At 38.2% G+C, this 482,143-nt stretch overlaps 8 protein-coding genes, 2 long non-coding RNA genes and 5 pseudogenes across 18 annotated transcripts; 7 read left to right on the top strand and 8 right to left on the bottom strand.

The window, feature by feature from the left end:
• Positions 1 to 3,635: 3,635 nt before the first annotated feature.
• LOC113916065 lies at positions 3,636 to 4,156 on the bottom strand (annotated as a pseudogene).
• A 17,271-nt stretch (positions 4,157 to 21,427) lies between these two features.
• Positions 21,428 to 77,322, top strand: DENND6A (DENN domain containing 6A). 3 transcript variants are annotated; one of them, XM_027584449.2, is made up of 21 exons: positions 21,614 to 21,749; positions 33,349 to 33,428; positions 36,083 to 36,121; positions 36,219 to 36,261; positions 41,141 to 41,253; positions 43,295 to 43,375; positions 45,014 to 45,119; positions 45,737 to 45,816; positions 46,888 to 46,950; positions 47,684 to 47,739; positions 56,090 to 56,212; positions 56,735 to 56,830; positions 59,189 to 59,283; positions 69,894 to 69,959; positions 70,064 to 70,128; positions 70,700 to 70,789; positions 72,493 to 72,546; positions 72,652 to 72,761; positions 73,175 to 73,277; positions 74,440 to 74,514; positions 74,980 to 77,322. In XM_027584449.2, exons 2-21 carry the CDS (start codon positions 33,351 to 33,353, stop codon positions 75,109 to 75,111), a joined length of 1,668 nt encoding a protein of 555 aa, XP_027440250.1. In that variant the 5' UTR covers positions 21,614 to 21,749; positions 33,349 to 33,350; the 3' UTR covers positions 75,112 to 77,322. The 3 variants fall into 3 exon arrangements, with proteins under 3 accessions (XP_027440249.1, XP_027440248.1, XP_027440250.1); XM_027584448.2 differs by lacking the exon at positions 33,349 to 33,428 and having other exon boundaries at positions 21,428 to 21,749; positions 43,298 to 43,375; positions 74,980 to 77,286; XM_027584447.2 differs by lacking the exon at positions 33,349 to 33,428 and having other exon boundaries at positions 21,428 to 21,749; positions 74,980 to 77,284.
• Positions 77,323 to 82,077: 4,755 nt separating this feature from the next.
• On the bottom strand, positions 82,078 to 82,544 carry LOC118356884 (annotated as a pseudogene).
• A 2,370-nt stretch (positions 82,545 to 84,914) lies between these two features.
• Positions 84,915 to 86,431, top strand: LOC113916066 (annotated as a pseudogene).
• A 4,054-nt stretch (positions 86,432 to 90,485) lies between these two features.
• On the bottom strand, positions 90,486 to 101,700 carry LOC113915827. The gene is made up of 3 exons (XR_003517830.1): positions 101,627 to 101,700; positions 96,618 to 96,707; positions 90,486 to 90,576 (listed from the first exon to the last, which is right to left on the bottom strand). It is a non-coding gene; the product is annotated as an uncharacterized LOC113915827 (long non-coding RNA).
• A 199-nt stretch (positions 101,701 to 101,899) lies between these two features.
• On the top strand, positions 101,900 to 123,556 carry ARF4 (ADP ribosylation factor 4). The gene is made up of 6 exons (XM_027585053.2): positions 101,900 to 102,340; positions 111,171 to 111,251; positions 111,728 to 111,837; positions 116,660 to 116,731; positions 120,381 to 120,506; positions 122,607 to 123,556. Exons 1-6 carry the CDS (start codon positions 102,274 to 102,276, stop codon positions 122,691 to 122,693), a joined length of 543 nt encoding a protein of 180 aa, XP_027440854.1. The 5' UTR covers positions 101,900 to 102,273; the 3' UTR covers positions 122,694 to 123,556.
• Positions 123,557 to 138,568: 15,012 nt separating this feature from the next.
• PDE12 (phosphodiesterase 12) lies at positions 138,569 to 142,711 on the bottom strand. The gene is made up of 3 exons (XM_027586185.1): positions 141,273 to 142,711; positions 140,018 to 140,096; positions 138,569 to 139,311 (listed from the first exon to the last, which is right to left on the bottom strand). Exons 1-3 carry the CDS (start codon positions 142,575 to 142,577, stop codon positions 138,869 to 138,871), a joined length of 1,827 nt encoding a protein of 608 aa, XP_027441986.1. The 5' UTR covers positions 142,578 to 142,711; the 3' UTR covers positions 138,569 to 138,868.
• A 218-nt stretch (positions 142,712 to 142,929) lies between these two features.
• Positions 142,930 to 144,629, top strand: LOC113918175. Its single transcript, XR_003518460.2, has 3 exons — positions 142,930 to 143,163; positions 143,912 to 143,990; positions 144,336 to 144,629. It is a non-coding gene; the product is annotated as an uncharacterized LOC113918175 (long non-coding RNA).
• Positions 144,630 to 151,158: 6,529 nt separating this feature from the next.
• Positions 151,159 to 382,562, top strand: DNAH12 (dynein axonemal heavy chain 12). 3 transcript variants are annotated; one of them, XM_027587796.2, is made up of 73 exons: positions 151,992 to 152,161; positions 159,601 to 159,682; positions 159,869 to 159,895; positions 170,801 to 170,990; positions 178,937 to 179,009; positions 179,813 to 179,971; positions 180,185 to 180,380; positions 184,562 to 184,750; positions 185,438 to 185,594; positions 186,676 to 186,767; positions 187,482 to 187,660; positions 190,136 to 190,271; positions 201,939 to 202,064; positions 202,975 to 203,109; positions 203,663 to 203,856; positions 204,386 to 204,629; positions 212,159 to 212,344; positions 213,134 to 213,334; positions 215,404 to 215,598; positions 217,088 to 217,209; positions 217,305 to 217,587; positions 219,340 to 219,459; positions 219,952 to 220,108; positions 220,336 to 220,508; positions 230,577 to 230,729; positions 230,972 to 231,211; positions 231,545 to 231,790; positions 232,128 to 232,247; positions 238,141 to 238,250; positions 241,317 to 241,500; positions 241,626 to 241,766; positions 245,454 to 245,537; positions 246,053 to 246,241; positions 253,515 to 253,634; positions 256,073 to 256,261; positions 257,390 to 257,541; positions 260,485 to 260,623; positions 261,683 to 261,849; positions 264,788 to 265,043; positions 268,297 to 268,596; positions 269,363 to 269,541; positions 270,590 to 270,782; positions 287,340 to 287,501; positions 291,445 to 291,639; positions 298,377 to 298,510; positions 300,239 to 300,401; positions 301,477 to 301,557; positions 302,118 to 302,294; positions 304,257 to 304,388; positions 306,145 to 306,234; positions 306,723 to 306,863; positions 308,617 to 308,858; positions 309,877 to 310,024; positions 310,312 to 310,457; positions 323,258 to 323,472; positions 324,688 to 324,880; positions 326,453 to 326,645; positions 329,089 to 329,261; positions 339,670 to 339,810; positions 353,219 to 353,377; positions 353,503 to 353,647; positions 361,494 to 361,644; positions 362,078 to 362,331; positions 362,534 to 362,674; positions 365,856 to 365,993; positions 369,301 to 369,534; positions 369,817 to 370,005; positions 372,080 to 372,183; positions 373,326 to 373,530; positions 378,697 to 378,834; positions 379,277 to 379,368; positions 381,043 to 381,110; positions 382,301 to 382,562. In XM_027587796.2, exons 1-73 carry the CDS (start codon positions 151,992 to 151,994, stop codon positions 382,489 to 382,491), a joined length of 11,883 nt encoding a protein of 3,960 aa, XP_027443597.1. In that variant the 3' UTR covers positions 382,492 to 382,562. The 3 variants fall into 3 exon arrangements, with proteins under 3 accessions (XP_027443599.1, XP_027443597.1, XP_027443598.1); XM_027587797.1 differs by lacking the exons at positions 151,992 to 152,161; positions 159,601 to 159,682; positions 159,869 to 159,895; ... (4 more) ...; positions 184,562 to 184,750; positions 187,482 to 187,660 and having other exon boundaries at positions 185,560 to 185,594; positions 382,301 to 382,491; XM_027587798.2 differs by lacking the exons at positions 187,482 to 187,660; positions 201,939 to 202,064; positions 202,975 to 203,109; ... (57 more) ...; positions 381,043 to 381,110; positions 382,301 to 382,562 and adding an exon at positions 151,159 to 151,267 and having other exon boundaries at positions 151,959 to 152,161; positions 190,136 to 190,274.
• LOC113918891 lies at positions 198,044 to 198,574 on the bottom strand (annotated as a pseudogene).
• LOC113918892 (NADH dehydrogenase [ubiquinone] 1 alpha subcomplex subunit 1-like) lies at positions 253,967 to 254,179 on the bottom strand. The gene has a single exon (XM_035724847.1). The coding sequence runs from the start codon at positions 254,177 to 254,179 to the stop codon at positions 253,967 to 253,969; it is 213 nt and encodes a 70-aa protein (XP_035580740.1).
• Positions 382,563 to 383,965: 1,403 nt separating the features above from the next.
• ASB14 (ankyrin repeat and SOCS box containing 14) lies at positions 383,966 to 402,068 on the top strand. Of its 3 annotated transcripts, none has more exons than XM_027583966.1 (10): positions 383,966 to 384,038; positions 384,600 to 384,729; positions 386,372 to 386,427; positions 386,914 to 387,045; positions 387,143 to 387,301; positions 389,109 to 389,354; positions 391,764 to 391,935; positions 392,398 to 392,941; positions 400,820 to 400,973; positions 401,890 to 402,068. In XM_027583966.1, the coding sequence occupies exons 2-10, from the start codon at positions 384,608 to 384,610 to the stop codon at positions 402,066 to 402,068; spliced, it is 1,764 nt and encodes a 587-aa protein (XP_027439767.1). In that variant the 5' UTR covers positions 383,966 to 384,038; positions 384,600 to 384,607. The 3 variants fall into 3 exon arrangements, with proteins under 3 accessions (XP_027439767.1, XP_027439766.1, XP_027439768.1); XM_027583965.1 differs by having other exon boundaries at positions 384,015 to 384,052; XM_027583967.1 differs by lacking the exon at positions 383,966 to 384,038 and having other exon boundaries at positions 384,651 to 384,756.
• A 4,900-nt stretch (positions 402,069 to 406,968) lies between these two features.
• On the bottom strand, positions 406,969 to 453,396 carry APPL1 (adaptor protein, phosphotyrosine interacting with PH domain and leucine zipper 1). Of its 2 annotated transcripts, XM_027583968.2 has the most exons (22): positions 451,229 to 453,395; positions 445,738 to 445,836; positions 444,015 to 444,074; positions 442,950 to 443,021; positions 431,194 to 431,281; positions 430,555 to 430,596; positions 429,723 to 429,781; positions 425,990 to 426,136; positions 425,063 to 425,145; positions 424,214 to 424,372; positions 423,140 to 423,328; positions 421,453 to 421,495; positions 420,051 to 420,107; positions 417,188 to 417,279; positions 416,638 to 416,820; positions 415,037 to 415,089; positions 414,094 to 414,268; positions 413,968 to 414,004; positions 413,211 to 413,357; positions 412,411 to 412,461; positions 411,821 to 411,910; positions 406,969 to 410,730 (listed from the first exon to the last, which is right to left on the bottom strand). In XM_027583968.2, the coding sequence occupies exons 1-22, from the start codon at positions 451,280 to 451,282 to the stop codon at positions 410,584 to 410,586; spliced, it is 2,127 nt and encodes a 708-aa protein (XP_027439769.1). In that variant the 5' UTR covers positions 451,283 to 453,395; the 3' UTR covers positions 406,969 to 410,583. The 2 variants fall into 2 exon arrangements, with proteins under 2 accessions (XP_027439769.1, XP_027439770.1); XM_027583969.2 differs by lacking the exon at positions 445,738 to 445,836 and having other exon boundaries at positions 451,229 to 453,396.
• An 11,779-nt stretch (positions 453,397 to 465,175) lies between these two features.
• LOC113917185 lies at positions 465,176 to 466,105 on the bottom strand (annotated as a pseudogene). Its single transcript, XR_003518156.2, has one exon. The product of XR_003518156.2 is annotated as a 40S ribosomal protein S2-like (transcript).
• Positions 466,106 to 473,796: 7,691 nt separating this feature from the next.
• HESX1 (HESX homeobox 1) lies at positions 473,797 to 475,472 on the top strand. Its single transcript, XM_027587458.1, has 4 exons — positions 473,797 to 473,953; positions 474,531 to 474,730; positions 475,021 to 475,122; positions 475,219 to 475,472. The coding sequence occupies exons 1-4, from the start codon at positions 473,797 to 473,799 to the stop codon at positions 475,315 to 475,317; spliced, it is 558 nt and encodes a 185-aa protein (XP_027443259.1). The 3' UTR covers positions 475,318 to 475,472.
• The last annotated feature ends 6,671 nt before the right edge of the window (positions 475,473 to 482,143 follow it).

Here is a 482,143-nt window from a genome sequence, read left to right as displayed (position 1 = left end):
TTTTCTACTCCAGATGGCAAAGCAGCTCAGCATTTAGGGTCTTAGTGCTTTGTAACCTGTTTCTGGGACATCCTGCAGTACTGTCCCAGCCTGAATATTGTCCTTTGCTGGACATTCTGGGAGAGGGAAACACTTGGAAATCATAAAATCCCAAAACCTCTTCCTATATTCGGTGCTGTCTTTACATAAGAAGTCTATTTTCTTGAAGAGATGGGAAAACGGAGAACTTCCCCTCAGTCTTTCCAGATAAACCTGTAACAGACAACTAGACACTTGATGTTGGAGGAGTTATTGAACCTCCTTAAACCTCAAACTCTTTATCTATAAGATAGCAACAAATAGCAACTCCATCCCACCAGTTGTAGAGGCCAAAAACCTAGCTGTCTTTAGCCCCTCTCATTCTCTCACTGCCTCCTATATTCTGCCTCCTGAACCTTCTAAATAGATTCAGAATCTGACCACTCCTCCCCACCTCCACTGCCTCTACCTGAGCCACACCTCTGTCATGTCTCACCTAGATCTTTGGGGTAGGCTCCTAACAGATCTCCCTGATTCTGCTCTTGTTCCCCTGTGATCAATTTTCAAGGCAATAGCCCCTAACTCCTTGAAAAAGGACAATGGTTTTAGATCTAACTTAGAGGAAAAGGCAAAATTCTTAGACTAACCTACAAAGCCCTCTTATAGGATTTAGCCCCACCTCTCCTTAATTACAACCATCTTCTTCTTCAGTCACTCTCTCCTTGGCAAATCATGTCAAGCAGACCTTTTGCATTTGCTTTTTTCTCTGTTTCCAGTTATCCTCAGGGTAGCAGTTGTCTTTATTCAGGCATTTGCTCAAACCATTCCCTTTACCAGTATCCCCATACCCTATTTCACTTTTTTTTTTACACAGCACTTACCACTGACATACTGTATGTTTATTATTTGTCTCTTAAACTTCAATGTAAACCTGTTGAAAGAAGGAATTTGTCTATCTAGTTTTTAAGTGCCTAGAGTAGTGTCTGGCACACCTTAGGGGCACAATAAATATTTGCTAAATAAATGAATGGACAATCATAATAATCATTACCTTTCAGAGTCATAGTAGGAATTCATTCTGATAATGCAGTACCTACCAAACAGTAAAGACTAAGTAAATATAGATTGTTGATACATCATCATCATCATCATCATGTTTAAATTCGGCTTTGAAGAATAGATTAGGAAAAAGGCATTCCAGCAAAGAACTGACTAGATAAGAGGCCTATAGATAGGAAATACTCCAGGGGTAGGTATAACCTGCACTAAAAGTGTATGAGAAAACTGGATATTGGTGAGAGATAGGACTGGAAATGCAGGGTTGGGGCAGAATGCAGAGGAAATTGAACTCAAAGCTCAGAAGCCTAGGTTTGTCCCTAACAGTGGGGAACCATCCAAGATTTTCAGCAAAGAATGATATAAGATATTGGTTTATGAAACCTGTGGTAATGATCAGTTATCCTGTGTTGCAAAGCTGCATTCTCTAGCTTGTGTGAGGTAGGTTTGCTAATCAGAGAGAACAGTGAGTTTCTTTAAGAAATTCGGCTAAAGGCTGATAAGACCTGGCCTGCGACCCTATCTAAGAATACCCTCTTTTCACATACACATAAAACATGCTCCATTTGGGGAAAGAAGCCTTGGTGATTCACTGTTAGCCAGTCTGAGTTGCCAGCTACCTCCCCTTTCACGATTCTAATTTGCTTAACCTTTGGATTAAGTTTTCTTCAGACCTTGGCTCTGTTTCATGTCTTACTTTTCCACTTCACATGCAATTTCTGACCATGTCTCCATTACATAACCTCACTTTCAGTTAAAATCTTGCCAAAGGGCCGTCCTGGGACCATGTATTGGCATCACCTGGGAGCTTGTTAGAAGTACAGAATCCTCAGGACCCACCCAGCCCCACTGAATTAGAATCCACATTTTAACAAGATCCCTGGTGATCTGTGTGCACATTAAAGTTTAAGAAGCACTACCCTTAAGCATCCCTTAACCAAGGCCTGCACCAGCATCTCTCAGAAGCCTCTCATCACCTTAAATAAACATACAGGGTGTCTGTTTTCTAAACAAACTTTCTGGATGAGTCTCCCTAACCACTCTCTCCAACTAGAGAGCTTCCCACACTTGACTTTCTATACAGAAAATCTTAAGCGACTGCTTGAATGTGCAGTGTTTCTCAAGGTACAATTCTCAGATCACCTACATTTCAATAACCTAGAGGTTTGTTAAAAATGCAGATTCCTGCCCCCCATCTTAATTCTGTTAAATCTGACTCTTTAGGGGAAGTACAAATCACTTTTTCTACTAACATCTGATATATAATAACCATCAAAGAACAATCAGAGAACTCCCGGTGGCAGGAATAAGTGCATTTTCTGACTCTACTAGCTCCCCTTCTCCATACTAAATTCTTTTTCTGGCTTTGACCCCTCTCTCATCCAATCCTGCAGTGGGTTATTTGAAATGCAGTAATGACCCTATTAGTGCTATTCTGTAAGAGATCTCATACAAATGCTATTCTGGTACCTCTTTTTTGAAAGTACACAAATAGCATTCCAGAATTCATTTTTTATTGGTTATCAGTCACTAATAGACAAATGAAATGTAGATGTTCCTATCAAATAATATTTATTTCTCTGCTCCTTGGTATTTCCTTATGTAATAAAAGAGAATGCTCTTCTTGTGTCTGATGCTTTAAGTCACTGTGTTCCTCTTCACCAATATCTTGTATCAGGCCAGCTAGTTTCATAGTCAATCCTGTTGGAAGAGTGCCTGGGAAAAGCAAGGGAGGAATGGCAGGTATATTACTCACCAGTTAGTGATATTATATACCTGAACACTATACCATTCTCCAGGGCCTGGGAGCTAAGGGGCAGAGACAAGGGCTGAAATAGGTACCTGGTGCCTACAGTTTGCTGGTTTACCTCCTTATCCCTACAGACCATATCAAGGCTCCTACCAGTGACATGAAGGTCAAATAGAGTGGGTGAAAGAATGGTAGCACTACGGTTACATAACTATTATGAAATTAAATTACACAGTTTGAATCTTCATTAATAGATATTAAATGTTAAATTAATAAAAATGATACCTCTTGCAAATTAAATTTAAATGAAGTCTGAATCTTAATGAAGAGGGACCTGGACTGAGAAAGAGAGAATAATTTGTATTCCAGACTTCTGCATCCACCCCCAACAGTGTTTTTTTAGATTAAAAAATCATTCTTTCAAAAAATTAGAAAACCAAAAACAAAAGTCTTTCTCTCTCAAAAGGGTTCAAGACTTCAAGGGCATTCTATAATGAGTCTATCTTTATGTAACCTTTTCTGAACCCTCAGCAAGATCTAATTTCATCCTCTTAGAGCCCCTACAGTGGTTCCTTTTCTTGTTTTCTTCTTCTTTTTTTTTTTCCAGAGGAAAAAAGGGTTTCATACAACACAGTTTCAAAAAAGTAAAAGGAACACACTAAATGCACAAATGGTGGCAAGTTAGGTCCATAGCCTATTGTGATAGGTCCTTCCAGCATCAATCAGGTTTCTTCACCATCTGTTATCTCAAGGTCATTTACAGATGTGGCGACTTTTGAACAAGAGTCTCTCATAGGAGGGTGGGCAGGTTTCAGTCATTGGTTTCTGGATCTGTTTGTGCCATGTAGGCATCCAACTTGTCATCCAGGTATCCTTTTGTTTTTGACATGTATGCATCCAATTGGTTGTCCAGCTGCCCCTTGGTCAGTACAGGGAGAGTGAGGGCACCTCTCCCTTGTCGAGGGCCTCAGCCTCGACCTCCAAAGCCCTTTCTTCCCCGACCTATCATACCCAACCTCTACCACCGATTCCTCCACGACCCATAGCTCCACTTCCTACGCCCCCTCTCCCAGGACCTCCACGACCTCGAACACCACCTCTTCTTAAGCCCATTCAGGGAGCTACGGCTTGTCCCCCTTGGAGCAGGTTTTGACCTTGGAGCGACATCCCGCCCCTAAGCAGGGTTCTGGTGACACGTCCCCCACATAGTCCTCCTCGGGGTAAACCTCTCTGGATTATGGGCAGGACTTGTCCTCCCATTGCTCCCCTGGCCAGGGTCCCTATGGGTCAGCCTAACCGTGCCTGGATCGAAGCCCGAATATTCACTGGCATCAAGGGAGCTTGAATAAGTCAGAAAGAGATAAGGAGAGAGAAAACAGAGAAAGTGCATCACTAAAGCCTTGGACTAGGAATGAGCACATTGGGTCGGTGGAGCCCTAAGGAGGGGACAAGTGTCAGAGAGGATCCAGATGGGCAGTTAAGCCAGATAGGGTGGGGATAGGTTATGGGAGAGTTGTGAAACTGAGGTAAAAGAATTTAATGTAATGAGAGTAGGAAGGGATTGGTGATTAAGAAAGATCATATTATGTGGGTGAACCTGATATTAGGAAGACTGACTTCCTAAATCGATGCATTAATATGAACTCAAGAGATACAATGCTAGGATCAGCAGTGAGAAAGGAGAGACAGAAGGGACAGAAATAAAAATCATTTAAAGGGGAAAACTTACAAATTTTGGTGGATATGGATAATGAAGAAGATGCATGAGTTACATATAGCTGGTTTCACCCTCTGAAAGTTATAGACAGATACATACATATTTAGTAAATTGATTCTAAGTTAAAACGCAAAAAAGAAGTGGGGAACTGAGGAGAAAGAAACAAATTTCCCAACACTATTATCAGCTGAGGATTCCCTCCTTAAGTCTGTATTTCTGCAATGAAGATAACATTTTGAAAATTTTGATTTGATTCTCTCTATATTAACTGCCACGATTCCAGTCCAAGTCATCACTGTATCTCACCTGGATGGATGACTGAAATTGCTTCTTAAATGGTTTTTCCCCTCAGTGTTGTCTCCTCCTCCTCTGACAGGGATCCCCAAGACTACCACTCCCCATGTTCAATGATTTGCTAGGAAGACTCACAGGACTCAGAATATAGTTGTACTCATGACTATCTGTGATTTATTACAGCAAAAGAATTCAAAGCAAAGTTTGCAAAGGGAAAAGGCCATGGGGCAAAGTCCAGGGGAAAACAGGCCCAAGCTTCTAAGAGTCTTCTCCCATTGGAGTCACACAGGATGTGCTTAATTCCCCCCGGCAATGGGTTATGACAACACATGTGAAATGTTGTCAATCAGGGAAGCTTGTTTAAAACTCAGTGACCAGGGTGGCTCCTGGGTGGCTGAGTCGTTAAGCATCTGCCTTCAGCTCAGGTCATGATCCCAGGGTCCTGGGATCGAACCCCGCATCGGGCTCCCTGCTCAATGGGAGACCTGCTTCTCCCTCTCCCACTCCCCCTGCTTGTGTTCCTGCTCTCGCTATCTCTCTGCCAAATAAATAAATAAAATCTTAAAAAAAAACAAAACAAAACTCAGTGACCAGGGATTTTATTGAGGGTTAGTCACATAGGCATCGTCTGCCTAGCAGGTACAAATTCCAGAGTCCTCAAAGGAAAGTAGGTGTCCAGGAGAAAGCACATAGTTTCTACAAACAGTTTAAGCAAAATGAGCCATTCTTACCATCTAGGTGGTGGGAACCCTTCCAAAATCTGAGTTGCCAAACATGAGCCAAGGATCAATCTTGTAAGCCACACTTTCAAAAAATAGCAGGCTGGCTATGCTAACTCTTTTCTGCACATCTTCCAATCCATTCTCCAGTCAATAACCAGAAGGAATCATCTGAAAATATAAACCAAATTATATATATTGTACTTAGACTACAGTTCAAACTCTAACATGATCCATAAGTCCCGTGCATGATTTGACACCTCCTTCTCCCACAAACTCATCTCCAGCCACCTTCCTCATCATTACCTTCTGACCCCATAGGCCTCCTCTAAGTTTCCAAAACATCACTGCCCTACAGAGCATTCTACAATAGCAGAAGTGTTCTTCTGCAATGTCCAGTTGCCATTGGTGTCCACCAACGACATGTAGCTATTAAGCACTTGAAATATGGCTAGTGTAACTGGGGAAATGAATTTTAAATTATATTTGATTTTAGGGGGCGTCTGGGTGGCTCAGTCAGTTAAGCATCTGCCTTCAGCTCAGGTCATGATCTCAGGACACTGGGATCAAGCCTTTTGTCAGACTTCCTGCTCTCCTTCTATCCCCCACCACCCCCCCTCCGCTTCTTGTACGCACACACTCTCTCAAATAAATAAGTAAAAACCTTTTTAAAAATAAATTTTAATTTTAGTTATTTTAAATTTAAATGGCCACATGTGGCTAGTGGCCATCATATTGGGCAGTGCAGTTCTAGAACACACTGAACTTTTCCTTTAAAAAAAAAAGATTTTATTTATTTATTTGACAGAGAGAGAGCACAAGCAGACAGAGCTGCAGGGAGAGGGAGAGGGAGAAACAGACTCCCTGCTGAGCAGAGAGCCCAATGTGGGGCTCGATCCCAGGACCCTGGGATCATGACCTGAGCTGAAGGCAGACGCTTAAGTGACTGAGCCACCAAGGCACCCCTGAGCTTTTCCCATTTTGAGGCCTTTTGTTGTATGGGAAATTACCTTGATGGCAATGGTAAACATCAATTATACTATCAGGCAGGGTATCCCAAAAATTATAGAACAGAAGCACTCACAGATCAAATTAAAATGCTTGAGTCACACAGTTTATTTACTTAAAATACACAGTGCAAAGCAAGGGAAAAGAGATGGGGGCGGGGATAAATTAACACACTATTAGAAAAGGGTGCAAGAGAAGTGAAAGATCATGCTACTTAAATCCTGGGTTATGTAATGTTTGTATATCCTACATCTCTCTGTTGCATCAGCCTTCTCTGCTGATGGACCAGAGTTGAAGTTCAAGCACTGGAGCCTACAAACTGAAAGTGTCCTAGGCCAATGGGATCCCTGGAATTAAAGGGCTCAGTCCCATAAGACTGCTCTCTCTTCAGATGTCATTTGGAAGTCCTGGGTTGCCACCTGTGTTTCTGACTAACTGGCTAAAAATCAGGGGTTCCTACAACCCTCTCCTCAGGTTTGATAATTTGCTAGAACAGCTCTCAGAACTCAAGGAAACACTTTACTTACTCTTCCTCGTTTATTATAAAAGACACAACACAGGAACAGTCACATGGAAGAGAGGCATAGAGCAAAGTATGGGGGAAAGGGTACAGATTCCATGCCTTCTCTGGGTGCACCACCCTCTCAGTATGTCCATGTGTTCACCAACCCAGAAGCTCTCCAAATCCCACCAGTTAGGGGTCTTTATGGAGGTTTCATTATGGAGGCATGGTTGATTAAATCACTGGCCACTAGTGATTAATTCAATACCCAGCTCCTCTTCTCTCTGGGAGCAGGGCTGAAAGTTCCAACCCTCTAATCATGCCTTGGTCTTTCTGGCAACCAACCCCCATCCCAAAGCTATTTAGGGACCCCTGCCACGAGTCATCTCTTTAGCACACAAAAGACACTCTTATCATGCCAGAGATTCCAAGGGTTTTAGGAGCAGTGTGCCAGGAACTAGGGACAAAGACCTAATACTTTCATTATATCACTCAGCGCTAGCAGACAAATACACCATCTATCAGATCCATCTAAAGTAAGTCTTCCCCCACTCCCATTAATCTGCATCTTCCCATGATGTTTACTTCTTCACACTTAACATAATTTATCATTATTTTTTAAAAGATTTTATTTATTTATTTGAGAGAGAGACATAGTGAGAGAGAGAGAGAGCACGAGCAGGGGGAAGTGGGAGAAGCAGGCTCCCCGCTGAGCAGGAAGCCTGAGGTGGGGCTCGATCCCAGGACCCTGGGATCACGACCAAAGGCAGATGCTTAACTGACTGAGCCACCCAGGCACTCCAACTCATCATTATTATAGTTGTTTGTTGACTTTCTTTTAAGCTGTTTCCCCCAAAAAACTGTAAGCTTGCTGTGATTGCAACGACGTCTGCTTTGCTCATTTTTGTAACCTCAGCAAGTTGTCAATGAGTATTTATGAATGGAACTTCAAAGCATATACTGAAAATGAATGAATGGAACTCCAAAGAACCTACTAAAGTTTGACCCCCCCCCAAAAAAATCCTACAAATTAGCAAGTCTGGCTCTTAAAAATTATTTTCAATATACTTATGTGCCTAAAGCCCAAATTTCTTCTATTGTAAAATACATGTAACATAAAATTTACCCTTTTAACCAATTTTAAGCATTCAGGTCAGCACCATTAAGTCCATTCACACTGTTGTGCAACCATTGCCACTATCCATCTCTAGAACTTTTTCAGCGTCCCAAAATGAAACTTTGTACCTGCTAAACAATAACGTCCCATTCCCTCCTCCTCCCAATCTCTCTCTTCCATCCCCACCAGTCTAGGTACCTCCTATTAAGCGAAATCATACAATCATTGCTTTTTGTGTCTAGCTTAATTTCATTTTGCATAATATCTTCAAGGTTCATCTATGTTGTAACATGTGTCAGAATTTTATTCTTTTAAGGCTGAATAATATTTCATTGTATATATATACATATATACATTTTGTTTATCCCTTCACATATAGATGGACATTTGGATTGCTTCCACAATGTGGCTATTGTGAATAATGCTGCTACAAACACTGAAGTACAAACATTCATTTGAGTCCCTGCTTTCGATTCTTTTGAATAGTATATACCCAGAAGTGGGATTGCTGGACTATGCATGGATTATGTATTATGGTAATTCTTTCCTTTTCTTTTTTTTTTTTGAAGAATTTCCATGCTGTTTTCTATAGTGGATGTGTCATAGTCCCACTAGCAATGTACAAGGGTTCCCAAACTAACACTTGTTATTTTCTGGGTTTTGTTTGTTTGTGGTAATAGCTATCCTCGTGAGTGTGAAATGGTTTCTCACTGTGTTTTTTATTTGCATTCCCCTCATTAATAATGTTTCTGAGCAACTTTTCATGTGCTTATTGGCTATCTGTATATCTTTTTTGGAGAAATGTCTATTCAAGTCCTTTGCCCATTTTTGAATTGTGTTGTTTTTTTGTTGTTGTTCGAGTTGTAGGAGTTCTTTCCATATTAATTCTTAGATGTTAAGCTCTGATCAGATAAATAATTTGCAAACATTTCTTCCCATTCTGTAGGTTGCTTTTTCACTCTGTAGATGGTCTCCTTTGAGGCACAAAAGTTCTCGATTTTGATGAAGTTCAATTTACTTTTTTTTCTTTTGTTGCCTGCACTTCTGATGTCATATCCGAGAAATCATTGCCAAATGCAATGTCATGAGGCCTTTTTCCTATATTTTCTCCTAAGAACTTTATAGGTTTAGCTCCCATGTTTAAGTTTTTGATCCGCCTTGAGTTATAGTTGACTTTTGAACAACATGGGGGTTAGGAGTACCAACCCCCTGCACAGTTGAAAATCTACATATAACTTCTGAGTCCCCCAAAACTTAACTACTAATTGCCTACTGTTGACTAGAAGCTTTACCAATAACATAAACAATTGATTAACACATATTTTGTATGTTATATGTATTATATACTGAATTCTCACAATAAACTAGAGAAAAGCAAAATGTTATTAAGAAAATCTTAAGGAAAATACATTTACAGTACTGTATTTATTTTAAAAATCCACACATACATGGACCCATGCAGTTCAAACCTGTGTTGTTCAAGGGTCAACTGTATTTTTGTATATGGTGTAAAGTAAGGGTTCACCTTCATCCTTTTACATATGGGTATCCAATTTTTCTAGCACCATTTGTTGAAAAGACCATCCATTCCTTATGGAATGATCTTGGTGCCTTTGTTGAAAAATCATCTGGCCATATATGCAATGGTTTATTTCAAGGCTCTCTATTCTAGTCCATTGGTCTATACATCTGTCCTTAAGCTAGTACCACACTGTTTTGATAACTGTAGCTCTATAGTAAGGTTTGTAATTAGGGAATGAGTCCTCTGACTTTGTTCTTCTTTGAAACAAAATTTTTAATCCACTTTCTCAAATTATTCATAGGGGATTCCCACCTTGGTGACATTGCAAAAATACAAACTTCATAGCAATTATTTCTAATGAGAACTAGTATTCTTTGGAAATTCTTGGGTGTCTAGGAACAGCAGTCCAGTTTGGAATCATTGCATTTCCTTTATTTTCCTTAGACACAACTCTTACAACAGAATTAGAGTTTGCAGTGTCCTAGTATTTTATGCAGGCTGGTACTACCTGGCTAGGAAGTCAGCCAAGAAGACTTTCTGGATTAATTTTAACTTAGGTAACTCCTTTAGTATGGGTTATCAGACTCCGTTAGTTTGCCCAGAATACAGAAGACAACAAATATGGTCAAAATAAGCTGTTTGGAATTTTTATCCAGGCAGGAATGCTACACATTCAAGGTTAGTCTAACAAAAAACAAAAGTCAATGGGAGAAAAACCACAACAGAAATTGAAGGCAAACTCCGATAACTGAGGCAGAGCCTTACTATTTTGCCTCTGTAAATGATAAAAAGAGAATCAAACTTATTTTAGTGTGGTCTTTGAGATTCTCCTCTTTAGGTTACACAGAAGAAAAATTATAGTTGGAGAAACTTCTTAGTATTTTGCTGTTCTCCTAACAGAGGTAGGGTGGGGTAGTAAGAAAGAATGTTGGACTGTGTCTAAGGAGGTCTGGCTTCTAGCGGGATTTTGCCATGGGAACTAAGTCACTGGCTCTTTGAGTTTCAGTTTCCTCAACCATGTGTTGAAAGAATTGTTGGATCTCTAAGAACTCCAGCGTCTGTAATAATACTACAGATTTTTTTTAACCTCCCCTAGATATTATTTATTATTCTCTAATTTTCAGAGAATGTTGTATAACTGTTATTAGCATTAATGTTTTGTCTGCTCTGTTAAATTGTAAGGTCCTAGAGGGGTGCCTGGATGGCTCAGTCACTTAAGCGTCTGCCTTTGGCTCAGGTCATGATCCCAGGGTCCTGGGATCAAGCCCTGCATCGGGCTCCTGATCAGCAGGGAGTCGGCTTCTCCTTCTCTCTCTGCCCCTCCCCCTCTTTGTGTGCGCGCTCTCTCTCTCTTTCTCTCTCTCAGATGAATAAACAAAATCTTAAAAAACTAATTTGTAGGTTATTTTATAATATAAAAACCTAGAAGCAATGCATTATGTTAGTATGCTATAATACTGATTTTTTGGTAAATAAACGCACAGGGGAGATTTCATATGAGCACTTGATGTGGTTGGTAAAAGGCTAATATGATGATTCAGGATTATTTACCGTGTGTAACTATATTAGTCAGGACTCTCATAGTTGCAAATGTCAGAAAATGTAGCTCATACTGGTTCAACCAAGAAAGAAAATATATTTGACTCATGTATCTGAAAAGGTCAGACTTGGCTGAATCCAGGGCTGAATGATGTCATTAGGACTTAGTCTTACTCTTTGCATTTCTTGTTTTTTCCTCTGCTGGCTCCATTCTGTGTCCAGCTTTTCATTTATAGTGATAAGGCTGCTAACAGCTCCAAGTTTACATTCTATCCTCTCTGCAATCCTGATGTTAGGACAGTGCCTCTTTCAGAACAGGTCAAACGACTTCCAGTGTTAAGTTGCACTGTTTGATTGGGTCATGCATGAGGATGGGCCTGTACTTATCATTGTTCTAGGTATATGGAATACACTGATTGGCTAGGACTGGGTTGGGTGTCCACACTGGAGTTCAGGGATAGCATTTACCTCCTCCTGAATCCCATGGACTGAGAATGATGGTAGGGTGGCTTCCTGTAGAAAAACTTGGGACTCTCAGGCAGAAGATGGTACAATGGATGATGGACAAGTGGGAGCAGTAGGCATCCACAACAAAACTAACAAAAAACAAAGCCTTGCTCCACAAAACTATTTTTTGGTCTGTTTTTGCATAAAAGTAATTAACTGAGAAGTCAACTCTAAACACAAATGTGTTTCTAACATCTGAGCTTCCTTTTTTTCTTTTTTAAAATTTTTATTTATTGGGCGCCTGGGTGGCTCAGTTGGTTAAGCGACTGCCTTCGGCTCAGGTCATGATCCTGGAGTCCCGGGATGGAGTCCCACATCGGGCTCCCTGCTCAGCGGGGAGTCTGCTTCTCCCTCTGACCCTCTTCCCTCTCGTGCTCTCTGTCTCTCATTCTCTCTCTCTCAAATAAATAAATAAAATCTTTAAAAAATTTTTATTTATTTATTTGACAGAGAGATAGAGAGAGAGCACAAGTAGGTAGAGCAGCAGGCAGAGGGAGAGGGAGAAGCAGACTCTCCGCTGAGCAGGGAGCCCATTGCCGGGCTTGATCTCAGGACCCTGGGATCATGACCTGAGCCGAAGGCAGATACTTAACCGACTGAGCCACCCAGGCGTCCCCATTTGAGCTTTCTGATGTAGCTTTGTATGTTGTAAAAGCTTTAATGCGAAAGTTGACTCATGTCAGTTATGAATTACATTTAGCTGCAAGCAACAGTTCTAACTACAGGGGCTTAAATGGATGAGGGTTAATTTTTTTTTTTTTAAGACAGAGAATGCAAGTGGGGTTGAGGGAGGGGCAGACGGAGAGGGAGAGAGAGAATCCCAAGCTGACTCTGTGCTGAGCACAGAGCCCAATGCGGGGCGCGGGGCTCCATCTCATGACCCTGAGGTCATGACTTGAGCCAAAATCAAGAGTTGGATGCTTAACCGACTGAACCACCCAGGGCGCCCCAATAAGAGTTAATTTTTTTTAAAGATTTTATTTATTTATTTGAGAGAGAGAATGAGAGAGAGAGAAAGCACATGAGGGGGGAGGATCAGAGGGAGAAGCAGACTCCCTGCTGAGCAGGAAGCCCGATGCGGGACTCGATCCAGGGACTCCAGGATCATGACCTGAGCTGAAGGCAGTCGCTTAACCAGCTGAGCCACCCAGGCACCCAAGAGTTAATTTTTAAGAAGTCCAGAGACAGGTTATTGCTGGCATTGGTTTGGTGCCTTATGGATGTGAGTCTCTTGATATTTTCTTCATTGTCCCAAAATGGCTGCTGGAATTTTGACCTTCATGTCTAGGTTGGTAGTAGGAGAAAACAGAAGAGTACAAAAGGGCAAGAAATGCTTGGTGTGTTTATTTACTTTTTTCTGTGTGTTTTTTTTTTTTTAAGATTTTATTTATTTACTTGACACAGAGAGAGAGAGAGCTAGAAAGGGAACACAAGCATGGGGAGAAGGAGAAGCAGGCTCCTGGCTGAGCAGGGAGCCCAATGTGGGGCTTGATCCCAGGACTCTGGGATTATGACCTGAGCCGAAGGCAGAAGCTTAATGACTGAGCCACCCAGGCACCCCTTCTGTGTGCTTTTTAAAGAGTAAAACCAGATGCCCCAATCAACACTTTTACATACATTTTGTCTATTACATGGTCACATATATCTTCTATGGAGGCTGAGAAAAACAGCATTTTAATTGTGCTCAGTGCTACTTCAAATTAAACTATACTGTATTCCTAAGGAATAGGGGGATAATGGATACTGGGTGGCTGTGTAAGTCAGCTTGGGCTGCTATAACAAAATATCATGGACTGGGTGGCTTAAACAGTAGATATTTACTTCTCACAGTTCTGGAGGCTAGGAAGTCCAAGATCAAGGTGCTGAATGATTTAGTTCCCTGGTGAGGGCTCTCTTCATGGCTTGCAGATGACCCCCTTCTTGTGTTCTCACATAGCAGAGAGCGAGCTCTGGTCTCTTCTTATAAGGACACTATCCCATCATGAGGCCCTATGACCTCATCTAAACCTAATTGTCTTCTAGCTCCAAATACCATTACATTGGTAGTTAGACCTTCAACATATGAATTTTGGGGAGACACAGACATTTATACTCTACCCTTGGCCCCCCAAATTCATGTTCTTGAATTCAAAATCCATTCATTCAATCCTCATGGCCCCCGAAGTCTTAACTCATTTTGGCATCAATTCTAAAGTCTAAACTTCAAAGATGCATTAATACATCATCTAAATCAGATGTGGGTGAGATATGATTCATCTTGATGTATAATTCCTCTCTAGCTATGAACCTACAAAACCAGGTAAGTTATGTGCTTCCAAAATACAATGGTGGGGCAGGCATAGGATAGACATTCCCATTCCAAAAGAGAGAAATTGGAAGAAAGAAAAGGGTGTCAGAATCCAAGTAATTCTAAAACCTCCAGGAAGGCAAATAACATTAAAATCTTGAGGCTTGAGAATAATCCTTTTTGTTGGATGCTCTGCTTTCAGACCTAATGAGGTGGTAGTTCTGCTTCTGCAGTTTTGCCAGGTGGGGGTCGCACTCCCTAAGCTCTGGGGGGCCCTGCCCCCAGGCTTCAGGTGGCTGTTATCTGGTGTGCTGAACTGAAACAATAGCCACTACCACCCCCCCACCCCTCCCCCAACACACACACACTGAAACTGAGGAGGCAGCCCCAATGATCTCTGAATCACCTTTGTGGTTATTCTCTTTGTCTTAAAGAATAGCACATGTTCGCACCTGCAGAGCTCTATAGTCCAGCCCTGTAGGAGCTAAGAAGTCTGTCTGATAGGTTTCCTTCTCTTTGTGTTGGGGTGACTGATTAGGTCTGTGGTTCACATCCATACTAATCAAACTGTTGTTTGGTCACATGCTAGTGTTCTCTTCAGAACAATCTTTATCTTTTTTTTTCTTCCAGTATGAATAGGCTGAGAATTTTCCAAATCTTTTAAGTTCTGGTTAGTTTTTGCTTAACAATTCCTTTGATTCATTTCTCTCTTGCATTTTACTATAAGCAGGATCAGGAGGATCCAAACCGCCCTTTAAATACTTTGCTTAGAAATCTCCTCAGTATCTTGCAACTTTTACCTTCCACAAAACACTAAAATATAGTTCAGCCAAGTTCTTTTGCCATTTTTTAAGAAGGATCACCTTTCCTCTGTTGTACCATAATATGTTCCTCATTTTCCTCTGAGATGTCACTGGAATGGCCTTTACCATCCATATTTTATTAACATTCTTTTGATGATTATTTACATATTCTCTAAAAAGACAGAAGCTTCTTCTCCAGCTCTCCTCTTTTCTTTGTGAGTCCTCACAAGACTCATTCCCCTTAACAGCCATATTCTTTGCACATCCAAACTCCTCTAGCCTCAACCCATTATCCATTCCACATTTTTAGCTATTTGTTATAGTAGCACTCCACTCTCAGTACCAAAGTCTGTATTAGTCTCCAGAGAAACAGAGCCAATAGAATGGAGATATATCCTGAGTGGGTGGGTGGGGAGATATATTTATTATATGGAATTGACCTGTGTGCTTGTGTAGGCTGAGAAGTCCCATGATGTGCAGTGGCAAGCTGGAGACCCTGGAGAGTCAAAGGTATAGTTTTTCTCCTAGTCCAAAGACCTGAAAACCAGGAGAGTTGAGGGTTTAAGATGCAGTTTCAGTCTGAGTCAGAAGGCAAGAGAAGACCAATACTCCAGTTCAAAGACAGTCAGGCAGAGAGCAAATTCTTCCTTACTCAGCCTTCGTTGTTCTCTCTAGGCCTCCAGTGAATTGGATGAGGCCCACCCACACTGGGGAGGGCACTTTGCTTTACCCAAGTCTACCAATTCAAATGTTAATCTCATCTGGAAACGCCCTCATAGACACACCCAGAATAATATTTAATCAACTATCTGGACATCCGTGGCCCAGTCAAGTTGACACATACAATTAATCATCATAGTGGCATAGCAGTTTCTACCACAAAGATATTAGTGAAACCATTGTAATTTCTTTCCCTTCTGTTTTAGCTGATTTCTCATTATACCTATAAAAAAAGCTTTCAGTTATAGAGATATTAGATATTACACAGATGAAGAAAAAGAAATGTTTAATTCCAAGCAGAATATTTCTCCTATGTCCGGATATTTTGTATCAACTCTAGTGTCTTTTTTCTTTTTTATTGCATATAAGTCCATTAAAATAGGATCATTCACTGTATTTCATTTTGTGACCTACTTTTTTCTACTTAAAATATACATGTTGAACATTTTTCTGCTATACAATATTCTTCTATAACATTTTAAATGACTATATATTAGTCTATTGTGTGGATATATGATATTTTTCAGCCAATCCCCTATTGTTGGACAGTTAGGTGATTTCCAATTTTTCACTTTTATAAGCAGCTCTATTACACTCTTATTGTCTCTTAATGTTTAGTTACAAAAGCAACGTATGCCCTCTCTAACTAAAAAAATGGAGTTGTATAAGATAGAAAGCAAAGTTCCCTATTTCTATTTACCAGCGCTTATATTTCCCACAATTCCTATTCCCCATGAGGCAACCACTGTTAATAGTTTACTGTGTATTCTTCCAAACTCTTTTGTTTTCTGATTCCTTTTTTCCTTTTCCTTCCATTCTATTAACCTAAAAGCCTTTTGTTTTCTGCTCTTTTCATGCTCAGCCCCAAGCGTCCTCACTTTTTTTATTTGCTGCTTACTCTGGGAAGCTAGGCAAGCACACCTGTTAGAATTTTGTGTGAATTTAGACAAAATAATTTGTGAGTGAAGGTCTCACACCTCTGATTAAAGAGCATGAACTTGACGGGTTACCTTTTCTGTCTTGCATGTTGACTGCTAGTTGGGCTTACTAAACCTGTCTCCTAGTACAAACTGGGTCAGGCAGTTGGAAAGTAAATCTTCAAATAAGCAAAGTGTTACTATCTTTATTTCTCATAAGCTAGAGTGAACTACACTTAAGAAACATTTTTTATTAACTTCTCATGTGTTCATACTGACCACGAAAGGAAAATTCTATAAAATAGGAGATCAGCAATTAGAGATTTTTAAAGTATATTCATCCATTCAGTAAATATTTACTGAGTGCCTCTCATGTACCAGGCGTCATGGAGATACTGGGAAGGTAAAGACAAAACCCAAAGCTCTTCACAGTCTTTTTTTAAGCTTTCACCAACACTACTTAGAAAGCACCCAACAGTGTATTTTATTGTCTTCTTTGCCTGGATTCTCTCTTCTAAATATGTAGTTAGGCATTTTGCCTCTTAGAGGTGTGTGGCGGTAAACCTCAGTCTCTGTTGATAACACACTGGCACTTATCCTCTGTGTACTTCTCTGTATATTTTCTTGCCACCACAAGTGTATTTATGCTCTAGCAGCTGCAGCAGCATTTAACTCAAAAGTAAGAGGGAAGTCCTCTGGTTGCCTACGTAGATGGATATGTAGGGCACTTGGACTCTTTCCCTTTCGGTAAAATTAAGTCCAGATATCTGGCATTGCAATTCACACCATTATCTAAAGAAGCTCACCCTTTCCTTTTTCTTCTTCTCCTCCTCCTCCTCCTCGTTCGGAGAGGGAGTGGGAAGGGGCAGAAGGAAAGGGAGGGAGAGAATCTTATGCAGGCTCAATCTCACAACCCTGAGATCATGACCTGAGCTGAAATCAAGAGTCAGACGCTTAACCGACTAAGCCACCCAGGCACCCCTTCTTTTTTTTTTAAACTATAAAAATTGCTGAAATGCCAAGATTTTGGTTGGGGTGAATAGAGAAGTTTGGAACGTTTTTAATCCTGTGCTCAGTGTTGCTGGTAATATTAGAAGAGCAGCAGAGCCATGAATCCAGTCATACTCTTGGCTAAAGCAGCCTGCCCTGACTTAAGTACTCCTCATATGAAAAAAGACCCAGGGCTTTAGTTGACAGTGAATGCAACATGAGCCAGTGATGTGACCTGCCTGCCAAAAGAAGCAAATGTGATCTGAACCAGCATTAATAGAAGGCTGGCGGCTGGGACAAGTAAGGTAATAGTCCCATAGTACACTTTGCGGTGGTCAGATCACACCTGGAGGATGGTGTTTCCTCCTGGGCACTGCATTTTAAGAGTGATGTCGACAAGTTGGAGTATGCCCCAGTTGGGCAACAGGATGATGAATGGCCTACAAACTACATCCTTTGAGGAATAGTAGGAGGAACTGGGGGAGTTTGCCCTGGAAACTAGAAGGCATGTGGATGTGGGATAACCATTTTCAATAATTGGGAGGGCTATCACGTACAAGAGTTGGACCCTTCTTTGTAATCTCAGCCAGCACAACTTAGACCAAGGAATATACATTACAAAGTGGCTGATCGATCTTGTCGCCATAAAAGGAAGAATTTCCTAGCCCTTTTGAACATCCAGAAACTAGCAGCTTTGCAAGGTAGTGACTTTATCTTAATAAGGGGTGTTAGAATGGCAGCTGGCTAACCAAACATCAGAAGATTCATGAATAGGATGGGAAGTTTGGAGAGATGACCTGATCCAAGATCCTTTCAGAATCAAAGGTTCTAGTGCAGAATCGTAAGAAGGAAGTATTAGCACTTTTCCCCTTATCCCCATGTAAGTATTAACCATAGCAACTAGGTTAAAATTGATGATGCAAAGGTCAAATATGAAAGTTTTGAGGATGAAAAGAAACAAAAAGCAAAAGGCAATTTTTGTTCTCCTAGTGGTTGTGGATTTTGAGGATTTTAGTGATGTTTGCTAGTTTTTTCCAAAGCAAACCAAATAATTTTTTTTTCCACCTTTAAGATGTTTTAGAGCCCTGGTGTGCTATCTTTCTCATCAAACTTACAGTCCTCTTAACATGTTGTTTTCATTTTAATATGTTGTTACATTTTGCAAGATTACTTTTTTTTTAAAGATTTTATTTATTCATTTGAGAGAGACAGAGACAGAGAGAGCACAAGCAGGAGACAGGCAGAGGGAGAGGGAGAAGCAGACTTCCCGCTGAGCAGGGAGACCGACAAGGGGCTCGATCCCAGGACCTGGAGATCATGACTCAAGCTGAAGGCAGACTCTCAACTACCTGAGCCACCCAGGCGCCCCACAAGATTACTCTTAATTCAAATTATGCAACAGCATTTCAAGGAATGGCAGTCTGTATCCACATGTCAAAGAGCCAGCCCTGTGGAACAAGTAGTGTTTAAAGCTTATTAATTATTATATGAGGTAGCACCCATAAAATGCGTGCATTGAGATAGCTTGGCTCTTCCCCACAATCAGTGAGATGAGTAGGCTGGGAATGATCATTCCTATTTCATCAATGCAGAAACTGAGTCTTAGAGCAGCTTGCCTACCATGATTATGGGTGGACCTGGCACTTCTGACTGCTAGTCCAGTGCTCTTTTTAATTGTTTTTTTTTTAAGATTTTATTTATTCATTTGAGAGAGAGTGTGTGTGAGAGAGAGAGAGCACGAGCAGTGGGGAGGGGTAGAGGGAGAGGGAGAAGCAGACTCCCAGCTGAGCAGGAAGCCTGACGTGGGACTTGATCCCAAGACCCTGGGATCATGACCTGAGCTGAAGGCAGACGCTTAACGGACTGAGCCACCCAGGTGCCCTAATTTTGTTTTTAATAATAAAAGCTACTGTTCTTTCCTAATAATAGGTTTAAAGACTAACTTAAATGCAGAACCTTGTTTTTCTCTTTTAACTACAGTGGTTCTCTAGAGTAGGAGGGCAGATTGCTTTGGCCACAGACTTGGCTTTTAACTTTAATGCTGTTCCTAGTTCAACGTATGTACTAAAAATAGGCTCTAGCAAACATCACTGTTGATGTCTGATGATACTTGACCCTTTCCTTGAAATACTGATGTTAACACTCCAAATAAAAATCTTTTTTTTTTTTAAGATTTTATTTATTTATTTGACAGAGAGAGACACAGTGAGAGAGGGAACACAAGCAGGGGGAGCGGGAGAGGGAGAAGCAGGCTCCCCGCGGAGCAGGGAGCCCGATGCGGGGCTCGATCCCAGGACCTGGAAATCATGACCTAAGCCAAAGCAGATGCCCAATGACTGAGCCACCCAGGCGCCCCTCCAAATAAAAATCTTAATGATATATACAGAACAATGTTTGTCAAGTGGGGTAAATCTGACTGGGTACTGCAGCAAAATGCTTAGGAGCTTAGGCTGACTCAGAGAGATCTGGGTTTAAATCCGTTAGGCCACCTATTGGTTGTGCATCATCATCATCTCATGGAGCCTCAGAATCTTTACCTGTAAAAAGGGGAATAATGAGATCTGCCTTTTTGGGTTGCTAGGAGGACTAGATGAGATAATGTGTATAAAAGCATGAAAACTGTGATTTTCTTAAAAAATTGTTTATTGTGAGTTATTATCCATTGTCTTTTACTCATTTTTCTGTTGGGGTATTCTTGTGTGTTTCCTATCTACTTTTATTGTGCTGTTTATACTCTGCATGGTAGATGTTTAATAAAATCCTAATCAGTAGTATCACGCTGGACCAATAATCAGTAATAATTCAATAGACCAAGTGCCTCCTGGGTGCTCAGCACTGTGCTGATCTCTGAGAATACAAAGCTTCTTGGGGCGCCTGGCTGGTTCAGTTGGTAGAGCGCGCAACTCTTAATGTCCCGTTTTTTTTTTGTTTTGTTTTTTTTTTGAGCGCGCAACTCTTGATCTTGGGGTTGTAAGTTCCAGCTGGATGTAGAAATTACTTAAACATAAAATCTAGGGATGCCTGGGTGGCTCAGTCGGTTAAGCATCTGCCTTCGGCTCAGGTCATGATCCCAGGGTCCTGGGATGGAGTTCTGCATCAGGCTTCTTGCTTGGCAGGGAACCTGCTTCTCCCTCTGCCTGCCGCTCCCCCTGCTTGTGCTTGCGCCCTCTTTCTCTGACAAATAAATAAATAAAATCTTAAAAAAAAAAAATCTAAACACCAACCACAACCACAAAGCTGCCTGAGACTAGGCCCTTGCTAAGAGAGACTGATCTACAGGTTGCTATGGAGGCCAACCTGGTATTTCAGAATGCACTGCAGATGTTGTGAGTGTCCAATGAGTCACAGGCAACCAGGCCCAGAAAGGTGGGTGGGACCTTCGTGGAGAGGGAACAGCTAAGTGAAGGCACAGATCTCTGAATCAGCAGACGGAGAGAGTGAACTGAAAGGCGTCATCAAAGCTGTAGTACTTGTTGGGCTAGTCATGTAACCTCTCAGAATCTCAATTTCCTTATCTGTAAAAAAGAAATAATGAAGTCTACCTACTGGTCATGATGCGAAGAGTCAACAGAGTAAATATTTGTAAAGTACTTGCTTGCACATCAACTGATACAGAGTAAGTATTCAGGAAATGTTAACCACGGTTACCACTATGGGTAATAATTTAATAATACCTTATAATTATGAACGTGTCATTCCAAAAATAATTCCTCCCCTGGTCGTTGCACTGCGAAGAAGGGTATCAGGATTCATAAACCATTCTTGAAGAGCTTTAAAACAAGGATGCCAGGGCGGGTTTCACAATCCCAGTCAAGAGCCAGTAAGATGACCCCACGTCTGCGCGGGGCCAAGGGTGTACCAGCGCAGAGCCGGGCTCCCAAGGTCACGTGGCCCACGGCCCCGCCCCGGCCCTGGCCCCGCCCCGACCGAGTCCGTCCCCGGCGGCTGCGGCTGCGGCAGCGGCGGCTGCGCCTGCGCGGAGCCGGGCGCGCTCTGCTGCGCGGTCTGCAGTGGAGGCGGTGCAAACAGCAAGGGGGCGGCGGATGGCTCTGCGGGGCCTGGCAGCCTCGGGGCCCGGCTCCCGCGGGCCGTTGGACGAGGCGGTGGCGGCGGCCGAGGAGCGCGGGGCACCGGCCGTGGTGGTGGCGGCGGGAGGCACGCCGGAGGACGACGAAGAGGATGAGGGCCGCGGCCGGGGCCTGCTGCGCTGGGACGGCTTCTCGGCCTGGCTGCACTGCGTGTGTGTGGTGGGCTTCGACCTGGAGCTGGGCCAAGCCGTGGAGGTGAGGCCCGGCCGCACATTACCCCTGGCGCCTGGTCCGAGTTCCCTTGCCTGGGCGGCCCCAGCAGAGCGTGTGGCCCGCGGCCCGGCGAGCCCGGACCCCGGCTGCCGCGCATCCGGGCGTGGCCGGCCGCCCCTCCGCCTGTCCGGCCGGGCTGGGGTCCATTGGCAGTTCCCGTGGGAGGATCGTGGGCTGCGGCTAGGGGTGAAAAGTAATCTCTAGGCCGTTCCTAAATACTTGTTGAGGTTGGTTTCTGTTTGTTTTTGTTTTTAACCCTGTGTCATAGGAGTAACTAAAATGGTTAGCGGCACCCGAAGAAGGCTGCAGGCGGGATGTTGGGGACTTGTTGAAGACGCGAATAATGCCCCTGACATATGGTGAACTATAATAGCCAAACCTCACACAACCAACTTTTTAGACTCCGAGACCGTTTTGGCCATTTCCAGTAATTCTGAGAGCATTCCACTCAGCCTGAGCCGAAATGCTTATCTCAGCATGATTTTCTCCATTTCCCCCTTTTGTTCCTCATTTCTAGTATTTCTTTTTTTTAATCATTTCTATTATTCCTTGATGTTGCTTCTGAAACAGTTGGCCTGAAAGCCGTTATCAAGATGAACATAGTTTCATAGTTCATCTTGCTTGTGAATCATTCAAGTTTTACATCTTTAGGGTAGGGTGCCTTATTGAAAGGCCTTTGAATGTTATTTATTCTTGACATTGTTTAGGGTCTCTTTTGTAGCATGAGACATGGCTTGTCATTATATCCAAGGAAAACCTTATTAGAAGGAGATATGTTTAGAAAATTTTTGTCTGTTTATTTTTGTGATGATGACAGATTTTAATGAACCACCTCATTCAGACTTTAGTGGCATGAGTTAGCTATGAAAATAGGCCAGGGAGGTTTTTCTTAAAGCGAAGCTACTGCTTTTGTATTCAACCTGTCTTCTCTGTTTTATCATTATGCAGTGCAATACACATTAAGTTTCCACTAAGATCTAGGCATTATGCTGGTTGCTGGGCATACAAATATGAACGAAATGCTTTAACCTGTATTTGTAGATTTAGACTACAATTTAGAGGGGAACCAAGAATAAATCACAGAAGCAGATAGGGCCAAATGACATGCCTGGTACATAGTGGTATTCCATACCTACTTGATAGAATGAATGAATGAATACATGAACAATTCTTTATCTTATTGAGGCAAACAACATTTCCAAAGACTTTGAATTAAGAGATTTATAAGTCATCTATCTTTTACATTGACATGTTAACCTGAAATTATATATGTAGTAAAATACAATTTAACCATAAACTTAGGAGTGCGTTGTTGATTGTATTTTAAAGTAACTGAAGAAGATTCTTGTAGACCCTCATCATTTGGGACATAATTTATAAGGATGTTCTTCTGACCAAATAAACAATATTTAGCATAATTGAGATGCTACAAAAAGGTGAATCATTAAAGGACTTAATTTGAATTTCATTTCCCATGGGATATGCTACTGAACAGTTTAGGTCAGTAGTTCTTGACTTTTTTTTGCATCCTGGATCTTTTAAAAAATATGAACTCCATTACAAAAATGCTTGCTAATACAAAATTGTGTATATACTTCTCTGGACTATCTGGGGGTCATCTGTGGATCTTCTCTTCCACTGTTCCCAGGTTAAGAATCACTGATTTTAGAAGGCATAGGATGAGGTTAGGGAAGATTCCTTAATAAAGAATCCAAAGAAAGATAAACACATTAAATGGGTTGCAACACAATTTTGTTTCATTTTTGTGAGAAATATAGAATATTGTACCTTGCCACTTTTAAAAGAAGAAAAAGGAACACAAATTAGTAATGAATATAATGAAATAGTTGGAAAATATATTTCACTTTTGTATTATGGCCCTATCTAGGCCAAAAATGGACAGGTGGGGTGGCTGTAATGGGACAAGAATGTGAACGTAGACTTGTGTTGGAGAAGTAGCCATAAAGTAGCTCTAGCCCCAATTCCTATAATGCACAACCATGGAGACTCAAAGGGAAATTAATTGAAGAATAGGTAAAAACTAAATTTGGACTATAACATCCTAGAAACCACCTGTGACATCACATCTTTGAATTTTAGGATTGAAAGAGATGTAAGAATCTGTTGTGACAAAGTACCATTTGCACATTTTAAACAAATGCATAAACAGTACCACTTGGTTAATTTTAAGCTTAAATCCTTAACAAAGAGACAGTATAGCATATCAGTCAAGAACTGAGACTCCAGAGCTGGACTGCCTAGATTTGAGTCTGTGACTTTGAGCATATTACTATGCTTGGCTCACACTCCCTCTGTAACAGTACCTGCATCAGGACATTGCTTGAGAATTAGATAAATTAATGTTGGTGAAATATTTGGAACTGTATCTGTGACTCAGTAAGACCTATGTAAGTCTATCTGGGAAGTATTGAAATTCCCTTTTTCATTTTCAGTGGAGAGAATCCTTAACTTGCTTTGTAAAGACAAGGCCTTTGAACCTTAATTTTCTCACCAGTAAAATGAAGTTGTGCTAGTAGAAGCAATACTTTTTTTTCTTTTAAAGCAGGGGAACTTTTTTCCCTGTGTAAATAAAAATCTAATATGGGACCTCAATGGCTAACCTGGTTGAGATGGGGTCTGTGTGTGTATATTGGGTTGCAGACAACAGAAACTAAGCTATAGCTCAAGCAGAAAAGGAAACTTGCTGTTAAGGCAATAGATTTTTCAAGATACTCAAGGAACAAACCTATTGGGGCTTCATAAAATGGCTAGAGCCCATAACTTGGAAGTCTCTTGCTTATGCTCTTGTCTCATGGGATTTTGTTCATGCTTCATGCTCCCTGCAACTTATTTCCTTAGCTTCTATAATCTTTATGGTGAAATTGCCCTTTTCAGTCGCTTCAATGAGGGGAGACACCAGAGGAAGGTACTCAGGCCTGGTTTGGGGCAAACAATCAGATGAAGACCTTTGTGGTTAGGGGAGTGGCCCGTTTTTCATAAAATGTCTGTTAGGCCCTGTCCTTGGTAAAGGGGACAATGAAGGGTATCTTTTAAGTTGGAAAGAAAATATAAAAGGTGTTGACTATAGGAGGTGTACTCAGCTTCTTCCTTTTCCCACAAAGTGGCCCTAGAGCATCACCACAGGTTCCATGTGTCCTCTGGAACAAAGTTTCACATCCTCTGGATTTTATATACTCTTAAGTCATTTCCAGCTCTAAAATTACCTGATTATATAGTAAAGCCTTAATTATCTGAATCCAGAATTGCCTCATTTATTCAACTTTTTTTCCCTGATTGAGTAATAATATGCTCATTGTTGAAAACTTGGCAAGAAAGAAAATTATAAACATTAGAAAACATCACTCATAATTATGCTAAGAAACAAGTGCTATTAATAGTTGACATTTTCATTAATGCTTTTTCTTTTTTACATAATTTCATATCTGTCAATTAATTTGATTGTTAGGAACAGAAACGCTCTCAAATTTAAGAGAAAAGATTGATTGTAAGGAGTCTCTTGGAACCCAGTTGCAGGAAGCTGGAATGAACCTCATGGGATTTGGAAAGCCTCAGGCTTTTTGCCTTTGTTTCTCAGGAGCTGTGTGGTCTTTTGTCTCCGCTTTTCTCTGCAAGCCTGTTCTATTCTCTGTGCTGAGGCTGGCTTCTTCTGCAAGGGTCTCAGTTTCTGCTCCCCAATTTCTCTTGACTTTGGATTACTGTGACACTGATTTTAGCCAAACTCTACTTTTGTATTCTGGAACCAGGCTGAAGCTTAATTCAAATACTGGAGTATCTGATTGGCTCAGCATGGGTCAGGTGCTCCCTTTTGTTCAGTCATCTGTGTCAGGAGACAGCGTTTCAGGACAGTAGTGGCCACTTGTAAAAGGAGGGGACACTTGCAAAGCATGGGCTAGGCAGCAGTCCCCCAAACAGGTCTACTATCAGAGTCTGCTTTAAAAAAAAAAATTATTTACTTGTCAGAGAGAGAGGAAGAGAGCACAAGCAGGGAGAGCAGCAGGCAGAGGGAGAAGCAGGCTTCCACTGAGCAAGGAGCCGGATGTGGGACTCTATCCTAGGTTCCTGGGATCATGATCTGAGCCAAAGGCAGACACTTATTCAACTGAGCCACCCAGGCATCCCCAGAGTCTGCTTTTATTGATAAACATTCTCATAAACAATTTGCCAGATCATTAAAGACTCTTCATAAGTACAGTTTTATGGAACATTATTTAACCATTTTTCTTAATTTGGATATTTAGTGGTTTTTCTTTTTTCTTTACAGTGTAGAGTTATTTGCTACCAGTACACACATCTTAGAAATGTTTTGAATTTCTGAGAGCCTTTAAAGACTTACTTACTTATTTTGTTTATTTATTTGAGGAGGGGAGGTTGGAAAGAGGGAAGGAGAAGAGGGAGAGGGACAAGTGGACTCTGCTGAGTGTGAAGCCTGATTTGGGGCTCCATCCCACATCCTGAGATAATGACCTGAGCCAAAATCAGAGTTGGACGCTTAACTGACTGAGCCACCCAAACGCCTCCCCCTCTTTTTTTTTTAAAGATTTGTTTATTTATTTGAGAGAGAATGAAAGAGGAATTTTTGAGAGCCTTTAAATCACATGAACTGCACGGTGGAGAGCTTTTATCAAGAAAGGATGCTATATTTTGTCAAATGCTTTTTCTACATCTATTGAGAGGATCATCTGGTTCTTGTCTTTTATTAGTGTGGTGTGTCACACTGATTGATTTGCAGCCCAGGATAAATCCCACTTGGTCGTGAATAATCTTTTTAATGTACTGTTGATGGGCATTAAGGAGGGCACTGGAAGTAATGAGTACTGAATGTTGTATGTGACTGATGAATCACTAAATTCTACCTCTGAAACTAAAAAAAAAAAAAAAAAAGATTATATAATTAATAACACTGCTCTAAAACTAAGAAAAAAATCACATGAACTTATAGAATGTCATAGGAAGTTGACATTTCTGTAATTTGAGGTCATCTCCTGAACCTCTCTAGTCCTTGATTTTTTTTTTTTAGATTTTATTTATTTATTTGAGAGAGAGAATGAGAGATAGAGAGCACGAGAGGGAAGAGGGTCAGAGGGAGAAGCCGACTCCCTGCTGAGCAGGGAGCCCGATGTGGGACTCGATCCCGGGACTCCAGGATCATGACCCGAGCCGAAGGCAGTCGCTTAACCAACTGAGCCACCCAGGCGCCCCTCTAGTCCTTGATTTTATAAGAATTGAGGCATCGTTAGTAGCTTTTCACCCTTGAAGGCTTTACCTATCAACTCTTTGGACAATTTCAGTCCAAAATTGAGGTTTTGGAGCACCCAGTTTAAGAGGGAAAGAAACAACCCTTCACATAACTGCCTTCCCTTCTCAAAAAAAATAAACAAAAATAAACAAAAACTTTTTAAAAATTTTTTTAAATAATTTTTTTTTAAAAAGGGGAGGGCGTCTGGGTGGCTCAGTCGGTTAAGCATCTAACTCTTGATTTCGACACAGGTCTTTATCTCAGGGTGGTGGAATGGAGTTCCAAGTCTGGCCCACACTCAGTGTAGAGTCTACTTGTCCCTCTCCCTCTAGTGAAAAGAGCACAAGCTGTGGGGTTTTGAACATCTGCTAGTTGTCTGATTTTTGGCCAGTTTCTTCAATTTTCTGAGTCTCATTTCCCTCAACTATAAAGTGGAAAAATAATATCCTGAGAGTGTTGTTGGAGTACTAAGAGAGAGAATGCGCGTAAGAATTAATTCATGCCCAAATGTTGGTCCCTTATTATAGTGTCCTTGCACATTCAGTCATCAGTGTAGGACTGTTCTTGGCTATTTTCTTGCTCCTATTATTTTGCCTTAAATTGATTAAAAAAAAAAAAAGCCCACAGTTTTGGATGTGAATCACAAGTATTTAAAGCACTTCAAGGGGGACAACTGGCTGGCTCAGTCACAATAGCATGCAACTTTTGATCTTGGGGTTGTGAGTTTGAGCCCCATGTTGGGTGTAGAGATTACTAAAAAAATAAAAAAAATAAAAAATAAAAAAAACCTTAAAAATAAAGCAGTTCCTGGAAATCAAGTTTATTAGGTTTCATTTGCTGATAATCTATGACATAGCGTATTTGTATGTACATATAGATTGTATTCCACGTCTTGCTGAAAATAATTTCAGCCTAATTAAATCTATAAAAAGCAGGACAGTTTATCATTAATATATTGTGAGTCATGATTTCATTTGGATTACTGATCTCAGCCCCCCCACTTATTTATTTATTATTATTTATTTTTATTTATTTGAGAGGGAGAGAACATGGAGAGGGAGAAGCAGACTCCCCGCTGAGCAGAGAGCCAGACGGGGGGCTTGATCCAAGGACTCCAAGATCATGACCTGAGCCGAAGGCAGATGCTTAACTGATTGAGCCACCCAGGTGCCCCACACTTTAAAAACAAACAAACAAATTGAAGATACAGCTCTGCTGTGGGGTGAAGGCAAACTTCTGTGCCATTTTTTGAAGAGCAGTTAGGAGAATTGACTCCCTTTTTCTTTTCTTTTTTTTTTTAGATTTTTATTTATTTGTTTGACAGAGAGACACAGCGAGAGAGGGAACACAAGCAGGGGGAGTGGGAGAGGGAGAAGCAGGCCTCCCGCGGAGCAGGGAGCCCGATACGGGGCTCGATCCCAGGACCCTGGGATCATGACCTGAGCTGAAGGCAGACGCTTAACCAACTGAGCCACCCAGGCGCCCCTGACTTTTTTTTTTTTAAAGATTTTATTTTTTATTTATTTGGCAGAGAGAGACACAGCAGAAGAGGGAACACAAGCAGGGGGAGTGGGAGAGGGAGAAACAGGCTTCCCGCGGAGCAGGGAGCCCGATGCGGGGCTCGATCCCAGGACCCTGGGATCCTGACCTGAGCTGAAAGCAAACGTTTAACAACCACCCAGGTGTCCCTCCCCTTTCTTTTTCTCTTCCACTTTTTGTCTATTCCTCTTTATCCCCTAGCGGGGTGGAGCCTGAGGTAGTCACTACAGTTTTCTTTATCTTAGCAAAGTTTCTGTTTGTTTTTTTTTGAGAAGGGTGAAGGCAGTTGTGTGAAGGGTTGTTTCTTTCCCTCTTAAACTGGGTGCTCCATAACCCCAGTATTTGATCCTTAGCAAGTTTACTGTTTTAATCAAAATGGGTGTTTTGTGTAACTGTATGTTGCTAGACTGTCTCATTGAGCTATCAATTCAGCAGATATTTATTGGGCAACTACCATATCCAGACACTCTTGTGTTCCGGAGGTGAAGCCTTGATGAATCCTCCCTTCATTGAGCTTCCAGTCTGGCATGGATGGTAGGCCATTAAACAATGAGGGTTATAATAGGAGTGTTTGCAGGTGCTAATAATGGCCTTTAAATTTCCTTGTGAACTTGGAGCACTTCATATTAGCTTGACGTAGTTCTGTGGTTTGAGAGTTAAACTTCAGTGATCTGAGCTTTGGCTCCCAGGTTCTACAAGAGCTTCTTCAGTGCTACTGATCTCCGGTTCTATTTATATAATCCCAATGTGGAGAAATCTGGAATGTTCTCCTCTCCAGTTAGTCCGTTCACAAATACTTTATGTTTTCTGTATTTACTATGATGAATGATGTGAAACATGGACAATTGTATCTAAACTTCACTCTTATTAGAGAGAAATGCTTCATGGTCCATTCCATGTTCAAACTGATTACATTTTCCAGTAGCATAATTTAGTTTAGATCTTGAGTGAACTGGAATCTTAGACTGAGGCCCAGTCTGTGTTGGTATTGTGATGGTTAGGCCATTTTTTCCCCACTTTGTAAACATTATTATTGCAGTATAACATACACGTAGGAAAGCTTACAAATCCTGAGTTTGATGAATTTTCATAAAGTTGAGCATACCATTTCACTACCCTAGAGATCACGAAACAGAATAGTATCACTGCCGCAGAAATTTCCCCTTATGTCCTCTTTCAGTCATGAGCCATCGCCCCTTACCCCCAGACCCTGGCAACCACTAATTACTTTCTCTGTGGATTCTCCTATTCTATACATTTCATATGAATGGAATCATACAACCTGTGGCAATTTTTTGTCTGGCTTCTTTCACTTAGTATAATATTTTCAGGGTTCATCCATGTTGTAGTATATATCAGTACTTTATTCCTTTTTATCACTGAATTTTATATCATTAAATGGAAATATAACATTTTGTTTATCCATTCATCATTTGATGAAAATTTTGGATATTATGAATATATATCCAAATATACTTTTTGGATATTATGAATAATGCTGCTATGAACATTCATTTATAAGTTTTTGTGTGAACATATGTTTTCACTTGTCTTGGAGTGAAATTGCTATGTAATAAGGTAACTATGTTTACTTTTTTGAGAAACTGCTAAACTGTTTTCCAGGGTGGCTGTATTTTCACATTTCCCTTAGTAATGTATGAGGGTTCTCATTTCTCCATATCTTGTCAGCACTTGCTCTTGTCTTTTTGATTACAGCCATCCTAGTGGATGTGAGATGGTATCTTATAATTTTATTTGCATTTTCCCTAATGACTAATGGTGTCAAGTGGCTTTTCACATGCTTATTGACCTTTTGTATATCTTTTTTGGAGAAATGTCTAATTGGATTCTTTACCCATTTAAAAATTGGGTTATTTGACTTTTTTATTGAATTATAAGAATTCTTTATATATTCTGTGTATTAGACCCTTATCAGATACATGATTAGCAAATAGTTCCTTCCATTCTGTGGGTTGTCTTCACTTTCTTGGTAGTGTTCTTTGAAACACAAATGTTTTAAATTTTGATGAAGTCCAATTTATGTTTTCTTTGGTTGCTTGTGCTTTTATTATGTCTAAGAAACCATTGGCTAATCCACAGCCATAAAGATTTATTCCTGTGTTTTCTTCTAAGACATTTGTAGTTTTAACTCTCACATTTAGGTCTTTAATCCACTTTGGGTTACTTTTTATATATGATGTGAAGTAGAGGTGTTACTTTTTTTAAACCTTATTTTGACATAATTTTTGGCTTACATAGAGTTATATAAGTAATTCATTTAGCTTTCTCTGAAGTTAACATTTTACATAAACATAGTACAATAATCAAGACTAAAAACTTAACATTGGCATGATACAATTTGCTAAACAACAGAGTTTATTGGGATTCACCAGTTTTTCTACTAATGTGCTTTATCTGTTTCAAGATCCAATCCAGTTTTCTACATTGCATATAGGTATCATATCTCCATAGTCTCCTATCTGTGGAGTTCCTCAATCTTTCCTTGTCTCTCATGACCTTGATACTTGGGAATACTGTTCATATGTTTTGTAGTACATCTTTCAATTTTGTTTTTTCTGGTATGTTGTCATGATTAGTCTGAGGTTATGAATTACTGGGAAGAATACCCCACATATGGGGGCACTTGGGTGTCTCAGTTGTTAAGTGTCTACCTTCCGCTCAGGTCATGATCCCAGGGTCCTGGGATCAAGCCCCATATTGGGCTCCCTGCTCAGCAGGAAGCCTGCTTCTCCCTCTCGTCCTGCTTGTGTTCCCTCTCTCACTGTGTCTCTCTCTGTCAAATAAATAAATAAATGAAATCTTCAATAAAAAAAAAAAGAATACCCCGCATATGATGTGCCCTTCTCAGGACATCATATCAAGAAGTACAGGATGTTAAAATTAAAATCTCATTATTGGCGATTTTAACCTTGATCATTTGGTTGAGATGAGGTCTGCCATGTTTATCCACTATAAAGTTACTGTTTTTCTCTTAGTAATTAATAAGTGTTTGTTTTGTTAGAGATTGAAACTGGGCAGTATCTTGTTTTCTAAACTTTGCCTGCTAATTTGGTGTCCGTAAGTGGATCTTACCTGCAGCAATTATTATTCTGGTGTTCTAGTAGTGGTTTTTTATTTTCCTTACTCCTATATTTATTAGTTGGAATTCTTTTATGAGGAAGAGTTGTCCCTCCTCTCTCATCCATCCATCCATTTATCCTTATCAGTATGGACTCAGGGATACTTATCCTATTATTTGGGTTATAATGTAGTACTCTCATTATTTGTTTTGTTAATCAAATCATTCCAGCTTTGAGCATTGGTACCTTTTTAGGTTGGCTCCTTTGTCCTTTAATCATGCCCCCCTCCTTTTTTTGAACTTTTCCTTTCTGGCACCACAAGATGCTCCAGGCTCATCTTGTATTTCTCCTGTCCCAGCCCTGATTCTTTTTATTGCAGAATGGTATTTCGCAATCAGCATCTCGGTGTTAGGTGTACTCACTGCTACTGGGGTGTCATTGCTTTACTTTTCATATTAAAAAGCCTTTTAAAAGAGATTATATTTAATATATCTTAAATATTTTCCAGCCAGTTTTTAAAGATTACATGATACATAACCAGTTGAAAAATGTAGACTTGTCTTTTTGCCTGTAAACAGTTTCCATTTTCAATTTGTAATGAGTGTTATTGTCTAATCTTTGAAGACATAATTTTTTAAAAAATATTTTATTTTGGTGTGTGGGGGATGAGTTAGCTTGGTGATGGGTATTAAAGAGGGCACATTCTGCATGGAGCACTGGGTGTTATACACAAACAATGAATCATGGAACACTACATCAAAAACTAATGATGTAATGTATGGTGATTAACATAACAATAAAAAATATTTTATTTTTGGGGCACCTGGGTGGCTTAAGCATCCAAGTCTTGATCTCAGCTCAGGTCTTCATCTCAGGGTTGTGAGTTCAAGCCCCGCACTGGGCTCCATGCTGGATGTGGAGCCTACTTTAAAAAATTAAAAATAAGTAAGTAAGTAAGATTTTATTTTTAAGTAATCTCTGCACTCAGTGTGGGTCCCAAACCTATAACCCCAAGATCAAAAGTTGCACACTCCACGGACTGAGAGCCAGCCAGGGTTCTTACTAGGTTTGGAATTAATCCTCTTTTTTTAATGTTGTTTTGATGATGTTTATATGTGAGTTAATGTTTATGTAGAAGATCAAGGCAGGCCTGGGATGGCCTGGGATGTAGTCTCTGCTGGGCCTGAGATGCAAGGTAGGGTTGTGCAATGGAAACAGACACTGAGTGACATGGCAAAAGGCAGGCACCCATTCACAGATAAGTGGGATGCATGGCAGGCATGAATTTTTCCCATGTCCAAGTGGTATAGCAGTAAGTTAACTGGTGTTCCTAATTTTCTTTCTCCTGGGACCGTAATTACTCCTACACTAGGGTGGGAATGTTAGGGTGTGCAGGGGCAAGTGGCAGGTAGACATATCTTTGAAGAAAATAACCCAATTTAAAACATTTTATAATATTATTTTCTAGTAGATATATTAATATTTTTTCTGGGGTACTTTTTTCCTATTACATCATGATGTGAAATATTTATGCTATGTCATCATTTTTAGGCCTTAATAATGATATCAAATAAAACTTACTTTTTCTTGGCTTATTACCTGGCCACCTCTCCCTTATTTCTTATAACATGGAAGATCTTAACATAGGTAACAGAACCAGGGTGACATTAGCTGATGCTCTCTGTCCCCCTTTGATGCCTCCCAGGAATGCCAGTGGCCTGGGGGACAGAGATGTCTGGACTTGAGCTGTGGAGAGAGGAAACTTCAAGCGGGAGGCGTCTCCAGGTACTGGGGCCAATCCACAGTTGATTAATGCCTGTATAGTTATCAGGAGCTAACTGACTAAACTAATATTGATTGCCCATACTTAAATTTATACTTTTTTTTTTACAAGATAAAGTATGTACATAGATAATCCTAGTAACTTTGGCATTTTGTGCAGTTTGAGATACTTAGCAGTGGTTATGTTTTTTTAAAAAAAATTTTTACCTAGGAAGTTTAACTGAAGTTTTAGAATTAAGTATGATTTTTTTTCTATTTTTTGATCTTAAGTACTCTGTGGACATTTTCATACCTATAGCATATAAAGATACATTACTTCTTTTTGAATATCGTATCTATTCCAAAATAAAACCCTGGACAGTCCTAAGAGGGCACATTAAAATGAAATTCTAGAATAGTTTGACAATCTAGTACAATCGGAGTTTTTAAAAGGCAGTCTTGATAGGTTATGTAGTTCTTACATCTTTTTAGCTTACTTAAATATATATAGCATACAAAAGCCCCTTCAGTACACACACACAAACACACAGATGTATACACACGTGTTATATATATTTAAGGTACTCATATATATGGGTAAAATTTACCAACATTTTTTTCTATATTGTCATGCCGGTATTTTAAACCATAGGAAACCAAAGTCCAAAGGAACCACTGTGAAGTCTTTATGTAACAAAAAAATGAAATTTTGTATATTTGCTTTTGAGTTCATATTTTAATTTCAGGAAAGAAAAATCTGAAGGGCACGCACATAAAACTGAGTTTAGAGTCTAAGATAAAGCTATTACTACAGGCCACTAAATTGACCAGTATGATAACTCTGGTATAATTTACATGTAATGAGATTTTCATAAAATAAGGCTAAATAGGTTATAAGTTTGCCATTTCTACTTTAAAGGTAACAAGGTAAAATGGTCTGAAGGTGAAGCAAGGGAGATCTATGTACGCATGAAGAAGAATTACATATTCTTAAAATTGAGTTGTTGAACTAATTTGAGGGTATATCCACTTATTGAAGAAATATATTCTTAGTGTTTACTATACAGCAGAGACTATTCTAGGTATAAAGATAGAGTGGTGAACAAAACAGACCAGATTCTTGCCTTCATGAATTGTGGAAACAGGTTAATTTAGATAGGTCAGAACATGGGATACAAAGCAGAGTAAGTAGAATATTGGCTTTGGTGTCATTCTCTATTCCAGAAATGGTAGGTGGTTTTCATGTAATGTATCAGCTCTCTAGACCTTCCCCGTAGCCCCAGATTGAGAAGGATGATATGCCACATCCTAGCTAGTGGGGAAAGAGGGCTGATTGCCCAGTATGATCACTGCTAAGCGTGGAGTGGAGAATGGTGGCTTGTGTACTTTGGAATCAGACAGGCCCAAGTTCAAGCCCTACCTCTGGCACTTACTAAACAGGTAAACTTCAGAAGAGTTATTTAACTACTGTGAACTTGCCCCTTCTTCTGTAAAGGCAGGGAAAATTGACAGAATTGTTGTGAAAATTAAAAACTCCGGAAGATGCTCATTAAGTATTAGTTCTCCCCATCTTTTTTCTTATTTTAGTTTTCTTATATATACAGAGGGGATACCACTACTGGCCTTGTCTATTATTGTGAGGACTAACTAAGTGAAAGAAATGTGTGAAACCACTTTAATATGGTTTATAATGTGATATTACTGTATGCTATATCTGGAAATGAAAGATTATTGGGCTCTTGGGCAGCTGGGGAATGGGAAGAACTCATGAATTCTTCCAGAAGTGGGAAGTCATGGATCCTGACCTTAGCAACCCAACACTAACATAATTAGGTACTCTTTGTGTTGTTTTCTCCCCTTTTTGTTATCAGCCACTAACCTGCTGCTCTTAATCTCATTTCTTCTTTACATTCCCCAGAGAGTCTGGATTGGTCCACTTGAGCACTGGTGTTCTTTTGGGCAGAATTTTCACACCCAGCCACATCTAGGTAGTTGGTAGGCTGGCCTGTAGAGTTGCTGCCTTTGGGTCTGGTGTTTACTAGTGCTTATTCTGACAGGAGCTGTTCTGGCCTATTCTTGCTTCCTTTGCAGGGGCTATGGGGCAGGAGTTTCCCTCAGAAGGTGGCTGTGATCACTACAGGCACTAAACTGACCTGTCCTAAGAAAATGCAATGATTATTTAAGGGGATTGGAAGAAATTAGGATAGACTTTATGGTGGGAGATAGTCTTTGAGATTTCTTAAACTATGGATAATTGTTTTCTCCTTTCAATTTTTCTTTTAATAAGTAGCTGGTGATTCACGTTGCTTCTTAGAATCGATTGAAAATCATTATTTCTTGAGTAGCACCCAGCTGATAGATCAAATTCTCTTTAGATTTTAGGTTTCCAAAGAAAAGACTCAATAAGCTTTAAGTTATTAGTAATTCATTTGGTAAATTATTCTTGATAAACCAAGATTTCACCATTCTTTTAGAGGTAACTTTGACTCAGAAAATTTTTTTTCCCAATGTAAATCCCACTTAGTTCTCCCAGCTTCTCCCATGTGTCATTATTGAAGTTTGTGAACTATTTCTTAAAACTTCTGACCATAGCCAACTGGCATTAGAAGTACCTGCTAATGTCTATAATATATACCCAGTATATTTGTCTAACAAGATTTAATTCTTTTTTTTTCCAGGTAATTTATCCTCAACATTCCAAGCTTACTGATAAAGAAGTAAGTAAAAATATTGCTCCGTATAGTCTGCTATTATATTCTATTTGTCTTTATTGGTGTGTGTGTCAGCATATATAGCTTTTGTTTTCTTTTTCAGAAAACCAATATTTGCTATTTGTCTTTTCCAGATTCAAATTCAGGTAACTATTTTTCATGTGGTATTTTTGTTGAATTTTATACTAAGGATATTGGTTATACCTTAATATATGAAAATGGATTGAAATAGAATATTAGAATGCAGACTCAATTTCAGCCTAACAAGTCGGTGATTGCGATTCTTAGTTTGATGATGTCAGTCATGTCTTTTTGGTTTTAGTTGGTTCAACTTTTAAATAACTGTTATGTTGCATCAAGGAGCAATAAACTGTTGCAATAGTGAAGAGATCGAAAACCAGCAACATTGGTATGTTTGGATTTATAGTAAGTAGTTTACTTTCAGTTCAGGATTTGGAAGCTTACCAAGAACTCTGTTAAAGCAGTGAGTTAAAAAAACACACACACACAACAGAGTGAATCTGGTTGTGAAGCGTGGCCATCAATTACTTGTAATAGTTTGTGTTAATATATGTAAAGCACTTGGAATAGTGGTTAGCATGTAAAAAGCAACATGTAAGTGTTTGCTATTATTACTAAGCTTGGTTTTGCTGGTCTTTTTCAAACTCTCCCTTTGTGTGGTCCTAATTGTTGAAATCTTTCAGGTTACCCCTTATATTTCCCTTTCAAAACAGCTTTTCAGGCTTCTAGTGACCAGAACATTCCACATCTTAGACCACACACAGTTAGAACCCTATGAAGCAAAGGCACTCCAGTTCCCTTTCCTTTTGTGGTTACTTCTAATATCCTGTTATTTTAGTTTAGTTAACCTGATTTGGGAGATTTGACATTTTATTTTTTAAAGTATTTTCTCCTTACCTTATAAATGCTTCCAGAGTTCTTTCCTATACATTTGCAACTCAGCTTTCAGGAATTATGTAAAAAAGAAATGGTGTCTTGGTTTAAAAAAAAAAAAAAAAGCCTTTGAGAGATCCCAGTAGGGCTTTTATTCTAACCTGGAATTATTGGAATCTCTTAGTATGTTTTCCTATTAATGAAATAATGATAGAGAGGTCCTATAGGATCATTCCTCATTTCCTTACAAAGTCCACACATGTAGTTCTGAATATAGTGAGTGTTGGATTGGACTTCAAGGACTCAGAGTAAGCTGAGTTGTAATGCATTACAGGATGAACTGATTTTACGTGATTGGAGGCACGGTGGATTATGCTGAACACTTCTCTTTCAGATCACAGCTGGTTTTCATGGCTTTTTTTCACCTCTCTGCATGATCTTCAAGGCTAAGAAGCTAATTACATGGTGTTTGGATAGCCTTGTTTATTTTTAGTTTTGTAGTCAGTCTCTCCCTGTGTCCCTTTTTGTTAGAAGTGTAATCCATGTAAATCAGAATTTGTTTGGTATTTTACGCACTTGAGTGACCTACAGATGTTTTGTAATGCCTTCCTTATAAGCTGCACATCAAATGAAGTAGGGTTTGTTTTACTTTAAGAATGGTGGATACTTAGAAATAAAATTGACAAAAGGTCTTAAAAACAGACATCTTGCCATCTTAGGAGATGAACATTAATCTAGACAGCAATAGGCTGTGAGTTTTATATGTACTTGAGAGTGCTAGTCTCAGTTGTGATTATCCAGTTTGTTTCACTTATATATTTATGAAATGCATGTTGGGATTCCTGTGCCAACTTTGAAGTGGATTTAACTTTTCCCAAAATATCTGTTATTGTTATGGAAGGAAATCCAGGTACATAGAGCAGTCTTTAGGAAAGAATCATAATCTAGGTTTTGTTTCCATGGTGCACGCTTTAAAAAAGTAAAACAAGATTTAGACTCTGGTATACAGATAAAGAAGAATGCTTTTGGGATTCCCAGTGCAATGATTTGCCAATCCTCCATTTCCTCCACCTGCTATCCACACAGACCTTTAGATCCTGTGACTTTCCTAACAAAAAAATTTTGTTTGGTTTGTTTTTAGGTTTCAATATCTTGTTGTATTTGAGTGACTTTTATCTTTAGGAGCCAAATTTTGGATTTTAAAAACAGATATATAGCATCTGGAAAATGCAAGGAATGCTGAGTTTTGTGAAAAGGAAGTAATAAAACTCCCATGGCCGTAAATCCCTGTCCACCCACCCCGTTCTCAGATCATGGGTACGCTGTGAGGACTTTCCATTGACCGGCTGCACCCACAAGCTGTACAGAATTGGTCAGGAAGATAGTTCACCAGGTCAAAAAGGCTTTAGCCATGTTAGCCTTGTCAACTGAGGTAAATGGTTCCTGTTTTATGTTTCAGGGGTCTGTCTCTTCACACACTGAAGGTTACTAAAGAAATACCAACTCCCTGACTGTTCTCCATCTTGACCTCGCCATTATCAGGATAGGAAAGGAGACATTATCGATTCGCAGCCAGATTTTTTACATTTGCCATGCTGAAAATGATATCTAGGAAGGGCAAGGCAATCCTGATACCCTACAATCTCATCAAAATAAATCTGTATTGTTACTATGAGCCATTGCATTTTCCTGCTCTATCTTACTAAGTGTCTCAGAGAAATTAGTGTATACTTCTAGGTGGAATTTTCTTTCTTTCTTTTCTTTTGTAAAAAATATTTTAAGTTTTAAATTTTAATTCCAGTACAGTTAACATACAACATAGTATTAGTTGCAGGTGTACAATATAGTGATTCAACAATTCTGTACTTTACTCATTGCTTATCATAAGTGTACTCTATAATCCCCATCACCTATTACACCTGTCTCTCTACCCACCTCCTCTCTGGTAACCATCAGTTTGTTCTCTATAGTCTGTTTCTTGATTTGTCTCTCTCCCTCTCTTTTTTCCCTTTGTTTGTTTTGCTTCTTAAATTCCACATGAGTGAAATCGTATGGTACTTGTCTTTCTCTGACTTATTTCACTTAGCATTATACTCTTTAGATCCATCCATGTTGTTGCAAATGGCAAGATTTCATTCTTTTTTTATGGCTGAGTAATATTCCATTGTGTGTATATACATGTGCAAGATGCGGTATGTGTGTGTGTGCGTGTGTACCCACCATATCCTCATTATCCATTCATCTGTTGATGGACACTTGGGCTGCTTCCCTATTTGGCTATTATAAATAATGCTGCAGTGAACATAAGGGTGCATATATCCTTTTGAATTAGTGTTTTTGTATTCTTTGGGTAAATACCCAGTAGTGTGATTACTAGGCTGTAGGGTAGTTCTATGTTTAATTTTTTGAGGAACTCCATACTGTTTACCACAGTGGTTGCACCAGTTTGCGTTCTCACCAACAGTGTAGGAGGGTTCCTTTTTCTCTACATCCTCACCATTACTTGTTGTTTCTTGTGTTTTTGATTTTAGCCATTCTGACAGGTGTGAGGTGATATTGTGGTTTTGATTTGCATTTCCCTGATGATGAATGATGTTGAGTGTTTTTTCGTGTCGGCTCTTTTTTTTTTTTTAAACAATACTTAAATGTCTTCTAAAGGGAAAAATTGAATCATCAACATATACATCTTTTTTTTTAAGATTTTATTTATTTATTTGAGAGAGAGAATGAGAGACAGAGAGCACAAAAGGGAAAAGGGTCAGAGGGTCAGAGGGAGAAGCAGACTCCCTGCCGAGCAGGGAGCCTGATGCGGGACTCGATCCCGGGACTCCAGGATCATGACCTGAGCCGAAGGCAGTTGCTTAACCAACTGAGCCACCCAGGCGCCCCAGCATATACATCTCTTGAACTAAAACAATGCTAGAAGTATTTTCCATTATCTCAGTTTCACGTGTTTTCCTTATTTTTAAACTACTGTAACAAGTAAAGAAACTGACTTCACCTATCCAGTCCCCTGTGTTTCTTTCCTCCACCACCAAAGAAATATTAATTTCTATGATTACATTTGGGTTTATATAGAGTTGCTTTTTAAAAACTTAAACATATCAGGTTTCTGCTTCCTTTGTTAAGAACTTCATGTGCTAAGGAAATATGAGTGCTTCTTTGTGTAATAGTAAGTAATAAAATCTTGAGCACATTTCATACTTAGTTTAATCTTATTAGTTCTAAATGTAATAACCAGGAAGAATTTCAGTGACAAGCTACTTAATGTGTCTTTTACTTTTTAAGACTCTTCATGGTTTTTTGTAATTATTGCCAGACAGTTTAGGTAAAGTTTACATGTTTTAAGAGGTTTGCTAGAAGTGATTAATGTTTAAAAACTTTATTAACCAAAAACTTTTTAAATTAAATTAAAATGATGAAAATAGTGAATCTATTACTGGGGGACTTCCTGATTCTGCTATATTATGTCTTTTAAAAGAAACTTCTCATTGTGAAATGTAAAACACATACAAGGTCTAGAAATGGAACATTGTCAGCACCTTAGAAGCCCCCTCATGTCCCCTCCTAAGCACTATTTCCCACCTCCTCCAAATGCAACCACAATTCTGATTCTTAGTGATAAGTGTCTTGCTTTTCTTTATACTTTTATCACCCAACCATGCATCCCTAAACTCTGTAGTTTAGTTTTGCCTGCTTAAAAATAGATGTATATGTCTGTGTGTGTGTGTGTGTGTGTGTGTGTGTGTGTGTGTGTGTGTATAAATGGATTTGAACAGTATATGTTCTTTTGGATTTGGCTTCTTTTTCTCATTATTATGTTTGTGAGTCAACATTACATGCAAACAGTTTAAAATTTTTTTTAATTAAATGGGGGAAATAGGAATAGGAAAAATAGTAAAGAGACCTAGGAGTTAAGGTGTGTGTTTTGCTAATGGCTTTACCTCTAACCAGCAAAGATGGCTTTGGACAAGTCACTCGAACTCTCAGGATCTCCTATTTTTCTCTAAAACATGATAAAATGGGTTTAAACAATTCATAGGACCTTTTTGGCTCTAACATTTGATGAATCTGGATAAAGAAATGTTATACTATGCTATTCTTAATTACTTTCATTTTTGTTTTCATTAGGTTGTCTTGGAGATACCCAGTTTTGTTTTAGATTTCGACAGTCTTCTGGGAGGAGAGTGTCACTGCATTGTCTCCTGGATCATTATGACAAAGATTTACCAGTTTACTTAAAGGTTGGAAAAGTAGTAATAGAAAAATGTCCATGTGAGAGGAAACTTTAGAACTCAGCTACCTCTTACAGCATTCAGAAATATTTTGGTTTTGTCTTATTACTATATTACACTGCTCGATTTCCTAAGTGAGTCCATTTTATAAGGATTCAGCATGTGAAAGAAACGGACTTTATAAAGTTACTGTTCTTGAAACACATAATGCTGTTGTGAAGTATAGAAATTGATTAGAATGTTGAGGTGATTTTCCTTCAATTTTTAATAACTCTTTGTTTGGATGTGGAGTTGGGGTGGTACCATACCAGTAAATATCACTGAAGTTGAAGATTCCCTACTTTATGATAGAATTATAGTTGTCTCATTTTGATTTTTTTAATGAGTTTGTTTTACAGTTATTATTTATTAAAGACAATTTTAGTAATCCAGATGATTTCAGAGGTAGGTCTCTGTTTGGTATTCCACATTTCCATCTCTAACTGCATGAGGAACATTTCCATCTGGATGTCCTATCAGCACATCCAGTATAACATCATTTGCCTGAAATCAGCATTTACAGTTAACCTCCCTGGTTCCATTGATGACAGGAACCCTCTCCCAGTTAGCAAAGATATTACCTTCGAAATGTTTTATAGCCATCTACTCCTTTCCACGACCTTTTGATATTGGTATTGACATATTCTTTCAACTGTTAATAATAGCTACTATTTATTGGAGCTTGTTATGTTCCAGGCACTGTATTAATAAGCATGTGTTATCTCATTAATCCTCCTTACAGTGTTCTGAGAGAGTTCCTTGTGCAAATAAGGGAATTGAGGGCTGTTGAGGATAAGAAATTTGCCCAAAGATATCTCATCTTTTGTGGGGTTTTTTTGATGTAATGTATTTTACACAATGTTGCTAGCTAAAGTATACATATATATTATATAAAAATAAATATAAAATGACTATGTTGCTTAATGAATAAAGAGCTAATGATAGTACTATTTCCTCATCCTCACTTTTTGGGCCTTCCAAATTAAGACCTTTACCTTTCCAATTTCCAACTTTATCTCCTTTCTATACAGATGCCATATTTTAGCCAAACTGAACTATGTGCTTTTTCCTGAGGTGGCTTGTATTTTTCTGTCTCTCCTTGTTTTTGCTCAAACTCCTGGCTCTCTAAACTTGGAATGTCTTTGTCTTTGTTTAAATCATATCCATCCTTCAATGCCCAATTTAAAAACAGCTGCCTCCATGAAATCTTTACTGATCCCCATAGACAGAGGTAATCTCTTCCCTCTTGGCTTCCTTTTAACACTTTGTGCTTTCTATATACCCGCCTGGAGCTTTGTTTTTATCCCTCTTTAGATTATGAGCTCCTTCAGGAACTGTATCTGAAGCATCTTTTAACTTCTCTAACACAATGCCTTGTTCAAAGTAGGTGGTCAATAAATATTTGAGCAAAGAGTAACAATCCAGTTAGGAACTGGGTCAAAGTTTATTTCATTAGGATACAAAAACTTCTTATGTTTTTTGGAATGTAGTCACTTTCAAATTATATTTTGATAAACATTTCAATGTTTCATTTTTATTAGGTAAAAATAGAACTGGCTTTGTAAGATTCAGATAGGCACTTAAGTCCTTTTTCTCTCTCTCTTGAAATTTTACATTAGGATACCTCATTTTATTTAGACTGACCCCTAACTCATACTTGTAGGCACAGTTAAAATATATATATATATATATATATATACAGCATTGGGGGAAACAGAATTTTGTTTCCTGACTTCCATTAACTAGTACAAATATGAATAAAGAACATAAGCTGAGTAAATTATAGTGGGAAAAATCCGACTTCAGTACTTTAGGTATAATTATTTCCCCTCTGGGCAAGCTAGCAGGTTTATATCTGCCAGTTACTGTCATGATTATTTGTGTTGGTGGAAAAGCATAACGAGCTCTTTGTGTATACCTCATATTTCAGTTCAGGTTTAAAAAGGAGCATGATGATAATAATAAAGCATGGCAATATGTATTTTTTTTTTATTTGTCACTTCTTTCATAGAAGGATCCTGCTTATTTTTACGGATATGTGTATTTCCGACAAGTTCGAGATAAAAGTCTAAAAAGAGGCTACTTCCAGAAGGTAAATTTCTTATACACTAAGGGAAAATATTTTTATATTGTGGCTAGAAAAATAGAAACTGTAAGGATGAATAGTCTTTAAAGTCTTTGATACTTTTTCTTTAAACATACTACAACTTACATTTTATTTTTGTGTTTTTAGATTATAGACACCTGTCCCTAGATTTCCTTTTTTTTAAAAGATTTATTTATTTATTAGAGAGAGAGAGAGAGAGAGCATGAGAGGGGGGAGGGTCAGAGGGAGAAGCAGACTCCCTGCTGAGCAGGAAGCCCAATGCAGGACTTGATCCTGGGACTCCAGGATCATGACCTGAGCTGAAGACAGTCGCTTAACGAACTGAGCCACCCAGGCACCCTGTCCCTAGATTTTTAACTAGTATTGAATTTTGCCTTTCTGCTATCTCTGTGCTACATTCCTGTCAGTAAATTATAGATATTGTTTGAAACTATCAAAAGCCAGAAGAATCTGCTTAATTTTCACATTTTGTAATAAGGGAAAGGATAAACAGATGATTGTAGTATTGTTACAACTAATAAAAGCCTGCAGTATCTTTTTTAAACCGATAAGAGTCAGTAAATACACTTTAGCAACATCTTAGTCATTACTGTTTCCACTCTAAATGTACAATCATTTTATTTTCTTAAAAAAAATTAGGGGCACCTGGCTGGCTCAGTCAGAAGAGCACACAACTCCTGATCTTGGGGTTATTAGTTCAAGCCCCATGTTGGGTGTAGAGATTACTTAAATAAATAAACTTTTAATAAATTTTCTAACCACCATCTTAAAAAATATTGGTTCAGATTTAATCCCAACTAACAGGAACATGCCTTTACCTTTTGTAACTAGAATGTGCCTTGACTACTACTTGATATTGGATGGAAAAGTAAAAAGTAGTTTTCAAGAAAAATAGATAAAAAAAGATTGGTATAATCCTTATCTGAAGTGATCCAACTATAAAGTCACAATTTCTTTTTTTTTTAGATTTAATTAATTTATTTATTTATGAGAGCCGGTGGGGGGGGAGCATGTAGTAGGGGAGAAGCAGAGGGAGAAGGACAAGCAGACTCCATGCTGAGCGCAGAACCTGATGCGGGGCTCAATCCCAGGACCCTGATCTCAGGACCTGAGCTGAAATCAAGAGTTGGATGCTTAACTGACAGAGCCACCCAGGCACCCCAAGTCACAATTTCTAAGTATATGGCTATGACTATTGAAAACTAAAATACAACAGTCATAGGTCTTAGTTTGAAAGAGCATCATAATTTGTTCTTTCTGTATTAGAAAGAGTTCATCTGGCTAATTCCTGATACTGTTTTGCTAATGACAATAGTAGCGAGGCCTTGGAAATTATCCATGACATTTGTCTACTGATAGGAAATTCTTTTTCCTGAAGAGCAGGAGAATTTGTGACTATGCTATGCCTTTATGCTCTTAAGCTGTAATAAAGTGAAACTTTTTTGCATTCTGCAACTGTAGTTTTATGTAGTTTTTCTTTTAACCATCTACTGCAAAAGCTTTATTTCAAAATCCACACTTTTTGCTGAATTTATCTTGTTAATAATTGATTATGTAAGAAATGACAAGTTTAAGTTATAATCATTAGGAAAATAAAAAGACATATTTCTTTTTTCTCTCCAGTCCTTGGTTTTGATCAGCAAACTACCTTATATTCATTTTTTTCACACTGTGCTCAAACAGATAGCACCAGAATATTTTGAAAAGAGTGAACCTTATTTGGAAGCAGGTAAGTTAAACTTTGTGTGAGTTAGATACCTTTAAGAAGGAGTTTTAAAAATTTTACTGGAAATGGCTGATAAGTATAAAGTTGACTTTCTAAAAAAAATTAGTTAAGAATTTTAAGGGCTATATGGTAGGAGAGAGATGTAAAACTCTTCTGCACCTTTACCTACAAACACCAAAGACCGTATCTTTTATTATCTCCTTTTGCAACATAGATGATGCCTATTTATTAGGGTAATAATAAACAAATATGGAGTTGGCAGCTCTGCTTCTCAGAGTACTATTTAAACAGAAATCTTTATGTCAGTACAGAGGCCTCTACCAGGTGGTATGCTTTTGTAGCTAATTTTACTAGTAATAAGTGAATAGGAAAACAACTTTTAAACCTATCATTTTGTTGCTTTCAAAAAATTTATGAACCAGTTTATATCCTAGAATACAGGTATATTTCTGGTGAAATGTAAGATATTTTCACTACTTTTACTTTTCTTTTACCTTTTATCTTCCACCTTTCTAGTATATTTGTCCTGCTCTATAGAAAGTGGAGTTCTAATTTCTAATGTTTTATTTTTCATATTTTAATATTTGAACTTATAATAAGGAAATATTTTATTTTTTCAGCTTGTAATGATGTTGACCGATGGCCTGCCCCAGTGCCAGGGAAGACATTACACCTGCCTATTATGGGGGTTGTAATGAAGGTAATACCTTTTATTTCATTTGTCTCCTTTTCTAAGGAACTCTAGGAAGTTCATAGATGAGTTTTACTTTTTAACTTCCTGATGATGTCCAGTCCCATTACTGCTTTCACTTGTATGTGAGGAGTTACAGAGATATCACAGTTCCTCCTGCTGCACAGAGCCATTAGTCACACAACTCCAGGGGCCACGTGTCCCATTTCATCCTGTAGAGTTTGCACAGAGGTGTCGTTCTTACATAATACATGTGAACGTAAATGCCACCTTCTAGACTTCTGCAACTCTGTGGCCCTCCAGAGATGGGTGAAATATTTTGTAGAATTGAGTATGAATTAGTAAAAATTAAAAGAAATTAGGAAAGCCATTGGGTCTTAGGTTTAAATGATCTTAATGTGTGATGTCAGACCAAACATGTCCATCCCAGGGTATTGGGCTCTATTCACTTTTCCTTTCTTTTCTTTTCCTTTCCTTTCTTTTCCTTAATGAGTTAACATTTTGCTTGCAGGCTTTGTGTGAATGTTCTCTAAATGCTTTTGCAATTCATTTTCAAGTTGGACTTATTTTTGGCAATGCTCTGTTTTTAGATGTACTCATTTCTGTAGAATGTGTTCTGTTTTTTTCCCTGGGAGATCATCAAAATAGTACTCGTAGTTCTGGGTTGAAAGTTCTCATGGTTTCCTGTTAGATTTATCCCATAGTTTGTCAAGCTTGAGAGGGTGTGTTTGGGCGTGTGTGTATTAATGAAGCAAAGATTGGAACAATAAACAGGAAGCAGTATGAAGCTGATGCCCTTTTTCTGTTTTCCAGCACATTTGCTTCTCAGTGGGTTAGTGATTTCCACGTGTATGGGAATATAGAAACCTTGGTTCACTTACCTTCTGCTGTCACTAAAGATAAATGAGACTGTAGTTTTTAAATCTGATGTAAATACTTTGTTTTTGTGGCTTTTTAGCCTTGCTGAGTGCACATTTTTAGTGGTAAGAGTGTTTCTGATCCTTTTTGTAATGGGACTCACAAATTATATAAAAGACATTCTTTTGTAGCCAAAGTTAATTTCTTCTCTTTCTCTTTAAGGTACGGATTCCCACATGTCATGACAAGCCTGGGACAACTCAAATAGCACAGTTAACTCAGCAGGTAGTGTAGTACTGTGGTAGAATAATCCAGCATATATAGTCTTTTTAACCGAATTCTTAAACTAGCAAATGCAGAGTTTCTTGGGTTTATGATATATTTCTGAATATTACTGAAATACCCCATTAAATAATTTTGTAATGAATTGATAATAAACTTTCTAATGTTTCTCAGATTGTTTTTCTTGTTATGTGGTAGAGACTAGAGAACTCAGAATTTATACTGTAGCTGTGAAGACTAGGGGAAAATACATAAAACCTCTTAATTTCTTAGAAGAGTGGTCAACAGACTTTTCTTTGTAGGAAACGCAGTCAAAAGGATTCTGTAGTTATGATTGTCTTTCATTTCCACCAAAGCTACATCTGTTCATGGGTGGGGTTGAAGTTTTTATTTGAACTATTTTAACTGGTGTATTTGCACTCCCATTGTTTGAATTGAATTAAAATGGAAAGCAGTAGGAAAACTGATTTTGCCTGTTATGTTATGGTAGTATTTCATGCAGTCATGAATTAATCTAACATCTGCCTATTAGGTTAATGCTTTATCCAAGATATCTGTCATCCTTGATCTTCTGTGTTAGGGGAGATTGGTAAGACCCATTCTCTTTGTGGCTCCTTCTGGAGGAAGAGAATCTTAAAAGATAGGGCGACATAGTTTATTGATCACAAGATAGATATATAAAAAATCAATTTCTGTAAATTTTAGTGACATCTGTATTTTTTCTTTTTTATCTCAGGCAGACACACATATATCTGTTATTTTACCTACTGTTCATGAGGTGGATCTTTTCAGGTAAATTTTATTAACTGCCTTTACTCTTTTACTTTGTGATATTGTTTTAAAGAATTTATTTATTTATTTGACAGAGAGACAGTGAGAGAGGGAACACAAGCAGGGGGAGTGGGAGAGGGAGAAGCAGGCTTCCCGCCGAGCAGGGAGCCCGATGCGGGGCTCAATCCCAGGACCCTGGGATCATGACCTGAGCTGAAGGCAGACGCTTAACGACTGAGCCACCCAGGCGCCCCTGTGATATTGTTTTAAATTTCTTTAGGAAATGAATGTTCTTAAATGTGGAAAAAACAGGAAGAAAAAAAAGGAGGGGAAAAAACTGGAAGAAAATAGTCATTATGTTTCACATATTATTATAAATCAATGGTTCATCCCTGACTATATATTATGAGCTTTGACAGGGAAATTTGGGTACGGATTGGGTATTACGTGGTAGAAACAAATTATTTTTTGTTTGGTGTGAGAATGCTGTTGTAATCATGTAAGAAAATGGACTTACTTTTTAGAGATGTATTTTTAAGTATTTTGAGATGAAATGTCATGAGGTTTGTATTTTATTTTAAAATACTTCAGAAGTGCCTGGCTAGTTCAGTTGGTAGAAACTAAGACTCTTAAATTACTTCAGTAAGAAAAAAATTAACGAAGTAAAAATGATAAAATATTTTCAACTCCAGATGATATATAAATGGGGGTTCTTACATTATTGTCTTTATTTTTCTGTATGTTTGAAACTTTTCAAAATGCAAAATAAAAAAAGGGAGAAGGAATCTAACACTTAGAAAAGGAAATGTACCAGTGCCTGTGCCTTACCCAGAGCAACTATATAGAAATCTCTGGACTGGTGCCCAAGTTCCAGCTCCTAGGTGGTTCTGATGTGTAACCCAGCTTGAGAAACCACTGCTGTTGCCGAGCAGTTATTAAATAGTAATACATTGCAATCGGGAGTCATGTAAAATTCTTAGAATGGGTTTTTTGGTTTGATTTTTGTGTGCGTGTGACCTTTAAACTGCATGGACTATTGCTTCAAAGAGTGATTTGTTTTATATGCTTGATTTGTTTTATACACTTGGCCCTAGTATAGCCCACAATCCCACTTCTAGGAATATACCCCAATAAATATGAAAGCACATATCCACACAAGGACCTGTATGCAAATGTTTATAGCAGCTCTATTCATAGCAGCCTAAAACTGGAAACAATGCAAAGGTCCGTAAACTGGTAAATGGATAAACAAATTGTGATCCATGCATATGCATGGAGTACCACTTAGCAATTTAAAAAAAGTGCACTATTGATACAGTCAGCAACATGGGTGACTCAGAAGCATTATGCTTAGTGAAAGGAGCCATATTTTAGAGAGCTACTTACTGAGTAATTCCATTTATATGATATTCTGGAAAAGAGGCAGACATCAGATCAGTGGTTGCCTGGGGGTGGGAGAGGGAAGTCACCTACAAACAGGATGAAGGAAATTTTGGAGTGATGGAAGTGTTCTAAATCTTTGTTAAGTGTGAATTTTACTGTATGTAAATTATAAATCTTACTTAAAAACAAATGACTTTCTTTTAAAAATTAGATATTGTAGCATTCTTAGAATGAAAAGGGAGAGTGAACGTCCCCCAGATAAATGAATAGTTATCACAGGAAAAATATACAAAGAAGGATGCATACTATTTATACCTTTTTTTTTTAGAGAGAGAGAGAGCGCGCGCACCTGCATGGGAGTGGGTGGAAGGGGGCAGAGGGAGAGGGAGAGAGAGAATCTTAAGCCAGCTCCACGAGTGTCGTAGAGCACCACATAGGGCCCTATCTCAGGACCCTGAGATCATGACCTGAGCTGAAACCAAGAGTCAGTCCCTTTAACTGTCTGAGCCACCCAGGCGCCCCTACTATTTATACTTTTGATACTTAGTTCATTTAGGAATAAATTAAATAATATGCATAAGTTAATATAGAATTTGATTACTAGACATGCTTTCTTTTGAACTGCTGGGTCCAAACCTTAATGCTTTTCAGTTTATTATCAGTTATCTGTGCTTTTGTGGTAATTAATTATTCCTACCACTAACACTTTTTATTAGCATGTGTCTTTTCTCCTGATTATGAATGACATCTTCTTGTTTTTAAAGTAGGACAAGTGAGGGGTACCTGGATGGCTCCCGCTCAGGTCATGATCTCAGTCAGGGTCGTGAGATTGAGCCCGGTGTCCAGCTCTGCGCTCAGCAAGGAGTCTGCTTGAGATTCTCTCCCTCCTTTTCCTTCTGCTCCTCCCCCTCACTCTCGCATGCACACATGCACGCTCTCTCTCTCAAATAAATAAAATCTTTTAAAAAGTGGAACAAGTGAATTTGTTTTTTTTCGTTCTTGTTGCTCAGGAGGTGAAAAAACTGAAAGTCGGACAATAATAGGCTCACACAGATAGTGCTGTGCCAAGCATTTAATATCTGACCCTCAGATTAGTGACAGCACTCTTCATTTTGTGTGTGGAGAGCTTACATTGTACATTTTTCGTGTGAATAAAAGTTTAAATGTTTATCACTTATATTGAAGGTGATATTTTTATGCCAACAGTGAGCTTGAGAGGAAAGGACTGAGACCTGGAAAGATGTTTGAAGCTGAGTGGCAGAAATGCAGTTGAGCGTGGGGGCTTGTCTCCCTCCTTGTACCACGTCAAGTCTTGTTAAGCTACCACTGGTCCATGGACCCTGACTTCGGTGTCAGCTCTCTTGATCACACAGTCTTCTCATTCAGTTTTTGTTTTTTAAAGATTTTTTTTTTTTTTTAATTCATTTGAGACACAGAGATACAGAGAGAGAGCATGAGCAGGGGGAGAGGCAGAGGGAAAGGGAGAGGGAGAAGCAGGCTCCCTGCTGAGCCAGGAGCCCAATGTGGGGCTCGATCCCGGGACCCTGGGATCATGACCTGAGCCGAAGGCAGATGCTCAACCATCTGAGCCACCCAGGCGCCCCATCTCATTCAGTTTTTAAGTTGGGCTTACAATTGAGGGACAGCTTTTTGTTGAAAGAAACACATTCTCTTGCCTAGAGTCAAGGACGTTTTACCTGATGATACTTGCTGTTGGTTCCTCACACGGCAAGAGGCATATCAGTTATGTGTCATCATGTTCCTCCTTGCCCCCTTCTTGAAAATGAAGCCATCTTGGCTTTCTGCCCCATTGGCAGAGTGGATAACAGCTATGAGTCTGTGTTTCAAAGACTGTAAAAGTCTCTTGCTACATAAAATGTGTCTGATACTCATTGATACATGTTGGTTTCTTGTAGGTTGTTTTTTTTTTTAAGATTTTATTTATTTATTTGACAGAGACATAGAGAGCGAGCACAGATAGGCAGAGCGGCAGGGAGAGGGAGAAGCAGGCTCTCCACTGAGCAGGGAGCCTGACGCGGGACTCGATCCCAGGACCCTGGGATCATGACCTGAGCCGAAGGCAGACGCTTAACCGACTGAGCCACCCAGGTGCCCCAGTTTCTTTTAGCTTTTAAGATTATAACATGCTATGTCTTTGGAAAAGTTTGAAACCTTTAGTTATTTACTTGTCTAGTTATCTATTTATATATGTATCTATTTATTCATCTATTTATTTATTTGGAGTAAGTTTCTAATTTTTCCAGGGAATGACTCTCTTGAGGGGGTGGCAGTGGAGCTTAGCATAAAGCATAGCACTCCAGAATGGGGATATGAGAGTAGTGCTAAAAAAATACCCTATAATTTCCCTACCCTCATTTTAGTAATTTTATACTGCAGGTAATTAGATGCCTATCACCAATATTTATTAAAGTTAGAACTGGAGATAGGATTCCTTTCTTGAATATTTAATACTTACCTCCCCAATAAAACTACTTTTTGTAACAAATATTTCTAAAGTAATACAGGGGTTTCAGAGAATGCTTTGTCTTGTAACTGTACTTGGTGTCTGCTTATACCCTTACTGATTATATATTATAATACTGGTGAGAAAAAGCAATTTGCAGCTTTAATGCCTGAAGGGCACCCCAGTATTAAATATATACTTATGCACACTTGCCACTTTTTCTATAAATTTGTGATTGTTTAAAAATTTTATGTACATAAATATATATATAAATGTATATGTGTATGTATGCGTATTATATGTAATTATATAAAAATTTGAAACAATCACTAATTTACAGAAAAAGAGTAAGTATAGTACAGAAAACTTTTTCCTCGTACCACCTGATAGTTGGAGACCTGATGTCTCATCATCTCTGAATACTTCAGTGTCTCTCTCCTACAAATAAAGGCACAATGCAGTCATCAAAATTGGGAAATTAACATTGATAAAATAATACCGTTTAATTCAGATGTCACCAATTGTCACAGACCATCTAGTTCAGAATTATCTGTTGCATTTACTTGTCATGCTTCTTCAGTCTCTCTCCTTCAGTGTGGAATAGATCCTCAGTCTTCTTTCACACACCTGAGCTTCTTGTGGATTACAAGACAGTTATTTTGCAGGAAATCCCTCAGTTTAGGTTTGTTTGGGATTTACTCAAGCTCTGTGTCTTTGGCAGGGAGGTAGCTTGCCTTGTTACTGAAGATGTTCACTTTGTGGTATTCTCCAAGCTTCTCAATGATAAACTACTTGTTTTCCTTTTGTGATTAAGTATTTTGTGGGGAGGCACTTTGAAACTATGTATATGAGTTATTTATTGCTGTGTAATAAATTACCCCAATACTGGGGTGCCTGGGTGGCTCAGTCGTTAAGCGTCTGCCTTCGGCTCAGGTCATGATCCCAGGGTTCTGGGATCGAGCCCTGCATCGGGCTCCCTGCTCTGCGGGAGGCCTGCTTCTCTCTCTCCCACTCCCCCTGCTTGTGTTCCCTCTCTTGCTGTGTCTCTCTCTGTCAAATAAATAAAATCTTTTAAAAAAAAAAATTACCCCAATACTTTGAGAGAATATTTGAAAGAACAGTTATTACTTCACACAGTTTCTGAGGGTTAGGAATCTGGGAACGTCTTAGCTAGATGGTTCTAGCTCTAGATCTCTTACGAAGTTGGAGTCAGGGTATCAGTCAGTTTTAGTCAGTTGGACAAGTGGGGCATGAGGGTCTTGACTGGGGCTGGAGGATCTGTTTCCCAAAAAGGCTTACTTACTTGGCTGCTGGCTGGAGGTCACAGTTCCTTGTGGTTGTTATCAGGAGGCCTCATTTCTAGTCATGTGGACCTGCCCATAGGGCAGCTGGAATGTTCCCACAGTATTCAGAGGTGATCTGAGACAAGACTGAAGTCACTATGTCTTTTATGACCCAACCTTCTAGGTTGCACAGTCCTTATTCTGTTCATTACATGTAAGCCATTAATCTAGCCTACAGCTAAGGGTGGGGGGGAGAATTAGGCTCCATGTTTTAAAGGAAGTATCATACAATTTGTAGAAATATTTCAAAACATCATACTGTGTATATCTGTATGGACTGTTGGTTTCCTGTTTTATTCAACAGGTTATTAAAGTCTTATTATTCTCATTTGATGTTTCACTTGTCCCCAGTTTGGCCAATGAGACTTGTCTCACTTCAAGTTGGCCTCTGTTTTTGTTTTTGTTTTTTTTTAAATACTCTTGTCATTCTTTAAAGACTTCCTTGTTTTCTTGTGTAAGATGTTCCAGGCTTTTCTTTTTTAATTAAAAAAATTGATATTCACATACCATAATATCCATTCTTTCAAAGTATACAGTTCACAAAGTTGTGCATAAATACTCTCTAGTTCTAAAACATTTAATCACTTCAAAAAGTAACCCTGTTCCTAGTGGCATTTATTCCCCATTTCTTCTTTCCTCCCCAGCACCTGGGAGTCACTAATCTACTTTATATCTCTATAGATTTGCCTATTCTGGCCATACCATATAAATAGAATCATAAATTATGTGGCTTTTTGTGTCTACGTTCTTATACTTAGCATATCATTTTCATGGTTTATACATGTGGTAGCATGAGTCATTACTTCATTTTATTATGTTCCATTGTATGGATATACCCCATTTTGTTTATCCATTAATTCACTGAAGGACATTCAGATGGTTTTTACTTTTTAGCTATTATGTGTAATGCTACTATGAATATTTGTATATAAGCCTTTGTATGGACATATGTTTTCAGTTCTCTTGGGTTTTAAAATTATCTTATATTTTTCCTTCCCTAGCCCTGGAACTGGCCATTTCTCCAAAAAGCCTTGGCTTTTTTTTTTAATGGAGAATAGGATTCAGAAGCCAAGATCTGGGCACTACTTGTGCTCATTGCTATTGGGATATCATTGATTTTAGGCCCTCTCAGTGGACAGAGCTAGGGAGTATGGAGTATATACATATTTGTAAAGGGATATGCATACATACATACTCATATATATATATATATATATATATATATATATATACACTTTTTGCTATATATTTGTATATACATATATATTAAAAACCATAAAGTCATGCCACTACCCCCAATTCCAGTCCTACAAGACAGGGTTCATTCTAGTTTTCTCCCTTTCTGTATTTGTATTTCTTTCTGAGAAACTACCTCCTATTATCCTTAATTAATTTATTTGATCAGTCCCTGTTAGTAACCAGTCTCTCATCTCTGCTTAAATCCTCTCCTCTGTGCAAATGACTTTCTTACCCGTTTTGGGCTTTGACACTCCATACCCAGCTGCCCTTCTTCATGGATACCTTCCTTAACTTTCTCAGGTTCTACTCCATGCTACACTGACCCCATGTGGTTACCCTCCTACCCCGTTTAGGCTTCTATATTATACATTAGGCCCCCTCTCCATATGGGTGCCATCCTTACTTCGCTTGTGCTCTGGCTCCCAATGCCAGACTAACCCCCCACAGGAATGCCCTCCTTACCCTACTGTGCTCCTACACCTCTTTCCAGGCCACCTCTCCATGTGAACACCCTATTTCCCCTGCTCTTATGTCCCACCATGGACAGCTTCAATACACTCTGGCTCTGACACTCCACACCAGGCTGCCCCTCCAGGCCTCTCATACTTCTTGCCCTCTGTCACCCCAAACCAGATCACCTCCACACATGTACACCTTCTTTACCACATTTGGGTTCCAACAGCCCCCCAGGAAGCTACCTCCTCCATGTGGATATCTCACACAGGTCCTCACACCCCTCTCTGAGCCAACCATGTCTTCTTTCCCTCCTGGCAGAGATGCCTACCATGCACCATGTTCTGCTTTAGAATTGAATCACTTAGGAAAGAAAGAGGAGGAGGAGTTCCTTTGCCTTATCCTTGAACTGTTTATATTGTTTTGTTTTTGTTTTTTTCTTGCACTTCCTTCACATTTGTTTTCTTGCTTTTGAATTGTTAAAATTAACTTTCCCTAATTTCCATTTCACAAATCTGTTTTATGTTTTTGCATTTACGTGTTCTTTCTTCCTTCCTTCCTTTCTTCCTTCCTTCCTCTCTCTTTCTTGTGTGTGTATATGTTTTCAGCTAGGAAGATTGGTTATGATTTTTATAAGTAGATATTCTCTAACCTGCTAGGAAAAATCGTTACCCTAACAGGAGGAAATTACTAAATAAGTATATTACCAAATGTCTGAGGCTAAGTAATGTACCAGACTAATTCCAGGGCTACTATAAAAATACGGAGCATTTCTGTAAGGGAAGGATCTGCCCAGGAAATCATTCTGTTGTTTGGCATTAGATCTCCCCCTTGTGATTTGTTTTCATCATTTTTTAATCTTGAAAGCATTAGCTTTTATTTTATTTTTTTTTAAGATTTTATTTATTTACTTGAAAGAGAGAGAGGGAGCATGAGCAGGGGAAGGGGCAGAGGGAGAGGGAGAAGCAGACTCCCTGCTGAGCAGGGAGCCTGATGTGGGACTCGATCCCAGGACGCTGGGATCATGACCTGAGCCGAAGGCAGACGCTTAATGACTGAACCACCCAGGCATCCCAAGCATTAGCTTTTAAATTAAGTACATCCAGTAAACATCCTTTGGAAAATTAATTTTTCTTGTTTTCTTTAAAATATTTAGAATAGAAATTCAAATGTAAGAAAGCAATATTGATGAAATAGGTCTACCATATGGTACAATTTAATAGTTATTTTATATGTTTTTATTATGTTAGCCATTTTATATGTCAGTATATTGCATTTAATTTTCTAGAAATTCGAATGAGTCACATTGGTATGTTTTTATATGGATAAAAGGGACTTATACATCACCATATTCTAAAGAATTTGTATGTCACAACGAGGTAGAAATAGCTGGAAGAATTTATGTCAGTATGAAGTTTTTAGAACGATCATCTAAGAACTTAAAAAAACAGAGTTGGATAAATAACACTTCTGTATAAATACCTTTCAGGTGTTTCTGCCCGGTTTTCCTTCATAGTCAGATGCTTTGGGAGCTGGTCCTGTTGGGGGAGCCCCTCGTGGTCATGGCACCATCACCATCAGAGTCATCAGAGACTGTATTGGCACTTACTAAGTGAGTATGTTTGGTTCCTGACGGTGATGATTGCAGTATTTTTCCATCTGGGATAGGTTTGCACACTCGTTGCGTTGACCCACACAACCCCCTTCCTTATAAGAAGGCTGGGCTCATTATAGTACCGTTTCATGGATGAGAAAATTAATTCAGCCTCCACAAGGGCTAGAACCGTGTTTCGGTTTTTCTGAGCAACAAACATTCATTCGCTCAGCTGGCACCTGACAAATATGGGCTGCATGAATGGTCAGAGTCTCGTAAAAGATACATAACAAGAAAGTGAGAGTGCCAGCACTTCACCCCATCTTCTGCCCCAAGTCCAGCATGCTTTCAGCACACCATTCCACATGATTATGCATTTCCATTTGTCTTTCTGGTTTCCTAAAATGAGTTTGCTCTTTATTGAAATAAATAAATAAATAATGCCATTGTGGGTATACTGTGTGTATTGATGTTTTATAGTTATTGAGTAGGGCCTTTAATTTTTTGTCCTTTGTTTTAAATGTTCTTCTTACTCCACAGCTGTATTTCTCCATTAAAGTACTTCAGCGACTTCCGACCTTATTTCACAATTCATGACAGTGAATTCAAAGAATATACTACTCGTACTCAAGCCCCGTGAGTAAACAAAACAACTATTATTGACCAAGTATTACCTGTATAACCAAATTATATAGAATTACATCTTGAACTTATTGGCATCTTGATTTTATAAAGGAAGGTTTGAGCAGCTGCTTGTAATACTTCTACATTTCAGTTGTCAATCTTATTTTCTTTGAATGATTTTATTAGTGGAAGCTGTACTGTCATTAATAGCAATCTGACTATACTTTGAATTCTGTTTTCTTGCCCTACTTTAGGGCCTCTTACAGCATCAGTTATCTGTTATTGTTCTGGAACTTCCTTTTCCTTCTCCCTCTTCATTTCTTCCCCTTCCTCCTCTTCATTGAATTGGCATGGAAACATGAAAATTCTTCCCAATATGTCAAAGGGGAAAAAATTATCTTACCCTTTCCCTTTTAGCTCCTGCTCTATTGCTTACATTCTTTTCATAGCTAAATTTCTAGAATAACAACAACAACAAATCTCCATTTACTGTCTTTACTTCTTGGTTTTCTGGTTGCTTCTCAGTCCATGCAGGTTGATTTCTCCACTTCAGTGAAGTCATTCTTGGCCAGAGTCATCAAGACCCTCTCCCTGCCCGATCCCATAGGCACATTATTGCCCTAATTCTTCTGCCTTCCCTTTCTTATAACAATTTAAGCTGTTGAGCTTGAAAGCATTTTTTTAAAGATTTTATTTACTTTTGAGAGAGAGAGAGAGAGAGAGAGAGAGAGAGCGAGCCCATGAGTGGGGGGAGGGGCAGAAGGTGAAGCAGGCTCCCCATATGGGACTCGATCCCAGGAGCCTGGGATCATGACCTGAGCCGAAGGCAGACACTTAACTGACTGAGCCACCCAGGCACCTGAGCTTGAAAGCATTTTAATCCTTGATGCCACTCTCACCTGGCCGTCTGGTGATGCATCTCAGTCTCCTGTGCAGAGACGTCTGTCTCTGCCAGCACCTTAAATGTTGGTGTTCTCCAGTCCTGTGTTCTGGGATCTGATTTCAGACTGATAATTCTTTCTGAGCAATCTTATCTGTACCCACAGTCTCTGTTAAGACCCATATACTGATAACTGAAATTTATCTGCCTAGCCCAGATCTTTGCAAGTGCAGACCTTTGTGTCCAGGGTTTTGTTGTTGTTTTTTACCACTTTACCACCTGGACATCTTAATGGCACCTGAAACTAAATGTATACAGTGAATTCTTTGTTTCCTTGTTTTCTTCCCCAAACCCATGAATGGTACTACTTTTTACTTAGTCATCAAAAATCTAAATTGTCATAAATTTCTCCTTCTTAACGTGGCCCACATCAAGTTTACCAAATTCAGTCAATTCAACACCATAAAATCTCTCTCATAATAACATTTGTTACCTGCTTTCCAGAAGTCTCTTCCCGGTCTTACTGTCTCCAGTGTTTGTCATAGCTGCTGTTGCTTTTTCCCAAACCGCATCTCCTCCTTATAGGGCATCTTCCAGATTTACCCTAGGATGATCTTCCTACGTTTTCATTCATGTGGCATCCTTCCATTTGGTTCTCTAGTACCTTCCATTTGCCTACAAGATTTTTAAACATCTTAGCATATTAACTTCATACTTAATAATCTGGCCAGCACCTGCCCATCTACTTTCATTTCTGACTCTTCATCCTTCTCACTTTATGCTGAGCTCTTTGTAGTTCTTCAAGCACACCACGCTCTCACTTCATTGCTTGGCTCGTACTGTTTGTTTTCCTGCATCACCTTTACCTCTCTTATCCACTTGGCAAAGAACTTCTGTTCATCTTTCATATCTTTGTGCAATGTCATCTCTTGGTAAAGCTGTCTTTGTTTTGTTTTGTTTTTAGAGGTTTATTTATTTTAGGGAGAGAGAGAGCATGTGTGGACACACAAGGTGGGGAGGGGTACAGGGAGAGGGAATCTTCAAGCAGACTCCCTGCTGAGCTCGGACCCCCCCCCCCACGTGGGGCTTAGTCTCAGGACCCCAAGATCATGACCTGAGCTGAAATCAAGAGTCGGATGCTTAATCGACTGAGCCACCTGGGCTTACCTGTTGAAGCTGTCTTTGAATCCCCTGGTAGACATATAGTTTCTCCTTTGTAATTGCTGTGTGTGTTATACCACCTTCTCTATTTCCTAATTTTGGCATTGTAATCAGGTATGTATGCCTTTCTTTCTGTATGCTTTTAAAAAGACTAGGTCTTTTATGTTTACTTGCCTAGTGCTAAACATGGTGCCTGGCATATAGTTGAGACGTTAATGCACTGAGTGAAGGAAAAGATAGTCTATTGTTCAATCGAAAGAAATTATAAACTAGTCTTCACTAGAACATTTGTCTTTTTCTCACTTTGTTTCTGTTTTGTTTTTATGTAGGCCTTCAGTCATATTAGGAGTAACCAACCCTTTTTTTGCAAAAACACTCCAGCACTGGCCGCACATTATTCGAATAGGAGACCTTAAACCTGCAGGTAAAGTATAAACTCAGTGTTCTGTTTTTAGTATGTGAGTTGGCTGAGTAGGTTCATTTCTTCCCCTTTGTTTTCATCTCTTGATTACTTTTTTTTTTAAAGATTTTTTATTTATTCATGAGAGACAGAGAGAGAGAGAAGCAGAGGGAGAAGCAGGCTCCCCACTAAGCAGGGAGCCTGATGCGGGACTCGATCCCAGGACCCTGGGATCATGACCTGAGCCGAAGGCAGACGCTTAACCATCTGAGCCACCCAGGCGCCCTCTTGATTACTTTTTTAATTATGTTGTTGGTAACCTTTTTGGAGGCAATCTGAATAAGGGCCTTTGAAGAAGAGCCTGACTTCCCACTAAAATATACAGATTCTTGTATGTGTAACGCATCATGTCCTCCTATCAAAAAATGCACTTCTAGTGTTATAAACATGGAATGAATTATAAAACAATGAAACCTCATAAATTTGAGCAACTTTTTATATATGGATAAGCCCAATTAAACAGGGATTTCCAACACTGCTTGAATAAAACCTTGTAGAAGCTAGAATTATTCAATTTGGCACAAAATTCTCTGCTAGGTCTCAAAACAAGCATTATATATTTCCCATGGCAATGGTATTGATTAAGGAAGTGGTCAAAGGTTGTGCTTTCCTTGAGGAAAAGATAAATAGTATTTTGCTCATAATAACTATTTAATAAACATATTTAAATGAGTAAATTAATTCAGAGGTTGGAAGTTTTGTTAACTTAGATGACAATTTAATGGTATCTCTGACATTCCTCCCTGGACATTCCTGAATTTTCTACTGGAATAGTAAGACTTGAGATACTGAAAATATATATATTTTTTAAAGATTTTGTTTATTTATTTGATAGAGAGAGACATGGCGAGAGAGGGAACACAGCAGGGGAAGTGGGAGAGGGAAAAGCAGGCTTCCGACCGAGCAGGGAGCCCGATGCAGGGCTTGATCCCAGGACCCTGGGATCATGACCCAAGCCGAAGGCAGACGCTTAATGGCTGAGCCACTCAGGCGCCCTGAGATACTGAAAATACTTTTAAATAACTTTATGATGTGTTACTTTTAAAGACTTCTTTTGGTATACACAGGAATATTTCAAATATTATTTAATAATTTATGAGATATCTTTTCTTGCATATACATAAATCTAGGTAGATATGTTAGATTCAAGCAATAACAATTTTATTTTTTTATTTTTTATTTTTTAATTTAATTAATTTATTTAAGACAGAGAGAGAGAGAGCACAAGTGGGGTGAGGGGCAGGGGGAGAAGCAGACTCCCCGCTGAGCAGGGAGCCCAAAGTGGGGCTCGATCCCAGGACTCCGGGATCATGACCTGACCTGAAGGCAGATATTCAATCAACAGAGCCACCCAGGTGCCCCAAGCAATAACAATTTAAATGATATTATTTACGAACATTAGACTCAGCCTTATACCAAAATCCTTGGAAGCCTTAAGAAATCGAGGAAAGAGCAAGTAGCTTTACCTTGGCTGTCAGATCTATGTGTTCTTATGCAGAACAGCCTCTTTAAGCCTCAGATTCTTTGTTTGCTGGGAGATTAAACAGTTCCTGACTCACTGGCTTTCTGTAAATGTCATAGTCACCCGCCATTTCACTGGTGTCCTCTCTGATTTAATGATAATTTAGAACATAGCAATCACCAGAGTCTTAGCTATGAGATGATATGAAATAGTTTTAAAAATCTTAATTTAATATTGACATTTGTTTTCATGGTTTTGTCCTATTAATCTAGACTATTGGATTGATTGTAATATAGTTGACTACTGTTTATTATCTTTTTCCAATGAAAAAGGCTCTTGGTTGTGGCTTTAAGTAGAGGAACTTTTGCATAAAATCATTGGTAAAGTAGTGTGTTTATAAGAAACTGCCAGACTTTTTTCCAAAGTGGCCCACCAGTTTTACATTTAAAAAAAGTTTAAGTTTATTTATTTTTAAGTTTTTATTTAAATTCCAGTTAAGATGCAGTGTGATATTAGTTTCAGGTGTACAATATAGTGATTCAGCACTTGCATACATCACCTAGTGCTCAGCAGAAGTGCCCTCCTTCATCCCCATCAACCTATTTCACTCATACCCCGCCAACCTCCTTTCTGATAACCATCAGTTTGTTCTCTATAATTAAGAGTCTGTTTCTTGGTTTGCCTCTCCCTTCCCCCACCCCATGTTCATTTGTTTTGTTTCTTAAATTCCACATATGAGTGAAATCATATGGTATCTTTCTCTGACTGGCTTATTTCGCTTAATATAATATTCTCTACATCTAGCCTGCGGCTCGAACCCATACCCCAAGATCAAGAGTTGCACACTCTTCTGACTGAGCCAGCCAGGCACCCCTCATTTTACATTTATTTTTTAAAGATTTTATTTATTTATTAGAGAGAGAGACATTGAGAGAGGGAACACAAGCAGGGGGAGTGGGAGAGGGAGAAGCAGGGAGCCCCCGCTGCAGGGCTCGATCCCAGGACCCTGGGATCATGACCTGAGCTGAAGGCAGACGCTTAACGACTGAGCCACCCAGGCGCCCCTCATTTTATATTTTTACCAGTAGTCTATAAGAATTCCTATTTCTTCACATCTCTGCCAACAGCATTTGATCCTGTCTGTGTTTTTCATTATAGCCATTTAATGGGTTTGAAATTGTGGTTTTTATTTGCATTGCCTTAGTGAATAATAATATTGAGCATCTTTTCATCTACTTATAGTTGTTCATATATCTTCTTGGATGAAATGTTGATTGAAATCTTTTGCCAATTTTTAGTTGGGTTACTTGTCTTACTATTTAGTTGTAAGAGATCTTTATGTATTTTGGATACAAGTCTGTGTTTAAATATATGATTCACAAATATTTTCTCACAGTATTTGGTTTCTTTTTTGTTTTCTTAATGATATCTTTTCAAGTGCAAAAGTGTTTTTTTCTGCACAGTTTGAGATATACTTGACAAACAGCACTGTGTAAGTTTAGGGTGTACAGCATAATGACTTATATATATTGTGAAATGATTGCCACAGTAAATTTAGTTAATATCTCTCACCTCATATGGATACCAAAAAAATAAAAGGAAAATAATGGTTCCTTATGATGATAACTTTTAGGATTTACTCTCTTAACAGTTTTCAAGTATAATATTATACAGCAGTGTTAACTATAGTCATCATGTTGTCATCATGTATCTGCATTACATCTCCAGTACTTAATTTTCCTTATAACTAGAAGTTTGTACCTTTTGACCACTTTCATCCATTTCCCCCAACCCTCACCCCTCTCTTCTGCTACCTACAAAAATGTGTTTAATTTTGATAAAGTCTGGTTTATCAGTTTTTTTCTTTTATGGATTAGCCTTTTGATACTGTATCTAAGAACTCATTGCCCAACCCAGCGTCACAAAGATTTTCTCCTATGTTTTCTTCTAAAAGTTTTATTTATTATGTTGGCACCTACATTTAGGTCTATGAACCACTTTAGTTATTTTTTATGGGTTAAGTGTCCAAAATAATCTTTTTTTCATGTTGCTATTCAGTTGCATTAGCACTATTTGTTGAAGATTATCTTTTTTTCTATTGAATTTCATTGGTACCTCTGTGGAAAATCAACACTAATGCAATGTCTTGATTACTGTAGTTTTATAGTAAGTTTTGAAATCAGGAAGTGTAAGTCTTCTAATATTGTTCTTCTTTTCCAAAATTGTTTTGGCTATTCTTGGTGTTTTGCATTTCCATATAAATTTGAGAATCCCTTTGTTAATTTCTGCAGCCAGCTAGCTGGGATTTTGATAGGAATTATGTTAATATGCAGTAAATTTGGGGGTTTTTTTGGTGTCTCTGATCCAGGAACTTGAGATATCTTCTGTTGTTTAGGTCTGTAATTTTTCTCAGCAATGTTTTGTAGTTTTCTTTTTAAAGGTGTTTGTTTTTTATTTGAGAGAGAGTGAGAGAGCACAAGCAGGGGGAGCGGCAGGCAGAGGGAAAGGGAGAGGCAGGCTCCCCGCTGAGCAGGGAGCTTGATGGCGGGGCTCGATCCCAACATCCTAGGATCATGACCTGAGCCAAAGGCAGACGCTTAACTGACTGAGCCATCCAGGCGCCCCTGTAGTTTTCAATATACAAGTCTAATTATGATGTTAGATATAGGTTTTCGTAGATGTCATTCATTAGATGGAGGAAGTGCCTTTCTATTTCTAGTTTGTTGAGGATTATCATGAATTGGTGTTGAATTTTGTTAAATGCTTTTCCTCTATCTATGGAGATTGTCATGTGGTTTTTGTCCATTATCAATATGGCATATTAATTGCATTTTGGATGTTAAACCAACCTTATATTCCTTGGGTAAATCCCATTTGGTCATGGTGTATAATCCTTTTTATATGTTGCTAGATTTGATTTGCTATTATTTTTGTTGAACATTTTTGCATCTGTATCCATGAGGGATATCGGTCTGTAGTTTCTTTTCTTGTGATGTCTTGCTAGCTAATATTCTTGCTACTCTGAGAAGCCTCTTCAGGCAAGTGAAGTTACCATTTAAAAGTAAGGCCTAGGGGCACCTGGGTGGCTCAGTCGGTTAAGCATCTGCCTTCGGCTCAGGTTGTGATCCCGGGGTCCTGGGATCGAGTCCCACATCCGGCTCCCTGCTCAGCGGGGAGCCTGCTTCTCCCTCTCCTCCCCACTTGTGCTCTCTCTCACTATTTCTGTCTCTCTCTCTCTCTCAAATAAATAAATAAAATCTAAAAAAAAATTAAAAAATAAATAAATAAAAGTAAGGCCTAGGACCAAGGGAGGGGAGGGGATAATTCTTGAATTGCTTTTTCAAAGTGGGGATGAGGACAGTTATGGAATATTAATTAGAACTTATTTTAAGCAGCCTACCTTACAGATGAGCTGCTGTGTTCTCTCTGATTATTTCCATCACCAGCTTATTTAGACCACTTCATCAGGTATCATTTTTTTCTGCAGGAAAGCAGTGGTGGTATATGGAAACATTACACTTTATAGATTCTTAGTGGTCACTGAGGAGTGAATGCTAGAGGTTGTCAGTATCCTCAGTTTGGTTCTTGTTAGTTAATGGAGAAAATATGTTGTGAACAAAGGCACCAGGGGTAATTTGATAATTTGGGGCAAGACTTTAGTGTCTGACTGTTTCTGGGACTGACAGGTCTTATGTGAGCACAATTCTTAATAGAAGTGCAAAATTTCATTAAGTTTAGTGTGTTTATGATACTTTTCCCCACTTATCTTAAAAGTTGTTTTTATTGTAAAATATACATAACCTAAAATTTACCATTTTAACTAGTTTTAAGAATTTAATTCCCATAAAAATAATACAGTGGCATTAAGTATATTCATAGTGTACAACCATCACCACTATCCATTTCCAGAACTTCTTCATCATCCCAAACAGAAGGATTTGGATTTAGTTCACCCAGGGGGAGGTGGATGGGGAGATGGGTAACTGGGTGATGGGCATTAAGGAGGGAACTTGATGTAATGAGCACTGAGTGTTATATACAACTGATGAATCACTAAATTCTACCACTGAACCTAATAATACTCTATATTAATTAAATTGAATTAAAAAAATTAAAAAAAAAATAACACAGTGGCATTAAGTATATTCATAAGGTGAACCCATCATCACTCTCCAGTTCCAGAACTTCTTCGTAATCCCAAACAGAAGGATTTGAATTTAGTTCACCCAAATCCAAAACCCATTAAATAATAGCTCCCCAATTATTGCATCCCCCAGTCCCTGGTAACTTCTAATTTCTGTTTCTATAAAGTTGACTCTTCTACATATTTTGTATAAGTGGAATCATGTAATATTTGCCCTTTAGTGTCTGGCATATCTCACTGTTTTCAAGGTTCACTTATGTTGTATCATGCAGAAGAATTTCATTCCTTTAAAAAAAAAAATTGTGGGACACCTGGGTGGCTCAGTCAGTTAAGGGACTGCCTTTGGCTCAGGTCATGATTCCAGGGTCGAGTCCTTGATGGCTCAGGTCATGATCCCAGGGTCCTGGGATCGAGTCCTGTGTTGGGCTCCCCGCTCATTGGAGAGTCTGCTGCTCCCTCTGCCTGCCATTCCTCCTGCTTGTGCTCTCCCTCTCTGGCAAATAAATAAAATCTTAAAAAAAAATTGCAGTAAAAAGCACATAACACGATGTTTACCATCTTAACCATTTTTTAAGTGTACAGCTCAGTGGCATTAAGTGCATTCCCATTGTTGCACTATAATCACCACCATTCACTCACAGTGCTCTTTTCGTCTTGCAAAATCTCTTGAACAATAACTTACTATCCACTTCTTTCTCCACTCACCCCACCCTAGCCCTTAGCAACTACCTGTCTACTTTCTGTCAGTATGAATTTGACTACTCAAGTATTTCATATAAGTGGAATTCTACTTGTCCTTTTGTGACTGGCTTATTTCGCTTAGTATAACGTCCTCAAGGTTCATTCATGTTGTAATGTGTCAGAATTTCCTTCCTTTTTAAGACTGAATAATGTGCCATTGTATGCATGTACCACATTTTATTTACCCATTTATCTGTCAGTGGACACTTGGGTTGCTTCCACCTTTGAGCTATTGCAAATAATACTTCTACGAACATGGGTGTACAGATACCTCTTTGAGTCCCTGCTTTCACTTCTTTTGAGTATGTATCCACAAAAGTGGGATTGCTGAACCACATAGCCATTTGTGTTTAATGTTTTGAGAAACTGCCATACTGTTTTTATTTTCCATTCCCATCAACAGTGCACAAGCGTATCAGTTTCTCCACATCCTTGCCTACACTTGTTATTTTTGGTGTTTTTTTGATGGTAGCCCTTCTAATGGTGTGAGATAGTATCTTGTGGTTTTGATTTGCATTTCCCTAACAATTAGTAACGTTGAGCTTCTTTCATGTGTTTATTGGCCGTCTCAATAACTTCTTTGGAGAATTATCTTTCCAAGTCCTTTGCCTGTCTTTTAATCAGGTTGTTTTGTTATTGTTGAGATGTAAGAGTTCTTTATATATTCTAGAGACCAGTCCCTTATCAGATAAATGCTTTGTGATGAATATTTTCTCCCATTCCATGAGTTGTTATTCTCTCATTGGTAGTGTCCTTTGATGCACAAAAGTTTTAAGTTTTGATGAAGTCCAATTTATCTGTATTTTCTTTTATCACCTCTACTTTTGGTTTCATATTCATGAAAATCCATTTATCTTTTTTTTTTTTAAGATTTTATTTACTTATTTGACAGAGAGAGACACAGCGAGAGAGGGAACACAAGCAGGGGGAGTGGGAGAGGGAGAAGCAGGCTGAGCCGAAGGCAGATGCTTAACGACTGAGCCACCCAGGCGCCCCAATCCATTTATCTTTTAATTTATGAGTGTTGGGTATATATCTTGGGGCATTTTTCTGCCCATTGATCTCAAGGCCAGGACCACTGCATATGCTGCACAAGTTATGAAACACAACAGCCCTTCTTAGGATTCTGTCTTTGAAAATTCTCAGAGGGTCAGTAGAACTACAGAAAAAGTATCTTCTGCAGGACCAGCAGGGAAGGCACAGCAAACCTGAGATTCATAACTTTACCAGAAGTATACATTTAGTTTTAACCCTGTAGAGGGATCATTCCTCCTGATAAAAAGGATTATTTCTTCTGGATTATACCTAGTTTTAGTTCCAAATTCTGTTAAATGGAGAAATATAATATTAAGATGATGGTACTTAACAAATATTCCTCAAAGCGAAACTAATTCTATTAGCGTATATTGGATCAAATTATAAACTGATAATTTCTGACCAGAAATTGAGTTTGATTCACTAAAGGTAAAATTGATTCACTAAAGGTAAAATATTTGGCCTAAATGTGGAAGATTCTAGTGCCCATATACAGAGGTGCAGTAGCTATGACTATTAATTTAGTAATGTTAGACCCCTCTCTAATGTGCATTGTACATAACAGACATTGAATAAGTATTTTTTTTAAGATTTTATTTATTTGCGGGGGGAGAGAGCACAAGCAGGGGGAGCAGCAGAGGGAGAGTGAGAAGCAGGTGCCCCGCCAAGCAGGGAGCCCGTCATGGGGCTTGATTCCAGGACCCTGGGACCATGACCTGAGCCAAAGGCAGACGCTTAACCAACTGAGCCACCCAGGGACCCCTGAATAAGTATTTTTAATTAAAATAAATATCTGTAATGATGGGACTTGGGTTCATTGCAGACACCTGTTTTTTTTTTCCAAAGCCATCTGACAAATATTCATTAAAAAAATTTTTTTTGTAATAGGCAGTGTATCTTCATGATTAATTTTCTTTATATCTATTACATACTATAGTGTAACAATGATGATGACTAGGGTTAGAGATCAGTATGCATCTTACACCTGATGAAATCCAGTGAATCAGAGGGGAATTGTGTGAGTGAAGATTGCTGCATGGGTTTATTTTTGTCTTTTCCCTTTTTAAAAAGACAGACATGGTTGCAACCTATCTTCATTATTACCCAGAACATATTGAATATAAAGAATATATGAAACCTACTGCCGAACTCTTCTTCTCTCTGATACTTGGTTCTTTTTTGCACAGTGAATTTCAGAATATAATATGTTAATAAAGAGTATTGGTGGATAGAACAATTGCAAGTTCTTTGTGACTTGGAGCAGAAGGAAACAGAAAATAAGTACAGAAATAATTTTTTAACTCCTCTTTGCCTCCTCTTTTGGGTTTCCATAGCATCTTGTTCATAATTTTATCCCAGCACATATCCTGCATATTGTCATGTATTTCTATTTGTCTTACTAGGAACTAGTTGAACTAGTTGAGAACTAGGAACTACAGGAACTAGTTTTATTTTTTTACTTCCAGTATCTTGCATTTACTAATATTTACTGAATCGATGAAAATATTAGTTTGTGTGTACATGACAGTGACTTCTTAACAAGGGTCTGTTGTTTAAAGTTATTATTGGGGCAGTTGATAAAATTAGAGTATCATCTTTATTATTCTAAAGCTTTTCTGTAAGATTGAAATTATTTCAAAGTAGAGAATTTACAGAAATACCTGTTTTACCATAGTACATGCTCTTAAAAAAAATTTTTTTTTTTAAAGATTTTATTTATTTGACACAGAGAGACAGCTAGAGAGGGAACACAAGTAAGGGAGTGGGAGAAGGAGAAGCAGGCTTCCTGCGGAGCAGGGAGCCCGATGTGGGGCTCGATCCCAGGACCCTGGGATCATGACCTGCGCCGAAGGCAGACGCTTAACGACTGAGCCACCCAGGCACCCCTAAAATTTTTTAACAATTTAAGATTACAAGTGAAAATGCTCTGTGTTCCTACAATTCCACCCCCAGAGATAACTGTAGTTAGCAATTAGATGTATATAACAATTTAATGAAAAATGTGTTTTCAATTTAGAGCCTTGAATTGATAATCTCTAGATTGTCTTTCAGTTCTTAGGTCCTCTTACACTTAGAGGTAGGATGGAGAAAGGAAAAGAAAAGGTCTGTTTAGTGTGCTTATGACACTTTTAAGTGGTTATCTTGAGGCATTTTTCTGCTGATTAGAGGGTCGTTTAGATTGTAGCTTCTTTTGACTCCAAGACCAGAACCACAGCATATGCTGTGCAAATTGTTCGCAGCTGACCTGCTCAGGAGGCCTGTCCATCTATGGCTCAGGTCTGTGGTTGTGATACACACTGTCACCACCTGGTGGCAGTGTAAGTTTCTATAATGCAGAAACAATTTGGGGAGGTGTCAGGAAAAAACTGTTGAATACTGTTAAGAGTTGCTTGCAATTCCATTTACTCTTCAAGGGTATTTTATTAATATTTGGCACATAGGTTTTCAATTGCATGTATTTGGCACAAAGATTTTAAATTACAAGTTAAGTGACAAAGGGAAAAGTTTTAAGTAATGATAGATATTAATGAAAGATCAAATACCCATTTTATATAATTTACACATTTTTTTCTGTAATGCTATAATCCAGCATTTATCCAATTTTAAAATACCAGGAATAAACTCTTGAATATTATTTGATGTTAAGAAAAATACTTCAGTGGCGCCTGGGTCGCTCAGTCGGTTAAGTGTCCGACTCTTTATTTCAGCTGAGGTCATGAGATCAAGCCCTGCATTGGGCTTCTGTGTTGGGCGTGAAGCCTGCTTGAGATTCCTTCTCTCCCTCTGCCCCTTCCCCAGTGCACACTTGCTCTCTCTCTCTCTCTCTCTCTCTAATAAATAAGTAAATTTTTTTTTTTTTTAGATTTTATTTATTTATTTGACAGAGACACAGCGAGAGAGGGAACACAGCAGGGGGAGTGGGAGAGGGAGAAGCAGGCTTCCTGTGGAGCAGGGAGCCTGATGCGGGGCTCGATCCCAGGACCCCGGGATCATGACCTGAGCCGAAGGCAGACGCTCAATGACTGAGCCACCCAAGCGCCCCAAGAAGTAAACTTTTTTTAAAAAGAATACTTTAGCTACAAGATCCCTGACTAAGTAATAAACAGTCAGTGGATTATTAATCTTAGAAAATTCCAGTTTTGTAATATGTAAAACTCGAATAATAATGAGTCCTTATGATATTTCCTTTAGGTGAAATTCCTAAGCAAGTTAAAGTGAAAAAATTGAAGAACCTAAAGACCCTGGATTCTAAACCTGGTATTGATTTTTATTATTATATTTTATTATTTTTATTAACTTTTAAATATATATTTATGTGGGTACTTGGGTCTTATTATTTACCGTATTTCTTTACTTCTTAGGAGTTTATACTTCTTATAAGCCATATCTAAGTAGAGATGAAGAGATCATAAAACAATTACAGAAGGTAATTCCTTGTTCATATTATTAATTTAGATTTCCTTGTGCAGGTAAGCAATATCCAGTTAGGGAGTATGTGCCTTATGTATGATAATGTGAAATGAGGTCTTTCTTTTGAACCAAAGCTTCACAAAAATCAGAAGCCTAAGCAGCAACAATTATGGGCTTGAAATGTGGAGCTGCAGCTACCCACTAGTGCCAGTCTTTCTAGAAACTTGAGAGTTATAGTGAAAAAGTAATGGACTTTTCCATGAGGTAGTTTAGCAGCCAACAGGGGATGGTTAGCATTTTTTGGAAAATGTAAATAATACTCATACAGCAAGTGTGAAATAAAGACAGTTCAATGTAAACTGATACTTTTAAGTGTGGAATGAACATGTGATGTTTTGCGCTAAGGGTTTTTTTCACAGGATATGGCACAATGAACTTCAGGTTAAATTCAAGGTGAAGTTCTAGGGGTTTGATTTTCAGTCAAGTAAAAGTGTGTATTTACATATCAGTTGAACTACTATAATTATGCTTTGTTTTATATTCTTTCTTACACTAGAATGTAGGTTTTCATTGCTTTTTCTTTTAAGGGTGTACAACAGAAACGTCCTTCTGAGGCTCAAAGTGTTATTCTCCGACGCTATTTTTTGGAACTGACACAAAGCTTCATCATTCCATTAGTAAGTTAACATAGGTATTTGTTTAATTTAATGATTTGTTGAAGGATTATGAATGTTTTCCCCATTCACAAAAACCTTAGTTTATGTGTTTTGCCTGCTCATGTGTTTGGTGATTAAAAATAGAGCCCTTTGCAGGAGACCTGGACTCTGTTCTAATGTTAACTGTGTAACTTTGGCAAGTCACTTCCTCTCTGACTCACATTTTCTTTATCTGTAAAATGTGGCTAATTCCACTTTTCCTAAATATCTTTCAGGGTTGCTGTGAATCTTAAATGAGATAATTGTGAAATATTACATAATTATTGCATTTTACACCTTAAAACAAAGTTAACCTGGAACTTCTTTCTGATATTATTTCCTTTTTTGTTTTCAAAGCTACTTTTTTTAAAGATTTTATTTATTTATTTATTTATTTATTTGAGAGAGCGAGAACAAGCACGAGCAGGGGGAGGGAGAGTCTCAAGCAGACTCTGTGCTGAGCACGGAGCCTGATGTGGGGCTCCATCTCACAACCTTAAGATCATGACCTGAGCTAAAATCAAGAGTTGGACACTTAACCAAAACCGACTGAGCCACCCAGGTGGCCCTCTGATACTATTTTCTTGAGCACAGTTTGATATGATATCCATGAGACCAGTAACTCCATGATGACAGGGGCCTTATCTGTCTTGTTCATTATCTTTTCTTCAGTTTGGCATCTGGTAGCACTCAGTATTTATGGAATAAGTGACTAGATGATAGGGTTATTCTATGAAATTCAGTAGAATAGCATATTAAAATATTAAAAGATGCCCTTACAGTATCAGACAGTACATAATATGGTCCTAGTCTGGAGACTGCATCCAAGAGAGATTCCATGTAATTATTAATGTAATCTATCTATGAATATCATATGGGAGCAACCTGGAGATCTTTGCTGTTACATTTTGAGGCAGAATACTCTTTCTTGGTCTATGGATGTTAATTAATTTTGTTGCATTTAAATCTCTTTGATTTGAAATGAACTTTACTATACTGCTTAAGGGCATGGACTGAAGTCAAGTAGACCTGAATTCAGGTTCAGGCTATGTGACCTTGGGCGGCTTACTTAGCTTTTCAAAGCCTCTTTTCCAGTAATAATGGCCACACGGGATGGTTGCAAGGATTAAAAGAGATCATGCATATAAAATGTTGAGTACATTTTCTGGCACATACTCACCCAGTAGGGTTAATGATTATCAATAAAAATATGCAGTCCCTTGAATTATTTAAGATTTAGTTAAATTCTTATTGAAAATCTGACTTCTCAATTCAATCTAAATTTTGCTCTGTCCGTTATGGGAAGTGATGCATTGCTGCTGAAAGCATATGCATTGAAAGAGCATATGATGAAAAACTTATAAACCCATTTCTTTTAAGGGGGGTCTGTTTATGTGTTTTTGAAGACCCTCTAGGTAAGAATGCCTAACTTTGGGGCACCTGGGTGGCTCAGTTGGTTAAGCAGCTGACTCTTGGTTTTGGCTCAGGTCATGGTCTCAGGGTCATGGAATTGGGCCCCACATCTGTGCTCAATGAAGAGTCTGCTTGGGATTCTCTCTCTCCTTCTTCTTCTCCCCTTCCCCTCCCTTGCACGCTCTCTCTCTCTCTCTCTCTCAAATGAACAAATAAAATCTTAAAAAAAAAAAGAATGCCTAACTTTGATTGATTTTTTTTTTTGGTTTCAGGAAAGATATGTGGCAAGCTTGATGCCTTTGCAGAAAAGTATCTCTCCATGGAAGGTATAACTTTATTCAGTTAAATTCTTATTTGAGTTCTCTAACTGTAATTAACTCCTGGGAGTATAGCCATTTCTTATTTTTAAATCAGTATGTCCTAATTTTTAGAGTCCACCCCAATTAAGACAGTTCCTTCCAGAAGAATTTATGAAGACACTTGAGAAAACAGGACCTCAGCTGACCTCTAGAATAAAAGGCGATTGGATTGGACTTTACCGGTTGGTCTTTTTTTTCCCTTCTTTTTCACCCACCTGTAGAGCTTTATTTAAAAACAAAATAGGGCGTCTGGGTGGCTCAGTCGTTAAGCGTCTGCCTTTGGCTCAGGTCATGATCCCAGGGTCCTGGGATTGAGCCCCGCATTGGGCTCCCTGCTCGGCGGGAAGCCTGCTTCTCCTTCTTACTCCCCCTGCTTGTGTTCCTGCTCTTGCTATCTCTCTCTCTCTCTCTGTGTCAAATAAATAAATAAAATCTTAAAAAAAACCCTGGACTTAAACTTACCTTTTTTTTTTAATTCAAATAAATAAATAAAAATTCCATTGTTTCACATGGTTCTCCAAGCTATTGGTAGGAAAGGTATTGAGAGGAAGTAAGTCATAATCAAACTTTGCTTTTTTAAAATTTATTTTTATAGGCATTTTCTAAAATCTCCAAATTTTGATGGTTGGTTCAAGACCCGGCGGAAGGAAATGACCCAGAAATTGGAGGCACTCCATTTAGAAGCTCTTTGCGAAGAGGTTAGAAAACAGTGTGTTTATGTGATGATTAACAACTATTGAAAATAAAGATAACATTATCCTTAGAGGCTGGGAGATTATACCCATATCCACTACTTTGTAAATAAGTAATACCTCACTTTTCTAGATCATGTGCTGTGTGTCAAGGACTGTGTAGGTGCTTTAGATGGATAATGTCTTTTAATCCTTACAACAGTTCATTGAAGTAGGTGTGTTATAATCTGCATTATGAGACCCCTAAGGATTATAAGTTAAGTGACTTGCTTCAGATTGCATCACTGCTAAGTAATGAGGCCAGCAGTGAGCTAGAGTCCTGCTTACACTGACCCACAGGAGCTGTGTACATCTCTTCCCAACTTTGCATTCAGTGATCTCAGGTTGGTAGCTTGAAATTGGCTACAGTGGGAGTATTATACCACATTGGCAAATGCTACAAACCAGAGACTTTTCCTAGAGAACTGGTGATTAAATATTTACTAGCATTCCCCTGGATAGAATCAAGATTCAAATGTTTCCAGTTACTATTAACAATTTTTTTCCTGTATTTTGACTGTTTTTAATCTATAGTGTGTCACCAGACTATTTTAAATTGAGCTCCTTGTGAAAATATAAAGAATAGTCTCATCTTTATTTAGCTTGAGATGGGCTAGCCTTGAAGTGAACTTTCTAATCATAAACTTCCAGTGACTATGGTTGTGAGAGAAGGAATACAATGAAGGCAAACCACGAATAAGCCGAGGAAGAGCTTGTTTGTAGATGTCAAAGTTTACAGCCAGTAATAGATTCATGTTCACGGTTGTCTTAATTTGTTAATGTTTCTTATAAATTAAGGTACTTACTACTTAGTAGGGATGGGGGTTAGTATTATACTTAGAGTTGTAATTTTTTCATTGATCTAAAAGGGCCATCTCAGAAAGGAGTTCCTTACATTTTGTTTTATTTCCCAACTATTAGTTGTTCTAGCTAATGTCAGAAATTGTCTAATTAATGTTAGAATGTCATGTGGAGAATTATTCCTGTACTGTAATGCTGTACCTGAGTTATATACTCTGTTTTCTTTTTCCTTCCTATCCTTCCTGCTCAGTAGCCTTGCCTGTTAAAATAGAGCAGTTTGAAACATATTTTGAGTATTTACTGATTTGGGATTTGTTTATTCTTGTAGGATTTACTTCTCTGGACCCAGAAACACACAGAAGTAGAAACAGTAGACCTTGTATTGAAGCTAAAAAATAAGCTGGTATGTAGCCAAAACAGCAAAGATCCATGAAGATATTTTCCTCATGTTTGAGGTGACCGTTCATGATGTGTCACAGAAGTAGCTTTTTAAATGAGAGCACTTAAGATTGGTCAATTGATGGTAGATCTGACTGAAAATAGTCACTCAAGCAGATCACAATGATGCCATATTATTTTAAAAGTATTTACAGGGAGTCTAATGAGCTCTACAAAAAACCCTGTCACTTATATTTAATACCACATGGTATCTATAGGTATTATCTATTAATTTACGTAGAAGTCTTTTATGAACTCAGCAATATATTGTTTAAATGGCATGTTGTTTGCTTTTTTACAGTTCCTCTAAATTCTAGTGTAAGTTTGAATTTTCCAAATCATTAGAGCATTAAAATTGTTCATTTAGAGAATATAATGTGTTAATACAGACTCAGGGTAATTTAAATGCTTCCAAATGTTCCTTCTGTAGTTGCAGGCTGATCGAGAGCATTTACCTGTGAAACCTGACACTATGGAAAAGTTACGGACACACATAGATGCAATTATCTTAGCATTGCCAGAGGACCTACAAGGCATACTGCTCAAAACGGGCATGACATGACATTTGCTAGGATTTTCCAGCCAGAAAGGATTGTGCACCGTGAAGCATACTGACATTTCAGCCCAACGCACAAAGGAGATGTCTCAGCGTGGAAAATAGCCGTGAATGCTAGCTACAGGATGGAAAGACTATACTGACTAAACAGACCTTTTCAGTGCATTATTTTTAAAAATGGCTATCTGTGGTGGTTCCACTTTAATACTGAAACACCGAAAGGCATTTCTATATTTTTAATCATGTTCTAAAGTGCTCTTATGAGAGACCTGTGGGGCCATCAGTGTAAGTGATTCCAAACTGCAATGCTGGCATTGCAGATATTTTTTTAAATTGGTGCTGCTCTGCCCAATCATGTTAAAACTCAGGGGGATATAAAAATAACATTCACACTGGCTAGCTTCTTAAGAAGAAGAAGACTGATCTGTCCGATGGTAGTTAGAAGTAATTAATGCTTTTGTAGTGCCTTCTGTTGTCCTATATGTTTCAAAAAGCTCAGCTGCTAGTCTTGAAGCTTTTTCTTAACTTGATTATGATACGCAATTTTATAAGGCATTCTTCTGAGTAATCACTGCTTAAAGATACCTTTCTTGCCTCCCATCATGTTTATTAGTAGTGCCCTGGTGTGGTTTTTTTTTTTTGTTTTTTTTTTTTTTTTTTAGTTGTCGTGTAGGTTTCATTTCATTATATTCTATATCATTTCAAGTTTAATCTTACCTGTTTCTCCAAAGGCAAGAAAGAATCTAATATTAATTATGGAAGAGTTTATTTCTTCTTACCATTTACTAGTTGAACCTGTTTAAGTTAATTAGCTTGGATGTTTTTTAGAGACATTCTAATTGTAAACCTCATAATCAGCTATTTTTTAAACTGAACTATTCTCATTTCAAAGGCATTCATAAACGTTTTATGTTATAGTCATGTAAGTGATTATAAGATTAGTTTTCAGCATTATTTGTTTGGTAGGGTCTTTTCCCCCCAAATTAATATTTCTCAGAACATTTTCCCTACTGTTGTTAGACATGGGGACTTTTGCCTAAATCACTGTTATAGATAGGTTTTTGTTGTTGTCATTGTTTTGTTTTTTCTGTTTTGTTTGAACAATACTACCTTGCCAAAAATAGAAGATTGTGGTTTGGTAGAATAAGGTTGCTTGGTTTGTGTTTGAATAGGAGTGTCCTCCAGAAGCCACTATTTAAAATAGCCACACATGACATAGCACATATGTAAACAGATGTGTCTTGGATTACCCTCTCAGCAACCAAATTTAGTTGTATGTGTTTGTAAAAGAAATGGCTTCAGAAGCTGTCTCTTGTTTTCTGTTAATGCAATTCTTAAGGGCACTCCTGACCCAGAAAGCCTCTTTGTGTTTGTAACTGTGGTCTTATACCTAAATGTGCCCTTTTCTCATGGATATAGTCTCTTGAAGCATACCTCAAAGTCATAGAGAGAATATGGCATTTGAAAGAAATCATTTGCCTTGGATCATATGAGTTATTTTGTGAAACAACATTGTCCTTATGGAAAAGGGGCAACTACTTTTATACGCTAAAGTATTTCATATCTTTCTGGGAAACCTTATTTAGGTATAAATGGTCATCTTATTATTTTTCAAAAAGGGGTATTTTAATAATCTTACAATTTATATGCAGTTTGTGACCAGAATTTGAAAGTTGTTAGTGTCATATCAAGGATCTTTTAAAAATTATACCACTACAGGAGGTATCATTTCAAGTTTATTTTGCACAGCTAAAGAGTAACAAAGGATGCCAAGTAGCATAATAACAGTATCTTCCTATTTACTGTATTTAACTAAAACCTAACACATGTTGAAAACCATATCATACTTAACTGGTTTACCTATTAATTTCAAATTATGTACGTGTAAAATTAACTTAAAATTGCATTGGGAATTTGAGAAAGACTGGTAACAATTTTTTGTGTGATTTTCAGTGTTGTCCTTTTTTTTTTTTTGAGGGGACATTAAGACCTAAAACCTGCCGTTTAATGTTTATCTCCACCAGCATCAGAGGGAATCACTGCTTTCAGGGTGTTATGTAATGCCTAGTGCCTTCTGTTTTTGTGAAAAAGAAGTTTTGTGAAGGCATTTATGGTCATTACTGAAAAATGAATTAAAGGCCTTGGATTTTAAAGCACTTGGATGTCTTGTGTTATTTCTCAGTAAGGTTGGAATGCTTGAGAAAATGCATAATAAATGAAACTTGTGCATTATGAGATTCCTTTTACTTCCCAACTTATTTTTTAAAAATTCAAATGAAAACCTTCTTCTGTTTACTATGAACAAGTGAACAGCAGTCTGGTGTAATAACAGATCAATGAAGTGATTTCACTTCACATCTGAAATGTTCTGATGAAAAAATTTTAGCTTAATAATGTAGGTAGCTCTTGTTGGATTCCCCATTATTTACTACTTTTTTAACCTTTTTTAAAATATCAAATTACTTTTATTTCATCTCCCTTTTTTAAAGCATGTGATACTATCCTTTGGATTTTAATTTATTTGTTGATAATAAAATATATTGGCTGTTACTACTTTTTGAAATTACTGGGCAATATCCTTAAAAGTGTACTATAAGATATTTCAGTACATTTAAAAGAGATTCTATTAAAATCTGTCCTTTTGTTTTCATTTGCTCAAAACTTAGTTCATTTATTTTTATTTTTTCAGAACAAAACAATAAGTAGTTTCTATTATGTTGTTACAATACAGTTCAATATGCTATGCAGTAATTACATATATGACTTCATCCTTACAATATTACTATTAAAAGGCATGCACTTTTTAAAAATTTTATCTTATTTTTTTTTTTTGAGAGAGCACACATATGAGCGGGGGTAGGGGTGCAAAGGGAGAGGGGGAGAGAGCCTGATGTGGGGCTCAATGTCACAACCCTGAGATCATGACCTGAGCTGAAATCAAGAGTTGGATGCTTAACCAATTGAGCCACCCAGGCACCCCAGGCATGCACTTTTCCATTCCTATTTCAGAGTAAGAAAACTGAGAACAGAATTGTCAAAAATCTTGACTGTTATGTGACTGCTAAAGGTAGAGCTAGGACTTGAACAATTGTCATAATATACTGCTTTGAGCTGTGTATTTTGCATTTATATTTTTCTAAGTAATTGTAACTTTCATTTTAAAAATATGTGTTTGTATCAAAACAGCAAGAGTTGAAGCAACAAGAAGTACAAAAAGGTCTATCATAAAAAGCAAAAATAATTTCATATGCTGTCTTTCAATACAAAACTACATACTCCAAAGATGAAGTTTTTAATTCTTCCTATTTTAGTTCGTTCTGATAATTCTCTTTCTTTTTAAAGATTTTATTTATTTGACACAGAGAGACACAGTGAGAGAGGGAACACAAGCAGGGAGAGTGGGAGAGAGAGAAGCAGGCTTTCTCCTGAGCAGGGAGCCTGACGCGGGGCTCGATCCCAGGACTCTGGGATCATGCCCTGAGCCCAAGGCAGACGCTTAACGACTGAGCCACCCAGGTGCCCCTCGTTCTAATAATTCTAAACATATTTATATCTTGATTCCTTGATCTACTGATTTTAGTATCTGTTGATGGTGTTTTAACTGATATTACTGGCTATCTTTTTGTTTTATTTAAATTCAATTAATTAACATATAGTGTATTATTGGTTTCAGGGGTAGAGTTCAGTGATTCATCAGTTGCATATAATATGCAGTGCTCATTACATCACACATCCTCCTTAATGCCCATTACCCAGTTACCCCATCCCCCACCCACCTTCCCTCCAGCAACCCTCAGTTTGTTTCCTGGAGTTAAGAGTCTCTTATGGTTTGTCTTCCTCTCTGATTTCATCTTGCTTTATTTTTTCCTCTCTTCCCTTATGATCCTGTTTTGTTTCTTAAATTCCACGTATGAGTGAGATCATATAATTGTCTTTCTCTGATTGACTTATTTTTGCTTAGCCTAATACCCTCTAGTTCCATCCATGTTGTTGCAAATGGCAAGATTTCATATATTTTTTTAAATTTTATTATGTTACGTTAATCACCATACATTACATCATTAGTTTTTGATGTAGTGTTCCATGATTCATTGTTTGCACATAACACCCAGTGCTCCATTCAATACGTGCCCTCTTTAATACCCATCACCAGGCTAACCCGTCCCCCCACCCCCCTCCCCTCTAGAACCCTCAGTTTGTTTCTCAGAGTCCATAATCTCTCATGGTTTGTCTCCCCCTCCGATTCCGCCCCTTCATTTTTCCCTTCCTACTATCTTCTTTTTTTTTCTTAACCTAAAATGTATTATTTGTTTCAGAGGTACAGGTCTGTGATTCAACAGTCTTATACAATTCACAGCACTCACTATAGCACATACCCTCCCCAATGTCTTATCACCCAGCCACCCCATCCCTCCCACCCCCCACCACTCCAGCAACCCTGTTTGTTTCCTGAGATTAAGAATTCCTCATATCAGTGAGGTCATATGATACATGTCTTTCTCTGATTGACTTATTTCGCTTAGCATAATACCCTCTAGTTCCATCCACGTCGTTGCAAATGGCAAGATTTTGGGTTTTTTTGATGGCTGCATAATATTCCATTATATATGTGTGTGTGTGTGTGTATATATATATATATATATATATATATATATATATATATATATACACACTACATCTTCATTATCCATTCATCTGTTGATGGACATCTTGGCTCTTTCCATAGTTGGGCTATTGTGGACATTGATGCTATAAACATTGGGGTGCATGTACCCCTTTGGATCACTCATTTGTATCTTCGGGGTAAATACCCAGTGCAATTGCTGGGTCGTAGGGTAGCTCTATTTTCAACATTTTGAGGAACCTCCATACTGTTTTCCAGAGTGGTTGCACCAGCTTGCATTCCCACCAACAGTGTAGGAGGGTTCCCCTTTCTCCGCATCCTCGCCAACATCTGTCGTTTCCTGACTTGTTAATTTTAGCCATTCTGACTGGTGTGAGGTGGTATCTCACTGAGGTTTTGATTTGGATTTCCCTGATGCCGAGTGATGTTGAGCACTTTTTCATGTGTCTGTTGGCCATTTGGATGTCTTCTTTGGAAAAATGTCTGTTCATGTCTTCTGCCCATTTCTTGATTGGATTATTTGTTCTTTGGGTGTTGAGTTTGATAAGTTAGATTTTGGATGCTAGCCCTTTATCTGATATGTCATTTGCAAATATTTTCTCCCATTCTGTCGGTGGTCTTTTGGTTTTGTGGACTGTTTCTTTTGCTGTGCAAAAGCTTTTAATCTTGATGAAGTCCCAATAGTTCATTTTTGCCCTTGCTTCCCTTGTCTTTGGGGATGTTTCTAGGAAGAAGTTGCTGAAGCTGATGGTGAGATGTGACATTTGGGTCATTTCTAGCTTTTGGCTATTCCAAATAAAGCTGCTGCCTGTGTTCTCCTCTAGGATTTTGATGGTTCCTGTCTCACATTTAGGTCTTTCAACCATTTTGAGTCTATTTTTGTGTGTGGTGTAAGGAAATGGTCCAGTTTCATTCTTCTGCATGTGGCTGTCCAATTTTCCCAACACCATTTCTTCAACAGAAGAGACTGTCTTTTTTCCATTGGACATTCTTTCCTGCTTTGTCGAAGATTAGTTGACCATAGAGTTGAGCATCCATTTCTGGGCTCTCTATTCTGTTCTATTGATCTATGTGTCTGTTTTTGTGCCATTACCATACTGTCTTGATGATGACAGCTTTGTAATAGAGCTGGAAGTCCAGAATTGTGATGCCACCAGCTTTGCTTTTTGTTTTCAACATTCCTCTGGCTATTCGGGGTCTTTTCTGGTTCCATACAAATTTTAGGATTATTTGTTCCATTTCTTTGAAAAAGTGGATGGTATTTTTTTTTAAAGATTTTATTTATTTATTTGAGAGAGAGAGAAAGAGAGAGAGCACATGAGAGGGGGGAGGGTCAGAGGGAGAAGCAGACTCCCCGCCGAGCAGGGAGCCCAATGTGGGACTCGATCCAGGGACTCCAGGATCATGACCTGAGCCGAAGGCAGTTGCTTAACCAACTGAGCCACCCAGGCGCCCAAAAGTGGATGGTATTTTGATAGGGATTGCATTAAATGTGTAGATTGCTCTAGGTAGCAAAGACATTTTTATAATATTCTTCCAATCTAAGAGCATGGGACGTTTTTCCATTTTTTTGTGTCTTCCTCAGTTTCATGAGTATTTTATAGTTTTTTGAGTACAGATTCTTTGCCTCTTTGGTTAGATTTATTCCTAGGTATCTTATGGTTTTGGGTGCAATTGTAAATGGGATCGACTCCTTAATTTCTCTTTCTTTTGTCTTGGTGGTGGTGTATAAGAATGCCACTGATTTCTGTGCATTGATTTTATATCCTGCCACTTTACTGAATTCCTGTATGAGTTCTAGCAGTTTTGGGGTGGAGTCTTTTGGGTTTTTCACATAAAGTATCCTATCATCTGCAAAGAGTGAGAGTTTGACTTCTTCTTTGCTGATTCGGATGCCATTTATTTCTTTTTGTTGTCTCACTGCTGTGGCTAGGACTTCTAGTACTTTGTTGAATAGCAGTGGTGATGGTGGACATCCCTGCCATGTTCCTAACCTTAGGGGGAAAGCTCTCAGTTTTTCCCCATTGAGAATGATATTCACTGTGGGTTTTTCATAGATGACTTTTATAATATTAAGATATGTACCCTCTATCCCTATACGCTAAAGAGTTTTAATAAAGAAAGGATGTACTTTGTCAAATGCTTTTTCTGCATCTATTGAGAGGATCATATGGTTCTTGTTATTTCTTTTATTAATGTATCACATTGATTTGCGGATGTACCTTTTTTGATCTGACTTTTTTTTTCTTTCTTAACATCTTATTAATATAGTATTTAGTTGTCTTCCCTCTGTCAAACCCTGAGCCAACCGCTTTCCCCAGCCTGCCTGGTGATATATAGGAAAAAGACTATACAAAGCAGATGAGACATGGGAGAAAGAACCATAAACGGTGGAGAGGGCTCCTTAACATGGTGAAGAGGATGGAAAAGGCTACCATCAGGCAAAAGAGGCCCATGACCTCTGAGAGGGAAAAGCCCAGAATGGCATAGGAGAAGAGCTGTTGCTTCAAAGAAAAGTTCCTGGCATAACCAGTGATGAGGCTTCCAAACACAGTCCCAAGCCCAGCCCCAGAGCCACCCATCCTGCTGTGACAGCCACAGCCCTAATGAATTTAGCTACTATTTGAAAGGGCACTGGTTTGGAAGTTATGGCTAGGGGTAAGTGAGGCTGCCCAGCTCCTGAGGCTCTCATTGGCAGTGTCTCTGGTTGTTTTAGCACTGCTGCAAAAAGTGGTCAGCTCAGCAGCTGAGAGGTGCTCCTGACTAGTGAGGGCATGGAGACAAATTTGGTACCCATGTACATTTCCAGGGAGTGAGGGGCTCCAGCAGTGCAGAGAGGGGTCTAACTTCTTTCACTCAGCATGATTGTTTTGAGATTCATTCATGTTGTGTGTATCAATAGTTCATTACTTTTTTTGCTGAGTAGTATTCTATTATATGGCCATAACAAAAATGTCTTATCCACTCACGTGTAGTTGGACATTTGGGTCATTTCTAGCTTTTGGCTATTCCAAATAAAGCTGCTATGAACACTCATGTACAAGTATATATATATACATATACATCCTTTCCTGTGGGGTAAATACCTAGGAATTGTATGAATAGGATTGCTGGATCATATTGTAGGTGATTGTTCAACTTTTTAAGAAACTGCCAAACTTTTCCAAAGTGGTTGTACTAATTTGTTTCCACCAGCTGTGTATGAGTTCCATTTTCTGTACACCTACCCAGCACTTGGTATGGTCAGCCTTTTTATTTTTAGCTTTTCTGATAGGTTTGTAATATCTCATTGGGGTTTTAATTTGCATTTCTCTAATGACCTGTGACATTGAATATCTTTTCTTTTGTTTATTACTTGTCTATATGGTTTTGGGGGTTTTTTTTGGATTTTTTTTTTTTTTTTTGGATTTTTTTTTTTTTTTTTTGGTAAAGTGTCTGCTAAAATCTTTTGCTCATTTTAAAAATTGAGTTGTTTAAGGGGCACCTGGGTGGCTCAGTTAGTTAAGCATCTGACTTCAGCTCAGGTCATGATCTCAAGGGCCTGGGATCGAGCCCTGTGTCCAGCTCTGCACTCAGTAGGGAATCTGTTTGAGATTCTCTCTCTCTCAAATAAATAAATAAAATCTTTTAAAAAATTGAGTTGTTTAATTTCTACTGGTTGAGTTTTGAGAGTTCTTTATATATATTATTTTTTAAAAGATTTATTATTTGAAAGAGCATACACACAAGTGGGGGGAGGGGCAGAGGGAGAGCATCTTCAAGCCGACTTCCTGCTGAGTGCGGAGCCCTCTTGTGGGGCTTGATCTCAGGACCCATGAGATCATGACCTGAGCTGAAACCAAGAGTCAGACGCTTAACTGACTAAGCCATCCCGGTGTCCCCTCTCTCTATATTCTTGATACAAGTTCTTTTTCGGATATATGGTTTGCAGTTTCCCCCTAGTTTGTGACTTGTCTTTTCATTTTCATAACAGCATCTTTTGAAGAAGCAGAAGTTTATGAATTTCTAGACAAATTTTTCCTGGGATTTTGATTGGGTTTGTATTAAATTTATAGATAAATTGGGAGAGAAGTGACATCTTAATTATATTGCCCCCTGATCCATGAACAAAATATATCTCTCCATTATTTATATCTTTTTAATTTCTCTCTGCAATATTTTGTGGTTTTCATGGTACAAATGTTTCACATCTTCTGTCAGATTTATCCCTAAGCCTGTCTTATTTTTGATGTTATAAATTATGTCATTTTTTAAATTCAATTTTCAGTTTTTCATTCAAAAGTGTAGATCAAAATACCTAATATATAGTTGACTTTTGTAGACTGATATTGTATCCCAGAAACTTAAAAAAAAACTCATTTACTAGTTCTAGTATATTTTTTTTGTAGATTCCATTTTTTTTTTTTTAGATTTTATTTATTTATTTGACAGAGAGAGACAGCAAGGGAGGGAACACAAGCAGGGGGAGTGGAAGAGGGAGAAACAGGCTTCCTGCTGAGCAGGGAGCCCGACGCGGGACCCGATCCCAGGACCCTGGGATCATGACCTGAGCCGAAGGCAGATGCCTAACCAACTGAGCCACCCAGGCGTCCCCCCATCATATTTTTTATCTAGAAGATTATACCATCTCTGAATAAGGACTGCTTTACTTTTTTCCAGTAGATGGCTTTTATTTATATTTCTTGCCTTATGGCACTGGCTAGAATCTCCAATACAATGTTGAATAGCATTGGTGAGAGTGGACATCTCTGTCTTGTTCCTGATATTAAAGGAAAGCATTCAGCCTTTTATAATTAAGTATGATATTAGCTGTAGATTTTTTTTTTTTAAAGATTTATTTATTTATTTATTTGAGAGAGAGAGAATGAGAGATAGAGAGCATGAGAGGGAAGAGGGTCAGAGGGAGAAGCAGACTCCCTGCTGAGCAGGGAGCCCGATGTGGGACTCGATCCTGGGACTCCAGGATCATGACCTGAGCCGAAGGCAGTCGCTTAACCAACTGAGCCACCCAGGCGCCCCAGCTGTAGATTTTTTTTATAGCTGTCCTCTATCAAGTTGATGAAGTCCTCTTCTATTCCTAGTTTGCTGCGTTTTTTTTTTTTTTTAATCAGGCATGGGCTTTGAATTTGTTAAATGCTTTTCCTGAATCTATTGAGATGATCATATGGTTTTTTTGTTTGTGAATATGATTGGTATGTTAACATTGATTGACTTTTGAATGTTAGACCAACTGTATTCCTATGATTAACCCCACTTTGTCTTGATGTGTTATCCTTTAATACAGTTTTGGATTTGACTCGCTAAAATTTTGTTTAGAATTTTTGCTCCTGGGGGTGGGCGGCTGACACTCTGCTCGGTACCTGGCCTCACCACCTGGCATGGCCACTCCTTGAGGGTACCTTGATCCCCCTCCCAGGGATGGTCCCCCTGAGGATGAGTCTGTCCCCCATCACACTGACCCTGGCCCCCTGCCCCCACAGCCACCTCAGCGCCAGCCCCACCTGACAAGCTGGAGGGAGGTGGCTGCCCCATACACCCCCTGCTCTGCCTAGCACCAGGAGGAAGCAGGGCAAGGCAGGTCTGCAGATGAAGAGCCCAGAAAAGAAGCAAAGGGGGTCAAATACTCAGGGCACGGAGTTCGCACCATGCCTGACTCCCATGGTGGATCACCTGGTTGCATCCAACTGTTTTGATTGGTGCAGGCTCCAGGTGGAGCCTGCAGCTTTTGATGACTTCGGAGCCCCCAAGATGGGGGGCACAGCCCCCCCATTCCTTGGTGTCCTGTCCCCTTTGGAGGCTTCTGTGTACAGGGGGCGTGGCAGGCCAGGTATCCCCAGGCTATGGCATTGGGGGTGGAGGCAGTCCCCGGCCTCTTCACTGACAGCGCCCCCCTTCCCTCCCAACCCTATGGGCCCTGCTTTCAACATGAACACCCCTCCCCAGGGCCCTGGCTACTTACCCCCAGGCAACATGAACTTTCCTACCCAGCCCTTCAACCAGCCTCTGGGTCAGAACTTCAGCCCTCTTGGTGGATAGATGATGCCAGGCCTATTAGGGGGATTGGCCCCATGACCTCACCCACCATGGGACAACCTCCCAGAGGGGAGCTGCCCCTTTTCTCCCCCAACGCTTTGTGCAGCCAGGAGCACCTTTTGGCCCCTCTCCTCCAGAGACCTGGTCAAGGGTTCCCCAGCCTGCCCTCCACCCAAGTCTCTTCCCTGGTCCAGACCCTGGCTTTCCTGGCCCTGGTGGTGAGGATGGGGGAAAGCCCTTGAATCCACCTGCCCACAGTGCTTTTCCCCAGGAGTCTTACTCATGCTCCACAGTTGCTGCTGTTAATGGGAATCAGCCCAGTTTCCCCCCAAATAGCAGTAGGTAGGGTGGGGGAACTGTGGATGCCAACAGCTTGGCACCCCCCAGCCAGGCAGGTAGGGGCTCAGTGCCTTGGCCTCCCCCAGGCCTGGTGTACCCGTGTGATGCCTGTTGCAGTGAGGTGAATGATGAGCAGCATGCCATTCTGTGTGAGGCCTCCTGCCAAAAGTGGTTCCACCACGAGCGCACAGGCATGACAGAGCACATATGGGCTGCTGACCACTGAGGCCTCCGCCGTCTGGGCTTGTGATCTCTGCCTCAAGACCAAGGAGATCCAGTCTGTACATCCATGACGGTGTGGGGCAGCTGGCGGCTGCTAACGATGGGTGACACTGGTGAGGGTGATGGTTTCCAAGTCTGGTTCTTGGTCCTTGTTTCCAGGGGCTTCCCATCCCTGTGGGGCAGAAACACAGTGGCTCCTGGGGGCAGAGAAAGAAACCAAAACCCTGCCAAGCATTGGGGTGGCTCCAGTCTCTGAAGGCCTAGGGGTATTACTGCAAGAGAAAAGAGGCTGGAGGAAGTTCTGGAGGGCAGGGGTCTCCTCTGTGCAGATGGATGCCCCAGCACCTGTGCCTAACACTCCTCTCTAGCCCCACAGCTGCAGCCTTAGTTTTTGGAGTGAAATGCTAAAGGTTTCTGGCCAGAGCAGTTGGGACTCCATCCTTGTAGTCTCCCTTTCATGGGCTTTAGGAGACAGCTTTAGGGAATAAATGGGGAATTTTTCCTTTTCTTACCCATCTCTTGACTCCTCCAAGACCTACCCAAGTCCTACCCCCTTAAAGAACCAAATAGCTTGAAGAAGCAGGAGAGCTCTTGGCTGGGGCAGTTTCTTGGTGATTTGGGGCTTCAAGACTATGGGTAAGAGATGCTGTCTGAACATGTGTCCCTCATACCAAAGCCACTGGCCCTTTCTCAGCCTCTCTTGGGCTTTTCTCCTAATGACCATATTTTTGCCCAAAATTGGGATATGCGGTCTGACAGACCAGAATATTTGAAATTCAGCCTGTCCTGGAACCTGGACTCTGTACCATCCTCCCCGCCTTGCCCGTTTCTTGCACAGTAGCGTCCGTGCTGGTCTAGAACTTTGGGCACCTGTATTTCTCTGCCTCCCTGGCTGGACTGAACGAAAGTTTGAAAAAGCACAGAGCCCTTATCCTGTTACAAGGATCCCTGTCCCAGCCGGTGGCGGGGGGGGGGGGGGGGGGGGGGGGGGGGGGGACTGTCATTGCCAGGGTCCTGAAATGCACTCCAGAGTGTCAGGATGTGTTTTGCTTCTCTTTCCCTACCTTTTGGTCTATTTCTTGGGCCGGGTGATCTAGGAGCCTGGTAAGAGCCCGGCACTGCTGCGTTCCCTCTTCCTCTCCCTCTCTCCCTCTCCCTCTCTCCCTCTCTCCCTCTCCCTCTCCCCCTCTCCCCCTCCCTCTCTCCCTTTCCCTCTCTCCCTCTCCCTCTCTCCCTCTTCCCCTCTCCCCCTCCTTCTCCCCCTCCCTCTCCCCCTCCCCCTTCCCCCTCCCCCTTCCCCTCTCCCTCTCGTAGCTCATGCACACATTCCTCAGTGGGGTGGGGAAGGCAGGCACGGGTGTGGCCCTGAGAGGAGCCAGCAGTCCCTGCCCCCTTCTCTCAGGACCCTAGCATGTGAAGAGAAGACCCACGAATATACTGTAGAACTCTTTGGCCTGTCCAGGTGGAGCCTGCAGCTTTTGAGGCTGTGAGAAAGAAGGGAGAGGCCTCTGGGCTTCTCTCTTCTGGAGTCTCATCTTCCCTGGCCCCCATCTCGCCCCTCCCCTGGTATTCCCCTTTCCCCTGCCCAGCTTTGTATTATGTTTGTGGTTCTGTTGTCCCTCTGTTGCCATTTTTATGATGTCTTCCCCGGCCCCATCTCCACCTTTTGTAAGTGGCTCCTGGGGGAGGGGGTCTTCTGCTCAATCCTTCTTTCCCTCTCACTCCACTACTTTTTGGAAGAAAGTAGGGGTGGCAGAGATGTGGTGGTGGTGGGGAGGGGTCTTTTGTATAGCTGGGTTAATAAAATGACTTGACCACCCCCTGCAAAGGAATTTTTGCTTTTGTGTTGGGTATTGGTGGGTATTGGTTTGTGGTTTCTTTGTAATGTCTTTGGTTTAGGTATCAGGCCTCACAGAGGCCTTCTTCTCAAATAATTGGATTTTGGCTATATTTTCTCTATTTTTCCATTTTCCATTTCATTGATTCCTATTGTTGTCTTTCCTTTCTTCTGCTTACTTTGGTTTCAATTTGCTTTTTATTTTAGTTTCTCAAGGTAGAAGCTAAGGTCATTGATCTGAGGTCTTTCTTCTTCTCTAATGTAGGTTTTTAGTGCTTACGTTTCCCCCTAAGTACTGCTTTAGTAGTATTCCATTAATGCTGATATATTCTATATTTATTTTCATTCAGTTCAAAATACCTTATAATTTCCTTTTTGATTTCTTAGATGGATCCATGGGGTTAATTAGAAGTGTTAGTTACTTTCCAAACATTTGTAGATTTTCCAGAAATCTTTTTATTGATTTCTAATTTCATTTCAGTGTTGCCCCAGAACATACTCGGTATGTGTTGAATCCTTTTAAATTTATTTAGATTTGCTTTATCGCCCAGAATATAGTTTATCTTGGTAAATGTTCCAGGTACGCTTGAGAACAATGTGTATTTTGCTGTTGTTGGGTGGAGTGTCTTATAAATGTCAGGTTTGTTGATAGTGTTGTTCATGTCCTTGCTGATTTTCTGCCTACTCATTCTATCAATTATTAAGAGAGGTCTACTGAAATCTTTTGACTATAATTACAAGTTTTAAATATACTTTGCTCTGAAATCCACTTTGTTTGATATTCATAGAACTTCAGCTTTCTTTTGACAAGTGTTAGCATGGTGTATCTTTACCATACTTTTAACCTATTTGTTATCTTTATATTTAAAATACTTTTTTGTAGATAACATATAGTCTGTTGCTGCTTTTTTTTATCCAATCTGACAAATTTTGCCTTTTAATTGGTGTGCTTCTACCACTGACAATGTGATTATTGATATGGTTAGATTTGAATCTATTATCTTGCTATTTGTTTTCTATTTTTTTAATCTCTTTATTCCCCTTTTCCTTTTTATCTGACTTCTTTTGAATTAGTGGAATATTTTTTATGATCTCATTTTATCTCCTTTGTGGGATTATTGGCTATAACTTTTTTATTATTTTAGTGTAGTTTCTCTACGGTTTACAGTATACATTTTTAACTTATTGGTCTACCATCAAGTGATATTATGCCACTGCATGTATAGAATAAGAATGTTACAGTAATATACTTGTTTCTCTCCTTCCAGCCTTTATATTATCATTCATGAATTTTAATTTTGCATAAGTTATAAATACCACGATACATTGTTGTTATTTTTGTTTAAATAGTCAGGTATTCTTTTATTTATTTATTATTATTTATTTATTTATTTATTTATTTATTTAATTTAAGCTCCATGCCCAACTTGGGGCTTAAACTCACGACCCTGAGATCAAGAGTTGCATGCTCCACCAACCTAGCCAGCCAGGAGCCCCTAAATAGTCAATTATCTTATAAAAGTATTTAAATAAATAGGGGTACCTGGGTGGCTCAGTTGGTTAAGCATCTGCCTTCGGCTCAGGTCATGATCCCAGGGTTCTGGGATTGAGCCCCAGTCAGACTCCCTGCTCAGTGGGGAGTCTACTTCTCTCTCTCCCTCTGCCCCTCCCCCCCGCTTGTGCTCTCTCTCAAATAAATAAAATCTTTAAAAAAATAAAAATATTTAAATAGTAAGAAAAAAATCCTTAAATATATACTCTTATACTTAATCTTCGCCAGTGTTCTTTATTCCTTTACATAGATCTATATGGTATCTTTTTTTTTTTTTTGCCTGAAGAACTTTCTTTAAAACATTTCTTATAGTGCAGGTTTGCTGTTGATGAATTCATTCAACTTTTATATGTCTTAGAATATCTTTATTTTGAATTATTTTAAAAGATTTTTGGGGGGCTTTCTTTCTCTTTCTTTCTTCTTTCCTCTCTCTCTCTCTCTCTCTCTCTCTCTTTCTTTTTTCAGGGAATAAACTCAGGTTTTATTGGTTCCAAATTAAATAATGTAAGAATCAATCCCTAATTAGAGGAGGTCAAAGAGACCATTTGAGACCACTTCCCCATGAGACAAGGGAGGCAACTCAGATCCAGAAATGAGAAGTGACTTCCGGGTGGTCTCATGTCCATGACAGCAGAAGCTGGACTAGAAGTCAGGTCCCCAAACTCCAAGAAGTTAATTAATTGTGACTTTCCCTCCTTCACTTATTTATTCATCAAGCACATATTTTGTATTTAATTCAGTGTCAACTGCTAAGTTCAGACACAGTTGAATTTAGGATGCTAATATTCCTCATTGGCAGGCAGGGTCCCAGGTTCCTTCAGTCTTGTGTCTCTGCCATCCTCTTGAGGTCAGAAGTCCCCTACCCTAAATCCAGACATCAAGCAGGGAAAAAAAAAGCTCTTTTTTAATTTAAATTCAATTAACATATACTATATTATTAGTTTCAGAGGTAGAATTTAGTGATGCCTCAGTCTTATATAACACCCAGTGCTCATTACATCACATGCCCTCCTTAATGTCCATCACCCAGTTACCCCATCCCCCCACCCACCTCCCCTCCAGAAACCCTCAGTTTGTTTCCTATGATTAAGAGTCTCTTCTGGTTTGTCTTCCTCTCTTATTTCATCTTGTTTATTTTGCTGGGGTTTGTTTCTTTCAGTAACCTGAATCATGCTGTATGTATTGTTCTTTGATGTGCTTGTTGGAGATGTTCTCAGCCTAGCACACTCCTTTTATCCATTATATTATTCCACAGAATTAGTGTCACTATTTGGGTTGCTTCATTCTGCTGTTATAATTATGCCCACTTTTGTGCAAAAACTTGAGCACAGGGGCTGGAATTTGAGGGGAAGAGTGTCAGTTTGAGTCCTTGTTGATCTGAGGTGAAGGCATGTTGACTTGGTATTGAGCAGGTGGCAGGCAGTGCATGCTGACTCGGGCAGGAAGGTGGCTGGACTGTGGATTTGGGACCCACAGGCTGACATATCATGTGTGACAGGGACGTGGCTGGTTACTCCTGGTCATGAATTCCTTTAACTTTTGTTTTTCTGGGAAACTCTCTCTCTCCTTCTATTCTGAATGAAAACCTTACTGGGTGGAGTATTCTTAGCTGTAGATTTTTTCCTTTTAGCACTTTGAATATATCATGCCACGCTCTTCTGGCCTGTAGTTTCTGCTGAAAAATCCACTGATAGCCTTATGTGTTTCCCTTGTATATAACTGCTTTCCTTTCTCTTGCTGCTTTTAAAATTCTCTCTTTATCACTACTTTTGGCTATCATACTTACTTTGTGTCTTGGTGCAGACCTCTTTGGGTTGGTTTTGTTGGGGGCACTCTGTGCCTCCTGGATCTGGATTTCTCTTTCCTTCCCCAGATTCAGGAAGTTTTCAGCTACTATTTCTTCAAATAAATCTTCTGCCCCCTTTTCTCACTCCTCTTCTTCTGGGATCCCTATCATGTGACTGTTCTGCTTGACAGTGTTGCTGAGTTCCCTGGGTCTATTCTCGTTTTGCATATATTTTTTCCCCTCTGATCTGCTCAGCTTGATTACTTTCCATTACTCTGTTCTCCAGGTTGCTAATCTGTTCTTCTACTTCCTCTTGTTTGCTATTTATTCCGGGTGGTCTATTTTTATTTTCATTTAGTGAGTTCATTTTCTCTAACTGGTCCTTTTTTAGGTCTCCTATCTTTTTGTGGAGGGTCTCATGGAGGTCCTGCACTCCTTTCTCAATTCTAGCAAATATCTTTATGAGCATTACTTTAAATTCACTATCAGACATATTACTTATCTCAATTTTGTTTAGGTCTCTTGCTATGATTTTTTTCTGCTCTTTCATTTGGGACATATTCCTCTGTCTTTTCACTTTGTCTATTGCTATGTCTATTTCTATGTGTTAGGAAAGTCAGCTATGTCTCCTGCACTTGAAAGTAGTGGCTTTATGAATAAGAGGTCCTGTAGCGCCCCAGTACAATGCCTCCTTTTCACCAGAAAATGGTGCATAGGGGGTGTTTCCTATGTGTGTTGCTACACAGGTGTCCCACTGTTATGGTGGAGCTGTGTTTGCCTTCAGTCCAGCCTGCAATGGCTCTCATCCTGTTGTGGGCAGAGTCTGGTGCCTGTGGTGTTAGTGGGCCACTCCAGGGATGCCTAGGGCTTGAGTTGAGTACGACCAGGTGTTTGCCAGAGATGAAGCAGCACCAAACTGCAGGGCACTTTCCCTGTGTTGTCCCCTGGGAAGCTTTTATTGGTGGGTGGGGCCTATAGTCAGACCAGCTGTCTACCCCCAGCCTGGGGTCACAGTTAGACTGGTGGGGTCACAGTTAGACTGGTGTGTGGTTATCTTCCCCTCTCCTTGGAGCAGGACTCACTTTGGAGTGGTGTTGGAGTGGTGTTGGCCCTTGTCTGGGCTGCTTGCACACTGCCAGGCTTGTGGTACTGCTTTGATGGGATCTTGCCAAGAGTGTATCAGAGTGGGTGGACCTGCTTCACTGTGCCTTCTTGTCTACATCTGGCTGTGGAGAGTCTATTCTGCTAGTCTTCGGGTCACTTTCTGGGTTATTTATGCCAATGTGGGTGTTTTCTAGGAGGCCGTGCTGCAAGAGGTGAGCCCAGGGTCCTCCTGCTCCACCATCTTCCCAGCAGCCTCTGCCAAAGATGTTTTTACTATGAGAGTGCCTGGCTGGCTCAGTCACTAGAGTGTGGGAGTCTTGATCTCAGGGTTGTGAGTTTGAACCCCACATTGGGTTGTAGAGATTACTTAAAATATTTTTTAAAAAATATTTTATTTATCTATTTTAGAGAGAGGGAGAGAGCATGAGCGGGGGGGGGGAGCAAATGGGGAGAAAGGGGGAGAGAAAATCTCGAGCAGACTCCCCACTGCTTGAGCCTGACACAGGGCTCGATTCCACAACCCTCAGACCATGACCTGAGCCAAAACCAAGAGTCTGACGCTCAACCGGCTGAGCCACCCAGGTGCCCCGAGATTACTTAAAATCTTAAAAAAAAAAAAAAGAGGTTTTTACTATGTATAGATTTGTAACTTGTCCCTTTTTCTTTCAGTATTTTAAAATGTTACTCCACTGTCTCTTACTTGCATTATTTCCAGTGAGAAATATGATTATCATTTTTATCTTTGTTCTTATGTAGTTAATAAGTCTCTTTCTCTGGATGCTTTTGAGATTTTATTACTGGTTTTGTGTTATTTGATAATAATACCCTTTGATGTAGTTTTATTCACGTTTCTTGTGCTTGGGTTAGTGGACTTTGTATATGTGGTTTTATAGTTGTCATCAAATTTGGAAAATTTGGGGGCATATTTCTTGAAGTATTTTTTCTGTCCCCCTTCTCTTTTTTCAGGGACTTCAATTATTCATGCAATAGGCTGTGTGAGGTTGTCTACAGTTTACAGATACTCTTCATGTTTTTGTCTTGTTTTGTTACTCTTCCATCTCTCTGTATTTTGTTTTGGATAATTTCTGCTGCTATGCCGTTAAGTTCATTATCTTGTGTATTGTCTGATCTGCTATTTAATTCAATCTAGTCTATTTTCCATCTCAGACACTGTGGTTTTTATTTCTAGAAACTTGATGTATGTCTTTATGTCTTCCTTGTTTCTACTTACATTTAAGATAACATTGTGTCAGTTCTGAGGTGGTTTCAGCTGGTTATCTCATTATTATGGATCATGTGTCCTGACTCTTTGCATACCTGATAATTTTAGATGCCAGAATTTTACCTTGTTGGGTGTTGGATATTTTTGTATTCTTATAAATCTTCTTGAGCTTTGTTCTAGAAATCAGTTAAGTTACTTGGAAATTATTTGGTCCTTTCAGGTCTTTTATGATTTATTAGGTAGGTCCAAAGCAGTGCTCAGTTTATTTAAAGTTTTTATTTAAATTCCAGTAGTGTAATACTCGTTTCAGGTGTACAATTTAGTGATTTAACACTTCCATACATCACCCGGTGCTCATCACAAGTGCCCTCCTTAATCCCCATCACCTATTTAACCTATCCCCCACCCACTTCCCCTCTGGTAACCATCAGTTTGTTCTGTATAGTCAAGAATCTGTTTCTTGGTTTGCCTCTGTCTTCTTTCCCCCATGAACATTAGTTTTACTTCTTAAACTCCACATATGAGCAAAATCATATGGTATTTCTCTTTCTCTGATGGACTTATTTTTTTTAAAGATTTTATTTATTTAACAGAGATAATGAGATTTTATTTATTTAACAGAGATAGTGAGAGAGGGAACACAAGCAGGGGGAATGGGAGGGGTAGAAGCAGGCCTCCCGCTGAAGAGTGAGCCTGATGTGGGGCTCTATCTCAGGACCCAGGGATCATGACCTGAGCCGAAGGCAGACTCCCAATGGACTAAGCCACCCAGGCGCCCCTTGATTGACTTATTTCACTTAGCATAATACTCTCTAGCTCCATCCATGTCATTGCAAATGGCAAGCTTTCATTCTTTTTATGGATGAGAAATATTCCATTGTATATAGATACCACATCTTCTTTATCCATTCATCAGTCTATGGACATTTGGGCTCTTTCCATAATTTGGCTATTGTTGATAATGCCGCTATAAACATCAGGGTGCGTGTATCCCCTCAAGTTAGTATATTTGTATTCTTTGGGTAAATACTTGGTAGTACTGGATCATAGGGTAGTTCTATTTTTAACTTTTTGAGGAACCTCCATACTGTTTTCCAGAGTAGCTGCATCACTTTGCATTCCAACTACCAATGCTTAGTTAAGCAATAATTATTCTTCACTACTGAGGCAAGACCTTCTTGAGCACTCTAGCTGCTATCTTATGAATTATGAGTTTTTCCAATCTGGCTGATAGGAACAGACACTGTTCCCAACCAACCCTGGCCACTGTTGCCTTTAATCCTTTCTGATGGTTCTTTCCTTGGCTTTGAGTAGTTCCTCACACACATGTGCTAATCAGTGCTCTGCAGAATACGCTAGTGAACTTTCTGCAGATCTGTACAAGGGTTTTTGTATAAGCATTTTTTCTTTCTGTGCTCTCCTTCCTCTCTGGAATTCTGTCCTAAAGTTTGGTTTCCCCAGACTTTCAGCTCAAAGAGTTCACCAGGCTACCCAATGTTCCCCTTTCTATGATGTGGCCTAAAAATACCCTCAAGGCTGTAAACTGGAGCAATCTCAGGTTCAGGGCTCACTGCATTTGTTTTCTGTCTTTCAAGAATCATTGTCCTTCATTGCCTGGTGTCTAGGGTCTTGAAAACCATTGTTTTGTATATTTTGCCTAGTTTTTGTTTTTCATTATTTTAGGTGAGAGGGTAAATCTGGTCCTTGTTACTTGATCTTGACTAGAAGCAAGCGTCCGATCAATTTTGTTTTAACAGCCCTCCAAGGAATTCTGGTGCATGTTAAAGTTTGAGGACTAGATAGATCTATGAATTGAACATTAGGTGATTGTTTCACTAATACTCTCAACCACCATATACCATGAAGACAGGATTACATGAGTCAGTAAATCTAATATTTGGAGGAAAAAGATTTTTTGTAAGGAAATTTATTCATGCTTTGTAGCATGAAAGATATGTCAGTAATTGTGAGATATTTGAAATATTTATACAGTCTGGATATATGGAGATTTAGGCAAGGAGAGGAAGATTTTATGAAATAACCTTATTTCATTAATTTGCTATGGTACGTAGTAGTCAGACATTTAGCTTTAAGCTACCTAATAATTTCTTTAACTGTTAAATTTTTATAAATGGTAAGTACAAATTTGAGTAGAATTAGTGGCCTAAGGCTATGTACCTACCATAAAATCGCTCTGATTTAAAGCAGACAGAAAGCCAGAATACCAGTTCTTCTAGAAGTCGGGAATGTGACTGCTGTAAATACTTTGAAGGAAACTAATCAAGCTGTTGCATTCCTTATTTTTAAAGTTTCCTGCAAGAAACTTTAAAATAGTTTAAGATATGTATAAAATTTATGCCACCTTATTAAGCAGCTAAGCAGAAGTAAATTTAAAGATTTTATTTATTTTTTTGTCAGGGTGAGAGCACACAAGCAGGGGGAGCGGCAGGCAGAGCAGGTAGAGGGAGAAGCAGGCTCTCTGCCAAGCAAGGAGCCTGATGTGGGACTCGATCCCAGGACCCTGGGATCATGACCTGAGCCGAAGGCACACGCTCAACCGACTGAGCCACCCAGGCGTCCCAGCAGAAGTAAATTTAAACTGGTGAAATAGGTAAGTGTTGACTTTATAAACTTTACCCAAATTATTAAAAAACAAACAAAACCCTGACTCCTAGGAAAGTGAGGGCATGGATCCAGATATACAAGCCTTCTCACAAAATCAAATGGAATAAATAAAACTGTTTTTTAAAAGAAGACTTAATAAAAGGCACTGAAACTAAGGAAAGTTCTTACCTACATGGCAGAGGCTTTGAGTTGTTGAGAGGTAACAGGTTGGGCCAAACTATCCGAAGACTCTGGGAATTCACACACCACTCCCCTCTTCTGTGAAAGAGAAAGTGGGTGGACAAGATTCTTTGTTGAAGCACAGATACTCTTCCACTATTGTAGATAAATAACAATGTTCAGAGAACAAGAACTTTAAACAAGATCAGTGATGAATTACAGTTAGAGAATGATATCAAATGGAGTTTTGAGAGGTTGGGAGGAAATGAGGTAAAAATAATTATATTATTGTACAACTAACAGATGGACTAGAAAAAGGAGCTGAGTCATTTTTGCAGAGAGCAAAGTGAATGGTATGGATTAAATTGTTGAGAAGAATAAAGGGATAATGTATATTAAGCATGTTTGGCATATAGTAAGTGCTCAATAACATCTGTTGTTGCTATTAAATATTAGCACTATTTATAGAATACATACTCTCAAGTGCCTTGAAAATTTTAAAGGAAGGAATATGGTTTCCTTAAGAAGCTTGCATTCTAATGTAACATACACAATCGGCAAAAGAAATACATTATTAAACCCATGGAACTGGAACATATAAAAAAAATCAGGGCTTCTGGCTGGCTCAGTCAGTAGAGCATGTGATTCTCAACCTCAGGGTTGTGAGTTCAAGGCCCACACTGGGCATGGACTCTACCTAAAACAACAACAACAAAAAAAACCCTGAAGCCAGACAGGGCACCTGACTGGCTCAGTTGGTAGAGCCTGTAACACTTGATCTTGGAGTTGTGAGTTTGAGCCCCACATTGGGGGATTTTATTAAAAAATAAAATCTTCAAAAAAAATCAGAAATGAGGAAAACATACCTAATGTAGTGGTTGTTTATGAGTTGGGGCAACCTCATAATACCTTTCTCATAGTTGTTAGATTAAATGAAGTATAGGACTTGCTACCTGATAAATGATCAATAAATAATAGCAGTTTTTTCCTTTGGGACTCAATTTTCTCATTTTTAAAAAGAAGGCAGTGAGTACAGTTAAGAGTGTTGACATCAGAAGAAATGGGTTCTTATCCCAATTCTACTGCTTATTACCTATGGGCGCCTTGGCAGGTTACTTAGCTTCTCTGACCTGTATCCTTATCTTTACAAAAGAGACATTTCAGTAGGCCATTAACATCCTGTTTTGTAACGTCTATTAGAAGCTACTTGATGTGCAGCATATCTCAAAAGGAAATCTGAAAAATCTACTCTGACATCTTCATTTGTTGTTTTGTGTTTATTTATTTTTTGGTTTAGGTTTTGGATGCTAGAGATGGACACGAGAATTCCTTCCATCTATTTTGCTTAATTAAACAGATTTGGAAGAAGTTATGTGGAAGGAAACCCATTTTCATTTATCTTGAGAAATTTAGAGTCAATTGGGGAAGACACTTATAATCAGGTGAACATTGTTTTAAGGACTTCTATATAAAATTTAAAACAGACATAAAGGCTACTTAAAGGATACAGGATTTTTTTTATCTAACAAGCTTCCAAAATGCAATTTTAAGTTACTCAGCTGTTAAGCAACTCATTACATGTATTTCCAGTGCAAAGGAAGTTTCTTTTCAAGGAAGATAAGTCTTTAATTCCATTTAAGTTAAATTCTAGGAAAATGTTCAGATCTCTCAGGTAATTGTATAGACTTTTAGTTGTTACAAAATTAAATAGTATTTTGCTTCACATCAGAAATTAATAAACATTTCTATTAAATTGCTTAAAGAGTTTAAAGTCTAAGTGCAAAAAAAATTGCTTTCTCTTTGCATTTTCCTGGTGCTCTTTAAATGTTGTATATTTAATTACATTTAATTTCACCTTGCTTGTTATTGCTGGAATATCTGGAAACTTTTAAAAAGGGCAGAATAAACCCATTGTAGTGTACAAAATGGCTTTACCTTATTATCAGCCAGAGTAAAGTTTTTGCTTTTGACTGCTCAGGATCATTCTGAGAAATGACAGTTTTCTGAGGTGTAGTTCTGTCAAATGGAGCTTTACTCAAAAGGCCTTCAACAATACAAAATATCTTACTCTTTTTCAAACTTTTCAGATGTTTCTTATTCAACCCCATCCTGCAGAATGCACCTTGAAATAAGCAACTACAGAACCTCCTAGGATAGCACTGTTAGAAAATTAAATATTTATCCTGGCAATGGGTGTGCCTAATTACTGTCTTATCATTGTAAATTTATAAAACTGTAGCAAAAGCAAAACTGGAATATCTGGATTGGTGATCAGCAAGGGAATGAAACAAAGGGTGATTTAAAAATTGATGTTTCCAGTTTCTCCATTACAAACAATGCTGTAAGGAACATTTTTGAATGGGACAAACTTTTTTTAAAAAGATTTTATTTATGTTATTTATTATTCATTTATTTAGAGAGCAGGCAGGTGAGTGGGGGGAGGGGCAGTGGGCAAGGGATAGAATCTCTAACAGACTCCCCACTGAGTGCTGAGTCTGATGTGGGGCTCCATCTCACCACCCTGAGATCAGGACCCCTGCTGAAATCAAGAGTCGGACACTTAACCGACTGAGCCACCCAGGTGCCCCTGAACATAACAAACTTGAGGAAAATTTTCATTACCATAAATTCCTGGAAGTGGAATTTTTAGATCAAAGAATATGCATGTTTTACAATTTTATAGGATCAGTTAAATAAGTTATTTTATGTAGCTACAATGGAATGCAGCTCTTAAAAAAAGAATGAGTTAAATCTATAAATACTGATATTTTTAAATGTCCACAGTATATTATTTAACTGAAAAGAAGTTGCTTAGCAGTATAAAATCCCATTAACATTTATATAGAGATGTTAGTATTTCAGGGAGGAAACTGTGGAAGAATATATGTCAAACAGTGGTTGACTCATTTATCAAATTCAAAGATTACTTTTTAAATTATATAAGTAATGCATGGATAAATGCATGGATATTATTGTAAAAATAAATTAATATAGATATACAAACACTTGTACTCAAATGTTCAAACAGTCTTATTCATAAAAGCTCAATACTTTAAACAACCCAAAGTCTACCAATTGGTGGATAAAGAAATTGTGGTATATCCATACAGTGGGATACTACTCAGCAGTGAAAAAGAACAAACTATTGATACACACTATAACATAGATGAATCTCGAAATCATTATGCTAGGAGAAAAAAGCCACACACAAAAGATTACATAATGTATGATTTCATTTATATGAGATTTTGGAAAGGGCAAAGCTATTGTGACAGATCAGTGTTTGGCCAAGGGCTGGAGGTGAGGGAAGAGGATGAATACAAAGGAGTATGAGGGAACTTTTGCAGGTAATAGAAATAATTGATATCACGATTATGGTGTTGGTTATTCTACTGTATACATTTGTATTCATATAATTATACAGTTAAAATTGGTAAATTTTATTCCATGCACAAATTATATTTCAATAAAGCAAAATTTTTATTTATTTTTAAAGATTTTATTTATTTATTTGACAGAGAGAGACACAGCAAGAGAGGGAACACAAGCAGGGGGAGTGGGAGAGGAGAAGCAGACTCCCCGTGGAGCAGGGAGCCTGATGCAGGGCTCGATCCCAGGACCCTGGGTTGATGACCTGAGCCGAAGGCAGATGCTTAACGACTGAGCCACCCAGGTGCCCCTAAGGCAAAAATTTTAAAGTACAGATTAAGCTCTTTTGACTACTACACCAAAACCAGATTCCCTCACTTCCTGGGAAGGTCTCCTCCTCCCTCCAAACAGGTTAAACAGGTAACCACCATCACTACTGCAGATTCTACTTAAAAATTCTTGTTCTGGGGCGCCTGGATGGCTCAGTCCTTAAGCGTCTGCCTTTGGTTCAGGTCATGATCCCAGCCTCCTAGGATCAAGCCCCGCATCGGGGTCCCTGCTCGGCTGGAAGCCTGCTTCTCCCTCTCCCACTCCCCCTGCTTGTGTTCCCTCTCTCGCTCTGTCAAATAAATAAAATCTTTAAAAAAAAAATTCTTTTTCTGCATTTACACACACACATACACACTCACACTCACAAATACCCAGGGGAAATCTACATTATATTGCTTTACAGTACTTCGTCATTATTTGGCGTTTTCCACTAACTGTGTCTTGGAGACCTTTTCATTAGAATTTATAATTCTACATTATTCTAACTTCTGATAGTTTTATGCTGTATGGATATAATATGGTTTATTCAGCCATCCCCTCTTTCACTCGACCATATTTGAACGTCAAGGTGTGCCAACTCCAGGGAATACAATGGCATACAAAAAAGGATTTGAGTCCTGCCTTCTCAGCGCTTTCAGACAAGTGGGGTAGGGGGGAAGTTTGTCAATAATATTATATGTGAAATCAAAACTATTAACTATTATGATTCTTTGAGCCTGAGTAATTCATCTAGTGAGATCAAAGAAGTATTTTCCAAGGGAGTTAAACTTTTAATCAGATCTGAAGGGTGGGTGATAATGACTTAACTAAGGTAGGGGTGTAGGTAGGGGTAGCTGCTTATCCTGAACTGCACCAACGGTAGAGAGGAAATATGGGGATATGACGAAAATTATGGAGAATGTGCTTAAAAAATTTTTTCACAAGATGTATACCTCATTTTGTAATCAGAAAAACATTAAGATCATAAATATTTTTAGAATTAGGAGGCTTTCCACTTTCTTAACATAAGGAATTAAGTTTTCCATGCTTCAGGGAGAGAAATGATACAAGAAAAGCACTTTCCTCGTTGGCTTCTCTTAAAAAGCTGTACTAGTCGATGAACGTATCTCGGAGCTCTCTCCTCTTGATTAGGGATATTCAGTATGACCTGGAGTGGAGGGGTCAATGGGTCTAGGCCACAGCGTCTACGTCTGCACAACTTTTAACCACTTATCTCCTGGGAAAGCAAGGCCCATCTTCACCTCTCCACTACGGCAAATGTCTGGTGCCGCGCAGGAAACGTGTACCGTGGTGGACCGCGGAATCCCCAACGCGCGTACCGTTTAAGAGGAGGGCACTCAAAGGGCAAGAGGAACCAAGCTTCATTTCCTAACCCACAATGCACAGAGCGCCTTTCCGGAAGTAAGGACTACAACCTCCTGGAAGTATTTATCCGGGCGGAAGCGTTTCGCCTAGAATATGATTGGAAGTGATCAACCGAAGCATTGTGGGACTTTGTCTGTCTCCCAGTACGCATGTGCTAATTGGCTTCGCCCCGCGGGTCCGCGTCCCGGAGGTGGCGGCGGCCAGAGAATCGCGTCGGCGAAACTGGCCAATCCCTTTCGTGCGCAGGCGCAGTGGTTTGGCCAGCACCGGAAGCGCAGGGGGTTGGGGCGGCGGTGACGCGATTCTGTCCGCGTTGGAGGGGCCGGGCCGCAGCTGGAGTCGCCGCGGCTACCGCGTGACGTGGCATAGCAGAAGCCTAAAACGCCAAACCCGGAGCTGCCGCGCCAGTCGTCGAGCAGCGCCCCGTTAGTTCTTGTTCCAGAGCTTCGTCCGACACGCCGGCTAGCGAGCCGCTTCTGCCGCCCTCTTTCTCCCTCAGCTCTTCTTCCTTCGCTCAGTTTGTTGGGAACGTGAAAGGAGAAGGCCCGGGGACGCCCCAAAACCCCTTCTGTTCCTGCCCATCGCAAGTGCCACTACTGCCATGGGCCTCACCATCTCCTCCCTTTTCTCCCGCCTCTTCGGCAAGAAGCAGATGCGCATTTTGATGGGTGAGTGAGGGCCCAACTACCGAGGGCAGGCCGGGTCTCGGTGCTTGGGGAGGCTACGGGGCCTGTTGTCCCTCCGCCCGCTCTGGTGGGGGAGGGGCGGCAGGCTCGGGGTCAAGAGGAATCCTTAAGGGGGAACAATGGGGCGATAGGTGGGCGGTCGCCCCAGATCTAAGAGGCCGGACAGGGGCGCGCGGGACAAGGTTTCTTCCTTCTGGCTTTGGTTTTCTTTACTTGATCTTACTGAAAGCCGGACAGGATTGGGCGGAGATGTGGGGGAAGCGAACTCTTCTGATCTCGCTAAGCCCGGAAGACACTGGCGAGGCCCGTTCTGAGAGTGCGGTCTGGCTCGGGCTTCTCCGGTGTGGGCCGCGGTCAGGACGGAGGCAGAACTACTCCAGTCTTCCTCCTCCCCCTTTCTGCTCCGGGTACACACACACTGCACACTCCAGTGGTATGTGGCGCGAGCGGTCTTCGGGAGCCCGGAGCCGCCCGGGACAGGAAGTGACCAGGCCCAGAGCGGTGGCAAGGGAGCACCCTCGGTTTCAGAAGAGTCCTCAGCGCTCACTTCGCCAAACTTCGCTCTGGATTCCGCTTCATACTCTTTTCCTTGTTAATGTCCCTGAAAACTGAGTTTATCGTGAATCACCTTTTGGCCACTCTCAAAAACTGAATATGTTGGTTTACTGTCTTTGGTTTTCAAACTAATTTTTATCTAGCTGGTTAAGGTTTAATGAAAAAACTTTTAAAGTTAATTATTTAAGCCGATAACAAATTTCCAGTAACTGAACATTGTGATCCTTAATTTTAGGGTAGCTTTGTTAAATAATAATTACAAAGGGCTTTTTAAAAATCTCTTTTGGAAAATAGGCTTTTGAAAACTGCTCTTCAGCGTCTGTTTTGTTTTTTGTTTTTTGTTTTTTTAGCTGAGGGAGAAGGGGCTTGCCACTTGGGTGATGTAAGCAGCCCCTCCCCCATATTACTGTGAGTTGTCTCTGCATCACAGCTAAGGTCTGTAGACCTCAATAATGCAAAAAGGAGCTTCTCTAAATTAAACGTTGAAACTTACCGGTTCATCAGGAGCTTGTTTTTTTAGAGTGGGGAGGAAGTTATATTTTCTAGTTCTACTACCACTGAAAGTTTTCCAAAGCAAAATTCAGTAGTAATTCGAGGTGTATGAAGGTTACACATTTAGTTCTTTTTTCTCTTAACTGTTACTTCTAGCTCCTTTACAATTCATGGAATGGTTGTTAATTCATTCATAAAGATAGGTCAAAATGTTTTCTCTAAAAAGTTTTTTAGATTTCATTTATGGAGACAATTTTAAAGGAGGGCAAGCATATTAAGTTTTTAAGGTGGCTGAAAGTTGACAGTCTAAAAAGCCTCTGAAGTCATTGGGAGGACTTTGGACTGTGATAATTGAATTTCCAGGCCGTTCCTTAAAGAAATTAACTAGTTCCTAGGTGTGTTCCTGGAAATGTACTATGTTGGTCCTTTTACTTAAGATTGATTGTAAATGAATTGCTGTGTTTCGTATCCTAAGTCTTTTGTGATGGCTTAAAGTTTCAGCAGGAGAAGAAAAGTAGAGTTATGCTATAACCACTTTCCTAAATTTACTATATTAGGGGAACATTTCTCCTTCTACCTCCAAAAAATAACAATTGAAAGAAAATGGAAAAGTATTTAACTTTGTGCATTTGTGCAAGAGATAGAAGTCATGATTTGGAATTACTTTTTTAATGTTAAATGTTTTATTATTCTGGTTTCCTGTTCTTGTTTTACTCTTTAATTTTGGGATAATCAGGTTTCCTTGATTAAAAACACTAAAGTCACAAGGTCAAGTTTTATAGTAACTCATCAAATGAAGCATAACCTTAGGATATTGCATGGATAGGGAATGAGGTGATTTGGAAATTTGATAGTTGATTTTTTTTGTCTAGCTTTATAAAGTAACTGCATAAATAATCTTAAGGTCTCTCTCTGTTCAAGTTTAGAATTGAGTTAATGATTGCTTTTTTCATATTAATGTTCTCTGGCAGATATGTGTGCTTCCTTTACCTTTATAAGGCTTATATAAAATTCATACCTTCTTGAGTCAGTGACTTTTTCAGACTTTATCATTTTAAAGTGTTACTGAAAGATAGCAGTTAGCTCATGAGTCTGGTTTGCCAAATTACTGTGAAGATTAAAATTTTACACTTGTTCTCCCAGAAGTTCAAATAATTTTAAATGGTGTTTGAACTTAAGATTGTAGTTAATTAAAAACCAATGCAGTGTTTTAAATGTAATGTCACTTAAAGTATAGATTGACAGAAATTGTCTAGTTTTTTTTTTTTGAGAAATCACTCGTGTGAATATTACTGAGCTTAAATTCAAAGATGATCAGTTTCCATCTTAGATTTCCCATGGAGCCCTGCATTACCTTATTTTTAGACTGATCTCCAGTGTCTTGATCTGTGATAAGATGTAATTTTGGGAAATGATTCCCCAAGTTTTGTTTACATTGGAAAACACTAATGTGTTCTGTAGAAGAATTATTAATTCTAAGCTTTTTGAACTTGTGAGTTTTTGCCTATTGAAAAGCTGAAAAAATGTTGCTTTTTAAAAGATTGCTAATAGTATAATTCTGTATTACATGTGACTGTGGTTTTGGGGGGACAGGGGAGGTTCTTCTATTTGCCAATTTGAAAAATGCTACTAATATTTTAAGTGAGGCTTCAAGCTAAAGAGTGGCATTTCATGCTTTTTCCCTAGCATATTTTATAAATTTATTATGTGATTTTTAATTTTTTGTCCTCATTCTAAAAATAACGTCTTTTTTTAATTTTAAAAGAATAAAGTAATAACTATAATTCTACCATTTCACTCTTGTTAACATTTATTATATTTACTGTCAGGTTTTTAAGAGGAAATTGGAGTTCTCTCTTTTTGACTTAGCTTATGAGCATTTTCTCAGGTCATTAGTTGAAAACATAATTGGCAGCCTTTAAAAAAAAAAGCCCTTCTGATTAGTTATGTGATATAAGGAAACAATAGAAAAGGCAAAAATCTTAGGTTGATGCCTCTAGAAGTTGATACAGCCGTTTTTAGATGTACCCTCTGGCATTATTGCAGATGGCTTTCAGACTTTGATAATTTGCTGCTAATTAACACATTGATCAAAGTGCAGATATTTCTGATCTGTTGGGTAGAAGTAAAATCTAAGCTTATAATAATTTTTCTGTACACTTGGTAGCCTCACTTTCAGTTTTGATGGTCAGACTTCTGAGGAATTAGGTAAAATACTAAGATACTGTATGTCCACCAGAAAAACCTAAAGGCAAGATGGCAGTGTATAAATACCATTTGAGAGCTCTGGTATAGACTTAGGGGTTTTTGGTTTTTGGTTTTAATTTTTAAAAATTGAGATGTAATTCATGTAACATAAAATTTATCCCTTTAAAGCATATAGTTCAGTGGTTTTACTATATTCACAAACTTGTGTCACTGTTGCCCATCTTTTTTTTTTAAGAGCACATGAGTTGTGTGTGTGGGAGGGGGGCAGAGGGAGAGAGAATCTTAAGCAGGCTCCACGTGCAGCGCAGAGCCCAATAGGGGGCTCAGTCCACCACCCTGAGATCATGACCTGAGCTGAAATCAAGAGTTGGGTGCTTAACTGACTGAGCCACCCAGGTGGCCCACCATCACCAGTATCTTAATTCTAGAACATATTCATCAGCCCAGAAAGAAACTCTATACCCATTAGTGGTTACTGCTCCCCTTCTTCCCCAGTTCTTCTGCAACCACTCATCTACTTTTAGTTTCTGTGGGTTTGTCTATTCAGGATAGTTCACATAATGTAATCATACAATGTGTCCTTTAGTGCCTAGCTGCTTTCATTTAGCATAATGTTTTAAAGGTTCATATTTTATCGTGTGTCAGTACTTCATTCCTTTTTAAGGCTGAAGAGTAATTCCTTTCTGTGAATATACCACATTCTGTTTATCCATTCATCATTTGATGGAAATTTGATTGTTTCCACTCTTTGTTATGTGTAATGCTGCTGTGAACATTTGAAAAGTTCTTGTAGGGGCATATAATTTTAATTGTCTTGGGTAAACAAATACCTAGGAGTGGAATTGTTGGGTTTTGTGTTAACTATATTTAACATTTTAAGGAACTGACAAAACTTTTCCATTTCAGCTACACCATTTTACATTCCCATCAGCTGTGTCTCAGGGATCTAACTTCTCCATAAGACTTGGGGTTTTGCATACGTCTTCTGCTGTGATTCTGGGGACATTTCTGAACCTCAGATGCTGCGTTTGAAAAATAGAGGGTAGTTGTAAGGTTTATATTACAAAAATGTATGGAATCACCTAGTGTGGTGCTCAGAACACAGTAAGCACTCAATTTAAATTATTTTTAAATAATTATGAAGTTGTATTTTAAGCTTCCTTGTAGAAAATTGAAAGATAAAGGAAAACATGAAAAAGAAAAATACTCTGTGTGAAATTTTATCCACCTGAAAATATACTTTTTTCATCCCAGTCTCCTTTCTGCATTTTTTTTTTTCCGGTTTGAGATCATGGAGTCTAGTGTCTTTAACTTAAAATATAAATATTTCTTGCTGCCACACTTTAGTAGATTTAATGATTGGCTAAGAGTTTTGGGGTAGTTTTGTTGCTCTTAAGACTTTGGTCAAAGTGCAGGTCCAGTTAGGGAGAACAAGTAATTCCAGTATATCTTTCAATACAGTGACTTGTTTATGGGGGTTAAAGGGAGGGAGGACATTACTGGAATGTACAGATTAGTCTTATCTTGGCTAGGTGAGAATTGGTTATAGTTTCATTTTGTGGAGAAAACTCACTGCCTAGTATTGCAACATTAAGGAAAGAGGTACTTGAGAAATGACTGAAGTAGCACAAAATTGTTAGACCAACATGTTTTTGAGAAAAGAGCTATATAATGAGTTTTAAGTGATGGTATATGCATCTTTAATCTCACAGTAGAAATCCCTTTATTAAAAAAACTTCTGGTTTGCATTTATATAGCACTGTTCTTTTTTTGTGCAACTCGAGATATATTCATGATTTTAGAATCTTATATGTGGCTGTGAGCTTTTTAACTGTTATCTTACAATTTTTATTTTAAAAATAACTTATTAAAAAGCCTTATGGTTGCATTATTTTGTAAACACTTGCCCCCTTTTTTTCATTAAGTATATAAAATATATTCAAGACTTTTAAGCAGTCATCGATACATCAGGAAATGTAACCAGGCCAACGTATTAATAAAGGAAATCTGCTACTTTGGATTCTTTTTTTTTTTTTTAATTTTTTTTAAAGATTTATTTATTTATTTGAGAGAAAGAGAGAGAGAGAGAGAGAGAGAGAGCACATGAGAGGGGGTAGAGTCAGAGGGAGAAGCAGACTCCCCGCTGAGCAGGGAGCCTGATGCGGGACTTGATCCTGGGACTCCAGGATCATGACCTGAGCCGAAGGCAGTCGCTCAACCAACTGAGCCACCCAGGCGCCCTGGATTCTTTTTTAATTAAAGTAACACATGTTTATTGTGTGAAGAAAATTCTAACTTAGAAGTAGAGTTTTAGTTATGCACGCAATCAGGTGTTGGCAGTTTCATTAAAAATTGGGTTACCTCTGTGCTTTTCTATAACTTAAAATCGTCATATAATAATTTGTCTTGGGTTTCTTTCATTCTGTGTCAGTATTTTTGGATTTAAATTGTTTTAGTGATGGTATGAGGTTCAGTTGGACTTCCAGTGAGGACTAGCATGTGCCATAGTTCTCAAAACCTAACTCAGGTGGGGCGCCTGGGTGGCTCAGTTGGTTAAGCATCTGCCTTCCACTCAGGTCATGATCCTGGGGAATCGAGTCCTGCATAGGACTCCTTTCTCAGGGGGGAGCCTGCTTCTCCCTCTCCCTCTGCCGCTCCCCCTTGTGCTCTCTCGCTTTCTGTCAAATAAATAAATAAAATCTTTAAAAAAAACGCCTAGCTCATGTTTTTTTAATCAGCCGTAGTTTCGTTTCTTCTGACTTGGGCTTAATCATATTTTGGCTTACTTTTTAATTGATTTATTTTTTTGTTTTTAGAGCACTCGTGCAAGTGGGGGAGGGGCACGGAAAGGGAGAGAATTTTTTTTTTAATATTTTACTTATTTGATAGCATGAGCACGAGCGGGGTGAGGGGCAGAGGGAGAAGCAGACTTCCTGTGGAGTAGGGAGCCCAGTGGGGGGCTTGATCCCACGACTCTGGGATCATGACCTGAGCGGAAAGCAGACACTTAACCTGTCTGAGCCACCCAGGCGCCCCAAGAATCTTCTTATTTTTAATTTATTTGTGAGGGTGCCTGGGTGGCTCAGTTGATAAGCATCTGCCTTTGGCTCAGGTCATGATCCCAGGTTTGATCCCAGGTTTCTGGGATCAAGCCCCACATCGGGCTCCCTGCTCGGCGGGAAGCCTGCTTTTCCCTCTCGCACTCCCCCACTTGTGTTCCCTCTCTCGCTCTCTCTCTCTCTGTCAAATAAATAAAAATAAAATCTTAGAAAAAATTTGTGAGAGGAAGAGAGTGTACACACACACACACACACACACACACACACACACACACACACACAAGCAGGGGGCGGGGCTAAGGGAGAGAGACTCTTAAGGACTCTGTGCTGAGCATGGCGCTGGACACAGGGCTCATCTCAGGGCCCTGGGATCATGACCTGACACGAAAGCAGGAGTTAGCTCCTTAACCAACTGCACCACCCAGGTGCCCCAGAGAGAGAGATAATCTTAAGCAGGCTCCACATCCAACACAGACCAATTCAGAGCTCAATCCCACCATGCTTAACTGAGCCACCCAGGCGCCCCTTTTAACTTTGGTACTTAAGGGCAAATTTTGCTTTATTTTAAAATTTGATCAAAATCACCCAAGAAGGACTTATTCTCTAAAGAGACAGCTGCTTTTTTTAAATTTAATTTTAATTAAGTTAATTAACATATAGTATATTATTAGTTTCAGAGGAAGAGTTCAGTGATTTCTCAGTTGCTTATAACACTCTAACATCACGTAGAAACAGGTTTTTCAAACAGTGAATGATCATATTGTTCTTCCCATCGTTTTCTGTATTTTTACTGAAAATATCAAACTTTAATTTTGTTTCTTTGTGTATGTTTTAGAATTAGATTTTCTGATTTTTTTTTTTTTTTGGATACTGTCCCGTACTCAAAAAACAAAACACCTCTTGGGGCCAGTTGGTTTTTCTTGTGCCCATGAGTGAGGGCTTAGTTGCTCACTCTGTCTAGTAAGTGTCATAGTATTTTGGAAAGAATAAACCTGAATATCTCAGTATGAAGGAGTAGGGAACACAGTTTAATTAGAAGACACAGTATATGAAGACCTAAATTGCCGGAGTGTACAGAGAGATCGTAAAGCTACCTTTGTAGGGTACAGAGCAGAAAAGGTTGTTATATGGGTAGAAGGGGTCTGAAATTGCCTATAGCCTTTAGTTCTGTTTTGAACTGATAAAAATTAAACTTACTTGCACAGTAATGTAAATTAGGTAAGTGGGGTGCTTTCTGTGTGTGTTTGTTTTCTTTAACTTAATAGCATTTGTTTCATGTACCAATCAAAGTCATGCTTTGATTTAAATATTTAAAAAGCAACCTTGCTTAAATCATGAAGTTGAATTCATTTCAAAATCTGCGATAGCGTAAGGGTGCCTGGGTGGCTCAGTCAGTTGAGCGTCTGCCTTCGGCTCAGGTCACGGTCCCAGGGTCCTGGGATCGAGCCCCGCGTCAGGCTCCCTGCTCAGCGGGGAGCCTGCTTCTCCCTCTCTCTCCGGCTGCCGCTCTGCCTACTCGTGTTCTCTCTCTCTGTCAAATAAATAAATAAAATCTTAAAAAAAAAAAATCTGTGATAACGTAAATCTAGTTGGCCATATGTGATGTCCAATGATACATTCAGTGAAGTTGTTAGATATTAACCTTCCGTTTAGAAGGGTTTAACAATGTAGAATATGTTGGTTTTGAGAGATTCATACTTAAAATGAGCATTTAATTTGCTCATCACTATCACTGTAGTGAAGAAGTATACCCTCTTATTCCAGGATGGATTTTTTTTTCTTCAGAAACAAGCACATTCTTCCCTACTTGTATCTGCTTCAAAGGAATTGTTTTAAGAATTTAGACATTAGTTACGTTGGAGATGAATATGATAAGGCCATTTTTTACAACCCAAATTAACCAATCTTTTGTTCTTATTTCTGTGCATTTGATGTAGAAATGAATTTAGGTGGGGGTAATATTGGCGTCATCTTCCTTTATTATTATTTAAGGACACTAGTGCATAGTTAACATTTTTTAAGATAATTTTTATTCACTTGTTTTTATGTGTTCTCTGATTCAATTTGTAACTTGGGTTTTTAAAAATGATAGTAGTTCATAGAATTAATAAGGATTGAGTTAGAAAATATCTTAGATTAAATGATTCAATCTCCTTGTTTTACAGTTAATTTCTCTGGTCTCAGTTTCCTAGAGTGACGTTTTTAAAGACACTTAACTAATTTGTGGCAAAGCAAATCTAGAGACCAGAGCCTGAGTCAGCCAGATACTCTTTTCTTTTCACTACTACATGTTGTCTCTCTAGGTCTAGAAGGAAAAATGGAAAGGCTTTCTGTAGCAAGTGTTGCCCTTGGGGATCAGAAATGAAGTAATTTCATTTCTAACTCATTTGTGCCTTGACCAGTCGACTTTTGCTTTCTAACTATAAATTTGTTGTAAAATTAATTCTTAGTGTGTGTGCTTTTGGTCTAGATTTAAAAATTTTAATGTCTTTTTCTAGTTGGATTGGATGCTGCTGGCAAGACGACCATTCTGTATAAACTGAAGTTAGGGGAGATAGTCACCACCATTCCTACCATTGGTAAGAAAGTTTGCAGATGACTTTAATTTATACCATAATATATTATAAAATGAAATAGAATATGGTTTAATTTTGAAACAATTTTTAAGGCTTTATTATTTTAGAGAGCTTTATGCTCACAGAAAAATTGAGAGGAAGGTACAGAGATTTCTCATAAACTCCCTACCCCCATGTATATATAGCTTCCTCCTTTATCAACATCACTCACTCGAGTGGTGCATTTGTTATAACTGATGAACTTCATTGACATAATCATCCAAAGTCCGTAGTTTACCTTAGAGTTCACTCTTGGTGTTGTGCATTCTCTGGGTTTGGACAAGGGTACTGTGGCGTATATCTATCATTATAACTGGCTTAGGTTTTTTCAGTTTTTTGATTATCTGGGAGATTTTTAAAAAGCAATTCTGAGAGAATTCCACAGTAAGGGGTTTTATTTTCTTAATGACATTTTGCACAACTGTCTTTTTTCTTTGTAGGTTTTAATGTGGAAACAGTAGAATATAAGAACATTTGTTTCACAGTATGGGATGTTGGTGGACAAGATAAAATTAGGCCTCTCTGGAGGCATTACTTCCAAAACACCCAGGTAAGGAATGCTATATACAGTTTGTATAACTTTTCTTTATATGTTTTATGCCTTAAAGTTTCTTTTGCTGTCTACTATTTAACTGAGTGTTGGCATTCTTATATGAGTTGGCATTCTTATCACTACTTACATATTCTTCAGTGAACTCTCTCACTCATGCCTTTGAAGGCTAAATTACTCAGGATGGAAGAGTTACATAGCTATCATAACAATATTTTGGCAGATTAGGTGGAGGTGGTTCTCAAGATTGAATTAGTTCTGTTTGTTTCTTTCTTAGTCTAGAAAGTAAGGTCTATATAACTTTCTGTCATTTTAATTTTTAATGAATAAAAAGCAATTAGTAGTCCTTCATTTAGCCCAGATAAGTGTTTACCTTATTAAAATACATTAAGAAAAAAATATACTGGGGTTCCTAGTGGTGTAGTCGGTTATGCGTCTGACTCTTGGTTTCAGCTCAGGTCATGATCTCAGGGTTGTGAGACAGACGCCCCCGTGTTGGGCTCTGCAGTCACGCAGAGTCAGCTTGAGATTCTTTCTACCTCTCCCTCTCCCGCTCATTTTGTCTCTCTCTTTCTAAAATAAATAAATCTTTAAAAAATATATATATTGATGTAGATCCATTTCATTGACTTATAAGGTATTTTTATATTATCATGTAGTATATAGTGGCATGGGAGACACCTTAGTAATCCTGTGAGTAGGAGTTCTCGAATTCGGCTGCACATTAGAATCACCTGGGGAGCTTTAAAAAAAATTAAAAAATTAAAAATCTCAAAGTGTTGATCGTTTATTAGCTCCATACCAATTGAATTAGAATCTCTGGGGATATAAACTAAGTATCAATAATGCTTCTCAAACTTTGATGTGCATATGAATCACCTGGGTATTTGTTAAAATACAGATCAATTTAGTAGGGCCTGACTAAGGCCTGAGATTCCGCATTTCTAGCAGGTTCTCAGGTGGTGGTGGTGCTGGTTTGGGACCTTACTTTGAAGAACAAGGCTGTGGTATAAGGTTTTTCAACAGCATTGTTGATATTTCGGACTGAGTAACTCTTTATTGTTGGGTGAGGGGAGGTTCTCTGTACTGTAGGATGTTTAGCTGCATCCCTGGCTTCTACCCACTAGGTGCCAGTAGCAAACCCCCACCCCCCCAACCCAGTTGCAGTAACCAAAAATATCTCCACGTATTGCAAAATATCCTCTGGGGACAAAATTGCGCCCACTTGAGAACCACTGCTCTAGTCTAATTCTTACATAGGAGCAAGCTGAAGCTTGGAATGACTTACTAGGACTGGAGAGGTTGGTTCTTGTTCCAGATTTCTCTTTAATCTCGTTCCAACTCAGTTTTGTTTACTACCACAGGAGAGGTTTCTCATCAGTTTTTGTTTACTATTGGAGTTGATAAATACATTTTTTAAGTAATGTGTGATGTTACAAGCACTTCATTTATGTTTAAGTTGTGCAGATGTCATTCTTGTTCAACTCTTAAAACATAGTATGCAAGCGAGGTATATTGCCACCAGGTGGCAGTGAATAACCTAGGTGAGTTGGCTGGAACTGGTATACTAGGTTTAAGTAGTGTGTCCTGTTAAATAAGTGGCATGCTTTTTTATTTAAAAATTGGAATATTTCTGTTCATTAGCTGTGATTAGAAAAACTTTTTTTTTAAAGATTTTATTTATTTGACAGAGAGAGATACAGTGAGAAAGGAAACACAAGCTGGGGGAGTGGGAGAGGGAGAAGCAGGCTTCCCGCCAAGCAGGGAGCCTGGTGTGGGGCTCCATCCCAGAACTCTGGGATCATGACCTGAGCCGAAGACAAACGCTTAACGACTGAGCCATCCAGGCGCCCTGAAAAGCATGTGACTCATATCAAAATATGATACGAAAACTTCATTATGGAAATTGTCAAATATACACAGAAATAGAGAGAATAGCATATAAACTTTCATACATCTGTTACCCAGCTTCAATTGTTAGGATATGGTCAATATTGTTTAATTGATGTTTTTCTCTAATGTACTTCACCTTTTGGATTATTTTAAAGTAAGTCATAGTCATTTCATTTAGGGAATATGTTTTTGAGGTAAAATTAGGGACAAAGTGAAACTTTGCTAATCCTTAATTTGTAATTCTTGATAAGAGTAACCCTAGTCTTAACCTAGATTTGTTTTAGAATGCTTTGTATGTAATGTACTTTTGCATTTTTGTTCTTTTGTTTTTTTGGGGGGGTGCTTGTGCATGTGGTGGGGAGGGGTAAAGGTAGAGGGGGAGAGAGAATCTTAAGCAGGCTCCATGCCCACCATGGAGCCCAGCATGAGACTTGATCTCACAAGCCTGAGATCATGATCTGAGCCAAAATCAAGTGTTGGACACTTAACTGAGCCACCCAGGTGCCCCATTTACTTTTGAGTTCTTGAGATTAGATCCATTCCTGGCCTCTTTGGATCACCTTATAATCAAAAGTCCCAAGTACTTCTTCCTAGAGAACTCACAACTACAGGTGGAAGTTTTATGTCTTACCTGATGTAATGTCAGCTAAGCTCTTAAACCAGCTTTTCTAGCATTTCTGATCAGTTCTATTAGCTATAAAATTGAAAAGAAATGAATATTGTTTAACCATGCTTCTAACTTAACAAGCCAGGACACAGTATTTATTGTAGTAAATTCCTCTTCCCTCATTAGATAATTCCAATTATTTTGCTGTTCTAAGTAAGTAAATACTTGGCCTTTTAAGTAGTCTTTTATTATGGCCAAACTTATCTTTAGAATCCTAGCTTTTTTATACTCTTGATTCTAGTTGTACCAGGAAGTGAATAACCGAATTTATTACTGACATACTTCTTTCTCTCAGTAGTATTACTTTGGAACTGATAGCGTTATTTACATTTTAAAACAAAATAAAAATGGATTGTTAGTAGTACAAATAAAATTGGATCCCTTTTGGAGCCATTGCCTCTTCTAGAGGGATAGATTTTAAAAAGGAATAACTTTTGGAATAGGAGGGAAGGGAGGAGACAACATTTACTAAAGCCTGTGATAAGCCAAGTGCAATACTAGATTCTTTTATACCTTTATGATTACATTTAACAGGCTTATAAAGTTGGCTGCCATGGTTTTATTTTTATAGAAGAGGAGGCATGTTCCAGGATTAGGTCATTTATGTAATAAGTAGTCTTGAGATTTGAATTTGGATATCTTTCCATTATGCCATACAGGCTCTCATAGTACCAAAAGTATTTTCAAAGATTAGGATGTTTAAAATGATGGTTTCCAGCAGAGACAAAGGAAATGGGTTTGAAATCTGCTAGACCAAAGAAAATCATCACTTAATGACCATAGCCAAAAATAAATATTAGGTACCCCTGGCAAAGTACTATGATGGTACTGAGGTGTACATACAAAATGGAGTAGCTCTTTGCCCTAAGTGGATTTTATGCTCTTGGCGGAGTTAATCTATTTATTTATATAAATAAGCAAGCACAAGACAGTTTGTGATTATGTGACAAATGTTCAGAAAATAGTTCAGTGGTCAGGGTTGTGGGGAGAATAATATTTAAAGTAATCTCTTTATTAATAGGAATAGATTTTTAACAAAACTATCAAGGTACTCTGCCCTCTCTAGTTGAAAATTTTATACTTTCCCATTTGAAAGTTTTTAGAAAAGTCTTAACTGTTTCCTTAATTCCATTTCTTTTCTAGAATAGAATTCTAATGTTTGTGACTATCTGATAAGAATGGTTACTACTTTTCTTTTTGTTAAGAATTTCATATTTGGGGGCACCTTGCTGACTCAGTCTATAGAGTATGTGACTCTTGATCTCAGGATTGTAAGTTAAAGCCCCACCTTAGGCCTAGAGTTCACCTAAAAAATAAAAATAAAAAGAATTTCTTATTTGATCAAGTCAACAACATTGTGGAGCAGGGCTTACTTTTCTATAAGAAGCATACAAAAACTATTTTGTGTGCCCCTTCCCCCTCTTTTTTTTTTTTTTTAAGATTTTATTTATTCATTTGAGATACAGAGAGAGAAAGCATGAGCAGGGAGAGAGGCAGAGGGAGAAGCAGGCTCCTCACTGAGCCAGGAGCCCATTGTGGGGCTTGATCCCATGACCCTGGGATCATGACCTGAGCCGAAGGCAGACACTTAACCATCTGAGCCACCCAGGCACCCCCCCTTTTTTTTAAAAAACACTTTATGCATGATTTTGACCAAATATGCTAATTCAGTCAGTAAATTCATGCATCTTTAGGATCTTTGGTTGATTCTTTTTCCTTTTGTTCCCACTTAGTGACCATTTTGCTCCTTGGACTTATCTGCACTTAACATGCAAGGGAAGAGGGATAAAATTTATTCATAGTGTAGTTGAGAAAAGTGATCAGTTGGTTAAGAGTAAGATTTTTTTTAAGACTTTTTTACTTATTTAGAGAGAACATGTGAGTGGGAGAGGGGCAAGAGGGAGAGGGAGAAAAAGAATCGTTAGCAGACTCCCGTGCTGAGCGTAGAGCCCCATGAGAGACTTGATCCCATGACCCTGAGATCATGACCCGAGCCGAAATCAAGAGTCAGATGCTCAACTGACTGAGCCACCCAGGCACCCCCCAATTTTTTTTTTTAATAACATAAGTTAAAATCACAAATAGTACTCAAATCTATTTTTAGTACTTCAGGCACTGTTCTTTTTTGTTGTTCTTTTAATAAGGAGACATTGTCTTCCAGATGTTTAACTCTGTGTGGTTCTTCTGTCTGTACTTATGTTTTATCTTTAGTGTCTCCTTTAAGGTTAACTGTTGCAATTTATTTAAATAATTTTTCCCCAGGGTCTTATTTTTGTGGTAGATAGTAATGATCGTGAAAGAATTCAGGAAGGAGCTGAAGAGCTGCAGAAAATGGTAAGAATATTTTTTTAATTTATTATTTCCAAGATGTGTTTTTCAGGGTGACAGTGGTAGTGTTAGTGGTTGGTACATCTTACTGTGATTAGATTACACAAATTATTTCAGAGCTAGAAAGAACCTTGAGAAACTGTCATGACAGGTTCTTAAGAACACACATAAAAATCTCCTATAGAGCTTTTTAAAGAACACACAGAAGAGTAGCTACTTCATTAAGTTGGGAAGAAGGCTCAGCTTGTTTTTAGCATGCTCCACAGGTGATATGTCTCTGGTTGAGGATATCTCCATTAGTCCAGTCCTTTATTTAATAGATTAAAAATCTGTAGTTTGGGAACTTATGTGATCTAGGAATCTTGGTTCAAACCCCTTGTTCCCAGGGTCTTTGGGTTTGGTTTTCTCTATTCTGTACCTATATAATATATACTTTGAAATATTTCATAATAGCAGCCATGATAAAGAATTCCACCTGAAGATAGTAGCATTTTGGTTGATACGGTATTTAGCTTTGCCGTGTATCAGATTGTTCTCATGTATGGTTGACCCTTGAGCAACATGGGGGTTAGGAGTGCTGACTCATGGCCCACCCACCATATGTACAGTTGGAAATCCACGTATAAGTTTTGAGTCCTCAAAAACTTCACTACTGCTTTTGCTGGCCACAGTTTAGTGGTGGGAATATTGCCTCCTGAGGCCATGCCTTCCCGTCCTAGGTGACAGTTCTTCGTGCCAGTCATAATTGTAACCCAAAGAGCAAGCAGCTGCCAAGCCCTCCAACTCTGGAGTGGGAGGTGGGGAGGGTGGGCCAGCACAGGTCCCCAGTGTCCAGGTGGTGCATCCCAAGGACCACTTGACCCTGCTGCTCAGGCTGAGAGCACAGACAAAATAATAACTCTTGGAATATAAATCAGTAGTTAATACAAATGAAGAAAAAACTCCAGAACAAATCATGCCAGATAAGCAAATTGAAGCTAGAACTGAGGACCTGGAAAATGAAATTGAAGTTAAAAATTGCTTTTGAAATGAAAAAAGCTTGCATTAAAGGATGCAACTTTCAACTACACTTAAGAAAAACCTGGAGAAAACCCCAAGTGTGCTCATGGATAACATGAAACATGTATTAAAGCTAAATTAATAATGAAATCACACCAGGAATCTTGGAATTTGGAGGAAAAGCTGCTTGATGTTGGGAAGATGAGATTAGAACAGATGCTTAGAAAATGTTTTAGGAATACAGACTGAAAAGAGCAAACAGAACGATGAATTCAGACAATATGGAAAATTCAGATGAGATAAAGACCATACCACAAAATCTACAAATGGAAATACAGTTTACTAAAATTATTCAGAATGTGTTCCAGAACCTCATTTAGGGAGTAAAGGCAATTGGGCAGAGGATTTTGCCTTTAAGGAAACTGTTCTACAGCTTGACAAGAATCTCACTGTGCCCTAATAAGAATTCTATTTTGTCATTTTTTTGTTTTGGTCTTTTTCAAGTAAAATTCTTTTTAATGTTTTTGGAACTATTGTAATACTCCAGTTTTTTTGTGGCTTAGCACTTTAACGTGGAATCTGTTGTTTTAAATATAAAGTGACTGGCATACTCAAAAAGAATCTGAGAATCTTAGTCTTGGGAGGGTTCCAAAAGACATCTAATCTAGCTTTCCACCAAATGTGGACATTTTCTCTGCAACATTCCTGGCAGTCCCACCTCTCATTTGGAATACTTCTATGCATTTGTCAGTCAACTAGAATATTAGAAAAATTGGAAAAGGATATCCACATCGTGATTTTTTTTTTTCCAACCGTCAGTTGTATTTTAATGAAATCTCATTTTAGATTTATCTCTCACACAAAAAAACTAATAGCTTACTCTTGCCCTTACCAATAACACATGATTAACATAATTTTGAATGTTATATGTATTGTATATTATATTCTTACAATAAAATAAACTAGAGAATGTTATTAAGAAAATTACAAGGAAGAGAAAATGCATTTACAGTAATGTACAGCAAAACGTCCATGTATAGGTTGATTCATACAGTTCATACCCATGTTGTTCAAGGGGTCAACTGTATTTATATTGTAAAAATTTGTTGAGGAACCTTGCTAGAGGTACCTTGTTGTGGTTTCAAACTTGGATAGCCATAAAATATTTACTGAAATGAAATTTTAATTCTCATTCATTGCTTCTAAGACTGTATTGCAGTTTGTAAAACCATTGTGCCAGTGTATGTGTAACTAAGTCACTGGTTGTTTGTCCGAGGAGTTAAATATCACCCCTTCTACTCTTTGTAAACAGCTTTATCAAGGTGTAATTCACATACCATAAACTTCACTCATTTAAAATACGTAAGTCATTGGTTTTTAGTTTATAGAATTGTGCAGACATTACCACAATCTAATTATAGAACATTTTTATTGACCCATGAAGAAATTCTCTAGAACTGTTAGTATTCCCCATTTCTTCCCCCAGTGCACCCCAGACTCCCAGCCTTTATGACTGCTAATTTACATTATATGCATATGCCTATTCTAGGCATTCATATAAATAGAATCATACAATATGTGGTCTTTTAAAACTTTTTGTTACTTTTCACTTAGCATAAATTTTCAACACTCATCCATGTTGTAGCATGTGTCAGCACTCATTCCTACCAGCGTCAACTCTTGTATTTCATTTATTACTATATTATTACTTATTATTTACTCTTGTATTATTTATTATTATACTCTTATATTATTCTTGTGTTTTTTCACGATACTGCTAATGCCCTAGTCGTTGTACTGTCCTGCTGTTGTCTAGTCCTGCTGGCTGGAAAGGAATAAAAGTCCAAAAAGAATCTACGGGGGTGCCTGGGTGGCTCAGATGGTTAAGCGTCTGCCTTCGGCTGAGGTCATGATCCCAGGGTCCTGGGATCGAGCCCCACATCGGGCTCCCTCCTCAGTGGGGAGCCTGCTTCTCCCCCTCCCTCTGCTTCTTCTCCTGCTCATGTTCTCTCTCTCTCTCTATCTGTGTCTTGAATGAATAAATAATAAAAAATAAAGAAGAATCTTATACTACTGAGTACCATAAGATTCTGCCATAAATATTTCCATATGTATTTCTTGTCCTTGCCAGTTTTTTTTTTTTAAGATTTTATTTATTTATTTATTTATTATTTTTTTTAAAAGATTTTATTTATTTAATTGCCAGAGGGAGAGGGAGAAGCAGGCTTCCTGCGGAGCAGGGAGCCCAATGCGGGGCTCCATCCCAGGACCCTGGGATCATGACCCAAGCCGAAGGCAGTCGTCTAATCAACTGAGCCACCCAACTGAGCCACCCAGGCGCCCCGCCGATCCTGACTCTTAATGGATGATCATGAAAGCTGAAGTGAATGATTTACTTTAATGAGTGCAGGAAGATTGGCTTGAAAAATAGTTTTGCTTTCTTGAAAGGCATATGATTATTTGCTTGGGATTTAAAAATTGAAGGATATGAGATTTAAGTGTCCCTGAACTTTATGTAGTGAAATTAGATTGATGTTTAATAATATATTTAATGTTGAATAATTGGTATATACAGGAAGACAATGTTTTACCTACTTTGTCACAGTGATTTGAGTTCCAGTTTGTTAGTTGTTAACATCTTAGCTTTTATTTGCAGCTTCAGGAAGATGAGTTGAGAGATGCCGTGTTGCTGCTTTTTGCGAACAAACAGGATTTGCCAAATGCTATGGCCATCAGTGAAATGACAGATAAATTAGGTCTTCAGTCTCTTCGTAACAGAACAGTAAGTATTTGGAGGTTCATATTAACCACCTGACTTTTAGAATTAATGTAATTGCTTAAGGAAGTATTCACTTTTAAGTACATATTAAGGAATTGTCCCTTTTGAACAGATAATGTGCACATCATTAAAAAAAAGATAAAGTAATATACTCTTACAGACGAGCCCTTTCAGGCTTTTCTGTGTGTTCAATTTTTAAACTATGTTTTTTTTTTTTTTAAAGAGAGGAGTAGAGGGAGAGAATCCCAGGTAGGCGGTACAGCCAGTGCAGAGCCCAATATGGGGCTCGATCTCATGACCCTGAGATCATGACCTGAGCCAAAATCAGGAGTTGGACACTTAACTGATTGAGCCACCTAGGCAACCCTCCATTTTTTAACTTTTAATATTTATCCTTTAAGGATCCAAATGTTTAGATACCTTTATTTCATTTGGTTTTTGTTAACTTTATCCTCAAAACATTTAGTATCAATAAAAGATGTACTTTATGAGAATTGTATAATCTAAAGATTGATATTGTTAATTTTAATTTTATATTTTATTTTTTTATTATTTTTTTAAAAGAATTTATTTATTTGACAGAGAGACAGCGAGAGAGGGAACACAAGCAGGGAGAGTGGGAGAGGGAGAAGCAGGCTTCCCGCTGAGCAGGGAACTCGATGTGGGGCTTGATCAATTTTATATCTTTTAAATAGCTCTGCAGCAAGTATTTTGTAATTTGGTTTTCTTATTAAAACTGCAATATTTTTGCAGGCCTATTTTAGATAATCTTGTTTTATACTGTTTGCCTTTTAGTATTCCAAAGCTTATGAACTATCATTATGACATTAAACAAGTTTTTAATTTAAAATTAAAAGAAGTACTATGCTTGTTCTCCAGTAGCTTGTTGTAGATCAGTGATTTATATACTGGCAAAACACAAATACTGTTTTATATATAAAAATGATATCACAAACTTTAATGTGACTTGTGCTTTACAATGGTTTTTCACTAAGTTGTCAACAAGGCAGATAGTGTGCTGTGGCAATAACCGTATAGGCTGTTTGAGATGTCCCAGGCTGATTTAAACAAGATAAACTATAAATGATACCAGTTTTCAGTGCTGTGAAGAATTTGTACCTTTTTTTTTTTTTAAGCTTTTATTTATTTGAGAGAGAGAGAAAGCACGAGCGGGGGGGCAGAGGAAGGAGAAGCAGGCTCCCCACTGAGCAGGGAGCCTGATGTGGGACTCGATCCCAGGACCCTGGGATCATGACCTGAGCTAAGGCAGACGCTTAACCAACTGAGCCACTCAGGCGCCCTAAGAATTTATACCTTTAACCAGCCTTCTAGGTTACTGGAGTGTTTGGTATTCAAATAATAATTGGCAAGTGTGGTATACTTGCATTGACCTTGCAGTATTAAAGCAAGATCTTTATTGTAAGGCAGAATAAAACGGGTCAGTAAAGAAAAATAATAGAAATAAACTGTCCCTTAAAGGTAATTAAATTGCTTTCTAGATCTTTTTCTTGCTCTTTGTTAACATTTCTTGGCATTTCATATAGTTCCTGGTACCATTTTAAAAAGTGAAACTTTTTGGAATGCATGGGAACTAAAGATAGTGAAATTATCTGAAAAGCTTGATTCCAATATCAACAGCTCCTACTCTTTTCAAAATTTTGCCTCCTGTACTCTGAACTTAGTTTTATTGGAAACGAGGGTTATAAAGACCTGGTGGGTACTTAATTAGTTACTAATCTTCCTATAAATGTTCTTTTTGGATTAAGGAGTACGTTGTTCATTAAATCTATTGAATGGGTAGAAGTAGCTTTAAATGTGACAGGAGTTTTGTGAGAAGCATGTATGAGAACACTTCCAATCTACAGTTACTGAGATTATTAAATATAAAAAGTAATCATGAGATGTAAACTGTATTTACTCCTTTATTTCTCTAGTTTTATATATTAATTTTTTGTTTCCTTTTTTCCTATACATTGATGGTAACTGCTGACTCAGTATTACTCTTGGGCAGTTGGGGGAAATAATTTTCTGATCACAAAATTTTAAAGACTGGTTATATATAGTCTTTTGTTAATCAAGTATTTTCTTGTTCTTCCTTTACAGTGGTATGTTCAAGCCACTTGCGCTACACAAGGAACTGGTCTGTATGAGGGACTTGACTGGCTGTCAAACGAGCTTTCAAAACGTTAAATGAAACTGGATATCTAACCAAGGACACATTTGATAGAATTGGTCTAGGCTTGTTACAACAAAATTAGTTTGCATCTTGGTTATTAAACAGTATCTGGGACTGGTTTGGGCAGAATATTACAGCGTTTAAACTTATTTTGTTGCCAATTATTGTTGACCAAGTATAATATTGTTATTTAGCAATATGCTTGGTTTTAAAGAAATTCTCCTTAACTTGGGAAAAAAGTGTCCTCTTTTAATTGTAATTCCCTTAAGCCTAAATGCCTGGACATAGCTATTGTGACACCTTTAAATAAATCCGTTTTGAATGTTTTTTGAGCCCACAAGAAATAATGTTTTAAAGTTATCCCCTTGCTACTTTACTGATACCTTTATCATTCCTGGGACAGTCTGCTGATTTAAAAAATGTAGCATTCCATTTGTATTTATTTTTCTCCCTTGCCAAAAAGATCTTCTAATACTGCTTGTACCAGCCAGGGAAATGCTCCAAAACACTATTCAGATCTCTTGCACTGAGGAACTTATATTTCCCCCCCCTTATTGAATCCTGGCTTTCATCAGCCAAGCTTACCTTAGTGTGGTTTGGATTTGATAGCTAATTAGGTTCTGTGCTGGTTGCAAAGAGTTCATATTGAGATGATTTTTAATACCCAGCAGATTGTCTTCCTTTATATTGTATCTTTTTTATGTTGCATGTTGCTTTTTGGTATCAGCCTGACTCTTTGCCCAGTATATGATAGTTCTGCTGATGTTTTGTTTATCGGTGAACATATCTTCATTAAGAGTTTTTGGAAAACTCATCAAACTCAGTAAGTTTTCTTCATAACCCATTTGGAATTATTCCTAATAAAATGATAAAAATATGTAATTGTGTGTGTTCTTTTTGAGTCTTGAAGATGTTTGAAATGGATTTTCTTATTTAGCAAAGTTAATTTGCATATATTACATTTTGTGAACAATAATACAGGTCTTAGTGAGTTTACTAATTGTTTAAATTGGAAATAAGGTATGGGTTGCTATCATATGTGTAACAGTGGAGGTAACTTCAAAATTTTAGTTTCCTTTAACAAAACAGAATTTGACACTGTACATTTCTAAACTCAGATCAAGAGTAAAAAGCTGTAATAAAATGAACTGCCCAAAAAGCATGTATGCATGTGTTTGTTTCACAACTAATATTAGTTTAAAAAATGCAAGTGCTGTTTGCGTGGCAGAATGCAGACTGTTAGTGATGCCACTCTCCTATGTCAGGGAGTTCACAAGCACTTTGTTTTATTTATTTATTTATTTTTTTAAAGATTTTATTTATTTATTTGAGAGAGAGCATGAGAAGGGGGAGGGTCCGAGGGAGAAGCAGACTCCCCGCCGAGCAGGGAGCCCGATGCGGGACTCGATCCCGGGACTCCAGGATCATGACCTGAGCCGAAGGCAGTCGCTCAACCAACTGAGCCACCCAGGTGCCCAAGCACTTTGTTTTAGCTCCACGTATTTCAGAACTTCTGCGGAGAGCTGCATGTAACACGTTCTTTGTTAATAGGGCAATAAAGGTATATATACTCCATTAACTACATTTATGAAGTTATTAAGGACTCACCTTGGTAACCTTATGAGTAATTAAACTTAGTTTTTGTCTACAATGTTTTATATATCTTACAAATCAAATTCTTAGTGGCTTGTATAGCTTCACATAAATTTCTGGATTGAAATTTTATTTCCAAACCAAATACATGCTAGTAAAATAATACATATTTTTGAATCATAAAAAAAATGCTGGATCAAGTGAAAGGAAATTGGAATTAAGTAGTTGATGATGCTCATGCAGGTTACTGGGGTAAAGTGTGTGTTTAACCTGGGTCATTCGATGTAAGTGCAACTTCCTAGTCTACCAGATGAATTCTCTCTTCTGCCTAAATAAGAAAGGTATCTTTTCTTGTGGGATAAAACTAAGATATGTAGTATATGTAGTTTTACGGGGTTCAGCTAGGTAGTATTAAGCTTCCAGTGGGTTGACTTGTGATCATAGTTAAGTTACCACTGTATTTAAAAAACAAGTAAATTCAGAATGCTTTCACAGACTTTGAAAAAGGAGTAAAGAGAATCCGTATAATCTTATTTGTGATGTAAAGCAGCTCTTACTATCATTGTTGGAAATGACTGCATTAAGAAACTATAAAATTGCCTCATTTTCACCAAATGGGTTAGATTTGCAAGATTACTTTTTTTTTTTTAAAGAAAACATTAACTTGGTAACTTGGCAAAACTTGGCATGTTTTTTATCCGAAGAAATTACTTTTTTGGGGTGCCTGGGTGGCTCAGTTGGTTAAACATCTGCCTTTGGCTCAGGTCATGATCCCAGGGTCCTGGGGTCAGGCGCCATGGCAGGCTCCCTGCTCGGTGGGGAGTCTGCTGCTCCCTTTGCCCCGCTCCTCTTCGTGCAGGGACGCACATGCCCTTGCTCTCTCTCTGTCATGTGCATGCACTCTCTCTCAAGTAAATAAAATCTTTTAAAAAATTACTTTTTCTTCAGTCCTAGTGGTGGTAGTTTTTTAAGTCAAATTGAGACGTTCCTTCTCCCTCGCTCCCCCAATAGAAGTGAGTAAATTCTTTGGGGAAAAGTATAAATAGATAACCCTCATAATGCCTTTCCCTGTATTTTAACATTCTTTGCAAATGATGTGAACTTAGAAAGTTACTATCACTGTTCTAATTTACTGACATGCTCAGTGCTCTTAGGAAATACTTGACACCATCAAGATTCGATGCTTACTGTTCACATAAATATTAACCTTAGTGTTGGTCAATCAATAAGAGGTATCTGTGACCTCCCCTATTAAACAGCAGTTGATTATGTCCCTAGATTAAAAAGTATTCTGTCAATTGTTAAGTATGTTAAGAAACAAGAGGAATTGTGGTTCTCTTAAAGGCTGATGAGCAGCAGCATTGGACTTGAGGGTAGAACCATTATCTGTTTTCTATCTCTGCCCAATAAGCTTTTTTTGGGGGGGGTGGGCATAATATTATCCTTGTGCTTTGACTTCATTGAGTTGCTTTCCTGTGATGTAATATCTTGGTATTTTGTTAAATGTTTCTGTTTACATGAATTTCCCCCTTCACCTTATGTATTCTCTGTTGAAAACACAAGTGAAATGTTATTTTAATTTTTCAGAGTATTCGTGTCCCACTCACAGACTTGCAGTTTTTTTTAGCATATGTACAAAATTATCTCATGTAGTAGTATCACTTATCATTTATTGGGGTCAGACTTCTTTTTTTAAAAGATCGTATTTTTAGGAGTGCCTGAGTGGCGCAGTTGAGCATCCGACTCTTGGTTTCAGCTCCGGTCATGATCTCAGGGTCGTGAAATCGAGCCCTGAGTGAGAGTCTGTGCTCAGTGTGGAGTGTGCTTGGATTTCTCTCTTCCTCTGCCCTTTCCCGTCCCCCCCCCAAAATAAAATATTTTAAAAATAATAAGATTTTATTTTTAAGTAATCTCTACACCCAATGTGGGGCTTGAACTCATAACCCTGAGATCAGGAGTCACATGCTCTACCTACTGAGCCAGTCAGGCGCCACTGGGGTCAGACTTTTATGTTAAAGTCCATGGGAGCTCTAGTGATGTCCTCTTTTTCTGATATTAGTAATTTGTGTCCTTTTTCTCTTAGTCTGGTTAGAGACTTATCCATTTTACCTTTTCGGAGAATCAGCTTTTGGTTTAATTGGTTTTCTCCATTGATTTCTTGTTTTCATTGATAATCTGATTTTTATTTCTTCTGCTTACTTTTGATTTAATTTGCTCCTTTTTTTCTAGTTTCCTAAGGTGGAAGCTTAAATGATTGATTTTAGGTCTTTTCTAATGTATGAATTAAATGCTGTAAGTTTTTCTCTAAGCACTTCTTTACATCCCACAAATTTTGCTAAGTTTTTATTTTCATGTAATTTAAAAAATATATATATTTTTAATTTTTATTGTTATGTTAATCACCATACATTTGATGTAGTGTTCCATGTCAAAATATATTTTAAATCCTCTAAGATTTCTTCCTTGACTCATGCATTGTTTAGAAGTGTGTTAAGTGGGAATTTTCCAGCTGTGTTTTTTTTTTTCTTTCTTGTGTAATTCCATTGTGGTCTGAATGTAGACACTGTAGGGTTTCTGTTTTAAATTTGTTCAGGTGTATTTTATAGCCAAGAATGTCTTGGTGAATGTTCCATGTGAGCTTGAAAAGAATATGTATCCTGCTCTTATTGGGTGAAGTGGTCTATAGATGTCATTTAAGTCTAGTTGATTATTGGTGTTGGTTTCAGCTATTTTCATACTGGTTTTCTGCCTGCTGGGTCAGTCACAAAGAGGTGTTGGACTCATATATTCTCCTTGCAATTCTCTCAGTTTTTGCTTCACCTCATGTAGTTTGACACTCTCTTAGGTGTATACATGTTAACAATTGTCTTGTAGAACTGACCCCTTTATCATTTATCTTTATCCCTGAGAATTTTCCTTTTTTTGAAGTCTACTGTACCTGAAAGTAATATAGCTACTCCTGCTTTCTTTTGATGAGTGTTAGTGTGGTGTATCTTTCCCCATTTACTTTTTTTTTTTTTTTTGAGACTTTGTTTTAGAGCAGTTTTAGATTTACAGAAAAGTTGAGGAAGGAATATAGCCCCTGCCTCCACGCATGCATCCCTCATTATTAACATTCCCCACCAGAGTGGTGTATTCATTTCAACTGATGATCCTATATTGACACATAATCGCCCCAAATCCAAGTTTACATCAGGGTTCACCCTTGGTAGTGTACTTTTTTTGGGTTTGGACAAATGTATAATATGTATCCGTCGTTACAGCATATAGAATATTTTCACTTAGAAATCCTCTGTGTTCTATCTGTTCATCCCTCCCTCACTCCCAGCCCCTGGCAACCACTGATCTTTCCACAGCCTTTATAGTTTTGCCTTTTTCAGAATATTATATGGTTGGAATACAAGATGTAGCCTTTCCAGATTGGCTTCTTTCACTTAATATGCATTTAATTTTCTTCCATGTCTTTCCATGGCTTGATAGTTCCTATACCATGGCTATCCATTTATCTGCTGTAAGACTCAGTAGGCTGAGCCCAAATTCTGGCAGTTATGAATAAAGCTGCTACAAACACTGTGTTGCAGATTTTTGCACAGACAGAAGTATTTAACTCCTTGGGGTAAATACCAAGGGGCAGGATTGGCGGATTGTATGTACGAGTATGTGTAGTCTTTTAAGAAACCATCAGACTGTCTTCCAAAGTGGCGGTACCACTTTGCATTCCCACTAGTAATGTATGAGAGTTCACGTTGCTCCAGTTCCATCCTGACCAGCATTTGGTGTCAGTGTTCCAGATTGGGCCATTCTCATAGATGTATAGTGGTATCTCCTTTTAATTTTTGTTTCCTTGATGACATGATGTGGCATATCTTTTCATTTGCTTATTTGCCATCTGTATATCTTCGGTGAGGTTTAGGTCTGTGGCCCATTTCTTTGGTTGGGTTTACTCACTGGATTTTAAGAGTTCTCGGTATATTTTGAATATAGTCCTTTATCAGCTGTGTCTTTTGCAAGTATTTTCTTCCACTCTGGTTTGTCTTCTCATTCTCTCATTCTCTCATTCTCTTGATAACTTTACTTTTAATCTATGTATGTCTTTTTTTTTTTTAATTTTTTATTTGTCAGAGAGCACAAGCAGGAGAGCGGCAGGCAGAGGGAGAAGCAGGCTCCCCGCTGAGCAAGGGAGCCCGAAGCGGGGCTCAATCCCAGGACGCTGGGATAATCTATGTATGTCTTTATATTTACTTTTAAAGTGGGCTTCTTTTAGACAACATATAGTTGGGTCTTGTTTTTTGATCCATCTGACAATCTGTGTGATAATTGGTACATTTAGACAGTTGGCGTTTACAGTGGCTATTGACAGAGCTGGATTAATATGTACCATATTTGTAATTTTTCTAATTTTTGCCCTTGTTCTTTGTTTACAATTTTGCCTTCCTGTTTTTGCCTTCCACCTTTTTTCTGCCTTTCAGTGGATTTTAATTGAGCATTATATATGATTATATTTTCTCTCCTTTCTTAGCATATCAGTTACACTTTTAAAAAAACTTTTTTTTAGTGCTTGCTCTAGTGTTTGTGATACATATTTACTACTATTCCAAGTCCACTTTCAAATAACACTATGTCCTTCGTGGGTAGTGTTGGGTACCTTATAATAACAAAATAATCTTCATTCTTCCCTCCAGTTCCTCATATCATTGCATCCATTCGTTCCACTTAAACATAAGCATATAAATAAACATACAGAGTCAAACACACTGTTGCTGTTGTTCTTTTGAACAAACTTGTCTGTTAGATCAATAAGAGAAGAGTTTTTGTAATCCTTCACTTCCTCCTTTGATACTGTTTCTCTATGTAAATCAAGTTTCTGACTTGTATCATTTGCCTTCTCTTATCTAAAAAACTTCTTTCTTGCAAGGACAGTTCTACTGGCAACAAAGTCCCTCAATTTTTGTTTGAGAGTTTATTTCTCCCTCACTTTTGAAAGATAATTTTACAAAGTGCGGAATTTTAGGTTGGTGGGTTTTTATCTCTCAACATTTTAAGTATTTCACTCCACTCTTCTCACTTACATAGTTTCTGAGAAGTCAGATGTAACTCTTATCTTTGCTCCTCTGTAGGTAAGGTGTTTCTTTTTCCTTTGGCTTCTTTTAGGATTTTTTCATCTTTGATTTTCTGTAGTTTGAAAATGATAGGTATAGACACAGAGTTTGGGGCATATCCTGCTTGGTGTTACCTGCATTTCCTGGATATGTGGTTTGGTATCTGCCATTAAGTTGAGGAAGTTCTCAGTCCTTACTGTTTCAAATATTTCTGTTTCTCTTCTTTGTTATTCCCATTATGTATATGTTACACCTTTTGTTGTTGTCCCACAGTTCTTGGATATTGTTTTTCTGTTTGGGTTTTTTTCTCTCCCTCCCCCAGTCTTTTTTTTTTTTTTTCCTTCTTTGCTTTTTAAGTTTTGGAGGTTTCTGTTGTGATATCCTCACACTCAAGAGATTCTTTCCTTAACCATGTCCAGTCTATTAATTAGCCTACCAAAGGCATTCTTCTTATGTGACAATTTTTTTTAATCTCTAGCGTTTCCTTTTGATTTTCTTAGAATTCGTCTCTGCTAACATTGCCTATCTGCTCTTTTATATTGTCTTCTTTATCCATTAGAGCCCTTAACATATTACAGTTGTTTTAAATTACCAGTCTACTAATTCTATCATCCCTGCCATATCTGAGTCTGGTTCTAATGCTTGCTCTCTCATCAAACTGGTTTTTGCCATGTATGTATGTATGTATTTTTTATTTACTTGTCTGTTTATCTGTTTAAATATTTATCTGTTTATTAAGTTGGCTCTAAGCCCAAAATGGGGCTTAAACTCGTGACCATGGGATCAAGAGTTGCATGCTCTGCTGACTGAGCCAGCCAGACATCCCTGTTTTTTGCCTTTTAGTAATGTCTTTTTTTTTTTTTTTTTTGATTGGTGGACATGATGTACAGGTAAAAGGAACTGTTATAAATAGGCCTTCAGTAGTAATGTCATGGTAAGGTGTAGGAGTAGGGGAAGCATTTTATAGTCTTATGATTAGGGCTTGGTCTTTTAGTGAGACTTAGACCTCTGAACTGTAAACTTCACATGTGCTTAATTTTTTCTCCCCACTTTGGTGGGATAGGATGGCAAAAGTGGGCTGCCTGCCAGTCAGTTAGGCTCTGATAAAACCCTTCTTGTAAGGTAGGTTCTGCTTACTTTTTTGTGAGCAGACCTTTATAAAGATGGTCCTCTGGCGTATTTCAGAGTGGTTTCTTTTCCCCTTCCTCTGCTAGAAGCATGGGATTTTTCTCCAATATTCACTGTGAGAAGCTGGTAGAAGGAGATAAAACAAAAGTATGGGGGCTGTTGGAGCTTTTTACTGAATTGTCCATACTGAGCCTCTAGCAATTCAATTATGGTTCAAGTGTCCCTACCCTGGTACTGGGTCCCACAGAGATTTCTGTTCCCGCAGGTTGTGATTCTCTGTATTCACCTGTTGGGCTCCAATTTGGGGAGCACCAGTTTGCCCTGTGACATTTATGGACCTAGCAATAGTTGATTTTCCAGTGTGTTCAGTTTTTGACTTCTCATTAGGATAGAGTGGCAACTTCCAAGCTTCTTACATGCATGCTGGACCATAAACCAGATGTCCTGGGTCAAACTTCCTTAAACATGAATGTTCTCATTCTTGGTATGGAGGTGAAAGTGATTTCTGACTTGTCATTAGAAACAAGTGCTTATGCTTCCTGGTGGCCTGTTGTATGTTTCAATAACGTAAATATTAACTAATTTACCAACTTTGGTGGAATTTATGTGAGAACTTTGAGTTATCAAGAGCAAATGGTATATCTGCCAAGTATATTATCTGAAGATCTGGTATAGGGGAAAATTAATGCAACAGTTCTACAGTCTGATTACCTATTCAGATGATTGAATTCTGAGAAAGTGACTAGAAATAATCTACTACCAGCCTTTTCCCAAGGATCAATAGAGTTAGTGTTATCCCTGGGATAGTATTGGCACGCCAAAAACTCTTACCAAATGACATTTATTTATATTACCAGCTTCGTTATTTTTAGAAAAATGGTAGGAATGAAATAATAGTCTTAATTTGTAATCTCATTAAGGCAATCTAGGTATTTTACTTTAAAGGCAACATTAATATAAACATGGAATTGATGAGGACCTAGTTCTAAAATTTCCTCTTGAGAATTGTTTAAGCCCAGCATATTCTTGATAAATTTCTTCTTCTAGCATATATGTTCATGACATTATATTCATTGTGCCTAACTTAAAGGAAGTTACCACTACTGAAAGGTTACTTGACTGCTTTTGTTTCTTCCTATCTTACAAATACCCCTTTATCCCTGTGTCCACAAACCACATAAAAAGTTTAAGTGTCTATATTCTAGCAACAAAAATTCTGAGTAATCAATAGCAAAAGTAATAATCTGGACTCAGGTAAAGAATAATTAAGGCAGGGGCACCTGGGTGGCTCAGTCAGTTAAGCATCCTACTTGATTTTGGCTCAGGTCATAATCTGAGGGTTGTGAGACTGAGTCCCATGTCAGGCTCCGTGTTCGTCATGGAGCCTACTTAAGATTCTCCCTCTCCCTCTAACCCTCTCCCACCTCTCTCTCTTAAAAAATAAATAAATAAAATGCATAGACGCTTGTGAGGTCCTTTGTGTTTTAAAGCACAGTGGAGTCAGTTGTCTTCTTGACCTTGTCAGGTATTTCCACATTGTTCTCATGGTATTCTTTCAATTATATTGGGCATTTATTTAAATGAATTTATTTAAATTCAGTTGGTGTTTGGAGGCTTAGCACTGCCATCTGTAGGCAGGGAGTTGGCTTTCAGGTACTGACCAATTCGTTGGTGGCCGTGGCTCTTTCTTTTAGGCTGGGTTGAGTGCCATGCCAGTAATAGAGATGTATATAGCACAGACTGGGCCTGCCTAGCCTTGGAGAGGTGAGGAATGGTGATTTTTAAAACGGGGCAGGGGGAAGGGTTGCCCAACAAAAAGGCAATGCAGTTTTTAAAATGGGCTCCAAATATATACAAATGACAATAAGCACATAAAAAATGCTCCACGTGGGGCATCTGGGTGGCCCAGTCGGTTAAGCGTCTGCCTTTAGCTCAGGTCACAATCCTAGGGTCCTGGGATCCAGCCCCTCGTCGGGCTCCCTGCTTTCAGCAGGGAGTCTGCTTCTCCCTCCTCCCCACTTGTGCTCTCTCTTGCTATCTCTGTCTCTCTCAAATAAATAAATAAAATCTGTAAAAAAAAAAAAAGATGCTCAAAATCATTAGCCGTCAGGTAAATGCAAATCAAAGCCAAAATGAGATCCACTTCACCCTAGGATAGTCGTAATAAAAAAGATAACAGGTTTTAGGATGTGGAGAAATGGGAATCCCCATACATTCATTGCTGGTGGGAGTGCAAAATTGTACAACTACCTTGGGTAACAGTCTGGCAGTTCCTCAAAAGGTTAAATATTTTCCATATGATCCAGCAATTCCGTTCCTAGATACATGCCCAAGAGAAATGAAAACATGCACACTCAAAAACTTGTACACAAATGTACAGCATTATCCAGGGAGGCCAAAAAGTGGAAGTAATCCAAATGTCTATCAACTGATAAATGGATAAATAAAATATGGTATGTCCATACAATGGAATATTCTCATAAAGGAATGAAGTACTGATACATACTGCAGTATAGTACTAAGTGAAATGAGCTGGTCAGAAAAGGCTACATAATTATATGATTCCATTCATATGAAATGTCCAGAATAGGCAAATCCGTAGAGGCAAAAAGTAGGTAAGTGGTTTCAAAGAGCTGAGAGGAAGGGGGAATGGAGTGGCTGGTAATGAGTATGGAGTTTATTTCTGGCCAGTCTTTGACAATTGATTTCACATGCAGTAACAGAAACCCTTAAAGAGAAAAAATAAAGATCAATTTTGGGTTGAAGAACCAAAGCATTGTGGGATTCTTTCATTTAGGATGAAGAAAAATGACACAAGCCAGGCTGCAAAAAGGCAAAATTTTTTAGATATGTGATAAAAGGACATGAAAGAGGTAATATAATTCAATTATTTAGAATACTTAAAAATTCTACAGCTTCAGCAGAAATATTTTTCTTTGGTTTAAGGTATTCAAAATACTATACTTAACCCAGCTTTTCTGAGAAAGACCAGCTTTATTTCCAAATGCTTTTGTTCCTGGATACACCATGTCTCCAAACTATTCCATGGGAAATAAAGATTATATGTAATACTCTTTTAAAAGTGTGTATATTGTTCAGCCAATATAAGAACGCCAAATGAAGCCTATCCAATTCCCTACTGAACCATTTTCAATTTCAAGAATATAAATGAGATGAAACCAAAAATGCAAACTAGGAATACTTCAAATGCAGTAAGATGAACATCAGCAACAATCTAGGATAAGACCATTAAAGTGAATTACTGGGCAAAATGGATTGCGTTATATAAACCCTTTGACATACAATCAACACAAAATGGACAGAAGATGGAGATGAATGATAGTTCATTTTTAGTGAAGTTTCTCAAGGAAATTGAAGATTATGAGTAAAAACCTAACACTGACAATACAAACATGGATTTTAACAGCTGAGAATTTGTTAGAAGCATGAATCCAGCTGGTAGGTGCTAGTTATGTTGAAGGTGGTATCAGCCAGTTAAACTTAGTATTTAGCTTAACTAAATACTAAGATTTAGTATTTTAAGGTCTCAAATTTAAGATTACTTTATCATTTATATGTAAAGTGTTAATTTTAGCATCTGGCTTCAGTATTATTCAATACACTATGAAGATGGCCAACTTGCAAAATAATTTTGTTCCATATTATAATTTATTTTAAAAGATTTTATTTATTTGACAGAGAGAGACATAGTGAGAGAGGGAACACAAGCAGGGGGAGTGGGAGAGGGAGAAGCAGGCTTCCTGCCGAGCAGGGAGTCTGATGTGGGGCTCAATCCCAGGACCCTGGGATCATGACCTGAGCCGAAGGCAGACGCCTAACGACTGAGCCACCCAGGTGCCCCTCCATATTATAACTTTTAATGTATTAGCTCAATGTTTTAAAAAAATGTATTACTAAAGCTTATCTTGAATTAAAGTTTTTCTTTTCAAGACCTAAGTTTCTTAATAAGCAGAGTTTTGTCTTTTTGATGCACAGCCATCTCAGTTTCTCAGGAATTCATATTTAAGCATTCTTGCTATCTGCTGCTCTGTACCTAAAATGGGATTTAAAAAGTGTTAGGTAATAGTGGAGCATGTTAGGTAATAGTGGAGCATGGCTAAACCATTTAAACACCAATGTTAGTAAGCAAGTTCCTTCTCTGAAATAAATCACTGGAGTAGACCCACCTTTTTAAAGTGACCTTGTTTTTGGTTTGTTTTAGGCTGCTTAATCTTTTCCATTTATTTACACTCCAGGACTTTTGTATTTTTTATGTTTTTTCCCCAAATCTCTACCAAAGAAGCGATGAGACTGACCTTTGCAACTTGATACAAGCTTGTAAGATTAAGTAGAAATTGCTGAAGATGAGCTCTCTGGAAAAAAATATAGGAGGTTGGGTAATCCAGTGGCAATAATCTTGTTCATGACTGCAACAACATAATGAGACTAAACGAGATAAACGTACCATGTTAGAGGTAGCACTTCATACCCACTTGGATGACTATAATCAAAAACACCTAAGTTAGGGAGAATGTGGAGAAATGAACACTCATACAGCACTGGCGGGAATGTAAATTGGTGTAGCCACTGTGGAAAACATTTTGGCAGGTTCTCAAAAGGTATATAACCAAAGGAATTGCAAACAGGTGTTCAAACAAAAATGTATACGTGAATGTTCATAGGAACATTATTCACAATAGCCAAAATGTGGAAACAACCCAAACATCCATTTGGATAAACAAAATGTGGTAGAACCATACAATAGAATATATTCAGCCATACAAAGGAATGCAGTACTGATACATAAAACATGGAAGAACTTTAAAAACATTAAAGAAAGCCAGACACAAAAAGTCATATATTGTATGATTCCATTTCTTTTTTTAATTTTAATTTTTTTTAAAGATTTTATTTATTTATTTGACAGAGAGAGACACAGCGAGAGAGGGAACACAAGTGGGGGCAGCGGGAGAGGGAGAAGCGAGCCCGATGCGGGGCTCCATCCCAGGACCCTGGGATCATGACCTGAGCCGAAGGCAGACGCTTAACGACTGAGCCACCCAGGCGCCCCTGTATGATTCCATTTCTATGAAATGTCCGAAATAGAGAAATCCATTGAGGCAGGAAGCAGATTAGTAATTGCCAATGTCTGGAGGGGAGGAGGAAAGGGTGTGACACAACTTCATGGGTCAGCGTTTCCTTTTGGAGTGATGAAAATGTTTTGGAACTAGTTGGGGATAATGGTTGCACAACAGTGCGAATGCAAATGTACTAAATGCAGTGGAATCGTACATTTTAAAATGGTTAATCTTTTTAGTGAAGTGTGAATTTCACTTCAAATTAAAAAATGCTTTGGTATTATCATCTCAAAATATAGTCTTATTGTTCTCAAGTTCGTACTAAAAAATTACCCAGTACAGCTCTAGTACCTTCCATGTTAAAGCATGTACTTTCTCATTATGGGGCCATAGAATTTGATTACCCAAATCAGTTAAAAATCTTAAATTGTTTCCTCTCCCTAAATGAAATCTAGGTGTTTCCTTCTAGTACTAGAGTAAAATATTAAACTTTCAAAACATTTAAATGTTTTTGAATTATGATTAGAGAATTAGTGTTGGCTATAATTTTTTAGGATTTTCCCTGTTGTGTTGTCATTTGGATTTTATGATACCCTGGTAATGCAGACCTTTAATTTTCATGAAATATGGATTTTAGTTTTCCCTCAAACCAGGTTGTAGGGGACCTCTGCCTTTATTGCACAGTTGAAGAATAGGAGATCTAATGGTGTCAACCTCCACGAGGAAGATCTTCCTATAATGGTGTTCTTTGGACCCTCTCCCTTGTACTGTTTCTCAAGATACACCTCCAGACTGAAACCACCATGCCAAATTCTGATTATCAGCCCCTAGTTCTCTCAGAAAAGTCACCACCGTGAAATATTTGGAAATTTAAAACTGATTTTGGGATTCAGAAGTTTAAAGAACATCACATTATAGCCAGAAATGATTTTTTTGCTAATATATTACAAACTACTAGTGTGTATTTCTGCAATGGCCAATTGTGCAAGAGTTTATTTAACAGGACAGTGTTCTGTAATTTTCTTAGTCTTTTATAATCAATAATATAAAATTTGAGTGTTAATTCCTATGGCAAGAACTTGTGACATCATAAAATGGGTTCACCATAGAAAAAGAGGTGCTACACTTTCCATACTTTATTAAATGTACTAAAAAATCCAAACGTAATAGAAAAATTCAATCACAAAGATGGCTTTAAGCAAATAAACATTTCTGAATAAAACTTTATTCTAACTCATGAATACAAGGTAATTTTGGTATCCTATTTATACAATTTTCTTAGTGTTCCCTACCCTTGGACTCCGTTCATACTATCTGTATACTGGAGATTTGACCAGAGCATAGCGCACTTCACTGTAATATTCTACATTCTACTATTCTGAAATGCCGATATAATCTGATCACACACTGTCTGAGTAAATATCAAATTTAAAGATTCAGGATGTGGAATGTTTGGTAAGTGATTAGTTCTTCCGACCAGAGTTCAATCTAGCTAGCCATGGTGTTAATACAGAATCTGAATGTTTTCCTCATGGGCATGAGTGAGCAGGTCATGTTACAATTTCTTCTTTCAAAATGTCTCTCAACTTTTTGCTTAGAAACTTTGTTTCCTCTCATGTTATTTTAGGGGTCCTGTCAATATGTTTGAAAGCAGACCAAAAACATTTTAAAAAGGAAGAAAACAATATATATTTTGCAGAAGAATTAGATTCTGGCTTTAATATATTCATGTATTTGTAAACTGATGTTAAAATGCTCTCAAAAATGTTATTTAGGAAGGCACAATTTGGTAGAATCAACGTTTTATAGCTTTTTCTAATCAAGATCCCAGAAACTGCCATTTTAATTTTCCCCTTCCAGTATTTTAAGTACTTCAAGGTTCAAACTGAATTGTAAGTAAAACTCATTCTCAAACTTACTAAGACTGAACAATACATTGGCTGGTGAGCAGACTATGAAAGTACAGCCCCACTTTATCAAAAGAGAAAAGGTCTTATGGTATTGGGTTTAGAGATTAGTAACGAATTTGGGACAAAAGCTCTCATGACTGTGGAAAATCAGAATTCTTGAAGTGAGTGGGCTTTTCATATCTAAGCTATAGAAACTAAATGCAGAAATGAGATATTATAGTTATCCTGAACATTAAAAAAGTAACAGCTAAAGCATTACAAATAAGGTATGGTGATAATTGAGTTAGAAGAGCTCAGTTACCACTCGAGGCTAGAAACTAATCACTAAAACTGTCATTTCTAATTTTAAAAAGTTTGGCTTCATATTTAAATTTTTTACAGAATATAAATTATATATACAATGTTTTCTTATAACTCAAACTATAATACTCAAGTATATAAAAAGAATGGTTTGTTTCAGAAATGCTCAAAAGCCCCACAAATCCCCTATTTATAAAAACCAATAATTTCAAAAATACTTCCAGCAAAGAAATGCTCAATGGTTCACCCAAAATGTCAAGCCCGTATCAATAGGCAGTTTCTCATAAAGTAATTTCTCATGCTGCATTCTGCAGTATCATATGGTCAAATACTCTATTGATTTATGAACATTTTTCATGGGCAAGAAAATGGGATCAAGTTGAATATGTTGTTATTCACTTTGAACACTAAATTGTGCTTGCATCCTAAAAGTTCAAATGAGCTGCAGTAAGAATAAGAATATAAATGTCCATTTGAACCATATACTAAAAAGTAAAATCCTAAAAATGAAAGAATGATAATACCTTATATTAACTGAGAAACTAAAGATGAGAAGCAATTAACAATTGGTGATGGCATATTTTAATCTTCTGTTAAAGCTCTGAAGCTGTACTAAATTCTAGCCAAATTGAGGTAGAGGTAGACTCTAATGCTACTCCTTTCATGTGTCAGACTTAGGCCTCTCACTTTAACCTGTATGCATTTTTCCTTAATTATATAAACATGATTCAATTTGAAATGTGTTATGGTAGAAAAATTAAAAGGATCAAATGGTTTTTTTTTTTTTTACAAAATTCTTAATTCCTAGCTAAAAAAAAGGTACTTATAAAAATGTACATAATAATTCAATGTTCTTCCTGGGAGTCATAAACATATGTTTTTCCTTCAACCATAGGAAAAAAGAAAAGTGGAGAAACTGCAAATATGAACAGTTGTGTAATGAAGACACTGGAACATAACTAGTAGAGTAACAACATTTTGCCTTGTATCTGTCTAGTTTTCCTCTTTGAAGGTTATATATAAGCTGTGATTCATATTAGATTTCCTACTAAAGCAGACTTAAATTCCATTAAACAGAAGTCTATTTCCATTTTAAATCACATACAAGTGCTATGTGATCAGAGGGATGGGAAACACTAGGTAAGGCCTGGTGGGTGGTAACTTCTTCATGACTAGGTAATGGAATCACCTGTTCAACCTCTAGAGCATTTAAGTCAATGAAAATGTAATCCAGACATCCATGAAAGCCACCAACATAATTTGTGTAAGCAGGTTCACCACAAGCACTTTTCAGTTTGAAGAAATGGGTAAGGGACATGTTGCACCGTTCCTCTTCCCCATTGGAAGCCCAGTCTTCATGATCCTCTGGGATGTTGCCATTGACAACAAAATGATACATTCCTGTTGATGGGGTACTATTAAAGTCTCCACAAAATATAACCGGTATGCCAGCATACAGGTCACATGAGACATGTCTAATGTGAGCCAAGGCTACTGCCATTTGAATGAGACGAATGTACCCACCTGTGAATATAAAAAACATTAATGTAAGTACTTTTTTTTTTTTTAGATTTTATTTATTTATTTGACACACAGAGAGACAGCTAGAGAAGGAACACAAGCAGGGGGAGTGGGCAAAGGAGAAGCAGGCTCCCCACTGAGCAGGGAGCCCAATGCGGGGCTCGATCCCAGGACCCTGGGATCATGACCTGAGCTGAAGGCGGACGCTTAACGACTGAGACACCCAGGTGCCCCTAATGTAAGTACTTTTAAAAGTTGCCTTTAAGAAGAAAAAAAAAAAGCCCACAAACTACATACAGTATCTGGGTGACATTCAAAATATATATTTGGAGGAGGGGAACTGGATGAAGGTGGCCCAAAGGTAAAAAGAAACATTTCAGTTATGAGATACATAAGTATTCTATAGAAACATAATGACTACAGTTAACAATGATATATGGTATATTTAAAAGTTGCTAAGGGTAGATCCTAAAAGTTCTCATCACAAGGAAAAACATTTTTTCGGATCTGAGGTGAGCGATATTAACTAAACTTATTATGGCAATCATTTTGCAATATATGTAAGTCATTGTGCTGTACACTTTAAACCTCATGTGGTTATGAAATTATCTCAATAAAACTGAAAGAAATAAAAAAGATGTGTGTAAAACAGCCTTACTGACCTTAAGTTACCACGTTTACATCACTTGTGAAAACCACTAAAACCCACCTTTTGGATGCCAGTAGAGATGGGTATTAGCAACACATATCCTTTTAGAAGAGTCCTTTGTAGACTGAAGAACAGAAACCTAAAATAAACAAAGGGCCAAGAGTTCAGTTGCTGTCAATCTCCTGAATAATTTTTTTTTTAAATTCAAGACTATTTGATGAACTGACATTTCATAACATTCCCTGTCTGAAAAGTATAATTGCAATTATGAAATTTAACTTTTGCTACAAGTTTCAGAATACACATGAACAGGATTCAGCATAACATGTTTTAACAACTGTCTAACATACAGGAAGTTAAGAAAAGGATATTATTTTAGAGAACAACATTAAGGTTGGTGTTTTTAAGTGGGTAAAGGCAGGCTTTGGAGTCAGTCCCACCTAGATGGAATATCCACTCTTAACCATTTTATAGCAGTGTGACCTGGAGAGACACTTCCTAAGTCAGCTTGGTCACTGGTTAAAGACACTATCATCAACCTCAAGGGGGACTGTTGTATGGATTCAACCAAATGAGCTTACACAGAGGTGCATGAAACACACTGGGTGCTTAAAAAAAAAAAAAGGTAGCACTCCAAAATCTTACTATGAACAAAATCAGTTACCTAAAAACTCTGGACAAATATACAAATAACATATTTTTAAAAACTACAGCAGCTTAACACCCTGCTCAGTGATGATGTAATATATAAGTAACTGGGCAGGAATCCTGGCTCCACACTTGTGTGAAATTGGATAAGTAAACTTGACCATTTCCCCGTATGTAAAATGGGAAGAATAACATCTGTGAAAATAGCAGGATTACTATGACCAAAATTAAAATATTAATATTTGTGGAATACTTCATTAAACATGCCGGACACAATTATTAAGTGTTTTCTGTTTTGAGTTTTTATTCAAATTCCAGTTAGTTAACATACACTGTAATATTAATTTCATGAATAGAATTCAGTGATTAAATTTTAAGTGTCAGAACAGTGCTTGGCAAGTAGTAAGAAAATATTAATTACTATATTCTTGTATTCAGCATGTGTCTTTCCCATGAGATTGTAAGCACTATGAAAGTCCGTTTTTCTTGTTCAAACGTGCCTGGCACACTAAAGGTGGTCAATAAGTATTTGCTCAATGAATGAATGAAAGCTAACCTTTGTGCTGAAGATACAAGAGCAAACTCCCTTCAGTAAAATCTGAAAAAATCTTCCAGGGCCCTAAAAATCGACGAGTATGTAAAGAGAATAATGGCAGAGGTACTTTACCTGGAGGACAGAAGATCTTTGGAGCACCCTCTCCTGCGCAGACGGGTACAAAACTAGTTTCTCCAGCAGTTCTTTGTGAAGTGGGTCGGACTCCAGGGCTTCGTGGAAAGAAATGTCATGCTGGCTAAGGAGAGTGAATTTGGCCTTTCGGTAGAAAGTAGCCAGGCCTTCGTGCTGCTTGATTCTAAACACGCCCTCCAGCCCAAAGGCCTCGAGGGCTGGCACCAAGCTGTCTGTAAACACGCTGCGATCAACCTCTTGCAAACAGATGAGGTCAGCGTTGTAGCCCGTGAGCTCCTTCTGGATAAGGTTCTGGCGGTAGTCGAGTTCCAGGGCATAAGGGGCACAGTACGGGTACAGGACGCTCCTCGAAAACTCAGTCTGGGCGTACGTGTCGGCCAGGAGGTTGTAAGAGACCGTGCGGACGAGAGAGTCGTCCGTCACCTTCTTGGTGTAGAGATGCCGGTGGTCAAAGGTGCAGGTGCCAGGCCCAGCCTCCACGGGACACACACTTTCCAACTCCCGGCTGGGCCCGAAGCGCTGCCCATTGCCTGGGGTGCAATGAAGCTTGAGTCGGAGCCCGATGTCGGCATTAGACGGCGTGTAGACGCGCTCATTCACACCCGTCTCTGTCCAACTGGGAGAGGGTGAAGAGGGAGACAATGACGAGGGGCCCCCGCCCTCTGGCTCTGCCGCTCCGGGTTTGGCTTCCTTGTACCAACGGAAGACGGAGCTGGCGGGATCCCCAAATTCGAGGCTGAGCTTGGGGCATACCGGGAAACCGGCCATGATGTAGCGTGGCAACTGAAGCTCGGTGAAGGCGGGCGGGTTGCGCTCCACCTTGTACTTGACATCGCCGATCTGCAGCACCGCGCCGTCCTGCCAGGCGTCCACGTTGAGCACGTCTTCAGCCACTGCCTCCTCCCGGTAGTACAGCTTCACCACGGGCTCGCAGGCCGCAGCCGGCTCGGGCCCAGGCCCCGCACAGGCCACATCGCCACTTGCATTTGGCCGGTTCTTCCTGCTCTTTTTGGCGGCGGCCGCCTTAGCGTGACCTTTGAGGGCATTGGTTGCTATCCGGCTGAGGGCCCGACCCAGCGGCTCGCTTTGGTCGCGCTGCATGTTCTTGTGACTGCCGTCGGCCAGCGCAAACGACAGGCTTAGCTTAGGCTCCGAGGGCACACAGCGCACTACAGCGCGCTCCATGGCGCCCGCTGTCTCAGTCGCCGCCTCGGCCCGAGTGTGCCGCTCCACCGCCGTGCGGACCCCACGAAGCGCGGCGCGGGAACCTGGGAGCCTCCACATGAACCTGGTGGCCCAGCGGCCGCCAAGCCTCAGAGGAAGATTGAGGAGCTGCCGCAGCCGGCTCCGGGATCCATTCAGTCCCGTAGCTTCCGGCCGGAGGGAGAGGGCACGAGGTACTTCCGCTCCGCACTTTCGCCAGGCCGGCTTAAATGCTCCCCTTTTCCGTAGCCACGCCTATCAATAATCCCTCCCAACTTAATCTTTATCGTCAAATCGAGCCATAAAGAGGGGAAAATAAAGAAACTATTGAGGTGCCTGAGGGAAATATTGGACTCCATGTTTTTTTTAAATTTTATTTTATTATGTTATGTTAATCACCATGTTTTTATCGAAAGTGCAGTTATAGGGCTGAAGGAAACGTGCGCCAAGTCGGAAGTCATTGGGGCGTTGTCATGGGTTCCGCTTCCCTCACGGAAGCGAGCGCTTTTTCTGGATTCTAGCCTTCTGCCTTGTCTTCCAGCTCCGTGGGGCTAAGCAGTGCGAGGGCGTGGAGAACTCCACCAGGATTGCCAGCCTGGCTCCAGCCGTGGAAAGCGTTGCCCAGTTCCCTTCCACCGCATTCTCATTGCTGCTTGCTCTTTCCGAGGTGTGGGGGGGTTCGTTTCAGGCCGGGCTAGCGCAGACGCACGGAACTGTCTTCGTGGTAGTTAGTAACAATTAACTTTATACAAGAATTACCATTTAGGGAGCGAAGACTGTGCTAAAACGTCATTGATCGTTACGAGGTCCAGAGTGATTAAGTTACCTGCTCAAGGTCACAAAGACATTGCTGAATGAATGGCAGGAGACAGAATAGCCAGTAAGAGAAAATGAGAAGTGTAGCCTTCAATGAAAACCAAATGAAGGAAGTATTTTAAGAATGATTTTGTGTTCAATATAATTAATATTCGGTGATTAACTGAAAAAAACCTTGAAAATTTTGAAAGAACAAATTGAGAAGTCACTTCTGTCCACAAATGATCTAATTAGTATCCATTTTTCCTTATGCTACAACTAGAATGCATACTTAACTGGGCATCTAATAATAAGCCACACCTTACCCCCCTGGCTTACCATGAAGAAAATAGGCTTTTGACTGTGTTCTAAAAGCAGGATGGGTTTTGCAATTATTTGAAATTTCTATTCCTGTCCTGCCCTCCTCCCACCCACCAAATATTTGATAAGGTGACCGGGTACTGATAGTGTATATGCACTTCGAGGCTACAGTATAGGTATAAAAGTCATTACTTTGTATCAACTGACTAAGGAAGAAAGCAAGTAAGTCTTGGTAGTCTCGTTGATAGTGCCTCATTTAACAAATCAGAGTTTTGAAACGGCATTTTTCTTATCCACAGCACTTTCCTTCATGCAACTTTGCAGAACTCAGTCTTAAATCAGCCTATATAAAGAAAGATAGAAGCCCTACCGGAAAATGTGAGTTTCCTTTAAGCAAACTGATGTTATTTAACAATTAGCAGTCTTAATCCTAGTTTTGAGACAGATGCCTTTAAGTGTCATACTTCTCTTAGTTTATATATATATATATTTTTTATTTTTATTTTTTGAAAGAGTAAAACAGACCCATGTGAAAAGTAATCTTTCCACCGCTGACTCCTATGCAGACACACCATGTATTATGAATATATACCTTCCTCCTATTTATTTACACAAAGTAATATAGTATACCCATGGTTCACTACCTTCCTCTTTTTGAAAGAGGACTTCAACTACCTCCATTTTGACCTCAAACTTTCTAATGGATTAAGTTCTTCCTTCCAGCTTATCTCTTTACACAGGCAAAAGACCCTGCAGGCAGTGCATCTTGTGATGGGAACCAAAACTACCCCCTCAAGCAATAAGGATTGCCCTGAAGCAGCAAGAACCCCCCGCCGCCCCCCCCCCCCACCAGAGAATGATCCACCTGGCCTTTTCTGCCCACCTGCATGTATCCACTGACCTTTGTCCTACATTTGCTTTATGTAAACCTAGAATGTTGTCAGCACTTTGGAGACCGTCTTTGAGGCCACTGGTGTTGGCCTCAGTGAAATAAATCCCTTTTTTGTTTCACCATCACTCATCTCTCTGCCTTTGGAGTTTGTCTGCGGTGAGTGGTCAAACCTGGTCTGTTTGGGACTCCCAGAGCCACGGGCTCTTGCACTCCTGTGCAAGATTTCCACTGTCTTTTTGTCAGTTCTTTCAAGAGAAAGTGAATGAAAGTGTCACAACTTCCCATAGAAAATTTGATTTGAACTCAACAGATTTGAAAATGATACATAATAAATGGTATGTTTGAAGCTCTATTTTTATGAGGCTAAATTATAGCATAATTATATACAGAAATTATATACATTATATAATTAAAATTTGAAGTCGGAAGACTGAACCAGTCAGTACTACACTTTCCCTGATACCAAAAGGGGAAGCAGCTAATAAAAATAATTTTATTCCTCCATTCTCAGTCCATACCAAGAAACACAAACTAACTTTCACTAATCAAAGTTTGTGGTTGATGGAGTTTTCTTGTTTTATATATATATATATACATATATACATATATATATATATCTGCAAAGATAAGCATATGAAGACTAGTTTCTTGTGATTACCCTCACCTTGGTTAATAAAATTGGTAGCCAAAACATAGATTACTAATATACTTTTATCTTTTTTTACTTAAGGTCAACATGATACTGTAGTTTTGAGTGATAGCACTCAGAAATTTTGGGTACTACCTGGTAATATTCAGGGTAATCTGCTACTTCCTTATATATTCAAATTTGATAATTTTCATTTGCTTTTTATTTAAGAGACCAATCTCTTTGTTTCTTTAACATTTAAAAAATTTTTTTCTAGTTTTATTGAGATATTATTTACATATAATATTGCATATCATATTACATATAATATTGTAGTAGTCCAATGTGTACAACAATGATTGTATATTGATATATATATATATATAATTACCACAAAAGTTTAGTTAACATCCATCATTTCACATAGTTATATTTTTTTCTGTGCTGAGAACTTTTAAGATCTACTCTCTTAGCAACATCAAATACATAACTTGTATGCTCACTATATTCACCATGATATACATTATATCCCCAGAACTTCATCTTATAACTGGAAGTTTTTACCTTTTTTTAATTTTATTTTTATTTATTTTTTTATTTTTAGAGATTTTATTTATTTATTTGAGAGAGAGAGCACATGAGAGGGGGGAGGGTCAGAGGGAGAAGCAGACTCCCTGCTGAGCAGGGAGCCTGATGCGGGACTCTATCCAGAGACTCCAGGATCATGACCTGAGCCGAAGGCAGTCGCTTAACCAACTGAGCCACCCAGGTGCTCAAGTTTTTACCTTTTTTGACCATCTTCACCCATTCCCTTCATTCCCCTGCCCGCCATCCTCCCCCTGCTTCTGGCAACCACCAATCTCTTCAGTTTTTTTTTTAATTCTGCATATAAAGTGAGATCATACAGTATTTGTCTTTGTATGACTTACTTCACTTAGCATAATGCCCTCAATGTCTATACATGTTGTCACAGATAGCAGGATTTCCTTTCTTATGGCTGAATAATATTCCAATATTTGTATCTCTGTCTGTATCACATTTTGCTTACTCATTTATCCTTCAATGGACATTTACACTTGGGTTATTTCCATGTCTTGGCCATTGTAAATAATGCTACAGCAAATATGGGGGTGCAGATAGTGATTCTGTTTCCTTTAGATACATACTCAGAAGTGGAATCGCTGGATCATATGGTAGTTCTATTTCTAATTTTTTGAGGAATCTCAATACTGTTTTCTGTAGTAGCTGTACCAGTTTACATTCCCAACAACAGTGCTGTTTCTTTTATTTTAAAATTTATTAGGATTTATAATGGTTATATTATATATACTTATATAGCATAGTATAAATAATATATGATATATCATTTAATATAAGGTATAATTAATGTGAATTTAATAGCAATCAAAAATTAGTTAGAAGAAATTCAAATCAAAGAACCTATGTAAAACCTACCACAATTTAACTCCATAAAGAACTCTTATGCATATGGACTCATTTCTTTTCCCTGCCCTCCCGTTTTTAATTTTGAAACAAACACTGCATAATATAAAGCATAGTAAGTTCGTCTCATAAGTTCTCTTAGCATCTTCCACATTTAATAAGTAGAAGAAACTTTTTATATAGTATTAAAGAATTACATTTTGGTGTTATATCCATAAGTGCTTTTAAATAATCAAGGCCTTGTGAAATAAATTCTGCTCTCATAGATAATATTTCTAACCTTTAGACTAAGAAATAGAGCTTTTAAGGGGGGGATTTTAAGCTGCAAATTATATTTTAAATAGCTGTTTTTCTTTCAAAGCAAAAGATTTATAAAAATCCCAGCTGGCACTTTTGTAGAAATTGACAAATTGATCCTAAAATTTGTATGGAAATGCAAAGGACCTAAAAGAGTCCAAATCACTACTTTTCTATAAAAGAACAAAGTTGGGGGGGGCACCTGGGTGTCTCAGTCAGTTAAGCATCTGCCTTTGGCTCAGACCATGATCCCAGGGTGCTGGGATCGAGTCCCCACATCAGGCTCCTTGCTCAGCAGGGAACCTGCTTCTCCCTCTGCCTGCCACTTCCCCTGCTTGTACTCTCTAACAAATAAATAAAATCTTAAAAAAATAAAAAGTCTCTTATGGCTTAAAAAAAAAAAAAAGAACAAAGTTGGAGGACTGATACTACCCAATTTTAAAACTGTAACCATTCTTACTAAAGCTGCAGTAATCAAGACTGTGTGGTATTGGTATAAAAATAAACATATAGATCAATGGAACAGGATTGAGTGTCCAGAAATAAATGCTTACATTATGGTCAATTGATTTTCAACAAAGATCCCAAGGCAATTCAGTGGGGAAAGGACAACTTTTTTAAGACGCGATACTGGAACAATTATATATGTATATACAAAAAAAAAAAAATGAACTTGGATCTGTACCTCTCACCAAATATAGAAATTTACTGTAAATAGACCATAGATCTAAATGTAAATCAGAAACTAGAAGAAAACATAGGAGAAAATCTTCATGACCTTATCTGTCTTTCATAGATAATAGCCTCAAAAGCATGAGCCATAAAAAAGTATCCTGGGGCACCTGGGTGGCTCAGTTGGTTAAGCGACTGCCTTCGGCTCAGGTCATGATCCTGGAGTCCCGGGATCGAGTCCCGCATCAGGCTCCCTGCTTGGCGGGGAGTCTGCTTCTCCCTCTGACCCTCCCCCGTCTCATGTGCTCTCTCTCTCTCATTCTCTCTCTCAGACAAATAAATAAAATCTTAAAAAAAAAAGTATCCTAAGTTTGATTTTATAAAATCTGAAGGGCGCCTGGGTGGCTCAGTCGTTGAGCGTCTGCCTTCGGCTCAGGTCATGATCTCAGGGTCCTGGGATCGAGCCCTGCATCGAGCTCCCTGCTCTGCGGGAAGCCTGCTTCTCCCTCTCCCGCTCCCCCTGCTTGTGTTCCTTCCCTCACTGTCTCTCTCTCTGTCAAATAAATAAATAAAATCTTTAAAACAAATAAAAAATAAAATAAATAAAATAAAATTTGAAGACTTTTGGGGGCACCTGGGTGGCTTAGTCGATTAAGCGACCGACTGACTCTTGATTTCAGCTTAGGTCATGATCTCAGGTCCTGGGATTGAGCCCCACATTGGGCCTCCTTGCTCAGCATGGAGTCTGCTGGAGATTTTCTCTCTCCCTCTCTCTCTCTCTCTGCCCCTCCCTCCACTTCCCCCACCCAAATAAATAAATAAATATTTAAAAAAATGAAGACTTTTGCTCTTCGAAAGGCACCATTAAGAAAATGAAAATATAAGCTGTATACCAAGAGAACGTGTTTGCAAATTATCTGAAAGGACTCGTATCCAGAATATAAAGAACTCTTACAACTGATAAAAAGTTAAATAATCCAATTTAAAAATGGATGAAAGATTTGAATAAACATTTCATCAAAAAAAGATATGTTAGTGGATAATGAGCACATGAAAATGATGAAGGATAGGTGGAAGGCAGGCAGGGACAAGCCCCCCCCGCCGCCCAAGGGGAAATCACTCTTAAAAGGATTTTACACCACCCTGAAAGGAGCCCTCCACCCTTTCCTATGTGATAGATAGGTGACAAAAACCTGATTGGATGACAGGATCAGGGAGGATTAATCAGATTAAATCAGCCAGCTAACAAGCCCATTAAATATCCCTAAACTTAGAAACTCCTGTGGCAACCCTCTATGGTTCCTTCTCTCTTTGGGAGCTTTGTACTGTCACTCGATAACCTTTGCTTTACTATCACTCAATAAACCTTGCTTTGCTGCCCATCACTCTATCTGGTCTACCTCTTCATTCTTCAAAGTGGTGTGACCAAGAACTGTGGTCACCAGCAGAGAAAAAAACCCTGTAACAAAAGGTTTCAACATCATTAGTATTCAGGGAAATGCAAATTAAAAATGCAATGAGATACCACTATATGCACACTAGAATGGCTGTGATAAAAAAGATAGATAATACCAAGTGTTGACAAGGACATGGAGAAATTGGAACCCTTATACATTGCTGGTAGGAATATAAAATCTTTCAGTCACTTTGGGAAACAGTTTGACAGTTTCTTAAAAAGTTAAACATAGACTTACCATTCAACCCAGTAATTCTACTCTAGGTTTCTACTGATGAGAAATGAATATGTATGTTCATCCTAACATCTGCACATGAATGTTCATGTCAGCGTTGTTCATAATAGCCCCAAATTGGAAGCAATCCAAATGTCCATCAACTTGTGAATGGATAAACCAAATGTGATATATTTATATAATGGAGACTATTCAGCAATAAAAATGAACTTCTGCTACATACTACACATGAGTGAACCTTAAACATGTTTTCATTAAGTGGAAGAAGCCAAACACAAAAGACTACATAATTCTTTATTCCATTTATATGTAATTTTCAGAAATTGCAAACCTATAGAGGCCAAAAGCAAATCAGTGGTTGCCTGAGGCTGGAGGTGGGAATGGGAATTCACTGGACATGAGCCTAAGGGAATGTTGAAATGTTTCAGGTCTGAATCTTGGTAATGGTTGTATAAGTCTCTACATTTACTAAAAAAAAAATCATTGAATTATATACTTTAGAGTGGTAAATTTTATAGTATATAAATTACACCTACATAAATCTGTTAAAAAAATATATATAGTATTAGTCAGGGTTTAATGAGGGAAGCAGAACCAGTGGATTATATATGTCCCCTGTATTTATCCATATGTATGTATGTGTGTGTGTGTGTGTATATATATATATATATATATATATATATATACACATATGAATTTATTACAAGGAATTAGCTTATGCAATTGTGGGAACAGGTTAAGCAAGTCCAAGATCTATAGGGTAGGCTGTCAGGAAGGGAAGATCCAGAGAGGAGAGAGCAATTATAAAGCTAGCTGCTGTTTAGAGTCTGATTCAGTGCATGCCTAAACCTCCTCTTTAAAAGAATTTCCACTGATTGAGTCAGCCTCACCCAGATACTCTCCCTAGTTTAACATCAATATACTAGGGATTTGAACTGCATTTGCAAAATCTCATTGCAGCACCAGATTAGTGTTTGATTGAATAACTGGGAGAGGTTGTGGGTATGATACTAAAGACTGCTGTCTTCCTTTAAGTCCACAGCTTATAACTTAGCTTAAGCAAATGCCAAAAAATCATCATGTACTTATACCAGTATTTTCTTTCTACAGAAAGACGGCTTACTTTTACAAGCAATGAAGATGTTTAACTTGTTCATGCACTCACCCAAATGATGTTTTTAGAGGTCCTATTGTGTGCCAGACACACAATGGACTGTACTCTAATTAATAGAAAATTCTTTATACATGGTGACTGGCACTCTATGTCAAATATGCTCAAATATTTGTTGAATGACTATGCCACCAGACTTACTCATCCCCCAATTTTATTTATGCACATGATATTTGTGTAGGCTATCATCCTTTAGATGGAGTATCCAGTGTGCAGCCTCAGGTAGCAAAGTTTCACATTTCTATCTCCAAGCATACTCGAAAAATGTACACACCTTACCTTTTTTGCCAAGGATTTCCTGAAGGAAAAGTGCTGTATAAACAAATACCAATATAGAAACAAGATAAATTATATTGCTGGTTATTTACAGGGAAGTCACTATGGGAACATTTGAAGACTTCATCTTCCTCTGAGAGCGTTTACATAAATCTGTTTTTCAACACATCCAAATTTCCAGTCTTGCAGGTTTCCACAGCTTGAAGATCCTGATTCCCTGGACCCCTTCCAAGGGAAGGCAGTTAGGTTTAAAAAAAAAAAATCTCATTCTCCAACTCTTCATTCATAAGCAATTAATAATGAACTGAGCAATGAATTACTATGACAGGTAATCCAATCTGTCGCAGCTCAGCAACTGCCTCTCCAGGCAACTTCTACCCGGTCTCTCCAGCAGCGACCGCGGCAGTTTCCATGGCGACAACTTTGTTTGTACATGGCAGGCGGACTGCCCAGCTCATCGGGAGCGGTGGGGTTCCCGAGGTTTCACCCTTCATCTCGCCTCTTCCTTTCGCGCCAGAGGAGAAGCTAACTGAACGTTTCCCTCTCGTCTGAGCAGCCGGGAAGTAGTGAAAAACGATCAGATAGGTACTTCCTTGCCTTCAGTTTTCTCTTCACCCTTTCCCAGGACCGGAGATCTCTAACTGGGTGCCAGCAGAATACTGTCTTTTTCAAGGCAGAAATCTCCAAATTCTGCGGGCATCCGCGGCAAGTGCAGTTGGTATCACGGTTAACTGTTCAACATTTACAGGACATTTTAGATTTTCTATGCAAATATATGCCTATTTTTGCTTGATCATGGTATCATCACTTCCTAGGATGGTAGCAAGACTAAGATACAACACTGGTGTGTTTAAAGATTTTAATGATGTCAAACATCAGCTTTTTTTGGGAGAGCAATTATACCTCAGCAACTGGATTTTGTTGTGGTTGTGGTGGTGGTGGTGGTGGTTTGCATTTTAGGGGAAAATTTGAACCCAGAATTTTAGAACCGTAGGGGTATTTAGAGAGCATCTAATCCAGTTCCTTAATTTCATCTATGGGAAAACTGAAACCCTAACTGGGAAGTGACTGGTTTCATTTCTTCATAGCAAGTGGGATGTAGAGCTATAAAGGAATCCCTGCCCATTTACCTCAATTGTCATTCTTTAGACTAATACCATACTTGGGAGGAAGATCTCAAAATGTCTGGAAGTTTTGGAATTGATAGCTAAGATATGTTATGAATATATGGAGGCTAACATTTACAATAATGGCTTAATGGGCTTTTACTCCTCAGAGTATAAAGTATTCTAATCTTCAGGAGACCAAGATGTCAGATCCAGACAAAGCTGCAATTACAGCAGAAAAGGAGGCTCTGAACTTGAAGTTACCTCCTATTGTGCGCCCCCCTGAAGACATAGGTGTTGACACACCAGCACAAAGTAAATTGTTGAATTACAGAAGATCTAAGCAGCAGCAGAAGACGATTAATCAGTTAGTGTAAGTAGCATATTGGTAAATAATTCTTTTCTGGAGTTCAAGTGAAATGATTAGTGTTCATATTCTCATAAAACAGCTTTAACTATGTAGGTTGTTTATGGGCAAAATATCATCTTCAAGTTCAATTAGGGAAACAAAAAAGTAATCACAACAGTAAGTGCTATATGCCACTATATATATGTTATATGTCACTTAATGTATAGTTATGTCACTATATCTATAGTTAGTACGGGGCTTATGCTAATCACTGCTTACTCTAAGAATTGTTTTTAGCACTTCACCTGTACTTCTCACAACTACCCTATGTGATGGGTACTATTCTTATCTCTATTAATATTTATACTAGTTCTTCAAGGCTGAGTTTATGGATCACCTCCTCTGGAAAGCCTTCTCCTAATCCCCCCCTCCTTTTTTAAAGATTTTATTTATTTATGGGGCGGCTGGGTGGCTCAGTCGTTAAGCGTCTGCCTTCGGCTCATGTCATGATCCCAGGGTCCTGGAATCAACCCCACATCGTACTCCCTGCTCAGCGGAGAGCCTGCTTCTCCCTCTCCCACTCGCCCTGCTTATGTTCCCTCTCTTGCTGTCTCTCTCTCTGTCAAATAAATAAAATCTTTATAAAAAAAGATTTTATTTTTTGCGAGAGACAGTACAAGCTGGGGGAGGGAGGCAGAAGGAGAGGAAGAAGCAGACTCCCCACTGAGCAGGGAGCCTGATGTGGGGCTGGATCCCAGGACCCTGGGATTATGACCTGAACTGAAGGTAGATGCTTAACCAACTGAGCCACCCAGGAGCTCCTAATCCCCTTTGTGCAGCTTCTTCTTTTTCTACATATTTCTCGTACATCAGTTTATTTAGCGATATTACCTACCAACTGTTACACAGACATTGTGCTTGTTACTAGGGAGACCAAAGAGATTACAACAGAGAGGATCGTGTCTTTACACTGTAGTGGGAGGAGACAGACAGTAAACATTTAAAAACAGACAAACAAAAAGAGTATGTTAACCTTTTAAGTAGTGAATGGATACTATGAAGATATAAGATTGTGGGATAGAGAGTGATAGGGAAGGTATCCCTGGGAACATCACAGGAAAGTCCTGTGGAGATGATATTTAAGTAGAGTTCTAAAGAGCAAGGAGCTGGGGCACCTGAGTGACTCAGTCGTCAAGTGTCTGCCTTTGGCTCAGGTCATGATCCCAGAGCCCTGGGATCGAGCCCGGGGATTGGGTCCTGGGATTGATCAGGTCGTTGGGATCCCTGCTCAGTGGGGAGCCTGCTTCTCCCTCTCCCTCTGCCACTCCCCCTACTTGTGCTCTCTGTCTCAAATAAATAAACAAAATCTTACAAACTGAGGGTTGCTGGAGTGGAGGGGGGTGGGAGGGATGGGGTGGTTGGGTGATGGACATTGGGGAGGGTATGTGTAGTGGTGTGCACTGTGTACTGTGTAAGACTGATGAATTACAGACCTGCCCTGAAACAACTAATACATTATATGTTAATTAAAAAAATCTTAAATAAAGTGTAAGAAGCTTCTCATTTAAAAAAAAAGAAACTTTCCATTTAAATAAATGGAATAGCACTCTAGCAAAGGGGATAGCAAGTGTTGAAAGCTCCGGAATATGAATGCTTTCTTGTGGTCTGGGAGCTGGCAAAGGCCAGTGTCATTAGAGTATCAGAAACTTGGGGGAGAGTGGTGGTATCAGGTGAAGGTGGAGAGAAAGGTGGGGGCAGAGTGTAAAAGGCTTTGTAAGCCATACTAATAAATTCAGATTCCATTTTAAGTTCAGTGGGGCCATTGAAATGTTTTAAACTGGGACATGACATGAAAATCAACTTATATTTAAAAATATCAGTCTGGCTATTAAAAATAGACTGAGGTGGAAGGGAAGCGGACAAGAGTAGAGGGAAAAAAGGAGACCAGGTAGACTGCTTTTGTAGTGACACAGATGAGAGCTTTCGGTGGTTTGGATAAGGCTGAAGACAGTGGAGGAGGAGAGAAGTATATTTATAGGGGATAGGTTTGGATTCAGAATCAGTAGGACTTGCTTTGGTAACAAAGTGGATGGTAGTGTCTATATTTATAGAGAATCAGAAGTCCAGAAGATCGGGGAGGTAAATTTTGAAGTTGAGGTGCTTATGTGACATCTAAACATATGAGGGAATATGTTAAGTAGGCAGCTGGATATATATGTGTATATATGTATATATGTATGTATATATGAGACGAGGTCTAGGCTGAAGATAAAAATTTGGGAGTCAGCAGATTGTAGATGATAAGGCCATGAGGAATAGTTCAAATCACCTAGAGAGAGTAAAAATTGAGAGAAGGCAGCCCAGGAGTAAGCCTTTGGGAATTATAAAATTTATATTATATAATATTTATTTTTTATAAAATAAAAAATTTATTAAAAATTTATTTTTTATAAAATATTAAAATATAGATATTTATTTAAGATTGTATTTATTCATTTGAGAGAGAGAGAGAGCAAAAGGAGGAACAGTGGGAGAGGGACAAGCAGACTTCACTCTGAGTGTGGAGCCCGACGCGGAGCTTGATCCCACAACCTGGAGATCATGACCTGAGCTGAAATCAAGAGTCAGACACCCAACTGACTGAGCCACCCAGGCGCCCCAGGAATTATAATATTTAGATGTTGGGTACAGAAGGGTCAACCAGCAAATAGATCGAGGAACTGTGATTTCCTCAATGACACAGTGTATTGTGTCTTCGCTGCCATTCTCTTCTACTCACTTTGACATACTTAAGGGCAGAGAGCTCAACACAAAGCACAGAATCTGGCATGTTATTGTTGATGAATTGAATGAGTGAATAAAGGAATTTATTTTAAAGATTTTATTTATTTATTTGAGAGAGAGAGAGCCCAAGAGGGGGGAGGGTAAGAGGGAGAAGCAGACTCCTCACTGAGCAGGGAGCCCGATGTGGGACTTGATCCTGGGACTCCAGGATCATGACCTGAGCCAAAGGTAGTCGCTTAACCAACTGAGCCACCCAGGAACCCAGTAAAGGAATTTTTAAAGGAGGAACCTAACTCTTATGCTTTGTACAGATGTATAAGTACTACCTCTCTCATTTGGGTGCTTAATAACAAATAGTGTCTCAAAATTACCTGAAGCAGGGGCGCCTGGGTGGCTCAGTCGTTAAGCATCTGCCTTTGGCTCATGTCATGATCCCAGGGTCCTGGGATCAAGCCGCGCATCAGGCTCCCTGCTTAGCGGGAAGCCTCCTTCTCCCTCTCCCACTCCCTCTGCTTGTGTTCCTTCTCTTGCTGTCTCTCTCTGTCAAATAAATAAATAAAATCTTAAAAAAATTTACCTGAAGCATAGTGCTGTACTAATACTGAGATTAGAATTGCCATGTGTTTATTTAGGATAAATAACATTTGCAATGAAAGGTTTTTATACCAGAAACACATTTTTTTCTGGAAGACTGTGGATTTTGTGATTGTCAGTCTCTTGCTACCTCTACCTATTAGGAAATAGGAATGTAGATTTCCCTGTTTCCAAGGTGGGGTGAAGTCTGTTGATAGAGAGAGCTCCAGGACTGAGGTAGGATGTAAGGTGTCCTGGGCATAACTGGGCCCCTTCTGTGACCAGGGCCTGGGAACACTGGCTGAGAAAAAAAAAAATCATTCTGTAGCTTTCCGGAGTCCCAGGAATAAGTCACTTCTTCCTTGGCCACTATCTCCCTCTTGATTCAGACCAGCCTTTCTCTCCTTCACTGCACGGGGTCTCTCACACAGTTCCTTTGAAATTATCCAATTTTTTGTTCATTTATTTGTTTTTGACTGTCAACACACAAAGCAAAAACAGAATGAAAAGACTCACTTTTATATTCTTCCCAGCTCCTTTTATTTTTAGCCAGTAGGAGAAAACATGCCACAGGAAATTGCTGCTATCTTAAAGGGTGGCTTTTATATATAAAGAGCTCAAAGAGGTCAAGCTTATTCTTGTTGGGATAATTGCTGTGCAAGTCAGCTAGTGCCAACTAGCGTACCAAAGTATAAGGCAAATTCCTCGAAAGTATGGATTGTGGAGGGCTAGGCACTTCGGGGAAATAATGACAGATGAAAGGAAGTCTGGTTGAGGCCTTGATGATTCACAAAGAAAAGAGGAAGGAGGATATTCCAGCCACATTTCCTACTTCTTGCGAAAAAGCCTTTGGAATTTTTGTTTAGTCAGGCTCAGTAAGAGTTAACATGGAAATGAGTCTACTCAAAAATCTAATTCAGGGGCTCCTGGCTGGCTAAGTCAGTAGAGCAGGGGACTCTTGATCTTGGGGTTAAGAGTTGAAGCTCCACGTTGGGCTTAGAGCATACTTAATTTAAAAAAGTGAGTTCAGTCTTAGGCTGCTTTGATAAATGTAAAATGTCTAGAATCCATGATAGAAAATTTTCACTCTACACTGGTCAAACAACATCTGGAATTCTGGAGTCACACTTTAAGAGGGATGTTGATGTTAATAGCCATGGAGGAGAGAGGAATTTTGATAAACCATCTCATTTGGAGGAGGCTGATTTGCTTAATGGGTAAGAGTGTAGACTGGCATCTATACTGGCCTGAGTTCATATCCTGTCTCTGCAGCTTATGAGCCATGCATGAATTTGGCAAGTTAAATAACTTGATTTATCTTCATCTTCCTATCTGTAGGATGGAGATAAGACTCGTGCTTTTCTCTTAGGATTTTTGTGAGAGTTAAATGAGATCCATGCATGTAAAGATCTTAAGCCAATGCCTAAAACATAATAAGCTCACCGCAAATGGTAACTTTTATTGACAGGAATAGTTGAAAGAACTGGATAAGTATCATTAAGTTTCAGAAGGGTAACAGAAAAAGAATATGACTTTTTGTGTATGGCTCTGGAGAACAAAAGTTACAAGAATATAACTCAATATAAAAATTTTGTTTCTAAGAATATAAGCTAGCTGACAATAAATTGGGCTGACTCAGAAAGTGATGAGTGCCATCCCCCTCACTCATCTCAGGGTACAACTCGATATTTTTGAGAATATTTGTACATCAAATAAGGTCTGAATTAGATATATGAGATTTTTTCCAAATCCACAATTCTGATCATTCCACAGCTATTTATTGACCTTGAGGGATACTATCGAAATATTGTGGCTAGAGCAGTGAGCAAAACAGACATGGCCCTTGTATCTATGGAACTTACCAGTCTATGTGTTTATGGTTTTGGTGCCCATCTTTTCCTTGAAATTCCTTTTGGTTCTCCTCCTGCCTCTTTGATCACATCTCCTTTGCCTCCTTCAATTGTGTTTTTTTTCTTATTCCTGTCATGTTTGGTGTCTTCCAATCTTCTTTCTCAGGTCTCTTTTCTTTTCCTTGTATACTCTATGCTTTGGCCATCTCCCCCAGTGTATTTACCTTTACAAACTGGTAGATTTGTCTCCCTAAAAATTTTCAATGCTCAAAAACTCTCAGCAATTCCCCACTGTCTATTGAATAAAAAAGCCATGCTATTTGAGGCCGTTAGTTGGATATTCCAGTCCATTTCTCCAAACTAATCTCCATTTGGTCCCAACTCCCTACTACTCCCTGTTTTTTCCTTTGATCATTCCCTTGACTTTCTGTTCCTCGGGAGAGTCATGTTTGTTCAGATCCATCTACCCAGGAAAACTACATCTCCACCTGAAATTCTCTCCTTTATTAAAGCTCATTGCAAATGCTAACTTGTTCATGTAGCCTTAAAAGACACCTCCAGGTGGAAGTGAACTTGTCCCCTCCTCTGGACCATCAGGGCCCCATGCCTTTCCTATGGTACCTGTTTTTATCTCCTCACCCTTCCAGTTTATCAATTCTTTGAGATTTGTTGCTGTTATATTTTAATAAAACCTAGTAGAGTGTCTTGTATAATATGAGCATTCAATATTTGGTGACAGATGGATTAGATGATGATATAACTTTATTTTATGGATGATAAATTCCTATGTTCAAACTATTTTTTAAAAAGATTTTACTTATTTGAGAGAGAGAGAGCTCAAGCAGGGGGAGGGGTAGAGGGAGAGGCAGAGTCCCCACTGAGCAGGGAACCCGATGAGCTGGAGGACATATGGCTTGATCCCAGGACCCTGGGATCATGCCCTGAGCCAAAGGCAGATGCTTAACCGACTGAGCCACCCAGGAGCCCCTCTTTTCAAACTATTTATCAAGTACCTACTATGTGCTCAGGTACTGTTCTTGGCATTAGGGACAAGGCAATGAATAAAATAGTCTACAATGTATAATATGTCAAATGGTGGGTAAATTCTATGAAGCACGGTAAGTGAGGGTAAAGAGGTTGGATAGTGAAGGAAGTGGTATTTAATATAAGGGGTAAGGTAAGGCTTTTCTGACAGGGTGGCTTTGGAACAGGGACAATACATATGAGGGCCTACTAAGCATCAGGATTAACTTAAACTTTGCAAGTTTGAATTGGAAAAAATTTGATTTTTATTTTTAGTCTCATTTTTTTTTTACAGTACATACAAATAATTTGAAAATTAAGGTCTCATTGATAATACTATTGGGATTTGTTTCTTTTCTTTTCTTTCTTTCTTTTTTTTTTTTTTTTGAGTTTCCAAAGGGATTTGTTTCTTAGAGAAAATCAATAAGATAGAGAACTCTTGTATTTTTTTTGTATTTTATTTTATTTTTTTACTTAAATTCAATTAGCCAAGGTATAGTACATGATTAGTTTTGTTGTTCTTGTTTTGTTGTTGTTGTTTTTTTTAAGATTTTATTTATTTATTTGACAGAAAGAGAGACAACGAGAGAGGGAACACAAGCAGGGGGAGTGGGAGAGGGAGAAGCAGAGAGCCCGATGTGGGGCTTGATCCCAGGACCCTGGGATCATGACCTAAGCCGAAGGCAGATGCTTAACGACTGAGCCACCCAGGTGCCCCCATAATTAATTTTTGATATAATGTTCAATAATTCATTAGTTGATAAAGAACTCTTGAATATCTCTTCAGTAAGTATAGTTGAAAGGATGTTCAAATTGTAATATTTTATTATGATGATTATTATTTAAGTAAACTTTACCCCCAGTGTGGGGCTTGAACTCATGAGATTGAGTTTAAGAGTTGCACGCTCCACTGACTCAGCCAGCCGGGACCCCCAAATTGTAATTTTTTTCAAATATTTATTTGAGAGAGAGAAAGAATGCGCAAGCATGAAGCGGAGAGGGAGAAGCAGTCTCCCTGTGAGCAGGGAGTCCCATGTGGGGCTCGATCCCAGGACTCTGGGATCATGACCTGAGCAGAAGGCAGACGCTCAACCGACTGAGCTATCCAGGTGCCCTCTGTAATGTTTTAATAATATATCTTAATGATGTCTTCAAGAGAGTCAGACATTTTTTATAACTATAAGTAGTTTAACTATAACTAAAATATAAACTATTTTTTAAACTATAATCCAGAGTTGATGGAGCCAAAAGAAGTTTAGACAGAACAGTGGATAAAAGGACACCTCCAATCCCAGAGCCAGATTATCCTCCAACTGTAAGTTTAGGTTGTCTTTTTAAAAAGTTTATCCTTATACAATTTTAATTTGTAATTATTTTAAGTTGATCTCAATATAACTAGTATTTTTAAGAGAATAATACATATACATAATGCATACATTTAAGTCACTTACAATTTTTATCTTCTTGATTTAATTATGTCTTATTTGTTTGCTTTTGACAGATGACGAGTGAAATTAAAAAGAAAGGAGTGAGTTCATTTTTTTTTTATATTTCTTGTTTTGAAAATGTCCAAAGAAATTATGACAAAGTAGCTCCTTCTAAGACTACCTGCTAATAAGACTCATTCTAGAAGAGGAAGAAATTTAGAAACTGAGATTTTCATTTTCTGTGCCAAAAGGAACAAGCATGTCATGGATGACAATATGGGTTTTAAGAGTTATATTTTTGTTGCCATTTGTTATTTGAGGATTAGTGGTAAATGTTTTAGTTCTTATTCCAGAAACTGGAAAAAAATTTAAAGTTGCCATTATAAAGGAAATGCATTTTGTTTTTCACTGTTCTAATATTGATACAATAATGATTACTTATTGAGAATCTATAGGGTGCTAGCCACACACTAGATGCTAGATTAAAACAAAATGGCACTGACTGCATGGACGACAACTTGGGGCTATGGTGTGATTGGTGGGAAGATGATGACACATAACACTATTTCACAGCAAAGGATATGGAAACCTATGGAGCTGGCTACACAGAAGAGAAATTCATACAGCATGTTTCCAGATGGGGGTACAGGCTTTCCAAGTCTCTTCAAGTTCCCTTTGGGGGTAGAGGGCTCAGGATACATCCCTGTACTGAGGATCTGTGGAAGAGCCAATTTCAGCTACTCCAAGTTTTCTCTTTTTTCCTTCCTTCTTCCTTCCTTCCTTCCTTCCTTCCTTCCTTCCTTCCTTCCTTCCTTCCTTCCCTTCCTTCCCTTCCTTCCTTCCTTCCTTCCTTCTTCCCCTTCCTTCCCTTCCTTCCTTCCTTCCTTCTTCCCCTTCCTTCCCTTCCTTCCCTTCCTTCCTTCCTTCTTTCCTTCCTTCCTTTCTTCCTTCCTTCCTTCCCTTCCTTCCTTCCTTCCTTCCTTCCTTCCTTCCTTCCTTCCTTCCTTCCTCCCCTTCCTTCCCTTCCTTCCCTTCCTTCCTTCCTTCTTCCCCTTCCTTCCTTCTTCCCCTTCCTTCCCTTCCTTCCTTCTTCCCCTTCCTTTCCTTCCTTCCTTCCTTCCTTCCTTCTTCCCCTTCCTTCCTTCCTTCCTTCTTTTTTTTCCTTTTCTTTTCTTTTCTTTTCTTTTCTTTCTTTCTTTCTTTCTTTCTTTCTTTCTTTCTTTCTTTCTTTCTTTCTTTCTTTCTTTCTTTCTTTCTTTCTTTCTTTCTTTCTTTCTTCCTTTTTCTTTTCTTCTTTCCTCTCTTCTTCCTCCACCTCCCTCCCAACCTTTATGGAGACTTTGGCTGTGTATTTGCCTCTTTACTAGATAATAAGAACTGATATAAAACATTCATAAGTATTTAACATGAGGCTGGGTGAATTGCAAGGCATATTTGTGTGTATGTGCTTAGCATCCTCACTCTTCATCCACCGTTCTTACCTTCTAGTGTCTTACAATCTAAAATAGGTAGCCAGGCATGAAACAGTCATTCACTTTGGAACCCACTGCTTTTGGTAATCTGGCATGAAGGAACACCACCTCTTCATCATTAGTGTCACCAGTGACCACTAATTGCCAAATCCAAGGGATGTTTTTTTAATACTGTTTTCACTAGACCTCCAGCTGACTTTTATTTTTTATTTATTTATTTTTAAAATATTTTATTTATTTATTTGATGGAGAGAGAGAGAGCATGAGCAGAAGCACAAGCAGGGGTAGTGGCAGGCAGAGGGAGAGGGAGAAGCAGGCTCCCTGCTGAGCAGGGAGCCCGATGTGGGGCTCCTTCCCAGGACCCTGGGATCATGACCTGAGCCGAAGGCAGACACTTAACTGACTGAGCCACCCAGGCGCCCCTCCAGCTGACTTTTTAAAAATGTTTTTACTAAAAAATAAAAAATAAATGTTTTTGCTTTTAAATAGTTGGACACATGGATCAGTGGAATAAATGGATGACCCAGAAGTAGACCTACACGAGTACAGCCAACTGATTTTTGACAAAGTGCAAAAATTAATTCAATAGAGGAAGGATACTCTTTTCAACAAATAGAGTGGAGCAATTGGACATCCATTAAAAAAATGAAACAAATAAACAACAACAAAAAAGCCCAAACCTCAGCCTTAACTTCATACCTTGTGCAAAAATTATTGAAATTAAATCATAGATTTAAATGTAAAACATAAAACTATTTTAAAACCTTTTAAAAGACAACACAGGAGAATTATAAAACTATAAACCTTTTAGAAGCAAACCTAGAGCTAAGCAGAGTTTTTAGACATGACACCAAAAACATAATCCATAAAAGAAAAAGCCCCAAAAGTTATATTTCACCAAAATTTAAAACTGTTGCTCAGTGAAAGACTGTGTTAAGAGGATGAGAAGACAAGCTACACAATGGGTGAAAATACAAATCACATATCCAACAAAGGACTTATGTCTCAGAGATGTAAAGAACTCTCAAACAATCCAATTAGAAAATGGGTAAAAAGCATAAATAGACATTTTACCAGAGAGGATATATAGATGGCCAATAAGCACATTTTTAAAAGACGTTCAACATCATTAGTCCTTAGGGGAATGCAAATTAAAACCATGATGAGTTATCACTACATACCCACTAGAATGGCTCAAGTAAAGAACAGTGTGATTCTAGCTGACCATTCATTTCCTTTTTATTCCCTTGTATTTATTCTTCTGGTTTTCTTCACGGCTTTGTCTTCCCTGCCTGTGGACCACTGTTCTCTTTCCTTGAATCCCCTGGGATGATTCTCTCCTTTTCTGATTTCAGCTACCTTCTGTATATTGATGACTCTCAGATATTTTTATGCAAAAATACCTCAAGTTCAACATGTCAAAAAAAACCCCTCATCATCAGCTTCCTCCATCAGACTTCTCTTCTTTCGTATTTTTGATTCTAGTTCCTGTTATCACTATCTATAGAGACACTCATGCTTAAAACATCTGAGTCTTAACTTCTCCTTCCCCCTCACCAACTACCCACCTGTCATACAATTAATCCCCAAGTACTGTGATTATTTCTCCTATTAGTCCTCTTCTTCTCTTAGCCTTAGATCAGGACTTCATCTCTTGCTTTGCTTGACTACAGTAGACATCAGTGGCTTCCCATACCCATTAAAGCTTAATGTGGCATGGAAAGCTTTCTGTAGTATGACCCCTGCCTATTCCCCAGCCTCTCCTCTCCCTATGCACTGTCATGCTTACGCTTTACCCACATGAACTTGCTTCTTAATCCTTGAGGAAATATGACATTTCTCACTTCACTGCTTTTGTCTGGCATGTCCCTTCATCATCCATTCTTCTTTTCATCTGGCTGTCTCTAATTCAGCTCAGTCATCACCCCAAGGAAGCCTTACCCTCTCCCTATGGGTTTGGATAAATGACTTTTTCTTTGCTCCAATTATACCCTATTTATTTTTTGTTAATTTACTTAGCACATTGCATTAGGTATTCTCTTGATCTTTTCATGGATTTAAGTGATATATTCCTAGGCTTGAGGCCAGGAATTGCTTCTTAATCATCTTTGTATCTTTAACATCTTTGGTATTGAACACTAGTAGTGGATACTCAATAAATGCTTAATGAATGAATAAATATAAACACTTCAGCTCAGTAAAATATAACAGATATTGTGATGGAAGTATGAAAAAATATAGTGGGGGCATAAAGTAGGAAGTTTTCCAAAGATGATATCTTTTTGCTAAAGGAAGAATATATACTTTAATTCTAAGGGTCAAATATGTACATATATATATATAGACACACACACACATATATATATAATATATATTTTATTGGGCTATAATTGACATGTAACATATTTTTATTTTAGGGGATGAAAGGGTTAAAACACAATAAGTTAAGGATACATAATTAGAATAATGAATTTTAGGCTTCCTGTCACTATAAAATCATATAATTTATTCATGCCTAGTTTTTTATGTAATATTTTAGAGTTTGACCCTGACCTACTTTATAAAACTGCTGTAGATTTGGGGGAATTGAGAAAATATCTTCCTTGCCTACCTATAATCAAAGTATTTATTAATGAAAAAATTAATAAATGTTTACTATGTACCTGATCCTGTGTTAGATGCTGAAGATTGATAAACAAGATGGACATAGTTTTTGATCTTATGGAGCTTATATACTAATGGGGAAGACATAGTAATCAAGTAAAACAAACAAAATAATGGTGACAAGTACTATGAAAGAAATACAATGTAATAGGACAGAGAGTGACTGGTCAGGGAGTGGAGCCATATAAAGCAGGTGGTCAGAGAAGGTGTCCCTGAGGCAGTGACATTTTGGAGACCTGAATGGTAGAAAAGAGCCGCCATAGGAAGACCTGGGGATGAGAATTTCCCAGTAGGAGAAACAGTTAAGTTTAAAGTCCCTGAAGGAGTACAGATCCTTTACTTCTTTGGTTAGGTTTATTCCTAGGTATCTTATGGTTTTTGTTGCGATTGTAAATGGGATAGATTCCTTGATTTCTCTTTCTTCTGCCTCATTGTTATGTGCATAGACATGCAACTGACTTCTGTGTGTTGATTTTATATCCTGTGAAACAAAACAGATGAACATAGGGGAAGGGAAGGAAAAATAAAATAAGATGAAAACAGAGAGGGAGTCAAACCATAAGAGACTTTAAAAAATATTTTATTTATTTATTTGACAGACAGACGGACAGAGAGAGAGAGCACAAGCCAGGGGGGTGGGCAGCAGGCAGAGGGAGAGGGAGAAGCAGTCTCCCCGCTGAGCAGGTAGCCCGACTCAGGTCTTGATCGCAGAACCCTGGGATCATGACCTGAGCCAAAGGCAGATGCTTAACCGACTGAGGCAACCAGGCCCCCCATAAGAGACTTTTAACTATAGGAAACAAACTGAGGGCTGCTGGAGGGAAGGTAGGGGGAAGATGGGAAAATTGGGTGATGGGCATTAAGGAGGGCACTTGATATAATTAGCACTGGGTTTTGTATGCAACTGATGAATCACTAAATTCTACCCCTGAAACTAATAATACAGTATATGTTAACTTGTTAAATTGAATTTAAATAAAAAATTTAAAAAAAAAAGTCCTGAAGGAGAAGATAATTTGGTATGTGCCAGGAACTGAAAGGCCAGCTTGACTAGAGCATACTGAATGAGCTCATGAGAGTACATAAAGTGAACTCGAAGAGAGAGTCAGGGGCCAGATTATGTAGGCCATGGTAAGGCGTTCATTTTACCCAAATTGCAATGGGAAGTCATTGAAGGATTCTACTCATGGGAATATTATAATTTGATTTATATTTTATTGATAAAAAGCCACTTTGACAGTGATGTGAGGGAAAAAAAAACAACTTTGATACTTTAAAAAATGGATTATGGCCAGGGCAAGAGTAAAAAGCAGGAAGAATCAGCTAGTTGTAGAAGACAACAATCTTGAATGAGAAATGATTATAGTTTAGAATGATAGTAAAAGAGCTAGAAAAAGTTGATCGATTCAGGATATATTTTGGATGAGGACATGATAGGACTTATTGATAGATTGGATATGAAAGGTAAGTGAAAGAGGAACCAAAGATGACTTTTAGGGTGTTGGCCTGACTTTATAAGGTTAATTGGTGCCATTTATTGAGATAGCTAAGACTAAGGAAGGAATGGCTTAGAGGCTTGGGAGATCAAAAGGTCTCCTATGGCTATACTGAGATTTCAGAAATACCTCAGTTCTAGAGATATGGATTTAGGACCCATCAACACATATAGATGATACTAACAGTCATGTGTCTCTAGGTGAAATCACCTAGGTAGAGAGGGAGAAAGTGAGCAGAGGAAAGCAGGTTCATTACTAGAAAGAGGTCAGTCCACTGATATATAATGAGGGATTGGGAACCATCACAAGACTTTTAAGATCAAGCAGCACAAAAATGGAGCAGACAGAATTTTGGAGTGAGCAACTAATTGAAAAAAAATTGAAGAAAAAAATTGAAGAAACAAAGGAAAAAATGTACAAATACACCATTCATTTAAACATCTTTTAGGGCACCTGTCTGGCTCAGTTGATTAAGCATCTGCCTTCGGCTCAGGTCATGATCCCAGGGTGCTGGGATGGAGGTCCTGAGATCAAGCCCCGCATCAGGCTCCCTGCTCAGCGGGGAGCCTGCATCTTCCTCTCCCTCTGCCACTTCACCTGCTTGTGCTGTCTCATGCATGCTCACTCTCTCTCTGTCAAATATAAATGCATAAACAAACAAATAAATCTTAAAAAAACATACAAACCATCTTGTTATTTTGAAATAATTTCAGATTTATAGAAAAGTGGTAAAAAGTTTATAAAAAATTCTTCTATATGCTTTACCTGTTCCTATAATGTTAACATTCTTACCTGAAACAATGATTATTATGGTGGTTACCAAATAATATTTCAATCATTCCTTGTATATTTTTTAGTTGGAATTTTATAGTAAGGAAGAACTTCATCCTTTCTCTCATCATTCACTCATACCAGTATGGGCTATGGAGTCTTACTGTAGCCATTGAGTTATAATGTGTTGTTATTATTATTGTTTATCGTGACATTCAGTTGTCCCAGATTTGGCCAGTGGGAGTTCTTCAAGTTAACTCTCTTTTTTTTAAAGATTTTATTTATTTATTTATCTGACAGAGAGAGAACCAGCGAGAGAGGGAACATGAGCAGGGGGAGTGGGAGAGGGAGAAGCAGGCTTCCCGCTGAGCAGAGAGCCCGATGTGAGGCTCCATCCCAGGACCTTGGGATCATGATCTGAGCCGAAGGCAGACACCCAATGACTAAGCCATCCAGGCGCTCCTGGATTTTATTTATTTGAGAGAGAGAGAGCCCAAGAATGGTGGGGTGGGGCGGAAGCAGACTCCTCACTGAGCAGGGAGCCTGACACAGTACTCAATCCCAGGACCCTAGGATCATGACCTGAGCCTAAGAGATGCTTAAGTGACTGAGCCACCGAGGTGCCCCAAACCCACTCCCTTTAAATAACCAGTCTCATTAATTTCTGGTTTATCCTTCCTATGTTTAATTTTTCATAAAGGAAGAGATTCTTTTTCATATTTCCCCTTTTATCTTATACAAAATGCATCATAATTTAAATATTCTTTTGCATTTTGTTTAACAACATACCAAGAAGTTACTCTATATCAGTTTATAGAGATCTTCTTCATTCTTTTTTCTTTTCTAGCTTTCTTGAGATAGAATTGACATATGACATTGTGTAAGTTTAAGATGTACAATGTGTTGATTTGATTTCCTCATTCTTTTTCACTGCTGCACAGAACATCAGTGTGTGGATGTATAATAATTTATTTGGTCACTCTCAAATGTTTCCAATATTTTGCTGCCATGAATAACCTTGTATGTGTGTTTTTGTATTGTTGGAGGTATATTCTCAATTTCTAGAAGTTGGACTGCTGGGTCAATATGCAGTTTTGGTAGATATTGCAAAATTTCTCTGCAAAAGGATTGTGCCAATTCACATTCCTAGCTGCAATTTGTGAGAGTACTTCTTCCCCATAGTCTCACCACAGAATGTGGGGGTCATAATTTTTACTTTTTATCAGTCTGATAGGTGACAAATGGTATCTCAGGGTAGTTTAAGTATGCTTTTTAAAATTATGATAGGATTAAATATTTTTCAGAGTTAAGGACCATTTTTATAATATTTTTATTGTAAAATGTTGGTTCATATTTTCTCCCCATTTTTCTATCGGGTTTTATTATTTTCCCTGAAATTAAAATCTAGTAAAATACAACATAAAATTTACCATCTTAACCATTTTTTAAATTTATTTTTAAAAAATATTTTATTTATTTATTTGAGAGAGAGAGAGCGTGCACGAGTGGGGGGGCGGAGGGGCAGAGGGAGAGGGAGAGAGAATCTAAAGCAGACTCCCTGCTGAGCATGGAGTCCGACACGGGGCTTGATCCCATGACCCTGAGATCATGACCTGAGCTGAAACAAAGAGTTGGATGCTCAACGGACTGAGCCACCCAGGCGCCCGCATCTTAACCATTTCTAAGTGTACAATTCAGTGGTGTTTCTTCACATAGTTGTGTAACCAATCTCTAGAACTTTCCATCTTGCAAAACTGAAACTGAATACTCACTAAACAACTCCCCATTTCTCTTTTCCCTAAGTCCCTGGCAACTACCATTCTATTGTCTGTTTCTATGAATTGGATTACTCTAGATACCTCATATAAGTGGAATTATATATTTGTTTTTTGTCATTGGCTTATTTCATTCAGCATAATGTCTTCAAATTTCATCTATCCCTTACATTTTTAAGCATTCTTTATACTTTGAGATATATGTTGCAAATCTTTTGTCCCAGATTGTCAGTTGTCTTTTGATCATTTTTATTGTGATTTTTTTTGCCATGTAAACATTTTAATTTTTATGTAGTCAGAATTTGTCAGCCGTTTTTTGTTTTGTTTTGTTTTGTTTTGTATCTGGAACTTGAATCATAGCTAGAAAGTTTTCCTCTACCCTCAATTATAGCAGAATTTATTCATTTTTTTGTCCTTGTGTAGTTTTATTGTTTAATTTAAATTCTTGATGTATTTGGAATTTACTCTTGTGTATGGTGGAAGGTATGGATTAAATTTCTCTTTTTCCAAATGGCTAGCCAGTTGTCCCAGAGCTATTTTTTAAAAATATTCATCTTTGAGATACCACATTTATCATATGCCAAATTTTTCTACATACTGGGCCTATTTCTGGACTTTCTTTTTTTTTCCTGCTAGTTCATCTATCCAAGCTCCTGTACCACACTGTTTTAATTAGAGAGATCTTATAGTATGTTTTAATGTTTCCTAGGGCTAGTCCTCCCTTGTAGATACTCTTTCTCAGGAATTTCTTGGCTATTCTCACATGTTTATTTTTCCACATGAACTTTAGGCTCAACAAGTCTAGTTCTATAAAAATGTATGTGGATATTTTTACTGGGATTACATTAAATTAATTTTGAGACAAACTTAAATTTTCATGTTAAAATATCTTTACCAAGATTAAGTATTGTCTTTCTACTTGTATTTGTCTATTTTTGTCAGATTACTTATTGTTACAGGAGAATTTATAAAATTATGCTGCTATTGTACCAGAATATAATCTCCAAGAGACCAAGGGCTTTGTCTTTGTTTACTGGAACAATGAATATTTGTTGAATGAAGAAATAAGTTAGACAAAGGATCTTTGTTTTGCCTTGAGAAAATGAAAAGTATACAAAGAACATTAATTTGGCAAGAACTCATCAAAAATAAAGAAAAATATAAAGTGGTTTCTTTGAAAAGACAGAGCAAAATGTTTTCCTGCCCAGACACCTGACCTCCAGTGAATTTATAGTTCATACATGAGGGCTCCAGAAGAGCATGATTTATTCTTCCAGGTATTAAAAGTTGAGGGATTGCCTTCTGTATCTAGTTCATTCATGCTTCATCTACAAAGCCCCTTTTATGAAGTATATGACATTTCACCTACTAGAAATTCATTTTGGCTGCTACCACATACGGGTCCAGTGGGAAGAACCTCTAGACTTGTCACTCTGCCTTCACTTCCCTGGCAGAGCTCCCTCCTCCAGCCCTGACTGCTTTCATCCAGGACACAGAGCCGTTGTGATTGCAGGTTAGCCATGTAACAGTGACATGAAATTCAGGGACACCTGCTGTATATTGTTGATGTGCTTCAGAAGTAGAGGTCTATATTACTTAGAGCCCTTTGCCCAACATAAAGGTTCTAAATAATCCCTTTCTCCTCTTCCCAGTTCCTGTTACTCTTTAGGTTTCCCTATTTGAATCCTTTGAGGCTATGAACTTCTGTTTGGTCCACCACTCCAGGCCCTCCATTCCCTTCAGTCCCCCTTTTTACTCTCCAGAAATCCAGGGTCCTTTCCTGTTTGAGGTTCTGGTATGCCTAAATCAACTTGTTTTTGTGATTATCTCACACTATCCTGGAGGTGACCAATTGGTTCTTACTCTACTCAGATGCCCCCTCCAGATTAAATTCTAATCGGTTCTGTTTCTGCCCCACCCCTTGGGTATGCTGTATTGGAGCCCCTCTCTGTTTCTTCTGGTTTCATGTAGCTGCTAACTTTCTGTTCGTATCCACACCCTATAGCCTTTTCTCCTCTTTCTTTTTTCTTGATCATTATTCTGTTCTCCTTTTAAACCACACACATATTGCCCACAAGAAAGTCATATTTTTTTCCCTAGTTGAGACATTATTTGTTTTTTGTTTTACAATACTGTATTCCTATTCAGAGTCCCAACAAGCTTGCATGTTAAATTCATAGTACACTCTTAAATATGAGAGACAACCTAATTTATTTCTATTGTCTATTTAAGATACTGATGGGTCTGCATTTCTATGTTACTTTAATACTGAAAACCTTAGGCTCCAACCCTGGTTTGAGTGAAGAGATTATTACAAGATTAGTTTTCTCAAGTGTAAAATGCAGATTTGGTTGGGAAAAAACCACCATGGTAATATTTTAAATTAATCAGCTTGATTAAATATTCTAAAATACTTAATAATATTCAGCCATAATTTATTGCTGTTATTTCCTGTCATTCTTGGTTGTTTTATCAATTGTGTACCTTTGTGCTAGAGTTCATAGTTGCCAGTTTCTGACTGTTTAATGGATTACTGTTACATATTTCAATGTTTGAGTGGATAATACATGGGCACACCCAGCTTCCCTAGCCCACTCTTTGGTCCCAATTTCCAATTCTTATTCATTCAATAAATATAAACTGAGCACTTAAAAAATGGTTTCTTTGTAGGTCATACTTTTGGGTAAATGTTTTTATTTTGAAAACATGTTATTTTTCAGAATACTTCTATTCTGAAAAAAATGTTGTCTTGAATAGACAGAGCTCAGGAGTTACACTGAAATACTACACCATTTAGAACACTTTATTTTTTCTTATTATATTCTCAGTTCAACTATATTTATATGAAGCAGTGTGTAGAAAGCAGTCCTATAGTCCCTATTCAGCAGGAATGGCTGGATCACATGTTAATGCTGATACCTGAGTCTTTAAAAGAAGGGAAAGAAAGAGAAGAACTCATGAAAAGTCTCATAAATGAGGTGTCAAGTGACTTTGAAAAAAGCATGAAGAGGTATCTGGGTAAGTAGCATTTAACACATGCCAAGCTTCTTTGACTTCTGTTCTCCACCCCTCCAATCACAAGTAGAAATATGAATAATGAACATCTATGTATTTAGCTATATGTATTTCTTAGATATTATTTTAATTTAAAGTTTTTATTTTGAGGGGTACCTCGTTGGCTCAGTCGGTAGAGCATACGATTGTTGAGCCTGGGGTTGTAGGTTTGAGCCCCATATAGGCCCTTTACCTACACCCCTTGGGTGTAGAGATTACTTTAAAAAAATGAAATCTACTTTATTTTTTTCAATTTAATTTAATTTAATTTTTTATTAACATATAATGTATTATTTGTTTCAGGGGTACAGGTCTGTGATTCATCAGTCTTACACAATTCACAGCACTCACCATAGCACATACGCTCCCCAGTGTCCACCACCCAGCCACCCCATCCCTCCCACCCACCTCCACTCGAGCAACCCTTTGTTTCCCGAGATTAAGAGTCTCATATGGTTTGTCTCCCTCTCTGGTTTCATCTTGTTTCATTTTTCCCTCCCTTCCCCTATGATCCTCTGTCTTTTTTCTCAAATTCCTCATATCAGTGAGATCATATGATACTTGCCTTTCTCTGACTGACTTATTTCGCTTAGCATAATACCATCCACATCGTTGCAAATGGCAAGATTTCATTTCTTTGATGGCTGCATAATATTCCATTGTGTGTGTGTCTGTGTGTGTGTGTGTGTGTGTACACCATATCTTCTTTATCCATTCATCTGTTGTTGGACATCTAGGCTCTTTCCATAGTTTGGCTATTGTGGACATTGCTGCTATAAACATTGGGGTGCATGTGCCCCTTCAGATCACTACATTTGTATCTTTTTTTTTAAGATTTTATTTATTTATTCATGAGAGACAGAGAGAGAGAGAGAGAGGCAGAGGGAGAAGCAGGCTCCCAAGGAGCAGGGAGCCCGATGTGGGACTCGATCCCAGGATCCTGGGATCATGACCTGAGCCAAAGGCAGACGCTTAACCATCTGAGCCACCCAGGCGCCCCTACATTTGTATCTTTGGGGTAAATACCCAGTAGTACAATTGCTGGGTCGTAGAGTAGCTCTCTTTTCAACTTTTTGAGGAACCTTCATACTGTTTTCCAGAGTGGTTGCATCAGCTTGCATTCCCACCAACAGTGTAGGAGGGTTCCGCTTTCTCTGCATCCTCGCCAAATCTGTCATTTCCTGACTTGTTAATTTTAGCCATTCTGACTGGCATGAGGTGGTATCTCATTGAGGTTTTGATTTGGATTTCCCTGATGCCGAGTGATGTTGAGCATTTTTTCATGTGTCTGTTGGCCATTTGCAGAAATGTCTGTTCATGTCTTCTGCCCATTTCTTGATTGGATTCTTTGTTCTTTGGGTATTGAGTTTGATAAGTTCTTTGTAGATTTTGGATACTAGCCCTTTATCTGACATGTCATTTGCAAATATCTTCTCTCATTCTGTTGGTTGTCTTTTGTTTTGTTTTTTTTTTAAGATTTTTTATTTATTCATTTGTCAGAGAGAGAGAGAGAGAGCACAAGCAGAGGGAGAAGCAGGCTCCCTGCTAAGCAAGGAGCCCGATGTGGGACTCGATCCCAGGACCCCGAGATTGTGACCTGAGCTGAAGGCAGATGCTTAACTGACTGAGCCACCCAGGCGTCCCTGTCTTTTGGTTTTGTTGACTGTTTCCTTTGCTGTGCAAAAGCTTTTTATCTTGATGAAATCCCAATAGTTCATTTTTGCCCTTGCTTCCCTTGCCTTTGGGGATGTTTCTAGGAAGAAGTTGCTGCGGCTGAGGTTGAAGAGGTTGTTGCCTGTGTTCTCCTCAAGGATTTTGATGGATTCCTGTCTCACATTTAGTTCTTTCAATCATTTTGAGTCTATTTTTGTGTGTGGTGTAAGAAATGGTCCAGTTTCATTCTTCTGCATGTGGCTGTCCAATTTTCCCAACACCATTTCTTCAACAGAAGAGACTGTCTTTTTTCCATTGGACATTCTTTCCTGCTTTGTCAAAGATTAGTTGACCATAGAGTTGAGGGTCCATTTCCAGGCTCTCTATTCTGTTCCATTGATCTGTGTGTCTGTTTTTGTGCCAGTACCATACTGTCTTGATGATTACAGCTTTGTAATAGAGCTTGAAGTCTGGAATTGTGATGCCGCCAGCTTTGCTTTTCGTTTTCAACATTCCTTTGGCTATTCGGGGTCTCTTCTGGTTCCATACAAATTTTAGGATTATTTGTTCCATTTCTTTGAAAAAAGTGGATGGTATTTTGATAAGGATTGGATTAAATGTGTAGATTGCTCTAGGTAGCAAAGACATTTTTACAATATTTGTTCTTCCAATCTAAGAGCATGGGACGTTTTTCCATTTCTTTGTGTCTTCCTCAATTTCTTTCATGAGTATTCTATAGTTTTCTGAGTACAGATCCTTTGCCTCTTTGGTTAAATTTATTCCTAGGTATCTTATGGTTTTGGGTGCAACTGTAAATGGGATCGACTCCTTAATTTCTCTTTCTTCTGTCTTGTTGGTGGTGTATAGAAATGCAACTGATTTCTGTGCATTGATTTTATATCCTGCCACTTCACTGAATTCCTGTATGAGTTCTAGCAGTTTTGGGGTGGAGTCTTTTGGGTTTTCCACATAAAGTATCATATCATCTGCAAAAAGTTAGAGCTTCACTTCTTCTTTACTGATTCAGATGCCTTTTATTTCTTTTTGTTGTCTGATTGCCGAGGCTAAGACTTCTAGTACAATGTTGAATAGCAGTGGTGATAGTGGACATCCCTGCCATGTTCCTGACCTTAGGGGAAAAGCTCTCAGTTTTTCCCCATTGAGTATGATATTCATTGTGGGTTTTTCATAGATGGCTTTTATGATATTGAGATATGTACCCTCTATCCCTATACTCTGAAGAGTTTTGATCAAGAAAGGATGCTGTACTTTGTCAAATGCTTTATCTGCATCTATTGAGAGGATCATATGGTTCTTGTTCTTTCTTTTATTAATGTATTTTATCACATTGATTGATCTGCGGATGTCGAACCAAATTTGCAGCCCAGGAATACATCCCAGTTGGTCGTGGTGAATAATCCTTTTAATGTACTGTTGGATCCTACTGGCTGGTATTTTGGTGAGAATTTTTGCATCCATGTTGATCAGGGATATTGGTCTGTAGTTCTCCTTTTTGACGGGGTCTTTGTCTGGTTTTGGGATCAAGGGAATGCTGGCCTCATAAAATGAGTTTGGAAGTTTTCCTTCCATTTCTATTTTTTTGGGACAGTTTCAGAAGAATAGGTATTAATTCTTCTTTAAATGTTTGGTAGAATTCCCCTGGAAGCTATCTGGTCCTGGGCTCTTGTTTGTTGGGAGATTTTTGATTATGGCTTCAATTTCTCTACCGATTATGGGTCTGTTCAGGTTTTCTCTTTCTTCCTGGTTCAGTTTTGGTAGTTTATACATCTCTAGGAATGCATCCATTTCTTCCAGATTTTCTAATTGGTTGGCATATCGTTGCTCATAATATGTTCTAATAATTGTTTGTATTTCTTTGGTTTTGGTTGTGATCTCTCCTCTTCATTCATGGTTTTATTTATTTGGGCTCTTTCTCTTTTCTTTTTGATAAGTCTGGCCAGGGGTTTATCAATCTTATTAATTCTTTAAAAAAACCAGCTCCTAGTTTCATTGATCTGTTCTACTGTTCTTTTGGTTTCTATTTCATTGATTTCTGCTCTGATCTTTATTCTCTTCTCCTGCTGGATTTAGGCTTTATTTGCTGTTCTTTTTCCAGATTCTTTATGTATAAGGTTAGGTTGTGTATTTGAGACCTATCTTGTTTCTTGAGAAAGGCTTGTATTGCTATATACTTCCCTCTTAGGATGGCCTTTGCTGCATCCCAAAGGTTTTGAACAGTTGTGTTTTCATTTTCATTTGTTTCCATGAAGTTTTAAAATCCTTCTTTAATTTCCTGGTTGACCCATTCATTCTTTAGCTGCTCTTTAGTAGTATGCTCTTTAGCCTCCATGTATTTGAGTTCTTTCCAACTTTCCTCTTGTGATTGAGTTCTAGTTTCAAAGTATTGTGGTCTGAAAATATGCAGGGAATGATCCCAATCATTTGGTACCGGTTGAGACCTGATTTGTGACCCAGGATGTAATCTATTCTGGATTGTGTTCCTTGTGCTCTCAAGGAGAATGTGTATTCTGTTGCTTTGGGATGGAATGTTCTGAATATATCTGTGAAGTCCATCTGGTCTAGTGTGTCATTTAAGGCCTTTATTTCCTTGTTGATCTTTTGCTTAGATGATCTGTCCATTTCAGTGAGGGGGTGTTAAATTCCCCTACTATTATTGTATTATTGTTGATGTGTTTCTTTGATTTTGTTATTAATTGGCTAATATAATTGGCTACTCCCATGTTAGGGGCATAGATATTTATAATTTTTAGATCCTCTTGTTGGATAGACACTTCAAGTATGATGTGGTGTCCTTCCTCATCTCTTATTATAGTCTTTGGTTTAAAATCTTAATTTGTCTGATATAAGGATTGCTATCCCAGCTTTCTTTTGATGTCCATTTGCATGGTAAATGGTTTTCCACCGCCTCACTTTCAATCTGGAGGTGTCTTTGGGTCTCAAATGAGTCTCTTGCAGACAACATATCGATGGGTCTTGTTTTTCTATCCAATCTGATACCCCGTGTCTTTTGATTGGGGCATTTAGCCCATTTACATTCAGGGTAACTATTGAAAGATATGAATTTAGTGCCATTGTATTGCCTGTAAGGTGATTGTTACTGTATATCGTCTCTGTTCCTTTGTGGTCTATGTTACTTTTAGGCTCTCTCTTTGCTTAGAGGACCCCTTTCAGTATTTCTTGTAGGGCTGGTTTGGTGTTAACAAATTCTTTTAGTTTTTCTTTGTCCTGGAAGCTTATCTTATCTCTCCTTCTATTTTCAATGACAGCCTAGCTGGATATTCTTGGCTGCATATTTTTCTCGTTTAGTGCTCTGAATATATCATGCCAGTCCTTCCTGGCCTACCAGGTCTCTGTGGATAGGTCTGCTGCCAATCTAATGTTTCTCCCATTGTAGGTTACAGACCTCTTGTCCTGAGGTGCTTTCAGGATTTTCTCTTTGTCTCTGAGACTTGTGAGTGTTACTATTAGATGTCAGACTGTTGACCTATTTTTATTGATTTTGAGGGGGGTTCTTTGTGCCTCCTGGATTTTGATGCCTGTTTCCTTCCCCAAATTAGGGAAATTCTCCACTATAATTTGCTCCAGTATATCTTCTGCCCCTCTCTTTCTTCTCTTTCTGGGATCCCAATTTGTTCTAATATTGCTTTGTCTTATGGTATCACTTTTCTCTCAAATTCTCCCCTCATGTTCCAGTAGTTGTTCATCTCTCCTTTTCTCAGCTTCTTTATTCTCCATCATTTGGTGTTCTATATCACTCATTCTCTCTTCTGCCTCATTTATCCTAGGATTTAGAGCCTCCATTCTTGATTGCACCTCATTAATAGCCTTTTTGATTTTGACTTGGTTAGATTTTAGTTCTTTTATTTCTCCAGAAAGGGATTCTCTAGTATCTTCTATGCTTTTTTCAAGCCCAGCTAGTATTTTTATAGTTGTCATTCTGAACTCTAGTTCTGACATCTTACTAATGTCTGTACTGATTAAGTCCCTGGTAGTCGGTACTATGTCTTGTTCTTTTTGAGGTGAGTTTTTCCATCTTGTCATTTTGTTCAGAGAAGAATAGATGAATGAGAGAACAAAATGCTAAAAGGGTAACTACAACCCCAGAAAAATATACACTAAACAAATCAGAAGAGACCTGAAACTGGGAGGAAAAGAAAGGGGGGGGAAAAAAGAATATGATCAGGCTGGTGAATAGAACAGAGTCACACACTAGATTTTGGTTGTATTTTGGTCTGTTAGAAGAAATTGCCTCCCAAAATTTTAAAGAAAGAAAAATATATATATATATACACAAATAAGGGTAAATACGATGAAGGGATGGAATATGACTGTAAAGATGAAAATTAAAAAAGATTTTCAAAAAGGAATTGATAAGTTGGTTGAAAAAAGAACGAAAAAATTAAGAAAAAAAAGCGAATGTGATCAGGCGGGAGACTAGGACAAAGTCATACACTAGATTTAGGGTATATTTTGGTCTGTTAGAAGAAACTGTATCCCAAAATTTTAAAGAACGAAAAACTTATATATATATACACAAAAAATAGGTTAAATACAATGAACGGATAGAATATGGGTGTAAAATGAAAATTAAAAAAAGATTTTAAAAAACGAATTGATAAGATGTTGGTTGAAAAAGGAAAGAAGAAAAATTCAATGAAAAAAACAAAAAAAAATAAAATTAACTTTGAAAGACTAAAGAATCATGGGAAAAAAGCCATGAATTCTATGTGCTATATTCCCCTGGCACTGGAGTTCTGCCCTTCTCATTGATCGATAAACTTCGTCTTGGTTGGCTGTGCTTGCTCATCTTCTGGGGGTGGGGCCTGTTGCCATGGTTCCCAAATGTCTTTGCCGGAGGCAGAATTGCCTCGCCCTTGCCAGGTCTGGGCTAAGTAATCTGATCGGGTTTGCTCTTCAGAGCTTTTGTTCCCTGCAAGCTTTCTGCACAGCTTTGGAGGATGAGAGTGAAGATGGCGGCCTCCCAATCTCTGCCGGGAGGAGCCGAGAACTCAGGCCCCTGCTCCTCAGTTCGCCCCCAGAGAAAAGCAGTCAATCACTCTCCTCTCCCCGGTCTCCGGCCACACTCTGTGCTCACCCGGCCTGTGGCCGGGCGTTTCTATCTCTGGCACCCGACCCTGTGTGGAGTCTCCAAACCCAGCAGATCCCTGTGGTGCGCTCCTGCGCCACTCCTCCTGGGGGAGGAAGGGGAGTCTCCCCGGATCTGCTGCTTGTTGGGTCCCTGTTGGAGGAGCCGTGGCCCGACTGTGCCACAGATCACAGTTTATGGCAACCCCGAGCTGAGAGCCCGCTCCTCAGCTTTGTCTCTGCAGCTGGCTTCCCCGCTCTGACACCTGGGAGCTCTGCCGCACTCAGGCATGCCCGGTCTTTCTGTGACCCCGAGGGTCCTGAGACCACACTGTCCCAACGAGGGTTCCAACCCCCTGCTTAGCCACTGGGGCGATGTCCCTCAGCGGAGCAGACTTCTAAAAGTTCCGATTTCGTGCTCCGCTGCTGGTACCAGGCTGATGGAGACCCCCTCCCCCTCCATCTATCTTCCTGAATATCGCCTTGGATTCACTTCTGTGCATGTCCTACCTTCCAGAAGGTGGTCACTTTTCTGTTCATAGAATTGCTGCTATTCTTTCCTTCACTCTCCTGTTGAGTTTGTAGGTGTTGAGAATGGTTTGATAACTGTCTAGCTGAATTCCTGGGACCAGTGGAAATTTAGGTCTTCTACTCCTCCTCCATCTTGCTCCTCTCAAAATCTACTTTAAAAAAAGTTTTTATTTTGAGCTTATTATCCAGTCAAAATCTTGTAATTCAAGGGAACTTTGTATAATTTTTATGTGCTTATTAGCTAATAGCGTTTTGATTTTTCTCTTTGTCTTTATGCCTGTAGTTATACTGTTTACAGAATTATAAAAAATATTACTGTATTTAGGGAGGTTTATTAGGGATTTAACATTTGCAGTTTTTATTGGAATAAGTTTTTAAGTGGCCTTTGAGTAGATAGAATGCAAAAAAACTAAAAACTTAAAGCTTTCCCATATCTGAATTCACACCCAAAGTAACACCAAATAGTACCAAGAACTTGCTTTTTTTCAAATAAAGGAATTTTTTTCTTCTCACTTTAATGCTCAATAAACTATGTTTTCCAATATCAAAAGTTAGAAACTTTTGTTTGAGTAGGATTTGCAAGGGTTTTCAAGAAATATTAATGCATATATATGTTTTAGTGAGGAGTGTTCTCGTGAAACCTCCAGTTAAATGGCTTGAAGATGAAGGAGGCCCTTTACCTACATCCCCTGAGTGAGTAAATTATTATTTAAAGATTGATTTATTTCTTTGAGAGAGAGAGGGCATGAGCAGGGGGAGTGGCAGAGGGAGAGAGAGAGAGAGAATCCCAAGTAGACTCCCTGCCCAGCACAAGGCCCAATGCAGGGCTGTTCCCACAATCCCGAGATCATGACCCCAGTCTAAATCAAAAGTCGGAGGCTCAAACAACTGAGACATCCAGGTGCCCCAGTAAGTTATTTTGAAAACAGAATTGCATCTAGGTTTTGATAACAGATTAAAAATAAGCTGATCTTACATTTAAGTCTAGAATTGTGAAGCTCAAAGGTACTTTGAATACATCTAAAAAATAGCACTACTGGGTTTTTTTTTCCCCTGAAGGTGTCCTTGCTCTGAACTTGTCTATTTGCTGCTTACACAATTAGGGGAACCCTTACGGATGTATAGGTCAATGTGGCCTTAAGTAAGCTTTGGTGTATGCCAGACAGATTTCTTCATCCTTTCTCCCCAGTTCCAAGGACTGAGTTCCTTTATCTCTACCCATGGTAACTGACCCAGAGCACAGTGGAAGTTAGCAGGGCACTCCCACCTGGCCCGTCAGTCTGCCTTACCCACAAGTGGTCTCTGTCCTCTCTGAAGATAATGCACTTTCAAGATCTTGAGGCATTTTTATTACATGCATGTCTCCTAAAGCTTCCATTGCTGACCATATTTTCCTCTTCTCTTGCTTTATGCTAATTCCATGTCATAACTATTATTTCCTAAAATTTAGAGTATATTGTTTGAATCCTGTTTGATATGGTGTTTTGCTTTTCCAGAGGACTGGATTATTCTAATCCTTGGCATTCTAGCTATGTGCAGACCAGAAATCAAATATCAGCTAATTTGCACATTGTTCATCCAACTATGAAAATATTGCTGGATCTTGGTTATACGATGTTTTCCAATTCCGTTTTGCTAGATTTAACAGGGATTAGGTAAAATCTCATATTTATTCTAACATTTAAGATTTGAATGTTGCTTGCTTGAGTCTTTATATTTTGACTGCATACATTTTAAAAATTGATAAGTCTTGAGAACTTTTCTTTAGATTAAAAAAATTTAAATTTATCTTATTTTTAAAAAGAATTGTGTATTAAGACCAGTATTTATCATTTGCTTTAAATCATTTTTATTTTTCTTATAAATAGAGCTAAAGGGCCAATTGATTGTGAATCACTGAGAAATGATCTATCAATACAAGCTAAAAAGGCAGAAGAGAAGATAATGAACACATGGTATCCAAAGGTTATAAATCTTTTTACCAAGAAGGAAACTCTAGAAGCTATCAAACCTGAAAAATTGGATGCATTTTATAACTGTGTTTCCACACTTATGTCAAATCAGGTAAATATGTTCTATATATCTTAAATAATAATGTTAATAAGAGTAGTTCTTATTTTGCTTTATTATTTTTTAAGTTTTTATTTAAATTCCAGTTAACATACAGTGTAATATTAGTTTCAGGTGAACAATACAGTGATTCAACACTTCCATACATCACCCGGTGCTTATCAGGACTAGTGCACTCCTTGATCCCCATCACCTGTTTAACCCATTCCTCCACCCCCCTCCTTCTGGTTACCATCAGTTCTCTATAGTTAAGAGTCTGTTTCTTGGTTTGCCTCTTTTTTCCCTTTTGCTCATTTGTTTTGTTTCTTAAATTCCACATATGAGTGAAATTGTATGGAATCTGGTATCTGTGTTTCTCTGACTGACTTATTTCACTTAGCATTATACTCTCTGGCTCCATCCAGGTCATAGCAAATGGCAAGATTTCATTCTTTTTTATGGCTGAGTAATATTCATCTCTGTGTGTGTGTGTGTGTGTGTGTGTGTATATATACATATATGTATATACATACACACACCACATCGTCTTTATCCTTTTATCTATCTATGAACATTTGGGCTGCTTCCATAATTTGACTATTGTAGACAATGCTGGTATAAACATCAGGGTGCATGTAGCCCTTTAAATTAGTATTTTTGTATTCTTTGGGTAAATGCCTAGTAGTGCAATTGCTGGATTGTAGGGTAGTTCTATTTTTAACTTTTTGAGGAACCTCCATACTGTTTTCCACGGTGGCTGCACCAGTTTGCATTCCCCACAGTGCAAGATGGTTCCCCTTTCTCCACATCTTCCCCAACAGCTGTTGTTTCTTATGTTGTTGATTTTAGCCATTCTGACAGGTGTGAGGTGATATCTCATTGTAGTTTTGATTTGTGTTTCCCTGATGATCAGTGATGGTGAGCATATTTTCATGTGTCTGTTAGTCATCTGTATGTCTTCTTTGGAGAAATGTCTATGTCTTCTGCCCATTTCTTAATTGGATTATTCATTTTTGGGGTGTTGAGTTTAAAACTGATGTTTTACTTTATTATTTAATTAATTAATTAATTAATTAATTAATTTATTTATTTTTAAAGATGTTACTTATTTATTTGACAGAGAAACACACAGCGAGAGAGGGAACACAGGCAGGGGGAGTGAGAGAGGGAGAAGCAGGCTTCCCGCGGAGCAAGGAGCCGGATGTGGGACTCGACCCCAGGACCCTGGGACCATGACCTGAGCCGAAGGCAGATGCTTAGTGACTGAGCCACCCAGGCGCCCCTTAGTTTATTATTTTAAATAAAATTCTATTTAGACATAGTGCTAGGTAATTATTTTGAAATAAAAATATTTTTACAATAATTTTGTTTAAATTAGTTTAGCATAAAAATACTTTTCTGAGGCAATATCTGAAGCAATCTAAAATGAAAAGAAAGTCTAGAAGTATGTGTCAATATTATGAGTGATTACTGGGCTCATGCTTAAAGGCTATCAACTAATTATCCATAGCTTTATTGGAGAATATTAACTAAGGACTATCCTAGTAAATATCTTTTTGAACATATGAAATCCCAAGTGGGTTTGTTCTCATTTTTTTCTCAAAAAATCTTGGTTTGAAATGGAATTGATCATCTTTAAAGAAAATATTAATTTATATTTTGTATTTATGGGCTCCTCAAATTTTTGCTATTGTAGAAATACAATTCTATAAAAATGGTTTTGAATAAAAACTTTCCCTTTTGGAAAATATCTCCAAAGTTTCCATAAATTTTTCTTTTTCTTTTTTTATGACAGAAGAATTTGTTTTTATTTCTTTCCACAGTGAAAACAGCTTTCCCCAATTATATAGGTAAAACCTACTTATTGTTAAAAAATGAAAAATGGGTACTTATTTACTCAAATATATTAGTAATTGTTAAAATTTTAGAAGATATGAAAGGCACTCAGGGAACAGAGAATTATTTCCAATTCCTTTTAATATCAGTCTCTCATAGTTGATCCATGAGCTTAGCCTCTTGTTTGTCTAATGCAGCATATTCAGCTTCTATTTCTTCAGCTTCGGGATCTCGTGAGAATACCATTTGTGATTCCAGATTGAGAGCCAAATCTTAGGTGTTGTTGCTTTTCAGCACAATCACAAGGAGTGTCTTTATTTTCATTCTCAGCAAACAAGTCTCCTCCATGTTTTACCAAAACCTGGACACAGGGTTTCACCCCTGAGGCAGCAGCATAGTGCAGGGGTGTTTTGTTGTTGTTGTTGTCGTCAACGGCATCAATAGCTGCTCTCTCATATTCTCCTAGGTCAAGTTTTGCTGCTTTCCATATTAAGATCATCTGCAGACAATCTGCTCTTCTGAAATCATCTGCGGGCCGTGCTAAGCGAGGATGAAGGGCTCCTTCAGATATCATAATTTGAGGTCCCATACCTAACAAATGCATAGATGTTTCATGGTGCACATTCCGTTTATTTGGATTTCCATCTCTACCAAAAAGAAAAGTCCCTAGTATTCTGTTCATCCCATGTCTAGCAGCACAGTGTAATGGAGTATTGTGCTGGTAGGGCTCCCCGTAAGATGTATTTGGATCAAGGGATTCTTTCAGCTGAGGGTTGTTTTCATAAATTTGGCAGGCCAGGTTTTTAATCACCATTGATGAGTGCTTTACGGAATTTGGTAGTTGTATTTCCCATGTTTTCTTTTGGTCTTTTTTTCTGATAGGCAGTGGCACTTTTTTCCTTCCCACTTTAGCCACTTCTTGAAAGTTTCTGCAACATGTTTCGCATTGGTTACTTCCTGGGCTGAGGGTAAGGGTCAGATGGACCCCGCAGCTCTGTAGTTCTGCCACCGCCGTGGCAGCCTCTGCCTCTCGCGCGGAGCAGGTGACTTCAGGTACCAACACAGGCGGGCGTCCCCTCCTCGCCGGCCCGAGGGCGCCCTCCAGGTGGAGGCTGCTGGGGCTGAGGGAGCGCACTAGAGGCCCGCGAGGATCGCTGCGTGAGACGGAAGCACCCGCGCCGAGGCTAAGACTGGGCGGGTGCCCACCATCTCTGGCCAACGCGCCGCCTCATTCAAGGGAGGGGAAGAGGGGGGCGGTGGCTTTTGCCTCCGCCTCGCGGTCAAGTCCCGCTCATGCTCAAGCCTTGCGCGCGCACAAGCAGCCCCCATAAATTTTTCAATGTATCCTTAAAAGGACACGTTTAATATCTAGTATATAACCCTGTGATTAACATACATGACTTCCTTTTTACCTTTATCCTCTTAAGAGGACTATGATTATTTGATAAGAAGTAGAGATGGGGAACATTTTGAAGATGGTTTTAGATCTATATTTATCTGCTTGGCTAAATTTCCAATAGCTGTTTCTACATAAGAATGCATCATTCAGGGGCACCTGGGTGGCTCAGTAGGTTGAGCATCCTATGCTTGGTTTCAGCTCAAGTCATGATCTCAGGGTTGTGAGAGGGAGCCCCGGTCCAGCTTTACACTCAGTGTGGAGTCGGCTTGAGATTCTCTCTCCCTTTGCCCCTCCCCACCATCTTGAAAATAAATAAAATCTTTTAATTTAAAAAAAAAAAGAATGCATTATTCATTCTTTGGTAACTTACTGTGCACATTTCTCAGTTCCAGTGGCTTCACCCTCACCTAGTGATGTGCTGGAAATCCAGCTTTGGGGATGGGGGAGAAAAGCCCTAATTTGTAGTGTTTGCCAATTTCCTGGTGTAAATATTCCCACCGTGGTGCTTTTCAACCATCCAAGGGTTTAGTAACTGGGTCTTAGAAGTCTTGATTATTTAACAGTTGACTAGGAGATAGCTCTGTACCACTGTCCCTCACCTCATTTGCATGTCACCTCATAACACCCTAACCCTCAGGTGTCTGGCCTCTCCTCCCATTAGTCTTCACCATGTTGTTTAGTTTTCTGTACCAGGGAAAGAAATGCTAAAGAATGTGGAAAATTCTAGTTGCCATATTAAGATTGTTGATATTCTATAAAAAAATTAAAGTTTGCATATATTGTTCTATTTATTATTTTACACCAAATTTAGTAGGAACATATTGTGCTGAATGAAGAAAATTGTGAGGACTAAACAGACTGATAGAATGCCTTAATTGTAGGTAATAGCTCACTGATTTTGAACTAAAGGTTAAAGGTTGAATTTGTACATTCTAAAGTAGTAATTTATGATATCATGCAGCTAAAGGATTTCTTAAAGAGAACTGTAGAAGGATTTGTGAAACTCTTTGACCAAGAAGATCAACGTGGGCTGCCAATATTTAAGATGGAATTGACATTTGATGATGATAAAATGGAATTTTATCCTACCTTTCAAGATTTGGAAGATGTTGTTTTGGGTTTGGTAGAGCGGATAACTGAAGCTCTACAGGTATTCTTCCATCCTTATCCAGTGGGTTTCTATATATGGGTCTCTTTCAAAATTTTCAATGGAGTTGAAACTATAAAGTGGACATGTACATAAAATGTTATAACTCTGTTTTATTTCCATCCTCCAAGTTGTTTTAAGTTAGAAGTACTTTCTCCTTGATAAAGTTCCCTGGCCAGAAATGATGTTTTCCTTCTTAGAACTTTTATTACAGTTAGGAATTGGTATTTATGTGTCCATTTCATCTTCTCTACATAGTTGTGAGCTTCTTAAGGACAAGATCCATGTCATGTTTGTTCCTTCTACTTTCTAGTATAATCACTTAGACATTATAGTGATTCAATAAAAAGTTGTTGAATGATAGAAAACTAACTCAAGTTTTTATATTAGAGTACAAACTATATAATTCTATTTTATTTTATTATTTTTTAAGGTTTTATTTTTAAGTAATCTCTACACCCAACGTGGGGCTCAAACTCCCAACCCCCAAGATCAAGAGTTGCATGCTATACCGACTGAGACAGCCAGGTGCCCCAAACTATACAATTTTAAATCATGATTTTGCATCGAGTTATCTTTTTTTGGACCATTGAAATCTGAAAAGAATGTTTAAAAATATTGTATAGGATCTATGTATAGACCAATTGCACAGATATTTGTTTCAAAAATTGTCATTTTAATTTTTGTTAGAATGTCCAAACAGTTCCCTCTTGGCTATCAGGAACTTCACCAACTGTAAATCTTGACACACAACTTCCTGAACATGTGTTACAATGGGCTCTTACTACATTGAAGTTGGCAGTACATCATAACTCAGAAGGTGCAAGAAAACATTATGAGACATACGGTATATATCACATATGTAGTATTATACCTTTTATCATAAAAGACTACCATTTTTATTTTAGCTGGACATTGGTCAAGTATTTGGTTGTCTGGGGCTGTCGTGAAAAAAGCAGGAAGAGCCAGAAGTCAGCATTGGCATGGCTTTTGGCAGAATCAAAGATCACACTCAAGAAACTTGAATTCTGTTGTTTAGTCCAAAGGGTGAATGTTAACAGGAACAGAGTAATAAAGCAAAAAAGCAGAGAGAAGAGATGTTGGAATAAGGAGAAAGCTAAATCAAGTTTTAAATTAAGATAATTTTTAATTTTGAAGAGTAGTTTTTTTAAAAAAAGATTTTATTTTTATTTATTTATTTGAGAGAGAGTGAGAAAGAGAGCACAAGAGGGGGTAGGGTCAGAGGGAGAAGCAGACTCCCTACCAAACAGGGAGCCCGATGCTGGACTCCATCCCGGGACTCTGGGATCATGACCTGAGCCGAAGGCGGTTGCTTAACCAACTGAGCCACCCAGGCGCCCTGAAGAATAGTTTTTTTTTTAAATTTTTTTTTAAAGATTTTATTTATTATTTATTTGAGAGAGAATGAGAGATAGAGAGCACGAGAGGGAAGAGGGTCAGAGGGAGAAGCAGACTCCCTGCTGAGCAGGGAGCCCGATGTGGGACTCGATCTCGGGACTCCAGGATCATGACCTGAGCCGAAGGCAGTCGCTTAACCAACTGAGCCACCCAGGCGCCCCCTGAAGAATAGTTTTGAAGAGACTGCAGCTCAGTTTTACAGTCTCTTCAAGGGTGTATGGGGTCAGTATAGTTATTTAACATTCTCTTAATCAAAACCTTCTATTAACTGGCTTATCTGTACCTCTAAATTATTGTAAGATCATTACATACACTATTTTCTTTATTTTAAAATGCCACGTTTAACCTGGTTTGCTTGTTAAGTCTATTTTTTTCTATTCCTGTTAATATATGTTAATTATTAATAATATTTAATTGAATAGTCTACTTCTTTCCATGATCATATTAAAAAGCACTTTATCTTTTTGAATGGGTCTTATTGAGATTTAAATTAGATTATTAATTTTCAGTTGAAAAATACAATTGGCTTCTTGATGGGACTGCAGATGAGATGATAGAGACTTTTCAGGCAGAAGATCATACTTTTGATGAATACACAGAGGTAAGTGGTAATTCTGTTTTTCATTAACGCCTTTGACTTTCTTTTTTTTAATTAGGGTTTTTTTCTGGAAAGTAAATGTTTCAACTAAAGTTAATAGAATTTCTTATTCGGAATACCATTTTAATAAGCTTATAGGTTAACTAAACAATTTCTTTAGTGATTCATTTACTCATTCATTGCTTCAACAATCACATTCAGACATCTAGCAAGATTTTGGTGACATAAAGATAAATAATACATACACCTTGTCCTGAGGAGCTTATATTTGGCCTGGAAGCCAGACATAGGAGTAACCACTATGACACGTGGACATAAGTACTGGAATGGAAATGTGTACAAAATGTTGTGGAAGCAAAGATGAGGGAATGATTGTTTCTGCTTTGGAAGATTGGTGAAGGTTTCTTGAAGAAGTGAAAAGTGAACTAGGCTTTGAAGTAGATATTCATAGGTGGAGAAGAGAGGGACTGTAACATGAACAAAGACCAAAAGGGTTTAGGGGTGTTCAGAGACTATCAAATGAACCAAAACAGCTGTAGAATAGGTAACATAGGAATGCAGTACATGGCTGGTTTAGAATATGAAGTTGGAAATATAAGTCGGAGCCATGTGGGACAATTTTAGGGTATCTTTGCTCAAGAGTTTGTTTTGAAGGTTTTTAGCTGTGCAAGTAATATACTTGGATCTGAATTTTAAATCCTTTTTTTTAATTTTAAGTTTATAGAAAGATTTTTCAGTCTTGCCTCAGAAATAATGCTTTTGCCTCAGTGGGTTCATTACCCTATGGTGCGTTTGGATTGTGAAGATTTGAAGATAGGCCTAACAAACAAAGCAAAAACCTTTGCAAACATATTACTAAACGATATAGCTTCAAAACATAGAAAAGAAAATGAAAGGTAAGTAGAAGTATTGCTAAACTCAGAATTATAGGGCTAAAAGAAATATTTTGCTAATAATAACTCTTGTTAAAATATGAGGGGCATCTGGCTGGCTCAGTTGGAAGAGCATGCGACTCTTCATCTCGGGGTTGTGAGTTCGATCCCCACATTGGGTGCAGAGATTAGTTAAAATAATAAATAAACTAACTTTAAAAAATTTTTAATATAAGTACTTACAACTTCTCTTCATAGCTGACTCCTTTTTAAAAAAGATTTTATTTATTTATTTTTATGAGAGAGAGAGAGAGCATGAGTGGTGGGGAGGGGCAGAGGGAGAAGCAGACTCCTTGCTGAGCAGGGAGCCCGATGCAGGACTCAATCCCAGGACCCTGGGATCATGGCCTGAGCCGAAGGCAGACGCTTAACTAAGCCACCCAGGCACCCCTCATAGCTGCCTCCTAAGGAGTTTTCCTTTGTAGTCCTGATGGTCTGGTTTTTGTTTGATACTATTTGAGGGTTGTTTTGAGGCAACCCAGGATATTTTTAAAAAAAGAAATTGAAATAAACCAGTGTTTGAATACAGGTTGCATGAAAATGGAGAGAATATAGACTCTCAATGATATTGAGAAGATCTGGGATTGTTCCTGACCCTAATATTTACTTTTGTGTCACCCAGCTTATTTTCGTCATCTGTAAAATAGAGACGGCAATGCTTGCTTTGCAGAGTGGCTGTGAAGTTAGATTCACAAACCAGTGCCCTGCTATCTGAATAGGTCATGCAGATAGTTTTATTTGTCTCATGCTGTGTTTTATTTTGTTTAAACACATTTTGAGTTGGCTATCAACATTTCAAAATTAGAAGATTTTACACACACACACACACACACACACACACACACACACAATCCAGATCTTTTACTTTTCTTGAAAAAGTGGGAAGACCATACCATGTTGGGCCTTCAGTGGTAAATGGAGCTGAGAAGCAGTTTTCATTTTAGGCAGGGAACGTGTCCTTTGGTTTGTTCACCCACTGCTCAAGCAACTCATCATCCAACTCATTTAACTTATTTGTTGCCTGTTTGTAACATCTGTAAAGATTAAAACCAATATATATAAAGCACTAGGCATAGTGCTTGGAACACGGTACTCAAGCAATGTTAGCTAGTATGTTTATTTTCCCAGAAGCAATGTGAGAAAATCCTGTGCTTTGGAATCTGAAAGACCTGGATTTGAATCCTGGCTCTGTGATGAACTAGTTCTGTGACTCTAGGCAAGTTATTTCATTTCTCTGAGCCTCAGTTTCCTGCTGTGCCAGCTGTAAAATTAATTCCCTCCTTGCAGGACTAATGTTAGCATCACAGATAACATTTGTAAAGCATCTGGCACAAGGCTTGGCATAGAATAGGTGCCCAATTAAGGGAGCTATCACATCAATAAATATTTTTAAGTGAATAAAAATATATGGCTGTCAAAAGTCAAGTATTGTCAGGTATACTTTGTACAAAAGTCTACTCCTATACAAAAATATATCAAAGATGGCAAAGCATCCATTTCTAACAATCCCATTGAATATCAGGAACGATGACAATGCCATAATCAAAAAATGATTTATGTTTAACATGACTTTGGGATTTATTTTTGGAGTATGTGTGACTTTTCTGGAAAATTCTATTACTTCCAACAAAATAATTTTATCTTACTATAAACCCATGACATAAGAGCTGCTGAAAAGTTGTTCAGATTCCTCTGTCTAGTTCATTCTTTAATTCTTTCCTATTTAAATTCTGTACTTGAGGTAGATAACATCAAAAGGAGGAAATGTGTGCCCCTAAGTAAAGTACAATTTATTAAATAAATTAATAATAATTAAAGAGCAGTTTGCTTGCTCACAGTTTGGTTTAACATCTGCTTGGGTCACCTTGCTCTCAATCAATTTGTTTGCCTCCTTGTCTTTTGCTGTAATGTCTCTCCCCAAGGGTCTTAGATTCTGTTCTAGCAAGAAGAAAGTGCCCCCATAGGATCTCCTGTCTTTTTGTCATTATCCACTTTAATGCATCCCTCCTAAATTTTTGATAATCAAGACTGAACTATCAAGCCCTACACTATCTAATTCCTGCTCACCTTTCCAGCTTCATGTGATATCACCTTCTTTGTTTTCATATTGGCCTGCTTGCTATTCCTAAGTACGCTCTGTATCACACTGCTTACTTAACTGGGTGTTCAAGAGAGTTAAAGAGATCCGCAGAAAAAAAATTTTAATATACCCTAACTTCCACATGAAAATGTTACCTCAGTTTTGTAGATTTTGTAGATGTAAGATGTATGCTGGGTTATATCAGATAAGTTGTCCTTAAATGTTTTAAAACATCTTAGTGATTTAATATTTTGAGGCTATCACAGTTCATATTTTACAATAATCATAATAACACACATGTATTGAGTATGACACGGCATTAATTACCATAGCCATAGTAAAGCAGAGTATTATGTCAGTATTTGCAGTGAATTTGAAGCGATTAAAGAGCATGCATTAAAAGTCCCTGAGACAACAGAAGAGATGATGGATCTGATATCTTATGTAGAAAAAGCCCGGACTACAGGGATTCAAGAGTTGGTTTTACGGATCAAGGTAAGAATCTTTTAATTTACATATTTTAAATTAGTCTCTTTTTATTGTGAAAGATGATAAACGTATTGAAAAATGTATAAAACATAAAAAAAGTAGTTATAAGGTGCCTACCTATATTGCCATGACCGAAGGTAAGAAATAGGATATTGCCTGTACCCCTGAATCCCTCTGCATGTGACTTTCTGATCATAACTGCTTCTCTCCCTCTCTCCCCTAGAGGTTTTCCCTTGGTTTCTACAGTAATCACACATTTTTATTCTTTAGTCCCACCAACTATGTGTTCATCCTCAAACAACATGGGCTTAAAATTTTTTCCTTCTTTTATAATTTCTACATTTAGTAGTATGCTTATGCCTACCCCAGCAGAGTACAATATTCATCTGTATTGTACTCTAATTTTTTGTTTAAAATGTGAAATATAACACACATACCCAAAATTGCATAAAGCATAAATTGTGCAATTTAAAATATTATAAAGTAAACACCCCATAATTATCACCCAGGGAAGAGATAGAACCTTGCCAACACACTAGTAGTTCATCACAGTCTCCTCTTTTTCTTGGATGTGAACACTATCCTAACTTTTATAGTAATCACTTCCTTGCACTTCTGTAGAGTTTTACCATCTAAATATGCATTCCTAATCAATATAACTAATTCTTGTCTCATTTGGATCTTTACATAAATAGTCATACTGTTTCTATTCTTTTGCATCTTGTCAACACTGTTTCTTAACTTTATTTTCATTGCCGTTTTATATTCACTATCATATAACCATATAATAATTTGTTATTTTAGTTTTATTGTTCTGGATATTTGGTTTGTTTCTACTTATGTTATTAATAGCAATGCTGCTGGGAACATTTCTGGTGTATATATTCATGCATTTTTCCTGGGTATTGTAACATATATTTACTTTCACCTTTACTAGCTAAGGCAAAACTCTTTTCTAAAGTAGTTCCAATTTTATACTCCTATCAGCAGTGTCTAAGAGTCCTATTGTTTTACACCTTACTTATGCTTGCTATTGTGAGATATTTTAAATTTGCTAGGCTGTTCTCTTAACTATAGAGAACAAACTGATGGTTACCAAGGGGGGGAGGTGAGTGCGGATGGGTGAGTGAAATAGAGATGGGGATTAAGGAGTGCACTTGTGATGAGCACAGGGTGATATATGGAAGTCCTGAATTAGTATATTATGCACCTGAAACTAATATTATATTGTATGCTAACTAACTGGATTTTAAATAAAAACTTTAAAAAAAGAAAAAGGAAGAAAATTTCTGTTCTGTTAGGTGGAAATCATTGTATTTTTAATTTGCATTTTATTGAAAACAAATGAATTTGAACACTTTTTGTATGCTTTTTAAAAATAATTTTTGTATTGTGAAGGTAACATATGACAATAGAAAAGTAGGAGGTACAGAAAAACATTAAGCTGACCAAAAACATGAAACATTTTCTACTTAATAGAAAATTGAGTACCATATTTTTAAGATTGCATCATAAACAAAAAAAGATTGCATAATAAACATGTTTGACTTAAGATTGAAACGTAATTATGAAACATAAAAATGTATTTTTGAATATTTTAACTTACAGGTTTAGATGTAGATATGTTAAGAATAAGTGAATTATTTAACCATTCACTGTTGGATATTTAAGATGCTGCCAGTCTTTATCTTTTAATTTATTTTTAAAAAATTTGTTTTTAAGATTCTTCCAGTTCTTTTTAAAGTTTACATTCAATTAATTAACATATAATATTTTAGTTTCAGAGGTAGAGTTCAGTGATTCTTCAGTCTTTTTTTTTTCATTGCTTTTTACTTCTGTAAATAATATTTAGAGAAGTATATTGAAAAGCATTCCTCTAAGTTTGTCATTAGCAATATGTCCAATGTCTTTACAAATGCTGTGCCCCACAAAGAAGGATTAATTGTAAGATCAGGCTGTGATTGACCTGAACACAGATTTTTTCTAAGCTGAAAGATTTCTTGTTTCATTCCATTTTGCATTTGAACACACTGTATGTTGTGTTTCCCCATTAAACTGCAAGTATATGATTATAATTATTAAAAAAATAGTATATTGGGGTATTTCAAAATACCAGACGCCTCGGATATTCCCATGTTAACAAGTGGGGAAAAGAATAACCCCTATTTGAAGTCTTCAGAAACACAAGTGCTTCATCAGTCTTATATAATACCCAGTGCTCATTACATCGCATGCCCTCCCTAATGCCCATCATCCAGTTACCCTATCCTCCCACCCCCTCCCCTTCAGCAACCCTCAGTTTGTTTCCTAGAGTTAAGAGTCTCTTATGGTTTGTCTCACTGTCTGATTTCATCTTGTTTTATTTTTCCCTCCTTCCCTATGATCCTGTTTTGTTTCTTAAATTCCACATATAAGTGAGATCATATGATAATTGTCTCTCTGATTGACTTATTTTGCTTAGCATAATACCCTCCAGTTCCATCCACATCATTGCAAATACAAGATTTTTTTTTGATGGCTGAGTAGTATTCCATTATATAAATATATACACCACATCTTCTTTATCCATTCATCTGTTGATGGACATCTGGGCTCTTTCCATAGTTTGCCTACTGTGGGCATTGCTGCTATAAACGCTGGGGTACATGTGCCCCTTCAAATCACTACATTTGTATCCTTTAGATAAACACCTAGTAGTGAAATTGCTGGGTCATAGAGTAGCTCTGTTCAACTTTTTGAGGAACCTCCATACTGTTTTCCAGACTGGTTGCACCAGCTTGCATTCCCACCAACAGTGTAAGAGGGTTCCCCTTTCTCTGCATCCTCACCAACAACTGTTGTTTACTGCTTGTTCATTTTAGTCATTCTGACTGGTGTGAGGTGGTTTATCATTGTGGTTTTGATTTGTATTTCCCGATGCTGAGTGATATTGAGCATTTTTTCATATGTCTGTTGGCCATTTGGATGTCTTCTTTGGAGAAGTGTCTGTTCATGTCTTCTGCCCATTCCTTGATTGGATTCTTTGTTCTTTGGGTGTTGAGTTTGTTAAGTTCTTTATAGATTTTGGATACTAGCCCTTTATCTGATATGTCATTTGCAAATATCTTCTCCCATCTGTTGGTTGTCTTTTGGTTTTGTTGACTGTTTCCTTTGCTTTTTATTTTGATGAAATCCCAATAGTTCAGTTTTGCTTTTGTTTCCCTTGCCTTTAGAGATGTGTCTAGCAAGAACTTGTTGAGGCTGAGGTCACAGAGCTTGCTGCCTGTGTTCTCCTCTAGGATTTTGATGGATTCCTGTCTCACATTTAGTTCTTTCATCCATTTTGAGTCTATTTTTGTGTATGGTGTAAGAAAGTGGTCTGGTTTCATTCTTCTGGATGTGGCTGTCAAATTTTCCCAACACCATTTGTTGAAGAGACTGTCTTTTTTCCATTGGATATTCTTTCCTGCTTTGTCAAAGATTAGTTGACCATAGAGTTGAGGGTCAATTTCTGGGCTCTCTATTCTGTTCCATTGATCTGTGTGTCTGTTTTTGTGCCAGTACCATACTGTCTTGATGATTACAGCTTTGTAGTAATAGAGCTTGAAGTCCAGAATCGTAATGCCATCAGCTTTGTTTTTCTTTTTCAACATTCTTTTGGCTATTTGGGGTCTTTTCTGGTTCCATACAAATTTTAGGATTATTTGTTGCAGCTCTGTGAAGAAAGTGGATGGTATTTTGATAGGGATTGCATTGAATGTACAGATTGCTCTAGGTAGCATAGACATTTTAACAATATTTGTTCTTCCAATCCGTGAACATGAAATGTTTTTCCATTTCTTTGTGTCTTTCTCGATTTCTTTCATTAGTGTTTATAGTTTTCTGAGTGCAGATCCTTTGCCTCTTTGGTTAGGTTTATTCCTGGATATCTTATGGTTTTGGGTGCAACTGTAAATGGGATCGACTCCTTAATTTCTCTTTCTTCTGTCTTGTTGGTGGTATATAGAAATGCAACTGATTTCTGTGTATTGATTTTATATTCTGCCACTTTACTGAATTCCTGTATGAGTTCTAGCAGTTTTGGGGTGGAGTCTTTCGGTTTTCCACATAAAGTATCATATCATCTGCAAAGAGTGAGAGTTTGACTTCTTCTTTACTGATTCGGATGCCTTTTATTTCTTTTTGTTGTCTGATTGCTGAGGCTAAGACTTCTAGTACAATGTTGAATAGCAGTGGTGATAGTGGACATCCCTGCCATGTTCCTGACCTTAGGGGAAAAGCTCTCAGTTTTTCCCCATTGAGTATGATATTCACTGTGGGTTTTTCATAGATGGCTTTTATGATATTGAGATATGTACCCTCTATCCCTATACTCTGATTTGATCAAGAAAGGATGCTGTACTTTGTCAAATGCTTTTTCTGCATCTGTTGAGAGGATCATAAGTTTCTTGTTCTTTCTTTTATTAATGTATTGTATCACATTGATTGATTTGCAGATGTTGAACCAAACTTGCAGCCCAGGAATAAATCCCAGTTGGTCGTGGTGAATAATCCTTTTAATGTACTGTTGGATCCTACTGGCTAGTATTTTGGTGAGAATTTTTGCATCCATGTTGATCAGGGATATTGGTCTGTAGTTCTTTTTGATGGGGTCTTTGGTTTTGGGATCAAGGTAATGCTGGCCTCATAAAATGAGTTTGGAAGTTTTCCTTCCATTTCCATTTTTTGGGACAGTTTCAGAAGAATAAGTAATAATTCTTTAAATGTTTGGAAGAATTCCCCTGGGAAGCTGTCTGGCCCTGGGCTTTTGTTTGTTAGGAGATTTTTGATTACTGCTTAAATTTCCTTACTGGTTATGGGTCTGTTCAGGTTTTCTCTTTCTTCCTGGTTCAGTTTTGGTAGTTTATACATCTCTAGGAATGCATCCATTTCTTCCAGAATGTCTAATTAGTTGGCATATAGTTGCTCATAATATGTTTTTACAATTATTTGTGTTTCTTTGGTGTTGGTTGTGATCTCTCCTCCTTCATTCATGATTTTATTTATTTCAGTTTTTTTTCTTTTTGGTAAGTCTGGCCAGGGGTTTATCAATCTTATTAATTCTTTCAAAAAACCAGCTCTTAGTGTCATTGATCTGTTCTACTGTTCTTTTGGTTTCTCTTTCATTGATTTCTGCTCTAATCTTTATAAATTCTCTTCTCCTGCTGGATTTAGGCTTTATTTGCTGTTCTTTCTCCAGCTCCTCTAGGTGTAAGGTTAGGTTGTTTATTTGAGACCTTTCTTTGTTTCTTGAGAAAGGCTTGTATTGCTATATACTTTCCTCTTAGGACTGCCTTTGCTGCATCCCAAAGGTTTTGAACAGTTGTGTTTTCATTTTCATTTGTTTTCATGAATTTTAAAAATTCTTCTTCAATTTCCTGGCTGACCCATTCATTCATTAGTAGGGTGCTCTTTAACCTCCATGTATTTGAGTTCTTTACAAATTTGCTCTTGTGATTGAGTTCCAGTTTCAAAGCATTGTTGTCTTAAAATATGCAGGGGATGATCCCAGTTTTTTGGTACTGGTTGAGACCTGATTTGTGACCCAGGTTGTGATCTATTCTGGATTATGTTCCATGTGCACTCAAGAAGAATGTGTATTCTGTTGCTTTAGGATGGAATGTTCTGAATATATCTGTGAAGTCCATCTGGTCCAGTGTGTCATTTAAAGCCCTAGTTTTCTTGTTGATCTTCTGCTTAGATGATCTGTCCATTGCAGTGAGTAAGGTGTTAAAGTCCCCTTTCAATCTGTAGGTGCCTTTGGGTCTAAAACGAGTCTCTTGCAGACAGCATATTGATGGGTCTTGCTTTTTTATCCAATCTGATACCCTATGTCTTTTGATTGGGGCATTTAGCCCATTTACATTCAGAGTAACTATTGAAAGATATGAATTTAGTGCTATTGTATTACCCATAAAGTCTCTGTTTCTGTATATTGTCTGTGTTCCTTTCTGGTCTATGTTACTTTTGGGCTCTCTTCTTTGCTTAAAGGATCCCCTTTAATATTTCTTGCAGGGCTGGTTTAGTGATCACAAATTCTTTTAGTTTCTGTTTGTCCTGGAAGCTTTTTATCTCTCCTTCTATGTTGAATGACATCCTAGCTGGATAAAGTATTCCTGGCTGCATATTTTACTCATTTAGCACCCTGGCTAGATCATGGCAGTTCCTCTGGCCTGCCAGGTCTGTGGATAGGTCTGCTGCCAGTCTAATGTTTCTACCCTTGTAGGTTACATACCTCTTGTCCCAAGCTGCTTTCAGGGTTTTCTCTTTGTCTGAGATTTGCAGTTTCACTATTATATGCCATTTTATATGAGGTTTGATCTATTTTTATATTGATTTTGAGGGGGGTTCTCTGTGTTTCTGGACTTGAATGCCTGTTGCCTTCACATTAGGGAAGTTCTCTGCTATAAATTGCTCCAGTATACCTTCTGCCCCTCTGTCTCTTTCCTCTTCTTCTGGGATCCCAATTATTCTAATATTGTTTTGCTTTATGGCATCACTTATCTCTCAAATTCTCCTCTCATGATCCAGTAGTTGTTTATCTTTTTCTCAGCTTTTTTATTCTCTATCATTTGGTCTTCTGTATCACTAATTCTGTCTTCTGCCTCATTTCTCCTAGCAGTTAGAGCCTCCATTTTTTATTGCATCTCATTAATAGCCTTTTTGATTTCACCTTGATTAGATTTTATTTCTTTAATTTCTTCAGAAAGGGAATCTCTAGTGTCGTCTATGCTTTTTTTTTTTTTTCAAGCCCAACTAGTATCTTTGTAATCATTATTCTGAACTCTGGTTCTGACATCTCACTTGTAACCATGCTGATTAGGTCCTTGGCAGTCAGTACTGCCTCTTGTTTTCTTTTTTTGAGGTGAGCTTTTCAGTCTTGTCATTGTCTTAGTTAATTGACCTCCTCCTCCTTTTGAATACTTTTATATCCTTTTTGACTATTTGGAGTTCCTCTTTTGTGAAATGCCTTTACATGGTTTTACCTATTTTTCTTTGGGGTTTTGCGGTTTTTTTTTTCTTATTTTTAAAAAGATTTTATTTATTTATTTGGGAGAGAGAGGGAGACAGCACAAGCAGGGGGAGAGACCAAGAGAGAAGCAGACTCCTCACTGAGCAGGGATCCCAACACAGCTCGATTACAGGACCCCGGGATCATGACAGAAGCCAAAGGCAGTTGCTTAACTGACTGAGCCATCCAGGTGCCCTCTTTTCCTTGTTGATCTGTAAGAGGGTTTTTTTTGTTGTTGTTTTTTGGGTTTTTTGTTTGTTTTCTTTTTTTAAATTGTGATAAAATATACATAACAAAATTTTAAGTGTGCTGTTCAGTGAGTAGTTTTTTTTTAAGATTTTATTTTTTATTTATTTGACAGAGATATAGAGATAGCACACAAGCAGGGGGAGCAGCAGGCAGAGGGAGAGGGAGAAGCAGGCTCTCTGCTGAGCAGGGAGCCCGACATGGGGCTTGATCCCAGGACTTTGGGGTCATGACTTGAGCCGAAGGCGGCTGCTTAACTGACTGAGTTACCCAGGTGCCCCCAGTGTAGTAGTTTTGAAGATGTTATTGATAAGTATCCTTTATCTTTTAATCTAATTTATTTTAACTTTTTAATGGTGTTTTATGATGAAGAGAAATTCTTGATTTTAATGCAGTTAAATGGAGCAATGTCCCCCCCCCCCTTTTTAAAGTTTTTAAATTTATTTTATTTTATTTTTTTCACTGAAAAGTTTTTATTGACCTTTTGTATAGAAAGGGGGATTTATTTGCCAGATAGGATGATCCTATCATACTTCTGCTGGAACCAGTGCATGGCCTCCTCTTTGCTGATTCTGTGTTTGGCCCCAGTGTGGCCTGTCCTACGCTTCTTGTCTGCGATGCTGAAACTTGGCCTATGCAGCACCACGTAGAAGTCCAGGCCATAGATACCAATGCTTGGGTCATATTTGATCCCCAGATTGATGTGCTCCTGGATCCCAAAGCCAAAGTTTCCAGTATCAGAGAAGTTTTTTTCTTAACTCATACTCTTGCACCTTTAGACCTTTCTCCAGGATTTCTTCTGCCTTTGCCCCACGGACTGTGCAGTGGATGGCAATCTTTTCATTTCTCCTGATACCAAAGGATCTAACTGTGTATCTAGCTTTGGAGAACATGGGAGTCTGGCCTGTGAGCTGCTCTAGCACCTTGCTGCCTGGGTCAGTCTGTCTCCACTCTCCCCCACACAGATGTTGAGGCAGAGCTTGCAGATGCAAAGTTCCCACTTGGGGTTCTCCTTTTCACCTTGATCCACCATGGTGGAGAACAGGAAGAGTCCTCCCCTTTTTTTAGAGAAGGAGAGAGAGAGAGGGAGAGATAAAGAGAGAGAGAGAGAGAAGTGTGGTGGAGAGGGACTGAGGGAGAGGGAGAGAAACTTAAGCAGGCTCCATGCCCAGTGTGGAGCCCAATGCAGGGCTCGATCTTACAACCCTGAGATCATGACCTGAGCCAAAATGAAGAGTCAGACACCTAACTGACAGAGCCACTCAGGTGCCGCCAATGTTTCCTTTTATACCTAGCACTTTCTGTGTCTTATTTAAGAAATCCTTTCCTACCAAGGGTCATGTTGCTTTTCTCTTGTATCCTTTTTTAGGCCTGTCTAGTTTTGCCTTTTATGTTTACATTTTCAGTCTTCCTAGAATCTTAGTTTTGTGAATGACGTGAGGTCCTACCTAATTATTTTTCCACATAGATGAGTAATTATGTATTTATCAAAGAGATTGTCCCTTCCCCACTGCTCTGCAGTGCCACCTCTATCATGTATTAAGTGTCCATATTTATATAGATCTAATTTAAGACACTCTGTTCTGTTCCATTGGCCTTTCTGTCTTTCCTGGTATCAATACCACACTGATTTAATTCAATAGCTTAACTTTACAGCAATAATACATCTTTTTTCCCCCTTTAAGCCACTAAACTTTTATTTATTTTTATTTTTTTATTTGAGTATAGTTGACTCACAATGTTACTTTAGTTTTAGATATACAACATAGTGATCCAACATCTCTATACATTATGCTATACTCTCCACAGTGTAGCTACTACTTGTCACCATGTAACACTCTTACAATATCATTGACTATACTCTCTTGTGCTGTACCTATTACTCCCATGATTTATTTATTCCATAACGAGAAGCCTGCATTTCTCAATCCCCTACACCATTTAGCCCATCCCTTGAGGCAACCATCAGTTTCTTCTCTGTATTTATAGGTCTTATTCTAGCAATAATAACTCTTGATACCTGGTAGAACATGTCCTCCCATTCTTCTTCACCAAGTTTCTTGCTTGTTCTTGGACCTTAGCATTTTCATATCAATTTTAGAATTAGCTTATCACATTTCATAAAATAACCTTTTGGGATTTGGTTGAGATTGTCTCAAATTTATAATAAATTTTGAGAATTAGTGTCTTTCTAGTATAAATTTTACAATCAGTTTTTCACATTCCATAAAAATCTGGTAGGATTTTGATTAAAAATGCATTAAATAGAGAGAATTGGCACATTTACACATGGAGTCTTCCAATTCATGATATATCTTTTATTTATTTGCCTCTTCTTTAAATCTGTCAGCATTTTATAATTTCCTCTGTAGAGGTTGTACACATCCTTTTTTTTTAAAGAGGATATTTTCTTTTTTTTTTAAGATTTTTATTTATTGAGAGAGAGAGAGAATGGTAGAGAGAGAGCATGAGAGGGAGGAAGGTCAGAGGGAGAAGCAGACTCCCTGCTGAGCAGGGAGCCTGATGCGGGACTCGATCCTGGGACTCCAGGATCATGACCTGAGCTGAAGGCAGACCCTTAAACAACTGAGCCACCCAGGCACCCGTACACATCTTTTTTAGATAAATTTTCAGGTACTTAATATCTTTTAATGTTATATTAAATGATATCTTTAAATTTTTGAATCTTTATTACTTGAATACAGAAATTAATTTATAAAATAACTAATAGACCTTATTTTTTAGAATAGCTTTAGATTGGGGCACCTGGGTGGCTCAGTCATTAGGTGTCTGCCTTCGGCTCGGGTCGTGATCCCGGGGTCCTGGGATCGAGCCCTGCATCGGGCTCCCGGCTCGGCAGAAAGCCTGCTTCTCTCTCTCCCACTCCCCCTGCTGGTGTTCCCTCTCTCGCTGTGTCTCTCTCTGTCAAATAAATAAATAAAATCTTAAAAAAAGCAAAAAAAGAATAGCTTTAGATTTAAATAAAAATTGAGCAGATAGTACAGAGTTCCCATATCACATAGTCCCTGCTGCCCCTCCCCCACTCAATTTACTCATTATTAGCATCTTACATTAGTATGATACATTTGTTAGAATTAATAAACCAGTATTGATACATTATTAACTAAAGTCCACAGGTTATCAGTTTTTCTTAGTTTTTACTTAATGTCCTTTTTTCTGTTTCAGGAACCTATCTTAGACACTACATTATATCTAGTTGTGTCTTCTTAGGCTCCTCTTGGCTCTGACAGTTTCTCAGATTCCTTTTTTTTTTTTTTTTTAAGTAGGCTACACACCCAACATGGGGCTTGAACTCACAACCCTGCGATCAAGCGTTGAATGCTCTACCAACTGAGCCAGCCAGGCTCCCCCTCTTTAGTTTTGTTTTTAATGACCTTGATAGTGTTGAGAAGTATGGGTCAGGTATATCAGAGTGTAGCCCCGTTTTGGAATTCATCTGATGTTTTTCTCACAATTAGACTGAGGTAGTGGGTTTTCTGAAGGAGGATCAGATCACAAAGGCAAATGCCATTTTCATCACATCATATCAGGGGTACATATTATCACCATGACTTACCACTATTGATGTTGACCTTGATCTCCAGTCTGAAGTAGTGTTTATCAGGTTTCTCCACTCTTTTCTCTCCCTTCCCATATGTCCTTTCTGGAAGGAAGTCACTCTTTGCAGCCCACACTTCAGAACGGGGGAGTTAACACTCTCCTGGAGTAAAGTAGCTACATAATTTATTTGGAATTCTTCTGCATGGGAGATTTGTCTCCTTCTTCCCTTATTAATTTATTCAGTGACTTATTTATATCACTATGGACTTATGGATATTTATTTTATTCTTTGTGCTATAATATAAAATTTATTGTTATATATAAATTCATATTGATCACTGAATTTTTTTTAATTTTTGAAATTTCTTTTTTCTTTAAAAATGTTGTATATTGGAGTGCTTGGATGGCTCAGTCGGTTAAGTGGCCGACTCTTGATTTTGGCTCAGGTCATGATCTCCTGGGATCAAGCTCTGCTTGGTCAAGTTCTGTGCTCAGCAGGGAGTCTGCTTGAGGATTTCTGTACCTCTCTCACTCCCCTTATGCCCCTCATGTGTGTGTGCTCTCTCTCTCAAATAAATACACAATTCTTAAAAAAAATAAAAATGTTATATATTTTTTATTTCTCTTCATTTTAATAGTTTATCTGAAGATTTTTTGAGGGATGTCTACATGTACCATCATATAAATTACAAATAGTGAGAGTTTTGGTTCTGTCTTCATAAACATGACATGTTTCCAAAGCCTTGTTTAGAGTATTAGAGATTGCTGGTTCTTCTCTTTTCCATAATGCCTTAGTTTTTCTACATGGTGTATTATATCTGGAGTTTCCTTTGTAGGAATCCAAACGTCGAATGAGTTACTTTTTAGATGTTTTCCTATTTTCTCAAGAGGACTTAGCTTTAAATTCAGCTATCCTTATGTGGCCTAGGAAAATTAATCCCATCTTTGATGAAAATGATGAGGTAAATATCTTTTTCAGTATATATTTTTGTATTCTGACATTTTAAGCACATTTATTTGATCTACCTTTAAAAACTAACTTTATGTGTCAATATGAGTTTGGGGCTAGACATTTATGGCCCTGCAGGTTAAGAACAGGCTGTTAGGCTTAATACAGGGTCTGGTAAGAAGTGGGACTGACATTAAAGAGGTCAGAACTATTATAGACTGGTAATAATAGTAAGCACTGCCTTAAGTGCTTTGCATTTAATCATTCATTTAGTACCTGCAGAAATCTCAGGTCCTCCTATTTCCCCCATTTCATAGATGAGAAAAGTGACTCTCAGAGAAGTTAAGTAACTGGCCCAGGATGAGAGAGAAAAGAAGTAGCAGATTCAGAATTTTATATCAGACTGAATATACTTTAGATTTTGGAACAGTTCTAGTGTAAAGCAACTTCTCCTAAAGTGGGAAGTGAGATGGTATAGTAATGAAAAAGCAAATTAAGTCAGATAAACCAAAGTTCTAGTGCAGATTTTGTCTTTTATGACTTTGTGACATTGGACATGCCTCTTGATTTCTATAAGCCTAAATTTCTTCATCTCTGAAATGAGAATAATAATAATAACTGTGCTAACGTAGGTAAGGTATTGGGTAGTTTCTGACACATGGCATGTCCTCAATAAGTGGTAGCTTCTACCGTTACCCAGCATCTGTTAATAATACATAAGAGTCATTACAGTCACTTCAGAGAGCTAGGAAAATCTTTGAGTGGTTTATTATTCTTTGCATTTTTTTATTAGTGTTTCATTTTTGTACTCATTTTTACTTCTGTGGTGTTTTTTATTAACCATACAAAGCATTCAGATTTCTGACTTGATAAGTTTCCTTTGCAACAAAATAATTAACCTGACCAAATTGTCTCTTAAAAAGCTCATTGACAGTGCTAAACATAAAAAAGAAAATGAGCTAATTGCCAAGAGAGAGAAACTGATTTTGGAAATAGAAAAGGAATCATGTCACATGGAAGAGTTTACAGAATTTGCAGAATTGGACCGCATGCAACAGGTATGATAAACACCGAAGAGCATAACTATGATAGGCCTGTAGATTAATACAAGACATGTTTGCATACATTTAAAAATACAGAAAAATATATGCTTACTATGGCAAAGAGGGGTCTGACTCTTAGGCCTGGAACTGGTACTATGTACGTGATCTTTCTTGTGACTTAGCTTTCTATCTGTAAAATAGATGGAACCATATCTTTTGCTCTATATCATAGTAGTGTTGTAAAGTTGATATTTAAAGTTGCAGTGTTGGTGCCTGGGTGGCTCAGTTGATTAAGCATCTGCCTTTGGCTCAGGTCATGATCCCAGGGTCCTGGGATCAAGTCCCGCATCTGGCTCCCTCTTCGGGGAGTCTGCTTCTCCCCCTCCCTCTGCCCCTTTCCTCTGCTCATGTGCACATGCTCTCTCTGTCTCTCTCTCAAATAAATAAAATCTTAAAAAAAATAAAGTTGCAATGTAAATGCAAGGACACAGCCTATGCAGTGTCATATAGTCTTATTTTTATAACATTACTTGGATATTTGTTGAGACAAAAAATTATTTGCTTTCAGTATGTGACAGATGTAAGGCAACTACAAAAACGTATTCAGGAATCTGAGGAAGCAGTTCAGTTTATTAATAAAGAAGAGGAACTTTTCAAATGGGAATTGACAAAATATCCTGAACTGGATAAATTAAAAGTGAACATTGAGCCCTATCAGAAGTTTTTCAATCTTGTTCTGAAGTGGCAACGGACAGAAAAACGGTAATTTCTGGTAATGTAATAAAAATCAAGCAAATGATGTAAAAGCATTTGTAAGATGTATAGTGATTTTTGATATTGTTGTTGGCTAAGAGTTTAAAAGTAGGACATATTCATCCATTTGAAAGAGACCCATGTGTCATACAGGAGAAATGCCAGCTGGTGCTAAGGTAGCACCTCACCTTACTAATATGATACTAAAGTCTCACTTGGGTTTTCCAGAGCTGTTTCACCTCTTTATGCAATTAATGAAGTTGACTAATATTTTTTGGAGTCAAATCTGCATTTCATTTGGCTACTCTTAGTCATCCGTTTATAGTCTGATGCATATTTTAGCACGTGCAGCATGGTGAGATGATGGTGTTCATATTATCTCTCTACCATCAACTCTACCTGTGTGACTGAGAAAACTGTTCACTGCTCTGGCCCGCACTTGTTTCTCTTATAAAATGAGGAGGTTAGCCTGGAGAATCTCCAAGTCCCCCTTTGCACTCCAGAAGTTTCTGAGTTTAATATTTTGTCTTCAATTCAGGTGGATGGATGGAGGGTTTTTGGACCTTAATGGGGAAAGTATGGAAGCTGATGTGGATGAATTTTCCCGAGAAATTTTTAAGACCCTGAAATTTTTCCAAATGAAGCAAAAGAGGGAATTACAAGAAAAAAGAAAGGCAGCAAAAAGGCGATCTCTGGGAGAAGAGAGACTTGAAGAAGAACCAAAAGAGAATCCTACTATTACTATGTGCTCCACAGTAATGGAGCAGATAAAAGTTTTTAAGGTATGAACACATCTAATGACATTTTAGAAAGCCCTGGTAGGAGCTATTCACATCATCCAGTGCTAATGAAGAGAAATAGAAAGATTTGGAAGCAAAACCAAAGCTGAAGCTGGAAAACTTGACCTATTACTGAATCCATGCTTCATCCTTTGCTGATAAAGTCACTGAAATCAACCCCTTTGTAGAACAATGGATGGCAGATAGCAAAGCCTAGAATGACCAGCGACAACCATATAACGAGGGTAAAAAATGACCAGGGCAGACCCATCAGCCTATCCAAGCGCAACAACACAGGGTATCAGTTAGTTGGGAAAGCTGTAAAGTCACACCACTTAGGTTTGTATCACACTTCTGTGCTTGGTCGTGGCATACCTTGGGCAAGCTGGTTAGCCTCACGGGCTTCAGTCATCTTTACAAGAGGATAATAAGTGTTTTTGTGATGGTGCATAAGGCCTCCAGTGTCCCTAGGCAGCAGTGGCAGTGGTCCCAGGGGTAGTGCCAAGTTTCCACTGTCGTCATACTCAGAGCGCAAACTCGGATGGCATTTGGAGCATTGTTCCTGTGTGGGCTGAGCACGCTCAGGGATTCCATGAGCTGCCTGAAATTTTTTCAAATAAACCACTTAAAATCATTTTCAATATTGAATATAGTTGTGTGGCTTAAAAAATATAAAGAGATATATCTGAGGGGTGCCTGAGTGGCTCAGTTGGTTAAGCATCTGACTCTTGATCTCAGTTCAGGTCTTGGTGTCAGGGTTGTGAGTTCAAGCTCTGTGTTCGGCTCCATGTTGGGCGTGGAGCCTACTTAAAAAAAAAAAAAAAGATGTATCTGGAAAGTTTCCTCCCCATGTTTCTCACCCATATAACTCAGGTTATCAATGTTAGGACTTTCATGTGTATACTTCCAGAGTTTTGTTACACATATAACAATGTGAATATATATTCTTATTCTAACATCTTTCTACATAAAATATAGCATACTATATGTATTATTCCCCACCCTTTGCTTTGATTACTTTATCTTGGAGACTTTTCTCATCGAATATAAACTTTTTTCCTCCCTTTTTTTTGGTACCTGTATAATGTTATATATTGGTGTTAGATTTCATGTGTGTGTGTGAAGGTGTGACTTCAGGGTAAATTCCGGAACAGTAAATGCCAGGTTAAAATCTATAGTCAAATTACCTTACCTAGGGGCTATGCCTATTTAAAGTCTCACCACCCTCAACAAGAGAATATCCATAAACTTGGGTTTTTGCTAATCTGCTAAGAAAATTTTCATTTCTCTTATTACCTAAAATGTTAAGCATATTTGTATATATTTAAGAATGTTTTGTATTTCTTTGTGAACTGTTTGGTCTTATCATTGTCTATCTATTGAATTATTGATTTTTTCTTACTGATTTCTAGGACATAATATATATTAATCTTATTTATATTTCTATATTAATATTTCTAGGACATATTAATTTCCTAGGACATTCTAAGTATATATAGTACATATATATTAGAGAGACTATGCTTTGTCTATGATGTATTTTGCAAATATTTGTTATTTGTTTTTTGACTTTATCATGGCTCTTGCCTTACAGAAGACTTTTTCTTTAAAGATTTTATTTATTTATTTATTTGAGAGAGAGAGAGAGAGAGAGAGAGAGAGAGAGAGAGAATGATCAAGGAGAGGGGCAGAGGGGGAGGGACAAAGGGGGAGAGGGAGAGAGAGAATCTCATGTAGACTCCTTCTGAGCGCAGAGCCCTGCTCAGGGCTGGATCTCACAACCTGGAAATCATGACCTGAGCCAAAACCAAGAGTTGGACGCTTAACCAACTGAGCCACCCAGGCGCCTCCTTGCAAAAGCCTCTTTATGTTTTTATTTGAATTTAGATTTATTGTTCCAAAGTAAATGGAAAAGGAAGATTTTTTATTTTTATGTAGTTATCATTCTTTTCCTTTTTTTTAAATTAAGTAATCCCTATGCCCAACATAGGGCTCGAACTCACCACCCTGGGATCAAGAGTCTCATGCCCCACCGACTGAGCCAGCCAGGTGCCCCCATTCTTTTCCTTTGTCTACTGAATTTTAAATTATAGCTAGAAATGCTTTCCTCATTCCAAGATAATGCTGTTTTTTTGTTTTTTTTTGTTTTTTTTTTGTTTTTTCCTCTTTGACATAGAGCCTTTATTGAGCATTCTTTTCTGGACTGCTGCCTTTATAGTGACCTTTGGGCCTCGGGGCCATGGTAATCTATTTACTCCAGATTGGGGCTTCAATTTCTGGCTCATTTACATCAAAGTCCAAAATAAATAACACTCCAGAATAGTTTTTTTATTAAGTTCAATTAGCCAACATATAGTACATCATTAGTTTTTGATGTAGTGTTCATTAGTTGCATATAACACCCAGTGCACATCACAACATGTGCCCTCCTTAATACCCATCACCAGGTTACCCCATCCTCCCATCCCCCTCCCTCCTGTAACCCTCTGTTTCCTTCTAGTACTTTCATAGTTTATTATTTGCTAACATTTTATTGAGGATTCTTGAGGAGGAAGGGGTGTTGATCTTAATTTTCTTGTAATGTCTGTGTCAGGTTTTGGTATCAGGATTATATTTACCTTATGAAACAAATGGGAAGTTTTATTTTCTCGATTTTATTTCTCTTTTTTAAAATATTTTATTTATTTTTTTGAGAGAGACAGAGATAGTGAGAGAGAGCACAAGTGGGAAGGAGGGGGAGAAGCAGACTCCCTGCTGAGCAGGGAGCCCGATGAGGGACTCGATCCCAGGATCCTGGGATTGTGACCTGAGCCAAAGGCAGATGCTTAACCAACTGAGACACCCAGGTGCCCCATATTTTATTTCTTTTTTAAAAAAGATTTTATTTATTTGAGAGAGTGTGCACATGAGCTGGTGCTGGGGAGAGTGGCAGAGGGAGAGAGAGAAGTGGACTCCCTGCTGAGCAGGGAGCCCAATGTGGGGCTTGATCCCAGGATCCTGGATCATGACCTGAGCATGATCAACTTATTCACTTTGAGAGTATGTCCTTTCTACTTTGTAGGTGTTAATAATTCATTTATTTAATGAATAATTTTTGAGTGCCTGTTATATCAAGTTCTGTTGAATGCTGGGGAATAAGCAAAAACACATGATGATGATAACAAATGGAAGGTTAAAAACAAAGTCCTTACTAATCAAAATGGAAAGTTGGATAATCTATGATCCTCTAATTTTAAAAAAAGTAAATTTTAAAGAAAGTTAAAAAATTTACTTTATTAAATTATTATTTATAAAAAATGGAAACATGATGGTTATACAAATATAAAAATAAACGTATCAAATATTTTATTCTATTTATTAATTAATGAGAGAAACAGTTAGGTGGTAAGTCTGGTTCAGAGAGCAGTTGAGGAGCTGAGTATTTATGGGCAATTTAATAAAGGAATGTTAGAAAAAGATTGCTAGTATTGATCTAAAACTGGTTAATGTCACACAGAACAAAGTATAACACTTGGAGTTACCTTTTGTATTTAACAGAAATTACTTGCCTCTCTACTGGACAAAAATCTACAAGTTATAATTTTACAAAGTCTGGGACATTGAGTAATAAACAGTGAGTTGAATAAAATACAGTCTTTAAATAGTTACATTTTCCTTAGGTGGCCCTATACCTGAGATGACATTGAAAGGACACACCAGCTACCATTTTTTTCCTTTCTCCCCCGTTTTTTTTTTTTAATTTAATTTTATTATGTTATGTTAGTCACCATACAATACATCACCAGTTTTCGATGTAATGATCCATGATTCATTGTTTTCATGCAATATCCAGTGCTCCATGCAGTACGTGCCCTCCTTAATACCCATCACTGGGCTAACCCATCCCCCCACCCCCCTCCCCTCTAAAACCCTCAGTTTGATTCTCAGAGTCCATAGTCTCTCATAGTTCATCTCTCCCTCCGATTCCCCCCCCTTCATTTTTCCCTTCCTTCTCCTAATGTCCTCCATGCTATTTCTTATGTTACACAGATAAGTGAAACCATATGATAATTGACTTTCTCTGCTTGACTTATTTCACTTAGCATAATCTCCTCCAGTCCCATCCATGTTGATGCAAAAGTTGGGTATTCATCCCTTCTGATGGCTGAGTAATATTCCAGTGTATATATGGACCACATCTTCTTTATCCATTCATCTGTTGAAGGGCATCTCGGCTCTTTCCACAGTTTGGCTGTTGTGGACATTGCTGCTATGAACATTGGGGTGCATATGGCTCTTCACTACATCTGTGTCTTTGGGGTAAATACCCAGGAGTGCAATTGCTGGGTCATAGGGTAGCTCTATTTTTAATTTTTTGAGGCACCTCCACACTATTTTCCAAATTGGCTGTACCAACTTGCATTCCCACCAACAGTGTAAGAGGGTTCCCCTTTCTCCACAGCCTCTCCAACATTTGTTGTTCCTTGCCTTGTCAATTTTTGCCATTCTGACTGGTGTAAGGTGGTATCTCAATATGGTTTTGATTTGAATTTCCCTGATGGCTAATGATGATGATCAGTTTTAACAGTTTTTAAATGAATTCCTTAGTGGGGCACCTGACTGGTGCAAGTGGTGGAGACTGCAACTCTTGATATCAGGGTTTGAGCCCCATGTTGGGTGTATAGATTACTTAAAAATATTAAAAAATAAATGAATTCCTTAGAATTTTCTATATATGAGATCATATAACCTGTAAATAGAGATAGTTTTATGTTTTTCTTTCCAATCTAAATGTCTTTTTAAAAATTTTTTTTACGGGGCGCCTGGGTGGCTCAGTTGGTTAAGCGACTGCCTTCAGCTCAGGTCATAATCCTGGAGTCCCGGGATCGAGTCCCACATTGGGCTCCCTGCTCAGCAGGGAGTCTGCTTCTCCCTCTGACCCTCTTCCCTCTCGTGCTCTCTATCTCTCATTCTCTCTCTCTCAAATAAATAAATAAAATCTTTAAAAAAAATTTTTTTATGTAATTAATGGCTTGGATATTGACATTAGAGTCTTCTAGTTCAATATTTTTCTTGTCCAGGTCACAGAAACTGACTTTTGCCCCTCAGAGAGAACACAATATAGCAAGAGAAATTGCTGTAAATAACTGGTAATACGAGGCAGAATGAAGAAATTCATAGGTAGAGGATAGCAGTATCCTCTGAAAGAAAAGGGCATGGAGCAATTAATTTTGTCATTTGGAAAACAGATAAGGCTTTACTAGGGACGTGACCAGAAGTGTAAATATGATTTTGTTGGGCTTTGAATTAGATTGGGAACAGGAAGAGATAAGTGTTCTTTCTCTATCTCTCTCTCTTAACACATTTTTATTATCTAATACTTGAGGACTATATGTAACATACATGTAAGCTATGAAGAAAATGAACATGCATGAACTCTTACCTATTCTTTAAAATTAAAAAATTATCAATACTCTTGCTTCTCTCTATGTGATCCTTCCCAATTTTAAATCCCTTAATCCCCCTTGAAGATAAGTGTGTCATAAATTGTTTGTAATTCTTTTGTTTGTTCACATTTGTATGTAACAATTTATAAAAATATATCATCCATTTTTTGTCTTACGTGACTTGATTTTTTTTCACTCAGGCTTATGTTTCTAAAACTCATCCATGTCTTGGGAATGACTGTAGTCCTTCATTTTCACTGCTATATATTGCTTGCTTACCTAATTCATTGATTTTCCTACTTATGGTCTATGAACAAAGATCCCTCAAAGTACTTACATTTCATATTTCTTCTGTGAAATGTTTATTTAGACCCTTTGACTCTTTTGTCATTTTTGTTTCAGTGGTTGTTTCTGTTGTTTTTATTGTTAATTTATGAAATTTTTAATAATATATTCTGGGTAATATTCTTTTGTCAGTTATATGATAATGAATCTATCAGTGCATGGTATTTAGATTTTCTTTAACATCTTTTAATAAAGTTACATGGTTTCTCCAAAATAGCTTTGCACAGCTTTCACTTAATTTATCCCTAGGTATGGGCACCTGGCTGGCTCAGTTGGAAGAACATGTGACTCTTGATCTTAGGGTTTGGGTTTGAGCCCAAGTTAGGTGTAGAGATTACTAAAAAAGATACTAATAAACTTTAAAAAATTAAACAAAATTTATCCCTAGGTACTTTATTTTATTGCTATCGTAAATTGATCTTTTTGTTAATTATGCTATCTGTGGCTTATATATAGTAATTCTTTTAATTTTATTTATATTAATTTAATATCCAGTCATTGTACATAGACAATAATCTGTGAACAATGTCAGTTTTTTTTCCATTATACCCCCTAGGTCCATCCATGTTGCAAATGGTATGATCTCATTCTTTTTTTTTTTAGAGAGAGAGCATGCATACGTGTGTGAGTGTGGGGGGGAGGGGCAGAGGGAGAGGAAGAGAGAGAGAACCCTAGGCATGCTCCATGCCCAGTGCAAAGTGTCCCTTGGGGCTCTATCAACCCTGAGATCATGACCTGAGCCAAAATCAAGAGTTCGAGGCTTAACTGACTGAGCCACCAGGTGCCCTCATCTCATTCTTTTTTGTGGCTGAGTAATATTCCATTGTGTATATACCACATCCTCTTCCATTCATCTATTGATGGACACTTAGGTTGCTTCCATGTCTTGGGTATTATAAATAATACTGCAGTAAACATAGCATGCATATATCTTTTTGAATTCATGTTTTGGTTTTCTTTGGGTAGTTTTGTTTTTTAAATTTCTATTCCCCAATCTTTTATTTGTTTATATTACTTCACTGGCTGGGACACTCAATACAGTGTTCATTAGAAGTGGTAATAACAGGTGTGCTTGTCTTGTTCTTGATTTTAAAGAAAACTAAGGAAGGCATGTGTTGTGATGAGCACTGGGTGTTATATGCAATTAATGAATCATTGAACACTACATCAAAAACTAATGATGTACTATATTTTGGCTAACTGAACATAATAATGAAAAAAACTTTAAAAAAATAAAGAAAATGTTCTAATGTCAATATCAAGAATGATGAACTAAGTATTTTCATTTGGTAGTTAATCTTCACTTCCAAACAGAAGTTACATTTTGGCATTTTGGTGCAGGCTTTTCCCCCATTTATGTTATGTGTGTATGTGTGTGTATTTGTAACTATATATTATGTTACGTTATATGTTTCTACATATAATATATACAACTTTGTGTTTCTATAATAATACCACAGTTTTAATTAGCATAGTCTTATCATATAGTTTAATATCATATAGAATATTTACCCCTCTTCTTTTTTGCTCTTAAATTTTTCTGGTCTTTCTAAATGTTTATTTGTGTAGGTGAACTTTAGAATCATTTTGTTAGTTTCTCTTCTCCTCTAAAATCTAATTGGGATTTTGACTGGACTCATCAAATATGTCAAATAATTTCAAGAACTGTAATCTTTACACTATTGAGGCTTCATCTATAAAATCTATGTGTGCGTGGCAGTCAAAAGAGTGACTCATTATTGTTTATATTTTCACCATTAGGATTATATCCCTACTGTCTCCATCTTATGTAATCCAGGAATGAGAACTCGTCACTGGAAACAGATATCAGAAATTGTAGGCTATGACTTGACTCCAGATTCTGGAACTACACTGAGAAAAATTTTAAAATTAAACCTTACACCATACTTGGAAAAATTTGAAGTGATAAGTGCAGGTGCAAGCAAGGTAAATATGAAGATCAACTGAAATACTTTATTTGATGAATTTGTTAATCAAATGATCACAGTTTTTGTTGGGGTTGAGTATATAGTACTGGATAGTAGTGGGAGGAGATGGAGGAACACAATAGGAGACCACTCTTTTTTCCTCCGACAACGTGTGTACTTTTATACTATTCTTTGTAGGAAATCCAAACTAAAAATGGCTCCTTTGACTTCTTCATGTGTGTATGTCATGTGATGCGTGTGTATTCTAGCAGAATAAGTATGACCTTCTAGGGTTCTTGAGATATACAGAAAGTATATCAGACTGTAGCCTGTAGAAAGGCTTCTTCACAGAAAGTTCAGCAGGTATTTTATTCTAGTGTCTACTTTAATAATGACAGTAGAAGTTTTCCTAGCAAGTGAATTTTTTTTAAAGATTTTATTTATTTATTCATGAGAGACAGAGAGAGAGAGAGAGAGGCAGAAGGAGAAGCAGGCTCCCAAGGGGCAGGGAGCCCGATGCGGGACTCGATCCAGGACCCTGGGATCATGACTTGAGCTGAAGGCAGACACTTAACCATCTGAGCCACCCAGGCGCCCAAGTGAACTTTTTTTTAAAACTACATTATTATTCTTAGGAATTTTTAAATTGTTTGAGAAACCTTTTTAACTTAAAGAGAGTTACAGTGTCTTATGCTAAGAAAATGACTGTGTAATGCATCCAATGCTTACTGGATTCACCAGGGAAAGTCGATACAATAAATAAGACCTTTCTTCACCAGCCCCTTCTTTCTCCTTTTCTCCCTTTTAGGAATTTTCATTAGAGAAAGCCCTGCATACAATGATGGGAACCTGGGATGATATTGCTTTTCATATAAGTCCATATCGTGATACTGGAGTCTCTATTCTTTCTTCAGTAGATGAGATTCAGACTCTCCTTGATGATCAAATTATAAAAACTCAGACAATGAGAGGCTCACCTTTCATCAAACCATTTGAAAAAGAGATCAAGGTATGCCAAATATGATAGCTTCTGGTCATTTATAAAAATTGTAATCTTATTACATATATAGTCTTGTGGAAATAAGTCAGTTTGTTGGATAGCTTTGGTGACATACAGGAACAGATATTTAAAATTAGTGTGGAACCATATAGAACAGATCTGAGACATTAACTCTAGTAATTTTGAAAAGAGCAGATTTGTTTTATTAAAAAAAACTTTCCCAATGACAGTGGTAGACTTGGAAGGAAAACAGTTGGTATTATTGATTCTAACTTTAGGCAGCCTAGACCCTGTTTCATGCTATATTCTTGTAACTTGTAATGAAGTTCTATATACCATATTTTAGCTATATTTGTAAACAACCAGCTTGAGGGTCTTTTAGAATAATTAATGAATTATGGTCCACTTGATATCAAAACAAATGATATTTGAGACTTAGATTATTTCATATTCTTATAGTTTATATGGGTAAATACAGAAAGCAAACAAATTATAATTAATAGCTTCATGGCTAGTATCAAAGTTCTAACTGGGGGCTATATAAAATGGGGGAAAACACAGAAAACAAATGGATGCTTCCCTTGATATTTACAGCCCCTGCTCTAGGGGCTTTACATTTATTAAACCATCTAACCCCCATAACAAATGTTCAAGATGGGCAATGTTATCTGTACTCAGAGATAAGGAGACCAAGGCATTGGAAGATAGGTAATTTACCCGCATTCACCCAGGTAATAAATGACAGAACTGGGATTCAAGCCAAGGTAGTCTGGTTTTAATTTGAACATAAATAGTGCTTTCATGGAAGACCTTGGCTCTCAATATTTGGAGAAGACAGAGTGGTGTTCTTCCAAAAGGACATAATGCTACACATTTTCCCATGAATCAGGCTGGTCTACTTCTCCTGATGAGATATTATGTCTTTTGTAGAAATTTCTTATCTAACAAGGGAGAATTTACAAGAAAAAATTTTAAAGCTCTAATAGCTTTTAAAACAATAAAAATAGGAGGCCTAATTTCTTGACACATAGGATCTTAGGCCACATATTTAAGAACCAAAGAGATTGTATAATTGTCTTCAGCTAGTAAAATATCTTGTCAATTCTAGGAAACCTATGAGAATAAGGAGACTTGTTTGCTTGTCCCTCCCCCTACCCCCTCCAAGTTGTGTTGATGTAGAGTAGGATTTCTCAACCTGGTACTAATGACATTTTGAGCTCAATAATTCTTTGTCGTGGAGGCTGTCTTGTACATGTTAGGAAATTTAGTGGTGTTCCTGGCCTCTACCCACGAGATATTAGCAGCATTCTCCTTTCAGTTGTGACAAATGAAAATGTCTCCAGACATTGTCAAATGTCCCCTGGGGTGGAGAGCAAAATAGCCCCTAGGTTGATAACCACTGGTGTACAGCAAGATATTTCTGGATGCTTTTCGGGCTTGGAATGGTTCCCTAAAGATTAAGAAATTGGTCTAAATAACTAGTCATTTCCTATGGTGAGTTTCAATGACTTAGGACAACTTGGGACTTCCTAGAGTTTTTCTAAGTCCATATGATACCTACAAATGACCTTGAGCTGTTTTGCATTGATTTAAAAATAACAGTAAATTTTAAATAAATATCCCTTGCTGTAATTTTTTAAAAGATTTTATTTATTTGTTGGAGAGAGAGAGAGCACAAGCAGGGAGAGCAGCAGGCAGAGGGAGAAGCAGACTCCCCGCTGAGCAAGGAGCCCCACTCGGGACTCGATCCCAGGATCTCAGGATCATGACCTGAGCTGAAGGCAGATGCTTAACCGACTGAGCCACCACCCAGGTGTCCCTCCTTGCTGTAATTTATGTTTTTTCTTTAATAACTGGAATTTAGGTGACGCCTGGGTGGCGCAGTCAGTTAAACATCTGCCTTCAGCTTGGGTCATGATCCCAGAGTCCTGGAATTGAGTCCCGCATTGGGCTCCTTGCTCAGCGGGGAGTCTGCTGCTCTCCCTGCTGTGCTTCCTCTCTCTCTCTCTCTCTCTAACAAATAAACAAAATCTTTAAAGAAAATAACTGGAATTTAGTACAGTGTGCTTTTCATTAAGGCCTGGGAAGACCGCTTGATCCGAATACAAGAAACGATTGATGAATGGTTAAAAGTACAAGCTCACTGGCTGTACCTGGAGCCCATATTTTGTTCTGAGGATATCATGCAACAGATGCCAGAAGAAGGGCGTCAGTTTCAGACAGTAGACAGACATTGGAGAGATATCATGAAGTTCTGTGCAAAAGATCCAAAGGTGAAGCATTTGTTTTGTCTCTTACAAATAAAGGGAGCCTTTCATTGTGGTTATTAAAGAAAGCATCTGGCTCTCTTTTTTTTCTGATTACAGAAACAAAACCTGCTCACTGTAGACAAACTGGAAAGTTCAGAAAAACAGAAGAAAGCGTCAAGCTTTAAAATAGCTTTACATTTCAATTCATATGATGCACTACTTATAACTCTAATAGTGCAGCTGCCTCAAATGCACATTTAACTCATTTGACTGCGATAGACACTCACTGCTATGCTTCTCTTGTAAAATAAACTGTAAAATAAAATAAGATGGAGGGGGGAGGGGGTGGGGAGAGAGAAAGAGAAAGAGAGAATGAGTATAGGTGATTGACCTGACATTCTACTCAATGACTCTATATGATTGGGAGCAATGGGAACAAAGAATCTGCAGTTCTCTCAGTTGGCCTCACTTGCTATGTGTCTCCCCTAGTGAGTATAGCACCTTGTTGAGTGTGAATCTCATGTTGAAAGACAGACTATGTATTTTTCATACACATAGTACACATAGTCCATAGATATATATCCACTTTTTTATCTGGTATTCAACTTAAGAAATAAAAATTTCTTCCAATGCTGGATGAAAATTAGCCATGCTGGACTTATTGGGAGTCAACAGTATGCTGTAATGGATGCATTCCAAGGATTTTGCCTTACACAGTAATCTCAGAACCTTTGTGAAACATGATTTCTTGTAGGTCAGAAGTCAGCAACTTTTTTCTGCAGAGGACCAGGTGGTAAATATTTTAGACTTTGTGGGACATACAGTCTTTTTGCAACTTCACAAGTCTACCACTGTAGTAGGGAGAAAGCAGCCAGAGACAGTATGTAACTGCACGGATGTGTCTGCACTACAATAAAACTTTCTGGACAGTGACATTTTCATGTGCCGTGAAATATGATTTTTCTTTTCATTTTTTTCATCCTTTTAAAAGTATAAAAATAATTCTTAGCTCACAGGTCATACAAAAACCGGCAGCAGAGTGCATTCCTGTATCAAAACATCAAGTTGTGCACCTTAAATATATACAAATTTTTTTTTGTCAATTGTACCTTATAAAGCTGAAAAAAAAAAGACACTAGCAGCAAGTTGGATTTAGCCCATGGGATGTAGTTCACCAACGCATACTGTAGATTGTTTACAGTGGACAGCTGTAAATGTAAAAATTAAACCACACACCAACCGAAAGGATTTTTCCCACATCATTCAGAAGAATATAGTAGAAATGAAAATGTGCATGACAGTTATAACTTCTCATTTGTAACTTGCATCATTGGATAAGAATATTTTTTGATTTATTGAATTACAATAGTTTTACATGACAAAAAATTTTGTAACACTTTTCATCAGCCTTTTGACATTTCAACATTTTTGACATATACTATAGACAAATGTTTAGGACTTATAATTATATCTGGTATATGAGTGCTGACCTGAACAAATGTGTATCTTTTAGGTTCTTGCTGCTGCTTCTTTAGCAGGTTTATTGGAAAAATTGCAGAACTGCAGCGAACTTTTGGAGAAAATTATGAAAGGGCTTAATGCATATCTTGAAAAAAAACGACTTTTCTTCCCTCGGTATGATGGATAATTAATTGTGCTATAACTTAAAGCATTTTCTGATACGTGATGAAGGATAACTAAAGCATTTGTATTTTCATGTTTTTCTCTAGTTTTTTCTTCTTATCTAATGATGAAATGTTAGAGATTTTGTCAGAGACCAAAGACCCACTTAGAGTTCAGCCTCATTTAAAAAAATGCTTCGAGGGCATTGCTAAGTTGGAATTCCTTCCTAATTTGGATATTAAGGCCATGTATAGCTCTGAAGGCGAGCGAGTGCAGCTGATTGCCCTTATTTCCACGTCTGCAGCGCGAGGTGCTGTGGAAAAGTGGCTCATTCAAGTGGAAGATTTAATGCTACGGAGTATTCATGATGTGATCGCGGCAGCCAGGCTGGTGTGTTTCCTAAGATTTAACGTACACCCTATGTTCCACAAGTGCTTTCTTTTTAGGAGGTTTTGAATTTGTGCTGGTAAATTAACATTTACAGTTCTTACTATTTTAAACCATTTATTATTTTTTACTCTTTGTTTCTAACATTAAGATAATAATATTAGTAAGAATTGATAATATGTGATTAAGTGCTATAAAGGACAAAAGGTATTATGAGAAAGAATAAGGTATATATGAGTTAGGATGGGGGGCACCTTTCTAGGGCTAGGCTCTTACAGGAAGTGAAATTGAAAGTGAGACCCAAAGTAGGAATTAACAAGATAAAGAGCAAATGGAAGAGCCTCTAGGTATTTTGTGTACAGCCCCTGGGATCAGAAAGAACCTCAGACAGGGGTGTTAAATGCATGATGCCCTGCTGTTCACACCTAAACAATTACTTAGAAACTCAAAATGAGATGAACAAACATTAAAAGAGGGTATATAATATTTGAAAGAAATGTAACACCTAAGTACCACATGTACCTTACTTATGCTAATCCAGTTAACTTAATCTTGAATAATAAAATTCAGTATATTTTTGTAGGCTGCATTGCAGCCTTTTAAAATCCAGCAAACTTACTTTATATGAGTGAGGTACCCTTTCCTTTCACGTGGTGAAGCTCATTTTATTGCAGTAGCTATTCTAGTCAGCTTCAATGTTCCTGCAGATAAAACTTGACTTTTTCCTATTCTTTTTCTATTTATGACCCCAAACAGATTAAAATATGTAGGAAGAAAAATCAACATTATCCATGAAAGTATTTCCTTAATCAGTATAGAAATTTACCTTCTAAATACCTAGCAATGGCTCATACATTCTTTGAAACTTACCTTCTTTGAAACTTGTCATTTGTTTTTATTTCTAAATATTGCTAATACAATGCATTTAAGTTTATATCTTTACGTTCAACGTTATTTTTTCCAAGATTGGTGTTATTGTATTAAAAATATAGTTCCCATTAGTGTCAACTTCAAATTTTGTTCTGCAGTTTTCTCAGTTTATAATTTGAATCTACTATTATCACTTGAAGCATGTTATTTTATTTTAAAAGGTTAAACTCCACCCTCAATCCATTTAATTGCATTTTGAACATAAAAATGTTAGAAAGAAATGAGAGTATAATTTGAACTCAAAAGCACAGATTGTTAAATTATGTATAATTCAACAAATATTTAATTGTTCAAATTGTATACTCTGGTCATATAAATTTTTAGAAAAGCTATAGATAAATCCTACAAGGGTTCTAACTACTAACCCAGTCCTCCACTAGATTTTATGGTCTCCTTTTCAATTAAAGCAGCATCAATATATAATCTATTAGATGGGCTACTTTTTTTACAGATTAATAAAACCCTTATATTTCATTATAATAGAAATCATATGTATTCTATATAGAAAACTTGACAACTCCCCATAGCAAAGCAACATAAAAATCATATAGAAATCAATTTTAAGAATAATCAACAATTAAATTCTTCCAGAGATAACTGTTAACATATTAATGTTCATTTTTCTACTCTTGTGTGAATAAACAAATAATTTTAAAATATAATTTATAACAATTTTTCTTTTAAATAGTCATTTGAAAGTTTTCATGACTATGTGATGTTCTAGCCTATGAATGTACCAAATATTGTATTTCCCTATTGTTAGACATTTAGCTTTTTATTCCTTCCATAACCTTTTAAAGTTAGAAATGCATTTTAATTACTCAGGCTTATCCAGAATCCGCAAGAAAAGACTGGGTTCGAGAGTGGCCTGGCCAAGTTGTACTTTGTGTTTCTCAAATGTTCTGGACTTCTGAGACACAGGAAGTTATAAGTGGTGGGACAGAGGTAAAGTATATATGTATGTATGTATGTATGTATGTATGTATTTATAGCATGCACGGGGGAGGGGCAGAGGGAGAGAGAGAATCTTAAGCAGGCTCCATGCCCAGCACGGAGTCTGAAGTGGGGCTTGATCTAACAACCTTGAGATCATGACCTGAGCCAAAATCAAGAGTCAGATGCTTAACCAACTGAGCCAGGTGCCCCAAAGCTTTTTTTTACATATACATTCTTCTCTACTGCTATGTTTCTTAGGTAGCTTATCTATTCTTTGTAAAGGCAGTCTTCCCACCAGTTTGTACACCTAGCATTAAAATTATACAATTCTTTGGAAACTTGTTCTTGTATTTTATGAAGCTTAGACAAAGTCATTCTGTTCTAGAATTCATTTCTATATTGAGATATATTATGAAGTCAGAATTGTTTTGTAAAAGAGTATATAAAATACATGTTTTAGATACTATATACCATAAGTTTAATTGCTTTTTTATTTTGTAGGCATTAAAGAAGTACTATAAGGAACTTCAGAATCAACTAAATGATATTGTAGAGCTGGTAAGGGGAAAACTGTCTAAGCAGACCAGGATTACTCTGGGAGCTTTGGTTACAATTGATGTCCATGCCAGAGATGTGGTCATGGACATGATTGATATGGGTATGTGACTCTTTTCTGTAATGTTAAAGATAAAATATTAATAGCTTCTAGAAACAAAGATTTATACTATACATCTTTTTCTCTTTCAACAGAATTTATTTTACATGACCTTTTTTATAAACTGGAAAACAAATTATTTGCTGTTATAAAAGATGATAGGATACCTATTTTTCAAATTATTTTTCCATTTCAGAATTATGTGTCTCGTTTTAATTTATTCTTTCTAGGTGTGTCCCATGATACAGATTTCCAGTGGCTTGCTCAGCTTCGATATTATTGGGAATTTGAAAATGCTCGAGTTCGTATCATTAATTGCAATGTAAAATATGCTTATGAATATCTTGGTAATTCACCTCGACTTGTCATTACACCTCTAACTGACAGGTGTTACAGAACATTGGTATGCATTTAAATTATTTTAATTCATACATTAAAAATTACTTTTTGGTTTGTTGTCATATTTTCTTATCCAAATTTAACATGGCTATCCTCATTTTATTCTCTTATCTGTAATAGTTGAATAGAGCTATCCCTTCCTCATCCCAAAATCCCTTTATATGAAATTATAGTAATGAGTATTTACTTCTGGATGCTTTTGTAGAATACAAGAGTGTTTGGATACTAATGCTTGAAAATCATGAGTCACTCCCATTGGGGATAATTAGAAAAAGAAGGTATTGGGCGCCTGGGTGGCTCAGTTGGTTAAGCGACTGCCTTCGGCTCAGGTCATGATCCTGGAGTCCCGGGATCGAGTCCCGCATCGGGCTCCCTGCTCGGCAGGGAGTCTGCTTCTCCCTCTGACCCTCTCCCCTCTCATGCTCTCTCTCTCTCTCGCATTCTCTCTCTCAAATAAATAAATAAAATCTTTAAAAAAAAAAAAAGAAGGTATTAGAGATTTAAGGTATTAGAGATTTAAAGAGAAAACAGGACCTTCAGAAAATGGTATCAGTTTTTGCAGTGGGGTTGTGGGAGACCTGACAGGAAGATGAGTAAAGTCCATCTGAGCCTTAGAACTCAAAGTTAGTTCTGTTGAAGAGGAGGGAGAAAGGTGAAATGTAGGGGGTGGTGCTAAGGTCTGTGCTTGTTGAGAAGCTATGGAAGATAAAGCTATAACTATAAAAAACAAACAAAAACAAAAAAACCCAAACCACCTGGGAATAAGGTTGCCAGATAAAATATGGGACTCTCAGGTAAATTTGAAATTCAGAGAAACAATGGATAATTTGTTAGCATAAGTATGTCCCAAATATTGCACAGGACATACTTATACTAATAAATTATCCATTGTTTCTCTGAAATTCAAATTTAACTGGGCATTCTGCATTTTTATTTGCTAAATCTGGCAACCCTACCTGGGAATTGAGAAGAAGCATCAAGAAACACCAATCCATCTGTGCTGAGTAAGTAAAATTAAAGTGTCCTTGAGTTCTCTAGAAGCAGAGACAAAATGGGGATTCTTGGGCAGATGATTTACTGGAGACGTCCTCAGTAAAAACCTGGAGGAAAGTGAGGAAAATAGGGGGGAAAGCCAAATAAAGATGTAGTTTCAACAGAAGTATAGCCTTAGCCTGATCTCATGGGGGAGCTTTGGAGCATGAATGGCATCATGGGGGTACCCCACTTTAAGGCAAAGGGGCCTGACTTTTATATCCCTTTATGGTCATTGGCTATCAGTCACCCCTGGGGCTAGGGGTACGAAAATAAAGAAAGGGAAACCTCACTAAAATGGAGTTGGGAGACCAGAAGAGGCTCTCAAGCTCTACTACCCCTTGTTGTGCAAAATTGAGAGGAAAAAGCATGTACTTGACTTCCCAGACAGGAATAAGGACTTTCTTCTTGTCCAGAAAGAGCCCAGCTAGTGAGAGACCATCACAACTCAGCCAATAAAAAGCTACTACACTTGGAACTCCCAATTTCCTCCAATGAACTTCTTGTTTATAACAGCCCCTCCCATAGGGCCCTTTCTTCTATAAAAGAGCATTCCTCTCCTTTGTTGTCTAGACAACCATGGTTTTGTAGTAGCTTGCATGTTCTGAATTGCATTTGTCTGCTATTCCTGAATAAACCCATTTTTGCTGGTAAGCTAACTGACAGTTTTAAGGGTAACAGGCATGTGAGTAAGCTTTCAGGTGTTTATGGATAAAGTAGCTCCTATTAATAGAGGGCAATTCTCAGGAGAAAAAGATAGTTCTGAGCTATTTGTAGCTGATAAAGCAATTGGGGGATTGGATGCAATGGCCAGTAAAGGGTGCCGGTGCATCTAGGGTAAAATGTTTCACCAAACCTACTTTCTCAGGAAGCTACCAGAGAGCAGGGACCATGTCTGTCTTGTTCTCTACTCTAGGGGTGAACAAGTACACAGTCCCTCAATATTTGTTGGGTAAATGAATCTCAAGCATCTCTGTCCTATCTGGGACCTCAGAAAAATCAGAAGCTATGAATACTTGGGGAAGCTCATAGCTTTGATTTGTAAGATCAGAATCCCATTAAACACTTGTCTAGAACACTAGACACTGAAAAAAATTTCTATTATCCATAATAAAGGGAACCCATTTGTAAGCATTTTGAGAGAACCTGAGGTTTCCAGCAATCGAGATAATAGGCATCAATAGTACAGCAATTATAAACTTAAGATGGGTAAAATATTGATACTGCCTTTAATAAACTTGTTTTATTTTAGTAAATGTAAAATACGGTTTGTTAATCAAAATGATTTTATTATTAAATTATTTAAAAAATTTTTATTAACATATAATGTATTATTTGTTTCAGAGGTACAGGTCTGTGATTCACCAGTCTTCCACAATTCACAGTGCTCACCATAGTACATACCCTCCCAATGTCCATCACCAGCCACCCCATCCCTCCCACCCCCCACCACTCCAGCAACCCTCAGTTTGTTTCCTGGGATTAAGAGTCTCTTACGGTTTCTCTCCCTCTCTGGTTTCATCCTGTTTCATTTTTCCCTCCCTTTCCCTATGATCCTCTCTCTTGTTTCTCAAATTCTTCATATCAGTAGGATCATATGATATATATCTTTCTCGACTGACTTATTTCGCTTAGCATAATACCCTCTAGTTCCATTCACGTTGTTGCAAATGGCAAGATTTCATTTTTTTGATGGCTGCCTAATACTCTATTGTGTGTGTGTGTGTGTGTGTGTGTGTGTGTGTGTATACAGGACACACACACACACCACATCTTCTTTATCCATTCATCTGTCGATGGACATCTGGGTTCTTTCCATAGTTTGCCTACTATGGGCATTGCTGCTATAAACATTGGGGTGCACGTGCCCCTTCGGATCACTACATTTGTATCTGTTGGGTAAATACCCAGTAGTGCAATTGCTGGGTCATAGGGTAGCTCTATTTTCAACTTTTTGAGCAACGTCCATACTGTTTTCCAGAGTGACTGCACCAGCTTGCATTCCCACCAACAGTGTAGGAGGGTTCCCCTTTCTCCGCATCCTTGCCAACATCTGTCGTTTCCTGACTTGTTAATTTTAGCCATTCTGACAGGTGTGAGGTGGTATCTCATTGAGGTTTTGATTTGGATTTCCCTGATGCCAAGCAATATTGAGCACTTTTTCATGTGTCTGTTGGCCATTTGGTTGTCTTCTTTGCAGAAATGTCTTCATATCTTCTGCCCATTTCTTGATTGGATTATTTGTTCTTTGGGTGTTGAGTTTGATAAGTTCTTTGTAGATTTTGGATACTAGCCCTTTATCTGATATGTCATTTACAAATATCTTCTCCCATTCTGTCAGTTGTCTTTTGGTTTTGTTGACTGTTTCCTTTGCTGTGCAAAAGTTTTTATCTTGATGAAGTCCCAGTAGTTCATTTTTGCCCTTGCTTCCCTTGCCTTTGACAATGTTTCTAAGAAGAAGTTGCTGCGGCTGAGGTCGAAGAGGTTGTTGCCTGTGTTCTCCTCAAGGATTTTGATGGATTCCTGTCTCACATTTAGGTCTTTCATCCATTTTGAGTCTATTTTTGTGTGTGGTGTAAGGAAATGGTCCAGTTTCATTCTTCTGCATGTGGCTGTCCAGTTTTCCCAACACCATTTGTTGAAGTGACTGTCTTTTTTCCATTGGACATTTTTTCCTGCTTTGTCAAAGATTAGTTGACCATGGAATTGAAGGTCCATTTCTGGGCTCTCTATTCTGTTCCATTGATCTGTGTGTCTGTTTTTGTGCCAGTATCATACTATCATGATGATTACTATCTTGATGATTACAGCTTTGTAATAGAGCTTGAAGTCTGGAATTGTGATGCCACTAGCTTTGCTTTTCTTTTTTAACATTCCTCAGGCTTTTTGGGTTTTTTTCTGGTTCCATACAAATTTTAGGATTATTTGTTCCATTTCTTTGAAAAAAGTTGATGGTATTTTGATAGGGATTGCATTAAATGTGTAGATTGCACTAGGTAACAAAGACATTTTCACAATATTTGTTCTTCCAATCCATGAGCATGGAACGTTTTTCCATTTCTTTGTGTCTTCCTCAATTTCTTTCATGAGTATTCTATAGTTTTCTGAGTACAGATTGTTTGCCTCTTTGGTTAGATTCATTCCTAGGTATCTCATGGTTTTGGGTGCAATTGTAAATGAGATCGATTCCTTAATTTCTCTTTCTTCTGTCTGGTTAATGCAACTGATTTCTGTGTATTGATTTTATATCCTGCCACTTTACTGAATTCCTGTATGAGTTCTAGCAGTTTTGGGGTGGAGTCTTTGGGTTTTCCACATAAAGTATCATATCATCTGCAAAAAGTGAGAGTTTGACTTCTTCTTTACTGATTTTTTTTCTTTTACTGACTTCTTTACTGCCTTTTATTTCTTTTTGTTGTCTGATTGCCAAGGCTAGGACTTCTAGTACTATGTTGAATAGCAGTGGTGATAGTGGACATCCTTGCCGTGTTCCTGACCTTAGGGAAAAAGCTCTGTTTTCCCCCATTGAGTATGATATTTGCTGTGGGTTTTTCATAGATGGCTTTTATGATATTGAGGTATGTACCCTCTATCCCTACCCTGTGAAGAGTTTAAATCAAGAAAGTTTCCTGTACTTTTTCTGCATCCATTGAGAGGATCATAAGGTTTGTGTTCTTTCTTTTATTAATGTATTGTATAACATTGATTGATTTGCAGATGTTGAACCAACCTTGCAGCCCAGGGATAAATCCCACTTGGTCATGGTGAATAATCCTTTTAATGTACTGTTGGATCCTATTGGCTAGTATTTTGGTGAGAATTTTTGCATCCATGTTGATCAGGGATATTGGTCTGTAATTCTCCTTTTTGATGGGGTCTTTGTCTGGTTTGGGGATCAAGGTATTGCTGGCCTCATAAAATAAGTTTGGAAGTTTTCCTTCCATTTCTATTTTTTGGGACAGTTTCAGAAGAATAGGTATTAATTCTTCTTTAAATGTCTGGTAGAATTCCCCTGGGAAGCCATCTGGTCCTGGGCTCTTGTTTGTTGGGAGATTTTTGATTACCACTTCAATTTCCTTACTGGTTATGGGTCTGTTTAGGTTTTCTCTTTCTTCCTGGTTCAGTTTTGGTAGTTTATACATCTTTAAGAATGCATCCATTTCTTCCAGATTGTCTAATTGGTTGGCATATAGTCGCTCATAATATGTTCTTATAATCGTTTGTATTTCTTTGGTGTTGGTTGTGATCTCTCCTCTTTCATTCATGATTTTATTTATTTGGGCTCTTTCTCTTTTCTTTTTGATAAGTCTGCCAGGGGTTTATCAATCTTATTAATTCTTCAAAGAACCAGCTCATAGTGTCATTGATCTGTTCTACTGTTCTTTTGGTTTCTATTTCATTGATTTCTGTTCTGATTTTTATTATTTCTCTTTTTCTGCTGGGTTTGGGCTTTATTTGCTGTTCTTTCTCCAGCTCCCTTAGGTGTAGGATTAGATTGTGTATTTGAGACCTTTCTTGTTTCTTGAGAAAGGCTTCTGTTGCTATATACTTTCCTCTTAGGACCACCTTTGCTGCATCCCAAAGGTTTTGAACAGTTATGTTTTCATTTTCATTTGTTTTCATGAATTTTTAAAATTCTTCTTTGATTTCCTGGTTGACCCATTCATTCTTTAGTAGGATGCTCTTTAGCCTCCATGTATTTGAGTTCTTTACAACTTTCCTCTTGTGATTGAGTTCTAGTTTCAAAGCATTGTTGTCTTAAAACATGCAGGGAATGATCCCAGTCTTTTGGTACTGGTTGAGACCTGATTTGTGACCCAGGTTGTGATCTATTCTGGATTATGTTCCATGTGCACTCAAGAAGAATGTGTATTCTGTTGCTTTAGGATGGAATGTTCTGAATATATCTGTGAAGTCCATCTGGTCCAGTGTGTCATTTAAAGCCTTTATTTCCTTGTTGATCTTTTGCTTAGATGATTTGTCCATTTCAGTGAGGGGGGGTGTTAAAGTCCCCCACTATTATTGTATTATTGTCGATGTGTTTCTTTGCTTTTGTCATTAATTGGCTTATATAACTGGCTGCTCCCATGTTAGGGGCATAGATATTTAAAATTGTTAGACCTTCTTGTTGGATGGACCCTTTAAGTATGATATAGTGTCCTTCCTCATCTCTTATTACAGTCTTCAGTTTAAAATATAATTTCTCTGATACATGGATTGCTATCCTAGCTCTATTTTGATGTGCATGGTAAATGGTTTTCCAGCCCCTCACTTTAAATCTGGAGGTGTCTTTGGGTCTAAAATGAGTCTCTTGCAGACAGCATATTGATGGGTCTTGTTTTTTTTTTTTTTTTATCCAATCTGATACCGTATGTTTTTTGATTGGGGCATTTAGCCCATTTACATTCAGGGCGACTCTCGAAAGATATGAATTTAGTGCCATTGTATTGGCTGTAAGGTGACTGTTACTGTATATTGTCTCTGTTCCTTTCTGGTCTGTGCTACTTTTAGGCTCTCTCTGCTTAGAGGACCCCTTTCAATATTTCTTGTAGGGCTGGTTTGGTGTTAACAAATTCTTTTAGTTTTTCTTTGTCCTGGAAGCTTATCTCTCCTTCTCTTTTCAATGACAGCCTAGCTGGATATTCTTGGCTGCATATTTTTCTCGTTTAGTGCTCTGAATATATCATGCCGGTCCTTCCTGGCCTGCCAGGTCTCTGTGGATAGGTCTGCTGCCAATCTAATGTTTCTCCCATTGTAGGTTACAGACCTCTTGTCCTGAGGTGCTTTCAGGATTTTCTCTTTGTCTCTGAGACTTGTGAGTGTTACTATTAGATGTCAGACTGTTGACCTATTTTTATTGATTTTGAGGGGGGTTCTTTGTGCCTCCTGGATTTTGATGCCTGTTTCCTTCCCCAAATTAGGGAAATTCTCCACTATAATTTGCTCCAATATACCTTCTGCCCCTCTCTGTCTTTCTTCTCCTTCTGGGATCCCAATTATTCTAATGTTGTTCGCCTTATGGTATCACTTATCTCTCAAATTCTCCCCTTGTGATCCAGTAGTTGTTTATCTCTCTTTTTCTCAGCTTCTTTATTCTCCATCATTTGGTGTTCTATAGCACTATTTCTCTCTTCTGCCTTATTTATCCTAGCATTTAGAGCCTCCATTTTTGATTGCACCTCATTAATAGCCTTTTTGATTTTGACTTGGTTAGATTTTAGTTCCTTTATTTCTCCAGAAAGGGATTCTCTAGTATTTTCTGTGCTTTTTTCAAGCCCAGCTAGTATCTTTATAATCGTCATTCTGGACTCTAGTTCCAACATCTTACTAATGTCCATATTGATTAGGTCCCTGACAGTCGACACTGCCTCTTGTTTTTTTGTTTTTTGTTTTTTTTTTTTGAGGTGAGTTTTTCCATCTTGTCATTTTGTTCAGAGAAGAACAGATGAATGAGAGAACAAAATGCTAAAAGGGTAACAACGACCCCAGAAAAATATACACTAAACAAATCAGAAGAGACCTGAAACCAGGGGGAAAAGAAAAGGGGAAGAAAAAAAAAAGAATATGATCAGGCTGGTGAATAGAATAGAGCCACACAGTAGATTTTGGGTGTCTTTTGGTCTGTTAGAAGAAATTGCCTCCCAAAATTTTAAAGAAAGAAAAACATATATATATACAAAAATAAGGGTAAGTACGATGAAGGGATGGAATATGACTGTAAAGATGAAAATTTAAAAAGATTTTAAAAAAGGAATTGTTAAGATAAGAAGTTGGTTGAAAAAAGAATGAAAAAAATTAAAAGAGAATGTGATCAGGTGGGAGACTAGGACAACGTCATACATTAGATTTAAGGTATATTTTGGTCTGTTAGAAGAAACTGTATCCCAAAATTTTAAAGAAAGAGAAACATATATATACAAAAAATGGGGTTAAATACAATGAAGGGATAGAATATGGCTGTAAAAATGAAAATTAAAAAAGATTTTAAAAAAGGAATTGATAAGATGTTGATTGAAAAAGGAAAGAAGAGAAATTCAATGAAAAAAATAGAAAAGAAAATTTAAAAAATTAACTTTGAACAACTAAAGAATCATGGGAAAAAAGCCATGAATTCTATGTGCAGTATTCCCCTAGCGCTGGCATTCTCCCATTCTCATTGATCGGTAAACTGGTCTTGGCTTGCGGGCTGTTCTTGCTGATCTTCTGGGGGAGGGGCCTGTTGCCGTGGTTCCCAAATGTCTTTGCCGGAGGCGGAATTATCCACTCCATGCCGCTCTGGGCTAAGTAATCTGCGTGGGTTTGCTCTTGGGAGCTTTTGTTCCCTGCAAGATTTCCACACAGCTTTGGAGGACGAGAATGAAAATGGCAGCCTCCCAATCTCTGCCTGGAGGAGCTGAGAACTCAGGCCCCGCTCCTTGGTGAGCCCCCAGAGAAAAGCAGTCAGTCACTTCCATCTCCCCGGTCTCCGGCCGCACTCTGTGCTCACCCGGCCTGTGACCGAGCGTTTCTATCTCTGGCACCCGACCCTGTGTGGAGTCTCCAAACGCAGCAGATCCCTGCGGTGTGCTCCCGCGCCGCTCCTCCCGGGGGAGGAAGGCGAGTCTCCCCGGATCTGCCGCTTGTTGGGTCCTTGCTGGAGGAGCCATGGCCCGACTGGGCTGCGGATCACAGTTTATGGCAACCCCGAGCTGAGAGCCCGCGCCTCAGCTCCGTCTCTGCAGCTGGCTTCCGCACTCTGGTACCTGGGAGCTCTGCCGCCCTCGGTCTTTCTGTGACCCCGAGGGTCCTGAGACCACACTGTCCCACGAGGGTTCCACCTCCCGCTTAGCCACTGGAGCGACGTCCCTCAGCGGAGCCGACTTCTAAACGTTCCGATTTTGTGCTCCGCGGCTCTATCACTTGCCAGAAGCGGCTGACGGAGGCCTCCTCCCCCGCCGTCTATCCTCCCAAATATGGCCTCAGATTCACTTCTCTGCACGTCCTACCTTCCAGAAAGTGGTCGCTTTTCTGTTCAGAAAGTTGCTGCTATTTTCTTTGATCTCCTGTTGAGTTCGTAGGTGTTCAGAATGGTTTGATCCTTTTCCAGCTGAATTCCTGGGACCAGATGAAATTTAGGTCTCCTACTCCTCCGCGCTCTTGCTCCTCCCCTTTATTAAATTATTTTTTAATAGACTTTTTTTTTAGAGCAGTTTTAGGTTCACGGAAAACTTAAGCAGAAAGTACAGAGAGTTCCCATGTATGCCTTACCTGTACCATATGTACAACCTTGGTCCCTTAACTATTTTTTTCTAAAAGGAGTTAGGTTTCATACTTAACTCTCATACCAGTTTTCTTGAAAGAAACTCCATGGTTGGAGTTGACTGTTATTTATATGCTTCTAAAAATTTCCAGCCACTGTTCTAGTCCTTCAGGGGACACAGAAAGAATTCAGAAATTGGTGACATTGCTCTCAAGCAGCTTAAAGACTAATTGAGAGGAAAAACAGTCTACAAAATTAAGTGTAATGCAAGGTTGAAAGTGATCATGCCAGTAAGAGAAGTACAGAACAGTGTTGTAGAAATGGAGAAAATGGAAAACATACCATGAGTGGAGTACCATAGCCAGGTGAATTTTGAGCAAAATTCTGTAAAAGGTCATCTGTTTCTCTTCCAACTGATGGGCCCCCATTTACAACACTCATTTGCAGGTGTTGGCTCTTGGCAGATAGCCATAGAGATTGTCATTAATGATCTCCACAACTGTCCCCACAACCATCTCTAATCAAACCTTTCTGACCCAATGTCAATACCTCAAGGCTAGATTCTCTTTGTTTGTAAAGGCAAATGGATACCCATGAGGTATTATAATACACTTTTCCTTGTGCAGCTGGAAAAGTGCATGCTAAAAATTAACTGAATGATATAATTGTATTACTGCTCCTTTAAAGCTACAAATAAGAATAAGTCAATTTTGTAAGCAATTTTCTACTATAGGTTTTCTTTTTCTTTTCTTTTTTTTCAGTTAAGCATGGATTTCTTTTCACATATATTTTTCTCTTCAGATAGGTGCCTTCTATTTGAACCTTGGAGGAGCTCCAGAGGGGCCAGCAGGCACAGGAAAAACTGAAACCACGAAGGACTTGGCTAAAGCTCTTGCTGTCCAATGTGTGGTGTTCAACTGTTCGGATGGGCTAGATTATCTAGCAATGGGAAAGGTAAAGTTGCATATTGAATGTTATAAACTTACAGCTAGGTCCAACTGGATAAACTGAAACAAATGCACATTATTTGAATGTTTATGCATTGCTTGAACCTCAGTTTTAGGGGTAAAGACATTGTTTTTATACTTGGGGGTTTTTTGGACTTCATTTTCAGTTTTGACTTAAAAGATTAAATATTTGTTTAACAAATGATGCCCATTAGTAAGAAAACCCACCTCCTTTTTCCTTGTTCTTAGTTTTTTAAAGGACTGGCTTCTTCTGGTGCTTGGGCTTGCTTTGATGAATTTAATCGGATTGAGTTGGAAGTGTTGTCAGTGGTAGCTCAACAGATCCTTTGCATTCAGAGAGCCATTCAACAGAAGCTGGAAGTGTTTGTTTTTGAAGGGACAGAACTTAAGCTCAATCCAAACTGCTTTGTAGCCATTACCATGAACCCTGGCTATGCGGGACGTTCTGAATTACCAGACAATCTTAAGGTAATATCTTGCAAGAGTGTAAATTTAATTAAATCTAACAGCACAATCCACTTAAAATGGTATAATTTCCTCACATGTGTTTGTAAATCTCCCTTTTACCTTTGCCATTACCTACAAAGTAAACCTCTAAAAACTTTTTTAGGCATCTAATGCATATTAAAGTACATGAAACCATTACAGTGCTACTGAAAAAAAATTACAGAATTAATGAAAATGTGCTGCATTAGAGGAATAAGCTTGAATATCACCACATTCTGTTGGGATGCTTGTGCTCAGCTTTTAAAAATGGTTTCCGTTATATAAGTAATAGATTTCATTCGTTATATACTTCAGGTTCTTTTTAGAACTGTGGCTATGATGGTTCCAAACTATGCCCTCATAGCAGAAATCTCCCTCTACTCCTATGGATTTTTGAATGCAAAACCTCTGTCTGTGAAAATAGTGATGACCTACAGGCTTTGCTCAGAACAGCTCTCGTCACAATTTCATTATGACTATGGAATGCGAGCAGTAAAAGCAGTTTTAGTGGCTGCTGGAAACCTAAAACTAAAATTTCCAAATGAAAATGAAGATATACTGGTAAGTGTTAAATATATACGTTATGAAAGCCTCAGTACAAGATACATTTTTTTTTTTTTTTTTTTTTAGGGAAGTTGATCAGGAGCTATAAGTAGGCAAATAAGAGAGTTGTTGGTTTTGAACCTTTTCATGTGAGGTTGAAGTAGTAGTTTTGGGTTTATGTTATTCATTATACTTTATATGAATCCAAGGACCTTCTGGCTTGATAAGCATTAGTGTTGGCATTTTAGCATGGGGATTCCCTAGAGCAATGTGAGAGGAACTTTGACTTTTATTGGTGGGGAGGGTGGGGAATATGGGCAAGTAACTTATATTGCACTTTTTGAATGATTTTTAGCTTCTTCGGTCAATTAAAGATGTAAATGAACCGAAGTTTCTGTCACATGATATACCCTTATTTAATGGAATAACTAGTGACCTATTTCCTGGTATTAAACTTCCTGAAGCTGACTATCATGTAAGTAAACCTGTGAGAATGACTTATTCTGCAAATAAATTTATCTAATACCTCAATCATTTTAAATGTGTTAAATTATTCTATTTGGAGGATAAACCCCTATTTTGGCCACTTTCATTAATGAGGATGAGTAAATTCTGGTATCTTCTGTTATAGGATACCAATGTTAACAAGATTCAGATTAAAGATAATGTTCTTTCTAAGAGAATGAGTACTTTTATTTCCTATCATGTGATTTCTAATATTTGCTTCAATGTGTACTGTAATTCTCTTGTGTACTCTAGCAGGTAGAAAAGATGGTAAACTGCAAGTGGCAAAACATCCTATAGTTCACATAAGGATTTCTCATATTTAAGTAATATGCTTTTTTAAAGAGGAAACAAACCATGTGCATTTCCAATTTCATCTAAATTATAGACATTAAAATGTACATATATATACATACATATACACATAAGAATAAGTGTCTGCTGTTTATAGCTGTTATGTAATGTAAAATCAAGATAAAATTTTTTAATTTTTAATTTTAATTCCAGGGTATTTAACATACAGTGTTATATTAGTTTCAGGTATACAATACAGTGATTCAACAGTTCTATATACTACTCAGTGCTCATCGTGATAAGTGTACTCTTGAATTCCCATCACCTATTTCATCCATCCCCCTACCCATCTCCCCTCTGGTAACCATCAGTTTGTTCTCTATAGGTCTGAGTCTGTTTCTTGGTTTGTTTCTCTCTCTCTGTCTCTCTTTTTTTCCCTTTGCTCATTTGTTTTGTTTCTTAAATTCCACATATGGTATCTGTGTTTCTCTGACTGATTTCATTTAGCATTATACTCTCTAGCTCCATCTAGGTCGTTGCAAATGGCAAGATTTCCTTCCTTTTTATGGCTGACTAACATTCCATTGTGTATATATACCACTTCTTTATCCATTCATCTATCAAGGGATACTTGGGTTGATTCCATAATTTGGCTATTGTAGATAGTGGCAATTTCTATGGTGAAATGTATAGTGAATACTTCTTGAGTTCAGCATGTATAAACTACCTTTTTCCATTTGATGGTTCAATTCTTCCACCCCATCTCTCTATTGATATTACTGTGAAAATTTCAATTTGTTTGAGCTATTATATCATTAAGGCATCACTCGGCTTAAAGGCGTCATTTACTTTTTAGCTTTTTTTTTTAATTTTAAACCTTCAAACTCAAATGCTAATATACATGCTATGGCAGTATCAGATTAATGTGATTCTAGGGTGTTTTCCAAAACCAACAAGCAGTTCTCTTCTCTGGACACCAACTGGATGTTCAACAATTCAATTCTGACACAAACTTCAGGTAGTCATTATCAGACTCCACAGATTAAAGGCTGAGTCCTACAAAACTGCCCCTCACTTCAGTCAGTCTCAAGTCCTGGGCCACCTATGTTTCTGACTGGCTGGGGTTTCCACAACCTCCCCACCCAGCTTTGATAATTCATTAGAATAGCTCGAGAACTCAGGAACACAGTTTACTTATGCTTATAAAGGATACAATCTGGAGCTGGGGCGGGGGTAGCCTGGCTGGCTCAGTGGTAGAGCATACGGACTCTTGACCTCAGGGTTTTTGGTTCAGGACCCACGTTGGGTGTGGATCCTACTTAAGAAAAAAAAAAAAGATATAAAGGATACAATTTGGGAAGAACCAAATGGAAGGAGATGTATAGGGTAAGGTAGGTATGGGTGGGCGGCAGCATGCTTCAGGGTATGTCATTCTCCCTGGACTTCAGTGTGCTCACCAAACCAGCTCTCTGAATCTTGTTGTTCATGAGTTTTTACAGAGCTCAGTCTCCTGCCCTTTTCCTCCCTCCCCCACCCCAGGGCATTCACCAAAGGCTGGTAAGTAGGGCTGAAAGTTCCAACCCTCTCAACACTGGGTCTTTCCTGTGACTGGCCTCATCTTGAGGTTGTCTAAGGTCCCCGCCCCAAGCCGCCTCATCAGCACCAACTTGGGGGTGATTGACAAGGGCTCATTAAGAATAACAAAGATATTCTTGTCACTCAGGAAATTTTAAGGGTTATAGGGGCCCTGTGCCAGGGACTGGGAATCAAGACCATATATATTTTTATATTATACCACAGGTAATTATCAAGATGATTCAGGGTATGCTAATAGGCTTTTTAAAAATCAGAATGAAAATACAGAACTTTTAACATTGTCATGGAGAATTCTTATCCTATGAATATAGCAATCAATGCATGGATCTACAGCTTCCAGTTTGAAAACTACTACTAGGAGTCAGTGCTGTGAGGTGTGTGGCCAAGTGATTCAGTGTACCAGCAGATGAGCCAAGAGGAGCCAGGTCTATTGAAAAAACCTATGTCATATTGCTTTTTAATATGTATAATATTCCTTTATTTTTCCTGTACTTCTTTTGGGTTTCAGATAGTGTTTATTACTCCATTAATCTTCTCTGTTGGATTTCTAGCATCTCAGTGGTCACTCCACAGGTTATAATATTTATCCTTGACTTATTACAATTTACCTTAAGTTTGTATTTCATCATTTCAGAAACAACGTAAAATCTTTAAGTGGTGTTATTTTATTATCCACTCATCCCTGCCCGTTGTACTATTGTCATCATGTATTTTATTTCTACATATTATAAACTCCACAATACAGTGTTGTTTTTTGCTTTTGGTATTAGCATTTGAGAAAAAGTCCTTTCTATTAACTTTTTCTAGTGTTTTTTATTCTTTCTAGCAGATGTATGCTTTGATCTTTTTCCTTCAAGAGAAAGAACTTCCTTCAGTATTTCTTGTGTGCATGTGGGTCTTCTGGCAACTAATTCTCTTAGCTTTTGTTGTTTGAAATGTCTTTATTTAGCCTTAATTTCTCAAGAATTATTTTCACTAGATATAGAAATCTAGATTGGCAGGGGTCTGCCCCTCTTTCTGCATTGTTTTAAAGATGTTATTTCTATTAACTCCTGGCTCTCATTGTTATGGTTGGAAGTCAGGTTATTTTTCTTACTTATGTGTGTCTGAATTTAATGTGTGTTTTCCCTCTGGCTCTTTTAATATTTTTCTTTGCCTGTGTGCCTTGTGGTGTTTGGTACTTATCTTGCTTGGATTTGCTGCACTAATTGAATCTGTGGATTGATGTCTTTAAAAAATTCTCAGTAATTATCTCAAAATATTTCTTCTGCCCTATTTTGTCTCCCTGGTCCTTCTGGGACTCCAATTAAATGTATGTTAGATCATTTTGTTGCAGAATTTGCAGGTTCTTCTCTCATGGAGTTGAAGAATGAATCTCGTGGACACAAAAGGGTGAAGTGTAGTGAAAGTTTATTAAGTGAAGGTGAAAACAGAAAAGGAAAGAAAAAACTCTGTAGAGTGAGAGAGGCCCTGAATGGGTTGCCACTGAGGGCTTTTAGTGGCAGTCTTTTATTGAGAACTGATTGGAAAGCTTGTGCTCTCTTGTTTTGTTCCCTTATCTCTTGCTCAGCTCTGTCTCAGTGTCTCCATCTGCCTGGTGTAGTTTCAGAGCCTAGTCTGGGAGTTCAGGGACCTCCTATCTCTTCGGACTATACCTTAACCCCTTCCTTATTCATGGGACGGGACCTTAGGCAGAAAGAGCTATACTGGGATTGTGAGGAGTGACTGATTGTATACTTTAATTAGTGGGGGTTAGGGATAGCGCAAGTCTCCAAGGAATCTGGAAGCAAGGCTTTCAGGACCTTGAGGGGTAGCTGCTGCTGAGATAAGGTTACTTTTAAACATGAAGGCACTAAGGCAGCCACAAGCTCCTTGAGGAAGGTCACCTTCTACGTGTTTCAGGTACCAGTGGGCTGCAAGCTGTAGGGAGATTTTATTTATTTATTTATTTATTAAAAGATTTATTTATTTATTTATTTATGTGACAGACAGAGACACAGTGAGAGAGGGAACACAAGCAGGGGGAGTGGGAGAGGGAGAAGCAGGCTTCCAGCGGAGCAGGGAGCCCAATGTGGGCCTCGAACCCAGGACCATGGGATCATGACCTGAGCCGAAGGCAGATGCTTAATGAATGAGCCACCCAGGCACCCTGTAGGGAGATTTTAAGTTACATTTCTTTTGTCTTTGTTTCCCACATCAATTTTATATTGCCTCACACATCTCTTATGTTCTGTTTTTATTAATTTTTTTTCTGTGCTGTGGTTTGGATACATTTTATTGGCCTGTCTTTAAGATCAATGATTTTTTTCCTTTGGTTTTGTTCAGTCTGCTGATGAGTTATTAATTTCACATATTTTAATTTTTTAGTTTTAGTGTGTCCAATCTGGTTTCATTAAAACTACATTTTTCTTTGCTTAAATTCTTCATCTTTTCATCTGCTTTCTGTCATATTGTCTGTTTTCTCTTAAACATTTATAGAAATTATTTTTATTGTTCTGCTAATTATGACATCTAGGTCATCTGGGAGTTTGTTTTTTTCTCTTGATCTTCAGCTATTTCATATCATGACTTGTGAAGTTTGTTTTTGTGTTAAAAATTGTGTATAAAACAATTGTAGAGGCTAAAGTATTATCTTCCCACAGAAAAACTATGTTTTTCCTTTGTCAGATAGCCAGACTGAGTGATGATCAATTCAGCTGGGAGTTGACCTAAGCCAGAGTTTTGTGGCAGCATTGTTGAACTTTAGTTTACTTCTGGTTTCACGTCTTTAGAGTGAGAATTGTCCTATAATATAGGGCCATCCCTCTAGCAGCATTTTGGGATATAAGCATCCCCATAAGGTAATATCTGTGTGCCTTTCTAGCTAAGTCCTTGATTTCTTGTGTCACCTCACATTCAGCAAAATCATAGGCAGTGGATGAATCAGATTTGCATTTGAGGCTTCTCCAGATTCAAATCTGCCACACAAGCTCAAATGACCATTAAATTCTCTGATGATTTCTCTTTATTTCAGCAAAGTCCCTCTGCCTATGGCAGGCCCAATCCAATGCCCATCTGATGTCTGTAGCTGGAAAATGCTCTCAGCAGCTAAATTAGCATTGCTTTTTGCTCACCTAGAAAGGCACATTCCTTTCTGAAATTTATTTCCTTTAGACATACTTGTATCCAAAGAACTTCTTTATCTTTAAAATTTTTTATTTTTTTAGATTCTTCGTTTCTTTAGTTACTACAGTGTGAAGGATTGTTTGGCATGTCCTTCCACATTCTAACCAAAGGTGAAATTCTGGAAAACACTATTAAAAGGAGTTTCCATGCAGCCTGCACCCAGTGCTATGGTGCTCTGATCATTAATTTGTAATAGGGAATAATAATATTTTTAAAGTAATTTAATTCTTTTTGTTCTTCCTTTTAATTAAAAAAATTAAGCTTTTAAAAAATAAAGCTTTAGATGCCTGGGCGGCTCAGTCAGTTAAGCGACTGCCTTCGGCTCAGGTCATGATCCTGGAGTCCTGGGATTGAGTCACACATTGGGCTCCTGGCTCAGCGGGGAGCCTGCTTCTCCCTCTGACCCTCTTCCTTCTCATCCTTCTCATGCTGTTTTTCTCTCTCTCTCTCTCTCTCAAAGAAATAAATAAGTAAATAAAATCTTTATTAAAAAAAAGAAAACAGAAACAAAAACAAAAAATAAAGCTTTAAGGGATGCCTGGGTGGCCCAGTTGGTTAAGCATCTGCCTTCAGGTCAGGTCATGAACCCAAGGTCCTGGGATTGAGTCCCACATCGGGCTCCCTGCTCGTGCTCTCTCTCTCTCTTAAATAAATAAATAAAATCTAAAAAAAATAAAGCTTTAAGAAATAACTTATCAATATAGGAAGATAATTATTTTTTATTTCAAAATGAAAAGTCTATAAGATATGTATGAGATGATTTATGATACCATTTTATAAAAATGCATTCCATTTTTCTCTTATTTTAGGAATTTTTGGAATGTGCTCATGAAGCCTGCAAAGTACATAATCTTCAGCCAGTTAAATTTTTTCTTGAAAAAATGATTCAGACATATGAGATGATGATTGTGAGACATGGGTAAGATTATAGATTATCATTGTCTGCCATAGTTAGATGTTATTTTCAAATCAAACTATTAAAACACTAAAATTTATGAACCAAAGGACTCAGCAAATTTTGTATGCTAGGTAGGCTAGGGAACAAAGACTGTCATCCTCCAGTTTCCATCCCAGTGGCTTAAAACAAAGTTTTATTTCTCTCTCATGCTACCCATCCAACAAGGATTGGTAAGGCATGCTCATTCAGTGATGTGGCACTAGCAACCAGCACAGTTTGCCCTTTTGGTCATCAAATTTGTTATTTGCTCTCCTCCATGCACATAAAACACATCCTTTTCTTCCCTGGATTACAGCTTAAAGGTTCTAGTCAATCAATGAACCCTACTTGAAGTTTAGGATCTCTAGGTGATGCATGATAGATTCTGCATCAGATTTGGAAGGTTTTCTTCTTGATCCAAAGACCTACAGACTAGAAAGACAAGTTAACTGCCTCCGTACACCTAGTCTTAATTATAATAGTGGGCTTACTAGAACAGGTTATTAAAGCAACCACTACCATCCATAAATTGAAGAACTGGAGACCCAGCCAACACTGGTTGGTAGCAATTCTGAAACCTGGGTTTTCAGAATTTCTGAAACCCAGCAATTCTGGGTAACTGGGGAGCCTCAGTTTCAGAGATAAACTGACTATGAAACTGATAGTTTAAACCTCAGGACCTCTCACTTGTAGGGGCCTTTCCAAGGAGTCATAATCACTTGATACGCATAATTTATTATGTAGGGTATCATTAAAGTGGCTGTGGACATTTTGTATCCATAGTTCCATATTATAATTTTTTCCTTTTCCACTGATTGTATAAACTTTAAACCCCATAAAACCTGGATCCACTTCTGCATGATTTTGCAGGGGCTTTCCCATTAACTGTTCTTGGTGGACACTGACACTGGTTCAACTCTCTTGAGAGGTCTTTCCATCTTCATTTTCTTCCCCGGTCACATGTGAAGTGGACAATAGAGAATATGTCCTTGGGAGCTGAGAAATGTTTTCAGCCTGCTTCCTGCCTATAGAAAGTTGAGGTCTCAAAGGTCATGATTTTTTTTAAAAGACAGGATTTTAAAAAAAACAACTCCATATATATGTAAATTTTCAAACATATACAAAAATAGAGGGAATAATACAATCATCTCTCATGCAAGGATCATTTTTTAAAAATTTTTATTTATTTGAGAGAGAGAGAGAGAACACAAGCAGGGGGAGGAGCAGAGGGAGCGAGAGAAGCTGTTGAACAGGGAGCCTGATGCGGGGCTCCAGCCAGGGCGCCAAGATCATGACCTGAGCCAAAGGCAGATGCTTAACCAGCTGAGCCACCCAGGTGCCCCAGCAAGGATCTTTTTTTTTTTTTTTTATGTTATGTTAGTCACCATACAGCACATCATTAGTTTTTGATGTAGTGATCCACGATTCACTGTTCGCGTATAACACCCAGTGCTCCATGCAGTACGTGCCCTCCTTAATACCCATCACCGGGCTAACTCATCCCCTCACTCCCTCCCCTCTAGAACCCTCAGTTTGTTAGGATCATTTTTAAGTCTTGAACATTCGCATGTGTTTTAACCTAGACTCATAATTTGTCAGTAAACTTCCTCAAAATCTTGATAAGCTTCTTATTTGTGTGATTCTAAGCAGCTCTGTATGCCAGTAGCCACAACTACAGTCCTTACCAAGTCATAGCTTTATAAATTTCCTTGCAGTATCCTTGAACCTATCAATTTTAATTGAGAAGACCACAAGCTTAATCTGTTTTCACTCCTGAAATGATTACTGGGAACCATATTACAATTTCATAGATTTTAATAGTAATACAATCCTTACCGTTAATTTGATCCTTGGTGCCAGGCTGAGTAGATGGTTGTTGTTCAAAGGTTTTCTCAGTTTATCTTTTACCAATTGGGGATGAGAAGAAGTTGCCTGTTGCTTCCTGAATTTCTGAACTCCCTTTATTTTCTTGCATTCCAACTTGCAAACTGGCCATTTCCCTCCCCCCCCCCGGGGGGCTCATTTCTTTCCAATAGTTCTTTGTTAAATGTAGCCGTCAGCTGGCATTATATACTAATAATATTCTGTTTACTATCCTTTTCCTTAAAATGGCAGTTTCATTAGGTAGATTATCTGTCTTCCAAGTAACCTCAAGGAACAAATTAACCAAATGTTTCATCATTGCAGAACATTAATTGCCAGTCTCTTAGCCTCTCATAACAGTTAAATTTGCCACCCACAACCTGGCCTTTAAGCCAGTGCCACATATTTAAGTCTTTTTATTATGGCAAGAATACCTTGCTCTTTCTAGGAACCAGTTTTCTGTCAGTAAGGATGGGCTAGGTTATTCTTTAGAAACAATCAGTCACTAAGACCCAAATCTTATTGACTTAAAAAAGCAAAGGCTTAGTTATTAGTCATACTGTGCCCACTACAGGTTAACAGGAAGGATCTGCTCATCTTCATTACCTAGGGTCCCAGGTTGTTGGTGCAGCCAGGTCACTGCTGTGCGAAAGGGAAAAGCTCTGAGAAGAGAGCTCTGTAAACTCCCTCACTGGCAATGATTTGTCCCCTGCTGGGAAGTGACACCCATATTTTCCACTTATTACTCATTAGTCACGTAGAATTTCCACAAGAGGGCAAGGAATCCTACTATGTGCTGGGAGAGAGGAGATTCAGAACTACTTGGCAGAGAGAACCAGGAATTACTGTAGCAAGGAAAGACTTGAGGAACGGGAGCCTTTCCCACTTCTCTCCTTGGGAGGTCCCAAGACTTTTTTTTTTTTTTTTTCAATCTTAAGAGTGTACCGTTAAGTTTTCATTCTCATTTGGAGATTTTTTATTATAGTCTCGTTTGTAGGTCATGGTATTAATGTAGAGAATTTTATAGATCTACCAGTTCAGAAGTTAAATGTATTCTCCTCAAGTCTGAGAAAAATTCATAGAATTTCAAAAATTATAAATACCAGTATTTTATACACCAGTATACAGGCAAATCATTTACCATTATTTTTTAGAATCTTCTTATATAATTTTTTTCCTTAATAGTTTCATGTTAGTAGGAGAGCCTTTTGCTGCTAAGACAAAAGTTCTACATATACTGGCTGATACTCTAACTCTTATGAATGAACGTGGCTACAGAGAGGAAGAAAAGGTCATTTATAGGACTGTAAACCCCAAATCCATTACTATGGGCCAACTTTTTGGACAATTTGATCCAGTGTCTCACGAGGTAATCTACAGTATAAATATTCTCTTACTGACAATGTACATTAAACCAAGAAATTTGAAATGTTTTTAATATGATCACTTTATAGTTTTATAAAGGAAGCTTTCCAATTCTCTTTTCTTCCCCAGTGGACCGATGGTATTGTGGCCAATACTTTTAGGGAATTTGCCTTATCAGAAACACCAGACCGGAAATGGGTTGTATTCGATGGTCCCATTGACACTTTGTGGATAGAGAGCATGAACACAGTATTGGATGACAATAAAAAGGTAAAATCATCATGATTTAAAGCAAAACTGATGCACAATATGAATATACCAAACACTACTGAACTATAAACTTAAGAAAAGCTTAATATGGTAGATTTAATGTAAAATGGGTTTTTTTTTTTGCCACAGTTTTAGAAAAAGCAAAATAGATGCAGACATCCTTAAGCAATGTTACGTGTTCAACAACTAATTGACTAGGATTATACATTTAAAGTAAAGGATGCCGCAAGTATAATAAGCTTATAAATTATCTGTTCAATGAAAACTATGCTATAGTAAATCCTCTTTAATTTTTTTAATAGAATAAAAGTGTATTAAAACCATGTGTTCACAGGAGGGCATAGTAATGTAGTAGGTGTTACGTTGCAAAGTGACTCCAGTCTTATGGTTTCTTACAGAACTTTAATATTTTAGGAGGAAATAAAAGGGCCTGATTCCTTTTTGAAAACACTGAATGCTTCAGTGCTTGTCTGTGCTACATTACCTTAGAAGCTGTGAACCATACAAAAGAACTAGAAAATGGAAATCCTCTAGTATTTGTTGTAATTGACAGATAGCATGTAAACTATAAAATGACTAATTTTAAGTTCTGTGCTTTTTTAAACCTATGTGTACATTCTCATAACTATCATTTAAATGAAGATTCATAAAATTCCTTGCACCTACAAGGTTCGCTCATGTTCCTCCCTAATCAGTACATCCTCTCCCAGGGGCAATCACTATTCTGACTTCTACTGTGATAAATTAGTTTTGCTGGTTCTTGAACTTCATGAATATATAGAATCATACTCCTTAGTGTTTTTTTTCTTGTCGTCAGTATGGTATCTATGATATTCATGTTGTTGTAATTCCATTTTATTTATTCTTTTTATGTCTGCATTAGTATTCTACTATATGAATATATCATTATTTTCATACTTACATTAAATAACTACACTACTAAATAAGCAAATTAATTAGCATTCAAACAAATATGCCAGTACATTGTCATAGGTTGATCATTTATTCATGTTCTTTCTTTCAGTTATATTGATTGAGCTAAGAAGTAATATTGATTCGTAAGAGAGGGGTTAATAAGGATCTGATTCAGAGCCAGGTGGGAGAATAAGAGAGAAGCAGGAAAGGGTAGGTATAGATATAGGTGAATGTAGGGATTTGATAGTGGAAATTTGAAGGCAGGTCCCTTTTTTATGATTGATTGATTGTGTGAAGTGGTAGACCCTGGGTTCTTTGCACATTGGAGGAGAAAAGGGGAAGATTTAAATGACCTATTATGGAAAATGGGAAAGAGAGATGCCTAGGAAAGCATAGAAGCATATCTGAGGATTAGTAGTAGTGCCAAGGTCTGCCTTTGGGAGATTTTCCCTAACGGTCTAAGCAGCTTGGATGTGCGTGTAGATGATGGTGCCAGACTAGAAGTACACAAAGACTTTTAAAGATATTGGCATGAGAGTGCCAGAAGTGCTAGACCATAGAACAGAAGCTGTTTAATAATGAGGGAAGTGAAAACAGCAGAGATATGCAAATGAAGAGCAAGTGTAGTAGGAGTCAACGGGTGAGAGGACTGCATGTATAGGACGCTGCAGGCAGAGCCGGGCATGCTTGAATTTGGTGCTTCAGAATTGTGTAGTGTTCCAGGAGAGAAGGCCCCAAGGTATATAAAGTGGGTGACTGGAATGCAGTAGAAAGGTAAGTGAAGACAGGGTAGTCAAAGATCTGAGCAGCTGCCATGTTGAGATGCTCTTCCTCATGAACACTGGATCAGGCCAGAGTTATAGCAGAGAGAAAGAAATTGAGCCCCAAGTATCAAAGGCTTTTGCTAATGATGGGAATGCTTGGGTGCTGGTGAGTGATAGCAGCAAGCATGGTTGTCAAAGGAGCAGGGGGTAGAGAGGGTGGAGTAGAGTATTTGGGAAACCCCATGGAGGAGTGAGGAGAAAACTGACTCCACCTCCCAAATTTGAAGCAAATAGGAGAATGTTTGCTGAAATAATCTGGTAGAAAATGAAAAGTATTCTAGAACAGTACTGTCCAATAGAACTTTCTGCAATGATGGAAATATTTGCATTGTCTAAGAAGGTGGCTACTAGTCACACTGGCTGGCTACTGAGCATTTGAAACATGGCTTAGTACAGGGTTGCCTGGCTGGCTCAGTCAGTAGAGCATGTGACTCTTGACCTCAGGGTTGTAAATGCAATCTCCACACTGGGTGGAGAGATTACTTAAAAATAAAATCTTTTTAAAAATGGGGCTGGGGCACCTGGGTGGTTCAGTCATTAACCGTCTGCCTTCGGCTCAGGTCATGATCCCAGGGTCCTGGGATCGAGCCACGCATTGGGTTCCCTGCTCTGCGGAAAGCCTGCTTCTCCCTCTCCCACTCCCCCTGCTTGTGTTCCCTCTCTCACTGTGTCTCTCTCTGTCAAATAAATAAATAAAATCTTAAAAAAAAAATGGGGCTTATTGCAATTGAAAACCTGACTTTCAATTTTATTTAATTTTATTACTTAAGATTAAATTACTTAGTTAAATTAATTAGATTTAATTAGTTAAAATTAAATATAAATAGCCACATATGACTGCTGGCTAGCATATTGGACAATCCAGCTCTAGACCATTCATTTATTTTACAGATAACAAACAGGTCCAGGAACGTTAAATGCTGCCTTGTTGACATATAACTAGATAGGGGCAAAACTGGGACTACAGTGATGGTTGTAGAGAAGAAACACTGAAAAATAAATGAAGAGGAAGAATTGAAAAAAAGATTTAGTAATGAAATTAACTTGGAATATCAATAATATTGTTAAAATTATTGAAAGTTAATGATAATTCCAAAGGTAGAAGCCAAGGAGATTGAGAAGATAAGATGGCTTTAATAATAATGGACAAGAAAGGAATTTGGCAAAAAGGAAGCAGTTGATAAATTCAGTTTTTTACATATTTGATTGAAGGGGAATGTTTTAGATTGAAAGCAATCAAGGGGGCATAACAAATGCAATGCATGGTCCTTGATTGAATTTTGTTTTAAAGAATCAGTTGAAAAGACATTTCTAATACAACTGAGGAAATTTGAGGACTGGCTGAGGTTTACATAATAAGGAGTTATTGGTAATTTTGTTAGCTGTGATAGTTATTGTGGTCATATAGAAAACTCCTTACTTTTAAGAGATAAATATTGACATATTTGGCTGTGAAATGCCATGGTATGCATAATGCTCTTCAAAATACTGTTTTAAAAACAAAGCAAATATGGTAAAATGTTAACATTGGTTCAATCCAGGAGTTGGGTACATGAGTATTCATACTATTCTCTGTTTTCATTTTTCCCCTTTTTTATTAATAAAGAGATCTGACAACTTTATAAAGTCAGGAGAATTTCATGTAATTTTATTAATAGTAAGAACTGAGATTTGTCTCGGATTTTTGCAGTATGTCATGTATTTCTCTTCCTGCCTAACACTGTGAAGGAGAAATTATATCCCTGTTCATAGACTCAGAGAGGTTATGTATTTGCTTACCTAGTAAGTAATTGACAGAGCTAGACCTAGAATTATAATATTCTGGCTTCTGTTTTAATACTTAGTATATTATATCATAAGATATACATTATCTTATACATTGAATAAATTTTTATCTGAGAAGTTTGAGTTTTTAAAAAATAAACATTTGAAAAATAATTGCCTTTAGCTTTGCCTTATGAGTGGAGAAATCATTCAGATGTCCCCTCAGATGAGCCTCATCTTTGAAGCAATGGACCTTTCCCAGGCCTCGGTAAGTTTATATTTTAATATAACAGTAGTTTGTCTGTTCACTTGGTCAGGAAGTATTTTTTTATTATGTGTCAGAAGACCAGTTAGGCACCAGGAATACTAAGATGAATAAGACACAGTGTATTTAGGGAGGATAAGAAGCATGCTAATAAATAATCCCACTATACTGCTACATGTAAGTAGTCTAAGAATATGGAGGGGGTGAGCATACAAGAGGGGAATGGGTAGAGAAGTACCATGGAAAATGTCTGAGTGTTTGATATGGTTTTGAAGGTTAACACTTCTCTAGGGAGATAGTTGGGGCTGGGCATTCCAAATCACAAGATGATATGTAAAGACCTGAAGCCACGACATGTCTGGGGAACTGTAACTGCAGACATTTCCTCTAATGTCTGTGAAGCTGTAGAGGAAGACAGGAGCTAGATCATGAAAGGCCATATCGGTCATTCAAGGTAGTTGATAACGGCCACTGGCATAAGAGCAACATTGGAAAAAGAAAATGTCTTTTTTCTCTAGCCGGCCACCGTAAGCCGCTGTGGCATGATTTATTTGGAACCCTCGCAGTTAGGATGGGAACCACTTGTGTCCTCGTGGTTGAATTCCCTGAAAGGACCTCTGCAGGAACCAGATAATCAGGCTCTTCTGAAAGGACTTTTTGGCTGGTTAATAAAACCCACTTTAAAGCTTCGTAAGAAAAACTGCAAGGTAACACTGTTAATTCTCTAACCTGTTCAAGTTTCTTTAGTTTCCATTCAACTTGACCTAAGTCTAAAGTCATGATAGTAGGATAAATAACTAAAATCAGTTTCCCCTTAGACATTGGTATCCACTTTTTAAAATGGGATGTTTATTGTGATAATCAGTAATTCACCTGCAGTTGTAAGAGAAATAATAGATCCCACGTACAATTCACCCAGTTTCTCCCATTGGTAATATTTTGCAAGGCTATATTGTATCACAACAAGGATATTGGCATTGATACTATCTATTGATCTTATTCAGATTCCCCTAGTTATATTTGTACTCAGGTGTGTGTTTGGTCTCTCTGGGTTTCATTTTAAAATGTTTAGTACTTTATACTTTTAAATGTAAGTGCAACTTTGTGCCCTTTGCCCAATGTCTCTCTGTTACCCCCACATCCCCACACTGGTGACCACCATTTTACTCTGGTTCTATGCATTCAACTTTCAGATTCTGCATATTAGTGATGTCATACAATTTGTTCCTTTCTGTGTCTGACTTTTTTCACTTATCCTAATGTCTTAAAGTTCATTCGTGTTGTTACAAATAGCAGGATCTCTCTTTTATTTTTAAGTCTGAATAATATTCCATTATAGGTATTTATAGGACAATTTCTTTATCCATTTGTCCATCAACAAATAGTTTGTGTCCATATCTTGGCTATTGGTAATAATGCTGCAATGAACATGGGAGTGCAGATATATCTTTGAGGTACTGATTTCATGTCCTGAACAGGGATTGCTGGATCACATAGTAGTTCTATTACTAGTTTTTTGAGGCTCTTCCATACTGTTTTCCACAGTGGCTGTACCAGTTTACATTCCAACCAAGAGAGCACAAAGGTTCTCTTTTCTCCACATCCTCACCAAGATTTGTCACCTTTCATTTTTATAATCATCCTAACAAGTATGATGTGATATTTGGTTTTGATTTGCACTTCTCTGATGATTAGTGATGTTGAATGCCTTCTTACACACCTGTTAGCCATTTGTATGTCTTCTCTAGGAAAAGTGTCTGTGCAGGTCCTTTGCCCATTTTTAAATTGGATTGTTTGTTTTTTTGCTATTAAATTGTATGAGTTCCTTATATATTTTGGATATTAACCCCTTGTGAGATATATGGTTTGCAAATATTTTCCCTCAATTTGTAAGTTGCCCTTTCATTTTGTTGATCATTTCCCTTGCTGTGCAGGAACTTTTAGTTTGATGTAGTCCCACTTTATTTTTGCTTTTGCTGCCTGAGTTTTTGCCCTATCCAAAAAATCATTGCCAAGGTCAATGTCAAGGAGTATTTCCCCCATGTTTTCTTCTGGGATTTTTATGGTTTCAGCTTTTACATTTAAGTTTTGAACCCATTTTGAGTTGATTTTGGTGTATGGTGTAAGATAAGGGTCCAGTTTCATTCTTTTACACATGGCTATCCAATTTTCCCAATACTGTTTATTGAAGAGACTATCCTTTTCCCATTTTGTATTTTTTTTAAGGTTTATTTATTTACTTTAGAGAGAGAGAGAATGGGTATGTGAAGTGGGGGAGGAGCATGGGGAGAGGGAGAGAGAATCTGAAGCAGACTCCTTGCTGAGTGTGGAGCCCATCACAGGGCTCGATCTCATGACCTATGAGATCATGACCTAAGCCAAAACCAAGAGTTGGACACTCAACTGACTCAGCCACCCAGGTGTGCCGCCCCCACCACCCATTGTGTATTCTTGTTGCCCTTGTTGAAGATCAGTTGACTGTATATGCTTGGGTTTATTTTGGATTTTTGATTCTGTTTCATTGGCTTATATGTCTGTTTTTACCCCAGTAACATACTGGGGTAAAATTACTGGATTAAATTAAAATTACTGATTACTGGAGTTTTTAAATATAATTTGAAACCAGGACATGTGATACTTTCAACTCTGTTTTTAAGATTATTTTGGCTATTCAGAGTCTTTTTGTGGTTCCACACAAATTTTAGAATTTTTTTTTTTTTGCAAAAATTGTCATTGGAATTTTGATAGGGATTGCATTGAATCTGTAGATCACTTTAGGTACTATGGGCATTTTAACAATGTTAATTTTTCCAGTCCATGAGCACAGGATGTTTTTCCATTTATTTGTATAATCTTCAATTTCTTTCATTAATGTTTTATAGTTTTCAATGTACAGAGCTTTCATGTTCCTGGTTAAATTTATTCCTAAGTATTTTATTCTTTTTGATGCTATCATAAATGGGATTGTTTATTTTTTTGTTTATTTGTTTGTTTTTATTAAAACGTTTTATTTATTTGACAGAGAGAGAGAGAGAGAGAGAGAGAGAGAGGGAACACAAGCAGGGGGAGTGGGAGAGGGAGAAGCAGGCCTCTCGTGGAGCAGGGAACCGGATGCGGGGCTCGATCCCAGGACCCTGGGATCATGACCTGAGCTGAAGGCAGATGCTCAACAACTGAGCCACCCAGGCACCCCTGGGATTGTTTTCTTGATTCTCTCTTCAGATAGATCATTGTTGGTGTAAACAAATGCAATTACTTTTTGTATTTTGGTTTTGTATCCTGTAACTTTACTGAGTTTGTTTGTTCTAAAAGGTTTTTTTGGTTTGTTTTTGCATGGCGTCTTTAGGGTTTTCTACATATAGGATCCTGTCACCTGCAAATAGAAACCATTTTACTTCTTTTCTGATTTGTATGCCTTTTATTTCTTGTCTGATTGCTCTAGTTAGTACTTCTTCATGAAAAGAAGTGGTGAGAGTGTGCTTCCTTGCCTCATACCAAATCTTAGAGGAAGAGCTTTCAGTTTTACCCCATGGATTATGATTTTAGCTGTGGGTTTTTCATAAATGTCCTCTATTTTATTGCAGAGATTTCCCTTTATATCTATTTTGTTGAGTTTCTTAAAAAGATTTTATTTATTTGTCAGAGAGAGAGATAGCGCATAAGCAGGGGGAGCGGGAGAGGGAGAAGCAGGCTCCCCCCTGAGCAAGGAGCCCAATGTTAAGACCCGATCCCACGACCCTGGGATCATGACCTAAGCCGAAGGCAGACACTTAATCAACTGACCCACCCAGGCATCCCTTGTTGAGAGTTTTTATCACAAATGGTGGTTGAACTTTGTCAAATACTTTCTCTGCATTTATTGAGATGATCATGTGATTTTTGTCTTTCATTCTGTTAATGTGTATATCACATTGATTAATTTGCATAATCCCTTGTATCCCAGGGATAAATCCTGCTAGGTTATGGTATATAATCTTTCTGGTGTATTGAATTCAGTTTGCTAGTATTTTATTGAGGATTTTTGTATCTTTATTCCTCAGAGATATTGGCTTATAATTTTCTTTTCTTGTGAAAAGATTGGCTTTGGTATCAGGGTGATTCTAGCCTCAAAAAATGAACTTAGAAGTATTTCCTCCACTTCTATTTTTTGGAAGAGTTTAAGAAGGATTGGTATTAATTCTTTGAATGTTTAGTAGAATTCAGCTCTGAAGTCATCTGGACTTTTCTCTGGAAAGTTTTTGATTATTACTTCAATCCCTTTGTTATTGATCTGTTCAGGCTTTCTATTTCTTCTTGATTCAGTTTTGGTAGGTTGTATGTTTCTAGGAATTTATCCATATCTTCCAAGTTATCCAATTTGTTTGCATATAATTGTTCATAATTATCCCTTGACGATCCTTTTTATTTCTCAGGCATCCATTGTAATGTTTTCTCTTTCATTTCTGATTTTACTCATTTGAATCTTTCTTTTTTTTTCTTAGTCTAGCTAAGGGTTTATTGATTTTGTTTATCTTTTCGAAAAACCAACTCTTAGTTTGATTTTTTCTATTGTTTTTCTTTTTTTTTTTTAAAGATTTATTTATTTATTTGACAGAGACAGAGACAGCGAGAGCAGGAACACAAGCAGGGGGAGTGGGAGAGGGAGAAGCAGGCCTCCTGCCAAGGAGGGAGCCTGATGTGGGACTCGATCCCAGGACTCTGGGATCACGACCTGAGCCGAAGGCAGCCGCTTAACGACTGAGCCACCCAGGCATCCCTTTTCTATTGTTTTTCTATTCTCTACTTTTTTATTTCTATTTTGCTCTTATTTCAATCTGCTAACTATTGGTTTAGTTTGTTCTATTTGTTGTTCTTTGAGGTTTAAGTTAGGTTGTTTATTTGAGATTTCTTCTTTTTTAATGTAAACATTTATCACTATAAATGTCCCTCTTAGTACTGCTTTTAATGCATCTCATGAGTTTTGGTATGTTGTGTTTCCATTTTCATTTGTCTCAAGATATTTTTTTATTTCCTTTTTAATTTCCTCTTGGACCCAGTGTTGCTCAAGACCATGTTTTTTATACATATATTTGTGAATTTTCCCATTTTCTTATTTTTACTGACTTTTAGTTTTATTCCATTGTGGTCAGAAAAGATACTTTGTATAATTTAATCTTAAATTTGTTGACTTGTTTTGTGACCTAACATGTGGTCTGTCCTGGGGAATGTTCCCTGTGAACTTGAGAAAGAATGTGTTTCCTTCTACTGTTGGGTGAAAAGTTCTACATATATCTTTTAGGCCCATTTGATCTATAGTGTTGCTCAAATCTATCATTTCTTTTCTGAGTTTCTGTTTAGATATTCTATTGCTTATTGAAAGTGAGATATCGAAGTCCACTACTATTATTGTATTGCTGGCAATTTCTCCTTTCAGATTTGTCAGTATTTGTTTTATATACCTAGGTGCTTTGATGTTGGGTGCATATGTATTTACAATTGTATCTTCCTGTTGAATTGACCATTCTATCATTATGTTATGACCTTCTTTGTCTCTAAAGACAGTTTTTACTTAAAGTCTACTTTATCCAATACAGATGTAGCCACTTCTGATTTCTTTTGGTTACCATTTGCATGGAATATCTTTTTCTATCCCTTCACTTTCTGCCTATGTGTTTCTTCTAGACAGTATACAATTGGATCTTGGATTTTTATCCATTCAGCTACTCTTTTTATTGGGGAATTTAACATGTTTTTTTTTTAAATTTTATTATGTTAGTCACCATACAACACATCATTAGTTTTTGATGTGATCCACGACATGTTTACGTTTAGAGTAATTTTGATAGGGAAGGATTTACTATTACAATTTTGTTAACTGTTTTCTGTTTGTCTTGTGTTTTTTTGTCCCTCTTTTCTCTCTTGATGTCTTCCTTTATGTTTCATTGTGGGTTTTTTTGTTTGTTTGTTTCTTTTTGTATTGGTAGGTTTTGATTCTTTCTTTTGTTTGATTTCTATAGGTATTTTTTTAGCGGCACTAAGGGGCTTACATAAAATATCTTAGAGTTATAACAGTCTATTTTAAGCTAATAACTTCATTTGTATACAAGAACTCTCCACTTTTACCTCTTTCCCATCCACCTTATATGATATTGATGTCACAATAACACTGATTTGTATTATGTATCCATTAACACAATTTACAGTTGTTTAAATACTTTTATCTTTTAACTTCTTTAGCAGAATTAAAAGTGATTTTCCCACCACCATTATAGTAATATCCACCTTTGGTTTTATATGCTTAAGTTATACCTGAATAAACCCAGAGGTAAAATGTATGCCTGTTAAACTCTTTGGATAAAACTATGGTGACTAAAGCTTTAAAATTCCTAATCATTTTCCATATCTTAAAAGTATTTTAAATATGTGGCTTTTAAAATTTATATGTGTATTTAGTATTTTATGAGAAAACTTTATATGTTATATTAATTTCTTAGGGCTGTCATAACAAATTACCACAAACTTGGTGGTTTAAAGCAACAGAAATTTATTCTGCCATAGTCCTGAGGCTAGAAGTCTGAAATCAAGATGTTGGCAGGGCCAAGCTTCCTCTGGAAGCTCTAAGGGAGAATCTTTCCTTAACTCTCCCAACTTTGGCTTCCAGACATTCCTTGACTTCTGGCTGCTTAACTCCAGTCTCTTCTTTCGAGCTCACGGGGCCTCTATTCTGTCTCTTCAGTGACTCTTAAAAGGATTTAGGGTCAGATATTCCAGAATGATCTCCTCATCTTGAGATCCTTAGCTACATCTTCCAAGACCCCTTTCCCAAATAGGATCACATTCATAAGTTCCTGGGATATGACATGGGCCTCTCTTTTTGGGGACTACCATCCAAACTACTTCACACACACACACACACACACACACACACACACACACACACACACACACGTCACTTACATATAAATAAATATATTGATATTGGGAAGGGAAAAGTGGTATTCAGTAGATTTTTTTCATCCTAAAATACTATTTTAGAGATAGGAAAAATATTCTGCACATAAAAAATGAATTCCACTTTATGAAAATTTTATACAGTGTCTTCATAGAAAAAATATAAAGTCATTTTTCAATTTTTTAATTTTAAAACTCTAATACTATATGTTGCAAATAATAGAAAATAGGCTCCATCTTTCTGATGAGTGATGGATTTTGTTCTCATAATTTATTCCCCCATATTTTCCACATCTAGTTAGTCCTCAGGATCTATTGACTTTTCCCTCCTTGCTTACTTTTTTCTGTCCTCTCCTCTCCTCTCCATCCAGGCTCCTCTGACCACCCCCCTCCTTCCTCTTGTGGTAGCCTCAGTTCTGACCTTTGTAATTTCCTACCTGAATCAATATAATAGAGCTGTTCTGGTCCAGTCTACATCCTTCTACCAGAATGATGATTCCAAAATACAAATTCATTCCATTAACTTCATTTTCTGTCTGACTTATTTCACTTACTAGAGTACCCTGTAGGTCCATCCAAGTTATTGAGAATGGTAAGATCTTTCTTTTTTTATGGATGAATAACATTCCATTGTATATATACCACACTTCTTCATTCATCTATCGATGAAAACTTGGATTGCTTGTATATCTTGCCTATTGTGAATAATGCTGCAATATACAGGTGTGCTTATATCTTTTTGAATTGTTGTTTTCATTTTCTCTGGGTAAATACCCAGAAGCAGAATTACTGGGTCACATGGGACTTCTATTTTTAATTTTTTTCAAGAGCCTCCATGCTGTTTTCCAGAGTGGTTGCACCAGTTTGTATTCCCACCAACAGTGCACAAGGGGTTCCCTTTTCTCCACATCCTCACCCACACTAGTCATTTTTTATCTTTTTGATACTAGCCATTCTTACTGGTGGGAGAGTTTTAAAAATGAAATTTTTTTTTTTTTTAATTCTCCAGAGAAGATGAAAGTAAAGTATCTTACTCTTTTCACTTTTCAGGAACTGATTCCTACAAGTGATAGCAATGTGGTTGTATCTCTCACACGCCTCTTTGAGGTACTACTCTGTAATGTGCTGGAAAATGATCCTACAAGCAAGCATATTCGTGTTTGGATTATGGTAGGTGTTATACTTAATGTAATTTTTCATTTACAGAATAAAATGTGCCTCTAGAATTGATAATTGTATTGAGGGAGACATAAGATCCAGAGCTGTTTTTTGGTGAGCACCAAAGGAATAGCTGAAGGCATTGAAGTCACCCTGACCTGGTATTCTGACTTAAAAAAACATTTTAAAGAAAGTAAAATATGCCCAAATGAACCCAAACTGTCTTTTTTTTTTACTTTTTTCTTTTTTTTTTATTATGCACTACATTAATACACCTCATAACCTTCTAGAAGGGGTAGATGGGTATGACTGAGTTATTTTTCATGAATCAGGAAAATGCTTCCTTAATTGATATTCTCCAAACCCTTTGACACATAGTAATGATTAACTCCAGAGACCCGCCTATCTCTTTGCATCAAAATCCACTGATAGGGATAATAGGCAACTCTTTTTTCCTTGCCCCCATTATTGAACCTGTGGATGTGCGCCATGGCTATGCTGGGGATGACCAAGCACACGGCCATGACGCCGATCTCAGGCAGGATCTCGAACCACATCGCTGCGTGGTTGCCAGAGTCAAACCCCTGCCTTCTCGGCCCGGTAAAGGTGACCCAGCCTCCTAAACTGTCTTACTGTTTATGAAAGATCGTAATTTGATAAACAATAAGGTGACTTAATATTAATCCAGTAGCAACTTGTGAATTAATTTTGTCTTAAGGTTAAGTCATGGTGTAGGCTGCTAAAAGCTGGCTGTGGGAGACCAGAAACAGGCATCCAACCAGTTGGGTGGAGCGTTGCCATCAGGGTTCATAGGGCACATCGCTGGGGGGAGTCAGTGGTTTAGGTAGCTAATGTCTAGGGTCAGAGAAGACCAGAGAACAGGACTCTAAGGGAGCCAGAGGAAAGAGGTGTTTGGTTCTCTTCCTTGGTCTGTGCTTCTTTCCCATCTGCCACCTTATTCAGAAATATCTTCATCTTCTCTACTGAGTCTACCTTCTTTTCTACTCTGTGATGATTGGGGTTCCCTCCCAGTGTCTCTCCTTCAGCTTGTCACCACAGAAAGTCCTCTACCTCAGACACCTCACATTCCCTGCTGATCTTCACCTCCTTTCCTGCTCCCTTTTCACCGTTATTAGAAGAAACTGAACAGACATATGTGAAGCATAATTTATTTATATTCCTTTTTCTCCCAAAGTTTGGAATTCCCTTTCACAGAACTACTTAATATTGTTCCATACCTATCAGTGTTACCTGTTTATAAAATGAAAGCATTTTAGGAATAGTTCACCTATGTAACCTTCATTTTATATCTGTATCTGTAGAGAGAGAGATATAGACCTGTATGTATGACCTTCATGTTATATCTCTATCTCTATCTCTATCTCTATCTCTATCTCTATAAAGTTTCATTCTATTGTTAAGCCTAACTCCCTCAATTTTTTAAATGGTTCAGAATTACTTTTAAAGATTAATATAAATTGATACCTGGTTAAAAATTTTCTTTTAAAGTATATTTGAGGGGCTCCAGCCTGGCTCAGTTGGTAGAGCATGTGACTCTTGATCTCAGGGTCATGAATTCAAGCCCCACATTGGGTATAGAGATTATTTAAAAAAAGAAAAAGGAAAAGAAAAACATATTTGATTATATTATATATATATAATTTGATAGATTTTTTAAACTGGATAAGCCTGTACCTAGAGTAAAATTCAAAAGGCAAAAGTAGGTTTTCTATCCATACCAATGCCCTAGCCACCCTCAAGGAAACCACTGTTACCAGTGCCTTTAGGTAGCTTGTTAGAGGTATTTGATCCATACTCTCTTTTATATGAATACATTTTTACACTTTAGCATACTATACATACTGATTTGCATCTTTTCTCACATTGTATCTTGGAGATTGTTCAAGATCTGTATACTTATTGAGTTACTTTTTTAAACAGCTGCATGTATTCCAGTCTACATAACATAATCTCATTAAACAGACCCCTATTGAAAAAAGTTGCTTTTTATTTTTGGCTGCACAAACAGTGCTGCAGTGAATATTCTTGTGCATACATCATTTTACAGGTGGTAATGTATTTAAGGACAAACTCCTAAAAGAGGAATTCCTAGATCATTTAATATGGGCATGTTATTCATTTTTTTTTTTTTTTAAGTAGACTCCACACTCAGCATGGAGCCTGACGTGGGGCTTGAACTCACAACCCTGAGATCAAGACCTGAGCTGAGATCAAGAGTCAGCTGCTTAACCCACTGCACCATTTAGGTGGCCTGCTAAGGGCATTTTAAATTTAGATTGTGACTTAGTTGTGCTCTCTTCCACTCTATCTGTAGACCTGGCCTTTTCCAAATATGTTAACCAGGCCTCCTTAATATGTTAAATTTTAGTTAATTTGTTAAAAAATTGCTTTTAAATAATTAGTTTAAATTAATTTTTTTAAACCAATAGGCTAGCTTTATATTTTCTTTGATTTGGTCCATTGGAGGAAGTTGTGATACAGACGGTCGGATCATTTTTGATACTTTCCTACGGTCAATCATACTGGGAAGAGACGAAAACAACCCAGTGCCTGAATCTGTGGGTAAATGGGAATGCCAGTTTGATGAAAAAGGTCTGGTCTATGACTACATGTATGAGGTATGATATAAAATGCTTGTTATGATAAGTTCTAAAACATCAAGTATTGGATCAGCAGGCAGAACTGGGTTCCCTTCCTGATGTTGTTTTGACCCCTGTGATTGGTGTTTTTGTCCCGTCTCTTTAGTTTCTCCTCCTTTGACTTGTGGATGGTGTAGATAAACTTTCTTTACGACTATTTTATACTTTCAGATTTAAATTAAATATATTTTATGCACTTTAAAAAATTCACAAAAAGATTCTTTTAAACAGCAAGCATCTGAATAATCATTTGATTCACGCAAATTTGACTTCACAGAGACAAGATCTGCAGAGAGCCTTAAGTACAACTTTCCCTAAATCTCAGGACTTACAGATAAAGAGGCAAGCCTAGAAAGGCAAGTGGCTAGCAGAACCAAGACCTGCATCCAGCTCTCCTGGCTACCAGTGTAGAAATCTTTCCCTACACCAGGCTAATACAGAATTTTAAGAATATGACCAGAGAGAGAGTTTCATCCTCATTAGTCACAGTGGGAAGTCAATAAAATAATCTCTAAAACCAAAAAATCAAGAGATGATAACACAAGCATATTCTTTGAGTTGGAGATGAATCCCAAAATGTTCAGCTTAAAAAGGTAAAGATATAGTGGCTGCTGGAGAAGAGAAAACAAGAGTGGGAAACTACTGTTTCTCTCAACCTCTTTAAAAGTTTTGACTCTAAAATATGTGCATATATAACTTTGATAGAAATGAAAGCTTAAACTTAAAAAAATTAAGAATATGAATTACTAAAGAAACATTCACCCAAACTTGCAAAATTACCACCATCCAGACACGTGCTGTATATGTGTACAATTTGCCAGGAAATAGGAAAATTTTTTGATGGCAGCCATAGCACTGAAGCAGAGGGATAAATCAATACAAAGAAAAATGTGTGTTTCTTAAATTGGGTGGTGGATTCATGGGTGCTTATTAATTTACTTCATGACTATAAAATGTTATATACATTATTTTAGATGACTTGTTCCTATAAGAAGATTTTATTATGATAAACTAAGGTTTTTAAAAGGAAATATGATATCAGTATGTTAAAGTGCCTTTCAGATACCAGGTGCATGGTTATATTTTAAAGTTTATGTTCTCTTGTAGTTGAAAAACCGAGGTCGCTGGCTCCATTGGAATGAATTAATTGAAAGTACTAATTTGGGAGAAAAACGTGTCAGGATTCGAGATATTATAGTGCCTACAATGGACACAATTAGATATACATTTCTAATGGATTTGAGTATTACCTATGCAAAGTAAGAAACTGTTATGAACATGCATTTTAAATATAACAGTACCATTCTAATAGGATCATAGGAATTTTTTTTTTTTTTAAGAGAGGGAGAGAGAGTGGGAGAGTCAGAGGGAGAGAGAGAATCCCAAGAAGGCAGCATGGAGCCTGATGCGGGGCTTGATCTCACAAACCTGAGATCATGACCTGAGTTGAAATCAAGAGTCATATGTTTAACCCACTGAGCCACCCAGGTGTCCCAGATCGTAGGACTTTTGAAGTAAACTCATCCATTTTCAGATAACAGACCCTGAGGGACTAATTGACATGCCAACAGTGACCTCTGTTACTAGTGGCAAACCTAGAATCCAGGTTTTCTATTGCCTACACCAAAAATTAGCCTCCATACTTCGTTGCCTCATAAACTACCTTATGTTTATTGTATTAGTAACAGCAGACTAAAGGTCAGTTGCAGTGTTATTGGTAAACAGGTATGCATTCTACACCTCAAAATTTAGTATGCTCCTAAGTATCGACTATGATCCACGTTCTCCCATCAAGTCTGTCATAACTTAAGATGAACATGGAAATCTCAGACTTAAATCAGAAGAGCACATCAAAGAAGAGGACATGAAACTTATCAAAAGTCTAGCATGTACTATAGGCATATTCATACCAACTTTTCTAATAACGTTCTTGTTTTTCTTTTAAAACATTAGGCATAATTTATCATTAATACTAAACTAGACAAGCTTACATAATATGCATGAATGTCATGGTTGGTTTGTTTTTGATGAAGAACCTGTTTCTTGGGGCACCTGGGTGGCTCAGTTGGTTAAGTGTCTGCCTTTGGCTCAGGTCATGATCCCAGGGTCCTGGGATTGAGCCCTGCATCAGGGAGCCTGCTTCTCCTGCTCCCTCTGCTATTCCCCCTAGATTGTGCTCTCTTGCTCTCTCTGTCAAATAAATAATAAATAAAAAATCTTAAAAAAAGAACCAGTTTCTTAGTGAATTTTCCAACCATTTTATCTTGTTTAATAAAAAAAAATACAGGAAAAATAGCCCATGAGAATATTATTGTATCCTTATTGTTACATTTTTTAAAAATATTTTATTTATTTATTTGACAGAGAGAGACACAGCGAGAGCGGGAACACAAGCAGGGGGAGTGGGAGAGGGAGAAGCAGGCTTCCGGCTGAGCAGGGAGCCTGACGCGGGGCTCGATCCTAGGACCCTGGGATCATGACCTGAGCCGAAGGCAGACGCTCAACGACTGAGCCACCCAGGCACCCCTCCCTATTGTTACATTTAAAAAAATTTTAAATCCAGTGTAGTTAACATACAGTGTTATATTAGTTTCAGGTGCATGGTATAGTGATTCAACGCTTCCATACATTACTCACTGCTTATTTGTTACATTTTTGCATTTTGAGGCTAATATTGAAAAGAAAAAGGCAAGGAAGGGACTTCCCAATTCTGGGAAATTCCTAGTATAAGAGCCCTTCTGTGCCATGAACCATTTGCCAGAATAATGCTTTTTAAAAAAATTTTTAAATTTTTTTAGAATAATGCTTTTAAATGAATACATCAAATACAGAGTTACAAAGGAAAGGACATATTGAAACACGTTAAAATATTAAACGCATTAGAGCTGTGGTAGTAATACATGTGCTGCTTTACTGACACATTAAATAATACAGTCTAACAGTGGGTCTGATGCCTATCATAATTTCAAAGAAGTAATAGGCATAGGTGATAATTTTGGGACATCTGTAACCACTGTAATATTTAGAATAATATCTGATTTCTATTAGTGACAAAGACACAGGTACAGTTGATACAATTGGTCCATTTTAGTTAAGGATAGTAAAAGTAAATATATAAACTTTTTGTCATCCAAGTTCACAGATTCTCTGGACACTCTCTAAAAATTTCTTCCATTGGTCCATGGGCCCCAAGTTCAGCACAGTATTTTATTAAAAACTTTTTTTAATAAATAGCTTTCCATAAGGCAAGTGTTACTCAGACTGAAACATGTAGGTGTACTTTCAGGGGCCACTGTAGTTCTAAAAGAAATTTAATTTTATGTTTATGCTTCAATGATGATTTTTTTAAATTAATATTAGCATAATTTGGGTCCCTTAGATGACCTCTTAGAACACTGGTGCTCAGGTTTAGTGCCAGTCCTTGTGTTTGTCTTTGTGTATTGGGTGGTGCCAAGTTATCCGTCAAAGGGTCAGTATTTAATTTTTTTAATGCTAAACAGTATTTCTCACCTGGGATTCCCCAGAGTTCTGTGAACATAAACTCATAGGATTTTTTTTCCATTTTAAATTAATTATGATCACTCAAGAATGAGAAACCCTGTCTTGAGGCCCACTGAATGGAGAATTCCTTAGAGTTTGCTTTTGGACAAATGTTTTCAGTTAGTAACTGATTCTAAAGTCTATTCTAAAATGCTATTTTAGATTCTAAAACACTGTTAACAGGTATAATGTAACTATTAGCTTTAGACTTCACTGTCACCTAGTTTTTTAATAACTGTGAAACAGCCTAAACTGGTCTTAATGTCATCGTCTTATTAGTCTCTTACACATTGTACCCCCTTGCCTCTACCTCCAACTAAAAAGTACAAATACATCACTTTTCTGAGGAGACAAACTTTAGCTTTCTTTGCCGAAAAGCAAAGCATGTTATTACTTGTTTATGAGTGTTTTTGGAGTATAGTAATGTTACATATGTCCAAATAATAGTTTGTTACTATTAAAGTCTCAGTGACAGGAAGCAAGTGTGTGCCAATCATCACTTTTACCAGTCTTACATGAAATAACAGTGGTAGATTAAAATGTGAATTTTTAGATGAAGGTGACTTCATTACTTAAGTTTTCAACAAATTCCAGCCTTCTGTAGTAGAAATGGTATTCTGACTTTTTCTCTTTTTTAATGATATGTTCATTGTTTCATGAAGGCCATTGCTTTTCGTGGGTCCGACGGGTACAGGAAAATCAGTGTATGTGAAGGATAAACTAATGAATCACTTGGAAAAGGATCAGTATTTCCCTTTTTATGTTAATTTCTCTGCACGGACCAGTGCTAACCAGGTTCAGGTTAGTTTAAAGCCAGAAACATGGGTCCATAATTAACTTTTTTGCCTTATTTGATTAGTGTTTAAAATTGTATATTAAATGAGCAGCTGTGTAAGTCTTCTATAAATTTAAATGAAACTTCAGAACTTTTGTTTTTGGGATAAGTAAGTTTTTAAAAGGTTTTAAGGACAAAAGTTCAAGAGAACACTGAAAAAAATTTATGTTCCCATTTTTATTAATTAAATTCCTGGGTTATAAATTATTTTAAACATACCTATATAAAAACAAAGGTGAAAAGACACCCAAATTAACATAATTTCCAAGAGCATGGTAATGTTGGAGTCACATTCAAGGGAACATTTTTGCATTAATACTGAATTATTGAGCTTTGTCATCCTTTTTTTATTAAGTCCAAGAAGAAGCCACAATTGATAGAAGAGACTGGGGGGGGAGAGAGAGAGTGAGAACTTTCAATTGTTCTTTCTAGACTCTTCTAGATGGTCCTTAAGGGCATTTGCTGCTTACTGAAGCTCTGTCCATGATCATTCAAACCATGGACTATTGTATGACCTTACGTGACAGGAAGCATGCAGTTGTGCATTCCCTTCTTTGTGCCAAGTTGAAAGTTCTGCATGAGACCTTTTCTAGTCACTATTATAATCATCCCTGCCTAAATTTATGTCCATTCTCACCTGACCTATGGGGCTCATTTCTGTTGTTTTAAGCCTATAGAATTCCTTTTATTTCAAAATCTTATAAATTCAGATTAGTGCTTTTAGATATTGAATAAGTTAGAGTTAATAGATATGTTGGGGTATCCAACAAGGAAAATATTTTGTGTTTATGTGCAATACAAATATATAAATATGTATATATAACAATTCTGAGCACATAGAAGGATTTCAATAAATGCTCTTTGATACTGAATATAAGGTTTGATATCACCCTAAAAATGAATAAATATAAACATACACACAGTGCTTCTTGGCATTATTTCCTTATATAATTAGACTGTAAATTCTTTTTTCCCCCTGGTGTTAAGTATGGCTTTAAATCCTACTATTCTTCTTTATATTTTAGAATGTTATCATGGCTAGATTGGACAAAAGACGCAAAGGAGTTTTTGGACCACCTATGGGAAAGAAGTGTGTAATTTTTATAGATGACATGAATATGCCTGCATTGGAGAAATACGGAGCTCAACCTCCTATTGAATTACTACGACAATTTTTTGACTGTGGGCACTGGTAACTATTTAATTGGAGTCTTAATTAGCCATGCTGAAGTCATTTTCGCTCTCTTTTTCTATTTTAGTTTCTCACATCAAAGTAATGCATTTTTTCAAGTTACTTATGGAAGAAAATGGTTACTCAGATTTTTTTATACAGAAATTTTTGGAAGACTTTTCTATACATTTTTTTATGACAGTCTTTCCTGTGAATGTGTGAGTTTGATTACTGGGATGAATAATCCAGTATTGGAAATGTATTTATTCAGTAATGGAATAAATTCTTTCCTTTTCAATTATTATTCTCAATCCTTGAAAATAACTTACACATTACATCTTTCAAAGTACTATTCTCCCAGGGCTGAGAATTTGTGGGTAGGCTTCAACCTAAGTAACCATAATCAGCATCTCATGTTTCTGCCATTTTAAATTCTCTGTATTTTCTGTGAGTCTTTGGGACTACCTGTATCTTTGAGATAGCTTGGTTTTGACACCAATTCCATAAATAACTCTTCCATTCCCTCCATGCCATTTTTTAAAAAGACTTATTTATTTATTTTAGAGAGTGTGTGTGTACATGCCAGTGGGGGGAGGGGCAGAGAGAGAGGATCTCAAGCAGACTCCCTCCTGAGTGCAGAGCCCAGTGCAGGGCTTGATCTCATGACCCAGGAGATCATGACCTGAGCCAAAATCAAGAGTGGATGCTGAATTGACTGAGCCACCTAGGCATCCCACCCTCCATCCCATTTTTATGATGCTATGGTTCGTTTCCAACATGTAAGACATTGTATCTTTTAGTTAGGATTAATAATTCCTCATTTCCTCCTCTTAAATATACTTTTCTAATCCCCAGTATGCATGATTTTTTTTAACTAAGGCAAGGATAAACTAATTTTGAAGCTAAGTCATATTTTAGAAATACATTTTTGTTATTACTTCAGGCCCTGGGACTCGGGCCTCCAGGAGGTAGCTGCTGTTAATTGTGTTTTCCCTATTCTGTCAAGGTTTTTTTCTATGCAAATATAGCTTTATTTTTAAAAATAGACTCCTATTACACAATGTTTTATAACTTATTTGCACTTAAAATTTTTTGAACACCTATCCATATTGTTTATCTCATTTTATTGGCTTTTTATTTCTCATTTTGTTGACTTCTAATACAGTTCAAATATGTGGATCCTGCCATAATTTACTTAACAAGCTCCCTACTGAAAGTTATTAGGGTTGCTGCCAAAAACCAGGTCGTACTTTTATACTTTCTGTTAGGGATACTGGTAAAGACTGATTTCTCCCACGTCCCCTGCCCCCTTTTTGCAAGAACTTCAGTGTTAAAGGACTTAATGGCCTATCGGTAACAAGCACATTTTCGATCTGAGTGGTTCCAACTAAATTGAGCTATTTATATATTTCTTTCTTTTTAAAAAAAAAACTTTATTTATTTGAGAGAGAGAGAATGAGCTGGGGGAGAGGCAGAAGGACAAGGAGAAGCAGACTCCTTGCTGAGCAGGGGGCCCGACATGGGGCTCGATCCAGGAACCCTGTGATCATGACCTGAACCAAAGGCAGACGCCCCTATATATTTCTTTCTAATTAAAATTTCTTTAGAGCTTTGTTGTTCCCCATTGGGTCTCTTTTTAACAAAAGTGTTATAGATACTATTTAGATATTTTTATGTACTCTGGAGATCTAAGATGCAAAAACAAAATCAGGACTTTCCTGTAAGTAGCATGACTGTATGATTGTTTGAACTGGAACATTTCTGAGCATAAAAGAGGAGTGTTACTAATACTTACTCCAGGACAAGCCTACTCAGAATTGTCCTAGGCAAAATGGGACATGTGGTCACCCTACCTATAACCAGCTACAAACAGGAATAATCTCTCATCCATGCTTCTGGATTTGGAGTGAGGAGAGACCAAACAGAGAGTCAAAACAGAAAGAAGAGTAGGAAAGAAAGGGAAGGGCAAAAGGAAGGGACATTCTAAATACCCAGAATTTGGACAACATAATCAGTGTCACTGGAAGGAGAAATAGAATGCTGCTTTAAAAAACGTTCTGTCCAGGGGCACCTGGGTGGCTCAGTCAGTTAAGTGTCTGCCTTCAGCTTGGGTCATGATCCCAGGGTCCTGGGATCGAGTCCCACATCGAGCTCCTTGCTCAGCGAGGAGCCTGCTTCTCCTTCTGCTCATTCCCCTGCTTGTGCTCTCTCTCTGTCTTTCTCCCTGACAAATAAATAAATAAGTAAATAAAATCTTAAAAAGAAAAAAAAAGTTCTGTCCAGGGGCACCTGGGTGACTCAGGAAGTTAAACGTCTGACTCTTGACTTCAGGTCAGGTCATGATCTCCAGGTTGTGAGATTGAGCCCCACATCAGGCTCCATACTGGAGCCTGCTTAAGATTCTCTCTCTCTCCTTCCTCTTCCCTCCCCCCAACCCCCCCACCCCCAAACCCAAAAACGTTTTGTCCAGAGACTGGTGATTGCCTGAGGCTCAGGGGCTGGGTGGGGGGGTGGGTGAAACAGGTGAGGGGGGTCAAAATTACAAATTTCCAGTTGTAAAATGAACAAGTCGTAGGGATGTAATGTACAGCATGGTGATTACAGTTAATACTGTATTGCATATTCAAAAGCAGCTAAGAGAGTGAATTTTGAAAGTTCTCATCACAAGAAAAATTGTCACTATGTATGGTGACAGATGTTAACTGCACTTACTGTGGTGATCATTTTACAATATATACAAATATCGAGTCATTATGTTATACACCCAAAACTAATGTTGTCAATTATACCTCAATTTAAAAAATAAAGTTTATTTTTAATTTTTCTACTCCAAGCATTTTTTTTAGGATTCTTCCTTTTAGAGAAGCTAAAATCAGATTAAGTTTCTAGGCAGTTCTACATTTCTTTCCATCTTATTGGATTATAACTGATTGCTTTGGAATTTTTATTTGCTTTCAAGGTATGACCTTAAGGACACAAGTAAAATCACACTGGTTGACGTCCAGCTGATTGCTGCCATGGGCCCTCCAGGTGGTGGAAGAAATCCAGTCACTCCCCGGTTTATTCGACATTTCAATATCTGCTCTATTAATACTTTCAGTGATGAAACTATGGTCCGAATCTTCTCATCAATCGTAGCATTCTACCTGAGGACTCGGGAATTTCCTCCAGAGTACTTTTCAATTGGGAACCAGATTGTCAGTGGGACAATGGAGGTGAGTGAATACTGCAATACAAAATGTTTTAGTGTTACATATTTTCCTAGTTTGGTTCTTTTTTTTTTAAACATTTTTTTCCCTTAGTCATCTACTTTGGTCTTCAGTGTCAGAGAAGCTGTTAAGAAGGCTTGAGAACAGAAGATCATGGGCTTTGAAATCAGGGACTCTAACTGGGTTTGAGCCTTGACTGCTATTTCCAAGCGATGTGGCCTAGAGCAAGTAATTTGACCTTCCAGAAACTCAATTTTTTAATCACTAAAATGAAAGATAGCACCTATTTCACAAGGCTGTTCCAAGGAAATCATTTAGAATCAGTATGTGTCATATTACGAGGGTTTCCCTAATTGTTAGGTTTCTACCCTGTTGTTTATTAATTTTCTCTCTCTTCCCTTCCATTCTCCATGTTTGTCTTTTAAAAGACAGAGAAAGGGGCATCTGGCTGGCTCAGTTGGTAGAGCATGCAACTCTTGATCTTGGGGTCATGAGCTTGAGCCCCACATTGGGTGTGGAGCCTACTTTAAAAATAAATAAATAAACAAATATTAAAAAAAATAAAGAGGGAAACTTCTGCAGTTTATGAATGAATACTTTTTTTTTAGCCATACCACATAACTTAGGAATAGCAGTGAAAATATAGTAAGAAGGAAACACAGGGGTGGGAACAGAACACAAGATGGCCCAATGGCTTTGCCTTATTCAGGGTGTGTCATCTGCCGTTGCTTGGGAGGCCAGAACCAACCTCATCACTAATGATAAAAGGAGAAACTGTATGTAAGGTAAGTGAGTAATGATATTACTAAATTAAGCTTTTCTGGAGCCCTTGATAAAGTGGGTTCACTGTGACATAAGTGCAATGAGAAGTACAAAACTCCCTAGGATCGTCCCATTGGTTTCCAAGAGCACACTATATCTAAAGTGTCCCCCTTGTTCTGGTGGAAAATCTGTGCTGTTAAGATAGAGAAACTATGGGGTGCCTGGGTGGCTCTGTTGGTTAAGCAACTGCCTTCGGCTCGGGTCATGATCCTGGAGTTCCGGGATCGAGTCCCGCATCAGGCTCCCTGCTCGGCAGGGAGTCTGCTTCTCCCTCTGACCCTCTTCCCTCTCGTGCTCTCTATCTCTCATTCTCTCTCTTTCAAATAAATAAATAAAATCTTTAAAAAAAAAGATAGAGAAACTATGACCAAAGTGATAGTACATTGAAATTACAGTACTTATTCCAATACCAGAAAAGTGCTTCTATTTATAAAATATGATTTATGTATTTTGGGCATCTCCTGGAAAAAGAAGGGAGTTGGCCAAGCAAAATGGGATACAGAAAGGATTTTTTTTTTCTGTCTTTGAAGCCTTTTAGACCTACCATGTGGAAGCTAGGAGGGGGGATGAATCAAAGAACACAGATAAATAAAAAATAATTTCATTTTTTGGGGGGGCTATATTATAAAAGATTTCATTTACTGTCCATAAAGAAAATATTAAGCTTTATTTGGTAAATTCAGCATATAGTAAAATCATACTTTATTTCTGTATTATAGCCAATTGTTTAAACTCTTTAAGAAATGACAGAGATTTAAAAAAAAAGAAATGACAGAGATTTTTAGTTCTTGTGTGGCAGTATTCAAAATAACACAAGTAAAACAGCTAATAAAAAAAATAGTTTTCAGGGGCGCCTGGGTGGCTCAGTTGTTGAGCGTCTGCCTTCAGCTTAGGTCATGATCCCAGGGTCCTGGGATCGAGCCCCGCATCGGGCTCCCTGCTCAGTGGGAAGCCTGCTTCTCCCTCTCCCACTCTCCCTGCTTGTGTTCCCTCTCTCGCTGTGTATCTCTCTGTCAAATAAATAAAATCTTAAAAAAAAAAAGTTGTTTTTTTTTTTAAAGATTTTATTCATTTATTTGAGAGAGAGAGAGAGAGAAACAGCATGAGAGGGGAGAAGGTCAGAGGGAGAAGCAGGCTCCCTGCTGAGCCGGGAGCCCGATGCGGGACTCGATCCGGGGACTCCAGGATCATGACCTGAGCTGAAGGCAGTCGCTTAACCAACTGAGCCACCCAGGAGCCCAAAAAAAAAAAGTTTTTAGAAAGCACCGCTTTAGATTTGTCGAGCCATGCATATGTTCAAATATAAAGGACCCAAGGTTCTTCTCTATCTCTATTGTGACAAAAAATCTCACGTTTAACTGTTGGCAGAACTTGCGGGCTCTTTGAAAATGTGGTGCAATAGTATTCTGAACCTTGCATTTTGAAAAACTGCCAGCCCTTTCACATTTTCCAGATCCATTATAAGAAACTTACAAACAAGTGTAAAATGTCCTTAGCCACTGTCTCCCAGAGTGAAGGACCCATTTGCCCTTCCTCCCTGATTATTCCTCCTTGCTTGTTAAGGTAAATGCCATGTTGTTGTACTGTGTTTTGGCGTGTGGTAGCCGGGTTCTGCTTACCACACTTCCCTGTGGGTGTGGTAACCAGACTGAATTGCCACTATTTGCTTGTATGTACATGATACCAAGGCAGCTGGCCACTGTAACTTCTCCCACAACCCGTTTTGACTACAATTTTTTTTAACCAAATTGTAAGCATAGCTTTTATTAACCTGGATAGGAATTTCTCATTTATATATAGGGTGTGCTTTTGGCCATAGTTTTCTATTAGTGATTCCATATTGATACACTAATCCAGTGGTTTTGTGCACACGAAAGGTAATTTACTACAAATGATTCTGGTACAAAAAAATAAAAGAGGTTTTAGCAGGCATACATGCCTGGGATACCGATAAAAGAAAAAAAAGAATAAAAAAAAAAGCTGAAGAAGAGGCAGAGAGAAAATAGGAGTGAAGAGAAGGAAGAGAATCCATTGATTTGTTTTGAAGTCAAGGGTAGTCAAAAGGGAATTGTTTCATCCGACCCTTCATTTGAAATGCTTCGGAATGAGTTATCTTGGTTTCACTTTCCACTAAAGTTTTTGCTAATTATTGAATCCCAGGTCATTCAACTTTAAATGGAACAACTGTAATAACTTGGAGATAAAAACATTGTCCTTGGGTTTGGATGGAATCTGATAATTTTAAGTTCCCTCAACTTCAAAATGCCTGTGATAAACCAAAATAAAAAGCTAAATGTCATGCTAGACTTTGTACTGTACAATTTTCCAAACCAATATAATCTGATAAGATAAATATTTTATAGAATATACTATTTGTTACATGACTTTGCTTATTATAATAATGTTATTTTTGCTTTGTTGCTTTTTTCATATTCAGATATATAAACGATCCATGGAAAATCTTTTGCCCACTCCCATGAAATCCCATTACACTTTCAACTTGCGGGATTTTTCACGTGTCATCCAGGGCTGCTTACTCATTGAAAAAGATGCCGTGGAGAGCAAGCACACCATGATACGCCTGTTTGTACATGAGGTTCTCCGTGTTTTTTATGACCGCCTCATTAATGATAATGATCGATACTGGCTGTTCAATTTAATCAAAGCTGTGATAAAGGACCATTTTAAAGAATCTTTTGATGGTATCTTTTCACATCTGAGGAAGGAGAACACACCAGTGAGTATATTTAGTGATTCTAAACAAATTAAAATTGTACAATAGCATGGATTGTTAAAATCAAGTTATCTTTAAAAAATACTCTTGCTTTAAAAATATTTTTTTTTAACTTTCCTCATTGATAGGTATTTATTTTGAGAAGATTTGTCTTCAGAGGAATTATGTAGGTAACGCAGAAGTTATTTAAAGAATAAAACCTTGGGGGCGCCTGGGTGGCTCAGTCAGTTGAGCAACCATCTCTTGATTTTGGCTCAGATCATGATCTCTGGCCGTGAGATCGAGTCCTATGTCGGGCTCTGTGCTCAGTACAGAGTTTGCTTGTCTCTCTCCCTCTGCCCCCCCACCCCGGTTGCCCTTGCGCTTGCTCTCTCTCTCTCTCTCTCTCTCAAATAAATAAATAAATAAATAAATAAAATCTTTTAAAAAAAGAATAAAACCTTATATGATAGGGATTAAATGGTATAATGAATGAAAAGTGCTTAACATGGTGACCATCCCTTAGTAATTACTCACTCAGAATGACTTTTCCAGGCTCTGGGGGGGAAAAATTTATATAACAGAAAAATTTCTGTTCTTTTTATTTTTGGAGGATATAATATAATTTTCAGGTATTAATTTTACAAGCATATTATTTACTATCTTAATGTTTAAAAGAATTATTTGATAATCATCCCATAACATGGACAAAACAAAATTTTATATAACATTTTCTCAAATTTATTTTATAAATTGTAAATTTTGTAACTTGTTGATTTCCATTCTATAGATAACTGAAGAGAACTTGAGAAATCTCATGTTTGGCGATTATATGAATCCTGACCTTGAAGGAGATGACAGAGTTTATGTTGAAATTCCAAATATTCATCATTTTAGTGACATTGTGGACCAATGCTTAGATGAGTATAATCAAACTCACAAAACAAGAATGAATCTTGTCATTTTTAGGTACCTACATTTGGTATTGATGGTGGAAATTGCTATTTGTAAAATTTTTCTGTGAAATATTTAAAATGTGGCAAAAGGTATAAAGAAAAATATGGTGAATAACTCTATACTGATCACCCAGCTTAAGATATAAAATATTAGCAATTTATTTGAAGTCCCTGTGTAGTCAACCCTCTCTGACTGTATCCCCATCATACCCTTGGGAGTAAAAAGAAACTCATGTGCTTCTTTGGACTTTACTACACACGTGCATTCCAAAACATATATGCACAGTCTTATTTTACATGTATTCTTCAAGTTTATTCCCTATTCATGAGAGTCACAAAAAATGAGTTTTTGGTACTAACACAATGTAGTCATTTTTCTGAGACAGACTTTTAGGTGACTTCTAATTTTTGCAGTTATAAAAAAAGGTTTGACTATTCATGTCTCTTTGGGTACCCATGTTAGAGTTTCTCTAGGCTATATTCCTAAAAGTGGAATTATTGTGTCATGGTAGGTAAGCATCTTCAACTTTACTAAATTTGGCTGAAGTGTCTTCAAAAATGATTATTTAAGAGCTCCCGTTGTCCCTCACCCTTGCCAACACTTAGGATTGCCAGGCTTGGTAAGTTTTGCCAGTCTAAAGGAGAGTAGAAATGTGGCTCCAATTTTAATTTCCCTAATTACTAGTGAGGCTTGGTGTCTGCTGAATTTGTTAATTTTGTAGAGAACTGATTTTCTGTTTCTCACATAGAAATCCTAGTATTAAAAGATTGAAGAAATGTTTTTAATAAAAGCAGGAATATGCTTCAGTATAGGTAGTTAAAATTTCATTTCTATAATTTGTATATTACATTTCCTAAATTTGTACTTTAGTTTTCCTTTGCATCAGTGATCCAGTTGTAATTTCTTTTGAAAAACCACACTTTTTGATGATTATGTCTTTAAAATTGGGATAACATATGGGATAGCAAAGTCAATCCTTCCAAGAATATAAAATAATAGTTACATGTAAATATACGTTTACATTCATATTTTCAAGTATAATAATATTGATATTTCGTAGGTATGTTTTGGAACATTTATCACGTATATGTCGAATTCTAAAGCAGTCCGGTGGAAATGCTTTGCTTGTTGGACTTGGAGGCAGTGGTCGTCAATCTTTAACTCGTCTGGCTACATCCATGGCAAAAATGCAGATTTTCCAACCAGAAATTTCTAAAAGCTATGGTATGAATGAGTGGAGAGAGGATCTGAAGGTAAAATTAGGAAGAAACCTAATGTCTAAAATAATATCAGTGCTGTGAAGAGAGGGCCGACCTGTACAGCTGTGTGCTGAATGCATTGGTGAGGATGACCGTGTTATCCACAGAGCAGTTACTGTGCTTGCTGAGCATGAAGTACTTTACATACATCATCTCATTCTGTAGATACAATTCAGTGCAACAGGGATGGTTGTCTCTGTTTTACTGATGAGGAAACTGAAGTCAAGGGAAGGTATACACAGCAGAGCAGGATTTATAACATGTCTTATCTACTGCCGCTACTGATTCTGTCTGTATTTCAGTTCAGAGAGGTCTCATTTCAGACAGATGTATATTTTCCAGCAGACTGTTTTGTATGAGCCTTGGCGATGATGATGTTGTTCATGTTGTCTGATCTTAATAGCTTCCTCGGAGCCATGTTGCTTTCCCAGTAACCAATAAAATACTGGAGTGCATGCCTGGGGCTTTGTCCTCACATGACTAGGGTTCTGCAGGACCCAGAAGGGAGATAATCCAAAATGAAAAATAGAGAGAGATTGCTGGATTTTTTCACTTGTACTCACCTTACATACTAAGTTTCTACATCTTAAAAGTTAGCCTGGAGAACGGTCTGCTTGCAGGTGGAAATGGTAGAATCCAAGCTGATACCAAAGAGGTTTACATAGACAATAGAAGAAAAAATTACAGTTTCTTTTTCTGCTCTCACTTTGGAGGAATTTTTTTTGATACATTTACTACCACATGAACTAATAGATTTAGAAAGCAGCCTTCTTTAGTAGAAAGAACATGGACTTTAAAGTTAGGCAAACTCAGTTTTCATTCCTATTTTCTATGATTCGGTAGTTACCTTGGGCATGTTACTAAATTTTTCTGTACTTCAGTTTCTTCATTTGTTTTTAATCTTTAAAGAAAAAAAAGAACTTATTCTAAGTTATACAGTTTGTTGGCATACAATTGTTAATAGTATTCTCTTATATTCCTTTTGAATTTTTGTGGCATGGGTTGTAATGTCCCCTCTTTCATTTCTAAATTTTTTTAAAAAATCTTTTACTGTTATATTAATCACGATACATTACATCATTAGTTTTTGATGTAGTGTTCCATGATTCATTGTTTGTGTATAACACCTAGTGCCCCATGCAGAGCATGCCCTCTTTAATACCCATCACCAGGCTAACCCATCCCCCCACCCCCCTCCCCTCTAGAACCCTCAGTTTGTTTTCCAGAGTCCATCGTCTCTCATGGTTCGTCTCCTCCTCCGATTTCCCCCCCTTCACTCTTCCCCTGCTGCTATCCTCTTCTTTTTTTTTTCTTAACATATATTGCATTATTTGTTTCAGAAGTACAGATTTGTGATTCAACAGTCTTGCACAATTCACAGTGCTCACCATAGCACATACCCTCCCCAATGTCTATCACCCAGCCACTCCATCCCTCCCACCTCCCCCTGCAACCCTCAGTTTGTTTCCTGAGATTAAGAATTCCTCTTATCAATGAGGTCATATGATACATGTCTTTCTCTGATTGACTTATTTCACTCAGCATAACACCCTCCAGTTCCAGCCACGTCGTCACAAATGGCAAGATCTCATTCCTTTTGATAGCTGCATAATATTCCACTGTATATATATACCACCTCTTCTTTACCCATTCATCTGTCGATGGACATCTGGCTCTTTCCCCAGTTTGGCTATTGTGGACATTGCTGCTGTAAACATCGGGGTGCACGTACCCCTTCGGATCCCTACATTTGTATCTTTGTGGTAAATACCCAGTAGTGCAATTGCTGGATCGTATGGTAGCTCTATTTTCAACTTTTGAGGAACCTCCATACTGTTTTCCAGAGTGGTTGCACCAGCTTGCATTCCCACCAACAGTGTAGGAGGGTTCCCCTTTCTCCGCATCCCGGCCAATATCTGTCGTTTCCTGACTTGTTAATTTTAGCCATTCTGACTGGGGTGAGGTGGTATCTCACTGAGGTTTTGATTTGGATTTCCCTGATGCCGAGCGATGTTGAGCACTTTTTCATGTGTCTGTTGGCCATTTGGATGTCTTCTTTGGAAAAATGTCTGTTCATGTCTTCTGCCCATTTCTTGATTGGATTATTTGTTCTTTGGGTGTTGAGTTTGATAAGTTCTTTATAGGTTTTGGATGCTAGCCCTTTATCTGTTATATCATTTACAAATATCTTCTCCCATTCTGTCAATTGTCTTTTGGTTTTGTTGACTGTTTCCTTTGCTGTGCAAAAGCTTTTTATCTTGTTGAAGTCCCAGTAGTTCATTTTTGCCCTTGCTTCCCTTGCCTTTGGCGATGTTTCTAGGAAGAAGTTGCTGCGGCTGAGGTCGAAGAGGTTGCTGCCTGTGTTCTTCTTTAGGATTTGGATGGACTCCTATCTCACGTTCAGGTCTTTCAACCATTTGGAGTCTATTTTTGTGTGTGGTGTAAGGAAATGGTCCAGTTTCATTCTTCTGCATGTGGCTGTCCAATTTTCCCAACACCATTTGTTGAAGAGACTGTCTTTTTTCCATTGGACATTCTTGCCTGCTTTGTCAAAGAGCAGTTGACCATAGAGTTGAGGGTCCATTTCTGGGCTCTCTATTCTGTTCCATTGATCTATGTGTCTGTTTTTGTGCCAGTACCATACTGTCTTGATGATGACAGCTTTGTAATAGAGCTGGAAGTCCGGAATCGTGATGCCGCCAGCTTTGCTTTTCTTTTTCAACATTCCTCTGGCTATTCGGGGTCTCTTCTGGTTCCATACAAATTTTAGGATTATTTGTTCCATTTCTTTGAAAAAAGTGGATGGTATTTTGATGGGGATTGCATTGAATGTGTAGATTGCTCTAGGTAGCATTGACATCTTCACAATATTAGTTCTTCCAATCCATGAGCATGGAACGTTTTTCCATTTCTTTGTGTCTTCCTCAATTTCTTTCATGACTATTTTATAGTTTTCTGAGTACAGATCCTTTGCCTCTTCGGTTAGATTTATTCCTAGGTATCTTATGGTGTTGGGTGCAATTGTAAATGGGATCAACTCCTTAATTTCTTTTTCTTCTGTCTTGTTGGTGTATAAGAATGCCACTGATTTCTGTGCATTGATTTTATATCCTGCCACTTTACTGAATTCTTGTATGAGTTCTAGCAGTTTTGGGGTGGAGTCTTTTGGGTTTTCCACATAAAGTATCTTATCATCTGCAAACAGTGAGAGTTTGACTTCTTCTTTGCTGATTCGGATGCCTTTGATTTCTTTTTGTTGTCGGATTGCTGTGGCTAGGACTTCTAATACTATGTTGAATAGCAGTGGTGAGAGTGGACATCCCTGCCGCGTTCCTGACCTTAGGGGGAAGCTCTCAGTTTTTCCCCATTGAGAATGATATTCGCTGTGGGTTTTTCATAGATGGCTTTTATGATATTGAGGTATGTACCCTCTATCCCTATACTCCGAAGAGTTTTGATCAAGGAAGGATGTTGTACTTTGTCAAATGCTTTTTCTGCATCTATTGAGAGGATCATATGATTCTTGTTCTTTCTTTTGTTAATGTATTGTATCACATTGATTGATTTGCGGATATTGAACCAAGCTTGCAGCCCAGGGATAAATCCCACTTGGTCGTGGTGAATAATCATTTTAATGTACGGTTGGATCCTATTGGCTAGTATTTTGGTGAGAATTTTTGCATCCATGTTCATCAAGGATATTGGTCTGTAATTCTCCTTTTTGATGGGGTCTTTGGTTTTGGGATCAAGGGAATGGTGGCCTCATAAAATGAGTTTGGAAGTTTTCCTTCCATTTCTATTTTTTGGAACAGTTTCAGGAGACTAGGTATTAATTCTTCTTTAAATGTTCGGTAGAAATCCCCTGGGAAGCCATCTGGCCCCGGGCTTTTGTTTTTTGGGATTTTTGATGACTGCTTCAATTTCCTTAGTGGTTATAGGTCTGTTCAGGTTTTTTATTTCTTCCTGGTTCAGTTTTGGTAGTTGATACATCTCTAGGAATGCATCCATTTCTTCCAGGTTATCTAATTTGCTGGCATATGGTTGCTCATAATATGTTCTTACTCATTTCTAAATTTAGTTATTGAATTTTTTCTCTTTTTTCTTAATCTATCTAAGGTTTTGTCAATTTTGTTGATTTATTTTTTTTAAAGATTTTATTTATTTGACAGAGAGAGCCACAGCAAGAGAGGGAACACAAGCAGGGGGAGTGGGAGAGGGAGAAGCAGGCTCCCACTGAGCAGGGAGCCCGATGTGGGGCTCAATCCCAGGACCCTGTGACCATCACCTGAGCCGAAGGCAGACGCTTAATGACTGAGCCACCCAGGCGCCCCAATTTTGTTGATTATAAAAAAAAAACAACTCTAAGTTCCATGATTCTTTTCTATTGATTTTTTATCCTCTCTTTTGTTTACCTCTGCCCTAATCTTTATTATTTCCTTCCTCCTGCTAGCTTTGAGTTTACATTTGTTCATGTTTTGAAGTTCCATGAGGTATAAAGTTAAGTTGTTGATTTGAGATCTTTCTTCTTTTTTTAATGTGTTTACAGCTATAACTTCCCTCTTAGCACCGCTTTTGCTGCATTTTTTAAAAGATTTTTTAAAATTTTTATTTATTTGAGAGAGAGAGAGAGAACGAGCAGGGGTGCGGCAGGCAGAGGGAGAGGGAAAAGCAGGCTCCCTGTTGAGCAGGGAGCCTGACGTGGGACTGGATCCCAGGACACTGGGATCATGACCTGAGCCGAAGGCAGATACTTAACCTGTTGCCACCCAGGTGCCCCCTTTTGCTGCATTTTATAAGTTTTGATATGTTGAGTCTTCATATTCCTTTGTTTCAAGAACTTTTCTGATTTCCCTCTGATTTCTCCTTTGATCTATTGTTTAAGGGTGTGTTGTTTAATTGCTGTGAATTTTTAGACTTTCCAATTTTCCTTCTGCTGTTGATTTACAGTTTCATTCCATTGTGATTAGAAAAAAATGCTTGATTTGACATCAGTCTTCTTAAATTTATTAAGACTTATTTTGTGGTCTAATATGTGATCTGTCCTAGAGAATGTCCTGTGTGCCCTAGAGAAGAATGTGTATTCTGCTGTTGTTGGATGGACTGTTCTCTATATGTCTGTGAGGTCCAACAGGCTATAGTGTTATTCAAATACTCTATTTTCTTATTGATCTTTTGTCTGCTTGTTCTGTCCCTTATTGAAAGTAGAGTATTGAAGGTCTCCTACTATCATGTTGCTATTTCTTCCTTCAATTCTGTAAATGTTTGCTTCATATATTTAGGAGCTCAGATCTTTGGTGCATAAATATTTATAATTGTTACATATTCCTGACAAATCAATCCTTTTACCATCACGTAATGTTTCTTGTCACTTATGACAGTTTTTTACTGACAATTTTGTCTGATATTAGTATAGTCACTCTGCTCTCCTTCGGTTGCCATTTGCATGGAACATCTTTTCCATCCTTTCTCTTTCAGCCCTTGTGTCCTTGGGTCTAAAGTGAGTCTCTTCTAAGCTGCACACCATTGGATCCTGTTTTTTAAATCCATTCAGCCAAACTATGTATTTTGACCGGGGAGTTTAATCCGTTTGCATTGAAAGTCATTGCCGATAGGGAAGAATTTACTATTGGCATTTTGTTTCTGTTTGCTCTATGTTTGTAGTTTTTTTGTCCCTCATTTCCTCTTCCTGCCTGCCTTTGTGTTTTGTTGATTGTTTGTAGAGATATACTTTGATTCCCTTCTCATTTCCTTTTGTGTATACTCTACAGATTTTGGAGGGAGGGAAGGGAGTTACTCTTGTGATTACATAAGACATCTTAAAGTAATAACAACCTATTTTAAACTGATAACAACCGCAATCACATACAAAAACGACTCCTTTACATCTACCCCTCCTTTATTGTTATTGATGTCACAAATTATGTCTTTATAGATTGTGTACCCATTAACATAAAGGTTTATAAAGGTTTTTATGCTTTTAGATTCTAGACTCTGTGTAAGAATTAAAAGTGAATTTATACACTAAAATCACAATAGTATAGAATTCTATATGTCCATATATTTACTGGAGAACTTTACACTTTCATATGGCTTTGTGTTGCTATCTAGCATCCTTTTATTTCAACTTGAAGGACTCCCGTTAGCATTTCTTGAGGGGCACATCTAGTGGTAATGAATTCCCTCAGCTTCTATCTGAGACGTTCTTAATTTCTTTATTTTTGAAGGACAGTTTTTCCAGGTACAGTATTCCTGATGGACAGATTTTTTTTCTTTCGGTAGTTTGAATATACTACCCCACTCCCTTCTTGCTTACAAGATTTCTGCTCAGAAATATGCTGATAATCTTATGAAAGTTCCCTTGTATGTGAAGTGTTGTTTTTCTATTGCTGCTTTCAAAGTTCTCTCTTTATCTTTGACTTTCAACAGTTTGATTATAATGTGTCTTGTTGTGTGAGTCTAGTTGAGTTTATTCTAGTGGGAGTTTGTTGAGCTTCTTGAATTTCTATTTCTATCCTCATTTGTTCATTTCTATCCTCAGATTTAAGAAATTTGGGGACATTATTTCTTTAAATAAGTTCTCTGCCTCTTCCCCCTCTTTTCTCCTTTTGATACTCTCATAATGTGTATATTAATCCACTTAATGGTATCCCATAAGTCTCTTGTTATCTTTTAATAGTTCATATTTCTGTTGATAGTCACATTTTGTCCGTGCATTATTTTCCTGATTTCCTTTAGTTGTCTATCTGTATTCTGTTTTAGCTTATTGAGCATCTTTAAAAGTTATTTTGAATTTCTTTTTATGCAATTCTTTTTTTTTAATGTTTTATTTATTTATTTGACAGAGAGAGACACAGTGAGAGAGGGAACACAAGCAGGGGGGAGTGGGAGAGGGAGAAGCAGGCTTCCTGCTGAGCAGGGAGCCCAATGCGGGGCTCGATCCCAGGACCCTGGGGTCATGACCTGAGCCGAAGGCAGATGCTTAATGACTGAGCCACCCAGGCACCCCTTGTTATGCAGTTCTTAGATCTGTTTTTGTTGTTGTTTTGTTTTGGTTTTTTTAGTGTTCATTTTGGTTTTTTGATAAGGCCATGTTTCCCTGTTTCTTTGTATGTCTTGTGATCTTTTGAGTTTTGAGCACTTGATAAATCACCACATCTCCCAATCTTTATGGACTGGCTTCATACAGGGAGGAATCTTCATCAGTCACCATGCTAGAATTTCTGAGATGTCTCAGAACTTTTTTTTGGGGGGGGGGTTGCATCTTCTTTTGAGTTGTGCATGAGCTTTTACATATTCTAATATATACAGGTGATTTTGGCTACCTTAATTTCCTGTTTCTTCTCATGATCTGTTGGTTTTGGCCTTTGTTGTATTCCTCTGCCCCTAACCTCTTGCTCCCCCTGATACCATCCTGTGGAACTTCAGTCTCTGATGCTCCATTGAGCCAGGGCACTTGCCTCTGTTTTCAGTGGCCTCCAACCTCATATCAGAGCTAAGCCCTGTTCCTATCAGTACCCTGAGTCAGGTGAGACAGAAATGAGTCCCTCAGGCAGCCCCTAGACAAGCCAGAATGCTGAAAGCAGTTTCACTCTATTCTTTCTGTGTGAGGAAAAAGCCAGAATTGATGGTATTCTCCTGATTGTGTTGCTCTATGCTAGGAGAGAAGGGGCTAGGGTAAGAAAAATGCAGTGAATTTTCTTACCCTCTTTGCATTGTTCATTCTCTTTTATTATGCATTTATGGGGGTGCTGTACCTAATAACTGGTTTCTAGAGTTCTACAAAGGTATTTTGGTATTTACATTGCTAATGGTGTCTTCATGGGACAATGAGGACCTGGAGCTTCCCAGTCTGTCATCTGACTGATGGTCACTCCCTAGTTTCTTTATTTGTAAAATTTGGATAATATCACGTATTTCATAGGTTGTTATGATTACATTATACAAATGTAGGATTCTTGGCATATAACTAGTATTTTGGAAATGTTTCCTCTTTTCCTGTTTGGAAATAGTTTCACACATTGTATGTTTGAATATGAATTTAAGTATAACAATGTTTATACCAATAAGTTAAATCTGTTTTTATTGTATCTTTCTATTTATTTCTATATAATAATTTTAAAAATAAAGCTGACATGATTAGATGTAATACTTCTTTGAAAACTAGTTTTAGTGATAGAAAAGTATTTCTAGGAACACAACAACGTGCATTTTGGAGGATGGCTTTAACGGGAAAAAGCAGTTTTGTATAATATTAAAATTGAGCCTTTATTTAAGTGATATGATTTATTTTAATTTTTTTATTCTATTTAATTTTAATATGTTATGTTAGTCACCATAGAATAGATCATTAATTTTTATTTATTTATTTTTTAAATAATTTTTTATTGTTATGTTCATCATCATACATTACATCATTAGTTTTTGATGTAGTGTTCCATGATTCATTGTTTGTGCATAATACCCAGTGCTCCACGCAGAATGTGCCCTCCTTAATACCCGTCACCAGGCTAGCCCATCCCCCCACCCCCTTTCCCTCTAGAACCCTCAGTTTGTTTTTCAGAGTCCATCATCTCTAATGGTTCATCTCCCCCTCCGGCTTACTCCCCTTCATTCTTCCTCTCCTGCTATCTTCTTCTTTTTTTTTTCTTAACATATATTCATTATTTGTTTCAGAAGTACAGATCTGTGATTCATCAGTCTTGTACAATTCACAGCGCTCACCATAGCACATACCCTCCCCAATGTCTATCACCCAGCCACCCCATCCCTCCTACCCCCCACCACTCCAGCAACCCTCAGTTTGTTTCCTGAGATTAAGAATTCCTCATATCAATGAGGTCATATGATACATGTCTTTCTCTGATTGACTTATTTCACTCAGCATAACACCCTCCAGTTCCAGCCACGTCGTCACAAATGGCAAGATCTCATTCCTTTTGATAGCTGCATAATATTCCATTGTGTATATATACCAGTTCTTCTTTATCCATTCATCTCTCGATGGACATCTTGGCTCTTTCCACAGTTTGGCTATTGTGGACATTGCTGCTATAAACATTGGGGTGCACGTACCCCTTCGGATCCCTACATTTGTATCTTTGTGGTAAATACCCAGTAGTGCATTGCTGGATCGTATGGTAGCTCTATTTTCAACTGTTTGAGGAACCTCCATACTGTTTTCCAGAGTGGTTGCACCAGCTTGCATTCCCACCAACAGTGTAGGAGGGTTCCCCTTTCTCCGCATCCCGGCCAATATCTGTCGTTTCCTGACTTGTTAATTTTAGCCATTCTGACTGGGGTGAGGTGGTATCTCACTGAGGTTTTGATTTGGATTTCCCTGATGCCGAGCGATGTTGAGCACTTTTTCATGTGTCTGTTGGCCATTTGGATGTCTTCTTTGGAAAAATGTCTGTTCATGTCTTCTGCCCATTTCTTGATTGGATTATTTGTTCTTTGGGTGTTGAGTTTGATAAGTTCTTTATAGATTTTGGATGCTAGCCCTTTATCTGATATGTCATTTGCAAATATTTTCTCCCATTCTGTCGGTGGTCTTTTGGTTTTGTGGACTGTTTCTTTTGCTGTGCAAAAGCTTTTTATCTTGATGAAGTCCCAATACTTCATTTTTGCCCTTGCTTCCCTTGTCTTTGGTGATGTTTCTAGGAAGAAGTTGCTGCGGCTGAGGTCGAAGAGGTTGCTGCCTGTGTTCTTTAGGATTTGGATGGACTCCTGTCTCACGTTTAGGTCTTTCAACCATTTGGAGTCTATTTTTGTGTGTGGTGTAAGGAAATGGTCCAGTTTCATTCTTCTGCATGTGGCTGTCCAATTTTCCCAACACCATTTGTTGAAGAGACTGTCTTTTTTCCATTGGACATTCTTGCCTGCTTTGTCAAAGAGCAGTTGACCATAGAGTTGAGGGTCCATTTCTGGGCTCTCTATTCTGTTCCATTGATCTATGTGTCTGTTTTTGTGCCAGTACCATACTGTCTTGATGATGACAGCTTTGTAATAGAGCTGGAAGTCCGGAATCGTGATGCCGCCAGCTTTGCTTTTCTTTTTCAACATTCCTCTGGCTATTCGGGGTCTCTTCTGGTTCCATACAAATTTTAGGATTATTTGTTCCATTTCTTTGAAAAAAGTGGATGGTATTTTGATGGGGATTGCATTGAATGTGTAGATTGCTCTAGGTAGCATTGACATCTTCACAATATTGGTTCTTCCAAGCCATGAGCATGGAACGTTTTTCCATTTCTTTGTGTCTTCCTCAATTTCTTTCATGACTATTTTATAGTTTTTTGAGTACAGATCCTTTGCCTCTTCGGTTAGATTTATTCCTAGGTATCTTATGGTGTTGGGTGCAATTGTAAATGGGATCAACTCCTTAATTTCTTTTTCTTCTGTCTTGTTGGTGTATAAGAATGCCACTGATTTCTGTGCATTGATTTTATATCCTGCTACTTTACTGAACTCCTCAATGAGTTCTAGCAGTTTTGGGGTGGAGTCTTTTGGGTTTTCCACATACACTATCATATCATCTGCAAAGAGTGAGAGTTTGACTTCCTCTTTGCCAATTTGGATGCCTTTGATTTCTTTTTGTTGTCTAATTGCTGTGGCTAGGACTTCTAATACTATGTTGAATAGCAGTGGTGAGAGTGGACATCGCTGCCGCGTTCCTGACCTTAGGGGAGAAGCTGTCAGCCTTTCCCCATTGAGAATGATATCCGCTGTAGGTTTTTCATAGATGGCTTTTATGATATTGAGGTATGTACTCTCTATCCCTATACTCTGAAGAGTTTTGATCAAGAAAGGATGTTGTGGGCGCCTGGGTGGCTCAGTTGGTTAAGCGACTGCCTTCGGCTCAGGTCATGATCCTGGAGTCCCTGGATCGAGTCCCGCATCGGGCTCCCTGCTCGGCAGAGAGTCTGCTTCTCCCTCTGACCCTCCCCCCTCTCATGTGCTCTCTCTCTCATTCTGTCTCAAGTAAATAAATAAAATCTTAAAAAAAAAAAAAAAGAAAGGATGTTGTACTTTGTCAAATGCTTTTTCTGCATCTATTGAGAGGATCATATGATTCTTGTTCTTTCTTTTGTTAATGTATTGTATCACGTTGATTGATTTGCGGATGTTGAACCAAGCTTGCAGCCCAGGGATAAATCCCACTTGGTCATGGTGAATAATCCTTTTAATGTACTGTTGGATCCTATTGGCTAGTATTTTGGTGAGAATTTTTGCATCCATGTTCATCAAGGATATTGGTCTGTAATTCTCCTTTTGATGGGGTCTTTGTCTGGTTTTGGGATCAAGGGAATGGTGGCCTTATAAAATGAGTTTGGAAGTTTTCCTTCCATTTCTATTTTTTGGAACAGTTTCAGGAGAATAGGTATTAATTCTTCTTTAAATGTTTGGTAGAATTCCCCTGGGAAGCCATCTGGCCCTGGGCTTTTGTTTCTTGGGAGATTTTTGATGACTGCTTCAATTTCCTTAGTGGTTATAGGTCTGTTCAGGTTTTTTATTTCTTCCTGGTTCAGTTTTGGTAGTTGATACATCTCTAGGAATGCACCCATTTCTTCCAGATTATCTAATTTGCTGGCATAGTGTTGCTCATAATATGTTCTTATAATTGTTTGTATTTCTTTGGTGTTGGTTGTGATCTCTCCTCTTTCATTCATAATTTTGTTGATTTGGGTCATTTCTCTTTTCTTTTTGATCAGTCTGGCCAGGGGTTTATCAATCTTGTTAATTCTTTCAAAGAACCAGCTCCTAGTTTCGTTGATCTGTTCTATTGTTCTTTTGGTTTCTATGTCATTGATTTCTGCTCTGATCTTTATGATTTCTCTTCTCCTGTTGGGTTTAGGCTTTATTTGCTGTTCTTTCTCCAGCTCCTTTAGGTGTAGGGTTAGGTTGTATATTTGAGACCTTTCTTATTTCTTGAGAAAGGCTTGTATTGCTATATACTTTCCTCTCAGGACTGCCTTTGCTGTATCCCAAAGATTTTGAACAGTTGTGTTTTCATTTTCATTGGTTTCGATGAATTTTTTAAATTCTTCTTTAATTTCCTGGTTGACCCATTCATTCTTTAGTAGGATGCTCTTTAGCCTCCATGTATTTGAGTTCTTTCCGACTTTCCTCTTGTGATTGAGTTCTAGTTTCAAAGCATGTGGTCTGAAAATATGCACGGAACAATCCCAGTCTTTTGGTACCGGTTGAGACCTGATTTGTGACCTAGGATGTGATCAATCCTGAAGAATGTTCCATGGGCACTAGAGAAGAATGTGTATTCCGTTGCTTTGGGATGGAATGTTCTGAATATGTCTGGGAAGTCCATTTGGTCCAATGTGTCATTTAAAGTCTTTATTTCCTTGTTGATCTTTTGCTTAGATGATCTGTCCATTTCAGTCAGGGGGGTGTTAAAGTCCCCCACTATTATTGTATTGTTGTCAATGTGTTTCTTTGCTTTTGTTATTAATTGCCTTACAGAACTGGCTGCTCCCATGTTAGGGGCATAGATATTTACAATTGTTAGATCTTCTTGTTGGATAGACCCTTTAAGTAGGATATAGTGTCCTTCTTCATCTCTCATTACAGTCTTTGTTTTAAAATCTAATTTGTCTGATATAAGGATTGCCACCCCAGCTTTCTTTTGGTGTCCATTAGCATGGTAAATGGTTTTCCACCCCCTCACTTTCAATGTGGGGGTGTCTTTGGGTCTAAAATGAGTCTCTTGCAGACAGCATATCGATGGGTCTTGTTTTTTAATCCAATCTGATAGCCTGTGTCTTTTGATTGGGGCATTTAGCCCATTTACATTCAGGGTAACTATTGAAAGATATGAATTTAGTGCCATTGTATTGCCTGTAAGGTGACTGTTACTGTATATTGTCTGTGTTCCTTTCTGATCTTTGCTGCTTTTAGGCTCTCTTTTTGCTTAGAGGACCCCTTTCAATATTTCTTGGAGGGCTGCTTTCGTGTTTGCAAATTCCTTTAGTTTTTGTTTGTCCTGGAAGCTTTTTATCTCTCCTTCAATTTTCAATGACAGCCTAGCTGGATATAGTATTCTTGGCTGCATATTTTTCTCATTTAGTGTTCTGAAGATATCATGCCAGTCCTTTCTGGCCTGCCAGGTCTTTGTGGATAGGTCTGCTGCCAATCTAATTTTTCTACCATTGTAGGTTACATATCTCTTCTCCCGAGCTGCTTTCAGGATTTTCTCTTTGTCTCTGAGACTCGTAAATTTTACTATTAGATATCGGGGTGTTGACCTCTTTTTATTGATTTGAGAGGGGTTCTCTGTGCCTCCTGGATTTTGATGCCTGTTTCCTTCCCCACATTAGGGAAGTTCTCTGGTATAATTTGCTCAATATACCTTCTGCCCCTCTCTCTCTTTCTTCTTCCTCTGGAATCCCAATTATTCTAATGTTGTTTCGTCTTATTGTATCGCTTATCTCTCGAATCCTGCCCTCGTGATCCTGTAGTTGTTTCTCTCTCTTTTTCTCAGCTCTTTATTTTCCATCATTTGGTCTTCTATATCGCTGATTCTCTCTTCTGCCTTATTTATCCTAGCAGTTAGTGCCCCGATTTTTGATTGCACCTCATCAATAGCCTTTTTGATTTCCACTTGGTTAGATTTTAGTTCTTTTATTTCTCCAGAAAGGGTTTCTCTAATAACTTTCACGCTTTTTCAAGCCCAGCTACTGTCTTTAAAGTCATGATTCTGAACTCTAGGTCCGACATCATACTAATGTCAGTATTGAGTAGGTCCCTGGCAGACGGTACTACCTCTTGTTCTTTTTGCTGAGGTGATTTTTCTCGTCTTGTCATTTTGTCCAGAAGAGAATAGATGAATGAGAGAACAGAATGCTAACAGGTTAACAACGTCTCCAGCAAATATACTCTATAGAAATCAGAAAAGACCTGAAACCACGGGACAAGAAAGGGAAAGAAAGAAGAAAGAGGAAAAGAAAAGGAAAAAGAAAAAGATAAAAACAAACAAAAACAGAACAAAACAAAAAAAAACAGAATATGATCAAATATGATCAGGCTAGTGCATAGATCAGTGCCACACACTAGATTTTGGGAGTCTTTTGGTCTGTTAGAAGAAAGTGCCTGCTAAAATTTTAAAGGAAGAAAGACTTTTATATGTACAAAATAAGGGTTGATATAATGAAAGGATGGAAGATGACTGTAAAGATAAAAATTATAAAAGATTTTATAAAAGGAATTGATAAGAAGTTGTTTTTAAAAAGAAAGAAGAAGATTTAAAAAAAGAAAAAAGAAAAAAAAAGGGAGAGAATGTGATCAGGCAGGAGACTAGAACAAAGCCATACACTAGTGATTGAGGGTATATTTTGATCTGTTAGAAGAAACTGTATCTCAAAATTTTAAAGAGAGAACAACTTATATATATGCCAAAAATAAGGGTAACTACTATGAAGGGATAAAAATATGACTCAAAAAATGTTTTTTTAAAAAAGGGATTGATAAGATGTTGATGTTGATGTTTGAAAAAGGGAAAAAGAAAAATTACAAAAAAAACCAGTTAAAAAATTAACTTTTAAAAACTAAAGAATTATGGTAAAAAAGCCATGAATTCTATGTGCACTATTCCCCTAGCGCTGGAGTTCTCCCGTTCTCCTTGATTGGTAAACTTGGTCTTGGCTTGCTGGCTGTTCATGCTGATCTTCTGTGGGAGGGGCCTGTTGCTGTGGTTCACAAATGTCTGCCGGAGGCGGAATTGCCCCGCTCTTGTGAGTCCGGGCTAAGCAAGCTGCTCGGGTTTTCTCTCAGGAGCTTTTGTTCCCTGCAAGCTCTCGGTACAGCTTTGGAGGACCAGGGTGAAAATGGTGGCCTCCCAATCTCCACCCCGGAAGAGCCGAGAACTTGGGGACTCGCTCCTCAGTGCACCCCCAGAGAAAAGCAGTCTGTCACTCCCGTGTCCCCGGTCTCTGGCCGCACTCCGTGCTCACCTGGCCTGTGACCGAGCGTTTCTATCTCTGGCACCGACCCCGTGTGGAGTCTCCAAACCCAGCAGATCCCTGTGGTGTGCTCCCGCGCCGCTCCTCCCGGGGGAGGAAGGGGAGTCTCCCCGGATCTGCCGCTTGTTGGGTCCCTGCTGGAGGAGCAGAGGCCCGACTGGGCCGCGGATCACAGTTTATGGCAACCCCGAGCTGAGAGCCCACGCCTCGGTTCTGTCTCTGCAGCCGGCTTCCCCGCTCCGATACCTGGGAGCTCTGCCACCCTCAGGCACCCCCGGTCTTTCTGTGACCCCGAGGGTCCTGAGACCACACTGTCCCGCGAGGGTTCCACCCCCCGCTTAGCCACTGGAGCGACGTCCCTCAGTGGAGCCGACTTCTAAAAGTTCCGATTTTGTGCTCCGCGGCTCTATCACTTGCCAGAAGCGGCCGATGGAGGCCCCCTCCCCCGCCGTCTATCCTCCCGAATATCGCCTCGGATTTACTTCTCTGCACGTCCTACCTTCCAGAAAGTGGTCACTTTTCTGTTCAGAGTGTTGTTACTATTCTTATCTTCTATCTCCTCTTGAGTTCATAGGTGTTCAGAATGGTTTGATCCCTATTCAGCTGAATTCCTGAGACCAGACGAAATCCAGGTCTCCTACTCCTCCGCCATCTTGCTCCGCCCCATGATATGATTTATTTTAAAGATATAATTTAGAAATAGAGACAGTTTATTTTAAAAATCACATACAGAGTAGTAATGTGTTTTCACCTGAAATATATCCAGTGGAATACTGGCAAATGTTTAACAACCAACTCTCCAGGGGGTTTGGGAGAACCTCTGATGAGTAGCATTTGCCAATTTTTGTGGTGTAAAAACTCCCACCATGGATTATTCAAACTCCTGCCATGGATGATGTCACTGAAAACAGAGTTGGGAAGACTTATGTGTTTGAGCACTATTACATGGTATTTTACTGTATACAATAGATTTAAATAATTTCCATAAGATAGATAATAGTAAGTATAACAGGAAGTGATGAGATTTGTTACCCTTGTTGTTAATATAATTTAATTATAGTTCATATAATTTGATTTTTAATGCTGTTTAAAAATCTGCTTACAAGTTCTGAAATTTTAACAATTAGTTCTAACATCCTAACAAGTCTGCTCCACCATGCTTCTGAGTCCATATCTTTATATTAATTGGGAATCTTTGGTTGCAATTGACAACACAACACAAAAAAAAATGCAGCTCAAACTACCCTAAGCAAAATATGAAGTTATTGGCTTACATGACAGAAGGGTCCAGAGGTAGATAGGGCTTTGACATGGCTGAATTTAGGAGCTCAAATTAAGCCTTCAGTATCAGGCTTGATACTCTGAATCAATGTCTGTGTATAAAAGCTTGGGAAACTGGTCAGTTGGGGTCTCCCACTCAGGGGATGGGAAAAATAGAGGCCCTGAATGATACCCCCCAGAAGTGGAGAGAGGTACCACTCTAAAATTGAGGTGTCATTACCAAAAGAAGGGAAAAGGAAGGGAAAGCAAAAAACAGCACATGTTCACCATATTCTGCTTACCAATGCATTTTTATTTTAAGGTTCTATTAAGGAATGTGGGCATGAGGGGCCAGAAGACAGTCTTTCTAATCACAGACACTCAGATTAAAGAGGAAGCCTTTCTAGAAGATATTGACAGCGTGCTCAATACTGGAGAAGTACCTAACATTTTTGCTGCTGATGAAAAACAGGAAGTGATGGAGGTAAATGCTTTTTAGGGAGTACTGTTCCCAGCACAGATATGTTCTTATCTTGCAACTTTTTCTCGCTCTTCAGGACAATTATAGCTTGCGTACAGGATTTTGGTAATTAAAAACTTAAAAGTGTATTATTTTAATACATCGGGGTTTTTTGGGTAAACTTCAAATCACTTCTACCATACTTATGAGACAGAATTTTTATAATTCCTTTTTTTATAATGATGGCAATTTCATCTGTTTGATCTTATGTCGCATGTGTTATGAGTGACTAGACATTTTAAATCACATCTTAGGGTCACAGAGCTTTGAAACATTGCTTGATTAGTTGTTATGGTTTACCAATGACTAGCAAATTTTTAAAAAGCCTGAACTTGTCTTAACAATTCTGATATATCTGAGAATCATGCTTTGTGACTTACTTGACAAAAAAATACAATTGTGAAGTGCCCACTATTTCAGATGTCTTGTCCTTCTACCCCCATTTCTAATATCTCCCTATGCAAGATCTCTGCTAGTACTTGCTTCTTTCTTGTTGCCATAACTACTGTTAACTACAGAATATATCACTCATAGCTGGATGCTTCATTCCAGTTTCCAGTGATAGCATCTGTAGTAAAATAGATTCGCCCTAGTAGTTCAAGCATCTGCTTTTCTCTTGCGTGGAATTGAACTAATATATATACACATCGTAGTTCCTCCTACATAGGGTTGGTTGTGAGGTCTGAAGATCAAATGAAATGAAGCACTTATGAAGTGTCATGTACTTAGAACACCCTCAGTAAATGGTACATTACCAGTTTGTGGACTGGGGTGGGAAGGAGAAAAGGAATAAAGAAAATATCTCAAGTTCTCTCTTTTATCTGGGTGATGTCAAGGATGTGGCCAAGGCTGCCAAAAAATGGTGAGTCTCCTAATTCATAGGATAAATTCATCCCCTATACTCCCATCTAAGAAATAGTCACCATTGGGGAGTGGGATTTTCTTAGCTCTGCCAAGCTTCCCTGCTCATGTTAGCTATTTATCTTTTCATCTTATCACTTTGCTACAAAACTTTTCCATTGCTTCAGTATTTTTTTTATGCTATGACCCAACAGTGGCCATAAGAACTTCTTTCCTTCACATTCCACCCAAGTCTAGGAACACCAGATTAATTTATCCTCAAGGAAATAGCCATAGTCAGAACACAGTACTGAAATGCATCCCTGTTTCTCTTTGCTTTTTATGCTTATACTTTTAAAATAGAAAAGGTAATATGAGAGAAGTTCTGTTATTTTCTTTCCATACTCTGCATTATCCTGGACATCGCACTTTGGAGATCATGTCCTGGGCTTTGTTTATTTCATCCCTCTGACAAAGATTTTAGTTTAAACCTCCTCACTTCTGATAACTGGCCTCTATACTTGGACTTGACACTGCTTACAGACTCAGCACGTCTCTGACTTCAGCAATAGAGTTCAAGCCTCAGACCTCTGTTTCCAGACTACTTTTCCACTGTTCTTTTTTTTTTTTCTTAAGATTTTATTTATTTATTTGAGAGAGAGAGAAGGAGAGACAGTGAGAGAGTACAGGAGGGGAGGAGAGGGAGAAGCAGGCTTCCCGTGGAGCAAGGAGCCCGACACGGAGCTCGATCCCAGGACCCCGGGATCATGACCTGAGCCAAAGGCAGACACTTAACCGACTGAGCCACCGAGGTGCCCCTACTTTTCCACTGTTCTGTTTGCCTTCCTTGAAGCCCAGGGTCTTTCTCAGTAAAACAGTAACTTCTTACTCACCACTTTTAGTGATATTTTTCTCAGTTCCTTTTAAAAATACTCATTCATGTTTGACATAATTCATTATTCTTCAGCTTACATTAGGGCTCACTCTTTGTGTTGTACATTTCATGGTTTTTGGATAAATGAGTACTGATGTGTATTCACCAGTAAGTATCATACAGAATGGTTTCCCTAACATAAAAATGCCATGAATTCCATCTATTTATTCCTCTCTTCCTCCCCTGAACTCCTAGCAATCTCTGCTGTTTTTACTGTCTCCATCATTTTTAGCTTTTCCAGAATCTTACATAGTTGGAATCATACAGTATGTAGCTTTTTTGGATTGGCTTCTTTCAGTTAACAATGTACTTTAAGGTTCTTCCATATCTTTTTGTGGCTTGATAGCTCATTTATTTTTATCACTGAATGATATTCCATGGAATGAAAGTATCACAGTTTATCTGTTCACCTATTGGAGGACATCTTGGTTGCTTCCAAGTTTGAGCAATTATGAATAAAACTGCCATAAACCTTTTTTGTGCAGGTTTTTGTGTGTTTCCAACTCCACTTTCCCTTGACTGCTATGAAATTTCACTCACTTTGTCTAATTATTTTTTCAGTAACAACTCATTTTCTTACTGCCCCAAATCAGTCCTGCTCCCAAGGTATATGTGTGTGCATGGGGATATTACTCAACCACAGACAGCTTATCTACCTAGAAGCATTAACCATTATTTCTATGTAAATAACCCCCATACTGATATTACCATCCTGACTCTTTCTTGAACTTTTGTTCTGCAGTTACAACCATATGTTACCTTTCTCTATTTGCATGTCCCAGGGTTAACTCAGACTTAATGCAGGTAGACCACCTGAAATAACTTCATAGACTGACACTGATCATAATAATCATAATTTGGGAATGACTATCAGAATGCATATACAGAATCCATTTATAATTTTCCACGGATATAGCTAGCACATAAGGCAGAACATATCTATAATAGAGAATTCTTTTAGAAATCAATTCATTGTAGTAGCAATAGCATTGTGTGTGTATATATATATATGTCTATATATATGTGCTATCAAAAAACTTTCTTAAATCTATTTATAAGATAATTTATTGACTGTGAAATCTTTTGTGCTCTGAACAAGAAGGGTAGCATATAAAAACTAATAGTTACTTACCTATGCGACAAGAACTATTCCAAGTGTTCACACATAGTAACTCATTCAATCCTTCAACATCCCTCTGATGTACTCTTTCCCCCATTTTACAGATGAGGAAATTAAGTTACAGAGAGGTTAAATAACTTGCCCCAGGGTCACATAGCTAATAAGCTGCAAGCTGGGATTTGAATTCAAGAAGTTTGGTTCCGGAGCCATGATGCCCAACCTCGAGTAAGATGCCTCTCTCATATAGAGATAAACAAAGGAAGTTAAAAGTGCTCCTATAATCTCATCACCAGACAACTGTATTAGCATTTTTAAAATATATGAATGTTATAAGAATAAAGTGAGAGAATTCAAACAGCATAAAAATGTCCAAAATGAAAAAAAGAATGATATAAACCAAGAAAAATGTCCAGAATAAAAAGTGACAGCCTCCCTCCCACACTCTCCCTTAAGTCCATCTCACCATAAGTAACATTATGAATAGTTTCTGTGATTGCTTCCATAAAAAGGTGTGTATGTACTTACACATGTGCCTGAGTATTTTTTAAGTTAACAAAGAGGATCATATTATACACACTGTTGTAGTTTGTTCTCATTTTTATCCTGCTGATCTTGTCCTAGCACATACATTGACGTGTCTCCTTTAATGGTTGTATAAAATCACAACATTTGGATATTTTATAATGTTTTTTTAACTGGATGCTTTGGTTGTTTGTTTTTCCTCTTACAAGCAATGTTGAATTATAGTCCTATACATATATCATGGTGAACTTTTTGTGAGTATCTTTATAAATTAAATTCTTAGCAGATATTTGCTTTCAAATTATAGAATTATGGAGTTGGAAGAAGTCTTCTAAGTACAAACTGTATCAAAGAAATTCCACTGATATAAAAAAATTTAAGGGTATTTACAAGGTGAAGAATAAAAATTCTTAATATTCCAGTATCTACTAATCCCATTATCAGCCTGTCCATTTTTGTTTATAAGGTTTTTATTTTCTGTTATTCCCTAGGGTGTTCGCCCTGTAGCTCAGGCTGGCAATAAACACAGTGAACTCAGTCCCTTGGCCTTGTTTGCTTTCTTTGTGAATCGCTGCAAAGATAATCTTCATGTTGTAGTGGCCTTTAGCCCCATCGGAGATGCCTTTAGAAATCGCTTGAGACAGTTCCCATCCCTCATCAATTGCTGTACCATTGACTGGTTCCAGGTTTGTAATTTTGGGGCAGAGGTGGTGGGGGGATGGGAACTAAATCTTTTAGAATTTTTCTGAAATCTTACTCCACCTCTGTTAATATCCATTCAGGACATGTTTCTTGATCACTTACTCTAATGACAGGCATAGTGCTTGGCGCCAGGGACTGGTAAGCCTACAGGATCCCCAGAAGGATCTCACACTCTAGACTGGAAGATAGAAAAGGCAGTTGGCAAATGAGCAGCCACAATTATATAAAAGAGCTATAATCTTGGTGTGCAAAAGTGAATCTCTGAAGTATGAAAATAAATTAGTTACATAGAGGAGGAATATATTAAGAGCCAAGATAATGTGTTATGTATATATATAAATATAAACCTACATGTATATATGTGTAAAAATACATATATGTAGATCTATATCTGTCCATATCAATAGCTATATCTATACATATATTTATTATAAGTAATTGGCTTACATGATTATGGAGGCTCACATGTTTGAAGATCTGTAGCCAGCAAGCTGGAGATGCAAGAAAACTAATGGTATAAGTTCCAGTCTGAAGGCCATCAGGCTCGAGAACCAGGAAGAGCTAATGTTCCCATCTGAGTCCAAAGGCAGGAAAAAACCTCAATGTCCCAGCCTGAGAGCAGGCAGAAGGAGTTCCCCTTTATCTGCAGGTGTAGGAGTGTTCAGCGTTTTTGTTCTATTCAGGGCTTCAACTGATTGGATGAGACCCATTCACACTAGGGAGGGCAGCCTGCTTTACTTAGTCTATTGATTTAAATATTAAACACATCCAAAAGCACACCTCATAGAAACATCAAACATAATGTTTGTCCAAATATATGGGCACCCCGTGGCCCCTAGTAAAATTGACACATAAAGTTAACCATCACAAGGGCATAGTATGTGCAAAGGTAGAACAGCAGAGAGGGCATGGCTCATTGGTGTAACTGCAAATAGTTTGGTATAGCTGACTGGCAATGAGGATAGCAGGAGTTAAGCCCGAGTTTTGGGTGGGTGCCAAGTTGTAAGGGAATTTGTAAATGTGCCTATGAATTTGGTTTTATACCAAAGACACTGTGGGGCCTTAACATATATTTAGCTAACATATTTCAAAGGAAAAAATCCAAACACTTGGAGGCTATATGGTGGATGATTTGGAATAGGGCAAAACAAGAGACAGGAAGACCAGCTGGGTGATCATTTCAGTCATGCTAGCAGCAAATGATGAAGGCTGCCTCTTCACTTAACCTTAAGGCAAATTGTCACTGCCTGTGTAAGACTATGAAGTAGGAGTAGTTATGCTCTTGAGAACAGTAGTTCATGGTACCTTCTATTCAATTGTTTTATGTTCACTACAATGTGGACTGTAGATTATAGACTAATTTCTTTTATACCTCTTTTTAAAAAATATTTTATTAATTTATTTTGGAGAGAGTGAGAGAGTGTGCAAGCGGGGTTGGAGAGGTGGGGAAAGGGGTAGGGAGAGAGAGAGCGAATCTGAAACAGATTCCACCCTGAGCACAGAGCCTGATGTGGGGCTCGATCTCATGACATCAAGAGCATGACCTGAGCCCAAACCAAGAGTTGAATGCTTAACTGACTGAGCCACCCAGGTGCCCCTAATTTCTTTCTTTCTTTCTTTCTTTCTTTCTTTCTTTCTTTCTTTCTTTCTTTCTTTCTTTCTTTCTTTCTTTCTTTCTTTCTTTCTTTCTTTCTTTCTTTCTTTCTTTCTCTCTCTCTCTCTCTCTCTCTCTCTCTCTCTTTCTTTCTTTCTTTCTTTCTTTCTTTCTTTCTTTCTTTCTTTCTTTCTTTCTCTTTTTCTTCCTTTCTTCCTTCCTTCCTTTCTTTTTCTTTCTTTCTTTCTTTCTTTCTTTCTTTCTTTCTTTCTTTCTTTCTTTCTTTCTTTCTTTCTTTCTTTCTTTCTTTCTTTTTTAAGATTTTATTTATTTGAGAGAGAGAGAGCACAAGCAGGGGGGAAGGGCAGAGGGAGAGGGGGAAGCAGACTCCCTGCTGAGCAGGGAGCCTGACTCAGGGCTCAATCCCATGGGAATCATGACCTGAGCTGAAGGCAGATGCTTAACCAACTGAGCCACCTAGGTGCCACCCAGGTGCCCCTAATTTCTTTAAAGAAATAAATTTCTGGGGCGCCTGGGTGGCTCAGTTGGTTAAGCTACTGCCTTCGGCTCAGGTCGTGATCCTGGAGTCCCGGGATTGAGTCCCACATCCGGCTTCCTGCTCGGCGGGGAGTCTGCTTCTCCCTCTGACCCTCTTCCCTCTCATGCTTTCTATCTCTCATTCTCTCTCTCTCTCAAATAAATAAATAAAATCTTTAAAAAAATAAATAAATTTCTGGCACTAATTTGTTTTATTCCCTTTTACCTATTTATCAATTGTATGTTTGAAAAACTAGTTTTCTTCCTTTGGAGGACTGTATATATGTTTCAGTGAGTAGATGTTTTAGTGTTTACACAAGAGTAAAAGCTGGGTGGAAACAATTTTGATTTATGTAAATCATATCTTAATATTATATCCATTAAGTGGCCAGAAACCAAAACCAAATAAAATCTGTCCAGGGGCGCCTGGGTGGCTCAGTCGGTTAAGCAGCTGCCTTTGGCTCAGGTCATGATCCCAGGGTCCTGTGATCAAGCCCCGCATCAGACTCCCTGCTCTGCAGGGAGCCTGCTTCTCCCTCCCCCTCTGCCTGCTTCTCTGCCTACTTGTGCTCTCTCTCTCTGTCAAAAATAAATAAAATCTTTAAAAAAAAAAATCTGTCCAACTATAAATTTTTCTTTTGTGAAATCTTATAAATAGAGTTTACTATTTCTGGATATCTTTGTCATAACCATGAGACTTTCTATTCTATTATAAGTGATTCATAGTTGTTGAGAAAATTTTTTAAAAGAGGAAACGGAGTTGCAAACAAATAAGGGAGTTTAAGTGGGTAACAGAGAGGAATAAAGGTTTTACACTGAAGCAATGGGGATGTAGGATCTGTGTCAGAATGATGCTCATGGCATTGTCTGGGGCCTGAGGGTGCGAAACTCAGGAAGTGATTGTAAACCACTGTGTGTCACATAGGTCAGGACAGCATTGACTTTTTGGCTAGATCTTAGTCTCAAAGTAGGGTGTGTACTTACCAGGGGTACCAAAGCAATTCAGATGATAAGGGAAGGATTACTGGAATATTCTTCTTCTTTTTTTTTTTAATAGGCTCCATGCCCAGCGTGGAGCCCAACACGGGACTTTAAGTCACAACCCTGAGATCAAGAGTTGGATGCTTAACAGACTGAGCCACCCAAGTGCCCCTGGAATATTTATTTTTTGTATGAAATATTTTATATGGATTAACATTGACACCCTTACTCAGTTTATATGTCAGGTGGCCGTGGGTCATAGACAGGATGTAAGGTAAGCTGAGGGATCCCTGTGATAAACTGAACATTGAAGATACAATGCAATTATGAGTGGATGTAAGAAAATGGCATAAACCAGAATAAGCTAGCTTGAGCTCTGTTTCAGCCATGTCATGAGGCAGAAGCAATGACTACTTAATCTGATCTGACAGGATATTAGTTAAGACAAATTTAAGAAGGCTATTTAAAATAGGGATTGATACTGACTTGAAACAACAAACCTTATCCCAGGAGTATATCATACAGTGCAATATTAGCTAATGATGGCACTGGCGAGACTGTTGGTTTCCTGTCAACTGCCCTTCTCTACCCACTTCATCCTTGCCTACAGAATTCTGATTTTGTCTGGGAAATCACCCTCCACGTAGCCGTGTATCAGAGAGGTTGATTCCTGGTTGGTCTAAGTCAGTATTGGCGCCCTTGTGCCTCTTGCTATTGATTGGTTTATGCATGAGCCTGTTCATGACCCACTGCTTGCCATGGGTCCTGAGTTCAAGTCTACTGGGGAGCTTTGGGGAATAGTTTTTTCACTATAGGAAGAGTTACATGGTAGGAACAGGGCCTTTTCTGTCTCTCAAGCTTGTTGCTTGAGGATATGATGTCCATAGCTGCAGCAGTCCTCTTGCCATCAAGATGGGACAAGCCCAAGGATAAAATAAATTGAGAATGGTAGAGCAAAAGGATGGAAAGAACTGGATCATTGATGACATGGTTGAGCTTCTAAATTAGACAACTCTGGACAGTACTCCACTTCTAGGCTTATTATATATGATGGTACATCCCTTTTGTGAAGACACAATAAAACTGGTTTCTGTCACTTTGGCCATAAATATTCTAGTTGCCCAGTTAGTTATCAAACCTTCATGATTAGGGCATCTGGGTGGCTCCGTTGGTTGAGCATCTGACTCTTGATCTCAGCTCAGGTCTTGATCTCAGGCTTGTGAGCTCAAGCCCTGAATTAAAAACAAAATAAACAAAAAACCCTTTACAATTAGCAGGATAATTAAAAATGAATCACCCAGAACAGAAAGATAAACCTTTGTGATGCTTTCAGTGATATATAACTCATATGACACTTACACTGTCATTTTACAAAAATTCACTGATCTCAGTAATATTTAGAAGCCTCTTTTGAGGTTTGAAAAATATGTTAGTACAACATGAATACAATCTATTAGTAGATATGCATACACTGGTAGTGTGTGCTTAAAACTTTACTAATGGGGTGCTAGGTCAAAAATGTTTGAATTTCACTAGGATGGAGGACCAGAGACTGAAAAAAAAAAAGATCTTAAAATGAATATTGTCTGATACGAAGGAAAATAATTACAAGCATCTTGTTGAATCTAAATGAAATTTGGAAAATACTCTAATGAGCAAGTAAAGATTAATTGTTCATTTAACATAAATTATTTCATTGAATAAAAATTTGAAATAATTATTGACAGGGGCTGTCTTAGGCACTGAAGATAATGGCGGTGAGAAAATGTCCTTGCTTCATGGATTTTACATTTTAGTGGTCAGGGGAGACAGATGATGAACAAATGAACAAAATAATTATATCGTGTATTAGTAAGTGCTAAGAAGAAAACTCAGGACAAGGAAAAGAGAAATGAGAGAGGGAATGGTGTTTTAGAACGAGTCCTCTGGGAAGACCTTCCTAGTAAGTTGACCTTTGTGTAGAGATGTGAAGGAGAACCACATGCAGATCTAGGTGAGGAGGGTTCTAGTCAGAGGGAATAAAAAGTCCCAAGGCCCAGAGGCAGGAGTACAGTTGCCATATTCCAGGAAAAGCAGAGGAACCCTTTCACTGAGACAAGACTGGAGAAGAAGCAAATTTGGGGAGAAGAAACTCAAAATTTCAGCTCTGGATGTTATAACAGGAATTATGATGGACTGCTAGTAACAGAAACCCAAACTAGGGGCATCTGGATGGTGCAGTCTATTGAGTGTCTGACTCTTGGTCTTGACTCAGGTCATGATCTCAGGGTCCTGAGATTGAGCCCTGTGTTGGGCTCCGCACTCAGTGCGGAGTATGCTTAAGACACTCTCACCCTCTCCCTACCCACTGAGTGTTCTCTCTCTCTCAAATAAATAATTAAATCTTTAATTAATTATTTAATTATTTATAATTAAATAAATCTTAAAAAGAAAAGAAACCTAAACTAAACATATAAAGTTTTTTTTCTCTCAGAGAAAAAATCTGAAGATAAACAGACTGGGCTTTTGTGGCTTAACAAAGTCATCAGAATCTAAGGTTCTTTCTTCTTTATTCTCCTGAGCATGTGGTTTCCACCCTCAAATTCATCTTATGGTCGAAAATGGCTGCTGGATGGGACACCTGGGTGGCTCAGTCGGTTAAGCGTCTGCCTTCTGCTCAGGTCATGATCCCAGAGTCCTGGGATCAAGCCCCGCATCAGGCTCCATGCTCAGTGGGAAGCCTGCTTCTCCCTCCCCCACTCCCCCGCTTGTGTTCCCTCTCTCACTGTCTCTCTCTCTGTCAAACAAATAAATAAAATCTTATAAAAAAATAAAATAAAATGGCTGCTGGAGCTCCAACTTTCACATCTGTGTCCCAGGCAAAAAGTAGAATAATAGAAAATTAGGGCAAAAAGACACACACCAGCTCTATGCAACCCCCCCCTTTTAAAAAGATTTTATTTATTTATTTGACAGAGAGACAGTGAGAGAGGGAACACAAGCAGGGAGAGTGGGAGAGGGAGAAGCAGGCTTCCCGCAGTGGGGAACCTGATGTGGGGCTTGATCCCAGGACCCTGGGATTATGACCTGAGCTGAAGGCAGACGCTTAACAACTGAGCCACCCAGGCACCCCTCTATATAAGCCTTTAAAGAGCCTTCCCTGAGTTCCCCACCCAACAGCTGCCTATATGCTTTTATCTCCTGTGAATTGCAAGGGAATATAGGAAATGTGGTCTTTTATCTGGGCATATTGCTATCCAGAATAAAATTGGGGTTCTAAGGGAAAAGGGCAAATAGGTTTTAGGTGGGCAACTAACAGCCTCTGCCATTGTCATGCTAAATTTGGGGTGTCTGCTTGATGTCCAAGTGGAAGAGTTTAGGAAAGCAGTATAGTATATCCTTGATATGTAAAATATCACTGACCCTTCCTTTATATTGTTATCTTTAATTTTAGTATAAAAATATTTACTAGCTCTTTCCCAGATTTACCTGTGACCTGAGCCCACCCAATTCTATTTTCCCCATTAAGGTTTTAATTTTCTCTACCCCAAATTCTCTCACAGGAAGACACATATATGGTTGGAGTGGAACTACTCAAATTTCTTAAGTTTCTCTTTTTCTTATTTTTAGCCATGGCCCGAAGATGCCCTTGAACTTGTAGCTGTGAAATTCTTAGAAACACTGGAGCTTACTGATATTGAAAGGCGAGAGATAGTTCCAATCTGCAAACACTTTCACACTACTGTTATGGATCTATCAGAAAGGTTAATATTACTAAATTTTAAAATGCCAATAATGCCTTGTATTTTAACATGTCTCTTTTTCTGAAAGCTCAAAATTTCAATAGGATTTCTGTGTCTTCTAAATATTTCTGATCATTTAATTAGTAAGGACCTTGGCTTGCAAGTAATGGAAAACTATTTAATCTAGGTTTAAGAAAAAGGGAGAATTTATGATAAAGATACAGGGGTGTCTCACAAACTTAAGAGAAAGATGACAGCTGGATCACAGATGTGACTGGAAACAGGAGTTAGAAAGTCATCCTAAATCCAGAAATACTTTTCCTCTGTTTCTCATCCTGTTTCTTTCTGGGCATCTGCTTATTTCTCTTTGCAGACTGCATTTTCTTTTTTTTCTTTTTCTATATTCCTTTGATTTTTTTCTAGTTTTATTGAGATATAATTGGTATATAACATTATATAAATTTAAGATGTACAGCATAATGATTTTATATTTGTATATAATGTGAAATGATTACTACAGTAAGTTTAGTTAACATTACCTCTTTTTTTTTCTTGTAATGAGAACTTTTAAGATCTATGCTCTTAGCAAGTTTCAAATACATAATACAGTGTTGTTTATTATAGTCACCATGCTGTACACTACATCCCCAGAACTTATTTACCTTATAATTGGAAGTTGGTACCTTTTGACCACATTCACCCATCCCCCGCCCCACCACCTCCTGCTTCTGCAACCTCCAATTTGTGCTCCATTTCTATGAATTAATTTTTTTTTAGGTTCCATGTATAAATGAGATATGGTATTTTGGCAGACTGAGTTTTCTCCTTCCCATTGCATATGGAGGAGACTGTCTGCCTCTAAACTCTCAGGTTTACTTCTTACAATTTCAGCTCTAGGCAGACTGATGGGCCTTTTCCAGCTCCCTTTGCCAAATTTATTCCAAAATGTGATCAGCCTCATTTGTGTCCAGTGCCCAACCTTGGTCTAATTAGCCATGGTTAAGACAGCAAGTTTCATAGAACAAACATTGCTGATGGGGCATTGGATAGAAATTTTCAGAAAAGCGGAACTGGCTGTGGATAACTCAAAAGTATCTGTTTTACCTCTGTTCATCTCCAAGATCCCCATTTCAAAAGCGCATGAACCCAAGTGCTCACGGTATATCTCCTATCCAGAATCATACAGCCTGGCGGCATGGTTGACTTTGATGGTTGCACCAGCAGTGGGCTCAACCTACTCTGTGTACTTGCCATGAGAAAACATTGCTTCTGTTGTTTCCATGTGTATGTGTAGTAGTCTTACCCTTCTGGTCATACCCCATTCAGCCAACGTGACACACTCTGTGGAAAGAATGATGACTCACCCTTGCTAACCTATCTGCAATGCCCCTTCCTACTATACTTCCCTAGCTTACACAGTATCTTGGGTCTTTTTATAGAGTTAGACCCTCCTGGCTTATGAAACATGTAAAAAGACCTACATCTTTCTTGCTGTTGTTTACCTTTGATACATCTTTGGTGATTTGTGCTTTTTAAACACATCACTACTATTTGATATTTTACAGACAAGAAATCAGGATGTCGTTATGTGTAGAATTCTTAGAATGTTATAAAGTTCAAGTATGCAGCAGCTTCTAAGTAAAATTAACCTTTATTCTTCTAGGTTTGTTGTTGATGCCATGTTGAGTACACCTCTTACTTTGTGCAACTCCTTCCTTAGAGTAAGATAATGCTATCTGTCTGTCTTAGGTTCTTGCAGGAGCTAGGACGACATAATTATGTTACGGCTACTTCTTATCTTGAACTTATTGCCTCATTTCGACAGCTTTTGACTAAGAGGCGGCAAGCTATCATGGAAGCAAAACAACGATATGTGAATGGGCTTGACAAATTAGCTTTTGCTGAGTCTCAGGTAAATTTGATGAGCTTCTCAAAATGGTAACCTATAATGGGAAATATAGGAAATCATAAATAACAAGAGTTATAATTTATGAAGAATATATTATGTGCCAGGCACTGTGTTATGTGCTTCATATGCATTCCTTCAATTTTTCCTCATAACCACTCCATGAGGTAGACACTTTAATGATCCTCATTTTACAGATGAGTAACATGAGTTTTAGAGAAATTCACTAAGTTTCCATACAGACTCAAATACATCTTGTTTTATTCTTAAGTTTTTTATTGTTTATTTTTTATTTTTACTTTTTTAAAGATTTTATTTATTGGCAGAGAGACACAGGGAGAGAGGGAACATAAGCAGAGGGGGTGGGAGAGGGAGAAGCAGGCTTCCCGCCGAGCAGGGAGCCTGATGCGGGGCTCGATCCCAGGACCTCAGGATCCTAATGACTGAGCCACCCAGGCGCCCCTTTTGTTGTTGTTGTTGTTGTTGTTGTTGTTGTTGTTTTTATAGTAGGCCCATGCCCAGAGTGGAACCCAATGCACGGCTTGAACTCACAACCCTGAGAGCAAGACCTAAGCTGAGATCAAGATTTAGATGCTCAACTGACTGAGCCACCCAGGAGCCCCTGTTCTTAAGTTTTTGACATTTGGAGAGAATACAATAAGCCTGGGTTGCCTTTTTTTTATTGTAATAGCTGGTTAAATATAAGATTGTGTGTGTTTTTAATGAGTCAAATGCTAGTGATTCTTACTAGCATTAGTTAAGTAGAAGCAATGCAGATTTGGATGATCCATTTGCATTTTATACCATGGACACCCCAAGCCGCCACCTTCTTTCTGTCTGCACTTCTTCTGTGACAACTACGTTCTCTCACTGCTCTGTCATATACTCAAGGACAGTGAAGTCTTTTGTGAAGAAAACTGACCATGCCCTCATGGTTTTGTTTATCATATAAAGAACTGGAAGGAAAAGTTAAGTTTTTCTGGCCCTGATGCCTTATGATACCTTTAAAGTTTCGATTTTCTGTGTTTAGATTCTGTAGCTTATGTCACTATGAAAACTTAATGGCAAACTGTCTATTTAGGTTGGAGAAATGAAAATGGAGCTTGTCCAATTACAGCCCAAATTGGAGGAAGCTAAAATTGAAAATGCACATATGATGCAGGTAGAGTATCCTGAGTTTTTTTAAATTGATGTCAGAAGACAATTGAAATATGTAAAATTAGCCTTGAAAATACCCCTTAATTTTTTGCCACTACTAGATCTTAGGGACCTTACCCTTTTCTACTAACTGGCTATCTCACTGAGTCCCATGTGAGTTGTGTTGATTTTTTTTAAAGAATTTATTTATTTATTTGGGGGGAGGGGATGGGGGAAGGGGCAGAGGGAGAGAGAATTCTGTGTAGACTCTGCACTGAAGGTGGAGCCCAACACAGGGCTCCATCTCATGACCCCGAGACTATGACCTGATCCAAGATCAAGAGTCGGTTGCCCAGCTGACTGAACCACCCAGGCGTCCCAGTTGTGTTGATTTTGGAGGGAAGTGGGAAGCCCATTATCCAGTTAGGTCACATGTATTTGCATTTCTCCTCATTTTATCCTGGGACCTCCTGCTCTTCAACATGATTTGTTGGGTTCCCTCATTTCCAAACATTCTCTTGTTTCTAGGATGGAGAAAGCAGTAGGATGTTGGAGGAATTGTTTTATTTATTTTTCTTTCTTTAGATTATTGAGATAGAGTCCGCACAAGTGGAAGCAAAAAGAAAGTTCGTGAAATTAGATGAAGAGATAGCCAGTGGCAAGGCTGAAGAAGCCCAAGCTCTGAAAAACGAGTGTGAGAGTGACCTAGCCGAGGCGATTCCAGCCTTGGAAGCAGCGCTGTCTGCCCTGGATACACTCAAGGCAAATGTTTGAATTCGCTACCTTGTGTGTCATCAACAAATTCCACACAGGTCCTTGGTTCATTAGGTGTGGTTCTGTTCCACCAGGTGGTGTTATATCATTTTTGTCCAGTCAAACAAAACTTGCCTCTTCACCGTTCATCTCTAATACATCATTATCCTATATTTTGGCTGTTCATATGTTATTTATAATTTTCATTCAGGATATTCCAGTGGGAAGAGAACAAATGGTCTCCAAGAGGCCCAAGTGGTCCTCCACACGGACGAGGAGTGTGGAGTTAGCTACTTTCCTGCAGCCTCCTGGAGGTGCCTGTACAGAAAAACTTAAAAATCTTTTCCAATACAGATGTGGATGGCAGCTGTCTGCATTACAATGCATTGTATATGACTTTTTCCAGAGTTTTTAGGCAAACCAGAACAACCTCACCAAACAGAGCAGGGGAGACAGCTGCTGTTGACTACAAGAGCCCATTGTAGAAGGCGGTTCAGGATATTCAGACCCCATTGTTTACCCCGTTCCTCATCCTACTAACTTCTCTGTAAGGTTCTTGACAAGACAGTGAGCTCAACCTATGGGTAATTCAGCATCTCACAGGAGCAAACTCTATCTGATTGTCAGTTATATCAGCCTTGTAGTTATAAGGTATATTATTTTAGGGCATTTATATAAACGTCTGGTGCTTTCAATATGCTGTGAGCCAGGAATTTAAAACTCCGAGCTTACTGTTTTCTTCCTGTCTGCTCTCTGGCACATTTAAAAGCCACATGCTACCCAGTGGTCTTTCTTCATTCTCTCCTTAGACATTTATCATAGCAGCTACTCATTCTGGCAAATCCTTGTTTTTAATAGGCACTCCATTTTAGAGGACCACGAGCATTAATTTAAGTAACTTTATCACTGTGTACCATGGACTTTCAGCATTACATCCTCTGAAACTCACAGGATTCTTGATTGCCTTCAAGCCTTACCAGTTCAGATCATTGATATTAGGTTCCCCGCTCATTGAGAGTCTGTTGCTTGTACCCTTCCTGGTATCAGATGCTATATTATATGAAGTAGGCTTCAGTTGCAGAGTAGAGAATTGGCTCTATTTAGTATAAGCAGACAAGGATTCTTTAGGGAATTTTGTAAATGGATTGCACAATTATTGGAAGAGCTGAAGAAACAGATCCTAGGCTGAGCTGCCAGGAATGACTCACAGAGCCAAACTGGAAATAGTCTACCAGAGGAATGATCCTCTGAGTCAGAAGCTTGCAGAGCCATCCCACAGAGCCACACCACCTTTACTGTAATCTATATCAGCAAATGAGAGCCTCACACCCTGCCCATCTCCCCATTTATTCAGTCAGAATTCTGGTATCATTCAAGTGATCTGATGATAGAACCCAGTGACCACCCACAGCTCTAATTTATGGGGAACTAAAATATATAGTTGTTAGCTTTCCAATAATTGCAAAGGATGTCAGAAGGATATTGGAGTAGATAATAAGTGAGTGAATCTATTGTGTCTGTCATAACAATATCCTTTTTAGGAAATAAGTTTAAATTAGGGTCTACCTCTACTTTCATTTTTTTTTTTTTTGCTAAAACTACTATATAAGCAAATATAGAATTAAGTCTTTATCTAAATTAGGGTTCTTAATCTGGGTTCAGTATCTCAGCTTGTTATGTGATTGTATGCAAATTTTTTATATATGTGCAAAAATGTATTTTCTGGAGGATTCATAGCTGTCACCATATTCTCATAAAGATCTATGAACTCCCAAACATTTGAGAACTGTTGGTCTTAATCTGTGCTAAATTTAAATTCTCTTTTATTAATTATTTCATAATTATGCAAGGCCAAAACAATCAAAATTTCAAACAAAAATCGATGCTCCATTATTCTCCAACATTATTTTCTAAATTCCCATTATTTAAAAATAAACTATTCTGAAGATACTTTGTTTTCTTTCAATTTAGCCAGCTGACATTACAATTGTGAAATCAATGAAGAATCCTCCATCTGGTGTTAAATTAGTTATGGCTGCTATTTGTGTCATGAAAGATATAAAGCCAGAAAAAATTTCAGATCCTTCAGGAACTGGAGGCAAGGTAATAACTAGACACAGATTAAAATCATAATCATGAATGTACAGAACACTTTACAGCAACTATTATCAAATTAAATGTCAACTGTATCCAGTCCAGGGAAGAAACATTGTTTTCCAGATTGAATGGATTCAGAATAAAGAATGGAAAACATTATCTACATGTATTCCACGGTAAAGCTAAGGCAGTATAGCATCAGAAAAATGTGGTTCCAGTTGCTTCTATTTCTTTTTCTGTCTGTACAGGTTACCTGCTATCATGGGGTGGGATTGATTGAACACGGAAGTATGTGAGCATTTTCCAGCTAAGATTCTGAAGAACGTGGTAGAAAGAACACCTATGTGGTTATATGAGCGTTCAGAAAATTCTGCTGAGTTAAGCAGTTTAGTGAAGTTGTTAAAAGTATGTGTTCTAGAGACACCTGTGTGGCTCAGTTGGTTGGGCATCTGCCTTCAGCTCGGATCGTGATCCTGGGGTCCTGGGATCCAGCCCCGCATGGGGCTCCTTGCTCGGCGGGGAGCCTGCTTCTCCCTCTGCCTGCTCTTCCCTCTGCTTGTGCTCTCTCTCTGACAAATAAATGAATAAAATCTTAAAAAAAAAAGTATGTGTTCTAGAGCCAGAATGTCTGTATTCAGAAATTCTATCCCACCAGCAGTGTGACCTTAGGCAAGATGCTTAACTTCTGTGGAATTCTGGAGGATTATTATAGTACCTGCCTCACAAAATTAATGTGATGATTAGATTATACATATAGATAGATACATATAGATCATATGTATAGATAGATAAATATAGATTATACATATAGATAGATAATACATATAAAGCTCTTATGTATAAAGCTTTATCAACAGTTCACAATAAATGTTAGCTGTTGTTATGATTATTATTCAAGGCTACATCCCTTAAAAAGAAAAGCCTAGCATCCATCCTAAACTAAATTTATGGACTTAATTTTCTTTTCAGGCTTTTATAGTACCTAGGTTTGAATTCCTGGATTGGAGAATTGAGGTGTGTGTGTGTGTGTGTGTGTGTGTGCATTCTGTCCTTTACTGAGATAATAAATAAATCAGCTCTCACCTTACCAAGTCATTCTCATTTACATATACACACACCCTACCTATTAGGCTTCTGGAATTAGGAAAAAATCTGTTGGGCTACTTATTTAATGTCTTTGCTAGCACAAGTACCATATACTTTATCCTGTAACTGGCAGAGTGATGTGTAATCCTTGTCTTCTTTTTTTATAAGGACACTAATCCCATTCATGACCTAATCATCTCTCCACGACCCAGTTTCCAAATACCAACACACTGGGGATTAGGTTTCAGCATATGAATTTTGTTGGGGGGGATAGAGGACACTTTCAGTCTATAGCACTACTTTTCTGGTTTGAAAGAAGACTAAAGGAAAATAAAACTTGGAAATAATAAAAATACATTTTCTTATATGAAATTCTGATGGTGTTTATGCTAGTTGCTTTTCTTACATTTCCTAAAGAGAAATAATTGCATCATTTGCCTTTCAATGTATAATTTTTTTATAATGAATTCAGTATACAAGTTTATGTTCATATCTTAAATGTTTGATATATTTAGTGCATTCTTGGGGAGAGGAGTCTATTTCCAAAGAGGTATAAGTTGATATTTTGAAAATATATGGTTTCTCTGGATAATATACCTTAAACTTCAAGAAGAAAAATTTATACTGAGCATCTTTAATTGTATGTTTAATAAGTTTCCACAAATTTTATTTATAGATACTAGATTACTGGGGACCTAGCAAAAAACTTCTGGGAGATATGAATTTCTTAAGAGAATTGAGAGAATATGACAAGGACAACATTCCAGTGAGTTTCATTGGATTTTTTCTATACATATATCTTTGCCAAGGTGTATAAGATCTTTAACATTATGCAATATTATATAAAACATAAGATAGTCCATTTTTAGGATTAAAATAATGCAGGCATGTTATATTATTGACTATATTATGAATTCTCATAATGCATAAAACCACTCCTTCATACCATTGAAAGTCATTTAATGAATTACTGTTTTAGTGTATTATTAACTTGAAACAGTTCTCCGTCTTATAATAGTTTCATAAATCTGAAACACAAATGTATGTGAGATAAAAAAGTAGAGTGCACTTTTCCATCCAAACTTGTATTTATTGATTAAGGTTTAATTGTTTTTTTCTCATTTCCACATATTTTCCCAATCGCCAACAGTCTTTTAATTTTTTTTGGAGGAAACATATTGCTTCAATGTCTGTAATCTTTCATCTTATGATTGTATATGTTGAAATTTTAAGATAGAAATGTTTGTTGTATAGGTGACTGTTATGCAGAAGATACGTGGTGAATACCTAACAAACCCTGAATTTGACGCTTCTAAGATTGCTAAAGCTTCCTCTGCAGCTGAGGGTCTGTGCAAGTGGATCATGGCTATGGAAGTGTATGACAGAGTTGCAAAGGTATTTTGAGGATCAACATATTCCTTTTCTATTGAAATGTTCCCAGAAACTAAAATCTATGCCTATATTGACTAATTAAGAAGTTTCTAAAACAGATACCAGAAAGAATGTACCTTGCTGCAGCACAGACATCAGATGTTGGGTACCTAGTAGATGAAGAGAATACTTGTGTGTGATATAACCTGGTCTTGGCTAGTGGTAGTGAGTGGTAGGGTTGTGAGAACAGGGATGAATCGGCCAGACTGACCTATAGCTGTAGAGACTTGGGGCAAAAGCCAAAACTTCAGGGGCAAAGTGGCAAATTAAAAAGTTGATTCGAAGTGTCAGAAGTTAGAAGATCCTGTAGAGTTAAGAGGCAGAGCATGGACAGTTGCTCTGAAGCAATGGCAAGAACCTTTTATGGAGAATAGTTAAAAGCATTTTGTAAATTTAGCTAGCAAAGGACCACAGAAACACTGGCCTTGCCCTCTGCAGAATTCTACTGAGGGAAGCAGGAAATATAAATAAAAAGGCAGATAAAAATACATGGTAGCATGCATGTAGGATAATCTCAGAGTATAGAATAAATGATGAGGCTGTCACAATTGGGAAGATATTCCTAGTAAGGTACATGTGCCTGTAGAGAGGGAGGGATTTTGATTGTTAGTTTTGGGGGAGTAGACTTGTCAGAGAAATAAAATTAATTTTATCTGGAATATTCTTCCATTGAACATCTTGTCCCCTCCCCATCACAGGTTTTGGAACTCTCAACCTAGCTCATGTCCACGTGTCTCACAAGGCATGAAGCAGAGAAGCCAGGGCATTCAGAATCTTTCCTGACTTCCCACTCTACACCTCCACACCGCCATTTTAATTCTGATGCAGCTGCCCCATGTTGTTATGGGAGGGTTGAAGGGAGATATTCAGTAAGGTCTCCTCTGAAGTCAAAAGTAGAAAGTGGAGCTTCCTGCTCTCTATTTATTTAACACATTCCCCTTTCAGGATTTCAGCCCCTGAGGAGAGAAAACAGGACATTTGGTGTCTGATCCCTGCCTCCTCCTTCCCTCTTTGCCATCAGCTTCATTCATGGCAATGAACCAGCAGACTTAGATCTTCCTTCTTTCAAACTGGCATATATTATCTTTGGTCAACTTCTCAATTCTTTCTACCAATGGCTTAAAATACACTCCCTGATCAAGTTGACCAAACCCCATTCTTGATATATTATCAAGGCTTTCTTTCTCTTTGTGATTCTATTATCATAGTCTTAATCACCCCCAAGGCAAATGTATGCTTCAGCCAACTGGGAAGAAGACCACAGACTTGAAAATGCCATACACACACACACACACACAAAGCATATTTGTATATTTGAAGCATTTATAATTTCTGCTACATGTTTTTTCCCCCTCTGTTTTTGGCAACAGTTGAATGGCAACTTCTCATTATTTTGAGACATTTTGCTGTATCTTGTACTGTTTTTGCTACATATTATAACATTTTGTTAGTCTGAAATAATAATCCATTTATAGATGATCATTTGCTACTCCAGAATGTTTTATATATTTTATATGACCTATAAATATATTTTACTTTAGGTAAATAATATGTAAGATTTAAGTCAAAATACTTATTTTGTATAATTTATTATTATAAATAAAAAATATATTTATAATAATAATGAATCACTTTTAACCCATCATATCTATAAAGGATTATTTGGTGTCAGTTTTAAATAGCACACATCCTAGCTGCATTTATTGTTCCCAAACAGGTAGTGGCTCCTAAGAAAGCCCGCTTAACAGAAGCTCAGAAGTCCTTAGCTGAGATAATGGAGCTTCTGAATCAGAAGAGAGCAGAATTGGCAGAAGTAGAACATCATTTGGAAAATTTACAAAGAACATTTATTGAGAAAACTGAGGAAAAGGCTCGTTTAGAAGACCAGGTGGAACTCTGTGCTAAGAAGCTTGAAAGAGCCTCAAAACTAATTGGAGGACTAGGTGGAGAAAAATCAAGGTCAGATTTCTACTTATTTTAACAACATTTAAGAAAGTCAGGCCTGAATATGTTACTTTCTTTGGGTGTTTATTATGATTATTGATTTTTAAGTGTCTGGTTTAGAATGTGGGGCATTCAGCAAGGCACCTGGCCAGGGTTCTCCCAGCAGAATATCAGTGTCAAAGATGGTGTTTGCCACTTGTTTCCAAATTTTTTATAAGGCAAAGGATAATTTTTATTTTAAGTGGTGAGTGTGTGGGTGATCATTGTATAATTCTTTCCAATTTCATGTGTGTTCAAATTTTTTTGTAATAAAATGTTCGCCGGGGGTAGGGGGAGTAGTGGATATATGGCTCATTTTCTTAAAATTCATTTCAAAGAAGATATAACTGGACTGATCTAACAAAAACAGTTAACTTTACCCTAATCTATTTATTTGTAGTGGCCAGCCAGCTATCTCATTTATTAATTATATGTGTTGAGTGAATAGCATGATAAGGTAATAGGCCTTTGACAGTACTTTGCAGTGCAGATTAGGTGGTTTTGAAATGCACTTTTTTATTGTAAAGACTTCATGAAATGGAAAAAATACCAACCTTAGCATGAGTATGGCAGCTGTTATACAACTTAAATGGAATTTTTGGTAATGAATTGCAAATTTTTTTATGTTTTACAAACTAACAATAAATACTGAAACAAATAGCAGGGCCACTAGACCAAATAAATCATCCTGGAGAAAATTATTAGACAAACTGCCGGCGTGTTTTTGTTTTTGTTCTTGCTTATTCCCAAGGGTCAAGTTCTGCAAGAAATGCCTAGTGATCTAATAATGAAAGATGGATTGTCATTCATATAGCATAGATATATTATAGCATGTCAGTGCTAGAAGGGACCCAACCTCCTCATTTTATAGATAAGAGTCCAACATTTCATGGCTTTTTGTTATAGAATTTGGACTAGAATTCCCTTACCCTTTCTATTACTGTCTTCCATCATTCTCTCTGGTGAGGTTATTTTTCCTTTGGTTAATCTACAGATGGTCTCAGGCTGCAGATGACCTTCAGATAATTTATGAAAATTTGACTGGTGATGTCTTAGTCTCAGCAGGAGTAATAGCCTATCTTGGTGCTTTCACTTCTGGCTTTCGGCAAAAATGTACAGAAAATTGGAGCATGTTGTGCAAGGTAATAGTTTTATATTTCATAAGTTTCCTTTTGAACATTCAAAGTATGTTTTGGGGTATTATGGAGGAAAAGATGGTAATAAGGATGAAGAAGAGAAGAAATAGCTTAAAGTGTGGGATCTTGTTTTTTCTTCTTGTTTGATCAGTAAAATACTTCTACAGTCCAACTTTCAATTCAGTTTTTTCTATTTTTTAGAGTTATTAAGTAATATCTAATGACAAATCAATAATTTAAAAAACATTTCAACAAGATAAAAAAAACATTAGATATTTGTTTATTTCTTACAGGAGAAAAAAATCCCATGTTCAGAAGAGTTCTCATTGAGTAAGACTCTGGGTGATCCAGTAAAAATTAGAGCTTGGAATATTGCTGGATTGCCAACAGATACTTTCTCCATAGATAATGGAGTGATTGTTAATAACTCCAGGCGCTGGTAAGGAACATAAAGTATTTTTCAATTATTTTATCTGAAAGTATTTAAACATAGAGAAAAGTTGACAGGACTTTAGAGTAAGCACCCACATACCTACCACCTCCCAGATTCTGCAATTAACATTTTATTATTCTTGCTGCCTTATCACATACTTATCCATCCTTCTATCCATCTGTCAACTCATCCTTTTTATACATTGCAACATAAGTTGCAGATATGTTTATACTTTCCCCCAAATGCTTCAGCATGCATATCATTAAGTTGTTTTTGTTTGGTTGGTTTTTTTCTTTTGATGTAAAATTTATGTACAATGAAATACACAAGAGGTAAAGCATACCATTCATGAGTTCCAACAAAAGTGTACACTTGAATCAGATACAGAACATGACTAACATCCAGGAAGTTCTCTTATGCCCCTTCCCAGTAAATCCTCATTGTTACCCCACAGTAGGAAATTACTACTCTGATTATTTTCCACCACAGGTTAGTTTTGCCTATTCTGGAACTTCATATAAACAGAATCGTACTGTGTATACTCTTTTGTGTAAGGCTTCTTCCACAAAGCATAACATTCCTATTTTTTGTGGCTGAGTGATATTCCAACGTATGGCATGTATACATTCTCCTATTGATGGACACCGGGGCTCTTTCCGGCCCGAATAGTTTTTGGCTATTCACTGTATTTATTTTAACTAGGTATTTCTACCTGTTTTTAAGATACTATAACTTGATAATTTATGCAATTTCATGGATATCTTTTTGAATTACTATCATTGATAGCATGATAACTATATGAACTTTGCAAATGGTTTTATTATCCTTTTATTTATATCACTTTAAAAAGCTTGGACAATTAAAAAAATGAAAAAATAAAAAGCTTGGACAATTATTCTTATCTGATAAATCATTTCCTGTAAATGATTATCCATGTTGTCATTTAATTTTAAGTCTTTTCATTGGACTTTATCTCAAACATACTATGATAAATATTGTTGAGCTCTTATAGTTATGAGGTACCACTGTAAGTGCCCTATAGTCTCAAAAATTCCTATGAGTTAGACGTTATTATTATTCCATTTTACAGATGAGGAAATTGAGGCCAGGAGTGATTTAATAATTTGAAATTTCGTAGATAACTGAGTTAAAATGGTGGAATGAGTATTTTAACCCAGGCAATTTAACTTCCAAAACCTTGTTTTTTAATTACTGTGTGAAGTGTGTGGAATAGGAGATCACATTCACTACCTTTAAAACTGTACTGGTAATTTTAGTCATCTTGTGGAATATGAGATACATATAAGGAAATCTTACATTCTGAATGTCTGAGTTATTGTTTGTTTCTATACTTTGGAAACCTTACTTCAAGATATCTAAGTCAGATTTGCTTGAGTGTGAACATTCTTAGATTGAAACTTCTAGATAATTATAGTAAATTTATCATAATCTGAGAAACTATATTTAGCTATTCAAAAAAATATGTCTCTGATAGAGCAGGAAATGTGCTACTTAACAGAATATTATACCCCAAGTTTTTATAATTCTGTTTTAGAACTCCTTTCAATGCATTGGTGGCCATTCAGATTTTTTAAATTACAGTTCAGAAATTGCTGTTGGTATATTTATATCTTAATTAAAATTTGAGGAAATCAGAGGTTTCAGGGTTATATGTAAATTGAGGAAAACAATCTGTCATTTTCTGGAAGAAAGCTGGCTCTTCTAATAAAGTAATATTTCAATGGAGTCACCCTTTCTACCTGTTATTTGTGCACCAACTGGTCCACAGGCCATGGGTTGGGTGACTTTTAAAGGATTAATCTCCATCCTTATAGTTCAGACTTCACTTCTTGCCCCTTGAGCCCAGTCTAGTCATCTATGGCTGTCATCTTTCTTGACACCAATATAAGTGGCCACAGAAGCTTAGTCTCCTCTCTATCTCCTGATAGCAAAACCCAGTAATGTAGCTAAGGTTCACTCTTTTGGTTATTCTATCTTAAGTGTATCTTAGACTATCTTAAGCGTACCTCAGAGAAAGTCTGGGCCACCCAGGCCTCTGGAAGGTGAAAACTGCTCTTTCTGTCTTCTCTCAGGGTGTAGGAACAGTCTTCTGTGTTATTCTCTGCACAGCTGCTTCATTGGTCTATCTCTGTTCCTCTGTGCATATGGTTGTTCACTATGGAAGCCTCAGTTCATAAGTTCACAAAACACATCAGTTGAAAAATACAGATTAACCAGAACCATCAAGTCAAACTTCAAATTCCTGTGACAGAAAAATCTGATTGGCTTAGCTTGGGACAAATATCCACCCTAGGTTTAGTCACCTATGGCTTGGGACCAAGCCATTATAGTAACAAACATGGGCATTGAAGGTCAAGAGTGTAGTTCTCAGAAAGAGTCATAAACTGGGAAAACAGTGTACCTTTTTAGGACTCTGGTGCTTGCTTTTTTTTTGTTGTTGTTGTATCTTTGGACATGATAAAAAGTAAGAATCTAATATTATTTTTTATATAATGACAGTCATGTACCCCAGCACTGTGTCACTGTTTATTGAAGTATTCATCATTTCCTCATGGATTTATAATACTACCTTTGTCCCTTTAGTGTTTCTTTTAGTGAGTACTTGTGAATTGGTCTGAAAATATCTTTGTTTTTCTCATTTAAAAAAAATTTAACTTAGGTTTATTGAAGTATGGTTATATACAGTAAAAATCTATCCCTTTTAGGTGTACTATTTTATGAATTTTGACTAAGGTTTATGGTCATATGATCCCTGCCACAATCAAGATTTAGAACATTTCCAACCATTTGAGGGTTTTAAATGGAGAGAGGGGGTGACATAACCTTTTTGCCTTTTTTGTTTTTATTTTTGAATTAACATTGACATAATTGTCTTTACTTGTAATCAGAGTATTTAGATCATTTATACTTAATGGAATTATTGATACATTTAGATTTAAATCTATATTGCTAGTTCTTTTGTCCCTTTTACCTTTTTTTCCACCTGGCTTTGGATTAATTGAAATTTTTTATGATTTCATTGGCTTATTTGTTAAATACTCCTTATTTTTAGTGTTTGTTCTAGAGCTTACAATATTATTTATCACTGAATACTTTCAAAATATAATATACTACTATACATACAGCATAAGAATCTTTCAACAGTGTAATTCCAGTATCTCCTTTCTACCTATTGTGCTGTTGTTGCATATTTTACTTTGTCATCTGTCATAAATCTCACAATAAATTGTTACTTTTTTTGCTTTAGATAATAATTTATCTGTTAGAGTGATTAAATATAAGGATTTTTTTTACCTTCATTTTTCCCCTGTTTTTGGGCCTCTTCATTTCTTTGTGTTTCTTTTTTAAATTTTTTTATTGTTATGGTAATCACCATACATTACATCATTAATTTTGGATGTAGTGTTCCATGATTCATTGTTTGCGCATAACACCCAGTGCTCCATGCAGAATGTGCCCTCTTTAATACCCATCACCAGGCTAACCTATCCCCCCAACCCCTCCCCTCTAGAACCCTCAGTTTGTTTTTCAGAGTCCATCATCTCTCATGGTTGGCCTCCCCCTCTGATTTCCCCCCATTCATTCTTCCCCTCCTGCCATCTTCTTCTTTTTTTTTCTTAACATATATTGCATTATTTGTTTCAGAAGTACAGATTTGTGATTCAACAGTCTTGCACAATTCACAGCACTCGCCATAGCACATAATCTCCCCAATGTCTATCACCCAGCCACCCCATCCCTCCCACCCCCCACCACTGCAGCAACTCTCAGTTTGTTTCCTGAGACTAAGAATTCCTCATATCAGTGAGGTCATATGATACATGTCTTTCTCTGATTGACTTATTTCACTCAGCATAACACCCTCCAGTTCCATCCACGTCGTTGCAAATGGCAAGATCTCATTCCTTTTGATGGCTGCATAATATTCCATTGTGTATATATACCACCTCTTCTTTATCCATTCATCTGTCGATGGACATCTTGGCTCTTTCCACAGTTTGGCTCTTGTGGACATTGCCGCTAAAAACATTGGGGTGCACGTACCCCTTCGGATCCCTACATTTGTATCTTTGGGGTAAATACCCAGTAGTGCAATTGCTGGATCGTAGGGTAGCTCTACTTTCAACTTTTGAGGAACCTCCATACTGTTTTCCAGAGTGGTTGCACCAACTTGCATTCCCACCAACAGTGTAGGAGGGTTCCCCTTTCTCCGAATCCCCGCCAACATCTGTCATTTCCTGACTGTTAATTTTAGCCATTCTGACTGGTGTGAGGTGGTATCTCACTGAGGTTTTGATTTGGATTTCCCTGATGCCGAGCGATGTTGAGCACTCTTTCATGTGTCTGTTGGCCATTTGGATGTCTTCTTTGGAAAAATGTCTGTTCATGTCTTCTGCCCATTTCTTGATTGGATTATTTGTTCTTTGGGTGTTGAGTTTGATAAGTTCTTTATAGATTTTGGATACTAGCCCTTTATCTGATATGTCATTTGCAAATATTTTCTCCCATTCTGTTGGTTCTCTTTTGGTTTTGTGGACTGTTTCTTTTGCTGTGCAAAAGCCTTGATGAAGTCCCAATAGTTCATTTTTGCCTTTGACGATGTTTCTCGGAAGAAGTTGCTGCGGCTGAGGTCGAAGAGGTTGCTGCCTGTGTTCTCCTCTAGGATTTGGATGGACTGCTGTCTCACGTTTAGGTCTTTCAACCATTTGGAGTCTATTTTTGTGTGTGGTGTAAGAAATGGTCCAGTTTCATTCTTCTGCATGTGGCTGTCCAATGTTCCCTACACCATTTGTTGAAGAGGCTGTCTTTTTTCCACTGGACATTCTTTCCTGCTTTGTCAAAGATAAGTTGACCATAGAGTTGAGGGTCCATTTCTGGGCTCTCGATTCTGTTCCATTGATCTATGTGTCTGTTTTTGTGCCAGTACCATACTGTCTTGATGATGACAGCTTTGTAATAGAGCTGGAAGTCCGGAATTGTGATGCCGCCAGCTTTGCTTTTCTTTTTCAACATTCCTCTGGCTATTCGGGGTCTCTTCTGGTTCCATACAAATTTTAGGATTATTTGTTCCATTTCTTTGAAAAAAGTGGATGGTATTTTGATGGGGATTGCACTGAATGTGTAGATTGCTCTAGGTAGCATTGACATCTTCACAATGTTGGTTCTCCCAATCCATGAGCATAGAACGTTTTTCCATTTCTTTGTGTCTTCTTCAATTTCTTTCCTGAGTATTTTATAGTTTTCTGAGTACAAATCCTTTGCCTCTTTGGTTAAGTTTATTCCTAGGTATCTTATGGTTTTGGGTGCAATTGTGAATGGGATCGACTCCTTAATTTGTCTCTCTTCTGTCTTGTTGTTGGTGTATAGGAATGCCACTGATTTCTGTGCATTGATTTTATAGCTGGCTACTTGACTGAATTCCTGTATGAGTTCTAGCAGTTTTGGGGTGGAGTCTTTTGGGTTTTCCACATACAGTATCATATCATCTGCAAAAAGTGAGAGTTTGACTTCCTCTTTGCCGATTTGGATGCCTTTGATTTCTTTTTGTTGTCTGATTGCTGTGGCTAGGACTTCTAATACTATGTTGAATAGCAGTGGTGAGAGTGGACATCGCTGCCGCATTCCTGACCTTAGGGGAAAAGCTCTCAGCCTTTCCCCATTGAGAATGATATTCGCTGTAGGTTTTCCATAGATGGCTTTTATGATATTGAGGTTTGTACCCTCTATCCCTATACTCTGAAGAGTTTTGATCAAGAAAGGATGCTGTACTTTGTCAAATGCTTTTTCTGCATCTATTGAGAGGATCATATGATTCTTGTTCTTTCTTTTGTTAATGTATTGTATCACGTTGATTGATTTGCGGATGTTGAAGCAGTCTTGCAGCCCAGGGATAAATCCCACTTGGTCATGGTGAATAACCCTTTTAATGTACTGTTGGATCCTATTGGCTAGTATTTTGGTGAGAATTTTTGCATCCATGTTGATCAGGGATATTGGTCTGTAATTCTCCTTTTTGATGGGGTCTTTGTCTGGTTTTGGGATCAAGGTAATGGTGGCCTCATAAAATGAATTTGGAAGTTTTCCTTCCATTTCTATTTTTTGGAACAGTTTCAGGAGAATAGGTATTAATTCTTCTTTAAATGTCTGATAGAATTCCCCTGGGAAGCCATCTGGCCCTGGGCTTTTGTTTCTTGGGAGATTTTGGATGACTGCTTCAATTTCCTTAGGGGTTATAGGTCTGTTCAGGTTTTCTATTTCTTCCTGGTTCAATTTTGGTAGTTGATACATCTCTAGGAATGCACCCATTTCTTCCATGTTATCTAATTTGCTGGCATAGAGTTGCTCATAATATGTTCTTAGAATTGTTTGATTTCTGCTCTGATCTTTATTATTTCTCTTCTCCTCCTGGGTTTAGGCTTTATTTGCTGTTCTTTCTCCAGCTCCTTTAGGTGTAGGGTTAGGTTGTGAATTTGGGACCTTTCTTGTTTCTTGAGAAAGGCTTGTATTGCTATATACTTTCCTCTCAGGACTGCCTTTGCTCTATCCCAAGGATTTTGGACAGTTGTGTTTTCATTTTCATTGGTTTCCATGAATTTTTTTAATTCTTCTTTAATTTCCTGGTTGACCCATTCATTCTTTAGTAGGATGCTCTTTAGCCTCCATGTATTTGAGTTCTTTCCGACTTTCCTCTTGTGATTGAGTTCTAGTTTCAAAGCATTGTGGTCTGAAAATATGCAGGGAATGATCCCAATCTTTTGGTACCGGTTGAGACCTGATTTGTGACCTAGGATGTGATCAATTCTGGAGAATGTTCCATGGGCACTAGAGAAGAATGTGTATTCCGTTGCTTTGGGATGGAATGTTCTGAATATGTCTGGGAAGTCCATTTGGTCCAGTGTGTCATTTAAAGTCTTTATTTCCTTGTTGATCTTTTGCTTAGATGATCTGTCCATTTCAGTCAGGGGGGTGTTAAAGTCCCCCACTATTATTGTATTGTTGTCAATGTGTTTCTTTGCTTTTGTTATTAATTGCCTTACATAACTGGCTGCTCCCATGTTAGGGGCATAGATATTTACAATTGTTAGATCTTCTTGTTGGATAGACCTTTTAAGTAGGATATAGTGTCCTTCTTCATCTCTCATTACAGTCTTTGTTTTAAAATCTAATTTGTCTGATATAAGGATTGCCACCCCAGCTTTCTTTTGGTGTCCATTAGCATGGTAAATGGTTTTCCACCCCCTCACTTTCAATGTGGGGGTGTCTTTGGGTCTAAAATGAGTCTCTTGCAGACAGCATATCGATGGGTCTTGTTTTTTAATCCAATCTGATAGCCTGTGTCTTTTGATTGGGGCATTTAGCCCATTTACATGCAGGGTAACTATTGAAAGGTATGAATTTAGTGCCATTGTATTGCCTGTAAGGTGACTGTTACTTGTTGTCTTTGTTCCTTTCTGATCTTTGCTGCTTTTAGGCTCTCTCTTTGGTCTTCCCCTGGAGGAAGATTGCTTTAGTTTTGTGCTCCATGTTAGATTGTTTTGGGGGCAGAGTGGGAGTTCTCTGTGATTTTGATTCTTGCTCAGTCTTAGTAGAGTGCTGTTTATTTGGGCCTCTGGGAACAGGACTTTTTCACTTTTCTGTCCCTCCTTCCTATGACAGCTAAATTCTGCCTTCTACCTGTGGTTGATCTTGAACAGGAGTTTCTTACTCCTCTCCTAGAGTAGATTTCTACTAGGTAAATGTTGGTAAAGGTATGATGTTCTGAGCCAAAGACATTTTCTGGCTCCCACCCAACTATGCCCAGGGGTTGAGTTTTTCATTTCTCCTGCCCGAGCTGCAATGTGTACTTTTTCCTTACCTTTCCCAGGATTCCTAGTAGTATTACTGGCCCAATACATGTTTTCCAGCTTGGAGCTTCCTGGCTCACATAGTGTAAACTTGTACCCTAAACCTGCATGAAATATAAATCTCTGGCTACAGATTCTCAGGGCACTTTTTCCCAGCTGGAGGTAAAACAGGAATAAAAACACTTCCTTCCTATCTCCTTATGTACTGAGTTGGATTTTTTTCTATCTATGATTTCACTAAGACTTTTGTGGGTGTAAGCTTAATACAAGGGTCTCAGTTCCAGCTTCCTGCCACATATGGACTCAAGGAGCCCCTAGGTTATCAGAACTGACAGTCTCCCCAGGGCTAGCTGTCATTTCTGCTCCCATACTTACAGTTCTGGAATTCAGTTTTGCCTGTGTTTCTGGAGTCTGTATTTTTCTATACATATATTTTATGTACTTATGTATTATGTATGTATGTCACCTATGTATTCAAAAAAATGTCATATTTTATCTATCTGTACTAGGTGGCAGGAAGATTTTTTGGTTATTTAGCCAGTCATGCTGCTAGAACTGTAGTGTATAATTAATCCTTATTGTGCTTGTTCATGATTTCTGGAGGTTTGTTTGTTTATAATATTGTACAGTGGTCAAAGCAGGGCAGACTCTAGCATCAGGATATATGAATTCAAATTTTCCCCTATCACTTTCTGTCTTGAGATTTGGGTAACTTACTTGACCTCTCAATGCCTCAGGTGCCTCACCTGTAAATGGGGATGATAACAACTCCTACCTCATAGAAATGTTATGAGAAAGTGCCTAGTACACAATAAGTACTCAATAAATGTTAGTTTTTAAAAATAATCATCTTCAAATTACTCATTTTACTGTCTATATCTCAAAATCTGACTTTGCTTACTTTTTAACCACAATGAAAATACATTGCTGCTTTATTAACACATCATTCTGGCTACTTAACAGCAAAATTTTCTCCAAAATTACTTCCTCTGTCAGAAGCGTAGATGGATAATGCTTTTTAATTCAGACTGCCCATGGATCTCAAATATAGGCTGGCATTACTGTCATACCTACAGTAAGATGTGCTTGAAATACAGATGCTATGGCAGGGCCTCATCTCTCTGGATGCAACTCAATTTTCCATTTATATATTTAATCCTCACATAAGAGTGTATTAAGTAGGAATTAGATATCTTTTAGAATAAACAACAATCCCTAAACATTGTATTATCAAGAACATTAATTTATGCATTACTAAGAACATTGATTAGCATTAAATGTTAATTTACAAAAATTGCTACTTTTGCAAGGGAATCAACAATACTATAATTTTCCAAAAACAAGGATATATAAGGATGAAACCAGTTCTTTTAAACAAGGCCATGAAAAGTACTAAAAGCATCTAGTCTAGTCAATTTTTAAGCAGTTGTATGCAAAATAACTTTCTCATTTCCAGAACACTTTCCCACTGTTTGCTATGACAGCAAAAGCAAATTTCAACTAGTATCTGGACTTTTTTGTATTTTTAATAGTATTTCAGCACAATTTGAGCTGGGAAGGAAAACAACCAGTCAGCTACTAATTGGGTTGTTTTTTCTTTATTTTTTTTCTTTTCCAAATTTTTATTTAAATTCCAGTTAACATACAGTGTAATATTAGTTTCAGGTGTAGAATTTAGTAATTCTTCACTTCCATATATCACCCAGTGCTCATCACAAGTGCATTCCTTAATCTTCATCACCTATTTAACCCGTCCCCCCACCGCCCCCCCCCTCAGTAACCCTCTGTTTGTTCTCTATAGTTAACAATCTGTTTCCTGGTTTCCCTCTCCCCGCAACCCATGTTCATCTACTTTGTTTCTTAAACTCCACATATGATCAAAATCATACGGTATTTGTCTTTCTCTGACTAACTTATCTCCTTTAGCATAATACTCTCCAGCACCATCCATGTCATTGCAAATGGCAAGATTTCATTCTTTTTTATGGCTGAGTAATATTCCATTGTATATAAATACTACATCTTCTTTATCCATTCATTAGATAATGGACATTTGGGCTCTTTCCATAATTTGGCTATTGTTGATAATGCTGCTGTAAACATCAGGATGCATGTGTCCCTTTGAATCCGTATTTGTGTATCCTTTGGGTAAATACCTAGTAGTGAAATTGCTGGAATATAAGGTAGTTCTATTTTTAACTTTTTGGGGAACCTCCATATTGTTTTCCACAATGGATGCACAAGTCGGCATTCCCACCAACAGTTAAGAGAGTTCCCCTTTCTCCACATCCTCGCCGACAACTCTTATTTCCTGTGTTGTTAATTTTAGCCATTTCGACTGGTGTGAGGTGGTATCTTATCATCGTTTTGATTTGTATCTCCCTGATGGTGAGTGATGTTGATCATCTTTTCCAAAGACATGCATGTCTTTGGAAAAGTGTCTAATTATGTTGTCTACCCATTTTTAAACTGATTGTTTTTTGGGCATTGAGTTTTATAAATTATTTATATACTTTGGATACTAGCCCTTTATCCAGTCTGTCATTTGCAAATATCTTCTCCCATTCTAAAGGTTTCCTTTTAGTTTTTTAGTTTTGTTGATTGTTTCCTTCGCTGTACAGAAGCTTTTTATCTTGATGAAGTCCCAATAGTTTATTTTTGCTTTTGTTTCCCTTGCCTCAGGAGACCTATCTAGTAAGAAGTTGTGACAGCCAATGTCAAAGAGGTTACTGCCTGTGTTCTCCTCTGAGATTTTGATGGTTTTCTGTCTCATGTTTAGGTCTTTCCTCCATTTTGAATTTATTTTTGTGTATGATGTAAGAAAGTGGTCCAGTTTTATTCTTTTGCATGTTGCTGTACAGTTTTCCCAACACCATTTGTTGAAGAGACTATCTTTTTTCCATTCTTTCCTGCTTTGTCAAAGATTAGTTGACTATATAGCTGTGGATTCATTTGTGGGTTTTCTATTTTGTTCCATTGATCTATATGTTTGTTTTTGTGCCAGTGCTATACCGTCCTCATCACTACAGCTATAATATAACTCGAAGTCCAGAACTGTGATGCCTCCAGCTTTGCTTTTCTTTTTTAAGATTGCTTTGGCTATTTGGGGTCTTTTGTGGTTTCATACAAGTTTTAGGATTGTTTGTTTTGGCTCTGTGAGAAATGCTGATTGTTTTGTCTTTGGAAAGGAAAGAAAAATTATTAAAAAGCATTATCTGATAGTAATTGATTAAAGAGTTTTGTGTGTGTGTGTGTGTGTGTGTGTGTGTGTTTGTAGGCAAAGGAAAAGGGGATTTATCCCTAGAAGTTGAAACAGAAAGACAATGTCTGAGAAAGCCAAAGCAACTTGGGACAAAACTCCCCTTTCTGTACTAACATTTTTTAAAGGTGATTTAATGCACTGTACTGAATATAAAAAAAACCTAGGACCGTCAGTATCATCACTGAGGAAGAGAAAAACATGTCATATTTTAGATACCTTAAACCATGAATTATTTGTTCTTGAACACAAAGCTTTTACCATAATTACATAGAAAAATTTATTAAATAGATCTCAAATATGTTCCAGACAAAATTTGGAGATTTGTTTATGGTTCTACTCAAAACTGAGGAAGTCCATTATAGGCTAGTGGATCTCTTACTTTATTTTTTTTAATTTTATTTTATTATGTTATGTTAGTCCCCATACATCATTAGTTTTTGATGTGGTGATCCATGATTCATTGTTTTCATATAACACCCAGTGCCCCATGTATTACATGGCCTCCTTAATACCCATCACTGGGCTAACCCATCCCCCCACCCCCCTCCCCTCTAAAACCCTCAGTTTGTTTCTCGGAGTCCATAGTCTCTCATGGTTCATCTCTCCCTCCGATTTCCCCCCCCTTCATTTTTCCCTTCCTTCTCCTAATGTCCTCCATGCTATTCCTTATGTTCCACAGATAAGTGAAACCATATGATAATTGACTTTCTCTGCTTGACTTATTTCCCTTAGCATAATCTCCTCCAGTCCCATCCATGTTGATGCAAAAGTTGGGTATTCATGCTTTCTGATGGCTGAGTTAGTATTCCATTGTATATATGGACCACATCTTCTTTATCCATCCATCTGTTGAAGGGCATCTCGGCTCTCTCCACAGTTTGGCTATTGCGGACATTGCTGCTATGAACATTGGGGTGCATATGGCCCTTGTTTTCACTACATCTGTGTCTTTGGGGTAAATTGCTGGGTCATAGGGTAGCTCTATTTTTAATTTTTTGAGGCACCTCCACACTGTTTTCCAAAGTGGCTGTACCAACTTGCATTCCTACCAACAGTGGAAGAGGGTTCCCGTTTCTCCACAACCTCTCCAACATTTGTTGGATCTCTTACTTTAAATTTTTATTTATAAATAGATTTATTTTTGTATTATGTTAATAAGTGTTATTTATTAAAATTACCATGAAGACCGTGCATTATACTGGAAAGAGCACAGCTTACAGGTTCACAAGATTCTCCTTCTGACATGGAACTAGATTTGGAACCTTGGACAAAGTACTCCCTGAGACTGAATTTCCTCATTTCACAAATAAATGACAGGGGCGCCTGGGTGGCTCAGTCAGTTAAGCGTGTGCCTTCAGCTCAGGTCATGATCCCAGGGTCCTGGGATCGTGCCCCGCATCGGGCTCCCTGCTCAGCGGGAGCCTGCTGCTCCCCCTGCTTATACTCTCTCTCTCTCTGTCAAATAAATAAATAAAATCTTAAAAATAAATAAATAAATGACAATAAAACTCCTTTTTACTTTTCTCTCAAAGGACTCTTGTGAAGATTAATCCTGATAATGTATGTGAAAAACTTTGCATTTGTACAGATTGATGGTGATGTTTGTTATTTAAATTACATAATTTTAAAGAAATCAGCATCTATGTATTCCCCTCAGAATATCTCTTATTATATTCTAGGCCTTTAATGATTGACCCACAGGGTCAAGCCAATAAGTGGATCAAAAACTCTGAAAGAGAAAATCAGCTTAGTGTTATTAAGCTATCAGATTCAGACTATATGAGAACATTGGAAAACTGTATTCAGTTCGGAACTCCACTTCTATTAGAAAACGTTGGTGAAGAACTGGACCCATCTTTGGAGCCTTTACTACTTAGACAAACTTTTAAGCAAGGTACAAGTTAATTAATATTAGTTGGTAGCACTGAAAGATGGTTCAGTGGTCTTTGAGGCAAGAAAGCCACTACATAAATTTAAGTATAATGTTAATAACTCAGAACTTCTGTGTCATTGTTATGTGTGAAAGGAAATTTGCAACAAGTATCAGGAATGAATATTGGTCAGATAATCTAAAATAAATATCTTGCCCTCTGTTCATTATGTTAACCACTGTTACTAAACTGTTATTCAGTAGAGAACATAAAGAAGTTAAGCCTGAAATCCTTTGTCTTGTGACCACGGAGCTCACAAAGTCCATTATTATGAAGTTAATGTGGGCTAGAGTTGACTTTAGGTAAACATTGCCCCCCTTAAATCTTTCTGCTTATAAAAATTTTTATCTCTGCCAAACTCTAGTACTTTTTTTTTCTTTGCTTGGCTTTTAGTTTTTATTTAAATTCTAGTTAACATATAATGTAATATTGGGTTCAGGAGTAGAACCCAGTGACTCATCACTTACATATAACCCCCAGTGCTCATTACAACAAGTGCCCTCCTTAATACCCATCAACCACTTAGCCCATCCCTGGCCCACCTTCCCTCCAGCAACCCTCAGTTTGTACTCTATAATTAAGAGTCTCTTATGGTTTGCCTCCCTCTCTTTTTCTCCCCTTTCCCCTATGTTCATCTGTTTTGTTTCTTAAATTCTACATATGAGTGAAAACATATGGTTTTTGTCTTTCCCTGACTGACTTATTTTGCTTAGCATAATACACTCTAGCTCCATCCACATCATTGCAAATGGTAAGATTTCATTCTTTTTGAGGATTCAGTAGTATTCCATTGTGTATATATATACCACAACTTCTTTATCCATTCATCAGTTGATGGACATTTGGGTTCTTTCCATAATAAACTCTAGTACTTTTAAGAGCTTCAGTCATATACAAATAATCTTGAAATCATGACTGAAAATTGATAGAGGAGGTAAGATCAAAAGGAATCTTAATTTAGAAGGCTCCATGACAACCAGAGAAAATGTCTTATGCCACCCCAGAATGAATGAGTCCTGCTGTATAATTGTTTACTTGCCCCTATGACTTTGTCACATCTCTATTCTATTTTAAATTACTTTAGGACCCTTTACTTTGTAACCTAGGAACAACCTTAACAGAGGTAGGGGCTATACAGCTTTGTCTTACTTATCATGCATTTGTTTTCTGAAATATAGGTGGCATTGATTGCATCAGACTTGGTGAGGTCATTATTGAGTATTCCTTTGATTTCAAGTTTTATATCACCACAAAACTGAGAAATCCACACTATATGCCAGAACTGGCTACAAAGGTGTCTTTACTCAATTTCATGATAACTCCAGAAGGTCTTGAAGATCAGTTACTAGGTATTGTTGTTGCAAAGGAGAGGTATGTATTTTCTTTTATGCTTCCAGATGGTCTAGAGGGGAAAATTTGTAGGTCATTAATACTTTTGTTATGTGATTATTTCAAAACCTTGTCAAATTTTACATTTTGTTATTATAAATTAAGTATATAATCCTTTAAAATAACCTTGGGGTGACTGGGTGGCTCAGTTTATTAAGCATCCAACTCTTGATTTTGGCTCAGGTCATGATCTCAGGGTCATGAGATCAAGCCCCGCTTCAGACTCCGTGCTGAGTGTGGAGTCTGCTTAAGATTCTCTCTCTCCCTTTCCCTCTGCCCCTCCCCTCTACTCACATGCACACTCTCTCTCGATCTTAAAAAAAAAAAAAAAGTAAAATTGCCATTCTATAGCAAGTAAGTTGTAAGTCAACCATGCTATACTGGGCTCTTAGCATGAGAAGTAGGATTCGGGTGACATACCATGACTTCTGACTTGTATCTGATTGTTTGAGCCAAAAAAGTTCACCTGGAAGAATATATGCTGTGGAAAAAATCAGAAATATGTTCAAAGATTTAAATGCATTATGTCACTGAAATAATGAAATATTTGAATAATATAGTGAAACAATGAAATAAGAATGAGTGATGAAATACTTAGATGAGAATGAAAAAGCAGGATACAAAACTATACACGGTATGGGTAATATTTTGTAAAAAAAAAGAATAATGTATGAATGGATATATATATATTTATTATATTAATATATATATATATATTAAAAAGTTTGGGAGGGAATATGCCAGAATGTTAACAGTGATCATCTCTGAGGGTGATAAGATCATGGGTAATTTTTATTATTTTTTCATTCTTTCCATTACTAGCATGTGTTATTTTTTTAAAAGGGAAAAGATATTAAGATACCTCATAGGGCTACTAGTAAAGAATTACTACCTGAAGGAAATCTTGATTCCACTGGGAGCTTCACGTAACATCAAGCAGTCTATTACATGAAATCAAATTATAAGTGAAATTATGTAATCATGAGGTACTTTTGTTACTTCCAGCCTATGAATCCTACTTGCATAGTATCCAAGACAGAACCATGTCCTAACATATTCTATAACATGATGAATTATGTTATTTTAAAGTTTTATACTATCTTTGTGAAGATGTTAAGTGCCAGTTTTATCTTTTACTTGAAAAGGCAATTGTATGACAAGTCATCTTTTCTGCTCTTATGGAAATGAAAATAACAGAGTATGACAAAGCCAAGGAGTAGATAAGAAGTTGACTATTGTGTTTCTTCTCCAGTTCCTATTCTCATATAACAATCTCAGCCATAAACTGAACACATTCTTAGACTTACTGTGGCATATGTTATTGCCACATTTTACATATATAAAATTAGCAAACATTTTTTTGCTCAGATTTCTCAAATTATCATTTGTATGGAAATAACTTTTTTCCTTAGGATAAAGTTTGTGTTACATACCTTAGTTTGTGTTACATATTACAAAGTTATTTAAATGTCTACAAAATTGTGATATCTAATATCTAGATATGAATTTAGATAAAGTACTACAAATTTAGACTAAATATTTCTATCTTTTTAGACCTGAATTAGAAGAGGAACGAAATGCCCTTATTCTTCAGTCTGCAGCTAATAAGAAACAGCTAAAAGATATAGAGAAAAAAATTTTAGAAACACTATCATCTTCAGAAGGGAACATTTTAGAAGATGAAAGTGCAATTAAAGTCTTAGACTCCGCTAAAATGATGTCCAATGAGATAACAAAGAAACAGCAGGTGAAAAAAGAATCCTAACAAACTTTTTTTAAAAAATGTTTTTGTTTCTTTAAATTCAATTAGCCAAGGTATAGTGCATCATTGGTCTTTGATATAATGTTCAATAGGAACTCATCAATTCAGTATAATACCCAGTGCTCATCATATCACGTGCTCTCCTTAATGCCCATCACCCAGTTACCCCATCCCCCACCCACCTCCCTTTCTGCAACCCTCAGTTTGTTTCCCAGAGTTGAGAGTCTCATATGATTTGTCTCCCTCTCTGATTTCTTCCCATTCGGTTTCCTACCCCCACCCCTATTGTCCTCTGCTCTATTCCTTATGTTCCACATATGAGTGAAATTGTGTTTCTCTGATTAACTTATTTCACTTAGCATAATACCCTCCAATTCCATCCACGTTGGTGTAAATGATAGATTTTCATCCTTTCTGATGGCTGAATAATAAATATTCCATTATATATATGAGCACATCTTCTTTATACATTCATCTGTTGAAGGACATCTCGGCTCCTTCCACAGCTTGGCTATTGTGGACATTGCTGCTATGAACATTGGGGTGCATGTGCTCCTTCTTTTCATTACATCTGTATCTTTGGGGTAAATACCCAGTAGTGCAATTGCTGGGTTGTAGGGTAGCTCTATTTTTAACTTTTTGAGGAGCCTCCACACTGTTTCCCAAAGTGGCTGTACCAACTTGCATTCCCACCAACAGTGTAAAAGTGTTCCCCTTTCTCCATATCCTCACCAACATCTGTCATTTCCTGACTTGTTAACTGTCAACCTTTTGATTCTTTTTCAATTTGCTTCCAGTATAATTTTGGGGAAAGTTTGTTTGCAAGGAACAAAAGCCTATTCAAATTAGCTCAAATAAGAAAGATACAAGGGCAGCATGAGCAATATAGCCAATGATATTATAATAGTGTCCTATACTGACAGATGGTAGCTACACTTGTGGTGAACATGGCATAACGTATAAACTTGTCCAATCACTATGCTGTACACCTGAAACTAATGTAACATTGTGTGTCAACTATACTCAAATTAAAAAAAAGACATAGGGGGCATTTTATTTTCCCAATTATGGAAATATATACAGGCCTCAAGAATAAATAGAAAGTTTCTATGCTCTTTGTCTGTCCCTCTCTAAGATTGGGTAGTCCTCATCTGTGCCTCTCTGCTCCATAAGAAGATCAGTTTCTCCTGTAAAACTATTGTATCTGTTCCTTCATACATTTGTCTTGCATGTAGAAACCAAATTTGGTTCCATTATCTTTTTTTTTTTTAATGGTTGGTATTTTCTTTTTTTAAGATTTTATTTATTTATTTGACAGAGAGAGAGACAGTGCGACAGGGAACACAAGCAGGGGGGAGTGGGAGAGGGAGAAGCAGGTTCCCCGCTGAGCAGGGGGCCCGAGGCGGGCCTCGATCCCAGGACCCTAGGATCATGACCTGAGCCGAAGGCAGACACTTAATGACTGAGCCACCCAGGCACCCCTGTTCCATTATCTTTTATTAGCAGTAGTGCCCAGTACCACTTGACTTCAGTTTCTGAGGTCTTAAGTTCTAGTTCCCTAGGAGAAAAATTGGTTTAGCTTATCTTGGGTCCAGTTCTGTCTCTACCTCCTGATTGAATCAGCCACAACCAGGATCATTCAGTATAAACATGATAGACAGGCACACTCATTCAGCAGTCTGTGCCTAGTGTGTCCAAAGAAAGAGAAGTGGTGGATAAATGCTCTACCCGTTTTTCCTATAGAATAGCTATCTATCAGATTGAGTTGTCAGTTGAAGGGCTGCTATCTTGGAGAATTTTTTCTTTTGGGGTCGAATATTAACTAACACCCATATTATATCCAGAAAAGTTAAACATATGAGAAGCTAGTTGAAAAAGGTACTCTTAATGTATAACCCATCAGCTAAGAGCTATTTTTGAATATCTACTTTACCAGACTTTGGGCTGGGTTCTGGTGGGTGTGTTGACACCTTAAACACACATGCACACATTCTCTCTCTCTTTCTCCCTCTCTCTGACCATTTAAAATAAAAGAAAATGAGTGACGTTAGTAGACACATGTCAGATTCAGGCAAAGAATAAGCAAAGATTGACAGCTCTGGTATTCCCCAAACAAGAAATGCAACTTTAAACTATTTTTCATGCTTTGTTCTCCTCCCTCTCTTCTTCTTCCTTCCCTCCCTAGTTCTTTCCTCCCTTTCCTTTCCTTTTCCTTTTTCTTTTTCTCATTCTTTTTTTCTTTCTTTTTTTCAGTCTTTCTTTCTTTCTAGCTTTTATCGTAATAAAGCCTTTTCTTATAAACTATGCCTCTATAATTTTATCATTGAGTTGGGGGCTCTTTTTTTAAATATAAACTTTATTATATGAAAAATACATAATTAAAAAACACATTTCCTGCTCCTTAATCCTGATTTTTCTTTTCTTCTAGATTGCAGAAAAAACGGAACTCAAAATAGCAGAGTCTCGAGAAGGCTACAGAGCCATTGCTAAACATTCATCAGTATTGTTCTTCAGCATTGCAGACCTGGCTAACATTGATCCCATGTACCAGTACTCTCTCACCTGGTTTGTCAACCTTTATATCAACTCTATTCATGACAGGTAAACATTCTCTAGCTTCATTCGTCCTCTCTAGGTTGGATTTTCACCATCCTTTCCCAAAAAATACATAACTTTTTTCTTACTCTGTAATACATATTCATTATAGAACATTTAAAAACGTGGAAAAGTTGAAGGGCGCCTGGGTGGTGCAGTCAGTTAGGCATCTGACTCTTAGTTTTGGCTCAGGTTGTGATCTAAAGGTGGTGAGATGTTGGGCTCTGCACTAAGCACAGAATCTGCTTGAGATTCTTTCCCTCTCCCTCTGCCTCTCCTCCTTGTGCTATCTCTTTCTCTAAACTAAATAAATAAATCTTTTTAAAAAATATGGGAAAGTTGAAAGAAAGGGGGAGAGAAAGCCCCCTTTTTGTTCTAAGTTTTGTTTCACCCCTAGAAGGATTAGCTTTAGTCCTTCCTACCTCTTTTAAGTATTTTAATATGGCACTTGACTTATTTTTTGCTGGCAACTCCAATACCTTTCTCTACCCTTGAGATCTCTAAAAAGCTTCAGTCCCAGGGTGCCTCACTGGCTCAGTCAGTACAGCATGCAACTCTTGATCTCAGGGTTGTGAGTTTGAGCCCCACATTGGGTGTAGAGATTACTTAAAAATAAAATCTTAAGGGGTGCCTGGGTGGCTCAGTCAGTTAAACATCTGCCTTCAGCTCAGGTCATGATTGCAGGGTCTTGGGATTGAGCCCTGCGTTGGGCTCCCTGCTCAGTGAGGAGACTGCTTCTCCCTCTCCCTGTGCCGCTCCCCCTGCTTGAGTTCTCTCTTGTACATCTCTCTCAAATAAATAAATAAAATCTTTTAAAAATAAATAAATAAATATTATTTATTTATTTTTAAGATTTTATTTATTTATTTTTAAAAGATTTTATTTATTTATTCATGAGAGACAGAGGGGGAGAGAGAGAGAGAGAGAGAGAGAGAGAGAGAGAGAGAGAGAAGCAGAGGGAGAAGCAGGCTCCCAAGGAGCAGGGAGCCCAATGTGGGACTTGATCCCAGGACCCTGGGATCATGACCTGAGCTGAAGGCAGACACTTAACGACTGAGCCACCCAGGCACCCTAAATTATATTTTTTAAAAAAGCTTCAGTCCCACATTTCTAATTGTTTGCTAGATATTTTCACTTTAATTGGTTAATGAATATACACAGATTTTGAAGTCAGACTGGAGTAAGGAGTTAGTCTCGGTTCACCACATACTAGCTACGTTGATACAGGCGTTCTGTAATTGCCTCAATTTTCCTTATCTATAAAATAGAGATAATAATAGTACCCTACCTTTTAGAACTGTTATGAGAATTTAATATCTGTGAAGTGTTTATCACAATGTCTGGTATTTAGTACCTGCTGTATTTGTTAAGTAGAATAAAAGTATGATTTGAGCCTACCGTGTACAGTCTTCAGGGGCTCTTGGTAGGCCAGTCTCTCCTGAGTGATTGATATCCCTAAGCTTTCCCAGTTGGGACTTGGAATTTGAATTTACACAGTCCACACGATGGTGGAGATCCAAGCCACGGAATTGACATAAATGTCACTAATAGGTGTCAGCAAGGATGTAGAGTCCTCAGAACCCTCATACAGGATTGTCACTTTGGAAATATTTTGGAAGTTCCTGAAAATATTAAACCTAGATTTGCTGTATGAGGTAGTGATCGGCAAATTCAGTGATTCTTGAGTATATTGAAGAGAATTAAATGCATATGTACACACAGAAAATTACAGTCTTTTTGTTTTGTGACATAAAAAATTTATATTCAAAAGTTACTTGATTAATCTTTCTCCCTTCAGTACAGTGATATTATTCATGTGCAGTACAGTTAGCTTCATTTGTTGTTGGTTCGGGGGTTCTTTTGTATTTCATTTTAGAATTTTCCCTTCATCCTTGTTGATTGTAATTTTATTATATTTTGAGCACATAAACTATTAATATGAATGCAGAAGTAAATCCTGTACAAAAGGTCTGCTCAGAGAAGTGTCAGCATCTGCTGTTCTTCATCCCCTTTCCATGGGCCAAAAGATTGCTTTTTAAAAATGAAACTAAATTTTAAAATTAAACTAATTTTGAGATAAATGTAGATTTACATGCAGTTATATTTTTAAAAAGATTTTATTTATTTGAGAGAGAGCACAAGGGAGGGGGGAGGGTTGAGAGAGAAGCAGACTTCCCTCTGAGCAGGGAGCCCAATGTGGGATTCCATCCCAGGAATCTGGGATCACGACCTGAGCTGAAGACAGACGGGTAACCGACTGAGCCACCCAGGCACCCTTCACATGCAGTTATAAGAAATGATACAGTGGGGCGCCTGGCTGGCTCAGTAGGTGGAGCGTGCAACTCTTAATTTGGGGTTGTGGGTTTGAGCCCCATGTTGGATGTAGAGATTACTTAAAATAAAAATCTTAATAAAAAAAGAAAAGAAATAATACAGTGATCCTGTGTACTCTTTTTTTAATTTAATTTTATTAGGTTATGTCACCATATGGTACATCATTAGTTTTTGATGTAGTGTTCCATGATTCATTGTTTGTGCCTAACACCCAGTGCTCCATGCAATACGTGCCCTTCCTAATACCCATCACCGGGCTAACCCATCCCCCCACCCCCCTCCCCTCTAGAACCCTCAGTTTGTTTCTCAGAGTCCATAGTCTCTCATGGTTCGTCCCTCCCTCTGATTCCCCCCTTTCATTTTTCCCTTCCTTCTCCTAATGTCCTCCATGCTATTCCTTATGTTCTACAGGTAAGTGAAACCATATGATAATTGACTTTCCCTGCTTGACTTATTTCACTTAGCATAATCTCCTCCAGTCCCATCCATGTTGATGTAAAAGTTGGGTATTCATCCTTTCTGATGGCTGAGTAATATTCCATTGTACATATGGACCACATCTTCTTTATCCATTCATCTGTTGAAGGGCATCTTGGCTCTTTCCACAGTTTGGCTATCGCGGACATTGCTGCTATGAACATTGGGGTGCATATATCCCTTGTTTTCACTACATCTGTGTCTTTGGGGTAAATACCCAGTAGTGCAATTGCTGGGTCATAGGGTAGCTCTATTTTTAATTTTTTGAGGAAACTCCACATTGTTTTCCAAAGTGGCTGTACCAACTTGCATTCCCACCAACAGTGTAAGAGGGTTCCCCTTTCTCCACAAACTCTCCAACATTTGTTGTTTCTTGCCTTGTCAATTTTTGCCATTCTAACTGGTGTGAGGTGGTATCTCAATATGGTTTTGATTTGAATTTCCCCGATGGCTAATGATGATGAACATTTTTTCATGTGTGTGTTAGCCATTTGTATGTATTCTTTTGAGAAGTGTCCGTTCATGTCTTCTGCCCATTTTTTGACTTGATTATTTGTTTTTTGGGTGTTGAGTTTGAGAAGTTCTTTATAGATCTTGGATATCAGCCCTTTGTCTGTAGTGTCATTTGCAAATATCTTCTCTCATTTTGTGGGTTGCCTCTTTGTTTTGTTGACTGTTTCCTCTGCTGTGCAGAAGCTTTTTATCTTGATGAAGTCCCAAAAGTTCATTTTTGCTTCAAAACAAAAGCAAAAATGAACTTTTGGGACTTCATTTTGTTTTTTGTTTCACTTCCCCTTGGAAATGTATCTTGAAAGAAGTTGCTGTGGCCAATGTCAAAGAGGCCTATGTTCTCCTCTAGGATTTTGATGGCTTCCTGTCTCACATTAAGGTCTTTCATCCACTTTGAGTTTATCTTTGTGTATGGTGTTAGAGAATGGTCGAGTTTCATTCTTCTGTATATAGCTGTCCAATTTTCCCAGCACCATTTATTGAAGAGATTGTCTTTTTTCCATTGCACATTTTTTCCTGCTTTGTCAAAGATTATTTGACCATAGAGTTGAGGGTCCATATCTGGGCATTCTATTCTGTTCCATTGGTCTATATGTCTGTTTTTGTGCCAGTACCATGCTGTCTTGGTGATCATTGCTTTGTAATATAGCTTGAAATCGGGCAGCGTAATGCCCCCAGCTTTCTTTTTCTTTTTCAACATTTCCTTGGCAATTTAGGGTCTTTTCTGATTCCATACAAATTTTAGGATTGTTTGTTCCAGCACTTTGAATAATGTCATTGGAATTTTGATTGGGATGGCACTGAAGGTATAGATTGCTCTGGGCAGCATAAACATTTTAACGATGTTTGTTCTTCCAATCCATGAGCATGGAATATTTCTCCATCTTTTTGTGTCTTCTTCAATTCCTTTCATGAGTGTTCTGTAGTTCCTAGAGTATAGATCCTTTACCTCTTTGGTTAGGTTTATTATTATACCTTTGGTTAGGTATATTTTATCTTTTGGTTTTTGGTGCTATTATAGATAGAATTGATTCTCTAATTTCTCTTTCTACAGTTGCATTGTTAGTGTATAAGAAAGCAACTGATTTCTGTGCATTGAAATTTTATCCTGCTACATTACTGAATTGCTGTATGAGTTCTAGTAATTTGGGGGTGGAATCTTTTGGATTTTCCACATAAAGTATCATGTCATCTGTGAAAAGAAGGGAGTTTGACTTCTTCTTTGCCAATTTGAATACCTTTCATTTATTTTTGTTGTCTGATTGCTGTTGCTAGGACTTCTTGTACTATGTTGAACAATAGTGGCGAGAGTGGGCATCCTTGACGTGTTCCTGATCTTAAGGGAAAGGCTCTCAGCTTTTCCCCATTGAGGATGATATTTGCTATGGGTGTTTCATAGATGGATTTTATGAAATTGAGGAATGTTCCCTCTATCCCTATACTCTGAAGAGTTTTAATCAGGAAAGGATGCTGTATTTTGTCACATGCTTTTTCTGCATCAATTGAGAGGACCATATGGTTCTTCTCTCTCCTCTTATTAATGTGTTCCATCTTGTTGATTGATTTGCGAATGTTGAACCACCCTTGCATCCCGGAGATAAATCCCACTTGGTTGTGGTGGATGATCCTTTTAATGTATTGTTGGATCCTATTAGCTAGGATTTTGTTGAGAATTTTGGAATCCATAGTCATCAGGGATATCGGTCTGACATTCTCCTTTCTGATGGGGTCTTTGCCTGGTTTGGGGATTAAGGTAATGCTGGCCTCATAGAATGAGTCTGGAAGCTTTCCTTCTGTTTCTATTTTTTGAAACAGCTTCAGGAGAATAGGTATTATTTCTTCTTTGAATGTTTGGTAGAATTCCCCAGGGAATCCATCAGGCCCTGGGCTCTTTTTTGGGGGGGGAAGTTTTTGATCACTAGTTCAATCTCGTTACTGGTTATTAGCCTATTTAGGTTGTCAATTTCTGCCTGTTTCAGTCTGGGTAGTTTATAGGTTTCCAGGAAGGCATCCATTTCTTCCATGTTGCTTAATTTATTGGCATATAGTTGTTGATAATAATTTCTAATAATTATTTCTATTTCCTTGGTTTTAGTCATGATCTCTCCCTTTTCATTCATAATTTTATTAATTTGGGTCCTTTCTCTTTTCTTTTGGATAAGTCTGGCCAGTAGTTTATCAATCTTATTAATTCTTTCACAGAACAAACTTCTAGTTTCGTTGATCTGATTCACTGTGTTTCTGGTTTCTAATTCATTGATCTCTGCTCTGATTTTAATTATTTCTCTTCTAATGCATGGCTTAGGCATCATTTGTTGCTTTTTCTCCAGTTATTTAAGGTGTAAAGTTAGTTGGTGAATTTGGGATTTTTTTTTTATTTTTTTGAGTGAGGCTTGGGTGGCTATGTATTTCCCCCTTAAGACCACCTTTGCAGTATCCCATAGGTTTTGGACTGATGTGTTTTCATTCTCATTGGTTTCCATGAATTGTTTAAATTCTTCTTTGATTTCCTGGTTGACCCAAACATTCTTGAGCAGAGTGGTCTTTAGCCTCCAAGTGTTTGAACTTCTTCCAAATTTTTTCTTGTGATTGAGTTCCAGTTTTAAAGCATTATGGTCTGAGAATATGCAGGGAATAATCTCAATCTTTTGGTATCATTTGAGACCCGATTTGTGACCCAGTATGTGGTCACATACATACACATTCTGGAGAAAGTTCCATGTGTGCTTGAGAAGAATGAATATTCTCTTGTTTTAGAGTGGAATGTTCTGTATATATCTATGAGGTCTATCTGGTCCAGTGTGTCATTCAAAGCTCTTGTTTCTTTGTTGATTTTCTGCTTAGATGATCTGTCTATTGCTGAGAGTGGAGTATTGAGGTCTCCTACAATTAACGTATTTTTATCAATATGACTCTTTATTTTGCTTAACAGTTGGCTTATGTAGTTGGCTGCTACCATGTTGGGAGTGTAGATATTTACAATTGTTAGATCTTCTTGTTGGATAGACCCTTTAAGAATGATATAGTGTCCTTCTGTGTCTCTAACTACAGTCTTTAGCTTAAAATCTAATTTGTCTGATATAAGAATTGCTACCCCAGCTTTCTTTTGAGGTCCGTTGGCATGGAAGATGGATCTCCATCCCTTCACTTTCAGTCTGGATGTATCTTTAGATTCAAAATGAGTCTCTTGTAGGCAGCATATGGATGGGTCCTGTCTTTTTATCCAGTCTGCAACCCTATGCCGTTTTATGGGAGCATTTAGGCTGTTCACATTGAGAGTGATTATTGAAAGATATGAATTTATTGTCATTATGTTGCCTGTGAAGTCCTTGTTTCTATAGATTGTCTCTGTAAATTTCTGTTCTATATCACTCTTAGGGTCTTTCTCCTTTTATAGAACCTTAATATTTCTTGCAGGGCCGGCTTAGTGGTCATATATTCTTTTAGTTTCTGCCAGTCAAGCTCTGCATCTCTCCATCTATTCTAAATGACAGCCTTGCCAGATGAAGTATTCTTGGCTGCATGTTCTTCTCGTTTAGTACCCTGAATATGTCTTGTCAGGCCTTTCTGGCTTGCCAGGTCTCTGTGGATAGGTCTGACATTATTCTGATGTTCCCCCCTCTGTACATAAGGAATCTCTTCCCCCTAACTGCCCTTAAAATGGTTTCCTTAGTTCTAAGATTTGCGAGTTTTAATATTACATGCCAGGGCATTGGCCTGTTTTCCTTGATCTCGGGAGGGGTCCTCTCTGCCTCTAGGACGCGAATGTTTGTTTCATTCCCCAGATTAGGGAAGTTCTCAGCTACGATTTGCTCAAATATATCTTCTAGTCCTTTCTCTCTCTCCACTCCCTCAGGGATTCCAATAATTCTGACATTGGAACGTTTCATGGTGTCACTTATTTATCTAATTCTGTTTTCATGGATTTTGAGTAGTTTCTCCCTGGCCTCCTCTTTTTCCTTCTTTTCTATCAATTGGTCTTCTAGATCACTAATTCGTTCTTCTGCCTTGTTTACCTTAGCTGTTAGAGTATCTAAATTAGATTGGATCTCATGATAGCATTTTTAAGTTCTGCCAGTTCAGCTTTCATTTCTGCCCTTAGAGACTCTATGTTGCCATTAATCAATTTCTCCATTCTAGCTATTGTCTTCATAACTGTTACCCTGAAGTCCATTTCCGAAATCTTGGTTATATTTGTATCCATTTGTAAATCTGTGGCAGAAGTCACAGTCTCTGAGTCTTTCCTATTTTGGGGGTTTCTCCTCCTAGTCATTCTGTTGAGGGGTGGTTGAGGGAATGTACAAAGTCCAGATTACTGACCACAACCCAAGCAAGTTGCACCTGTTTTATAGGGAACCTTGGGGTTGTCGGCCTCTTGTTCTCCCAGCCTGTCTTCTGGGGGAGGGGCCTGCTGTGCTGTTACTCAGGCAACCCTCTTTGGGCAGAGTTGCCCTGCCCCCTGTGGGGGGATGGGCTCAGTGAAAACCGGTTTTTTGGGGCTTTTGTTTTCTGGTGGCTTTCCCTGAGGGCTTTCCGTGTCTTTTCCAAGAGTCAGAGCAGAAGAGGTCGTTTCCAACCCTCTGCCTCAGAGCAGAGAGATTGCCGTGTGTTCTTCAGTGAGCTCTCCAAGCCACACTATCTCCATTTCTGTCTGTGCTGCTATAAACTGCAGCGTCCTCGGTTGTGCACCCCTCAGCAGCGCTCCCAGTCCTTGCCTCCATGTCAGGGCACATTTCTGCCCTTTGTGCTTCTAAAACCGCCAGCCGCCCCCAGGTCTCACGTGTGGCCCCACCGCTCTGGGTTTCAGTTGGGGGGCTGCCCTAAAGTCCTTTCCTGTCACTGCCAGTCTGTAAGTCTGTGCCCCATCCCCAGAGTGGGAGGTTTTCGCAAACTGGCAGTGCAGGATCCCGAAGGCTCCCTCCCCCTTCCATTTATCTTCTGATATCTGCCCGCGGAATCATGGCTTCTTGCTTCATACCTTGAAAACAACCACCTGCGATATTCTATTTGTAGAGATCCAGATCTGTCTTCTTACATCTCGGGTTGATTTCTTTCGTGGGTGTTCAGAGTGGTCTGGTGGATATCCAGCTCTATTCAGGGGACCGTTTGGAAGAGGGTCCCCTACTCCTGTGCCATCTTTTCCCAAGTCCTGATCCTGTGTACTCTTTACCCAGTTTCCTCAATGGTGACATCTTGGAAACCTCTACAATAGTATGAGATCACAACCAGGATATGGATGTTGATACAGTCAAAACAGGAACACTTGCATCACTACAAGGATTCCCATGCTGCCCTTTGCAGCCATATCCACTCTTTCCCTTCCCTACCCTCTCCTTAACCTTTGACAACCACTAATCCAGTCTCTATTTCTGTAATTTCATTATTTCAAGAATGAAATCATATAGCACATAAATTTTTTTAAAAAAAGATTTCTTTATTTTAGAGAGCAAGTATGCATGAGCAGGGGGATGGGCGGGGTGGGGTAAAGGGAAATAATCTCAAACAGACTCCCCCGCTCAGTGGAGAGTCTGGCTCAGGGGCTTGCTTGATCCTGAAATCATGACCTGAGCTGAAATCAAGAGTCTGACCCTTAACCAACTGAGCCACCCAGGGGCCCCACATTTGCATATAACTTTTAAGGATTGACTTTTTTTCACCCAGCTTCATTCTCTGGGGATTCATCCAAGTTGTGTGTGTCAGTAGGTTGTTCCTTTTCATTGCTGAAAAGTATTTCATGATATTGATGTACTCTAGGGCATCTGGGTTATTTCTAGTTCCTAGCTATTATGAATACAACTGCTATACACAGGACTGTACAGGTTTTTGTGTGAACATAAGTTTTCATTTCTGGGATAAATGCCCAGGAGTGCAATTGCTGGGTCATGTGGTAGTTGCTTGTTTATTTTTTTTTAAAGTAGCTGCCAAACTTTCCCAGAATGGGTGTATCATCTTACATTCATTTCAGTATTACTGAAAAATTTTTAAACTAAAAAAATGAAAATAATACATGATTATTACAGAATTTTAAACAAATAAGAGTATAAAGAAGAAAAATATCAGCCATAACCACACCTGGAAGTAACATTATGTCCATATATTTTCTGGCTTTTCATATATTTTTTAAAAATATATACATCTTGGGGCACCTGGGTGGCTCAGTCATTAAGTGTCTGCCTTTGGCTCAGGTCATGATCCCAGGGTCCTGGGATCGAGCCCCATATTGGGCTCCCAGCTCCATGGGAAGCCTGCTTCTCCCTCTCCCTCTGCTCCTGCTTGTGTTCCCTCTCTTGCTGTGCATGTGTGTCTCTCTCTGCCAAATAAATAAATAAAATCTTTAAAAATATATACATCTTGATCTAGATTTGATGTTTCTTTGGGACAAAAATGTTTCATACTTCTTTGTCTCTTACAGTTCCCTGCCCAACATAAATCTCAAATTTAGGGATTTAATATAGGTATCTTTTCATTAACTATTTGTTTTCAGTCATTTTGGAATACAATAAGAAGTTTAGAATTTTGAAAATAGATGGTATAAACCCAATTTCATTTTCTCGTAGAATTATACTGTGTTTCTTACCTATAATTTACAAGAAGTTGCACACAAACACAAAACTATATAGGCAGGTCCCATGTATCCTTCACTCAGTTTCTCCAGTGGTAACATTTTGCATTACTGTAGTACAATATCAAAACCAGGAAATTCACAGAGCTTATTCAGATTTCACCAGTTTTTTTCTTCTTTTTTAAAGATTTTATTTATTTATTTGAGATGGTGGGGAAGGGCAGAGAGAAACTCAAGCAGACTCCATGCTGAGCACAGAGCCGCTGCAGGGTGACATCCCAACGACCCTGAGATCAGGACCTGAGATGAAACCAGGAGTTGGATGCTTAACCAACTTCCACCCAGGCACCTGCAGATTTCACCAGTTTTATATGCACTCGTGTGTGTGTGTGTGTGTGTGTGTGTGTGTGTGTGTGTGTGTGTTTAGTTTCATATTTTTAACAATGAATACTTATGTGTTAATTCATGTGTTACTTATTTTTTCTTAGTTTTGTTTGACTCAATATGTTTGCCTGTTTTTCAACCTTTCAGTAACAAATCCAAAATTTTGGAAAAGCGCCTACGATATTTAAATGACCACTTCACATACAACTTATATTGTAATATATGCCGATCACTGTTTGAGAAGGACAAGCTGCTGTTTTCCTTTATGTTATGTGCCAATCTTCTTCTGTAAGTTACTTGATTTTTTTTTATTTGCTTTAAAAAACTTGCCTGGGAAAACTAATTGATGAGGAAGGCTTCTCACAGAAGGATATCATATTTCTGCTCTGTTTAAGTTATGATTTTACTTGTACTTTACTTGTAGAGAACTACAATAGTATTGGTGTTTTGATATTTAATAGATTTTTAAAATGTGGGTCACACATAAAAGTCCACACAATATTCATATATACTTCAATGAATTCTTATAAAGCAAAAATTATGTAGCTACCAACCAGGTCAAGAAATAGAGCCTTTTCAGAGTACCTGGCTGGCTCAGCTGGTAGAACATGCAACTCTTGATGTCAGAGTTGTGAGTTCACTTAAAAAAAAAAAAAAGAAATAGAGCCTTTTCAAATTGGTTTCTTTCACTTAATAATATGCACTTAAGGTCTTTTCATGTTTTTTCATGGGTTGATAGCTCATTTCTTTTTAGAACTAAGTAATATCCCATTCTCTGGCTGTATCACAGTTTATTCACCTACTGAAAGACATTTAGGTTGCTTCCAAGTTTTGAATATTATGAATAAAACTGCTATAAACATTTGAGTGTAAGTTTTTATATGCATATAACTTTTCAGCTCATTTGATTAAATACCTAAGAGTGTGATTGCTGGATCATGTGGTAAGAGTATGTTTAGTTTTGTAAAAAACCTGTCTTCCAAAGTAGCTACACCATTTTTCATTCCACTAGCAATGAGTAAGTGTTCCTGTTGCTCTGCATCCTTGTCAGCATTTGGTCTTGTCAGTGTTCTGGATTTGACCATTCTAACAGATGTGTAGTGTTATCTCATTTTAATTTGCAATTTGCTAATGACACATACATAATGTTGAGAAATTTTCATATGCTAATTTGCCATCTTTATATCTTCTTTGGTGTTGGGTCTTTGGGCCACTTTTGAATCAGTTTAATTGTTCATTTTTCATTGTTGAGTTAGATGATAGTCCTTCAACAGATATGCCTTTTGCAAATATTTTCTCCCAGTCTGTGGCTTGCCTTTTCATTCTTTTGACAGTGTCTTTTTAAATTTTAATGAAGTCCAGCTTATCAGTTCTTTCTTTCATGGCTTATGGTGTTATATCTAAAAAATCATTAACATATCTAAGGTCACCTAGATTTTCTCCTATGTAATCTAGGAATTTTATAGTTTTGCATTTTGCATTTAGGTGTATGATCCATTTTGAGTTAATTTTTGTGAAGAGTCTCTGTCTAGATTTTTTTTTTTGCATGTGAATATCCAGTTGTTCCAGCACCGTTTGTTGAAAAGACTATCCATTATACTGCCTTTGTTTCTTTGTCAAAGATCAGCTGTATTTATATGGGTGTATTTCTGGATTCTTTATTCTGTATCACTGATCTATATTTGTTCTTTTGTAGTATTGACTTAATTAGCTTTATAGTAAGTCTCGAAGTCAGGTAGTGTCAGTCCTTTGTTCTTCTTAAATATTGTGTTGGCTATTCTGGGTCTTTTGCATCTTCATATAAGGTGAACTTTATAGAAAATCCACAAAATTCTTTTTTTTTTTAATATTTGTTTATTTGAGAGAGAGAGCAAGAGCAGGGGGAGTGGCAGAAGGAGAAGCAGGCTCCCCGTTAAGCAGGGAGCCCGATGCAGGCCTCAATCCCAGGACTCTGGGACCATGACCCAAGTGGAAGGCAGATGCCCATCTGACTGAGTCACCCAGGTGCCCTGAAAATCCACAGAATTCGGTTCCATTGATCTATTTGTCTATCTTTTTTTTTTTTTTTACCAGTACAACACTGTCTTCATTACTGTAGCTTTATCATAAGTCTTGAAGTCCAGTAATGTCAGTTTTCTAGTTGTGTTCTTCTCCTTCAATATTGTGTTGCCTGTTCTTGGTCTTTTGCCCCTCCATATAAACGTTAGAATCAGTTTGTCAATTATACACAAAATAACTTGCTGGCATTTTGAATTATAGATCAAATTGGGAAGAACTGCCACCCTGACAGTATTGATTCTTCCTATTCATGAACATGGTATATCTCTTCATTTATTTAATTCTTTGATTTCTTTCATCACATTTTTTTAGTTTTTCTCATATAGATCTTGTACATGATTTGTTAGATTTATACCTAAGTATTTCACTTTTTTGGGTGCCAATGCAAATGGTATCATGTTTTTAATTTCAAGTTCCACTTGTTTGTCATTGATATATAGAAAAGTGACTGACTTTTGTATGTTGACATTGTATCCTGCAACCTTGCTGTAATTGCCTATTAGTTTTAGGAGTTTTTTTTTACCAATTCTTTCAGATTTTTGGATTTCCTATGTAGACAATTATGTCATCTCAAACAAAGATAAATTAATTTTTTTTCTAATCTATACATTTTTAAATTTCTTTTCCTTATTACACTAGCCAGGACTTTCAGTATGATGTTGACAAGTGATGAAAAGAGACATCCTTGTTTTGTTCTTGATCTTAGTGGGTAATTTTCTGGTTTCTCACTTTCAAGTATGATGTTAGCCATCGGATTTTTTGTGAATGTTCTTTATCAAGTTGAGGACGTTCTCCTTTACTTAGTTTGCTGAAAATTTTGATCATGAAAGTGTATTGGATTTTGTCAAATGAATTTTCTGCATCTACTGATATGATCATGTGCTTTTTCTTCTTTAGTTTATTGATGTGATAGATTACATTAATTGTTTTTTGAATGTTGAAACAGCCTTACATACCTGAGATAAATATCACTTTGTTGTGGTGTGTTATTCTTTTTATACATCGTTTGATTCAATTTGCTGATATTTTGTTGAGAATTTTTGTATCCATGTTCTTGAGAGATACTGATTCGTAGTCTTCTTATACTATCTCTGTCTAGTTTGGGTATTAGGGTAATACTGAATTTATAGAATAATTAGGGAAATATTCCTTCTGCTATTTTCTGGAAGAGATTGTAAGGAATTTGTAGAATTTCTTCTTATAAGTTTCATAGAATTCTCCAGAACCCATCTTAGTGTGGTGCTTTCTGTTTTGGAAGGTTATTAATTATCGATTCAGTTTCTTTAATAGATATAGTTATGGACTGCATAGATGGGCCCCGCATTCATATGTTGATATGCTAACTTCCAGTGTGACTGTATTTAGAGATGAGACCTATAAGGAAGTAATCAGGTTAAATAAGCTCAGAAAGGTATGGTCCTGATCTGATAGAATTAATGTCCTTAAAAAAAGAGAGCTACCGAGTGCTCTCTCTCTCCATATGCACACAGAAAAAGGCCATGTGAGGACACAGTAAGAAGGTGGCTGTCTACAGGCGAGGAAAAGGGGTCTCATCAGAAACCAAAATCAGCCAGAACCTTGATCCAAACTTCTAGCCTCCAGAACTCTGAGAAAACAAATTTGCATTATTTATGCAACCCAGCCTATCGTATTTTGTTAAGGCAGCACAAGTACAATAACAGAAAGTCTATTCAGATTATCTGTTTCCCCTTGTGTGAATCTTGGCAGATTGTGTCTCCCAATGAATTGATCTGTTTCGGCTAGATTATCAAATTTGAGGACGTAAAGTTCCTAATATTGTTTTATTATCTTTTTTTTAAGATTATTTATTTGAGTGAGTGAGAGAGATCACGAGCAGGGGGGAAGAGTAGAGGGAGAAGCAGACTCACCACTGAGCCAGGATCCCGATGTGGGACTAGATCCCAGGACCCTGGGATCATGGCCTGAGCAGAAGGCAGACGCTTAAATGACTGAGCAACCCAGGCGCCCATTTTATTATCTTTTTAATGTCAATGGAATTAGTAGTGATGGCCCTTCTTTCATTTCTGATATTTGTAATTTGTGTCTTCTTTCTTTATTTCCTTAGTTGCCCTGGGTAGAAGTTAACCAATTTTATTGATCTTTTCGGGGCACCTGGGTGGCTCAGTCGTTAAGCGTCTGCCTTCGGCTCAGGTCATGATCCCGGGCTCCTGGGATCGAACCCCACATCAGGCTCCCTGCTCAGCAGGAAGCCTGCTTCTCCCTCTCCCACTGCCCCTGCTTGTGTTCCTGCTCTCGCTGTGTCTCTCTCTGTCAAATAAATAAATAAAATCTTTAAAAAAATTTTTATTGATCTTTTCAAAGAACCAGATTTCAGTTTTATTGATATTGATATTCCCCCGACCTGGAGATCATGACCTGAGTGGGAGGCAGACACTAAGTGACTGAGCCACCCAAGCGCTCCTAATTTCATGAATTTCTTCTCTGATTTTTATCATTTCTTCACTTCCACTTGCTTTAGATTTGATTTGATCTTTTTCTAATGTCTTAAGGTGGAAGTCTAGATGATTGATTTTAGATCCAATAAATGCATTCAGGGTTATACATTTTCCTCTGAGCATTACTTTTGCTGCATCTCACAAATTTGGATAAGTTGTGTTTTCATTTTTATTTAATTCTAAGTATTTGTTTCTTTTGAGACTTCTTTGACCCATACATTACTTAGAATTGTGTTGTTTAATTGCCAAGTATTTGGGGGGTTTTCCGGCTATCTCTCTGTTACTGATTTCTGGTTTAATTCTATTTTAGTCAGAAAGAATACTTTATATGATTTCTCTTCTTTTAAATTTGTTAAGGTGTGTTTTATGGCCCAGAATGTGTTCTGTCTTGGTGAATGTTCCATATGAGGTTGAGAAGAATGTGTATTTTGTTGTTATTTGATAAAGTATCCTATAGATGTCAATTGTATTCAATTGATGTATTCAACTGATGGTGCTATTTAGTTCAAGTGTGTCTTTACTGATTTTCTGCTGCTGGATCTGTCCATTACTATAATAATGGATTAGTCTATTTTTTCTCGTCTATCAGATTTTCTGTCATATATTTTTACATTCTCTTGTAAGGTACATTAACAATTGCTGTGTCTTTTGGGAGAATTAACCCCTTTATCATTACATGATGGCCCCGTTTATCCCTGATAATTTTCCTTGCTCTAAAGTCATCTATTTCTGAAGTTAATATAGCTATTCCAGCTTTATTTCTATTAATGTTAGCATGGTATTTCTTTCTCCATCCCTCTTCTTTTAATCTATCTCTGTTTTCATAGTTAAAATGGTTTTTTTTGTAGACAACATATAGTTAGGTCTCATTTTTTGTATCCACTCTGACCATCTATGTCTTTTTTTCTTTTTAAGATTTTATTTATTTATTTGGCAGAGAGAGAGACACAGCGAGAGAGGGAACACAAGCAGGGGGAGCAGGAGAGGGAGAAGGAGGCCACCCGCCGAGGAGGGAGCCCGATGCGGGGCTCGATCCCAGGACCCTGGGGCACGACTGAGCCACCCAGGCGCCCCCCATCTATGTCTTTTAATTGATGTATTGAAACCAATGATATTTAAAGTGATTATTTATATAAATGGATTAATAGCTACCATATATGTTACTGTTTTCTATTCACTGCCATTGTTCTTGTTTGTTTGTTTGTTTCTCATTTTTTACAAGTTAAAATTGGTATGTAACATTATATAAGTTTTAGATGTACAACATTAAAATTCAACATCTGTATTTATTACAAAGTGATCACTCCAAAAATCTAGTTGCCATCCATCACCATGCATTTGACCCCCTTCACCCATTTCACCCACTAACAATTCCCTTCCCTCTGGTAACTAACAATCGGTTCTTCATGTCTATGAGTTTGTTTTTGTTTTTGCTTATTTATTTATTTATTTATTTATTTAAAGATTTTATTTATTTATTTGACAGAGAGAGACACAGTGAGAGAGGGAACACAAGCAGGGGGAGTGGGAGAGGGAGAAGCAGGCTTCCTGCTGAGCTGGGAGCCCGATGCGGGGCTGGATCCCAGGATCCTGGGATCATGACCTGAGCCGAAGGCAGATGCTTAACGACTGAGCCACCCAGGCGCCCCTGCTTATTTATTTTTAGATTCCACATATGAGTGAAATTGTACTGTTTTTGTCTTTCTCCTTCTGACTTATTTCATTTAACATAATACCCTAAAGGTCCATTCCTATTGTCACAAATGACAAGATTTCGATTTTTTTTTAAATGTCTGAGCAGTATTCTATTGTTTATATAGACCACATCTTCTTTATCCATTTATCCATCAGCTGACATTTAGGTTGTTGCCATATCTTGGCTATTGTAAATAATGCTGCTATGAACATTGGGGTGCATATATCATTTCAAATGAGAGTTTTCCTATTCTTTGGATAAATACCAGAAGTGAAATAGCTGGATTGTATTGTAATTCGATTAATAACTTTTTGAGGAATCTCTATACTATTTTCCATAGTGTCCATACCAATTTATATTCCACTAACAGGGTACAAGAATTCCCTTTTTCCACATTCTCTTAAACACTTATTTCTTGTCTTTTTATTATAGTCAATCTAACTAGTGTGAAGTGATATCTTATTGTGGTTTTGATTTGCATTTTGCATTCGCCTAATAATTAGTGATTTTTAAAAAGATTTTATCTGTTTATTTTAGAGAGAGAGAGCATGAGCAGGGGGAGCAGCAAAGGGAGAGGAAGAGGGAATCTCAAGCAGATTCCCCGATGAGTGCAGAGCCTGAGGCAGGGCTCAGTCCCAGGACCCTGACATCATGACCTAAGCCAAAATCAAGAGTTGGACACTTAACCAACTGAGCCACCCAGGTGCCCCTAATTAGTGATGTTGAACATCTTTTCATGTGCCTGTTGGCCATCTGTACTTCTTCTTTGGAAAAATGTCCATTCAGATCCTAAGCCCATTTTTAAATCAAGTTGTTTGCTTTTTGTTGTTAAGTTGTATGAGTTCTTTGTATATTTTGGATATTAACTCCGTGTCAGATATGTGATTTATAAATATCTTCTCCCATTCAGTAGGTTGTCTTTTCATTTTGATGATGGTTTCTTTCACTGTTTAGAAACTCTAGTCTGATATAGTCCCATTTGTTTATTTTTGCTTTTGTTTCCCTTGCCTTTGGAGTCATATCTACAAAAATATAGCTAAGACTGATGTCAAGAAGCTTACCACCTATGTTTTCTTTTAGGAGTTTTATGGTTTCAGGTATTATGTTCAGGTCTTTAATCCATTTTGAATTAATTTCTGTGTATAGTGTAAGATAGTCGTCTAGTTTCATTCTTTTGCATGTGGCTGTCCAGTTTTCCCAGCACCATTCACTGAGGAGACTGTCCTTTCTTCATTATGTGTTCTTCCCCTTTTGTCATAAATTAATTGTATATATGTGTGGGGGGGTATATTTATTTATGGGCTCTTTATATATATTTCTGTTCTCTCAATTCTATTCTATTGATCTGTGTGTCTGTCTTTATGCCAGTACCATACTATTTTGATTACTATAGCTTTGTAATATCATTTGACATCAGGGAACATAATACCTTCAGCTTTGTTGTTCTTCCTCAAGATCACTTTGGCTATTTGGGATCTTTTGTGATTCCATACAAATTTTTGAATTAGTTGTTATAGCTCTGTGAAAAATGCTGTTGGAATTTTGATAGGGATTACATTCAATCTGTTAATTGCTTTGGGTGGTATGGACATTTTAACAATATTGATTCCTCCAATCTATGAGCATAGAATATCTTTCTATTTATTTGTGTCTTCAGTTTCCTGTATCAGTGTTTTATAGTTTTCAGTGGACAGGTCTTTCACCTCCTTGATTAAATTTATTCCAGGTATTTTATTCTTTTGGTGTAATTGTAAATGGGATTGTTTTCTTAAGTTCTCTTTTTAATAGGTCTTTATTAGTGTATAGACATGCCACTGATTTCTATAGATTGATACTGTATCCTGCACTTCTACTGTATTTATTAGGTCTAACAGTGTTTTTCTCAGTTCCAACAAAGTTTTTAGAATTTTCTATATAAAGTATCTGCAAATAGTGACAGTTTCACTTCTTTCCATTTTGGGTGCCTTTTATTTCTTTTTCTTGCTTAATTTCTGTGGCTGGAACTTCCAGTATTATGTTGAATAAAGGTGTGCAGAGTGGGCATCCTTGTCTTGTTCCTGATCTTAGAGGAAAAGCTTTCACCATTGAGTATGTTAACTGTGGGTTTATCATATACAGCCTTTATTATGTTGAGGTATCTTCCTTCTGTACCCACTTTGTTGAGAGTTTTTAACATAAATGGATGTTGACTTTTGTTAGATGCTTTTTCCGCATCTGTTGAGATGATTATGTGATTTTTATCTTTAAATTTGTTAATGTGGTGTATCACCTTGATTGACTTGTGGATGTTGAATCATCCTTGGATCTCTGAAATAAATCCCACTTGATTATAGTGCATGATTCTTTTAATGTGTTGTTGCATTTGGTTTGCTATATTTTGTTGAGTATTTTTGCATTTATGTTCATTAAAAATATTGGCCTGTAATTTTCTTTTTTTGTTGTGTCCTTGTCTGGTTTTGGTATCAGGGTAATGCTGCCCTCATAAAATGAGTTTGGAAGTGTTTTCTTCTCTTAAGTTTTTTTTTTTTAAAGATTTTATTTATTTGTTAGAGCATGAGTGGGGATGGGGTCGGAGGGGCAGAGGCAGAGGGAGAAGCACATTCCTCGTTGAGCAGGGAGCCTAACACAGGCTTGATCCCAGGACTTTGGGATATTGGCCTGAGCCAAAGGCAGACACTTAACTGACTGAACCACCCAGGCACCCCTCCTCTTAAGTTGTTGGTTAGTCTAGCTAAAGGTTTTTCAAGTTTGTTTATCTTTTCAAAGAACCACCTCTCAATTTTACTGATCTTTTTTATTTATTTATTTTTAGTCTTGATTTATTTGCACTCTGATCTTTGTTACTTTTTTTCCTTCTACTAACTTTAGGCTCATTTATTCTTTTTCTAGTTCCTTTGGGTTTAAAGTTAGGTTATTTGAGGTTTTATTGTTTCTTGAGGTAGGCTTTATTGCTGTGATCTTCCCTCTTAGAACCACTTTTGCTGCACTGCATAGATTTTGGTGTGTCATATTTCTGTTTTCATTTGTCTTCATATATTTTTAAATTTCTTCTTTGATATCTTTGATGACCCATTGGTTTAGTAGCATGTTGCTTAATCTCCACATTTTTGTGGTTTTTCCAGTTTTCTTTTTGTAGTTGATTTCTTGTTTTATTGCCATTGTGGTCAAAGAAGATGCTTAATATAATCTCAGTCTTGGGGTGCCTGGGTGGCTCAGTCATTTCAGTGTCCAACTCTTGGTTTTTGTTCAGGTTATGATCTCAGGGTTGTGAGATTGACCCTGCATCAGGCTCCACACTCAGCAGAGAGTCTGCTTGAGATTCTCCCTCCCTTTTCCTATGCCCCTCCCCTGCTCATGCTCTCTTGGTCTCTCTCTCTGTCTCTCTCTCTCTAAAATAAATACATAAATATTATAATCTCAATCTTCTTGAATTTATTGTGGCCTAACCATGTGATCTGTCATGGAGAATGTTCCAAGTGCGTTTGAAAAGAATGTGTATTCTGCCTTTGGCTGGGATTTTCTGCATGTGTCTACTAAGTCCATTTGGTCTAATGTGTCATTTAAGGTCACTGTTTCCTTATTGATTTTCTGTCTGGCTGCTCTATCCATTGGTGTAAGTGGGCGTATTAAAGTGCCCTACTATTATTGTATTGCTGTCAAGTTCTCCCTTTAGGTCTGTTAATATTTGCTTTATATATTTGGTGCTCCTACATTGGGTACATATATATTTACAAACGTTGTGTCTTCTTGCTGGATTGACCCCTTTATCATTATGTAATTCCCTTCTTGGTATTTTATCATAGTCTTTGTTTTAAAGTCTATTTTGTCTGATATGAGTATAGCTACACAAGCTTTCTTTTCATTTCTATTTGCATGGGCTATCTTTTCCTATCCCTTCATTTTCAGTCTGTGTGTATCCTTACTTCTAAACTGAGTCTCTTGTAGGCAGCATAGAGATGGGTGCTTTTTTTTAATCCACTCAGCCATTTCATGTCTTTTGATTGGCGAGTTTATCTGCATTTAAAGTAATTAATAATAAGCATTACTTACTGCCATTTTGTAATTGTTTTCTGCCTGTTTTTAGTCCCTCTCTGTTCTTTCTTCTCTTTTCTCTCTTCTCTTGTGGTATGATGGCTTTCTCTAGTTTTTGTGTTTAGGTTCTTCTCAGTTTCTTTGTGGTATTTACCAGGAGTTTTTTTCTTTGTGGTTACTGTGAGGTTCACATATAACATCCTGTGTTTATAATAGTTTGTTTTAAGATGAGAACAGCTTCAATTTGAACACATTCCAAACTATCTTTTTACTACACCCCCATTTTATATTTTTGATGTCACATTTTACATATTTATGTTTTATGCATCCCTTAACTATTGTAGTTTTAGTTAATTTTATTACTTTTGTCTTTTAACCTTCATACTTGCTTTAGAAGTGATTGAATCTACTATGTTTACTCTTTACCTTTTCCAGTGAGATTTTTACTTTTGTATGTTTTATGTTATTAATTAGTGCCTTCTCTTATCAGCTCAAAAAAAGTCTTTTTAATATTTCTTGTAAGGCCAGTTTAGTGATGATAAACATCTTTAGTTTTTGTTTACCTGGAAAACTTCCCTTTTCCCCAGGTTTATTAGGTAATTATTATGCAATTGGATGATTGTAAGAATACAGTTAGATGATTTTTAGTACATTTATACAATTGTGCAACCATCACCAAAATCCAGTTTTAGAACACTTCCATCATCTCAGAGTTTCCTTGCTTGTGCCTACTTAGTCAATTCCTATTCCTATTCCCAGCCCCAGGTAATCACTGATCTGCTTTCTGTCTCCATAACTATTCCTTTTCTTTTTCTTTTTTTAAAGATTTTATTTATTTATTTGAGAGAGAGAGAATGAGAGATAGAGAGCACGAGAGGGAAGAGGGTCAGAGGGAGAAGCAGACTCCCTGCTGAGCAGGGAGCCCGATGTGGGACTCGATCCCGGGACTCTAGGATCATGACCTGAGCCGAAGGCAGTCGCTTAACCAACTGAGCCACCCAGGCACCCCTGATAACTATTCCTTTTCTAGAAATTTTATAAATGAGACATTTTAAGGCCTAGAATGTAGTCTATCTCTGCAAATGTTCTATATGCCATTGAAAAGAATCTGTATTTTGCTGTTTTTGAATGGAATGCTCTACAAATGTCAAGTAGGTCAAGCTAGTCTATATACTATTATCCTTATTGATTTTCTGTGTACTTGTTCAAGCGATTTTTGAGAGAGGTTTGAAATCTCTTAGCTATGGAGATTGCTTCTGACAGTTCTATCAATGTTTGTTTGTGTTTTGATGCTCTGTTATTAGATGTGTAAGTGTTTAGGACTATTATGACCTCTTAATGAATTGACTTGACTTTTTTTTTTTTTTAATCCCTGGTCTATCCTTTGTTCTGAAATCTATTTTGTATAATCCTATTACAGACCCCAGCTTTCTTTTGAATAGTGTTAGGATGGTATATATTTTTCCATACTTTTCCTTTTAACCTATTTGTGTCTTTATAGTTAAGCTGTATTTCTGTAGACAACATATATTAGGTCTTCTTTGTTTTATCCAATCTGATAATTGCTGCCTTTAGTGAAATTGTTTAAACCATTTACATTCAATGAGATAATAGAGTTATATTTAAATCTACTGTCTTACAACTTGCTTTCTGTTTTGCACATCTGTTTTTTTGTTCCATTTCCTCATTTTCTTTTTCTTTGAATTGAGTATGTATTGATTCCATTTTATCTCCTTTGTTGACTTACTAGCTATAATTTTTTTGTTTTATTCTTTTTGTGGTTTCCTTGGGATTATAGTATACCTTTTAACATACCAGAGTCCATCTTCAGGTAAAATTATACTCCTTCATATGTATATAGTATAAGAACTTACAACAATATACTTCCATCTCTCTCCTCCCAGCCTTTGTTTTGTTATTGTCATATATTTCACTTGCACATGTTATAAATCCCATACCACATTGTTATTCTGCTCTAGTCAGTAATCTTTTTTTTTTTTTTAAGATTTTATTTATTTGTTTGACAGAGAGAGAAAGAGAGAGAACACAAGCAGGGGGAGTGGCAGGCAGAGGGAGAGGGAGAAGCAGGCTCCCCGCTGAGCAGGGAGCCCAGTGAGGGGCTTGATCCCAGGACCCTGGGATCGATCATGACCTGAGCCAAAGGCAGACACTTAACTGATTGAGCCATCCAGGTGCCCCTAAATAGTCAGTAATCTTTTAAAGAGACTTAAGTAATAAGAGAAAAGTCTTTTATGTTTACTGACATAGTTACCATCTCTGGCACTCTTTATTCTTTTGTGTTGATTCAAATTTCTATCTACCTGAAACTTCCTTTAACCTTTCTTATACTATATATCTACTGGTAATGAATCCTTTCATTTTCTCTATATCTGGAAAGAAATCAGTGAATTTTTCTTTTAGATTTCATACTTTTGATCTCTAGAAGTTGCATTTGGTTATTTTTTCTGTTGCCTGTTTCTCTATTCCTTATGTTCATTTTGCTTTAATTCCTTCAGCATATTTGTAATAGCTCTTCTAACATTCCTATCTTTTTGTTGTATTATCTCTATCACTGGTATGTATCTATTGACTGATTTTTTTCTCCTGGTTATGGAGAGTGTGAATTTTACATGGATAAATGCTGGGGTGTTTTTTTTTTATTATTCCTTTAAAAAGCATTAGACTTTACTTATACAGGTACTTAAATTACTGGATTAGTTTGATGTTTTCAAGGCTTGTTTTTGAGCTTTCCTTTGGTAGTTTTAGAATAGGCTTTATTCTAAGGCTAGGTTAGCTTTTCTACTAAGGCATGATCCTTCTGATGTTGCCTCTGAATTCCTCTGGTGTTCAACGAAGATTAACTCTAGTTGGCAAGAACTCCTATCTCCAAGTTTTGTGTGAGCTCTGGTAGCTGCTCAGTTTACAGCTCCCCAGATATTCTTTACCTGGTCTCCCGTAGTTTTACCCTATTCATATATGATTTAGCATTTAGCAATCGAATCAAGGAGATACCTATGCAGATTTCTCGACCTCTTTTCCATGCATCTCCCTCCTCTCTGGCACTCTGCCCACAAATTCTGCCACCTCAGCCTTCCTTAACTCTGATCTCTGTTTATTCAACTCAGCAATACTATCAAGTTCTGATTTTGATCACCTGTCTGTTTTGTAGTCTGGAAAGTGCCTCTAGTGGATAGCTGAGACAATCATAGGGATCACCTTAATTGTCTCCCTTTTCTCAGGGACCACAGTGTTGCACTGGCTGTTGTATAATTTCCAAAAACAGTTCTTTCATTCACTTTATCTGGTTTTCCAATTGTTTATGGCAGTAGAGTAATTTGGTACTGATTATTTTATCAAGGCTGTAGAAGCAGAAATTGATTTCATTCAATTTTAAAATCAGCAATTCACAGCAATCTTTATTTTGGTTTTACAGGGCAAAGAAAGAGATTGAATACCAGGAACTGATGTTTCTTTTAACTGGAGGAGTAAGTCTTAAGAGTGCTGAGAAAAATCCTGATCCGACTTGGCTACAGGATAAAAGCTGGGAGGAAATTTGCCGTGCAAGTGAATTTCCTGCCTTCAAAGAACTCAGGTAATTATTTAAGCTTGATGACAGCATTGAATAAGGATAGGTAAATTTGTAATCTCCTTGATTAACAATCTCTTTTTAAATTATTTTCCAATGAAGTAATAACTATTAAGCTTTTTTTCCATTAGGAAGCATTTTTGTGAACATATAACTGAATGGCGGGAAATTTATGACAGTAAAGAGCCACACAATGCTAAATTTCCAGTACCAATGGATGAAAAACTAAATGAACTACAGAAAATAATAATTCTTCGGTGCTTAAGACCTGATAAGGTAAAAAGACAAATGTGTTCTACTTGGAATCCAGTTAATTTGCCATTTAAGAATAAGTCCTGGGAATTAAAGGCACAACATAAGGAACACAGTCAATGATATTGTGAAAGCAGTGTAATGGGAAGATGGTAGCTACACTTGTGGTGAATAGAGCATGATGTAAAAACGTATTAAATCTAGGTTGTACACCTGACACTAATGTAACAACGTGTCAACTATACTCAAATTAAAAAAAAAAAAAGTTGTGTTAGGTTTAAAGTTACTGCTATTTGGTTCTTTGACTCTCATTCTAGATACTCAAACAGGTTCATTGAGCTCCTTGGATTTGTAGGTTTATGGTTCTCCTCAACTTGAGAAAAATTTTGGCCATTATTTCTTCAAATACTTTTTTATAAGATTTTATTTATTTATTTGAGTTGGGGAGGGGCAGCCAGAGAGGGAGAGTCCATGCGGACTCCATGATGCGGGGCTCAATCTCATGACCTTGAGATCATGACCTGAGCCAGAACCAAGAATCTGAGGCTTAACCAACAGAGCCACAGAGGTGCCCCTTCTTCAAATATTTTTTGCCACTCCACCCTATGAGTCCAAATAAATATACATTAGACTGCTTGGTATTATACCATAGATGATTCCTCTGTTAATTATTTTTAAATTTTTTGTATCACTGTGCTTCAGTTTGTATAGTTTCTACTGCTATCTTTAAGTTTACTGATTTCTTCTTTTATAGTGTCTAATCTGCTATTGTTCCTATCCAGTTAATTTTTTTGTTTCAGGGGCTCCTGGGTGGCTCAGTTGGTTAAGCGTCTGACTCTTGGTTTTGGCTCAGGTCATGGTCTCAGGGTCGTGGGATCGAGCCCTGCTTTGGACACCTCATTCAGTGTGGAGTCTGCTTGAGATTCTTTTTCTGCCTCTCCCTCTGCCTTTTCCCCCTGTTTGTACACACTCAGGTGCACTCTCCCTCTTTCACAAATAAACTAAAAAATCTTAATTAAAAAAAGAAAAAGAATTTCCTTGTTTCAGCTATTATATATTTCACTATTAGAAAGTTCACTTGGGGGGCACTGGGTGGCTCAGTTGGTTAAGTGTCTGTCTTCAGCTCAGGTCATAATCCTAGGGTCCTTGGATCGAGTCCCACATTGGGCTCCCTGCTCAACAGGGAGCCAGCTTCTCCCTCTCCCTCTGCCTGCCGCTCCACCTACTTGTGCTCTCTCTTTCTGTCAAATAAATAAATAAAATCTTTCTTAAAACAGTTCATTTGGTTTTTTATATGTTAGATTTCTTTTTTCATTCTGTTCATGTTTTCTTTAAATACTTGAACACAGTTATAACAACTGTTTTTAAACTTTGACTGCTAATTCCATCATTTCTGGATCTGTTTCTATTGACTGATTTTACTCTTGGTTATAGATTATATTTTCTTGCTTTTTGGCCCACCCAGTAATGTTTGATTTGGTGCCAAACGTTGTTGATAATTTGATTTTGTTATGTTCCTTTAAAGGTTGTAGAGTTTTATTCTGCTAGTTCAAGGGTCAGCAAAAACACTTGTGGGCCAAATCCAGCCCATGACTTGTTTTTGTCCAGCCCATGGGAGATGATGATGGTGTTTATATTTTAAAGAGTTGTTTTTAAAAAGAAGGAAAAAAATATGCAGCAGAAATTTTATGTCGCCCACAACACCTAAAGTTTTTACTATCTAGCCCTCTGTAGAAAAAGGTTACCAATCCCTTTGACTACATGGTTACATTACTTAATTTCAGATTGTTCCTTTCAAAGATTATTTTAATATTTGTTAGCACAAATGTAGAACAGCCTTTACTCAATGGATAGTTTAGCTCCACTACTAAAGTGTGACCTTTCTGGGAACTTTACTGAATGCCCCAAGTGATCACCAAGGGCTCTCCACTGTGGCTATTGGGAAGTTGAATAATTCCCAGCCTGGCATGAACTCTGGTAGCTCTGTAGATCCCCAGTTCAGAGCTCTCCAGTCGCTCCTTGCTTAGTCTATGCATGCACACCTTTGTATTCAGCAAAGATTCAAGGGTACTGTTATGCAGGTTTCTTTATTTTTTCTGGGTAGTTCCCTTCTAATTTGAACTCTGCAACTTCTAGTGGCCTCCCTCCTTGAACTCTGATTTCTGTCTTCCCAAGTCAGCAACACTGTGTTTCTCTGTTTTCAATCACTTTTCCTATTCCACAGGCTGAAATGTACCTCCCAGAAGAAAGCTAAAGGGATAATAGATCTCACCTTGTGAGTTTCCTCTTTCATAGAGGTCAAAGTCTGGTACTACCTGTTGTCTGAATTGACCAGTGTTTGAAAGTGGTTGCTTTTTAAATTTTGTCCATTTTTAGTTGTTTATGTGAGAGTGTAAATCTGGGCCCTGTTAGCAGAAGGGGCCATACTGGCTGGAAGTAAAAGATGGTAGAAAATCTTATACATGTCACAATTTTGTCAGTTTAAACATGCACAAAAATCCTTCTTTTTTTTCTTCCAAGTTTTTATTTAAATTCCAGTTAGTTAACATACACTATAATATTAGTTTCAGGTGTAGAATTTAGTGATTCACACTTACATACTACACCCAGTGCTCATTACAAGCGCCCTCCTTAATCCCCACCACCTATTTAACCCATTCCCCCACCCACCTCGCCTCCAGTAACCCTCAGTTCTCTATATTTAAGAGTCTGTTTTGTGGTTTGCATCTCTTTTTCCCCCCTGTGTTCATCTGTCTTGTTTCTTAAATTCCACATATGAGCAAAATCATATGGTATTTGTCTTTCTCTGACTGACTTATTTCCCTTAGCATAATACTCTCCAGCACCATCCATGTCATTGCAAATGGCAAGATTTCATTCTTTTTTATGGCTGACTAATATTCCATTGTATATACATACTACATCTTCTTTATCCATTCATTAGATGCTGGACAATTTGGGCTCTTTCCATAATTTGACTATTGTTGATAATACTGCTATAAACATTGAGGTGCATGTATGCCTTCGAATCAGTATTTTTGTATCCTTTGGGTAAATACCTAGGAGTGCCATTGCTGGATCATAGGGTAGTTCTATTTTTAACTTTTTGAGGAACCTCCATACTGTTTTCCAGAGTGAACTTATAAAATCAACACCCTTGGGGCGCCTGGGTGGCTCAGTTGGTTAGGTGTCTGCCTTCGGTTTGGATCATTACCCTAGGGTTCTGGGATCGAGCCCCACATCAGGCTCCCTGCTCAGCGGGGGCCTGCTTCTCCTTGTCCTCCCCACTTGTGCTCTCTTTTGCTATCTCTGTCACTATCTGTGTCTCTCTCTCAAATAAATAAATAAAATCTTTAAAAAATAATAAAATAAAACTCAACAGCCAAAAAACAAATAATCCAGTTAAAAAGTAGAAGACATGAATAGATATTTTTCCAAAGAAGACATACAGATGGCCAATAGACACAAAAATCTTTCTATAGGTGAAATAAACAGGCTGATCCTGATTTTCACACATTCAAGAAAGGTGATTATGGTGTTACAAAAGAAAAAAAATGTTTTTTGATAGCTAATGCTTATTTTATTTTACCATAATAAATATTTAATCTTTTAACCTCCTATTAACAAGAATAATATTGTTCTAGTTTCTGAGCTGATTAATTTTCACCTGAATATACCTTTCTCTTTCATTAAATGCATATGACAAGTTAGATCCTGCTTCATCTCATTAGGAGATGAATTTCCAATTATATTTTTTATTTAATTTCAATCAGCCAACATAGTTTTGATGTAGTGTTCAGTGATTCATTAGTTGCATATAACACCCAGTGCTCATCACATCACGTGCCTTCCGAATGCCCAACACCCAGTTGCCCAAAAGAAAAAATTTTAAACAGAAAACCAAAAACTATGTTCATACATGTAGTTTAAACTTTGAGAAAGTAACTTCATCTTTCTGAGCTCCATGTATAAAATGAAGGTGGTGAAAGTAATTGCAATGGTCATTTCTTCTTTCCTTTTTTGTTTTTCTTTTTTTAACATTTTATGTTTTTAGTAAAGCATCACAAGGAGCATCATCTAATGCTTCACTTAGCCTCTGAGTATATTCAAACAGAGGTTTACATAATTATTAGACTCCTGAGTACTTCTTCTTAACTCTCTAAGACCTTCATGCATTGTTAAAACTTACCTCATTCTTTCCTACCTGACAGTTGTGTGTGTGTATATATATATATATATATATATATATATATATATATATATATATATATGTTCTTTTCACTAGACAGTAGATCACTTTAAAGCCAGAACAATGCTGTGTTCATTATTTTATCACCAATAGCCTCCCTTGTTCATTGTAAACTTAGGAATGATTAGCTCTGCATCTGGGAAATACTTGCCTAATTTGCACTCCACAGAATGGCTCCCTGATAGCCAATGGAAATGTTGTTTCAGTGCCAAGTGTGGAGTTATTGCCTAGTCTGCCATGCTCGGGAGCCTGTTCTTAAACATTACAGCACTTACCACACTGGAATATGCAATAATTGTCTGCTTGTTTGTTAGCATCTCCCACTACACTCTGAGCTTCTGGAGGTCAGAACCCATGTCTTATTTTGCTCAATATCTCCAGGACTTAAAGCAGTGCCTGTAAGATAGTAGGACATCTAAGTAAATGTCTGTGAATTGAGTTGAATTGAATTAAACTAAGTTCAACTAAAGGCTGTGTTTGTCAGGATTCTCCAGAGAAACAGAACCAATAGGATAGTTAAGACAGAGATTTACAGGAATTGGCTCACATGATTGTGGAGGCTGGCAAGTCCAAAATCTGCAGGCTGGAGACCCAGGGAAGAGGCCATATTGCAGGTCAAGTCCAAAGTCAGTGTGCTGGCAAAATTCCCTCTTCCTCAGTGGAGGTCTGTCTTTTTTTTTTCTCTTAAGGCCTTCAACTGATTGAATGAGGCCACTCACATTATGGAGAGTAATACACTTAACGTCTAGTGATTTAAACATTAATCTCATCTTTAAAATATCTTCCTAGCAACATCCAGACTAGTATTTGACCAAATATCTGGGTACTCTATTCTAGCAAAGCTGACACCTAAAATTAACCATCACAAAACTTATCTCCAGGTCTGTTCACGTCTCCATAATTTCTTCTCTAGAGTGTCTTACGTGAAGGATCAAAATCTTATAGAAAAGTCTTATAAATTTTTCTTGTATTAAATTACTGGAACAAGGTACTCTTTCTATAGAAAATTGTCATATTTGATTGCAGTTACATCATGTCAGGGAACATTGCCCTGGTCTGTGCATAGAGTAAAGGGAGCAAGGTCTCTGTGTCTTCAGTATCTCCCCTTCCCTAAAATTTACATCGAAGATCTATGCTAGATACAAACTATACATGGTGTTACTGGTTAAAAAAAAAAAAAAGATTTCATCATTGCTCATGTGAAATTATTAAAGAAAGAAATAAATTCTGTTATATCATGGTGAGCTCCTTTTTTGAAAACCCTTCGGTGGCCTTTCAATACCTATAGAATAATGACAGAACTATGGCTTGGCAGTCTTGTTACTTGGCTAACCGTACCTCTTTTCTGCAATTCCATTCTTAGCTTCTTGAAACTTCTGGAAATTTTCACTGTTTATACCTACAGAATTGCTCACAACTACACAAAATTTCTCCTACAGAAGACTCCATCCTTCCTTCCCTTCTAGTCCACACACTGCAGATCCATCTCTGCCAGGACCGCAGAAGCCTGTGATGATCTCTCCTCCCTCCACCAAATTCCTACAGCTTCACTTTAGAAAGTTGTTTAGCGTTTAGAAGGTGATATTGAGTTCCTCTTTGTACTTATTTTCTGCTGCTAATGTTGATGAGTATCATTCTTTTGCTTCAAATTAATTTTAATGTAATTTATAAAGAAGTAACATATTCCTGTGGTTCAGAACTGTTTTGTATACATGAATAAAGTGGACCTCCAGTCTGCATCTCCCAGGCTCTCAGCATCCTTTCCCTCAGGCAACTCATGTTATCTGCTTCTTGTTTTCCTTTTATGCATATATAAATATGCATACATATTAATTCTTTTTCCATTTATTTTTTAACACAAATGGTTGCATCCACTGTTTTGCATGTTGCTTTTTCCCCTATCAATTTATAAAGAGCTTTCTCATTCTTTTTTTACAATTGCATGGTATTTCATTATAAGAGAATGCCATAATTTCTTCAACCATTTCCTATTGATGGACCTTTACAATATATATATATTATCTACTATAAAAATGTTGCAATAAATAACCTTATTCAAAAGACATTTCTCACATGTGCAACTATCTCTCAGAATAAAGTCCTGGGAATAAAATTGCTGAGTCAGTGGATTTGCCCATTTGTAATTTTTACAGATACTGCCAAATCCATGAAAGTTACACTAGATGACTTTTCCACAGCGGTGTATGAGAATATCTGTTTAACCCATAGTTTTTTCCACACAGAATGTTGCCAAACTTTTGGATCTTTGGTAATCTGTTGAGGGCGTTTGAGGAATCTGGGGACCAATGAGGGCGGGGGCAGACATGGACAGGAGGTGGTAGTAGGCACACAAGAGCTACGCTGGATGATGCTTTAACAAGTTTGCACGTTGGAGAGAGAGAAGTCCCTCACAGCAAGAATCTCTCCAGATGCTGGTTTTTGGGGGTTGAGGGTCCCACAACTCTAAAGGGGAGGAGGGCAAGGAAGAAGGGAGAAGAGGCCTATGCGGTGTCTTGGGGATGTTTCTCAGCAGCACTATGGTTTGGAGTCGCTGGATTGGAGCTCTGAAGGCCTGCACTGGCTTGGGGTCTTTATGTCCTGGGACTTATCTATAGCTAGCAGATGTTGGGTGCAAAGTAGGCAGGCTGTCAGTGGCTAAACATCTGCTTATTTGGGCTATGTTTACAAAAATTGAATGTGCAAAAGTTTGAGTTTGGTGCCAATGGGCTTTTGAGCTAAGAGTTTTCAGCATGCTGGGAAGGAAACCCTCTAGGGGTCAATAAACAGACACTATCCTTGTCCCTTTACCTAACAATCTGATAGGTGAAAAATGGTATCTAAATATAGTTATCACTTGTGTTTTTTAAAATTATGAGTATTAGGGTAAGACTAACTGCTGTAACAAAGAGACCTAAAATACAGTAGCCTAAGTAAAAAAGAAGTGAATCTCTCTCTCGCCTAAGATCCCAGGGCAAGTGCTTGAGGCAACTGGCGGGGCAGCTCTGCTTTTGAGATCATCCAGACATTCAAGTTTTTTCTCGCATGCTAGGAAAGTCCCCTAGAGTGTGGTCCTCTTCAGTGAGATTGGAGCTGGCTCATGAATACCACATCTGTTGAAGAGCAAAAGAGAGTAATGAAGGCAAACAGCTTCCTTATAAAAATACCTTCTGAAAGCACCATGTATAACTTCTACTTGCATCTCTCTGGCCAAAACTTGGTCATGCAGCCACGTCTAAGTACAAGAAAAGTTGGGAAAACTTGGGGTTGTATCACCAAAAGGAGACAAACAGGGAGACAGTTTGCAGTCTCTGCTATACTGAATGAGTTTGAGCATCTTTTCATATGTTTAAGATCCATTTTTATAAATGGATTCCATGAGTCATTTTCTATAAACTGCTCATTGTCTCTGCCCTTTTTTTCTTTTGGATTGTTAGTCTGGTCCTATCAATTTATACACACTTCTTACATATTAAAGAAATTCATACTTTGTGTCTATGATAAGCTGCATGCTTTTCTTGACTATTAGACTCAAATTGTACTCTGTCGGTTTTCAGTAATCATCACAATTGTTATGTGAAATGAAAATTACTCTAAAGGGCATATTATTTCTCTCTTTAACAGATAACTCCAGCTATAACAAATTATGTAACTGACAAACTAGGGAAAAAATTTGTGGAGCCTCCACCATTTGATTTGACAAAGAGTTACTTGGACTCAAACTGTACCATCCCTTTAATTTTTGTGCTATCTCCGGGAGCGGATCCCATGGCTAGTAAGTCTGCCTACTGAATACTTTGAAGAACCTATAGATAAACCGTCTTGCTCAATGGCCACTTCTTTTTTTAATTTTTTAAAGATTTTATTTATTTATTTATTTGAGAGAAAGAGACAGAGATAGCAAGAGAGAGCACAAGTGGGGAGGAGAGGAAGAAGCAGGCTCCCAGCTGAGCGGGGAGCCCGACGCAGGGCTCAATCCCAGGACCCTGAGATCATGACTTGAGCCAAAGGCAGACGCTTAACCAACTGAGCCACCCAGGCACCCCATCAATGGCCGTTTCTTATATGATTGTAGCTCACTTAGTAAATCTGAGATGTATAAGGAAAAGTAACTGGAATCTTCCATTGAAGTACCTGCACACTGAAACATAAGGCATACTTTGTGATTTTAGAGCAAGCAGTGAAACTGTTTTTTTGTGCTCTCTTAGGCCTGCTGAAATTTGCAAATGATAAAGCTATGTCTGGAAATAAATTTCAAGCAATTTCCCTGGGACAAGGACAAGGACCAATTGCAACAAAAATGATTAAAGCAGCAATAGAAGAAGGAACTTGGGTGTGCCTACAGAATTGTCACCTTGCCGTCTCCTGGATGCCAATGTTGGAAAAAATGTGTGAAGATTTTACCCCTGAAGTCTGTAACTCATCCTTTAGGCTTTGGCTCACAAGTTATCCATCTCCGAAAGTATGTTTATTTTGTATGAAGTTCAGTACATTTATTCAGTTATCTCTTACATTGTGTATCTTAATCAAGCCTTAAATGCTTAACCTTAAGAGGTCTTAAAAATATTTCTGGAGTCCTCTTTTTTACCTATTTTTAACCCGCTAGTATATGCATGTTTAGGACTCAAGCTGGTTATCTTTAGTAATGCTCTGTTTATTCTTAGTTCCCAGTAACCATCCTACAGAACGGAGTGAAAATGACTAATGAGCCTCCCACGGGTCTTCGGCTAAATCTCCTTCAATCTTACCTCACTGATCCAATTTCTGATTCTCAGTTTTTCAGTGGATGCCAGGAAAAGGAACTGGTAATGTTCAGCCTCTGGAGCTTTTCAAATGTGTTCTAACAGTGAGAAAATCTGGGACTATAAATATTTAACAATGTTAAACAAATAATGCAATATATGTTAAGGAAAAAAGAAGAAGATAGCAGGAGGGGAAGAATGAAGGGGGGGAAATCAGAGGGGGAGATGAACCGTGAGAGATGATGGACTCTGAAAAACAAACTGAGGGTTCTAGAGGGGAGGGGGGTGGGGGGATGGGTTAGCCTGGTGATGGGTATTAAAGAGGGCACGTTCTGCGTGGAGCACTGGGTGTTATGCACAAACAATGAATCATGGAACACTACATCAAAAACTAATGATGTAATGTATGGTGATTAACATAACAATAAAAAATTAAAAAAATATTTAACAATGTTACTTTAGGCATTCTCTAAGAAGACAGATATTGTACCTGTATTGTTCATCATTTTCTTCCCAGCAGTTCGTGCTCTGCTTCCCACAGAGTAGACATTCAAATAGATATCTGTTGACTGAATGAATGTGTCTTACTTTGTAAACCAAAATCCATTAACAAGTTTGATGAAGACCCAAGAGTAGCAATCTATTTTCATATCATGTATTCATTCTTTTTTTTTAAAGATTTTATTTATTTGTTTACAGAAAGAGACACAATGAGAGAGGGAACACAAGCAGGGGGAGCAGGAGAGGGAGAAGCAGGCTTCCCAAGGAGCAGGGAGCCCCATTGCAGGGCTAGATCCCAGGACCCCGGGATCATGACCTAAGCTGAAGGCAGATGCTTAATGACTGAGCCACCCAGGCGCCCCTCATGTATTCATTCTTTCAACAAAATGTGTGTTAGGTGATCGAGCCCTGCATCAGGCTCCCTGCTCCCTAGATATAAAGCAGTGAGAATAAAATAGACCCCCTTCCCCCAAATCTGCCTTCATGGAACTTAAATTCTAGCAATACCATTTTGACATATTAATCATGCCTTTTAGTGTGCTCATGTGAAACGGTTTTGCACGTGGTACTGGGGACTTAGGAATTCTAATAAACAAATAGCACTCCTTTTTCCTGCTGGCATTCTTACCAACTAAGAAACAGGAAAAAGTATAAACATAAGGGAACCAGATTTTAACTTTAATTACTGATATAGACTAGGTTGGAAGATATAGTTGATATCTGTGAACAAATGGGGTTCGTATCACTGAATAGAATTAAACAGATTTGGGGCCCCTGGGTGGCTCAGTTGGTTAAGCCACTGCCTTCAGCTCAGGTCATGATCCCAGGGTCCTGGGATCGAGCCCCACATCAGGCTCCCTGCTCAGCAGGAAGCCTGCTTCTCCCTCTCCCTCTGCCTGCCTCTCTGCCTACTTGTGCTCTCTATCTCTCTGTCAAATAAATAAAATCTTAAAAAAAAAAAAAAGGAAGAATTAAACAGATTTATCCACCCTCAGGAACAGAGGAAAACTTTCTTCCCTAAGGAAAGCTCACTTCTAAGATGGAAAGGGAAAAGCTGAGCAGAGCATATCTGGTTAACTTTTCCCAAATTTATCAGCCAGATAGATTATTCCCTTCTCCTGCAGTGAATACAAGGATGGGGAAAATCTAGAAGTGTTACACTGAGGTCTCCTCACATGGAACGAAACATCAGCACCAAGGGAAATTCATTCCCTGCCCTTACCCCAGCACATGCCATTTATCATATTTGCCTATTTGAGCTAGAAAAAGAATGGTAATGAAAATAAAGAATTGAATTCTTTGGAAGCCAGCTAGTTTCTCTCTGCTTAATGATAGCTTCTGTGTGCCCCTAGTTCTAAGCAATATATTTATTTGAAATTCTTGGAGAAAAGTAGGATATTTGGTGGTTTAGCTAGAAAGAGAGCTTACAAAAATGGAGAAGGTGGTATAGTGTCTGATTCCCATCAAGGGTTGAGCTCCTGCAAGAAATCCTAAGATTTCTCTGATACCACAGGAACATTTTTGGCCACAAGCACAGGGCAAAAATGTGGAGGGATTATGATCTCCTTAAGAAAACCCCATTGGGTGAAAATACGTGGAAAATACATGTAAATTAGGTTATTGCTCTCATTGCCAAAAGGTTTCCGCCTTTTAAATGTTTCACCACAGCTTTCAACCAGTATATTTAAAATATGCTTTATTTTATGTACAGCATTTCAAGAAAATAGTTATTCAGTAAGGCCATGGTGTACTTGCATTTTATTGTTATAGAAATAATTTCTACATCACGTGAAGATAGTTGGATGGATATTTTCTGTATTTGGAGCTATGTTTGAAATGATTTAATTTAAGCCATCAAGGTAGCGTACTTGAAACTTACTTGGGGGGGGCGGTCCTCAAAGAGATGGGTGGCCATCCTCCAGAGCACTGATAGACTCAGTGAGAGGCCCATCCCTTCGGACATATGTGTCACACATATGAAGATACCAGGACAGAGTAAATAAACAAGGGTTTCAAGAATGATCTTCAAATGGAAAGTCATAAAATCAGGAACTATATATTGGGATTTATTCCTATCATAATAATTAATTATGCTCTCGCACTGTAGTTTTAAACATATGCCAGTGAGTCTACAGGATAACATTTAAAGTACTGAAGTTGTAAATATCTATGGACAACACCAAAGTATGAGTAGCCAATACTTTGGCAAATGGTAGAATTATTGCATTTTAACAAAGTTTAATATTGCAGTTTGTCTAGCTTTGGAGGTTTTAAGTCATAAGATTAATACTTTTTATAGTTTGCATTGTTTTAGGTAGCATGTCTTTTTTATTATTATTATTTTATTATGTTATATTAGTCACCATACAATACTTCATTAGTTTTTGATGTGGTGATCCACGATCCATTGTTTTCGTATAACACCCAGTGCTCCATGCAGTACGTGCCCTCCTTAATACCCATCACCAGGCTAACCCACCCCCTCGCTGCCCCGCAAATCCCTGTTTGTCTCTCAGAGTCCATAGTTCTCTCATGGTTCATCTCTCCCTCCAATTCCGCACCCCCCTTCATTTTTCCTTTCCTTCTCCTACTGTCCTCCATGAGGTAGCATGTCTTTTTTAAATAGAAGTTTACAGAAATATATGATCATAGAATCTTACAATGAAAAAAGATTGTTGATTCCCCTGATCTTACTGATGGAAATCTGATCAGAATTTTTTCTTGTGTAATTTTTATACTCAAGACATGGGAGAAGTTGCTGTTTGGAGTTTGTTTTTTTCATGCCCTTGTACAAGAGAGAAAGAAATTTGGTCCTCTCGGTTGGAATATTCCATATGGATTTAATGAATCAGACTTACGCATCAGTATTCGACAACTACAGGTAAAATTAGAAAGAAATTAACATTGATGGAGGATCACTGTGTGTCAGGCCCTAGACAACTCCCTTTGCTTAAAATAAACTTAATCCTCCCAACATCACTAGTAGGTGGGTAGATCGTAGTAAAAATTATAACTGTGGTTTATGAAGCACTATCTCTGTGGATTTTTTCTGCTGTAAGTAATGGAAAACCTGATTGAAACTGGCTTAAACCATAATGAAACTTACTATCTCACATAAAAAAGTAGTACAAAGGAAGGACAGGCTCTGGAGTTGGTTGACTGAGCAAGTGTTGTCATCAAGGACCCTGGTTCTTTCTGTCTTTCTGCAGTGCCCTCCTCAAGTGTTGGCTTTAGAGAGGTCCTTACTATACTCTCTTTCTCCGCTCAGTCGAAGCTACAGTTTAGCTCTATCAACCAAAAGAAATAGGCTGCCTATTTTAAGTAGAAAAGGAATTTATTGAAAGAATATTTGGGTAGATCATAGAATGCCTAAGATGGCTGGAGAGCCAAGGCATCCAGAGTCATGTCTAGAACTCACCATGTCTTGGTAAGAGCAGATCCTCAACCCTGGTTGAATATTCAACACCACAGCTCACATAGCTGCCACACAGGCTCTGGTCTACTGTAAGCCCCATGATGTCATCAAAAAAGATTCTTTGCTAATCCTGCTTTTTTGTGCACTACACCCCAGTTCGAAGTCTAGCTCACAGGTCTAAGGTGTAATTATAAAGGAGGCTGGAAAATGAGTGTTTGGGTTTTCCAGTTTCTATAGACTTACAAAATAAGACATTTAAAGAGTCAGCAGTCCCCCGGAAAAAAAAAAAAATATATATATCTGCTATAAATTCCTGCTAACTCAGACTTTGAAGTAGGCACATTATTTACATTAATTCGAAGCAACTCTATAAGGTTGTTATTATCCCTATTTTTGAGAAAACCAAAGCTAAGAAGTGAGCTTGCCCATTGAGATAGGATTTGAACTCCAGTCTGTCCAACTCCAGTACTTTCCCCATTATTTCTATCATATTTTACCAAATATAGTAATCCAGCTGGACAACCACAGAGTATTAATGCATTTCTGCTTCTTTGCTGTGACAAGAGCCTTGTGACATGGGGCCTCATAAAGGGAACTGGGAAGTGTTGATAAAGCCCCATTAGATTTCACTCAGGTGCGGCTTTATAAGGCTATGAATATTTAATCATGTTTATACCATAACTGATAATTTTTATAGAAACTTTTGATATTTTATCAACTCTTTTTCTTTCCTGTAAGCAAGGCAGAAACCCTAATTAGAACAAACCTGTCAATTTGAAAATCCTTGGACAACTGATGAAATTGGTGCTTATAGAATTATAATTACATGATGAAATTACATTGATTTTAAACATTCGTTTTAAGAACAATTTAGTTGATATAGCCTAAGCTTGGAGAACATTTTGCTAATATCATCCTACTGCAGATAACCAGTCAACTGAGAGTTCTCTTCTGGCCAGGCCCCAGCCTGCAGCCTCTGGTGTCATCAACCCTCCTAACCCCAACATTGGAGCTGGCAGGCATAGATTAAATCCTCTTTTATATCATCAAGAACTGGGTACTTGAGAGGGGATCAGTCTTTAAACCATCTTCACCTGGTCCTACCAGCAGGCTACCTCTTGCCTCCAGCGAACTTACGGCTAAGGAGTAGACAACCAAGGAATACTTGTTAGTCTCTGTGTCTTGCATATGCCACAAATTTAACATGAATTTCTCCTGGGGTCTCTTCCTTCAGTTTTGGGAAGGGGGGAAACCCAGTTTAACATGCCTTTCCCTCCCCCAAAGATAAGAAAGGGAGAAACTTTCCTCTTTCACCACAAAAGATGACCTTCCGTCTCCTGCTCATATCTCTTGACGCTTCTCTTCCTCCCGAAAACATGGGAGTCTCAAACAAAGAACGATACCTTCTTTTAACTTGGCTCTGGATAATTTGGAAATATGTTTTCTTAACTGTGCATCATTTCTGTTATAATTCCTGCACTATTAGGTAAGTTTTGGGGGCAGGAAAAGTTCTCATCCAGTAAGTTACCAAAAATTCCTGTCTATGGGAAAAAGTAAAGGATCTGGAACTGGAAGAAATAAATTCAGGCCTTCATATCATTTCACATTTCCCAGACTCAGCTTCCTACTTGACAGGGTCATCGGGAGATAAGTAAGATAATGTAAAAGTTATACAAATAGTAGTTTTTTTTTAAATATTTTATTTATTTATTTGACATAGAGAGAGAGAGACAGAGTGAGCACAAGCAGGGGGAGTCGCAGGCAGAGGCAGAGGGAGAAGCAGGCTCCCCACAGAGAAGGGGGAGTCCGATGCGGGACTCGATCCCGGGACTCCGGGATCATGACCTGAGCCGAAGGCAGTGGCTTAACCAACTGAGCCACCCAGGCGCCCCTACAAATAGTAGTTTTTATTACTGTTTTAAATGTTGTCATATTGTGTGAACCAGGCTTTGGCACTAAAATTTGGGATTGCTTTGTTTTAATCACATTGCAAACAGTGCCCTAAGCTAGGCACCTCGTTCTCAGCCTTGGCACAATCGGCATTTGGGGTCAGATAGCTCCTTGCTGCGGGCAGCTGGCCTGGGCACTGTTTAGCGGCATCTAAACTTCTGCCCACTAGATGACAGTAGCACCCCCAACCACCAATCTAAAATGTCCCCAAATATTGCCAAAGGTCCCCTAAGGGACAAAACTGCCCCAATTAACAACCAGTGCCCTAAAACAAGGTTTATTCAAATTCATATGAAAAAATCCTTGGTAACTTTAATGCCATCTTTTTTTGTTAAATGTTTTTCTTATTACAGAAGCAATACATGTTTATTCCCCCAGCCCTAAGATTGGAAGATGCAGATAAGCAAAGTAATTTAAAATAAACACTAACAGGACACCCGGGTGGCTCAGTCATCTGGGTAAGCGTCTGACTCTTGATTTCCGCTTAGGTCGTGATCTCAGGATCGTGAGATCGAGCCTCACGTCGGGCTCTGTGCTGGGCGTGGAGTCTGCTTAAGATTCTCTCTCTCTCCTTCTGTCCCCCCTCCCCATTCTCTCACTCTCTCAAAAAAAAAAAAAAGGTAAAATAAAATAAAAAATAAACACTAACAATCCTAGCCTTCCAAAGGTAAGTTGTGATGATAGTTTGCTCAACCCCACTCTGTGCATATAGATGGATAGATGATTGAGAGAGAGAGATAGGTATTTAATGTCATCTTAAAATGGAAATGAAGTAAAAAAAAAACTTGAAGGTTTTTCTCATTTTATTTTTCCTTTGTTTCAGTTATTTATAAATGAATATAATACAGTTCCATTTGAAGCTATCTCCTATCTGACCGGGGAATGTAACTATGGTGGAAGGGTGACAGACGATTGGGACAGACGCCTCCTCTTAACCATGCTGGCTGACTTTTATAACCCACAAATCATCGAAAACCCTCATTACAAGTTTTCTCCCAGTGGAAACTATTTTGCGCCTCCCAAAGGCACCTACGATGAGTACATTGAATTCATTAAGGTAACTGATGTCACTGAAAATAGGGTTAGATTTAAGTGTGATTTTTCTAAAAGCAAATAATGAAATGTTCCCCTGTAATGTAGAGGGCTAGACAAGTAGTATGGTTTCAGTCAACTTTCAGTATCTTTTGTTTCTGGCCATTACTGAAAATTGGAAGAGTTTGATTCCTCGGTGCTTAATGTGTAGTTGATTTTTAACCCTTTTTGGTCTGCATGCTTTTACACCTTATGAATTAACGTAGCTGGTAGAAATATGATGCTTGCTTCATCTGTTTTCTGGTAGAATCTCCCATTTACTCAACACCCTGAGATATTTGGATTACATGAAAATGTTGATATTTCCAAAGATCTGCAACAAACAAAAGTCCTCTTTGAGTCCTTGCTCCTCACCCAGGGAGGCTCCAAACAGACAGGATCCTCAGGAAGTGCTGACCAGATTCTATTAGAAATCACCAAAGATATTCTCAAGAAGGTAATGTTTAGTTTAAAATATGTTGCTTATCCTGTAAATTAAAATGGTACTGAATTGACAATCTGAAGACTCCATTTGGCAGCATTAGGACCTTGAGTGAGAAACTTTTTGCCTTTCTGAGCCTTAGTTCTCAAATCTGTAAAGTGGTGATCATAGTACCAACAGTATAAGGTTCTTGTGAACGTCTAAGAGGTCATGAATTTAAAGTGCTCTGCATGATGCCTGGCACAATATAAGTTCTTAGTAACTACAGTTGTGGATGAGCTAATGAACATGTGACTTATTATCATTTCCAAACAAAGATAATGGATCTATTTTTTAAAAACTGGAGGAAATGGTCTGAACTTGCTGGTTCAAGGGATGAATGGTTTTTAATCTACACCTTAGGGAGGGGGTACAGGAAGTAAGATCAGCACTAAATTAGCAACTACAGCTTTTTTTTATTTCTCTTCATACTATATATAGCCCAAAATACTTAGCCTACCAGGTAAAGTGGAATGATACTCTTTCTTCTTACCTTTTTTCTGTGTCTTAAATTCAACAAGAACTACTAAGGGAACTTTAAAAAGATTATGGTCATAAGTGGATCTTCACAATTCCCCTCCAGGGTAAATGCTATAATTAGCCCCATATTTCAGTGTCAGGTGTTCTGACAGAGCAGAGCCTGACCCATGGTCCACCTGCCTTGAAAGCCCACAGACAGCGCCACTCCTCTCCACTGCGTTGGTGGCCTTGCCCTTACACTACTCCTAAGGAGAGCCTCCGCACTGTGTGCCCGGCTGCGGCCACAGGTGAAAGCAAGCTAGCCTCCTCCCACACTGTCCCAGACTGCTGCGTCTGCGCTCTGAGTCTCCTCACTCGTGGCCCCTCACTGTTTCTGCAGTTTATCTCTGGGGGGAAGGTTCTCACTCTTGCAGAATAGTGGCTCTTACATGGTCCTGAAGAGGAAGTTAGCTGGCAGTGGCATTTGGGAATGTATTTGGGGAAAAAGGGCTGTGCTGGGCCAAAGAGTCCTTGAGTGACACCACCTAGTGTGACTCTGGGCAGTTCAGCTTTCTTAGTTCGGGACCTCCCTGACTGGGAAGCTTCTTTGCCTTGGAGTGTGAATTCCAATGTCTTGAGGCTTGATTATCAGTCCCAAAGTCCCCTTCACTTCTCAAGCATCTCTGAGGTGCCTCATAGAAAGCAGACACTTGATGCCTTCTCTCTCCCTATTCCTTGGAACCCTAATGCAGTCACACATTAATTATCTGGAAGTGGGGTAAGCTAAGCTACTTGGAGCCAGTTGATAATTGATTGGAAATAAATATAAAACTGTTAGGAAATGGCAAATCAGTTTTATCAATGAAAAATTAGATTCAGCTTACAAAAGGAAATTATACAACATTTCAGAAATATATATCTTCTGCAAAGTGCTATAGCCTGTAGTAAAGAGCATGGGCTTTGCAGTTAGAGACCTGTGGATTTAAACAGATCACCTTTTGGCTGTGTGCCCTTGGGCAGTTACTCAACCTCTCTGTACAGTTGACCCTGAACAACACAGGTTTGAACTGCACAGATCCACTTATATGTGAATTTTTTTGATAAATACGGCACAGTACTATAAATGTATCTTCTCTTCCTTAAGATTTTCTTAATAACATTTTCTTTTCTCTAGCTTACTGTATTGTAAGAATACAGTCTATAATATATATGACATACAAAATATGTGTTAATTGACTGTTTACGTTATTGGCAAGGCTTCTGGTCAATTGTAGGTTATTAGTGAAGTTTTTGGAGAGTCGAACTTGTACATGGATTTTTGACTATGTGGGGGGCGGGGGGGGCAATACTCTAACCCCTGCATTGTTCAAGGGTCAACTGTACTTGAATATCCTCATCTGTAAAATGGAGATGACAATAGCCCCCTGAGAGTACATGGTTAGGATTACATGAAATAATGTATGGAAAGCAGTTAGGACAACGCCTAGCCCATAGTAACTGCCTAGTGTTAGCTACTAGTGATGTGATAGCTGAATGAAACGAATTATCCATTCTGAGAGTAATGTGTGATCTTCAAAATCTATTTTCTTAGCTACCAAATGATTTTGACATTGAATTAGCACTACTGAAGTTTCCTGTGAGCTATGAAGAGAGCATGAATACCGTGTTAGTACAAGAAATGGAAAGATTTAACAAGTAAGGATCTATCTCCCCAGTGGTTCAGAAAACAACCAATCAAAGTTGATTTAAAAAAAAAAAGACACACTGGTATTGAATTAAAATTTTAAGAAAAACTTATCAAAACCTGCCATTTCCTTAGGATCCAGCCCCACTCTTTAAAGTTGTATAATCTTCTGCCGCAGAAGTGAAGGTATCTTTTAGAATGCAAAAGTGATGGAAATGAGATCTGTTTTTACTGGTGAAAATATTCATTAGTCATAATTCTCCCCACCCGTTACTGTTCTCCTCAGGAACTAAAGACCAAATGAGCCAATGACAAGTCTTTTGTCATTATTCTGCCACTTGACGCATATACACCTCCCTTTTCTTCCTTAGTCCAACCTAGGTCGATTAGGTATCCCACAATAGTGAACAAATTATTTGCTTTGAATATTTTAATTGAATTTTCTACAATTCAATACTGGCTTAAGGAATGGAAAAATTGTTTTGATTACGAATTTTCTAAGGTGTTTTCAAGTTTATTTGGGTTTCTGGACTTGTTGACACTTAAAAATATATTAAAACACTGTGATGCCTTAATTCAGTATTTTTTATACAAAGACCATATGTATTTATATGTAATAGTATACTGTCTCTCAGTCTCTCAGTTGCTTAGGCTTCTAGCCTAAAACCCTCAGCTCAGGTCTATTTACAGCGTTCTTAGCAGTTTGGGTCTATGTGGGAAGCAAAGTATTTGCAAGTATATCCATGAATATATGCTTTATGCTTTAAGGAATTATTTCACAAATTTCAGCCTTTGGATTACACCTTTATAACTTTTTCGGTATTTGCATGTCACCCTGTAACATTATTTACCTGATATTTTTCCTAAAATCATTCTCTGCTTAAATTAGCCTGGTCTTAAACCATAATACCCAGAAAGCAACAACTTTGATATGCTTGTTGTATTATTTTCTATATTATGTAGTGATTAAAACGAAAAATGTTCATCCAAGTATCACCTAAAATTACCTTCCATTACCAACTGGGAGGTGACTCCATTTGGGGAAACACTTCCATAAAGCTGTGAATGAGATTTTGGCTACTTCTTCTGGAAAGACAGTACATTGATATTTACCCTCATATGTACATTGATGAAATGATTTCTTTCTTTGCAGTTTAATTAAAACTATACGCAACACTCTACAGGACCTTGAAAAAGCTATTAAGGGCGTCGTTGTAATGGATTCTGCACTGGAGGCATTCTCTGGCAGTCTGCTTGTTGGAAAGGTTCCAGAAATATGGGCTGCACGATCATACCCAAGTCTTAAACCCCTAGCAAGTTATATCACAGATTTTCTAGCCCGGTTGAACTTTTTACAGGTAAAAGATTATGTAATTTATATATATATATAAAATTTTATTTTTTGATTGACTGGAGAGAGATTAGAAACACTCTGGTCACTTGAATGTCTCTGAGTTGAGCAATGTGGTTAGCAGTCATGGTAATCTAACCGAACTTTTAGAATATTGAAAATACGGGCGCGTGGGTGGCTCAGTGGGTTAAGCATCTGCCTTCAGCTCAGGTCATGATCCCAGGGTCCTGGGATTGAGTCCCACATTGGGCTCCCTGCTCAGCAGGGAGTCTGCTTCTCCCTCTCCCTTGGCCCCTCCCCCTGCTTGTGCTCTCTCTCTCTCAAATAAATAAATAACATTTTTAAAAGAAAAAAATATTAAAAATAACATATTTCAGGGGCACCTGAGTGGCTCAGTCGATTAAGCATCTGCCTTCAGCTCAGGTCATGATCTTGGGGTCCTGGGATTGAGCCCTGCATCGGGCTCCCTGCTCATTCTCCCTCTCCCACTCCCCCTGCTTGTATTCCCTCTCTTGCTGTGTCTCTCTCTGTCAAATAAATAAATAAAATCTTTTAAAAAAATAACATATTTCAAAGTACTGAGGAGAAAGTTAAAATTTTACTTTACTCAAGTCCAAGTAATAGGTGACATATTTTTTTAAGATTCTAGGTTTGTGGCTCTCTGAGACCACATACTTGGTCTTTTCATTTTAATACTGGTGGTAAATCACAAAAAGAACCCAAGATTTGGATTTACCAATAACTGGCCATTGTCTTAAAATCAGTTGCTTCTTATCCTTTATCTCGTAAAAGGGAAAAGTTGAGTGCTTTGAAATCTCTACCCCGCATCACAAAACACACACATAAAGGATGTTCAGGGCACTGTCTCCTCCCCAGCAACTCGGCTTGCCCCCATCCTATGGTTAATGTTTATGTGGGGGTAAGAAGTGGGGAGAGCCCCCAAAATACTTTTTGGAAATTCACATTAGGTATATAACCTCTCCGTGTTCAGTTGCCTTTCTATTACACAAGAGCTTTATTTGTTTCACTGTGGAAGCTAATCATAAAATAGCCAGTGCTTATGAAGATGTGGAGAGAGAGCCTTTCTCATTCACCCCTTTTTAATTTTTACCAATCTGATAGATGAACCAGTCTTATTGTTTCAATCTGCCTTTTTTTTTTGAGAGAGAGAGAGAGAGAGTGTGTGAGTATGTGGGGGAGGGGCAGAGGAAGAGGGAGAGAGAATCTCAAGGAGACTCCCCACTGAGCAGGGAGCCCAATACAAGGTAGATCCCACGACCCTGTAGGATCATGACCTGAGCTGAAATCAGGAGTCGGATGCTTAACCGACTGAGCCACCCAGATGCCCCATTTTTTTTTTTTTAATAATTAGTGAGCTTGTGCTTCTTCTGGTATGTGTGCTTGCCATTTGTATTTCTCCTGTGAATTGCCTCTTCATCTCCTCGGCCCATTTTTCTTCTTGGCTGTTTCTGAAAAATTAATTTATAGGAGATTTTTGTGTAGATTTTACATTTAACAACAACAACAAAACAGTCCAGAAAACAGGGGTTTTCAGTGTTCAGGGTGTAGAAGAGATGCCACTTAGCAGTTTTCTCATCCATAAAATGGTCAATTTTATCTCACAGGGTGACAGTCCCATGGTATTGGTAAGAACTCAGTAAAAGATTATTCTTTTGTAATATCATAACTTGTTGAACTTTATCAAATGCCTTTGCAGCATTTATTGCTGATGATGGGACTCTTTTTTTCTTCATTAGCTAATTATTGCATTGAATTGTGTCACTGGATTTCCAAGTGTAAAACTGCCCTTGTGTTTCTAGAAAAATTCCTGTTGGTCAGTGGATCCTACTTAAATGCTTTCATCAATTCCATCTGTCTATTTTTAGGGATTTTGATAGACATTACCTAGTCAGCCTCTGGAAAAATTATTTAATTGTATCCCTAACAATAGTGATTATGAGTGCCTGTTTCTCAAAATTAACATTGTTTTTCATCTTTGCTGATTGCATAGGTGAAGCTGCGTATGCCTGGGTGAGTCCTAGCCACATCTACAACACATTGTCTTAGTTCCTCCTGAGTGCACAGCCTCTTTCCATCCCTTATCAAAAGCATTGTGACATATGGTTAATCACATTCTCCCCTTGCCACAATCTTCCTTTTTTTTTTTACACTTCAGTTCATTTCCCAAGCTTTTCTGAAACTTTTATTGACACTGCTTCCATTTCCTGTATATTGCTTCATTCCTAAAGGGCCACAAAGTGTTATTACCTTGGTCTTTTAGAGGGGTCCTGGCACGGTGCCAGCAGGGAGAGTCTCCAGGACAAATTCCTTTTGTTGTTGATAAAAAGTCCACACCAAACTCCCTACTCTCTGAAATTTGTATTTCCCCCTTGGAATCATTCCATTCGAATGAGTAAGAAAGACCTCACTCACTATTGGGCACTTTTATCATCCTTCGCCATACACCTTCTTCCTCTGAATGGATCTCTCCCCATTGTCCTCTTACCCTTAGGGAAGCTGTATGGTTTTCCCCTCTCCTTTCTTTCTCCTGGACTCTTGACTTCACCTCCCAGTGCTTTTTAGAGTTAACAAATTAAGCAAATGAGTCAACTGGAGTTTTCTCTTTTCCTCTTTTCTCTCTCACCATTCATCCTATTTATCTGACACTTAGTATCTGTGTGACTTTGAGCAAGATGTTATTCATCTTTCTGCACTCCAGTTTCCTCATCTGTAAAATGGGAGGAATAACTCGCTGAATTATTTTGTGAACCAAATGAGGTGATGCATGTAAAGTGCTGAGCACAGTGCCTGGCATGCACTAAGCACCCAGTAAATGGTAGCTAATTCAGAAACCCTATAGAAGTTGCTGACCCAGACACTAGTGACATTCTTGGCTAAACGAAGCCCTGGAGTGAGCCAGGGAATTTTCTATACACTCGCCTTCTGGGTTCTGACAACTTTTTTGTGCATGGTGCCAGTTCTGCCTGGCTTGTGTCCTTTCCAAGGTCCATCTCTTTTTCCACCTCTTCTTTTATTTTTTATTTTTAAGATTTATTTATTTATTTGAGAGAGACAGCATGGGGGGGGCAGAGGGAAAGAATCTCAAGCAGACGCCCTGCTGAGCGTGCCCCCACCCCCAGCACCAGGCTCGATCTCACAACCCTGAGATCATGACCTGAGTGGAAATCAAGAGTCGGATGCTTAACCTGCTGAGCCACCCAGGCACCCCTCCACCTCTTCCTGATTTGATAATTACACTGTTGCAACATCTCTAGCACAAGTCTGGTCTCTTCCTCCCAGGAAGCAAAGCTGGCTTCTTCCCACAGTGTACTGCTCGCTCAGAGACAGAGTTCATTTTATTGATCCATCTGTTCATTCAACTAATGTGAATTGAGACCCCACTTTGTCCAGAACATCTTGTTGTGTCCTCTGTGAGATAAAAGTGTGATGGCCACATGAGCCCGGCCTTCAAGTTGCCAATAGTCTACAGGGGGATAAGCTTATATGTATCTAAGAAAAAACGAATTCAGGAGAGTAGGAGATGCGTCGTAAAAGATCAATTTGCAAAATGTTCTGGGAATTCAAAGAAAGGAGAGAGTTCTTCTAGCCCAGGAAAGCAGAACTTGTTTACTGGATGAGGAAGCATTTGAGCTGGGTCTAAGGGATGAGAGGTTTTGGATGCTACAAGAAAAAAGGAAAAGGACTTAGAGATAGCTGTGCAATGAAAGGCAGTATGTCATTTAGGACTGATTCTGTTGTAAAAATTCTGACATAAACGCAAATAAAGTTTATTCCCTCAGTAACTGAAAAATCCAGGGCGTCAAGTGGCTCTAGGCAGGAGCTGATGTGGGGTGCAAAATTGTTCCCTGGTCCTGGATTCTTGCACCTCGTCTCCTGGCTCCCTTTCTCTGAGGCTTGACTCCATTTGCAGGTAGGTTCTTGTCCGATGGTAGCAAAAGAGCTGCAGCAACTCTGGTCCCACATCCACACAACTTCACAGAGCTGAGTGTCTTTTCCCCAAAAGTCCCAGCAAGAGTCTCTGCATCTCTGGCTTTGATTGGGTCACGTGTCCATTCCTGAATTGATCCCGATGACTGGAGGTATCATCGGCCAGGCACGAATCACGTGCCCACCCCAGGAAGTAGAGTTCCTGCACCAAAAGTGCTTGGGTGAAGAGTGTGGAAAGGTTCAGCCTCCATCGGGGTGTAAGACGGATGTCCACCCAATGCAGAGAAGAGACCAGCAAATAGTCTGATTAGAATGCAAGATGCTTGAAGAGGAATTAAAAGGGACCAAGCTGGAAATGCAATTTGGGGCCAGATTGTGAAGTCTCTTGAATAGGAGACTAAGGTGCTTAGACTTTAATTTGGTAGAGTAGTAGTAGATCACTAAAGAATTATGCAAGGTGCTAAACCCAATCCGAACCATGTATGGTAAAGTACCTACTCTGGAAGCGTGACTCTAGATGTGCTGAGCAGAGAGAGAGGGAAGAAGTGAGAAGATGGACACATCAATACAGAAAGAAGACAGTGGATCTCTGAACTGGAGTGGGGGCAGTGGGCATGGAGGCACGGGGTGTTGAGAGGTTTAAGGAGCTGGAATCAACACAGGAGGGCTCTGTGATACGATGCGTAAGATGTCTAAAGGTAGTGGCTTTTGAGTAGGATTAAGTAATATGATAAATCCCCAAATAATTTATCTTTGGCTCTTTGCAGAAGATGTGAATCTTTCAAATGTTGTTTTATTCAGGTTAATGTTAAAATTAGTTTGACTTTTCCAAGAAGAGTAACTATAAGGGAAAAGAGGTAGAAGGCCAAGGTCCTGTGCTTTGAGTAGGGGAAGAGAGTCCTGTGGCGGAAAGTGTGGGCAGCACAAAAACCAGAATCAGGAATTGTATATGAGGGCGCCTGGGTGGCTCAGTCGTTCAGCATCTGCCTTCGGCTCGGGTCCTGATCCCAGGGTCCTGGGATCGAGCCCCACATCGGGCTCCCTGCTCCGCAGGAAGCCTGCTTCTCCCTCTCCCACTCCCCCTGCTTGTGTTCCCACTCTCCCTGTGTCTCTCTCTGTCAAATAAATAAATACAATCTTTAAAAAAAAAAAAAAAAGGAATTGTATGAGGTGATGCTGTGTGAGTTGGAAAATGAACATGATGCATTTTGTTTGCCCTTTACAGGACTGGCATAATTCAGGAAAACCTAATGTGTTCTGGCTCTCAGGATTCTTTTTCACCCAAGCCTTCCTAACTGGAGCTATGCAGAATTATGCCAGAAAATACACCATCCCTATTGATTTACTAGGATATGAATTTGAGGTACAGTAACCCCCTGAACTCCACAGTCTATCACTATATCAAAATCATGTATTTAAGCAAGTAAGATATGCAGAATTCCTATCTTTATGGTCCATTATAAACTATTTGATTTCTTTCCATCCTTTGTGTTTCATGAAGAAAGTAGATGATATTTGTCTTGCTGTGTCTGATAGGACTTATATATATTTCAATTTTCCACTCAATCTAATGCTGCTCTTCTGTTTTAGCTGAAATTAATATAAGGTACAGTAAAACCTGATAAAATGCTTCAAAAAGAACTGTATTATACATTTTTACATTTACACTTCTACTGAAAAATGTATACAAGCCATTATATAGTGGAGTTTCCCTGAATACATTCTGAAAATTGAGCAAATGTTTTCCTTATGAGACAGAGTGGTCTGGGAAAGAAACCATTACGAGTGTGTACCTCTCCCTTCAGGTTATTCCTTCGGATACAACCGAGACGGCCCCAGAAGATGGCGTGTACATCCACGGATTGTATCTTGATGGGGCACGCTGGGACAGAACAAGGTCAGGGCTTTGAACTGAAGACATGGCTTTAGTTGTAGCTGAATGAGTAAAACACACCATCTGCTGTCTCCCTCCCACCCCACCAAATGGCCTCTTCTAGGGAATATGGCAAGTAGTAAAAAATATCAGAATCCTTGCAATAAATTGTTACTCAGGCTGGAGCAATTGATAAGTGAGTGTTTTTAGGTCCTGAAGAATTTTTAGTTAATATTCCAGTGGTCTTACTGGTAGAAGTTAGCTAAAATTATTTTCTCGCTTCTTCTGTTTTAGGACTGTTACTTTCTGTCTCGTAACATGCAGGAGTGCCCCACTTTCAAACATTTTATGGTTATGGTAAACTTCCCACTTCTGTTGGTAAATGGAAAACTTTCTCTCAGATTTTGATGACATAATAAAAAAAATATTTAAAATAAATACTGAATTTCCAGCTTGGAAAACTGAGCATTGCTATTCTTGTTTAAAATACACAGGGGAGGGGCACCTGGGTGGCTCAGTCAGTTACACAGGGGACTCTTGGTTTTTGCTCAGGTTATATAATCTTAGGGCGGTGGGACAGAGCCCTGCCTCAGGGCTCTGCGCTCAGCGGGAGTCTGCTTGAGATTCTCTCCCTCTCCCTCTACCCCTCCCGCTCGTCCTCGCTCTCTCTAAAATAAAAAATAAATAAATCTTTAAGGAAAAATACGTAGAGGTAAGAGGGAAGGGGACAGATTATTTCCCTTGGAACCCTGCTCTTTATCAGTCCACTAATAAGCACAATCCTCTATTTCCAGGGTCAGGGTTAGGCTTTGCTCTCAAGGGAGGGTTAAAAGCTGAGGCCCCGAGAATCGCTTGAGGGGAGCAAGAAGGAGGCTCTAGAGAGATCATTTCAAGACAGGGCAAAGAGGAGACTTAGCTCCACCTCATTCCTGTGGTTATCTTTCTCTCTCTTCTTTTTCATCACTCTACTGACATTTGTCTTAGCTTACTTTTCCTTATATATGTATTCATTCATCTTTTCCTTCCTTCTTCCTCCCTTCGTCCCTTCGTCCCTTCCCTCCTTTTTTCAAACAAATAAACATAGGGAAAAGAAACCACGTTTTCTAGACAGGCAGATGTGCGTTTGAATTCTGACTCTGGCACGTAAGGGCTGTGTTACTGAGAGAAAACTACTCAACCTCTCTGAACCTCCACTCTTCATCTGTGGAACAGGAACAGGGACAAGGTCACGGTGAGGACCAAATGTGATAGGATAGTGTTGGCCTCATGGATAGTACTTAAAAAGTGGCAGGGGCGCCTGGGTGACTTTGTCAGTTAAGCATCTGCCTTCAGCTCAGGTCATGATCTCAGGGTCCTGGGATCGGATCGTCAGGTTCCCTGCTCCGTGGGGAGTCTGCTTCTCCCTCTCTCCTGCCCCTACCCCACTCATGCACTCTCTCTCTCAAATAAATAAATCTTTTTTTTTAAGTGACAGGAATTGATATTTTTCCACTGTTTGCACACATTGCCTTGCCATAATTTTCTTTCGTTTCTTTCAATTATTCATTGCCTCTTCCTTGGCTTTGTTTTGTTTTGTTTTATATTTCTTTCTCTGCATATTTCTGGTCCTCTCTTGTATTAAAAGCCGATATCTAAGTAGCAATTTCTAGAAGCAAATTTCATCTTATTTCTAATAAACATGTCAATTTCTCCTCACAGTGGATTGCTTGCCGAACAACACCCCAAACTTCTATTTGACCTGATGCCCATCATATGGATAAAACCAAGTAAGTCTACTTCTAACAAAATTTCCTAAGAGTTTTAGAGAGGGGTGTTTTTAATGGATCCCCCAGTTAACTCTCTGTTCAAACCTATTAAGACTTTGTTCAATTACAATAAACAGCAACTTAATGTTTACATTGAAAATATATTGTTCCCCTTTTTCGTGTTGCATTCATGTTATTCTGGGCATATCATCATGCCTCTTTGTGCTCTTATCCCATGGGATGCAACATTTTCTCTGCCCCTCCCCCACACTTCTAGTTTTCCAGAGTCCGGGGCTTCCCATCAATATTTTGATTCTGAAATGCTTTTGCACACCTCTCAGAAACACACGGCTGGTGGCTACAGTCTTCTGGCTATGGGAAACTCCGAGGCCCAAGAGCCAGACAAGTGCCCGAAGGCATAAACCTGCAAGGCACAGGGGCTGGAGGCCGGCTCTGCTCTCCTGGGAAAGCTACTCACTCCTTCCCTTCTTCTGCTACCATCATTTTTCCCCGAGTTTGAACAAATGAGGCTCATTCTTTTGTTTTTTCTTTCTTCTCTAGTGTTTTTGTTCTCTGATAATTATCAATGGAAACATTTCCAAATCATCCCACAATCAGCACCTAACCCATTAAGTATTTTCATTATTAACACAGTTCAATTATAACTATGAGAAATGTAGCCTTAGTTTAGAAACACTCCTAATAGCTCATATCAGGCTTTTCAAGGATAATATGTAGGTTCTTTCTGTGAGTAGGTAAGAGTCGGTGTGTCTTCCCTAGTAATAACCTGCTGAAAGCAAATAGTAACTTCCGCTTCTTCTGATTTATCCATTTCTTGTATTCGGGCTCTAAGCAGCAGTGTCCTCTCCTTATATATCTGCCGCATTGCCTGTGCTGTATTTTATTCCTTCTTCCCTACCTTCTCCTCCTGTCCCAAGTCCTCTTGAGTGTTTTCATGCCTGCTAAGTTATCAGGACTTAGAATCGATTCCTATCCTCTAAACCGAGAATCATGCACCATATGAAATCACTTGTCTTGTTTCACAGTCATTAATTATATACCAATGGTATATAACAACATACAACAGTAACAACATTGAAATGTTCAAATATTATAATCATAATCTTAGATTTAGTACTAAAATAGTTGTTCTTTTAGCCCCAGGGGCTGTTTTCCCTTTACCAAATGAATGTATTTCTTTCTTTTCCAAGCCAAAAAGTCTCAGATTGTGAAGTCGAATGCCTACGTCTGTCCCCTCTACAAGACAAGTGAACGTAAAGGAACTCTTTCCACTACAGGACATTCCACTAACTTTGTTATTGCAATGCTGTTAAAGACAGACCAACCCACTCAACACTGGATCAAGCGTGGGGTTGCCTTGCTTTGTCAGTTGGATAACTAAATTGGACAAACTTAAGAAAACATCTGAAAGACATTAAAAAAAAAATCTGTGTTGTCTTCACTTACTTCAAAATATATATATTATAAAACCAAGTATCTTTGTGTCATTCTTTTTTTTTTTTTAAGTAGGCTCTACGCCCAGTGTGGAGTCCAACACAACGCTTAAACTCACAACCCCGAGATCAAGACCTGAGCTGAGATACTCAGCCAGCTGAGCCACCCAGGCGCCCCATGTGTCTTTCTTTTAAATGGTCTTTTCACGGTCCTCCTCCCTGATGTACCACTCTTGCTTGACTGGAATATAGCCCTTCTAGAAAACATGAAGAGAAATGTTTCTTTGAAGCATATGAGAAACCTTTGAAACTTTTATTTACTTGACATGTAGGTGAAAAACAGATTTGGGGAGACTAACCGGATAAAACTTAATATCAGAAAACATGTTTTCACAAGTGTTAAGTCATTTCTTCAGCTTCAGTAATAGTTGACTTTCCACTCACCTACCAGAGGTGATTTTTTTTTTTTAAGATTTTATTTATTTGACAGAGACACAGCGAGAGCAGGAACACAAGCAGGGGGAGTGGGAGAGGGAGAAGCAGGCTTCCTGCTGAGCAGGGAGCCTGATGCAGGACTCGATCCCAGGAGTCTGGGATCATGACCTGAGCCGAAGGCAGCCACTTAACGACTGAGCCACCCAGGCACCCCAGAGGTGATTCTAAATAAGGAAAATACCAATTCCAGAACTAAACCCCTTACATCACACTTTTACAGCATTAGCTCCATGGCTCACAGTGTTGAGGGAAGTTAACTCACACAGTGAATTTTGTGTACAAAGGCAGTGGATGGCTGGGGGCAGGTCTACACACCCGCGGCCATATATTGTGCTGCTTGGCATTGATTCTGTGTTTGATTGAAATGCTAAGTGTCTCTTTGTAATGTTTAATAGTTAATATTCTATTTAACATATATTCATAATAGTATAGATTAACAATTTTAAAACATTTCAACAAAACAAAACTATAGTCAAAATTTTATTACCTGTGTAGAATTAATTCCTTCCTTGGGATTCCCAGGACACTTGAGGCTGCAGCTCTGTAACCCAGAGAAAATGTAGGTGCAGCTACCCAGTGAATCAGGATGGTTGGGACAGTCCCTTTGATAAATCGGTCAGAGAAAAAATGGCCTCTCAAGTGGAAAATTGATTCTGGTCTGCAGTGGCTATGTGCATGAGTCTTAAGAGAATGGATTCACTTCACACAGCCAACCCCCTGCAAAAGCATTTTATAGCAGGAATAAAAACTTTAGTCGTTTAAGTTTGATGAATACAGCAGTGAAGAAAAGAGATCATGTTTCCAAAGAGAGCTAAACCACATGTAAAAAAAAAAAACAAGGAGAATATGCCAGACCGTCTTATGATCAGGTATTTATAGTAAAGCTATTAATGGAATGGTCACTACAGGGGAGTGGAGATCCTAAATATAAATGAAAATTCTGATGTGCTAATCTTTGACAGTGAAAACTTCCGTGCTGTCCTAAAGGATATAACAGAAGGTAAAAAGTCTTTGGTATGCAATCAAACCTATTCTATGCTAAAACAGAAATGTTCTTTTAAAACCATTGAGATATTGCCTAATAAAATACATTGTTTTTTACTACCACTATCACTGTTTATATGTTGTATTATAAGAGTACATATAGTCCTATAATATGTTTGTTTTTAGTATTTACTGTTATTTTCAGCATAAAGATGTTCTTTTGGGTGCATGCTACAAGGGCTGAGAACTCCTAAGCCATGTCTAAAATAAATCCTTATTTTCATAGTTAAAATGGCACTGACCTAAGTTTTATATGAAAGGTTGTTTTTCCTGAATAGGCTTTAAAAAGTAGCTATTCATGGAAACTTCAAATTTAGGTTGAATTTGTGGCAGTTCAGAAAACTACTTTAAATTTATGGGGTAAAATTTTAATGAATATTTTTTCTAAATTTTGCATTGTCTTAATCCTATCAGTTTTGTAGTTCTCTGAATTTTGTTTGTAATTTTAAGTATTTGATTATCTTGTTTTCACAACTGGAAAAATATTTTTAGTTCATTCTGACTTTAAATCTGTCAGCATTCCACATGGATAGTTACACCAGTGATGAAGACACAGATGAGGACTTTGATACCCAGCTCATCATCCAGCAGAGCTTACAGGACACTCACCAGCTGAGGACTACACAGCAGGCATCTGCAGATGAGAGGTAACGGTATCCCATGGGCGATGCAGTGTGAGTATTTAGCAGTGGAGACGGGTCATTAGCACGGTTCTGGCGTTGTGATAAAAACAGGAGAGAGGGTCAAAATCCAAGGAGCTGTCATTTAAATATCTATGAGACTTGATGTCTCATCAGCCAGACAGGGAAATTTGGAAATAATTCAGAGTATAATTAGGGAGTAAATGGTTGAAGGAGGTTAGCAGCAACTCTGGCTGAGAACTTGCAAGCTGGAAATGAGAAAAAATGCACAAGGATATGAAACACTAGAGAACCCTAATGTATCTTGTCTTTGGGGAATCAAGGGGATGCATAAATCCAACCAATACACACAGAAAATTATCCTCAACCTCAGTGGGAAGATGGGGTAAGGTCTAGTCTTTATTCAAATCAAAAGGAGGAATTATGTAGATTTAAACCCAGAAGAGACTAACCCTTTCTGAAGGGTGTATATTCAGAGTTCTGTAATGGCAGCACTAGGAAAGGACCCCACATGTCCCTCCGTGCTGTGAAAAAGGATCGTGCTAGAGGAGGACCATCCACAGCTAGGCACAACTGCTCAGACGCTCTCTGGCCGATGTGCAGCCTCCCCCCCAAGTAGTTACTATTGTTTTTGAGGGGTGATAAACCCTGTTTGCTTGGGATGGTGACCTCTCTTGGCCTGCTGGATGTAAAACTGGATAAATGTGTTTTAACTCCAAGAGATTTTATAATTAAATGTAGAGATGTTGAAGTACACTAAAACTGTTTTTTTTTTTTTAAGTAACAAACTCATGGACTGATCACTTTGTGCCACACTATTTTAAGCATTTCACAAATATTGACTCATTTAAACTTGATTCTCGTTACCTATGTGGTTAAGTCCTTTTATCTTGCTGACTTGGTCAGGCACTTGAAGGCATTAGGAAACGTTACTTAAGACAGATGGAATAATGAATGCCCCCACCCCCACCCCAGAAAGAGAGACACAGGAGAGCAGTTTTCCTGGAGTGCGTTTCGGGTGGAGATGAGGAGACAGGTAAGTGTTACCCAGGGTCCCAGGGCTAGTGAGAGGCAGGCAGTCTGGCTTCAAAGTCTGCTCTTTACCACACTATACCTACACGTTTGTGTTACATTTAGGAATAATCTTTAAAGTTTTGTGAAGAAATTGGCTTTCTTAGATTATCTGTTCTATTAACCTTGTGATGAAAAATTTTTAAGTTCATTCAGTAATTAAGTCATGATTTTAGGTTGAAAGGCAGAAGACTTTGATGATTGAAATGTTTCAGAAAAATTAAAATTAACTGTAGGTGTAAATGTCAGTCATTAGACTTGCAAGAGTTATGTGGTACAGAGGAAGGCTTGCTGACTTGGTCAGGCACTTGAAGGCATTAGGAAACGTTACTTAAGACAGATGGAATAATGAATGCCCCCACCCCCACCACAGAAAGAGAGACATGGGAGAGCAGTTTTCCTGGAGTGCGTTTCGGGTCACATTATACTGTGGAAGTATTTCCATGAAGCCTCAGTAACTGCCTCATATGAGTTCATCCTTGGCTAATGTCAATTGCCTTTACCCTTTGTGTTTTTATCAAATGCCTTCATTTTTCCCTCAGTTTGGGGCTTACGTATATATTTGTTTCCTATGCAGCTTCCACTCCTTTTTGAGCTCGGACTACAAGAAGATAATTGAAGCAATAGCGGCAGTTAAGTACTCTTCATATTCCATCCCCTCCAGCTCCTGGTACGGTGTGATGTTGACACCACGGCACTACCCTGCTGAGTTCGGGAAGCCCAGAAGCAGATTCTCCCAAATGCTCAACACTGTGGGGCCCACCGCTAATTCTCCAGACCTGCGAGAAAGTACCACAGCACAGTTTAGCAGAGCGCTGCTGGGCTCCTGGGCAGACTGAGCGATGTGATAACCCGAGGGGGCAGCCACAGGCCCCGGGGGATAGGGAGCGCAAGGGAAAGGTCTTACTGCTTCTCGTCCCATGCCATTCTAACACGTCTCTCATAAAGCATGAGGCTAGAACTCTGTCATCTCGTGCACTAAGCTCGATGGTGGAATTCAGAAGCATGGGCTGCCTCGTGTGTGTGTGTGTGTGTGTGTGTGTGTGTGTGTGTGTGTGTGTGTGTCTGTGTGTCTGTGTGTCCCAAATGTGAATCTGTTCCCATTTGCCTTGTCAATAGGTAAGGAAGATGCATTGTCACACTTGACCAAGCACCATTCTGCTTTTGATGAAGCAGATGGGCTAGGCTGGCTTCCTCTGCATAAGGCTGCAGTGCAGTTAAATAAGAACATTTTGGAAATAACCCTGAAAGGTAAATTCCCTTTACAACTCTTCCTGATGCTTCTGAGAAATAAATGTAAAACTTATTTCTTTATCTTAACCTGTGTGGGCTAATGGATTTATTTCAGCTTCAAAACCCAGCACGTGGGAGCAAACCACGCACAATGGTGAAACGCCACTTTTTTTGGCTGTCAGCACTTGCCTCTTGGAAAATGCCCATTTTCTTCTTCTCAGTGGCTGCAATCCGAATGCCAAGAATTCTGAAGGCAATTCGTCTCTTCTTACAGGTAAACTGATACCTTGTCTCTGGAAAACAGTCTGTGATTCTGAGTGTCCTCCATGCCCACATGTTTCAAAGGCAACTTTTTTTTTTTTTTTAGTTTTTATTTCAATTCCGGTTAATATACAGTGCTATATTAGTTTCAGGTGAACAACATAGTGATTCAACACTTCCGTACATCACGTGGTGCTCATCAGGACAAGCGCACCCCTTCATCCCCATCCCCCGTTTCACCCATCCCCCCCTGCCCTCTGGTAACCATCCGTGTGTTCTCTACAGTTAAGCGTCTGTTTCTTCATTTGCCTCTTTCTCTCTCCTTTCCCTGCCCCCTTTGCTCATTTGTTCTGTTTCTGAAATTCCACGTATGAGTGAAATCATATGGTACTTGTCTTTCCCTGACTTCGCTTAGCATAGTACTCTCTAGCTCCGTCCACGTTGTGGCAAATGGAAGGCAGCTTTTTGTGCATAGTTGCAGGGCTGTCTTTCTGGTTCCAACTGACCAGACATGGGTACCTGACCCTCATGAAGCTTTCTATAGACTGGCCCATGGGGTGGCCTGGTGCAAACTCTCTGCCAGTGAGCTGATCACTTTGCACAGTGCCTTAGCCAGTGAATTCAGGTGTAAGAAATACAAGAGGTGAGCAGAGTAAGACGAGACAGCCGATGGCTGATTGAGTATGAATGGCTGATTTTGCTCTCTCGAGTCTTCACTACAATTATAGTTAAGAAATTGTTTTAAAGAGGTAAGATATGAAAGAATGAGAAGAACAGGAGAGGAGGCGACAGCAACATAATTTTTTAAAACCTGGAGAGCAGGTGGATGAGTAGTCAGTGACAAGAAAGCCAAATCTTAACTTGCTCATGGGGAAAGCAACACAATTATATCAAAAGGCCCAAAAGTTATTGGTGATGGTTATCTCGTGGAGCCCAGGTGAAGGACAGGCAGCTAATATAGGAGGAGTGCTAGATATTAAGGAACAAGTAGCCAGAGCTACAGATCTCTTCTCCCACCCTAGGACCCTGAGATCACAGCCCGAGCTGACACCAAGAGTCAGTCGCTTAACTGACAGTGCCACCCAGGCACAGAATCTTGAAGGACTTAAAGATTATCATCCAAATGTGAATGATAACAGCATAAATGCAGAAAAGCCAGTTAGAAAATTTTAACAAAAATGAGGTTAAAAATAATTTCCTGGGGTGCCTGGGTGGCTCAGTCAGTTAAACATCCGATTCTTGATTTCAGCTCAGGTCATGATCTCGGGGTCGTGAAACTGACCCCAAGTTGGACTATGAGCTGAGCATGGAGGCTGCTTGGGATTCTCTCCCTCTCCCTCTGCCCTGGCATGCTCTCTCTCTCTAAAAAAGTAAAAAATAATTCCCTAATTACTGCTGGTTTTGTTTTTCTTTGTTTAAAGCACTTAAAAGCACTTCTAGGACTGTAGTGGGTACTTAAGTTCCCATTTTCTTGAGGGAAGAACATAAAAATGATAAACGAAAATTTTATATGTTTATGTTTTTCAGCCACATGAGCAGGCAGGAGACAATAACTGTTCATGGCTTACAGAAAAGCCAATGGGCTATCGATGTAAAACACTATTAATATTATTGGATATTAATATTAATATTAAATAATTAATATTAATTAATTAATATTAATAGCCTCATTTTACAATCTGTTTCCTAAACACAAAATGCTGGCACATGGGAGTAGGTAGGAAGAGCTCCTTAAGAAGCCTGAGGGGCACTGGCTAATAAGCTACTGTGGCCATAATTTCCTGGTGAACATGATCTTTGTTTCACCTCTAATTTCCCAGCTGTTCTGCGCAACTCCTATGAGATGGCTTCCTTGCTGATCAGCTCTGGGGCAGACGTGAATCTGCGGTGTACCAACGGAAGGACAGCTCTCCACGAAGCAGCCAGACTGGGCAGGCAGGGCATAGCGAAGCTGATGTTGGTTTCTGGGGCACACCCTGACCCACAGAGCTCCTATGGATTCACTCCTCTGGCTCTTGCTGCCCAAAGTGGACACACTGAAATCATGGAAATGTTACTGCAGAAAGGCAAGATTTTCTATACGGTCAGCACACCCCCAAGGGGTAACATGATGCAAGTGTCCTCCTTTTCATGGAGAGCTTCAGAATAATAGAAGTTAACATTTTATTTAAGCCTAATGTAAATATTTGATGAAAGCATGTCTTAATATTGGCTACTAAAAGGCCTAAAATAGAAACTGAATATTTCTCCTTCGATGTGAAGTAATTTCTGTAAGATTACTAGGATGCAGGTTTCTCTTTTATATAATGTTCCCCAACTATGCAGAGGATGGCTGGTTTTTGTTGTTTTGTTTTAATTTGTTATGTGTTGTGCTTTTCTAGATTCACAGAACAGAAGATCCCACATTACCCCCTATAGGTTGTCTCTGCTAAGCTAAGTCACGGGGCAGTCCAGTGTGTTATCAAATGTTTCCGTTGTTAGGAACTGCTTCCTGGTTGCTTCTCTCTGGGTCCCAGTAGTCTCTCCGGTAATAACCACAGCTGAGAGAAGGGGAAGGCAACTTAGATTTATTGAGTACTTTCTAAGTACCATCCATTAAGCTACCTATGCTGCTTCATGTGATCTTCTAAAGCCCTATGAAGTAGGCACTGTCCTCATTTTACACTTAAGAAAGAGAGCTAGGGATGATACCAGTTGGAGGACTTCCTTTAAACACACCCTCTCCTGCTGCCAATTCGAGATCCTAATTTAACTGGCAGAGACCTTGGCTCAGAGAACTTTGGCATTTATTGTCTTTGAGGAGACCCTCCATTGATGAAGCAATGTAGGATCTAGAGCATTTTGTCAAAGAAGCAAATCTTTACCAGGATTTAATAAAGTCCCAATATTAGATTTACCTTCTTTATTCTCCTTCCTGTCCAGAAGCCTTATTTCTTTCTTTAACAATATATGGTCCTGGTCTCCAATATTCTAGACTACAGGGTCTCCTGTTTTTAAGAACAAATTTCTGCTTTTTAAGACTAACCTTGAACTTTCCCATCATACAGGCGAGGCTGTTGTAGTTTTCAATTAGTGGCCATAAGACGTTTTAAGTAAGATGGTTTAAATAAGCAATATCTTTAAATAAGCAATGTCTAAAGTCATGTAAACACTGGATCCTTCATCTATACAAAAAAAAGCAACGAAAGAGGAGAGGCACCCGGTTTTAAATCCTTAACTCTTAAAAGAAACCAGCATCAGTTGACCTCAGTGAGGTATTTCCCTGAGGTAACTCCCTTATGAAGTAATTTGCACAAAGTGACACAGTGAGGAAATGGCAGAGCCAAGATTTGAACCCACATCTGTCTCATTCCAAGTCACTACTTCACCACCCTGCATTACTAGACTGGCAACAGGGCATCATAGAAACAGGCCCTGGGTCTGGCCCAACTTCATGTGAATCCTGACTACCTTGCTTACCAGCTGTGCATCTCTGGGAAGTCACCTAACCTCCATGAACCTCGGTTTTTTCATCTTTAGAATGGAGATACTGGCATCTACTTGTTAGGGTTGATGGGAAGTTTGGAAATTATGCACATAAAGGAACCTGTACATAGTGAACACTCTTTCCATGGAAGCTTATTAGACCTTTCTTCATGCGTTCTAGGAATGGGGTTCTTGGGCAGCCACTATATTCTGATGACTGTGGAGTTTCCACTAATTTAAAGCCACTACCTCTGTTTTATATGTGCTGTGAATGTGCCCAGGATGCTACCCTTGCCCTTTGTCCTTTCAAAGGCTACTCTTTCTTCAAAACCCATTTTACTGAGAGGCCTTCCGCAACTGACCCAAAACACCTTTCTCCTTCCTTCACCACCCAGTTTCCCTCAAAATCCGGAACTGAGGACATTTTGCCTCTATTTGTACTCTTACCATCCACACCATCACATGGCACTCAGTGTCCTATGGGCGCTACAATGTGTCCTATTAACTCTAAGTCCCCAAGTTCAACTACAAACAACTACAGTGTGTCTTGCTATGAACAGCCCACTAAGAACATGTTAAAACAGAATAAATGCCATTTTCCACCGTGACATCAACAGATGGCCGGGTGCTACAGTCCAACAGGATTGTTGGTACCATCCTATATATAAGTATGGGGTAAGTGGGCTTTTATAGGTGGGTCTGGAAATAAAATCACCTTTTATAAAATTATTTCTCCTGTAATCTCCAAGTTCCAAACAAATAACTTATAAAATTCCTCTGAAAGCCAACTTACTCATAAGTTAGAAACTGTTTGCACCATTTCTTCCTTCCCCAACTACATTATAAACTGGCTGAGAGCAGGAGGTACATTTTTTATTTCTTCGATTTGCAGTGCTTTGCTAAAGTGGCTTCCTAATAATTGCTTCTGGGTAGTGCTGATATATTAAGAATGCATAAGCAATACAGTGGAAAAGACTTTTTTTGCATAACAAGACTTTTTCTCCTTTTAGGAGCTAATGCTCTTGGTCAGGCCTCAGACTCTTCTTCCATCTTACTTGAAGCTGCTAGTGGAGGAAATCCAGACTCTGTGGCTCTTCTACTAGAGCATGGAGCTGATGCCAACATCCCCAAGAATTCAGGCCACCTGCCCATTCATGTGGCAGCTGACAGAGGCCACTTGTTGTAAGTTCACTGACATTAGTGCTGATAGAAATAGTAAGAGCTAAGGGGGTTTTCGGGGCAGCTTCTGGGAACTTTGTATTACTTCATCTCTGATCCTACAATTCCAACATCCCTTCTAGAGACAGGAAACTCTCAACCAGCTAGAAAGTGGTGAAGGCAGGCATCCTCTGTAGCCACGACCAAGACATAAAACTACTTTATTATCAGGTCCTTGGGCAATATGGGGAACCCCAGGTCTCACTGATTAGGCTAATTCCGAGTTTTGTATCTAGACAGTAGTTTCATTTAACTTTACTAAGTATCTGAGCTTTTGGATACAGGGATTATGTACTTTTTGGTTGGGGGTCCTAATGCCACCTGATACTAATACCATCTGGTACTAGTATAAAACCATTGTAAACAGGTTAATGCTGCGTCTTAACAAAAACAATGTTTTAAATGCATTTTGAAATTCTTTCTCAGAGCCCTAAAGATTTTGGTTCCAGTGACAGATCTTGCTGCCATTAAGCGGAGTGGCATCAGTCCCGTCCACTGTGCAGCAGCAGGGGCACACCCCGAATGCCTGGAACTCCTCATCCAGGCGGGATTTGATGTAAATTTCATGCTAGATCAGAGAATTCGCAAACACTATGATGACCACAGGAAGTCAGCTTTGTATTTTGCTGTATCAAATGGTGACCTCTCTTCAGTTAAGCTGCTTCTGAGTGCTGGAGCTCTGCCTAACCAAGACCCAGTTAACTGCCTCCAGATAGCCCTACGGATGGGCAACTATGAGCTGATAAGTCTGCTGCTACGTCATGGGGCCAACGTCAATTATTTCTGCAGAGTCAACCCTTTACATTTCCCATCAGCACTGCAATACACACTGAAAGATGAAGTCATGCTCAGGATGCTATTGAATTACGGGTATGACATAGAGCGATGCTTTGATTGTCCTCATGGAGACAAATTTCATCCTTGCTATACTTTTGAAGGCTGGACATCTACAGTTATCAAAGATACTATGGTATGTGCACAGTATTGTATCAACTTATATAGTCATTATTGGTGGCCCTGAACTACAGCAATAGATAAGGCCCCATCCATTCTCTCCAGAAGCTCATAGTTGAAGAGATTTTAATATGATAAATACATGTAAAATAGACATGATAAAGAGATGTAAAAAGTACAGAAACCATTCAGAGGGAAAGTGATTTAACTTTACCTGGGGAATTTCACAAATGAAGTAGCATCTGAGTAAGGTTTTAAAAATGAATGCAGTCTTATAAACTAATTACACTTTTTCTTTCAAGGGGTGAGTAACCTAGCTAAAACGTTTCTGGGGTACTGATACCCATACCCCCTTGGTTCTTGGCTATCTCTTTTAGCTCTAAAATTTGATTAAATAGGTCTCTTTGGTCACCTTTTTTTTTTTAAAGACTTATTTGAGAGAAAGACAGCACGAGAAGGGGGAGGGGCAGAGGGAGAAGCAGACTCCCCATTGAGCAGGGAGCCTGACACAGAGCTCAATCCCAGGACCCTGAGATCATGACCTGAGCTGAAGGCAGATGCTCAACCGACTGAGCCACCTAGGTGCCCCTCTTTGGTCACCTTTTTGATGAAAAAGGAATCACAATAAATAGTTGACCACCTCTTATTTTTTTATTTAAATTCAATTAACATATAATGAATTATTAGTTTCAGAGGCAGAGGTCAGTGATTCATCAGTCTTATATGATACCCAGTGCTCATTACATCAAGTGCCCTCCTTAATGCCCATCACCCAGTTACTCCATCCCCCCACCCCCTAGCAACCCTGTTTGTTTCCTATGATTAAGAGTCTCTTATGGTTTGTCTCCCTCTCTGATTTTGTCTTGTTTTATTTTTTCTCTCTTCCCCTATGATCCTCTGTTTTGTTTCTTAAATTCCACATGAGATTATACGATAGTTGTCTTTCTCTGATTGACTTATTTCACTTAGCGTAATACCCATCCACATTGTTTACAAATGGCAAGATTTCAAATTTTTGATGGCTGAGTAGTATCCCATTGTGTGTGTGTGTGTGTGTGTGTGTGTGTGTGTGTGTGTGTGTGTGTATCACATCTTCTTTATCCATTCATCTGTCAATGGACATTTGGGCTCTTTCGGTAGTTTGGCTATTGTGGACATTGCTGCTGTAAACACTGGGGTACATGTGCCCCTTTGAATCACTATGTTTGTATCCTTTGGATAAGTACCCAGTAGTGCAATTGCTGGGTTGTAGGGTAGCTCTATTTTCAACTTTTTGAGGAACCTCCATACTGTTTTCCAGAGTGGTTGCACCAGCTTGCATTCCCACCAACAGTGTAGGAGGGTTCCCCTTTCTCCGCATCCTTGCCAACATCTGTCGTTTCCTGACTTGTTAATTTTAGCCATTCTGACGGGTGTGAGGTGGTATCTCATTGAGGTTTTGATTTGGATTTCCCTGATGTCGAGTGACACTGAGCACTTTTTTATGTGTCTGTAAGCCATTTGGACGTCTTCTTTGCAGAAATGTCTGTTCATGTCTTCTGCCCATTTCTTGACTGGATTATTTGTTCTTTGGGTGTTGAGTTTGGTAAGTTCTTTATAGATTTTGGATACTAGCCCTTTATCTGATATGTCATTTGAAAATATCTTCTCCCATTCTGTTGCCTTTTGGTTTTCTCAACTGTTTCCTTTGCTGTGCCAAAGCTTTTTATCTTGATGAAGTCCCAATAGTTCATTTTTGCCTTTGTTTCCCTTGACTTTGGTGATATTTCTAGGAAGAAGTTGCTGTAGCCAAGGTCACAGAAGTTGCTGCCTGTGTTCTCCTCTAGGATTTTGATGGATTCCTGTCTCACATTTAGGTCTTTCGTCCATTTTAAGTTTATTTTTGTGTATGGTGTAAAAAAATGGTCCAGTTTCATTCTTCTGGATGTGGCTGTCCAATTTTCCCAGCCCCATTTGTTGAAGAGACTGTCTTTTTTCCATTGGATATTCTTTCCTGCTTTGTCAAAGATTAGTTGACCAGATTGTTGAGGGTCCATTTCTGGGCTCTCTATTCTGTTCCATTGATCTATGTGTCTGTTTTTGTGTCAGGACCATGCTGTCTTGATGATAATAGCTTTGTAATAGAGCTTGAAGTCTGGAATTGTGATGCCACAAGCTTTGGTTTTCTTTTTCAACATTCCTTTGGCTATTTGGAGTCTTTTCTTGTTCCATACAAATTTTAGGATTATTTGTTCAGCTCTGTGAAAAAAGTTGATGGTATTTTGATAGAGATTGCACTGAGTGTATAGATTCCTCTAGGTAGCATAGACATTTCTTAAATTTTTTATTGTTATGTTAATCACCATACATTACATCATTAGTTTTTGATGTAGTGTTCCATGATTCAGTGTTTGTTAGGTAGCATAGATATTTTAACAATATTTGTTCTTCTAATCCATGAGCATGGAGCATTTTTCAATTTTTCATGAGTATTCTATAGTTTTCTGAGTACAGATCCTTTGCCTCTTTGGTTAGATTTATTCCTAGGTATCTTATGGTTTTGGTGTAATTATAATGGGATGGACTCCTTAATTTCTCTTTCTTCTGTCTCACTGTTAGAATATAGAATACAACTGATTTCTGTATGAGTTCTAGCAATTTTAGGGTGGAGTCTTTTGGGTTTTCCACATAGAGTATCATATCATCTGCAAAGAGTAAGAGTCTGACTTCTTCTTTGCCGATTTGGATGCCTTTCATTTCTTTTTGTTGTCTGATTGCCGAGGCTAGGACTTCTAATACTATGTTGAACAGCAGTGGTGAGAGTGGACATCCCTGCCATGTTCCTGACCTTAGGGGGAAAGCTCTCAGTTTTTCTCCATTGAGAATGATATTCTCTGTGGGCTTTTTGTAGATGGCTTTTATGATACAGAGGTATGTTCCCTCTATCTCTACACTGTGAAGAGTTTTTTGTTTTTTGTTTTTGTTTTTTTGTCAGAGAGAGTGTGTGCACAAGCAGTGGACGCAGCAGGCAGAGGGAGAAGCAGCCCTCCTGCTGAGGAGGGAGCCCAATGTGGGACTGGATCCCAGGACCCTGGGATCATGACCTGAGCCGAAGGCAGATGCTTAACTGACTGAGCCACCCAGATGTCCCTACACTGTGAAGAATTTTAATCAAGAAAGGATGCTGTACTTTGTCAAATGCTTTTTCTGCATCTATTGAGAGGATCATGGGATTCTTGTCCTTTCTTTTATTAATGTAGTGTATCACATTGATTTGCAGATGTTGAACCAACCTTGCAGCCCAGGAATAAATCCCAGTTGGTCGTGGTGAATAATCCTTTTAATGTACTGTTGGATCCTATTGGCTAGTATTTTGGTGAGAATTTTTGCATCCATGTTCATCAGGGATATTGGTCTGTAATTCTCCTTTGTGGTGGGGTCTTTGCCTGGTTTTGGGATCAAGTTAATGCTGGCCTCATAAAAAGAGTTTGGTTCTTTTCCTTCCATTTCTATTTTTTTAAATCAGTTTCAGAAGAATAGGTATTAATTCTTCTTTAAATGTTTGGTAGAATTCCCCTGGGAAGCCATCCAGCCCTGGGCTCTTGTTTGTTGGGAGATTTTTGATTACTGCTTCAATTTCCTTGCTTGTTATGAGTCTGTTCAGGTTTTCTATTTCTTTCTGTTTCCATTTTGGGAGCTTATACATCTCTAGGAATGCATCCATCTTCCAGATTGCCTAATTTGTTGGCATAAAGTTGCTCATAATAAGTTCTTGTAATGTATTTCTTCAGTGTTGGATGTGATCTCTCCTCTTTCATTTATGATTATATTTATTTGGGTCTTTTTTCTTTTTGATAACTCTGTCCAGGGGTTTATCAATCTTACTAATTCTTTCAAGGAACCAGCTCCTAGTTTTTTTCATCTGTTCTACTGTTCTTTTGGTTTCTATTGCATTGATTTCTGCTCTAATCTTTATGAATTCTATTCTCCTGCTGGGTGTAGGCTTTATTTGCTGTTCTTTCTCCAGCTCCTTTAGGTGTAAGATTAGGTTGTGTATTTGAGACCTTTCTTGTTCCTTGAGAAAGGCTTGTATTGCTATATACTTCTCTCTTAGGACCACCTTTGCTGCATCCCAAAGGTTTTGAACAGTCGGCTTTTGTTTTCATTTGTTTCCATGAATTTTTAAAATTCTTCTTTAATTTCCTGGTTGACCCATGCATTCTCTAGTAGGATGCTCTTTAGCCTCCATGTATTTGAGTTCTTTTTTTTTTTTTAAGATTTTTATTTATTTGCCAGAGAGAGAGAGAGAGAGAGAGAGCATGCATGTGTGCACACACACACAAGCAGGGGGAGTGGCAGGCAGAGGTAGAAGCAGGCTCCCCGCTGAATGAGGGCTCTGGAATCATGACCTGAGCCAAAGGCAGACGCTTAACTGAGCCACCCAGGCTTCCCTGTATTTGAGTTCTTTCCAAATTTCCTCTTGTGATTGAGTTCCGGTTCCAAAGCACTGTGGTCCAAAAATATACAAGGAATGATCCTAATCTTTTGGTACTGGTTGAGACTGGGTTTGTGACCCAGTATGTGATCTATTCTGGAGAATGTTCCATGTGCACTCAAGAAGAACGTGTATTCTGTTGCTTTAGGATGGAATGCTCTGAATGTATCTGTGAAGTCCGTCTGGTCCAGTGTGTCATTCAGAGCTCTTGTTTCCTTGTTCATCTTCTGCTTAGATGATCTGTCCATTGCAGTGAGGGGGGTGTTAAAGTCCCGATATTATTGTATTATTATCAATGTGTTTCTTTAATTTTGTTATTAATTGGTTTATATAATGGCTGCTCCCATGTTAGGGGCATAAATATTTACAATTGTTAGATCTTGTTTGATAGACCCTTTAATTATTATATAGTGTCCTTCCTCATCTCTTATTACAGTCTTTGGTTTAAAATCTAATTTGTCTGATATACGGATTGCTACCCCAGCTTTCTTTTGAAGTCCATTAGCATGATCAGTGGTTTTCCACCCCCTCACTTTCAATCTGGAGGTGTCTTTGGGTCTAAAATGAGTCTCTTGCAGACAGCATATTGATGGGTCTTGCTTTTTTATCCAATCTGATACCCTGTGTCTTTTGATTGGGGCATTTAGCCCATTTACATTCAGAGTCACTATTGAAAGATATGAATTTAGTGCTATTGTACTACCCATAAAGTCTCTTGTTTCTGTATATTGTCTGTGTTCCTTTCTGGTCTGTGTTACTTTGGGGCTCTCTTTTCACTTAAAGGATCCCCTTTAATATTCCTTGCAGGGTTGGTTTAATGATCACAAATTCTTTTAGTTTCTGTTTGTCCTGGAAGCTTTGTATCTCTCCTTATATTTTGAATGACATCTAGCTCAATAAAGTAATTTTGGCTGCATATTTTTCTCATTTACCACCCTGAATATATAATGCCAGTCCTTTCTGGCCTGCCAGGTTTGTGGATAGGTCCACTGCCAGTCTAATGTTTGTACCCTTGTAGGTTATGGGCCTCTTGTCAAGAGCTGCTTTCAGGATTTTCTCTTTGTCTCTGAGATTTGCAAGTTTCACTATTATATGTCGGGGTGTTGACCTATTTTTATTGATTTTGAGGGGGGTTCTCTGTGCCTCCTGGACTTGAATGCCTGTTTCCTTCCCCAGATTAGGAAAGTTCTCTGCTATACTTTGTTCCAATATACCTTCTGCACCTCTTTCTCTCTTTCCTCTTCTTCTGGGATCCCAATTATTGTAATATTGTTTTACTTTATGCTGTCACTTATCTCCCCTAGAATTCTCCCCTCATGATCCAGTAGTTGTTTATCTTTTTCTCACCTTCTTTATTCTCCATCATTTTGTATTCTATATCACTAATTCTCTCTTCTGCCTCATTTATCCTAGCAGTTAGAGCCTCCATTTTTTATTGCATCTCATTAATAGCCTTTTTGATGATGTCTTGATTAGATTTTAGTTCTCTTATTTCTCCAGAAAGGAATTCTGTAGTATCTCCTAAGCCTTTTTTTTCAAGCCCAGCTAGTATTCTTTATACTATTCTCAACTCTAGTTTCAATAGAGTTCTTACTTCTGTCCATGCTGATTAGGACCCTGGCAGTTGGTCCTGCCTCTTGTTCTTTTTTTTTTTTTAAGATTTTGTTTATTCATTTGAGACACAGAGATACAGAGAGAGAGAGCATGAGCAGGGAGAGAGGCAGTGGGAGAAAGAGAAGCAGGCTCCCTGCTGAGCCAGGAGCCCGATGTGGGGCTCGATCCCAGCACCCTGGGATCATGACCTGGGCCAAAGGCATCTTGTTCTTTTTTTTTTTTTTTTTTTTGAGGTGAGTTTTTCCGTCTTGTCATTCTTGCAGAAAGTGGTCAGTTTTCTATTTGTAGAATTACAGTTATTCTTCTCTTAGATCTCTGGTTGAGTTCACAGGTGTTCAGAATGATTTGATAGCTATCTAGCTGAATTCCTGGGACCAGATGAAACTAAGGTCTCCTAACTCCTCCACCATCTTGGACTTGACCACCTCCTTCTTCTTGAGACATTTTCCCCCTGGCTTTCATCACACCGGTCTATTTTCCCCCAACTGGTCACTTCAATTTCCCCCAACTAGAGCGCACTCCTGCCTTTTCAAAAAGCTGCCACTTTTCAGGTTTCAAGTGTTACCTCCTCAAAGAGGCCCTTCCTTTCCCGTCTACCTTATCTAAGGTAGTTGTCATCCCTAATCTTATTATGCTGCCCATTTCTTTTATAGCACTTACCACTTTCTGAAATTATCTTTTTAACATTTTCTGATTGTGTCTCCTCCACAAATACATCAGTGTAAACTCCTGCTCACCACTTTCCTCAGCTTAGAGATCTGTGCTTAGCACATAGTAGATGCACTAGAAATACCTGAGTTCATATTAAAATCAAAACAAAAATAAAACAGTGAAATGGAGAAAGCACTTTGAATCAATTCTAAAAAGTGAAAGGCAACATATGGTTTTAATATTGTATATTATTTTTAGGTTATAATTAATGTAGGAGATGGCATTTAGGTACATATCATCTTGAATTATTTCCTGACTTTTTATTTAGTACTATTTGACTTCTTACATGGGCACCTTGCTAGGAGTGTGTAAATTACCTACAGACAGAAACTATCTTATCCTTCAGGCATGAATGATAGAAAACCCAAAATGAGAGTGGCTTTAGTAAGATGGCTCCTTCTCCACTCATATAAGTAAAGGCCAGAGATAAACAGCCTTCTAACTGGACAGCTCCACGATCACAAGAGAAACTTACAGCCACACTCCAGCCAGCCAGGAGGCAGGCAGGAAGCAGCAGCTCACACCTTGCTCTCCTTTAAGTGCATTCTGGGGGTTGCTCACACTTCCACTCTCATCTCACTGCTAGAACTTAGTTAGGTGGCCCACGTCTAGGTGCAAGGAAGCTGGAAAGGTGATCTTTATTCCAGATAGCCATGTGGCCAACCAAAGGGGATGACAGGTATTAGGTAACTATCTCTTTCACACCCTGGTTACATCTTACATAGTTCTGAAGATACAGTAGTAAATATTTTTCCAAATGTTAGAGCTAAGAAATAATTTCCTTGGGGCGCCTGGGTGACTCAGTCAGTTAAGCAGCCAACTCTTGATTTCGGCTCAGGTCATGATCTCAGGGTCCTGGGATCGAGCCCCACATCAGGCTCTGTGCTCAGTGGAGATTCTGCTTAAGGATTCTCTCTCCCTCTGCCCCCCTGCCAAATAAGTGAATCTTTTAAAAAAAAATAATTCCCTGTTCAATGCCTTAGTTTATAAATGAGGGACTTGAGACCTTGGTTCCTGACTGTGAGTTGAGTGCTCGAAACCCCATAGATTCTTAAGTTTCTCATTTACTTTCATAGTTCCAATTTTCTTCCTCAGTTCTGTGAAGTAATAACATTGTCATGGCTGCAACATCTCTCTGGGAAGGTTGTTCGAGTGATGCTTGATTACGTCGATCAAGTTCGAATCTGTTCAAAGTTGAAAGCTGTGCTCCAAAAACAGGGGCTCTGGTCAGAAATCCATTTGATCTTGAGTGAGTATCCTTTCTTGTAGAAGATTCTTACCAAAAATACTACTAGGTATTTACATTCTTATTTGCTTTGTAAAACATTCTTTTCTGGTTAAAAGCTTTCCTTAAACCAAGGAAAATACTATTCCTATCTAAAAACAGTTACTATTTTTTTTAAAGATTTTATTTATTTTTCAGAGAGAGAGAGACAGAAGGAGGCAGAGGGAGAAGCAGGCTCCTTGCTGAGCAAGGAGCCCGATGTGGGACTCGATCCCAGGACCCTGGGATCATGACCTGAGTCGAAGGCAGACGCTTAACCGACTGAGCCACCCAAGCGTCCCAAACAGTTACTATTTATCACTTAATTTGTACTTATCACCATTTCCCAGTAGATAAACTGTTAGGTACTCACATATTATATGGTAGGTAATACCTTTCTCCTAATCGTATGGAACACTGCAGATACAGGAATTAGAAGCTATGAAATGGCAATGAAAACAGGGACGAGAAAAAGTAAAATCGAAGCCTGCAGAGAATATCAAATGGCCCTTCAAACCACATTCTTTCACAGTAGTAGCACATCAGTAAAGAATTTCTTTTATCTAGTTTCTCCACAGGGTGGTAATCTTTAGTTCTAAGTCTGACCCTGAGGGACAGGGCAAGGCGAGGGGATGGTTAATTCACATAGATTTAAGGACTTCAGACCTACAAATGACGCTACTCTTTGGACTCCTAGCTTGGCCTGGTTCTGAAATCACGTCGACACGAAGGATTGCAAGGAGAAGGGAAGGCTGTTCCCTGTTACCTTTTCCATTTAGACACCGCAGATGCAAATTTGGGTGGCTTAAGTTTAACACACATTTGCTGACTAAACCCCAGCATCACTAACAAATGAAGCAGTTCTTTTTCCTTCAGATAATGTGTGTTTCTCTCATTTTAGCAAACCCTCGACCCCTCAGACATCTGTGCCGCCTGAAGATCCGGCAGTGTATGGGGCGCTTACGTCTGCGCTGCCCGGTCTTCATGTCCTTCCTTCCATTACCAAACCGTCTCAAAGCCTATGTCCTTTACAAAGAATATGACCTTTATGGACAAGGAATTTTCACAGGAACCTGGTAGTCAAACCGTTCTGGATGAAAAGGTATAATTCTGTAAGCTGTATTTCTTAAAGTTTGACTTGTTACATATGATTCAGTATTTCTCACTTTTCCTACCAACTAAAATCTCAATGCAGTCTACATTCTTTCTTAATACTGATATTACTATTCTATTCTTTCTTAATATGCTTAATATTGCTTCTCAAAAGTGTCTGACTCTTGATCCCAGCTCAGGTCTTGATCTCAGGATCATGAATTCAAGTCCCAACATTGGACTTGATATTGCTTTTCAAAAGCATTCTGAAAGGCAGTTTAAAAAAAAAAAATAACACCCCCCCAAATAAATTAAAAAACTAAACCCAAGCCTTAAAATTTCAATTAGCAGAAATACATCAGTTCTCACTCTGTATTGATTTTACATTAAATGTATAAACTACACTTCTACATGTCAAAACAAGAGATGCCACCTCTAATAATTCAAGATAACTAATTCTTTTTATAGATAAGTACATACATAAAATGTCTTAGTAATTACATTGAATAAAATACTGACCCTAGTACTTGACCTGCAAGTTAGCTGTTCCTGTGCATAAGTCCCAAGGCCAGCTAAGTGTCTGTTTACTTGTAGAGCCCTGCACTGAAGTGGGGTTTCGGTTGACGGAAACAGAACTTTCAGTTGCAATGTCATCATTAATGGGAGACTTGCGGTCCTTCTTTCCACAAAATCTTGGCTAAGGGTTACCATTTATTGGCTAATGTTATCACTGGAATAGAAATTAAAAGTGTTTTCAAGTGGCTTATGATTCCATACTGAACCTAGTGCAGTCCTAAACACCCAAGAGGGGCTCACTGATAGAAGCAGTCATATTTATTTATTTTAATGCCTTATAGTTAACATACAGTGTTATATTAGTTTCAGGTGTAAAATACAGTGATTCAACAATTCTATACATCACTCAGTGCTCATCACAAGTGCACTCCTTAATCCCCATCACCTATATAACCCATCCCCCAACCCACCTCCCCTCTGGTATCCAGCAGTTTGTTCTCTATAGTCAAGATTCTATTTCTTGGTTTGTCTCTTTTTTTCCTTTGCTTATTTGTTAAGTTCCACATATGGGTAAAATCACATGGTATTTTTCTTTCTCTTATTTCGCTTAGCATTATACTCTCTAGATCCATCCATGTTGTTGCAAATGGCAAGATTTTTCTTTTTTATGGCTGAATATTCCTTTGTGTATGTATACCACTTCTTTATCCATTCATCTATTGATGGACACTTGAGCTGCTTCCATAATTTGGCTACTATAATAATGCTGCAATAAACAGGGGTGCATATAGCACTTTCAATTAGGGTTTTGTATTTTTGGGGTAAATACCCAGTAGTGTGATTATTGGATTATATGGTAGTTTTATTTTTAACTTTTTGAGGAACCTCCATACTGTTTTCCACAGTGACTGCACCAGTTTGCATTCCCAACAGTGCACAAGTGTTCCTTTTCCTCCACATCCTCGCCAACACTAGTGTTTTTGATTTTAGCCATTCTGAAAGGTGTAAGGAATCTCATTATAGTTTTGATTTGCATTTCCCTGATAAGTGAGGGAAATCTTTTCATGTGTCTGTTGGCCACCTGTATGTCTTCTTTGGAGAAATGTCTGTTCATGTCTTCTGCCCATTGTTTAATTGGATTATTTGTTTCTTGGGTGTTGAGCTGTATCAGTTCTTCATCTATTTTGATACTAACCCTTTATTGGATGTGTCATTTGCAAATGTCTTCTCTGATTCAGTAGGCTGCCTTTTAGTTTTGATGATTGTTTCCTTTGCTGTGCATCTTTTTTTTTTTTGATGTAGTCCCAATAATTTATTTTTTTTGTTTTTGTTTCCCTTGCCTCAGGAGACAAAATCTAGAAAAATGTTGCGGTAGTTGATGTCAGAGATTACCACTTGTGCTCTCTTCTAGGATTTGTATATAGTTTCAGATCTCACATTTAGGTTCTTAATCCATTTTATTTTTGTGTATGTGTAAGAAAGTGGTCCAGTTTTCCCAACACCATTGGTTGAAGAGACTTTTTCCCCATTGTATATTCTTGCCTCTTTTGTTAAAGATTAATTGACCATTTAATTGTGGGTTTATTTCTGGGTTTTCTAGTCTGTTCCACTAAGTGTCTATTTTTATGCCAGTACCATACCATTTTGATTACTACAGCTTTGTAATGTAACTTGAAGCCTGAAATTGTGATACCTCCAGTTTTTTCTTTTTCAAGATTGCTTTGGCTATTTAGGGTCTTCTGTGGTTCCATACAAATTCTAGGTTTGTTCTAGTTCCATGAAAAATGCTGTGTTTTGATAGGGATTGCATTAAATCTGTAGACTGCTTTGGGTAGTATAGACTTTTTAACAATATTTGTTTTTCCAATCCATGAGCCTGGAATGTCTTTCCATTTCTTTGTGTCATCTTCAATTTCCTGTTTTATAGTTTTCAGAGGACAGGTCTTTCACCTCTCTGGTTAACTTTATTCCTAGATATTTTGTTATTTTTGGTGCAATTGTAAATGGGAGGGTTTGTTGTTTTTTTTTTTTTAATTCCACTTAGTTAACGTAGTGTAATATTAGTTTCAGGTGTATAGTGATTCAACACTTCCATACATCACCTGATGCTCATCACAAGTGCACTCCTTAATCCCCATCACCTATTTAACCCATCTCCCCACCCATCTCCCCTCTGGTATCCATCAGTTTATTCTCTATAGTTAAGAGTCTGTTTCTTGGTTTGCCTCTCTTTTAAAGTCCTTTCTGCTGCTTCATTATTAGTGTATAGGAATGCAACAGATTTCTGTACATTGATTTTTGTATCCTGCAACTTTACTGAGCTCGTTTATCAGTTCTAGCAGTTTTTTGGTAGAGTCTTTAGGACTTTCTATATACAGTATCATGTCATCTGCATGTAGTGGAAGTTTTACTTCTTCCTTACCAATTTGGATGCCTTTTCTTTTTGTTGTCTAACCACTGTGGCTAGGACTTCCAGTACTATGTTGAATAAAAGTGTGGAGAGTGGACATCTTGTCTTGTTCCTGATCTTAGGGAAAAAGCTTTTGGTTTTTCCCCATTGAGTTCACTGTGGGTTTTTTATATATGGCCTTTATTATGTTGGGGTATGTTCCCTCTAGACCTATTTTGTTGAGGGTTTTTTAACATGAATAGATGTACTTTGTCAACATCTGCATCTATTAAGATGAAATCGTTTTTATCCTCTTATTGACGTGATATATGATGTTGATTGATTTGTGAATATCAAACCACCCTTGCATCCTGGGAATAAATCCCACTTGATTGTGGTGAATGATTTTTTTTAATGTATTGTTGGATTGTTTGCTAGTATTTTGATTTCTGCATCTATGTTCATCAGAGATATTGGCCTGTAGTTCACTTTTTTGGTGGTGTCTTTGATTTTGGTATCAGGGTGATACTGGCCTCATAGAATGAATTTGGAAGTTTTCCCTCTTCTAGTTTTTGGACTTGAGAAGAGTAGGTATTAATTCTATAAAAGTTTGGTAGAATTACCTCTGAAGCCATCTAGTCCTGGACTTTCGTTTATTGGGAGTTTATTACTGATTCATGTTCTTTACTGGTAATTGGTCTGTTCGAATTTTCTATTTCTTCCTATTTCAGTTTTGGTAGGCTATGCTTCTAAAAATTTATTCTAGGTTGTCCAATTTGTCAGCATATAATCTTTCATAACCTCTTACAATTATATTTCTGTGATGTTACTTCTATTTTATTTGGACCTTTTTTTTATGAGTCTGGTTAGAGGTTTATCAATTTTGTTGATCTTGTCAATGAACCAGCTCCTGGTTTCATTGATCTGTTCTATTTTTTGTTTCTAAATCACTTATTTCTGCTCTAATCGTTATTTCCTTCCTTCTGCTGGTTTGGGGTTTTGTTTGTTCTTTATCTAGTTCCTTTAGATGTAAGGTTACGTCTTTTGAGATTTTTCTTACTTCTTGAGGCAGGCCTGTATTGCTATAAACGTCCCTCTTAGAACTGTGATACCAGTTACAGAATGTTGGCTAAATTTTTATTTCTATATGTTCTATGCTGCAGGTAAGTACAGGTTTCTATATGTGAAAAAATGAGGAAAGAAACTGAGGAGACATATATTCAGCCACCCCTGTGTAGCATTTAGATGGCACATCAATAAGAACACACTGGTAGATAGGATGATGGAGGTTCATTTTCACCACAGACCCAGTCAACATAGCCTTGTTGTTTATGTTTAATGTTTGTTAGTATACTTTTTTAGCATAATATAGTCCATCTTAGGGAAACTGAAGTTATAGGATTTCTTTCTGATGTGGGGATTCATGGCTATACAGACTAATTCAGTAAGCACAGACATAAAATTACTTTTAATGATATAATTTTCACATTAAAAACTTGCAAAATTTGCTGGCATGAATAATTTTTATTTTTTTAGTCAAATTGTGGTGTCCGTTTATAAGTGAGTAGTGGATTATAGATATATCAATATACAAATATATTTAGGATATACATGCACTTAGATAAATTACATAATTCTATAGTTTCATCCACTCCCTGGACCTTCTAAAAGTATATATAGTTTATAAAAACAAATTAGAACAGAAACTCCCAGAAGAAAAGAACTTGGTGTTATAGGCAAATATAAAGAGCACATGGGACAAATATGTATTGGTATTAAAATTACAGGCCAAGCCCACTTAAGCTGGTGTACACAATAACCTGCCCCTTTAAATATATGTATTTCTTTGAATAGGGCCAACCATAGCAAGTATATATTGTCTGTAACATGTCTAGGGTAATTATTGAGAAGTCTGTTTTTCTAAAACAAAAGAAAAAAAAGTCACTAGTGATGAATTTGTATTATTTCTCAGTTAAGTGACTTTTTTTTTTTCATTGTAGCTGTTAGGGAATTGCAGTGGGGCTAGATGTGTAATTGTAAGTGTCATAACATACTAAGAAAAAGTCCATTTGTTTCACAAGCATCATTTGGAATTACTTGGAGAAATAAAATTCAGAGTATATATCAAATACTTCATACAAAAAAGACTATACAAAAATCATGGACTTTATTATACATTAAAAATCTCCTAAAAGCATATATCCTGAAGCCTTGTCAGAGAATACCTACTTTGACAAAATGAAAAAAATAAGCTCTCCACCCCACATGTATACCACCATTACATAAAGTTGAGCTCTTCAATTCTAAAGGGAAATGTAGCATGATTTTTAATTGTATATATGCATGATTAACAGTATCAGTGAGATAAGAACCAATTCACTAACATTACAAAATCACCAAATATACAGAGCAGTTTTTTGCACATTAGTTATAACTTAACCCCAGTTCTTGTATTAGCTGAAGTAAATTACATGAGTACAACCAGCTGCAAGAGACTAGGTAAAAAGTGTAGTACATGGGGGTCCAGTTTCAAATCTTTAGGTGTTATTAATGCAGAAGAACAAAATTCATGAAAGAAGAGTAAGCCAAAGTTGCTTAAAATAAAATGAAAGGCTTGCTTGCTACAATCAGTGTTTTTGAATATTTAAAATACAGTTTGAATGCTAGGAGGTTGTTGTCAAAACCAATGTTAGTATTTTCATTTTATTAATTCAGGTAGCAGAAGGTTTTGCGATACACAGGATCTTAGGATCTGTCAGCATTTATAGTAGGATTTAAATCTTAAATATTTGTAGTTCCTACACATAACTCAAAAGTAACTCAGATGCCTTTACCACATAAGACTGTATGTTACGTAGAATGTTATGCATACCCTAATACCCTTTTCCCCAAGCATAAAAGTAATAATTTTACCACCCCTAGGGCCTGAGAATTCTTTTGAAATTAAACACAAACTAATCATTGTAGAAATGACAAAAACTAGCCTGGCTTTGGGGACTCTGTTCAGCCCTTTGTTAACAGTTTTAAAATTTTTAAAGGGAGAAGCAGTAATTAGTTTCTTATCGACTTCATTACCATCGTTACAAAAGTACTGTTCTTATAGGTAGCAGAGTGCATAGCTGAATTAGGTAGACTTTCTTTTAAGAATCAATTTTGTTAGTTTCTAAAACCATCAAGTAGAAGTTTGAATCGGAGAAAGCTATCCCAAATTCTAATTCAATTACCATCAAAGCACCCAAGAGCCAGAAGGGATTTCAAAGCATAACAAACCAAGATCAGCTTTAACATTATGCAGAAACACACAGGCAGCCTTCTTCAAACAAAAAGGTTCTCCGACGAGAAGAGTTTTTTAAAGTTGATGCCTAAATATCTGCAGTATGCAAAGTTCGTATAGTTCTATAGCAATGGACCAAAAGTTGAAATATCTAAAACTGTTAATCCCACACACGATTTCTATTTGGTGTTGGAAGGCTCTTTGGTCTGATCTGTGGAAATGGGTGTGTTATTGTAGAAATTCCTATCAAAACAGGACTTAAAAGGAACTACAGGTCTGTCTAGCATCCCGAAGTCTGCCAGTGTCTTTGACCCTAGCCTTCACTTTGACCCAGCGAACTAACAAAGGGCAGCACCTCATTACCAGGCACAGCACCGGCCTAGTGAAACTGCCTCCTAAAGCTGACCACCTTCATTGTAGGGTGACAAGTTTCATCTGAACTAAGTGAGGTGACAACTTAATAGCATAAACAAGACTTTATGAAACAGAGAGCTAATTCTCAAAAAGGTCTTAACAGCAGGACCTACCATGATGAATCAAGGGCTGACCACAGAAATTTCAACTTCTACCAAAGGAATGATACACCAACTATTGTGAAAGCATTCCCAAAGTAAGCACAAAGTCAACTTTCTTCAAAAAGTATTCCATAAATTTCTACTTTGTTACTGTATGTTTTGTGAATATAAGGATTCAAAATAATGATTATCAAGTAATCATTATTCCCATTTGGCACATGGATACAAAGAATATCCTGATCCTATATGTAATTACCCCCTTCCACAGAAAGCAGCGTGCGTACAGTGTGAAACAACCACACTGTACTGAGGGAGCTAAAATAGATGCCGTCTCTAATTCAGAACGAAGACAAGACTGTATCAAAGAACAAAGGGCTTTTCCCTTGTATAATTAGTTGTGAAGTGGCTAATCTCTTGAAATTTTAGATGCATGACTCTCTATTTTATTCAATATATTTAACTTGTTTCTATATAGTTTTACATGTGAAACAAAGGAAACATAATTTCTATCAGCAATGTTCAAAAAAAAATCAAGTTTTGACACGGCAGTAGGGAAATGTCATTTTAACCTTGGCACCAAACTAAAATCCTTCCTTGGTCACTCTTAAACCAAACATTCAATTTCTTTTCAGTCTTTCATGGAATTAGACCTTTTACTCATTTGAGAGTACAAGTATTTACAATAATTAGTGCAAATTATTCTATTCTCATATATTAGTTATTTGCCTTCGTGGATATAAATTGGTGATCAGTATTTTATCAAAACATGGAATTATGAAAATACTGTGCATATCAGTCTGAAATGTAAAAGATTACATTTTCTAAACTAAACTCTGGGCATTTTTACTTTAAGCAGGAAACAACTGTTACAGAATTTCTTTTGAAATGTCACTTGATTTTCAATAAAAATTATTTCACGTAATGCAGAAAATACGTTTATCCTGTAACAATGTCTTTACATGTTAAGTCCTAATCTAAAATGTACTTGAACAAAAAAAAATCCCTTTTAATAAATTCCAAAATCTTATTTTAATCATTGCTGCTCTGCAGCAATAATTCAAGTCCCAACCTGAGAACTAAGAATGTGATAATTAAATGCCACGGGCTGTATCAATCCTGAACTGAAGACACTTAAGCTTCTTTCCCACTGGCATCAGATGGGAAAGAAGAAATTGCTCACATCAGAGAAATGTGAACAATCCAAGAAAGTGCCCTGAAATCACAGTACCACCTGCCACAATTTGAAACTTTAAGTCTAAAATCTTTTTTCTAATTATTTTATATAAAAGTTCTATTGCACATTTAATAATTAAAATATTTGCAAACTTGTAGAATTCTCTGTATAAAGGGTTTTGAACTGATTCAGTCGAAAGCTTCCTCACTGCCAGCAAAAATGTTCCTAATTTAGAGGGAGCATATCCATGAATATCTGAAGCTGAAGAATAAAAGGTATCTTATGGTCAGAGCCAATTACAATGCAAGATAGGAAGTTCACAATTTGAAGGAAAAAAGGCTTGAGCAAGTATAATTCCTCAGCAATCTACTTCAAGGAGATGAACAGGTTTCTCTTTGACACGTGGAATTTGATGTTACTGCATAGTATATTATTTTTAAGGAAAAAAAAATCAATGCAAACCTAGTGATCAAGATCAATCTTATTTTAAAAAATGAAGTTAAAACAAACAAGCAAATATAAACTTTAGTCTCCTTGATATTTCAACATAGTTGTTACCTTGTGCCATTTCACCACAGAAACTGTCAATAAATTTCAAGGGGGGAATGAATACCAACCAAAAAGCAAGGATAAGTTCATGCTTCTGACTCTCTTTTCTTTCCTTCTTCTCCCAAATCACTCTCTTCTGACTGGCTACTGCTAAGGACAACAAACTGCCCCTCGCTACTGGCTTGGTTTGGTCTACTGGAAGCAGCTATCAACCGACTTTGTTCTTCTAAGTCCTAGTAGAAAAGACAGAAAAGAAACTAAGTTTTATTGTTTGCAGTCAAATGCAAAACTATGCATTTAAAATACATACTTGAGAGCCACTTCAATCTTTCTGTCATAAACATTTATGCATAATTCTGGCAACTTCCTGAAAACAAAGGCTACACACAACCAGGGTGACACCAAAGTAAATTTTGGCACCATTTTAGAAATCCTATAAAAGCCAGCATTGCCCTCTTCTCCATTTTTATGGCCAACAACAACGTTCAGACCATTGTTCTCACAGTCTAACACATAAAAGGCTCATAATGGATCACTGCACATCCCCACCCTTCCCCCTCTGTCCAACTTATCTTGCTAAATCAGTTGTTGCCCTCCCTCAGCCTAACCTAGCAAGGAAGCTTCAACTTCACTGTCATCTTCCTCACATCCCTCTCCTTTGTCCCTAAGTCCAATCCATTCCCAATTCCTGCTGATCTGTACTCATTAAGTATCCCACAAATGTCTCTTCTCTTCCGCTGCTACTGCCAACGCCACAACCCATAACTGGGTCTTACAATCTCATGCATCACTATCTAATGCATTCTCCAGATTTTGCTCTGAAACTTGCCTAACTTAAAATTATCCTGTTGGATGGACAATGATTTGGCACTCCTGGTAGCATTAAGTATTTATATAAATATATATACATTCCTGGAGACCAATAAAGATGTCAGCAATGGCAGTTAAGTCTACACACACACACACACACACACACACACACACACACACACACACACACACACACACACACACACACGCGCGCGCGGCCTCTCAAAAGACCTGCTTTGATAGAAACAACCTTCACTGGAATATGAAAATATAAAAACTCTGGTATGTTTGCTAAATGGCAAGTCAACTACATGTCAGTAACTATAATGTAAACATCCTCTCAGAAGATGATGTCTTCCTTTTCTGCTGTGCTATGAACCATCTGGTTATAAAGTGGCTGAGGAAGCAGAAACAGACTTTCACTTGGAGATTCAAATCTGAAAATCATAGTCCTATATTAAGGAAATATCATAAACTTACATCAGAGAAGATCTAGATACTAGGGCTACATACCTTTTCAATTTGTTTTTGTTTGCTGAGTTCTTTCTGTTGCTTCTCTTTTACCCTCTCTATTTCTTTTTGTTTTTCTGATGCCCGACGATCCTGAAAAACAGATGAATACAACTAATGAATATGAAATAATTTTAAATTTGACTTTTCAATTAATATTGTCTTTGTAACCTTTTCATATTTTTTAAATTTATATGAAAACACACTAAAAATTTACATTCGTAGTCACTTATCCGAATTCTAAATGCTGTATCAGCAATAATACACTGATAACCTTGCACAGCAAAATCATTTTATTTCCTTGCTAATATGAAAGATCTTATATTACTTTAGGTAACATTCTTGGAGGGGCACTTGGGTGGCTCAGTCGGTTAAGCATCCAACTGTTGATTTTGGTTCTGGTCATGATCTTAGGGTGGTGAGATCAAGCCCTGCATAGGACTCTGCACTCATCGAATAGTCTGCTTGAGATTCTCTCTCTCCCAGGCCCTCTGGCCCTCTCCCTGCCTATGCACCCTAACTAACTAAATAAAATCTTAAAAAAAAAAAAAAAGGATAACATTCTTGGATAATTAAGTATTTTGGATTCTTACCAGTTCTGCATGCAAAGCTATCTGTTTTGCCAGACCAACAGAATCGCAAATCTAAAAGGGGAAAAGGTAGGAAAAACTCAGGCAGTTCTCACATCGAAGTAATAATTTCAAGTATCCAAACGGCTGATGTAACTAGATTTATAACTCATTATAATATACTGCTTCAAACAAAAGCTGATTTAAGAATGTTCCAGCCCCAGGGCACCTGGTTCATTTGGTTAAGCATCCGACTTTTGATTCCAGCTCAGGTCATGATCTCAGGGTCGTGAAATCAAGCCCCATGTTGAGCTCTTCGCTCAGTGCAGAGAATGCTTAAGATTCTCTCCCTCTCCCCCTGCCCCTCCCCCCCGCTCATGCTCTCTCTTTAAAAAAAAAAAAAGAATGAAGCATCTGTGTATTTTCTTCAGAGTCTCTTGAGTTTCTGCTGCTGAGTCTCACTTCTGTCACATTCTCAGATTCCTTACTGAAAGGGTAAGATCTGCAAAGAATGAAGCAAGGAGATGCTGATGCTGCTCTAAGCTGAAAAGAGCTGAGTAAGGCTGATTATGGGAATAGACTGCATTCCCAGAGTAAGTTAATAAGGCCAGAAGATTGCAGCAGCTACCAATGGTCAGGGAAGACACGGTCTGTAGTCAGAAGGCCGAAGCCACCCACCAGCTCAGCTATCTTCAGAGCCAAAAGGCTTTGGTCAAACAACTTTGTTGTATTAAGCCAAATTTGTTTTTTTCCAGAAATCTTACTAAGAACTTCGACTATGATATATATTTTGTAACAGAAACACATTTTGAAAAGTCATGTACCTTTTCCCCCTCATTGTTTGATTCAAATATATAGCAGACTGATGACAGATTACTTTCACTTCTCCCTCCTGATGTCCGAAGAACAAATCCAAAAAGCCTCTTATTTTCCTGATGTGTAGCATACAAAACTACACTGGGTAATGGAAACTGCCACAGAAAATATCAGAAGCAAACATGAGATTTTTCAAACACAAGTGCACTCTTCTACATGACAAATTCAAGTACTAAGTTATAAAAATATTATAAACAGAACATTAAAGCCAATTTTCTTAACAGAATGGCAATTTAAGAACAAAAATGTCATATTTGGCTTGGATTACCAGGCAGAATAAGACATTGTTGAATACTGAATTTATTAGTCATTTACATATTTTACAAAATCAAATTCACTAACAAAAATGGTCCATACTGTTAAATGATTAAGAGCATGTACTTCCAGCTATTTCAACGCAGATAATTATAAAATAAACTCAATCATGTTCACCTTTTAATTCTATTAGTGTTTATCCCCTAACCAGGCAGCATATATCATATACTAAAAAACTACATATCATATCAGATTGCACTGATTCTTTTAAGTATATGGAATGTTCAATTACAAATTTTGGGGAGGGAAGGGAGATGGACATAGGCTTAATTATAACTTAGCCAATCATAATACCATATTTCAATACATATGATCAGAATTATTATAACGATATAGACATGTATATGCACAAAGAGACTTCCAATAAAGCTTTAAACATGTAGAACTCACTGTGAGCCTTGTAACTTGTGTCTGTGGATCAATTAACCTATAATTAAAAATTTAGAAAACAAATTTTAATTAGGCTGAAATTAAACATTTTTCCTACAGTTTTTTAAGGGGGAGGTCATTACTCACTTTAAACAATCACAAGTGACTAATAAATGTGATTCTGTCATACGAAAGATGTTATGGATGGCCCGGGCAGCTAAGATTTGCCTCATTGTTTCATAAACAACATCTGGATTGTCATCTGATTTCACCTCCATAGAACCAAGGAATCGGACAATAAATAACTGATGAAGAATAGAATCTACAAAAGAACAAGGTACATCACATATCTTTAAATCCCACATTTCCCTTAAGAATAAAATACACTGTCACCTTTTAGATTTTCTAGTGAAAAATTCAACCTAGTAGAAGTATTTAGAAATTACTCCTAACTACAGTGTTCAAGTTATAGGAAAATTAAGGTCTCTAGTTCAAATAGCAAAAGGTTAGGCTTCAACAACTGATGGTTCTGAGTAAAAAAAAAAAAAAAATTCCTTGTACTATTCTTATAGCTTTTAAGTTTGAAATTCATCAAAATAAATAGTTACTGAAAAAAGAAAAAAAAGTTAATGCTCCCATACCAGAAGAGAACATCAGCTCCCAGGAAAAGCTTAAAGGATATCTTCTGCATTCAGAATTTGACTATGAAAAGCTTAAAGGATATCTTCTGCATTGAGAATTTGCATTGAGAATATCATCCAAAGTATGATATTCTATAATTTTAATGAAATCTTTAAGCCTGATTAAGTTCTGCTGCTTTGAGTACTATGAGCAAAAAGAAAACTGTGAAGTAAAGCTTCACAGTTTGAAGTTTATATTTATTCTGATGTATGCATCAGAATAAATATAAACATATTTGTTGTTTACATCAGATGTAAACATAATCAGAATACATACATCAGAATATAAACAAATCAAAATAAATATAAACAACATACATCAGAATACATACATCAGAATAAATATAAACAAATTCTTCACAGTTTACTGCTGAGAATTTTTAAAATATAATACTGCACGTCTGTTTTACCTTCAGTTTCAGATTTTGTACCTCCTCCAGATTCTCCAAATGGATTTGTGCGCCTGAAAAGTTTTTAAAAAGTTAGGAACCAATGGTCAATTACCATGAGCCATATGGAAGAAATCTTAATCATTGAAACCGGAGTTAAAAACTAAGCATCACGAAAACTTGTACATACATTTTTAAAAAGCTCTAAAATGCCCCATCCTGTTAAGGAACACTACTGATGACCACCTTACTCTGATGAAGGCCCCTGCCTTCACACTTAGTAGGCTGAACTCAATGCTGCTGCATTCTAGAAGTGGTGGATGAACTGAAATGCAGACATACATACATATACACACACATACAACCCCCAACATCCTATAAACCACATTGCAAAAGTCCTTGAATTTAAATAAAGAGGGACAGAACAGCTGATTTGGCTTCAATTTTAGCTACTTGAGAAAAATGCCAGGGATTTCCTAGGATTGCAAAAACCTCTTTTTAGGTCCTCCAAGTACATACTGCAAGTTAATTATGCTAATTTGAACATATTCTAGTTTTAAACCTGTATTTCTCAAGGCATACGTAACAGAATGCAAGAAGAAAAGCTAATTAGTGATGGGAGCTACCTCCCTCTTCAGTGTGAGTGGCTCTTGGCATACCCACAATGAAGGAAAAAAAATACAATTCAAAATAGGTTTTGTAGGCTAAAAGAGAGCTAAATGGTTTTAAAATAATGTTGGCATTAAGATAACATGAAATTGATCTAATTCATGTCTGAACTACTATATCAAATGCTAAGTATATTTCTGTGATCAAATACAAATTATTATTTCTTGGTCACAACCATGTATATCCAAATTAGTATCAATTTATTAGGCGTCCAACCTACTTAAATAAATGATTTGCTGTGACATTTTCCTTCATCCCAGAGCCAAAGAAAAATTCTAACAGCTTTCACATTTCTTGTATATAACCAAAAGATGATTTATTAATAATTCATAGCATGATAATGTTTTAGTACCTTCCTGGAGATTTCTTATTCTGACCCATGATGATTTTTTTTTTTTAAAATATTTTATTTAATTTATTTGACAGAGACAGAGACAGTGAGAGAAGGAACACAAGCAAGGGGAGTGTGAGAGGGAGAAGCAGGCTTCCCGCTGAGCAGGGAGCCCGATGCAGGGCTGGATCCCAGGACCCTGGGATCATGACCTGAGCCAAAGGCAGACGCTTAACAGCTGAGCCACCAGGCGCCCCAAGATGGTATTTTTCTTACAAACCTACAACACATGTATTACTCTCAATTTCTAAAATATTGTCATGACCTAAAGATAGGACATATCAACTTTCTTTTGCAATTTTAAGAGCAAATACCAGAAGTAGATCTGATAAGCAATTCAAAATTAAATATTTTTAGAACTAAATTATCTTCACTTGTTTAACTGAGGCAGAAAACAAAGAGGAAAAACCTGCACGACTCTTTCCCAACTATCAAAATTAGGTAATTAAAGAAAGTACAACATAATTGATACACATATGTGAGAGAGGACTCTCAACTGCAAAAAATGGAATCATAAGCCTTACAGACCACAGAACAATATCCCTGTGATGCCATCGCCCACCTGCCTCCCTGGCCAAAGGCTTTTGCCTGGCCAGGCTGATCTTCACACACAGGAGAAATGATGTCAAACTGTATTGGAGTATCTGGAGCAACGAGAGAATCTAGAGAAAGGGCAGCCAAATTTGTGGACTCAGATCCTAAGGATCCCGAGCTGCTAGTTCGAGCTGTCGGTGGCCGAGATTGTCTAAACACAGAAGAAAACCAGAGGCACTGCATTTAGTTTTCTCTTTTTGAAACTGAATACAAACTATGAGAAAGAAAATACAGTTTTATAACTCAAAGAGAGTAGAAGAAATTTCAATAACAGACTTTTCTTGCCAATGACTAAATTCAAAAACAAATGATCTCAATCTATAGATAAAGCACTAGGGCAATTTGGAATTGTTACTTATTTAGCACTCTTGCCGGTAAATTTACCGACTTGAAAATCCTTTCTATGTTTTGGAGAAACTATTTCATACTAACGTAAGTAGCACTGCTAAAATCAAAGTTTTCACTAACACTTTCAATAGCCCATATACTTTTAAATAACCCAAAGTCTGGTAACTCACGCTGCCGGCCGCAGACTCTCGTGCCTCTGCTGGAAAGACGGGGAAGGAGTGACGGCCTCCAAAGCGGACTGATTTACACGTGCAGCAATTTCCTATTTTGTTTTATTAAAAAGGACTAGAATTAGTAAAGCAAGGAAACCAAAAGTTTGGATACAACTGTCAGAATGTTCTTGAGTTACATTTAAAATGCAAACTAGAGTTACTAAAGTAGTTCCACATTGTCTTAACATTAAGATACATAATGTACTTCATAACATTATAACTTAGGCTTCCTCTTACTTCTTACAGACATAGATCTTTAAATATTTAACTACCAGATTTTTTGATTAGCACCTAATACAGCACCTACTATATAGGTACTCAATACATTTGCTAAATTAAATTTAAAAGAAGTAGGGGGTATTTACCACAAAGATACAAATGTAGGGACCCGAAGGGGTACGTGTACCCCAATGTTTATAGCAGCAATGTCCACCATAGCCAAACTGTGGAAAGAGCCAAGATGCCCATCGACAGATGAATGGATAAAGAAGATGTGGTATATATACACAATGGAATATTATGCAGCCATCAAAAGGAATGAGATCTTGCCATTTGCAACGACGTGGATGGAACTGGAGGGTGTTATGCTGAGTGAAATAAGTCAATCAGAGAAAGACATGTATCACATGACCTCACTGATATGAGGAATTCTTAATCTCAGGAAAGAAACTGAGTGTTACTGGAGTGGTTGGGGGTGGGAGGGATGGGGTGGCTGGGGTGATAGACATTGGGGAGGGTATGTGCTACGGTGAGCGCTGTGAATTGTGCAAGACTGTTGAATCACAGTTCTGTACTTCTGAAACAAATAACGCAACATATTTTAAGAAAAAAGAAAAAGAAAAAAAAAAAAAGAAGTAGGAATAGCCAAAATATCAAAAATGTTTTATAACTATACTGCTGAAGTTTTCATGATCTTCTAGAATATATTTATGCTCAGAAACATCTATTATTTATTAATGAAGTTATATGGATATTTTCTGGCCTAAATCTGAAAGAAAAGCTTCCTATAAGAAGTATTTTTAAACTTATTTCAAACACTGGCTAGCTACATAAAACAGTATTTACATTAGAAAAAAAAATCGTAACATTTTTGCATTTCTGTGTCTTATAGTTAGCAAAAATGTCAAGACAATGCCACAAACTGATCAGAATTCCTTCTCTCATTAAGTACAGAAAAAGTAATTCTGGATAATCTGGAAAATACTACTTAAAATTTAGAGTTCTGATAATTTGTGGGGAAAAGTAAGATAACGCTCAATTATTCAAATCCAAACACTGTATTCACCATGTATTCCCTAGGTATTAACAGGTCATCCAACTTCCATTTTAATTTTTTGGTGCTCCCAAGTAACATAACAGAAAGGAAAAGCTAACCTGGCAAGAGATCAAATTACTGCAAGCAAAAGGTTCCTCTACAGTTAGCACTGATTTTCTTAGATTACACTCATAAGATTATTACAAAACAGAAGTTACTAATATTTTGGAGGTCATGAAATATTGTTTCTTTGGTTCAAAACTTGTTCCTAGGCATCTAAATCCTATGTGTCTTGGCTGGTACCTCAAAGCCATTATGATAAAAACAGAACTCTTTCAAATTGTTCTTCCATTCACTTGAGCTTAAAACCTGAAAGTCATCTTTAATTCATCTCCTTTATCCTTTACATTGGTCAGTTACTAACTAGTCCAGTCGATTTCTTTTTACCTCTTTATACAATGCATTATTTCTTCTCTCTTCTCTTGGTTACCACCCTGTTCAGACCCTCAGTTCATGCCTGAACTAGGAAAATGGCCTCCGACATGTTCCCAGATGCCCCTGTCTAATCAACCATTATACCAACAACAGTTTTAAGACTTAGAAGGGTGAGGGCTTTCTAGAGAAATCAGCCCTGCTCTGCCTCAACTGAAATCATCAGCCCCGCACAGCCCTGAGAGGCGGCCAGGTTTACTGCACAGATGGGCCCACTGAGACTGGCAGGGGTCACATAGCTCCTGCCCTTAACCAAAGTCTTTTCCCAACTACACTGCACTGTGATCCACTTGATTCCTTCCAGAGTTCTCTGCACTGCTGAGTTCCACATGTATATTTGGATTCACCTGTACACCTAAATTCATCTGGTTTGACAGCCTTGCTACTCAAAGCGTAACTGACAAAACTGAGAGTTCAGGCCACCTCACCCTAGACATAATCTGCATTTTAACAAGATCCCCAGGTGATTTGTATGTACATTCCAGCTATTTTTCTCTAACAAGAACCTTCAACTCCAATTATACCACTGGTTTCATAAACACACCATTTCTGCCTTTATGCTTTTGTTTTTATTCTCGTATCTGCAATTTCTTCTCATTTCCTCAAAACATGAACAAATCTTAGCCAGCTCAGGATTCTACCATCTCAATTTTCTCTAAAACTAAAGTCCACACTGATCTTAACATTCTCAAATCTTAAGCTTTTAGCATTACCGTACACTTTGTTACATAGTTTTATACACAATGTAAAAGTTTTAGTGTTGTATTTCCATACACAAAGGCTCCTGGAGGGCAAAGCCATGGCTTCTTTTTCTTTTGTATTCTTCTCCATGGTGCTCAACCCAAAGCTAAACACAGCATTGATGCTCAGTAAAAATTTGTTAGCTGACCAATTTCAGTTACTTTTGAAATAATTTATCTTTCTAGGAAGACCAAATGCTCATACATGGATACATTAAAGCTACTCATTCAAGGGCAAATTAAAAGATTTCAGGGCTTGAGGAATTATGACAAATAATAAATTAATAATTATTCATTTTTGCCAGGTCTGGATACCATAAAATAAAAATTTTACCTCCGGATTTTCACTTAAATATATTTGTTTGGATATGTTATTTATTGTACAGATCCACTGCAAGAGAAAAAAAATAGAAAAATGTGATTAATATTTTTTTTCCTATAGTGCTTCTCTTCTAAAAGAATCTTCAGTATTTCACTGCATAGAAGTTTCATTAGAAGTAACACATAATTGGGGTGCCTGGGTGGCTCATTCGGTCAGGTGTCTGACTTCGGCTCAGGTCATGATCTCAGGGTCCGGTCCTGGGATCAAGCCCCAAGGCAGGCTCCCTGCTCAGTGGGAAGTCTTGGGTCTCCCTCTCCCTCTGCCCCTCCCCTCCACTAGTGCTAATAAACAGTCTTAAAAAAAAAAAAAGGCCCAAATTAGCTTCATAAAAGCAAATAAAAATATACCAATAATGTTCAGTTATATTTAATAGTCTATATTTGTCTTTTATATCACTCCCCCCTCTTAATCCCCACCAAATAAGATAGCCTGGACTCAGATATCATGATGAACACCAATAAAAAAAAAGTTAAGAGCTAAATATATTTCCAGTGAATGCATTTTACATACTTCCCTTCTTTCAGATTTATAGCTAATTAACATAAAAAATGCTCTCTTCCACATTTTCTACTTCACATTTGAGGACTCCAGTCCACAAGGAGCCTCATTAAACTAATAATCTGTTTGGTAAACCCAGCAGAGAGCAGACATTTATTTGTGTTCCTCACACAGCAAAAACAAGTTTTACTACCTACTCCTTTCCACAAGAGGTAAATAAAAATAAATCTCTATGTAATTTCTAACCTTGTCTTTTACCAACACATTTATAATACCAGATAAAGTGGCTCAAAATCAACTACAGTATATTTTCATTGAAGAATATTTCTCAGGACCAAGTTTCTGAAGCGTCAGTTCTTGGTGGTAACTTACCTTCCATATTTGGTGTACTAGAAGTAAAAATGGAGCCAAAAATAAGAGACTCGTGAGGAAGAACAGACTCTCCCAAATTTTTGTTTTTCTGTCTTTCATTTCTCCAAGGTTTTAAGTTTTACTTGCTTCCTGCCATGCTATATCAGCTGCCACTATGTCCTTAATACAGCAAATACCGTCTCAGAAAGTTGGTGAGAGAAGGGAATAAAACTGTCACCTCATGATACTAAAAGCTTGCCAGAAAGCAACAGTCACAAGGTCATTTCTGAGGTTGAGCCTTTAAAAAGACAGACACCAATGATCTCTAAAGTCTCCTCTTACAGGTTTAGCTATAAAAGTCTCTGTGAAACTTGATGTTGCTTGAGGACAGCAGATCTTTATGAAAAAAAAATTTTTTTAACTAGGATTTTCCACATTTCTATCTTAATATTTAGTTACTGAAATATCTTAAGATGTTGCGGAAGAAATTTAGATAAAATTTTACCTCCTCATGGTCTTTTTTACTTTCTGCTTGCAAAATTGAAGATCTGAAAAATAAAAAAGAAAGAAGTTTGACCCTCAATTTAAAAATCTGAGAAAATTTTTTATCTTTAAAGGTACATATAAAACCAATCGGTATCAAAACTAAAAAAAACCCAAAACACACAACCAGTCAGTATCTTAGTCAGGAAAAGGAGACCACCTGGGGCATCTGGACTCAGATTTTAACAACTCTTGACTCTGGCTATCCATGCCAAGACGTACCAAAAAAGAAACAGGTGCTGGTTTTCAGAAGACAGCCTATAACAAAGGTACACTGCAAATAAGACAACGTATTTCAACTTTCTGACACTTACGATATATATTTCAAATGTAAATCAGCGATCCCAACAGAAAATACTAATTGTACTCATTATTTCTCCATAAATACAGTCAAATAAAATTTTTCAATATACCAATCACTAACATTGGGATACTTACCTTTTCTATAGATGTTATTTTAAGAATCAGAGAAAAATTAATTTTGAATCACACTAGGAATGTGAAATGGGATATCATGTTAAGCATTAGCAACAGAACTGAAAAAAATGTAAATTCCTGTACTAACATATTAACAATTTGGTAAACACAGGGACTCCCAACATCCAGCATGATAAATGAAATTAAACAACTGATAAAAGACCATGAACCATAACACCTTAACATGTTGCTTTAGAACATTAAGAAAGATCAAAAACAGTATTTTAAGTAGGAAAAAAACTGCAGCTAACTTAAACATCTATCATTAGGAAAAATTTTAGATTATGGTATATATCCTTCGATGGATTATAATGTGGCCAATGTGAAATGTTTTTAATAAGTAGCTGCAGATCCAAAGTGTATCTACAGTATTTCCTCAAATATTCTTTAAAAATGTAGTTAGAATAAAAACTGTAAGGCAACAGACCAGAAAGTTAATTGTTGCTTCTAGTTAGTGAGATTATAGCTTTCTTTCAATGTTCAATACTCCTTTTCTGTATTTTTCTCTATTTTCCAAAAATTCGTTCTAAAGGCTACTCTATGGATTCTCATTTAATGCAAAGGTAACAGAAGTCTTAAAAATGGCATATACACATTAATGTATATTAATTATAATGTATATTAATCATACATTAATTGACTAAATCAATTTAACCAGATATATTTAACATTTAAAAATAACATTAGTGTTTGCACTTACTACATGTTAGGCACATTACATATGTTAGATTTCTCTTCTGTATAGGGATTATAACCCCCACAAACCCCATTTCACATGTGAAAAAACAGAGGTTATGTAACTTGTCTAAGACCACACAGTAAGTAGTAGATCCTGAATTTGAACTTTCTGACCCCAGGGTTAGGGCTCTTTCCACTAACTTGTGCTGCCATACCCCATACGGTGCATAATTTTCAGTGAACAGTACCCTAACATGAAATCACAGGTTTTTATCTATCATATGCCCTTGTTTAACAACCTCAAAATATTAAGACATCATTTAACCAAGTCAGAAAGGAAAATTCAACTCATTTCTATGTGATTAAAAAAGAAAATTATCTTAATACATAATAAGCCTAAAGTAGCTATAAAATGTCTGAATGAGAAGGAATTATTGTGCATTTCAGTAACTTAAAATATGCAGATTTTATTAATAGTAGGAAAAAATACTAACTTTTTTCCGTCAAAGGAAGTGATTTGAAAACAGTATCGCCTGTCTTCACAGTCCACAGCCATTACTGAGCAGTTGTCAATGTCCATGGCCAGGCCGCCTGCCACATCCCCACGCGCCTGACTCATTAAGTTTCCACCCTGCGTGAAGTAAAACTGTCTGTCCCAGGTAGATGACACCAAGCCTGTTTTACTAAATGAAGAAAGTACATTCACTCTTCAGTAACAACACACCTGAAATCTCATCATAAGCCAGACACAAGATAAAGCACATCACAAAGAACCAGCTTGCAAAAAGGCACAAAGGTGCCTAGAAAATATATCAGTTTTTCAGTCTCTAAAATAAATTCATGTATGTTGAGCCACTTTTGTATTTCAAAAAAAAAAAAAAAGCCGGAAGTTATCAAATTGCAACTGTTAGAATGTTCCATAAATTATAGTTCAACTTCAGGAGAATAAATTCAAAAGAAAAGAATTCATCTTACTTCTAAGGTTAACTTGCTTTATCCTATCTTTAAATAAAAACTGTACGTTGACCTGATGGTGTAATTACATACATTTTAAATGTATAATAAAAATGATATTTAACAGCATTCATGTAATGCTAGATTTATTCAAATTCAAATTCGTTTCACTTTTAAAATAATTCTAAATTATTCAATAAATATCTAAACAGAATTTTACTTATGAAAATTATTCATGTACTCCACCTGGCAAAAAGCTGACAAAAACATGAATACCACTAACTAATAAGATTCAACCTTTAGTAAAACAAAATAACTTATCAGACAATATCAATCATATATTCACTTCATACTACCTTAGATGATATTCAACATATGAAAATAACTATAGGGACGCCTGGGTGGCTCAGTCGATTAAGCGCCTGCCTTCAGCCCAGGTCATGATCCCAGGGTCCTGGGATCGAGTCCCACATCGGGCTCATTGCTCGGCAGGGAGCCTGCTTCTTCCTCTGCCTGCTGCTCCCCCTGCTTGTGCCCTCTCTGACAAATAAATAAATAAAATCTTTATAAAAAATAAAAAACAAAAAAAAAGAAAATAACTATAGTTTTCTTACTTCCTAGCATTAAGGTATCCAGCCTTCCGGGTTAAGTTTCGATTAACAGGAAATTTCGTGGGATCTGGGTCAGGCACATATAAGGGGTCACTGGCTACCTCCAAATCTTCTATTGTCTGCTGCATGGTCTCTACATCATTGTCCATTTCCCTACGAACACTAACACAGAAAACATTATTTACCTCCAACCACAACAGAGGACTCCTTACCAATCATATTTAGCTATATATTTGCTTTGCATATTTTTTTCTTAAAGAGAGCAACAGTAGCATGGGTGGTTAAAGTAACATGAACGCATGATGAAAAAGCTTTACATTTTATATGAAACTAGATACTCTGGAAACAATACCAGGCTAAAAAACAAATGAAGCCACACTGAATGCCTAATGTTGGAATAATTTTCAAACTGTCCCGCATATCTGATTGACCACATCACTGCTCAGAATTTTAAACCTGCTTAGAACTGCTTGCTCTCTTTAAGCTTTCATGGCTTAGAAAGCAAGATTTATTTAGTAACTCCCAACCATCCCCCACAATTCAGATAATTGTGAAGATAACGAACTTATGGATAATTACTATTATGTGTCTGTTACATACAGACTTTTATAAAACATAGTTTAGAATAAAATACCATCAGACTTGACAGAGCTATGAAATTCAGAGTTCAGATTCCATGGAAAAGATGGTGAAAAACCCAAGAAGAATCCATGAACCACATGAGACATAGTCTCATGGGCAAGGAAAACAGCCCCTCAGGAAATTCAATGCTAAATATTTTTAGATTATGGCATTTAGCTGTTTACTTATTCTCATAACTTCATTTTCAATTTTAAGGAAGAAAGTACTTACTTCTGTACACTTGTTCCAATATTAGTCAAGAATTCTTCCAGCTGGTCATTGAGATTTTCAGAACCCATCTTAAAGAAACTTATCTGGGGCAAGAGGGTGTGTGAGTGGGAGGATGAACAACAGAAACACACATTTACAAGAAACACAGTGAATCATATAAACAATTTCCAAGATACATGATAAAGAACAAAGGAGTATTCCCATTTGTGTACTAGTTTACAATGACTTCTACTGGGCTTAGAGCCACTGTAGAAACCAGACTTCAATTTCACCATACATCTCTGTAAGCAATTTATAAAACTGGAAAATGTTAAAACATTTTAAATAAGTTATATAAACTACTTTATGTTTTACAAAGATAAATTTTATATTGAGGAATAATAAGCACTCATATTTGAAGGAATATTTGAATTTCTTTAAACTCTTAATTTTTAGGGGTGTGCCATGTCATATTACCCAAATTTACTTTTCTAGCCTCTTCCTGATGCAAACCCCTTGGGACACTTTGGAGTTCATCTATTATTTTTAATTCAGGAGGTATGCAAGGAACAGGAGACAAACTCAAACTTGCCCATTCTCTTTCAAATCTATTCCAAAGCCAGAGTGAATGAAAGTTCCATCAGTAGGAGTAACTCCAGAATTCATTTAGCTTTCTGTTCCCTGTCCCCCTGTGATGGACCAGGCCTAAATACCAGGTAAGTGGTTTCATTTACCCTAAAAAGTACGTGAAATCTTCATTTGCAAGGAAGACCATTCTAACTTCCTTAAAATAGCATTCTGAGGACATTTTAAATTACTTTTGAAAACACAAATCCCAAATAGAGTATTTTGACCTTAGTTTGTAATACCCTTATACTTAACATAAATATCAAACTTAATAGAAAGTTTTTAGGACAGTTATAATCCAAAACACAATACAGTATTTACCTGAGCTTGCATGTACCCGAGTAGAGGTTCTAACAACGCTATTTTCTTTTTGTATTGAAGAGTATTTAATGCACAAAAATAATGCATCATGGTCTGGTGTTGTTTTTTTCTGGAAGTGTAGACATCTTCTGTGACTTCATACTTTACCTTTGAGTATAAACATTAAAAATACTATTACTTATTTAATTACATAATTATCTTTAATTATCTTTAGTAGTGGCTGTAGGGAAAAGCCTACCCAAGGAAAAAGGTGTATCACCAGCAATTGTGCATCTTTATTTTCTGAGATAGTAGAAATCCTATAAAATACCAACCACTCCATGTTAAGATGCACATTTAAAGCAGAATTCTACACATAACTAAGAATGATACAATAACTGAACTACGTGTGGCAGAGTCTACCACACAGAGGAAAGGCAGACAGGGATTTGGTATTAGCTTAGTCATCAGTCTTTGATCTTGCCCAATTCACAGCATACTTCTCCTCTTCTGGTTCTCTCCTGCTGCTCCTCTCCTGTACTTGTTTTCCTTCACCCACACTTAAGATACATGTGCTCCTTTAAGTTCTTGTATTCAGACAACAAATATTTAATGAGCATCTATTACGTAATATGCATTAGGCTCTTCTCTCTTCTTGCTTTCCTTAGAATACCAAATCAAGTACTAAGAATACTCTAATACACCAATGATTCCCAAATTTTTATTTCTCACCCTTCACTTTTTTAAAAATTTATTTGAGAGAGAGAGAGAGAGAGAGAGAGAGAACAAGAGAGAAAGCATGAGCAGGGAGAGGGAGAAGCAGACTCCCCACTGAGTGGGGAACCCAACCCAGGGCTCGGTCCCAGGATCCTGGGATCATGAGCTGAGCTGAAGGCAGATGCCCCACCAATTGAGCCACCCAGACATCCCTCGCCCTTCACTCTCCTAAGTGTCAGAGGAAGCACATCTCCAGCTGGGCTTGTGTGTGTGTGTGCACACGAGTGTGTAAATGTGCTGGACATGTACAAAACTGAATACAGTATCTTCCCTGCAAAGCCTGTCCGTTTCTTAGTTTTTCTTAAGATTTTTTTATTTGAGAGTGAGAGCGAGAGCAAGAGTGAGCAGTGGGGAGGGGCAGAGGGAGAAGGAGAAGCAGATTCCCCGCTGGGCAAGGAGCCTGATATGGGGCCCAAACCCAGGACCCCCAGATCATGACCTGAGCTGAAGGCAGATGCTTAACCAACTGAGCCATCTAGATGCCCCTGTTTCTTAGCTCTCTTAATTATTTCAAGATCTACCCCATCATCCAAGAATCACAGGATTCCTTTTTGTTTCCTCCTCCTACTATGTCATGTCAATTCTACTTACAAAACATCTTCCAAAAGTATTCCTTCCTCTCCACTTTCAACAACTATCTGAGGCTCTCCTAATGTCTTTGCAAACTATTCTGGTACCTTTTCAATTGGATTCTCTCTAGTCCTGTCCCCTTCACATTTCCCTTAGTATTTGTATTGTGTAACACAATTGCATGGTGTTTTCCACTTACAATCCTTTAAGTAGGATTCCTTTAAGCCGGCTGCCCACTCACTCTAAATCAAATTTCAAAGTCACTGACATACTACTTTCAAACTACTTTCTTGTATCTCTGCCATACCTCCCCAAAGATATCCTATGTTCCAGACACATGCCAGTATCATAATTATTGCTAGAATTTAAAAAACTTGCTACAAGCCAGGTACCCTGCGTGTATTATCCCATTTCATCATCACAACTACTCAGTTGTTTTGATAGAAAAATAGAGGCTTGAAATCAAGTAACCAGGGTGTGACCTCAGGCAAATAAGTGGCAAAACTGAGATTTGTCCTCCAGCAGTGTGACTCCAGAGCCAGTGCTCTTAAGCTTTACGTTCTCCGGTGTCTACCATGTGCTTCTACAAAGACTGTTTTTCTTCCAGGAATGCCCTCTCCCCAATCCCAAACCAGTGGTGTTCACTCATCTTCAATCAAGCAAATAGCACCTCCTAAAAGTATAGCCTTTCCCAATTTACCAAAGTTAACTGCTGATTTGCTTGTGCTCTCCCAACATTTTGTTAAGACTGCTATTAATTGTACTTAACTCAGTGTTAACTCACGGTTTCTCTTCATCCTTGTACGCTGGCATCTACTCCAGCCTTCACACAGGAAGCCTTCGATTAAGTACGTATTATTCACTCCCTGAGGCTAGAAGTGGAGCCTATTCACACTATGACCCCATGATAACCAACGTACAGCAGATGCTCAAAATATTTTCAAATAAAATTGGTAAAATGGGGCGCCTGGGTGGCTCAGTTGGTTAAGTGACTGCCTTCGGCTCAGGTCATGATCCTGGAGTCCCGGGATCAAGTCCCGCATCGGGCTCCCTGCTCAGCAGGGAGTCTGCTTCTCCCTCTGACCCTCTTCCCTCTTGTGCTCTCTATCTCTCATTCTCTCTCTCAAATAATAAAATCTTTAAAAAAAAAAAATTAAAAAAAATAAAATTGGTAAAATGTTTTTTAAACTACCTGGAATAAAAACAACGGAACTGGAACAGCCAGAAGCAATGTAAAATACAACGAAATTCATAGCTAGACCCTTTAACTATTTCTCTAAGGCAAAGTAAAGAAGTAATGTACATCTCAAAATGTATGTTTTTTATTAATATTTGCACCATCAAGTAATCAGTGAACTAAAATTAGAAATGGAAAGCTCGGGGTGCCTGGGTGGTTTAGTCATTAAGCATCTGCCTTCGGCTGAGGTCATGATCCCAGGGTCCTGGGATCGAGCCCCACATAGGGCTCCCTGGTCAGCGGGTAGCTTGCTTCTCCCTCTCCCTCTACCCCTCCCCTGCTTGTGCTCTGTCAAATAAATGAATAAAATCTTCAAAAAAAAAAAAAAGAAAGAAAGAAATGGAAAGCTCTTTGTACTGAACTTTGTGAAAACTGCAGTCAGAAATGGTTAAGGTAGTCCCTTTACTGGGTCATAGTAGCTGTTGCACAGTAAATCGTCCCCAGTCCTGGATTCCCCCAAGTGATCACAGTGCCCCTACCAGCAGCTGTGGCCAAGGCTGCAGACAACAACACAGACCATCTCACTCGCTAACATTTAGTGGACGTCTTGTCATCAAACCCTGGATTAGGCACTAAGGAAAAAATGAGCTTAAGGAGCACCTAGATGAACTTGTTAATATTTTATTCTTTGTTCTTTACTCAAATGCATTTCTCCCAAAATACAGTGAAATATTTCTGGATTTGGAGAAGTATCAAAAACTATATATATACATATATATATATTCCCTGTAAATAAGGAGGGCCTCATAACAGAATTTCATTCAATTATCTATGCAACAATCCAACTTTTTAACTACTTTATCTCAGAAGACACTTCTGAATACATACATGGTCAAATAAAACCAGAACACACACAATGTTATCAAAACACAAAGCAAAAGGGGGCAATGTTATATACTGGGCATCAATTACACTTTTGGAATAGTTCTGTTTACTTATCAAATTTTGTCAGCAGAAAAACAGTTTGTTCAAAGAGACAATTATTAACTGTCTGATAATTATAAGAAAGGCTTTGAAACAACTAGAAGGGAAGAATAAACTAAGGGCAATGTAGCAAAACATACAAAGTAATGGGCAGGCTACTGTTTTTAAACAGGAAAAAACTAATGAAGAAAAATCTAATGAAACAATTGTTAATTGTGATACTAATGAAGCAAGTATGTATCACACCTTGTCATTTTCTCTTTTTTTAGACAACCGGCTATATCTGTTAATTGCAGCATCATGATCTGGAAAACAGAAATAACTATTAACAATAATATAACAGTACCTTACCCAACTTATAAATGCTTTAAATAGTCTTCACATGTGCATCTTTCAACAAATATGCTAAAGCAAGAATTCTCAAAATAAGAATTCTTTAACACATAGTTCACTCCACCCAAATGGTCCCACAAATTTGCCATGAAGTATCTTTCTACTTATTATATTGGCTAAAAAAAAAAAATTAATTCTAAGGAGACTGTATTCCACTAAAAGTTTTTTAAAGTATTTTTTTTTAAGATATAATTTTATTATTTATTTGATAGAGAGCAAGAGAACAAGCAGGGGGAGCTACAGAGGGAAAGAGAGCAGGCTCGCCACTGAGCAGGGAGCCCAATGCGGGGCTCGATCCCAGGACCCTGGGATCATGACCTGAGCCGAAGGCAGAAGCTTAACCGACTGAGCCACCCAGGTGCCCTTAAAAGTATTTTTTAGTACAAAAACAGCAAATGCTCATTAAAGAAAATTTTAGAATAGATACAAAAACAAGGAAGGGAAAATATTATATCAACTCCTCTGGTATTACTAAGATAGCAAACCACAAGATTTGGTTTCCTTTTAAATTTTTCTTATAGCACAAATAGTGCAACTTAAAAATAGCACTGATTTACATAATGTTCACTTGCACTTTTACTTAGGTTCACTTTTTTTCAATTATTACATAGAATATGGCCAGATTTGTGTTGATAAAGAAATGCATCACTGTGAGAAATAACTGTGTAAAGTATTCAGAACTTACCATTACTAGCAATCTGAAACACTTCCTTTAATGTCAATATTTCTGGAAAAGTTCAAGAAGTTTCAATTTAGCATATTTATGAAATATCTAAAATTCTGTTTAGAAAGCTCAAGTCCAACATCTTTAGCATGATCTATTTCCAGATTGGTCTCCTGTCACACCCAACACATCCAACATTGCAGCCACACAGAGTTTCTCATCAACCACAAAACAAGACACGTATTTCTATAACCCATACCTTTGTGCTTTCTAGTCCCTCTAACAGAACAATGACTCTCTTCTCCTGGCAAAAATGACTCTTCATTGTTCAGTGTTCATGTCACATCCTTGGTGACACCTTTCTGACACCCTCCTGAGCCCCCATAGTACCTTGCTCATTCCCTAATTATAAGAGAATATCAATAATTACTTATTTTACCCATCTCCTTCTCTAGGCTTTTTCGAGGGAAGTGACACTGTATTCATATCAGTATTCTTCTGTATCTAGTTTAACATCTAGCACGAGCTCCTATAAATATCCAGTGACACATTAAAGTGGTATAAGCTGCAGTCAGAAATGGTTAAGGTATATAGCAATATGCACTTTACAAGTACTGATCTGATGGCTAATGGAAGTAAACATAAACTTGACTTCATTACCTTTTAGATCTCTTTCTTTAAACTGAGTAATGGGAAACATCATGGCATCAGCAAGCTGCGTTGAAAGTACTGCATGACAAGAGCTAAGCTAGTAAAAGGAAGACCAAAAGGGCTGAATAAATAACTATACAGAGACATTTAGCCAGTGTTCTATAAATTAAAATCTAATAGATGTTGATACATTTTACATAAGAGAACACTCAAAATTATGTGATATACTATAAAATATTATACAGCAAAAAAAAAAAAAAGAATCCATTTAAAACTCTTAGAAAAAAACAGGATAACCTAGGCAATGGTTTCTCACATATGACACCAAAAGCACAAACAAAAGAAAATATAAACTGGACTTCATCAAAATTAAAAACTTTGTGCAAAGGATGTATCAAGAAAGTAAAAACACGGGGGGAGGCAGGGAGGAGCAAAATGGCGGAGGAGGAGGAGACCTGGCTTTCATCTGGTCCCAGGAATTCAGCTGGATAGGGATCAAACAATTCTGAACACCTACGAACTCAACAGGAGATCGAAGAAAAGAACAGCAGCAACTCTCTGAACAGAAAAGCGACCGCTTTCTGGAAGGTAGGACGTGCGGAGAAGTGAATCCGAGGTGATATGCGGGAGGATAGACGGCGGGGGAGGGGGCGGAGCACAAAATCAGAACTTTTAGAAGTCTGCTTCACTGAGGGACATTGCTCCAGTGGCTAAGCGGCAGGTGGAACCCTCTCTCGGACAGTGTGGTCTCAGGACCCTCGGGGTCACAGAAAGACCGGGGGTGCCTGAGTGCGGCAGAGCTCCCAGGCATTGGAGCAGGGAAGCCGGCTGCAGAGACGGAGCCGAGGAGTGGGCTCTCAGCCCGGGGTTGCCATAAACCGTGATCCACGGCACAGTCAGGCCATGGCTTCTCCAAGAGGGACCCAACAAACGGCAGATCCGGGGAGACTCCCCTTCCTCCCCGGGGAGGAGCAGCGCAGGAGCGCACCGCAGGGATCTGCTGGGTTTGGAGACTCCACACGGGGTCGGGTGCCAGAGATAGAAACGCTTGGTTACAGGCCGGGTGAGCACGGAGTGCGGCCAGAGATCGGGGAGATGGGAGTGACTGACCGCTTTTCTCTGGGGACGCACTGAGGAGTGGGGCCCCGAGTTCTCGGCTCCTCCAGGGCGGTGATTGGGAGGCCGCTATGAAATTTTCACTCTCATCCTCCAAAGCTGCAGGGAAAGCTTGCAGGCAACAAAAGCTCTCGAGAGCAAACCGAGCAGATTACTTAGCCCAGACCTGGCAAGGGTGGGGCAATTCCGCCTGCGGCAAAGACATTTGGGAACCACAGCAACAGGCCCCTCCCCCAGAAGATGAGCAAGAACAGCCAGCCAAGACCAAGTTTACCTATCAATGAAAATGGCAGAACGCCAGCACTAGGGAAATACAACAGACAGAATTCATGGCTTTTTTCCCCATGATTCTTTAGTCTTTCAAAGTTAATTTTTAAAATTTATTATTTCTTTTTCTATTTTTTTGAATTTTTCTTTCTCCCTTTTTCAACTATCTTCTCAATCCCTTTTTTAAAATCTTTTATAATTTTCATCTTTACAGTCACATTCCATCCCTTCATCATATTTACCCTTATTTTTGTACATATATATGTTTTTCTTTAAAATTTTGGGAGGCAGTTTCTTCTAACAGACTGAAATATGCCCAAAATCAAGTGTGTAGCCTGATCATATTCTTTTTTTTTCCTTTCTTTTCTTCCCTTTCTTTTCCCCCTGGTTTCGGGTCTCTTCTGCTTTGTTTAGTGTATATTTTTCTGGGGTCGTTGGTTACCCTGTTAGCATTTTGTTCTCTCATTCATCTATTCTCCTCTGGACAAAATGACAAGACGTAAAACATCACCTGAAAAAAAAAGAACAAGAGGCAGTACCAACTGCCAAGGATCTAATCAATACGGCCATTAGTAAGATGTTGGAACTAGAATTCAGAATGACGATTTTAAAGATACTAGCTGGGCTTGAAAAAAGCATGGAAGATACTAGAGAATCCCTTTCTGGAGAAATGAAAGAACTAAAATCTAACCAAGTTGAAATCAAAAAGGCTATTAATGAGGTGCAATAAAAAATGGAGGCTCTACCTGCTAGGATAAGTGAGGCAGAAGAGAGAATTAGTGATATAGAATACAAAATGATGAAGAATAAAGAAGGTGAGAAAAAGAGAGATAAACAACTACTGGATCACGAGGGCAGAATTCGAGAGATAAGTGATACCATACGATGAAACAATATTAGAATAACTGGGATCCCAGAAGAAGAAGAAAGAGGTGGGTAGAAGATATACTGGAGCAAATTATAGCAGAGAACTTCCCTAATTTGAGGAAGGACACAGGCATCAAATCCAGGAGGCAAAGAGAACCTCAAAATCAATAAAAATAGGTCAACACCCTAACATCTAATAGTAACACTTCCAAGTCTGAGAGACAAAGAAAATCCTGAAAGCAGCTCCGGACAAGAGGTCTGTAACCAACAATGGTAGAAACATTACAATGGCAACAGACCTATCCAGAGACCTGGCAGGCCAGAAAGGACTGGCGTGATATATTCAGAGCACTAAACGAGAAAAATATGCAGCCAAGAATACTATATCCATCGAGGCTGTCATTGAAAATAGAAGGAGAGGGGCACCTGGGTGGCTCAGTCATTAAGCATCTGCCTTCGGCTCAGGTCATGATCCCGGGGTCCTGGGATCGAGCCCCACGTTGGGCTCCCTGCTCCGTAGGAAGCTTGCTTCTCCCTCTCCCATTCCCCTGCTTGTGTTCCCTCTCTTGCTATCTCTCTCTCTGTGTCAAATAAATAAATAAGATCTTTAAAAAAAAAGAAAGAAAATAGAAGGAGAGATAAAAAGCTTCCAACAAACAAAAAGAATTTGCAAAAATGAAACCAGCCCTACAAGAAATACTGAAAGGGGTCCTCTAAGCAAAGAGAACCTAAAACTAACATAGACCAGAAAGGAATAGAGACAATATACAGTAACAGTCACCTTACAGCCAATACAATAGCAATAAATTTATATCTTTCAATAGTTACCCTGACTGTAAATGGGCTAAATTCCCCAATCAAAAAACACAGGGTATCAGATTGGATAAAAAACATGACCCATCAATATGCTGCCTTCAAGAGACTCATTTTAGACCCAAAGACACCTCCAGATTGAAAGTGAGGGGGTAGAAAACCATTTACCATGCTAATGGACATCAAAAGAAAACTGGGGTGTCAATCCTTGTATCAGACAAATTAGATTTTAAACCAAAGACTGTAATAAGAGAATGGGAAGGACACTATATCCTACTGAAAGGGTCTATCCAACAAGAAGATCTAACAATTGTAAATATCTATGCCCCTAACATGGGAGCAGCCAATTATATAAGGCAATTAATAACAAAATCAAAGAAACACATCGACAATAATACAATAACAGTAGACTACTTTAACACCTCCCTCAAAGAAATGGACAGATCATCTAAGCAAAAGATCAACAAGGAAATAAAGGCTTTAAATGACACACTGAACCAGATGGACTTCACAGATATAGTCAGAACTTTCCATCCCAAAGCAACGGAATACACATTCTTCTCTAGTGCCCATGGAACATTCTCCAGAATAGATCACATCCTAGGTCACAAATAAGGTCTCAACCGGTACTAAAAGACTGGGATCATTCCCTGCATATTTTCAGACCACAATGCTTTGAAACTAGAACTCAATCACAAGAAGAAAGTCAGAAAGAACTCAAATACATGGAGACTAAAGAGCATCCTACTAAAGAATGAATAGGTCAACCAGGAAATTAAAGAATTTTAAAAATTCATGAAAACAAATGAAAATGAAAACACAACTGTTCAAAACCTTTGGGATGCAGCAAAGGCGGTCATAAGAGGAAAGTATATAGCAATACAAGCCTTTCTCAAGAAACAAGAAAGGTCTCAAGTAAACCTAACCCTACACATAAAAGAGCTGGAGAAAGAACAACAAATAAAGCCTAAACCCAGCAGAAGAGAAATAAAGATCAGAGCAGAAATCAATGAAATAGAAACCAAAAGAACAGTAAACAGATCAACAAAACTAGGAGCTGCTTCTTTGAAAGAATTAATAAGGTTGATAAACCCCTGGCCAGACTTCTCAAAAAGACAAATGACCCAAATAAATAGAATCATGAATGAAAGAGGTGAGATCACACCAACACCAATGAAATACAATTATAAGAACATATAATGAGCAACTCTATGCCAGCAAATTAGATAATCTGGAAGAAATGGATGCATTCCTAGAGATGTATTAACTACCAAAACTGACCCAGGAAGAAACAGAAAACCTGAACAGACCCATAACCACTAAGGAAATTGAAGCAGTAATCAAACATCTCCCGACAAACAAGAGCCCAGGGCTGGATGGCTTCCCAGGGGAATTCTACCAAACATTTATTTTTTTTTTTTAAGATTTTATTTATTTATTTGAGAGAGAATGAGAGAGAGAGAGAGAGAGAGAGAGAGAGAGAGAGAGCACATGAGAGGGGGGAGGGTCAGAGGGAGAAGCAGACTCCCTGCCAAGCAGGGAGCCCGATGCGGGACTCGATCCCGGGACTCCAGGATCATGACCTGAGCCGAAGGCAGTCGCCCAACCAACTGAGCCACCCAGGCGCCCTCTACCAAACATTTAAAGAAGAATACCTATTCTTCTGAAACTGTTCCAAAAAATAGAAATGAAAGGAAAACTTCCAAACTCATTTTATGAGGCCAGCATATTACCTTGATCCCAAAACCAGACAAAGACCCCATCAAAGAGGAGAATTACAGATCAATATCCCTGATGAGGGGCGCCTGGGTGGCTCAGTTGGTTAAGCGACTGCCTTCAGCTCAGGTCATGATCCTGGAGTCCTGGGATCGAGTCCCACATCGGGCTCCCTGCTCAGCAGGGAGCCTGCTTCTCCCTCTGACCCTCTTCCTTCTCGTGCTATCTCTCATTCTCTCTCTCAAATAAATAAAATCTTAAAAATATATATAAATCCCTGATGAACGTGGATGCAAAAATTCTCACCAAAATGCTAGCCAATAGGATCCAACAGTACATTAAAAGGATTATTCACCACGACCAACTGGGATTTATTCCTGGGCTGCAAGGCTGGTTCAACATCCGCAAATCAATGTGATACACTACGTTAATAAAAGAAAGGACAAGAACCCTATGATCCTCTCAATAGATGCAGAAAAAGCATTTGACAAAGTACAGCATCCTTTCTTGATTTAAACTCTTCACAGTGTAGGGACAGAGGGAACATACCTCAATATCATAAAAGCCATCTATGAAAAACCCACAGCGATTATCATACTCAATGAGGAAAAACTGAGAGCTTTCCCCTAAGGTCAGGAACACAGTAGGGATGTCCACTATCACCACTGCTATTCAACATACTACTAGAAGTCCTAGCCACAGCAGTCAGACAACAAAAAGAAATAAAAGGTATCCAATTCGGCAAAGAAGTCAAACTCTCACTTTTTGCAGATGATATGATACTCTATGTGGAAAACCCAAAAGACTCCACCCCAAAATTGCTAGAACTCATACAGGAAATTCAGTGAAGTGGCAGGATATAAAAATACACACAAATCAGCTGCATTTCTGTACACCAACAAGAAGACAGAAAAAGAGAAATTAAGGAGTTGATCCCATTTACAACTGCACCCAAAACCATAAGATACCTAGGAATAAATCTAACCAAAGAGGCAAACAATCTATACTCAGAAAACTATAGAATAGTCATGAAAGAAATTGAAGAAGACACAAAGAAATGGAAAGACACTCCATGTTCATGGATTGGAAGAACAAATATTGTGAAAATGTCAATGCTACCTAGAGCAATATACACATTTAATGCAATCCCCATCAAAATACCATCCACTTTTTTCAAAGAAATGGAACAAATAATCCTAAAATTTGTATGGAACCAGAAGAGACCCCGAATAGCCAGGGTAATGTTGAGGAAAAAAGCAAAGCTGATGGCATCACAATTCCAGACTTCAAGCTCTATTACAAAGCTGTAATCATCAAGACAATACGGTACTGGCACAAAAACAGACACATAGATCAATGGAACAGAATAGAGAGCCCAGAAATGGACCCTCAACTCTATGGTCAACTCATCTTCGACAAAGCAGGAAAGAATGTCCCATGGAATAAAGACAGTCTCCTCAACAAATGGTGTTGGGAAAATTGGACAGCCATGTGCAGAAGAATGAAACTGGACCATTTCCTTACACCACACACAAAAATAGACTCAAAATGGATGAAAGACCTAAACGTGAGACAAGAATCCACCAAAATCCTAGAGGAGAACACAGGCAGCAACCTCTTTGACCTCAGCCGCAGCAACTTCTTCCTAGAAACATCACAAAGGCAAGGGAAGCAAGGGCAAAAATGAACTATTGGGACTTCATCAAGATAAAAAGCTTTTGCACCGTAAAGGAAACAGTCAACAAAACCAAAAGACAACCGACAGAATGGGAGAAGATATTTCGAATGACATATCAGACAAAGGGCTAGTATCCAAAATCTATAAAGAACTTATCAAACTCAACACCCAAAGAACAAATAATCCAATCAAGAAATGGGCAGAAGACATGAACAGAGACATTTCTGCAAAGACGACATCCAAATGGCCAAGAGACACATGAAAAAGTGTTCCACATCACTTGACATCAGGGAAATACAAATCAAAACCACAATGAGATACCACCTCACACCAGTCAGAATGCCTAAAATCAACAAGTCAGGAAACGACAGGTGTTGGCGGGGATGTGGAGAAAGGGGAACCCTCCTACGTTGTTGGTGGGAATGCAAGCTGGTGCAGCTACTCTGGAAAATTGTATGGAGGTTCCTCAAAAAGTTGAAAATAGTGCTACCCTACAACCCAGCAACTGCACTACTGGGTATTTACCCCAAAGATATAAATGTAGTGATCCCAAGGGGTACGTGCACCCCAATATTTATAGCAGCAATGTCCACAATAGCCAAACTATGGAAAGAGCCCAGATGTCCATCGACAGATGAATGGATAAAGAAGATGTGGTATATATATAAAACGGAATATTATGCAGCCATCAGAAAATGAAATCTTGCCATTTGCAACGACGTGGATGGAACTGGAGGGTATTATGCTGAGCAAAATAATTCAATCAGAGAAAGACAAGTATCATATGATCTCACTGATATGAGGAATTCTTAATCTCAGGAAACAAACTGAGGGTTGCTGGAGTGGTGGGGGGTGGGAGGGATGGGGTGGCTGGGTGATAGACAGAGGGGAGTGTATGTGCTATGGTGAGTGCTGTTGAATCACAGACCTGTACCTCTGAAACAAATAATACATTATATGTTAAAAAAAAAAAAAAAGAAGAAGAAGATAGCAGGAACGGAAGAATAAACGGGGGGATATCAGAAGGGGAGATGAACCATGAGAGACTATGGACTCTGAGAAACAAACTGAGGGTTTTAGAGCAGAGGGGGTGGGGGGATGGGTTAGCCCAGTGATGGGTATTAAGGAGGGCACGTACTGAATGGAGCACTGGGTGTTAAACAATGAATCATGGAACACTACATCAAAAACTGATGATGTAATGTATGGTGACTAACATAACCTAATAAAAGAAAAGAAAAGAAAAAGAAAACAAAATGGCAGCTATCTCCCTGAATGGCCAAAGCTGTGAGACCGAGAACTCCTAAAAATCTTTAGCTCTTTCCAGTTTCACATAACTTTTAAGAGTCTGCCTGTTTCCTGCTAGGTCCTCACGCTCCCTATGATGAGGAGTTTAGGATTGACCCTGTGAACACTATTTACACTCCTTGTGGCGTTTAGTCAGCCAAAACTTAGATACATTTTTGCCAAACAAAGAGGTCCCAATAAATATTGAACTTTAAAACATTTATGTTACTTAAAAAATATAAAATAAAAACACAACCTGCAGAAAGGGAGGAAATACTTGCCAATCACATATATGATAATGAACTTGTATCTAGAATAAAGTAGTCTTAAACTCAATAATAAAAGATACACCACCCAACTGAAAAATGGGCAAAGTACTGAATAATTACCCCCCTCCTTACCCACAGTGCTGCCTTCTGCAGTTTCAGTTACCCACGATCAACTGCAGTCCTGGGGCAGATGACCCTCCTTCTGACATAGGATCAGAAGGTCAACAGTAGACTTAAGACTACATCACATGCCTCCGTCATTCCCCTCATTGCATCTCATCACGCAGGCATTTTATCATCTCACATCACCACAAGAAGGGTGAGTACAGCACAGTAAAATATTTTGAGAGACACACCCACCACATTCACAGAACTTTTATTACAGTATGTTATAGTTCTATTTTATTAGTAGTTATTCTCTCATTTTGTTAATCTTACTGTGCCCTTTTTTTTTTGAGCTATCCAGATGCTATTTATTTTTTTTATTATGTTATGTTAATCACCATACATTACACCATTACTTTTATATGCAGTGTTCCATGATTCATTGTTTGTGTATAACACCCAGTGCTCCATGCAGTACGTGCCCTCCTTAATATCCATCACCGGGCTAATCCATCCCCCACCCCCCTCCCCCCTAGAACCCTCAGTTTGTTTCTCAGAATCCATAGTCTCTCATGGTTCGTCTCCCCCTCCGATTCCCCCCCTTCATTTTTCCCTTCCTTTTTCTTTTTTTTTAACATATAATGTATTACTTGTTTCAGAGGTACAGGTCTGTGACTCATCAGTCTTACACAATTCACAGCACTCACTATAGCACATACCCTCCCCACTGTCTATCACCCAGCCACCCATCCCTCCCACCCCCCACCACTCCAGTAACCCTCAGTTTGTTTCCTGAGATTAAGAATTCCTCAATCAGTGAGATCATATGATACATGTCTTTCTCTGATTGACTTATTTCGCTCAGCATAATACCCTCCAGTTCCATCCACGTCGTTGCAAATGGCAAGATTTCATTCCTTTTGATGGCTGCATAATATTCCATCGTATATATATACCACATCTTCTTTATCCATTCATCTATCGATGGACATCTTGGTTCTTTCCATAGTTTGGCTATTGTGGACATTGCTGCTATAAACATTGGGGTACACGTACCCCTTCGGGTCCCTACATTTGTATCTTTGGGGTAAATACCCAGTAGTGCAATTGCTGGGTCATATGGTAGCTCTATTTTCAACTTTTTCAGGAACCTCCATACTGTTTTCCAGAGTGGCTGCAACAGCTTGCATTCCCAACAGTGTAGGAGGGTTCCCCTTTCTCCTTACTGTGCCCATTTTGTAAATTAGTCTTTATCACATGTATGTATGTATAGGGAAACACGTAATATATATAGGGTTCAGTACTATCCATGGTTTCAGGCAACCACTGGGGGGGGGGGGGGCGCAATGTATCTCCTGTGGATGGGGAGGGGGTACTATCATAGACATTTCTTCAAAGATATACAAATGGCCCATAAGCATAGAAAAAGGTGCTCAACATCATTAGTCATTAGGAAAATTCACATAAAAACTGAAATGATATACCACTTCATACCTACTTTGATGGTTATAATAAAAATATAAATGAAAATAGTAAGGTTGGTGAGCATGTGGAGAAACTGGAACACTACATTACTGGTAGGAATGTAAAAGTGTGCAGGACCTGTGGGAAACAGTCTGGCTCAAAAAGCTAAGCATATGACGAGGATGCGGAGAAAGGGGAACCCTATTACACTATTGGTGGGAATGCAAGCTGGTGCAGTCACTCTGGAAAACAGGATGGAGGTTCCTCAAAAAGTTGAAAATAGAGCTACCCTACGACCCAGCAATTGCACTACTGGGTATTTACCCCAAAGATACAAATGTAGGGATTCGAAGGGGTACATGCACCCTGATGTTTACAGCAGCAATGTCCACAATAGCCAAACTATGGAAAGAGCCTAGATGTCCATCAACAGATGAATGGATAATGAAGATGTGGTGTACACACACAAACACACACACACACACACACACACACACACACACACACACACACACACAAAATGGAATATTATGCAGCCAACAAAAATGAAATCTTGCCATTTGCAATGAAGTGGATGGAACTAGAGGGTATTATGCTGAGCGAAAGAAGTCAATCAGAGAAAGTCAATTATCATATGATGTCACCGATATGTGGAATTTGAGAAACAAGGCAGAGGATCATAGGGGAAGGGAGGGAACAATGAAACAAGATGAAACCAGAGAGGGAAACAAACCGTAAGAGACTCTTAATCTCAGGAAACAAACTGAGGTTTCCTCGAGTGGAGGGGGATGGGAGGGATGGGGTGGCTGGGTGATGGACATTGGGGGGGTATGTGCTATGGTGAGCACTGTGAATTGTGTAAGACTGATGAATCACAAACCTGTACCCCTGAAACAAATAATACATTATATGTTAATAAAAAGAAAAAAAATGCAAAAAGAAAAAAATAGCAGAAAAAAAAAAGCTAAACATAAAGTTACTGTATGACCCAGCAATCCCACTCTTGATTATATACCCAAAAGAAATGAATATTGGTGTTCCAGAAAAAAAAAGAAAAAACAAAAACTTGTACACAAACCCTCACTGTAGCACTATTCCCACTAGCCAAATGGTAGAAAACAACTCAAATGTCCATCAACTATCAATGGATAAATAAAAAGTGGTATATTCAAACAATGGAATTTTATTCACCCCAAAAAGGAATGAAATTCTGATACATGCTACAACACAGACAAACCTTGAAAACATTATGCTACAGAAGACGGACACAAAAATCCACAAATGTGTAAGTCCATTTATATGAAATATCCAAAACAGGCAAATCCATACAGATAGAAAGTAGATCTGTGGTTGCCAGGAGCTGAAGGGAGGGGAAGGGAGGTGTGACTGCTTAATGGCCACAGGGTTTCCGTTGGGAGGAGTATGAAAATGTTCTGGCACCGGTGGTGATGGTTGCACAACACTGTGAGTGTATAAATGTAAGCAGGGAGACATTTTATGTATATTTTACCACAATAAAAATATTCCATTTCCTATAAATATTTCTTTATATTGCTCCACTGTAACAATATTTTGCTACAGTGAGTTATTAAAATATTTCAAAAAATTACTTTTTCAGTTAGGGGACCAGAAAAGACAGAACTATCTAATGGTTCATGTGAAAAGAAGAGCTTTCATTGCCCTAGTTGAGAAGAGTAATGGACTCCCCAAATAGCTCTCACCACCCTTCTTCCTCCTAACAACATTTTACCATTCAGTTTATTATTCCTTCCATCCCAGACAGCCAATATCAGCCCTTAATTTCTCTAACCAGTCATCAGAACAAATCATTAAAAAATGATCCAGAACTTAGCTGTATCTCATAGTTTAATTCTTCCCTCCCTGCCTACAGCAAATAGAACAGTGAAAGGTTGAAGGACATGGACTGGGAGGAGAGAGAGCACACCTCTATGCTTATACCCGAAAACAATTTGTTTTAATCAGACAAAGTACTATTTTTATGAGACAGTCACTAAGATATGAAACAGACACTAATACAGAAATAAGGTCTTTCTTTAAATAGTAACCTTTTATTATAGAGATTTGCTCATGTAATCATAATACAAGTTCCCAATAAAAGCTAAACAACTTGAATAACTTAATTATAAGACCACTTACTCAAGCAAAATAAAATAAGCACTTACCTCATCTATAACTTTGGAAAACTGTTGCAAAGTAGAGCTCATAACTTCATCATCACCCCCCAACGGAAAACGCTGAAAAATGAGAAAGAGAGATGAGGTAAAGGTCCAGTGCTGTATGTCTTCTGTAAATGATGCTGTAATTTACATTTTTAAAAATAGCTGACCCTCAAAACACATGGGAGTTAGAAGGGCCGACCCCCACATATAACTTTTAACTTCCCCAAATTTAACTACTAGCCTACTGTTGATGGGAGCCTTATCAGTAATGTAAACAGTTGATTAACACATATTTTATTTATTACATTATGTACTGTATTTTCATAAACTTTTAGAGAAAAGAAAATGTTAAAATTATAAGAAAAAATATATTTACTGTACTGTATCAAAAAATCCATGAATAAGTGGACCCATGCAGTTCAAACCCATGTTGTTCAAGGATTGACTGAAACTTTTAAAAACTTCCAAAATTTTGAATAAGCTCTAAAAATGTCACTTAATAAAAGAGTGTAATTCATATAATTAGTAAACATTACTTAAAATGTTTGCTAAGCAACTAATTAACATATTATAGGAATGCACATACTAAACTTCAAAGATTTGTTTAGCTCCAATTCCTCCAATAACCAGCAATATAATGAGTAAGCCTCAGTTTCTTCATTTGTGAAAAGATAAGTCAATTAAATAACTTATACCTAAGATTAGTTAAAATTAGCTATAATGGAATTTCAACAGCATATCAAAATTACTTTCTATGAATTCAAAAAAGCTTAGGATTCTTTTTTTTTTTAAGATTTTATTTATTTATTTGAGAGAGAGAATGAGAAATAGAGAGCACGAGAGGGAAGAGGGTCAGAGGGAGAAGCAGACTCCCTGCTGAGCAAGGAGCCCGATGTGGGACTCGATCCCAGGACTCCAGGATCATGACCTGAGCCGAAGGCAGTCGCTTAACCAACTGAGCCACCCAGGCGCCCAAAGCTTAGGATTCTTGATGAGCAATTCTATTTATACAGATACTGTATCACTGCATATTTTAAATTATGCTTTTAAAATTTTCATGTACAATACCTGTTTTTCATATTCTTTTAAAAGTTTTGAAGTCAGGTGCGTTGCTGCACTTAATTCATTCTGTGGGGGAAAAATCAGCATTCAAATTAACACAATATTACTGATTAAGAAAAAGTTTTAGTTGAAGATACCTATACCACTTTTGTTTTTCACTTAACAAAAATGCTATACAAACATGTTCTCTAAACCCCTCATTAAATCACTGGAAAGGGAACTACCATTAAAGCACTTTAAAGGGAAACTCATACCATGAATCAATTGATACCATCAAGGAATTCAGCAGTGTTCTAGGTGTATGCTTTAACTAATAAAACTCAGCATTAAATATTGTTAAAGCTTTAAAGCTAGAACTGTACATAATCTTAGCATAATCTTAAAAGATTCATTAATGACAAATCATTCCTCTCTCTAGATGCTGAAACTATATCAATGCATTTAATAACATACAACTAAAATATGGTTAGCCTAGTCATATAATACAGCAACATAGCCATATGAAGGAAATACTTTCAAGTTTTTTTCCCCCCAGTGATGAATATAATGACAAATGTAACATTTCTTTTACATAGTAATCTCTGTGGTCAGGACTCAAATCTTTTTTTTTTTTTTAAGATTTTATTTATTTATTTGAGAGAAAGAATGAGATAGAGAGAGAGAGCATGAGAAGGGGGAGGGTCTGAGGGAGAAGCAGGCTTCCCGCCGAGCAGGAAGCCCGATGCGGGACTTGATCCCGAGACTCCAGGATCATGACCTGAGCCGAAGGCAGTCGCTCAACCAACTGAGCCACCCAGGCCTCAAATCTTGAGAGACCAATCACAAGGAAAAAAATTAAAAACTATCAGAGCAACTTTTTAATTCTTTTTTTAAAAGATTTTATTTACAGAGAGAAAGTATACACGCACATGAATTGGGAGAGGGGCAGAAGAAGAGAAAGAATCCCAAGCCGACTCGGAGCTGAGCACGGAGCCTGATGTGGGGGCTTGACCTCACAACCCTGAGATCATAACCTGAACCAAAATCAAGAGTTGGATCCTTAACTGACTGAGCCACCCAGGCACCCCTCACAGCAAATTTTTAGTACATAATGAAAATGTGAGTCCAGAAAGCCAGAAAGGAGATAAAATGAGAAAGGGGGGAAAAAAACTTGTATACCTAATTAATCCCAAAGAAAGCTTATCACAGAAACCAGGCTGCTGTTAAGGCTTATAATTAAGTTACATAAACATAGCCTCAAATCTTAAACCTGCTCAACAAAAAAATCTAGTCATCTCCTTCTTAAATTCATCTCCCAGTACCCAGAGTTAAATCTCATTTTTATTATCTGCTTCTCACTAAACATAAACTACTTTCATTCCTTTACTCAAAAAGGGGGAAGTGTTCCATAAAATTAAAAGCACAATTAGGAAAAACACTGGTGACAAAATGGAATCTTAGGCAAAGATCACGATCAGTGAGTTTCAGTAAGAAAGCTCTTACTGTGTTTGGGTAGAGAGAGGAAGATGCTTCAATCTTTGTATCTTTTGAAGAGCTACAAACTACACACTAGTAATTGGAATGTTAGCTCTAATACAAAATACTTAAAAGTTCATGCATCCACTCAACAGATATTACTATGAGCCCAGGATAGGGCTAGGCACCAGTAAACAAGGCAGACACTAGCTAGATCTGTCCTCACGGGCTTAATGAGTCATTTAAAAAAAGCAGTCAGCCTTTAGGTTTTTACCTGTGCATCATAAATCCGATGCATAGCTTGATACAACTGGTTCATATAGTTGGAAATAGCTGTAGCATCTTCTTCAAATACACCCAGTAAAGACCTTGTCTGTATAAAATAAAGCAGTAAGTTTACATTAACCATTATATAAATCAAATAGAAAATTATTTTCTAAAGGAAGGAAAAATCCTAGGATATTGGAGCTCTAATAATTCTGAGTTTTAACCTATTTTCTCTCTTTTGATAGTAATGCCAAAATAGTATTGTAGTGGCAATGTTGAGGTTCTTTGTTCTCAATTTCACTTCACTAAAATGGAGGGATTTTCCAACTACATCACACAATATTTCTATTTTTTTAGGGGTGGGGGCAGAGGGAGAGGGAATCTCAAGCATCCCAGCACAGCTCCATCCCACAACTCTGAGATCATGACCTTAGCCAAAATCAAGAGTTGGACGCTTAACTGACTAAGCCATCCAGGCACCCCCATCACATAAACTTTAAAAGGAACAACAAAGGTATATTTTTATGAATTAAAAAGTCTGTTAATTAAACTAAGAACAAATCAACAAAAATGTCCCAGGCTAAATTAACAGTATTCCATGTATAAATATTCTAGAGATCTTATTTCAGGATAACTCAGTATTATTTCTTTTTCCATGGGCTCTTGTAGTAATCCCAAACCCCTCCCCACCTTAATCCAAAATAATAACATGGTACCCATCCCCAACATGGCCTAGTAAATGCTAACTTGGATTTTATGAGTACAGAATTTGAGGGGTTTTTTTCTTCTTCTTCTTCTTCCTTATCTATATTGTTAGGCATATTTTTTTTAACGCAATAAGCATTTTCCCTTCATTTTAAGGGGAAAATTTGTAAAGTAAGTAAACGTTAAGACTGTCAATAAAAAGGATCAGAGATAAGGAAACTCAGCATATCAAGAAGGCACGCATACTCACCTTTTCATATCCCAAAGGCAAAGAAAGAATTAAAATACCAACTATTGAGATAACTGCTATTTAAAATCTAAAAGATGACCTTATATTTTTATTCTACAAATAGTTCATTCTTAGAAGGTGGTTTAAAAAAAAAAAATCAACTTATTCCTTAGCTTCCTATTTTCAGAAAAGGAAGCTAAGTCAACATGGTTTAAAAAAAAAAAAAGAGGGCACAAAATTATGTCCATATATGAAATCCATGTTGTCAGTCCTCTATTTCCCATGCTCCAGAGATTTAGATCTGACAGAATCTTTTCATTCTTTAGCTCTGTGCCCCTCCTCCTATTCCCCACAGTGATATTTTAAGATGTAAAAAAGAAAACATCAAGAAACCTTGTTTGACTAGTGCCATTCTTAAGAAAAATCTGTCATTTTTTGTTTCCCCAAAATTATTATTCTAATTCAAGGAATTACACATTTATGCAAAAACCTGTAGTGGATTTAAATTAAAAAGATCTCCTTAGCCCCAGTGTTAAAACAGGTCCCCTATTTAAAACTAATAATATTCAGTTAGCACCTTATAAAAGTACATCAATATGATACCATTTCATTGAATCTATGATGACTTCCACTGTGAACTGCGCCATTTTTAAAGATTTATTTACTTATTTATTTATTTGAGAGAGAGAGTGCACATGAGTGGGAGGAGGGACAAGGGGAGAGTCTGCAAGCTGACTCCCCTCTGAGCATGGAGCCTGATACGGAGCTGGATCCCACAACCCTTGAGATCATGACCTGAGCCAAAACCAAAAGTCAGATGCTTAACCAGATGCTTAACCAACTGAGCCACCCAGGCACCCCTGCACCATTTTTAAATACTACTAAAAACAATGCCAGCAATTAGGCTATGATTTGAGGTTTTCTTATGTCTTGCAATTTTGACTTTATATTTGTGGAAATGAACCTTTAGACAGAATTTTATATACAACTCCTTTGAACATAAAAGGAAAACACAAACTGCATAAAATTTAATATTATCCTAATATTTCTTCAGAGTTCAATTCTTGTGAGTCACTTTTTGACATTAGAAGCATCAATATCCATGTTTTCTCATCCACTATTATTCTGTGCCATGGGGGGGTGACAAGTATTTCTTAGAAGTGTTCCACTCTTGTCCCCAATATCTTCTTCCAAACCACTGATACCCATTCAACAAATTTTGATGGTGAATATTTTCAGACAACAAACAGGACTGATGGTCCTTCAAGTGGTTAAGTTGAGTTGTTGAATGCTGAAAGGCTGCACTTGACCAGTCATGCCACTAGGAGAAACAACCATGTGTGGACATTTGCAACCAACTACAAATAAATCATCAACTGTAGAGGGGCATCTATCTCACTATCAGGCATGTTAAGATGTGGAAAAAGAAAAAGAGTATGTCTCATTATCTGTGAATATTCCATATTATGTCAAAGAAAAATCTCCAGTTGGAACTAGACATTATCTTCACAGTTCTAGCACTAATGAATCACACTTACCTACACATAAAATCGATTTTTAAAAGATCGTATCTGTTCTTATTAACCAGCAGTTTCATTTTGCTCCAGATTTTCAAAACAACATCTATTTTTGGACAAGACATCTAGTGTAGCCTTAAAGACTTCCTATCTCAATAAATACTATCTTTTGCAGAATGGGAGACAATTCTAAAGATGTTTATGTCCAATCAACTAGATTTGAACTTGCAAATAGCCCTCTATTTTAATACTTACTATAAATCAAAACTAAAATGGGTAACTGCAATTTAGGATAGTCTTCCATGACTCCAGGCTCTAACTTTTTTACATAGAAATTGACAGGACACTTTTTTTTACACTTAAAATAGTTTTTTTTCCCCAGGTTTCATATAAGGGATAAATTCTTTTTTTTTTTTTAAAGAGCCAAGATGTCCATCGACAGATGAATGGATAAAGAAGATATGGTATATATATACAATGGAATATTATGCAGCCATCAAAAGGAATGAAATCTTGCCATTTGCAATGACGTAGATGGAACTGGAGGGTGTTATGCTGAGCGAAATAAGTCAGAGAAAGACATGTATCATATGACCTCATTGATATGAGGAATTCTTAATCTCAGGAAACAAACTGAGGGTTACTGGAGTGGTGGGGGGCGGGAGCGATGGGGTGGCTGGGTGATAGGCATTGGGGAGGGTGAATGCTATGGTGACAGGACACTTTTGATTAGGATCAAATGATCTAAATAAAAACTCATCTATATCAGGAGCTTTAAAAGTTTTCATACTCATTTGTTATTTGACTTCTTGGACTCTATCCTAGATAAACAGTCCAAATGAGAAGAAAAATTTATGCCCCAAAGCATTAACCTCAGTCCTATATATAAAAACAAAACTTGTGGAAAACTCTCAAAGTCCAACAGTAGGACAACTGTTAAGTCACTTAAGGAAACATGTAGCTTTCAATTTTTTTAACTCAAGATTTAATATGTGAACATACTTACACTACAATGTTAAGTTAAAGCAGAATAAAAATTGTTATGCACAATATAACTTCAAATACATTAAAATATATAAGAGAAAACGAGGAAAACTGTTAACAGGGTTTGTTGCTGGGTGCAAGACAGGTAACTATTTCTATACCTTCTAATTTTTCTTAAGCGCGTAACTATGATTTTTATAATCAGGTACAAAAATAAAAACATTCACTATAACCCCTGAGATTCACAGAAGTTGACTGACTTTCCCTAAAGCAAGTGAAGTGGCAGTGAAGACTAAAACTCCATCCCAAATCCCAGAATCCAGGGCTTTCCATGCTACCACAAGTTCTCCCTAAGAATTACTTCCAAGCATCTTCCCTTTCTAAATCTCATTTGTCCCAACTAATTTTTCCAAGTAAATATTACCTAGTTCAAATTATTACTTACAGAAATTGAAAGACTATCAAGGTAGCTGTCTTCATTAAAAATTACTATAAAACTAATATGGCATGCACTTGTAAAAAAACAAATGAATGCTCAAGTTGTAAACTGTGTGAAAAGTTCAAGAAATTAGTCTGATGAGTCAGATCATATACTCTTCACAAGTACTGGCGAGAGCACCGTGCTACCCATTCTGGACTATGTATAATATTTATGGGCTATAAAAACCAGGCCAGGTAAGAAAAGGTAAAGCAACCTGTTGAGTCTTATATAATAGTAGTAAAATGACAAAGTGCACCTGACCAATACATGCCACAAAATTTTTACAAAACATCTGAAACAAATGTAGCTTCTAACTTTACACTATAGAAATCATTAAGAATTTGAAGTAGCTATCCTGGCAGTCAAGATAAACCAAGATGTGGGGTTTCTGTGTCAGTTTAGGCTGGTAAGAGAACATTACAGCAAACAACTGGCTTGTGAAGATAACTTTCCGCCTGGGGGGCGGGGGGGCGGAATCAGTTCCACAATCAGAGCCTGACTTCCACCTGGCAATTAAAATTGGCAGAAGTCATGACAGACGTCACACAGGCCGGGGGATCTAGCCCCTTCTTCCTCATCTTTTGGGGCCATATTAAACCATCAAGACACATATGAAATGTGTGCAACTGTAGTTCTGAATGAACACCATTTCGAAGGTAGCCAACCAGCAACATCGTCTTAAATCGCTTAAATTGTTGTGTTAAAAGACAGGCTCAAGGGATGATGTTTCTCAATGCAAGTTACAGCGCCTACCAACATGTTTTTAATGTAACTGATTTCGTTCTTCAATACTGAACACGTAAATTGTTACGTTTCCCTAGACTGTCTGAGGCTAGAGCAACCACACTAGCATCACCCCCAAAGCAAGAAACACGGGGCTTTTATTTTGATGAGTTTATTAGGGCCAAGTCTGCATCATTCCGCGCAGTAGTCGCGGAGCCACGAAGGCGCCATCCATCAGAAGCCGTGCACAGCTCGAGCGACAGCGGATACAGTCGCGGCCACGACACTGGACACAGTCCACGGGGAGGCTCCGAGGCACCTGACCGGCTTTGCCGGTGACTCTCCATGCGGGTAAATCAGCAGCCTTCCAGCATCTCCCGAAGAAAAACTATCCATTTCCTTCCCTAGCTTGCTCAGAAATTACGGAATAAGTCTACGGGTTTGTTTTTTTTTTTCTCCTTCTGCACTTCCTCCGAAGAGACCTTCGGGGAGGAAATCCCAGGACTGGAATTTATGACCTTACATGACGGCGATAAAAACGCACCGTTCGTCAAATACAAGGGAGCCCCGCGAACGTACGTGAACGCCGAGCCCACGAGCGAAGGCGGCGGAGGTTCGGTCGCCGCCAGCCGACGTCCCAGACTCCGCGCGTGCCTCTCGGCCCAGCCGCGCAGGCCCACGCGGGCCTCGGGCTGGCAGCCGGGCCGCGGCGGCTCGGGGCGCGGCCCGCGACGGGCGGGGACACAGGGCGACGGCGCCCACCTGGGCCAGAACGAGCACCTGCGGCGGCCGCGGCGCCAGGCCTGGGGTCGGCCCGCCCTGCTCTTCCCCTCGCCTCGTGCCACCGCTCGCGCCTCACCTGCGGACTATCTTCCAGCGTCTCCTCGATGGGCAGCTTGTCGATTCCCGGCATCGTGGCGGAGGGAGGGCGGCGGCAGGAGACACAGCAGCCGCCCACAGCTCCCCGCGCCCGCCCGCCCGCCTGTAGCAGCTGACCCCGACCCGCCCTCTCTTGCAGGCGCGGCCGCCGTCGCTGTCCGCGCCGCTCTTGCCAGGAGCCGAGCGGCCGCGCGGGAAATCCCGCCCCCTCGGCCTCGCTGCCCCGCCTCCCAGCGCGCCCATTGGCTCGCGGCGACGCCCGTCAGCGCGGGAGGGCTGGCCCGGAGGTTTCTCCGCGGCGCGGGGCTCTGCGGTGAGCAGCGGCCTTGGGGCGGCGCAGGCAGCGCCCATCAACCCTGCGCGCGCGTTTTGATGTAAATTGTAGGGGGCCGTCTACCCCTCCACATACATATTGGCGAACGTTTCCGGGAACCAGAGCCTCGTTTGAGGAGGACCACCCTGGGAGTTTGGGGCGGCTTTGCTTCTCCCGCTGCGAGACCTCATCACCGACCACGGAAGAGGCCCTACTGCCGGGGGCCTTTCTTTAGTTGCTTAAATTATAACGTTCCTAACCCTGCCTAGAGCGTCCAGTCTACTCCCCACCCTCCAGCAGAATGGTGCTGGCTAACTCAGATGTCTGTGAAATCCCAAGTTGTGTCATTAACAGGGCTTTCCAGTAGATTCACGGACAGTAGACTAGCAATTATTTTTCTGGGCACTTGGGTATCAGTATATTAAATTCAAAACATGACTTTGTTGTCAATTCATCAGTTCTTACCTGGCCTTGAAGGGCTATCTGCCTTAATTCAGACTTCCATATTTCTTTTAAATCACAAATGAAAACATGTTTTAAAAATCAGGATACACTGGTTAGTTATGTCGGTAACTGATAAGCATTTCTGTTAGGTCAAGAAGTTTTGGAAGAAGCTTTAAATAGCTTCTTCAGCCTCTAATTTTACAGTAGAGAAAAGTGAAGCTCTAATTCCAGAACCTGGTCTGGATTAGAACTCCTAGTTCTCTGTCCTTCTTTCCCAACCTCACACTGCCTCATTTATTTTTCTGTAGAGTTATAAGAAGTTTTCGTCGGTATACAAAGAAAATGGCGAAATCCCAAGTGCCTTGTAAAATTCTAACAATTAGGGGCACCTGGCTGGCTCTGTTGGTAAAGTATGCAACTCTCAATCTTGGGGTTGTGGGTTTGAGCCCCACATCGGGTGTAGACATTACTTAAGAAAACAAAATCTTTAAAATAAATAAAGCTCTAGCCATTAATCCAATCAATCCATTCCATTTTCATCCAAGAAATATAAGAAATGCTGAGTAAAGATTATTAGTTGCCTGCTTCCACAGATATGCTGGAACAAATCCAGATACAGTAGAACAAACCCAAATATGGGACCAGGAAAGGAAGTTACATATTTTAAACTAAAACGCTAGATATTCCCATGATCTCTTGAAGAAAAGATAAAAAATCTGCTTTTAAGAGTTTTACCAAGTAGATTGCAATATCGTTTCACAGAATTATCCTTAGTGTTATAAGCTTTAAATAAGAGTTCCCCCCTTAAATTGTTTATCAACTACTCACCCTTCTGGAGATTTTTAGTTTTTGAAAGGTGGCTTGGAATCAGTTCCTTAGTGTTACGGGTTCGGGGCTGCTTCAAAGTACTCAGCATCCAACAGATTGCAGCAGCCCAACTCTTTCCTTTGATATTTGTTTTCTACTCTGTCAGCACAGTGACATGCAACCTTTTCAAGGTAATTGACCTTCTTGGTTGAACTATGGGGTTTAGCTTATAAATGAAGGAGAGGAAATGTTGTAGCAATTGATAAGGATCAACAAACAAGTGTAAGAAAGAAGAGTAATTATATGTTGTAACTGAAGGGGTTTGGCCAGTTAACTTGGCCAAACCAAACAATTCAATGAAAATTTCTGTTAGGTATTTGAGTTATCTGGGTGGTGTATTATCATCAAGTTAAATGGTTTCCTTTTTTGTATTTCTGCGCATGTAAACTATTTTTGTAAAGGATTCTCAAGCAGCTATCAGGGAGTGGCAAGAAATTCTTGCCAGGTTTAGGCAATTAAAAAAATGAAACATCTGGGAGGGGCTTTAGAAAATGAAACAAACAGGGGCACCTGGGTGGCTCAGTCGTTAAGCGTCTGCCTTCAGCCCAGGTCATGATCCCAGGGTCCTGGGATCAAGCATTGGGCTCCCTGCTCCGCAGAACTCCCCCTGCTTGTGTTCCCTCTCTCGCTGTGTCTCTCTCTGTCAAATAAATAAAATCTTAAAAATGAAACAAACATACACAAGTTGATATTCAGTTGGATGGAGAAGCAGTTTAGTCAAATTGTAAAACTAGAAAGAATCTTACCAGGCCTTCTTTTTGCATCCTCTATCCTTAGGCTATTTATTGTACACTCTCCTCATCCAAAAAAATGATTGTATTTACTATTTTAAAACATTTCTAAAACTACAGAATTCACAGTCTCCTTTGGTAACCACTTTAATCAGCCTAAATTTTGTGCAGTTGACCAAGCTCAGTTCCTTTTATATAGGAAATGAGGCTTGTTCAGAAAATGCCTCTTCTCCCTCTCCCACTCCCCCTGCTTGTGTTCCCTCTCTCGCTGTGTCTCACTCTGTCAAATAAATAAATAAAATCTTTTTAAAAAATAAACAAAATTTTTTAAGAAAGAAAAGAAAATGCCTCAAGGGTTACTGGCAACTCCTATGGGTAGGATAGTAAAAACTTTGGCCAGCTGGTTAATTTTATGGAAGGCAAGGCAGGATTAAACAACACCCACTAAAGAATTCTTTGAGATATTTCACACATATAATTCATTGAGATGTTTCCATATAATTTACAACAAAAGACATATAATCTTGTAAATAGATTTGTTAATTATTAGCCTCCTAGAATTATATTTGATCTTATAATTAGGTTTTTACATGATACTCCTTGAAGTTCTGATCTATGGTCTATAATAGGAAAGAACCCAACAACCCAGATGATGCTGGTGCTTTACTTTTCAAAATTACCCCATATATTAGTGGTTACCGAACTCATGCACACGCAAAAGTTACCTTGGGGAGGTTGTTAGGGTACAGATTCTTGAGCCAGCTGGGAGATTCTGATGCAGTAGGTCAGAGGTGGGGCTGGGAATCTCCCCAGATGAGTTCAAAGATAATCTTCAAAGCACATGTTGAAAATCTCTATCCAAAATGGAGAATAACCAGGGGCACCTGGGCTCTGTTGGTAGAGCATGTGACTCTTGATCTCAGGGTTATTAGTCCAAGCCCCACGTTGGGCGTAGAGATCACTTAAAAATAAAATCTTGGGGTGCCCAGGTGGCTCAGTCAGCTAAGTGTCCAACTCTTGATTTCAGATCAGGTCATTATCTAAGGATTGTGAGATCAAGCCTTACTTGGGGCTTGGTGCTGGGCAATCTCTCTCTCCTTCTGCCCCTTCCCTCCTCTCTAAAAAATAAATTAATTAACTAATTAAAATATTTTTAAAAATGGAGAATAACCATTTCCTTTTCCCAAATAAGCTTGTATTTTAGAAAATTTAAAGAGTCATGTAAACATTCAGGAAAAGAGTTTTTGGTTCCAGTTGAGGCTGGTGAGAGGGATACCATTTCCAGAATCACCTGAGAGAGCTTGGGAATCCTCCTACTCACATATCCCCTTAAAAACTCCATCAATCTGAAACAGAGGTATTCATATTCATAACGTATAATGCAAATAATTCTGGATATTACCTAATAAATCACTCCTTAATGCGACTCACTTTAATAACTCAGTTGTTTTCTAACATCCAGCTGAAATGAGTCAAATTCAAGAAATGAGTACATTAATTGGTATTTGGGGAACTTGAGTCACTTCCATCTACTCTGAAACAGTAGAGTTGGGGGAAGCTTTGGACAATTGGAAGGTAGAATCAAAAGCTCTAAGTTGGTTGGGCAGCAAGGACCAACTGATCTTCACTGTGCTTCTGCACACCACCCTCTGCCTTTGATCTTGATGTCAATGTTGCTTTTGATCTTTGCCACAGTATCCGTTGAATGTAAATTGTGGCCAAAACATAAATCCTTAGAAAGGCAAATTCTATAAGTATGAAAAGAATAAAATTTTATTCTTTTTTTTTTTTTTTCCTTAAAGATTTTATTTATTTATTTTTGAGAGAGAGAGAGAATGAGAGAGAGCACGAGAGGGAAGAGGGTCAGAGGGAGAAGCAGACTCCCTGCTGAGCAGGGAGCCCGATGCGGGACTCGATCCCGGAACTCCAGGATCATGACCTGAGCCGAAGGCAGTCGCTTAACCAACTGAGCCACCCAGGCGCCCAGAATAAAATTTTATTCTTAACTGTGAAAAGAATAAAACTGTGAAAAGAATAAAATTTTAGTTTTAGGATAATTGTATATGCCTTCATTTTGGTTATGGTTGCCTTGATTCCTTTTTGGAAGATGAGGACATTAATAAATTAATTTCTTTGACCAAGCCAAGAACTTTGAAACAAAACAGCGTCGTTCATTTCTTGGATAAAACCATGGGCATGAGCTCATGGACATGGCCTATGGAGCCAGCCTAGCTGGCTTTGAATCCTGGCCCTACTCTTTACTAATTCTGTGACTTTTGTCAAGTTACTTAACTTCTCTGTGTCTCCATGACATCACCTGAAATTTGGGGTTCAATATAGAAAATTTACATGATAGGGTTGTAAAGATGATAATGAACTTTCAGAATAGTGCTGGGGACAATAAGCATTCAGTAAAAATGAGCTAATTATACTTTTCATTATTTACTGTTAAAAGGTTATTTATTTAAGTAATCTCTACACCCAACATGGAGCTTGAATTCACGACCCCGAGATCAAGAGTCACATGCTCTTCTGATTGAGCCAGCCAGGCACCCCAAATATTAAATGTTTTAAAGATGTATTTAGTTATTTCAGAGAGAGAGTGTGTATGCGGGGGTGCCCATCCACCCCCGCAGAGAGAAGCAGACTCCCCTTTGAGGGTGGAACCCTACTTACTCAATCTTACAATCCTGAGACCGTGACCTGAGTGGAAATCAAAAGTTGGACCCTTAACTGGCTGAGCCACCCAAGTGCCCTGCCCCTTTAATGCTTTTTTTTTAAAAGATTTTATTTATTTATTCATGAGAGACAGAGAGAGAGAGAGAAGCAGAGGGAGAAGCAGGCTTCCCGCTGAGCAGGAAGCCTGATGCGGGACTCGATCCCAGGACCCTGGGATCATGACCTGAGCTGAAGGCAGACGCTAACCATCTGAGCCACCCAGGCGCCCCCTTTAATGCTTTTAAAGCAGCTTTCCTTTTTCCTTTCCTTTCCTTTTCCTTTTTCCTTTTTCCTCTTCATCATATCTAAAGAAACCAATATTTTCTAAATCAGAAGACAGTGCTCATTATCCTAGCGAATCCTGATACTATTTTAAACAATATTCCCATTACCCTTGCTAGCATTTTATCACTTTGATTTAGGGGCTTTTGTGGCCAAAACAAAAATTTTTAAATCAACAAATATATATTGTGATTTTTCTGGAGAAATGGTGTAGATACCAAAAAAGGAAAGGTTATTATCCTATTTTTATATTTTGGGGGGTTTTTTAGAAGTGGGGAAGGAGAGATGCGCTAAAGGCTAAAAGACATCAGACCTTCCTGACACTTTTAACCCCGAGGAATTCTGGGGAACAACAGGCAAGTCAGTGAAGAAGAGATTACTCTTAGAGAAGTCAATGTGTCCCATGACTGTTTAATCATTAAAAAATTTTAATTTTCACAAAACCACAGAGGACAGTAAAAAATAGAGTAAGTGCGAATTGATTAAGTCAGTACTGTTTATCCCATGGCTAATGTAAATAAGTCTCAGAGTTAAATAGCAAGCACCTCCTTCCAAGAACACTAGATGGTGCTCTGAATTTAGTTTTGGGATTCAAACTGCTTCAGGAAATGGCTGTCTTCAACAAATATTTATTAGGTAAATATTTATTTATTTGCTTATTCAACTAAATATTAAAAATCCCTGCCCTTGTGGAGCTACAGTTTAGTGGGGATGGTGGGAACAAAGGCAGACAATAGAAAATAAACATAATAAGTAGTATTAACAGCATAGTATATTAGGGGGTGCCTGGGCAGCTCAGTCGTTAAGTGTCTGCCTTCGGCTCAGGTCATGATCCTGGGGTGCTGGGATCGAGCCCCGCATCGGGCTCCCTGCTCCGCGGGAAGCCTGCCTCTCCCTCTCCCACTCCCCCTGCTTGTGTTCCCTCTCTCACTGTGTCTCTCTCTGTCAAATAAATAAAATCTTAAAAAAAAAAAGCATAGTATATTAGAAAGTGGTTAAGTGTTGTGAAAAATAGGACAGGGAAAATGGGGTTGGAGGCAGTTCCGATTTTAAACAGGCTCATCAGAGTGGGGTTCATTGAGAAAGTGAGATCTGAACAAAAACTTGAAGGAGTCACTGGAGTGAGTGATGGGGACATCTGGGGAGAAAGTGTTCCAGGAAGAGGAACCACCAGGGCAGAGGCCGTAAGCCCTAAGGCAGGAGTGGCGCTGTTTTAAGAATTTCATAAAGCATCATTTCATGTGTCTGTTGGCCATCTGTATGCCTTCTTTGGAAAAATGTCTACTCAGGTCCTCTGTCCATTTTTTAATTGGACTTTTTGGGTTTTTTTGGGTGTTGGGTTGTATAAGTTCTTTATATGTTTTGGATATTAACCCCTTAACAGAGAAATCATTTGCAGATATCTTCTCCCATTCTGTAGGTTGTCTTTTTGTTTTGTTGACGGTTTCCTTTGCTGTGCAAAACGTTTACTTTGGTGTAGAAGACATACAGATGGCCAACAGACGCATGAAAAGTTGCTCAACATCACTAATCATTAGGGAAATGCAAATCAAAACCACAATGAGATATCACATCACACCTGTCAGAATGACTAGTATCAAAAAGAAAAGAAATAACAAGTGTTGGTGAGGATGTAGAGAAAAGGGAACCCTCATGCTCTGTTGGTGAGAATGTAAATTGGTGCAGCCACTGCACAAAACAGGATGGGGTTTCCTCAAAAAATCAAAATTAGAAATATATGATCCAGTAATCACACTACTGGGTATCTAACAAAGATACCTAAGATAGATATCTAAGATATCTAAGGATATCAAAGAAAATAAAATACCAATTCAAAAAGATATATGTACCCCTCTGTTCATTGCAGTATTATTTACAAGAGCCAAGATATGGAAGCAACCTAAGTGTCCAATGATAGATGAATGGATAAAAAAGATATATATATATATATATGATAAACAGAATAAGCCATAAAAAAGAGTGAGATCTTGCCATTTGTGACAACATAGATGGACTGAGAAGGTATAATGCTAATTGAAATAACTCAGAGAAAGACCAGTACCATATGATTTCATGATTCATTTATATAGAGAATCTAAAAAAACAAATGAACAAACAAACAAGCAAAAAACCAAAACCCAAATAAATACAGAGAATAAACTGGAAGTTGTCAGAAGGGAGAGTGGTTGGGAGATGGGAGAGATATGTGAAGGGGATTAAGAGATGCAAACTTCCAGTTATAAAATAAATAAGTCACAGAGATGAAAAGTACAGCATAGAGAATATAGTCAATAATATTGTAATTACTTTGTATGGTGACAGATGGTAACTACACTTTTTGTGAGGAGCATTGTATAATGTATAGAATTGTCAAATCACTATGTTGTGCACCTGAAATGAATATAACATTGTATGCCTGCTATACTTAATACAAATGAAAAAAGGAATTTCATAGAGACCAGGGTGGCAGGAAAGGAGCAGCCAGGGGAGAGGGTTGAGGAGGAAGAGGAGACCAGATCACATAAAGCCTTGTGGCCTATGTAAGGATTTTGACTTTTACCCTGATTTTGGTTAAAAACACCTTTATAGAGGTTGTGATTTGAAACAAACCACATTTGAAACGAATGTTGGAGAAGCTGAGTGAATTAGTGATATATCATAAATTACGCACAAATTAACACTGTCCTTTTTTTTAAAGATTTTATTTATTTATTTGAGAGAGAGAATGAGATAGAGAGAGCATGAGACGGGGGAGGGTCTGAGGGAGAAGCAGACTCCCCGCCGAGCAGGGAGCCTGATGCAGGACTCGACCCCGGGACTCCAGGATCATGACCTGAGCCGAAGGCAGTCGCTTAACCAACTGAGCCACCCAGGCGCCCAATTAACACTGCCCTAAGTAAACCCCATGTTTTTTGAGATATAGTGATTTAAAAGAAAAATTACATCAGTGATTTAGCTAAATCACATTCTCTATACAGGGTCAAAAGCAATGTCTTAATAACAGAAGACAGTGATTTCATGTGAAAAAACAACTGTATGATTTTACTCTTCCCTTCCTGAATAATTCAGTTCTCAAGCCATTAGGTGGGGCCAAATGAAGCAGGAGTCTGGACAAGGTGGGGAGCTACAAGGGCTCAGAACAGAGTGTTGAGATGTCAGAGCTCCTTCCCTCAGAGGGAGTAGGGCATCTCTTCAGAGAGAGGGTTGTAACAGTGCAAGTTTGGTGACACAGGGGGATACATCAAATAAGTAAATATATTGAGGATAATGGAAATCAGAGTTCTCACTGTCAGAGAAGGGAATTACAAATATGGACAGGGAGAAAGTTAAGTGAACTCTATGGTGCTATTACATGCATGCCTTGTTTTTGTGCTTTGTGTTTTTTTTTATTTAAATTCAGTTAGTTAACATATAGTGTATTATTAGTTTGAGAGGTAGAGGTCAGTGATTCATCAGTCTTATATAACACCCAGTGCTCATTACACCACGTGCCCTCCTTAATGCCCATCACCCAGTTACCCCATCCCCTACCTCTCTCCCCTCCAGCAACCCTGAGTTTGTTTCCTATGATTAAGAGTCTCTTATGGTTTGTCTCACTCTCTGATCTTGTCTTGTTTTATTTTTTCCTCTCTTCTCATATGATCCTCTATTTTGTTTCTTAAATTCCACATATGAGTGAGATCATGATAATTATCTTTCTCTGATTGACTTATTTCACTCAGCATAATACCCTCTAGTTCCATACACATCATTGCAAATGGCAAGAGTTCATTTTTTGATGGTTGAATAGTATTCTATTGTGTGTGTGTGTATGTATATATATATGTATGTATATATATATACACACACACATATATACATATATATCACATCTTTTTTTAAGATTTTATTTATTTATTTGACAGAGAGAGTGAGAGAGCATGAACACAGGGAGCAGAGAGGGAGAGGGAAAAGCAGGCTCCCCACTGAGCAAGGAACCTGATGTGGGGTTTGATCCCAGGAACCCGGGATCATGACCCGAGCTGAAGACAGACAGTTATCTGACTGAGCCTCCCAGGCACTCCTATACCATGTCTCCTTTATCCATTCATCTGTAGATGGACATCTGAGCTCTTTCCATAGTTTGGCTATTGTGGACATTGCTGCTATAAACATTAGGGTGCAGGTGCCCCTTCAGATCCCTACATTTGTACCTTTTTTTTTTAAAGATTTTATTTATTTATTCATGAGAGACACAGAGAGAGAGAGAGTGAGAGAGAGGCAGAGGGAGAAGCAGGCTCCCAAGGAGCAGGGAGCCCGATGCGGGACTCGATCCCAGGACTCTGGGATCATGACCTGAGCCGAAGGCAGACGCTTAACCATCTGAGCCACCCAGGCGCCCCCCTACATTTGTATCTTTATGGTAAATACCCAGTAGTGCAATTGCTGAGTCGTAGGGTAGCTCTGTTTTCAACGTTTTGAGGAACCTCCATACTGTGGGGAAGCATCTTAATCAAATGCTCAAAGTTAAACATCACATGGGACAAATAGAAGTCATGTTCTGTCTGAGAGCAAATAATGAAAAGAACATAGCATCATTTCTGTGACATCCTGCCAAAGATGCTTAACCTGAACCTAATCACGAGGAAACATCAAACAAACTTTAAGTGAAGTATGTTCCACAAAGTAGTTGACTGTAACCTTCAAAAGTGTCCAGGTTATGAAAAATCAAGGAAATACTGAGCATCTGTTGCTGATTGAATGAGACTAAAGAGACACAACTGAAGGAATGTGTGATTCTGAACTGTATCCTTTTACTCTAGAGTGTGCTATTTGGGACAATGGTGAAAACTGAATGGAGTCTGATGGTTAGATGATAGCCATAAATCAATGTTAATTTCCTGACTCAGATCCTCTTCTTGTGAGTGTGTAGGAGAATGTCCTTGCTTGCAGGAAAAACACACTGAAGTATGCAGGGGTGATGAAGCATCATATCAGCAACTACTTCAAACGATTGGAGAGATAAAGTTTGTACTGTACTTGCAACTTCTCTGTAGGTTTGGTTTGTTTCAAAATTAAATAGAAAATATTAAAAATGAAAATGAAACTGGCAATAGTTATAATCATGAATAGACCAATGACATGATAAACTACTAAATTATTTTTTCCTTAAAATTTTTCAAGTTCTAGGGGCGCCTGGGTGGCTCAGTCGTTAAGCATCTGCCTTCGGCTCAGGTCATGATCCTAGGGTCCTAGGATCGAGCCCCGTGTCATCGGACTCCCTGCTCCACGGGAAGCCTGCTTCTCCCTCTCCCACTCCCCTGCTTGTGTTCCTTCTCTCGCTGTGTCTCTCTCTGTCAAATAAATAAAATCTTTTAAAAAATTACAATTTGCAAGTTATAAACTCTCCCTCATCTATATTCCCTTCTTAGTTAATGATGTCATTATCCAACTGGTCACCTAAGCTAGAAATATGGGAATCACGTTAACTTTCTCCCTCCACCTCCCCTTAACACACACACACACACACACACACATACCTACTCCTGATTGGCCTTAAGTTATGTTGCTTTTCTTGAAACATCTCTGCCTCAAAACATTTCTGAAAAGCCTTCATAATAGCAGTGATAATGGTAATAAATTATAGCAGACAGTCTAATGTTTACTACGTATCAGGCACTATTCTGAGGGCTTTGCAAATTATCTCACTTGATCCTTAATTAGGTACTATAATTATTCCCATTTTACTATAGAGAAAACTGAGCACAGAGAGGCTAAGTTACATGCCCAAGGTCACATGGCTAAAAAGCGGAGGTACTGGAATTTGGATCCAGATAGTGTGATATGAGAGTTGGGCTCTTACCCACTCTCAGTCCTGCTCAATCTCACCCAAACAGATTTGGGCCCTTTTCTGCTTTCATAAGCTCTTGTGCATATATCTTTATTATATTCTTATATTGAAATTTTGTCTTTACGTATTGGTGTTCCTAGAAGACTAAGAATTTTATTATTTTTATTATTTTATTATTTATATTTATAAAAGTAGAGAGAGGGGTGCCTGACTGGTTCAGTCAGTATAGCAGGCAACTCTTAATCTTGGGGTTGTGAGGGCGCCTGGGTGGCTCAGTTGGTTAAGCGACTACCTTCAGCTCAGGTCATGATCCTGGAGTCCCGGGATCGAGTCCCACATCGGGCTCCCTGCTCAGCAGGGAGCCTGCTTCTCCCTCTGACCTTTCTTTCTCTCTCATTCTCTCTCTCTCAAATAAATAAATAAAATCTTTAAAAAAAAATATTTCATCTTGGGGTTGTGAGCTTAAGCCCCACATTGGGTGGAGAGATTACTTAAAAAAATAAAATCTTGGGGCGCCTGGGTGGCTCAGTTGGCTGTGCAGCTGCCTTGGGCTCAGGTCATGATCCTGGGGTCCTGGGATCAAGTCCCGCGTCCGGCTCCCTGCTCAGCAGAGAGCCTGCTTCTCCCTCTCCCTCTGCCTGCCACTCTGCCTACTTGTGCTCTCTATCTCTCTATCCAGTAAATAAATAAAATCTTAAAAAATAAAATAAAACCTTAAAAAAACAAACAGTAGAGAGAATAATGAATCCACATCATTATATCTCTATATCCACATACACCCATCACTCCAGTTCAACACTTAACCAATATCTTGTAACACTTGCTCTAATTTTTTCTTTGTTTTCTTGTTTTCCTGAAGTACTGTAAAGCAAAACCCACACATCTTGAAATTTTACCTATAAATACTAAAGTAAAATCTTTTTTACAAGGATTGTTTTTTTTTTTTTACAGAACCATAATCGGTCTCACACCTAACAAAGTTTTTTGTTTTTTGTTTTTATGTTCAGTTAGCTACACCTAATGAAGTTAATTACTATCTTCTTGATCATCAGTTTCTTGAAGACAGAAACCATTTCAGCTCCTGGCTACCTAGTGCACCCTTGGATATGCTGGAGTTTAATAAATGTTTGCTGTGATTCAAAAGGTTTTTTTTTTTTTAAGTTAATAAGAACCATAACATTCATGCTCCGGAAACAGTGACATAAGTAACCATCAGGTCTTCAGGTTAGCCGACACTCTTATTTAATCTGCAATGATTATTTAGACTAAATGACACTAAAGTATTGGCCTGAACCCCTCAGAGCCCTAAACCCAAAACTGTTTTGTCTTTGAACATTGTGTCTGGGGATAACCTGAGTCTGATTTAGCCAGCTCTGAACTTTCTTGTTCTCACAAGGACTAGACTGAGTGAGAGTGTCCACTGGTAAAGATTTCTTAGAAGGAAATATGACAACACTACCAAAAACTAATATACTCTTCAAAGAAATTTTTCTTGGAAATACTCCTGCATGTATGCTAAAATGTATGTACAAAGTATTCATTGCTATAGTGTTTATTATAGTTTAAAAAGTTGGAGAGAACCCTAAGTGCCCATCATCAAGGATATAATTCAAAAAAGTATGGTTTATCCACCTGATGGAGTGCCAAGCAGCTGTTGAAGAGTGAGGTAGAACTATATGTGTTGACACAGTGTCATTGTCAACGTCGGGGAGACCCACTGAAGAACAATACGTATGTCTGACTCTGTGTGAATAAAAATATGTGTGTGCACATCCACCTATTATATCTGGGTACTTCAAAAAGGCAGGAAGGAGAAGTATAAACTGTTAGTAATGGAAGCCAATAGTAGGTTGGGGAGTAAAAATGGGGTAAATTGAAGGAGATAATCATATCTTACTCTATGTACTGTGATATTGAATGGATCTTTGAAAAAAATGCACTTATATTTCAGGTGATTTTATATGAAAATTTTAAAATCAAGGGTATGAGCTCAGCAGGGTTTCTGCTTGAGATTCTCTCTCCCCTCTGCCCCCTTCCCTCTCTCTTACTCTCTTTCTAAAATAAATAAATCTTAAAAAAAAATAAAGTCAAGAGTGCCTGGGTGGCTCAGTTGGTTGAGCGACTGCCTTCGGCTCAGGTCATGATCCTGGAGTCCCAGGATCGAGTCCCACATCGGGCTCCCTGCTCAGCGGGGAGTCTGCTTCTCCCTCTGACCTTCCTTCCTCTCATGCTCTCTCTCTACCATTCTCTCTCTCTCTCAGTAAATAAATAAAAATCTTAAAAAAAAAAATAAAGTCAAGAGTGTGATATGTGCAAGGCACTATACTTTACTGAAAAGAATGTTAACTGATTTCAAAAGGTAAGAATAAGAAACTGTACTCTTTTGAGATTTGAGAAGAATAAAGGCTGAGATGTTTTTTAAATGTTATAAATAAAGTGAACTTATTCAACAAAGGTTTATTTATTATCTCCTGTGTGACAGGCAATGTGATGGGTGCTGGGAGAGAGAGAAATGTGTATGAAACTCTCCCAACTCTCCTGAATCACTGAGAAAGATACTATATGTCTCAAGTAACAACAGTGACAGATGAGGGCCCTAGGAATGACAGAGAGCCACAGCTATGAACTGTTTGTCCAACATGACTCAGGAGTGTTTCATTCTAAACTCAGATTTTTAATTTTTCTTATTTAAGTAGAGTTGATATAAAATGTTATATTAGTTTCAGCGCACATAAGCTCTGATTTTTTTTTTTTAACAAGCTTTAGTTCACTTTATTTTTCTTGTATAAAACTAAGTGGTGGCCACAGCTGGAGCCTGGGTCCTCTGCACGGAGACTCTGGTGTGGGTCTTCACAAGATGGTCAGTGAATTCCTGATATGGAGACTTGGTGAACACCGTCTCCTTCCAGAGGTCAGGGGTGAGATAGCTGTAAGTCTTGGAGATGGCATCAAAAGTAGCCTTAGCGAAGTTCCCCAGCGTGGCAGTGCAGCCTCTGGCTGAAGTGTAGCAGTCGTCGATACCCGCCATCATCAGTAGCTTCTTGGGCACAGGGGCTGAAACAATGCCAGGGCCTCTGGGGGCGGGGATGAGACGCACCAGCACAGAGCCACAGCGGCCAGTCACCTTGCATGGGGCAGTGTGAGGCTTGCCGATCTTGTTCCCCCAGTAGCCTCGCCTCACGGGGACGATGGAAAGGTTGGCTAGGATGATGGCCCCACGGATGGCAGTGGCGACCTCCTTGGAGCACTTGACACCCAGGCCGACGTGTCCGTTGTAATCTCCGATGGCAACAAACGCCTTGAACCTGGTCCGCTGGCCAGCACGGGTCTGCTTTTGCACAGGCATGATCTTCAGAACCTCATCCTTGAGGGATGCTCCCAGAAAGAAATCAATGATCTCAGATTCCTTGATAGGCAGAGAGAAGAGATAGATCTCCTCTAGGGACTTGATCTTCATGTCCTTGACCAGGCTGCTCAGCTTGGTGATGGGGATCCACTCCTTGTCCTCGGCCTTGCTCCACGAGCTCCGCGGCCTCGACCCCTGCCCCGACCACGGCCGCGACCGCGGCCTCGGATGCCTCTGCAGAAGCCTCTGCAGAAGCCGTTGCGGCCTCCCATTCCGGGGCCCCCGGGGCCCCCGGGCCCTTCCGCAGCACCGGCGTCATCCGCCATTTGGTGTTCTCTCGGAGAAGAAGTAAACTCTGATATTTGAAACAAATCCCCCATCTCCCTTCTTATTATATTTTAGTTACAGAATGCCAAAACGTCTTCTAATTTGTGGATTACACTGGAGTGATACATAAGTAGTTCATGAGAAACTGGGAGTACCTTAACACATTAAACAACAATCATAAACCCACAGCATGTTCTTTGCCTGTCCAGTTTACAAGTCACCACTTACTAGTCCCACCTATCCATCCATCTATCCATTTGTTCACTCATTCAATAAATATTTTTTTTAAGATTTTATTTATTTATTTGACAGAGAGAGACACAGCGAGAGAGGGAACACAAGAAGGGGGAGCAGAAGAGGGAGAAGCAGGCTTCCCGCGGAGCGGGGAGCCGGATGTGGGGATCGATCCCAGGACCCTAGGATCACGACCTGAGCCGAAGGCAAACGCTTAACGACTGAGCCACCCAGGCACCCCACATTCAATAAATATTTTATTGAGTGTTTACTTTGTCACCGTTCTAGAAGGCACTGACAGTGTAAAGGCAAAAAGTTATTTCATTTTAGAAAACACATTTTAACGTTTAAAAAAATGCAGTCTCAAATAGAACAGTGTATAATTCCTATGCAAAAGTAAGGGGCAAGTGTCATTAAAACTTTGCTTATTGCATTTCACAGACCATGAGTGTAATAATTGTATGACTGATTTGTAAAACTCTGCTAAAACACCTAAGACATTGAGCATTTTTCCTGATGTTAATGATTTGGGACTTAATTGAAATACACAATTAGAAAATAAATTGTTAGCAATCCTGAGTAGATTTACAAATTACTGAAACAAAACAAAACAAAACATAAACCTCTCAATTTTTACTTCACCTTGTACATATAGATGTTTAAAATGTAGACTGTCCAATTTTATGAGTCCTAGAATCTTCTTTTCAATGTCAATGTGTCAGGCTGTTATTCCTTACATCAAAATAAGTGTTAAAAGATATGGAGGACAGGGGCACCTGGGTGGTTCAGTCAGTTAAGTGTCTGACTCTTGATTTGGGCTCAGGTCATGATTTCAGGGTTGTGAGATCGAGCCCTGCTTTGGGCTCTGTGCTGGACATGAAGCCTGCTTAAGAGTCTCTCTTTCTCTCTCTCTCTCTCTCTCTCTCTCTCTCAAAAAAAAAAAAAAAAAAAAAAACAACCCAGATAGGGGCGCCTGGGTGGGCTCAGTCGATCAAGCCTCTGCCTTCGGCTCAGGTCATGATCCCAGAGTCCCAGGATCAAGCCCCGCATCGGGCTCCCTGCTCAGCAGGGAGTCTGCTTCTCCCTCTGCCCCTCACCCTGCTCATGCACTCTCTCTCTCTCAAATAAATAAATAAAATCTTTTAAAAAATAAAATGAATTAAAAAATTTTAAAAAGATATTGAGGATATACCATATTCACTCACAACCTTTTTCTTAATTTATCAGTACCCTTTGATGTTTATATCATGAGATCATTGATGAACATATTACAGTGGCCATTAATTGATAAAGTCAGCAGAATAGGGAATTTGGAGACAAAAAAAAAATTGAGTCAAGGCTCTGCTGTTGGTTAGTTGGTGGCAATTTACAACTGAACTCTCAGTTTCTGTTTTCTCAGCCACAGAAGAGTAGAGGATTTGTGAGAGGATTAAATACAAATATTTTTAAATGCCTTAGAAGCTATAAAGCACGATATTTTGTGTTTCTATTCATTATAACATTACTCTAGATAAATAGTATTTATTGGAAACCCATAGTAGACATTATATAAATGGTAGAACACTATTCTCCTGTCAGAAACAAAACAAGATCTGTTTTCATCATCACTGTTTTCAACACTATTCTGTACTTCTAGACCAGTGTTGTCCAACAGAACTTTCTGCAATGATGGAAATGTTCTGTCTGTGCTGTCCAATATGGTAGCCACTGGCCACATGTGCTATCTAAATTTAAACAACTTACAATAAAATTAAATTTAAAATTCATTTCCTCAGGTGCACTAGTTATATTTCAAGTGCTCATTAGCCACATGTGTCTAGTAGCTACCATACTGGATAGTGCAGATATAGAACATTTACATCACCTTAGAAAATTCTACTGGATTAGAAGCTATTTGATCTACAATTATAATGTTTCATAATCACATATCCATCCATCATTTTATTTTATTTTTTAAATAAATGTATTTTAAAGCAAATTGCAGGCATATATATTTCTCCCCTAAATTCTTCAACATGCATATCATTAACTACCGTTCAATACTTATTTACGCTTTAATTGATAAAATTTCATATACAGTGAAGAGAACAAATCTTAAAGAGTACTAATCAATGAGTATTGACAAATGCCTACATCTGTGTAATACAAGCCCTAACAAGATCTAGAACATTGCCATAACCCCCCAAGTTTCCTGATTCTGCTTCCCATTTAGTCCCCACCTCCACCCACCTCCACCTTCTGATTTTTTTCAAAACAAACTGATTTTGTCTGTTCTTAAACACCACATAAATGAAATCATACTGCAGATATTCTTTTGCATAAGGCTTCTTTGACTTAGCATAATGTGTTTACATTTATCAAGATTGTTACATATATTGGTATTATATACCTTTATATTGCCGAGTTAAAGTCAGTCGTATAACTATTCTACAGTTTGCTTATCCATTTTCCTGTTGATAGTCACCTAGTTGCCAGTTTGGGATGTTATGAATAGAGTTTCTGTGAATATTCTCATGCAAGTCTTTTTGTGGACATACGTTTATATTTTTCTAAGAATGGAATCACTGGGTCATAACAGCTATATGTTTAGTTGTTTGCTGCTAACATATGGAATTAAGTTGATTTGTGTGTATTTACCTTTATTCTATGACTTTGCTAAATATATGATAAAATATTGCTAATTTCCTTATTAGTTTTTTTCCCTACCTTTAAAAAGTGTATTTCTGGCTCCATTTATGGTAATAATGAAGTACCTTCTATTGTACCTACCCTCCCAAAGATACAAATTATGAACCCTGGACAAAACATTTTTATTTTTTTAAATTTTTTTAAATTTTTTTAAAGATTTTATTTATTTATCTGGTAGAGAGAGAGATAGCAAGGACAGGAACATAAGCAGGGGGAGTGGGAGAGGGAGAAGCAGGCTTCCAGCCAAGCAGGAGCCTGATGCGGGGCTCGATCCCAGGACCCCGGGATCATGACCTGAGCCGAAGGCAGACCCTTAACCACTGAGCCACCCAGGTGCCCCATGGACAAAATATTTTTTAAAAACTATTCAAAAGTACTGGAAAGTGGCCCCAAACAGGCAGAAACTCAAAAAGAGAAGACATTTAGAAGAGATGAATAGCACCGGGTGAGTTTTTCCCATTTTTATGGGTTTTTGTCCGAAAGCAGGCACCAGTCAACACCCTGTGGGAGGATCCACAGTCTTAACTGGATTAAAGAACCAAAGGAGGGAGTTCAGGACAACCTCAGCAGCTAGGAAGTGAGAGAGAATTCCTAGGAAGGAAAGAGATATAAAGAAAGGTCCCAAATGCTGCATATAAATTCTGCCCCAAACTCTGGCTGACTTCTGAATTTGGCATGCATTTGGAAAACACCAAACATCTCAGCTACTAAAATGATTGGGACAAAAATTTCATGAGGACAACCACAAAGGAGACAGAGTTTAGACACAGTTTGAGCACAGCCTGATAAAACAAACAAACAAACAAAAATCAACATTCTTCAGATAGACAAAATAGAATCCAGAGACTATATCATTTACAGTGTCCAGGATACAATCCAAAATTATTAGACATACGAAGAAACTGGAAAACGTGTCCCCTATTCACAAGAAAATGCAATCAATGGAGACAGACCCTGGGGTGATACAGATGTTGGAATTAGCTGACAAATTTTGAAAATAGTTAATGTAAATATGCTTAAGGACATAAATAAAAATATGCTCATAATGAATATACAGACAGCATACATCATTGGAGAAATAGTAACTACAAAAGAAAACCAAATGTAATTTCTATTAATGAAAAATAAAATATCAGAAATAAAAAATTCACTGGATAGGCATAATAGTATATAAGAGATGTATAGAGTATATAGGAGATCCCAGGGCCCTGGGATCATGACCTGGGCCGAAGGCAGACGCTTAACGACTGAGCCACCCAGGTGCCCCTAAAAACTCTTTTTCTTAAAGAAACAACAATAGGGGTGCCTGGATGGCTCAATCAGTTAAGTGTCTGACTCTTGATTTTGGCTCAGGTCATGGTCTCAGAGTCGTGAGATGGAGCCCTTCATAGGGCTCTGGCTTCACACTGGGCATGCAGCATGCTTAAGATCCTCTCTCCCTCTGCCCCTCCTCCCCTCTGCTTGCATGTGCTTGCATGCACTTTCTCTCTTTCTTTCTTTCTTTCTTTTTAAAGGTTTTATTAATTTATTTGAGAGAGAGAGAGGGAACACAAGCAGGGGGAGTGGGAGAAGGAGAAGCAGGCCTCCCGCAGAGCAGGGAGCCCGACGCGGGGCTTGATCCCAGGACCCTGGGATCCTGACCTGAGCGGAAGACAGATGCTTAACAACTGAGCCACCCAGGCACCCCCTCTCTTTCTAAAAAAAAAGAAAGTAAATAAAATAAAAATAAATAAATAAGTAAAAGAAAGTAAAAAAAGAAACAACAACAACAACGAAATACCCTAATAAAAAAATGGGCAAAGGACATGCTATGGTCTGAATGTGTGTGTCCTGCCAAAATTCATATGTTGCAATCCTAATACCCTGTGATGGTATTAGGAGGTGAAGGCTTCTGGGAGGTGATTAGGTCATGAGGGTGGAGACCTCATGAATAGGATTAGTATCTTATAAGAGATCCTGGAGAGTTCCCTAGCCCCTTCTGCCATGTGAAGATAAGGAGAAATCTGCCACCTGGAAGAGAGCCCTCACCCAACCATGCCAGTGCCCTGATCACAGACTTCTAGCCTTTAGGACTGTGAGAAATGTTTCTTTTGTTTACCAGCCACTCAGTCTGTGGTATATTGTTAGCCTGAACAGACTAAGACAGACATAAAACATCATTTCACAAAAGACAGAACACATACTGGCCAATAAACATATGAAGAAATAAATCCCCAACTTTACTTGAAGGAATGCAAAAAGAAACAATAAGATTCTTTCATCCAGTATGAGCGAACCACTGTTTTAGGACGCTAGGGAGTGAACAAAACAGACAAAAATCCTAGAGATAGGAAACAGACAATAGAAAACAAACATAATAAACATATATAATATAATAAGGCAAAAGGTAGTAAATGGGAGAGGCTGAAATTTTGTTTATTCCTCTCAGTGAGTTTATCACTCCCTGAAATGACCTTGTTTGTTGCTGGGATCCAGCACCTAGAACAGTGTCTGGCACGTAGTAAGTTGAATGAATATATGAGAAAATGTTTCCCGACATTTTTAGAGAAATTCTTTCCTACCTTTTATTTACTTCTACCATCCATATATAATGGTATTATGTAAGTCCAGATAAAGTCAACACAGATGAGTAAAGATATTGGAATGTTCTTGGTCATCAAGAAGTTGGGGACTAGGGCACCTGGGTGGCTCAGTTGGTTAAGTGACTGCCTTCGGCTCAGGTCATGATCCTGGAGTCCCAGGATCGAGTCCCACATCGGGCTCCCTGCTCAGCGGGGAGTCTGCTTCTCCCTCTGACCCTCTTCCCTCTCGTGCTCTCTATCTCTCATTCTCTCTCTCTCAAATAAATAAATAAAATCTTAAAAAAAAAAGAAGTTGGGGACTAGAGTTGTGTAAGCATCATTGTCACCCGTGCCTCGAGGGCACCGATCTGTGGGAGTAAGGATCTGAGGATCTCCACCTCTTGCCCTGATGAGCCAGACTACCTAGCTCACCTATTTCCTTTTTTCCATTCTTATCACCAGTTAGCGTATGAGATAATTTACTCATTTATAATTACTGTTATAGGTATGTTTGCTTCCCACCCCCACCCCACCCCATTTGAGTTTCATGAAGGCAAGGATCCTATTCTGTTATTTCTGGTACTGAATAGATAGATACTCAACCAACAGTGCAATGAATGGATGAATGAATGAATGTCTCAAAAGAAAGAAAGGAATCTGGGAAGGTCTTGAATTCTCGCTCTTCCTCCAAGTCTTCCCAGGGTAAGGTCACCCCCTCCTTTGCACAGTCTACATTCCAAGACCCTAGAGACAAAACCTCCATGAGGCATAAATATTTACTAGTTTGTTCATTCTTAGAATGGCTTTACACCTACATTTGTACACCCATCCTTCTGTGTGCCCGTTGATGCTTTGTATGTGAACTCTTTGTTCGTTCTAGAGGTTGCTTAAGGAGGTATTTAACTTAATATTTGTGACATCATGATAGGACAAAATCAGATGAAGTTGAGCTCCATCCTGTAGAGGCTATTGCCTCTGTAAGTGGAGACTACCATTCCTCTTCCCTGAAGAAAAATCTGTAGTTGTTTAAATACTGGATAAAGTTGAACTCTTAAATTTATCATCAAGAAGGTACTGGAGAAGGGGGGGAGGCAACAGAGTACAAGGGCAGTAAAAGTACCACACGTTTGGAGGGAGTACCTACTTCAAAATTTTCCTGATTAGCCGCTGTCTTTCTCTCTTTTGAGTTTTCTTAGGGTGATGAAATGAAAATATTCTGTTCTTGGTTATTTTTCACAAATCTTATTGTCTTCATGAAAACTTCCCAGCCCCTCAAAAAATCAACAGAAGGAAATCCTTCTTTAAAAAATACAGTAAATCATGTTCTTGTCTTTGAAACAACTGTGGTAGGAAGAGAAATTCTTCCCTTTAGTTTGAAGAGTCATGCTTTTAAGTTGCTTGGTGGTGGTTACATCTGATCTTCATATAAACTTGTATCTCTCTCATTTAAAAGAAAAGATGAAAGAATGGAATTAGCTCATTAATTATCTAAAATACTTGGTGCAACTGTTCCTTATGAATTAATCCAGGCACTTGGAAGACAATTACACTCAGTGTTAATAACATTGCCAACCTTTTCCAGTATGCTGCACTCCAAATACTATTGTGTTTTCATTGACAACATTCACTATTACATATGCATATGAAAAACAGGCATTTTCATCGGAATTACCGTAATAGCATTAAGAGATTATTATTTTTTCCAATTTCCTTGGAAGAAAATTCACTTAAATTAGATTATTTATTACTTGACTGCTCTCCTGTCTTGCCTGTATGTTTAGGTAACTGGAGTCCATGAAAGTATAAACTTCAGAATAAAAGGCATGATTTTATACATTAATGATTTCAAATAAAAGAGGAGTGCTAGTTTGTGCATCACTTCTTCCGAGAAAGTTAAGTCTGTGTTCTGCTTAGGAGAGATAACACTTTTTGTCCCTGTAGGTGGCCCCCCTGGTGTAGCCATTAGTTGCTAATTACTTGCAAACAAATAAACAATTAACTCCTCAAGCTGCTGGCTGGGCGAGTGTTCATTGACATGCTAAAACTTTCTAAGACAGGATTTTAATTTGTGACGTTCTAAATCCAGCCCCCTTGTCTGTGGAGCCATAAGGTGAACTGCAGGAAGATCCCAACCCTGTACACATGGGGTAGAGCCAGCCAGGAGGCAGGAGAGGCCAGAGCTGTCGTTCTGGGCAGCCCACTCGAGGATGGCTCCCAGTCTTCCGGAAAGTGCTCGGCTTGGGGAAAGCAAACCCTCGCCCTGCTCCTTTTCAATTGAGAGCATTTTAGGATTGGACCAGAAGAAAGACTGTGTTCCTTCAGTGAAACCCCACAGACCGTGGGCAGACACCTGCAGCTCCTCAGGTACGCCACAATTTGGTTTTTCTTTTTAATTCTTTGTTGTTTTCGTCTTTATTTTGGCCTTTATTCCATACTACATCGAGTTAGAGAAAAACTGCAATTTCATCGAATTATATAACTGAAGTATCGGGGACTTTTAATGCCTCCCGCTGAGCTCCATAGGAAATAAAAAAGAATATCAGCCTTAGATCCAAGCGGGTATAAAGTTCATTCACAGGAAATGCCAAGAAGCTGCATTTATTTCAAAAAGTCTCTTTTATTTGATGCATCAGATATTCTTTGTTTTCACTGAAAAATAAATGACATTCAGAGATCAAAATGTTCTCTAGCACCAAGGCAGGATCTTTATTTTTGTTTTTTGTTTTTGGTTGATGAGAGGTCAGTTCTTTTGTGAAACCCAGAAGAATTCCAGTAGGAAAATTAAAGACAAGTTCCTGATATTACTTCTTCTAGAACTTTGTGGAATACAGGATTGAACATCTAAGATGGAGTGTATTTTTGTTTTTTGTTTTTTAAACAGTCTCAGGAACTAATTTATTTCTTCATTGCAGGGGGTTTCTAATTATTTTTCTGTTTTTAGGGAAAGATGTTAACCTATGTGTGCATATCCCGAGCCTTCCTAATGGGGTCTCATTCCCTTGTACTGTGGATCACCCAGTACCAGAAGAAAGATTTTTGAAATACGAAAATTACTTTTCAGCCTCAGAAAGACTGTCTTTGAAAAGAGAGCTGAGTTGGTATAGAGGCCGGAGACCCAGAACTGCTTTTACTCAAAACCAGGTGGGAAGTTTTTTTCAACTAGTAATGATAATATAAAGACTTTAACTGACACCCTATTGAGCAAAAGCCCAATCCCTTTGGGATCGCAGTTTAGAAGCCTTGTTAATGAAACAATAGACTGTACGGAGTTGTTTTTTTTTTTAAAAACAGTTTCTGGATAGTCACTTTTTAAAAAAGGCATGCATAAATTAATTGCCTAAGATCTAAATGCAATTATATGTAAGTTAAAGTCCATTTTATGATGACATACCAGATATCAACATTTTATATAACTGTTTCCTTATTCTTAGATTGAAGTGTTGGAAAACGTCTTTAGAGTTAACTGCTACCCAGGCATTGATATCAGAGAAGACTTAGCTCGAAAATTGAATCTAGAGGAAGACAGAATCCAGGTAATTTTCAAATTTAGTTGTTACTTGTGATGATTGAAATGTTAAGAATAATAAAATAATGTTTCTGAGATCTATTTTATTTTTCCTTAATTTTAGATCTGGTTCCAAAATCGGCGTGCAAAGCTGAAAAGGTCCCATAGAGAATCACAGTTTCTAATGGCGAAAAAAAATTTCAACACAAATCTCCTGGAATAGATAGAAAACTGAACACGTGAGATTATCTTACAATTGCAGAACATGAAGAACCAATGGAAATATCAAGTGTTAAAAACGTGATGTTTTCTTTTCTGCATTTAATCTAAGTGTTGTCATTTTTTCCCTAAAATATATTGTAAATATTTACTGTTATAACATGGTACCTATTATACTTGGCACTTTTAGTTACAATAAAGGCCTTTCCTATATATTTTAATAAAATTTTCATAAAAAGCCAGCTATTTTTTAAGTGAGCAAATTTAATCTAATTAATTAGTTCACTAAAACTCATGACTAGGTGATTCCACAAGCTGGATTCAATTTACAAAATAATTCAAGTAAAATAATCTGAAGAATGGCACAAAGATCTGATCTGTTTCAATTACTTTTCTTCAAGTGCATTTTGAAACATGATTATTAGTTTCTCTTCATTCCTGACGTGAACCAGTGAAAATTTCTCACCGCCAATACAAATCCTTCTAGCATGCCAGTTTCAAGTTTGTTTGTTTTTTTCAAGCAAAATCATTATGGCAAGGTAGAGATAGAAAGGCATCAGTTGTCATATTCATATATATTATATTGCAAAAAGATTCAAACTGGAAATAAATGCAAATTTAAAAAATATTTTCCTCGTTATTTAATGTTGTGTTTTACTTTCATTCATTAAAGTAATAATGATCATCTGGCTTGTGTCTATTTCTAGTTTAGTGATTTCCAATCAACTGCATATTTTGTTATTACAGTAAATCATCGACGGAGAAGGTAGGGTAACTGAGCTGCCCTTTGTATGTGCTGTGATATAGTTGCTGGAAATAATCAGGGCACTTTTTTGGGACAAAAACTATGTATTTTCCTTGCATTTGCCATTGTACCTGCCAATTAAAGATGCGAACAGGTAAGATGCATCACAAGAAGGAAATCCCACCCCTGGATGTCTGGTTATTTGTTTTCTAGTTAATTAGTGGAAGGCCCAAGTGGCTATTCTTTTTGAGATGTTTGCTTGAGGACTTTGACTTGGTCTCCTGGAAACTGTATTTCAGCTGTGCGCATTGAGTTGAATTCTCCCTTCCCTTTATCTTTCCTGCTCCTCTATCCTGTTGTCTCCCAGTGTAAGTTTCTTGTGGAATTACTGAATCTCTACCTACTATATACATTTTTGTTTACTTGTTTGTTTGCATGAGAAAGAGGAGTTCGCATCTTACCACTGAGGAAAAGTGATGTGACTCAGATTTTGAGCTTTTAAAAAATCATTTAGGGAGATAGAGAGCTCTGTGTCCCAACTGCTGGCCAGCAATAGACGGGTTGTGTTCTGTTCCACTATTGCTGAGATGGAGAGCGAGGAGGAAAAGAACAGCAGGGCCGCAAACGGAAAACCAGAGTCACTAAATGTTTTCCGAGGATATCTACTGTCAGACTGGGCCATTTTTTCCAATATAAAGAGCTGCTTTCACTAATATAAAATTTGAAGCACTATTTATGAAATACGTTAGTAAAAATTGGTCCACCAGGAGATTTCTTTGCTCTTCATTAGGTGAGTGAAGTTATATTAAGTTGGAGGACTGGAAGTCACCAGGAGCCAGTTTGGAGGGGAAAGTATCCCGTGATGGATAGGCTTCTTCAGATAGTCTTTTATTTTTATCTCCAAGGTCATATTTACATATTGTAAACAAGTCAAGTAGTATAGAAATAGAGGCAAATCTCCCTCAAACCTCATCCTTCACAGATAACCATCATTAAGCATTTTTATCAATCTTTTTGTATATGAAAGCATGTACATATGTACACATATGTACGTGCACATGTATATATTTGTTGGTTTTGATGTTATTTTCTTAAATGTCATCACATTTGACATTCTGTGCATCTTTCTGACATCTTGCCATGTCAGACATCTATTTCCTTTCTAATGTTTGCTTAGTTTAGGATAGGATTTTAAGTCCTGTACATAACAAGCTATTCCACAATATTAATATTTAAGTATTCTTGAAGTAGTAATTTTCACAAATTTCCTTTTTTCAGAGAGTCATCATAGTTTATCTAGAATTTATCTGAAATTAAACCTAAACTCTAAATTTCTGAGGAGTGGGAGGATTCTGTATAAAATGATAGACTTTGGAAAAAAATGAAACAATATTACAAACAACTAGTAATGCACTTAAGTTTGTTTTTTAGTTATAAAAACTGATCATACCTATAAAAAGTATGGGAAGGAAAGACACATAGTAACTCTAGAATATCATTATCTCAGTATTTTCCTGTGACAATTTAACGTAACTGATTTATGCGAGTCTAAAATCCAATTTTATCTATAATTGAAATAAGTTGTGTTTACAACTGAAGTTATATATTTATCACTGAAATCATTTATAATGGAAATGATGCATCTGTAACAAACAAATAACATTTGGAAGTCAGAAAAAACTTAATACTAGATTTTTTTTTTAAAGATTTTATTTATTTATTTGACAGAGAGAGAGACAGTGAGAGAGGGAACAGAAGCAAGGGGAGTGGGAGAGGGAGAAGCAGGCCTCTTGCTGAGCAGGGAGCCTGATGCGGGGCTCGATCCCAGGACCCTGGGATCATGACCCGAGCCGAAGGCAGACGCTCAATGACTGAGCCACCCAAGGCGCCCCAAATAATACTAGAATTTGTGATATTAAAGAAGTAACTCTGAATGTAATATGCACATTCTTTTATATTTTCAACCTAACATCATTAAATATTGTAAAGTGAGTCTGTAATATATAAGAATATTCAAGAAACAAGATCATATATAAGATCATTAGTGTATTTCCCCCAAAATAATTTCCAAAACTTAAAAAATAGAGGCTGATCTTGTTAAAGGAAATAATGAGTCAGTAACTTTTTTTTAGCAATTACAACCGTTAGTCATTTGGAGTGACTATAATGATATTCAGGGAAAAAAACTGGACTTTAACTTTGAGGAAAAATCAAGCAAGATGGAAATGGAAATGAAAACCCAAGGTAGAATTATCTTTCCCCCAAAACACACAGGCTCTAATCCACAGCTTATCTCTGCTCCTGGTAATTCCAAGCCATTGTCTCCATTAAGGCCCAGGACAAGGTGAACAGTAGTAACAAATCAAACTAATGCAGTCAGGCTAATACCTAGAGCGTCTCTATTATCTGACAACTGCCTAAATAAGGTTATTTGGTCTCCTGTAATGGTATTTGTCTCTTGTGAAGGCAGCCAGACAAAGCCCATGGCTAGAGAGTGCTGGTGGAAACAATGGCTGTGTGTGCTGGTGGTCACCTTTTGAGTTAATCAGTGTTAATAGCTGCTTTCACTCCCTGCGTCTTATCACACATCACACAAATAGCATAAGTCCCCCATGACAGAACCCGACACACAGCAGCAACCCCGGGGCCTTGTCTTTACTCCCAAAGGCAGGAAGCTGGGTGCTAGTCCTTTTACATGATGTGGGACACAAATCAAAGTATGACACGGCAACTTGGCTCTCTTTATTTCACTGAGCCCCATGGGACTGAGCACGCTTTATGTACCCTCGGCTAAATTTATTTATTTATTTTTGTTAAAGATTTTATTTATTTATTTGAGAGAGAGAGAGAATGAGAGACAGAGAGCATGAGAGGGAAGAGGGTCAGAGGGAGAAGCAGACTCCCTGCTGAGTAGGGAGCCCGATGTGGGACTCGATCCCGGGACTCCGGGATCATGACCTGAGCCGAAGGCAGTCGCTTAACCAACTGAGCCACCCAGGCGCCCCATCTTCGGCTCAATTTAAAGCTCATTTTAAATGTTCTGTCTCCTGCTGGGGGAGCAGTCCACCGGAGCTGAGCAGCCAAGGCAGCTCGGGATGGCTCCCTCAGCTGCACAGCTCACTAGCCTCACTCCTTCCCACTTCCCTCTCCCTTGTTCTCTTATTCCCACCCTTTTCCTTTTCCCCAGGGAATGCCTTGGGAAACTTGTTGGTGTCAACAGGAATTATTGAGTCCCACAAATGAAACTCCAGCCTAAACAGTTTTGCTTACCTATTGCTTACCTTCCGTCTGGTAAAGAGTTCCCAACATTTAGGAACTTCATGTCTGTTCTCTTCTTCCAGGCATCTTCAGATGGCCCACTGGGCATCTCCTTTATTTAGCATTTTATTTTTTTTATTTTTTTAAAAAGATTTTATTTATTTATTTATTTGAGAGAGCAAGAATGAGAGACAGAGAGAGAGCACATGAGTGGGGGAGGGTCAGAGGGAGAGGCAGACGCCCTGCCGAGCAGGGAACCCGATGCGGGACTCGATCCCGGGACTCCAGGATCATGACCTGAGCCGAAGGCAGTCGCTTAACGAACTGAGCCACCCAGGCGCCCTACTTAGCATTTTATGACTGCGTGATTTCAGTGAAGCAAATGATACCATAGTTTGTGCTCTAGTTACCACATTGTAAGCTTGCAAAGAAACATGCACCTGTTATACCTGGTGTTGGTCAAGAAATTGACTAACACTGATTTTGTAGGGCACAACCCCTATTTGATGGTGTGTGGAGCCATCAACACTGCTTTTCCTTGAGCTCTCTAGTTCAGTCATCAGTCAAAAAGTACTCCTTGGGGGCGCCTGGGTGGCTCAGTCATTAAGCATCTGCCTTCGGCTCAGGTCATGATCCCAGGGTCCTGGGATCAAGGCCCGCATCGGGCTCCCTGCTCGGGTGGAAAGCCTGCTTCTCCCTCTCCTACTCCCTCTGCTTGTGTTCCCTCTCTCGCTGTGTCTCTATCAAATAAATAAATAAAATCTTTTAAAAAAATCTAAAAAAAAGTCACTGGAGGCAGCCTAGCAATGTACTCAAGAGATTGGGCTCATCTCTAGTCACCTGGGTTCAAACCCCAATAGGTATTTGACTCTGCGCCAGTTATTCAACCTTTTTGAGCCTTGGTTTCCTCACCTATAAAATGGGGATAAAAAAGGACCTATTTCATAGAATCACCGGGGGACTAAAATGAGATAATGGATAAGGCTTAGACTAATGCCTGGCACATATAAAACACTCAGAAAATGTTCACTCTTATTATAATAATGTGCTGGGGAATATAGAAGTAGTAAAGAAAGTTGCCTAGAACAGTGTTGTCATGTCTGGAATATCATGTGGCATATAGTGGGTTCTCAATCAGCAGTCAGAGAACAAATGAAAACAGTTCTTGGTCTCTAGGAGCTCACCATAAGGTGGAGGGAAACTGTTGAACTGTTTTAAGAGTTATTTAACAAATATTTGTTCAGTGTCTGCTGTGAGCCAGTCACTCTGTGAGACTCTGGGGATGGAGTGGTGAACAAGTTAAACAAGGTTTCTGCTGTTTGGGGACTTACTACACCCAATGTCTAACAAAGTCATGGCAAATAGTTGACCTATAATAGACGGTGAATGAATGAATGAAATAGTAAGAAAATAACACATGGAAGCATATAATTTTTTTAAATTTATTTTTACATTTTTTATTATGTTATGTTAATCACCATACATTACATCATTAGTTTTGGATGTAGTGTTCCATGATTCATTGTTTGCGTATAACACCCGGTGCTCCATGCAGAATGTGCCCTCTTTAATACCCATCACCAGGCTAACCCATCCCCCCACCCCCTCCCCTCTAGAACCCTCAGTTTGTTTCTCAGAGTCCATAGTCTCTCATGGTTCGTCTCCCCTCCGATTTCCCCCCTTCATTCTTCCCCTCCTGCTATCTTCTTCTTTTTTTTTTTTAACATATACTGTATTATTTGTTTCAGAGGTACAGGTCTGTGATTCAACAGTCTTGCACAATTCACAGCGCTCACCGTAGCACATACCCTCCCCAATGTCTATCACCCAGCCACCCCATCCCTCCCACCCCCCACCACTCCAGCAACCCTCAGTTTGTTTCCTGAGATTAAGAATTCCTCGTATCAGTGAGGTCATATGATACAAGTCTTTCTCTGATTGACTTATTTCACTCAGCATAACACCCAGTTCCATCCACGTCGTTACAAATGGCAAGATTTCATTCCTTTTGATGGCTGCATAATATTCCAGTGTGTGTGTGTGTGTGTGTGTGTGTGTGTGTGTGTGTGTGTGTGTGTATACCATATTGGAAGCATATAATTAAGGTCTAAATTAATATGTGCAAATGGTTATGACTACTGTAAGCTATAGGAGGGGATGGATCAGAGACCAACTCTCAACTTGTTGCCTCTACATGCATAGATCTGGGAAAAGGCTAAGGCTTAATGTGGGCAGAAGCTGGGTGTTGGTAGGAAGGTGTTCCAAGTGAGCAACAACATGTGAGAAGACTCAGAAGGGGAAAGCAAGAATTGGGGGCCTCCCTGTGGTGGTGAGTGCTTGTTGGCAGGGCCAGCTTTGTGGGCATGCAACCCCTACATTTACACCAGGGCCCTGGGCTCAGAATGCTGCTGGCATTTTGAAATTCTTAATAATTTTTAACCAAGTGGCCCCACATTTTTAATTTGCACTGAGCCCCCCAAATTATGTAGCCAGACCTTCCCGTTGGGGGTGGATACAGATTATGGAAAATCTTTGAAAAAGGCCAAGGAAGTAAAACGATGTGGTGGGAAATAGTGAGCCATGTTTACTTACTTAACTAGGGTTGCAGCATGGTTTAGGAAGACAGAAGCAGGATTTAGGGTGAAAGAAAAGCCTGGATTGAGGGGATCAGCCTACCTGTAGTTGTAGTATGTATTTTTGAAGTTGTTGATGACCTGGGTAAGGGTGGGGGCAAGGGAGATGGAAAGAAAAGTAGAGATTATAGAGGCAGGAGGGAAATTTCGCAACTATGTGGGGAAAGGAGAGGACAGTGAATTAAAAGTGCTAC

Source organism: Zalophus californianus, chromosome 1 (assembly GCF_009762305.2).
Source record: "Zalophus californianus isolate mZalCal1 chromosome 1, mZalCal1.pri.v2, whole genome shotgun sequence".
Classification (NCBI taxonomy): Eukaryota; Metazoa; Chordata; class Mammalia; order Carnivora; family Otariidae; genus Zalophus; species Zalophus californianus.
Note: the sequence above shows the minus strand (reverse complement) of the source record. Positions and strands in the feature narration are given on the sequence as shown.

Coding starts and splice junctions, on each gene's coding strand:
- DENND6A (XM_027584447.2), top strand. CDS start 21,510: ATGGCTCTGCGGGGCCTGGCAGCCTCGGGGCCCGGCTCCCGCGGGCCG. Junction 56,831..59,188: donor ACTACTCGTACTCAAGCCCC/GTGAGTAAACAA, acceptor GTTTTTATGTAG/GCCTTCAGTCATATTAGGAG. Junction 69,960..70,063: donor GACCCTGGATTCTAAACCTG/GTATTGATTTTT, acceptor TTTACTTCTTAG/GAGTTTATACTTCTTATAAG.
- ARF4 (XM_027585053.2), top strand. CDS start 102,274: ATGGGCCTCACCATCTCCTCCCTTTTCTCCCGCCTCTTCGGCAAGAAG. Junction 102,341..111,170: donor GCAGATGCGCATTTTGATGG/GTGAGTGAGGGC, acceptor GTCTTTTTCTAG/TTGGATTGGATGCTGCTGGC. Junction 120,507..122,606: donor AGTCTCTTCGTAACAGAACA/GTAAGTATTTGG, acceptor CTTCCTTTACAG/TGGTATGTTCAAGCCACTTG.
- PDE12 (XM_027586185.1), bottom strand. CDS start 142,577: ATGTGGAGGCTCCCAGGTTCCCGCGCCGCGCTTCGTGGGGTCCGCACG. Junction 140,097..141,272: donor AAAGATCTTCTGTCCTCCAG/GTAAAGTACCTC, acceptor TGTTTATTTTAG/GTTTCTGTTCTTCAGTCTAC. Junction 139,312..140,017: donor TCTCTACTGGCATCCAAAAG/GTGGGTTTTAGT, acceptor TTATATTCACAG/GTGGGTACATTCGTCTCATT.
- DNAH12 (XM_027587796.2), top strand. CDS start 151,992: ATGTCAGATCCAGACAAAGCTGCAATTACAGCAGAAAAGGAGGCTCTG. Junction 246,242..253,514: donor TTCGTAAGAAAAACTGCAAG/GTAACACTGTTA, acceptor TTCACTTTTCAG/GAACTGATTCCTACAAGTGA. Junction 372,184..373,325: donor GAAATGGAAAGATTTAACAA/GTAAGGATCTAT, acceptor CTTTCTTTGCAG/TTTAATTAAAACTATACGCA.
- LOC113918892 (XM_035724847.1), bottom strand. CDS start 254,179: ATGTGGTTCGAGATCCTGCCTGAGATCGGCGTCATGGCCGTGTGCTTG.
- ASB14 (XM_027583966.1), top strand. CDS start 384,608: ATGGATAGTTACACCAGTGATGAAGACACAGATGAGGACTTTGATACC. Junction 387,046..387,142: donor TTTGGAAATAACCCTGAAAG/GTAAATTCCCTT, acceptor GATTTATTTCAG/CTTCAAAACCCAGCACGTGG. Junction 387,302..389,108: donor CAATTCGTCTCTTCTTACAG/GTAAACTGATAC, acceptor CTAATTTCCCAG/CTGTTCTGCGCAACTCCTAT.
- APPL1 (XM_027583968.2), bottom strand. CDS start 451,282: ATGCCGGGAATCGACAAGCTGCCCATCGAGGAGACGCTGGAAGATAGT. Junction 423,329..424,213: donor GGATACCTTAATGCTAGGAA/GTAAGAAAACTA, acceptor TTCTTCATTTAG/TAAAACAGGCTTGGTGTCAT. Junction 414,005..414,093: donor GTCACTTGTGATTGTTTAAA/GTGAGTAATGAC, acceptor TTTTAATTATAG/GTTAATTGATCCACAGACAC.
- HESX1 (XM_027587458.1), top strand. CDS start 473,797: ATGGCTCCCAGTCTTCCGGAAAGTGCTCGGCTTGGGGAAAGCAAACCC. Junction 474,731..475,020: donor CTGCTTTTACTCAAAACCAG/GTGGGAAGTTTT, acceptor CCTTATTCTTAG/ATTGAAGTGTTGGAAAACGT. Junction 475,123..475,218: donor TAGAGGAAGACAGAATCCAG/GTAATTTTCAAA, acceptor CCTTAATTTTAG/ATCTGGTTCCAAAATCGGCG.